This window comes from Parasteatoda tepidariorum, chromosome 8 (assembly GCF_982258835.1).
Source record: "Parasteatoda tepidariorum strain Cologne lab strain chromosome 8, Ptep-v5.0, whole genome shotgun sequence".
NCBI classification, from domain to species: Eukaryota; Metazoa; Arthropoda; class Arachnida; order Araneae; family Theridiidae; genus Parasteatoda; species Parasteatoda tepidariorum.
Window position 1 is genome coordinate 102331225 of NC_141762.1, and position 576716 is coordinate 102907940.

A 576716-nucleotide genomic window follows, 5' to 3' on the forward strand; every position below is an offset into this window, starting at 1 on the left:
GTCCTTTTGCAGAATTTGGAGCGAAAATCAACATAGTAAAATCTCATTCTGAAAAAGGGAAAATTAAGCACTTTTTTTAAAACACCCAATGAAAAAAGCACCTTTAAGGGCTTTCAAATAACGAAAATCGAAAATAAGCACCTTTAAGCACTTTTTAAGAACGCTACGCACCCTGTAATGAAATAAGATGCATTAAAAAAGCGGAAAACATCATTTACATCTAAATTTTCAAACAGCTCACATAAAGATTTTTTTGTGTGAATTATGGATTCGAACTGCTAATGGCAGTAAAATCATTCAGTTTAAAGCAGACAATGACGAGCCTATCCACTTTGGCCAGCCAACAAAATCCTATCTTATGGTCCATAAGTAGTTGAAAGTGTAATTTACTGGTAGAGGACAGTGACTTGTGGCGTATCTACCACTACGATGATTAAACATCAATTCACTTATATGAAAGATATGGTAAGGGTACCTTTTGATAGATGATCAAAACAGTTGACTAGCTATTTGTGACTGCATCATCCTCCTCTTTGCGCTGTTGCTTCTCAGTCTCAATTATACTCAACGAGATCCTGCACACACAACCTGCAGCAACAGAGGAGAGACCATCCACAAAACCGGGAACTTAATACACCTCTCACTACAAAAGCTCAAAACTCGGTGAACTTAATACAGCTCTCCCGGTCTTTAACAAATACGGCATCTAGTGACCACCTACCTTCATCGAATTCTATTCATGATAAAATTCTGGTGGGGGCGTATTGTGGCGTAAGTACCACAACGATCATTAAACATCAATTCACCAGCATATAAGATCGATCGAATCTTTAGGTACCTTTTGATAAATGTCGGTTGACATAGTCGAAAGATCCTGGCTCCACATTGGTGACCCGCAGACGTGATAAGAACTCGCCTACATCGAAAGTAACGCCCACTTCGATGGATGGTCCCCATTGAACAGTTGACTTGCTATTTGTGACTGCATCATTCAAAGACATGCTAACTCGATTCAATCTAGTGGTACCTTATGATGCACGAAAGTTCACCAAAGAAAAGTGATTGAAATTCGAACAAGAAGTAAGGTCAAAGAAATATCTTGTGGTACATTATGACATGATATGATGATACCACACGATTGGTATCAATCTTGTGGTACCTTATGATAAATGAAGATTCATTAAAGAAAAGTGATTGAAATTCGAACAAGAAGTAAGGTCAAGGAAATATCTTGTGGTACATTATGACATGATATGATGATACCACACGATTGGTATCAATCCTGTGGTACCTTATGATAAATGAAGATTCATTAAAGAAAAGTGATTGAAATTCGAACAAGAAGTAAGGTCAAGGAAATATCTTGTGGTACATTATGACATGATATGATGATACCACACGATTGGTATCAATCTTGTGGTAACTTATGATAAATGAAGATTCATTAAAGAAAAGTGATTGAAATTCGAACAAGAAGTAAGGTCAAAGAAATATCTTGTGGTACATTATGACATGATATGATGATACCACACGATTGGTATCAATCTTGTGGTACCTTATGATAAATGAAGATTCATTAAAGAAAAGTGATTGAAATTCGAACAAGAAGTAAGGTCAAAGAAATATCCTGTGGTACATTATGACATGATATGATGATACCACACGATTGGTATCAATCATGTGGTACCTTATGATAAATGAAGATTCATTAAAGAAAAGTGACTGAAATTCGAACAAGAAGTAAGTTCTGAAAAATAGGTATCGTTGTGTTATTCTGCAATTAGGTGATGAAAAAGAATTCAGCCAGACTAGATGGTCTAGTCGGCTGGAGTTATTACTGGAATCGTAAGAGTTGATCTGTATTATCTAAGAGACAAGCTCTGTAATGGCCTGACCCGTAATTCATGATTCAACGGGACAACGAGTATGCAGACGGAAAGAAATAAAAATACACAACAGGCTTAAAAAAAACTTCGGCCAATTGCTTTCAAAGACTTGTATGATATTTAGTTATTCAGAAAAAAGTGAAATATTAATTGAATACTAAATTTAAGCTTTGAATTTATTTAATTTGTTTTCCTCATTAATCACGAATGTCGTTCATTTAAAAAAAGTTCTGTGTATACAAAGAATGCTTTTCTAGCTCTTTGATAAACACCGCAAATTGATCAAAACAACAAAAAAATTCGTTTTCTAAAGAAAAACCATGTAAAAGATTTGATTTTTCTTCTGAAGTGAATATTTCTCATTTTCCTATTTTTTTTACGACGTGTCTATTTTTTTTTGTAAGCAATATATGTCAAATGTATACAATGTGTCAAATTCTATACTTGACATATAGCAATATATGTCAAATATAAAAAGCATTCTGAGCAAAATGCAGCATGACAGTATATATGCAGAAATTTCACATTTAATTAGAAGTTACAAGAAGTTTCAATTAGAAGTTACAAGGTTTTAGAAATGTAAATATGTATAAGAATAGTAATATAGATGAACAAATATTTGAAATAATTTTATAAACATGAACTATCTTTCTATCCATTCAAATTTTATACAAATATATTTTATGCGAACTCATATTTTTTAAAATGTGACTAAAATATTAAATTTTTGCATGCCATCGGGACCCAACAGTAGAATCTCCATCCGACAATATACGACTAAATTTTGGTCAAACTTGCACGAAATATAAAATTAAAACTATTTCTTCGTGTGATAAGAGTAATTATCATGAAATTGCTTTTTTTTTTAATGTCTAATAATTTTGTTTAAAAAAAAAGGTATGGTGAAGTTGTAGATCTTTATATTTGACATATATTGCTATAACTTTACTTGAATCTTACTTGAATCTTTACTTAAAATCTTACTGAAATTAAGGAATGAAATTGAAAATTAAATAATTATCAGTAACTAATTAAATCAGAAGTTGACTTTTCATTAAGACAAATGGTTAAGAATACAATTTTTTCCTAAAAAAATAAAATAAAAAGGCATATTTCTTAAGGGATAGCAGCGTATTTTTACAAAAAAGGGCAAGGAGAGCGTATTTATAAGTTAAAAAGGCAGGCGTGTAGCGTAACTTTTTTTTCTTCTTTTCTCCAAGCTTTGGACATGTGCCTAGGTCATTATGGACCCTTTACCATGTAGCCCAAAGCTTGGCTACTGGTCCGGCTCCACACCAGCCTAGGAACGAGCCCAGTCAGCAAGAATTTATTGAGAATTCAGATATTTTCAAAGTCACAATGTTTAAAAATACACAGATTAAATATAATACAAGTTAATAACACATAATAACTAAAGTAAAGAAAGAAGTATGAGAAGAAAAACAAAATAAACTTAAAGGCCGTAAAAGTGACTAAAGTAGAAAATCTGTAAAATGGTTACGTATTGAATGGAAAATAAATAAATAAATATGAAAAAAGATACATTTCGCCTAAGAGTTGAAATTGAAGTTATAGTTGGCTTTAAGGCGTTGAAGTTCTGATAGGTAACTGGGACAAGTAGAGTGGGAGGCTTTATGGATACAGTCATGTCGGGAATCGGAGTGTTTGTTCGAGTCCGAGCAGTTTATACATAAGTCCTCGGCTGAGTAGCAGTTTTCTTCCATGTGACCGTTTATACCACATTTAGCACAGGTAGGAAATACTTGTTGGCATTGGTTTTGATGATGTCCTAGTGATTGGCAGTTACGACATCATTGAAGTACTATTCGTTTTTTTATGAAACATTTATTTAGTCCTGCGAAGAAATAGTGAAGTTTGAGAAGTTGAATTGCGATGCGATGCGAGGCTCTTACTATGACGTGCTGTTTATTTTGTTGATGTTTGTGCCGCAAGGTTTTTATGAATTGAATGATGTCTACATTGTAGCGTAACTACCATTTCGAAAATTAAGACATGCTAACTTGATTCAATCATGAGGTACCTTTTGATAGATGAAGGTTGGCGTGGTCAATAACTCCGCCCCCACATTGGTGACCTCCGGACGTGATTTGAACACGCGGTAACGCCCACTTCGCAAAAATCTTGACAGCAACGCCCACTTCAATCTGGTAACGCCTACTTCGTTGGATGATCCACATTGAGCAGTTGACTTGCTACTTGTGACTGCGACATTATCCACCTCCTCATGCTGTTGCTACTCAGTCACGTCTCGATTAAAAACAACGTCTGCCTGCATACTCTCGACTGCTAATGGCAACACTGGAGCGACTACAACTGTGAAGTTAATACACCTCTCACATTCAGCACTCAAAAACCCAGTGACCTTAATCGAGCTCTCCTGGTCTTTCACAAGTACAGCAACTAGTGGTATCCGTTCATCGAATTCTTTCCCCGATAAAATTCTGGTGGGGGAGTACTGCAGCGTAACTAACACTACGAAAATTAAGAGATGCTAACTTGATTCAATCACGAGGTACTTTTTGATAGATGAAGGTTGGCATGGTCGATAACTCCGCCCCCACAGGCGGGGTGGGCCATCCTTCTAAAAACTCTTAGGCAGAACAATGCTGTATTCCATAACAGCGTATTAATGTAATTTGTACCAAAAATAATAATTGTAAAATCAGTTAATAAGTTTTAACACCGATTCAAATAAGTTTATCTTTAAATGTAGCATAATAAAGTAATATCATGGAATTACGTTACAATAAGAAAATTACTCTTTTAGTTTTAAACTCTTAATTTAGAAAACAATCAAAATCAAAATGTAATGTTAGCAAAGTAAACTGAGAAAAATAAATATTGCAGGGAATTAAATAATACAGGGAAAATAAATATTTCAATCCTTTACTTTAAATAGAGCCCCTGAGTTAGACAGGCCGACTTATCATTTATTTTTGGAGCAAAGAGCCAACATAAGCACATAACATAAGTAATACTAACATAACGTTAACTTGCGAACTTGTTTACTCCAATATTGTTCGATAGGTCAGCTCTGATAGTATAGGAGCCTTAACTTTAAATTTGGGACACAAATATATTTCTGTCTTTATGCATTTTCAAATTTTATGCTCATGACAACAAAAAACAAGTAATATTAAAAGAAAAAAAATTCAAAAACAATTCCTACTTAGGTCAACAAAGACAAATTTTATTTTAGTTACTTTTTATTTAAGAATTACAATTTTTTCTCCCATGTGAAACTAAAATTAATTCATTAAATTCAATGAATGAATTAATATTTGAAAAAACTGTATTAACATCAAGTGGTCATCCACTACAAGTTTAAAAAAATGTAATTTGAACTTGAGTGGATGAATAAAAAGTATTTTATGAAAGATTAATAATTTGAACAAGATAATAGGGAGAGTGTGAAGTAATAGTAGGAATTGAAAGAAATGCGGAAATTAATGAGGAAATCTAGAACTAAACAATGTACATCTTGGTTAGAATTGACAATTTTTAGGTCGAACTGTAATAGGTCCTCGTATCTTAACTCCTCCTTATTACCCCATCTTCCACTATATTTTAAACTTTTTGTAATTAGAAACTTAATTAAAAACGAATTTTTTCTCTCCCGCTTGCAATTAACAGCTATTCAGTCTCAGGCAGTTTTTTTTTCTCATTCTAGTAATAAATAGGTTTTTTTAAACTGCCGAAATGATAATCAAAATTAAAAAAGTTTGTGACTTTCCTTTTTTTTATAACTAAAATACAAAACAGTTTTAATAGCGTAAAGAAATATTAAAGGAAAATTTTTTAAGTATTTCTTAAGCATTCAAACCGTTATAAAGGAGAATGCAAAGATTTATCTATAAATGAATAAATTAAATTCTTTAGCGATGAATTTAATAAGAGTCTTCAATTTCAAGAGATGTTTCAAAGCTAATTCCGTCCTGCATTGAGAGATTAATTTTAATTCATATAAAAGAGGACTCGCTCATGTTAATCCACTGAGAGTCATATATAAATGAATAAATTAAATACTTTAGCGATGCATTCAATATGAGTCTTTATTTTTAAAAGATGTTTCAAAGCTAATTCCGTCCTGCATTGAGAGTCTGATTCATATAAAAGAGGAGTCCCTCATGTTAACCCACTGAGAATCATATCAACGTAATTTCTTTATCAATTTGTGAATTTGTTTTGTTTCATTTTATATATTAAAAAGTGTTTCGTTAAAAAAATTGCAAATTGTAGTCATCATGAGAGCTTAGTACTAACAGGGCCCGATTATGGAAAATTTGAACCTGAACTTAGCTTAACTTTCAAAGTTAGAAAATTTCGGTACAAAAAGTCAACAAAAAAAATAATATTAGCAAAACCTATAAAAACATTCAATTGCTACTTTTTACTGCGATATTCTTCATCGAAAAAAAAAGATGGAAATATATTCTGTAAGCTAAGCATTAAAATTTGTAAATTATCCTGTGTTAACTATAAGTATTATAATCTATTGAAGTAATTAATATGGAATTCATCTCTCACAACAGAAAAGTTTTCGCCATTGCTTTCGTAATTACCTTTTCTTTTTATGTGATCCGTGGCAGCGATATTTTTGTCCGCTGAAAGCAAAAAAAATAAAAATGGGGCAGCTTTCAAATTCTGAAATGCAATTAAATTCTATGGAGGAATTTTTTTTTATCAGATCATATTACTGTAAAGGCCGTTGCCTCTTTTATTGTTAAAAATTTTGCGTTCGTTTAGTGCTCGCTAGGTATGTTTCTCACGTATCATTTTGTCTTTTTTCATTGCTACTGGTTGAGGTTTTTTTAGCATGGTTTTACGTAAAAAAAAGTGTTTTTTTATGCACATTAAAGTTAATTATGAAATACAAATTAAGTTCCTTGCTTCGCATCTTCATTGTAGACCAAAGAAGCTTTGTCTAATTAAAAAACAATGTTGTGCGTTAGTTAATAAAAATTATGTAATAATGAAAAAATGCTTTTTGAAGTAAAGAGTATATAAAAATGAAAATGAGGGATATTTAAAAAAAAACCAAGTCCTCTGTTTTTTCACAGGAATGCACAATTTTTTACTTTTTTATTGCTTTCGATAAATGATTAAAAAATTCTTTAAATTTTCTTTCGTTATATTTTAAGTTGCTTCTTTGAGAAATTGGATATTGAATTTGTCTTTTAACATTTTAATAATTTTCTTCTTTATATGTTTATTTTAAAAATAGCATTTTATAAATTAAATAAACATTTTTTTCTAAATTAAAAACTTATTTTCATAACTAATCAGCGATCACAAAGTGTCATGAGGATTACTAAGCAGCTCTTTCATTATCTTCGCTAATGTGAAGTAAAATCATCTTAAAATTTATTTTCTGCTATTCACGATGCAAGTGTTTGATGCGCTTTTTATAAGTAAGCTGAAAACATGGAAACATTTGTATTCATGTGAAGCAACAAAAAATAAAATAAAAAGTAAAATTAGAAGAAGTGACTTTCAGAATTGAAATGTTATAAGAAAATCAAGTCCTTGCTGGAAAAAAAAAACAGTTTTTAATGTAAGTTATGTATCTTTTGAAAGGAGCATTTTGTCGTTTCTTACTCATGACTAGGACTGGGCGATATTAGAAATTATCTATCGTGATGCATCGTCAGTTTTGCATCGCGATATAGCGATGTATCGCGATATATTATTTTTGAATTTCATTTACTTGTAAGGCACAGAAAGTCAGATTTCTATCAAAACTACATACTCAGATTGATTTAAATCAATTTATAAATTTGAAGATGCATATGTTTTGCTTAGGAAAGATATTAAATAAATTGACTACAATGTACAAATCTTACTTAAAATATTTATTGAAATGTTTGGTTAGAAATTCATAATACGCTTAAAACAAAGTGTTAAAAACTTTTTTTAAAGTGCTTCTTACAAATTACTATTTTCTTATACTATTATGCATAAATAATTACATAATTATTAAGTTCGATCTTAATGTTCAATTTCTAAATGAAAAAGTAAATGCAAGTTTTGTTACATTTTCTAAAAATGATCACGCAAATAAATGAAATATTTCTTAATTTAAAAATAAATAATAAAAAAATAAATAAAATGGAAATTTATCAATATATTTACCTAACAGTATAGAAAGAAAATTCAAAAAATAAGTTCGTTAAAAATTATTTGTATGTTTAAAGCAACGTGCTAAATAAATTTTAGAAAAAAAAACGCTTTTAAAACAGTATTTTTTATTGTTATTATTTCAGATAAGTAATTAAATTAAATTGAATAATGACCTAATTATGAACGAAAAACAAAGTAAGGTTTAATTTCTTAAAAAAAAAAGAATTGTGATATTCGATAATATATTTAGCTAATTAACAAATAATATGAAAATAATATTTTTAAAAAAAATTATTATACTCTTTAATAAAACAAAGTGCTAAATCATTTAAAAAAATGAATAAAATACGCAAACCTTTCAAATTTTTTTGAATAGACAAAGTTGAGTGATTTACGTCCAAATCCAAATGACAAAAAATAAGTTTTGCTTTAACTTTATTTCTAAAAATAAAAACAGCAAGATTTAAAAATTTAAAATCAGTAATAGAAACCTATTAAATTATTAGGAGTTTTATCCAAAAAGTTTTTAATAAATGAAAAGAAAGTAAAAAAATAACCTAACAAATTTAATTCTTTATGGGCGCCTTAAATTAGATTTCCGATAATTTTCACATTTAAAAATAAAGAAAAGTTTTGTTAAAAAAAAACTTATCTAATTAATGAAGAAACTCCTCTTTATATATTCTTTTCAATAATAGATTGCCTTCAGAACAAGGTAACATCGGCGATCACGAAGTTAGTCCCACTGAAAATAATCTACAAGAAACGATATCAAGTCGCTACAAAAAAAAAAAAAAAAAAAAAAAAAAAAAAAAATAACTAAGAGGTGCGAAAACGAACATGTGAGATTACGATATATGTTCTCAAAACTCTGATTCTGATTCTACAGCTCACCAATCAAGGCAAATTTCAACATAACGAAACGAACATCGTTTTCCACAGCGCGAGTCGACATCGGAACGTAAGGGAAGAGTCTAATATCGCTATATCGTTTTCCTATATCCTTGCGTGTCTTATATCGCTATATCGTTTTCCTATATCCTTGCGTGTCTTATATCGCTATATCGTTTCGCGCTCGTTGTCTTTACTCGACGGCTTAAATCAGATTTCTGATGTATCGCCTTGAATAAAAGTCGCTGTATGGTCTTGCAGATATATGCGTTAAATCGATATGTCTCGATACATCGATTTATAGCCCAGTCCTACTCATGACTTATACTTACTATCCCGAGTCAAAATTCTTGATGGTCCCATCAAAACATTTTGACGGTTCATGTTGGTTTCAGTGCGATTCATGATGGTCCAACATCATTTGATGGTCACCATCATCCAATATGTTCCATCATGTTTTCATGGTTTTCGATGTGCCAAGAAACTTCCATCATTCTATGATCGAATACGCTACCTCAATACTGTGATGGGTAACCATGACGAGAAGTTTGATTCGAATGGACCAACAATTCATGGTGGTTTAATTAGAATTCTTGTTAGTTTTCAAGAATATACCGTCAAAACAATTTCAGTTTTTTTAATGCTAGACCATCATAAATCAGTCGGAATTCCTACATTGGGCTGATGGTTGTTCATGATCGTTCCAACATTTTATTTCTAAGATACTATGATGGAAATTCATGATAGGTTCAACATGAACAAACCATCAAAACAAGTCTTATGTTGGATCATCATCATAAATCAGTCCGAATTCCTACATTGAGGTGAGGGTTACTTTATTGGTTACCATCAAAAAATATAATGGTTCATGACGGAATTATGGATGGTTGCCGCCATCAAGATTATGTTGGCCCATCAAGGGAAAACCATCAAAAATTTGGATATTAATCCATATTCACTTTATGAAAAAGGGCAGAAATTTAAACTGTCCGTGGCAATTGAAAATCTTAAATATTTAACTGTGAACTAATGCAATCTATTCATAATTGCTTTTAAGAGATATAAAATACCATGAAACAAATTTAATTAACGTTTATTTCTATATTTTTGTATAGTAGGAATGTTTTGTCAGATGAAATCGGAAAAGTCTCAAAGAAGAGCATCTTGAAGAAGACAGCGTTATTCGAACGTGAATAGAATCCTGTAAGAGTCACGATGTTGTCAGGTCGTGTTTTGCGTGATGTTAATGTGAAAAGAGTTTATTGAAAAAACTGAAAGGAGAAGTTATGGTAAGTATACATCTTTTTTCCAGAAAAAAAGTAAGATTACAATTTAAAAAGTTTTTGCGCTTAAATAAATAAACGAAAAATTAATAAAAGCAGAGTGCCTAGCCAGATTTTTCAACAAAAAATAAGCACCTTTTAAATACTTTTTAAGCACGCAAAAAATATTTTTAATCACATTTCAAAAACAAAATATCCTAATTAGGAAGCGTGCAGTAATAAGAATTATTTTTTTTCTATAGTTTAAATTTTTTAATTTATGAACATAAAATCAATACAATTCAAAAACATTTTCACGAACTTCACTTAATCATGGTAAGATAACTAGTTTCTGATAAATATTGCAGAGAAAATTGTGAGAATCATGAATTTTTTTTTTGTAATTTAGAACGACAATCGATACGACAAAGAAAAAATCTTTTTTCAAAAGATTAAGCACTTTTTACAAACCCCGAATAAAAAAAAACACCTTTAAGGGCTTTTAAAAAATGTAAATCAAAAATAAGCACCTTTAAGAACTTTTTAAAAACGCTACACACCCTGAAAAAAATTCTTCGTATATAGGACTAATCTTAATATACATTTTTAGAATTATAGTCGAAAAGTATACAACGAAAAATAGATGCTAGAAACAAATAAAACTGCTATAAAAATTACCCAATCACTATTGAGGAGGGTGGTACTTGAATCATCGGAATTTGTTAGATTGTCGAAAGAAGCAGAGTTAAAAGGCGAATTATACGATCAAGTTAGTTTATTTCATTCATATGGTTGTATAATTTCGCTTTCCTCATAAATAGATTTCAACCACTTTTTAAGTAATAAGATGTTTTTCCACTGACTTGGAATGTGAATCCGCACCCGGCTTGCACCGACCACAGTGCTCACGTGAAATATCCTCAGTAGTAGACGGATCAAGGGTTAGAGCCGTTAGGCTAACTTTAGGAGGTTCTCATGGTCCTCCTCTCCACGTAACGCAAATGCGGGTTAATTCCCTCAAAAAGCCCTCCACGAAGGCTAGTTACCCCAATATTTGATCCAGGAGTTCCCTTGTCTTCTGGATGGGGCTCAAAATGATAAGGCTACGGCATTGAACATTAGTAGTTGTAAACCCAAAAATCGGGGTGGCTGTTCAACGACGGTTATAAGATAAAATATATTTATATCAGAGTTGCTACTTTTCTTATATATTTTACAAGAATAGACAAAATATTAATTTAAAAATTGTATTTTAAGTAGAAATTTCGGAACTATTATACAAACTATGTATCTCAAGTTTTTTACAAATAGAAAAGAAAATTTATTAAAAAATATTTTTTGTCATTTATAAGAATATTTAAGAATCGGTTTAAACTTCAGTATTAAAGGAAACTTCTCTGTCAGCCGGGTGTAAATCCGGGCAAAAACATAGATGATGACGTATTACGAAAACTACTTTCACAAGTGATAATCACTCAAAACAGGGGTAAGACCGGATAACTAAGATTGGAAGTCCTGTTGGAGCTTAACTGTTCGATTCGGAAACTGTCAGATTTAATCAAAATATTCATTGGTTGTGTTTCCAGAAATGTCAATGATGTTGCAATACTTTTTGATTCGTTTCTACAAAAAGTCAAATCCCCGGTCTTAGTGCGATAATTAGTACATTTAACATGATAATAAAAGAAAGCATGTTTAATTTTTCAATTATTGTTGCATCAAAATTTAGAAAAATTACTGAACCTGTTTTTTTCCTCACATTTTCATCAATAAATTAAAATCTTCGGAAGGCTGTATTTTTTGCATGGATCATTCTTTATAATTAACAGAGGGAAGCAAGGGCAGTGATAATAGAATTCATGGGTAAAGCATTGGGAAATTTTTTAATTTACGTTACATGGAGAAAAAAAGACCACAAAACCTCCAACTATTGGCAACAGTATTTAAACCCATAATCAACCTACCGAAGGAAATATTTTGCTTTAGCACTGTTCTCGGTAAGAGCTGGGAGCAGAATTTTAATCCATCGTTGGGATTCGAACCTGGGTTGCCTCACTCATCACTCTATCAAATGAGCTATCAAGACTTTAAATAAACAAAAATCTTATTAATTAGCTGATCAGCCTGCTGAATTCTGAGTTCAATGTCCATCTCCTTTAGCCTAGCAATTTTGAGCCTAATTCAGAAGACAAGAAAACTCCTGGATCAAGCATTGAGACAAACTAGCCTCCGTGGAAGATTTTTTGATGGAACTAAACGGTGTTCGCGTTCCTCGAAGAGAAAAACCACGAAAACCACGGAAGGGTTAGCTGGACGGCAAGGGGATTCTAACCAAAGGGATTCGTCTGCCGCAAAAGATATTTTTCGTCAGCTCTGTGGTCGGTGTGCGCTGGTAGTAGAATTCCAATCCATCAGTCATCGCTTGGATTTGAACCTGGGTCACCTCATTGGATGGTGAATGGTCTATCACTTGAGCCACAGCAGCTGTAATAGAATATATATTGACTATAAACTATATTCACTATATGTGAGTATCGGTGTTATACCTCCGTTTTGAAAATGTACTAAAAGTTACCACCTTTTAAAGATTTTGACTGGACCACTTCCGTTCGTAATGTTTTTAGTCTGGTTCAGAAAAAAATTCGGTCGTGGAAATTTTTCATTAGATTATGTGAGCAGCCCAGAATGGCTAATTCATCCTAACAATTACTTAGGCAACTCAAAATATGCAATTTCTGTCCCTAAATATAACCTTTTTCCAATTCCTACTATTAGTTTCACATTCTCCCTATTATCTTGTTCACATTTTCAATCGTTAAATAAAATACTTTTTATATTCATCCACTCAAATACATTTTGTTTTAAACTTGTAGTGTTAATACAGTTTTTTCTTCTCAAATATTAATCCATTCATTAAATAGGGATGTACGAAAAGCGAAATGGTATTTTCTGATGGGTTAAGCGTTAAAGGTCTGGTTTCTTAGGACAATCGCCTTATCTGGGCGTCAGCGTGACGTCAACGTCCCGCTGACGCCAACAAAATACTGGTTTGTTAGCTCAAGGCCTGGTTTCTTAGAACTAGCGCCTTATCTGGGCGTCAGCGGAAAGTTGACGTAGAAGTGACGCCAAAAAATACTTTTTTGTTAGCTCAGCTTGAGCAGTCGGTCCAACGCAGACATTATCTCTCATTGCGCATGCGTTAATAATGTAAACAAATATTTATTTTGAATTTGTATTGATTTTGTTATTGTCGACCAGTGTTTTAGAGAACAAGTAATGACTTTGCCCAAGAAAAAACACATTATAGCTGAGCTAAATGAAGAGTGCTATGTTTAATGAAGAAGCTATGTTTAATGTCAATATCAAAATCTTGGCTGATTTCAATGAGCTGTTGGTGATCAAACTAGGTGCGGAAGAAGAATTAGACTTCCAAAACGTTATGATAACTAATTCAACATTCATATAAATTAAGATAGAACAGTTTACAAATAATAATGAGAAGTTGAATTAGTTATCATAACGTTTTGGAAGTCTAATTCTTCTTCCGCACCTAGTTTGATCATTCTTGGAATCAGAGTCTGGAGCGACCACAATTCTAGGAGCAACAGTCTGAGTTGTATCAGAGTCTTGATTGACAACAACGTCAGGAGCAACAGACTCTGTTTTGGTAATGTCTACTTTCTCGCACAGTTCATTACTACATGAAATCTCTAAGGGGTATATATTTTTAACAGGTCGTGTCAATTCTCCATTCGCAGTTTTAACTTTAACCACACGAATGAAATTGTCTTGTCCAGGAAAAACTTCAATAATTCGTCCAAGAGGCCAATCCATTCTCTTCTTATTATCGCACTTAATTAACACGATATCACCTATCTTTAACTCTTTGATTAGATACCTTTTCTTAACAGGTGACTGCACTAAAAGACTAAGATATTCATCTCGGAATCGTTTTCGAAATTCTTTACGTAGCCTTTTCTGGTATCTCAACCTTTTTGAAATATTAATGTCATCCAAATGATCCAAATCTGGGACACCAACAGTTGGAATATCCTGAATGAACAGTGATGGAGATAGGGGAACCAAATCTCTTGGATCATCTGAGACATACGTGAGGGGTCTTGCATTAATTACAGCTTCTACATCACACAGAATGGTTAGAATTTCTTCGTAAACAAGACAAGCCTTTCCTAACACCTTTTTTAATAGACTTTTCACCATTTGCACAATTCTCTCCCACCAACCGCCCCACCATGGTGCAGCTGGGGGATTAAATTTCCATTGTATTCTGTAGATTGAAGTGTCACGAATTATCTGATCCCAGTTTAGACTTTTCATAAGATTCGAGGCTCCAAGAAAATTGCTTCCGTTGTCGCTATATATTATTTTAGGCCGACCACGGCGAGCTATGAACCTTCTTAAGCTTAAAAGAAAACAGTTTGTGGACACGCTTTTTAGTAGCTCCAGGTGAATAGCACGATACACTGCGCAGGTGAACAGTAGAATCCACAATTTTTCTCCAGTCTTCATGTATAACGGTCCTGCCAGATCTAATCCAATTACCTCAAAGACTAAAGTATCCCTGGTTCTATCTTCTGGTAGTGATGTAGGAATGGATTCAACTCCTTTTGCAGCATGCCTCCTGCACCGGACACATTTCGCTATTACACGTTGCACAGTTTTTCTGCCTCTTAAAATCCAGAATTGTTGCCTAATATTCGTCAATACAACCTGAGTTCCAGCATGTGAGAGTTGTAAATGACGTTCATGGATGAGTTTGTTAACCACATCATTATTAGATGGGAGAATGATTGGGCACAAAAAATTTTCTTCATCTTTACGTCTTATGATCTTGGTCTTGAGTCTAAGAAGTCCTTCATCATCATGAAAGGTACAAAGCGATTTTAGCTGTTTATGACATTCACTTTGCTTAAAATGGTCTTGTTGAATAAATTTTACAAGTTTCTTTTCTGCAATTTCCAATTCAGTAATTAATAGCTCCCCTGTAATTTTCTTATTTCTTTTAAGTGAGTTATTTGAAAAACGGAGAATCCAGGCAATCATTCTAAGTATTTGAGAATACTTCGAAAACCTTTTGTTGTACCATTTTCTCTCTTCCTCAGCAACGAGAAGGGTAGATGATAAATCAAGACCTTTCCTTCTTTCTTTTGAAACTTCCTCTTCATCTATTTGTACTTCTGATTTTGGCCAATCTTCTTCGTCTTGTCTCAACCATAACGGCCCCTCCCACCATTTGGATCTTAAATAGGCTCTAATTGAACAACCCCTTGAAGGTAAATCGGCGGGATTGTGCTCTCCGGAAATATGTTTCCATGAATCTTTATTCGAAAGCGTTCTGATTTCTCTTACTCGGTTATTAACAAAGACTCCCCAGTTCTCATTCCTTATTATCCAACTGAGAGCGGTTGAGGAATCCGTCCAATAGGTAATGGGCACACCAAACAAATCCATTGCCTTCATTACGGAATGGGCTAGTCGTGCTCCAATACAGCATGCAAGTAGCTCAAGTCTGGGAATTGACATCTTGTGTAAAGGAGCGACTCTACTTTTCGCTTGAATAAAATCAACCCTTATAGTTTTGCCTTCAACTCTCCTAAGGTATACAACAGCACTGTATGCAAGTTTGCTTGCATCCACAAAGACATGAAGGCTTATTTGAGACCTGGGCTGGCATATATCGAGACATCGGGGAATTTTAACACTGGATAGTAACTCTAAATCTTTAATCCAGACTTCAAATTTATTTTGGATTTCTTCTGGAAGTTCTGCGTCCCAACCAATCTTGAGATTCCAAGTTTGTTGCACAATAAGCCTGGGAATGACTGTCACAGGGCATAAAAGTCCTAGAGGATCGAATATTTTATTCACAGTTGAAAGAATATTTCTTTTGGTCACATTTTTCTTCGATTCTTCAACTGATGGTATATCACAAAAAAGAGTATCTTCGTTTTTATCCCATTGTAATCCCAAAACAGATATGGGTTTCTCAGAAGTTTTTATTTCGTAGAAATTTGAATGTTCCCAACCTCTGAGGTCAAAACGGCCTCTTTCCAATAAATTTCTCGATTGATGAATGAATGTTATCATTCTTTCTTCAGTTGGCAAAGAGGTAACACAATTGTCTACATAAAAGGATCTTCTTAAGATGTCTGCTGTTTCCTGCATCTCTATTGGGGCGTTTTCTATCAAGTTATTCAATACAACAGCTGATAGGAATGGGCTGCATGTAAGTCCAAATACGACACGCCGATGTCGGAACACCTTCGTTTGTCTTTTTTCAAAGTCCTCCCACCACAAAAAACGGAGAGAATCACAATCTTCCTTCGAAACAGATATCTGGAGAAATGCCTTTTTGATGTCGGAAACTACGCCAATCTTATCCTTGCGGAATCTCATTAATATAGGTGGAATTTCTTCTAGAAGATTGGGGCCTTTCTCCAAACAGTCATTCAGTGACAGGTGCCCTTTTACATGACAAGAAGCATCAAATACAGGCCTTATTTTGGTTGTGGAATTCTCCTTTATAACGGCTCTATGAGGCAAGTAAATAGAGGGACGTTGATGTTCTTCTTCGGGTACTACTTCTATTATCCCTGATTCTTCCCAATCTTTGAAAACTGCATTGTAATCATTATACTTTTCTTCCCGTATGAGCTTCAGAGATGTCGAAATAAGTCTTTTCTCTGCAATGTCCCTGTTGTCAATCAACTCACAATTGGCTTCTTTCCAAGGTAAATGGACCTCATAACGGCCATCTTCGTTTATTGAAAAAGTTTTCCTAAAATGATCGACAGCTGCTGCTTCCATTTCTTTTCTAGATTTGGTTTCAATAGGATCTTTTATACCAATGATATCCATTTCCCAGAGATTGGCTATTGATGCGTTTGTTACAAACAATGAAGTTATCAGGTTGGTTGAGGTATGGTCAAATCTCTCTCCAAGTACTTTACCCATGACTATCCAACCCAAATAAGTTTCACACGCTATTAGGCCGCATTTAAGTTTATGTATGCGCCCGGTAAAAAGTTGGCCGCAAAAATCAGCTCCTATTAAAATTTCTATATCAGGGCAGTTTTCTCCATAATCTGTTATCCATATCTTGCTTTCTTGCAATTCCTTATTCCAGGAACCCTGTTTAAGTCTAGGAATCTTACTGCAAATTTTTGGATGATCCAAAACTTCTATGTCACATGAAAAATTCCCACTGAGAGCTTCAAGATTTACTTTAAAGAGCTTATGATGCTTTTCCTGAGTATTAAATCCGCCAAACAATGCATGTATGAAACTTTTCTTCTCTATTGGATCCAAGCCAAAAGTTTCAGCAGTACGTTCAAGTATGTATGACCTTTGCGATCCACTATCAATTAGAACTCGAACTTGGCGTGTTTTACCTCTTGATTTCAACTTCACAATTAATGTTTGAAGTAACACGTCCTCTGTACTGCAATGGCTTGTCAAACTGACTTTTGGCGAGGTCAAGTCGGATTTCTTTTCAGTTAGTTTGTTAGCTGGCAATTCTGGACACATTAACACCAAATGCCTTTTGCTACACAAAACACATTTTACCCGAGTTTTACAGAATTTTGATCTGTGTCCGATTTTCAAACATAGAAAGCAACACTTCTTATTACGTAAAATTTCTTGCTTTTGTTCCCAATTCAGTGCTTGAGCGTGAAAGCATTCCTTACTGTCGTGCACTTTGTCACAAAATACACAAGGATGATTTATTTTCTTCTTTTCAAGTGTTCCCGAGAACAAATCATTAGCAGTAGTAAATTGTGGCGATTTCTCTTTTCGTTGGCGGCGTTCATTTTCAAAACTGGATTGTTCCAAACGATTTCGATCATTTTCAAAACTGGATTGCGCCAAACGAATTCGTTCATCTCCTTCTACTTCGGTTTTGAGAAATGCCAATAAACTTTTTAACTTTGTGCTGTAAACATTATTTGATGAATCATCTGTAATGGCGCCTGGGTTTCTTAGCCATACCCTAAAAACATCCTCCGGAATGCATGATTCTACAAGTGGAAAAAGCATGGCGGCGTATTTGTCGGAGGTTAAGCCAATTGATTCCAGCGCTCTTAGATATGATTCTAACTTATCATACAAACTACTGGTGTTAATTTTATTTTTGGCTCCTTTTGCATTTTGAACAACCAGTTGAAGAAGTTGTCTCACATAAAATTCAATTAACAACTCATCTCGCCCAAATCGAGATTTTAAACTTTCAATCGCCTTTTTATAATTCTCACTAGTGGGCGGAAAACTATCGATTATTTCTCTAGCTCTTGTTCCTTTGCTGATGCATTGAATTAAGTATTGAAATTTATCCTCATTTTCTAATTCATTATCCTCGTGTATTCTTTTAAACTGGCTCCAAAAGGAAAGCCAATCTTTTAACTCTGAACTAAATTTCACTAATTCTATTTTTGGCAATTTCAATTTCCTTTTCGTTGACAACGAACAACCATCTAAACTTATTCTATCTAAACTTGCGTTTTTCGCCAAAAAAAGCTCGAAATTTACTTTCGCAGAAACCATTTTTTCATTATATTCTTCGATAGCATTATATTCATCATCGTATTTTTGCTGCTCGGAAGTATCTATTAACATGTCGCAGATTTCATTGTCCAATATCGTCAAAGACTGATAAATTCTTTCTAAGTTAGCGTAATTTACTTTAATATTTTCCTCCTTAGGATTTTCTTCCGCCAACAATTTAGTTAATGCATTGTAAGTTTTGGTAAAATTGCCTCTAATTGGCGAGCGTTTCTTAATCAAGAGCTCCATAATTTAAAACTTAATGGCACAATACCTTTTGTAGAATCACGTCCGTCGGTCACCACTAATGTCGGTAGTATCTCCCTGAATATTATTTCACTCAGTCGTACTCAGCTTATTTATTATCTGACTCCATTTAATTTCTATACTTTACAAGATTACAATAATTCTAGTAGAAAATAACTTGACAGAATGCATTAACTTTCACCATTTTCATTTAATCAACATTCGAATACAAACATCGTTGCCATTTTCTCTTTTAACAAATATACAATAATTACAGCTTAAAGAACATATAAAATAACTTTGTGACGTCAGACATATATTTACAAAAACTATCACTCTATTTTCCACAGTTGGATGCTGTCCGCCATTGCTTCTGTGGTTAACGTCACGTTGTAATCCAACTGCAGTTGAGTTGGACGGCAATTGTAGTTCAAGATGAGCGTTCGATGACATATACTATCAAACTCACAAATGGACCAATCAGAGGTTATCGCTGATTTCCAGCTGACGGCGTCCTGTCCTAAGAAACCAGGCCTTAAGATTCTACTTAAAATCTTAATTATCAGGTGATACTATACAGCTGTATTGTCTTTACTCGGGTGAAACCGGTTTGCAGTTGTTTACGTTTGTGTATAAATTGGATAAATTAGACGATATATTATATAAATATAGAATACTTATTATATCAAGCATTATATTAGTATATTATAATAATCAGACCAAATCATTGGACGAACTATAGTTTTTTAAATTTTATGTTTTGCACTAGAAATGCACTTTATAAGCAACACTTTTATATTTCAACATGCCTGTAATGGGCTTTTATACAGGAGATTTTTTTTATATACTCCCTATTTGTATTTATTTTTAACGCATCGCATTAAAATGCTAACCAATTGATACTACACTAACGTAATTGGTACAAACCGATTTCAGCCGCGTAAAAACAATAAAGCCGTATAGCAGGGGTGGCGAACCTTTATACACCAACGTGCCAATTTTTCTAAAAAATTGTTTAATGAGGTCATAGACGTGCCTTCAAATTATTTTGACTTTGTGATTATTGGGAAAATAATAATACTAAATACTATCAACGCAAAACTCTTTATTTACATTGAAAAAACAATTTTTTTTGCCATATCTTAAAACAACTTAACGTAACATCAGTGTGACTTCTGTTGTTGCAGATTAGATGACAAATAACTTATATTAAGTTGTAAGATTGCTACTTTAAGCAGGACTGTTATTTATTTATTTTTGATAGTTATTTATTTTTAGCTTGTTTTTACAGTTATTGTTTTTTTAGCATTAATTGTTAATTTTTTTATTAATAATTGCTTACTATTTTGTTTGTTTTTAGTGAATTTTAATTTAATTGTTACATATGCTTCATAGTGTAATAACATTTGAGTAGTAATAATTCATAGTGTAATAACAATTGTGATCGGTGGCGTGCCCAAAATATTGTGTCTCGTGCCATAAATGGCACGCGTGCCATTAGTTCGCCATCCCTGTCGTATAGTATACATCGCCATACCCTGTTCCATTAGTTCGCCATACCCTGCCGTATATATGCATGATAACTAACATTTTACATCGAATCTTACAGTGCGTCTAATATTGGCCAAGAACTGTAATTGTCAGAGAAGAAAGTGTAAACAATTAGAAAATAAAAAAAATTTAATAGAGAAAACACAAGCCAATTATTTCTAATTTTTGTTTCAATGCAGTGAAAAGTTTGTGAAAAGTGAAACAAACTTATTTTGTTCTTTTTTCTTCTTCTGGAAATGGAACGAAAAGTGAAGCAGAAAAGGTATCATTAAAAGTGTTTTTCCGGAACAGCTCACCCCCTCTTTACCTCCTGAAAAGTCTTCTGGATGAGGATGAGTGAAGGTGATGCGCATGCGCAGTAGATGGTACACCTGGAAAGGAAACCTGGAGCAAGAGGAGCATGCGCGTGAATAGGAACACCGGGAGCAAAACAGAGGGATTGGGAGAGGCAGAGACGCGTTAGGCGCCAAACGTCGCGCTTCGCTTGTGGGTTTCTGACGGGGATGAAGTTCCACCCTGTTGCTTCCCCCGAATAGATATATATTTCAAGATTTTTAACCGAACTTTTTTACGTTGTGTGATTGTTGCAGAATTTTTTGTTTTAACTCTTTCCTACCACATTTCGCTTTCGGTTGTACTCCATAAAAGTTTTTCCTCTAACGTATGGAGTTTTATTTCATTGGGACATTTATTATTGCATAACCAAAGGAAGATTCTACATTTTCTTGAAAAAGGTACACTAAAAGGATAAATATACATAAAAACGGTGCTGTATATTGACAAAAATAAAAAAAAAAGTTTTATATAAGTAAGAATGTTTATGCGATGTTATAAAGGCCGGATATTTTGTCAATTAACAATTAAAATGTTTCCCGTTAGATTTCTATAAATGTTCTCACGAAAAAGTCATAATAAAAGTATGATTTTCACTGAATACAATTTACTTCACTTCAAACATCAGCACCGATCCTGGATTTCGGTTTGAAATTCCTGTACTAAGCCATTAATTAAAAAAATAAGCAAACTAGAAAATGTAGGAATAATTGAATTTATGTTTTATGAAACATTAGTATGTGTTTTTTTTTGTATGTCATCTTTAGTCTATAGATGTGACTTTAAACGGTATTAGTATTTACATTTTTTCCAATGAAACAAAAATAATTGTGATTTGCTTTCTTGTGTTTAAAAAAAGAGCAATCGTTTACTGAAAATCTTGGTGCCAAATATGACTTATTAATTGTTTCATGCTGGAATTACATTTCAAGCATTTAGAAGAGTGTTTCTTAGGAAAATATTTCTAGGGAATAGTTACGAATGATGAATAAATGGACGATCAAGAAAGTGAAAGTTTCAGTTAGTAATATTAAGATGCAAGAATTTTATGGATGTAACAAAAATGCATGTTATGAATGCGGCCTTAGAGTAACACGCATTTAGACGATTTTTTTTCCAATAAGAAAAAAAAAGTAATGAGGCTGACAGGAAGAAACATCTTTCTTTTTATGTGTCAATTATTTCTCACACTTCCCTGGGGTAAGTTTCTTCCTTTCTCTTTTGCATGATAAAAGTATTCGAAATATGAGATTGTAAGAGACACAAATATCATGATAGTCAATGTTCTATATTAGAACAGAGCCCTATATCTCTCCTTAATATCGACTTATAATATTCAAATTTGACCCTATATTATATTACTACTGTACCTCACCTGAAGAAATAATTACAGGCCTATTAGGGGCTACACAATGTGGCCCTATAGTTTACTATCAATGCACTTATACAATAGCCTCAAAATGAGGAAAATTGAAGTCAATATTATGTATATGCTCTATATCTCCACCTAATATTGAGAAATCGGGTATTTGTTTGATTTATTTATTTTAAAATATGTATTTCTTCTTTAAAATATGTATTCGTATAAAATATATATTTCTTCGATCTTTTTCAAAAGTTAAAAGAAGCTATATTTTTTTGTTGTCAGAATTAGACCACGACATAAAGACTCGATTTTACCTCTCATTAAACTTCAAATTTCTTGCTGAGAATTAGATTTTTTTTCCACTAACTATTTCTCACATTTTTCTAAATTTAAAACATTGCAGTTCAAAAACTAAACTGGATTGCTCTGTAAAGGTTTAAATAAGCATAATTCATTTTCTTTAAGAGCAATGAAGCTGTTAATTATTTCTAAGGAATATTTTAGATTTCTTTTTATTCAGTAGCACCTATAAAGTAATTTATAAAACTTCAGATTATCTGAATAAATAAGAGAAGTTTTTTTAAAAACTTTCTCTCCTTGGCAAATAATTGAAATTTTCACTTTTATTCAAATCTTTCTAGACACATAAAGTATTTTGTAACTTAAAAAGCTGGAATATATATATATATATATATATATATATATATATATATATATATATATATATATATATATATATATATATATATATATATATATATATATATATATATATATATATATATATATATATATATATATATATATATATATATATATATATATATATATATATATATATATATATATTTATATATATATATATATATATATATATATATATATATATATATATATATATATATATATATGTATATATATATATATATATATATATACATATATATATATATATATATATATATATATATATATATATATATATATATATATATATAATATATATATATATATATGTATATATTTCAATTTTTTAATATATTTTTAGCACACACTTTTTAAGTACTTTTTAAGCATTTATAAAGTATTTTTAGTCACTTTCTAAGAAAAAAATATAATCAAAGTTAGAATATGTGTAGTAATAATTTTTTTTCTATAGCTTAAATTTCTTAATTTATAAACATAAAATCAATCAAATTCAAAAACATTTTCAAATGATAAAATAACTAGTTTCTGATAAATATTTAATAGAAAATTGAGAAAATCACTCATTTTTTGTTATATATATATATATATAACAAAAAATGTTTATATAAACATACATAAAATTTTATAAACATAAATGTAATATAAAATTTTAGCACACAATAAGCACTTTTTAAGTACTTTTTAAGCATTTATAAAGTATTTTTAGTCACTTTCTAAGAAAAAAATATAATCAAAATTAGAATATGTGTAGTAATAATTTTTTTTCTATAGCTTAAATTTCTTAATTTATAAACATAAAATCAATCAAATTCAAAAACATTTTCAAATGATAAAATAACTAGTTTCTGATAAATATTTAATAGAAAATTGAGAAAATCACTCATTTTTTGTTATTTTGAATGACATTAATAGATGTAATAGATGTAAAGAAAAAATATATGCATGAATATATGGCTTAATTATATATATATTCTAAAGTAGAGTAACCATGGAAAAAATTACAGAAAAATAAAAAAAAAAACGGAAAAAGAAAAGAGAAAAAAATTTAACATATATATATATATATATATATATATATATATATATATATATATATATATATATATATATATATATATATATATATATATATATATATATATATATATATATATATATATACATATATTTATATCGCAGTAGTCTTTTGTGAAAATGGTTTTGATAGATGGGAATTTAAGGAGATATCTGCCATGCCATACACAATACATTTCCAAAGTATTGTGATAAAAAAAAATTTAATTTTATGATAAAAATAAATAAATATAATCTCTTAGGAAAAGAGGAGTTGGGGGGGGGCATGCAACGTTGGCTTTTGACTGATTCAAAAAATCCGTATAACTTTCATAATTTCTTTGCATTTTTTTCGTAATAATTTCTTTTCTTACTAACTTGATAAGGAGTGACAGTTTTCCCCAAAGGAAGATTAATGACACTATTAAAATTTAAAAAAAAATATAGGAAAGAATTTTCTTCTTATAAAAAATATTACCTTATGGTTCTCAAAATGAAATCAACTATTTAGATTGTTCTGAAATCAGGCTAATATTACAGTTGTAATGATTATTCTTCGATTGCTTTAGTTGTAGGAATGCTTCACTTGAAAAAACTTGTCTGAAATGCAAATATTTATTTTAGCCTTTAAGATTAATTTACAAGTGTTTTTTACTTAAAATTGACGCATTATAAAAGGATTTTAATAATGTAAGTGGTTTCTTAAATTAGCATATGCTTAACTTTTCATTGCAGCTTTCTTCAAAAATGTTAGAAACAATCATCCGAAGAAATTTCAAAAATAAATGTCTAAAATATTTGTTATAGGGATATAACTACTTCGTTATATGGGGAAAATATTGAGTGTTTTTGAACGTTTGATTAAAAAAAAAATTTCTTTACCGGAAGAAACTCGCAGTAAGTAAACTATGTTGGAGAAGAGACTCTGAATATTAAGATAAGAATTCCTAAATCAAATTATATACTGGATGGGCCCGAAAATGGACGTGCACAAGGTAATATTATACTGGATAATTTAAAGAAGTTGACTATAAATAATTTTAGAAAATGAATATTTATTTAATCAAAAAATATAAAATAGAAAAGAGAGCCCATCCTTGGTAACTAACAAATCAAACGCACTTCAGTAATGCAGTAAAAACACACTTTAAAACAAAACTCTTCCAGTTACGCTCTATTTCTTCTTTTGTTTTCATATTTTGCAATCTGGCAATCTTGCTACGAAAATATTTTAAATCATTCTTGAAAAATTTCCAGTTCATACAAGTTCATTTGAATTCACTACTTGCTTTATAGATTATGTTTTGTGTTTTATTCTGTTTTTTTCCTTATATTTTATTTTCTATTTTTACGTGTTATTTTTACTTATTGTGTTCGATTTTTTTGTCGTAATTTTTGTAAAAATTTTTTGAGTGCTCCTCACACTATTGTATTGATATATTTTGCTTTGGTTATATTAATACAATATTAGAAGGCACTCTTTTTTGCAGATATAATGGTGTGGGCTGATGAAAAGAACTTATTTTATGAGTTCCATTTACTTGCAGCTTATGTGCGCAATAAATGAAACTTGTTGTTTTTCTTAATTTTCTTCGTGTTTTTTTGTATATATATATATATATATATATATATATATATATATATATATATATATATATATATATATATATATATATATATATATATATAGATAGATAGATAGATAGATAGATGGATGGAGAGGAATTAATAACTACTGATGGAAAATACATTAGACATCATACGGATGAAATCTTATTTTTTTTTAGGAAAAAGGAAAGATATACTTGAGAAATGAAATGAAAATAAACAAAATTTCAATTTAAAACAATCATTTGCTTTGTTAGACGCGTTATTTGAATCCATAAAGTAATCAATCATGATTGCGGATGTCTCTTCGATTAAAAACACCGAAATGATGGATGATTTGTATTGATATATTCTCTCCAACACAAGCCGTTTCAACTCAGTAGCAGTTCAGATCAATAGCAGGGAAACTTATGGTTTTAATAAATAGTGCACCAAACACAGTGCACCAAAAAAAAAAAAAAAAAAAAAAAAAAAAACGGACCACAATGAATAACTTTTGATCTAATGATTAGATCAATAATTTATGACTAAATATGCTAAGTAGTTAGTGCAGACGATATTTTAAGTTACGAAGTTAAGACACAAAAATGTACTTTCTCTGAACATACATACCATTTTTTCAACGGATTTTTCAACCCCCAAGGTATTGGGAATAACCATAATCTGAGAAATACGGTTCCCTTAGTATAGTCAGGTGAGTGGTCCAAAGCTTTTGCTCCCCTTTATGTTAATTTTTTTTTTTTTTGCATATCTCGCCAAATGCGAATTGAAATTTTTTTTCCACACAATTGTGAAGATAATTCCATGCGAAAAGTACATTTTAATAAATATTTATTACATTTTTATCATTTTTTTGAATAATAGTCGAAAGCATTTCGAATTTTAATGTATATAAAAAATTTTTTTTACGTGATTTTAGAGCATGTCATTTTACATCGCGAAATGCAAAAATTTGAGCAAAATTTATTGAATAGTTCCTGAGAAATTGATTTTTAAATCGATGGTACATTTAAATTCGATTTGTCAGGAAATATTAAACCCATTTCACTTGCATTTTGCTATGTAAAATTACATATTTTTAAATGACGTCAAAAATTGTATACCTGACAATGCAAAATTTTTTCGACTATTATTACATAGATTATTCAAAATTTTTTCGGCTATTCTTACAAAAATTATTCCCAATTTTTTCGACTATTTTATTACCTATTCTTAAAAAAAATAAAATTTTTTAGTAAAATTTGTTTATTTTTCTCGTAGAGTCATGTTTAGATGAATGAATTTTATAATCGGGTATCAAAATTCTCTCAATTCGCTTAAAAAGTTCTCGAGATTTGAGGAAATGCGCAAAAGGTAAAATTAGCATAAAGTGGTTTAAATCTTATACCACTTATCTGATAAAACTATTGGGGCCCTATTTCCCAGATTTCGGCTACCCCCTATATTTTGAGGGTCAGGAATCCATCAGAAAAAAGAGTATGTTTTTTTCAGACAAAATACGTTTTTATGTCTGATATCGTAGCTTGATATATTGCCAGCACTAGTTAATTAGCAAGTTTGAGGTTATCCGTTTGAACAATTAAGAATGAGTCCTAAAAAGTCCGATAATTAGATCAAAAGTTATTCAATGATTTCTTTTTACTTGCTGCACTGCAGATTAATTTCCTCAAATACAACCATTTTATTTATTTAATTATTATCTTTTTGTTTCTGAATCTTAAAGATTGAAATTTTAAATGACACAAAGAGTGCAAAATAAAAAAAAGCAAATACCCTTAATAACTTTGATTATCTCCTATAAAATCCAATCTAAAAGATTCGATGCAATCTGAAAGGCTTGATTTCAAATGCGCTGACATATTTGTGTAGACTTGATTTGAAACTACGAAATCATAAACAAAAAAAACATACTTCCTCAGAAAAAAAAAACTTTTACGAAGATCACAATTTTATGTACATTGTAAACCAATTCTTTTTTATTTAATGCATCATTATTTTTGTCATACTTTTAAAAGTAAAGTTACCATTGTTACATTTAGACTTATAGTGAACTATCATCATTACATATTTAATAGTAGCTTTTCTCTACTTTTTATGACTCTACTTTTTAGAGTAATATTTTAGAATATATTTTTCTACTTTTTAGAACATATTTAGTTCCAAACTTGTTATCTGGAAAACTCGAGATTTTTTTTATGCATTTCTTCAACTCTGAGATATCGAGATTATACTGTATGTATTTTATTTTAAATTTTACATGCCTTTAAAATCTCACTTTTCTTTAAAAGAATACACTTTAATAGTAATATTTATCGGAAAAAAAAGAAAGGACAAAAATGAACTTTTTTCAAAATCGTAAGATGTAATTTAAAAGTACTTTTTTTACATTTTTCTTTGAAAGAAATTAACGAAGAAAAAGAGGCATAACGTTAGTTTTAACACATAATTAATACTTTTCTTTACATATCTTGAAGATCTTTTCGGCTGTAGCTCTTAAAGTTATTGATATGAATTTTACTTCAAGCAATTAACATACCAGGGCTCGAAAAAACTCAGAAATTTTACCCGTCCCCGAGGACGGCTTGTCCAACAATGTACCCGCCCTCCATTGAAACTAACCCGTAGCTTCTGAATAAATAAAAATATAATTTTCTCTTATTTATTACAAACATTTATATAAATTACACAATGAATTAGTAGTTACTAGAATTACAAATACTAAGATTGCATTATACAGTAATAAAAGAAATACTAGGTTACTAATAGTAAAACCTAGTATTTCTATTATGAAATAATCAATTTCTTTTATGAAATAATTTATTTCTTTTATGAAATAATTTAAATGACAAATGTCAAGTTATCTGGAATGTCAATTTATCCGAGGGTACTGCGTTTTTTAAATGAATCAAATAGGACGTTTGCCAGTTTCACTATCAAACTAATGATTTACAGAGGTTTCTGCACAGAAATGTGAAAGGGGTTTTCCATTTAGGTAGATGTTCATAATTGCGTTTAACGCTTCTTTTGTTTAAGACCAGTACGTAATGTTTTTTTTTTGTAAGTTTATTGCTGATTGTGGTTGTTGTTGTTGTTCATTTACGTCGCACTAGAGCTGCACAATGGGCTAAGTTTATTGCTGAAAAGTCCCTTTCAACCGCTGTAGTACGGGAGACAGAGAAAACATCAATTCCACCATGCGCAGTATGTTGCTGTATTTCTGGATTAGAGGCTAATTTTAGAAGTGAGGTGCTAGACTCATGTAAGATAACAAAAATTAAAAATGTATCTCTAACATTAACGGGAAAATGGCTGTCCGCGCGGACGTCGGATTCGAGAAATTCGTTGTCCACGAGGAAATTTTGACAGAAGAGGACTGGCGGTTTTTCGAGGCCTGTAACATACCTTTCTTTTTATGCGGATTCGGATTTCTGACACCCAAAATAAAGGGGGTAACCGCATTCCAAGAAATAGTGTTCTCATAGTTTGATCAGGAGAGAGATTCAAAGATTTTGTTCCCAACGATTTTACTAAAAACCTTTTTAGCTGACGTTTAGATGATTAACGATAAGATCAAATTGCATTTGTCTATTAAAATGTCAAGACAAGGTGGATTTTAGCTGAGAACACAAGACTTCGCTAGAAGAAACCTTATAATTACAGTTGGGAACCGATTATCCGGAACGATCGGGACCATCGCTATTCCGGATAACTGATTTTTCCGGTTTTCTGAATCGCTACAAAAAACCGTTTTTTTATTGTTAAACTCAACTAAAAAAAATTTTTTTTGGGAAATAATCTTAAAAAGAAGAAAAAACGATGAAGTAATACACTAATGATTATTTCCAAAATGATGGTAAGGTGAGCATCTTTCAAAAAAGAAAGAAAAATCTTAAAATCTTATGAGGAAAAAAAATTTTTGTTTAAAAAATGGCGGGAAAATTTATCGAATTTCGTTCCGGTTTTTTGGTTTTCCGGTTTTCTGATTTCCGGATAACGGGTTCTGTACTGTACTTAGATTTAAGATTATTTTCACCTTGAGACTAGCTTTATAAAAGGATTTTTTTTCACGCTCGAAAACCCTAACTCAACCTCCATTTAAGGTTTTTATATAGAAGGTTGTTTTTACAAGGTTTTGGATCAGGGTAATGTGCGTAGAATAGATCAGATGGTCTCAAATTTCGTTTTAAGGTGAGAAGGTTTACACGTAAACAGCATAACAACCAGTTTTAGGTTCACATTAAGAAGTTTTTGCTGAATGAAAAGAAACTTTATTTTGCAATCGGGGACATTTATGGCATTATTTTAAAATCATTCGGGAAATTCGATTTTACGAACCGGTGGGTGTCTTTTTTTTGAGACATTTAATAAAAACATAAATATATCGAGATAATTATAAAATTGCTTTATTCAATAATATTCAATAAAAAAAAAGAACTAAAGTTATTGACAAACTTCCGGAATTTATTTGTTGCGTTTCAACCATGACAGTTATAGTCGTCCATTTTTGTTTGTCCCGAGTTTTCTCATAAAACATGTATGCAATTCTTTTCCCCACGAATTATCTTAAGTTCCATAAATCTAGAAAACATTCGGACAGAAATGGCCGAATCAGCAGACCGCCATAACGTCGCCATTTCGGTCTTCTGAACATTTTTATGACTCCCCCTCCTTCCCCTCCTCATCATTTCGGGAAAGTAGAAAATCTTTCCCGGCCAAGACTAAGAAGCGTCTCTCCTCCCACTAAAACTTGCAATTTCGAGAGAAAGACAGACGAAAATGTGTGAGCATCATCTCCGTATTGCCCTCATATTTCAATAAAAGTATACAGCATGTCCACGCCTCTTATTACCTCCACGAAGACTATTATATTTAAGAAAAGTAAATTGTTCTGGGAGAATCTAGGTAATGTAAAAAAAATATAGTTTTGATAAATGAGCAAAAAGTTTAAATAAAAAAAGTGTTTCAAGGAATGAATAGAATTATAATAAATGCTCTCATTTCGTGTATCAAAATGTTCGCTTTGTTATAGTTATTAATAGGTATCAAAAATCACCCCACACAGATTGTCACAGTGACGTCATGATAAAGTCAAAAATGGTCACAGCAGACACAGTCACAGTGCGTGACCGTTTTGAATTGTCGCAAGCAAAGCCCGACCTAGCCTAATTGGGGCCCGGGGTAAAAACTTCTATGGGGGTCCCCTCTCTGCTTCACTACTTCGGTAATGAAGGACCGAACTTTATAGATGTATTTAAATTTATCACCTCATTATAAATACCACGGAAAATGACTAGAACCTAAAATAGCTATAAAGTCCCCCACCCTCCAATGGTTAGATGAAATATCGTTCTATCCATTTCATTGATTTTCTGATATTTCTATGTCCATTATGCCAAATGTAGTTTTCAAATTGATAACTTTGTCATGTATCTGCGAAAAATTCATATCCTTGCTGACATTAGGGCGGAATTCCGCTAAATTTTCGCAATTACAATGGCTGAAGTCAATCAGAATATGAATAGGAAGTCAATCAGAAGCTCGTATTTTTGTAAACATATCGCATTTTGCGATATGTAATTTGCGATTTTGCTTTTGGTTGGCAAAATTTGTTTATCGTAATTACGAAAATGTAGCTGAAATTCAGCCCTTGAAAACTATGGATTATCGAAAAATAGATTAATAAAGAAGCTAACATAAACCTGACGGATTTTACGCTGTACTGATGTTTTTTTAAAAAAAAGTTCATTAAAGAAGGAAACTTTCTATTCGAAAAAAATCCGGTGCATCTACCCAGTATACCCCTGCCCTAGTCATGTTCTGGTCTCAAAGAGTGACTTTGACGTCACTCTGTCTAGTGATATCAAGTAAAAGTCTCCAAGATAATTCATTGTGACTTTTGTCACTTGGTAGCCACAAATATACTTTACTAGGACTAAAGTCACATTGAAAATTTGCGGCCACTTTGATTTCTTGAACATTTCATGGAAACCATTTTATGTCTTGTCTTGCTAAAGTTCCAGGAGTATTTTTATTTTTTGAGACTTATCTCATTTTGTTCTCGTATTTACTTTTAATTGAATGTGTTACATTGAAGTCACGTGTATACTTTTATGCGACTTGTTTTACTAGAGTTATGATTTCACTCTACGCAGAACAGGCATTTAAATTATTTGCAAGTCTTGTAAGAACTTTTTTACGACTTATCTTTTACAATTAAATATGTTAATCCTTAATGGAGTCGCAAAGAATCACAATGATTACTTTCAAAAGTGAGATTTGTTTAAATATTCCGCAAGTATTCATACATGACTTTGAAAAATAATCTGCTTCTGTGGAATTGTTGGTTTAAAAAAATGCTTCCGTTCAATATTGCTCCGTTTCCTTAAAGCTCACAGGAGTCAGAAAAAAGAATTTAAATGTTAAACACCCCCTTGTCCAAATATCGAACAATATTTAAATACATTTATTTTCTATTATTTATTTGAAGGAAGGATTTGGATGTTTTTAAAATAAATGTTACTTTTTAAAATAGTTTTCTATCTGTTTTTGAAATAGATGCTTACAATAGATTCTTAGATTACTTTTTTAATCCACTAACAGTCCTGATTTGATTTATTTTATTCAAAAATATTATTGCTGAGAGCAAAAAACAACAGAATTTTTAGGTGAACAATTCCATAAACTAAGCATTTTTGTAATCGTTTTATAATCTTTAAATTTTAAATATAAAATGCTTTATTCTATTTTCCGTACTTCTGGACTAATACTGATTATGTTTGCACTACTCAGAGTTTTTTTCGGAAAAAAAATGTCGATACATTTTTAATAGAATATTATGCATTTTGCATTGAAGTATATATTGTATTCACATACTATTAGATTCGATAAATTATACAGGTTTCAAATGCATATAACAATTAGTGTAAAATATTTAAACTTAATTTTACAATTTACAAAAAATGAGAATAGAGATAGTGAATAAGATGAATAAATTAGTAACATTAGAAACATCTAATTGATACTTCATAGAAAAAAAGCAAACGATTTTAAAACAAGACAAAGGCCAGTTCTTCTATTGTCAGTATATTTTTTTGTTCGTTTGGCAATTATTGGCGGCTAAAACCAGCTGTTAATTCTGTCTCATAATTGAACACAGCATAGCCATTTGAAATCGAAATTTTACTAAATAAAAATTCTTTTAATTTTTGTTGAGTGCGTTTTATATGTCCAACTCTTCGGCTCTACGATTTCTAAAAGCTATTTTTAGTTATATTTTAGTTATCGTTCAGTTTTTTATGTCATAAAGTTTAACTAATTGGTGAAAAGAGCAATGCCTAACTTTGAAAATGGTGGTGAGTTTTCGGGGTGGTGATTTCGATTGCTAAGAATGACTATTCACCTTCAGTTCTGTTTTATTCTGTTAATAGTTAATGCTCGATGACACAAAGAAGAAGTTCTGACATGTAAAAGGGGGTGAGTCCTTATTTTCTTTTCTTTAAGATATTAAAATTGGTGATTCACTTTCGACTTTCATTAAGTTGAAGTTATTTCATTGTTAATTGGTTCGTTTGTTCTTATTTCTGATTGCTATGTCAAGGTTATTTTATTGTGATCACCTTTTTTTAAAAAATTTTATCTTAATTTTTAAAAGAATGTTTCCTTGATCAACAATTGTAGCAAGCGCTGTTGTATAAATGCTTTTCATTTTGTAATTTATATTGTTTGAGTTTGTAAAATAATTAATTTATTTGCACATTTCTCCAATATTTTAGACTAATAAGTTCATTAATTTTTAAGCAGTTAAGAAATTAAAATATTTATAGTTTTTAGAATTCAAAGTCTTGATTTTTTTTAATAGCAGTTGGAATTTATGTTCTTCCAAAATTATTATAATGGTTCAATTTACAATATCAATAACATTTATATTAATTTAAAGATATTTAATTTTTATTATAAATGTTGGGCAGGGTTAGCCTGTTTCTTTATATATATAACCATCGTTGAACAGACGACCCAATTTTTTGGGGTTTACGACAACTAATGTTCAACTCCGTGGCCTTGTCATTCTGAACCCAATCCAGAAGACAAGGGAACTCTCCTGGATCAAGTATTGGGAGAAATTTGTCTTCGCGGAGGACCTTTTGATGGAACTAACCTGCATTTGCGTTACATGGAGAGGAATGCCGCGAGAACCTCCCACGATTAGCCTGATGGTAAGGGGACTCTAACCCATGATCCGCCTACCACTGAGGATATTTTCACGTCAGCCCTGTGGTCGGCGCAAGCCGGATGCGGAATCGCCGAGATCGAATCCCGGTTCACCTCATTGGAAGGCTAACTCTCTACCCCCTGAGCCATCGCTGCTCGGGATAGCCTTGTTGGCAGGGAGCTGGACTTATGCTCGTAAGAACAGAAGTTCGAATCCAGCCGACCGAAGACTCCCCATGTAGTAAATGGTGACTGGTGCACGTTAAATCTGTCTTTTCACAAAGTCCTTCATGTTCCCATAACAAAATCGTTAAACATAAATCGTTCTCTGGTTCAGGTCAAAATTACTATTTGTGGATGAATAAATGGATGTATGGATGGGTTTGTCCTATAAACGGGTGTGACGTATGGGTGTGGTAGAAGCTGAATTCTTGGCCATAGGTGGTGTCAATGGAAAACAAGAACAATCGCACCCCTTGCGTTAATGGTTGACGACACATACACAACAACAACAACAACAACTTTATAAGTATTAGGTTTTATAAATTCTTGTTCTGAGATTGACCTATTCAATAAAGCCTACCATTCAGTGCTGCTTATATCAGCGTGCTAAATGGCTTTACTTATCTTGATATAACCCTGGGTGACGAAACTCTTTAGTTGGGACTGAAATTTAAATTAGGGAGATGGGTTCACTTTTCAAAAATTATCCACGCTGTTTGATTTTGTTTTTACTACACAAATATTACTCAAGTCTTCAGCAAATGCATTCTTTTCTTTAATATTTTATGTTAAAAATATATTTTTTGAATAATAATAAATTAATAAAATAAATCGTGTGTTATGAACAAATGAAAAATAATCATTTTTACAGCACACAATTATTTATTGAATGTTATTATAAATAAATAAACTTTTATTTTTATATATATAATTCTTGCAAAGTAAAATCCGTAAAATTTCTTAATTTAGGGAAAGAGGAAAATCTTAGTAGTTGCTATTGGTTTAGGAAATAGATCGAACGTTTCCCACAGAGAGTAAAGGGAAAAATGTCCTGCTTTTAATTAAATGCATACTTGAGCCAAAGAACAGGTTTGAGAACAGGATGTGGCTTTTAAAAGTGTGAGAAAGTATTTCGATTAGAATAATTAATTAGGATAACATGAAATGTTTAATAGAAGATTTTTGTGTTACATTTATATATATACACAAAATATAGTGAAAACTTGGAAAAAAATGACACAATAATGAAAAAAAACAAATTATTCAAAAAAAAAATTATAAAAATAAATAAATATAAAATTTGGGAAAAAAAAGGTATAATCTCTTCATCAGCTCACAGGAGCAAAAAGGAGTGTTTTCTGATCATCCATCAAAAATCAAACCATCAAAAAATATAATGGTTCATGATGGAATCATTGATGGCTGCCTTCAAGATTATGTTGGTCCATCAATAGAAAACCATCAAGAAGTTTGACTGTGGAATGTATATTCTTTTTTTTGGACATTATATCTATAAAGGACTTTCTACAGTTAAATAAAGGTGGTGATTGGGGAATAACCAGTTTCATTTTATTTAACATCTACTTTGAATAAAACTTTGAATGTAAGCAAATATATATATATATATGTTTTAAATATATATGCAAATATATATGTTTATATATTCGAAAAAATTTAAAGAATGTATAATCGCCCCAGCTCGATGACGAAGTTTAATATTTCACAAAACAAAATCTGTTAAACACCAAAAGAAAGGTATTTTTATTAATTTTCTGCAATTACATTCCGAAACATTTGTTACTTAGAAAACTTTGAAGGCATTAAAATGAATTACATGTATTCCATCATCAGAATTCAGTTAGCGTGAAATTGCGAGAAGCAGTTTAAATGATGAAATCAGATTTGTTGCACATTACCTGTTTACGCATTATTATTTTTCGCTCTATGACTGTAAACAACATTCACGCACATTAAATTCGAGGAATGAAAAAATAAATTGTTAAAGATAAGCATTTTGAAGTAAAATTCATCAGAATCAGCATATTTATTTTTAGAGGTAACTTATCTAAATGTAACAGGTTTAAAATTCGGGCAAACTGAGTGATGCTTTAAATAAATAAATGAAAAACACAATCAAAACGTATTAATACCCTTTCGAGAAAGATAGTTTCTATAAAATTAATTTCTTTAAATTTACAACCATATTTTAATTAACTTTTAGTTTCATTTAAATAGGATTGCAAAATTCTTATGGCTTACCAGATAAGCATTTTTATGAGTCAAATAAATCATAAGATTTAAAAAAAAAATAAAACAATTAATATCAAGCTTTTAGATCAGCCAAACCCGCCCGGGTTCCATTGAAAAAAACAGGGGAAAATTGGGTCTTATTTGAAAAAAAAGCGGTAAAAATTGAGCTTTTTCATTTAGTGCTCATAAACTTTAAAGTTTCATTGTGTAGATATTTTTATTTATTAAATAGTGTTGTATAAGTTTAAAAATAGAAATAAATAAAAAATGTTAATATAAAATAAGACTATAACAAAATTAAAATAAGTTTCAATAACAATTAATACATATTTGTATCTTCTTTATCATTAAATACACATAGTTTTACACTTTTTTAAATCAGGCATTATTAACTGTAAATGCAACAGTAATATAAAAGAAACAAGTTTATGAATCTTTTCGTTTTCAAATACATCTATTTACTTTATTTATTAAGCATGTATGTGTATCTATTACCTATTATAAATTTATAATCAGTGAATATTTATAATCAGTGAAAACTAAAATTTCATCTGACTTTTAACTTTATAAAATAAAACTGGAATAAATACTTAATAGTTTTCCATGTTTTTATAATAATATTAATAGAAACTGAAATTAAAATTTCGTATCAGTTACTTGTTTCATTTTTTCAAATACTTAACCTTAGAAAAGACTTTTAGATATATAATTTTGACTTAATATTTTTAATTTCAAAAAACAAAATAATCTACAAAATTTATGGAAAAAATAACGAATAAAAGTTTTAGCTTATTTTGTTTAAAACCAGAAAATAAAACTTTAAATTTGTTAACGTATCGCTTAGCAGAATTGTATTTGTCTTACTTTTAAAAATAAAATTATCATTGTTGTATTTAGGCTTATAGTCAGCTCTCAATAAGTACATATTTAATAGTAGTTATTCTTATGTTCTATGACTCTACTTTTGAGAATAATATTTCAAAAAATATATATATGTATATTTTAACTTTTTAGAACATATTTATAGTTCGGAACTTGTTATCTCGAAAACTCGCCATCTCGAAATTTTTTCAGCTTCCCTTCAACGTTGAGATATCGAGAGTATGCTGTAGGGGAGAGTGGGGTCAATTGTAACATTTTTTACTTAACTATTTTTAACTAACAAAAAATCCAATATATTATTATTATTAATTGACAGACGAGTAAAGTAGACTATCCTCTACTAGAAAAAAAAATAAATACCTGATTTTAAATATTATTATATTAGTTATTAACAATTTTTGACAGTCGTGCACTTGTTACAATTGTCCCTACTTACGGGATCAATTGTAACAGTTCATAAATTCAACTAAAACATAGTTAATTATACATATTATCATAGTTGTGATATATTTTTTTATTGATCAAAATAGTAGTGATATTTTAGGAGTAAAAATAATGATGAGCAGAAACCTAAAGGGTTAAACTTTTAACTTTAAGGGGTTAAAAATTTTAATTTATGCTGTGAAAGGTGACAAATAAAATAATGCACATGCAACATAATATGAATGATATAGGAAACTATTGGTGGTTCTTAAAGAGTTAAGTAATGGTTTGTAATCATAAGATTATTTATTTTCAGCTGTTGCAATCGTCCCTTTACTTATTGTTACAATTGTCCCCAAGACGCCATTTCAGCTTCATTTGTTAAAAACAATGCTAGTTAATTAGCAAAACTAATCTTTTTTTTTTAAATGTTAATTAAAGTGTCCACTTACATATTCGGTTAATAATTTTTATTTGTTTAAACAAAATTACTTTGTTACAATATAATATTCTAATACAAAAAAAAAGTACTTGCAAGGCGTGAAAATATCTTTTGTGATGTAACTCCTTCAAAAGTACATAAAAATGGTTGCCATCAGGGGTGTACACGTAGATTTATTAAATACACCTTGTGCGCCACCTAGGAACCAAATCTAGTACCCGACACTCGAAATTTTTGCTCTGTTACAATCGTACCCTGTTACAATTGACCCCACTCTCCCCTACCCTGTGCTTTAAATTTTATGGCATAAAATGCTATAGGCAAACATTATTCTGAACATTTTCAATCAAAAGATTTTATGCAAATCGGAAAGAACAATAAAGCAAAGAAAAAAAATTAACTTGAATTTATGAAATATTCAGGTATTTCGGAAAAAGCGCAAGAATACAAAGATATCCTAAAATTCAGGAATATTCTATGAATTTTAAACAAAATTATATAAGTAAATCGAAAATTTAACAAATTCCAAATTTTAACAAATTTCAAATTTTAACAAATTTCAAATTTTAACAAATTTCAAATTTTAACAAATTTCAAATTTTAACAAATTTCAAATTTTAACAAATTTCAAATTTTAACAAATTCCAAAATTTAAACAAAATTATTTAATGAGTAAACATCTTTTATAACTTCAGATTTCTATTTTAACTGTATCTCTTGAATAGCGTATCTGAAAATGCCAATTCTAAAAAACTATCAAAACTGGGTATTAAAATTCCTCACTTATTCTTTACCCCGCGGCAGAATCGCAGCGAGACGGCAACATTGTCGCAGAACGTTACAGAGTTCTTGCAGATAGATTTTTCTTTTGAAAAGTTAGAAAAAAATTTCTTTTCTATAGAGATTTACACGTAATATTTGAATCGTACATTTAGATAACCACTTTTTGACGCGCTCAATTTACGACGATAGAATTGAGTATTAATGATCGCATTTTCAGCAAGTATTGTTATTGATTTTCACGTGGATTTTAAAAATCCCGATATATTTCAAACAATATGGAAAATTCGAATCGTGCTTTTATTACTTTTTAAGGGTATCGAATTTTTGGCAGTCATTGTTATTGATTTCTCTATAGTTTTTAAATCCGATATTTTTTATACGATGTTACTTATTGCTACAACCTAATCTAGAAACGAAACACGCATTTGAGGAACCTGATTCGCGTGATTTCGTCGTCTGTCTCATATTTGGCAATTACTGCTACGAATTTCATAATTTTTAATAATATTTTTCATTGTGATAATTATTTACAAAATGCGAAGAAGGAAATAATTTGTGAGCTCCCCCCCCCACAAAATGCGAGAATATCACTCATAATATTAGAATAAAAAATTATTGCATGTTTTATTAAAAAAATATATATATAGTTATTGTAAACGCAGTGCTTTTATTATTTTAAATTAGTAACATATATGTTTGTTATTATTAAAAGTACCTCGCAGAAAGATATTAGTGCTAGAGAATTTTGTCGCAAATAGTTCGAAAAAATTCAGCCACAGGGATTCTTTAAAACTTATCTTTATTTAGATAAATAGAAATCCAGTGAAAGACACAAAAAAGACATTATTTTTAATTTGCGCAGATAAATAGCCTCTTTCGTTTATTGCATTATTTTAAAGATATGCCCTTGCTTGTAACTCTCTCTCTCCCACTGTGCACAAGTGAGATGAAGCACTCAAATGTAATCTCAATAGGTAAAAAAAAGGTTTTAAACCATTTCTTTATTGTCAAATATAATATTTTATGGAAAAGAATTCCTTTGCCACAATACATTTTTACTTACTTAGTTTTTTTTAAAAAAAAACAGTGAAGAGTATTTTTTATAAGATAATGTGGTAGTCTTTTCGGAATAAACAAATTCGATCGGTTTTAAAAAAGTCACTTCATAAATTTTTTTGCTTTTTTTTAAAAAAAAAAAAAAATTCAACATAATGAAAAAAATTCACAACTTTTTTGCTATTGACTGTGACAAATATGAAGGGTAAACTAGAAATAAGACATAAATTCTTAATAATTAAAAATAAAATATAATAAATAAAATATAATAAATAAAGTGTGTTTGCGGAACAGTACTTCATCAGGGGACACACTGCCTGCAAACACACAGGAGCCTTTCTGTTGTTAGTGGATTTAACCAAAACTAACAGTGCCCCGAGGCCCCATAATGAAAAGAGAAGAAAAAAACTTTTACTACAAATAAATATCATTATAAATTTGAAAAACTGTCTCTTTTATTTACTGTAAAAATTGTCACTTTTATTTACTGTAACTGTGACTTTTGCTTGGATTTGTTTAAATTGTGCTTTAAGGATGCGCTTCATTCAATTGTGGATTTAAAATTTGTACCTTTTAGGTGTGATTCTTTTTCAAATTTATAATGATATTTATTTGTGTTTTCTTGTCATTAAGGGGCCTCGGGGCACTGTAAGTTTTGGTTGAATTCACTAATAACAGAAAGGCTCCTGTGTGTTTGCAGGCAGTGTGTCCCCTGATGAAGTACTGTTTTGCAAACACACATTTATTTATTATATTTTATTTTTAATTATTTTTGATTATTAAGAATTTATGTCTTATTTCTAGCTTATATAATACAAATTTGGTTTCAGCTGCCTTGTACGCTTTTCCAATTTGAATTAATCAAGTAAAGTTTCAGTATGTTTATTTTCCTCTTAGTTATCATTATTGACCTAGTAAATTGTATTGATTTTGTGATTGAAAATATGAAAGGTAAGTAATAAATCAAGTGAATTTAAAAAAGAAAAAATAGAATTAAAAAAAATTAAGGTTATTTTCAATTAAAAATGTAATATTTTTGAAAAAAGGTAAACTAAAATCAGTCAATCGAGTAAGATTTACTAATTTAGATATCACCAAATGAAATGAAATTGTTTTTAATATAGGGTTACCTAAACGTAAACAAGGACCATACATAATTCTAGAAAAAAATTTATGATGCTAATTTATATTTTGTTTGTAATAAATAAAAAAAGATACTCGCAGTAAAGAAAATACAGAAACAGTTGTTCATGCATCTATATTCCGATGAACTAAAATTATTTCATGAATAAGAATAAATGCATAATTAAAATACTAATATGTTTTTATAACATTAATAGATTTAATTCAAAACTCGTATTACTTTTTTAATGTAAATATTATATTAAATTTAATGCTTTTATGATATTTCATTATAGTATGAAAAATGTAATTTAATTTTCAAAAATAACACCCAACTTAACACGTCATAACATTGTTTGGGTGAATATGATGTCCCTTTTTCTGAATATCCGACCCTTCAAATTATACGAGATCAGCGTATAACCATAGGGTGATGGGTATGGTCAGAGTATAGCTCAGAGTATAACCATATGGGTGGGTATAATTATACCCATCACCATATACCACAATCAAACCATAGGTATAATTATACCTATTACCACAATTACAAACTTCCACCATATATGGGGTGAAATTTATTTTTTAATGGAATTTTATTTTGAAGTTTATTTTTCATCCAGATGGAACAAAACTAACCAGCCCCTGACCAAGTTATTAGACGCTTTGTTTTTACGCGAATACATAAAATCTTACATAGTAGTTTACATAGAATCTTACAGTACGTCTAATAATTTGGATAGGGACTGTACTGTTATTATTTGAAATCATATATTTAATCTTGGTATAAAGTTAGCAAAATAAATAAATAAAATAATAATTAAATATAATAAATAAATAAATAAAATAATAGCATAATATAATATAATATAATAAATAAATAAATAATAACATAATAAATAAATAAGTAAATAAAATAATAATATAATAAATAAATAAGTAAATAAATAGTAATATAATAAATAAATAAGTAAATAAAATAATAATATAATAAATAAATAAGTAAATAAAATAATAATATAATACATGAATAAATAAATGACTGAAGGAAAGAAAGACAGTAAAGAACACACACATTTGTGTCATTGAAATTGAAGAATGTGTTCCGTGTGTTACCGAGTTAATAAAGCCGGCGGAAACTTTTAGAAAGATTTCGTTCTATTAATGGAAAGGGATTTACTTTGGCTTGCGAGAGAGCTATAACGCACGTTATATCATCGCTTTCTTCAAATAATTGAGGAGAAATATGGGAGACAGTCTCATAATATTTTTGTCAATATTTATTTGCGCTAACAAATAGAGAAGATTCCTTTTAAGCATCCATGAAACTTGACCTGATTTTCCTACCAGACGGAATCAATGCAGTTGTTCAAATAATGTTTTCTAATTATAAAAATGGTGTCATTATTATAGATCACAAATGAAACCACTGGCAATTATCTTAGGATTATTTCCCATTGGTAAAATTGGTTTTGGTTTGGGATTTCATGGCGTCCTCACTTTTCAACTACAATAATCAAGGGTAATAGTAAACAGTGCGCATGCGTTGCTATGGCGACAGCTGCTGTTAGATAAATTTTTTAGAATTCTTTTTTTCACTTTTGATTTTGTTATGCATTAAATGGGTGAGTTTATTTTTGAGATATGGGACCAGAGAGATCCCATCAATACTTCTTGAGTTGTGAATAAAAGAGAATTTCATCATTTGAACGATATTTTTGTTTTTATTGTTTTAATTAACGATCAGAAATTCTAACCTACAGCTCAAACTGGATCGTTTTTAATACTAATTCAGGTGAATATCACACATAAGGAGGGTCCCAAACTGACTGACGCGGTTCCAAAAGTTAGAGTTGAAGTAAGAAAAATAAAACGATGCCAAGGCCTAAACTTACCGAGCCTGAAAAAGCCAAAAAACGTAGATTGGAATACTTTAAGTGTTACGCACAAACGGAGAAACAAAAGGATTCAGTTCGCAAAAGCAAGCATGAAGCCCATCCCTCACAAAAGTACCAAAGTGGTCGAGAGTATTGAACCCTACCGAAGAGCGAATGGCGGCTCTCGGAACCCCTTTCATGCAAATACGAGAACTGGGTGTTGATCACCAGTTAGGGATAAAAGGATCCATTGTCAACGTACCCAATGACTTGCACAAGACAGTAGACTGTCTTCCATGCAATATAAATGATTCATTCATTATTCATGTAAAATTGAAAAAAAAACACGTAACTTTCAAATCATATTTCATGTATGAGCCACGGTATGAACTTGTGAATCCGAAACGGTGCATGATACAGATTACAATCTCCATCAAACACCATTGTAACCATCCGAAAATGTTAATATTGATCTGGATTGGCTGTTCAATGTCTGTTCAGTCATCAAAAGAATTTACACAGAATGTGCTTGAGCTGCATTTAAATATGGCTGCGAAATTGTGTAATTTTCTTCATTTTGTCGTGAATCGTATTTATTATTATCTGTTATGACCAATAAGTTTGAGTTCCATCATATTTTAGGTATCGACCGAAAAGATCATATTTAGTATTTTATAACTTTAAGAAAAAATATTTAAATACAGTCGGACTTCTCTTTAACGAACTTCCATTTTGCGAATTTCTCTATTTTGCGATTTTTTCTCTCCGACAAACCAAGAACATATTGTAAATTTCTTTGTAAAATAACTTCCAAACAGCGAAATGAATGTTCTATTTAACGAACTTTTCGTTGAGATCTACTTTTTCTATTTCCCATTATATTTCAGAATATTTCAAACTTGTTAGCGCATTGTATGGAGGAAATGATCTTGAATAGATATTTTTTGGAGACACTTAACTTTTAAAAAAGCAGTAAAATCCTTTTCCCTTTTTGTGTTCGCATTTCAAACGAAAGGCACAGACAAAACTAACTGAATTTATCAGCAGCAATTAAACTGTACAACGCATGTGGTACTATATGTTTAAAATTACTTTTATAGAAAAGCAGCTATAATTTTATACATAAATGTAGCCTTTTTTAGTTGAAAATGTATGTAGCATGCATGATAGTAGTAGATGCTAGTTTAGAAGATAAAGGTGTATCAATATTTATTTTAATTATGTCTCGTGTTGTGAATTTAAAACTTGTTTTCTGTTGTTTAAGTATTTCAAAAGATAATTTTCCATTTAACGAATTTTCCATATAACGAAATTATTATCAGGAATTAGTGACTTCGTTAAATAGAGGTTCGACTGTACTTGTTGCTTAGGGAGACCCACTTAATAGCCCCCGCGGACACATAATTTCGCAACTCTTCACGGCATCGTATATGAAATTCGAACCTATGTTATTTTAAAAATTAATACAAAAAAGTAAATTGCACTGAATCCTTCAACCTCTAGGAACCTCTAAGCTAGAGTATTAGCTAGAGCAAAGGCATAATAGCGGATGATAAAGCGAAGTGTCTGAAAAAGAATTTGCTGTTTGCGTTTGACCTGCATGAAGGGTTGTCTCAATTTCAAGCGCGGAGACGTTTCTTCTCTTACCCCCGCTGCAGGGCCGGATTTAAGCTTGGTGGGGCCCTAAGCTACTGAAAATGATGGGGGCCCTTATAAGTTCAATTCCATTTCTATACATCTAAAGTAAACTGTCACTATTTTTTATTGTTGAGTATTAACATTATATTATTAAAAAATGTAATAATATTACTTTATTGTTAAATATATTAATTGTGATGAGACTATTATGTAGAACCTTTCTTTTATTGCACATACTTTTTGAGCGAGGGGAAAAAGTTACAAAAGAAACACATTTTAAGCACAGAGTAAAAATTTGGCTTGCTGGGCCACTATATATTTAGTTTTATTATATATTAGTTTTTTTTTTAGATTCATTTTAAATATATTTTATTTGCAATTTTTAATGATTTTTTCGCGAATTTTTTTCTCAATTGTTTTTTCTTTACGTTACAAAATCTATAAGACTTAGAAACATGAAATTTTGAATGTGCGTAGAAAATATGTAAAGAGTCAGAAAGAAAACAAGAAAATACAATTTGATTTTTAGTTTTATTTTTTTTTATGACCGCCGTTGAACAACCGACTCAATTTGGAGTTTACGCCCTATCAACCAGGCTACCCCGGCCAAATTTATTAGTTTATTTTATAACAGTCATTGCACAGCCGACCCAATTTCGAGTTTGCGACTACTAATATTCAACTCCGTGGCCATGTCATTTTGAACCCAATCCAGAAGACAAGGGAACTGCTAGATTAGTACCCAGAGGCATTTATTTGTTATGAGAATTTGGAGGACTTTGTGACCCCTACAGATATAACATGCACCAGTCACCATTTTATACATTGGTATTCTTCTGCCGGCTGGATTCAAATTCCCAATCTCACACGAACACGAGTCCAACGCCCTATCAACCAGGCTATCCCGGCCAAATTTATTAGTTTATTTTATAACAGTCTTTGCACAACCGACCCAATTTCGAGTTTACGACTACTAATATTCAACCCCGTGGCCTTGTAATTTTGAACCCAATCCAGAAGACAAGGGAACTGCTAGATTAGAATCCGAAGGTATTTATTTGTTATGAAAACTTGGAGGACTTTATGACCCTGACAGATTTAACATGCACCAGTCACCATTTTATACATGGGTATTCTTCTGCCAGCTGGATTCAAACTCCCATTCTCACGAGCACGAGTCCAACGCCCTATGAACGCGGCTATCCCGGCCAAATTTATTAGTTTATTTTATAACAGTCATTGCATAGCCGAACCAATTTCGAGTTTACGACTACTAATATTCAACTCCTTGGCCTTGTCATTTTGATCCGAATCCAGCAGTCCCTGGAGCTGGTGAGGGCCGTTATATTAATACTGTTTGTAAAAATAAAAAGAACATTACGTAAGCTGATATTATTTAATTGATGTTTATACTGAAAATATTTCTTCATTATTTTTGCTTTCTTTTTAATTATTTAAAGTACATTCGTTAAATTTTAGTGCAAGAAAAAAAATTGTCATTATTTTTGTAAATTTTGGCTTATATTTTTAAGGATTTATTAAAGGGTCTATTAAATATCAGAGAGAATAAATGTCATACGGGTTTAAAGTATCAGCTCTGCTCTTGATGGTGTATAGTGGCTAGGATGTGAAAGAGCAACAGTCCCGGGCATCCAGCCAAAGCGAGCGTTCAACATATCAATGGAACACACTAAAGCTTTATATTAATTAGCAATTAGTTTTTGATAATTACAATTGTAGAATAATTATCTTATTATAGAATGAAATGTTATAAAAGACAAATATCTGTTAGTGTTTAACATTTAATCAACGAAAAAACAGAACCAATATTGAAATCTAACGAATTTATTATTTTTATTTACTGATAAAGTTTGTGACAGAAAAAAAAATATTAAAGCCTGCTAGATTTTAGAATTTTAGAAACACCTTCTAGTTATACTATTCAATCAAATAGGTTTCGATGTCTTTCATCCCGGTCTCATTAGTGATTCAGCATATTTCGATATTATTTTTGTTTCGTTCTTACTTAATATTAATTTGTTTGCGACAGTTAATTTGTATACCTCTTTTGCTACATTTTCGAGGAGTTTAAAAATGTAATATTGAGGATTTTAACTGAAATGAAATTTGCTTTTTTTGTATGCCTCTTTTATTACATCATCATCACACCCACACGCAACTGTCTACTCTAAATAATGCTATATAGAATGAGATAGCAAAACAAACTTGTGTAGTTATTTAAATTCTTATTCAAAAGTATTAGTCAATTTTTATTTTTATTTTGAACTGTCAATTTCTGTTCTTTTTTTAGATATTTTAAAGTGCTATTTAAAACTGTTGCATATCACATGAAAGCATTAAATATATCATTTGTACAATTTTAAAGTAAAATAAAAGGGAATTCAGATCCTTAGAAACAGATATTAAATAGCCTGATGATCGAATGATGGGGCAAAAAAAAACTTCTTTACCTTTTAAACTAAAAAATTTCTTATTTATAAATAATTTATTAATACTCAAATTGCTTGAAAGATGATATGTTCCCTACTAATGACAACGAAGTTTTTTGTTTTATTCAGTCATTTATTTGTATTTATTATGTCCGACAATGTAAAAAAGAAAAAAAAAATGCATTTTGGGCTTCTGAGGGTCCCAGCTCCGCATATAACTTTAAAAAAAGAGGGGTGAAATTAGGATCTGGGGGCCCTTGTCATCTCGGGGCCTCAAGCTACAGCTTATTTAGCTTATGCGTAAATCCGGCCTTACCCCGCTGCCCCCGAAAATAAATTCTTCGTCCGAGGAGGTGGAGCCAAACTCCTGGTGAACGAACTATATATAAAACGAGCCTTTCTGACTCCAGCGGCTAAAAAATCTCACGAACGTTATCTCAATATGCTCGTATTGAATCTCGTATCATATCGCTCACGTCTTGGGTGCGTATACTCTCGGCGAGTTCAGGCCAGGGGATTATTCCTTTCTGCATTCTGCCGGTCTTGAAGGGGTTCACTCACAGTATTGATTTATAACGTTATATTGAATAATTGATTAAGAAGAAAATTTTGATTATTTTTCCAAAAAATTTTCAAACCTTAATTTTTAAATGCTTTAAATGAGTAGTACCTAGTTAAAGTATGGGAAAGTGGCCTCGTTAGAAAGTTTAAGTTTTACTCAAGCAAAATAACCACCTATTCTTATTCAAATGTATTTAAAGACACCCACATAAATCTGAAATTGTCTCGTTAAAGCATTGTTATTGTTTATAAAATTTAGAGTTGCCACTGTATTTTTCAATACCTACACCATTTAGTTTAAAAATTAAATTAAGACTAAAAACGTTAAATGTTAATGTATTTCTCTAAGAAATTTTTTTTTACGTATTTTCGAATTGAAGGGAAGTTAGTGGTATAAAAATCACTAGTTTGTTTGTTTCTAACCAAACAAGCTACAAAGAAAACCAGCGTTTTCTGTGTCACACAAGATGATCGATAGTGGTATGAATCGATATATGTATCGATAGTGGGCGAAATTCATAAGATTTAGAATTTAAATATTTAATCACGAATTTTTAAAAAAGTACTCTGATAAAAACCATTGACGAAAAAAAAAAGAATTATGAAAAAGAAAAAAAAGAAAAAGTGTTTGAAAAAATTATTCAGCAGGGCAACGTCATCATCAGCATCTGTTTAAAATCATTAAGAATTTATGACGAGGGCAGGTGATGCTAATGGAAATGTTTGCTTAATTAGGCGGAAATAGGTGTTTTATTAAACGTACTTCCTTATTATTGGATGATTTAATATTTTACCCGGATGTGCGAGGCTGGAGTTGCAGCTCCTTCAAAACGATACAATAGAAGAGTTTCATCTGCACGATTCAGGTGTTCCAGATAGTGCTAAAATTGAAGATATGCACCCAAGTTTGATTCAACGAACAGAAAAATTTCTTACAGTAGAGTGAATCTCCATAAATATAGACGTCTTTAAAAATCTAAAATCAATTTGAGAAAACAGTTTTAAAAATTCTGCCCGATGCTGTTGAACAGTGTCCATGCAATTTTATTTTATTTTATAACAGTCCTTGAACAGCCGACCCCATTTTTTAGGCTTGCGATTGCTAATGTCGAACTCCGTAGGCTTGAAATTTTGAACCTAATTCAGAAGAAAAGGGAATTCCTGGATCAAGTATTGGGAGAAATTTGCTTTCGTGGAGGAGTTTTTGAGGGAACTAAACTGCATTTGCGTTACATGGAGAGGATAACCACGAAAATGTTGGCAAGGGACCTCTAACCCATGATCCGTCTACCACTGAGGATATTTTCTCGTCAGCACTGTCGTCGGTGCAAGCCGGATGCGGAATTTGAATCGACCAGCCATGGCTCGGATTCGAACCCGGTTGATCTCATTGGTAGGCGAGCGCCCTATTCCCTGAGTAATCACAGCTCGTGTCCATGTAATTGTCAATGTTTGTAAAATATTCCGAGCTTCTATTACGAAATTAAAAAGTAATCCTGGATACGAAAAAAAAAGTTTTGTTTTTTTTCTTTACCGGTGTATATTTTCATGATACCACTTTGATTTTTTTCTTCTTTACCAGTGTATATTTTCATGATACCGCTTTACTGTTTTCTCTTTACCGATGTATATTTTCAGGATACCACTTTGTTTTTTTTTCTTTACCAGTGTATATTTTCATGATACCGCTTTGCTTTTTTCTCTTTACCGATGTATATTTTCATGATACCACTTTGTTTTTTTTTCTTTACCCGTGAATATTTTCATGATACCGCTTTGCTTCTTTCTCTTTACCGATGTATATTTTCATGATACCACTTTGTTTTTTTTCTTTACCCGTGTATATTTTCATGATACCGCTTTGCTCTTTTCTCTTTACCGATGTATATTTTCATGATACCGCTTTGTTTTTTTTTCTTTACCCGTGTATATTTTCATGATACCGCTTTGCTTCTTTCTCTTTACCGATGTATATTTTCATAATACCACTTTGTTTTTTTTTCTTTACCCGTGTATATTTTCATGATACCGCTTTGCTTCTTTTTCTTTACCGATGTATATTTTCATGATACCGCTTTGCTTTTTTTTCTTTACCGATGTATATTTTCATGATACCACTTTGTTTTTTTTTCTTTACCAGTGTATATTTTCATGATAACGCTTTTCTTTTTTGTCTTTACCGATGTATATTTTCATGATAACTTATTAAACTCTCCTAGCCGTCCTCAACGAACTTTACCCTGGTTGCCATTGCACACTCCCCGATCCTCATTGTATGCGTGTGTTGTCGCATAAATCTCTCAGCTCTTACAATTCTGATTGTCTCATATTGAATTCAGCGAGAAAAATGACGTTAGAAAATATACCTTATGTGCTCAGATAATCCATGGAAAGAAATGTAAATGGTGTAGGAGTGAAAAAAAAGAAGCTGGCCACCTTGAATACCTTTTGATTTAATGATTGGATCTTCACGTTGTAGGATTTATTGGTTGGAAAGGGTGACCTCAAACATGCTAATTGATAAGCGACATATTAAGTTACGAAATGAGATACGAACTTTCTCTGAATAAACATGCCTTTTTATTCAATGGATTTGGATTTCCGATCTGCAAAGTATATGAGGTAGTCGCAATCTGGTGAATAGGGTGCTAATATGTATCATATTTCCCAGGAGAGTGGCTCAATGTTTTGATTCCTTTACGTTAATTTTACTTTTTGCCTATTTCGCCATATCTCGATAACTTCTTAAGCGAATTTTGCACACACTTCTAAAATTTGTTTATCTAAAGATAATTCTATGCAAAAAAGAAAAATCTTGCCATTAAAATTTCGACCACTTTTTGACTGGTATAAGTGCGCAAATTTTTAACTGGTTTTCCGTACAGGTTAAAAACACAATTTTCAAATGCTTTCTGACCACTATAAGCAGAACTTATCGCCAATCGAAATTTTGATCTTTTTAATGCCTGAATAAGGCAGAAGACTCAAAACTAAAACGTAAAAAAGAAATGAAAATTAAAAATGTGCATATATTTAAAAAATCAAGTTTGTTCCTTTGTAATGAGAAAATAAATTTACAAAATTTTTCACACTTAACAAAAACGGCAAGGGCGAAATTTCATTTCTTTCAACATTTGAAATATCACTTTTTTTTTCGTTTTGGTGACAAAGGTTAAAATTTTTTCTTTCTTAGTACTCTTATCAAACATGATTTTCAAAAACATTTCAATTTCCGATTACACTTTTGAAAAGGACTTTCCTTGAAAATATATATTCTCATTGGAAATTTTATTAATTTAAATGAATTTGTATTCTCTGGCAAATCGAAAAGAAAAACATTTTAATATTTGGGTAAAAAAATAAGTTTGCTTAACTTATTTTTAATTAAACAGTAATGAGAATAATATTAGATGCCTATGGACAACTCTCCTCAATGATAAACTCATAAGTCAATTTATTTTTTATATCGAAGTTATTTTCTTTTTTTTTCTTTCTAAAAGTTTAAATCATAAAAACCAATTAGGCAGGTTTCCTCCCCTCCTCTGATTTGGTACTCATGGGTCCATTTTTTTTATGCGATCACTTCGATTGCATCGCATACCGAGGATGTGGAGTCATTTTGAGTTTTATTCTTTTTTTTTTTATTAATATTAACGATGTCTATTTGATTAGGTAAAAGAACTTATAAATGTTTGGAGAACACATATGATAAAATAAAACTAATTAAAATTAAAGCGTTATAAATAATTAATTAAACAAGAAATAAAATAAACTGGAAATGCGAGAGCAAGTTTTTTGTTTCAAGTAATATTTAATTTAAATTATCTCAAAATTGTACGGAATTGTCAGAAACTTCCCTCCTTCGCAGAATAGCTGACAAAGACATGAGGAAGAGGGTTGTAACGAAATTTTTCTCAAATAATATTTGCCAATATGTTTTCCAAGTTGGAGTTTCATTTTATTTTTCCCAACATGCATTTTTTTCATGATTTTTATAATACTAGGAAGTTCCGCCCCTTGCTCACTTCGCTCACCAATCTTCGTAACAGCCTCTCATTCATCTAAGTTCCCCCCCCCCCTTTATATATCGATTTATTTGAAAAAAAAAGAAAATGTATAACTATTGAAATTTTATGTAAGAAAATTATGTTAATATGTCAATAGTAAGAAAATTAATGATTACTTGCATGTGAAGAAAAAAATCAAGTGAACTTGAAAAAATAAACATATAAACGCAGGGAATATATAATTTGTGATAAAACAAGAAGTAATTTCACTAGCTAACTATCTAAAAGACTTCTGTTTTTCTGTAATCACCGTAATTGTTATCGTTATAAAAATTTGTTCCTTTTTTTGACCAGATTTTAAACTGTATTAATGCAAATTATAAATTGTGGGGGAACATTATAGAAGTATAATTTTCTTTCTATCGGCTGAGAATTTTTGCCGCCGAAATTGTCTGTTAAGTTTTTAAACTGTGTTAATGCAAATTATTAATTGTAGGGGAACATTATATAAGTATAATTTTCTTTCTATCGGCTGAGAGTTTTTGCCGCCGAAATTGCCTGTTAAGTTTTTAAACCGTGTTAATGCAAATTATTAATTGTGGGGGAACATTATATAAGTATAATTTTCTTTCTATCGGCTGAGAATTTTTGCCGCCGAAATTGTCTGTTAAGTTTTTAAACTGTGTTAATGCAAATTATTAATTGTGGGGGAACATTATATAAGTATAATTTTCTTTCTATCGGCTGAGAATTTTTGCCGCCGAAATTGTCTGTTAAGTTTTTAAACTGTGTTAATGCAAATTATTAATTGTGGGGGAACATTATATAAGTATAATTTTCTTTCTATCGGCTGAGAATTTTTGTCACTCAAATGGCCTGTTAACGAAACGACCTTGTCAATGATATGATCTACTGACAAAGTGGTTTCATTATATCACTGATTCATTATATACTGTCTTTTTTCCCTTGCAATTTTGTCCCTTCATTCACTTGCTTTATCAAGAATCATTCACAATAGTTATTGCAATTGCTTTTGCGATTCTAATCTACAATAATGCACATTATAAATTTATCTTAGAAATAAATCTGCAAATTGAGCTAAAAACGTAACTAGAGAGATTTTGTATTAGAGTGCGTTCTTACAGTAGTACTGAAGTGCCTTTTATTTGTTAGTTACCAAGGATGGGCCCGAAAATGGATGTGCGCAAGGTAATGTTATACTGGATAATTTAAAGAAGTTGAGAATTAATAATTTTAGAAAATAATTAATTTTGAAAAAAAAAATAGAAAAGAGAAAGAAACATGAATTGTTTGATTTACACATTTAGCCGCGGATTTTCCCGAAATGGATTTGCACATGGTAAAAATTATATAAATTAAGAAAGAAATTTTTTAGTAAATTTATTTACAATAATATACAGTGAACTCAATGATTTTATACAGAATTTAATTACTTTAGTTGGGTATCCATTGTTTTTTTTAAATCAAATTTTGAAAGCGTTTGTCTATTTTTCTTTTGGATAAATAAATATTACTAAATATTCTTTTAATTCATTTCATTAAAAATGGTATTTAAATAGAAGTTCCTGGAAACATTAGAACTCGAAGTAATTAGTTTATTTATATTAAAATTAAAATAATTTCTTTTATTGCATAAATCAACAAAGCAGATATTTTCTTTTTTTATAATATCCAAATCCAAAAGTTTGAAATTAATATTATCATCATGATTACGAAGCAAGATTCGGGGTAAATATTATTTAATAAAATAGTACAATCTTGAAAATTAAAGATGATTAAATCATCAATAAATCTAAAAACAAATTTAATATTAAGAGTAAAATTTTTTTCTTCATAATAATGCAATATGCAATTGCATTATTACGAAAAAAATTATGTTACACTGGTGGTTATGTTACACTGGTGGTTATGTTACACTGGTGGCTATGTTACACTGGTGGTGGTTATGTTACACTGGTGGTGGTTATGTGACACTGATGGTGGTTATGTTACACTAGTGGTTTTGTTACACTGGTGGTTATGTTACACTGGTGGTTATGTTACACTAGTGGTGGTTTTGTTACACTGGTGGCTATGTTACACTGGTGGTGGCTATGTTACACTGGTGGTGGTTATGTTACACTGGTGGTGGTTATGTTACACTGGTGGTGGTTATGTTACACTGGTGGTGGTTATGTTGCACTGGTGGTTATGTTGCACTGGTGGTTATGTTACACTGGTGGTTATGTTACACTGGCGGTAATTACACCGGTGAGAAGAAAAAATATTTTAGAAAAAAAAATTAGTTTAGTTATATTAAAATCGTTAAGTTAATCGTTATATTAAAAATCGATATAAATCGATATATTAAAATCGTTAAGTTAATCGTTAGTTAAATTAAACATCGTAATTTTAGTGTGATTCTTCTTACTTAATGCCTAAGTTATCCTGGTTGTTTCGACTCCTATAACATTTTATTTGTGATTATGGTGATGAAGTTTATCTAGTCAAAAAGGTGTAGGGATAAGAAAAGCCTAGAACATCCCTTTTCCCACAGGGTCAAAAGGCGATTTTTTTTTGTTTAAAAAATAAATGGCGTTTCGTTTAAAAATATATTATTCTTAACATTTTTGTTTTCCATAAAGTTTACCTTATCGCCTTTCTTACATTCCAGTACGTACTAGAGTACTTCTTCCTTTTTTTCTCAAACTGTTGAATTCTCCTTATGAATCACTCAACTCTTTGAAGAAGAAGTTCTTCTCTAAAAGTGAAATCTTACTTAACTTTTCTTTTTTCCCCCTTCAAAGATCTGTCTCAGCATTTTTTTACTAAGAAAAAGAACTTTGGCGAAAAATCGATCATTTTTCTCCAGCGTAAATTTTTTTTTATTTCACGGTAATTGCTGAAGCTAGAAGGGAGAAAGAAAAAAAAATGATAAGTTCTTCGGCTAGTGATTCCGTCAATTGACTAAATAGAACAACTATTGATTAATCCCAGTCGATATGAAACTTACAATTGCTGCTTTTGTTCTTTCTTCCTACCAATACCATTAAAACGTTCTCTTTTTCTTCCGGGGTGGAAGATTTTTATCGGGGAATTTTCAGTTTGCTCAATTACTTAACTTTTTAGTGTCGCTCGTTTGAATACAAGTAATGGAGCGTTCGAAACGTGATTTTTTCCTTCTTTCTCTTTTTGTAAAAACAACGCCACACCGCTAAAAAACAAGCTTTCATCAAGTTCGATTTTATTTAAAAAAAAATAGAATTACCTAAAATTCATGTCGATTTTAAGGTTAAAAATTGTCTTAGGGATAGGACAAGAGCAATAATAGGAAATGACGGCCATAGAATTTATCTCACTTCACCGAAACCAGTGATAATTCCTCGTACGCCTACAATCACTACCTGGTATGAAGTAGCTGCCGTCATGTTTGAATTCAAACTTCAGTAAGGTATGAGAACGCAAGAATTAGTAGAGTTATTTTCAAGAAACAATATAAAGTAATTGAGTTCGTAATTAAGGTTGCATACCATGGCCCAGAAAACAGGTAACCTTACAGCAGGGGTTGCCAAACATTTTTGATTATCGACCCCTATATAATTTTTCGAAATCTCCATCGACCCCCGCAAAAGTAATTTTCTGTTAATTAAAATAAAACTCTATTAGATACTGTGTTTGTACATTTATTTTATGATTTTAAACATTTATTAAAGTAATAGTACATTATGTAACAATAGTTTTATGAAAAATATATTAATATTGAAATTTAAATACCTTATTATTAAATAATAAGTAATTATGCATAAGTAGATATAATAAGTAAAGTAACTAAAGATTTACTGCTTCTTGATCAATAAGATGGGTGGGCCTGGTGTTTTTTTGCAAGGTTCGCTATATTGGGTTCAAAATGGGTCAATTTTAATTTTCGTCAAAATTGGTCAATTTTGTAATTTTCGTAAAAAAATACAAAGTGTGCTATAGTTTTGTCACGGGCTGTACTAATCCATATCATTAATGCTTACCTTCTTTTTTGTGCATTGATAATTAAAATTGATATCTAAACCAAACGAATGGTTTTATCGAAACAATAACTAATTATCGAAAACTATAAAAGTTTTAATAATGACACTGCAAATATTCAACACAGTTTGCAAAGATAGTTGAAACTGCGTATGATATTTGCATTTGTAACGTCAATGCTCGTCGCACGTGACATTTGGACAAGCATATATGCATATGCGCCACTGCGCGGTGGTACGTACATACTTGTTTCACCCCAATAAATATACGTTTATTAATTTATGTTTTATAAAGAAACTGATATTGACTCAATTATAAAAAAAATTCACAAATTTTACACACTTAATTAGGTATGTGTGATTTGCGTATTGAGAACTGTTTCTTTTTTCGACCCACAATTGACCTCTCCTAATCGGATCGACCCCCATTCGCCCCCCTGTCTCAGGTCGACCCCTGCTTTTGTTAAATAGACCCTTGGGGGTCTATATAGACCACTTTGGCGACCTCTGCCTTACAGCAACTTTGTGTCTGAAATTTTCTTCTTATTGTCACTAAAAACCATTTTTCAGTGTTGCAGTTTCAAACCTTTCATCCTAAACGGATTAAAAATTAATTTTTAAAATAATAATATTGTCTCTCAGGTCACTTAGGTCCATAATGACGTTTTAGCTGACGTCACTCCAGCGATGACGTCACAATTGCATTGTCCATTAAAATTTCCTGACAAGCATTCAAGACTTAGCGAAAAGTAACCTTACAATTACCTAGATTTAAGATTGTTTTCACCTTGAGACTAGCTTTATTAAAGGTTTTTATCAAGCTTGAAAACGCTAAGACAACCTCGATTTACGGTTTTTATATAAAAGGTTGTTTTCCAAGGTTTTGGATGAGGGCAATCTGCGTAGATTAGAGCAGATTGTCACAGATCTCGTTTTAAGGTTACAAGGTTTACACATAAACCGCAATAACAAACCTTTTTAGGTTTACATTAAAAGGTTTTTGCTGAGTGAAAATAAACCTTACTTTGCTATCTTGGAGCAAGGTTTCAACTTTGGATTCAAATGTAAATTCTCAATACTTTTTATCACTCTTGAAAACCCTAAGACAACCTCGATTTACGGTTTTTATATAAAAGGTTGTTTTCCAAGGTTTTGGATGAGGGCAATCTGCGTAGATTAGAGCAGATTGTCACAGATCTCGTTTTAAGGTTACAAGGTTTACACATAAACCGCAATAACAAACCTTTTTAGGTTTACATTAAAAGGTTTTTGCTGAGTGAAAATAAACCTTACTTTGCTATCTTGGAGCAAGGTTTCAACTTTGGATTCAAATGTAAATTCTCAATACTTTTTATCACTCTTGAAAACCCTAAGACAACCTCGATTTACGGTTTTTATATAAAAGGTTGTTTTCCAAGGTTTTGGATGAGGGCAATCTGCGTAGATTAGAGCAGATTGTCACAGATCTCGTTTTAAGGTTACAAGGTTTACACATAAACCGCAATAACAAACCTTTTTAGGTTTACATTAAAAGGTTTTTGCTGAGTGAAAATAAACCTTACTTTGCTATCTTGGAGCAAGGTTTCAACTTTGGATTCAAATGTAAATTCTCAATACTTTTTATCACTCTTGAAAACCCTAAGACAACCTCGATTTACGGTTTTTATATAAAAGGTTGTTTTCCAAGGTTTTGGATGAGGGCAATCTGCGTAGATTAGAGCAGATTGTCACAGATCTCGTTTTAAGGTTACAAGGTTTACACATAAACCGCAATAACAAACCTTTTTAGGTTTACATTAAAAGGTTTTTGCTGAGTGAAAATAAACCTTACTTTGCTATCTTGGAGCAAGGTTTCAACTTTGGATTCAAATGTAAATTCTCAATACTTTTTATCACTCTTGAAAACCCTAAGACAACCTCGATTTACGGTTTTTATATAAAAGGTTGTTTTCCAAGGTTTTGGATGAGGGCAATCTGCGTAGATTAGAGCAGATTGTCACAGATCTCGTTTTAAGGTTACAAGGTTTACACATAAACCGCAATAACAAACCTTTTTAGGTTTACATTAAAAGGTTTTTGCTGAGTGAAAATAAACCTTACTTTGCTATCTTGGAGCAAGGTTTCAACTTTGGATTCAAATGTAAATTCTCAATACTTTTTATCACTCTTGAAAACCCTAAGACAACCTCGATTTACGGTTTTTATATAAAAGGTTGTTTTCCAAGGTTTTGGATGAGGGCAATCTGCGTAGATTAGAGCAGATTGTCACAGATCTCGTTTTAAGGTTACAAGGTTTACACATAAACCGCAATAACAAACCTTTTTAGGTTTACATTAAAAGGTTTTTGCTGAGTGAAAATAAACCTTACTTTGCTATCTTGGAGCAAGGTTTCAACTTTGGATTCAAATGTAAATTCTCAATACTTTTTATCACTCTTGAAAACCCTAAGACAACCTCGATTTACGGTTTTTATATAAAAGGTTGTTTTCCAAGGTTTTGGATGAGGGCAATCTGCGTAGATTAGAGCAGATTGTCACAGATCTCGTTTTAAGGTTACAAGGTTTACACATAAACCGCAATAACAAACCTTTTTAGGTTTACATTAAAAGGTTTTTGCTGAGTGAAAATAAACCTTACTTTGCTATCTTGGAGCAAGGTTTCAACTTTGGATTCAAATGTAAATTCTCAATACTTTTTATCACTCTTGAAAACCCTAAGACAACCTCGATTTACGGTTTTTATATAAAAGGTTGTTTTCCAAGGTTTTGGATGAGGGCAATCTGCGTAGATTAGAGCAGATTGTCACAGATCTCGTTTTAAGGTTACAAGGTTTACACATAAACCGCAATAACAAACCTTTTTAGGTTTACATTAAAAGGTTTTTGCTGAGTGAAAATAAACCTTACTTTGCTATCTTGGAGCAAGGTTTCAACTTTGGATTCAAATGTAAATTCTCAATACTTTTTATCACTCTTGAAAACCCTAAGACAACCTCGATTTACGGTTTTTATATAAAAGGTTGTTTTCCAAGGTTTTGGATGAGGGCAATCTGCGTAGATTAGAGCAGATTGTCACAGATCTCGTTTTAAGGTTACAAGGTTTACACATAAACCGCAATAACAAACCTTTTTAGGTTTACATTAAAAGGTTTTTGCTGAGTGAAAATAAACCTTACTTTGCTATCTTGGAGCAAGGTTTCAACTTTGGATTCAAATGTAAATTCTCAATACTTTTTATCACTCTTGAAAACCCTAAGACAACCTCGATTTACGGTTTTTATATAAAAGGTTGTTTTCCAAGGTTTTGGATGAGGGCAATCTGCGTAGATTAGAGCAGATTGTCACAGATCTCGTTTTAAGGTTACAAGGTTTACACATAAACCGCAATAACAAACCTTTTTAGGTTTACATTAAAAGGTTTTTGCTGAGTGAAAATAAACCTTACTTTGCTATCTTGGAGCAAGGTTTCAACTTTGGATTCAAATGTAAATTCTCAATACTTTTTATCACTCTTGAAAACCCTAAGACAACCTCGATTTACGGTTTTTATATAAAAGGTTGTTTTCCAAGGTTTTGGATGAGGGCAATCTGCGTAGATTAGAGCAGATTGTCACAGATCTCGTTTTAAGGTTACAAGGTTTACACATAAACCGCAATAACAAACCTTTTTAGGTTTACATTAAAAGGTTTTTGCTGAGTGAAAATAAACCTCACTTTGCTATCTTGGAGCAAGGTTTCAACTTTGGATTCAAATGTAAATTCTCAATACTTTTTATCACTCTTGAAAACCCTAAGACAACCTCGATTTACGGTTTTTATATAAAAGGTTGTTTTCCAAGGTTTTGGATGAGGGCAATCTGCGTAGATTAGAGCAGATTGTCACAGATCTCGTTTTAAGGTTACAAGGTTTACACATAAACCGCAATAACAAACCTTTTTAGGTTTACATTAAAAGGTTTTTGCTGAGTGAAAATAAACCTTACTTTGCTATCTTGGAGCAAGGTTTCAACTTTGGATTCAAATGTAAATTCTCAATACTTTTTATCACTCTTGAAAACCCTAAGACAACCTCGATTTACGGTTTTTATATAAAAGGTTGTTTTCCAAGGTTTTGGATGAGGGCAATCTGCGTAGATTAGAGCAGATTGTCACAGATCTCGTTTTAAGGTTACAAGGTTTACACATAAACCGCAATAACAAACCTTTTTAGGTTTACATTAAAAGGTTTTTGCTGAGTGAAAATAAACCTTACTTTGCTATCTTGGAGCAAGGTTTCAACTTTGGATTCAAATGTAAATTCTCAATACTTTTTATCACTCTTGAAAACCCTAAGACAACCTCGATTTACGGTTTTTATATAAAAGGTTGTTTTCCAAGGTTTTGGATGAGGGCAATCTGCGTAGATTAGAGCAGATTGTCACAGATCTCGTTTTAAGGTTACAAGGTTTACACATAAACCGCAATAACAAACCTTTTTAGGTCTACATTAAAAGGTTTTTGCTGAGTGAAAATAAACCTTACTTTTTTATCTGGGGGCAAGGCTTCAACTTTTGATTCAAATGTAAATTCTCAATACTTCACTAAAGGGAAAAAAATTCTTATATCTGCTAAATATCAATAGATCAATTACTGACTCAGGGTATAGAGCTTTCCCATTAAAATTGTCTGAAGCGGGTTCGAATCCCAGCCATGACTGATCAATACGAATTCCTCCATGAAAGCAAAATTTCTCCCAATACTTGATCCAGGAATTTCCTTGTCTTCTGTATTGGGTTTAAAATAACAAGGATACACAGTTAAACATTAGTTGTCGTAAAACCTACATTGGGTCGACTGTTCAAAGACGGTTATAAAATAGCATTTTTATCGAGTATTCGGACCCTGTAGAGTGGGCAAAAAAGGATATCACCCTGAATAACTCTAATGATCGGATTTTCGTGCACAAAGTGTCAATCTTAGTGATTCCTAGGGGCTACCTCAAATATGCAAATTATTTAGTGATAACTATTAATTAAGTTAAGAAATCGGGCACAAAAACGTACTGAATTTATATTTTTTTTATACATATTTGAATTCTTATCCTTCAAAATATAGGGGGTAGACGCAATCTGGGAAATACTGACCAAATATTTGGTAGAGCTGTCCAAAGTTTTGCCCCGATAATGTTAATTTTACTTTCTGCGTATTTCGCTATAGTTTCCCATAGTTAGGTCAGGAGAGCGATACAAATTTCGGACCCTTAATGTTAATTTCACTTTTTGCATTTTTAGTTATAGTCAAACCCCGCTATAGTGAACGTGGTTTATAGTGAACTCCCGGATACAGTGAACGAAATGTTCACTCCCGTGCCTTGCTATACACATATAATATTATTTTTTGTGGATATAGTGGAACCAAAAGAAGAGAGGAAATTGGATATTATGAACTTTTTTTTTTGTCTTCGACTGATTTTTCTTCTTCATTTTTTGGTCATTTTGAAATTTTTACATAAAATACATATAGGGGAGAGTGGGGTCAATTGTAAAATTTTTTACTTAGCTATTTTTAACTAACAAAAAATCCAATATATTATTAGTATTAATTGACAGACGAGTAAAGTAGACTATCCTCTACTAGAAAAAAAAAATACCTGATTTTAAATATTATTATATTAGTTATTAACAATTTTTGACAGTCGTGCAGTTGTTACAATTGTCCCCACTTACGGGGTCAATTGTAACAGTTCATAAATTCAACTAAAACATAGTTAATTATACATATTATCATATTTGTGATATATTTTTTTATTGATCAAAATAGTAGTGATATTTTAGGAGTAAAAATAATAATGAGCGGAGACCTAAAGGGTTAAACTTTTAACTTTAAGGGGCTAAAATTTTTAATTTATGCTGTGAAAGGTGACAAATAAAATAATGCACATGCAACATAATATAAATGAAACTATTGGTGGTTCTTAAAGAGTTAAGTAATGGTTTGTAAACATAAGATTATTTATTTTCAGCTGTTACAATCGTCCCTTTACTTATTGTTACAATTGTCCCCAAGACGCCATTTCAGCTTCATTTGTTAAAAACAATGCTAGTTAATTAGCAAAACTAATCTTTTTTTTTTATTGAAATGTTAATTAAAGTGTCCACTTACGTATTCCGTTACTAATTTTTATTTGTTTAAACAAAATTACTTTGTTACAATATAATATTCTAATACCAAAAAAAGTACTTGCGTGGCGTGAAAATATCTTTTGTGATGTAACTCTTTCAAAAGTACATAAAAATGGTTGCCATCAGGGGTGTACATGTAGATTTATTAAATACACCTTGTGCGCCACCTAGGAACCAAATCTAGAACCCGACACTCGAAAGTTTTGCTCTGTTACAATCGTACCCTGTTACAATTGACCCCACTCTCCCCTACCGATTTTTAAGACCATCTATTGAGTGCAATGTGGCCATAAGCATTTTTTCTCGTTCGCTTCTTCTATCTCAGTTTCTCATGTTTAAATAAGGGCCATCCCTAAATTTTTTTGCACTCCAGATGAAGAGTCATAAAAATAAAAGTTAGCACATTTTTTGTTACTACATATTGATTTTTTAATTATTTTTGTATTTTTTTTACTAGTCATTTATTTAAATAATGTGTTATAAAAGGAAGCAGTTCGGAAAAATGAGTTAAAATTGCTTGCTGTACGGATATAGCGAACTCCCGGTTATAGTAAACCTAACTTTCTGTCCCTTGTAGGTTCACTAAAGCGGGGTTTCACTGTGTTTTTTAAAATAATTATTTTAAACAGTTTTTGAATAAAAATTCATTATCATATCTTTTAACTGGAGAATATTTCCGTACATCGTTTAGAGGATGCGGAGAAATATCCTCTTCCATAAAATAATTAAATGAGACTCCATTTAAATGTGACTACAAAGATGTTTGTGATGAGAAATCTGCTCGCCTTCTACAATCTCTGAAGAATAGAAGGATCAAAAGAACGAAAAGCACTTTGTAGTTCAAAGGCTCGCTTTGATCGCTTTTCTTTCTCTTGTCGACTACAATTTCGCTTTGTAAGTAGCTTTGTAAGAGGGAAAGATTTGTTATTATGTGAACGAAAGGTAACAAGGAATTGACCAAAAGCACTGCAATAGATTACAATAGAATATTTAGTCTCTAATAAATGGACCCACATATTTTTAAGTCCCTGGCCATATTGTTAGGACGATTCTATGTAAAAAATCTTAAGTATCAGTATATACTATACAGCTTTATTGTTTTTACTCGGCTAGCACTTGTTTACGTTCGTATATCAATGGGTTAACATTGTAATGCAATACGTTAAAAATAAATACAAATGGGAAGTATATAAAGAATCTCCCGAAAAAAACCCATTACATGTGTGTTTAAATATAAAAGTGTTGCCTATAATCTGGTGCAAAACATGTCATTATTAAAACACTGCAGTGCATCCAATAATTTGGTCTGATTATTATAATATAACTAATATAATACTTGATATAATTAATATTCTATATTTATGTAATCTATCATCTAATTTATCTAATCGTCGAAATTCATATTACATATCGTCTAATTTCCCTATTTAAACACGAACGTAAACAAGTGCTAATAGTCACATAAAAACAATAATGCTGTATAGTGTCCCCTGATAATTAATATTTTACACTAGTACTGCCCATAAACCCGTACAAAGTAGGTCATAATTAAAACACTACAGTGCGTCTAAAAATTTGGTATGATTATTATATTATTCTCATATAATACCTGATACAATAAATATTCTATATTTTTATATAACACATCGTCTAATTTATATGATATATATCGTCTAATGTTACCCATTGACACACGAACGTAAACAAGTGCAAACCAGTTTCAGCCACGTAAAAACAATAAAGCTGTATAGTATCTCTCCTTATAATTAGGATTTTACATAGAATCTTATAGTGCGCCTAATAATTTACAAGTCAATATTTACTCTCTAATAAATGGACCCACATATTTTTAAGATATGTGGATCCATACTAATAACCTATTGCTGTGAATCACTCATTTCAACTGGGGATGAAGTCATTAACTCCCTATAGAAATAATCCAAAACCAGGCCCTTCGTATAATCACCGGAGCTGTCAAGACTATCCCTATTGACGCTATGCTCTTGCTAACAGGGTGCAGGCCTTTAAGGTCTATAATCCAGGAGAATGCCCTTCTCTTATGGGAGAAGATCATTAGAGTGCCTGGGTGTATCTCACTCTGGAACGAAGTCAACTTTGACTTGGCACGAAGTTTCTACAAGGGGTTCTCGAGCTGAAGAATTCCCATAACTTGAATCACGAACCAAAATTTATTATACCACCGCAGAACCCAATTACAATAAGGCTCTTTAAAGTTAATCTTGACTTGTGTCAAAAAGAATATTGATACTACCATCTTGAGATCCCTGGCTAATGAAGCAATAAACAATTACTATCCTGAAGACCTCTGGCTTCATATATTTACAGACGGCTATCTACTCTCCAACTGTAAAAATACAGGGGCAGGAATCTCCTCAAATTATTTTCATTTTACACTTCTGTGGGACAAGGAACTGCATTTGATGGTGAAATAACCACCATTCGAGCTGCTCTGTCTCAAATTCACTATCACCTTGACCATTTTACAAAGGCAGTTATTTTTTGTGACTCTATGGCCGCACTTCAAGTCATCAATTCCTCTAACGATCCCAAAACCCTTGAAGTCATGGACTGCCGACGACTCCTTAGAAGCCTTGAGTCACACAGGAAGAACATTGTCCTTCAGTGGATACCCTCCCACTGCGGAGTTGTGAGAAACGAGAGTGCAAATCTTTTGGACAAGAAGGGTGCCTCAATTATTGAAACTCCTTCCCGTGCAATGCCATTTTGTTCCATCACGAAAATGGTGACAAATTGCATAAAATACCATTCCCTCATGTTCGATAAACCTTGGAGGGATTTAGTCCCAAAATCCTATATTGAAATCCTTATAACGAAATTTTTATCGGGTTTTAGCGACTTTGATAAATAGAGGTCCGACTGCATTTTATTTATCATTATTTCATGCCTCCTGAGGGGAGAGTAGTCATCGACAATGTCTACCTTTATCTATGAAAAGGTAGGTACCCTAACATAGAATCGATTTAACATGTCTTATATACTAGTGAATTGGAATTGCATTTTTGTAGTGGTAGATACACTACAGTACTTCCCCACCAGATTTGTGATAGAATTCCATGAATGGGATACCACTAGTTGATTCATTGCTGTTTTGTGCGAATTCGGGAGAGCTGTATTAAGATCACCGTACTTTTAAATGCTGATCGTTTGAGCTGTATTAAGTTCACGGTAGTGGTCGCTCCTGTGTTGCCATTAGCAGTCGAGTGTATACGAGCCGACGTTGTATGTGATCGAGACTGAGTAGCTACAGGACGAGGTGGATATTGTAAAAGTCACAAGTAGCAAGTCAACTGTTTAATGTGGACCACCCATCGAAGTAGGCGTGTTCAAATCGAAGTGGGAATTTCTGTCTATATAGGCATGTTCACATCACGCCCGGGTCGCCAATGTGGGGAGAGTAGTTATCGACCCTGTCAACCTTCATCCATGAAAAGGTACCACAACATAGAATCGAGTTAACAAGTCTAATATACTTTTTTTTCCTAGCTCACCTAGATAATGAGCTAGGTCATACAGGCACCCGAAGGGCAGATTTGTTAGCCACTCTTTAACCTTTTCACGTGGGCGCAAAAATAAGAAATGGAGATCCTCTGGTGGGCGCTTTTTGAGACTGGGGGATGAATTCAAGAAAGGGAACCGCTAATCCCTAAAACAAGTAAAATGATGGGTGTTAAACATCCCCGAGAGTTTTATTCCCCCTCTGTTATTCTAAACACCATTTGCTGTCTTTTACACCACCCCGGTTAGGGTAATAGAAATACCACTGGTGGAGAATTCCCTTTTTTTGTCAACTAAAAAAGCGCGGGAAAACTTCTTTGGTGGTTTTATACAATTCAGCGTAAAAAACTACATTCCAAATGTCACATGTTGACTATTTATAGTGTTTTCCAAACAGTCAGAATCAGTGTGGTGTGTCACAATTTTCTCATTTTATTGTTTTAAATTCTAAAAACAAATAAACCTAATCACAGTTTTAGAAAACTTTTCATTATGCTAGCTATAAAAAAATTATGCACGCATATATATATATATATATCTGTGTGTGTGCGTGCGTGTGTGTGTGTGTGCTGTTTATGACAAATAAAAATAAAGAAAACTAATGATTACAAAGTCAATATCTATATTCTGTTCTAAACTATATTAACAATTAAAATCTCCATCCTCTGAGTAATTTTATTATATTTTTTTAATTTCTATTAAATCTTATTTAAAAAGTTTTTTTTTTCGTTCCATCAAACATTTTTCATCATATATTTAAATTAAAATTATTGTAATTGTGGTATGTCATTGCTCACTGTTTTACATCAATACTTTCAACGTATTATTATGAAACATTTCACTGTTTAATATATAATAATATTATTACTCATTTGAATAATAGCTAAAAAAACTTTGTTTTTTGGGATACTTTTTCAACAGGTAATTCAGTTTTTGAAAATTTCAGTTTGATTTCGCTGGAGATATTTATATCAGTTTTTAAAGTTATATCTATTTTTTATAAGCTCTTTGATGCCATATTAAAACGATTGGTTTATTTGTAAGTTTACTCAAAAAATAAAAAGCTAATGAGGTGTACAGTGATCCTAAATACTCTTTTAATGAGTTAAAAATCATCGGAAATTTTGAGGACCAAAAAAGAAGGCTCAGTTTATATCCATTTTTCACATAAATAACGGATAGATCGTCCTCTCTTGCAATTTGAGGGTTACTATGTTTTAAGTGTGAAATCTGTTCTTCCTGAGAGTTACTAGGCATTGAAATTGGTTAAAAATGAGGAAAAACCATTTTTGTTTGCGAGTAAAATCGATTTTTCTTTGAACCAATTTTTATGTGCACAAAGAGTTCTTTTTCGTGATCTTAATTTAGTTAATTTTATTTTATTTTATAACCGTCGTTGAACAGCCGACCCAATTTTTGGGTTTACGACTACTAATGTTCAATTCCGTAGACTTGTCATTTGGACAAGAGAACTCCTGGATCAAGTATTGGGAGAAATTTGCCTTCGTGGAGGACTTTCTGATGAAACTAAAACGCATTTGCGTTGCTTGGAGAGGAAGACCACGAAAACCTCACACGGTTAGACTGACTGCAAGGGGATTCTTACCCATGATCCGTCTACCACTGAGGAAATTTCACGTCAGCACTGTGGTCGGTGCAAGTCGGATGCGGAATTCGTATCGACCAGCCTTAGCCGAAATCAAACCCCTGTTCACCTCATTGGAAGGCGAACGCTCTATCCCCTGAGCCTTCACGGCTCTAATTTAGTTTATTATAAATATCAATATTATTCATTATAAATATTTTACATGTATATATATTTTAAATATTATAAAAAAAATATAAATATTTTACAATATTTTACATGTAAAATATATTTTCTATGTTTTCGAAATTGAAATCATAAACGCTATTTTTAACTTTTTTTTACGAAACCATTTTACTTTTGCGGCCGCTTTCATGTTTTTTTTCCTTCACTCTACTCACAGTTCACCTTTTAAATATAGTTTCTATAAATTCTTTTCGTATCTCAGCTTTGAATCTTTTTATAAGTGTGAAGCTGAAGTTTTGAACATTAAAATTCTATAAATCTATTAGTTGTTAAGTAAGTTGAGGTCAATTGTGAATAATATTTTTAAATATTCTTTTAAATATTTAAAAAATTTAAAAAAAAATATTACATATGTAACGCAGTTTCAATAAAGTGCTTGCTTTTCATGAAATTTGCAACAAAATAAAAGAAATGAATCCTATTGTTATATGCTAATCATTTGCAACTGAAGCATATCAACTGAAATATTTATGAGTTTTCGCGTTTTAAAAACTATTTCAAAAATATATAAAGGAAGTTGAAGAAAAATATTGTTAGAATTTTAGAACGCATATTAGATTCTGACCAAGAGTTCACGGGACTAAGGTGCTAAGAAACGTGTTATAAATGTAGAGTTCGCTTAACACAAAAAAAATTTTTTTTTATAGTAATTGTTTAAACTATTATATGCTATTTAGAAAATTAATTTAAAAATTCTGTATCATTATTTTTAAATAATTAACAATAGTTTATAATTTGAAATCTTAAAATAAATAAAAATAAACGAATAAAATAAATATATAATAAAATAAACGAATTCATTTGATAACATAATTTTCAATCGAAATGACCTTGATTTCTGCAAGAGAGGATCTTTCAAATTAGCCGGGAGTAAGGGCAGATTTATAATCTTTTACCTCGCTTTTTTATTATTATTATCAATAATAATAACAATAATAAATAAATTAATCTGATGAATAAAGAGAAAAATTATTTATCACTTATTGAAGTGACCGGTATTTTTCATAAGTCGATAGATGAAAAAGTTGAAAATCGAATTATTAAGTCAAAGAGTTAATATCAAATTAAATTTCCTAAATTTTCTTGCATCGGATATGACTTAAATCGCTTCACTGGTAACAGACTTATGAAGACAGTGACTGAGTCTAAACAATGACTAGTTGCATTTTAAATAGTTTAAAAATTAATATGTGGTTGAAAGTCTTCTTGTAAAAAACTTTTGATTGAAATTAAACGTAAAATGTTTAACAAAGTAACTAAAATTACAAACATTAATTTGAGTATATTATATATTAGATAGCAACAATTATAGAGACAATTAATTTTAAAAACTATTTAAATATTTGTATTAAATTTTAAATTTCGACTTAATAATTCAAATTTTGTTTTGAGGAAAAAGTTGCAAATAAAGAATTGCAATAATAGCAGAACAGAAAACAAATTGTTTTCATCATTTTCATTTAATTAACTAATTGATTTTAAGTATAAATATTTATAGATATTTAAAAATTGCTTTTGTGTGATATGTGCTATTTGTTGATAAGCTTGAAAACAAAGCAATAAAAAGTGGAAAAACGTCATACGTGCTAATGGATGAAATGTGTGTAAATAAGAAGATAGGACTTTTTATAAGATGTCGGTATGTGAAATGTCTTTTTACCCCCACATTTTTACGCTGAAACCAATGATACCACCGAAGAAGATTTCCCGCGCTTTTGCATAACTCGAAGAGCACCAGAAACCTATGATCTCTATGATCCCTTACCAAGTGGTAGAAACATTTACTCTACATTCCAACTTTTAGTTCGGATTGTTCACATGTTTAACATGTGAACAATCCGAACATGTTGACATGTTTAACAACAAGTTGTTGACATGTTTAACATTAAATTCTGTATGATATACATTTAAATTTAAATTCAAAATGTTCATTTTATAGTTTGCAAGAAGTTGTAATAGTAGTATTTTAGTAATATATTTTACGGTTTTTGCAAAAAATTTTATTCCTTATTTCAGTTTTATTTTTTAAATTCTTTGAAATTTTAAAATTTGTCTATAAATTCAGCATTGAAAAAAAAATTCTGAAATTTTTTTAATACTATAAGCTATTTGTTCCCTGCTTCGCATATATTCTCTAAATTCAAAAAAATATTTGAAAATAATTTTCTGTGTAAACTTTAATTTCAATTCCTGTTTTGAATAACGAAGTCATTGATATATTAGAATTATTTTTTCAGTAAAAAGTAATGTTCATTTTATTAAATATACACAAATAATATATTCTTCATAGTGAAATATTAGTTGAGTCATATCTAATATGTTATGTGAATAAATAGGAATTTTTTTTAAACTTTTATTTAAATTCTTGTTTTGAATAACGAAGACATTGATATTTTGAAATTATTGTTGTAGGAAAAAGTTATGATTATTATATTCAATATATACAAAACATGCATTCTTCATTGTAAATTATTATTTAAGGATCATATTATATGTCATGTAAATAATAAGAATTTTTTTTAAAACTTTTATTTCAATTCTTGCTTTGAATAACGAAGATATTGATATTTTGAAATTATTGTTGTGGTAAAAAGTATTGTTTATTACATTAAATATATACAAAAAATGCTTTCTTCGTTGTAAATTATTACTTAAGCGACATATTATATGTTATGTAAATAATAGGAATTTTTTTTTTAAACTTTTATTTTAATTCTTGTTTTGAATAACGAAGAGATTGATATTTTGTAAATTATTGTTGTGGTAAAAAGTTATGTTTATTATATTAAATATATACAAAAAATGTATTCTTCATAGTAAAATATTAGTTGAGGGTCATATTATATGTTATGTTAATAAATAGGAAATGTTTTTAAAACTTTTATTAAAATTCCTGTTTTGAATAACGAAGATATTGATATTTCGGAAATTATTGTTGTAGAAAAAGGAAAGTTTATTATATATTATATATATAAAATATGCATTCTTCATAGTAAAATATTTCTTAAGAGTCATATTATATGTTATGTTAATAAATAGGAAATGTATTTAAAACTTTTATTAAAATTCCTGTTTTGAATAACGAAGATATTGATATTTTGGAAATTATTGTAGGAAAAAGTAATGTTTATTATATTAAATATATACAAAATATGCATTCTTCATAGTAAAATATTTCTTAAGACTCATATTATATGTTATGTAAATAATAAGAATTTGCTTTAAAACTTTTATTTCAATTCTTGTTTTGAATAACGAAGATATTGATGTTTTGAAATTATTGCGGTAGGAAAAAGTAATGCTTATTATATTAAATATATACAAAAAATGCATTATTCACAGTAAAATATTACTTAAGGCTCATATTATATATTATTTAAATAATAGGAATTGTTTTTAAAACTTTTATTTCAATTCTTGTTTTGAATAACGAAGACAATGATATTTTAAAATTATTGTTGTAGGAAAAAGTAATGTTTATTATATTAAATAAATACAAAAAACGTATTCTTCATAGTAAAATATTAGATGAGGGTCATATTTTATGCGATGTAAATAAATAGGAATTACTTTTAAAACTTTTATTTCAAAAAAAAATTTCACAAAAAATTCAGCAATTATAATCAAAATTTTAAAATTCCGTTAGCTGATTTTATAAAACGAAATTAAACCAGAACCTAAAAAAGCTTTATTTATTTAAGTTTCTGTAAAATATATTGCTTTTACATTTTATTTCAATTTGAGTTAATCCACTTAAAAGAATGCTTTTCGATTCTCGATATTCCATATTTTTTATGTACTTTTGAAAATATTCGTTGAATTAAATTTGTAATAAAAAAATTATTTTTTTCAAAAAATGGCCTAAACTTGAACAAAAAAATTTATACAAAAAAAATAGCAACTTTTATACTGACTAAAAAAAACTTAAGAAAACGGCATACAAACAAGCAAGTACCCGAACTTGGAATAGATGTTTCAAAGTAGGTGGGAAAAGTAAAGAAACTTTTCTCCCCTTAACTTAAAAAGGTGAGACCTCTCGTATAGACTAAAACAATAAAACACATCCCCCTGTAATTTGATCCTCTGTCTTAACTGCGGTGGAGTTTCCTTCCCCTATTCCTACGCTGAAAGTGTCACATGCCCACCAGTGGAACCCAAGTTCAGATGTGACAACTGCTGTCACAGCCCCCTGGAAAAGGTTAAGGGGCACCATATTAGGTGAGCCAACGTTGCTCCCACAGTAAGGACAGATAGTACAGGGAAGGAAAGAACATCCATGCCTTGCCCAGAATTCGAACCCAGAACCTTTCTGATGCAAGGGAAGTTCCCTAACCCCTACACAGGCCGGTCGGTGGTCTTATGTACTAGTGAATTGGAATTGTATTTTTGTAGTGGTAGATACACTACACCTTCTTTCATAATGCGCGTTAATACAAGATTTAGAGCACAGAAATGTTGAAAATCCTGATTTCTTTAAGAATAAAAAGTTAATGCAATTATTTATCTTTCAAACGAAGGAGAAAAAAAAAATTAATCTAAATTAGATTGTGAATTCCTTCCCCCTGTAAAACGGCAAGAGATATTGAATATGTAATAGCCTTTTTCTCAATAATCATTTTTCATGTTTTTTTTTTTCAAATTTAGAACGATCTATCTTAAAACTTATCAGCATGAAATTTGAAATCAATATATTTTACTTTATTTTTTTCTTCAGGAAACAAGTTTTAGAATTTATATTACTTTGTTCTTGCACATTAATTTATAAAAAGGTAAAAATTGAAATTATTCCTTTAGAATTATTTACAGGTTTCTTTTAAATTCTAATAGCAAAAACTTTTTTATAGCAAATAGAAAGAATGTCTTTTTTTCCCTTCAAAATAAAACAAAAAGCTTTTATTTTTAATTATAAATAAATTCAGTTATATCAACACTTAGAAAAATCATTATTTGTTTTGAATTAGATTTGAAATAGCAGATAAAATATAATCTTTTGTATAATTTCACAGAAAGGCAAAAGAAATTATAAAAATAATTCGAAAATGAGTTTCGCTTAATATAAAAAAATAGCCAGCGTATTCTGCTGATGTATTTGCCATAATTGTGACTTTTTTTGTGTTTCAAAGAAGTTGAGAGACTTGATTTCTGGCTCAATAGTTTAGAAAACGAATTTTAATCTTTTGTATAATTTCACAGAAAGGCAAAAGAAATTATAAAAATAATTCGAAAATGAGTTTTGCTTAATATAAAAAAATAGCCAGCGTATTCTGCTGATGTATTTGCCATAATTGTGACTTTTTTTGTGTTTCAAAGAAGTTGCGAGACTTGATTTCTGGCTCAATAGTTTAGAAAATGAATTTTAATCTTTTGTATAATTTCACAGAAAGGCAAAAGAAATTATAAAAATAATTCGAAAATGAGTTTTGCTTAATATAAAAAAATATCCAGCGTATTCTACTGATGTATTTGCCATAATTGTGACTTTTTTTGTGTTTCAAAGAACTTGTGAGACTTGATTTCTGGCTCAATAGTTTAGAAAACTAATTTAACTATTAACTTCAGAATCTAAAAATTCGAATTATTTTTAAGTTTTATTTCTTTACAAAGAATAAGAAGTCATTAGAATTAGTGTAACTAATTTATCGCTGACATTTTTTGAAAATCTTAGCAATAAACTAAAAGTGAACAAAGCATTTACATGGAACTTTCGAAAGTTAATTATTCTCTGTTTAGTTGTTATTTTTGTAGAACATTAAGACATGTTCTTGTTTTCCAGTAGCGCCATCTATGGCCAAGTATTCGACTTCTGCCACACCCCGTTGAAACAACCGTTTATAGGGCATCCAATCAAAAATCCAAAGATCGTAATTTTGAGTTGAACCAGAGAATGACCTATCTCCAATTCAGTACCCCCAGAGGTATATCTTGTTATGGGAAAATGGAGGAATTTGTGTCCAGGAATATTTAACGTGCACCAGTCACCATTTGCGTCTTCGACAGGTTGGCTTCGAACTAATGTGCTCAAAATTTAAACAGAAGTTCGGATCTAACTTTTCACATTTCATAACCTGTGCTGATTTGAGAATAAAACGCTTAAATTAGAATAAGTTTTTTCTTCATCGTACAGCTTATTTTAATATGTTTAACATAAAATTAATTTTCTTTACGATTTTTTATTTTATAACCATCGATGAACAGTCGACCCAATTTTTGGGTTTGCGACTACTAATGTTCAACTCCGTAGCCTCGTAATTTCGAATCCAATCCAGAACACAATGAAACTCCAGGATCATGCAGTTTTTTTAAAAATTTTTTACGATTGATGAAGATTGAAAATTACACCATTTCATAGCCTAAGTTTAAAAACAGTTTATTTGACATTTTAACAAAAAAAAAATTCAGTAAATCGAAAGTGAATCGAACTTTTTTTTTTTAATACACCTCTCAAGTAGTCAACCGCAGAACTTCTTAGTGGACAGTATTTTTATGGAACATTACAATAGATTCCAACGGGGGCTTCGAAAATTCAAACAGACGAGATAAGCTAAAACAAATATGTTAAGAGCTCCCACCACCACCCTTCTCCAACTTAAAATCTTTTCCCCGATAAAATAAACCTGTGAAGACGCGTTCTTACAACTCATTCCAGAAAGAAGAAATCCCCACCCCCCTTTATAATGTTCCTTCCCTTGTTCACAAATAGAATTAGCATAGGTAATATTTTTCTTTCTCGTTTATTCTCTGCTATACTCTCCTATCGATTTCTTCTGTGGTTTTTTTTTCTCCTCCTGGAAGCGCTGCTATTATCGGAAAAGCGATTGCTATTATCAACTTTGCCTCTCTATTTCACCCCCCTTCCTTCTAATTGCCTATGAAGAATGGAGTGAAAACCTCCCTCCTTCTGTCTTTGAAAGAGAGGAGGGGGGTTAGTGAACCCCCTCGAAGTTTCCAGAACTGATTATACACACACACACATCTCTTATTAAGTTTGTCCGCTTGAATTGTAATTGAAGACAAAGAACGATGTGATGTCCTCCTCCAAAATGCCCCAAATATGCTCAGAAGACTGGAAAAGAATACACAGAACAATTTCTTTAGATCTCAGGTATTCGTCATCTCTGTTTTTTTTTAATTGAAGGGATGTTTTCTCGAAATTTTTCCTGGGCGAAGGAAAAAAGATTTTTTTTTCCAAACTTGTTTTGATTTTTTGTTGTTACTTTTTCTGTGCAAGAGAAGTACATCTTAAGCACGTGTGAAACAGTTTCATGGTTTTACCCTCTAAGTGCAGGTACTGTGATTCATGAAAGAAATGACGTTACTTGATAAATACAAAAATGATGTAACTAGTATGTAATAACATGTGTAGTATAAGAAAAAACAATAAGTAGTATAAGAAAAAAAAAATAAAGTCTATTCCTGCTTAGGTCAAGAATGAAAAATTTTATTTCAGTTACTTTTTATTAAATAATTAAAATTTCTTCTCCCATATAAAACTGAAATTAATTAAAAAAAAATTTAATGAATAAATTTAATATTTGAAGAAAACTGTATTAATATCAATAAAGGAAACGAAGGCAATAAAAATATGACCACCGAAGCCGACGTCTTCAGGGGTTACCAGCCTCGGTAGCCATAAAACAAAACCATTTCTAATTGAGGGAGAAGCAAATGCCTAAATTAACTCCCTCAGTACCCCGATGGTTTTGTATAGAAGCCCAGGAAAAATAAGAAATACAAATAACAAATTAAGAAAAGAAACTCAAACAAAATCATAGAAAAATAAAAGCTCACTAATATATGACTTAGTAACTTTTTGTCCGAAGTAATCCCTAAGTCAAGACTAACTTCAGTGCTCCTTGTTTGGGCGCGTGACGAGCCAGGCGCCATGAAATATTTATATATTGTACTTTGCATTGATTTAAAATTAACCTAAAAGGAAATACTTAATTAGACATATAAAACCTAGACATCTAACAAAACCCCTTTGACGTTTTAAAATATTTAGAAAACACCTAAAGCTAGAAAACACCTTAAGCTTTTAATGTGTGCAATAAACTATTTTTTTTGTTCAAATAGTCATTGTTTTAAGTTAGAAATGATCACTGATGTTATCTTTAAAATATGTGAACACCTGAATCGCTTCTAGTAAAATTTAAAATAACTAGGAGGCTTCGCCCGCTGCTCGCTAGCGCTCGCCAACCCCGAAACTGCTTTCGCAGTTCATTTCGGATTGCTTCGCAATCCGATGTTCGCTTTGCTCGCTCATTGGATACGTTCTTAACGTCTAGCTGTATACTTTTTTGAACACTGAAGTTCCGAAAACTTTTCACTGTAGAAAATTCCAAACCTGTGCATTTCAATATTAATTTGAAATTGCAAACAGTTCGCATATTTTTCTTAATCACACTATTCTAAATTTCAGTTGTTGAGAAAAGTAACTGTTGTAAGTTTTGTTTTAAAGTCTTTCCCACCAGAGGGCTGAAACCATGTGTTGTAAAACAATATAAATAGTACTGAACGCCGGATGTAAAGCATCGGCTTCGATGAAGATAATTTTTGAGAATTTTTTTGATAATTCGGTGAGAATTCACCCGATTAGACATATGATGCTCACTACGTGCTCTTGCGCGCCGAAGCCTATCAATTAAAACTTATTAGCGTTTTACATAATATAGATTAGCCATATGATGCTCACTACGTGCTCTTGCGCGCCGAAGCATATCAATTAAAAATGAAAACTGTTGCCAACGCGAGAAAAGAAATATCATCGGTTTTACTGATGCATACGTACGTATTAGCGTTTTATATAATATAGATGACTAACGCTTAACCCATCAGAAAATTCCGTTTCGTTTTTCGCTCATCCCTATTTAATGAATGAATTAATATTTGGAAAAAAAACCGTATTAACATCAAGTGTCTTCCATTAGAAGTTTAAATAAATGTATTTGAACTTGAGTGGAAAAAGCATTTTATGAAGGATTGAGAATTTGAACAGGATATAGGGAGAGTGTTAACTAACAGTAAGAATTGAAAGAAATACAAATGTTCCATTCCAATTGTGGTGTTGTAATTCTTATTGGATGTTGAATGATAGTTAACTGACACTCACCCAATAATAACATCCAACTACCATCTAAATACCACCCAATACCAATAATTACCCTCTAAATTGGTAGTTAAGTTTAATTAACTACCCATTTAATTCATAATAAAATGTGAGCTACTTAGTGCAATTTTAAATTTCAATTAAAATAATACACATGCTTCATTATCATTTGGAGGAAGAGTTATGTTTCGAGAATTGATTTACGTTATTTTATGGTATCTTACTAAAAATCTGATGATGGTGTCGCAGTTTTCCGTTGTCGTCAATACATTGTTATTGACTGGAAAATCACGTGGTAGGATCCAGTTTTCTCACATTAATTTTCATATTGGTTTGGTTGTCATCAGCATAAAATTGATATAAGTCACGATGTTAATTTTGTTTGCTTGAGTTTTGATTTTGTTTCATTTTTAAATTAAAAGTTTAGGAGGATTGCTTTCATCATTATTATTATTTTTAAATTAAAAGTTTAGGAGGATTTCTTTCATTATTGTTATTATAATTATTATTATAATTATTATTGTCGTTGTTATTATTATTATTATTATTTTTAAATTAAAAATTTAGGAAGATAGTTTTCATTATCATTATTATTTTTAAATAAAAAATTGGGTATAATATGAAAAAAACACAACTACTTCGATTTAGTAGGAACAACATATGACGCAATGCTAAACGAATGGAATTTAGTTGTTGTTTATTTAGTTATTGTTATTAGTAGTTGTTGTTATTTGTTTTAGTTGTTGTTGTTCATTTAGTTGTATTTAGTTTCAATAACTTTTCTTTATAATGCAATAAAATCTGGCGAGCAGCTATTTAAACGATCGAACACTTCGTTTGTTTATTTGTGGCTTGAAGTTAGGCTCGCAGAAAATGCCGTTCATGGGTTAACTTTAGTAAGAACAACACAACCTGTGACGTAGGCTATATTATACCCAATTAAGGAAGATTGTTTTCATTATTATTATTATTATTATTAATATTATTATTTTTAAATTAAAAATTTAGGAAGATTGTTTTCATTATTATTATTATTTTTATTTTTAAATTAAAAATTAAAGAAGATTGTTTTCATTATTATTAATAGAATAGTGTAATTCTACTTTACATTTTAAAATAAAGTTATTTAAATTGGTGTCTAATCTTACATTAACCGTTTTGCAATTATTATTTTTCGGTGCAAAGTGATGAATGCAAACACTGTTCTTAAAATATACATCCGTCCGTTTGATAATCAAAAATATTAAATAACATTTGTGAACTCACCAATTTTGTTATTACAATATACTTTTAATTTTAAATGTCATTTCAAAAATTGTTAAAAGATTCGAAATAAATACTACAGAATTTTATAAAAGAAAAACGCTTTAATTACGATATTTACAATAATTTTGCAAGCCTAATGAAAATTCGAATTACAACATATCTAATCAAAATATACAACCATTGTAGAGTTGAGTTGTAGGCTGCTGATACTTCAACAACCTCCCACCTTGCAATTCAGGTGATTGCAACATTTTATAAGTTTAGTCTATTGGGAATTTTAACACGTCGACCAATTCTAGTGAAGAAATCTGTTACTAATTTGGTGGGAAATTCATCATCTTCACTAGAATCGGGGTCATCTACAGCTTCATGATGCAGTGGTCTAGATATTTCTTCTCTTTTCTGAACAACGAATGGTAGCCTTTCAGAACTACTAATTCCCAAGGAATATAATTTCTGAAATAGTCTCAATTTCTCTCCTTCAGCTGTTCTTACTTTGGCGACCATTGAATGTCCATCTGCACCAGGGGGAATTTCAACTACGATTCCTAAAGGTCAGTTCCACTGATTAATTTTTTGGCAAATTTTACCAATTGTGCCAAGTACACTGGATTTCTATTTCTTGTGCCAATGACTGAACTTTTAAAATGTTGCAATCACCTGAATTGCAAGGAGGGAGGTTGTTGAAGTATCAGCAGCCTACAACTCAACTCTACAATAGTTGTATATTTTGATTAGATATTAGATCATTTGATATTAGATTAGATATTAGATGATTAGATATTAGATCATTTGATTAGATTATTAGAATCAGAAGATTGCAGGTTCGAGTCGTGTCACGGACGGCACTTGTTAAAGGATTCGAAATAAATACTATAGAATTTTATAAAAGGAAAACGCTTTAATTACGATATTTAGAATAATTTCGGAAGCCTAATGAAAATTCGAATTTCAACATATCTAATCAAAATATACAACTATTGTAGAGTTGAGTTGTAGGCTGCTGATACTTCAGCAAAAATGATTACTTAGAAAAATGATTTATGTTCACTTATAGATCTTAATTGTTGTTGTTGTTGTTAATTTACGTCGCACTAGAGCTGCACAATGGGCTATTGGCGACGGTCTGGGAAACATCCCGGAAGATGATCCGAAGACATGCCATCACAATTTTGATCCTCTGCGGAGGGGATGGCACCCCCGCTTCGGTAGCCCGACGACCTGCGTGCGAAGTCGAGCACTTTACGGTAGCACAGTTTAACGAGGACCAATACCGCACACCCTCGGTCCCTACGCAGACTGATCCAAGTGGGTCACCCACCCGCACACTGACCGCAGCCAGTGATGCTTGACTTCGGTGATCTAATGAGAACCGTGTCTTAACGATCAGTCCACTGCGGGACTATAGATCTTAATAGTATCACAAACGAAATATTTGGACGTGGGAAGTGGAGGCAATTAGTGTTCTTTTTAGTACATATATTTTTAGTTGAATAATTTCAACTGTTTTATGCCAGGAAACAATATTTATTGCGAAGCAATCATCGGGGTTGGCGAGCGTCATCGAATGGGGGGCTTAACCCGCTAGTTTAAACATATTTTCCTTTTCAGTAAAAAGTCAAACCCCCGTAGTCGAAGTTCCTTATAGAAGAAGACTAAGTTTTCTCATAAAATGGTTTGAATTGAAAAATGGCTTATAAGTCAGACTTGTAACATATTACAATAGGCTGAGTAAAATGGGAAAAAATAAATGTTCGAACAGTTTAAAAAAAATAACAACATAGAAGCTTAAAAAAGATAGCCTGCCCGTTAAGATACGTAACATGGCAGTTAGAAAAAAGAATTTTCTCAAAAAAGAGTCTGCCTCGTCATTTTCAAAGAAATCGAACGTTGGTCTAGTAAATATTGAATTTATACAGTTTTACAAGAAAATTGAATGCTTTCTATTTATTTTTTTGGTTACCGGACAGGAAATTTCTCTTTCACAATCATTACAAAATGTTTAAAATCTTTACAAAGAAACTCCAAAGTATTTCTTCCTAGTAAATTCTATAACCATAGAGTTTTATACACTGTTAGAAATGTCTGGAAAAATGAGTTGAATAGCAGTTTATTTAAACAATATTTCACTCTATTAATCCAAAGCAGTCAAATAAAAAAGACGGTATTCAAACTAACTGTTAGAAAAATCAGTTATTGATTGCTTTCAACTAATATAGTAAAACAGCTATAATTTTATCCGATCCAACTAAGCCCACCTTATAAAGCCACTTAGTTCTTTGCAACTGGGAACAGACTACTATCTGTCAACTTCATGACCGGTTGAACAGGGGTTCGAAATCCTTCGTTGACACCACAATATTCTTTCAGTATACGAAAAATTTCCAGTGTCCAACACTTTCCAGATGGTGACCCTGGACTATTAGGATACGAAACTCTCATTCACGCATAAATGACAGCACCACAGAGTTACTTAACACAAAAAATCTAGTATTTCCCTTTTTTCACAATAGAGGACACTACCAGATGAATTAATTAAGCCACATTCTTTGATTCATTTGACAAAACACAACTCAACTCCATTACCTAACAAAAAGCTTAATTAGATTGTTGAGTGAAATTTCGTTTTAATGATTTTGAAACCATTCTAGTTGTATAAAAGTTGTGATCACCTTATTACGATCACTGGTTATCCATTGGTCAAATGCTTTTTCTGTCTGCATTTGACCATTCTGCTATGCAAAATTTCAAAAACTGTCTCCATGGATGTTTGTCGTCAGATTGATTTTCATATCCTGCCTATGTACGTGTTTCAAAACGTCACAAAAATACTTTTCCTTCTTCAGCATTCGTATTTATATTGAAATCACCGTCAAGCCAATAATTATACTTGAATAATAAAAATAATGTAAAAGTACTTTAAATGATTACTATGCCAATACATTAAAAATGCCTGCTAGTGAAAATAAAAAGAAAAACAGCAGCGGTTGCCATAGCAACTCTTGAACACAGTTGAAAAGTGTGTGGACGTCATCAAATCCAAAACAAGACCCATTTTGTCAATGGGTGATACTTTCAAAACTTTACAGTTTTTTTTGCCATACCATTCATGGACGGTTTCAAGACTATTAAAGAAAGGCAATGCTCCTTATTGAAAACTTTATGTTTAATTTTAAGGATTGCTGAATGCAAAATCTGACAGTGAGTTTGCATGTTTCGGAAACATTTACCATTTATTCATCAAAAACTGGTTAAGTCATGTGCAGAAATCTCAGGTATAGTTAACACTGCAGTATCACATATACTGTTCGTTACACATTCAGTTTGTATGACAATGACTGGGAAAAAAGGAACCCTGGTTTAGAGACATTCAGTTCTTAAAATGATAGAAAAATATGAATCGTGTTTGTTTTCCTTCCAATAAATTTAAAGAAAGAAAGAATAAATATAGAAACCATAAGACTACGCACACACACTCGGATGCTCAAAACAGTGGTTTGACTAAAAGTTAGAAATGTCCCTATTTTTAAAGTACATCTAAGTTTCATAAATCATACATGAAGAGCCGCGATTTCTTAGGGGATAGAGCGTTTGCCTGCCAATGAGGTAAACCGGATTCAATCCCAGCGATGGCTGGTCGATACGAATACGCATCCGGCTTGCACCGACCACAGTGCTGACGTGAAATATCCTCAGTGGTTGACGGATCATGGGTTAGAGTCCCCTTTGCCATCAGGCTAACCGTAGGTGGTTCTCGTGGTCTTCCTCTACATGTAACGCAAATGCGGGTTTGTTACATCAAAAAGTCCTCCACGAAGGCAAATTTCTCCCAATACTTAATCCAGAAATTCCTTTGTCTTCTGGTTTGGCATGAAAATTACAAGGTTACGGAGTTGAACATTAGTATTCGTAAACCCATAAAAATTGGGTCGGCTGTTTAAATTGTTAAAAAAAGAAAAAAACGATTGTTAAAATTATTAATATAATTTGAATTTAGCTTGCATACTAGTATGTGCATTATAACTGTACGCAATAAATTTCACCACTTTATTTAGTGTTAGATAGTGTATATATTAATTTTCGTGGTGTGATTTTATAAAAATGAGAAAAAAAAGCTGTTGTGCTATTTTTCATACTAGGACATGCTATCTCCGAAAAAGTTTTCCTTTCCTCCCCGAAATTTGGAATTTTGGTAGACCCTTAAGATCAAAAATTGTTTAAAAATATTTTTGTCTCATTTATATTCTCAGTTTCATTTGAATCGAAATCAAAACGTAATTTAGTCGTAAATAGCATTCATTCAGTTGAAAACATTTCGTTCGAATTCAGCATCATTTTAAATATATAATCCGTTCAGGAGAGTTGTATTTATTTAATTGATACAACATACACTAGAAAATAAATTATTCTGGCATCTGATAAGGAACGGATAGTATAATCAACAACGTTAGCTAAGAAGGCAGAGTTATCCTTTACTCGAGTGAAAATCAGAAATGCGTTTGTTGAACTGGATGATTAGAAGCAGAGGAGATTATTTTTTTAGTCCACTTAGAAATCCTTTAATCTTTTGTAACGTGATTTAATTTAATGAAGAGCGATTTTTACACGAGCAAGACTGAAACATAATATGTAACCCATATTGCCCAAAAGCAGTCAGAATGACTGCATTGTGATGGAATTACTAATGTGTAAAGAAATTCGTTTAAAATTAATTAGTTTTTGATATTTTTTTACATTATTTACAGTTATATAACAAGTTATTGGTGAATATTCAAAATAAAAAAAAACATGTTGTACAAAAATTCACAAAATTCTAAGAAATTGTGTACATCGTTTTTCTAATTGAAATTAAAAAGAAGTCGAAATGACTTCCTCGGGCAATCTAGTGTTAATGAAAACAACAGCGACCACGGAACCGGGGAAAGGGCAAAGGGGGCTTGAGCCCCTCTCACATTTCATAAGTGAAGTGAATCAGTCCCTTTTAAGACTATATATATATATATATATATATATATATATATATATATATATATATATATATATATATATATATATATATATATATATATATATATATATATATATATATATATATATATATATATATATATATATATATATATATATATATATATATATATATATATATATATATATATATATATATATATATATATATATATATATATATATATATATATATATATATATATATATATATATATATATATATATATATATATATATATATATATATATATATATATATATATATATATATATATGTCAGGTATATATGCCGAGTTACTTCAAACTACACCATAATGCGATGATGTTGGTTATCATCAACTAATTCAATCAACCATATGATCAATAACAGTAACAATAATATTTATTCCTCAATAATAACATGAGTCACATAGACTCTTAAGCAATTAGGTTCGAACCACACAGGTTTCAAGTTTTACCTAAAGACAACTAGTTTCACTTAGAAACCAATATCAACTGACTCTCTTCATTTACATCGAGAAAGTTCGTTGCTTTTAGTTAAGGAGAGCGACATCTGGCGTACTAACAGAGAGGCTGTAGTCTCGCATGTTACACACACACACACACACACATATATATATATATATATATAAAGTCACATGAGTCAAAAAACAGCAATTTTGAGGTTATGTCAAATAAAAATAAGTACGAAATGCCATCCGTCAAAAAAAAAAAAAAAGGTTTGTTTGCTCAGAAAAAGTAAGTTTTCGTGTCGGCATTTCTTAATGACAACATTAGCTTTTTGTAATCTGAATTATATTTGAGGCGAAAAAGTTTTTCTACCTTTCTGTAGTTCCTTTTTCTTCAGGGGTAAACGATACAATTATGCATTCATTTTTTCATTGTTTTCAAATATTTGTCTAATAGCTGCAAAGTTGTGCTAAAAAAGAATTCATTCTAATCACCAAGAGGAGAAATTACACCACCAAGGAATTACTGTTCAAAGAAAACGCGTTGTTCCTTCATGTAGTTTTTTTTTTAATAAACTGACAGCTGCCCCCCCCTCCCCGCTGTTTTTTTTTCTTCATGTTACTAACATTTTTTCACGCTTGAAATTCTGAACACCCTTTTTATGTGTAAACATTTTTTGTGTTAAGGCAAATTTACGAAAAAGGAAAAGAAGAGATTGATACTTTTATAATTCCTTATTTTCAGAGAGCTCGGTTCTTTTTATAAATCGGGATAAGGATTCTATTTAAAAAAGAAACAATTAATGAGCTTCTTTTATAGAGGAAAATATTCTGTTTGGGCAATCATGAATATAGACGGCAAATTTCACGCTACATCAGACAACTTTTCCTGCAATGGAAACAAAAAAATTAAATTATTAACTAAATAGATGAGAGAACTGAAATAATAAAAACTAAATGCTTCCACACAAAATATATATCCTATTTGTCACTAGTTTCACTAGTGTTCAATTTCTTTTTCTTACCGAATAAATTGTGAAAGCGATTCTTGCATAAACGTGACTGGAACAAATTAATTAATTTTTTTTATTAAATTGAATTTTTATTAATAATGTTTTTCTTTAAACTACCGCCGCTCAACGACAACGATGACTGGTTCGCAATAATTGTTGTTTCTTGGCAAAAAGTTTCTACTGTCCAAGAGGTCGTGGTTCAGATCGCAGCAGGCCGAAGACTCCCCGGGTAGTAAATGGTGCCTGATGCACGTTAAATCTGTCGAGTCACAAAGTCCTCCATGGTCCTGTAACAAATCAATACCTCTGGGGTACTGATCCAGGAGATTCTTTAACTTCGGAATAGGTTCAAAATGACAAGACAAAGGAGTCGAACACTGGTAGCCGTAAACTCAAAATTGGGTTGGCTGTTCAATGACGGTTATAAAATAAAATAAAGTTAAAATTGAGCCGTGGTGGCTCAGTGGATAGAGCACTCGCCTCCCAATGAGGCGTAACGGGTTCGAATCCCTGCGAATGCTGGTTCACTCGAATTCCGCTCCCGGCTCGCACCAACCACAGTACTGACGTAAAATATCCTCAGTGGTAGACGGGTCATGGGTTAGAGTCACTTTTCCGTCAGGTTAACAGTAGGAGGTCTTCGTGTGTTTTCCTCGTGTGTGTTCCAAAGGAGCCAGCCAAAACACCCTGCTGGGGATCAACCCGTGGTTTAATCAAAATCAAATAAAATATACACCAATGACAACAAACATAGGCCAACAATAAGTTTCTGCATTGCATCATTACATTCTTTAACAAAGGTATTTTCTTATGGTCGTACAAAGCAATAAACATAAATAATATAAAAGAACATTTAAAAACCAAACTAATAAATGTCTCCAACATGTGTAATGCTTTACAGTGGAATTATACTTATCCATTACCATTGAAATATCCTCAGTGGTAGACGGATCATGGGTTACAGTCTCCTTGCCGTCAGGCTAACCGTGGGAGTGGCTCGTGGTTTTCCTCTCCATCTCACGCAAATGCGGGTTAGTTCCATCAAAAAATCTTCCACGAAGGCAAATTTCTCCCAATACTTAATCCAGGAGTTCCCTTGTCTCTTGAATTGTATTCAAAATTACAAGACTCTGGTGTTTAACATTGGTAGCCGTAAGCTGAAAATTGGGTCGGCTGTGCAGCGACAGTTATAAAGTTAAAATTGTTCACTTAACATAAATGTACCAAAAGGAATTCTGTTTACTTACACGTGTGCCTGCATTTCTCGCGTCCAAATATTATTATATATTAGTATTATAAATATTTGGATATATTGGTGCAGAACAGTAATTTTTCTAATTAATCATATTTTAAAGTGACATTTATATTGTTGTAACGTTATATTGTTTAAACAAATTTGATCAGTTCACAACCGTAACGTAATAATTTTGCTTACCAAACGGGCGGATATATTAAATACTATGATTGCTTGCATCTCAATGTGCATGAAACTGATAGCTATGTTCTAAGTCATTTAACAGAGCTCTTTAACTGTAATTTATAACAGTATATTAATGTTAGTTCCACAAAAATAATAATTGTAAAACGGTTAATAAGATTAGACCACCTTTCTAAATAACTTTATCTTAAAATGTAGCTCAGAATTACATAATAATAATTACATAATAATAATAATAAAACAATTCTCTTTGTTTGAAACTCTTGAAGTAAAAGCGTAATAATATCTGTACAGAAAAATAAGGCTCCTATACTACGAACTAATACTCTAATTTAGGGGCCCTACAGAAAAATAACTTTAAATTGGGTATAATATAAAAAAAAACACAACTACTTCCACTTAGTAGGAATAACATTTACCATGACGCAATGCTAAATTCTATGCCACTATCCACATAAATGCCACTATCCACATAAATCAATTATTAATCAAAAATCGAATATCAATTACTTTTCTTTATAATGCAATAAAATCTGGCGAGCAGCTATTTAAACGATCAAACACTTCGTTTGTTTATTTGTGGCTTGAAGTTAGGCTCGCAGAAAATGCCGTTCATGGGTTAAATTTAGTAGGAATAACACAACCTGTGACGTAGGCTATAGTATACCCAATTAGGGATACAAAATATTTATAGAAGAACAATGTCTTTAAGACTCCTCTTATTAATTTCATGCCGATGCCAACCAAAACAATATGAAAATGAATGAGGAAAAACTGGATCCTAACACGTGATTTGTTTAGGCCAATAAAAATGCACGGAAAACAATAGAAAACTGCAAACACCATCATAAGATTTTTACCTATAGTAAGATGATCTATTTATTTATTACCTAAAGAAAAATTGATTAAAAAAATATCACGCTAAGTAGCTTTTAAGAGTAAAATATTGTGAGAATTTTAAAGGCAATTAAAATTTCTAAAATTCTTAATAATGAAGCATTTAGGAAATAATGTAGCATTAAAAATATATCATTTTAAAAACGGGTGATGAAGCGAATGAATCCAACTTGTTTCAGAAGAATGGATCATTTAAAAAGCTGGTGAGGTTAACACTGATATCAAAATAAGGTTTATTTTCACCCAGCAAAAACCTTTTAATGTAAACCTAAAAAGGTTTGTTATGCTGTTTACGTGTAAATCTTCTCACCCGAAAACGAGGATTTGTGAAAATCTGCTCTATTCTACCCACATTTTCCAAATCCAAAAAATCAGAAAACAACCTTCTCTATAAAAATCTGAAATCGTGGTTGACTTCAGGGCTAAAGAGAATAGAAGGGCTTGTTCACTCCGCTCTTAGAGCTGAAGCTACGATTTCCCTCCTCATGACGTCACTGTGTCCACAGATCTCGGAGTTCGCAAGCAAAGATATGATAACTTTGTATCTTTCTCTTTGTAAAAATAAGTTAGACTTTTTCTGGTTATTAACTTTCAAACTTTACGCGATTAACACATTATTTCCGTTCATAAACATAGTTCAAAAAAACTTTCTTGGCCATTATATTAAAAAAAAATACCATTTTAAACTTATAAAAATGTTTTACTAGTTGGTGAAAATGACACTATAAATACTTTATTTTAAAAAGTTCAGTTTTAACTTTAATTATTAAGAAAAATGAAAGCATGTATCGACACTTTTTTTATCTACATATTTTTTTATAACAATAAGTTGAGTTAAATTTAGAATCCCTGATTTTAAAATATGCAATAATATTATATAATAGCAATTTGTTCATGCTTATCATTAGGAAACATCAGCCTTAAACGCTAATTACTGTAACAGAATAATAATTTAGGTTCACAATGACATTAGAAATTTTACAATTGTTTATAGATATTTAAACTTACGATGATATAATTTATAGATATTTAAATTTAAGAGAATATAATTTTTAAAAAAAATCATAAATATTTAGAATAATTACATTAAAAAAATATGTTATGAAATTAGGAGAATTTCAACTTTATACTATATATTTTATTTATACTTTTTATTTACATTTTAATTTTCTTTGACAATCCATTTTTCAATTTTTTTCACCTGCCTTTCTTTTTGAAGTAACGAGGCAGTTTCTACTTAGATAATGGATTTTTATAAAAGTTCTTAACGACAGAATAAACGTATTGCTGTTTTATATTAACTGTGTCACTTCGGAATCCATTCTTTACATAGTTGTTCATTTACTTTAGGGAACACGCGGAAAATTATATTTTTTCCTTTTGTTTTTCTATCAAAATTTTTTCAAGTTGCAATCGCGCAAACTGATATTTCGATAACAGTTTTAAATTCTTGTAAATTCACTGCAAAAACTGAGGAAAGCCATTTTAGAAAATAACAAATGTCTTAGAATATCTCGCAAAAAGAAATGCTCCAATATTAGTTAGAGCTAGTAAGGTCGAACGCTCCGTTCTTGAAGTAAAAGTGCGAGCTTTGCGCCAAAGTGACGTCACTAGAGAAAATCGGAGGATTGGCGCGGCGAGAGCTACTTCAAAGGAGTGAACCAGCCCTTCTATTCTCTTTAGCCCTGGGTTGACTTACGGTTATCAAGCGTGATAAAATCCTTTAAATAAAGCTAGTCTCAAGATGAAAATAATCTTAAATCTAGGTCATTATAAGGTTTCTTTTCGCAAAGTCTTGCATCCTCAGCTAAAATCCACCTTGTCACGAAATTTTAATGGATGATGCAATTTGATCCTATCGCTAGCGTGACGTCAGCTAAAACGTCATTATGGACCTAAGCGACAATACTTAAAAAAAAAACTCTTTCAAGGATGAAAGGTTTGAAACTGCAATATTTTTGCTTTATTACAAAAAAAGGTTTTTAGTGCAAATATTTTCGTTATAATAAAAAGAAAATTCCGACACAAATTTGTCGTTAGGTTTCATGCTTTTTGGGAAGCCACTCCAGGATTTTGTAAAAATAGAGGAAAAAAACGCCCCTTTAAACGCAATCTAGAATTTTCAAAATCGCTTTTCTCAAAGATATATTTTTAACACTAGATTGCCTAAGGAAGTCATTTTGACTGCTTTCAATTTCAATTAGAAAAACAATGATGTATATAATGACACAATTTCTTTGAACTTTGTGACTTTTTGTACAACATATAATTTTTTTTATTGTTAATATTTACTAATAACTTGTTATATAACTGTAAATAATATAAAAAAATTTAAAAACTAATTTTAAACAAATTTATTCATGCATTCACAATGCAGTCATTTTGACGGCATTTGGGTAATATAGGTATATACTAATTTTCCGTATTTCTAGTGTTAAGTCTACCGATGTCCTGACACAAACAATTCTTCTCTAATTGGTAAAAATTGATCTCTTTAAACTACATTCTTTGCAAAAGTCATGTACTTGCGTTTCATTTTATTCCAAAGTTTTTTTCTTCTTTATACATTAACAATAATCTCAACTTTTTTCGAGGGCGAAGAATTTAAAGTATTTTTCTAAATAATTAAATACACGTGATAAATGTATTCGAAATATTCTTATTCAACTTTTTTTTTTTAAACATTTCTATTCAATAACCATTCATTTGGCGCAAAAGTAAACACAGACGACACTGTTTACCTGAGTCATAAACGAGGATTTTTCTGAAAATAAAGATAGAAGTAAATTTGATATAAAAACATCTTATTTACCAATTCTCTTCTCCCGGAGGATGGGGGAATTCCGAAGGGAAAAGTTCTTTTTTTTCCTTCTCAAACTTCATTTTCAGGATTTTTCTCTTCGAAAGTGTATTATTTATTTATTTTATTCCATCTTCTATTCCGAAGTACCCTTCACAATGATAAAAAAAAAGAATATGCCTTCATTTCTAATTCTTTCGATTTTGCATACGTCACGCAAAGCGGTAGTGAGCTTTGTCTCAAGTGATACGTTAATACAGAATCATAATGTAAAAAGGAAATAGTATAAAATAAACAGGGTTATGTAAAGTACTTCTAGAAACTCTGAGAAACAAACTTCTAGAAGCTTCTACATTTTGTGAGACGCTTCGTCTCACTTATTGCTCTGAGATGGGAGAAAATGGTTCTATGCGTTGATTTATATGATTGCTATAGAAAATAATTTTTGAAGTTTTGTGGAGTAGCTACCGCAACAAATATTAAATATAAAATCACTAGTATATAAGACATGTTAGTAAATAAAGTTTCCCGGTCAATAAACAATATTAAAGATAAAAAATAATAAGCGAACCGCTATAAGCAAAAACGAAGAAAAAAAATGAGCGAAATGATATAAAAAAAAAAAAAAAAAAAAAATACGAAAATATATAATGAGCAAGAAAATGAAATAAATATAAAGTAAGGAAAAAAAAGCAGCGTAAATCAACTAGTGGTATCCGTTCATCACAAATAAAATTCTGGAAGGGGAGTAATGTATCGTAACTACCACTATAAGTATTAAGTACCAAATCACTATTATATAAAACATGTTAACGTGATGTACCTTTTGATAGATGAAAGTTGATATGGTCGATTTAAATAAATATCCTCAGTTTAAACCAGAAGAATTATTTTTTTAATATTAGACATTTTAACTGAATGTAATTTTGCCTTTTTCTTAACTTATAAGTTCGATGTCGTTTGTTTCTCTTAGAAACTCAAGTCAATAATCATCTACAACTTGCATTTTACCCTGGAGAAGAATCAAAATCAGCTATTGGATATTTATTTCACGTGATCGTTGAGATTTTTCAAAATTTATAACAGACCATATGTTGACAGATTGGGCTCTTAAGTGTCGAGTTTGGCTACTTCAAAATATCCGATACTAAAATTGCAACTGGGCCTATTCCTTACTTTTTGGGCTATTGTTCTACAAGCTGCACTAAATCTTAAAAATGCGCTACTTTTTTGTATTGATTTATAAAAAAAGTCAAAAGCGTTATTTTCTTTAAATACATTGAAACCTCTAGGAAAGGCAACCTCTACGCATACCTTGCCACCTATATTTTTTTCAATTCTTACTGTTGTTCACATTTTCAATCGTTAATAAAATACTTTTTATTCATCCACTTCAAATTAAATACATTTTTTAGTGGAGGACACTTGATGTTTATAACTTTTTTTTCTTCCAAATATTAATTCATTCATTAAATTGAATTAATTAATTATAGATTAAATGTATAGAATAGTCTTTAATTATTTAATAAAAAGTAACTAAAATAAAAATTTTCTTTCTTGACCCAAGTAGGTATTGACTTATTATTACTTGCTTCTAACTATATTATATGTTTATAATATATGTTTTTCTTCCAAATATTAATTCATTCATTAAATTGAATTAATTAATTATAGATTAAATGTATAGAATAGTTTTTAATTATTTAATAAAAAGTAACTAAAATAAAAATTTTCTTTCTTGACCTAAGTAGGTATTGACTTATTATTACTTGCTTCTAACTATATTATATGTTTATAATATATGTTTTTCTTCCAAATATTAATTCATTCATTAAATTGAAATAATTAATTATAGATTAAATGTATAGAATATTTTTTAATTATTTAATAAAAAGTAACTAAAATAAAAATTTTCTTTCTTGACCTAAGTTGGAATTGACTTTAAAAATTTTATTTTAATATTACATGCTTCTAACTATATTCTTATCTATATTTTATTTGTGACTTATTTTAAATGTGGATCTTATTTGAAGCATCATTCATCGAGGCGGCCATCCTGAACTGCGAAGTACATCATTAATTTTATTTACCATTTATAATTACCTCGCTTAAAACACGAACAATAATAATTTTGATACTGTAGGATGTACAGTCGATGATCTATTTAACGAGGTCGCTGAATCTCGATAGTAAATTCGTTATATGGAAAATTCGTTAAATAGAAAATCGCATTTTTAAGTACTTAAACAACACAAAACAGGTTTTAAATTCATAAACACTAGACATAATTAAAATAGCAATGGATACACTTTTATCTCGTAAACTAGCATTTACTATTTGTTTAATAAATCTTAACCATAAAAGAAATCTGCATAGAAAGCAAGAATAGAGCAAAGCATTATTCAGTGTTACACTATCATGCTACATACATTTTAAACATAGATTACCATATGTGTTCTTAAGTTTAATTGCTACTGATAAAATTTGTTAATCTTGTCTGAGTTTTTCAAAAGAGAAACTGATTTTACTACTTTCTCTAAAAGTTAATTGACTCCGAAAATTAATTCAAGGTCATTTCCCTCATAAAATACGTTAACAAGTTTGAAACGTTCCTAAATATTTTAGGAAATAGGGAAAGTGAATCTCAAAGAAAAGTTCGTTCAATAGAAAATTTACTAGTTGGAAGTTATATGACGAAGAAACAAATCTCAAAATGGAAGTTCGTTAAATAAAAGTCAGACTGTATTACAAAGTGAAGCGAAAAAGGAGGAACAGTAAGTTTATTATTTAGTTTCGAAAAATTAAAATTGTTAATTTGCTCTAACGAGAGCATGTTAGCAGAAAAATTTATTTGGAGACAAACTTTGTTTGAGAAAAAAAGAGTCTTTTAATGAATAAAGTAGTGGAGAAGAGCAGAAGAAAATGCCAAATTCCATTTCTCTTGAGACTCCTTCTGTTTTGATTATAAATCAAAATTTCAAGAAATTATGAAGTTTTCTTTTTCTCTTTCATATGAAATTTAATACATGGTATAAAAACATTTCTTTTTATTAGTTACTTTTTTTGTTTGAAAAAATAAGTGGAAATGGATGAAAAGATATTTCACGTAAGTTAAATAAATGGAAAGAGAGATAGAAGAGAAAAAGAAAATCACAGTCATACCACGAATTTGCAGAATTAAATGGGTGTTTATCACAGTGTCAAGTTTCATGCCTAGTGAAATTTAACTTCATAAAACTTTCCTTTTAAACTTATTAGCTTATTTTTTTAAACTTATCTTCATTAACTTACTTAGTACTGACTCAATTTAACTTTATATCTAGCAACTTCTATGGCTTGAAATACCAGATTCTTTTCATAAAAACTGAGAGTTATTTTTATTTATTTTTTATAACCGTCGTTGAACATAATTTATGGGTTAACGACTACTAATGTTCAACTCCGCAGCCTTGTCATTTTGAAGATAATCCAGAAGACAAGGGAACTCCAGGATCAAGTAGTGGGAGAAATTTGCCTTTGTGAAGGACTTTTTGATGGAACTAACCCGCATTTGCGTTACACGGAGAGAAATACCACGAACTGAGAGTTATTGGTTTTTTTCTTCATTTGAGGCAACATCAGGAAACTAAAAGATGAAAATGAAGCTGATTTCTTTTCAAAATGTTGAGTCGCCGTGGCTAAGAGGGTAGATCATTTGCCTCCTACCCAGGTTCGAATCTCAATAATGGCTAGTTGATACGAATTCTGCTCACGGTTCGTACCAAACACTGTGCGTAAAATATCCTGTGTGACGTAAAATATACTTAGTAGAAGATGGATCACGTGTTAAGATCCTCTTGAAGTGAGGCTAACGATGGGTGGTTTTTCTCTCCGTGTAAAATGAATGCGGGTGGACTTGGTTCATAAGTAGGATTTTATTAATCTTAATCATAATTTTTACTGTATCTTAATAAAATTTTAAGAAAATATAAACATTTTTCTCTTTTGCCTCAGTTCGCTCTTTTTATAATGTAAAAGCGTAAAAATAGGCATTTAACTTGAAGTTAAATTTCAGCTGCAGCTGATAACGTAAACTTTTCTTTAAATTAATGAGTCACGACTTTATCTTAATGTATACTTAATAAGGAACTAATTACTAAGTTGGCAATTTGAAATTGAATTATATATTGTTTGTTATTTTTTTAAAGACTTCTTTTTTATTTAAACTATTTTATAAATAATTGTGAAAGTGAAAATTATATCTTACGAACACACATTTCACTGAAAAGCATGAAAACATGATCATTTGGATGCATATAAATACCTCAAACATTTCGAACGGAAATTTATTAATCGGAGATATCTGTTTGAGTAAAACTTGTGACTTCCACTATATCAGCACAGCAGTGGGAAGGGGAGTGTGTGAGGTTGATGATGAGAGCTCTGGAAAACATTTAACCAACCTTTTCCTTAATTAGTCTTAATAATTAGTCTATAAAGCCGAAACCTGGATGGTCGAAAGCACATCGCTTGAGTTTTAGTGACCAAATAATCTGCCTGTTTCTGATCTTAATTTACATTTCACACCCTCAGTAGTGAGTACCAACAGTAATTACAGAGCTCTGCTCTTTCCATCTCTTCGTGCAGACGATATTTTCATCATCATTCGCTTACAGCTCTAGGCTACGATGTTAAAATGCTGCGGCAAAACTGGGTTGTAAGCGTTCTTCGTTAATGGCGATTTGGCTAACACACCCATCCATGAGTGAAAGCGATGCCAAATGGTAATGACAGTCTAAAGTGTGGAGTGACGTACTTTAGCGGTTACCAGAAATTATGTTTAAATGAACGATATCACTTTCCTCACGGGCACCGCATCATTCAGAACATAAACACATTTACTTATATCGGCTGCTACCCAAAAGAAAGAAAAAAAAAGTATTTATCGTCACTCGTTTTTTAGAGCTTGATCCAAATAAGCACCTCGACATCCGGGATATCTCAAAATTCAGGCGAGAAGCTTGGACTTTTCAATTAAATAAAATAATTATTTTATTTATTTGACTTTTGTATTCATTATAGGGTTCTGTTTGGATTAATATATCGGGGGGGGGGGTGACTTTTTTGTTACAGTAGCAATCATTTGTTGAAACCATTTTCATTTACCAAATTTCTGCAATAATCATTTTGCAGGAATTCGGCATTCTTTAAAGGGTGATTGCCGTCAGGCTAACCGTGGAAGGTTCTCGTGGTCTTCCTCTCCATGTAACGATAATACGGGTCAGTCCCATCAAAACGTCCTCCACGAAGGCAAATCTCTCCCAATACTTGATCCAAGAGTTCCCTTGTCTTCTGGACTGTATTTAAAATTCAGAGGTATGATTTGTTATGGGAACATGGAGGACTTTGTGACACGACAGATTTAATTTGCTTCAGTCGCCATTTACTTCATGACGAGTCTTCGAACATTCGATCGAAATTTCGATCATTCACAGTAAGTCATTTGACTAAGAATTTGATTTCCTTTTTATTGAGACAAAAACTGAAATGAAAATATCTTAACGTAAAAACATGCTAAGCAAAGATATATAAGAAAAAAAACAACATTTCTAAATATTCTGCATATAATTTTGTCTGGAAAATTCATTTGGAGAATATCTAAAATATTTCTTGCTGTAGCACTTGAGCGTGCATTTATTGAAGACTAAAGATCTGAAATGCCACGTGCTGTATTTCTCTGTGTCTGACCTTGTTTCTTTAAATACGTTTCAAAAGTTATTTCGAGGTAGAATAAATAACAATGTTAAAATTCAGTAATTAAATGCATATAAATATAACTTTTAATCATCCGCCCACGCTCCTAATGACGGTAGAATTGCTTTGAAAATAATCAGCTTATATATCTGAGAATATTGTATTTACTCTGAAGAAAATGAGCAGATCATAACAAAACTTAAAACAGAACAATATGGAAGTTAAGAAGAAACTTAAAAACAATTCATAAGTGTTAATCCAAACTAATGTCTCATTTAAAAAATTATAGTGGAATTAGGCTGCGTCAGAACTTTTAAAATATAATAAGCATCAATAGTTATTTTTTATCTAATATTTTTTTTATACAGTATGCTCTCGATGTCTCGAAATTGAAAGGGCGCTAAAATTTTTCAAAAAGCGAGTTTCCGAGATAACAAAGCCAGAACTAAATATGTTCTAAAAAGCTTAAAAAAAAAAGAAAAAAAAAGAGAAACCGGCAAAGTATAAAATGCATTTCCGATTCGTCAAAATGTCATTCAAAAATTACGAATTCATAACGTCATCCGATTTTATATTAATTTATTCGTGGATATAATTACATTTATTCGATTTTTTAATGCATCAGTGTAGGGTAAACCGGCAGTGGCACTGAACCTTAAAAAAACTTCAGTTTATGGTATACCGTCCAAATGTATACGGGCAACGGCACTTGACCTTAAAAAACATCAGTGTAGGATATACCGGGCAAATGTATACCGGACAGTGGCACTAAACCTAGTATATATTTCGGACATATACCAAAAGTCTAGTCATACTACGTCTAGTTAAGTGCCATTGCCCGGTATACATTTGCCCGATACTTCAAACACGGATGTTTATTCTAATCTATCGTCAGTAAGTATCAAAATATCGAATAAATGTAATAAATATTTCGGACATTCACCAAAGGGACTATGTGATTGTCAACATTCACCGGTGAAAGTCAACAACCACCAATTTCGGTCATTCACAGTAACATGTACATCATCTACATAATAACCTCATCAGTATGTTTTTTTCATACCTTGCCTGAATAGCATCCGGCATTGTATACAATGCCTAGAGAAAGTATGTAATACTTCTCACATTTCATACTTGCCTAAAAACGTACGTTATTCTATACAATGCCTAGGCATTCTATACAATGCCGGCGTTTCATACTTTGCCGGTAACGTATATATATTCCAAAATATGACTCTATAAAGTAGAATCATGAAACATAATAATAACTACTATTAAATATGTATGTAGGAGTTAGACAGGAACAACTTATACATTAAACAGAAAGGAATTAGTTTACAACGATAATTTTATTTTTAAAAGTAAGTCTTGAACAATTATGCATTAAATAGAAAAGAATTGGTTTACGGTAATGTGATTGATAAGTTCCCGGTTTAATGAAGTAAACGCAGCTTTATTACTAAACTTCAAATTTATTCATCAACATAGTCTCCTTTAAGAGATATACAAAAAAAAACGAGCCATCTTTGGTCTCAAAGTAGGCGTTTGTTTCGGTAATCACTTCCTCATTCGTGATGAATCTCTTACCCGCGAGAATATTTTTTTCAAGTCTGCAAACAAGTAGAAGTCACTAGGAGCCAAATCTGGTGAATAGGGTGGATGCGGGTGAATAGGGGGTGTCTGACACAACGTCAAACAGCTCTCGGAATCTTCAATTCGTTGTTGGTCAACTGTTAGCACACGCGGCACCCACTTCGAAAACAGCTTTCTCATAAACAAATGTTCGTGCAAAATAAAGCCTACACGCTCTTTTGATATATTTAGAGTATCAGTTATGTCATGCAACTTCACTTTGCGGTTTTCTATAACAATTTTGTGGACTTTTATTATGTTTTCCGGATTAACCACATCTTTAAGGCGTTCAGAGCGTGGCGCATGTTCAACATTTGTACGACCACGTTTAAAATCAGCAAACCAGTCAATAAGGGTCGATTTTCCTGGTGAAGAACCCGGATAACACTTATCGAGCCAAGTTTAAGTTTCTACAGTGTTTTTTCCCATTAAATAACAATGTTTAATACGAACACGAAATTCTTTTTTATCCATTGTTTCAATAATATAAATTGGTGTTCGATTAAAATCACTGTAACTTTAAAATCAATCTGCAGATCGTTATAAAATTTTGACACCTTTTATTTGAAGGTTAGGACTTGCTAAACAAAATACCAATTCTGCATTTAGGGAAAACCATCTGTTTGTCAGACCGGAAACTTATCAGCCGATGTGTTATAGTGCCAAGCGGAAAATTTTTTTTTTTTCTTAACGAGGTTTTCGAAATATATCGAGATATGTTCGATATATATGTTTGAGATATCGAGAGCATACTATATAATAATAAAAGCAAATACGAGAATTCGGTAAATGCTCTTTATACAGAAAACATTTATTTTCTTTCCTTAGGCCTAGAATGATTTGAAAAGCTGAAGGAAGAATATACGGTTTCGTGTTTAGACTCCTCAGCTTGACTGAAATGTTTATTTTATCCTGTTATTGAAAATGATCTTTGTTTCGAAGTTTCCCCACCCGTTAAAAAAGTACCCTATAAGAGTTGGAACTAAATGAAATTTGGTAAGAATAAATACTTCGTTTCCAGAACCTATCCCAGATAGCAAAATAAGATTTATTTTAACTCATCAAAAACCTTTTCATGTAAAACAAAAAAGAATAAATTCTTCGGTTTCGTTTCCAGAAAGTATCCCAGATAGCAAAATAAAGTTTATTTTAACTCAGCAAAAACCTTTTAATGTAAAACAAAAAAGAATAAATTCTTCGGTTTCGTTTCCAGAAAGTATCCCAGATAGCAAAATAAAGTTTATTTTAACTCAGCAAAAACCTTTGAATGTAAAACAAAAAAGAATAAATTCTTCGGTTTCGTTTCCAGAAAGTATCCCAGATAGCAAAATAAGATTTATTTTAACTCAGCAAAAACCTTTTAATGTAAAACAAAAAAGAATAAATTCTTCGGTTTCGTTTCCAGAAAGTATCCCAGATAGCAAAATAAAGTTTATTTTAACTCAGCAAAAACCTTTTAATGAAAATCTAAAAATAATAAATTCTTCGGCTTCATTTCCAGAACGTATCCCAGATAGCAAAATAAAGTTTATTTTAACTCAGCAAAAACCTTTTAATGTGAACCTAAAAAGAATAAATTCTTCGGTTTCGTTTCCAGAACGTATCCCAGATAGCAAAATAAGGTTTATTTTAACTCAGCAAAAACCGCTTAATGTAAACTTAAAAAAGTTTGTCATGCGGTTTGCGTGTAAACCTTGTAACCTTAAAACGAGATCTGAGACAATCTGCTCTATTTTACACCCATTACCTTAATCCAAAACCTTGGAAATCAACCTTCTCTACAAAAACCTTAAATCGTGGTTGACTTAGGTTTTCAAGCGTGAACGAATCTTTCATAAAGCTAGTCTCAAGGTGAAAATATTCTTAAATCTAGGTCATTACGAGGTTTCTTTTTGTAATGTCTTGTATGCTCAGCTAAAATCCATCTTGTCTTGAAATGTTAGTGGGCAAAAGCTATTGGATCCTATTGTTAGTGTGACGTCATGGTGGATCTAAGTGACCATTTTACCAAAGTTACAATACTTTTGTTCTGCGATAGCTTGCGTGGTGTATAAAAATCAAACTTGGACAATGTGGACTGTACACAATTTATTTTGCGGGTGCGCTGGTAGCGCTGCGGAGATGCAAAAACCGAGCGTGTTTGCTCTTTGGTTGTTTTACATAAACTGACTCTTGGCTGAGAACAATGACGCCAAGAAGCCAAGGGGAGTATAGCTCGTTCACCAGGAGTTGGCACTTGGCTCCGCCTTCATCACGTGGTATGCGACGATACTATTTCGCTATTTTTGGGAGAAGGTTGTGAGCAATCCTGAACAATCTTGCTATTTGGCGATCGTTTGGCAAAAATAATTATTTCGTAAACTTTATGTGCATTTTTTAACAATAGATATTTCATAAATTTGATGATAATTTGCGCTTTTTTTATGATATTTCTTTCTTTTGAGTGAATAGTTTGTCCTTTATGAGACATTTCGCTGGGAGAGCAGCAGTTTTTAAATTTAAAGTATATTTAATTAGCTGGTGTAACAAAAGGTATAATAGCAGATGATAAAGCAAAGTAAGTGACTGAAAAAGAATTCACTTTTTGTGTTTGGCGCAAATTAAGGGTTGTCTCAATTTCAACAATGGAGATGTTTCTCTTCTAACTCCCGCGCTGAAATGAACTCTGCGTCCTGGTGAACGAACTATAGCAACAACTTTTAAAAAAAGCTTTAAAACTAAATTTTAATTTTATTAGAATGAAACGTTTGAAACTACACTATTTTTGCTTTATTGAAAAAAGGTTTTTAGTACAAAAATTTTCGCGACAATAGAAAAAAATTTCAACACAAGGTTGCCGTAAGGCTTTCTGGGATCTGTCTCTTTTTCTTTCATTGGATTTTCGAATCGATGATTACTCTTGGAACTGCCAGTCTTGAATTGGATTCAAATTACTTAATCAAACGTTAAATTAATGTGCCAATTAATTGTATCAGAGCTTTCAATACCTTTTCAATCTTATCTCCGTCTTCTTTTCGAAATAACTGAGCGGTAAATCACATTAAGATGCAATTTAAATTCTGTCATGCTGCCGATAGAGGATTTGCTCGGAATTGTTTTTCAATTCAAGCAGCTCCTTTGTCTCAAGTTGTTTTGACGTTGAAAATAATTGAATCGTTGAAAATAATCGCAGAAGTAACAAAAACATAATCTCACTCCTCTATTTAAACTGAAAACATTTCATTCACCTGATTTGGAGAAATGGGGGCTGTTGACGATCCGAGCAAAGTCTCTCGAATTGATGACTGCAGAGAAGGAAACAAAGAAAAACAAAAACTTAAGTAAATTTCTCGATCGTGGATAATCTCGAAAACTCTCATAAACAACCATTTCACTGTCTTCCCCTTTCAACGCTATCTCAAGAACTGAAAAATAGCTTACCCTAAATTGCTTTTTCGAAAACTGAATGCGTTTGGCATAGGGTTACTGCAACATAAAAAAAGATATCAAATTTTAAAGAGCCCCCCATTTCTTTGATAGAAAATCCTTTCCTAGTATTGATTAATACCCGGTTTGTAATATTTTATTTTTTTACCCTATACCAGTGTTTTCCAAACTTTTGTGTAACCTTTCTAAATTTTTCGTGACGGTGTGTGCCACTCATAAAAAAAATTAATGCATTTTTTACTAGAAAAAAAATTGCACGAAAGTTAAGAATCACAACTGGCTGTCGGAACCACTCATTATTAGCCGTTAACTCTTTCAAAAAATAGCCTATTGTCGTGTATTTAGCCGTTCGAGGCTATGTTTACGAACTATCACGCCTACGCAATCGAATTGGGACTTTCCCTCTTCAAAGTTTCAGTTTAGATTCCTCACCTGTTAGCGTTGCGTTAAGACGCATCTTTTGTATTCTAAATGTTGCAATTAATTAATAAATAGTGCTTGTTAATTATAGGAATGTTATTTCCTAAAACCCCACGCTATGGGACAGCACACCTATAGAGAAATATATAATCGTAAACTTTCATGGCTTGCTTTGTTTTTAAATAAAGAGTTTTTTGAAATTTTCGTTTGTTGCAAGATATTTCGCATAAGGACGCGTACCCTCGCTAAACTGTTCCCGTACCCCTGGGGGTACGCGTACCACACTTTGGGAAACCCTGCCCTATACAAAGGATTTTCAGCTTGCCAATTGATAAATTAGACAAACAACGATAGTTACAGCGTTAAAACAATACGTTAAAAATAAATGCAAATGGGAAGTCAATAAAAAATCTCCAGAATAAAAACCCATTACATGTATGTTTAAATATAAAACTATTGCATATAAACTCCTGCAAAACAGGTAATTATTAAAAAACTACAGTGCGTCTAATATTTCGGTCAAACTATTATAATATACTAATATAATACCTCATATAAAAAATATTCTATATTTATAGTCTAATTTAGTCAATCGTCAAATTTATATTATATATCGACTAATTTAACCAAATGGTACAAGACAGAAACAAATACAAACCGGTGTTCGCCGCGTAAAAGCAATAAAGCTGTATAGTATCACTTGATAATTAAGATTTTACATAGAATCTTATACTGCGTCTAATAAATTGGCCAGAAACTGTATTCATAAAACTTTGCTTCGATAATTTTAGACACTGAAATTCTGTGTAATTTTCTTATTCAACTGAAATATTCATCATATATCACGTTGACTATTTTTATAAGTTTCAAACCATATACTTTGTTAGATACTAGTAAATATATTGACGCGAGAACACATTTGCTTCTGAATATTTCAAAACTTTGTTATCTAAAAAAAGAAGAAATCCTGTCATAAGAAAGTATTCCGAAATCTTTTTTTCATTTTGTTAAGATTTAACAAAAAAAAAAAAATCATATTTGAACTCTTAATCTATCCGTGTTTCTCTTTCGTTCTTTTGTAGATCATTTGAAGGCGAAAGAAAGAAAGAGAGAGAGAACGAAATGATTTATGGAATCCCTCGTGGGCTATAGCCCAAGTGGACTTAAGACATCTTCAACTATTTTTTTTTTTTGAAAGAGAGAGGAAGAAAACTGAAATCGAATAAAAAAATAAAAAAAAACTTATAAAATAGAGTGTCCCGATAAGACTACTTGAATTTGAGTGTTCGCAAAGAATAGTCGCCAAAAAATGATGTATGGAACAAAAACTTTTACCTGACACCATAAGTGTTTTATTTTATATTTTTATAGATACAAACGGCATTTGTTTTTTGATATATAGACAAAAAATAAGTTAGCTGGGTGGTTGATTTTACGCAATACTTTGACGCAAAAGTTGTCCTGCAAAGGGAAACACCCATCTGAAAGAATTGTTTCTTAAATATTCTTAGTGGATGCCCCCTTTTTGTCCTTCTCAAAATTTTCTAATCAGAAAATGCAGCATCACCGCAATATCCGCACACCCCATGGTGATGTAACATTTCTTTTAACAACACAATATTAAAGTGAGACTTTCTTTCGTGGGGAGATTTTTTTTATTTTTTTTATGACTCAGAAACTGACATATCATCCATACAGATTAGGGTTGTCTCGTGGTTTGACTTTCACGATAAAATTTCGATTTTTAAACGCTTCATTTTAGATTCAAAAATAAGAAACAAGGATGAAGAATAATTAAGATATGAAGAATATTAAAGAAAAATTTTTCATTTAAACAATTTCTAAGCATCATACACTTTACATTTTTTAAAAAAAAATTACAAATGAGCATATTCTATCAATTCAGAGTAAATATTAAAACAAGTAATGTAAAATAAAATTAAAGCCAATTTCTACTTAGGTCAACAACAAAAAATTTTATTCTATATATATAGTTCCTTTCTATTAAATAATTCATTAAATTATTCAATTAATTCATTAAATTCAATGAATGAATGAATATTTGAAGAAAACTGTATTAACATCAAGTGTCATTTACTACGAGTTTTAAAAAATGGTATTTGGACTTGAAAAAAATAGTTTTTTAACGATTGAAATTTTGAACAAGATGAAAGAAAGAACTAATACAGTAGGGAACCGATTATCCGGAACTATCGGGACCATCGCTATTCCGGATAACTGATTTTTCCGGTTTTCTGAATCGCTACAAAAAGCCGTTTTTTTATTGTTAAACCCAACTAAAAAAAAATATTTGGAAATAATCTTAAAAAGAAGAAAAAAAGATGAAGTAATACACTAGTGATTATTTCCAAAATGATGGTAAGGTAAACATTTTCAAAAAAGAAAGAAAAATCCTAAAATCTTAAGAGGAAAAAAAATTTTTTTTTTTAAATGGCAGGAAAATTTACTGAACTTTGTTCCGGTTTTTTGGTTTTCCGGTTTTCTGATTTCCGGATAACGGGTTCTGTACGCAGTAGGAATTGAATAAAAGAGACTTTCTAACACTTTCACTTGCTTCGATTGTTCTTAAAAACGGAAGAGACATTGTTTTTAATCAGAATTAATTCATTTTAAATCAAGTTTCGTCATGCTCTTTACCGATAACGACTAACAAGTACATATATTACTTATGTATTTTTATGATGGTAAAGGCGCCGCATACATGATATTTTATGCTCAATGAGTTTTGCTCCCTTGAAACAAAATGTTAGTGAAATTTGGAACTAGTGATGGCTAATCATGTTCGATTAATGTGCCAGCAGAATCGTTATTTTGATACATCCAGTGTGCCACTTGTTATATTTCATTTTAAAAATCCTTTTTGAACCTTGGTTTTGATTTTAAACTATCGAAAAATTATTTTGTAACTACGCGGGTGTAAGAAGTTAAGAGAATTTGCAGACTTGGTATATTATCTCTAATTATTTTGTAATCGAAAAATTATTTTGTAACTACGCGGGTGTAAGAAGTTAAGAGAATTTGCAGACTTGGTATATTATCTCTAATTATTTTGTAATCGAAAAATTATTTTGTAACTACGCGGGTGTAAGAAGTTAAGAGAATTTGCAGACTTGGTATATTATCTCTAATTAATTTGTAATCGAAAAATTATTTTGTAACTACGCGGGTGTAAGAAGTTAAGAGAATTTGCAGACTTGGTATATTATCTCTAATTAATTTGTAATCGAAAAATTATTTTGTAACTACGCGGGTGTAAGAAGTTAAGAGAATTTGCAGACTTGGTATATTATCTCTAATTAATTTGTAATCGAAAAATTATTTTGTAACTACGCGGGTGTAAGAAGTTAAGAGAATTTGCAGACTTGGTATATTATCTCTAAAATTACTGGACCGATTGTAATGTAACTTGGTGTGTATACATACATTGATACAATACAAAACAAATAACCATTCAGCAACAATTGCACGCATGATCACACGCATGGTCATGCGTTACACTCGTTGGAATCGGAGGGTATGAAACAGCGATTGCAGGATACGCAAAAGAAAGGGTTAAACACACATGCCTTGTAGCCTGATTTCATACTTGAAATAAGGCAGTTTATCATTTCCTGTGGCAAATGGCCTGAATTGTCCTGTGGCAATTTCATACCTTCCAACTCCAATGAGTGTTAAGCACGATAATGCTTGCTCATAACAATTGCTAAATGGTTATTTGTTTTGCAATTTATCAATGTATGTACGTATCAAATTTCATTAAAATCGATTCGGTAGTTCTCGAGATAATTGACCAAGTCTTCACATTCTCTTAACTTCTTACACCAGTGCATCTGTCTAGATTTCTAACACTATATTCTTCTTATTTGTTGAATTCATTAAAAACTTATGATGAAAATTAACTTCAAATTAATCAGATCGTTCAATAAAAATCTTAGGCCTAAATATTTATGAGGGAAATTTAAATATGATGGTGCATACTGTCTTGATCTCTTATAAGGAAACAAAAGTTTAAAAATTAGATTTAAAAAAAAAATCATAACCTAAACAGCTTATTTAGTTTTCATTCGGCGATTTCACTGAATAACGCATTATTCAGCTCTCAAGACCTTCATAAATCTTCAAATATGATGTTCGAGAACACCTTGAATGGGGTTTTAAATATTCGAAAACTGCTAACGAATAAATTAGCAGCTCCCTTTAAGTAACGTCATAAATAAATAAAATCAGAGTTATTTGTCTAAGCCACATTTCACGTCTATCATCTTTCGTCTGCGTGAAAAGACCTTAGAAACGATCCATAATTATTTGTAGAGGAAATTGGGCGCGCAACACCATTCTTAATTAATTTAGGAAAAGAATCCCTTGGGATGTTCGTAAAGTCCACCAGGTGACGCTCCGGAAGGTCTCGTGACTGCTGAACCTTCTGAGCCTGTAACTTTCCCCTCTTCACGGCACACTCTTTCCATCTTAGTTAACGCTCTTCATTTATTTTTAATCTTTTTTTTTCCCCTTCCTTCATTCGGATTAGGATGGTGGTGTGTGGGTGTGTTGACAGGATTCACGGTGATTTCTTAGCGAAATTCCCAATCTGGTTGCTAAGATGAAAATAAAGATGTTTTTGTTGAAGTTTGCCTGATTAATGTTTGTGCCAAACTAATTGAGTTGGAACGACTCGACTTGGATAAAATTTAGAATTGATTTCTACAAGAGAAGCGGCGGGGGACAAATATTTAATGGATGATACTGTCACTGCAACTGTCAGATTCCTTCTGGAGTATTTCATTTGATCAAATAAACATTCCAGAAATTAGAAATACATTTCTCTCAATAATTATCAATAAAGAAGAATTCTCTTCTATAGTTTTCAAAATAGCGATTGCGCACAATTACAAATGAATTAATATGTACAATACTTTATTTCTAATGGAGTAGATAATAAAAGAATCTAGTTAATTTGGACACATTATCATACAATTTTAAGTGGAATTAAAGTGAAACGTATAAATAGCTCTACAATTCAAAAAATAAATGAGAACACTTTTTTTAGCATTTATTCTATTTAGCTGTCAATTTCTACTAGTGGCAACAATGAGCAGCAAAGGTATATATTTCTGTGAATACAAACTTATGAGTTGTACCTACATAACGCAAGACGCGCTTGGTGTACCTTAAAATTTGAGAAAAACAGAAACTTTTCTCGAGTTTCAAGATCATTAACTAAAATTCGCCCAAAAAGAACAGGTTGTTGTCTTAAGTCAATGTTTCCCAAAGTGTGGTACGTGAGGAACAGTTCAGTGGGGGTACGAGTTCTTATGCAAAATATCTTGCAACAAAAGAAAATCTCAAAAAATGTTATTTAAAAACTAAGCTCGCCATGAAAATGTACGACTATGTATTTTTTGCAGAGTTAACAGTTAATAATTAGTATTGTCAACAACCAGTTGTAATTTTGAATTTAGCAATTTTTTTATAGAAAAAAATACATTTATTTATTTTATTAGGGTACACAGCGTTACGAAAAATTTAGAAAGGGTACACGATAGTCATAAGTTTAGGAAACACTGTTATAGACTAACGATGAGTCGATTATTCAGAAAGTGCATTTGATTGTTGATAGGGTACACAGCGTTATGAAAAATTTAGAAAGGGTACACGATAGTCATAAGTTTGGGAAACACTGTCTTAGGCCATGAAGGCTAGGGGTGCGATTGTTTTTGTTTTCCAGTAGGGCCATCTGTGGCCACGAATTCGACTTCTGCCACACACATACTTCACGCCCGCTTTTTGGGTGGACCCATTCATACATCTATTCATTCATCCACAGATCAGAATTTTGACCTGAACCAGAGAACGATCCATCTCCCATTCAGTACCTCCAGAGTTATAATGTGTTATGGGAACATGGAGGACTGTGTGACCCGACAGATTTAGCACGCACCAGTCACCATTTACTACACGGGTAGTCTTCGACTTTCTGGATTCGAACTCCCTTTTTTCACGAACGCGAGTCCAGCGACTTTGCCAACCAAGCTATCCCGACCGAAAGAACAGTTGAGAAGCAAAATCAACTGAAAGATCTTTTTATTTTGTTCCGTTCCTAAATAGCTGAAGAATAGAAGAGATGTTGAAGTATTTAAAGTTGTGATTGAAGGCCCGAGTACGGATGATATATAATATTTTTATCCTTACCCGTTTAATCGCACTCTTGAATTTAAAGCGGACAAAACATTTATATTAAGACAGGTTTTTTCGACCCATGTGCTTATGCTGAATAGACCGAAAGCAAATTTCATCTGCGAGGATTAATAGTTTAAAATGTATAGAAGTTTTTATGTATAAAGTGTTAGTTACATCACTGTGATGCCACAATTGGCATTACATATTTATTTGCAATCCTTTTAAATATCTTTCATTACTTAAGCTGATTTTTATTAATAGAATTACTTTTAAAATAAATCAAAGACTTAATCTTTTGAAACGAATATAAAATATTTATTCTTCTCTTATAGATATCAATGTAACGAATACTTTATATTTCATTACTAATGCAGACTTATTAATTCACTGTCGCCTCTAATCGAAAACAAAAATCTATTAATAACTTTTTAATTCTAAATTTTCTAACCGAAAATATGTTTCAGTTGTATGGTTGTAATAATTCTCATAAATTTGTTGGCGATTCGTGATCGCCAAGGTATTCTTTTAAACCCAATATTGATATGCTGGTTGGCTTTGTTTTGGATATGTTATATTATGATAATTCGCCAATTTTGGATCTCCTACCCATGATTCTTTGTCCGTTGGGAACAAATTACAGGTACTTTTTAATCTTGCCTTTTGATTAGGTAGGTCATGGGGGATTTGTCTTCCATGGCCTGCCCTATTTTAATATTGCTATGCAAAACTTATTCAACTGAAATTCCTTTGAATAATATTTACATTTGGTATCTCAAGCTCTGCAAATATATAAAATAAAAGCTTTTTATTAATTTTGATCCAGTTCAAGTATTATTTTCATCACCCTTCTGTTTTCATCGCAATCTTCAATTTGTCAGTATTCTTCAACTTGGCCCACTATACCATACAAACTCCAACCTCACCTGATATTCCATCATCTCAATATAAATGGCCCTCTGAATATATCCTTCTTCATAATCACAATTTAAACAAGCAGTGTAAAGAATTTACTCTCTGTTTCACCTTAAATCGAATTTGACCAAAATCTACTGACAAATTAAAAGATGTATTTATGAAAAATACAATTTTTGATTTATGCTATTTTATTTAGAAAACCCTTATAACTTCGAAACTATCAAATCAATCCGTTTATATTTGATTCTATTGCAAGAACCAGTGAATAAAGAGTAACATTGTATTATGAGAAACAATGTCTCACTCAAACGTCAAAAGCACTAGTAGATATAATTACAGACTGCATTTTTCATACATAAAAAGGCATACTGACAATCGTGGGTTTGTTTTAAATCAGAAATTCACTTTGACCTGTTTCTCAGGCATCACTGGCTGCTGTCAGAGTGCGGGTGAACGACCACTTGAATTAGGCTGCGTAGGGACCGAGGGTGTGCGGTATGGATCCCCGTTAAACTGTTCTACCGTAAAGTGCTCGACTTTGCGTGTAGGTTGTCGGGCTACCGAAGCAGGGGTGCCATCACCTCTGCAGCGAATCAAAATTGTGATGGCATGTCATCCTCAGGGATGCTTCCCAGACCGTTGCCAATAGCCCATTGTGCAGCTCTAGCACGTCGTAAATGAATTACAACAACAATAAGAACAACACGAAGTTAAATGAAGACACCATGAAGCTGTGAAATGAGTTTGTTCCTGTTATAGTGAAGGTCTCCTTTTACAAACCTGCCAAAAAATATCACATGACTTTGAGTTTTGATTGCCCAAAAAATTCCTACTTTTTTCTTTTTTTGCAAAAAAAAGGAAAAAAGAAGGAAAGCGAAAAAGATTTACATTAAAAGCATATCCAACGAGTTTCAAGAAAACCAAAATAAATGTCAATTAGCCTATCCTGCCTGATTATTGGAAAACCTGGCGCTTAAAGCTTTTTTTTTTGCTTCGTCACGTTTCCATAAATCGAGCAGAAAACTACTTAAAATATTCGATCGAATTTGTTTTTATGGCTTTAAAAATCATTCTCCCCGACTTATTTAAAAAATTTATATTTCTTTCAAATAGTTAACGAACATTTACTTTCTTTAATGAAAATAAAATTTCGTGTCATTTATGGAAACGTGTTTAAGATCACGAAAATTAAAAGTTTGTCTTAGAAAATTTATTTTCTTTACAACATTTGATTCTTTCCATTCTGTTTAATGCAAGTTCCAGAGGAAAATAACATAGTTGTTGCAGCATTAAATTTTTTTTGTTTGTTTTTAAAAAAAATGTTTAGCATTTTTATGATTGAAATGAATAAAGAACTCAGAAAGACGCTATAACGTTCCTAATCTTGTATCTATCAAAGAAACGCATTAAACTGAGAAAACTAGCGAAAAAGAAATTAATTGTAGAAAAGAAACTTCAGGTTTCACAGAAGTATTTAAATCTGGTTATAAATGTTAAACGAATGAAATAAAAGATTCCGAATGCTCCAGAAGCATGATAAAGATAGTTTTAATTGCTGTATTAAACATTTTTCAAGACATGTTTACAATAAAATGTCAGAACAGCAGCCATAATAATACTTTATTCAGTTCAGTTTACTAATTAACTTACTTATTTAAAAGAACAGAGAGATTTTAAGTAATTCTTTATTTAGAATAAATGTAACTACGTTAGATTCGAAACTACTGCGAGTTTTGACTGCTAATGAAATTAAATTTTTATTTTTTCTCTGCAAATCATAGGGAATGTTTGGATAGATATTAACATGTTCCTTCTCTAAGCTCCGATTATTTTGCAGATAAAACATCTAAACACACTAAGTTTGGAACAAAATTTTAAGTTTAAATTGTAGTAAATTATGATATTTTATTTTTATTAGGAAGTAATTCTTTTTTCTAAAATTTCTCTAATGAAATAATGCTGATTTCTTAACATTTCTGTCATAAATTTTGGTCTTTATTACTAAATGTGATATCGTGAAGTAATGTTGATTTCTAAACATTTCCTTTCTGCAGTATTGCTAATTTTTTAAATTTAATGTCACGATGAAATTGTACTTTCTTAAAGATATCAGTCCTAATAAAATTCTATTGTTTTTTTTACCGTTTTACTAGTTCATTCGTAATTAAATGCATTTTGCATCTGTCTATTTATTATTTGCATTTTAAATACATCATATTTTGTTTGCAGTCATTCAAATGTTCATTTTATACAGAATTTTCAATTTTCTGAATCAAATGAATAGTATAAAAATGTTTAAAAACAATTTTTCAAATTAATGTTAAGGTAAAAATTTTTAAACTTCACAATTTTTAAAAATGAGAGGTTCTTACAACTACAGAAATTTTAAATTTTCTAAGAAAATTCAAAATTACCTGTAAAATAAATGTCAGTGGTCATCATGAAGCAATTTTGACTTTGTTATGATAAATAAGGCTGATGCTTTTTTTTCCAGTTTCATACGGAATAGGATGATTCATTCTGTATCTCACTACATTAAAAATTCGCAAACGCCACCACTATCACTGTTTTGATAGTTTAACTGTTAGCAATCAGAACAGCGTAGAAACACAACAAGTAACGCATTCCTGTTTCTGTTTTTGCTCACATACTATAAGCTTAGAAACTTGAAATTAACGAAGCTGTGTAGAAAATCGTGCAGAGGGCACGATCGAATTAAGGGGGGACCCCACCCTGAATATTTCGAAAATTCGAAAAAAAATTTATTGCATTTTTCGAATTTTTGCACCCTTCCTAATGTTTGTCTAAAACGATTTCTCATTACCTAATTTCGTTTGGAAGTTACATCGGAAAATAGAGAGTCGTCGCTAAGCAGGTAGAAAGGCCCGTTCGGCCGGATTAGGAGGGGCGACATTCTTTTTGTGTCTCATCCATTCTGCTGACTGTATATAGAAACTTAATGTAGGTATTTTATTTATCGCCCGTTATATATATATGAAATTAAAAGTTTTCCCCTACTATAAATCAAAACTTTAAAAGCGTTTTTCTCAAAACGCTGTTTTTTGACCTGGCCTAATGTTTTTCTCATGATCTATACAACGAAATAAGATTTTCTTTATTTTAAATTACGTAAAAATATATTCTTTAGAAAGTAGCATAGGATTTTTGTGGTATTTTTATATTTCGATTTTATATTAGTATTTTAATGAATATTTTTTTAATGAAAAACTTAACTTTTTTTATTAAGTTGCCGCCATTTTGGTAATTTTGCGAATATCAAAAAACCGCTGTGCTACTTTTTAGATAATGTCTTTATGTTTCAGAAAATCTAAACAAAATCGTTTTCCTATGCTTCAGGACTTTTAAATCCATGAGGCCAGCGAGGTGCTAATTTTTATGACCAGCCACACACGGAGCTGCCACCAACTTATTTTTTATTATTTAGTAAAAGAAAAAAAATTAAAATAGACGTAAATTGTAGCTAAATAACATTAAAAAGACAAGGAGTCTCTGCATTGTTTTTAGAATTAAAAAAAAAAAATAAAAACGTTAATATTTTACCATCTCAGGGTGGGGTCCCCCCTTAAAAAACATTCGATATCTCAATTCATCCGATTAATTAATTAAAACATTCGATATTATCTCAAGAATTATTATCCGTTAAAGCTGTAGTAAAAATACAACGTGAGTCATTCTCAGTCCACCGAAATGCAACTTTAGAATTGAAATTAAGAAACGCTGAAAGAACCATTTTCACACACGAATTTAATGCCAGTGTTTTTTATTTTGAAATTTTAATTTGTTTGAAATATTCTATTTTAAGCACTCTTTTTGCACATTTTTTAAATCATGACTATTCACTAACTGCAGTAAAAAATTCGAAGATCATTAATAAGCTCGTCAAAAATAACAACAAAAAAATGAGTTAGTATAATCGAAAAAAAATGATAAGAGAACGAAAAATAAGATGTTGTCAGAACAATTACACTTTATTCTGAGCATTTGTGTTGAAATTTTAAAAAGGTTCGAGAAAGATAAAAACTGTTTCACATGTTTACTTGATATAATATTGTCGTTAACAAGTAAAAATGCTTCCAATTTATTACATGCTATTGTTTCTCTGCATTCTTGAATTAAATCACAGTATACTGTCGATATCTCAAAGTTGAAGAGACGCTAAAAAATTTCGAGATAGCGAGCCTTCCAGATAATAGGTACAGCACTAAATGTGTTCTAAAATATATATATATTCTAAAATATTACTCTACAAAGTAGAGACATGAAACATAAGAATAACCACTATTAAATATGTATGTAATGATGGTTGACTATAAATCTAAATACAAAAATTATAATTTTATTTTTAAAAGTAAGTCAAGAACATTAAATAGAAAATAACTGGTTCACAAAGAACTTACAGTATGATTTTTCCGAAAAAATTCATTTTCTATTTCGAAAGAAAGTCGACACAAGCAAGGTCTTAAGAAGAAACCCTTCAACATACGAATTCAAAGTATCATTAGGTGGATATGTAACGCCAAAGGGGAAAAATATTTTTTTGACGTAACAAGGTTTTCGAAACATTGAGACTGCACGGTAATTTTTTTTCCACATACAGTTATTTAGTTTTCAAATCTATGTATCCCTTTATTTAATGACGGTGCTTTGTTACAAAATGTGCTTACATCATATTTTAACAATTATATATTTTTCAACAAAATGATAATTTTTTATTGACTTTTAAGTTTAAAAACAATCAGCCACAGGGGATGGTGAGCAGAGCGATCAGGGGGCGGTACGTCCTAGATATTTAAATATCTTCTATGTCTTATACTCCTATGTCTATTTCTCCTATGTCTCTTTCCCATGGAGCAGCGATGGCTCAGAGGAAAGAGCGTTCGCTTTCCAATGAGGTGAACCGGGTTCGAACCCCAGCGGTGGTTGGTTTGTACGAATCTGCATCCGACTTGCACCGATCACAGTGCTGACATGAATTATCCTCAGTGGTAGAAGGATCCAGGGTTAGAGTCCCTTTGCCGTCTAGAGCACCTTAACTTTGGGGGGATTTCGTGGTCTTCCTTTCCATGTAACACAAATGAGGATTAGTTCCATCAGAAAGTCCTCCATGAAAGCACATTTTTCTCAATACTTGATTCACAGCTCTCATTACTTGATTCACAATTTTGATTCAGGAATCCCCTTGTCATCTGGATTGGGTTCAAAATTACAGGACTCCGGAGTTGAAAATTAGTTGTCGTAAACACAAAATACTGGGCCGGCTGTTCAACTACTGTTATAAAATATAAAATATGTCTCCATCATCTTTTGTCTTTCAAAATATTTAGAGTTTTTATTGTAATAAAAAGAATTAAAAAAAAAAGATTAAAAACAAAATTCAAACAAAATCGGACCATAAAAAATGTATTTAAACATAGCTATGTTATCTATAAAAGGGGTAGAGGAGTACGAATAGTATTTCTATATAAAGTATTCTATAGAATGAATAAGAGGTATTCGCTACATGTAAAATGAGCGCATGTAGCGACTACCTCATATAAGCAAATACCTCGATAGTTCTAAACTGCGCTATGCCACAATAAAAGAGAAAAATGGTTACCACTTAGAATATATCACTTCTTTTCATTGGAAACTTCAGTGTATCAACACACCCTTTTGTTGTTAAGGGAGGATAAAGAAAAAGTAGAAACATGTAAGTGATTATTTTGTGTGTGCATATATATTCTCTAGAGTGACATTTCCCCCCACCCCCCTGTCTTTTCATCATAAATCATTGGAATAGAGGGAATGTCGCTCAGAATCTCTTAAAGTGTTCTTCCTCTCAAAGTTCTCGATGAATCCTTGACGATTCTTTATAATAAGAAAGTGTTGCTCAAATTTTTTCTGGACTAAGTGCAGTAGTCTCTGATGGGTAAGTTTTGTGGAGTGTAGATGACTTATAAGTTTGCAGACAGTTTTTTCCCCCTTTTAGTTATTTCAGAAGTATTCTATGAGGTTTAACACGACGTCAAGATAAAAAAACAATTAATCTTCGATAACATAAGATAAAATGGTCTTTTCTTCCATTTTTATTGCCACTCTTTTTAAATATAGACCTACGAGAAAAACGTTGATAATGAAAACCATGTGAATTTTCCCTTCTTTTTTAATTTATAGGTTTGAATTTTTATGGGAGACCAATATTTTAGAATCGAATACTTTAGATACCAATAATTTGGAGAAATTAGCGTTACCCACACTTTTGATCGCTCGGCTGTTGTTCTTGTTGTCGTCCGCTATTAAGGCAGAAAAGGTGCGATTGTTCCTGTTTTCCAATGGCGCCATCTATGGATCAGAATTCGACTTCTGCCACACCAATAAGTCGCATACACCTTTTTATTGGGTGAACCCATTCACATATCCATTCATTCATCCACAGATTATAATTTTGACCTGAACCAGAGAACGATCCACCTCCAATTCAGTACCCTCAGAGGTATTAATTTGTTGCAGAAACATGGAGGACTATGTGACTCGACAAACTCAACGTGCACCAGTCATCATTCATTATAAGGGGATTATTCGGCCGACTGGATTCGAACTTCCATTTTCACGAATGTGAGTCCAGCGCCCTGCCAAACTGGATATCCCAGCCCGACAGCTCCTCTAACTAAAAATTAGAACCCTATTTTTCAGATTGCGGCTAGTTTCCATAATTTGATAGTCGAAAATCGAAATCCTTTCGATGAAAAGCTTTGTTTGTTCAGAGACAGTAGGTAATGTGTCTGATTCTCTAACTCAGTATATAGTTCGCACTGGTTAATTGAAATATTTGTGGTAGCTTTTTTGAACTATTATGATCAGCATTTGGATCGTAGAAATCTGATTATTAATTCACTCTGATATATTTTTACTCTAATGCGTTGTACAGTTTACATATGTTTAGAGAGTGCATTGTACTGCAAAACGATTACGTTAAAGCTAAACACAAGTAATATAAAAAATAAATAAATAAAGTCGATTTCTACTTAGGTCAACAGAGAAAAAAATTTATTTTAGTTACTTTTTATTAAATTTTTTCTCATGATTTAATTCTAAAACTATTCTAAAATTAATTATTAAATTTAATGAATGAATTAATAGTTGAAAAAAAACTGTATTAACATCAAGTGTCCATTCATTACAAGTTTTAAAAACTGAATTTGAGTGGAGGTATAAAAAGTATTCTACTAACGATTGAAAATTTGAATAAGATGTATACAGAGTGTGAACTAATAGTTGGAATTGAAACAAAAAGGCGCCTGGTATCAGACAAGTATAAAAGTATAAATTTGGTAACGTGAACCACACGTGCTTCTACGTCATGTTCTTGACACAGCGAATATAAAATAATTAAGTCCCGCAGTGGACTGATCGTTAAGACACGGGTTCCCAGCAGATCACCGAAGTCAAGCATCACTGGCTGCGGTCAGTGGATGACCACTTGGATCAGTCTGCGTAAGGACCGAGGGTGTGCGGTATGGGTCCTCGTTAAACTGTTCTACCGTAAAGTGCTCGACTTCGCGCGCAGGTCGTCGGGCTACCGAAGAGGGGGTGCCATCCCCTCCGCAGAGGATCAAAATTGTGACGGCATGTCTTCGGATCATCCTCCGGGATGTTTCCCAGACCGTCGCCAATAGCCCATTGTGCAGGTCTAGTGCGACGTAAATGAACTACAACAACTACAGCAGTAACCCATCAGAAAAATTCTATTTTGTTTTTTGCTCATCCCTATTTAATGAAAAAATTACTATTTATGTATGTAGTGAACAAGCTATAGGGGGAGTGTGAACTAATAGTAGGAATTGAAGGATATAAAAAATAAGGATTTATTTCTCTTGAAGTTGTATTTGCGAAATGCGTCATTTTACAGAACGTCTTTCTAATATGTCTTTTTTTTTTTTAATCCTAAGTCAGAAATTATTTTATTCCAGATAGTTTTCAATTTCTTTCAGATCATAAATCATCCGCAGACTCACGTTTTCTTCGAAATTTCTCAAGAATATATTTTTCTAAACTAGTCCCGCAAAACTCAAATGGGCGGATATTGCGCAAAATAAATACCGCGAAAAAGATTTATTCCGTATACAATTTTTATTTTTTTATTTTTTTGTGCGTGGGATTGTATTTTAGAAAAAGAAACGAAATAATATCCTTCTCTTTATAGCAAATAAATAAAAATTGTCTTATTATCTTTAATTTTCGATAGTATTCTAAAAAAGCTGTAGTGTAATCAACATACTAGGTTCAAGTACGAAAGTTTAAGACCTGCCGAACCTGCAGACTTCTTTGTATCTTTAATGTATTCTCTGTAATCTTCTTCCTGAAGTACAACGAACAGAAATAAATTTCACGTGAATGAAACATAAATACAGTCGGACCTCTATGTATCAAACTTTTTGCTTTCGAATTTCTTCGCAAAATAACTTCCTAATAGCGAAGTGAATTTTCGATTTAACGAACTTTTTTTTGAGATCCGCTTTCTCTATTTTCCAAAATATTTTGTGGGGGAAAGCCACTTAACTTATTGAGAAATCAGTAAAATCCTTTCACTTTTTGTTTTCAATTCTATCGAAAAACTCAGACAAAACGGATTTTATTAGTAGCAATTAAACTCAAGAACGCAAGAGGTAATGTGTGTTTAAAGCTACTTTTATAATAAATGCAACTATAATTTTATAAATAAAGTTAGCTTTTTTTAGTTTAAAATGAATGTAGCATGTACTGGATAATGTTTTGCTCTATCCTTGCTTTCCATGCAGATTTCTCTAAGGGTTAAGATTTGTAAAATAAATAGTAGATACTAGTTTACAAGATAAAGATGTATCAATTTTAAAAAAAAAAAATATTTCGGATGTTTATGAATTTAAAACCTGTTTTATGTTGTTTAAGCATTTCAAAAGGTCATTCTATTTAATGAATTTTCCATGTAACGAATTTATAATCGAGATTTAGTGACTTCGTTAAATATTAGTCCTTCTGTATACAATCCTAAAATTTTGTTCTTTTTTAGATTTTGCTTTAAGTCTATTCGTATGCTCTACATCTTTGATTATATTCCTGGGTGCTTTTTATTTAGTTGTTAGAATGTTATTAAAGTTATATTTGAATTTCGAATTTCTCCTGTATTACGACCTTTATTACGATTGATCTAGGATTTGATGCACGCAAAAAGTGATAAAATACAACAGAGTTTTAGCATAAAAAGGTCCACTAAATAAATATTATTGCAAAATTCGAAGAAATATTCAAAATGAATATAAACAGCAAAACTAACGTTTGCACGCAACCAGATTTATGATAGTTAATTAAAAGAGAAATCGTAAAAGCAAAATTTACGACTTTCAAATTATGAAGTTCGATATTTCGTTTTATTTATTTATTAGCTGAATACATGTTCTTTGCAAGTGGTGAAAATAAAACAGTTGTCAATAAATCAGTATTGATCATCACTACGAAATCATGCACACAACAGAAAAAATACATATACCGTCCTGATTAATAAAACTAAAAATAAATCCATTTTTATCTATTTTTTTTATAGCCTCTCATTCCGTCATCAGGCTAGGGTAAACATGTTTTTAGAAGTTTATTCCATCGAAAAAAATATTAAATAAACTCAGTAGCATTTATTATTTATTGTGGGGATAGTAGTTATCGACCATGTCAACCTTCATCTATGGAAAGGTACCCCAACATAGAATCGAGTTAAGAACTTTTATATACTAGTGAATTGGAATTGTATTTTAGTAGTGGTAGATACACTACAGTACTCCCACACCAGGGTTTTATCAGTGATAGAATTCGATGAACAGATACCACAGATACCATTGCTGTTTTGTGAGAATCTGGGAGAGCTGTATTAAGATCACCTTACTTTTGAGTACTGATCGGTTAAACTGTATCAAGTTCACGGCCATGGTAGCTCCTGTGTTGCCATTAACAGTCGAGTGTATGCAGGCTGACGTAGTGTGCGATCGAGACTGAGTAGCAGCAGCGTGAGGGGGTGGATAATGTCGCAGTCACAAGTAGCGAGTCAACTGTTCAATGTGGACCATACATCTTAGTAGGCGTGTTCAAGTCGCAAGTGGGAGTTTCTGTCAAAGTAGGCGTGTTAGTAGGCGTCCGGGTCACCACTTATCTTTGGAGAGATAGGTTGAGTCTATTGAATGCTGCGTTTTAGATAAGTCAATCGTCAGAGATAAAAAGGAGAAATGTGAAATTTGAACGTAACTTTAATAACATTTTAATAACTAAATAAAAAACTTCCAGGATTATAATCAAACACGTAGAATAAAAATATAGAGATTAAAGCGTAAATTTTACGATGGTATCTATGCATTGGATTCACTTGAAATCCAATTCAGCTCGCTATACTTCAGGAAGAAGATTACAGAGAATACATTGAAACTTATAGGTTAGCCAGGTCACAAACTTTGAACCTAGTATGGTGATTACACCACAATGCTATTAGTCAAGGTTATAACTACTGGGAAATCAAAAATTATCATAATCAACATTTTTCTCCAGTACTAATTATTTTTGGTATTCCATGAAATACCCATTTTCCATGTTACCTATAGCTGTTATCTCAGTTATACAATTATACTAGTATAATTAGTGTCAGCAACTCTTTTAGCCCACAGTGGTATGACAGCGAAACCGCTCTTTAATTCTTAAACGCACAATTGTCAATCTCTGAAATCAATACTTTTAAAGTAATATTTTAACTTTCCTAACCATCACTAGATAGCACCACTACAATTAGATTAGGTCTTCCTTCGAGAAAAATGAAAAGTTTTCAAAGCATTTTTTCTTTACTTAAAAAGAAATTTTTTTTTGCCCAATAAAATACAGAATTTTTTCGAAATATATTACTTAAATTTGTTGTTTGTCAGCTCCTTTTGACGTACAAATTTTTCCCCTATAAAGATTCCAAACAAAAGTATTAAATTTTTCATATATTTTTCCTGGTTTCAGAGTGAGACCACTGTGCCCCTAAAACGTACGATATTCCCACCAACACAAGTCCTTTTTCTCCCTTTCACTTATTCAGATAGTGAAGTAGATCAAAATTTATTATGGTTTTTCGTTAGCGTGGGGCTTATGAAAGGAGAACCATGTGACTTTTATCCATTTTTATTGAAATAAAGCCAATTACTACCTCAAATTTCTTACCTGAAACAAATTTGTTCATCTCATTTGCGTTCTTTTTGAATTAGTGAAGAGTCATATTGAGTTGACGCTAAATTTATTTTCTATTATTAGTAATTTTCCTGCATTTTGCTTGTCTGAAAAATTAAGAATTTAAAATTTTTTTTTAAAATTATTATTTTGTATTGCTGATTTTCAATTACGAGATGAGAGTTTAATTCTTTATAATGGAAAAAATCTATACTATATGTGTCTTGACTTTTTTTCATAATTTCCTAACAGATGGCGCCACTGGTACTGTTAATGAAGAAAGATTTTTTTTTTCTCGTCCTTTTTTCAGTTTCAGTTTAGATTTTATTCGCTATGTTGGTAGGTGACTTATTGTTTTATGTTTGGCAATAAGGTCATTGAAATTTCCATTACTCATTTATAATTCAATGAAAAATATTTGTTGATGTTCAATAATGTTATCTATAAATCTTGCTCTGATAATCAATCAAAGAAATAAAAGTAAATGTTCTGTAAGATTTTGAAAACTTCTTTGTTGTGCTAAGTTGTCATTATTTCATTTTCCCACATTGTATTAGTATCTATTAATTTATGATATTCTACTTAATTTTTATGATTTTTCCATTATATAAGTTTATGATTTATTTAAGGTTCATTCCAATATGTATAGCAGAGAACGCCGCAGTAAGATATTTACATTTTATTCAATTTTATTATACATTTTATTATATATTTTATTTTTATTATTATATATTTCTGTATTATTTATTTCAACATAATATTGCATAATATACATTACACTTGCATTATATTTTATTTCTTAGAACATTTGCCGTGTTTAAAATTCATACGTGTTATCTGCACCAATATATATCTTGTTTTTTATTATATGTTATATCATATTTGCTAAAGCCATTTTTCGAGTTTGAAATTACATAAATGATGTTAGTAATTAAATTTATTATTTAATTCCAATAAATTAAAAATTTATTGTAAAAAAGTTTAAAAACCAAGTTAAAAAAAATATTATTTTCTTATCACACGAAAATGTTACATGTGGATTATGGTTAACCACCGAAACCCCCCCCCCCCTTGTGGGACAATGAATCAGAATTTTTTTCAAGTGTAATTTTCCCATTCTTAGACCCTATGCATCATAATTAGTTCCTCAATTTAAAAAACATTGGAAAATTTCTATTCGTGCGTTAGGAAAACTAGTTGTTAAATGCGATGTTCTTGGGGTTTTAAAGCATTACAAACGCTTTTAACAAAGTATATTTAACAACAAAAACAAGGAATGGTGTTCATGGTACAGTGACATAGACTAAAGGAAATTGAATACAATTAATACTTTTACATTACTGCGCACAGCGCCATCTGTAGGACTTCATAAGTTATTATTATTAACATTGAGAAATATTATTAATAACACTAGTAGTACGCTTTACCAAAATTATTTAAGTTTTATATCGACAATAATAAAATGTCGATGTTTTATGTCTCCTAGACGAATAAATAAGCCTTTACTCCAATAATTTAGCTTTCTTAGTTCATAACTTATTAAGTACCTTTTATAAATAAGAATTATTTACTTGGATGATAGTAAAGAAAATTCTTATACTTCTCATACACGAAGAAAGCTTTTCTACTTTAATTTAGCTTTATAACATCATTTTCGTCATTTTAATTTATCGAAATCTATCAAAAGTAACTGCCTAAAATAATTAATAACAAAGCAAAATTAATCCAACTAAATTCGAGGAATAGCAAACATAAAACATTGTAGTTGACTGGCATTCAAAACTGTATTGGAATAAGAGAAATGAACTACATTTTTGAAAACAACAAGTACCTGTTTATCTTTCTATTCTTATCATATTTTCTGTTTTTGTTCTGCTAGAACGTATTATTCCATCATCTGCAACATGTCATGATCGATAAGACGTATGGCTGAAAGAATTTTTTCTTTTAATATTTCATCTCAATCTCTGTCACTCGCTAACGCGTTTTTAGTACAAATTAGTTAGGATAACGAATTAGTCAGTATTAAAAAAATAAAGCCTAATGTAATGGGACTTATGACTTTTTGAGGGCCTAATTGGACCCTGGGTTCGGGCCCACTGGGCGCATCCTTAAAAACGACTCTGCTATATCTCAAGAAATTTTGAAGTATACTGAAAAATTGTTGCCCACAATTATAAAATTCGTTTCTCCAAAGAGGTAAAAAATGCAAAAAATGAATTTTAGTAGATACTTATTATTTTGTATTATTTTATTTAATAATAGCCGAAATTTTTTTAAATTGTAAGCAATACAATTTCGTACATACTTTTAAAGTGCATGATTTTACATGACATAATTCAAAATTTGAACAAAATCGGTTGAATAGTTTCTGAGAAATCGAATTTTTAATATACGACATTTTTAAATTTTGCATTTTACATAGCAAAATTATACACTTTAAAATGATGTTTCATAAAAGATTTTCATACCTTACTATTCAAAATTTTTTTTTGACTAAGAATAAAAAAGTCTAAAATCAACGTAATTAATACTAAAGTTCTAAAGAATTTTCCTATTTCGTCCGTTTTCTTTTTATTAACAATTATAAATAACAGTCTGGTGCGCACGTGACACAGCTTTCGTGTTTTATTATATTCAGGATTGAAAACCGAAACCTGCGCAGGTATTTCAAAACTCACGAACGGGGTGAAACTGCGAAATCTCCCTAACATCACACTATGTCATTAATTTTGCTCGGAACATCATTTATTGGTATTCATACGAGTTAAAAGAACATTTACTCGCAGACTGAAAAGTTAATTCTGATTCATGCTGTCACATAATTCTGGAATGATTCACTCAAATGTAATTGCAATGACTGACGAGTTAGATTTTCAAATGCGAAATCGATATTGCAAGTTATAAGCTCGCTACTTATGGTAGCAGCGCTTTGAACGCCGATGCATACATTTTAATTACACTCGGCAACTGAACTATTTTCACAAAGTACGGCATTCGGTTTTGATGTTGGTGTTTGTTATAGTCTTAGATTAACCGACGAAACAGCCGTCCTCCTGTAAACTAATAACAGAATATAAATTATACTATCTGGAACTCTTGTTATAGACAACAGCTTTATTAAAATTGGAATAATAAGTCACCTCTAAGCCGAACTCAACAATCTAGGGCAGGGATGGGCCGATCCGTGACGAATATAAACAATGTACACCCATTTTCTTCTCTACTTTGTTTAAAGCTATTTTTGTTCTTTTTTTTAAACAAAGTACTGAGGACATTTTTACTTTTCGCTATTTTTGTTCTACAAAACATAAATGGATGGAAACAGTCAGCTTCAATTGGTAAAATGTTGAAAGCAGAAGTTCTTCATAGAACAGCCGTAGATTGGCGCCATCTGAAGCAGTTGTTTCTAAATATGCCTAAGTTTGAGTTTTACAAATCATTATCAAAAGTTAGTTTCCCAAATTTAATATTTCATGCCCAAAAAATCAGTTTGCTATGTTTGCTTCATCTTATGTATGAGAACAAGTGTTTTCAACTATGAACCTTAGAAAAAATAATTTCTGAAGTAGAATAATAGACAAACATTTCGCTGGTTCATAACTAAAACGACACTTATGCACTCACTTCTCATGTTATTTCAATGAGAGGTGAATGCAGAAGTGTCGTTTTAGTTTTGAACCAGCGATTTAGTATCGTTCCTTAAAAGAAGTACATCTCACTTGGAACCTCAACATAATGAACTTTTAAAAATGAAATCGCAATTTCATTCATCTCATTAAATATTTAAATAAAAACGTGTATATCGTTTTTTATTTTATTTTAGAAGTTCTTACTTATCTCAGCAAACCTTTTTTTCTTCTATTTTTTGCCGTCGACTCGAAAAGTTTACCCATCCCTGATCTAGGGGGTATGTTTTTATTTTTCTTAGTGCAAATAAGCTGACATTAAGGCAGTATTTTACGAAAGATGTATAATACTAGAATGTCACCTAATTAGAAATCGAGAAATATAGTGCTCCGTATTCTGATACAATACTTCAATCAATATTATTTGAAAGGCGGCCTGTTTTTCGATTTTTGATTAATAACTTTGTTTTGAGTCATAGAAACGAAGTCTCAGCGTCACCTAAATAAATTTTAACATAAAAATCAATGTATATTTTAAAATATGTAAAACAGATAAATGTACTTTCTCACTCAAAACTATTTAAAGTATAGTTTTACAGCCTTACATTTTATTTTATAACCGTCGCTTTCCAATGAGGTGGATTCGATCCCGTTCCACCTCATTGGAATGCTCTATATCCACGGAGTCACCAAAGCTTTATTTTTTTTATTTTATTTTATAATCGTCGTTGAACAGCCGACCCGATTTTGGGTTTACGACTACTAATGTTCAACTTCGTAACCTTGTAATTTTGAACGAATCTAGAAGGCAAGGAAACTCTTGGATCAGTACACCCAGAGATATGATCTGTTATCGTAGCATGGAGGATTTTGTGACCCGACAGATTTAACGTGTATCAGTCGCCATTTACTACACGGGGATGGAACCCACAACCTCTTGGACAAGGGCCCAGTGCCTAACCCGCCAGGCTATTTCGTTCTTTTTGATTACATTTGGGTGAAAATACTCTAAATGTTATCAAACGCTATTTATGCTATTCTTATAAAGCAATCTCTTTATTTTTATTTTTTTCGTTTCATAAAGATGGCTCTTCTCCTGGGATATTTTTTCATTCTGTCATTTTTCTTGTTATTTTTTCTACACATCTAGGTTAATTCAAGTTTCTAAATCTTGTAGATCTTGTGCAGTGAAGTAAAATGTAACGTAAGGCAAAAGCGAAAAAAAATAAAAAAATCTTTAAAAAGCACTCTAATCAACAGCACAAATTGCAACTCTGTAGTTACATTTCTGTGCCCTATAGAGCGACCCGTATCGCCTTTTCAACAAATTTCTCATTTAATAATTCTCAAAAGTGAATATTTTTTACTTTATCGTCATTGCAGTAAATTTTTTACACATTTTCGTAATATCAAGCATCTACGTCTTAAAGTTTTTGCACAGTACGGCAAAATGCAATTTTAAGAACACCCAAGACAGAGCTTATAATTTTTTTTTTTAAATTTAGAGAGGTGTTAAACCATATTTCAGAACCGATATCTTCCCTTGAAGTCTGTGAATTCATAATTTAATTTCTATTTTCTTATATTCATAATTCCAAATTAAAGAATTCTAGAAAAAAAGATCCAGAAAAACAATGTTTACCTTGTGCACCAGCCGAATACTCTCCGTGTAGTAAATGGTAACTGATCACTGGTAACGGGTCACTAAATCCTCCATGTTAATATAACAAATCATATCTCTGGGGGTACTGATCTAGGAGTTTCCTAGTCTTCCAGATTGGTTGAAATCTACAAGGTTACCGAGTTGAACATCAGTAGTCGTAAACTCAAAATAGCAGGTCGGCTGTTCAACGACGATTATAAAATAAAAAAAAATAAAGGTTTAGTGAACCGGGGTGATTCGAGGGATAGAGCGTTCGCTTGCCAATGAGGTGGAACGGGTTCGAATCCCAGCGATGGCTTGTCGATACGAATTCCGCACCCGGCTTGCTCGACCACAGTGCTGAATTAAAATATTCTCAGTGGTAAACGGATCATGGGTTAGAGTCCCCTTGGCATTAGGATAACCGTGAGCGGTTTTCGTGGTTGTCCACTCCGTGTAACGCAAATGCTGGTAAGTCCCATCAAAAAGTCCTCCACGAAGGCAAATTTCTCTCAATATTTGAACCTGGAGTTCCCTTGTCTTCTGGGCTGTGTTCAAAGTCATAAGGCTGCGGAGTTGAACATTAGTAATCGTAAACCCAAAATTTGGGTCGGCTGTTCAACGACGGTTATAAAATGAAACTTTGGTACGCATGTAGCAAGTCGTACATTTTTTATCTTCTTTCGTCTTCATTTAGTTAAATTTTTTAAAATTATTGGGCAATTTAGGAACACTCGATAATTCATAATGAATTCGATAATATAAACGAATTAAAATGAATTATGTTATAGAATATTCATATGATAAAAGTAGTGGAATAATTTAAAAGAGTTTAATTCATTAAAAGTAATAAGCTCTCGAATTTATTTTCTTTCAAAAGCTGTTAAACAAAGGAATCAATACCTATTTTCATCCCAGCTATCGCTCCCTACTTTTTTTTATTTTTAAAAATTACACTGAAGTCAAAATTTAATTAGTTTCGTTGAACTTATTTTTCCTTTGAAGTTTTTAATCTTCGTGCATAATTTTTTGAACCTATTTCCGAGATAGACTTGCATTCAGCGTTTTAGTTTCCGAAATATTCTGTCTTTGTAAAGGTATAAAGTAGATTAAACTTTCTCGAAAAATATAACATTGTTTTTATTTTCTTTAAATGCAACATTTTGTTCGAACAACTTTGAGGACTTCTATCTTAATGCTTTAACGAAGCCATTTTTAAGCTTACGATAAATAACTAATCAATAATAAACTAAGAGGATTCGATTTCTAGAGTATTAAAAAAAAGTATGAAACAAGCAAAAAGTGAAATTCATTAACGCATTGGTTCTCATTTTAAATTATTGCACAAGAGTTTATTATAATAAAAGTTAGAATAAGCTTTTATAACTTCTATAATAATAAACAAAGAACTTGTTCTAATATATTTTATATCAACGTTTATTATAACTTCTGTTATAATAAACGTTTATATTTATTAATCGATATTAATAAATATAAACACGCAACAGGATTTGATACAAGATTTATTTATATAAATTTATATTGCACTCTTTAAAAATATTGGTAAACCGTTTGATGAGACAGCGTTAGTTTGTTTTAACCTTATTTAATAAAGCCCGGAGTTAGATAACACAGGCATTTTTCTTTTTTTTTCTTTGGTAAATTTTCTAGTTTAGAGCATATTACAGACTTTTAGGGCATTTCTTTTTTCCATTCGGCATTTTCTTTTTTAAAAAAAATACGGAATTTTCTGAAATTTTTAGATCTACTGGCTACTTTTTACAATCTTCACACGTTTTAATTCCTGTAGTACACCGCTCTAATCGCAAATAGTCCAATCGTAAGGACCCTGTTCCCAGTACAGCATCACTGGCTGCAGTCAGTGTGTGGGTGGGTGACCACTTGGATTAGTCTGCGTAGGGACTGAGGATGTGCGGTATGGGTCCTCGTTACACTGTTCTACCGCAAAGTGCTCGACTTCACGTACAGGTCGTCGGGCTACCGAAGAGGGTGTTGCCATCCCTCTGCAGAGGATCATAATTGTGATGGCGTGTCTTCGGATCATCCTCAGGGATGCTTCCCAGACCGTCGCCAATAGCAGCTCTAGTGCGACGTAAATCAAGTACCTACGTACCTATCTAATCGCAAAAAACTTGAAATTTTTTTCTCAAGAGTGTTTGCTAATTATGTTCTCGAAGTTATAGTTGCAATTAGAAGAAGGAAAAAAAAGAGCATTTTATAGATTTTTGAAGTTGCTATCTCCATTTGATGATAGATTTGTTAACTAATTTTGAAATTGAGCGAAGAGGAGTTTCCTAAACACAAACATCCTGTTTTTATTTTTTCCCAATTAATTGTTCAAATCATTAATTTAAAATTCAAACATTGTAAAATTAATGCCTTCAAATATTCGTTCAGCTCTTAGGCAACATTCTCTCCTTTTTCTTTTTCGCATTGGCGTTTTTACGCCTGATAAACAAAACAATTTTAAGAAAATAATTATTTTAAATAAAAAAGATTCGTTTTTTTATGTTCAATATTTACTAAGAATACTTGTTATCCTGGAACAGTAAAAACATAAGATTTTCAACAGGCAAAAAATCAAAATAATCTAAAAAAAAAAAATATTATAGCAAATATATACATCTTTTGAACAGAACAAAAATTATTTTAATGGCTTCAGAATATCTATTTTAAATATCACAAAAAGGGAAGATAGATATTTAAAGGAGTTTTGATTAAAGCAATTTAAATAGAAGCTTTTATAAAGATTCAAGAATTAGAGGATTTATCGAAAACAAATCGGTCTCAAATTAAATATTTAATTTTTAAATTTGTATCTTCTTTTAGATAACCTTTGATCTTTAGGGGGTAGTATTCTTTTAAATATACTCAACTCCCTTATTAATTTCTCTATTTAAATTCACTTCTTCATTTAAATTCATTTTGTAGTTTTCCGAGTTTTTTCTTTTAATTTAAACATAAGATACTTCGTAAAAATTCATCGAATTACTTTAATGAATTCGCTGGGTTCTATGTAAGCGTAAATGATAGATCTTATTTTTATTTTCGAAAAGTAAATATTTTGCATGACGTAGAATCGCTATTTACTTTCGATTAATTTATGCATGTAACCTATCTCACTCTCCCCTTCCCTTCCTTAAAAACAATTAGAAAGAATTTTTGAGAAGAAATTCCGGATACTTATCAAGCTTTCTGAAATTCCGATTATTTATAAACCACATAACTTAAGAAAAATGCAATAAAAGAACACAAATCCGACGTGTTAATAATGACAGCGATTATCTATTATAATTACTCCAATAACAAAGTCACTCATAATCTCAATTTTCCCCTGTAGTTTCTTTTAAATTTAAACGCATCATTGTAATCATACCTTAATAAGATTTGATTATCTTACGATCTTAATAAGATTGAATAAGATTTCATACCTCGAATTTTTTTCTTCTCACAATATATTTTTTACCCTTTTGAGAAACTGGTCTGAAGCCATTTTCCTACCTTATTGTATATGAATCTCTCATTATATGCATCTTTTAATTCTTCTGTAGTGTAAAGGCATTAAGTACATTAAGTTAAATGCTACAATAAATTTAGTTCAATAAATCAAATATTCAATTCGCGATCGCAACGAACTATAGGGGGCGTTGTTGTATGAGACGCATACCTGCGATTTCTATATGAACCGTCATTCAGTTACTCTGGAGACGTCTTTAATGTAGCGTGTAGCATTGTAACGTTCCTTCTTTAATGTGGCTTATTAAATTTAAAAAAGAAAAATGTTTGATATCCTTTTTTATACAACCGAAAACAAGATGGTATCTCTTTTTTTTTTAAAGAAGGAACATCCAAAACACATCGGAAAAATATTTGTAAATAAACAGAAAAAGATATGTATCTTCTTATTAGAGTTAAAACCTAATGCCTGAGAAATACACTGGTTATCATAAATTAAGGAAAAATCACAAAAATAGCGATAACTCTTTCAAAAGTAAGCCAAACCGTGCAAAATTTGCATATGTTGTCCACTAAGAGTAGCTGAGTAAAATTGCAATATGCAAATTAGTGGCGCTGCACTCGGCTTACGTCATCTGCCTGGAGCATAAAAGTCCAAGTTTGAGAGAAAGCACACAAATTTTACTGTGATTGCGACATTGAAAATCTGAGATAGCCAATTCGTAATAATGACCTCTAGGCATCATTTGCCTGAAGAACTACGATGGAGAGCCATCGGGAGACTAGAGGCAGGGCAGAGTCAATCAGAAGTGGCCAGATGGCTAAATGTGAGTCCATCTGTGGTTCATAGACTTTGGAGGCAATTTCAAACCACAGATTCGGCATCTAGGAGGTTCAGTCAAGGACGGCCAACTGTTACGACCAGTGCCGATGACCGATATTTGACATTAAGTGCACGCAGGAATAGAACCGCTACTCCGACACATCTTAGATCCTCTCTTGCTGCAGCCACCGGAAGGTTGGTGTCAACGTCAACTGTGCGCAGAAGGCTCCACGAAGGTGGTCTGTATGCGAGACGACCAGCCATTTGCGTGCCGCTCACATCACGCCATAGGAGAGACCGTTTGCAGTGGGCCCGACAACATGTCCACTGGACGTCAGATCAATGGAGGCCTGTTCTCTTTACGGATGAGTCCAGGTTTAGTCTAGAAAGTGACAGTAGACGTTATTTGATATGGAGAGAACCTGGGACCCGTTATCATCCATCAAACATCCGTGAAAGAGATGCATACGGAAGAGGCAGTGTCTGTGTTTGGGGAGGCATATCCTTAGGAGGGCGCACATACCTCCATGTCTTTCCAAGGGGAACCGTGAATGCTCAGGTTTATCGAGACAACATCCTTGATGCTTATGTGCGCCCATATGCCGGGGCAATTGGTGATTGCTTCCTGTTACAGGACGATAATGCAAGACCACACAGAGCTCGCATTGTTGATGATTATCTTCAACAGGAAACAATTACTCGCATGGAGTGGCCAGCTCGATCCCCGGACTTGAATCCTATCGAGCACGTTTGGGATGCTCTAGGGAGGCGTGTATCTGCCATCAATCCGCCCCCTCAGACCCTTGCCACGCTTGCAACTGCTTTACAAGAGCAATGGCTCTCACTTCCTATTGAACTGATAGACCGCATAATTGAAAGCATCACACATCGCTGTTTGTGCTGTATTGCTTCTAGAGGCAATCATATTCCATATTAAAGGTACTTTTTCTATTGCAAACCGATACTTCCAATTTGTTTATTTTATACATGTGCTAATTTCTATACTACTATTAATGTCTGATAATTTCTTTTTATGTTGTTTAATACCTTACTATGTGTTGTATATTGTGGGTAAGTTTCATAAAATTCCATGTGTAATTTCTTGAGTTATCGCGATTTTTGTGAATTTTCCTTAATTTATGATAACCAGTGTAGTTTTACTAAATTTAATGATATAACCTGAAAGGCCTATTTAAACTTTACATTCCATAGTTTTAAGAATCATATTACTTCAAACATTAAAATAAGCAAAAAGTATACATAAGCTTCATAATTTTATGTAATTTAATTTTGTAAATAAAGTTTTTTGACAAGTAATTTTATCAAAAAATTTTAAGTTTTAATAAAAATCATTATTTAGAAACTGAAAAACGTAAAGTAAAGAATGCTTGTGATACAAAAAAAAAAACATTTCTAAAAATTCATTATATTAAAATAAACGACTTTCATGTTTTTTCTTTTTTGATTCATAATCGGACGTAGAAAACCATTCTATAGAAAACTATCATCAAGAAAAAAAACTACTTAAAAGTATAATTTTTTATTTTATAAAAATTAACACTTACCTGCTTTATAAATCAGAAGAATTCCAAAATGATTTGTTCTTCGATTTTTGTTACCATTTTTTAGTGCTACGAAAATGCGTCTTTGGGATTTGCTAAAAATAGAACAAGATGCAATTTTATTTTTTCTGGAGCGAAATATTTTGCCCATTGTCCACCGAAATCCGATAAACTACTTTGATTTTAAATAAAGTGTTTCGTTTTATAATTTGTCACAAAAATTTTAGGTGTATCTTCTAATGAGCATACAAATTTTTTTAAAAATCTTTCTTAAAAATTGAAAAAACGAGAGATACCATCTTGTGCATTTTGAGGAGTTTCCACAAATCAATAACACGTAAAATCGATTCTTCCCGAGAGTTATTAGACAGTGAAGCTGAACGGGTGAAAAACTGTTTCTGTCCAGGCGTAAACAAGAAGAAAACTACAGCGAACAATATGAGTGAAAAATTATGGATCGTTCTCGATTTTCAAATTTCAATTTATTAAAAATTATAAATTTTGTATTTTAAGGGATGTAAATATATGTTTAACGTGTATAATTTTTTTTTTACGATTTCTTTCGAAATTTTCAAACTTTTTTCCATATAATCAGTTTCCATGAGCTTCTTTCTAATACGTCTTCTGCTCTTAGTTTTAATTTATATTCCTTCCCTCATTTGGCAAAACAATATAGTTTTGGATCTTATTTCACATTTCGAAACCTTCATAGAATCAAACTCTTAAAAGAAAGTTGTTTATTGGTAGAACCGGGAAAAAAGAAAATGCTTGGTCTAAATTAAATTTCGTAAATTAAATTTTGTGAATTAAATCTAGTAAATTAAATTTAATAAATAAAGACTATTTTCCCTCTTCGGCATAAATAACTAAAAATGCGAGGGCACTCAAAGAAATCATAAAAGCAAGTAGTTAGTGGAAGACACTGTTTGTGGTGCTCCATCGTTGGAAAACCAAATTCGTGCTGCTACGCTACCCCATACATTCGTGCTGCTACGCTATACCAGTTGGTGAGTGCTTGGTACCAGATACCTCAGACTACCTATCAGCACCTTGTGGGATCAATGCCACGGCGGGTGGTAGCAGTTTTGAGGTAGCAGCTAAAGGTGGTCCTACATGTTATTAGCAGGGTGGTCATAATGTAATGGCTCTTCGGTGTATATGTATATGAAATAACGGTGGAGCCACACCGATATTTTTTAGTTAATTAAGAGTCAAAACAGCATGATTAACGAGTCCAGTTTCGGCATAATCTTTTATTTTACCAAACGATGGTGAAATAGCAGTTTCACCTCTCTCCAGACGGAGAGGGAGAGACAGAGTTTCAGTCAGATCTGACGGAGTTTAATTTGTAAGCATGAAATACCAAAAAGCACGTAAAAACCATTGCTCCTCAATTTTCTACGACAATTAAAATGTGTGAAGAGGCCAGTCATATTGCCTTTTCTGTGTATTCTTACGCCTCATCAAAATTATTTATTACTCATAGAAAATCGTTTACTCCTTCCTTATATGGAAGTGAAAGATCTTAAAATAACTTCTCTTTTGAAATATAAATCTAATTATTATTCATTGGTATGTTTTCAACCTTGGAGTCCCAAAATAGAATTTCTACCCTTATCCTTTACCAAAGATATTTTATGAAAACGAAAGAGTTTTAATGCTTTTATTAATACAAAAGTATTTATAATTTTTGTATTACATACATATATATATATATTGTGGAAAATTTAAAATAGTTCGCCTCGAGCAACAGTATCATGCCAAATGATACATTTTTCCTTATTTTGATTGGATAGACTACCATAAACGTGTTTTGTTTAGTTTTTACGTGTTTTGTTTCGTTATTACGTAAAGCTTTCGAGAAGGAAAAAAAATATTACAAATAAATAAGAATTGGGATTATTTTTGCTTTTTCAATTGTGTTGGTATATTTCTTTCAGTTTCTTGTGCAAAAGTTCGTAGTGCAATTCTGTACTGATTTTTTTGTTGTCTTTTTTTTCACCCCGTTTGAAGATTCGGTATTCATAATGAATAAATAAATATGCAAATAATGAGTCAATCACATTTAATTTTTCAGCTTTTTCCGTTGTTCTGTAAAGGCATTTGGCTTACAAACTTATTACTTATTAGCCAACACAAAAAGAGTCGTTTCTTAAGAAACTAGTTAGAAACAAATTAGAAAATGAGAGGATGTAACATGAATAATTAGAAGAAGAATTTCCCCCGTAATTACCAAAAAATGCTCTTACACAATTAATCTAACAAAAACATTGGTGGAATGGAGGAGAAAAAGAAATGCTCAAACGAATTTTTAGAAAAAAGATCTGCCTTAAGCAAAGATTGACTTAAATGAAGATGTTTCATTTAATATTTTTTTTGAATCGAATATGGTAATGAAATGGCTGTTTTACCTTCATTACGTAACTTATACATACGTATATTAAGAGAATATATATTACGTGTTTTCGTAGAGCCTCTTTTTTCTGTTATCAGATTGAAGAATGTTTTATATTAGATTATAAGATTATCTGTTTTATAGCAAGCATATCACTTGAGCATCGATGGTTTTATTTCGCTTTGATTGCGAATGATACATTTTCTTTTTCATTTGTTCTTTTTTACGCAAATCATTAGACTTTCGGTATTTCGTTTTAATCGTAAAAATTACTTTTGAACTTAAAGGCTTCGATCTAGTTAACGTTCGTCAATAAAGGAAAATAAAAATGTGTGCTTCAGAAAAATAAATTACGTTACATTACTTTCACTTATGAGAGTTTCGAAAAAGATTTTTTATTATGATTAGGTGTTTTGAAATAAACAAAATAATTAAATATAATGAATTATTCTAAATAAAATTTATTTGGTGGAATGCTTTATTGTAAGATTTAATTTAACTTAACCCATTTAAACTTTTAGAATTATCTAAGACCACGTTCCTTTTTTTTCCTTCCAATTCCTACTATTAATTCACACTCTCCCTATATCTTGTTCAGATTTTCAATCGTTAATAAAATACTTTTTATTCATTCTTCAAGTTCAAATACAATTTTTTCAAAGTTGTAGTGGAGGACACTGGATGTTAAGACAGTTGTTTCAAATATTAATTCATTCATTAAATTTAAGTAATTAATTTTAGTTTCATATGGGTGAAACTAAAATTTATTTCCTACTACTTTCGAGTAATTATTTTAATAGCAGTAATTATTTTAATAAACAGTAACTAAAATAATAATAAAAAGTGTGGACCTAAGTAGCAATTGATTTTAATTTTTTTTTTATATTGCATGTTATAAATTAGGTAGATATACTATATAAGAATTAGTTAATTTAATTTAGAACTGTTTCCTCCGCTCAACTCCGCATTATACGGCAGAAACGGTTAATCTAAACGTCTCTGAGATATTTATTTACTTCTTTATTCGAAAGACTCCGCGAGGGAATTTATGAGCAATGTTTGGAAGCAGAGCGCAATATTTCTAGTAGACGGCTTCAATAACTGCTTCGTTAATTATTGATGAGGGGGGGGGACTTCCTTATTGCATTCGAAGTCGAACGGATTTGCCGTCTCTCTTTGGAATTCTCAGAAAAGATTAAAAACAGGTAAGAACATGATTAATTGTCGATTCAATGTTTGTGTGCGGAAAACAGCAATATGTTTGTCAACAAAGCACATTACTCAACCGATAATTAACCGATCGCGAAAGAGTTTATTTTCGAATATTTTTCTTGCCTCAATGCTTTGATGAACATTAAGGACGTCAGCATAAATTTACAAAAGTAAAATCCAGATGAATATTAAGTGAACGCTAAGGAATTAACGATAATAGAAGTTTAGAACAGTTCTCGCGTCCCTTCATTTGAAACAATTTCATCACAAAAATGCTAAATATAATGAATGTATAATGGTAATGGATGGGTATATTTTATTTTATAATCGTCTTTGAAAATCAGTTGGGTTTTACGACCACTAATGTTCAACTACGTAGCCTCGTGATTCTGAACCCAATCCAGAGGACAAGGGAACTCCTGGATCAAATATTGGGGAAACTAGCCTTCGTGGAGGGCTTTTTGAGGGAATTAACCCGCATTTGCGTTACGTGGAGAGGAGGACCACGAGAACCTCCTAAATTTAGCCTGACGGCAAGGGGACTCTAACCTATGATCCGTCTACCACTGAGGATATTTCAATGGTAATGGATAAGTATAATTCCACTGTAAAGCATTACCCATGTTGGAGACATTTATTAGTTTGGTTTTTAAATGTTCTTTTATATTATTTAATTTTATTGCTTTGTACGGTTATAAAGAAATACCTTTGTTAAAGAATGTAATGATCAGGGCTGATTGTGCTCCGGAAAAAATCCGGATTTCCGGATTTTTCGCTAACAGTGAGCCGGAAGTTTCCGGAGATTGAAGGTCCAGACGTTTAAAAAAATCATTGATCACAGAAGTTTCCGGAAATCAAATTTTCAAAGGTGGAACTTAAAAACACAGTTTATTTTATTTGTTTGTAAGGGAGAGCCAGAGAGATACTTTATAAGCTTATAATCATGATTAATATTAATTTTTTATAAGTAAATAGTTGTTATAATCATAAACTCAAGAAAAAAAGACATTTGTAAATTTTAATTACTTCTCCAGGTCATCATAGGTATGTGTAAATGGTATAGGTATGTGTAAAATTGTAAATATATTTTAAGTAAACTAAGAAATATTGAGAAAAAGGAAAAATAAACTTGTTTAAATTTTTTTCAATTTAAACTTTTTTTTTTAACTCAAGAAATTTTCCGGAATTTTGATTTGGGCTCACAATTGCCCCTGAATGATGCAATGCAGATTGTTGGCCTATGCTTGTTGTCGATGGTGTATATTTTATTTGATTTTGATTAAACCACGTGTTGTTCTCCAGCAGGGTGAATTGGCTGATGTGGTATCACGTGTGGTCCACGTCACCAAATGTATACTTTTATAGCTCTCTGATAACACACGCATTTTTTTAAAAAAAATTCCTACTATTAGTTTCCTCCCTATATATATTTATACATCTTGTTCAAATAGTCAATCGTTAATAAAATACTTCGAATTCCTGCGTTTAAGTTCAAATAAATATTTTTAAAACTTGTAGCGGATCACACTTGATGTAAATACATTTTTTTTTCAAATATGAATTAATTAAATGTAATTAATTAATTATAATTGATAGAAAGAATTGTAATTATTAGATAAAAAGTAATTAAAAATTTTTTCTGGTTGATCTAACTAGGAATTAACTTTATTTTTTTTAATATTACTTGTTTCAAATCTAAAAAGGTATTAAAGTGTCTTTTCATTAAAGTGGTTTCAGAAAAATATCGGAGAAAAGTGTCATCCTCAGCACACAAAATAAGTGTTCCAACAAGCATTTAAAAACTTTAATATTCCTTTTTTGTTTTAAAACAATACATTTTACCTCATTTAATTTTTTTGCATTCTGAACATCTCAACTTAAACTATAATTCGTAGTTAGACTTAGTATTAAATGAATTAATATTAAACTTATTGATTTAAGTTCCGCCTCTATTTAAATTGAAATATTTACCGAAAAACTTTTTTTGTCAATCTATAAAAACTCGCTTAATAGTGTAATATTGATTCAGATCAATACATTAAGAATAAAAACACCTCTCTAGAACGAAAAACTGTTATGAAAAAAAATTTCGTCTCACAAATTAATGTCTCATCACTTTCCGAATAATTTAATTGCGATATTAACTTAAATTTAATGTTCTAAAATGTTAAATGAGTTCGAATTAAAATAGAAGAGAAAACAAATTATTTTTAGAAGGAGTCTGATAAGATATTTTTATGACATCATAATTTCAAACTTTAATGATCTGAAGAGAGAAATTCGGTTCTTAAAGAGCATCTTATGACAGGGAAAAATTTATTAACAATGTTTGAGTTAAAATTTATTCTCTTGTGAGTAAGCCAATAACTTATTTAAAAATGCCCCTAAATACTTCCAGATTTATTTACTCTGATATGTAGAGTCAGATTTCTTCCTAACGTTAAAATACTTTTTGAACTTATGATTGCATTTTTATGTTTTAAGAACAATCTTAATTGTTTGAATGGTCAACTTTAGATATGCTCAGATTATATATATATATATATATATATATATATATATATATATATATATATATATATATATATATATATATATATATATATATATATATACTTTTGTATTAATAAAAGAATTAAAACTCTTTCGGTTTCATAAAATGTCTTTGTTAAAGAGTAAGCGTAGAGCTATTCTATTTTGGGAATTCAAGGCTGAAAACATACCATTGAAATATAAATAGATTTATATTTCAAAGGAAGAGTTATTTTTAGAATCGTTCCCTCTGTCACTTCCATATAAGGAAGCAGTAAATGATTTTCCTTAATGCGTAAGGTTACAAGGAATGTACGAAGTGTGCGTTTTTACCTCAAATCTGTGTTGGTATAAAACGTAAGAACGCATAGTTTTGCGTGTCCTTTTCATCATGATTTGATCCTGATAAGCTGTTCCGGAATTGTCCGGAGTCTTGTCCACGCCCCCTCCTTTGCAGGAGTGGGGACGGGAACTGTTATCAATACCAGCCTACCTTTAAATAAACCTGTTTAGAACGTATGATGGCTTAAGACTGCAATTATTTTAAGCTAAATACAACACTGATAACAGGGTTGTAGCCCTGTTATTACAAGTCGACAGGATCACATCATGATGGAAAGGACACGCAAAACTATGCGTTCTTACGTTTTATACCAACACAGATTTGAGGTAAAAAGGCACACTTCGTACATTCCTTGTAACCTTACGTATTAAGGAAAATCATTTACTGCTTCCTTATATGGCAGTGAATGAGGGAACGATTCTAAAAATAACTCTTCCTTTGAAATATAAATCTATTTATATTTCAATGGTATGTTTTCAGCCTTGAATTCCCAAAATAGAATCTCTCTACGCTTATTCTTTAACAAAGACATTTTATGAAAACGAAAGAGTTTTAATTCTTTTATTAATACAAAAGTATTTAATTTTTGTATTATATATATATATATATGTTACGCTTTGAAAGCCTAAACATTGTAAGTTCGTAGTGTGGCCGGTGCTTCTTGGAAAAGATACAGGAAAATGCAGGAATCATACATAATATAATTTTATTAAAGTAAGGGCCAGAGCCCGAGAATGACAACCTTACATGCTGGTGGATAGGTATAAAATAGCACATTTGACCTTGGAAAGAGGGTTTTTATATCTTTCTGGACAATATATTTAAATGTTAATGTTAATAGGTCTCAGTAGCGTGGGACTGATCAATTTCCCAAGCTGCTAAAGCCACATCATCACATTTTTTGAGATAATTAGATCAATATTATTACTTTCTTGTGGGAAAGGTTTTTAAACGTTTGCGCGTTGGATAAATGCTCTATTTAAGGATTATATTTAATATATAATTCTTTTAACATTACATAATATTCCCCCCCTCTGAAGAAAGGTCTGATCAATATGCTAGCCTATTGGTCAGAACTTCCCTTTCACGCGATTTCAAATTAAAATTTGTTATTTTTGGTATATTGTCCAATATTATACATTTATAAGTAAAGTATTACAACAATAACATTTATATAAAAGTAACTAAATATTTCTGCATAACTTTGAATAACAATAATTAATAACTTTATAATAATTAATAATGATTATGTACATTTTTCCTTTTCCTGTTGAAAAGAATAAGAAATATCAAAACAACTCTAGAATATCTAAAACAAAATATACCATGACATATATAAAATAAAAATAAATCAAACCACAATTTCACAACTTGTGAAAAGTTCTTTTCTTGAAATAAACTGGATTCATTGTTCGGGCCTAAATTTATTAAGTTATTCATCCATTTCAGAAGAAAAAAAAAGTTTATGTTCTTAATCATCATTGTTTCATTTTCGAAACAATTATTATTCATGAAGTCATTTAAATTCACTCATCATTTACATGGTTTTTACTTATAATCCCATTAATGATTATGTGTTTTCACAAATATTGTGTAGAATTATTCACAACATATGACATACACTTGAAGAAATCAATACAAATAAAATAATACAAATAATATAAGTAATCTAATTTAAAATGTTTACTTTTCCACATGATAATTAAGTTCTTCGGTAGCATAAAAATTTACATACAAAGTGCATTATAAATCTTTGTAGAAAATGATATGCTTTATTCCAAAATAATAAAAATATAAGCGTTATCCATTGAAAACAATTGATGGTCTAAGTTGGGTAAAATATTCCCAACTAGACGGAAAAAAATAGGGTTTTAAGTTTGTTTACTCATGCTTGATCCTTAATTGAGGAGAAAACATCAGTAAAGAAACATTCTATGTGAGGAGTCCCACGGTTCAAAAAACCATTTCTATATATTTCATTTGAAAAAATAAAATTTAGGAAATTTACCTAAATTTTCCGAAGTAACTCTCAACCATCATGTAATAAAAAAATTCAGACATAGATGCATTAAAAAAAAAATAACGGGACTCCAAAAGTAGGGGCAGAAAATAAAAATGAAAAACATATGAAAATACGAGCATTGAAAAGCTATTGTGAATTTTTTACATACAATTGAAACTGTTGACTTGGATAAAATTTCCTTAATTTGTTTACATGTACTATTTCTGATTCTTTCTTAGTGAGAAAATTAGGTTTATCAATTTCAAATGACACCTCAGATAATTTCTTTAAAATTTTGTATGGACCAGAATATGGTGAACTTAATTTCCTTGTGTTAGGATAATGGAATTCTTCGTAAATTACTAAATCATTAACTTTAAAATTAGGTTCCAAAAAATGAGTGTCGTAACGAATTTTGGTTTTCTTAAAAAACTCTTGGGTATTTTGAGCAGCTATTTTTCTTGCTTCATCAACTGGAGGATAAATATTTTGATTTACAAGAGAATCACAAGGTAATTTTCCATACATTAAATAAGCAGGAGGAAATTGAGTTACAGAATGAGGGGTGTCTATAAAGGCGCATGTTATTACTTTTGTAATGTTTCCTATTTTAACACTTACCTTTTGGAGGTTTCCTTTGATATTTCCTTGAAATTGCGAAATTAAAATCCTAGTAGAGTTCAAATGTTTTTTTGATTGTCCTATAAAATGCTTCGGAATTATAGTGATGTTGGATCCTGTGTCCAATATAGTTAGTAAATTCTTATTGTTCACTCGCGATGTCACACATAAATAGTCATTTGATGGACAGCTGTTGTTATTGCTGGGCTGCGGAGGCTGGGAATCATGCTGAGGTACTCCATAGCGATTAAAAGAATTCACAAACCTTGGCTGCTGCATTCTGTACTGATTTTGGGGAATCCACTGCCTTGGCTGCTCCATTCTGTACCGATGCTGGGGAATCCACTGACTTGGATGCTCCATTCTGTACCGATGCTGGGGAGTAGGTCTATTCTTCAATTTCTATGCATTCATTTACGTAGAAGGTAAATAAGTCTTTTTTCAGGTATTCAGATATGTTATTTATTTTCCAGTTTTCTTCCAAAAGTAGAATTTCACATTTTTTATTGAAATACTTGATCCAGTTGGGGAAATTATTTTTATCCTCACACGGAGAAATATTAACGCGTGCTGAAGCGTCCACATGTTTTTCTTCAGAATCAGACATCGTTTAATTTTTCTGTTTCTTAATTCCAAAGTCATCAAAATAAAGTTCTAATCGGTGATTAAAGCGAGAGGAAGACAAAACAAAGAGAGAAATAACTGTCCTCGTTCTTCTTTACCACACCCATGCATTCGAATTTCTAATCCAAGGTTACGAATCATTTAAGAAGCGAAAAGTCGATTATCAAAAGATGTATTCCATTATTAAATTAAATATCATTTTCAGTTTTCAATAATAATTTTTCGCGACAGGAAACTATCACTGCCGACTTATCTGTTACGCTTTGAAAGCCTAAACATTGTAAGTTCGTAGTGTGGCCGGTGCTTCTTGGAAAAGATACAGGAAAATGCAGGAATCATACATAATATAATTTTATTAAAGTAAGGGCCAGAGCCCGAGAATGACAACCTTACATGCTGGTGGATAGGTACAAAATAGCACATTTGACCTTGGAAAGAGGGTTTTTATATCTTTCTGGACAATATATTTAAATGTTAATGTTAATGTTAATAGGTCTCAGTAGCGTGGGACTGATCAATTTCCCAAGCTGCTAAAGCCACATCATCACATTTTTTGAGATAATTAGATCAATATTATTACTTTCTTGTGGGAAAGGTTTTTAAACGTTTGCGCGTTGGATAAATGCTCTATTTAAGGATTATATTTAATATATAATTCTTTTAACATTACATATATATATATATATATATTTCGTAATTGTAATTGGTATATTAAATAGGTCACGCGATTCCCACGATTAACAAAGGAGAAAATGTCTTACTTTTAATTCATGCATGCTTGAGCCGAAAATAGATTTAAGGACAGGATGTGAATTTAAAAGTGTGAGAAAGTATTTCGATTAGAATAATAAGTTAAGAAAAGGAATTACAGAAAAGGAATAACATAAAAAGAATAATTGAAGCTTTTTATGTTCATTTATATATATATATATATATATATATATATATATATATATATATATATATATATATATATATATATATATATATATATATATATATATATATATATATATATATATATATATATATATATATGTAACATAAAAAGCTTCAATTAATCTTTTTATGTTAGTTTCTTTGCTATAAAACTTCATCCTAATTAATTATTCTAAACGAAATACTTTCTCACACTTTTAAAAGCCACATCCTGTTCTTAAATCTATTTTTGGCTCAAGTATGCATTTAATTAAGAGCAGGACATTTTTCCCTTTGCTCTTGTGTGGGAAACGTTCGATCCATTTCATAAACCAATAGCAACTACTAAGATTTCCTTCTTTCCCTAAATTAAGACATTTCACGGATTTTACTTTGCAAGATTTTCCCTAACATATAACCAAGGAGCGCAACTTTTCGTGTGCACTTTCACTCATTCTCATGACTGCTCTTGTCAAATAACTAATAAATAAAATTTGTACCCTCCTTCCCGACCTATGACCTGTTTTAATCCTTCCACTCGGCAACGACGTTATAAGTCGACAGGATTGAACGGTCGGGAAGGGGTACAGTACGTACAGTACATTAAAGATATTTAATATCTCATTTGAAATTAAATAAATCAACTTCGGAAGAGGGTACTTCAAAAATATGGAATAACTTCAAATCATTTATTCAAATGGACATTTGGTAAATAAGCAGTCAAATTCTTCTACAAGTAATGGCAATTAATGATTCAATCGAGTATCTTCTACAAAAAATAAACTCTTCAAAACTTTTTGTTTATTATAAATGATACCTACCCACAGTGGAACAAAACGATCATCGGTTTTCCACATGTCTATGTTACATATTTTGTCTACGTTCCTGAGACTACTAGAAAGCTGAGCTTCAATTTCCTAACCTTGGACTAAAAAGAAAAATTGCATCGAACTCCTGATAATTAAAATGTTTTATTGAAACCCTATCCCTTTGAGAAAGCGTTGATTTTGCCACTCTTTAAGTGCTGAGCTGGATTTTATCGTCGATGAATTGTTTTCACACCCCGGAATGGTTTACAATGGTCTTCTTAGATGTTCGACATTCAAAAGAAAAATAAGCTTCAATTTCTCCGTCACTATTGGTGTTAATTTACGATTCATCTTAACGAAGAAACAAATTTTTTCCCTAGCAGCTCTCGTCTTTGGTTTTGGAATTGTGTTCACGGAATTTCAACGCACTCTCATCTCTGATGTTGTGATTTTCAAAATCTTGGACTAATTCGAACTTTTTCACGTATCCTTTGAGTTTATTTTTTTTTACAATTCTCATAAAACAATTTCTTAAATGATTATGATTTTAATTTTTTCCCATATTTGATGTTTCAAAGTGAAACTACTTTTTATATATGGATCGTATTTACTGTTGAAATTTTTTTTTCTTGAAATTTTTATTTTTAGTGAATTGATTGTCATAAGAATTGTCTCGAGAAATTATTTTCAAATTTATTGTTTTATATGTTACAGCTTCTATGATTTATTGATTAGTTGAATTTATGTTTTTGTTTTACAGTGATTAGGGTTTAAATGAAAATGCCATTTAAATTTTTTTTTCTTTTCGTAATGCAACTGCAATAATTATTGAGATTTACTTTTAATATATGAATGCAATTACGGTGTGGCAAAAATTAAATTAGGAAATGTTATAACTCATACAAATAGTTAGAAGAATGAACAAAATACTTGTTGTTAGAATTTGAATTGAAGAGTAACCAAACATTAATGCTTGAGTCCAACGTTGGTAATTAGTTCAAAGCTCTGTTCTAGCTCAGTAATTTCCATAAACAAATCGTTTCTTTATTTCTGAACTTTAATTCCAGCATACAGATAGGAAAATGATCAAACACAAATTGAAAAATTTAGTAACCAAATACACTTCAAAAACACGTTTAAGATAGAAATGAAAATATTTGAATTCCCTAACAATTGTGACAAATTAAATTATCAATTAAGATCTCTGCACTAAAATTACTTTAAAAAAATATCCGAACTAAAATTCTTGAAAAAAAATTATGTCCAAAAAGTAAGAAAGATATAAATGTAAAAAAATAAATTAATAAAAGGTAATTTGCAAATTAACCAAACTTGCACTTCAGATTAAAAATAAGGAAAATAGCTAGGTCAGTCAAATTTTAAAAACTGATTTACCTTAATACCATATTAAATTTGAAAGCTTTGTTTTGGATTTCAATTAGCGATAAATTGTGTTAAACGGGTTGTAATGTAAAATTTGAGAAGACTGATCATCTTTTCTGATTATAAAAGCAATTTGTCTTTACATTTTTCCTGAAATCCGGGTTAATAATTGCAATAAAAATACCAAGAAAGAAAATAAAAGTACAAATAAATAAATATTGAAAGTAGATAGAAGAATAAGAGAGAAAAAGAAAAGAAAAAATGTTACAGAAGACAAATTTTGGACATAAAAAAAAAATAAGTAAATAGATTTTGTGGATATTTTGATATTAAAGTGATAAATATGAAAGGTAAATAACAAATAAAGTGAAATAAAGACAATACTGAAATCTTGGACTTGACAATAACAACCACTGTGTCATTTTTTTAAATTTTTTTTTCAAACAAGGTAAACAATACTCAAGTCTAATTCCAGATTGAAATTTTTCTTGTAAAATGTTTTTTGTGTTTTACACTTTAAATTACACATTTTTAACAAATGTTTATAAATTTTTGTCATCATGATTGAAGAGTTAACTTAAATAATGTTTTTATGAAGAATAATTCTTATAGTGAAAAAGCTGTGTTGTGATATTTAAACTAAAGACTTTTGAAACTGAAAAAACTGTTAAGTCAAAAAAACTGTTGAAAATGAACATTTTAAATTTGCTGATGCTACTACTACAGATTTTTAATTGTGTTAAAATTTTTACAATGAGAACATATGTAAATGTTTCATAATTTATATTACTTTTATATATTGTTACCATTACAAATTTGGTTATTTTATTTGTACTTCTATACCATAGGGAAGATTTTGCAAATGGATAATTTCAAAATTTTTGGATTCTAATTAGACTATTTTGGCGAAGGGGGATGTAACATAAAAAGCTTCAATTAATCTTTTTATGTTAGTTTCTTTGCTATAAAACTTCATCCTAATTAATTATTCTAAACGAAATACTTTCTCACACTTTTAAAAGCCACATCCTGTTCTTAAATCTATTTTTGGCTCAAGTATGCATTTAATTAAGAGCAGGACATTTTTCCCTTTGCTCTTGTGTGGGAAACGTTCGATCCATTTCATAAACCAATAGCAACTACTAAGATTTCCTTCTTTCCCTAAATTAAGACATTTCACGGATTTTACTTTGCAAGATTTTCCCTAACATATAACCAAGGAGCGCAACTTTTCGTGTGCACTTTCACTCATTCTCATGACTGCTCTTGTCAAATAACTAATAAATAAAATTTGTACCCTCCTTCCCGACCTATGACCTGTTTTAATCCTTCCACTCGGCAACGACGTTATATATATATATATATATATATATATATATATATATATATATATATATATATATATATATATATATATATATATATATAAATATATATATATATATTTATATATATATATATATATATATATATATATATATATATATATATATATATATATATATATATATATATATATATATATATATATATATATATATATATATAAATATATATATATATATATATATAAATAAATATATATATATATATATATATATATATATATAAATATATATATATATGTATAATATAAAATATACAACAACCTTATAAAATCTACAACAACGCCCATTAAGTGAATGTCCCATAAACAAATGCACATCTATTTATAGTTGCTGTTAAAAAAAAATGAGGAAAATGAGCACCTTGAATAGCTTTTGATCTAGTAATGTATTCGGATTTGTAAGAACTGAAACTTTCAATGATTCGAGGGGATGACTTCAAATATGCTAATTAGTAAGTGCAGATGATATTTTAACCCCTTCCTTCTCACTCCCGTGATTCTAACGGGGTGAGATTTCGCCCGCTATTTCTCGCTCCCGTGATATTGACGGGCTGGAGTGTTCAGTAGTAGCGCGCCAATAAGAATAAAACTAATTCATTTTGTTTGCCCGGAAAACATTTTATTTCTCATTTTACACATCTGATATCAGTACCTTGATATTTTTAAGGTAATTGTAGATGGTTAGTTTATTTTAAACTAGTTGCAGCACTAATCAAATACGTAATACAAATACAAAAGCCAAAAAAATAGGCTCTTTTATGACCGTTCTCTTCAAAATTAACCGATCGTTAATGGGTTAAGTAACGAAACTATGCACAAGAACGTGCTTTCTCTGTATAAACACATCTTTTTTTTTTACGAAGGATTATGATTCCTTACCCAAAATTACACCAATCTGGGATAGATTAGACATTAGCCAGGAGACATTAGTCATAGTTTAATCATGAGAGACCCCTTAATGTTAATTTTACTTTAAGCACACTTTGCCCTTGAGAACGTTTTAAGCAAATTAAAAATTCTTTTTTCACAAAACAATAAAATTCATTCATGAAAAGATTATTTCACACAATAGAATAATTTTTATTAATTATTTATTATTTTGGAATAGTAAAAAAAAAAACTGAATTGCAAAGAGTACACATTTTTGTATCATTTTATAGATTATAATTTTGTATGGCAAAATATAAAATCTGAACTAAATCCGCCGAATAGTTCCTGAAAAAACGAATTTTAAACATCTAATTTTTGAGAATGGTGGAAGAGCCCCTTTAAGAATATTGAGTTGAAACTTAAAGCTATTGCTCTTCTCTATCCTAGCTCGTACAATGGTTTCCTGAGCCATAAATTTCTGGAGAAGATATCGCCCCTTGGAAAACGTGGATTTCATTCTATTTAGTGTCAAACAAGTGGTTTTTTTGTTGCACACTTTTCTTTCCACTTTTCTTTTCATCTTTCCATCATAAAACTTTTATTTAGGGACTTTTAACAATAAAGGAAGCTAACTAAGAATATATATAATTAAAAAAATAAAAACCTATAACTACATATTTTTCAAACAAACAATATTTTATTTTATTTCATATCAGATATATGAAATAAAATAATGATATAGATAGTATATTACATGTATTTTCTATTATATTATCTGTATATATTATCTTAGATAATATATTATACATATTATTTAGGAATATATATAATTAAAAAATAAAAATCTATAAATATATTTTTCAAACAAATAATACTTTATTTTATTTTTTATAAGATGTATAAAATAAAATTATAATATAGGTAGTATATTATATATATATTATCTATCATATTATCTCTATATATATTATCTAGGAATATATATAATTAAAAAAAATAAAAACCTATTAATATATTTTACAAACGAACAATATTTTATTTTATTTTATATCAGATATATTAAATAAAATTATAATATGGAAAGTATATTATATATATTATCTATTATATATATTATCTATTATATATATGATCTATGAATAGATATAATTACAAAAATAAAAGCCTATAAATATATTTTACAAATGCACAATATTTTATTCTATTTCATAACCAGTGTTAAACCAAAGGCAAAATTTTGAGATTACGACTATCAATGTTTAACTCCTCAGCAAATGTAATTTTGAACCCAATCCAGAAGACAAGGAAACTCCTAGATCAAGCTGTGGGACAAACTAGTCTTTCTTGAGAGCGTTTTAATGGAACTAGCCCGTATTTGCGTTACCTGGAAGGCAAAACAACGCGAACCTCCCACGGTTAGTCCAATGACAAGGAGATTTTAACCCATGATCCGTCTGTCTACCTCTGGAGATATTTATTACAGCATTGTAATCGCTGCTAGCCGGGAGAGGAATTCGTATCGTACCGAACAAGGGTGGAATTAGAGCCTGGGTCACATCGTTGAGAAGCGAGCTCTATCTCCTGAACCACCATCCCCTGAGCTTCTGAAAAATTTCGAGAATATTAAATTAAGGTCTCGTTCGGTGACCCCGTCATCCGTTGCTCCGGGCGATTGTCCACCCCTTCCGTCGGCCCTGTACTCTAGTACATTGTCCCTCCTCCGTTCTGTACGGCCTTGAACACATCAGATGTAAAATGCATGCATATTTTTCTTAAATTGTCTTATAAAATACGAATATCTGCTACTTTTAAACTGAAATTCTAGTACTTCTAAAATTCCTAAAGAGTTAACATTTGTACCCTGTTTTACCCGCTAGTGGGGTGTAACCAGGTGCTTTGACTTTTACTAGAAAAAAATTTCATTTATATAAATACGAGATATAACAACTGAACAACGAATTTCTTGGTTAAATCACATAGTTTCTAGGCGCAGCACTAACAGGCCTTCGAATCTCAGCTACTCGGTATTACTCTATCTTATTTTTTTTAGTTCAATTAGGTGCTTGCACTTCAAGAAGAAGACCTCACATACCCACACATGCGATCTATGACGTCAGTGCCAGATAATCTTTATCACCAAAAAGTTTATTAGTTATTAAAGTTAAGCTAAGTTTCTCTTCACATGTTTTTTTTTCCAATGTCCATTTGTGTTAACATCCGTCAATTCAGGCATATACAGGGCGATTTTCTTGGCCTCTCTTTCGGGGGCTCCCTATTAGGTGATAAAAGCGTCGCTCCCACAGTGAGGACAGATAGTACAGAGAAGGAAAGAACATCCATGCCGTGATTCGAACCCAGAACCTTTCTGATCCAAGGACAGTTCCCTACCCCAGTCGGCTTCTCTTCATATGTTGGAATGTTAATTAAATGCATAGCCGTATCGCACATCGAATTAGTTGAAATATAATTCTTTCTTGCCTTTTTGTACTCTTGTCTTTCTTATACTTCTTTTATTCAATTTAGATTTATTATTTGTTTGCGTATTTTATTGTGACCGTGATATACGAGGGTTGTAAATTAAATAGGGGCTGTACACGATTGTACACAGTGCGCTGGTTCATTAAATACGAAATTTCAACAAACAATATTTTATTTTAACAATTGTAAATAACCAAAATCATTGCACTATTGCAATGAAAGCCATGACTGGCTCAAACAAGAGTTCAAGAGAAACTGAGCAGTTCACAACAATTGCTACAGATGGCGCTTCGCCTAAGACCGAACATGCCGGCCCCTTGAAATATTTAACATATTTCAACAATAACTAATATGCATTGAAACTATAAGAATAACAATAAAATTATTAGAAATATTTGATTTCAATTAATAGAATAAAATTATGGACTGTAGAAAAATATTTGTTCCAATATTAAATGAATGCACAATTCCAAATTTAAAGGAAATCATTAAAATACAAAGATACAATACAAATATAAACAAAAAATAATTCAATGAGGTTACAATTATTACCAAACTATTTATTGTCCTCAATAGGTAAAATACTCAATTTATGAATTGATCTTTTAAATAAACCTTTAGGAGTTCGCACTAAAACAACCCTAACCTTTTTATCTTTGCCAGCTATAGTTTCTTCAACTCTACCAATTACCCAATGACATACTGGAAGATTATCTTCCCTAACTAGAACCATTGTACCAGGGGTAACATTATCCTTTGAAAATTTCCACTTAGTTCGTTCGTGTAAATTAGACAAGTAATCTCTTTGCCACCTTTTCCAAATATTTTGAGTCAATTTTGTAACTCTTTCCCATCTAGACAATCTGTTATCTGGAATTTGAGTGATTTCGGGTTCTATGGGGGCAGTTATTGGACGCCCTATTAAAAAATGACCTGGCGTCAGAGCGTTCATATCATTTGCATTTGTAGATAATGGGGTAATTGGTCTAGAGTTTAAAATTCCCTCTATCTGCGTAACAAGGGTCAAAAATTCCTCAAGGGTTAGTTTTGAAATTCCAACTGTCTTTTTAAAGTGGGTTTTAAAGGATTTCACTGCTGCTTCCCAAATACCCCCGAAATGGGGGGCCCGTTGCGGTATAAATTTCCAAGTAACCTCTTCTGTTAACAGATAATCAATTAACTCTTGTTCCGGGGATTGAGCTAAACTATATAACCGTTTTAACTCGTTCCAAGCTCCACAAAAATTACTCGCATTATCACTCATTAACATAGAACATTTCCCCCTTCTTGCAAAAAACCTTTTTAATGTGGCAATCAAGGCCTCAGTTGTTAAGTCCGAGACAATTTCCAAATGGACTGCCCGAGTGCAAAGGCACACAAAAACTGCTACATATATTTTTTGAAAACTTACTTTTCTTTGATTTTTTTGCTTGACAAGAAACGGTCCGCAGAAATCTAAGCCTGATTTATTAAAGGTGAACTCAGGATTTAATCGATAAGATGGAAGGTTACCCATTAATTGATCAATAGCTACAGGTCTAAATTTAAAACAAGTAACACACTCGTGCACTATTTTTCTGGCAAGATTTCTTCCGTGAATTGGCCAAAACCTTTGGCGAACAGAATTAAGTAATGCCTGGGGACCAAGATGCAAATCTTTTAAATGGAAATACAACATAATTAAATATGTAAGCTTATGACCCGCAGGCAAAATAATGGGAAACTTAGCATCGAAACTTACCTGCGAGTGGGCCAAACGACCACCCACCCTCATTATTCCATCTGCATCTAAAAAAGCGTTAAGTGATTTAATCTTACTCTTAGAAGAAATTGCACCCTTCTGAATAGCTGCAATATCAGAAGAAAATTCATCCCTCTGTACTTCTCTAATCAAAAACAATTCGGATAATTTTAACTCTTCCCTCGAAATCGGTCCCGTAGTTTTCTTTGCTGAGTTTTTAGCATTTCTTACAAACCTGAAAATAAAACTTAAGATTCTGATTAGTTTCATATAACTATTGCTTTTGTTTAAAAAATCAATTATAAAGGTGTTTTTCTCAAAGACAGTAAAATTAAGGTCAGAATTTTTCTTGAGTTCAACCATATATTCATCGCTGGAAGAAGGAGAATGTTCGAATTGCTTATAGTCCTCAGTCTTTAGAAAGGAAGGGCCATGCCACCAAAGTTCAGAGTTTGAGATTTTGTCTGCAGTAACACCACGCGAAATGAGGTCAGCAGGGTTGCTTTCGGAAGGCACGTGTCCCCATTTAAATAATCTAGTGATTTCTTGAATCTTGGACACTCTATTCGATACGAAAGTTTTCAACAAACATGGATCAGTTCGTATCCACGCCAAAGTTATGGTTGAATCCGACCACAAATAGACACTTTGTATATCCATTTGAAGAGCCTTTAACAGTTTCTGTAGAAGTTTGGACATTAGTTCAGCCGCCAATAATTCTAAACGAGGAATCGTCAACTTTTTTATCGGCGCTATGCGTGACTTGCTGCACAGTAAGTTAATAGTCACTTGATTCAATTCATTCTTACATCGTAAATAAATCGCTGCACCGTATGCATCTTGCGAAGCATCGCAGAAGCCATGGATTTCAAAGGAGGAAACAGTTCCATTCGTTACACAGCGGTCTATTTTAATGTCTTTCACACAGAGAAGTGAGGAAGCATACTTCTCCCACTCCTTAACTTTGCAGTCTGGCAGTGCCTGGTCCCAGTCCAGTTTTTGTAGCCAGAGTTTTTGCATAAAAATTTTGGCCTTCACTATCACCGGCCCCAAGAGGCCTAATGGATCAAACAGTCTTGAAATGCACGATAAAACAGTTCTTTTAGTACAGTTCGTCAGATTAGTGATATCTGAAATTGAAAATTCAAACAAGTCTGCAGTTGGATTCCATATCACACCGAGAGTCCTAACGTTGTTTTTAATATCGAAATGGTACTCCTGGTCTTCATACGGTAAGTTTTCTAACAAGGACTGTTCATTAGATGACCATTTGTGTAAATCCATGCCACCCCGATGAAGAAGGTTTATTAACTGATTTTTTAACTCTAAGGCAGAAGAAATATCATTAGCCCCCGAGACTACATCGTCCATATAACAATCATTTTGGACGACACGAGCTGCAATGGGAAAATCCTTCCCTTCATCAATCGAAATTTGTCTTAAGACACGCGTTGCCAAAAATGGAGCAGAGGTAGTACCATAGGTAACAGTACAGAGCTTGTAAATTTTAGCTTCATCATCTTTATTCAATTTCCACAATATTCTTTGTAAGTCTCGTTGATTTTCATCAATTAAGACAGTGCGAAACATACCTCTAATATCAGCCGTAAAGGCTACAGGATGTTTCCTAAATCTACACATAATTGAAAATAAATCATCCTGAAGCACGCCCCCCTTCATTTGTATAGAGTTAAGTGATTCACCACTCGATGTTTGCGCACTAGCATCAAAAACGACACGCAATTTTGTGGTAGTTTTGTCAGGGCGATGTACGCCAAGATGGGGAATATAGTAACTAGTGTTTACATTAATATCGGTGTCAACAAGTTGCATGTGTCCTGAATTTTGATATTCAAGCATAAAGTCTTTATATAAGTTACAAAGTTCAGGATTAGAGTCTAACTTTCTATATATATTATTCAATCTCTTTAGAGCTAGTTTCTTTGAATCACCTAAACATTGGGGATCCTTTTTGAGTGGCATTTGAACCACATATCTACCACATTCGTTGCGATAATGAGTTTGTAAAAAATGATTTTCACAATATTCCTCCTCACCAGTAAGCATATCTGACGAAACACTTTCGATTTCCCAAAATTTCTGAAGAGAATCTTCAATATTTTCAGAGGTATGTGTTAAACCGCAAAAGGAATTTAAATTGTTCTCATGAACCTTACCCGTTGCTATCAAACCAAAAGCAGAATTTTGGAATAACAAATTAGGAGAAACTCTGGTTTTTCCTTCCTTTAAAATATCATAAAAGAGCTCAGCTCCTATAATCATGTTTATTTTACTCGGTATCTCAAAATTTGGATCAGCTAATAACGCACGATCAGGAATTAAATGCTCACTAATTTTAATGGGAGTTGATGGAATCAAGCCCGTAATTCTAGGAACTATTAACAATTCAACTTGCGAAGAAAAAGATAAATCCTTATTACAAATCAAAGAAGTCGCTTTCCACTTAACATTCATTTTATTCTCTCCCAATCCACTAACAGAAATGTTCATTTTTTCTCGCTTCAACCCCAAATCAAAACAAGTATCAGAATTTAAATAATTCGACTGACTGCCATTGTCCAACAATGCTCTTATTAAAACATATTTATTTTTAAGCGGACTCCAGATGTTAATTAAGGCAGTAGATAGAAGAACTAATTTATTACTATTTAGATTACGAGTTGAGAATGCGTGGGAGACGCTACTCTCTTTCGATTTCTCTGAGTCAGCAATTTCACTGGCTTCAGAAATATTATTCAATACATTTGGCGCCAGGGTGGGGGAATGTTTTGGCATATCTGAACTTGATTTAATAGTTTCAAGCGGGCGAGAATTATCTCTATGAAGTAACTCGTGATGTTTACAGTTACAAATTTTACAACTAACTTTCGAAAAACAATTAGAAAGTTTATGGTTATTACCAAAACAATTAATGCAAAGCCTTAATTTTTTAACTTCTTCAAATCTTTTTAAAGGGGAAAGATCTAAAAATAATGGACAATTATGCAGTTCATGCGGTTTTTTACACAACAAACATTTCAAACTAGATTTTAGAATAAAAGATTTACTTTTATTTACGGGATGAAGTTTCGATTTATTTGGCTGCACACCTTGTAAATTCTCTAATAACTGAGCTCTTTTATGAAGAAAGTCCAAAAACTTATCCCATTCGGGTAAATCAGAAGTTGTTAGAGACATTTCGAATTCCTTACGTGTATTTTTATCTACTTTTTGTAGAATAATATTCATTAGCAATTGATAACATAAATCGTTACTTTCTAGTTTCAAAAGTTTTAATCCTCTTAAATTACGGTTTAACACATCAATAAGATTTCTTATGTCTTTAAAAGAATCATACGATAACTTTTCTAAGTTTAAAATATTAGAAATATAACTATTTACCACAATACGCTTATTCTCATATCTATCAATTAAAACTTTTATTAAAGATTCAAATGAATCTTCACTAGTTTCTATATATTTAGCATCGCCCTTAAGTGATGATCTCAAATAAATCAACTTTTGTAAATCAGACAATGAAGAATTATTAGATATTAAACTATCGAATTGTTGTTTAAAGCTTGACCAATGCTCAACTTGTCCATTAAATGTAGGCAAATTAATATCTGGTAACTTCAAATTCACTTTAGTTACAATAGAATCATTGCCTCTCACTTCACTATGTTGAAACTTAAATATAAAGGTTTGCAAGCTTACCTTTATATGTTCTATAGACTCTTCTAAATTGTCCATTTCAGCTTCGAAATTGGGCAAATCTTTTTCATCGAGGGTGGCATAATAATCCAGTTTCAATTTCTCTAGTTTATCACAAGTGTCCAAAACGTTTTCTAATTTGCATTGAAGCAATAATAGTCCAGCTGTTTCGGCTTTCTCACGAACAAATGTCTCTAATTTGGTTATTCGACCTTTCAAATAACCCTTTCTGCGACTAAGCACAGTCTTTTCTGATTTTTTGTCTTCTTCACTACTACTGCTCATTATGAAGAAAACGAAATGAAACTACGCATTCCACAACAAACCGAAAGTTCGAATTCTCCGGTTCCACTAGGATCACTTTATTTTGTACACGATTGTACACAGTGCGCTGGTTCATTAAATACGAAATTTCAACAAACAATATTTTATTTTAACAATTGTAAATAACCAAAATCATTGCACTATTGCAATGAAAGCCATGACTGGCTCAAACAAGAGTTCAAGAGAAACTGAGCAGTTCACAACAATTGCTACAGATGGCGCTTCGCCTAAGACCGAACAGGGGCAACTTAACCTTTAAACTCACAGAAGGACGGGCATGCGCAAATTAGATATGGGAGCTGTGAGGTGGGGCTGTTGTCGATGTGTAGAGTGCAAAAAAAAAGTCGATTAGCTTAGAACGATAGTTGTTGTGTGGCGTTAAAGTGAAGAGTTTCGTTTCCATCGCTCTAAAGTATGTTTTCAAAAGGTGATCAGCGGTCGTGGCTTACAATCGAGATTGCCCTTGGCAAAAATGCAACAAAATGCTATCGAGGATTAGTGGAAGCCTTTGGAGCAAATGCTTTACCATATAGGACAGTAGCACGATGGATTCAAGCATCTCGTCTTTTTTCGTCATTAAGCCTTTTCACAACATGCTTTAGAGCGAAGGCAACGAAACTCCTCACTTTAACGCCACACAACAACTACCCTTCTAAGCTAATCGACTTTTTTTTGCACTCTACACATCGACAACAGCCCCACCTCACCGCACCCATACCCTATTTACGCATGCGCGCCCTTTTGTGAGTTTCAAGGTTAAGTTGCCACTATTTAATTTACAACCCTCGTATTTTTGTTTTGTGCACCTAACAACTTCGATGCAAATTTAGTTTTTTTATGTTCCACGTGGCTTTGTGCTTGTCCTTGTGTTAAGCCTCTGTTACAACATATAGTGAAAGAACTGAAATCTTTGTGAAAGTATTTAGAACTAGTCACTTAAGAGAATTGATACTTGACGGGGCTTGGCTTACTAAGCTATCAGCAAATGTAATTAAGCATCATTGGCGTCAATAATAGTATGGTCCCCTTTTTATGATTTTCTGGTAGGAATTATAACTACTTTCTCTATTAATTTTTCTCCTCAATATAAAATTTATTTTTCAAATTCAATTGCAAACTTAATTTTGAATCACTTAGTTTTATAGATTCATGCTTGAAAAACATAACTATAAACAATTAAATAACTTTAGACATATTTCCTGATTAAAAACTTCATTCACTCCAAAAATATACAGATCGGAAATAAAAGTCGACAAGCTTTTAAACGCGCAAAAATCTGCGCCAATTGAATAGACGTGAATGATCTGATAAGTCTTGAAAACGGAGAGCTATATTTGAGCCGTTGAAAAAGGTCTCCTCTTCTTTCCAATTTGTATATATTTAAAGAGAATGAAGATTTAATTAAGTAATGTCTTACCGCTTCAGTTTCTTCAATTATTCATTTGATTTAACTTTATATATATATACTAATGTGGGTAGGGGATAAAGCATTCACCTTCCAATGACGTGAACCGGGTTCAAATCCCAGCAATACCGGTCGATACGAATTCTGCATCCGACTCGAATCGGCCACAGTGCTGACGTGAAATATCTTCAATGGTAGTCGGATCATGGGTTAGAGTCTCCTTGCCATCAGGCTAACCAAGAGAGGATTTCGTGGTTTTCTTCTCTATGTAAAGCAAATGCGGGTTAGTTCCATCTAAAAGTCTTCCACGAAGGCAAATTTCTCCCAATACTTGATCCTGGAGTTCCCTTGTCTTGTGGATTGGGTTCAAAATTAGAAGGTTACGGAGTTGAACAACAGTTATCGTAAACTCAAAAAATTGGGTTATTTTTTAAATATGGGTGGAACTTGATTTACGATTTCGGTAAAGGGAAGAACTGGAAAATATGAATTTAAGCGTGGAAGCCTATTAAACTACCGTCGTGAGGTGTTTTGGCTGGTAGTCATCTTGTTAACGTGGTGATTTAGTGAGAATGGCACCAGCTCAGGCGTGGTTTATGTCACCTTATTAAGATTATATGTGACGTAGTGCATCTAATATAGTTGGTGAAAAGAAAAATCCAGCCCAAAAAACGAAGGTAGTTTCTTGACCACTATTTAATAATGCTTGCGTTTACAATAAATTTTGTAAAAAAAAATTTAAAAAATTCACCTTTTCCCTTCCTTGTATTTTATTCAATCAGAATCAGTTGCTCAATGCAGACAGTGCGCAGAAAAGTGTTCTGTTCTTCAAAATCGAACGAATCACCTGCTCAGTATGCCATTCCCGTCCCTTAAAAAAAGTTTAAACTTCTTTAAAACAACATTTTTCTTGCCTCAAAAATTTTTCAATCTCCTCATCTCATCCCTTATTCATGTCATTAGACAGTGTTTACACATTTTCGTAACGTTAATCAGTAAAGATACATTTTAATGCTTTAAGAAGGAAATTAAAAACAAAAATTTTCTTTTACTTCGCTTTAACTATCGAAAAATCAAAAGATTTAGGTGATAAAAATTTGAAATAGATTTTTAAATTCAACCAGCAAAAAGGGGGGAGGGACACATATGTTGATTTAAGACCGAGGGGAAAAACTTCTTTTCTTTTATAAAGTAATCCATGTACATCTTATGAATAAATGTATTTATACTGATTGTTATTCTGTTTCTTTATCTTCAATCAATCGACGCTTCGTCTACTTAAAAAAAAAGCCCAACACACATTTTTTTTTTTTTGCTGTATTTCATGAAGGAACAATGCGAAACGTGTATCGATAAACTGTGTGTTTCTAATTGTGACTTATTTGTGAGTGCTAGGCACACAATTATTAAGAATTTATTTTCTTTGCTGTCAGGAATGCATTACTAAATCTAAACTTTGCCTTACTTGCTTCATTTATATTCGATTTTAGAAAAGAGTTTTCTGTATTTTTGTTCAGTATTGTGAGTAGTTCATAAAAGTATTTAAATACTTAAGTGTCATACTATACTATACTATACTAAATACTATACTATACTATACTAAATACTATACTATACTATACTAAATACTATACTATACAATACTATACTATACTAAATACTATACTATACTAAATACTATACTATACTAAATACTATACTAAATACTATACTATACTAAATACTAGGACTGGGCGATATTAGAAATTATATATCGTGATGCATCGTCAGTTTTGCATCGCGATATAGCGATGTATCGCGATATAGTATTTTTGAATTTCATTTACTTGTAAGGCACAGAAAGTCAGATTTCTATCAAAACTTCATACTCAGATTGATTTAAATCAATTTATAAATTTGAAGATATATATGTTTTGCTTAAGAAAGATATTAAATAAATTGACTACAATGTTCAAATCTTACTTAAAATATTTATTGAAATGCTTGTTTAGATATTCATAATACGCGTAAAACAAAGTGCTAAAAACTTTTTTTAAAGCGTTTTTTACAGATTAACATTTTCTTGTACTATTATGCATAAATAATTACATAATTATTAAGTTCGATCGTCTAAATGAACCGTTAAAAATTATTTGTATGTTTAAAACAAAGTGCAAAATAAATTTTAGGAAAGAAAAACGTTTTTCAAAACACAATTTTTTATTATTATCATTTCAGTTATTATAGTTCATTTACGTCACTCTAGAGCTGCACAATGGGCTATTGGCGACGGTCTGGGAAACATCCCTGAGGATGATCCGAAGACATGCCATCACAATTTTGATCCTCTGCAGATGGGATGGCACCCCCGCTTCGGTAGCTCGACGACCTGCACGCGGAATCGAGCACTTTACGGTAGAACAGTTTAACGAGGACCAATACCGCACACCCTCGGTCTCTACGCAGACTGATCCAAGTGGTCACTCACCCGCACACTGACCGCAGCCAGTGATGCTTGACTTCGGTGATCTGCAGGGGAACCGTGTCTGCGGGACCTTATCATTTCAGATAAATAATTAAATTAAATTAAATAATGACCGAATTATGAACGAAAAACAAAGTAAGATTTAATTTCTTAAAAATAAAAAAATTGTGATATTCGATAATATATTTAGCTAATTAACAAATAATATGAAAAGAACATTTTTTAAGAAAAATTATTATACTCTCTAATAAAACGAAGTGCTAAATGATTTTAAAAAATGAATAAAATACGCAAACCTTTCAAATTTTTTTGTATAAACGAAGTTGATTGACTTATGTCCAATTCTAAATGACAAAAATAAATTTTGTTTTAACTTTATTTCTAAAAATAAAAACAACAAGATTTATAAATTTAAAATCAGTAATAAAAACTCATTAAATTATTAGAAGTTTCATCCAAAAAGTTTTTAATAAATTAAAAGAAAGTAAAAAAATAACCTAACAAATTCAATTCTTTATGGGAGCCTAAATTAGATTGCCGATAATTTTCACATTTAAAATAAAAGGAAGTTTTTTTAAAAAAAAACTTATCTAATTAATGAAGAAACTCTTTATATATTCTTTTCAATAATAGATTCCCTTCAGAACAAGGTAACATCGGCGATCACGAAGTTAGTCCCACTGAAAATAATCTACAAGAAAAGCCGCGACAAAGAAAAAAAAAGCTAAGAGGTGCGAAAAGGAACATGCGATATAACGATATGTGTTCTCAAAACTCTGATTCTGATTCTACAGCTCACCAATCAAGGCCATTTTAACATAACGAAACGAACATCGTCTTCCACAGCGCGAGTCGACATCGGAACGTAAGAGAAGAGTCTTATATCGCTATATCGTTATCTTATATCCTTGCGTGTCTTATATCGCTATATCGTTTTGCGCTCGTTGTCTTTACTCGACGGCTTAAATCAGATTTCTGATGCATCGCCTTGAATGAAAGTCGCTGTATCGTCTTGCCGATATATGCGTTAAATCGATATGCCTCGATACATCGATTTATAGCCCAGTCCTACTAAATACTATACTAAACTAAATACTATACTATACTATACTAAATACTATACTATACTATACTATACTATACTAAATACTATACAATACTATACTATACTATACTATACTATACTATACTATACTAAATACTATACAATACAATACTATACTATACTAAATACTTAAGTGCCTTAATTATTCTTTTTTTTTAAATATATGGGCGCAAGTATATTTAATTTTATTTTATATCTTTCGTTGAACAGAAGACCCAATTTTTGAGTTTACGACTACTAGTGTTTAACTCTGTAGCCTTGTCATTTTGAACCCAATCCAGAAGACAATAAGACTCCTGGATCGGTACCCTCAGAAGTAGGATTTGTTATGGAAGACTTTGTGACTCGAGCAGATTTAACGTGCATCAATCACCATTTACTACGCAAGGAGTTTTCGGTTGACGGGGGTTCGAACTTACGAGCTCTTAGACATGCCTACCAACCAGGCTATCCCGGCCACTCGTAAGTACAGAAATTCGATTGTATCTTTAATGTGCTTAATTTCGTATAAACATTGGATGAATGATAAACCTTTTGTATTGATTTAAGCTGAAATAAACGTGATGGAAAAAAACGTTGCATACTCTATTTTAAAATGTGTGAGGAACATTAAAAAAAATAATAATAGGATTTGATTGAAATTTTTCTCAGACTTGAAAAAAAAACACAAAATTGTGTTACATTTGGACTGAGTATGATGTTAATTCCCGTAAATGATGTTTAAAAGCCTACACGTTGACTATAGAATAAGTAAAAATTTACTTAGCCTACTTTTTCTTATTTGATTGATATCTCGCAATTGCCTAAAACTACAAATCACCGACAATCTCAGTTTTTTCCCCCCTTTGACCCTAAGACAGAATTTCTACAATTGTTAGTCGGTTATTTTCTGGGAAATGCATTTGGAACTTTCACTCCAGAAACAATCAAAACAGTCGTTTACTATCGGCATAATTTATCCTAACTGTAGAATTTGGATAAATGTCATTGCAAGATGATTTAATTGAATCTTATTAAAATTACAGAAGAATTGTGTACTTGAGGCTTTCTTTTATAGCTTAACAAAAGAAGCAATTACTGCCGAATGTAAAAGATTAAAAGCTTCAGGTTGATGTATGAAGATCTCTACTAGTGAAAAAAAGTAAAGATATACATTATTCTTATAATATCTTTTTATAATAGGGAGGTTAAAAATTAATAACCTTAGTGAACCGTATAAAATATCACATTAGTGAATTATTACCTTCGCAAGTTTTTAAAAAAAAAACAGCTTTAGGTTGAGCTATATGAGTCTGTGGTGTAAAATGTCGCATCTTAAGTTGATAAATTAATGCCTCTAAAAATACAAATATATATACTTAAGGTTGCGAAATAACAACCAAAGGTAGAACATGGAACACCTAAAGTTAGTAAAAAATAACCTTTTTAAGTGCCAAAAAATAGAGGTTTAAAATAACCGGAAGTGTAAAATGTCACACCTTAAATAGATAAGTAAATACCTCAACAACTATATAAATCCATGCTTAAAAAATAATTACCCATAGTAGAACATCGAACACCTTACGTTCATGAAAAACAACCTGTCCAACTGTCAAAAAATACACTTTAGGTAGACTCAGAATAACCTGAAGTGTTAAATGAAACTCCTTAGGTTGTTGATGAAATACTTGCACAGGTGACAAAAAAATATACTTCATGTTGATAACAAATAACCTAAAGTTTAAAATGAAACACTTTAAAGTAGTAAATATCTACCTCTCCACAGATGTAAGATGAAACACCTCAATTTGATACACATATACCTCTGGAGGTATATCTAAGGTATATTTTGAAGTATTCATTTGCATTCATTTTCAACCTAACTACGTATTTAAATAACAATCTCATTTAAACCTTTGAAAAATACCTCATTTATATCTCAAAAATACCTCAATTTTTCTGCAAAAAACAGTTATAGTGACTCCATATATTCATATATGTATAGATATGAATTTTTACGTTCATATATATATATATATATATATAAGTTCAAAATGAAGAATAAAACAAAGACAAATTATAGACATATGAAGAAAAAGAAAAAGGGGGGGGGGGAATAATAAGTACAAAAATAACAAACAAAAGTTTATTTCTAAAAAAAAAAAAAAAAAAAAAAAGGATAGGTTGTTTTTCTTAACTTTCTTCGTGTTTTCTTGTATTTATTTATTTATTTTATATATATATATATATATATATATGTAACATAAAAAGCTTTTATTAATCTTTTTATGTTAGTTTCTTTGCTATAAAACAATTCCTACTTTATTACTAATTAATTATTCTATTTGAAATACTTTCTCACACTTTTAAAAGCCACATCCTGTTTCTAAATCTATTTTTAGCCAAAGTATGCATACATTTAAATTAAGATCTTTTTTCCCTTTTAAGCCGTGGGAATCACTCGAGCAAGTTCATTAACCAATTGTAAGTTCTGAGATTTCCCTCTTTTCCCTAAATAGAGACATTTTAGGATTTTTGCAAGATTTTCCCTACCAGAAAGACTGTTTGCTGATGGAGTAAACATCACTTCTTCGCTCCCACTCAACTAAGAATGTTCAAATAAAAGTTACTCTGATTTAATTAAAATCCTGTGTCTGTTTTCCTGCTCGGTCCGACTGCAACATTTTACATATATATATATATATATATATATAAACAATTTTGATAAATCGTCTTTAATAATTCTACAAAAAAAAATAATGAAAGTAAGGATTTTTGTGCTTTAAGGACTGGGCCCGTATTAAGTTCTGTCCTGGGACCCGTAAGACCTGTGTTCAGCCTTGTATTTCTTCTTTTACCGCTGCACTGTAGCTTTCGTGGGCGGATTCCGATTTCGGTTACAGCTACAAAAACCTTGAGAACACGAGATTTTATGTTGACTTTTACTTTCTTGGATAAAACGTGTCCTTAGTTTTTTCCCCGTTAGTAAGCTTTACTTTTATTAGATCAGTTTGACCCTACTAATCAGAAAGAGGGAGGAATGTTACATGTTGATAGTAAAAATGAAAAATCTTTCGAGTAGGTTAGCATAAGCATGATGCAACTACTGTATTATTCATCTGATTCTCGACCATGTTTCGTAATCTCAACGATAGGGGACAGTATTTACAGAGGCTATTTCATCTTTCGGAAGAAGTTTCAGGTCGAAGAATTTCTTTCTGGTATTAACTAAATAGCTTAAATTCGAACATAAAGGATAAGGTAATTGCATATCATATGTTGGATGATTTCCCGATGTACTTTTTTTGTCATATCCTCATCTAACAATATGAAGAACTCATTTTTACGCAAAAACATGGCATGTAAAATTCAGAACAACTTAGTGTCTCGAGAATACACAAACAAACCCGAAGTATCCATAAATAAATAAATAAATAGCCACGTCAATGCTATGACTTCAGAGGAGGACAGCAAGATTATCTTTAGTTTTTTTTAGATTTTTCGGAAAGATTGTGAAATTTGCACGTGATATATATATATATATATATATATATATATATATATATATATATATATATATATATATATATATATATATATATATATATATATATATGTATTGTAATGTAGAGGTAGAGATTCTATAGTTTTTTTAATATTTATTTTGATTTAGAATTTGTGTTTTTTTCTCAATTAGTAAAACGAAGTATTTTAATGTAAAAGGAATGCGTACTTATTCGGCATAGAAAATGTCTCCCCCCCCTTTTATTTAATCTTTGCATTAAAAACGTATAAAGAAGACAAATTTATTCTTATAAATTTGCATTTAAATATACTTTAAAGTATATAATATTATGTTATAATATTATTAAGTAGATAATATTATGTTTTCAGAAGCAAGTGAAATAAAATATGCACTGGTGTTAGAAATTAAGAGAATTTGCAGACTGGGTTGATTATCTCTAGAACTACTGATCCGATTTTAATGACATTTGATATGTATACATACATAGATACAATACGAGACAAACAACCCTTCAACAATTGTAATACATACGCATGATCGTGCGTCACACTCGTTGGAGTCGGAAGGTATGAAATTGAAACAGGAAACGATAAACTGCATACTTATTTCAAGTATGAAATCACACTGCGAGGGCTGTATATGTGTAAGAGGGAACAATGCCCCCTATTTAACCCATGTTTTTGTATATTCTGCACCCGCTGTTTTGTACATTCCGACACCAACGAGTGTTACGCACGATCGTGCGTATGTATTACAATTGTTGAAGGGTTGTTTGTCTCGTATTGTATCTATGTATGTATACATATCAAATGTCATCAAAATCGGTCCCGTAGTTCTAGAGATAATCAACCAAGTCTGCAAATTCTCTTAATTTCTAACACCAGTGTATTTTTCAAAATAAATAATTCAGTTACTTACATTATTTTCAGTGAACTGTTTCACATTTTGAACCCATTCTTTCACTTATAGCATCAAAAATAAGTTTTTTCCCCCTCTCTCTTCCAACATTTGGCTGAAAGAAAATATCGGGAGTGGCAAATCTAATTAATCCTCACTGAAAGCATCTTCTTTTTCTCCCAACATTAGAATGGGCTTCATTAAGAAAACAATTATACAACGTTAAGTGTGAGAAGGAGAAAACGTTAAGAGAAGAATAAATTTTGAAAATGGTCGATGGAGAGGCAAGAAAATTAAAATGAATAGTTTATTAAAATATGTTGCTTCAAGATTGGTAATTGCATAGGTTGACATTTATTGCGTTTTGACTCACAGGCGCAAAACATAATTAAATTACTTTTAAACTAGAACACACCTATATTTTATTTTCCAACCGTCGTTGAACAGCAGATACCCAATTTTTAGAATTTACGGTTACTTATGTTCAACTCCGTAGCCTTGAACCCAATCCAGAGGACAAGGAATTTCCCGGATCAAGTATTGTGAGAAATTCGCCTTTGTGGGGGACTTTTTGATGAAACTAATCCGCATTTGTGTTACATGAAGAGAAAAACCATGAAAATTTTCCACTGTTAGCCTTACGGCAAGAGAACTCTTAACCCCTTGACAGTGACATATATTTCAGAAAAATGGACCAAAAATGGAAAATTTTTTGACTATTTCATTTTGTTCTTTATATTATTATAAAAGTTAGAAAATAGTTTTTTATTGCAAAAATAAAACTTTAAATGCAATAATTACTGCATTTATAATTTTTACATGCACATAAAAAAGTAATGGATTATACACACTCCTTGTTCAATTAGAGCAAATTAAACAAAATTTTGAAGCTCAATATAATATTACACTTACGATATAATATAAAAACACAACAATATGATTTTCAATACATACATTTTACAAATATTTTACAGTATGGTAGATCCCAAAACCTCCACCCACATTTCCCTTCCTCGAATGAAGTCTTAATCGGTGAAAAACTACGACCACTCATGCCATCTGTTAGGAAAATAGTGAGTTAAGTATCCTAAAGTAGAAACGAAAGCAGCTCGGGATTCTAAACATGGAAACGTTCATTTTACTGCTACCCGAAGTCAGTTCGGGTGACACTGGCAAGGGTTTAACCATGATCCATCCCCAACTTAGGATATTTTAAGTCAGTACTGTGGTCGGTGCGAGCCGGGCACGGAATTCGCATTGACCCGCTATCTCTGGGATTCGAACCCGGTTCACGTCATTGGAAGGCGAAAGCTCCGTCCCCTGAGTCATCACGTCTCGAGAACATCTATTGACAAGTGAAAGCTAGTCGACAAGAATCCAATGTATAAACTTAACGCACGAGATTAAAATTTAATAAACTGAAATTCGCTAAAATGTAACTTATGGATGGTGTTTTCAACACAAATGTTAATTGTTAGTATTCAGTTAGAGTTAGCGATAATAAGTTTATTTTGCAAATGAACAATCGATTTAAATTTTGAAGTCAGTGTTGTTGGCAAGGTAATAAGTGTTTCTAACGATTTTTATTCGAATATTAATTTTAAGTTTTCATTGCAGCTCAAACTACATGTTTACTGTCTTTACACCATTTATGTTTATTATTATATAATTGCATGTACTGTCTTCACTATTTACTGTTTTTTTCCTCAATATTTACGGAGTTCACGTTGAACTAAATCGGCTCAAAATACACTGAATACAGTAGCTTTTTATATGGGCTGTAAAGAAACTGCAGACCATCCTAGTGTGGAAAACATAGCCCATAGTCATTCTCTCGTCTGTTCAATTATTAAGAACACCTACTATTTATAAATTTTAAAATGTCGTTAACATTTCAAACACCATCCATAGAACTTTTCATTCTCTCATCTCTTCAATTATTAAGAACACCTGCGATTTATAAAATATCGTTAACATTCCAAACGCCATCCATAGAACTTTTCATTCTCTTATCTCTCTTCAATTATTAAGAACACCTTACGATTTGTAAATTTTAAAATGTCGTTAACATTTCAAACACCATCCATAGAACTTTTCATTCTCTCATCTCTTCAATTATTAAGAACACCTGCGATTTATAAAATATCGTTAACATTCCAAACGCCATCCATAGAACTTTTCATTCTCTTATCTCTCTTCAATTATTAAGAACACCTTACGATTTGTAAATTTTAAAATGTCGTTAACATTTCAAACACCATCCATAGAACTTTTCGTTGTCTCATCTCTTCAATTATTAAGAGCACTTAAGATTTATAAATTTTAAAATGTCGTTAACATTTCATACCCACTTCCACCACTATGAGCGTTTACGCACTTCTAACACTTTGTATTTCAATTATCGTTTTCATGTTGCGTGTCGTAAACAATTCTTTTCCTTTGGAAGTTCTTTTCACTCTACCCGCCCCCTCACCCCTTTCATACTCAATAAACGAACTTGAAAATTACCTCGAGGGGGAAAATGTTTTTCGCGTAATAGTAATAAAATAAAATAAAAGTCAAATCTTTAAAAAGACTTCAATAACGCGAAATATCCCTGGGACAAATAAATAAAGATTTTTTCCATAATAGAATATATAGAATTGCAAAGAAAGAAATCAGAATTTGAATTCAGATCAGATCATAAAGAAATCGGAATATCGTGGAAAAACATTTCGATAAATACTGTCTGCCTCAATGGAATTTTCGCCATTTTTTTTTAGTAACTTTATTTACTCTCGAATGAAGATTGAAAGTAAACAAATTCCTTTTAAGAAGGGAATATACGTATTAAAAAAATAAACAACTATCAACATTTTTGCAGATAACAAGCGAAAAACTTTTTATTTGTTAAGAAGTAGATAGAGGAAGGGGGAAAAAAGTACTTCTAATAATGCATGCTTCTTTTTAAACTTCTCATTTTGGATTTGGTAGAATAAAACAATTTCTTTTGTTTTTAATCCATAATATTGAAATGAAATAATAAAAGCTATTCAAATGTACTAATTAAGTGCGAGATTGTGTTTGTTTTTTCTCTCATGAATTACGTGAATATAAAAGAGAATGAAATCTGTAGTTTTTTTCGTTCAAAACGTAAAAAGAATCAGGATATAGAAACTGGAGAGGACATTTTGTTTCTTGAATAAATTTTAACAATTTATTTTTGTACATAAATTTTACTATTTTTTTAACAAATTTATCTAGTTACTTTTATGTACAAAGGTAAAAATTAAAAAAGAAAAAAAGAATCGCTACTGTTTTTTTTTCCGTTTCGCACTGCTTACTACTACTTCTTTTTTAAAATGTAGATAAACTACACTACAAACTACGAAAAAAAGTAGTGACTACAGTAATTTCGCTACTTGCGATCACTGAATATGATTATCTGCAAACCGTGTTAGGGCGAAATACAGATCTCGTCTCAATTTAGAGCAAAATATTCAGCTGCATATGCTCAACAGAATCGAACCTAATATAATCTTTTGAGTCGTGATGGCTCAGGGGACAGAGCTTTCGTTTTGCAATGAGGTGAACCGAGTTCGAATCGCGGCGATGGCTGGTCGATACGAATTCCGCGTTCGGTTTGCAATGACCACAGTGCTGACATAAAATATCCTCAGTGGTAGACGGATCATGGGCTAGATTCTTCTTGCGGTCATGCAAATCGTGGGAGGTTTTCGTGGCTTTCCACTCCATGCAACGCAAACGCGGGCTAGTTCCATGGAAAAGTCCTCTACGAAGGCAAATTTCTCCCAATACTTGATCCAGGAGATCCCTTGTTTTATGGATTGGGTTCAAAATTACAAGATTACGGAGTTGGACATTAGTTGTCGTTAACCTAAATATTGGGTCGACTGTTCAGTTACGGTTATAAAAAAATAATAATATTATGAAGTTATAAAAAAAAAATTATTATGAAACACCCAAATCTTTATATCTTTAAATTTCTTTTTCACAGAAAAATATAAACATGTGTAACAATTATTATGCAATATGAGTTTAGGGATCTGCAACGCATGCACAATTTTTCTCACAAGTATGCCTACCACCCCCCATCTGCTGTGACAAATTAATACTAATTGAAAGAAATAATCCAAACGTTGAAATTGCATGAGATTGTAATAACTTTTAAAGAAGCATAACTGTTGTTGTTATAGTCAGCCATTAAGGTAGAACGGGTGCGGTCGTTCTTGTTTTCCACTGGCGCCATCTATGATCAAGAATTCGACTTTTAGCACACCAAAACATCACGCCCGTTTTATAGTAAGGACCCATTCACACACGCATTCATTAATCCACGAATCGTAATTTTAATCTAAACCAGATAAAGATTAATCTCCAATCCAGTACCCCCAGAGGTCTAATTTGTAATGGAAACATGGAGGACTATGTAACCCGACGAATTTAACCCATTGATACACGAACGTAAACAAGTGCAAACCGGTTTCAGAAGCGTAAAAGCTGTATAGTATCACCTGATAATTAAGATTTTACATAGAATCTTAAAGTGTGTCTCATAATTTGGCCTGGGACTGTAAAATAAAAAACACCTCGTGATCAAAAGTAAATTTAATAAGGACTTAGATGCAGTAGGTATGAAGTTTATGGCCGAAATATTCAACTGTAGTGTACTATATTGATCAACTGGTTTTGATTTAAATAAAATAATAACTAAGGCCCGGATTTTGATGACATTTGCATTTTTTTTGCATTTTTGGACATTTTTTGTCTTTTAGAGCATTTTTTTTAGATTTATAGGGCATTTTTCTTGAAATTTTGGGGCGTATTTTGCATTTTAATGCATTTTTTAAAGTTTTTTTTTGTTAATTTTTTCCAATTTTTATTATTTTTTTATCAATTTTCATTATTACACTGGCTACCAAACAATGAAGAAAATCTATAGAATATTAACAGGTGAAGCAAAATCTTTTCAAATTGATGAAGAATTGTCAGTAAGTGAGACCGTCTTTTTCAAGTACACACCTACACTGTTAAAAATTTCTTTCCAAAATTACGGTAAAAGGAACGGCAGCAGTCTGTCCATGCGATTAACCGTAAAGTTTACGGCTGAGAAAAGTTATTTACCTTTACGGATTTAATACTGTTTACAACAAACACGGTTAAAAAACAATGTTAACAAAAATAACGGTTGTACTACTGTATACACCTAATACGGTTAATTAACCAGGTCTAAAGAATTTAATTTGTTTATAACCGTATAGTTTAGTATTGTTTAATAACAGTAAATATAAAAGTCTATGGTTTAGAAACTGTTTACAACATCTCGGGCTAAAGAGATAACTATCATAAATAGAATAATTAACAATAAAATAGAATAATTGTTTCATATGGAATGTCACTGAATATGTATGGAATCTTTACGATTTATTTTCTAATTGGAACTAACACAGGTAAAAAAAATTAACATTAAGCCGTTTATAAATTTATGAGACTAAAACATTTAATTACGATCAGAAGATGCAAATAGCTTATTAAAACTGTTTAGTAAATTGTTAACTCTATAATATTAGTGACCAAGATTTCAGAAAACAGATTAGGTGCTGAAATAGTTTAAATTTTTCTAAGAAATATGAAAATAGTTCGCAGCTATAAAATTACACTGGCGGAGGAACTTAATAAATTTAATGGTAACCTAAGGCCTGTCGGGTGACCATTTTCTTAACATTGCTTGTCTACCTGAATAGGAACTATACAACAACAGGGTCCTTATTGCTTGTTTGGCATAAGGCCAATAAGAATGAAATTTTCAACAGGTTAGATACTGAACTTCAAGATATATCATTTAACGTATACGAAAACAGAATATAAATGATAATTAGAACAATTTATAACACAATTTTTGAAAGTTAAGTTATTCTCAAAACTAAACTAGGTAATTCTAACATCAGCTGTTTCAACTTTTTAAGTAAAATAAAGTTTTTTTATTAAAACTTCATAAACATGTTGATAAATTGCAGATAATGAAAAGAAAACAATTACAAATAACAAAAATGACTTTATTAATTTCTACAGATCATTTCATGCAAAATAAACACCTTTAAACACTTTTTTAAAATGTTACGCACCCTGTGAATGAAGGAAAGAATAAAAAATTGATGAATTTATTAATGTCGACAATCTTTCACCCAACTGTCATAGATAGAAAGCTTAAAATCTTGAGTGAATTTCTGATAAACAATCTTTTCCCTTTCTACTTTGGAGCCAGACACTGGATTTATTCTAACAAAGCACCTGAAAAATATGTTAAAATTAGTAAAAAATAATTTCATGTACATCAATTTTCTTATGCTTCAGAAACAACTATAATTATGATAAAATTCAATATAATAGCAAACTGACTTTTTCTATTGAAAATTTTGCAAGACAAACATTACTGATATCAATATTCCAAATACTGATTTTTAAGAAACAAATTTAGCCAAAATAGAAAACCTTGCCACACCATATCTCAAATCTCATATTGTGGAAAATGAAGAAAAAAAAAAAAAAAAAAAAAAACTCCACGAAGTCAAAAATATTTTCAATACTATTTTAATACCAAGTTTTCATGGAGAATCCTTTTATTTAGAAACGCTCAACATACACATATGTAAGAAAATAAAAGCAAAAAGCTAAAAAAATGGCTATCAACAAAAGCAACTGAAAGGCAAATTAGAAATTACCATAAACATTTATACAAATTGACAAGTTTATTATTAGTTATAGACTGTTAATTATTAGAGAAACCAGTTAGTTGTTAATAAACTCAGCACAGAAAGGTTGACCAAGCCAAATGCAACTTGATGCAAAAGTAAATGAACAAATTTATTTTATTACCTCGGAACTAGATTAAAAAAATGTGTAAATATGTGTTATCTGTAGCAAAAAGAATCTATTCTCAATCAGTATGAACACTCAATGAATAAAATTGATACATAGCATATATTCAGCAGCTTTTTAAGCTCTTAAAACATAATACAACACTACTGTTTTAGTGACAGCCTCATTTTGTTTAAAATATTTTACTAACATAGGAATTGTAACTTTCAGTTATTTCTAACATTTTAGATATGACATTTTCACATGAGAAAGCAAACAATTATAGAATATTGGAAAGTCATATACATTTGTTTAACAGACTTAATCTGCAAACATTTTTAAATTAATTTAATCTATTAAGAGTAGAGCATAATAATTAAAAAAAAAAAAAAAAAGGCGAAGGCACATCCAAGCAGAATCTATTGTTAATTTGTATAACAAAATACTTAAAATTTCTCATAATTAAACTTATTTATCGTAATATTTGATTTATTAGTGATTTGATTTCAGTAAAAAAAAAAAAATCGTGAGTTAAATCAGAGCTTCTAATCTTTAATCAGGGGTCTGCCCAGACATTTTGTGAAAGGTCCTTTTTTGTAAAATTGTGAAAAAATTACTCGTAATTTGTGAATATAAAATAAACGTTAAGTCACATTCTTTCAACCAGGGTCTGCTTTTGTGAATTTGTGCAAATAGGGTCCGTTATTGCAAAAAAACTTTTCCAAGGAGTTTTTAAAATGTAAAGACAGACAAGATTATGCTTAACACTGTAAAATTATAATAAATTAAAAAAATTAAATTTTCAAAAATAAACAGCAATTGCTGCAACTAAATGAGAGGAGCAACATACAAATATTTCGTATTCAGCTTTTACTGCTGAACGCAGAATATTTATTTCGGACGAATAAAGGAAGAAGCGTCTGCCGAAGACAAAACTTAGTTTGTTTACATCTGTCCCCCCCCCCGGGAAGGTCTTATTCGATTAGCAAAACAATAATGAAGATAAACAAATTTGTGAAGGGTCCGATTAAAAGATAAATTATTTTGTGAAGGGTCCGATTAAAAGATAAATTATTTTGTGAAGGGTCCGTTTTTAAGTTAAAATATTTTGTGAAGGGTCTGTTGTTATGAAAAGATATTTTGTGAAGGGTCCCTTTTTATGAAAAGATATTTTGTGAAGGGTCCGTTAACGGACCCAAATTTCTTCTAAACAGACCCCAGTTAATTTAAGTTGTTTACATTATGATAAAAAGCACAAAATAACTGATGGATCATCCCTTAACTGAATTGAGATTCATTTGTAATTAGTTAGAACTATTTGAATTAATAATTAAATTTTAATCATAAACAGCAATTCTGATAAGATATTGTTCCAATCATAGGTTTATTTAAAATATAATTGGTTTTAATGAATAATATATTGAAACACACATCAGGTAAATTTTTGTGCAACAATTGGAAGAATGGTATAAAAAGTCATGTTTATAGGTCTTGTGGCATTCTAACGATTTGCTAAAAGTTTTTTATTTTTTTTTTTGCTCAAGAACTTTAGAGCTTAGGGGAGGGGGAGAAGAAGAAAAATACAAGAAAAATCAATGAAATTTTTAGTACCTCTAATATGTAATAGACGCAAAAAATTTGGTGTTTACGGCTATGCCATCCATAGTTCCTCACACCTCAACATTGATGTCCCTAAAATTAAAAAAAAAAAATAATAATAATGAGTGATATGAGAATAAAAAAATACATTATCTTATAAATTAATTTATAATTTTCACAAAATTTTAAATTTAAACATTTCTGAAAACATTCAAATGCTAAGACAACAAATATTAGATATAGATTATTTCAAACGTGTGGAGATACATCTCCCAGCAGTGAGAAATTTTATAAAATTCTAATTAATTTTCTCAATTATTAATAAAAATATCTTACAACATTTATTCTCATAAAATTCAATATGCAAGTTTAAATAGGGAGAGAAATATCCCAGATGAATTATTTTAATTCTTTTAATCATTTTTCTCTTTTTAAACAATAGCTAAAATTAAACTAAAAATATATTGACATTTTTAGTCACTGGCAAATTGAAACTCTATGTTTGTGGATCACACAATTACCTAAGACATGGATGCTTTGGTAACGATTGCAGATCAAGTGGTTTGAAGACCTGAAAGAAAATTAACTATTTAGATGTATCTACACTAAGTACATACATAATAAGTTTGAAATACATCTACATTTAAATAAACTTATTAATAGTAAAACAGCAAATTAATTTATTTGCAACTAACGAGTTACACTTAAATTTAACACAGAACTCATGTCTATGAGTTGACATGTGGAGATAGTACACTCTAGATGAGTAACTTACATAATTACATATACAGATAATATGCAATGATACATTATAAATTTTGCTTTTAAATTATTATTCATCACATTTTCAATTTAGCCTACATTTCACTTTTGCAAACTGTAAAAACATATAGCACCTTGCCTCATTACATTAAAATAACTTAAAGTGAATTTAAGTAATAAAAATGAACACACTAGATATGTTGTAACAGCAATTAATGGGATAAAAGCTAGAAAATAAAGACTAAATCATGAATATGAGAATTTTAAAAAGGAATTAATTGTGTAAAATCACTAAATACACTACTACACTTTACAAAAACAAATAAAAACTAGAAATTTTTTTTAATTTGACTCTTTTTTCAGTACTTAGGTATGTTCAGGTTTAGTAGTCGGCCTGAAAAAAAAAACACAATAAATAAATAAAGAAATTTTTTGTACATAATGGATGTACCAGACTAACTATAACTGAAATAAAAGGCTGGGATAGCTTGGTCGATAGGGCCCAGGGCACATGTCCAAGAGTTCGTGGGTTCGATCCATGCCAGCCGAAGACTCCATGTGTAGTAAATGGTGACTGATTAACATTAAATCTGTCGAGTCTCTAAGTCCCTCATGATTTTGTAACAAATCAATACTTCTGGGAGTACTGATCCAGGAGTTTTCTTGTCTTCTGGATTGGTTCAAAATTACATGGCAACGGAGTTGAACATTTGTTGTCATAAACCCAAAAATTGGGATGGCTGTTCAACAACGGATATAAAATAAATATAACTGAAGTATAATTTGCTCCACTAAAGTGCAAGAAAAGCAATTTCAACATAAAAGAAAGAAAAAACTGTTTTTTAAATTCAAAACCTACTATTTTTAATTATTATTTTGTTTAGAAGAGAACACTTTTATAATTTCCAGTATAATTTTGTCAATATTGTACAGTATTGTGCAAAATTAACAGTCACCACCTACTTTAAGGCACTAAACATAACAAATGGCAATTCACTAGCTAGTTGTCACACTGTCACTTTTTTCATAAAAAATATGCCTTTTACTACTATTTTAATAAATTGGAATCATTAAGAAGACTTTATAATATTCTGAACTTTATTTTACGGTTAATTCGCAAACTATCAACCAAGGTAGCATTAACCTCTTTTGCTGTTTCAATCAGATAAACATTTAATATTAATTATTAACAATCAGTTTTTTTTCTCGACAAATTTATTAAAGCAAAGAGTTTTTGAGTTGGTTCATACTATCAAAAGTAACCAGAATGTCATCAAGTTCATTTTAATATTTAATATAGAACAGAACTAATCAAAACTTTTAATTTATCACAAGGTCAAATGTTAATTATATATATTGAGGTAAAAAGACTTCTTAAAATAATTTAGGGAATAAGTCCATACAAGGATCTGTGCTGCCACTATCACCAATGTGCCAAATGAATTTCAAACTACCAAATTTAGGATAACAAAATAAGAATCAGAAAAAAATACGACTTACAAATATACTACAAAAATACAATAATAAATTCTTAAATAATTGCAGTCAATAAATATTATGTGACTTAAGGATTTTTAAGGCGATAAACCTGAAATGAAGTATCTGTTTACATTCGATGGTAAAGCATTTGTGAGTTATTTAGCCAATATCTTTGAAAAACCGAATATATTAAATAAGAAACTTCAAGGAACCAATAAAACTCTTGTTGATGCAAAAACGAAGATACTTGGCTTCATTACCCTTATTGAGTTATGTCAGAAATATATTAACAACAAAAATTTTGAACAGTTTCATTGGCTCCAAAAATGTGAAGTAAACGATACCGCTTTACTTGTTATTGTCTATCATCTGAAAATTCTATCGGCTGATTTAAGAGAAAGATATTCTGATTTAAAACAAATTTATATACCAACATGGATGTTGCAGTCCATGTTAGTGGATTTGTCTGATATATCAAGAACTTGCAGAAATGGAAAATGATTAGTCAGTTAAAACTTTATTTAATATGAAATGAGTGATGTCATGGCTTCGAGAGGAAACAAAAAACTAATACCCAAATTCAATCAAATGTGCAAGAAAACTATTGTTACCGATTCCATCTGCATATTTAGCTGAATGTGGATTTAGTGCTGTAAATGATTTCATTGGTAAAAAAAAGAAATCGTACACAATGGGGAGACTTGAGACTGAAGCTAACCAAATTGGAACCTAAGATAAAATCTATGTGCAGCAAGCATCAAGGGCAAGAATCTCACTAAATTAAAATATTAAATAATTATAGAAAAATCTTTATTAAAATTATTTCGAATTTGAATTTTTTATTATATGTTCTGAAAATTTACTTATTTTGTTTCGCTAGCAATTTCCTAAGTTTCTTAAATGAACAATTCGATTTTCTTATATTAAAAATTATGTATATGTTACATAGAATTTTAGAAAGGCTTAGGTGGGGCATGGTACAAAAAAGGTTGGGAAACACTGTATTAGACTTTCACGAATAATATTTCTTATGCAATGAATAAACTTTAATAGTAATAATATATTTAATTAAGAATTGTGTTTTCATTCGAAAATCAAAGTTCGTCGCTAGTAGAATATTGAAGTGCAATGGCGCTTACTTATCACTTGACACTGCATAAGAACACATGTACTCAAAATTACATTTTTATGAGGGATTCAAACTTAAATACAATATATAATAACATGAAATAATTGATGATGAAATACTTACATTTTGTATCTTAGTCTTGCTCAATGGTGATGGAGATCCCATGCATTCCATCAAAGCTCACGCTATTTGGAATAATATTTATATTTCCATTATCGCATGAGCTTTGAGCTTCTAACGCTTCTCTATGGCGAAAGACCTAGATGGCGCGAATAAATTTACAGTTGTTTTAACGTATTTGGTTAAAATGATCAATCGACGATTTTTTTTACAGTTAACAGTTTGATTACCATATTATTTATGGTGATTTGACTGTTTTGTTTGAATATGGTGAAATAACAATGAAATAAATTGTTATTTAACCATCTTTTCCGAGAAATTTCTAACAGTGTATAACATCAGTAGACGTTGAAAGAAGCTTCTGCAGGAATGAAAATTTACTTTCAGACAAGAGACGCTCGTTTACATTTCAAATTATCAAAAAAAAAATTAATAATCCAATGTAATTCTGATATTTAGTAATATTATGAAATGGAAGTTGTTATATCCATTAAAGTTTCTATACAAAATAAGAATATTTTGGTGTCAAGATATTTTCCTTTTTCTGTTATTTTAGGATATAAAACAAATTTTTCAAACTTTAATGAACGTAGAACAAGTATTGCATTGCTTTATATTTTTTAAATGACTCATAATAATTTTAAAGAGCAAAACATTTTTTTAATTCAATATTTTTACTTTATTTAAGGCATTTTTTGCGCAATATTTGGATTTTTAAAGGCATTTTTTGCCCTTTTTAAGGACATTTTTTGCACTTTTTAAGGGCATTAGTTGAGATTTTTTAGGTCATCAAAATCCGGGCTCTAATAACTCTTTGGAGAGATTACAAAATTAATCATTAGAATGGACAAATACATGCAAGAAATACCATATCGATTTCAGAGAATAAATAGGGTGACCAGATTTTTTCGGGCAATTCCGGGGACACTCATCTCTACCCCCCCCAATTTAAACGACAGAAAAAAAAATTTTAAAAAAATTTGATCATTTATCTTAAAAAATATTTAATTTTTTTTTTTTTCGTTTACATTTTTTTTATAACTTAGTATATAAATTATATCGTTAAAATCGTGATCATAACATTTTTACACAAGTTTAAAATCTGTTAACAAAACAATTGTATTGCTTTTAAAATTATACTATTTCTAAACACCGTATTTTTCTGAAGCATGAATCTTCTTTAAAATTTCAGGATTTTTTTCGAGTAATTGAGAAAATATGTCACATGAAAAATCAAAATTAATCAGTACAGATAAAACCGTTTTCACTGTATTCACATCCATTCGCGATTTTTTATTAGTCCAATAGTTATTTATGCGCGAAAATACCCGTTCTACAGGCGCATTGATGCTTGGCCAGCACATTGCAAGCTCAACAATTCTTTTGATATTTGTAAATGGTATATTGTTTTTTTGAAAATAATTGTTTATTTCGCGCCATTTGTCTGTTATGTGTACGGATTGGTACCATTTATCGTCTTTTGAATCCAAATAACCTTCAAGATAAGTAAACTCGTCAAATAAATCGTCGGAATTCAAAATTCAAAATTGCACATTCAAAATTGCACATTTTGAAGAGAGAGACAGAACTGCCTCGTCGAATTCAGACCGTGAAGGCTTACAATCTAAAAGAAGGCACTTCAAATCAGACATATCATCGTTGTTATCGTTCCAAGCTTCTAAATATGAAATCGCAGCTTCATAGAATTCTTTCGACGTTTCTAAATAAGAATCTTCAGTAATGATATTCTCAGCAATTAATTTAGTCAATTCAGGTTTTATAACAAGTGGAACAAATTTGGCATTCTTTAGTGCTTTCAATTTAAATATCAAATCCTTGACAACCGTTCCAGATTCAATAACACATTTGTCATCGCTTTCAATTTTCAAGATGCTTTGATTAAAAATTGCAGCATGCGAATGCGCAAAAAACAACCATAACTCGGTTGTTTCACTCTCAAAATAATTCTTCAAGATTTTTGGGCACTTTTTTTCAGACAACATAAATTCTTTAAGAGATAAATAAATTTTAAGAATTCTTTCTGCAGCAGGAAGTAATGTCAACCACCTAACATGAATGTGTCCTAAAATTTTATGATATTCTTGGTCAGCATACTCACAAAATTCTTTCAGTCTTTCAATTCGGACTGTGTAAATTTTAAAATAACTAAAAAGTTTAGATACCATAACTTCAATATCTACAGGCAAACAATCAAAAGCAGTTTTAGCGCCATTATGTATAATATGCGCATTACACCCAAAACCAAAAATATCTCTTCCTAACTCAGTTTGAACTTTAGCATGAACATTTTCTGTTCCTCTTCTTAACAATCCTCCAAAATTAGTGTTAGTATTATCAGCAGACAAACCAGCCATTTTATCCTTCAATTGGAACTCGAATAGTGCGTTTAATATTTCTGAAGATAAAATCTTTACAGTTTCTCCTTTAATTTCGTTTAGTGATACAAGTTTATTATTAATTGGATCCTTAGCACTGTCCCACTGAAAATACCGCACTAAAATAGGAAGTAATTTTACACGATTGTGATTGGAAGTATCGTAAATCTTTCTTCAATTCAAGAAATGCCCACGGAGAAAAAACATTGACAGCGATAGCTTCGCATTTTGTTCGGGCACATGAAAATTTCTTGTCTACAAATTTCTTTTGTAAATTTGAAGTACAGTCCATGCTGCGAAACGATTGGTTGTGACGAATGGTGTGAAATGCAAGCGTTCCTTCATATGTTGCTAAGTCAAACTCTTCTTTGGATGGTTCCAGCTTACGAAAAAACTGTTTGACCGATTTCGTTTTTGCTGCCAAAGCTTCTTTGTGTTTAATTGTAAGAATGTGATCTGCTATAGCTGTTCATCCTCCACTTCCAACTCAAAACGTTGCTCCACACATTATACATTTTACTTTGGAAGAATTATTAGGATTCGGTTCAATAAATGGAAACTCGTTTTTCCAATCATCCAAATAATGACATTTTCTTTTTTTTGTTTATGTTGCCATATTGACATCTATTTTAAAGAAATAAAAATATTTTTCTAAATATCTATTACGATAACAAATTATGAGGTTTTCAAACTGTAGAATAATTAGAATTTATGAAAATTAATTAGTCGTAAGTGATAATAATAACAATTTCATAAAAAATGGTTTTACACTTTATTGGTTAGATATTTATAAAATGTTTACCTGATTTTAAAATGTTTTAGTTATTTTTCTAAAATAAAGCGGAAATGTAGTAATTGTTGTTGTTTTTAGTGGAAATTAGCTAATATTGGCAGTTTATGTAACCCAAGATATTAATTGTTTTAAGGGGGTTCAGTACCTAAAAACCTTCAAAAAATCGAATTTGAGATTTTGATCAATAATTAAACTAGAAATTATTAGCTTTCTAACGATATATTGCTTTTGTTTGAAATCCACGTAGAAGTGCACTTAAACTGAAATTAAAAAATGTAAACAAACCGAAAACACCCATGCCACGCCCACTTTTGACAGACGATTTCGTAAACATTATAATGTCCATTATTTTTTGCATGTGCTATTACCAAGTCATTAAAATTTTTTTTATAATTTCAACTTTACAATATCTTTAGTTGATTGTAACTTTAACTGGATTATTTGTTTGTTCTTTATTTCCATGCGATTTTCGAGAATTTTGAATATAAAACTGAGATTTACATTAGTTTGATTTGTTAAGTCTATTTTTGTTTTGCTCTTTTATTATACTGTTATTAGGTCATTATTTTTACGTTTTTTTTATTCTTCATTACGTTTTTGTTTACTTACGTAAAAGAGAGAAGAAAATAAAGCACTGAAATGCAAAAAAAACATTGCTTATGGACCAGGATTGTTTTGAAGCTGTCATTACCGGCATAGATTAGGAATTTCGTTTACATTATTCGAATTTACCTTGGACCGGATTTTGTTTTCTCCCTAATTTCTCGTTACATCATTTTGATATTTTGTTTAAATGTTCTTTACATAATATTTCTAATTTTGAAGTAAATTCTTATTTACAGTTCTTTGTTAATTATTTCTGTGTTTAGAATGTTTATCTTGAAATATGCATTTTCTCAGATTTTTTTTTGTAATATAGTTATTTTTTTTAACAAAAATACTTTTAACTCATTTAAATTTAAACAAAACATCTTGGTAAAGACTTGAATATTCAATTTTCATGAATAAAATTTATGCGTGATTTCTGAATTATACGATTTTATAATTATCGCATTCAGTTTGATCATTTTAAGGGCTTTTTAATCGCTCGAAAAGTGAGGAGAGTATAGTTTAAAAACCTATTTTTCAATCAAATAAAAGAAACATTCAAGAGTAATTAGTTTGAAATGTAAGCAGTACGAGATTTATAACTTAGAAACAATTTGATTTTTGAATTTAAATTTTAAATATTGTTGGTAGTCTAATATTTACGCTTTAAATGCAAATAACTCAAAACTATGTTTTTTTTGCTTCGATGTACCTTTTCTTGAAAACTATTGATCACAACACTTTGATATTTGATTTAAAAAGTTCCTTTAGTACTGTAGTTTGTGCTGAAGTGAGCAGTTTTTTAAGAGAAACTTAATATTTTTTTTAAATTCAAAATTTTCGGATGAAAATGTGAAGCTTTTAAAATTTTCCGACATGCTGTGTAATTTATTTTTTTTTAATTTCTTTTAATTCACTAAATTAAAAAAAATTGACTTCAGTATAATCTAGAATATCTATTACATACACAAAAAAAATTTCAAAGCTCTAACTACGATACTTTTTTCAAAAAGGTACATCGAAATATGCCATTTTAACATTGTCAACATAGGAGGTACCGAACCCCCTTAAAAGCAGCAACTAATATTCATGTTACGTCTTGCTTTAAACTTCTTTACTTATATAAACTTGTCTGGCGTACAGCCTAGTAAAAATGTAAACATAACTAGATATTAAAGTTATGTGTTCCAAAATTTCTGTAGTATAAGTTATAGTGCGTTCTCAAAAACTAGTTTACATTTAATTTTCAATGCTTACATTAATTTGTATGAAAATTTTTGAGAAAATAAAAATTGCATATAACATATTTTTATCAAATATTTTACACAAAATTTTTTAATTTTATAACCGGGGACAAAACCGGGGACGCAAACCGACCGGGGACACGAGGTCCTCGCCGGGGACAATCCCCGGAAATCGGGGACGTCTGGTCACCCTAAGAATAAAACAAATAAAAACAAAAGTTATACTCTCCATAACTGATCAAGGCACATCATTATCACAATATAAATCAAGAAAATAAATGAATTTGAAACCGTAAAGTTTACGAATAATTTCGTCTGAATAGAAATACTGAAATGAAAATAGAATAACGATTCCCATTAACAATTCATCATAACATTTCATTACAATACGTATGTAATTTAATTACAAAGTTATGGTTTACATTATAATTACAACAGTTAATATTTATGATCATAACAAGGTCCGATTTAATGAAGGAACAAAAAAAAAACTATTGTTTTCAGTTTGGTATTAAGTGAGGTTTAATTTCGGGTAATGAATAAAGATTTAATTGGGGGAATACAAAATCCTTTCTATGCTAGGAACGAAAATTATGGAAATTAATTCAAATATGTGTCAAAACAATGGCTTATTTATAATTCTCGCTTTAATGGATCGCCTTCTACAGAGATCAATCTTCTTCTCGTGTCACGTGACTGCTATCTTACAGCCCACGTGTTGACGCGGTATTGCGATAAACTTTTTCATATTCATTCGCTGAACTATTACGAGTTGTTTCATTTTATAACCGTCGTTGAATAGCCAACGACTCAATTTTACGTTAACGACAGTTAATGTTCAACTCCGTAGCATTGTCATTTTGAACCTTATCCAGAAGACAACTACCACACCACTGAATCAAGTAATGGGAAAAATTTTGCCCTCGTCGAATACTATTTTAATGGAACTAACCCGCATTTACATGGAAAGGAAAATTACGAAAACCTCCCACGGTTAGCCTGATGGAAAGGGGACTCTTAACTAGTTCAGCGATTTTGTTATTCAAATATTTCAGGTAGAAAATTTCACAACGTAACTATAAGTAAATATAATTATATTCAACGGATTTATCGATAATTCTCGGTGTACTTTAATCTTTCTTTCAGCTGGTAATAATAATTTTAAAAAAAAGAAGCGATGTAGTTTAACATTATTTTGACGGCGGAATGTTATTGCGAAATATGAGAGATACTCCGTAATCATGTAAAAACTCTTTCACTGCATTCGATTTAATAGGAAATCTACTTAAGTTTGGCATACACTATAATGGTCGCAATTTGTAAGATTGCTTCCTCGTAAAAAGAGAAAGATTACATAAACGTTTAACATTAGGGCACTGGGCCCATGCCCAAGAGGTCGTGGGTTCGATCCCTGCCGGCTGGTGACTGATGTACGTTAAATATGTCGAGTCACGAAGTCCCTGTTCCCATAACAAATCATACCTCTGGGGGTACTGATCCAGGAGTTTCCTTGTCTTCTGGATTGGGTTCAAAATGACAAGACCACGGAATTGAGCATTAGTAGTCGTAAACCCAAAATTAGGTAGGCTGTTCAACGTCAGTTATAAAATGAAATACTAACATACTTATACAATAACATACACGGTGTCTATCCATATGCATACAATTGGTTGTGAATTAAAGGGGAAAATGGTTTCAAATATTTTTAAAAAAAAGTATTAATAACTATTAAATTTGGCAAAATTTTCCTACCTTTATAAAATTTAGATAAAAGCAACGAATATTTATCAGTTTTTGCATATTTTTGTGGATTTGATCAGTGCATTGTTAAATTATCTATTCAAACTTTTTTTTAAAAAAACGAACTAAATCACAAATATTTTTAAAATTTTTTAAAAAAAAAATAACTGTTTTTTTTTATATATTGTTATTTTGCGAAAAATACAAAATGAGCGTTAAGGATTTTGGCTAGAGATGGACAGAGCAAAAACCAGCAGTTAAAAAAAACTGTTACGAGCACAAAACAGGTTTAAAGAATACCCTATTATCTACTAAATAAAATGTTTTTCTTTTTTTGCAATGGCAGATCCTTCAAAAAAAAAAAAAAAAAAGAAAAAAACAGAATTCGAGTATAATAGAAATATTTGAAATCAATATCGGCACGAACTGTTGATCTTTAAATTTTTATCCCATCCAAAACCAAACATTTTTTTTCGTATCGAAAAATAAGGAAGTCACCTTTTATCTGAAAAAAAAATACTTGTGTGTGCTCCTTTTATTTGTACATCAAATGTTCTATACTCTGGAAAACTTTTGTGAGATCGATTGAAATGTTCTATTCCCCACTAAAAATCCCCCAATCAAGTGGCTGAAAAATACCATGCGATGATTTCTTGTCGATTCAGCCATTTCCCTCTTACCTCTGTCTTCAGGGCCATATTTTAGACTGAATGCTAAAAGAAGGAAATGGTTGAGGGCCACCTAACACTCCCTCCCTAATGGTTCTCCCAGTAGTATATTTTAAGGTAAGCACCTTTTGTAAGTTACGGGCATTTGAGAGAATCGCTTTCTCGGGGTCAGTGCTTACGCTCAAAATGTAATGCGATCTCCGAAGAGATTTTATTCAGGTAGATTTCGTTCCATCAAGTCGATTCTCTTTTTGTGTTGTTCTTCCGAGAGGAAAATAATGCTGCACCATTATTTTGATGAAGAGACCATCAAATATGTATATCAATTAACTTTTTGAGATATTCTTTGGTTTCTGGGCTCATATTTCAAATGGAAAAAAATACGTTTCTTTTATTGAAAAGTATAATATGTAGGGTAAACTAACCAGTGAAGGAACACTTAAGCTTTGCTTGCCTTTTAAAAAATCATATTAATTTCAAAATTCGTATTTTTAGTTAAATGACAGTGTCTATATATTTGTTACTAATTGCAAATTATGTAAAAAAATTGTAGAGAGCTTACATAATATTGTTTTAAAGTTTTGGAGGTTCAAATAACAAGTAGTAAGAAGACCAAGTGAAGGAACACCTAATTTTGGTGATTTTTTAGTGTTCTTTATGAATTTATAAGCCATACAAATATTTAAAAACAAAGCCTATTCTTGAAATTATAACATATAAATACTTGGAAAATGTTAACTTTTTTTTGTAATCATGAATTGAAAATTAAAGTGTCAACATATTAACACACACTGTTCATTCACTGGGAAATCTATGCCCAGTAAAGGAACAAGCCTGTTCCCTCACTGGTTAAAAGTTGTTTATCGTATTTTTAACATACTTTTGATGCGGAACATCACTAAAGGTACAAGAAAATTAAAGTTTATCTTTTATTTTCATTAACTTAGAAAAAAACAGTAAAGGAACACTTGTTCCTTCACTTGAATGAGATAAAATGAAAGTTGATGAGTTAATGATATGGAAAATCGCGAGAGTTTTAAGCACAAATGTTTCTAAGACAAAAATGATACTAATAGTACACACAATTCTTATGACTATTAATCTAAACAACTTGTTTTTGGTCTAATTCAATTTAGGTTAAAAATAATACACATTGGAAACAATGCCATTTTTTTTTCTAAATAGATATTTCAGACGCTTGAAGAAAGTAATACACGACAAAATGTATTTTTTTATACATGCTAAAACCTAATACATCTTTGTAGTACCTAATGCTTACTAAAGTCATCTTTGGCGAAATTGAAGAAAGGGGATGTTGGCGAACCAGATATAACTTCGAGTTGTAACAGGCTGAGATGGCTGGGCCTTCTATGGTGAAACCCTGAAAATAGCGCCATGAGAATCGTCACCCTCAAGAACCTCGAGGGGTCACGTCTTAGAGGCAGACCCCCTACTAGATTGCTCAACGACATCGAAAATGAACTGAAACAGTTTTGCCAGAACTTAAGATTAAAAAGTAGCGAATGTGAGCTTCAAAAGTAGCGGATTCGAACATTTTGTAGCCCAAAAAAAACTACGTTATATATATATTATACTAAATTAAAAAAATAAGTTGAATTTCAATGTTGTAGTTCATTTACGATTGGAGACGGCTGGGAAACATCCGATGATCCAAAGACATGCCATTACAATTTTGATCCCCTGCAGAGGTCATGTCACCCCCCGCTTCAGTAACAGCCGACCCAATTTTTTGGGTTTACGACTACTAATGTTCAACTCCGTAGCCTTGTAATTTTGAATCCAATCCAGAAGACAAGGGAACTCCTGGATAAAGTATTGGGAGAAATTTTGGCTTCCTGGAGGACTTTTTGATGGAATTAACCGGCATTTGCGTTACATGGAGAGGAAGACCACGAGAACTATCACGGTTAGTCTCATGGCAAGGGGACTCAAACCCATGATCCGTCTACCACTGAGGATATTTCACGTCAGCTCTGTTGTCGGTGCAAGCAGAATGTGGAATTCGTATCGACCAGCCATCGCCGGGATCGAACCCCGGTTCACCTCATTGGGAAGCGAACAATCTATCCCCTGAGTCATCGCGGCTCAGTCAATGATGTTTGACTTCAATGATCTGCTGGGAACCGTGCCTTCACGATCAGTCCACTGGGGGACTTAAATTTCAATGAGCTGCGTTCATAATTTCGCCAAATTCAATATTTCGTTTTAGCTCAGATTACAGGTCACTCGATTTTTCCAGATGATAAGCGATTAATAATGATTGGAGTTAAAGCTTTTTTTCCCCATCATACTAGCCGTGCATTTTTCCATATATATCTTTGCGTTTTCACGAGTCTATGATTTGAAGCATAGATATGGAGATATTCTGGACTCTGCGCGGCAAAGCAAAACAAGAATCCAAAACTAAAGTTGATGCGTTTTCAGAAATAAAAGAAAATATTTTTAAAAAAGATAAAGAAACTGCAGACTTTACAGAATTTCTCATTTTATAATAGGAAAGGAAAAAATTTTTTATAAAAGTATTTCTGTGAGATAAGTAGCATGAAATTCTCTAAGTAGCGCATTTTTAAGATTTGTAGCTTTTGAAAAATAATGAATAGCCCAAAAAGTATCGGGTAGCCCAAATTCGATTTTGTGTAGCGGGGAGTTTTCAAAGTAGCCCAATCCGCTACTTGTAGCCCAATCTGGCAACACTGAACTGAAAACGCTAAAGATAAGAAATAGGAAGGGAGTTGCCATGGATAGGAGGTGCTGGCATTTGTCAGCTGTTGAGGCAGCCAAGGCCTGCAAGGGGTTGTTACGCTGACAAAGAGAACCTGATAAAAACATAGTGCACAGTAAATAATACAATCAATAATAGCCCTATACGTTTGATACATACATTATACATACAAAAAAACACTTATAATATCCGAACTAATAAGAGTAACGTTCCAAGTAAAGAATAAAATTCAAAACATGGCTGACCTTACTCTCTATTTATGGTGCGATATTAATTTTGCTAAATTTGCTTTAGGCTTAGGAGCTGTTAAACTTCATAAATGACAGAAAACTCGCTATGAATGGTAAAAATACACTTCAATAAAACTTCCTAGACTATTATTTATTAAAGCCTACGGTCTTCATCCTATTCTGTGTGGGAGAGAATGTGATGTTTATTTCCCATCTTAAGCTTATTTTTATTAATCGAATTATATATTTAAAATCATTTAAAACGAACATAAAATATTTATTTCTTCTCGTATGTAACGGATATTTCATTACTAATGCAGACTTATTAATTCCCTGTCGCCTCTTATCGAAAATAAAAATCTATTTATAACTTTGTAATTCTAAATTTCTAACCGAAAATATGTTTCAGTTGCATGGTTGTAATAATTCTCATAAATTTGTTGGCGACTCGTGATCGCCAAGGTATTTTTGAACTCTATATTGATAATGCTGGATTGGCTTTCTTTTGGCTATGTTATATTTTAATAAATTGCCAACTTTGGATCTCCTATCCATGCTTCTGTGTCCGTTGGGAACTAATTACACCTACACATACTTTTTAATTCGACTCTTGTTTAGGAAGGTCGTGAGGAATTTGTCTCCCATGGCCTGTCCTTATTAATATTACCATGCAAAATTTGATTCAACTGAAATTCTTATGGATAATATTTATATTTTGTATCTCGAGCTCTGCAACTATATTAAATAAAAGCTTTATATCAGCTATGATCCGGTTTTCATTTTCAAGTGTTATTTTCATCACTATCTTCAACTAGTCCTCTATACTATACTTCCAACCGATACCTAGAGCTGATTGTGCTCCGGAAAAAATCCGGATTTCCGGAATTTTCGCTAACAGTGATCCGGAAGTTTCCCAAGATCGAAGGTCGAGACGTTTCAAAAAATCAATGATCACAGAAGTTTCCGGAAATCAAATTTTCAAAGGTGGAACTTAAAAACACAATTTATTTTATTTGTTTGTAAGGGGGAGCCAGAGAGATACTTTATAAGCTCATATTCATGATTAATTTTCATTTTTTATCAGTAAATAGTTGTTATAATCGTAAACTCAAGAAAGAAAGACATATTTGTAAATTTTAATTACTTCTCCAGGTATGTGTAAATGGTATAGGTATGCGTAAAATTTGAAATATTTTCAAGTTATTTGAGAAATATTGAGAAAAAGGAAAAAAACCTTGTTTAAATTTTTTTTAAATTTTCCAATTAAAGTGTTCTTTTTTTTCTTTTCTTAACTTCGGAATTTTTCGGAAGTTTGACTTGGGCTCACAATCACCCCTGAATACCGAATATTCCATTTCACCATAAATTGGTCCCCCAATTATAACTTCTTCACCATAGAGAGAACTGTCTGTTTTTAAACCCCAATATTTATGTCTGTCTCTTTTTTTTCCAATAATTCTTACTATTAGTACAATAATTCTTACTTTCAATAATTCTTACTTTTATTTCAATAATTCTTACTATTACTCTCCCTATTATCTTGTTCACATTTTCAATCGTTAATAAAATACTTTTTATTCATCGACTCAGCAATATTATATGGGAGAAAAAATTGTAATTTATTAATAATAAGTAACTAAAATAAAATTTTTCTTTGTCGGCCTGAGTAGGAATAGACTTTAATTTTTTAAATTTGTTTTTTTTTTTTTAAATTACATGTTTTGATCCCGCTAAAAAGAACTGAAGATGTCAGGCTCCCGGGAGGAAGCAAACTTCAAAGTTGTATCCAAGCAACAAATTTCTAGATTTTTTATTTCACGTAAAGATATTTTTTAATGACACAAAAAAAAAATGTGCAACCCCCGAAAAAAAAATTGCTTTTATGTTTATGAAGATGTTTGAAAAGAAAACTAATTTCGTCTTATGCTCTTTTTTGCTTTAATTACTTATGCATACTTCGTGCTTTTTGCCTCTCAGGGGCAGGACAAATGAGATTCATCTCTGTATTTGCTGTTACATCAACCAATCATAATAAAGGTGAAAAAAAAACATGTAAACACAACAGTTTAATGAAATATCCACTCTCTAGTTTACCACTTGTAAAACCACAATAGGCATTACATATTTCCTGACTTTTAAAATTTCTTACTTTCTTAGCTTTTAAAATTTCTTAATTTCTTATTTTTTTAAAATCATTCTTAAACGAAATTCAATTAAATTAAATCAATTAGTGATTTTTTTATTAAAATTTATAAAAAGCGAACATAAAATATTTTATTCTTTTCTTAACGATCAATGTAACGGCTAACGTTTTATTTCTATACTAATGTAAGACCTATAATTTACGGTCACGACTAAATCTAAAACAAAAATCCATTTGTAACTCTTTATTACATTCCACAAATATGTTTCAGTTATACATGTTTATACTAATTCTCACTGTCTAGAGCCGCGATAGCTTGGGGGTTAGAGCGTTCGCCTTCCAATGCGGCCGAATCCTAGTCGATACGAATTCCGCATCCGGCTTGCACTGACCATAGTGATGACGTGAAATATCCTCAGTGGTAGACGGATCATGGGTTAGTGTCCCCTTGCCGTCAGGCTAACCGTGGGAGGTTCTCGTGGTCTTCATCTCCATGCAACACACATGCGGGTTAGCTCCATCAAAAAGTCCTCCTCGAAGGCTAATTTCTCCCAATACTCGATCTTGAAGTTCCCTTGTCTTCTGGATGGGGTTCAAAATGACAAGGCTACGGAGTTGAGCATTGGTAGTCGTAAACCCAAAAAGTTGGTCGGCTGTCCAACGGCGGTTATAAAATAAAATAAAATTTTCACAGTTTTGTAGGCGATTCGAGATCGCCAAAATATTTGCAAACCTAATATTGATTATGGTAGATTGGCTTTATTTTTGGCGATGTTATCTTCCGATAAATCACCAATCTTGGATGTCTTCCCATGCCCTTAACTGTCAGTTGGGAACAATTCATTCACTTTCAATAACCAATTTTTGGAGATTGGGGGTGCCCCTTTGGGCCTCCCAGTCCCAACCGTTGAGAATGGAAAAGAACTAAAGTTCTCAATGTAAGACAATGTTTTATCTTTTAAATTTTTTAATTATGGCCATTTCCAATAATTCATAAATCAATTTCTCTTCAATGATTTTATTTATTTATTTGAGACAATTATCATTTTATTACATCCAAATTAAGATGCATCAGTATCGGCCAAAAAGTCAATAATGCTACCTGTTAAAATCCATTAATTTATTTAAAATGATCACAGTCATAACACCAATGGAGTTCAATTATGAACACTAGATTGCCCAAGGAGGTCATTTTGCTGTATATAATGACAATGCTGTATATAATGGCGCAATTTCTTAAAATTTTGTGGCTTTTATAATTATTTTTATTGTTGATATTTGCTAATAACTTGTTATATAACTGTAAATAATATAAAAATATTGAAAATTAATTTTAAGCAAATTTCTTTACACATTAGTTATTCTATCACAATGCAGTCATTTTGACTGCTTTTGGGCAATATAAGTTACATATTAGGTTACAGTTTTTCTAGTGGCTTAAGGCTGGCAATTATTTAAAAACTCAACATTTCAAAATATGTAACTCTTTTAGAAATTCCAAACGTTCTTGCTTAAACGGGATAAAAATAACAAGCTTCAGCTTTTAGTTCAAAATATAGCTAACATTATAAGAGCTTACTAAAATGTTATAATGTTAGCTATAAAAGCTTTTATAGCCAACATTATAAAAAACCTGCAGCCAAAGTTTCAAAGAATTCTATAATAAAATATTTTTGTTATGTGCGAAAGTGTAAAGATATTTTCTCAAAATCAACGTTTCTCCGGTGATCCCTATAAAATAAGCAATTGCTATTCTGTTTTTTTTTAATATCAGCATGCTGAAAAACAACTATAATTTTCATTCTAAGGATTGGAGAATAAAAATTTAAAGATATTTGAGTTAAAACGACTAAAATTTCAAATATTAAATAAATTCAAATATTATGTTATATTATATTATATTATATTATATTATATTATATTATATTATATTATATTATATTATATTATATTATATTATATTATATTATATTATATTATATTATATTATATTATATTTTCTACCTGAAATAACTGAATAACAAAATTAATATCATATCAAAAATATTTACTGTTTATATGGGTTATAATAATATGTAAAACTTAATACAAATACCAAGTAGGTTATCATGGTATTTCAAAAATTAATTATTTTGCAACAAAGCGTATACTTAACATAATGTTTGCTTAGAAAAAGATACTCTGAATAGAAAACCAATTAATACCTAAGTCAAAATTCTTGATGGTTCCATCAAAAATTGTTGATGGTTTTTTGTTGGTTTTAGTGTGATTCATAATATTCCAACATCATTTGATGGTCACCGTCATCCAACATTTTTCATTACGTGTTTATGGTTTTTGATATGTCAACAAACTTCCATCATTCCATGCGGGAAAATGCTACTTTAATACTGTGATGGTAAACCATCAAAAGAAGTTTGACTCTCATGGACCAACAATCCATGATGGTTCCAACTTTACATTTACATGATGGTTTAATGGAGATTCTTGTAAGATCTCAGGAATATACCATCAGAACAATTTGTTTTTTTTTTATATTGGACCATCATGAATCAGTCCGAATTCCTACATCGAGGTGATGGTCACTTTTGTTTGTTACCATCAAAAAATATAATGGTTCATGATGGAATTATTGATGGTGACCATCAAGATTATATTGGTCCATCAATAGAAAAGCATTAAAAAATTTTGGCTGGGGTACATGAATAGCCGATTTTTCTTCTCTTCGGATACCTTAAGAAAAACCCATGACTTACGGATTGTAATACTTTTTTTGCCAAAACGGTGTGTTGAATTACTTTCAACTTTTACATAAATAATTGTGGTTTTGATTCTCAGTGCAAAAGTCATTCAGCAAAACAATGTTTATTTTTGTTAGATTATGGAGTTTTCAATCTAGTGTCAACAGTGAATCACAACCCACGCAGCAGATTTAAGTATTAATTACGTGAAAATAACGTTAAAATGCCACAAGGTTAGGAGCATTTTAACGTTTCGACCCAACGTTTTAATTTGGTTTCAAGTGCTAGTCTAATATCCGTTAAATAAACGTTAAAATTTGGTTTATTTTTAACCTAAAAATGACCTTAATTTGACGATAGTGAATTTCGTAACCAATTTTTGACGCGAATTTGACAAAGTTTTCTTTTATAACTTATTTTTTACGTTATTTTAACTACATATAAACGTATTTTTTCCATGATACAATTTACGTTTTATTAACATGAATATTAACGTTTTTTAAAGCTTATTTTGAGTCTAGAGAATTTTTTAACTAATTTTTCACATTATTTAACCAAGTTGTTAACGTTTTTTTTCCATTTTACGTTTTCCATGAACAATTGCATATTTTCAAAGCTTTCTTTTTACTAAGAAGGAAAGAAACCATTCCGTATTTTTATGTTTACGCTGTACAAATTACACTAAAAAATATAGCAATTACATTAAAAAAAAACTTTTTAATTCTCTTCAAACTAAAATAACGCGAAGTAGCTGATATTCATGGTTTTTTCTTAGAATCCTAGAATTCTTTAAAAAAGCTTTTTGCTTCGAATCACACTTTTTGTCAATTTTTATAATTCAATTTTAAACTCAACGAATATAGATATCAGATATTTTTACCTCTTCACAGCAACATACTGGTTTATTTACGAAGTAGCTATTACACAGATCAATTTGTCGAACTTCGAATAAAAGCAAGATATGAGTGAGCGTGCGCTGAAATTAGTTGTCAAGTTTCAAGGTCAATAATTGTCATCATTAAAAATGAGCAAGTATAAAATTCGCTATAAAAGAAATTACGAAAGAAACAATTTTCAGATTTAAATCACTCTTTTAAATTTTGATATAATTGCAGAGGTTAACTTTGAGACCTGTTTCTGAGATATTGAACGCAGAAATGATATTAAAGCTAGGAACAGTTTAAAAATGTGTGATTTTATAACCGTCGTTGAACAACCGACCCAATGTTTTGGGTTTACGACTACTAATGTTCAACTCCCTAGCTTTGTCATTTTGAACCCAATCCAGAAGACAAGGGAACTTCTGGATCAAGTAGTGGAAGACATTTGCCTTCGTGGAGAACTTTTTAATGGAACTATCCGCATTTGCGTTACATGGAGAGGAAAACCTTCCACGGTTAGCCTGATGGCAAAGGGAATTTAACCCATTATCCGTCTACCACTGAGGATATTTTACGTCATCACGGTGTATGGTGGAGGCGGAATTCGCATTGACCAGCCATCGGTGGAATTTGAACCCGGTTCATCTCATTGGAAGGCTAACGCTCTATCACCTGAGCCATTACTGCTCAAAATGCGTGGGTTGAAATGAATATCATTATTATTATTTTCATTCGGTTTTGTTATAGAGTAGAATACCAATATGCGGATGGAACGCCATATTTCCATTCTTATTTCTTTTAGAAAAATCTGACAAATCACTGTTGCACAAAATATCGTTTTTGGTTTTCGATCTGCACTTGAAGGTGTTTTAAATTATCTTATGATTAACATTATATTAAGCATTAATCAGCCGAAACCATTATTACAATAAGTATCATTACAATTAAAAACCATTATTATGTTACGAATTATTTTACCATCTCCAATTAGCATTCTTTATTTTCTTATTTCTTTCAGAAAGATTCTATAAATTTGTATTAAGTACAATTATTACATGAAGTAACATGTATTCTTTCTATAAATTCACGGCTAGGGGCCGTTCAAAGCGTACGTACATCCCGAAGATGGGTGGGGGAGGGAATTTGCTTTTTTGTACGGTTTTGTACTATGGGGAGGGGGGGGAGGTATACAAAGTGCGTACATTATAAGCATACACCAAATTTAAATTTGACTTTTTCCTACACATGTATTATACATATGTTTGTTCTTGTATTTTTTTTCACACGGCGACCACTTGTTAGAATGAGTTGTTCTCAAAAAAAGTTGTCTCACAAAATAAAAAATTGCAAACACCAAACTTTCCCTGATTGGTGGTATTTCTCGTCAGGTGTTATTGTTTAAATAATTTAAATGAATAAATTATTTTAAATAAATATTTAATTTTATTTAAAACTTAATTTTAATTTAAATTAAATTTAAATTTATTTTAATTTTTATGAAAAAGTGTAAAATGAAATAAAATGTAAGTACTCTAGGGGAGGGGGATTAAGACCTTATGTACGGTAATGTACGAGGGGGGGGGGTTAAAATTTCTCCATTTTTGTGTACGTACCTTTTAAACGGCCCCCTAGTTAAAATGAAGCTTATAAACAGTAATAAAATTTTTTTTATTCACAAATGAAAAATGCCTTATTGTGCGTTTTTTCTTTTCCGTTTCTTAGTTTTGTTTTTGGAAACGAAAAACAGTTTATTCCTTGAAAGTACACTAGTGTACGAAAATAAGAGAATTTGCAGACTGGGTCGATTATCTCTAGAACTATTGTGCATATTTTAATGAAATTTGATATGTACATGCATTGATACAATACTAAACAAATAACCATTCAACAATTGTAATACACTCTATTGATCATGCGTAACACCCTTTGGAGTCGGAAAGTATGAAACAGCGGCTGCAGAATAAACAAAAAAATGGGTTAATAAGGGGTAGGGTCCCCTCTTACAGCTCTTGCAGCGAGATTTCATTCTTGAAATAAGTATGCAGTTTATCATTTCCTGGGGCTATTGTCCCGTGGCCATTTCATACCTTCCAATGAGTGTGACGCAAGATCATGCGTGTGTATTACAATTGTTGAATGGTTATTTGTTTTGTATTGTATCAGTGTATGTACATTCATCAAATTTCATTAAAATCGATCCCGTACTTTTAATGCAAGTGCAAATTGCAAGTGCATAGATGTCTCTATGAAATACGTGTTGCAATAATTCTAAGTATAATATTTTTTGAAAGCATGTAAAACTGGATAAATCTCGGGATTTAATTAGTCCTAAAAACATTACTACAAACACTGAAAAAGAAATATTCTTCCACCAAACTTAGTAGACTTTATGAAACTTCCAGTCACCAGAGTTTTATGTTCTTTGAAAAGAATGATTCAAGAAAAGAGTTTAGTGCTTTTTAACTTTGAGGTTTGAAAGAAGAAAAAAAAGTTTTAACGTTTGAGTTTAGTAGTGAAACACACATAAAAACGAGAGCTTTCATAGTTGGACGGGCGAGTGATAAATTACTCTTCGTACGTTTCTTTTTTTTTCATCTAGTAAGCGAAACATACTTTTCTTGTAGCGCTAGATCAGCCATTTCGTAAAGCCTTGCAGATGAAACTTTTACTTCTATTTCAGTTTTCTTAAATATACATTAAATGTTTCCTCCCTGAGAAGCATTTAAATTTCGATTTTTGTTTCATATTTGTTTATTTCATTTTTTTATGCCTGAGACTTTTCGTAAATTTCCTCAATATACATTTACAAGGACTTGTTAAAGCAATTTATGTATTAAAATAACCGTTTCTTTAATAAAAATTTTGAAACTCTAATGAGGCTGATCCTCAAAGTCTGACGTATTTTAGATAGACTCCATAAGATTGTTGACCTATAGAAAGTTCATTACGGTCAGGAGATTAGATGATCTCTTTATAACCGCAGTTGAACAGCGGATCCAATGTTCAACTCCGTAGCCTTGTTATTTTGAACCCAATCCTGAAGACAAGGGAACTCTTGGAACAAGTAATGGGAGAAATTTTCCAACGTGGAGGAATTTTTGATGGAACTACCCGCATTTGCGCTTCATAGAGTGGAAGACCACTAGAACCTCCCACGGTTAGCCTGAAGTCTAACCCATGATCTGACTACCATTGAGGATATTTTGCGTCAACAGTTTGGTCGGGGCATGCCGGGTGTGTGCCTATCGACCAGCCATCACTTGGATTTGAACCCGATTCACCTGATTGTAAGTCGAATGCTCTATTCCCTGAGCCTCCACGGCTCTAGGTGACCTCTTGTTTTAAAACCTGCGTAGAGCAGCTGACCCAATTCTGGGTTTACGGCTACCCATGTTCAACTCCGTAACCATGCCATTTTGAACCCAACCCAGAAGAGAAGGGATCTCCTGGTTGTTGTTGTTGTAGTTAATTTACGTCGCTCGAGAGCTGAGCGATGGGCTATTGGCGATGGTCTGGGAAACACCCCTGAGGATGATCCAAAGACATACCATTACAATTTTGATCCTCTGCAGAGGGGATGGCACCCCCGCTTCGGTAGCCCGACGACCTGCACGCGAAGTTGAGCACTTTACAGTAGAACGGTTTAACGAGGACCCATACCGCACACCCTCGGTCCCTACGCAGACTGATCCAAGTGGTCACCCACCTGCACACTGACCGCAGCCAGTGATGCTTGACTTCGGTGATCTGCTGGAAACAGCGTCTTAACGATCAGTTTTATTTTTGAAAATTTAATTTTTTTTATTATAATTTTACAGTGCCGAGCATTATCTTGTATTTATTTACAATTTAAAAACTCCTTGAAAAAGTTTTTTGCTATAACCGGACTTTATTTGCGCAAATTCATAAAAGCGGACCCTGGTTGAAAGAATGTGAATAATTTTTTCACAATTTCACGAAAAACGGACCTTTCACAAAATGTCTGGACGGACCCCTGATATATATATATATATATATATATATATATATATATATATATATATATATATATATATATATATATATATATATATATATATATATATATATATAAAAGATTCAATTGATCTTTTTATGTTATCCTAATTAATTATTCCAATCGAAACACTTTCTCACACTTTCAAAAGCCACATCCTGTTTCTAATTCTATTTTTGGCCCAACTATGCATACAGGACTATGCATGCAACTATGCATACAGGACTATGCATGCAACTATGCATACACTGCGGGACAGGATTCTCCGGGATCAGTACCTCCAGTGGTATTGGTTTGCTATTTGAACATGGAGGACTTCGTAACTCCGGCAGATTTACACGGGGATTCTTCATCCGCCTGGATTCGAACTCCCGTTCTCTCGAACGCGAGTCCAACGCCCTACCCACCAGGCTATCCCGGCCCTTGCAATAAATGTTTATTGGTTTTCCCCAAAAATCCAATTCTGAATAATTCTTCAAAAGAAGTAGGAAGAAAAAAATTCAACTCGTTATTCTATTTGACTCGCTTTTTAACCAATAATAATGGAATGCTATAAAAGTAGACAAAGTGCATTCCAAATAAAGATCAGACGGAGAGGAAGTTGCTATGCTTCGAAATCTAATGAATCGAATAAGAAAGAGAGATAAAAATGATCACGAATAGCATTTGTCACACATAAAAAAAGATCATTCCTCTTTCATGGTTTTTCATTCGGGGATTAAAAAAAATGAATGGATTTAGTCGTGACAACTCACAATAATTCAATCTGTTGCGATAAACTGAACATTATTCATTTTCTTCAAACTGATACAGTTAAATCGTTCGTAAAGTAGGGGAATGCATAATAAATTATAGAGATCCAAGCCTGACATTAATATGTCGTATGAAGGGGAGAACATTCTTTTTTTTTTTATTTATTTATCGATCAGACTGCAAATCCAATATTCCATCGAACGATGCATTTCTTTTAACGTCTTCTTTTTTCTTTTCCTCTCCCTCTCTCTCTCCAGTAAACGAATTCAAACGCTGAAAAATGGAGGCACATTCATGCAATGCTGGTGGAATAATCAGATTATTTATTTTCAGAAGGATATCAACAGCTGGTGGATATCGCGAATAGGATGTTATATATATATATATATATATATATATATATATATATATATATATATATATATATATATATATATATATATATATATATATATATATATATATATATATATATATATATATATATATATATATATTCGAAATGAAGATGAAACAAGTCCGAAAAAAGAGGATAAAATGTTTTTAAAAATCCTTAAAATAAAAGATATAATCTTTTCATCAGCCTACACGATTATATCCGCAAAAAAAGAGTGCTTTCTAATATTGTATCAATATGGCCGAAGCAAAATATATCAATACGATAGTGTGAAGAGCACTCAAAAATTTTTTTGCAAAAACTTAAAACATAATCTATAAAGCGAGTAGCGAATTCAAATGAACTTACATGAACGGGAAATTTTTCAAGAATGATTTAAGTTATTTTTGTAACAGGATTTGTCAGATTGCAAAAATTGCTAGCAGCTTATGCGCAATAAATGAAACTTATTGTTTTTCTTAATTTTCTTCGTGTTTTTTCTGTATTTATTTATTTTGCTGTATATATATATATATATATATATATATATATATATATATATATATATATATATATATATATATAATCAGATTAAAAGATGAAAATTTAAATAAATTTTAAATAGAAAGCATTAAGTTACACCGTGGAGAATCAATAAATGAAAACCAGGAGATTACTACATATACCAGCTTTTGTGTCACTTTTTTGTGCGTAAAATTATAATATTTTTCTTTTATTCAAACAACAACAAATCAAAATTTAAATGATCGAAATGTAGCCAACCGGCCTGTGTAGGGGGCAGGGGTCTGTCCTTGCATCAGAAAGGTTCTGGGTTCGAATCCCGGGCAAGGCATGGATGTTCTTTCCTTCTCTTTGTACTATCTGTCCTTACTGTGGGAGCGACGTTGGCCCACCTAATAGGGTGCCCCTGTAAGAGAGGTCAACAAAATCGCCCTGTATATGCCTGGATGTTAACACAGCTGGACATTGGAAAAAAAATGATTGAAATGCGTGCTTATCTCTCTCAATGTTCATTTCAAAACTTCTGTAGTCCCGCAGTGATCGTTAAGACACGGTAATCACTGGCTGCGGTCAGTGTGCGGGTGGGTGACCACTTGGGTCAGTCTGCGTAGGGACCGAGGGTGGTCGGTATGGGTCCTCGTTAAACTGTTATACCGTAAAGTGCTCGACTTCACTCGCTGGTCGTCGGGCAACCAAAGCGGGGGTGCCATCCCCTCTGCAGAGGATCGAAATTGTGATGGCATGTCTTCGGATCATTCTCAGGGATGCTTCCCAGACCGTCGCCAATAGCCCATCGTACAGTTCTAGTGCGAAGTAAATGAACTACAACAACAATCAAAACTTTTGTATTCAATATTTCAACTTAAAAAAATCCAATACACTTAAATGAAAAAAGTTGTACCGATTTAGAATGTGAAATATTCTGTAAATTCCTCGCTTAGCGTTTAGTGAAAAAAAAACAATATGAATATTTTGCACTTTTACGTTAGTTCCCGTATGCAAAATGGAAGCATCTGCGCATACTGGAGTTTATTTTAGATGCTACGCAACATTACGTTATGCTGGTGCGATTTACACTACAAAGACAAACCTACATGCACGCTGTTTATTACAGTTAAATGTTGTTTTCTGTTTAAGTCTACTTTTGAATTAAAACATGATGGACGTGGAAAGTGAATTTGTAAGAAATGTATTGATGAAATTTAAAAATGAATCGTGTGTTACAATAATGGGTTGATTAAAAAAAAATAATTCTAATGATTTTTGTTTAATGTTATGGTTGTCTATTTGCGCTAGTTTCATAAGAAACTGAATATATTATAGTTTTTTTTAAAAATTATATTTATATTAAATATGTAAATTATTAAAAGAAGTGAAATAATCAATGAATCTTTCATGAATCTTTTTTTTATGTATTATTGTTAATAATAATGATGATAAGCTGCATTTTTTTTTATCGCTGAATTCATCAAAATCTATAATTTACCAAATTTTTTTGCTGATAGACCCGCAGTTTTAAGTAGAGCAAAATATCTTGAAACTTATGTCACAGCTTTAGATATATAGTCTACGTCCATTATAAATGTTTGTTTTGATTTTTTGGTCTAAGTTAAAATCATATTGCACTACAATAACTTTCTTAACTTACTGATTTTTGCAAAATCTCTTATTTTCACTTACGTAATTTTGATATTTTTTCACGGGCGCATGCGCAGTTCACCAGGACTTTTATCTATAGCAAAATGCGATGTGTTTACATGTTTCTGATCGGCTTAAGTGAGCCATCGTCATTGTGGAAATTTAGCTGAATTTCGCCCTAATGTCAGCAAGGATATGAATTTTTCTCAGCTAGAAGACAAAGTTAACAATCAGAAAACTGCATTTTGCATGATGGACATAGAATTGTCCGAAAATCAATAAAATGGACAGAACAATATTTCGTCTGACCATTGGAGGGGGAGGAGGACTTTATAGCTATTTAAGGTTCTAGTCAATTTTCTTGTTATATTTGAATAATGAGGTTAAAAATTTAAATACCTCCATAAAGTTCAATTCTTCATTGCTGAAGTCGTCAAGCAAAAGGGGGCCCCAAAGAAATTTTGACTCAGCCCCCAATTAGGCTAAGTCGGGCCCTGTTAATTTACTAGGATAGAAGGTCAGAAATAAATGTTGTTTCATTGTAGTAAATATCGCCTTTCAATGGAAATGTAGTATGTCTATCACTACAAAAAAATACAATTCCAATTCTTTAGTATTTAAGACATGTTCACTTTCTTTTATGATGGGGTACATTTTCATAGATGAAGGTTGACTATGTCGATATCTACTCTCCCCACATTGGTGATCCGGACGTGATATGAACATGCCTGCCTTGATAGAAACTCCCTCGAACACGCCTACTTCTATGGATGGACCCCATTGAACAGTTGACTCGCTACTGTGACTGCGACATTATCCACCTCCTCACGCTGTTGCTACTCGGTCTCGATCACACATAACGTACAACGTATTCACTGCAACACAGGAGCGAACACGACCGTGAACTTAATACAGCTCTCACGATCAGCACATAAAAGTGCGGTGATCTTAATACAGCTCCCCCAACTTCTCGCAAAACAGCAATGAATCAACTCATGATATCCCGTTCATCAATTTCTATCACAGATAAAATTCTGGTGGGAGAGGAATGTAGTCTACCACTACAAAAAATACAATTCCAATTCTTTAGTATGTTAACTCTATTCTATGATGAGGTACCTTTTCTTGGATGAAGGTTGACATCGTTGATATCTACTCTCCTCACAGAAACAATGGTTCAAGCTTCCTGTTAAGCTCATTCAATATTTATCATTCCCTCCTATTATAATAATAATAATCAATAAGAAAGTCTAATCCTTTAAAAATAGGCTTTAGACATAAAAAGTTGAATTTTTCAATTAAATCACTTTGAAAAACCTACTGAAGCAAAGTTATTTAAATCGAAAACCTGGCTCTACTTCTTTCTCTCTCAGTAAATAATAAATGGAACGAAAGCTTTTCCAAACAAATAACCTGATTTATGGAGGGAAAAGTTTCCCGATTCAAACAATTAACCCGATTATCTGCTTTTAATTGAAGGGGGCGGAGTCTGACAACAATGTACTTAAAGAACAGTCGATATCAATTAATAAGAGAGAGAAACGGAAATGTTCGAATTCCTTTTTCCAACGCTTTCGGGGGAGGGAGAGGGGGTTAAATGTTTTGGGGCGTTGATCTAAAAAGACCTCCAACTGTTGCGGAATCAATAAAAGTTCCTCTGACAACTGTTGCCTTTCTGCCTCCAGAGAAGTGATTTCATTTCGAACAAATTCTTCGAGGAAGAATTCATTCGATTTGCATCCAGAGATTTATTTCACCCTCCACTAGACTTCCGATTTTAAATTAAAAATGTTTTTAACTCAGTACACGAAACCTAATAGCCTTCTATTTATCGTATTCATTTCTGATTTTCTGTTTACTGATTTAGCGTATTCATTTAATTAATCTTTGGACAATAAGCCTTCCAGATAGGAAGCAAACACTTAGCTCGACCCATTATAAATTTAGGTGAGCATTCTGTTTTAAGCAATTTCTTGAAGGAGTTATAACTACCTGTACTTTTTTCAACAGAAATCTATTATGTATTGTATGTGAATATTAACTTTCAATAACTATAGATCAGGGGTTTCCAACTTACATGAGGCCGGGAGCCACAATTAAAAACACAAATCAAATGGCGGGCTGCAACTTTATCAAACTTTTATGTAGGACTCTTTTATGTTTGAAGGAACATTAAATATTACTGTCAGATCTTTACCAAGTTGTACAAAAATAAAGTATTTAATTACAAATTAAAATAAGAAGTAGATTTTTAAAAATATTTAATTGTTATTAATAATATTTTTAAAAATATTAAATAAATAATAAAAATTCGGGCTACAATAACTTTAATGTGCACTTATGTATTAAACAATTGGTGTGCAACAGATATCTAATTAAGATATAAAACTTTAAAAAGGTTGGTATTAGTAGCACTTAAAATATTTAAAGAGAAAAATGAGGTTTGTCTGCTGTAGCTACCAGAGAATAGATATTTACGTATTAAATTTAAAATTTACAAATGTGTGTGTTAATATTTTCGTCCAAAATGAGTGGTTTCAGAAAGTTAAATCCGAGAGTTTCTTAGTGAAAATTTCTGATACGCACATGCTAAATTATATTCACAAAATACAAAAAAAATCAAATAAAAGAGATCAACATACACGATAATTTTTGTATTTGAATAAATGTTTTCTTGGATGCAAAACCTGAGAAATAAATTTGTTTGCACCGTTGGTATGTTAAATTTCACAGAAAAGAAGAAATTAGGTTTTTATTAACGAGAAAAGTATTTTAAACCCATATAGATTTTCTACGAAAATTGCCCGCAAAAAAAAATGACAACTAATATATTTTAGTTCGCGGGCCACAAAAAAAGGCTTCGCGGGCCAGATGCGGCCCCCGGGCCGTCAGTTGGAAACCCCTGCTATAGATAAATAAAAAACGAAAGTTAGATAGAAACTTTCAATGTAAAAAGACTTTCTAAATAAGATTTAAATAAAACACAATCACCTCGTCTGAGTGATTTTGTAAAGAATTCTAAACTTTTTAATTTTGCAAGTTGGGTGAAAAGTAAATATCTTACAATAGTTGTAGGGAATTAGAGAAATTCTAAATTAGATCAACGTCAAAACATTGAGTGCAAAAAGCTCTCAATTCACTGGAAAGTTCCCGAGTTATGGTGAATTGCGCAAAAACTAAAGTTATCACTAAAGGGTTCTAACATTGTATCGTATCGCTTTCCTGACCAAACTATTGGGACAATATTTCCAGATTGAGGCTATTCCTATATACTGGGGATCAAAAATCCGAACCCGCCGTATCCGAAAAATATTTAAAGAATTTCATAATAACTGAAAATTAAATAACATTTTTAAAAAAAATTGTAAATGGTTATCGAGCAGAACCATTAAGTTTAATTAATGAATATAGAATTGGAAACTAAGTCTCTGATAAACAATAAAATTTTTTTTTTAAAAATCTTTTAAGTAAACAAACTTTATTGTAATAATCATTTCATTATCAAGGATTAAAAGTTATAATTATTAATTTTAATTAGTGGATGAGTAGGAAAAAAAGTTCACTACTCGAAATACATTTTATGAAAGTTATGAAAATGTAGAAGTGGTTATGGAGGCAATAATATGTAATTTTTTTTTATCTTAGTTTTACTACAACTTTTTTAAAAAAGAGCTTATAAACACAATTTAGTGAACAGACGTCGGCGCTATAACAAAAAAAATACGCTTTATATTTCATTTAATGCAGAAGAATTTAATGAAGACCCGCTTAATTGAAACTATGAAATGTCGCACCCATATCTAACTTGGTGAATGATAGATACGTGATACCGAAAACAAAACAAAAACATAAGCACACAGCTGCTTGGCGATTGTCGAGAACGCTCCTTTAACGTCAATAGAAAATTTCGCCAACTGTTTCCAATCCGCGCTATGGTCTGCTTATACGCTTACCGTAGACTATAGAGTCCCCCAGGGTAACCGTGGAAGGTTTTCGTAGTTTTCCTCTCCCTGTAACGCAAGTACTGGTTAGTTCCATCAGAAAGTGTTCCTCGAAGGTAAATGTCTCTCAATACTTGATCCAGGAGTTGCCATTGTCTTCTGGATTGAGTTCAAAATTACAAGGCTACGGAGTTGAACATCAGTACACGTAAACCCAAAAAATTGGGTCGGTATTGGGGGTATCAATTTATTCGTTGATATTATTATATTTATTCGATATTTTTAAATTTGCTGACGATAGATTAGGAGAAACATCAGTGCTCGGAGTACCGGTTAAATTTATACCGGGCAGTGGCACTGAACCTTAAAAAACATGAGTGTAAGGGAAACTGGGCAAATGTATACCGGGCAGTGGTACAGCACCTTAAAAAACATCAGTGTAGGGGATACTAGGTAAATGTATACCGGGCAGTGGCACTGAACCTTTAAAAACATCAATATAGGGCAGTGTTTCCCTAACTTACGACTTTTGTGTACCCTTTCTAACTTTTTCGAAACGCTGTGTACTACTAATAGAAAAAATGAATGAATTTTTTTCTGTCAAAATTTTTTACAAAAGTTAAAAATCACAACTGGACACCACTCATTATTAACTATTAACTCTGCAAAAAATAGCCAATAGAAAAATACGTAATAGTACATTTGTAGGGTTAGCTTTGTTTCGAAATAAAAAATTTTGAAACTTTCGTTTGTAATCATCGCATAAAAACGCGTACCCCCGCTAAACTGTCCCCGTACCCCTGGGGGTACGCGTACCACAGTTTGGGAAGCACTGGTGTAGGGGATACTAGGCAAATGTATACCGGGCAGTGTCACTGAACCTTAAAAAACATCAGCTTAAGGGATACTGGGCAAATGTATACCGGGCAGTGGTACTGAACCTTAAAAAACATCAGTGTAGGGGATACCGGGCAAATGTATACCGGGCAGTGGCACTTAACCTTCAAAAACATCAGTGTAGGGGATACCGGGCAAATGTATACCGAGCAGTGGTACTTAACTAGACCCAGTATATATTTCGGACATTTGCCAAAGCGACTTTGTGATTGTCAACATTCACAGTTGGAAGCCAACAACCACCCATTTCTCACATTCACAGTAACGTTTACAATTTGAACATCTCAAAATTGCAACAATAAATGTCCCGAGGTCACAGTAAAATTTCTTTACATTTAAATTATTATTTTTGCAGACAGCAAACAAATGAACTCTACATTATTAAGAGGTTTTTTTATAAGTGGTTTCGACACACGAATTCTCTGAACAATAAATATCTTCGAATCTAAAAAACCAAAGCAATAAATAAAGTATTACGGATGTGAAGAAAAATGACCCAAAGTAATTATTAAACAAAGAATTTTAAAACCGCCCTTTCAGAAAATATAACTATACAGAATATGCTATTTTAATTTTTCTCTCCCTACATGGAGATTGAAGATAAGAAAATTTCGCATTCAATCGAGAAAAAAAAAACAGGGTCACTTTAAAATAAAGAATTCATAAATTTGTAAGAGGGCATTTCTTTCGTCGATTGGAACACTTGTGAGCAACAGATTCCATTTTTCCCATCTCATCTTCCCTCTTCCTTTCCCGGATCGATATATTCTAATTTAGATTGATCTTGATCGAATCAGAAGAGAGATTGCTTTTGTTTCGGATTCTTCCCTTTTACTTATTCCCCAAAGGGAAAAATATCATTTCCGTTTTATTAAGATCGTTACATAATATTTCCCTCAGAGGGATTCCACTACTAACGCATCTCTCCGTGTTATAAGATACCTTTGATCCATTTTCAAATACTACTTTCAATGATTGTTTATTCTAATGGAAACAAGCATTAATCGATCGTGGTCAGTAATACGCCACATTATAGCAATCGTATAGTAAGTTTGATCACGGAGATGCAGTCCACTCTCGATATATCGAACTTCAATGTCTCGAAAACATCGTTACGTCAAAAAATATTTTCCCCTATCACATTACATAACCACCTAATGTTAAATTACCCTGTCGAAGAGTTTCTTCACAAAACATTGTTATTACTAAGGCCCGGATTTTGATGACATTTGCATTTTTGGACATTTTTTGTCTTTTAGAGCATTTTTTTAGATTTATAGGGCATTTTTCTTTAAATTTTGGGGCGTATTTTGCATTTTTTAAAGTTTTTTATTAATTTTTTCCAATTTTTATTATTTTTTATCAGTTTTCATTATTACACTGGCTTCCAAACAATGAAGAAAATCTATAGAATATTAACAGGTGAAGCAAAATCTTTTCAAATTGAAGAAGAATTGTCAGTAAGTGAGACCGTCTTTTTCAAGTACGCACCTATAACATCAGTAGACGTTGAAAAAAGCTTCTGCAGGAATGAAAATTTACTTTCAGACAAGAGACTCTCGTTTACATTTCAAATTATCAAAAAACATTTAATAATCCAATGTAATTCTGATATTTAGTAATATTATGAGATGGAAGTTGTTATATCCATTAAAGTTTCTATACGAAATAAAAATATTTTGGTGTCAATATATTTTCCTTTTTTTGTTATTTTAGGATATAAAGCAAATTTTTCAAACTTTAATGAACGCAGAACAAGTATTGCATTGCTTTATATTTTTTAAATGACTCATAATAATTTTAAAGAGCAAAACATTTTTTTAATTCAATATTTTTACTTTATTTAAGGCATTTTTGCGCAATTTTTGGATTTTTAAGGGCATTAGTTGAGATTTTTTAGGTCATCAAAATCCGGGCTATAGTTATTACGAATTTTTTTTTTCGAAATGGAATTTGAATATTTTTGTAAAAACCACAAAGTAAGTTTATAGTGTTTCTATTTAATGCATAAATAATTTTGTTTTACTTTTAAAAATAAAATTCTCATAGTTATATTTAAACTTATATTCATTACGTACATATTTAATAGTAATTTATTCTTATGTTTCATAACTCTACTTTTTAGAGTAATATTTTAGAATATAGTTTTCTACTTTTTAGAACATATTTAGTTCTGAACTTTTTATCTCGAAAACTCTCTATCTCGAAATTTTTTAGCGCCCCTTCAACATTGAAATATCGAGAGTATACTGTATGTATAGTTTCATATAGGCATATATTTTCACTATAGAACTATAGTTTACTTAAATGTATAGAATACACATAAATATAGATTATTTATTTAGAAAAAAAAAAACTAAATAATTAGTAAATTTGAAATTTTTAAAAGTTATTTTAAAAGTTTGGGGTCCTTACCACCGCTGCGCAAACTCTAGCACAATATAGCTCGTTAGCTAGTCAAGCTAACGAGCTCAAACTTTAAATGGAGCTCGAATAGTAGCAAAATGGATAGTGTTTGGTGTTGAATTACCGTTTGGCGAGATTGTATGGCGCCAGCCATCTTTCATCATTATGTAACCCTTTGAACTACTCACTCTTGTTCTTGTTGATTGAATTGTCAAGAGCGTATGATAGCTCTCTAATGCAAGTTCGTGCGCGAACTAATTAATTTGTTAAATAATTAATTTGTTAATTATTACATACAGTCCACATTACCTTCAATTTTAACTATTGAGCTATCACGGGATCGTTCAGATAGTAAAACAATCGGAATGGATAGTAAAACAAGTTAAATCAATTAGTTTAATTCAATTAGTTTAATAAATTATTTTTATTTATTTTCAAAAGCTATTTATCGTTAAACACACACGTTTTGACCTCTTTCATTCATTAACAAGGTAATAAAAAAGCAGACAATAATAAAATAGTGCAAAAATTTAAATAATTGCTTTTCTTGAAGTAAGCTAAAAATGACGAGATATTAAATTTCCTTCACATCGATTTATCCCCTCCCGCCTGTACTCTAAAAATGAAGTGTTCTACGTTTTTCGATTTGGATCTGACGAAAACAAAGTTTTTGGCCAGACTGAAAATCGTAAATTATTTTATTTTAATACTCAACTGCAAAATTGGAATAATATAAATACGAAAAGTTTAAGTAGATAACCTTAATAAATAAAAGAATCTCAGAATGAGGTAAAATAACTTCTTTAATCTTCAGGAAATGAAAAAAAAAAACCCGAATTGGAAGATGTGAATTCGAGAATACCGAACGAAGAAGTTTGGAGTGGGAAGTAAAAAAAAAAAAGAAAACTTGATCAGAAAATGTTTGAAAAGAACATGAATAGAGATCTGTAATGAGGTAGTTAACATGCTGGGAATAAAATGGAGAGAAAAACATCTTTAAAATCGATTTGTAATCCTGAATTTTTATTCGTGTTTTAAGTTCCCGGTTTTTTGAACACATGCTTGTCCCGTTCTATAAAAGTTCTATTGAAACGCAAGAGGCATCACACAGAAATAGAAGGATTTTATCACCATTTTTAAATGCGTGCTCGGTTATGAGTACTGGTTGAGTTAGAGAATTCTGCCTTGCCATTCTCTGACTCAACCATTTATTCTTTTTTTTTTCTTTTGAAAATGAAGACGTTTAAAATTTATTTTCAGATTTTAATAATCCTAAGGATTATCATTTCGCATGATGTATTGTGCAACGCGTGTTATTTTATTTTAGTTTATAATTCTCTCATGGACTCAAAAGTTAATATCTTACTATATACTATACACATATGTTTATACGTAGCACAACAAATAAATGCAAAAAGGGCAAAAGGAAAAAAGGAGAAAAATGACGAAAATTAAAAAAATCAGTAAGTTTTATTTACTACTCATAAGCTGCAAGTATATAGAACTCATAAAATAAGTTCACAATGTAGAGAAAACATGGAAAAAATACAGAATAATGATTTGGCTACATTGATACAATATTAGATAGCACCCCTTTTTGCGGATATAATCGTGTGAGCAGATGAATATATTCTTTTTTCCGGATTTTTGTAAATTTTTTACTTTTTTTATTTTTAATTATCACATAGTCACTTTTGTAAATGTCCGAAATATCTACTAGGTTTGGTTGTCTGCCTGGTATACATTTGTCCGGTATACCCTACATTACTTTCATTTAAGATTAAGTAACCAGTATGCGTACACTGACGTTTTTCCTGGTCTATCCTCAGCGGATATTAAAATATGAAATAACGATAATAATATAAACTAATAAAATCAAATTGGATGTAAATACATTTTTCGGACATTCACCGATGTGACTATGTGATTATTGACATTCACCGGTGAAAGTCGACATTCCTGGCAACATATATATGATGCCATTATTAACAATTGTTCTCGGCAACGTATATATGCATACATTATGCTTAAAAGCATAATGTATGTACGTTCATTTATGCTTGTTGTTATCGTGTCTATGCATACAGTGCTAGTGGAAATATTAGAGTCCTCCAAAAGTCTTGATAACAAGATTTGCAAGTTCTGGAGCCCGATGGCCATGGAGAATTTCGATGGGGGTGCTCCAAGTTGAAAGAGGGAGCCGATAATGGCCTGGCAGTCAAAAACATGGTCTGGAGTTAGTTGCAAATGAGGACAGTACTTGCAGATGGGATAAGATTTTATATTGGTGCGTGAGATCTTCATACCTTTGAAATGTCCAGTACGTAATCTAGCTGTTGTAGAGGAGAGGTTTCTTGGGCAGTTTAGATCGGGGATTGTTGCCTTGCTAAAAAGTTGGTTGTATATCCTTCGGATATTTTGTAAATGGAGAAGGGTATTAATGTCTTGCGTTATTGATGTTTTACCGTTATGTATGGCTTCGAGTGCTGATTTTGAGTCTGAGAAAATTAAAATTTCTTTTATTGGGTCTTCTAGAGAATGGAAGAGACAATGGGCAAGAGCCTCTTTTATAGCAATCAATTCGTTAGTGAAATTCGAAGCAATTTGGCCAGTTCATTTATGCTGAAAAGAATATATATATTTTTATTTATGTTTAGAAGCTTGAGTTCAGTCATTAAAGTTATATCCTTAACTTTCTTCCATCCTCTCTCATAATTATTGTATTGTTTTCTTCCATGCATTTATATGTTACTTCGCTCATAGAAATCAACCACAATCTATATTATATAAAACGCTAATACGTACCTATGTATGTATGTATCAATAAAACCAATGATATTTCTTTTCTCGCGCTGGTAACAGTTTTAATTTTTAATTGAGTGGATTAGGCGCGCAAGAGCACGTAGTGAGCAACCAGATAACAATAACCAGAGTGAGCATTATCAGGTTGTTCAATTCAGATTCATGCACTAAAAACATGACAATATTTAATTTAAACTCAATTAGGAATTAATTAATTAATTGAAGTGAGAATGCTTTAAAAGGCCGCTGTTGAATTGATATTTTTCTACTGGGAGCTACCTGAACGTCCAAAAAACGTTTAAGTGTTTGTATTGAATGCATTGAATTTTTTTTATATTTCGCGTTTATTTATGCATTGAATTTTCATGCTTTAAAATGCAGAATATTAGTGAAGCAATATTTGATAATTTATTTTGCTAATATGTTTCTTATTTAGCTAATGTTTTGATTTTTTCACCATGTACAATCTAAATAGCTAATATACTTTTTTAAAAGCCAATAAGAACATTGGTAGAAATCTTCTACATAAGTACAATACTATGTCTTTGATGATAAAATACTATGTCTTTGATGATAATATATTATGTCTTTGTGCTAGAACACTGTGTTCATTGGCGAGCGAGCGCAGCGAGCCATGGTTCACGGCGTGAACCACATAGGATTGCGTAGCAATTCTCGGGGGTTGGCGAGCGTTAGCGAGCAGGGGGCGGAGCCTCCTAGTCTTCTTTATAGTGTATCTGATGCGTTGGCATGAATAGATAGATATTTTTTTTCATCACAATATATTATTCCAGTGTTAGCAAGTTTTGGGATAACAGACTTTCTTTTCATTGGACTTTACGGTAAAGTCTAATTTACGCTTCAATTTTCTTTCCTAAAGCTAAAAGCAACTTGTACGCTTTTAAGATTGAGACATTCTGTAGCATATCAGCTGTTGTAGCCATTTTTTATAAAGTTAGTTTTTTCTTTGCTCTTTCAACAAACAGAGGCATTCTTGAAAATGGCATTCGAGGATGAGCTTTCTAATTTTATATTTTACTCCTACTGTAGTTTTTCTTGATTAATTTGCTCATGTTCTTCCTACGTTTTCAACACGTTAATTAAATGGTACCATAATGTTTCCAGATTGTAAGGTCGTGTAAAATTCATTTTAGAAATTTTTTAATTTAAGTCAATTTTTCATCGTTTTGGGTAATTTTATAAAGATTTTAATGAGGTAGGTACTTTATTTACGTCGCAGCACAATGGGCTAGAGCTGCACAATGGGCTGTTGGCGACGGCCTGGGAAACATCCCTGAGGATGAACCGAAGACATGTCCTCGCAATTTTGATCCTCTGAAGAGGAAATGGCCACTCGATGGTAGCCCGACGACCTGCGCGCAAAGCGAGCACTTTACGGTCGAACAGTTTAACGAGGACCGACAGTGCGCACCCTCGATCCGTACACAGGTTGATCAAAGTGGTCCCCCACCCGCTTACTGACCGCAGCCAGTTATGCTTGACTTCGGTGTTTTAATGGGAACCGTGTCTTTACGATCTGTTTACTGCGGAACAGATTCTCATGAAAAACGCATTGTAGTGAGACTTTAAAAACCAACAAACATCTAAATTTATTTTAAAAAATTTAAATAAATTTGAAAAAATGTATTTAATTAACAGAACTCTATAATATCCTAAGCATGAGCAATGTTTCTTGTGGAAAAATAATTTTAAATAATATGCTTTTACCTTTTTTTTTTCGTTCGTAAAACAAATTACTTCTATTTAATTCATCAAATTTAGAATAAATATTTTCTTAGTTCATATATATCATGAATGATAATTACATTAGTATAAAATGAATAAAAATGATTTAAAATAGCAATATACTAAATAGAACTAAATAGAAAAATGTAAAACAATGGGACATAATAAAATATTTTCCTGATCACAATTAATTAAGAATTTTTATTTTCTAATAGCTGAAAATTTACCAAGTGAAATTAGAACACCCAAAAAAATATAGAAGAAATTATTCATTTCATTTATTTTGTCAATTCTCTAATTTGTAAATTTTTAAGGTATACAATAACTTGAAATGGACTTAATTTCCCAATATAAGTTAAAATTCTATAAAGTTTCAAAAACTTAATTGAAAATGTTATAATGATTTTGCTATCTCTCGCCTTAAGTCATTTTCACTAAAAATGTTTAATATAAAATTAAGCACAAATAACTTATTTTATGCTGTTAGTCTTTAATTTTATCAAAAATGAAACTATGTATTTCCTGTCATATGGATTCTTTTGTGTTGCCTGATAAAAATGTTTCATAAACATCAAAAAGTGTTGTTAAAATTTTAAACATTAACATTTAACATTTAGTTAACATTTAAATTTTTTGTCCAACAATTATCCAAATGTTCTTACCTTATCAAAATAAGGCTTCCTGAATGATAGGAAATCGAGTTCAGTGTTGAATAAAAACGATTAAAATGTAATCGTTTGGTCTCTCCCAAATATATTTATTTCTATAATTGTTATTTACAGCATTTATTTTCTTTTAAACTCTACTTCGTGTGTTCATGACACGAAATGTTACGTCAGTAACACAATTTTTTTAAATAAAAAACGAAAATGTATGCTTAAAAATTTTTTCAACGCATTTAATTTATTTATAATAGTTACAAAACGAAGTTGCAAAATAAAGAAAAATATTTTTTAAAATTACTGCTTAACTTTGACAAAATATTAATGCTTGCTTTATTCTTGTTACAGACGTAAACGTAAAAATATAATTAAAATGTAAATAATAGGCTTTATTGTTACTATAAAATATGTTTTTTTAAAGTGTAGTGTAATTTCTGTTTGATTTTGATGGAATTTCTATTCTGCTATTTTTTACATCGAAATTTAACATTATCATTTTCTTCTAAACTTTTAGAAACTGAACTTTGATATTTACAATTTGTAGTAGAGGTCCTGCTATTATTGATCAGAGTGTTACTCAAGCCACGTTGCCTTCTCCTTATTTGACCCTTATGAGACATAAGATTTTAACAAGATTTTAGGTGAATTTCAAACAGAGATGTTATTTTCAGAGAGGTTAGGTTTCAGAGATGTTCAGACATATCAGAGATGTTATTTTCAATAAACCGACCAGTGATTCTCATTCTTTATTTTGTGGCAGCACACTTTTAGCGATTTCGAAATTTGACATCACACAATGAAAAAAATTAGACTAAAAGTTATTTACTTACCTAGGATAATAGACTGTGTTAAATAGTTTGTGATAATAATTTTGAATGTGAAGTAAAATAATATGTACTACAAGAGCACGTTCATTAAGAGATTAATTATTTCTTTCGACTAATTTTTATTAGTTAGCAACAGTTATTTTTTTTTTGCTAGTTATTAATTGTTAGCTTGTTTTCTATAGTTATTAACTGTTAGTTTTTTTACATTGTTATTTTTCTGTGATTTCTTGTCAACTAGTTTTTTTTTGCTAATTATTAATTGTTAGCTTATTTTTTTTGTTGGTTATCCTTTGTTAATTTGCTTTTATAACTATTAATTGCATAGCTTACTTTAATGATTAGCTTTTATTTCCGTTTGAAAATTAATATTTAGCTTTCTTTCTTTTGTTAATTAATAATTTTAATATTCATTAAATTTTCTACTTATTTCAACATTTTTTAAAATTGCCAAAGATAATTTAAACGCTTGCTTCTTATTTTAACTTATTTTAAGATTGTCAGAGACAAGACAATCGCCGACAAAGATGGTCACGCGGTTAAAGCCTGGAAAAAATATAAAAAGTATATATATATATATATATATATATATATATATACGTATATATATATATATATATATATATATATATATATATATATATATATATATATATATATATATATGTGTATGTATATGTATATGTATGTATATATATATATATATATATATATATATATATATATGTATATATATATATTGTATATATATATATATATATATATATATATATATATATATATATATATATATATATATATATATATATATATATATATATATATGTATATATATATATATATATATATATACTACAAAAACGTAGTTTTTAAAAATATTATCTCTTATTTAGATTTTTTTTTGTGCTCACTTCCAAAATCTCAATTTTTTCACTCATTGTACACAAAACGTTTCAACTGACATGTGACACTAATTTGAAATAATCGAATCGACAACAAAAGACAATCCCGGAAATATAAATTTTTCTTTAATTTTAATTTTATTTTACTTGTCTTCTTTCTCTTCATTTTCATGCATTGTCATCCAATTCTGAACTATGTGTGAAATTTGAAGTCTGTAGCTAGTCGGCAAGTTAGTTTAAAATCGATTACAAAATTCCACCCGATCAGACTTACACGAAGGCAAGTTAATATAAACGTGGTAATAATTACAAGTAACATGTAAGCACATTAATTATGCACATTGGCGAAAAGAAAAGCAAAGACTTTAATAAATTCTTTTTTTTAATCTTCTTTCGACTGCTGCATTTTTTTTATTAATGTATATGCTAGTCTGATTTTTTTATAACTTTTACGACTCTTTATTGGCGATTATGTTGTTAAGGTTGATCTAGACTGTAAAATTGATCTAGTCGATAAGTGTGAGAACATGAAAACGTAGAACAACACCAATTAATAAAAAATGTCGTTCAAATGATCAAATTCTCTTTTATTCATAACTCAAGAAGTATTTACGGGATCTCCCTGGTCCCATATCCCAGATATAAACTCACCAACTTAATGCGTAACAAAATTAAAAGTTAAAAAATGAATTCTAAAAAATTATCAAACAGAAACGGTCGCCATAGCAACGCAATGACGACGCATGCGCATTGTTTACTATTACTCTTGAGCACAGTTGAAAAGCGTGATGACTACCAAATAAGGTGTGCACGCCATCAAACTCAAAACGACACCCATTTTGCCAATGAGTTAAAAAAAAAAAAAAAAAAAAACCTTTGTCAATTTGTTTTAAGAGCATGAAAATTTTCTATTTCTTTCAAGTTCTCCTGTCTCCTTTCATTGCTCTATATATGCCGAATCATTGTTTCTTCTTCTTATCTGCGATCATCAAAATTTTCCCTCTCTCCTTCTTTACATTCTGTTTTCTCTAGTTGCCAAATGAGTACCTGATAAAGAAAGGTACGTTCTTTTTAGAAACGCGTGGTTGTTTTTATTCTGCGATATAGTGTTTTAAGAAGAGGTAATATATATCTTACTTCAGTTTCGTATTCCACGAAAGTTGTGATTGTTCTCGAAAAATTCTTTTTGGATTAAAAAAAATGTTCAATATAATTTACGATAAACAAAGAACATCCAGTTATGTTTTGCTATGAACTGAACAAAGTTGACAAAAGTTATCATTTTAATTATTTATTATACAAGAACGCTTCGTTCATTATTATTATTATTATTTAATAAATATAATTTATTCAATAATAAATATCTATATTTTAAAAAATAAATTTATTTATTATTTAATTTTTTCATTCAAAAATAAATATATTTATTATTTAATTTTCTCATTAAAAAATAAATATAATTTACTATTAAAAATATAATTTATTATTTTGCTATTTATAAAAAACATTGGGTGCTTTTTTTGTCATACAGAAGGACCTAACTGTCCTCAGCTAAGTATCGGAGAAGCTATACTTCTCACTTTATATATCATTTGGTTCAATTATGCTACCACGTTTACGTTGATCATTGAGTTTATCTGACAAAACGATTAAAAAATGATTAAATATCTAAGAATGTGAATGAAAACTTCATTTTTGATTTGTGAGAGCTATAAGCAAGCAAACATCTTTAAATCGTTTTCAGCTATATGAATGGAGCTAGTTCGAAACCAATGAGAATATTCCACTTTTTAAATATAACTTCTGAAGGATCTGGTTGGAATTTTTGAATGGTTTTTAGGATCGTGGGCTGTCCCTTTTACCTACTGTCAGTTAAATTTCAGGACATCAGTCCGTTGTCAGTTAAATTTCAGCTAGAACAAACGGTTCTTGATTTGCAAGAGGGACACACGCTCTGACAATCTCTTCATTTGATTAAGTATTGAATTGCAGTGTAATTGAAAGCCATACTTACTTAAATACTCCTTCTGTTTCATTTGGTTCAATCTGTTCGATTCGAAATTTAGTTAAATAGTAGTATAGAAAAGCCCCATTTAATCCAATTAAAATGATGAGGCTCTCTTTCTACAATTTTCGAATCAGACTTTGAATCATTTCATGCGAATCTAATCAGTTTGACATTTATTTTGGGAAAATTCGACTCTTGACTTTACCTAGTTTCCGAAAATTCCCTCAAAACCTTAATTATTCCCTACTTAAAAGATGTCGAAATCCTTTTGAAAGAGGGTCGAATTATCGACGCTGAAAGCAGCCAAATTTTTATGGCTACATTTTGTAAGCCTTTTAAGAAGATCTTACTCGTAACAGCCCTTATCTTGCGGGAAAAGAGAGAAGGGATTTTTCTCTCTTTTATACTCCAATTACTCTTTATCCGACATCATTGGGAGGGGCATCTCGAGTATTATCGTCGAAAAGTCTTGCTTCAGTTTAGTGCTTTTTCTTTAACAACAGAAGAGGTAGCCTGAACAAGGCTTGAATTTTTTTAAAACCATAACTTTGAGAAACTATTAAAAATTAAAACAACTAAGCAACCTGTCCACATTATTCGACGCACGATAAGATTCTATGTAAAATCTTAATTGTCACGTGATACTACACAGCTTTATTGTGTTTACACGACTGAAACCGGTTTGCACTTGTTTATGTTCGTGTATAAATTGAGAAAATTAGAAGATATATAATATAAGTTCGACAATCGGATAAATTAGTCGATATATAATATAAATTCGACAATCGGATAAATTAGACGATATATTATATAAATTCGACAATCGGATAAATTAGACGATATGTAATGTAAATTCGACAATGGGATAAATTAGACGATATGTAATGTAAATTCGACAATGGGATAAATTAGACGATATATTATATAAATTCGACAATCCGATAAATTAGACAATATGTAATATAAATTCGACAATCGGATAAATTAGACGATATATAATATAAATTCGACAATCGGATAAATTAGACGATATATTATATAAATTCGACAATCGGATAAATTAGACGATATGTAATATAAATTCGACAATCGGATAAATTAGACGATATATTATATAAATTCGACAATCGTATAAATTAGACGATATATAATATAAATTCGACAATCGGATAAATTAGACGATATATAATATAAATTCGACAATCGGATATTTTAGACGATATATAATATAAATTCGACAATCGGATAAATTAGACGATATATAATATAAATTCGACAATCGGATAAATTAGACGATATATTATATAAATTCGACAATCGGATAAATTAGACGATAGATAATATAAATTCGACAATCGGATAAATTAGACGATATATAATATAAATTCGACAATCGGATAAATTAGACGATATATTATATAAATATAGAATATTTATTATAGAAAGCATTATATTACATTATAATAACTAGACCCAATTATTAGACCATCTGTAGTGTTTTAGTAATTGCATGTTTTGCACGAGTTTATAGGCAATACTCTTATATTTAAACATATATGTAATGGGTTTTTATTCTTTCTACTTGTATTTATTTTTAATGTATTGCATTACAATGTTAACCCCAATTGATACACAAGCACAAAAAAGTGTAAACCAGTTTCAGCCGCTTAAAAACAATAAAGCTGTGTAGTATCACCTGCTCATTAAGATTTTACATAGAATCTTACAGTGCGTCTAATAATTTCGCCAAAGACTGTAATTGCATTTTTAAATTAACGCGTGTGTCATGTTAAGTTAGATGAAGATTTGGCAATGGAACATCGATTTGAAAATAATCTATCTATTATATATAATTCTCTTACGTGGCTCCCAAATTTTGGCTGTATTTCTTTTCCGCCGGTGGCAACGTTTGCTTTGTTTTGAAAACACCAAAGCATTCTGCCTTTTAATGGTGTGTTTCTGATATAATATATATAATTCTCTTACGTGGCTCCCAAATTTTGGCTGAAGTACTTTGTACAACTAAATAAGATTCTTTTCACAACAGTTAAATATTTACTTTATTTTCTTCATTCATAGAGAAAACAGTCGGCAAAGAATTCTGTTAGGTTAAAATACATTTCGCTAAAAAAATAACGAATTCTAAAAGAAATAAAAATAAACAACTTAAAAAATAGAAATGCTATTGCCAGCCATAGAATGTTTTGAAAGTTAACTTAGCAACATAAATCAAAATGACATAGAAGCGCAACTAGATCAAAATTATGATACCTGAGCGCTTGACGTAACAAATCCTTCAATTCCAAAAGTGTTATATCGCCAAATGCCCAAATTAACAATTGTTTTTAAAGAAATTCTATAAAAAGTTTTAAATAAACAACCTATTTCTACAACTGCTTCTTGAAGAACTTGGCTCATTGATTAAAGATATTGTTTTAATTTTACAGTACTATCTTTACTTCTACTTTCATTATTGCTATGACCCTCTTTCATTACATTTTACAACTTCATGCTAAATTTAAGGATTTTAAGTTGTTTTGTGGTTGAATACTGACATTTAGAAACGTGTACATAAAAAAATAATATTTAGAGGTTAAGAGTTGCCTCAGAAAAATTTGAATTGTTGAGATTGAATTTAACAATGGAAACAATCGTTTTTGTGAAAAATTGAATTGTACTGTTGACATAAAAAAAAATAGTGCGTGGAGTCCCTCCGCGCGGAAGAAGTTAAACATCGCAACCTGCGACGTTAATTGTAGAAGAATCAGCAGTCGTAGAAGGATCACTAGTTCTATTCAACGACTCGTTTTCCTGCTCCTCTCGCTTCCGTGCTCTGTAATCACGGTAATATTGTGCATTTTTCCCTCGTGGACCTCTTGAACCATTAGAAGTGCTTGTGGTTGCCTCATCGTCTCGCCCTGGAAAATGTATTTGTATTAATAATGTATGTGAATGCGTCATAATGTAATTTCAGAAGAGAAACAATCAACTGATATTCACAAGAGACGTACCTTGACATAACCTTAAATCCGTCGCATTGTCCGTGGGACTGTTTTCACTCATTTTTTACAACTAAATTTGAAAATAAAAAATACTACCCTATTAAATTATATGTGTTTCAAAACAAACTAAAAAAAATATTTATAGAAAAACAATACTTTTATTATTTTTATGCTAGTGAGAACCAAAGCAATATGGAAATGAATGAGGGAAAACTGGATCCTACCACGTGATTTCCCCGCCAATAAAAATGTAGCATTAAACGTTTAACGCAACCTTGTTGGAAGTCGCATAGGAAGTATAACTTCAATAAAAATATTGTGTTTCAACTTAACAATACTACCTTAATTTATACTTTAGAATTGCCTCGGAGAAATTTGAATTGTTAGCAATGACTTAAACAAAAAGTTTTATTTTAACTGACAAATACTATATTATAATTTTAACTTTTTCTATGACTATACTCATTTTCTTACTCTTTTCTTTGTTTTTTATTCATTTTATATTTTTGTGATAAAATAAAAAACTTATAGTTGTTCTGCTTCTGAACACTGATGAAAACACAAAATGATGGGCTTCATCAACAATCAAAAATATTTACATTTATTTTACAAATTCCATATTATTAGGGTGGCGCCCTTGAGAGAATTAAAAATACAAAATTATCTTCATCAAAGCCGATGTTTTACATCCGGCGTTCAGTGGCAGACTACTATTTCATATTGTTTTACAATACATGGCTTTAGCCCTCTGGTGGGAAAGACTTTAAAACAAAACTTACAACAGTTACTTTTCTCAACAACTGAAATTTAGAATAGTGTGATTAAGAAAAATATGTGAACTGTTTGCAATTTCAAATTAATATTGAAATGTACAGGTTTAAAATTTTCTACAGTGAAAAGTTTTCGGAACTTCAGTATTCAAAAAAGTATACAAAAGCTAGACGTTAAGAACGTATCCAATGAGCGAGCAAAGCGAGCATCGGATTGCGAAGCAATCCGAACTGAACTGCGAAAGCAGTTTCCGGGGTTGGTGAGCGCCAGCGAGCAGGGGGCGAAGCCTCCTAGTAATTATATAATCAGCCAGACTAGCTCTCCTAAAAATGAAAGACGTTTTGAAAAATTAATTAAAAGTGGAAAAAGGTTGAAAATATTGGTGTCTTCTAAATACTTAACAAACGAAGTTTAATTCTAATTAAAACTTAAAATGAGTTACAATCTTATTAACAGTTAGCACTGTTGGTTTTTTTAAAGTTATAAAATAATGTTTTTTTCTGCATTTCTGTTTGTTGAGGTTACAAATAACAGCTATTTTAAAAACAATGTTTTCTTGGCCAGTAAACACTGTTGGCAATTTTTTGAAGCTAATTTTCCAAATTGTAGAGAACTTTTTTTAAAAATTTTTACCTCCTAATGCATTTTTTGTAGGAACAATCAATAATGTTAAAAAGTTAATTAGCGAACAAAAGGGAGTTTTTTTAATTCAAAATATTTTACAGTGTTAAAAAGTACGGAAGGGTAATTTTGTTTTCTCCATGAAATCTCAGTTTTAAGCTATGTACAAATAAAAGTAAAAATTTAGATAACTTATATTTCATTAGTTTTCAAAACCTTATTTTCAAACTATTTAAATTTCTTAAAATTTTTAAAAACTAAGTAAAAACTGTTTTCATTAAAAGTTTTTAGTATAATTAAAAGCTATAAATGTACTACTCTCAGTAGAAGCAATTTTATAATCATATTAGTAAAACTTTAGGAAAATTTAATGTATTCGATTATAAATGTCACTGAAAAGTTGATAAAAGTTTTCAATTTTTGTTAATAAACACCATGCACACATTATTTACTTGTAATTAAAATATTATGGTATAGTATAGCACATAAATAGAAACAAGAAAAGTCAATGTTAAAAGGCACAAAATTTAGACCCATTTACCATATATCAATTAATCAAATTCAAAAATACTTTCTTAAAGATCTCAATAATTTTATTTTTAAAAATATCAAATATATTATCTTTATCTTTGTGTTGACATAATGGAAATGGGCTGCAGTATGGGGGCTAAGGTAAAAAAACGGTTTATTATTAAAAATAAAAAACTTTATTTTTAAAAATAAGGAAAATCTAAACAACAGTAAGAATTTAACAAAATTTTTTGAAATTTATAGTAAGAGAGTACAAAAATTACTCCCATAAACAAAACTAACTCGAATTATGTATCTTTTGTAAAAAAAAAATTCCGCGTAGAACTGTTAAATACGGAGTTAAAAATAGTAGAAATTTTAAGCACAGTAATTTAAATAATAATATTATCTCTAAAAAAGCTATATTTAAAACGCTAAAAATTAAAATTAGTAATATATAATTTCGATACTTAATTATCAGTCCAAAATTTCATAAAATTCCTATTAAATTTAGAACAATCAATTGTCGGTCTAATACATACCTATTTAATCAGGGCACCACTTTTATTAAAGAAAGTTTCTCTTGGATTTTCACTAATAATCAACCTATTTTAGAATTTATTAAACGAAATAAAATTAATTCTTTTGCGACTTTCTAGTTAGATTGAGTTTTTAAATATTATTTACCCCCGAGGAATTCATTTTGCTTCGTTAATCATGACGATAATATTAATTTTAATTTTTTGAATTTAGGTATTATAAAAGATGAAAATATCCGCATTGTTGATTTATACAACAATAAATGTGATTTTAAATTTAATACATGTAAACTAATTACACAGAACTTCAATATTCCTAAAATCATTTATTTAAATACCATTTTTAGTCAAAAGAATGGAATTATAAAGATTTTTTAGTAATGTTTACTTATCGAAAAAACAAATAGACAAAATATTATAACAGTCGATAAGAAAAATGAATATGCGACTAATATAATTAAATTATATATATGTAAAATCATTGAGTTAATTGTGAATTAGAACTATTAACAAATTTGTTAAAAATTTCTTTGCTAATTAAATATATATATTTACCATGTGCAAATCTGTGGGTATAACTCTTCTAATATTTAATAAGGAATTTTTTTAATTAATTTTTTTCACTGAATATTAATAATATCTCTAAAATCATCAATGTAATTTTTTTTCATTAAAAATTAATAATGTCTCTAAAATCATCAATTATATATATTTTTCTTTAAATGTTAATAACATCTCTAAAATTATAAATATTTTTTTGATTAAATGTCAATAATATGTCTAAAATCATCAATATTAATTTTTAAAAACCTCCTTTCATTCATCAATATTATTTTTTTCGTTAAATGTGAATAATATCTCTAAAATCATCAATTATATATTTTTTTCATTAAATGTCAATAATATCTCTAAAATCATCTCTATTATTTTTTTTTTCCATTAAAAATTGATAATGTCTCTAAAGTCAACAATATTAATTTTTTTTCACTAAATATTAATAATATCTCTAAAATCATCAATATTAATTTTTTTGGATAAAATATTAATAATATCTCTAAAATCATAAATACAAATTTTTTTCATTAAATGTTAATAATGTCTCTAAAATCATCAATATTAATTTTTTTCATTAAATGTTAATAATATCTCTTAAATCATCAATATTAAATTGAATTGAAATCCATCCTCTATTAATTATTAGACATAGTCTTATTAGATAAATTAGCAAATATCTATAATAGATGATCTTAATTCATTTATTGAAACTTTTGCACATCTTAAGAAAATGTTGGATCCTCATTTGCATATGCAGGAAAGTTAGAACAGCGATAACCTAATTTATAAAATATTAATCACTTTAGTAGATTACTTATTTCATTCAGCGTTAATGAAGTTGGATGAATCGTTGCATTTTAAATAATGAATTTTCAAATCAAAGATTTGACTTCAGAACACGCGACATTTATGAAACACATCATTAAGAGTTTTCATTCAAGGAACTCATCTTTTATGGGTAGCAGCAATACAGCGACTCTAAAATTGATTTTAACATTTCTTCGCTCACATAAGAGAAAAGATTTAGAAATAAATACTGAGCTTATTTCTTTTTATTCCAAACTTAATCAAGCTCGTTTTTACGTTAATGACGCATTAACGAATAGAGTATGTTAGATTTAGATTAAGAGATTATTTTTTATTTTATAACCGTCGTTGACACAAATTTGGGTTTAGGACTACTAACGTTCAACTCCGTCGCATTGCAATTTTGAACCCAATCTAGAAGACAAGGGAACTCTTGCATCAAGTAGTGGGAAAAATTGGCCTTTGTAAAGGATTTTTTAATGGAACTAACCCCGTATTTGAGCTACATAGAGGGGAAAACCATGAAAATCTCCCTCGATTAGCCTGACGCCAAGAGGACTCTAACCCAGGATCCATCTACCTCTGAGGATATTTAGCATCAGCACTGTGGTCAGTGCAAGCGGGATGCGGAATTCGTATCGACCAGCCATTGGAGGGATTCGAACCCGGTTCCTCTCATTGGAAAGCTGGATTTCATGGCGTCCACGCACTTTTCAACCGTGTTCAAGATTTGATATGGTGACCGTCGCTGTTTTTCTTTTTATTTTCACTAGCAGGCATTTTTAATGTATTTACGTAATAATAATTTAAAGTATTTTTTATATTATTTTTAATTTCTTTTTTATTTCTTAATTTTAACTGTACTTCTATTAATCATTTTAGTGATTTCGATGTTTTTACTTTAAGTGCTATATTCATTTTTAATCATTTTAAAATTTTTTATGTCTTATTATATCGACTTTGAGAGTACGCTCGTTCTTTTACAAATTTTTATGTTGAATTTTTAGACCCTTTTGGTCAGTTGTATAATTTTAGCCTTTTTAACTTCATGTTTTTTTCCTATTATCAACAGTCCCTTATAATCTTTTTATTTTTCCTGTATTTTAAACTTAAATTTTTAAACCACCAGTTTTCGGTCATGAGGTTTGGCCAAAAATATTTTTCATGAGGCTTGTACAAATTCCATTATACTTTGACAGCTCTCACATGGTAAATTCTGGGTCTCACATGGTAGATATCGTTAATTTTATTAAATTTCAAATATTTATAAGGGTCCGTTGGACAATTTATAAACTTTAAAAAAAAAATTTTTTCTTGATTTTTTCATATATTTTATTGTAAAACATCAATCTAGATGTTTCATTTCACTTTATAGTTAATAGCCGGAATAATCACAACTATACATGTAAAACGTTTAATTCTAGAGGGGAATTTGTTACTTTTGTATTTTTGCCCGATAACCTCCGGGCTGTTGCCAAAATAGTACAGTAGGGAACCGAATATCCGGAACGATCGGAACCATCGCTATTCTGGATAACTGATTTTTCCGGTTTTCTGAATCGCTACAAAAAGCCGTTTTTTTATTGTTAAACCCAACTAAAAAAAATAATATTTGGAAATAATCTTAGAAAGAAAAAAAAAACGAAGTAATACACTAATGATTATTCCCAAAATGGTAGTAAGGTAAACATCTTTCCAAAAAGAAAGAAAAATCCTAAAATCTTTTGAGGAAAAAAATATTTTTTTTTAAAATGGCGGGAAAATTTACGAATTTCGTTCCGGTTTTCTGATTTCCGGATAACGGGTTCTGTACTGTACTATGTTTTTTTCTTGTTTTCAAATAAATGCCACAGAGGGGCTTCGCCGGGCATCTCGGCCAGTGCGTGTGCCAGATACTCTCTGTCCACCTCCGGCTGTGCGGGAGACTGTCACGGCGACAAGTTGAAAATTTTTCCCGCATACCCATATTTGGGGGGTGGGGGTCGGGAACCTAATTGACCCTAGATTCTTTTTATTATTAACGTATAATGACTGTCTTGACGGTGATTTTAATATAAATATGAATACTGAAGAAGGAAAAGTAATTTTGTGAAACACGTACATATGCAGGATTTGAAAATCAATCTGGCGACAAACATTAATTGAGACAGTTTTTGCAACCCATGGTGTATGGCGTTTAACGGAGTCAATCCAGAAAGAAAAAGCACTTGACCAATGGGTAACCAGTGATCATAAAAAGGCGATCACTTTTTTTTTTCTATTGCCAATATTTTCTTGCACCAATAGAATGAGACATAAATGGTGACTCACTTCACTTTCTCACTTGATTTGCACCGTCGTCAATAGGGTGTTAAGAAAAGCAAGACTTTCTTACTCGGAGCGAACATTTAAAATGGATCGAATAAAGTAAAAATCTTAAACGCTCCTTCCAAAAACAAAAGAGCAGTGGGCATAACGGTTCGAAATGAAACGCCTCGAAAACAACTTCAAAAGGAATATGCTCTTCAACACTTCGTAAAACTCCAGCAAATTGGAATGCTTTGTTCGAAGGGGAGGAAACGACGTTTGTCTATGTCTATCCGAATTACAAGAAATTTCTTTTCCGGGGAAATGATTCCGAGAGAGAGATACATATCAACAGATGCATTGTGGGTGTCAGTTCAAATAAATTGAAAATTTTGCTCGAGCGGGTTTTGAGAGGGCAATCTATCCCTCTTGCAACACCTTCGAATCGACCGGAAACGCGTCAATATCTTTTGGATTCAATGCAGTTTGGAAAATGTTTGTCGCCTAATGGCTTCCCCTCCCCCTTCCACCACCCTCCAGAATATGGAAGCCGGTAGTGGAAAACGTTTTAAAATGTTTATAAGGGAATTTAATCTGAAGTTTCGCGAAAAGTTGTTAGTCATCGTTTAGATTAAAGTGAACTTAGACGGTAGATTCAATTAAACGATTCTATAGTACCCTAGTCATATTAGTAGACGCATTATAACGTTCTATGTAAAATTATATTTATCAGGGGATACTCTATACAGCTGTATTGTTTTTACTTAGGATGAAACCGGTTTGCGCTCCTGTATCAATGTAATGCAATTCCTCAAAAATATATACAAATAGGAAGTATGTAAAAGATCTCCTGAATAAAAACCCATTACATGTATGTTTAAATACAAAAGTATTGCCTATAAACTCGTGCAAATCATGTCATTATTAAAAACCAAAGTACGTCTCATAATTTCATCTAATTATAATATACTAATATAAAGCTTGATATAATAAATATTCTATATTTATATAATATATCGTCTAATGTATCCAATCATCGAATTTGTATTATATATCGTCTAATTTTCACCGATTGATACACGAAAGTAAGCAAGTGCAAACCGGTTTCAGTCGAATAAAAATAATAAAACTGTATAGAGTATCACCTGATATAATTAAGATTTTACATAGAATCTTTGAGTGCGTCTAATACTTTGGAAAGGGGGTGTAGGTAGTATTGGGACTGATATAATCTAAAAAAGAAAGTACATTGCTTATTTTACGCTTACATTTAGAAGTTACTAAAGAGTCCATTTTGTTTACTTCGGAGAAAAAAAATTTAGATCTTTTTTCTTATGCTTACACGTTGAGAGTACATAAAAAAACTTTTGATGCATGTCTTTAGAATAGTTTATTCAACATCTTAGAATATATTGAAATCTAACAAATATATAACCGTTGAATGCATGATAATAAGTACCAAAGCATGATCGACTCCCGATTCATATTTGAAGAAGCTTTTAATAATCGTGTTATGTTTTCTACTCTGTTTTTTTCTGTCAACTGCAAAAATTTTCTATGTCCAAAGTACTTCAGAAATTTTCTAAGTGTAAACATCTTCATAAATATTCCAAGTACCGAAATCGTGAGATTTTTCTAAGTACCGAAATCATCAGAATTTTTCTAAGTACCGAAAACGTCAGCAATTTTCTAAGTTCCGAAAAAGACAGAAATTTTCTATGTTCAAACAACTTCTAAATATTTTCAAAGTACCGAAATCATCAAAATTTTTCAAAGTACTGAAATCGTAAGATTTTTTGTAAGTACCGAAATCGTCAGAATTTTTTCAAGTACCGAAAACGTCAGAATTTTTCAAGGTACCGAAAAAGGCAGAAATTTTCTAACTACCGAAAACGTCAGAAATTTTCTAAGTACCGAAATCGGCCGAATTTTTCAAAGTACCGAAATCATCAAAATTTTTCTAAGTACCGAAATCGTCAGAATTTTTCTAAGTAGCGAAATCGTCAGAATTTTTCTAAGTAGCGAAATCGTCAGAATTTTTCTAAGTACCGAAATCGTCAGAATTTTTCTAAGTACCGAAATCGTCAGAATTTTTCTAAGAACCGAAAACGTCAGAAATTTTCTAAGTACCGAAATCGTCAGAATTTTTCTAAGTACCAAAATTGTCCAAATTTTTCTAAGTACCGAAATCGTACGAATTTTTCTAAGTTCCGAAATCGGTCGAATTTTTCTAAGTACCGAAATCGGCCGAATTTTTCTAAGTACCGAAATCGTCAGAATTTTTCTAAGTAGCGAAATCATCAAAATATTTCTAAGTACCTAAATCTTGAGATTTTTTCTAAGTACCGAAAACGTCAGAAATTTTCTAAGTACCGAAATAGTCAGAATTTTTCTAAGTTCCGAAAACGTCAGAAATTTTCTAAGTACCGAAAACGTCAGAAATTTTCTAAGTACCGAGAACGTCAGAATTTTTCTAAGTAGCGAAATCATCAAAATTTTTCAAAGTACCGAAATCTTGGGATTTTTTCTAAGTACCGAAAACGTCAGAAATTTTCTAAGTACCAAATCGTACGAATTTTTCTAAGTACCGAAAACGTCAGAAATTTTCTAAGTAGCGAAATCGACAGAATTTTCCTAAGTACCGAAATCGTGAGATTTTTTCTAAGTACCGAAATCGACAGAAATTTTCTAAGTACCGAAAAAGGCTGAAATTTTCTTACTACCGAAAACGTCAGAAATTTTCTATGTCAAAACAACTTCTAAATATTTTCAAAGTTCCGAAATCGTCCGAATTTTTCAAAGTACCGAAATCGTCCAAATTTTTCAAAGAACCGAAATCGACAGAATTTTTCTAAGTACCGAAAAAGGCTGAAATTTTCTAAGTACCGATATCGTCAGAAATTCTCAAAGTACCGAAAATGTCAGAAATTTTCTAAGTACCGAAAAAGACCGAAATTTTCTATGTCAAAACAACTTCTAAATATTTTCAAAGTTCCGAAATCGTCCGAATTTTTCAAAGTACCGAAATCGTCCAAATTTTTCAAATAACCGAAATCGACAGAATTTTTCTAAGTACCGAAAAAGGCAGAAATTTTCTAAGTACCGATATCGTCAGAAATTCTCAAAGTACCGAAAATGTCAGAAATTTTCTAAGTACCGAAAAAGACCGAAATTTTCTATGTCAAAACAACTTCTAATTATTTTCAAAGTACCGAAATCGTCCAAAATTTTCTAAGTACCGAAATCGTGAGATTTTTTCTAAGTACCGAAATCGACAGAAATTTTCTAAGTACCGAAATCGTGAGATTTTTTCTAAGTACCGAAATCGTGAGATTTTTTCTAAGTACCGAAAAAGACCGAAATTTTCTATGTCAAAACAACTTCTAATTATTTTCAAAGTACCGAAATCGTCCAAATTTTTCTAAGTACCGAAATCGTCAGAAATTTTCTAAGTACCGAAATCGACAGAATTTTTCTAAGTACCGAAAAAGGCTGAAATTTTCTAAGTACCGAAAACGTCATATTTTTTTTAAGTACCGAAATTGACAGAATTTTTTTAAGTACCGAAAACGTCAGAAATTTTCCAAGTACCGAAATCGTCAGAATTTTTCTAACTACCGAAATCGTCAGAATTTTTCTAAGTAGCGAAATCATCAAAATTTTTCTAAGTACCGAAATCTTGAGATTTTTTCTAAGTACCGAAAACGTCAGAAATTTTCTAAGTACCAAATCGTACGAATTTTTCTAAGTACCGAAATCGACAGAAATTTTCTAAGTACCGAAAACGTCAGAAATTTTCTAAGTACCGAAAAAGACCGAAATTTTCTATGTCAAAACAACTTCTAAATATTTTCAAAGTACCGAAATCGTCCGAATTTTTCAAAGTACCGAAATCATCAAAATTTTTCTAAGTACCGAAAAAGGCAGAAATTTTCTAAGTACCGAAATTGTGAGATTTTTTCTAAGTACCGAAAACGTCAGAAATTTTCTAAGTACCGAAATCGTACGAATTTTTTCTAAGTACCGAAATCATCAAAATTTTTCTAAGTACCGAAAAAGGCAGAAATTTTCTAAGTACCGAAATCGTCCAAATTTTTCTAAATACCGAAAACGTCAGAAATTTTCTAAGAACCGAAATCGTACGAATTTTTTTAAGTACCGAAATCGTACGAATTTTTCTAAGAACCGAAATTGACAGAATTTTCCTAAGTACCGAAATCGTGAGATTTTTTCTAAGTTCCGAAATCGACAGAAATTTTCTAAGTACCGAAAACGTCAGAAATTTTCTAAGTACCGAAAACGTCAGAAATTTTCTAAGTACCAAATCGTACGAATTTTTCTAAGTACCGAAAACGTCAGAAATTTTCTAAGTAGCGAAATCGACAGAATTTTCCTAAGTACCGAAATCGTGAGATTTTTTCTAAGTACCGAAATCGACAGAAATTTTCTAAGTACCGAAAAAGGCTGAAATTTTCTTACTACCGAAAACGTCAGAAATTTTCTATGTCAAAACAACTTCTAAATATTTTCAAAGTTCCGAAATCGTCCGAATTTTTCAAAGTACCGAAATCGTCCAAATTTTTCAAAGAACCGAAATCGACAGAATTTTTCTAAGTACCGAAAAAGGCAGAAATTTTCTAAGTACCGATATCGTCAGAAATTCTCAAAGTACCGAAAATGTCAGAAATTTTCTAAGTACCGAAAAAGACCGAAATTTTCTATGTCAAAACAACTTCTAATTATTTTCAAAGTACCGAAATCGTCCAAAATTTTCTAAGTACCGAAATCGTGAGATTTTTTCTAAGTACCGAAATCGACAGAAATTTTCTAAGTACCGAAATCGTGAGATTTTTTCTAAGTACCGAAATCGTGAGATTTTTTCTAAGTACCGAAAAAGACCGAAATTTTCTATGTCAAAACAACTTCTAATTATTTTCAAAGTACCGAAATCGTCCAAATTTTTCTAAGTACCGAAATCGTCATATTTTTTTTAAGTACCGAAATTGACAGAATTTTTTTAAGTACCGAAAACGTCAGAAATTTTCCAAGTACCGAAATCGTCAGAATTTTTCTAACTACCGAAATCGTCAGAATTTTTCTAAGTAGCGAAATCATCAAAATTTTTCTAAGTACCGAAATCTTGAGATTTTTTCTAAGTACCGAAAACGTCAGAAATTTTCTAAGTACCAAATCGTACGAATTTTTCTAAGTACCGAAATCGACAGAAATTTTCTAAGTACCGAAAACGTCAGAAATTTTCTAAGTACCGAAAAAGACCGAAATTTTCTATGTCAAAACAACTTCTAAATATTTTCAAAGTACCGAAATCGTCCGAATTTTTCAAAGTACCGAAATCATCAAAATTTTTCTAAGTACCGAAAAAGGCAGAAATTTTCTAAGTACCGAAATTGTGAGATTTTTTCTAAGTACCGAAAACGTCAGAAATTTTCTAAGTACCGAAATCGTACGAATTTTTTCTAAGTACCGAAATCATCAAAATTTTTCTAAGTACTGAAAAAGGCTGAAATTTTCTAAGTACCGAAATCGTCAGAATTTTTCTAAGTACCGAAAACATCAGAAATTTTCTAAGTACCGAAAACATCAGAAATTTTCTAAGTACCGAAATCGTGAGATTTTTTCTAAGTACCGAAATCGACAGGATTTTTCTAAGTACCGAAAAAGGCTGAAATTTTCTAGGTACCGAAAACGTCAGAAATTTTCTAAGTACCGAAAACGTCAGGAATTTTCTAAGTACCGAAAACGTCAGAAATTTTCTAAGTACCGAAATCGTACGAATTTTTCTAAGTACCGAAATCGTCAGAATTTTTCTAACTACCGAAATCGTCAGAATTTTTCTAAGTAGCGAAATCATCAAAATTTTTCTAAGTACCGAAATTTTGACATTTTTTCTAAGTACCGAAAACGTCAGAAATTTTCTAAGTACCAAATCGTACGAATTTTTCTAAGTACCGAAATCGTCAGAATTTTTCTAAGTACCGAAATCATCAAAATTTTTCTAAGTACCGAAATCGACAGAATTTTCCTAAGTACCGAAATCGTGAGATTTTTTCTAAGTACCGAAATCGACAGAAATTTTCTAAGTACCGAAAACGTCAGAAATTTTCTAAGTACCGAAAACGTCAGAAATTTTCTAAGTACCGAAAAAGGCTGAAATTTTCTAAGTACCGAAATCGTACGAATTTTTCTAAGTACCGAAAACGTCAGAAATTCTCTTAGTACCGAAAACGTCAGAAATTTTCTAAGTACCGAGAACGTCAGAAATTTTTTAAGTTCCGAAATGGTCAGAATTTTTCTAAGTACCGAAATCGTGAGATTTTTCCTAAGTACCGAAATCGACAGAAATATTCTAAGTACCGAAAACGTCAGAAATTTTCCAAGTACCGAAAACGTCAGAAATTTTCTAAGTACCGAAAAAGACCGAAATTTTCTATGTCAAAACAACTTCTAAATATTTTCAAAGTACCGAAATCGTCCGAATTTTTCAAAGTACCGAAATCATCAAAATTTTTCTAAGTACCGAAAAAGGCAGAAATTTTCAAAGTACCGAAATTGTGAGATTTTTTCTAAGTACCGAAAACGTCAGAAATTTTCTAAGTACCGAAGTCGTGAGATTTTTTCTAAGTACCGAAATCGACAGAATTTTTCTAAGTACCGAAAAAGGCAGAAATTTTCTAAGTACCGAAATCGTCAGAAATTTTCAAAGTACCGAGAACGTCAGAATTTTTCTAAGTAGCGAAAACATCAGAATTTTCCTAAGTACCGAAATCGTGAGATTTTTTCTAAGTACCGAAATCGACAGAATTTTTCTAAGTACCGAAAACGTCAGAAATTTTCTAAGTACCGAAATCGTACGAATTTTTCTAAGTACCAAAATCGTACGAATTTTTCTAAGTACCGAAATCGTCAGAATTTTTCTAAGTAGCGAAATCATCAAAATTTTTCTAAGTACCGAAATCTTGAGATTTTTTCTAAGTACCGAAAACGTCAGAAATTTTCTAAGTGCCAAATCGTACGAATTTTTCTAAGTACCGAAATCGTCAGAAATTTTCTAAGTACCGAAATCGACAGAATTTTCCTAAGTACCGAAATCGTGAGATTTTTTCTAAGAACCGAAATCGACAGAAATTTTCTAAGTACCGAAAACGTCAGAAATTTTCTAAGTACCGAAAAAGACCGAAATTTTCTAAGTCAAAACTTCTAAATATTTTCAAAGTACCGAAATCGTCAGAATTTTTCTAAGTACCGAAATCGTCAGTATTTTTCAAAGTACCGAAATCGTGAGATTTTTTCTAAGTACCGAAATCGACAGAAATTTTCTAAGTACCGAAAACGTCAGAAATTTTTTATGTACCGAAAAAGACCGAAATTTTCTAAGTACCGAGAACGTCAGAATTTTTCAAAGTACCGAAATCGTACGAATTTTTCTAAGTACCGAAATCATCAAAATTTTTCTAAGTTCCGAAATCGACAGAATTTTCCTAAGTACCGAAAAAGGCTGAAATTTTCTAAGTACCGAAAACGTCAGAAATTTTCTCAGTACCGAAATCGTACGAATTTTTCTAAGTACCGAAAACGTCAGAAATTTTCTAAGTAGCGAAATCATCAAAATTTTTCTAAGTACCGAAATCTTGAGATTTTTCTAAGTACCGAAAACGTCAGAAATTTACTAAGTACCGAAATCGACAGAATTTTCCTAAGTACTGAAAAAGGCTGAAATTTTCTAAGTACCGAAATCGTCAGAATTTTTCTAAGTACCGAAAACGTCAGAAATTTTCTAAGTACCGAAAACGTCAGAAATTTTCTATGTCAAAACAACTTCTAAATATTTTCAAAGTTCCGAAATCGTCCGAATTTTTCAAAGTACCGAAATCATCAAAATTTTTCTAAGTACCGAAAACGTCAGAAATTTTCTAAGTACCGAAATCGTGAGATTTTTTCTAAGTACCGAAATCGTGAGATTTTTTCTAAGTACCGAAAACGTCAGAAATTTTCTAAGTACCAAATCGTACGAATTTTTCTAAGTTCCGAAAACGTCAGAAATTTTCTAAGTACCGAAATCGACAGAATTTTCCTAAGTACTGAAAAAGGCTGAAATTTTCTAAGTACCGAAATCGTCAGAATTTTTCTAAGTACCGAAAACGTCAGAAATTTTCTAAGTACCGAAAACGTCAGAAATTTTCTAAGTACCGAGAACGTCTGAATTTTTGTAAGTAGCGAAATCATCAAAATTTTTCAAAGTACCGAAATCTTGAGATTTTTTCTAAGTACCGGAATCTTGAGATTTTTTCTAAGTACCGAAATCGTGAGATTTTTTTTAAGTACCGAAAACATCAGAAATTTTCTAAGTACCGAAAACATCAGAAATTTTCTAAGTACCGAAAACGTCGGAAATTTTCTAAGTACCGAAATCGTGAGATTTTTTCTAAGTTCCGAAATCGACAGAAATTTTCTAAGTACCGAAAACGTCAGGAATTTTCTAAGTACCGAAAACGTCAGAAATTTTCTAAGTACCGAAATCGTACGAATTTTTCTAAGTACCGAAATCGTCAGAATTTTTCTAACTACCGAAAAAGACCGAAATTTTCTATGTCAAAACAACTTCTAAATATTTTCAAAGTACCGAAATCGTCCAAATTTTCTAAATACCGAAAACGTCAGAAATTTTCTAAGTACCGAAATCGTACGAATTTTTTTAAGTACCGAAGTCGTACGAATTTTTCTAAGTACCGAAATCGACAGAATTTTCCTAAGTACCGAAATCGTGAGATTTTTTCTAAGTTCCGAAATCGACAGAAATTTTCTAAGTACCGAAAACGTCAGAAATTTTCTAAGTACCGAAATCATCAAAATTTTTCTAAGTACCGAAAACGTCAGAAATTTTCTAAGTACCGAAATAGTCAGAATTTTTCTAAGTACCGAAATCGTGAGATTTTTCCTAAGTACCGAAATCGACAGAAATATTCTAAGTACCGAAAACGTCAGAAATTTTCTAAGTACCGAAAACGTCAGAAATTTTCTAAGTACCGAAAAAGACCGAAATTTTCTACGTCAAAACAACTTCTAAATATTTTCAAAGTACCGAAATCGTCCGAATTTTTCAAAGTACCGAAATCATCAAAATTTTTCTAAGTACCGAAAAAGGCAGAAATTTTCTAAGTACCGAAATCGTCCAAATTTTTCTAAGTACCGAAATCTTGAGATTTTTTCTAAGTACCGAAAACGTCAGAAATTTTCTAAGTACCGAAATCGACAGAATTTTCCTAAGTACCGAAATCGTCTAAATTTTTCAAAGTTCCGAAATCGTCCGAATTTTTCAAAGTACCGAAATCATCAAAATTTTTCTAAGTACCGGAAACGTCAGAAATTTTCTAAGTACCGAAATCGTGAGATTTTTTCTAAGTACCGAAATCGTGAGATTTTGTCTAAGTACCGAAATCGACAGAATTTTTCTAAGTATCGAAAAAGGCTGAAATTATCTTACTACCGAAAACGTCAGAAATTTTCTATGTCAAAACAACTTCTAAATATTTTCAAAGTTCCGAAATCGTCCGAATTTTTAAAAGTACCGAAATCGTCCAAATTTTTCAAAGAACCGAAATCGACAGAATTTTTCTAAGTACCGAAAAAGGCAGAAATTTTCTAAGTACCGATATCGTCAGAAATTCTCAAAGTACCGAAAATGTCAGAAATTTTCTAAGTACCGAAAAAGACCGAAATTTTCTATGTCAAAACAACTTCTAATTATTTTCAAAGTACCGAAATCGTCCAAAATTTTCTAAGTACCGAAATCATGAGATTTTTTCTAAGTACCGAAATCGATAGAATTTTTCTAAGTAACGAAAACGTCAGAAATTTTCTAAGTACCGAGAACGTCAGAAATTTTCCAAGTACCGAAATCGTCAGAATTTTTCTAAGTACCGAAATCTTGAGATTTTTTCTAAGTACCGAAAACGTCAGAAATTTTCTAAGTACCAAATCGTACGAATTTTTCTAAGTACCGAAATCGACAGAATTTTCCTAAGTACTGAAAAAGGCTGAAATTTTCTAACTACCGAAAACGTCAGAAATTTTCTATGTCAAATCAACTTCTAAATATTTTCAAAGTTCCGAAATCGTCCGAATTTTTCAAAGTACCGAAATCATCAAAATTTTTCTAAGTACCGAAATCGTACGAATTTTTTTAAGTACCGAAATCGTACGAATTTTTCTAAGTACCGAAATCGACAGAAATTTTCTAAGTACCGAAAACGTCAGAAATTTTCTAAGTACCGAAAACGTCAGAAATTTTCTAAGTACCGAAAAAGGCTGAAATTTTCTAAGTACCGAAATCGTACGAATTTTTCTAAGTACCGAAAACGTTAGAAATTTTCTAAGTACCGAAAACGTCAGAATTTTTCTAAGTAGCGAAATCATCAAAATTTTTCGAAGTACCGAAATCGTGAGATTTTTTTTAAGTACCGAAATCGACAGAATTTTTCTAAGTACCGAAAACATCAGAATTTTCCTAAGTACCGAAATCGTGAGATTTTTTCTAAGTACCGAAAACGTCAGAAATTTTCTAAGTACCGAAAACGTCAGAATTTTTCTAACTACCGAAATCGTCAGAATTTTTCTAAGTAGCGAAATCATCAAAATTTTTCTAAGTACCGAAATCGACAGAATTTTACTAAGTACCGAAATCGTGAGATTTTTTCTAAGTACCGAAAACGTCAGAAATTTTCTAAGTACCGAAAAAGACCGAAATTTTCTATGTCAAAACAACTTCTAAATATTTTCAAAGTACCGAAATCGTCCAAATTTTTCTAAATACCGAAAACGTCAGAAATTTTCTAAGTACCGAAATCGTCAGAATTTTTCTAACTACCGAAATCGTCAGAATATTTCTAAGTAGCGAAATCATCAAAATTTTTCTAAGTACCGAAATCTTGAGATTTTTTCTAAGTACCGAAAACGTCAGAAATTTTCTAAGTACCAAATCGTACGAATTTTTCTAAGTACCAAATCGTACGAATTTTTCTAAGTACCGAAATCATCAGAATTTTTCTAAGTACCGAAATCATCAGAATTTTTCTAAGTACCGAAATCATCAGAATTTTTCTAAGTACCGAAATCATGAAAATTTTTCTAAGTACCGAAATCGACAGAATTTTCCTAAGTACCGAAATCGTGAGATTTTTTCTAAGTACCGAAATCGACAGAATTTTTCTAAGTACCGAAAAAGGCTGAAATTTTCTAGTACCGAAAACGTCAGAATTTTTCAAAGTACCGAAATCTTCAAAATTTTTCTAAGTACCGAAAACGTCAGAAATTTTTTAAGTACCGAAATCGTGAGATTTTTTCTAAGTACCGAAATCGTGAGATTTTTTCTAAGTACCGAAAACGTCAGAAATTTTCTAAGTACCAAATCGTACGAATTTTTCTAAGTTCCGAAAACGTCAGAAATTTTCTAAGTACCGAAATCGACAGAATTTTCCTAAGTACTGAAAAAGGCTGAAATTTTCTAAGTACCGAAATCGTCAGAATTTTTCTAAGTACCGAAAACGTCAGAAATTTTCTAAGTACCGAAAACGTCAGAAATTTTCTAAGTACCGAAATCGTACGAATTTTTCTAAGTACCGAAATCGTCAGAATTTTTCTAACTACCGAAAAAGACCGAAATTTTCTATGTCAAAACAACTTCTAAATATTTTCAAAGTACCGAAATCGTCCAAATTTTTCTAAATACCGAAAACGTCAGAAATTTTCTAAGTACCGAAATCGTACGAATTTTTTTAAGTACCGAAATCGTACGAATTTTTCTAAGTACCGAAATCGACAGAATTTTCCTAAGTACCGAAATCGTGAGATTTTTTCTAAGTTCCGAAAACGTCAGAAAATTTCTAAGTACCGAAAACGTCAGAAATTTTCTAAGTACCGAAAACGTCAGAAATTTTCTTAGTACCGAAAACGTCAGAAATTTTCTAAGTACCGAGAACGTCAGAAATTTTTTAAGTTCCGAAATCGTCAGAATTTTTCTAACTACCGAAATCGTCAGAATTTTTCTAAGTAGCGAAATCATCAAAATTTTTCTAAGTACCGAAAACGTCAGAAATTTTCTAAGTACCGAAATAGTCAGAATTTTTCTAAGTACCGAAATCGTGAGATTTTGTCTAAGTACCGAAATCGACAGAATTTTTCTAAGTACCGAAAAAGGCTGAAATTATCTTACTACCGAAAACGTCAGAAATTTTCTATGTCAAAACAACTTCTAAATATTTTCAAAGTTCCGAAATCGTCCGAATTTTTCAAAGTACCGAAATCGTCCAAATTTTTCAAAGAACCGAAATCGACAGAATTTTTCTAAGTACCGAAAAAGGCAGAAATTTTCTAAGTACCGATATCGTCAGAAATTCTCAAAGTACCGAAAATGTCAGAAATTTTCTAAGTACCGAAAAAGACCGAAATTTTCTATGTCAAAACAACTTCTAATTATTTTCAAAGTACCGAAATCGTCCAAAATTTTCTAAGTACCGAAATCGTGAGATTTTTTCCAAGTACCGAAATCGTCAGAATTTTTCTAAGTACCGAAATCTTGAGATTTTTTCTAAGTACCGAAAACGTCAGAAATTTTCTAAGTACCAAATCGTACGAATTTTTCTAAGTACCGAAAACGTCAGAAATTTTCTAAGTACCGAAATCGACAGAATTTTCCTAAGTACTGAAAAAGGCTGAAATTTTCTAACTACCGAAAACGTCAGAAATTTTCTATGTCAAATCAACTTCTAAATATTTTCAAAGTTCCGAAATCGTCCGAATTTTTCAAAGTACCGAAATCATCAAAATTTTTCTAAGTACCGAAAAAGGCTGAAATTTTCTAAGTACCGAAATCGTACGAATTTTTCTAAGTACCGAAAACGTTAGAAATTTTCTAAGTACCGAAAACGTCAGAATTTTTCTAAGTAGCGAAATCATCAAAATTTTTCGAAGTACCGAAATCGTGAGATTTTTTTTAAGTACCGAAATCGACAGAATTTTTCTAAGTACCGAAAACATCAGAATTTTCCTAAGTACCGAAATCGTGAGATTTTTTCTAAGTACCGAAAACGTCAGAAATTTTCTAAGTACCGAAATCGTACGAATTTTTCTAAGTACCGAAATCGTACGAATTTTTCTAAGTACCGAAATCGTCAGAATTTTTCTAACTACCGAAATCGTCAGAATTTTTCTAAGTAGCGAAATCATCAAAATTTTTCTAAGTACCGAAATCGACAGAATTTTACTAAGTACCGAAATCGTGAGATTTTTTCTAAGTACCGAAATCGACAGAAATTTTCTAAGTACCGAAAACGTCAGAAATTTTCTAAGTACCGAAAAAGACCGAAATTTTCTATGTCAAAACAACTTCTAAATATTTTCAAAGTACCGAAATCGTCGAAATTTTTCTAAATACCGAAAACGTCAGAAATTTTCTAAGTACCGAAATCGTCAGAATTTTTCTAACTACCGAAATCGTCAGAATATTTCTAAGTAGCGAAATCATCAAAATTTTTCTAAGTACCGAAATCTTGAGATTTTTTCTAAGTACCGAAAACGTCAGAAATTTTCTAAGTACCAAATCGTACGAATTTTTCTAAGTACCGAAATCATCAGAATTTTTCTAAGTACCGAAATCATCAGAATTTTTCTAAGTACCGAAATCATGAAAATTTTTCTAAGTACCGAAATCGACAGAATTTTTCTAAGTACCGAAAAAGGCTGAAATTATCTTACTACCGAAAACGTCAGAAATTTTCTATGTCAAAACAACTTCTAAATATTTTCAAAGTTCCGAAATCGTCCGAATTTTTCAAAGTACCGAAATCGTCCAAATTTTTCAAAGAACCGAAATCGACAGAATTTTTCTAAGTACCGAAAAAGGCAGAAATTTTCTAAGTACCGATATCGTCAGAAATTCTCAAAGTACCGAAAATGTCAGAAATTTTCTAAGTACCAAAAAAGACCGAAATTTTCTATGTCAAAACAACTTCTAATTATTTTCAAAGTACCGAAATCGTCCAAAATTTTCTAAGTACCGAAATCGTGAGATTTTTTCCAAGTACCGAAATCGTCAGAATTTTTCTAAGTACCGAAATCTTGAGATTTTTTCTAAGTACCGAAAACGTCAGAAATTTTCTAAGTACCAAATCGTACGAATTTTTCTAAGTACCGAAAACGTCAGAAATTTTCTAAGTACCGAAATCGACAGAATTTTCCTAAGTACTGAAAAAGGCTGAAATTTTCTAACTACCGAAAACGTCAGAAATTTTCTATGTCAAATCAACTTCTAAATATTTTCAAAGTTCCGAAATCGTCCGAATTTTTCAAAGTACCGAAATCATCAAAATTTTTCTAAGTACCGAAAAAGGCTGAAATTTTCTAAGTACCGAAATCGTACGAATTTTTCTAAGTACCGAAAACGTTAGAAATTTTCTAAGTACCGAAAACGTCAGAATTTTTCTAAGTAGCGAAATCATCAAAATTTTTCGAAGTACCGAAATCGTGAGATTTTTTTTAAGTACCGAAATCGACAGAATTTTTCTAAGTACCGAAAACATCAGAATTTTCCTAAGTACCGAAATCGTGAGATTTTTTCTAAGTACCGAAAACGTCAGAAATTTTCTAAGTACCGAAATCGTACGAATTTTTCTAAGTACCGAAATCGTACGAATTTTTCTAAGTACCGAAATCGTCAGAATTTTTCTAACTACCGAAATCGTCAGAATTTTTCTAAGTAGCGAAATCATCAAAATTTTTCTAAGTACCGAAATCGACAGAATTTTACTAAGTACCGAAATCGTGAGATTTTTTCTAAGTACCGAAATCGACAGAAATTTTCTAAGTACCGAAAACGTCAGAAATTTTCTAAGTACCGAAAAAGACCGAAATTTTCTATGTCAAAACAACTTCTAAATATTTTCAAAGTACCGAAATCGTCGAAATTTTTCTAAATACCGAAAACGTCAGAAATTTTCTAAGTACCGAAATCGTCAGAATTTTTCTAACTACCGAAATCGTCAGAATATTTCTAAGTAGCGAAATCATCAAAATTTTTCTAAGTACCGAAATCTTGAGATTTTTTCTAAGTACCGAAAACGTCAGAAATTTTCTAAGTACCAAATCGTACGAATTTTTCTAAGTACCAAATCGTACGAATTTTTCTAAGTACCGAAATCATCAGAATTTTTCTAAGTACCGAAATCATCAGAATTTTTCTAAGTACCGAAATCATGAAAATTTTTCTAAGTACCGAAATCGACAGAATTTTCCTAAGTACCGAAACCGTGAGATTTTTTCTAAGTACCGAAATCGACAGAATTTTTCTAAGTACCGAAAAAGGCTGAAATTTTCTAGTACCGAAAACGTCAGAAATTTTCTAAGTACCGAAAACGTCAGAAATTTTCTAAGTACCGAAAAAGACCGAAATTTTCTATGTCAAAACAACTTCTAAATATTTTCAAAGTACCGAAATCGTCCAAATTTTTCTAAATACCGAAAACGTCAGAAATTTTCTAAGTACCGAAATCGTACGAATTTTTTTAAGTACCGAAATCGTACGAATTTTTCTAAGTACCGAAATCGACAGAATTTTCCTAAGTACCGAAATCGTGAGATTTTTTCTAAGTTCCGAAATCGACAGATATTTTCTAAGTACCGAAAACGTCAGAAATTTTCTAAGTACCGAAAACGTCAGAAATTTTCTAAGTACCGAAAAAGGCTGAAATTTTCTAAGTACCGAAATCGTACGAATTTTTCTAAGTACCGAAAACGTCAGAAATTTTCCAAGTACCGAAAACGTCAGAAATTTTCTAAGTACCGAGAACGTCGGAAATTTTTTAAGTTCCGAAATCGTCAGAATTTTTCTAAGTACCGAAATCGACAGAAATTTTCTAAGTACCGAAAACGTCAGAAATTTTCTAAGTACCGAAAAAGACCGAAATTTTCTATGTCAAAACAACTTCTAAATATTTTCAAAGTACCGAAATCGTCCAAATTTTTCTAAATACCGAAAACGTCAGAAATTTTCTAAGTACCGAAATCGTCAGAATTTTTCTAACTACCGAAATCGTCAGAATATTTCTAAGTAGCGAAATCATCAAAATTTTTCTAAGTACCGAAATCTTGAGATTTTTTCTAAGTACCGAAAACGTCAGAAATTTTCTAAGTACCAAATCGTACGAATTTTTCTAAGTACCAAATCGTACGAATTTTTCTAAGTACCGAAATCATGAAAATTTTTCTAAGTACCGAAATCGACAGAATTTTCCTAAGTACCGAAATCGTGAGATTTTTTCTAAGTACCGAAATCGTGAGATTTTTTCTAAGTACCGAAAACGTCAGAAATTTTCTAAGTACCGAAAAAGACAGAAATTTTCTATGTCAAAACAACTTCTAAATATTTTCAAAGTTCCGAAATCGTCCAAATTTTTCTAAATACCGAAAACGTCAGAAATTTTCTAAGTACCGAAATCGTACGAATTTTTTTAAGTACCGAAATCGTACGAATTTTTCTAAGTACCGAAATCGACAGAATTTTCCTAAGTACCGAAATCGTGAGATTTTTTCTAAGTTCCGAAATCGACAGAAATTTTCTAAGTACCGAAAACGTCAGAAATTTTCTAAGTACCGAAAACGTCAGAAATTTTCTAAGTACCGAAAAAGGCTGAAATTTTCTAAGTACCGAAATCGTACGAATTTTTCTAAGTACCGAAAACGTCAGAAATTTTCCAAGTACCGAAAACGTCAGAAATTTTCTAAGTACCGAGAACGTCGGAAATTTTTTAAGTTCCGAAATCGTCAGAATTTTTCTAACTACCGAAATCGTCAGAATTTTTCTAAGTAGCGAAAACATCAGAATTATCCTAAGTACCGAAATCGTGAGATTTTTTCTAAGTACCGAAATCGACAGAATTTTTCTAAGTACCGAAAAAGGCTGAAATTTTCTAGTACCGAAAACGTCAGAAATTTTCTAAGTACCGAAAACGTCAGGAATTTTCTAAGTACCGAAAACGTCAGAAATTTTTTAAGTACCGAAATCGTACGAATTTTTCTAAGTACCGAAATCGTACGAATTTTTCTAAGTACCGAAATCGACAGAATTTTCCTAAGTACCGAAATCGTGAGATTTTTTCTAAGTACCGAAAACGTCAGAAATTTTCTAAGTACCAAATCGTACGAATTTTTCTAAGTACCGAAATCATGAGATTTTTTCTAAGTTCCGAAATCGACAGAAATTTTCTAAGTACCGAAATCGTGAGATTTTTTCTAAGTACCGAAATCGACAGAAATTTTCTAAGTACCGAAAACGTCAGAAATTTTCTAAGTACCGAAAAAGACCGAAATTTTCTATGTCAAAACAACTTCTAAATATTTTCAAAGTACCGAAATCGTCCAAATTTTTCTAAATACCGAAAACGTCAGAAATTTTCTAAGTACCGAAATCGTCAGAATTTTTCTAACTACCGAAATCGTCAGATATTTTCTAAGTAGCGAAATCATCAAAATTTTTCTAAGTACCGAAATATTGAGATTTTTTCTAAGTACCGAAAACGTCAGAAATTTTCTAAGTACCGAAAAAGACCGAAATTTTCTATGTCAAAACAACTTCTAAATATTTTCAAAGTACCGAAATCGTCCAAATTTTTCTAAACACCGAAAACGTCAGAATATTTCTAAGTACCGAAATCGTACGAATTTTTTTAAGTACCGAAATCGACAGAATTTTCCTAAACACCGAAATCGTGAGATTTTTTCTAAGTTCCGAAATCGACAGAAATTTTCTATGTACCGAAAACGTCAGAAATTTTCTAAGTACCGAGAACGTCAGACATTTTCTGAGTACCGAAAGCGTCAGAAATTTTTTAAGTTCCGAAATCGTCAGAATTTTTCTAACTACCGAAATCGTCAGAATTTTTCTAAGTAGCGAAATCATCAAAATTTTTCTAAGTACCGAAATCTTGAGATTTTTTCTAAGTACCGAAAACGTCAGAAATTTTCTAAGTACCAAATCGTACGAATTTTTCTAAGTACCGAAATCGTCAGAATTTTTCTAAGTACCGAAATCATCAAAATTTTTCTAAGTACCGAAATCGACAGAATTTTCCTAAGTACCGAAATCGTGAGATTTTTTCTAAGTACCGAAATCGACAGAAATTTTCTAAGTACCGAAAACGTCAGAAATTTTCTAAGTACCGAAAAAGACCGAAATTTTCTATGTCAAAACAACTTCTAAATATTTTCATAGTACAGAAATCGTCCAAATTTTTCTAAATACCGAAAACGTCAGAAATTTTCTAAGTACCGAAATCGTAGGAATTTTTTTAAGTACCGAAATCGTACGAATTTTTCTAAGTACCGAAATCGACAGAATTTTCCTAAGTACCGAAAACGTCAGAAATTTTCTAAGTACCGAAAAAGGCTGAAATTTTCTAAGTACCGAAATCGTACGAATTTTTCTAAGTACCGAAAACGTCAGAAATTTTCTAAGTACCGAAAACGTCAGAAATTTTCTAAGTACCGAGAACGTCAGAAATTTTTTAAGTTCCGAAATCGTCAGAATTTTTCTAACTACCGAAATCGTCAGAATTTTTCTAAGTAGCGAAATCATTAAAATTTTTCTAAGTACCGAAATCTTGAGATTTTTTCTAAGTACCGAAAACGTCAGAAATTTTCTAAGTACCAAATCGTACGAATTTTTCTAAGTACCGAAATCGACAGAATTTTTCTAAGTACCGAAAAAGGCAGAAATTTTCTAAGTACCGAAATCGTCAGAAATTTTCTAAGTACCGAAAACGTCAGAAATTTTCTAAGTACCGAAAACGTCAGAAATTTTCTAAGTACCGAGAACGTCAGAAGTTTTCTAAGTAGCGAAAACATCAGAATTTTCCTAAGTACCGAAATCGTGAGATTTTTTCTAAGTACCGAAATCGACAGAATTTTTCTAAGTACCAAAAAAGGCTGAAATTTTCTAGTACCGAAAATGTCAGAAATTTTCTAAGTACCGAAAACGTCAGAAATTTTCTAAGTACCGAAATCGTACGAATTATTCTAAGTACCGAAATCGTACGAATTTTTCTAAGTACCGAAATCGTCAGAATTTTTCTAACTACCGAAATCGTCAGAATTTTTCTAAGTAGCGAAATCTTGAGATTTTTTCTAAGTACCGAAATCTTGAGATTTTTTCTAAGTACCGAAAACGTCAGGAATTTTCTAAGTACCGAAAACGTCAGAAATTTTCTAAGTACCGAAAACGTCAGAAATTTTCTAAGTACCGAAATCGTACGAATTTTTCTAAGTACCGAAATCGTACGAATTTTTCAAAGTACCGAAATCGTCAGAATTTTTCTAAGTACCGAAATCATCAAAATTTTTCTAAGTACCGAAATCGACAGAATTTTCCTAAGTACCGAAATCGTGAGATTTTTTCTAAGTACCGAAATCGACAGAAATTTTCTAAGTACCGAAAACGTCAGAAATTTTCTAAGTACCGAAAAAGACCGAAATTTTCTATGTCAAAACAACTTCTAAATATTTTCAAAGTACCAAAATCGTCCAAATTTTTCTAAATACCGAAAACGTCAGAAATTTTCTAAGTACCGAAAACGTCAGAAATTTTCTAAGTACCGAAAAAGGCTGAAATTTTCTAAGTACCGAAATCGTACGAATTTTTCTAAGTACCGAAAACGTCAGAAATTTTCTAAGTACCGAAAACGTCAGAAATTTTCTAAGTACCGAGAACGTCAGAAATTTTTTAAGTTCCGAAATCGTCCAAATTTTTCTAAATACCGAAAACGTCAGAAATTTTCTAAGTACCGAAATCGTCAGAATTTTTCTAAGTACTGAAATCGACAGATCTTTTCTAAGTACCGAAAAAGGCTGAAATTTTCTAACTACCGAAAACGTCAGAAATTTTCTATGTCAAAACAACTTCTAAATATTTTCAAAGTTCCGAAATCGTCCAAATTTTTCAAAGTACCGAAATCATCAAAATTTTTCTAAGTACCGAAAACGTCATAAATTTAAATACCGAAGTCGTGAGATTTTTTCTAAGTACCGAAATCGACAGAATTTTTCTAAGTACCGAAAAAGGCAGAAATTTTCTAAGTACCGAAAACGTCAGAAATTTTCTAAGTACCGAAAACGTCAGAAATTTTCTAAGTACCGAAAAAGACCGAAATTTTCTATGTCAAAACAACTTCTAAATATTTTCAAAGTACCGAAATCGTCCAAATTTTTCTAAATACCGAAAACGTCAGAAATTTTCTAAGTACCGAAAACGTCAGAAATTTTCTAAGTACCGAGAACGTCAGAAATTTTCTAAGTACCGAAATCGTCAGAATTTTTCTAACTACCGAAATCGTCAGAATTTTTCTAAGTAGCGAAATCATCAAAATATTTCTAAGTACCGAAATCGTGAGATTTTTTCTAAGTACCGAAAACGTCAGAAATTTTCTAAGTACCAAATCGTCAGAATTTTTCTAAGTACCGAAATCGACAGAATTTTTCTAAGTACCGAAATCGTGAGATTTTTTCAAAGTACCGAAATCGACAGAAGTTTTCTAAGTACCGAAAACGTCAGAAATTTACTATGTACCGAAAAAGACCGAAATTTTCTATGTCAAAACAACTTCTAAATATTTTCAAAGTACCGAAATCGTCCAAATTTTTCTAAGTACCGAAAACGTCAGAAATTTTCTAAGTACCGAGAACGTCAGAATTTTTCTAAGTAGCGAAATCATCAAAATTTTTCGAAGTACCGAAATCTTGAGATTTTTTCTAAGTACCGAAATCGTGAGATTTTTTTTAAGTACCGAAATCATCAGAATTTTTCTAAGTACCGAAAACGTCGGAAATTTTCTAAGTACCGAAATCGTCCGAATTTTTTCTAAGTACCGAAATCGACAAACATTTTCTAAGTACCGAAATCGTCAGAATTTTTCTAACTACCGAAATCGACAGAATTTTTCTAAGATCCGTACCGAAATCAGAGTTTTTCTAAGTACCGAAATCGGCCGAAATTTTCTAAGCACCGGAATCGTCAGAATTTTTCTAAGTACCGAAAACGTCAGAAATTTTCTAAGTACCGAAAACGTCTGAAATTTTCTAAGTACCGAAAACGTCAGAAATTTTCTAAGTACCGAAATCGTACGAATTTTTCTAAGTACCGAAAACGTCAGAAATTTTCTAAGTACCGAAAACGTCAGGAATTTTCTAATTACCGAAATCATGAGAGTTTTTCTAAGTACCGAAATCATCAGAATTTTTCTAAGTACCGAAAACGTCAGAAATTTTCTAAGTACCGAAAACGTCAGAAATTTTCTAAGTACCGAAATCATCAAAATTTTTCTAAGTTCCGAAATCGACAGAATTTTCCTAAGTACCGAAATCATGAGAGTTTTTCTAAGTACCGAAATCATCAGAATTTTTCTAAGTACCGAAAACGTCAAAAATTTTCTAAGTACCGAAATCGTTGGAATTTTTCTAAGTACCGAAATCGTACGAATTTTTCTAAGTACCGAAAACGTCAGAAATTTTCTAAGTACCGAAAACGTCAGAAATTTTCTAAGTACCGAGAACGTCAGAAATTTTCTAAGTACCGAAATCATCAGAATTTTTCTAACTACCGAAATCGTCAGAATTTTTCTAAGTACCGAAATCGTGAGATTTTTTCTAAGTACCGAAATCGACAGAAATTTTCTAAGTACCAAAAACGTCAGAAATTTACTATATACCGAAAAAGACCGAAATTTTCTAAGTACCGAAATCGTCCGAATTTTTCTAACTACCGAAATCGACAGAATTTTTCTAAGTACCGTACCGAAATCAGAGTTTTTCTAAGTACCGAAATCGTCAGAATTTTTCTAAGTACCGAAAACGTCAGAAATTTTCTAAGTACCGAAAACGTCAGAAATTTTCTAAGTACCGAAAACGTCAGAAATTTTCTAAGTACCGAAAACGTCAGAAATTTACTATGTACCGAAAAAGACCGAAATTTTCTATGTCAAAACAACTTCTAAATATTTTCAAAGTACCGAAATCGTCCAAATTTTTCTAAGTACCGAAAACGTCAGAAATTTTCTAAGTACCGAAATCGTGAGATTTTTTCTAAGTACCGAAAACGTCAGAAATTTTCTAAGTACCGAAGTCGTTAGAATTTTTCTAAGTACCGAAATCGTGAGATTTTTTCTGAGTACCGAAATCGACAGAATTTTTCTAAGTACCGCACCGAAATCATCAGAGTTTTTCTAAGTACCGAAATCGGCCGAATTTTTCTAAGTACCGAAATCGTCAGAATTTTTCTAAGTACCGAAAACGTCAGAAATTTTCTAAGTACCGAAAAAGGCAGTCATTTTCTAAGTACCGAAAACGTCAGAAATTTTCTAAGTACCAAATCGTACGAATTTTTCTAAGTACCGAAATCGTCAGAATTTTTCTAAGTACCGAAAACGTCAGAAATTTTCTAAGTACCGAAAACGTCAGAAATTTTCTAAGTACCGAAAACGTCAGAAATTTTCTAAGTACCGAAAACGTCAGAAATTTTCTAAGTACCGAAAACATCAGAAATTTTCTAAGTACCGAAAACATCAGAATTTTTCTAAGTACCGAAAAAGGCTAAAATTTTTTAAATACTGAAAACGTCAGAAATTTTCTAAGTACCGAAATCGTCAGAATTTTTCAAAGTACCAAAATCGACAGATTTTTTCCAAGTACCGAAAAAGGCAGAAATTTTCTAAGTACCGAAATCGTCAGAAATTTTCTAAGTACCGAAAACGTCCAAATTTTTCTAAGTACCGAAAACGTCAGAAATGTTCTAAGTACCGAAATCTTGAGATTTTTCTAAGTACCGAAAACGTCAGAAATTTTCTAAGTACCAAATCGTACGAATTTTTCTAAGTACCGAAAACGTCAGAAATTTTCTAAGTACCGAAAAAGGCAGAAATTTTCTAACTACCGAAATCGTCAGAATTTTTCTAAGTAGCGAAATCATCAAAATATTTCTAAGTACCGAAATCTTGAGATTTTTTCTAAGTACCGAAAACGTCAGAAATTTTCTAAGTACCGAAAAAGGCTGAAATTTTCTAAGTACCGAAATCGTCAGAAATTTTTTCAGTACCGAAATCGACAAACATTTTTTAAGTACCGAAATCGTCAGAATTTTTCTAACTACCGAAATCGGCAGAAATTTTCTAACAACCGAAATCGTCAGAATTTTTCTAAGTAGCGAAATCATCAAAATATTTCTAAGTACCGAAATCTTGAGATTTTTTCTAAGTACCGAAAACGTTAGAAATTTTCTAAGTACCGAAATCGTGAGATTTTTTCTAAGTACCGAAATCGTGAGATTTTTTCTGAGTACCGAAATCGACCGAATTTTTCTAAGTACCGCACCGAAATCATCAGAGTTTTTCTAAGTACCGAAAACGTCAGAAATTTTCTAAGTACCGAAAAAGGCAGTCATTTTCTAAGTACCGAAAACGTCAGAAATTTTCTAAGTACCGAAACAGGCTGAAATTTTCTAAGTACCGAAATCGTACGAATTTTTCTAACTACCGAAATCTTGAGATATTTTCTAAGTACCGAAAACGTCAGAAAGTTTCTAAGTACCAAATCGTACGAATTTTTCTAAGTACCGAAAACGTCAGAAATTTTCTAAGTACCGAAATCTTGAGATTTTTTCTAAGTACCGAAATCGACAGAATTTTCCTAAGTACCGAAAACGTCAGAAATTTTCTAAGTACCGAAAACATCAGAAATTTTCTAAGTACCGAAAACATCAGAATTTTTCTAAGTACCGAAAAAGGCTAAAATTTTTTAAATACCGAAAACGTCAGAAATTTTCTAAGTACCGAAATCGTCAGAATTTTTCAAAGTACCGAAATCGACAGATTTTTTCCAAGTACCGAAAAAGGCAGAAATTTTCTAAGTACCGAAATCGTCAGAAATTTTCTAAGTACCGAAAACGTCAGAAATTTTCTAAGTACCGAGAACGTCAGAATTTTTCTAAGTACCGAAATCTTGAGATTTTTTCTAAGTACCGAAAACGTTAGAAATTTTCTAAGTACCGAAATCGTGAGATTTTTTCTAAGTACCGAAATCGTGAGATTTTTTCTAAGTACCGAAATCGTTAGAATTTTTCTAAGTACCGAAATCGTGAGATTTTTTCTGAGTACCGAAATCGACCGAATTTTTCTAAGTACCGCACCGAAATCATCAGAGTTTTTCTAAGTACCGAAAACGTCAGAAATTTTCTAAGTACCGAAAAAGGCAGTCATTTTCTAAGTACCGAAAACGTCAGAAATTTTCTAAGTACCGAAACAGGCTGAAATTTTCTAAGTACCGAAATCGTACGAATTTTTCTAACTACCGAAATCTTGAGATATTTTCTAAGTACCGAAAACGTCAGAAAGTTTCTAAGTACCAAATCGTACGAATTTTTCTAAGTACCGAAAACGTCAGAAATTTTCTAAGTACCGAAATCTTGAGATTTTTTCTAAGTACCGAAATCGACAGAATTTTCCTAAGTACCGAAAACGTCAGAAATTTTCTAAGTACCGAAAAAGGCTAACATTTTTTAAATACCGAAAACGTCAGAAATTTTCTAAGTACCGAAATCGTCAGAATTTTTCAAAGTACCGAAATCGACAGATTTTTTCCAAGTACCGAAAAAGGCAGAAATTTTCTAAGTACCGAAATCGTCAGAAATTTTCTAAGTACCGAAAACGTCAGAAATTTTCTAAGTACCGAGAACGTCAGAATTTTTCTAAGTACCGAAATCGTGAGATTTTTTCTAAGTACCGAAATCGACAGAAATTTTCAAAGTACCGAAAACGTCAGAAATTTTCTAAGTACCGAAAAAGGCCGAAATTTTCTATGTCAAAACAACTTCTAAATATTTTCAAAGTACCGAAATCGTCCAAATTTTTCTAAGTACCGAAAACGTCAGAAATGTTCTAAGTACCGAAATCTTGAGATTTTTTCTAAGTACCGAAAACGTCAGAAATTTTCTAAGTACCAAATCGTACGAATTTTTCTAAGTACCGAAAACGTCAGAAATTTTCTAAGTACCGAAAAAGGCAGAAATTTTCTAACTACCGAAATCGTCAGAATTTTTCTAAGTCGCGAAATCATCAAAATATTTCTAAGTACCGAAATCTTGAGATTTTTTCTAAGTACCGAAAACGTCAGAAATTTTCTAAGTACCGAAAAAGGCTGAAATTTTCTAACTACCGAAAACGTCAGAAATTTTCTATATCAAAACAACTTCTAAATATTTTCAAAGTTCCGAAATCGTCCAAATTATTCAAAGTAAAGAAATCATCAAAATTTTTCTAAGTACCGAAAAAGGCAGAAATTTTCTAAGTACCGAAATCGACAGAATTTTTCTAAGTACCGAAAAAGGCAGAAATTTTCTAAGTACCGAAATCGTCAGAAATTTTCTAAGTACCGAAAACGTCAGAAATTTTCTAAGTAGCGAAATCGTGAGATTTTTTCTAAGTACCGAAATCGACAGAAATTTTCTAAGTACCGAAAACGTCAGAAATTTTCTAAGTACCGAAAACGTCAGAAATTTACTATGTACCGAAAAAGACCGAAATTTTCTATGTCAAAACAACTTCTAAATATTTTCAAAGTACCGAAATCGTCCAAATTTTTCTAAGTACCGAAAACGTCAGAAATTTTCTAAGTACCGAAATCGGGAGATTTTTTCTAAGTACCGAAATCGACAGAATTTTTCTAAGTACCGAAAACGTCAGAAATTTTCTAAGTACCGAAAACGTCAGGAATTTTGTAAGTACCGAAAACGTCAGAAATTTTCTAAGTACCGAGAACGTCAGAAATTTTCTAAGTACCGAACTCGTCAGAATTTTTCTAACTACCGAAATCGTCAGAATTTTTCTAAGTAGCGAAATCATCAAAATATTTCTAAGTACCGAAATCTTGAGATTTTTTCTAAGTACCGAAAACGTTAGAAATTTTCTAAGTACCAAATCGTACGAATTTTTCTAAGTACCGAAAACGTCAGAAATTTTTTAAGTACCGAAATCGTCAGAATTTTTCTAAGTACCGAAATCGACAGAATTTTTCTAAGTACCGAAAACGTCAGAGATTTTCTAAGTACCGAAATCATCAAAATTTTTCGAAGTACCGAAATCTTGAGATTTTTTCTAAGTACCGAAATCGTCCGAATTTTTTCTAAGTACCGAAATCGACAAACATTTTTTAAGTACCGAAATCGTCAGAATTTTTCTAACTACCGAAATCGACAGAATTTTTCTAAGAACCGTACCGAAATCAGAGTTTTTCTAAGTACCGAAATCGTCCGAATTTTTTCTAAGTACCGAAATCGACAAACATTTTTTAAGTACCGAAATCGTCAGAATTTTTCTAACTACCGAAATCGACAGAATTTTTCTAAGAACCGTACCGAAATCAGAGTTTTTCTAAGTACCGAAAACGTCAGAAATTTTCTAAGTACCGAGAACGTCAGAATTTTTCTAAGTAGCGAAATCATCAAAATATTTCTAAGTACCGAAATCTTGAGATTTTTTCTAAGTACCGAAAACGTCAGAAATTTTCTAAGTACCAAATCGTACGAATTTTTCTAAGTACCGAAAACGTCAGAAATTTTCTAAGTACCGAAAACGTCAGAAATTTTCTAAGTACCAAATCGTACGAATTTTTCTAAGTACCGAAAACGTCAGAATTTTTCTAAGTACCGAAATCGTCAGAATTTTTCTAAGTACCGAAATCGACAGAATTTTTCTAAGTACCGAAATCGTGAGATTTTTTCTAATTACCGAAAACGTCAGAAATTTACTATGTACCGAAAAAGACCGAAATTTTCTATGTCAAAACAACTTCTAAATATTTTCAAAGTTCCGAAATCGTCCAAATTTTTCAAAGTACCGAAATCATCAAAATTTTTCTAAGTACCGAAAAAGGCAGAAATTTTCTAAGTACCGAAATCGTGAGATTTTTTCTAAGTACCGAAATCATCAGAATTTTTCTAAGTACCGAAAACGTCAGAAATTTTCTAAGTACCGAAATCGACAGAATTTTTCTAAGTACCGAAAAAGGCAGAAATTTTCTAAGTACCGAAATCGTCAGAAATTTTCTAAGTACCGAAAACGTCAGAAATTTTCTAAGTACCGAAATCGTCAGAATTTTTCTAAGTACCGAAATCGACAGAATTTTTCTAAGTACCGAAATCGTGAGATTTTTTCTAAGTACCGAAATCGACAGAAATTTTCTAAGTACCGAAAACGTCAGAAATTTGCTATGTACCGAAAAAGACCGAAATTTTCTATGTCAAAACAACTTCTAAATATTTTCAAAGTACCGAAATCGTCCAAATTTTTCTAAGTACCGAAAATGTCAGAAATTTTCTAAGTACCGAAATCGGGAGATTTTTTCTAAGTACCGAAATCGACAGAATTTTTCTAAGTACCGAAAACGTCAGAAATTTTCTAAGTACCGAAAACGTCAGGAATTTTGTAAGTATTGAAAACGTCAGAAATTTTCTAAGTACCGAGAACGTCAGAAATTTTCTAAGTACCGAACTCGTCAGAATTTTTCTAGCTACCGAAATCGTCAGAATTTTTCTAAGTAGCGAAATCATCAAAATATTTCTAAGTACCGAAATCTTGAGATTTTTTCTAAGTACCGAAAACGTTAGAAATTTTCTAAGTACCAAATCGTACGAATTTTTCTAAGTACCGAAAACGTCAGAAATTTTTTAAGTACCGAAATCGTCAGCATTTTTCTAAGTACCGAAATCGACAGAATTTTTCTAAGTACCGAAAAAGGCTGAAATTTTCTAACTACCGAAAACGTCAGAAATTTTCTATATCAAAACAACTTCTAAATATTTTCAAAGTTCCGAAATCGTCCAAATTTTTCAAAGTACCGAAATCATCAAAATTTTTCTAAGTACCGAAAAAGGCAGAAATTTTCTAAGTACCGAAATCGTGAGATTTTTTCTAAGTACCGAAATCATCAGAATTTTTCTAAGTACCGAAAACGTCAGAAATTTTCTAAGTACCGAAATCGACAGAATTTTTCTAAGTACTTAAAAAGGCAGAAATTTTTTCTAAGTACCGAAATCGTCAGAAATTTTCTAAGTACCGAAAACGTCAGAAATTTTCTAAGTACCGAGAACGTCAGAATTTTTCTAAGTAGCGAAATCATCAAAATTTTTCGAAGTACCGAAATCTTGAGATTTTTTCTAAGTACCGAAATCGTCCGAATTTTTTCTAAGTACCGAAATCGACAAACATTTTCTAAGTACCGAAAACGTCAGAAATTTTCTAAGTACCGAAAACGTCAGAAATTTTCTAAGTACCGAAAACGTCAGAAATTTTCTAAGTACCGAAAACGTCAGAAATTTTCTAAGTACCGAGAACGTCAGAAATTTTCTAAGTACCGAAATCATCAGAATTTTTCTAACTACCGAAATCGTCAGAATTTTTCTAAGTAGCGAAATCATCAAAATATTTCTAAGTACCGAAATCTTGAGATTTTTTCTAAGTACCGAAAACGTCAGAAATTTTCTAAGTACCAAATCGTACGAATTTTTCTAAGTACCGAAAACGTCAGAAATTTTCTAAGTACCGAAATCGTCAGAATTTTTCTAAGTACCGAAATCGACAGAATTTTTCTAAGTACCGAAATCGTGAGATTTTTTCTAAGTACCGAAATCGACAGAAATTTTCTAAGTACCGAAAACGTCAGAAATTTACTATGTACCGAAAAAGACCGAAATTTTCTATGTCAAAACAACTTCTAAATATTTTCAAAGTACCGAAATCGTTCAAATTTTTCTAAGTACCGAAAACGTCAGAAATTTTCTAAGTACCAAATCGTACGAATATTTCTAAGTACCGAAAACGTCAGAAATTTTCTAAGTACCGAAATCGTCAGAATTTTTCTAAGTACCGAAATCGACAGAATTTTTCTAAGTACCGAAATCGTGAGATTTTTTCTAAGTACCGAAATTGACAGAAATTTTCTAAGTACCGAAAACGTCAGAAATTTACTATGTACCGAAAAAGACCGAAATTTTCTATGTCAAAACAACTTCTAAATATTTTCAAAGTTCCGAAATCATCAAAATATTTCTAAGTACCGAAATCTTGAGATTTTTTCTAAGTACCGAAAACGTTAGAAATTTTCTAAGTACCAAATCGTACGAATTTTTCTAAGTACCGAAAACGTCAGAAATTTTTTAAGTACCGAAATCGTCAGAATTTTTCTAAGTACCGAAATCGACAGAATTTTTCTAAGTACCGAAAAAGGCTGAAATTTTCTAACTACTGAAAACGTCAGAAATTTTCTATATCAAAACAACTTCTAAATATTTTCAAAGTTCCGAAATCGTCCAAATTTTTCAAAGTACGGAAATCATCAAAATTTTTCTAAGTACCGAAAAAGGCAGAAATTTTCTAAGTAGCGAAATCATCAAAATAATTCTAAGTACCGAAATCTTGAGATTTTTTCTAAGTACCGAAAACGTCAGAAATTTTCTAAGTACCAAATCGTACGAATTTTTCTAAGTACCGAAAACGTCAGAAATTTTCTAAGTACCGAAATCGTCAGAAATTTTCTAAGTACCGAAATCGACAGAATTTTTCTAAGTACCGAAATCGTGAGATTTTTTCTAAGTACCGAAATCGACAGAAATTTTCTAAGTACCGAAAACGTCAGAAATTTACTATGTACCGAAAACGTCAGAAATTTTCTAAGTACCGAAAAAGGCAGTCATTTTCTAAGTACCGAAAACGTCAGAAATTTTCTAAGTACCGAAACAGGCTGAAATTTTCTAAGTACCGAAATCGTCCAAATTTTTCTAAGTACCGAAAACGTCAGAAATTTTCTAAGTACCGAAATCGTGAGATTTTTTCTAAGTACCGAAAACGTCAGAAATTTTCTAAGTACCGAAATCTTGAGATTTTTTCTAAGTACCGAAAACGTCAGAAATTTTCTAAGTACCGAAGTCGTGAGATTTTTTCTAAGTACCGAAATCGACAGAATTTTTCTAAGTACTGAAAAAGGCAGAAATTTTCTAACTACCGAAATCGTCAGAATTTTTCTAAGTAGCGAAATCATCAAAATATTTCTAAGTACCGAAATCTTGAGATTTTTTCTAAGTACCGAAAACGTTAGAAATTTTCTAAGTACCGAAATCGTGAGATTTTTTCTAAGTACCGAAATCGTGAGATTTTTTCTGAGTACCGAAATCGACCGAATTTTTCTAAGTACCGCACCGAAATCATCAGAGTTTTTCTAAGTACCGAAAACGTCAGAAATTTTCTAAGTACCGAAAAAGGCAGTCATTTTCTAAGTACCGAAAACGTCAGAAATTTTCTAAGTACCGAAACAGGCTGAAATTTTCTAAGTACCGAAATCGTCCGAATTTTTCTAACTACCGAAATCTTGAGATATTTTCTAAGTACCGAAAACGTCAGAAAGTTTCTAAGTACCAAATCGTACGAATTTTTCTAAGTACCGAAAACGTCAGAAATTTTCTAAGTACCGAAATCGTCAGAATTTTTCTAAGTACCGAAATCGACAGAATTTTTCTAAGTACCGAAATCGTGAGATTTTTTCTAAGTACCGAAATCGACAGAAATTTTCTAAGTACCGAAAACGTCAGAAATTTACTATGTACCGAAAAAGACCGAAATTTTCTATGTCAAAACAACTTCTAAATATTTTCAAAGTACCGAAATCGTTCAAATTTTTCTAAGTACCGAAAACGTCAGAAATTTTCTAAGTACCAAATCGTACGAATATTTCTAAGTACCGAAAACGTCAGAAATTTTCTAAGTACCGAAATCGTCAGAATTTTTCTAAGTACCGAAATCGACAGAATTTTTCTAAGTACCGAAATCGTGAGATTTTTTCTAAGTACCGAAATTGACAGAAATTTTCTAAGTACCGAAAACGTCAGAAATTTACTATGTACCGAAAAAGACCGAAATTTTCTATGTCAAAACAACTTCTAAATATTTTCAAAGTTCCGAAATCATCAAAATATTTCTAAGTACCGAAATCTTGAGATTTTTTCTAAGTACCGAAAACGTTAGAAATTTTCTAAGTACCAAATCGTACGAATTTTTCTAAGTACCGAAAACGTCAGAAATTTTTTAAGTACCGAAATCGTCAGAATTTTTCTAAGTACCGAAATCGACAGAATTTTTCTAAGTACCGAAAAAGGCTGAAATTTTCTAACTACTGAAAACGTCAGAAATTTTCTATATCAAAACAACTTCTAAATATTTTCAAAGTTCCGAAATCGTCCAAATTTTTCAAAGTACGGAAATCATCAAAATTTTTCTAAGTACCGAAAAAGGCAGAAATTTTCTAAGTAGCGAAATCATCAAAATAATTCTAAGTACCGAAATCTTGAGATTTTTTCTAAGTACCGAAAACGTCAGAAATTTTCTAAGTACCAAATCGTACGAATTTTTCTAAGTACCGAAAACGTCAGAAATTTTCTAAGTACCGAAATCGTCAGAAATTTTCTAAGTACCGAAATCGACAGAATTTTTCTAAGTACCGAAATCGTGAGATTTTTTCTAAGTACCGAAATCGACAGAAATTTTCTAAGTACCGAAAACGTCAGAAATTTACTATGTACCGAAAACGTCAGAAATTTTCTAAGTACCGAAAAAGGCAGTCATTTTCTAAGTACCGAAAACGTCAGAAATTTTCTAAGTACCGAAACAGGCTGAAATTTTCTAAGTACCGAAATCGTCCAAATTTTTCTAAGTACCGAAAACGTCAGAAATTTTCTAAGTACCGAAATCGTGAGATTTTTTCTAAGTACCGAAAACGTCAGAAATTTTCTAAGTACCGAAATCTTGAGATTTTTTCTAAGTACCGAAAACGTCAGAAATTTTCTAAGTACCGAAGTCGTGAGATTTTTTCTAAGTACCGAAATCGACAGAATTTTTCTAAGTACTGAAAAAGGCAGAAATTTTCTAACTACCGAAATCGTCAGAATTTTTCTAAGTAGCGAAATCATCAAAATATTTCTAAGTACCGAAATCTTGAGATTTTTTCTAAGTACCGAAAACGTTAGAAATTTTCTAAGTACCGAAATCGTGAGATTTTTTCTAAGTACCGAAATCGTGAGATTTTTTCTGAGTACCGAAATCGACCGAATTTTTCTAAGTACCGCACCGAAATCATCAGAGTTTTTCTAAGTACCGAAAACGTCAGAAATTTTCTAAGTACCGAAAAAGGCAGTCATTTTCTAAGTACCGAAAACGTCAGAAATTTTCTAAGTACCGAAACAGGCTGAAATTTTCTAAGTACCGAAATCGTACGAATTTTTCTAACTACCGAAATCTTGAGATATTTTCTAAGTACCGAAAACGTCAGAAAGTTTCTAAGTACCAAATCGTACGAATTTTTCTAAGTACCGAAAACGTCAGAAATTTTCTAAGTACCGAAATCTTGAGATTTTTTCTAAGTACCGAAATCGACAGAATTTTCCTAAGTACCGAAAACGTCAGAAATTTTCTAAGTACCGAAAACATCAGAAATTTTCTAAGTACCGAAAACATCAGAATTTTTCTAAGTACCGAAAAAGGCTAAAATTTTTTAAATACCGAAAACGTCAGAAATTTTCTAAGTACCGAAATCGTCAGAATTTTTCAAAGTACCGAAATCGACAGATTTTTTCCAAGTACCGAAAAAGGCAGAAATTTTCTAAGTACCGAAATCGTCAGAAATTTTCTAAGTACCGAAAACGTCAGAAATTTTCTAAGTACCGAGAACGTCAGAATTTTTCTAAGTACCGAAATCTTGAGATTTTTTCTAAGTACCGAAAACGTTAGAAATTTTCTAAGTACCGAAATCGTGAGATTTTTTCTAAGTACCGAAATCGTGAGATTTTTTCTAAGTACCGAAATCGTTAGAATTTTTCTAAGTACCGAAATCGTGAGATTTTTTCTGAGTACCGAAATCGACCGAATTTTTCTAAGTACCGCACCGAAATCATCAGAGTTTTTCTAAGTACCGAAAACGTCAGAAATTTTCTAAGTACCGAAAAAGGCAGTCATTTTCTAAGTACCGAAAACGTCAGAAATTTTCTAAGTACCGAAACAGGCTGAAATTTTCTAAGTACCGAAATCGTACGAATTTTTCTAACTACCGAAATCTTGAGATATTTTCTAAGTACCGAAAACGTCAGAAAGTTTCTAAGTACCAAATCGTACGAATTTTTCTAAGTACCGAAAACGTCAGAAATTTTCTAAGTACCGAAATCTTGAGATTTTTTCTAAGTACCGAAATCGACAGAATTTTCCTAAGTACCGAAAACGTCAGAAATTTTCTAAGTACCGAAAAAGGCTAACATTTTTTAAATACCGAAAACGTCAGAAATTTTCTAAGTACCGAAATCGTCAGAATTTTTCAAAGTACCGAAATCGACAGATTTTTTCCAAGTACCGAAAAAGGCAGAAATTTTCTAAGTACCGAAATCGTCGGAAATTTTCTAAGTACCGAAAACGTCAGAAATTTTCTAAGTACCGAGAACGTCAGAATTTTTCTAAGTACCGAAATCGTGAGATTTTTTCTAAGTACCGAAATCGACAGAAATTTTCAAAGTACCGAAAACGTCAGAAATTTTCTAAGTACCGAAAAAGGCCGAAATTTTCTATGTCAAAACAACTTCTAAATATTTTCAAAGTACCGAAATCGTCCAAATTTTTCTAAGTACCGAAAACGTCAGAAATGTTCTAAGTACCGAAATCTTGAGATTTTTTCTAAGTACCGAAAACGTCAGAAATTTTCTAAGTACCAAATCGTACGAATTTTTCTAAGTACCGAAAACGTCAGAAATTTTCTAAGTACCGAAAAAGGCAGAAATTTTCTAACTACCGAAATCGTCAGAATTTTTCTAAGTAGCGAAATCATCAAAATATTTCTAAGTACCGAAATCTTGAGATTTTTTCTAAGTACCGAAAACGTCAGAAATTTTCTAAGTACCGAAAAAGGCTGAAATTTTCTAACTACCGAAAACGTCAGAAATTTTCTATATCAAAACAACTTCTAAATATTTTCAAAGTTCCGAAATCGTCCAAATTATTCAAAGTAAAGAAATCATCAAAATTTTTCTAAGTACCGAAAAAGGCAGAAATTTTCTAAGTACCGAAATCGACAGAATTTTTCTAAGTACCGAAAAAGGCAGAAATTTTCTAAGTACCGAAATCGTCAGAAATTTTCTAAGTACCGAAAACGTCAGAAATTTTCTAAGTAGCGAAATCGTGAGATTTTTTCTAAGTACCGAAATCGACAGAAATTTTCTAAGTACCGAAAACGTCAGAAATTTTCTAAGTACCGAAAACGTCAGAAATTTACTATGTACCGAAAAAGACCGAAATTTTCTATGTCAAAACAACTTCTAAATATTTTCAAAGTACCGAAATCGTCCAAATTTTTCTAAGTACCGAAAACGTCAGAAATTTTCTAAGTACCGAAATCGGGAGATTTTTTCTAAGTACCGAAATCGACAGAATTTTTCTAAGTACCGAAAACGTCAGAAATTTTCTAAGTACCGAAAACGTCAGGAATTTTGTAAGTACCGAAAACGTCAGAAATTTTCTAAGTACCGAGAACGTCAGAAATTTTCTAAGTACCGAACTCGTCAGAATTTTTCTAAGTACCGAAATCGACAGAATTTTTCTAAGTACCGAAATCTTGAGATTTTTTCTAAGTACCGAAAACGTTAGAAATTTTCTAAGTACCAAATCGTACGAATTTTTCTAAGTACCGAAAACGTCAGAAATTTTTTAAGTACCGAAATCGTCAGAATTTTTCTAAGTACCGAAATCGACAGAATTTTTCTAAGTACCGAAAACGTCAGAGATTTTCTAAGTACCGAAATCATCAAAATTTTTCGAAGTACCGAAATCTTGAGATTTTTTCTAAGTACCGAAATCGTCCGAATTTTTTCTAAGTACCGAAATCGACAAACATTTTTTAAGTACCGAAATCGTCAGAATTTTTCTAACTACCGAAATCGACAGAATTTTTCTAAGAACCGTACCGAAATCAGAGTTTTTCTAAGTACCGAAATCGTCCGAATTTTTTCTAAGTACCGAAATCGACAAACATTTTTTAAGTACCGAAATCGTCAGAATTTTTCTAACTACCGAAATCGACAGAATTTTTCTAAGAACCGTACCGAAATCAGAGTTTTTCTAAGTACCGAAAACGTCAGAAATTTTCTAAGTACCGAGAACGTCAGAATTTTTCTAAGTAGCGAAATCATCAAAATATTTCTAAGTACCGAAATCTTGAGATTTTTTCTAAGTACCGAAAACGTCAGAAATTTTCTAAGTACCAAATCGTACGAATTTTTCTAAGTACCGAAAACGTCAGAAATTTTGTAAGTACCGAAAACGTCAGAAATTTTCTAAGTACCAAATCGTACGAATTTTTCTAAGTACCGAAAACGTCAGAATTTTTCTAAGTACCGAAATCGTCAGAATTTTTCTAAGTACCGAAATCGACAGAATTTTTCTAAGTACCGAAATCGTGAGATTTTTTCTAATTACCGAAAACGTCAGAAATTTACTATGTACCGAAAAAGACCGAAATTTTCTATGTCAAAACAACTTCTAAATATTTTCAAAGTTCCGAAATCGTCCAAATTTTTCAAAGTACCGAAATCATCAAAATTTTTCTAAGTACCGAAAAAGGCAGAAATTTTCTAAGTACCGAAATCGTGAGATTTTTTCTAAGTACCGAAATCATCAGAATTTTTCTAAGTACCGAAAACGTCAGAAATTTTCTAAGTACCGAAATCGACAGAATTTTTCTAAGTACCGAAAAAGGCAGAAATTTTCTAAGTACCGAAATCGTCAGAAATTTTCTAAGTACCGAAAACGTCAGAAATTTTCTAAGTACCGAAATCGTCAGAATTTTTCTAAGTACCGAAATCGACAGAATTTTTCTAAGTACCGAAATCGTGAGATTTTTTCTAAGTACCGAAATCGACAGAAATTTTCTAAGTACCGAAAACGTCAGAAATTTACTATGTACCGAAAAAGACCGAAATTTTCTATGTCAAAACAACTTCTAAATATTTTCAAAGTACCGAAATCGTCCAAATTTTTCTAAGTACCGAAAATGTCAGAAATTTTCTAAGTACCGAAATCGGGAGATTTTTTCTAAGTACCGAAATCGACAGAATTTTTCTAAGTACCGTAAACGTCAGAAATTTTCTAAGTACCGAAAACGTCAGGAATTTTGTAAGTATTGAAAACGTCAGAAATTTTCTAAGTACCGAGAACGTCAGAAATTTTCTAAGTACCGAACTCGTCAGAATTTTTCTAGCTACCGAAATCGTCAGAATTTTTCTAAGTAGCGAAATCATCAAAATATTTCTAAGTACCGAAATCTTGAGATTTTTTCTAAGTACCGAAAACGTCAGAAATTTTTTAAGTACCGAAATCGTCAGCATTTTTCTAAGTACCGAAATCGACAGAATTTTTCTAAGTACCGAAAAAGGCTGAAATTTTCTAACTACCGAAAACGTCAGAAATTTTCTATATCAAAACAACTTCTAAATATTTTCAAAGTTCCGAAATCGTCCAAATTTTTCAAAGTACCGAAATCATCAAAATTTTTCTAAGTACCGAAAAAGGCAGAAATTTTCTAAGTACCGAAATCGTGAGATTTTTTCTAAGTACCGAAATCATCAGAATTTTTCTAAGTACCGAAAATGTCAGAAATTTTCTAAGTACCGAAATCGACAGAATTTTTCTAAGTACTTAAAAAGGCAGAAATTTTTTCTAAGTACCGAAATCGTCAGAAATTTTCTAAGTACCGAAAACGTCAGAAATTTTCTAAGTACCGAGAACGTCAGAATTTTTCTAAGTAGCGAAATCATCAAAATTTTTCGAAGTACCGAAATCTTGAGATTTTTTCTAAGTACCGAAATCGTCCGAATTTTTTCTAAGTACCGAAATCGACAAACATTTTCTAAGTACCGAAAACGTCAGAAATTTTCTAAGTACCGAAAACGTCAGAAATTTTCTAAGTACCGAAAACGTCAGAAATTTTCTAAGTACCGAAAACGTCAGAAATTTTCTAAGTACCGAGAACGTCAGAAATTTTCTAAGTACCGAAATCATCAGAATTTTTCTAACTACCGAAATCGTCAGAATTTTTCTAAGTAGCGAAATCATCAAAATATTTCTAAGTACCGAAATCTTGAGATTTTTTCTAAGTACCGAAAACGTCAGAAATTTTCTAAGTACCAAATCGTACGAATTTTTCTAAGTACCGAAAACGTCAGAAATTTTCTAAGTACCGAAATCGTCAGAATTTTTCTAAGTACCGAAATCGACAGAATTTTTCTAAGTACCGAAATCGTGAGATTTTTTCTAAGTACCGAAATCGACAGAAATTTTCTAAGTACCGAAAACGTCAGAAATTTACTATGTACCGAAAAAGACCGAAATTTTCTATGTCAAAACAACTTCTAAATATTTTCAAAGTACCGAAATCGTTCAAATTTTTCTAAGTACCGAAAACGTCAGAAATTTTCTAAGTACCAAATCGTACGAATATTTCTAAGTACCGAAAACGTCAGAAATTTTCTAAGTACCGAAATCGTCAGAATTTTTCTAAGTACCGAAATCGACAGAATTTTTCTAAGTACCGAAATCGTGAGATTTTTTCTAAGTACCGAAATTGACAGAAATTTTCTAAGTACCGAAAACGTCAGAAATTTACTATGTACCGAAAAAGACCGAAATTTTCTATGTCAAAACAACTTCTAAATATTTTCAAAGTTCCGAAATCATCAAAATATTTCTAAGTACCGAAATCTTGAGATTTTTTCTAAGTACCGAAAACGTTAGAAATTTTCTAAGTACCAAATCGTACGAATTTTTCTAAGTACCGAAAACGTCAGAAATTTTTTAAGTACCGAAATCGTCAGAATTTTTCTAAGTACCGAAATCGACAGAATTTTTCTAAGTACCGAAAAAGGCTGAAATTTTCTAACTACTGAAAACGTCAGAAATTTTCTATATCAAAACAACTTCTAAATATTTTCAAAGTTCCGAAATCGTCCAAATTTTTCAAAGTACGGAAATCATCAAAATTTTTCTAAGTACCGAAAAAGGCAGAAATTTTCTAAGTACCGAAATCGTGAGATTTTTTCTAAGTACCGAAATCATCAGAATTTTTCTAAGTACCGAAAACGTCAGAAATTTTCTAAGTACCGAAATCGACAGAATTTTTCTAAGTACTTAAAAAGGCAGAAATTTTTTCTAAGTACCGAAATCGTCAGAAATTTTCTAAGTACCGAAAACGTCAGAAATTTTCTAAGTACCGAGAACGTCAGAATTTTTCTAAGTAGCGAAATCATCAAAATTTTTCGAAGTACCGAAATCTTGAGATTTTTTCTAAGTACCGAAATCGTCCGAATTTTTTCTAAGTACCGAAATCGACAAACATTTTCTAAGTACCGAAATCGTCAGAATTTTTCTAACTACCGAAATCGACAGAATTTTTCTAAGAACCGTACCGCAATCAGAGTTTTTCTAAGTACCGAAATCGGCCGAAATTTTCTAAGTACCAAAATCGTCAGAAATTTTCTAAGTACCGAAAACGTCAGAAATTTTCTAAGTACCGAAATCTTGAGATTTTTTCTAAGTACCGAAAACGTCAGAAATTTTCTAAGTACCAAATCGTACGAATTTTTCTAAGTACCGAAAACGTCAGAAATTTTCTAAGTACCGAAATCGTCAGAAATTTACTATGTACCGAAAAAGACCGAAATTTTCTATGTCAAAACAACTTCTAAATATTTTCAAAGTACCGAAATCGTCCAAATTTTTCTAAGTACCGAAAACGTCAGAAATTTTCTAAGTACCGAAATCGTGAGATTTTTTCTAAGTACCGAAAACGTCAGAAATTTTCTAAGTACCGAAATCTTGAGATTTTTTCTAAGTACCGAAAACGTCAGAAATTTTCTAAGTACCAAATCGTACGAATTTTTCTAAGTACCGAAAACGTCAGAAATTTTCTAAGTACCGAAATCGTCAGAATTTTTCTAAGTACCGAAATCGTGAGATTTTTTCTAAGTACCGAAATCGACAGAAATTTTCTAAGTACCGAAAACGTCAGAAATTTTCAAAGTTCCGAAATCGTCCAAATTTTTCAAAGTACCGAAATCATCAAAATTTTTCTAAGTACCGAAAAAGGCAGAAATTTTCTAAGTACCGAAATCTTGAGATTTTTTCTAAGTCCCGAAATCGTCCGAATTTTTTCTAAGTACCGAAATCGACAAACATTTTCTAAGTACCGAAATCGTCAGAATTTTTCTATCTACCGAAATCGACAGAATTTTTCTAAGAACCGTACCGAAATCAGAGTTTTTCTAAGTACCGAAATCGGCCGAAATTTTCTAAGTACCGAAATCGTCAGAATTTTTCTAAGTACCGAAATTGTCAGAAATTTTCTAAGTACCGAAAACGTCAGAAATTTTCTAAGTACCGAAAACGTCAGAAATTTTCTAAGTACCGAAATCTTGAGATTTTTTCTAAGTACCGAAAACGTCAGAAATTTTCTAAGTACCAAATCGTACGAATTTTTCTAAGTACCGAAAACGTCAGAAATTTTCTAAGTACCGAAATCGTCAGAATTTTTCTAAGTACCGAAATCGACAGAATTTTTCTAAGTACCGAAATCGTGAGATTTTTTCTAAGTACCGAAATCGACAGAAATTTTCTAAGTACCGAAAACGTCAGAAATTTACTATATACCGAAAAAGACCGAAATTTTCTATGTCAAAACAACTTCTAAATATTTTCAAAGTACCGAAATCGTCCAAATTTTTCTAAGTACCGAAAACGTCAGAAATTTACTATGTACCGAAAAAGACCGAAATTTTCTATGTCAAAACAACTTCTAAATATTTTCAAAGTACCGAAATCGTCCAAATTTTTCTAAGTACCGAAAACGTCAGAAATTTTCTAAGTACCGAAATCGTGAGATTTTTTCTAAGTACCGAAAACGTCAGAAATGTTCTAAGTACCGAAATCTTGAGATTTTTTCTAAGTACCGAAAACGTCAGAAATTTTCTAAGTACCAAATCGTACGAATTTTTCTAAGTACCGAAAACGTCAGAAATTTTCTAAGTACCGAAATCGTCAGAATTTTTCTAAGTACCGAAATAGACAGAATTTTTCTAAGTACCGAAATCGTGAGATTTTTTCTAAGTACCGAAATCGACAGAAATTTTCTAAGTACCGAAAACGTCAGAAATTTACTATGTACCGAAAAAGACCGAAATTTTCTATGTCAAAACAACTTCTAAATATTTTCAAAGTACCGAAATCGTCCAAATTTTTCTAAATACCGAAAACGTCAGAAATTTTCTAAGTACCGAAATCGACAGAATTTTTCTAAGTACCGAAAAAGGCAGAAATTTTTTCTAAGTACCGAAATCGTCAGAAATTTTCTAAGTACCGAAAACGTCAGAAATTTTCTAAGTACCGAGAACGTCAGAATTTTTCTAAGTAGCGAAATCATCAAAATTTTTCGAAGTACTGAAATCTTGAGATTTTTTCTAAGTACCGAAATCGTCCGAATTTTTTCTAAGTACGGAAATCGACAAACATTTTCTAAGTACCGAAATCGTCAGAATTTTTCTAAGTACCGAAATCGTACGAATTTTTCTAAGTACCGAAAACGTCAGAAATTTACTATGTACCGAAAAAGACCGAAATTTTCTATGTCAAAACAACTTCTAAATATTTTCAAAGTACCGAAATCGTCCAAATTTTTCTAAGTACCGAAAACGTCAGAAATTTTCTAAGTACCGAAATCGTGAGATTTTTTCTAAGTACCGAAATCGTGAGATTTTTTCTAAGTGCCGAAATCATCAGAATTTTTCTAAGTACCGAAAACGTCAGAAATTTTCTAAGTACCGAAATCGACAGAATTTTTCTAAGTACCGAAAAGGGCAGAAATTTTCTAAGTACCGAGAACGTCAGAATTTTTCTAAGTAGCGAAATCATCAAAATTTTTCGAAGTACCGAAATCTTGAAATTTTTTCTAAGTACCGAAATCGTGAGATTTTTTTTAAGTACCGAAATCATCAGAATTTTTCTAATTACCGAAATCGACAAACATTTTCTAAGTACCGAAATCGTCAGAATTTTTCTAACTACCGAAATCGACAGAATTTTTCTAAGTTCCGTACCGAAATCAGAGTTTTTCTAAGTACCGAAATCGGCCGAAATTTTCTAAGTACCGAAATCGTCAGAAATTTTCTAAGTGCCGAAATCGTCAGAAATTTTCTAAGTACCGAAATCGTCAGGAATTTTCTAAGTACCGAAATCATGAGAGTTTTTCTAAGTACCGAAATCATCAGAATTTTTCTAAGTACCGAAAACGTCAGAAATTTTCTAAGTACCGAAAACGTCAGAAATTTTCTAAGTACCGAAATCATCAAAATTTTTCTAAGTTCCGAAATCGACAGAATTTTCCTAAGTACCGAAATCATGAGAGTTTTTCTAAGTACCGAAATCATGAGAGTTTTTCTAAGTACCGAAATCATCAGAATTTTTCTAAGTACCGAAAACATCAGAAATTTTCTAACTACCGAAATCGACAGAATTTTTCTAAGTACCGAAAAAGGCTGAAATTTTCTAAGTACCGAAATCGACAGAATTTTTCTAAGTACCGAAATCGTGAGATTTTTTCTAAGTACCGAAGTCGACAGAAATTTTCTAAGTACCGAAAACGTCAGAAATTTTCTATGTACCGAAAAAGACCGAAATTTTCTATGTCAAAACAACTTCTAAATATTTTCAAAGTACCGAAATCGTCCAAATTTTTCTAAGTACCGAAAACGTCAGAAATTTTCTAAGTACCGAAATCGTGAGATTTTTTCTAAGTACCGAAATCGACAGAATTTTTCTAAGTACCGAAATCATCAGAATTTTTCTAAGTACCGAAAACGTCAGAAATTTTCTAAGTACCGAAATCGACAGAATTTTTCTAAGTACCGAAAAGGGCAGAAATTTTCTAAGTACCGAGAACGTCAGAATTTTTCTAAGTAGCGAAATCATCAGAATTTTTCTAATTACCGAAATCGACAAACATTTTCTAAGTACCGAAATCGTCAGAATTTTTCTAACTACCGAAATCGACAGAATTTTTCTAAGTTCCGTACCGAAATCAGAGTTTTTCTAAGTACCGAAATCGGCCGAAATTTTCTAAGTACCGAAATCGTCAGAAATTTTCTAAGTACCGAAATCGTCAGAAATTTTCTAAGTACCGAAATCGTCAGGAATTTTCTAAGTACCGAAATCATGAGAGTTTTTCTAAGTACCGAAATCATCAGAATTTTTCTAAGTACCGAAAACGTCAGAAATTTTCTAAGTACCGAAAACGTCAGAAATTTTCTAAGTACCGAAATCATCAAAATTTTTCTAAGTTCCGAAATCGACAGAATTTTCCTAAGTACCGAAATCATGAGAGTTTTTCTAAGTACCGAAATCATCAGAATTTTTCTAAGTACCGAAAACGTCAGAAATTTTCTAACTACCGAAATCGACAGAATTTTTCTAAGTACCGAAGTCGACAGAAATTTTCTAAGTACCGAAAACGTCAGAAATTTTCTATGTACCGAAAAAGACCGAAATTTTCTATGTCAAAACAACTTCTAAATATTTTCAAAGTACCGAAATCGTCCAAATTTTTCTAAGTACCGAAAACGTCAGAAATTTTCTAAGTACCGAAATCGTGAGATTTTTTCTAAGTACCGAAATCGACAGAATTTTTCTAAGTACCGAAAACGTCAGAAATTTTCTAAGTACCGAAAACGTCAGGAATTTTCTAAGTACCGAAAACGTCAGAAATTTTCTAAGTACCGAAAACGTCAGAAATTTTCTAAGTACCGAAATCGTAGGAATTTTTCTAAGTACCGAAATCGTACGAATTTTTCTAAGTACCGAAAATGTCAGAAATTTTCTAAGTACCGAGAACGTCAGAAATTTTCTAAGTACCGAAATCATCTGAATTTTTCTAACTACCGAAATCGTAAGAATTTTTCTAAGTAGCGAAATCATCAATATATTTCTAAGTACCGAAATCTTGAGATTTTTTCTAAGTACCGAAAACGTCAGAAATTTTCTAAGTACCAAATCGTACGAATTTTTCTAAGTACCGAAAACGTCAGAAATTTACTATGTACCGAAAAAGACCGAAATTTTCTATGTCAAAACAACTTCTAAATATTTTCAAAGTACCGAAATCGTCCAAATTTTTCTAAATACCGAAAACGTCAGAAATTTTCTAAGTACCGAAATCGACAGAATTTTTCTAAGTACCGAAAAAGGCAGAAATTTTTTCTAAGTACCGAAATCGTCAGAAATTTTCTAAGTACCGAAAACGTCAGAAATTTTCTAAGTACCGAGAACGTCAGAATTTTTCTAAGTAGCGAAATCATCAAAATTTTTCGAAGTACTGAAATCTTGAGATTTTTTCTAAGTACCGAAATCGTCCGAATTTTTTCTAAGTACGGAAATCGACAAACATTTTCTAAGTACCGAAATCGTCAGAATTTTTCTAAGTACCGAAATCGTACGAATTTTTCTAAGTACCGAAAACGTCAGAAATTTACTATGTACCGAAAAAGACCGAAATTTTCTATGTCAAAACAACTTCTAAATATTTTCAAAGTACCGAAATCGTCCAAATTTTTCTAAGTACCGAAAACGTCAGAAATTTTCTAAGTACCGAAATCGTGAGATTTTTTCTAAGTACCGAAATCGTGAGATTTTTTCTAAGTGCCGAAATCATCAGAATTTTTCTAAGTACCGAAAACGTCAGAAATTTTCCAAGTACCGAAATCGACAGAATTTTTCTAAGTACCGAAAAGGGCAGAAATTTTCTAAGTACCGAGAACGTCAGAATTTTTCTAAGTAGCGAAATCATCAAAATTTTTCGAAGTACCGAAATCTTGAAATTTTTTCTAAGTACCGAAATCGTGAGATTTTTTTTAAGTACCGAAATCATCAGAATTTTTCTAATTACCGAAATCGACAAACATTTTCTAAGTACCGAAATCGTCAGAATTTTTCTAACTACCGAAATCGACAGAATTTTTCTAAGTTCCGTACCGAAATCAGAGTTTTTCTAAGTACCGAAATCGGCCGAAATTTTCAAAGTACCGAAATCGTCAGAAATTTTCTAAGTGCCGAAATCGTCAGAAATTTTCTAAGTACCGAAATCATGAGAGTTTTTCTAAGTACCGAAATCATCAGAATTTTTCTAAGTACCGAAAACGTCAGAAATTTTCTAAGTACCGAAAACGTCAGAAATTTTCTAAGTACCGAAATCATCAAAATTTTTCTAAGTTCCGAAATCGACAGAATTTTCCTAAGTACCGAAATCATGAGAGTTTTTCTAAGTACCGAAATCATCAGAATTTTTCTAAGTACCGAAAACATCAGAAATTTTCTAACTACCGAAATCGACAGAATTTTTCTAAGTACCGAAAAAGGCTGAAATTTTCTAAGTACCGAAATCGACAGAATTTTTCTAAGTACCGAAATCGTGAGATTTTTTCTAAGTACCGAAGTCGACAGAAATTTTCTAAGTACCGAAAACGTCAGAAATTTTCTATGTACCGAAAAAGACCGAAATTTTCTATGTCAAAACAACTTCTAAATATTTTCAAAGTACCGAAATCGTCCAAATTTTTCTAAGTACCGAAAACGTCAGAAATTTTCTAAGTACCGAAATCGTGAGATTTTTTCTAAGTACCGAAATCGACAGAATTTTTCTAAGTACCGAAATCATCAGAATTTTTCTAAGTACCGAAAACGTCAGAAATTTTCTAAGTACCGAAATCGACAGAATTTTTCTAAGTACCGAAAAGGGCAGAAATTTTCTAAGTACCGAGAACGTCAGAATTTTTCTAAGTAGCGAAATCATCAAAATTTTTCGAAGTACCGAAATCTTGAGATTTTTTCTAAGTACCGAAATCGTGAGATTTTTTTTAAGTACCGAAATCATCAGAATTTTTCTAATTACCGAAATCGACAAACATTTTCTAAGTACCGAAATCGTCAGAATTTTTCTAACTACCGAAATCGACAGAATTTTTCTAAGTTCCGTACCGAAATCAGAGTTTTTCTAAGTACCGAAATCGGCCGAAATTTTCTAAGTACCGAAATCGTCAGAAATTTTCTAAGTACCGAAATCGTCAGAAATTTTCTAAGTACCGAAATCGTCAGGAATTTTCTAAGTACCGAAATCATGAGAGTTTTTCTAAGTACCGAAATCATCAGAATTTTTCTAAGTACCGAAAACGTCAGAAATTTTCTAAGTACCGAAAACGTCAGAAATTTTCTAAGTACCGAAATCATCAAAATTTTTCTAAGTTCCGAAATCGACAGAATTTTCCTAAGTACCGAAATCATGAGAGTTTTTCTAAGTACCGAAATCATCAGAATTTTTCTAAGTACCGAAAACGTCAGAAATTTTCTAACTACCGAAATCGACAGAATTTTTCTAAGTACCGAAAAAGGCTGAAATTTTCTAAGTACCGAAATCGACAGAATTTTTCTAAGTACCGAAATCGTGAGATTTTTTCTAAGTACCGAAGTCGACAGAAATTTTCTAAGTACCGAAAACGTCAGAAATTTTCTATGTACCGAAAAAGACCGAAATTTTCTATGTCAAAACAACTTCTAAATATTTTCAAAGTACCGAAATCGTCTAAATTTTTCTAAGTACCGAAAACGTCAGAAATTTTCTAAGTACCGAAATCGTAAGATTTTTTCTAAGTACCGAAAACGTCAGAAATTTTCTAAGTACCGAAAACGTCAGGAATTTTCTAAGTACCGAAAACGTCAGGAATTTTCTAAGTACCGAAAACGTCAGAAATTTTCTAAGTACCGAAAACGTCAGAAATTTTCTAAGTACCGAAATCGTAGGAATTTTTCTAAGTACCGAAATCGTACGAATTTTTCTAAGTACCGAAAATGTCAGAAATTTTCTAAGTACCGAGAACGTCAGAAATTTTCTAAGTACCGAAATCATCAATATATTTCTAAGTACCGAAATCTTGAGATTTTTTCTAAGTACCGAAAACGTCAGAAATTTTCAAAGTACCAAATCGTACGAATTTTTCTAAGTACCGAAAACGTCAGAAATTTTCTAAGTACCGAAATCGTAGGAATTTTTCTAAGTACCGAAATCGTACGAATTTTTCTAAGTACCGAAAACGTCAGAAATTTTCTAAGTACCGAGAACGTCAGAAATTTTCTAAGTACCGAAATCATCAGAATTTTTCTAACTACCGAAATCGTCAGAATTTTTCTAAGTAGCGAAATCATCAAAATATTTCTAAGTACCGAAATCTTGAGATTTTTTCTAAGTACCGAAAACGTCAGAAATTTTCTAAGTACCGAGAACGTCAGAATTTTTCTAAGTACCAAAAACGTCAGAAATTTTCTAAGTACCGAAAACGTCAGAAATTTTCTAAGTACCGAAATCGTAGGAATTTTTCTAAGTACCGAAATCGTACGAATTTTTCTAAGTACCGAAAACGTCAGAAATTTTCTAAGTACCGAGAACGTCAGAAATTTTCTAAGTACCGAAATCATCAGAATTTTTCTAACTACCGAAATCGTCAGAATTTTTCTAAGTAGCGAAATCATCAAAATATTTCTAAGTACCGAAATCTTGAGATTTTTTCTAAGTACCGAAATCGTCAGAAATTTTCTAAGTACCGAAATCGTCAGAAATTTTCTAAGTACCGAAATCGACAGAATTTTCCTAAGTACCGAAATCATGAGAGTTTTTCTAAGTACCGAAATCATCAGAATTTTTCTAAGTACCGAAAACGTCAGAAATTTTCTAACTACCGAAATCGACAGAATTTTTCTAAGTACCGAAAAAGGCTGAAATTTTCTAAGTACCGAAATCGACAGAATTTTTCTAAGTACCGAAATCGTGAGATTTTTTCTAAGTACCGAAGTCGACAGAAATTTTCTAAGTACCGAAAACGTCAGAAATTTTCTATGTACCGAAAAAGACCGAAATTTTCTATGTCAAAACAACTTCTAAATATTTTCAAAGTACCGAAATCGTCCAAATTTTTCTAAGTACCGAAAACGTCAGAAATTTTCTAAGTACCGAAATCGTGAGATTTTTTCTAAGTACCGAAATCGACAGAATTTTTCTAAGTACCGAAAACGTCAGAAATTTTCTAAGTACCGAAAACGTCAGGAATTTTCTAAGTACCGAAAACGTCAGAAATTTTCTAAGTACCGAAAACGTCAGAAATTTTCTAAGTACCGAAATCGTAGGAATTTTTCTAAGTACCGAAATCGTACGAATTTTTCTAAGTACCGAAAACGTCAGAAATTTTCTAAGTACCGAAATCGTGAGATTTTTTCTAAGTACCGAAAACGTCAGAAATTTTCTAAGTACCGAAATCGTGAGATTTTTTCTAAGTACCGAAAACGTCAGAAATTTTCTAAGTACCGAAATCGGGAGATTTTCTCTAAGTAACAAAATCGTCAGAAATTTTCTAAGTACCGAACTCGTCAGAATTTTTCTAACTACCGAAATCGTCAGAATTTTCCTAAGTAGCGAAATCATCAAAATATTTCTAAGTACCGAAATCTTGAGATTTTTTCTAAGTACCGAAAACGTTAGAAATTTTCTAAGTACCAAATCGTACGAATTTTTCTAAGTACCGAAAACGTCAGAAATTTTTTAAGTACCGAAATCGTCAGAATTTTTCTAAGTACCGAAATTGTCAGAAATTTTCTAAGTACCGAAAACGTCAGAAATTTTCTAAGTACCGAAAACGTCAGAAATTTTCTAAGTACCGAAATCTTGAGATTTTTTCTAAGTACCGAAATCGTCCGAATTTTTTCTAAGTACCGAAATCGACAAACATTTTCTAAGTACCGAAATCGTCAGAATTTTTCTATCTACCGAAATCGACAGAATTTTTCTAAGAACCGTACCGAAATCAGAGTTTTTCTAAGTACCGAAATCGGCCGAAATTTTCTAAGTACCGAAATCGTCAGAATTTTTCTAAGTACCGAAATTGTCAGAAATTTTCTAAGTACCGAAAACGTCAGAAATTTTCTAAGTACCGAAAACGTCAGAAATTTTCTAAGTACCGAAAACGTCAGAAATTTTCTAAGTACCAAATCGTACGAATTTTTCTAAGTACCGAAAACGTCAGAAATTTTCTAAGTACCGAAATCGTCAGAATTTTTCTAAGTACCGAAATCGACAGAATTTTTCTAAGTACCGAAATCGTGAGATTTTTTCTAAGTACCGAAATCGACAGAAATTTTCTAAGTACCGAAAACGTCAGAAATTTACTATATACCGAAAAAGACCGAAATTTTCTATGTCAAAACAACTTCTAAATATTTTCAAAGTACCGAAATCGTCCAAATTTTTCTAAGTACCGAAAACGTCAGAAATTTTCTAAGTACCGAAATCGTGAGATTTTTTCTAAGTACCGAAAACGTCAGAAATGTTCTAAGTACCGAAATCTTGAGATTTTTTCTAAGTACCGAAAACGTCAGAAATTTTCTAAGTACCAAATCGTACGAATTTTTCTAAGTACCGAAAACGTCAGAAATTTTCTAAGTACCGAAATCGTCAGAATTTTTCTAAGTACCGAAATCGACAGAATTTTTCTAAGTTCCGAAATCGTGAGATTTTTTCTAAGTACCGAAATCGACAGAAATTTTCTAAGTACTGAAAACGTCAGAAATTTACTATATACCGAAAAAGACCGAAATTTTCTATGTCAAAACAACTTCTAAATATTTTCAAAGTACCGAAATCGTCCAAATTTTTCTAAGTACCGAAAACGTCAGAAATTTACTATGTACCGAAAAAGACCGAAATTTTCTATGTCAAAACAACTTCTAAATATTTTCAAAGTACCGAAATCGTCCAAATTTTTCTAAGTACCGAAAATGTCAGAAATTTTCTAAGTACCGAAATCGGGAGATTTTCTCTAAGTACCGAAATCGTCAGAAATTTTCTAAGTACCGAACTCGTCAGAATTTTTCTAACTACCGAAATCGTCAGAATTTTCCTAAGTAGCGAAATCATCAAAATATTTCTAAGTACCGAAATCTTGAGATTTTTTCTAAGTACCGAAAACGTTAGAAATTTTCTAAGTACCAAATCGTACGAATTTTTCTAAGTACCGAAAACGTCAGAAATTTTTTAAGTACCGAAATCGTCAGAATTTTTCTAAGTACCGAAATCGACAGAATTTTTCTAAGTACCGAAAAAGGCTGAAATTTTCTAACTACCGAAAACGTCAGAAATTTTCTATATCAAAACAACTTCTAAATATTTTCAAAGTTCCGAAATCGTCCAAATTTTTCAAAGTACCGAAATCATCAAAATTTTTCTAAGTACCGAAAAAGGCAGAAATTTTCTAAGTACCGAAATCGTGAGATTTTTTCTAAGTACTTAAAAAGGCAGAAATTTTTTCTAAGTACCGAAATCGTCAGAAATTTTCTAAGTACCGAAAACGTCAGAAATTTTCTAAGTACCGAGAACGTCAGAATTTTTCTAAGTAGCGAAATCATCTAAATTTTTCGAAGTACCGAAATCTTGAGATTTTTTCTAAGTACCGAAATCGTCCGAATTTTTTCTAAGTACCGAAATCGACAAACATTTTCTAAGTACCGAAATCGTCAGAATTTTTCTATCTACCGAAATCGACAGAATTTTTCTAAGAACCGTACCGAAATCAGAGTTTTTCTAAGTACCGAAATCGGCCGAAATTTTCTAAGTACCGAAATCGTCAGAATTTTTCTAAGTACCGAAATTGTCAGAAATTTTCTAAGTACCGAAAACGTCAGAAATTTTCTAAGTACCGAAAACGTCAGAAATTTTCTAAGTACCGAAATCTTGAGATTTTTTCTAAGTACCGAAAACGTCAGAAATTTTCTAAGTACCAAATCGTACGAATTTTTCTAAGTACCGAAAACGTCAGAAATTTTCTAAGTACCGAAATCGTCAGAATTTTTCTAAGTACCGAAATCGACAGAATTTTTCTAAGTACCGAAATCGTGAGATTTTTTCTAAGTACCGAAATCGACAGAAATTTTCTAAGTACCGAAAACGTCAGAAATTTACTATATACCGAAAAAGACCGAAATTTTCTATGTCAAAACAACTTCTAAATATTTTCAAAGTACCGAAATCGTCCAAATTTTTCTAAGTACCGAAAACGTCAGAAATTTTCTAAGTACCGAAATCGTGAGATTTTTTCTAAGTACCGAAAACGTCAGAAATGTTCTAAGTACCGAAATCTTGAGATTTTTTCTAAGTACCGAAAACGTCAGAAATTTTCTAAGTACCAAATCGTACGAATTTTTCTAAGTACCGAAAACGTCAGAAATTTTCTAAGTACCGAAATCGTCAGAATTTTTCTAAGTACCGAAATCGACAGAATTTTTCTAAGTACCGAAATCGTGAGATTTTTTCTAAGTACCGAAATCGACAGAAATTTTCTAAGTACCGAAAACGTCAGAAATTCACTATGTACCGAAAAAGACCGAAATTTTCTATGTCAAAACAACTTCTAAATATTTTCAAAGTACCGAAATCGTCCAAATTTTTCTAAGTACCGAAAACGTCAGAAATTTTCTATGTACCGAAATCGTGAGATTTTTTCTAAGTACCGAAATCGTGAGATTTTTTCTAAGTACCGAAATCGTGAGATTTTTTCTAAGTGCCGAAATCATCAGAATTTTTCTAAGTACCGAAAACGTCAGAAATTTTCTAAGTACCGAAATCGACAGAATTTTTCTAAGTACCGAAAAGGGCAGAATTTTTCTAAGTAGCGAAATCATCAAAATTTTTCGAAGTACCGAAATCTTGAGATTTTTTCTAAGTACCGAAATCGTGAGATTTTTTTTAAGTACCGAAATCATCAGAATTTTTCTAATTACCGAAATCGACAAACATTTTCTAAGTACCGAAATCGTCAGAATTTTTCTAACTACCGAAATCGACAGAATTTTTCTAAGTTCCGTACCGAAATCAGAGTTTTTCTAAGTACCGAAATCGGCCGAAATTTTCTAAGTACCGAAATCGTCAGAAATTTTCTAAGTGCCGAAATCGTCAGAAATTTTCTAAGTACCGAAATCGTCAGGAATTTTCTAAGTACCGAAATCATGAGAGTTTTTCTAAGTACCGAAATCATCAGAATTTTTCTAAGTACCGAAAACGTCAGAAATTTTCTAAGTACCGAAAACGTCAGAAATTTTCTAAGTACCGAGAACGTCAGAATTTTTCTAAGTACCGAAAACGTCAGAAATTTTCTAAGTACCGAAAACGTCAGAAATTTTCTAAGTACCGAAATCGTAGGAATTTTTCTAAGTACCGAAATCGTACGAATTTTTCTAAGTACCGAAAACGTCAGAAATTTTCTAAGTACCGAGAACGTCAGAAATTTTCTAAGTACCGAAATCATCAGAATTTTTCTAACTACCGAAATCGTCAGAATTTTTCTAAGTAGCGAAATCATCAAAATATTTCTAAGTACCGAAATCTTGAGATTTTTTCTAAGTACCGAAATCGTCAGAAATTTTCTAAGTACCGAAATCGTCAGGAATTTTCTAAGTACCGAAATCATGAGAGTTTTTCTAAGTACCGAAATCATCAGAATTTTTCTAAGTACCGAAAACGTCAGAAATTTTCTAAGTACCGAAAACGTCAGAAATTTTCTAAGTACCGAAATCATCAAAATTTTTCTAAGTTCCGAAATCGACAGAATTTTCCTAAGTACCGAAATCATGAGAGTTTTTCTAAGTACCGAAATCATCAGAATTTTTCTAAGTACCGAAAACGTCAGAAATTTTCTAACTACCGAAATCGACAGAATTTTTCTAAGTACCGAAAAAGGCTGAAATTTTCTAAGTACCGAAATCGACAGAATTTTTCTAAGTACCGAAATCGTGAGATTTTTTCTAAGTACCGAAGTCGACAGAAATTTTCTAAGTACCGAAAACGTCAGAAATTTTCTATGTACCGAAAAAGACCGAAATTTTCTATGTCAAAACAACTTCTAAATATTTTCAAAGTACCGAAATCGTCCAAATTTTTCTAAGTACCGAAAACGTCAGAAATTTTCTAAGTACCGAAATCGTGAGATTTTTTCTAAGTACCGAAATCGACAGAATTTTTCTAAGTACCGAAAACGTCAGAAATTTTCTAAGTACCGAAAACGTCAGGAATTTTCTAAGTACCGAAAACGTCAGAAATTTTCTAAGTACCGAAAACGTCAGAAATTTTCTAAGTACCGAAATCGTAGGAATTTTTCTAAGTACCGAAATCGTACGAATTTTTCTAAGTACCGAAAACGTCAGAAATTTTCTAAGTACCGAAATCGTGAGATTTTTTCTAAGTACCGAAAACGTCAGAAATTTTCTAAGTACCGAAATCGACAGAATTTTTCTAAGTACCGAAATCGTGAGATTTTTTCTAAGTACCGAAATCGACAGAAATTTTCTAAGTACCGAAAACGTCAGAAATTTACTATATACCGAAAAAGACCGAAATTTTCTATGTCAAAACAACTTCTAAATATTTTCAAAGTACCGAAATCGTCAGAAATTTACTATGTACCGAAAAAGACCGAAATTTTCTATGTCAAAACAACTTCTAAATATTTTCAAAGTACCGAAATCGTCCAAATTTTTCTAAGTACCGAAAATGTCAGAAATTTTCTAAGTACCGAAATCGGGAGATTTTCTCTAAGTACCGAAATCGTCAGATATTTTCTAAGTACCGAACTCGTCAGAATTTTTCTAACTACCGAAATCGTCAGAATTTTCCTAAGTAGCGAAATCATCAAAATATTTCTAAGTACCGAAATCTTGAGATTTTTTCTAAGTACCGAAAACGTTAGAAATTTTTTAAGTACCAAATCGTACGAATTTTTCTAAGTACCGAAAACGTCAGAAATTTTTTAAGTACCGAAATCGTCAGAATTTTTCTAAGTACTGAAATCGACAGAATTTTTCTAAGTACCGAAAAAGGCTGAAATTTTCTAACTACCGAAAACGTCAGAAATTTTCTATATCAAAACAACTTCTAAATATTTTCAAAGTTCCGAAATCGTCCAAATTTTTCAAAGTACCGAAATCATCAAAATTTTTCTAAGTACCGAAAAAGGCAGAAATTTTCTAAGTACCGAAATCGTGAGATTTTTTCTAAGTACCGAAATCATCAGAATTTTTCTAAGTACCGAAAACGTCAGAAATTTTCTAAGTACCGAAATCGACAGAATTTTTCTAAGTACTTAAAAAGGCAGAAATTTTTTCTAAGTACCGAAATCGTCAGAAATTTTCTAAGTAGCGAAATCATCTAAATTTTTCGAAGTACCGAAATCTTGAGATTTTTTCTAAGTACCGAAATCGTCCGAATTTTTTCTAAGTACCGAAATCGACAAACATTTTCTAAGTACCGAAATCGTCAGAATTTTTCTATCTACCGAAATCGACAGAATTTTTCTAAGAACCGTACCGAAATCAGAGTTTTTCTAAGTACCGAAAACGTCAGAAATTTTCTAAGTACCGAAAACGTCAGAAATTTTCTAAGTACCGAAAACGTCAGAAATTTTCTAAGTACCGAAATCTTGAGATTTTTTCTAAGTACCGAAAACGTCAGAAATTTTCTAAGTACCAAATCGTACGAATTTTTCTAAGTACCGAAAACGTCAGAAATTTTCTAAGTACCGAAATCGTCAGAATTTTTCTAAGTACCGAAAACGTCAGAAATTTTCTAAGTACCGAAATCGACAGAATTTTTCTAAGTACCGAAAAGGGCAGAAATTTTCTAAGTACCGAGAACGTCAGAATTTTTCTAAGTAGCGAAATCATCAAAATTTTTCGAAGTACCGAAATCTTGAGATTTTTTTTAAGTACCGAAATCATCAGAATTTTTCTAATTACCGAAATCGACAAACATTTTCTAAGTACCGAAATCGTCAGAATTTTTCTAACTACCGAAATCGACAGAATTTTTCTAAGTTCCGTACCGAAATCAGAGTTTTTCTAAGTACCGAAATCGGCCGAAATTTTCTAAGTACCGAAATCGTCAGAAATTTTCTAAGTGCCGAAATCATCAAAATTTTTCTAAGTTCCGAAATCGACAGAATTTTCCTAAGTACCGAAATCATGAGAGTTTTTCTAAGTACCGAAATCATCAGAATTTTTCTAAGTACCGAAAACGTCAGAAATTTTCTAACTACCGAAATCGACAGAATTTTTCTAAGTACCGAAAAATGCGGAAATTTTCTAAGTACCGAAATCGACAGAATTTTTCTAAGTACCGAAATCGTGAGATTTTTTCTAAGTACCGAAGTCGACAGAAATTTTCTAAGTACCGAAAACGTCAGAAATTTTCTATGTACCGAAAAAGACCGAAATTTTCTATGTCAAAACAACTTCTAAATATTTTCAAAGTACCGAAATCGTCCAAATTTTTCTAAGTACCGAAAACGTCAGAAATTTTCTAAGTACCGAAATCGTGAGATTTTTTCGAAGTACCGAAATCGACAGAATTTTTCTAAGTACCGAAATCATCAGAATTTTTCTAAGTACCGAAAACTTCAGAAATTTTCTAAGTACCGAAATCGACAGAATTTTTCTAAGTACCGAAAAGGGCAGAAATTTTCTAAGTACCGAGAACGTCAGAATTTTTCTAAGTAGCGAAATCATCAAAATTTTTCGAAGTACCGAAAACGTCAGAAATTTTCTAAGTACCGAAAACGTCAGAAATTTTCTAAGTACCGAAATCATCAAAATTTTTCTAAGTTCCGAAATCGACAGAATTTTCCTAAGTACCGAAATCATGAGAGTTTTTCTAAGTACCGAAATCATCAGAATTTTTCTAAGTACCGAAAACGTCAGAAATTTTCTAAGTACCGAAATCGACAGAATTTTTCTAAGTACTTAAAAAGGCAGAAATTTTTTCTAAGTACCGAAATCGTCAGAAATTTTCTAAGTAGCGAAATCATCTAAATTTTTCGAAGTACCGAAATCTTGAGATTTTTTCTAAGTACCGAAATCGTCCGAATTTTTTCTAAGTACCGAAATCGACAAACATTTTCTAAGTACCGAAATCGTCAGAATTTTTCTATCTACCGAAATCGACAGAATTTTTCTAAGAACCGTACCGAAATCAGAGTTTTTCTAAGTACCGAAAACGTCAGAAATTTTCTAAGTACCGAAAACGTCAGAAATTTTCTAAGTACCGAAAACGTCAGAAATTTTCTAAGTACCGAAATCTTGAGATTTTTTCTAAGTACCGAAAACGTCAGAAATTTTCTAAGTACCAAATCGTACGAATTTTTCTAAGTACCGAAAACGTCAGAAATTTTCTAAGTACCGAAATCGTCAGAATTTTTCTAAGTACCGAAATCGACAGAATTTTTCTAAGTACCGAAATCGTGAGATTTTTTCTAAGTGCCGAAATCATCAGAATTTTTCTAAGTACCGAAAACGTCAGAAATTTTCTAAGTACCGAAATCGACAGAATTTTTCTAAGTACCGAAAAGGGCAGAAATTTTCTAAGTACCGAGAACGTCAGAATTTTTCTAAGTAGCGAAATCATCAAAATTTTTCGAAGTACCGAAATCTTGAGATTTTTTTTAAGTACCGAAATCATCAGAATTTTTCTAATTACCGAAATCGACAAACATTTTCTAAGTACCGAAATCGTCAGAATTTTTCTAACTACCGAAATCGACAGAATTTTTCTAAGTTCCGTACCGAAATCAGAGTTTTTCTAAGTACCGAAATCGGCCGAAATTTTCTAAGTACCGAAATCGTCAGAAATTTTCTAAGTGCCGAAATCATCAAAATTTTTCTAAGTACCGAAAACGTCAGAAATTTTCTAACTACCGAAATCGACAGAATTTTTCTAAGTACCGAAAAAGGCTGAAATTTTCTAAGTACCGAAATCGACAGAATTTTTCTAAGTACCGAAATCGTGAGATTTTTTCTAAGTACCGAAGTCGACAGAAATTTTCTAAGTACCGAAAACGTCAGAAATTTTCTATGTACCTAAAAAGACCGAAATTTTCTATGTCAAAACAACTTCTAAATATTTTCAAAGTACCGAAATCGTCCAAATTTTTCTAAGTACCGAAAACGTCAGAAATTTTCTAAGTACCGAAATCGTGAGATTTTTTCGAAGTACCGAAATCGACAGAATTTTTCTAAGTACCGAAATCATCAGAATTTTTCTAAGTACCGAAAACTTCAGAAATTTTCTAAGTACCGAAATCGACAGAATTTTTCTAAGTACCGAAAAGGGCAGAAATTTTCTAAGTACCGAGAACGTCAGAATTTTTCTAAGTAGCGAAATCATCAAAATTTTTCGAAGTACCGAAAACGTCAGAAATTTTCTAAGTACCGAAAACGTCAGAAATTTTCTAAGTACCGAAATCATCAAAATTTTTCTAAGTTCCGAAATCGACAGAATTTTCCTAAGTACCGAAATCATGAGAGTTTTTCTAAGTACCGAAATCATCAGAATTTTTCTAAGTACCGAAAACGTCAGAAATTTTCTAACTACCGAAATCGACAGAATTTTTCTAAGTACCGAAAAAGGCTGAAATTTTCTAAGTACCGAAATCGACAGAATTTTTCTAAGTACCGAAATCGTGAGATTTTTTCTAAGTACCGAAGTCGACAGAAATTTTCTAAGTACCGAAAACGTCAAAAATTTTCTAAGTACCGAAATCGTGAGATTTTTTCTAAGTACCGAAATCGACAGAATTTTTCTAAGTACCGAAAACGTCAGAAATTTTCTAAGTACCGAAAACGTCAGAAATTTTCTAAGTACCGAAAACGTCAGAAATTTTCTAAGTACCGAAATCGTAGGAATTTTTCTAAGTACCGAAATCGTACGAATTTTTCTAAGTACCGAAAACGTCAGAAATTTTCTAAGTACCGAAATCGTGAGATTTTTTCTAAGTACCGAAAACGTCAGAAATTTTCTAAGTACCGAAATCTTGAGATTTTTTCTAAGTACCGAAAACGTCAGAAATTTTCTAAGTACCAAATCGTACGAATTTTTCTAAGTACCGAAAACGTCAGAAATTTTCTAAGTACCGAAATCGTCAGAAATTTACTATATACCGAAAAAGACCGAAATTTTCTATGTCAAAACAACTTCTAAATATTTTCAAAGTACCGAAATCGTCCAAATTTTTCTAAGTACCGAAAACGTCAGAAATTTACTATGTACCGAAAAAGACCGAAATTTTCTATGTCAAAACAACTTCTAAATATTTTCAAAGTACCGAAATCGTCCAAATTTTTCTAAGTACCGAAATCGTCAGATATTTTCTAAGTACCGAACTCGTCAGAATTTTTCTAACTACCGAAATCGTCAGAATTTTCCTAAGTAGCGAAATCATCAAAATATTTCTAAGTACCGAAATCTTGAGATTTTTTCTAAGTACCGAAAACGTTAGAAATTTTCTAAGTACCAAATCGTACGAATTTTTCTAAGTACCGAAAACGTCAGAAATTTTTTAAGTACCGAAATCGTCAGAATTTTTCTAAGTACTGAAATCGACAGAATTTTTCTAAGTACCGAAAAAGGCTGAAATTTTCTAACTACCGAAAACGTCAGAAATTTTCTATATCAAAACAACTTCTAAATATTTTCAAAGTTCCGAAATCGTCCAAATTTTTCAAAGTACCGAAATCATCAAAATTTTTCTAAGTACCGAAAAAGGCAGAAATTTTCTAAGTACCGAAATCGTGAGATTTTTTCTAAGTACCGAAATCATCAGAATTTTTCTAAGTACCGAAAACGTCAGAAATTTTCTAAGTACCGAAATCGACAGAATTTTTCTAAGTACTTAAAAAGGCAGAAATTTTTTCTAAGTACCGAAATCGTCAGAAATTTTCTAAGTACCGAAAACGTCAGAAATTTTCTAAGTACCGAGAACGTCAGAATTTTTCTAAGTAGCGAAATCATCTAAATTTTTCGAAGTACCGAAATCTTGAGATTTTTTCTAAGTACCGAAATCGTCCGAATTTTTTCTAAGTACCGAAATCGACAAACATTTTCTAAGTACCGAAATCGTCAGAATTTTTCTATCTACCGAAATCGACAGAATTTTTCTAAGAACCGTACCGAAATCAGAGTTTTTCTAAGTACCGAAAACGTCAGAAATTTTCTAAGTACCGAAAACGTCAGAAATTTTCTAAGTACCGAAAACGTCAGAAATTTTCTAAGTACCGAAATCTTGAGATTTTTTCTAAGTACCGAAAACGTCAGAAATTTTCTAAGTACCAAATCGTACGAATTTTTCTAAGTACCGAAAACGTCAGAAATTTTCTAAGTACCGAAATCGTCAGAATTTTTCTAAGTACCGAAATCGACAGAATTTTTCTAAGTACCGAAATCGTGAGATTTTTTCTAAGTGCCGAAATCATCAGAATTTTTCTAAGTACCGAAAACGTCAGAAATTTTCTAAGTACCGAAATCGACAGAATTTTTCTAAGTACCGAAAAGGGCAGAAATTTTCTAAGTACCGAGAACGTCAGAATTTTTCTAAGTAGCGAAAACGTCAGAAATTTTCTAAGTACCGAAATCTTGAGATTTTTTCTAAGTACCGAAAACGTCAGAAATTTTCTAAGTACCAAATCGTACGAATTTTTCTAAGTACCGAAAACGTCAGAAATTTTCTAAGTACCGAAATCGTCAGAATTTTTCTAAGTACCGAAATCGACAGAATTTTTCTAAGTACCGAAATCGTGAGATTTTTTCTAAGTACCGAAATCGACAGAAATTTTCTAAGTACCGAAAACGTCAGAAATTTACTATATACCGAAAAAGACCGAAATTTTCTATGTCAAAACAACTTCTAAATATTTTCAAAGTACCGAAATCGTCCAAATTTTTCTAAGTACCGAAAACGTCAGAAATTTACTATATACCGAAAAAGACCGAAATTTTCTATGTCAAAACAACTTCTAAATATTTTCAAAGTACCGAAATCGTCCAAATTTTTCTAAGTACCGAAAACGTCAGAAATTTACTATGTACCGAAAAAGACCGAAATTTTCTATGTCAAAACCACTTCTAAATATTTTCAAAGTACCGAAATCGTCCAAATTTTTCTAAGTACCGAAAATGTCAGAAATTTTCTAAGTACCGAAATCGGGAGATTTTCTCTAAGTACCGAAATCGTCAGAAATTTTCTAAGTACCGAACTCGTCAGAATTTTTCTAACTACCGAAATCGTCAGAATTTTCCTAAGTAGCGAAATCATCAAAATATTTCTAAGTACCGAAATCTTGAGATTTTTTCTAAGTACCGAAAACGTTAGAAATTTTCTAAGTACCAAATCGTACGAATTTTTCTAAGTACCGAAAACGTCAGAAATTTTTTAAGTACCGAAATCGTCAGAATTTTTCTAAGTACTGAAATCGACAGAATTTTTCTAAGTACCGAAAAAGGCTGAAATTTTCTAACTACCGAAAACGTCAGAAATTTTCTATATCAAAACAACTTCTAAATATTTTCAAAGTTCCGAAATCGTCCAAATTTTTCAAAGTACCGAAATCATCAAAATTTTTCTAAGTACCGAAAAAGGCAGAAATTTTCTAAGTACCGAAATCGACAGAATTTTTCGAAGTACTTAAAAAGGCAGAAATTTTTTCTAAGTACCGAAATCGTCAGAAATTTTCTAAGTACCGAAAAAGGCTGAAATTTTCTAAGTACCGAAATCGACAGAATTTTTCTAAGTACCGAAATCGTGAGATTTTTTCTAAGTACCGAAGTCGACAGAAATTTTCTAAGTACCGAAAACGTCAGAAATTTTCTAAGTACCGAAATCGTGAGATTTTTTCTAAGTACCGAAATCGACAGAATTTTTCTAAGTACCGAAAACGTCAGAAATTTTCTAAGTACCGAAAACGTCAGAAATTTTCTAAGTACCGAAAACGTCAGAAATTTTCTAAGTACCGAAATCGTAGGAATTTTTCTAAGTACCGAAATCGTACGAATTTTTCTAAGTACCGAAAACGTCAGAAATTTTCTAAGTACCGAAATCGTGAGATTTTTTCTAAGTACCGAAAACGTCAGAAATTTTCTAAGTACCGAAATCTTGAGATTTTTTCTAAGTACCGAAAACGTCAGAAATTTTCTAAGTACCAAATCGTACGAATTTTTCTAAGTACCGAAAACGTCAGAAATTTTCTAAGTACCGAAATCGTCAGAAATTTACTATATACCGAAAAAGACCGAAATTTTCTATGTCAAAACAACTTCTAAATATTTTCAAAGTACCGAAATCGTCCAAATTTTTCTAAGTACCGAAAACGTCAGAAATTTACTATGTACCGAAAAAGACCGAAATTTTCTATGTCAAAACAACTTCTAAATATTTTCAAAGTACCGAAATCGTCCAAATTTTTCTAAGTACCGAAAATGTCAGAAATTTTCTAAGTACCGAAATCGGGAGATTTTCTCTAAGTACCGAAATCGTCAGATATTTTCTAAGTACCGAACTCGTCAGAATTTTTCTAACTACCGAAATCGTCAGAATTTTCCTAAGTAGCGAAATCATCAAAATATTTCTAAGTACCGAAATCTTGAGATTTTTTCTAAGTACCGAAAACGTTAGAAATTTTCTAAGTACCAAATCGTACGAATTTTTCTAAGTACCGAAAACGTCAGAAATTTTTTAAGTACCGAAATCGTCAGAATTTTTCTAAGTACTGAAATCGACAGAATTTTTCTAAGTACCGAAAAAGGCTGAAATTTTCTAACTACCGAAAACGTCAGAAATTTTCTATATCAAAACAACTTCTAAATATTTTCAAAGTTCCGAAATCGTCCAAATTTTTCAAAGTACCGAAATCATCAAAATTTTTCTAAGTACCGAAAAAGGCAGAAATTTTCTAAGTACCGAAATCGTGAGATTTTTTCTAAGTACCGAAATCATCAGAATTTTTCTAAGTACCGAAAACGTCAGAAATTTTCTAAGTACCGAAATCGACAGAATTTTTCTAAGTACTTAAAAAGGCAGAAATTTTTTCTAAGTACCGAAATCGTCAGAAATTTTCTAAGTACCGAAAACGTCAGAAATTTTCTAAGTACCGAGAACGTCAGAATTTTTCTAAGTAGCGAAATCATCTAAATTTTTCGAAGTACCGAAATCTTGAGATTTTTTCTAAGTACCGAAATCGTCCGAATTTTTTCTAAGTACCGAAATCGACAAACATTTTCTAAGTACCGAAATCGTCAGAATTTTTCTATCTACCGAAATCGACAGAATTTTTCTAAGAACCGTACCGAAATCAGAGTTTTTCTAAGTACCGAAAACGTCAGAAATTTTCTAAGTACCGAAAACGTCAGAAATTTTCTAAGTACCGAAAACGTCAGAAATTTTCTAAGTACCGAAATCTTGAGATTTTTTCTAAGTACCGAAAACGTCAGAAATTTTCTAAGTACCAAATCGTACGAATTTTTCTAAGTACCGAAAACGTCAGAAATTTTCTAAGTACCGAAATCGTCAGAATTTTTCTAAGTACCGAAATCGACAGAATTTTTCTAAGTACCGAAATCGTGAGATTTTTTCTAAGTGCCGAAATCATCAGAATTTTTCTAAGTACCGAAAACGTCAGAAATTTTCTAAGTACCGAAATCGACAGAATTTTTCTAAGTACCGAAAAGGGCAGAAATTTTCTAAGTACCGAGAACGTCAGAATTTTTCTAAGTAGCGAAAACGTCAGAAATTTTCTAAGTACCGAAATCTTGAGATTTTTTCTAAGTACCGAAAACGTCAGAAATTTTCTAAGTACCAAATCGTACGAATTTTTCTAAGTACCGAAAACGTCAGAAATTTTCTAAGTACCGAAATCGTCAGAATTTTTCTAAGTACCGAAATCGACAGAATTTTTCTAAGTACCGAAATCGTGAGATTTTTTCTAAGTACCGAAATCGACAGAAATTTTCTAAGTACCGAAAACGTCAGAAATTTACTATATACCGAAAAAGACCGAAATTTTCTATGTCAAAACAACTTCTAAATATTTTCAAAGTACCGAAATCGTCCAAATTTTTCTAAGTACCGAAAACGTCAGAAATTTACTATATACCGAAAAAGACCGAAATTTTCTATGTCAAAACAACTTCTAAATATTTTCAAAGTACCGAAATCGTCCAAATTTTTCTAAGTACCGAAAACGTCAGAAATTTACTATGTACCGAAAAAGACCGAAATTTTCTATGTCAAAACCACTTCTAAATATTTTCAAAGTACCGAAATCGTCCAAATTTTTCTAAGTACCGAAAATGTCAGAAATTTTCTAAGTACCGAAATCGGGAGATTTTCTCTAAGTACCGAAATCGTCAGAAATTTTCTAAGTACCGAACTCGTCAGAATTTTTCTAACTACCGAAATCGTCAGAATTTTCCTAAGTAGCGAAATCATCAAAATATTTCTAAGTACCGAAATCTTGAGATTTTTTCTAAGTACCGAAAACGTTAGAAATTTTCTAAGTACCAAATCGTACGAATTTTTCTAAGTACCGAAAACGTCAGAAATTTTTTAAGTACCGAAATCGTCAGAATTTTTCTAAGTACTGAAATCGACAGAATTTTTCTAAGTACCGAAAAAGGCTGAAATTTTCTAACTACCGAAAACGTCAGAAATTTTCTATATCAAAACAACTTCTAAATATTTTCAAAGTTCCGAAATCGTCCAAATTTTTCAAAGTACCGAAATCATCAAAATTTTTCTAAGTACCGAAAAAGGCAGAAATTTTCTAAGTACCGAAATCGACAGAATTTTTCGAAGTACTTAAAAAGGCAGAAATTTTTTCTAAGTACCGAAATCGTCAGAAATTTTCTAAGTACCGAAAAAGGCTGAAATTTTCTAAGTACCGAAATCGACAGAATTTTTCTAAGTACCGAAATCGTGAGATTTTTTCTAAGTACCGAAGTCGACAGAAATTTTCTAAGTACCGAAAACGTCAGAAATTTTCTAAGTACCGAAATCGTGAGATTTTTTCTAAGTACCGAAATCGACAGAATTTTTCTAAGTACCGAAAACGTCAGAAATTTTCTAAGTACCGAAAACGTCAGAAATTTTCTAAGTACCGAAAACGTCAGAAATTTTCTAAGTACCGAAATCGTAGGAATTTTTCTAAGTACCGAAATCGTACGAATTTTTCTAAGTACCGAAAACGTCAGAAATTTTCTAAGTACCGAAATCGTGAGATTTTTTCTAAGTACCGAAAACGTCAGAAATTTTCTAAGTACCGAAATCTTGAGATTTTTTCTAAGTACCGAAAACGTCAGAAATTTTCTAAGTACCAAATCGTACGAATTTTTCTAAGTACCGAAAACGTCAGAAATTTTCTAAGTACCGAAATCGTCAGAAATTTACTATATACCGAAAAAGACCGAAATTTTCTATGTCAAAACAACTTCTAAATATTTTCAAAGTACCGAAATCGTCCAAATTTTTCTAAGTACCGAAAACGTCAGAAATTTACTATGTACCGAAAAAGACCGAAATTTTCTATGTCAAAACAACTTCTAAATATTTTCAAAGTACCGAAATCGTCCAAATTTTTCTAAGTACCGAAAATGTCAGAAATTTTCTAAGTACCGAAATCGGGAGATTTTCTCTAAGTACCGAAATCGTCAGATATTTTCTAAGTACCGAACTCGTCAGAATTTTTCTAACTACCGAAATCGTCAGAATTTTCCTAAGTAGCGAAATCATCAAAATATTTCTAAGTACCGAAATCTTGAGATTTTTTCTAAGTACCGAAAACGTTAGAAATTTTCTAAGTACCAAATCGTACGAATTTTTCTAAGTACCGAAAACGTCAGAAATTTTTTAAGTACCGAAATCGTCAGAATTTTTCTAAGTACTGAAATCGACAGAATTTTTCTAAGTACCGAAAAAGGCTGAAATTTTCTAACTACCGAAAACGTCAGAAATTTTCTATATCAAAACAACTTCTAAATATTTTCAAAGTTCCGAAATCGTCCAAATTTTTCAAAGTACCGAAATCATCAAAATTTTTCTAAGTACCGAAAAAGGCAGAAATTTTCTAAGTACCGAAATCGTGAGATTTTTTCTAAGTACCGAAATCATCAGAATTTTTCTAAGTACCGAAAACGTCAGAAATTTTCTAAGTACCGAAATCGACAGAATTTTTCTAAGTACTTAAAAAGGCAGAAATTTTTTCTAAGTACCGAAATCGTCAGAAATTTTCTAAGTACCGAAAACGTCAGAAATTTTCTAAGTACCGAGAACGTCAGAATTTTTCTAAGTAGCGAAATCATCTAAATTTTTCGAAGTACCGAAATCTTGAGATTTTTTCTAAGTACCGAAATCGTCCGAATTTTTTCTAAGTACCGAAATCGACAAACATTTTCTAAGTACCGAAATCGTCAGAATTTTTCTATCTACCGAAATCGACAGAATTTTTCTAAGAACCGTACCGAAATCAGAGTTTTTCTAAGTACCGAAAACGTCAGAAATTTTCTAAGTACCGAAAACGTCAGAAATTTTCTAAGTACCGAAAACGTCAGAAATTTTCTAAGTACCGAAATCTTGAGATTTTTTCTAAGTACCGAAAACGTCAGAAATTTTCTAAGTACCAAATCGTACGAATTTTTCTAAGTACCGAAAACGTCAGAAATTTTCTAAGTACCGAAATCGTCAGAATTTTTCTAAGTACCGAAATCGACAGAATTTTTCTAAGTACCGAAATCGTGAGATTTTTTCTAAGTGCCGAAATCATCAGAATTTTTCTAAGTACCGAAAACGTCAGAAATTTTCTAAGTACCGAAATCGACAGAATTTTTCTAAGTACCGAAAAGGGCAGAAATTTTCTAAGTACCGAGAACGTCAGAATTTTTCTAAGTAGCGAAATCATCAAAATTTTTCGAAGTACCGAAATCTTGAGATTTTTTTTAAGTACCGAAATCATCAGAATTTTTCTAATTACCGAAATCGACAAACATTTTCTAAGTACCGAAATCGTCAGAATTTTTCTAACTACCGAAATCGACAGAATTTTTCTAAGTTCCGTACCGAAATCAGAGTTTTTCTAAGTACCGAAATCGGCCGAAATTTTCTAAGTACCGAAATCGTCAGAAATTTTCTAAGTGCCGAAATCATCAAAATTTTTCTAAGTTCCGAAATCGACAGAATTTTCCTAAGTACCGAAATCATGAGAGTTTTTCTAAGTACCGAAATCATCAGAATTTTTCTAAGTACCGAAAACGTCAGAAATTTTCTAACTACCGAAATCGACAGAATTTTTCTAAGTACCGAAAAAGGCTGAAATTTTCTAAGTACCGAAATCGACAGAATTTTTCTAAGTACCGAAATCGTGAGATTTTTTCTAAGTACCGAAGTCGACAGAAATTTTCTAAGTACCGAAAACGTCAGAAATTTTCTATGTACCGAAAAAGACCGAAATTTTCTATGTCAAAACAACTTCTAAATATTTTCAAAGTACCGAAATCGTCCAAATTTTTCTAAGTACCGAAAACGTCAGAAATTTTCTAAGTACCGAAATCGTGAGATTTTTTCGAAGTACCGAAATCGACAGAATTTTTCTAAGTACCGAAATCATCAGAATTTTTCTAAGTACCGAAAACTTCAGAAATTTTCTAAGTACCGAAATCGACAGAATTTTTCTAAGTACCGAAAAGGGCAGAAATTTTCTAAGTACCGAGAACGTCAGAATTTTTCTAAGTAGCGAAATCATCAAAATTTTTCGAAGTACCGAAAACGTCAGAAATTTTCTAAGTACCGAAAACGTCAGAAATTTTCTAAGTACCGAAATCATCAAAATTTTTCTAAGTTCCGAAATCGACAGAATTTTCCTAAGTACCGAAATCATGAGAGTTTTTCTAAGTACCGAAATCATCAGAATTTTTCTAATTACCGAAAACGTCAGAAATTTTCTAACTACCGAAATCGACAGAATTTTTCTAAGTACCGAAAAAGGCTGAAATTTTCTAAGTACCGAAATCGACAGAATTTTTCTAAGTACCGAAATCGTGAGATTTTTTCTAAGTACCGAAGTCGACAGAAATTTTCTAAGTACCGAAAACGTCAGAAATTTTCTAAGTACCGAAATCGTGAGATTTTTTCTAAGTACCGAAATCGACAGAATTTTTCTAAGTACCGAAAACGTCAGAAATTTTCTAAGTACCGAAAACGTCAGAAATTTTCTAAGTACCGAAAACGTCAGAAATTTTCTAAGTACCGAAATCGTAGGAATTTTTCTAAGTACCGAAATCGTACGAATTTTTCTAAGTACCGAAAACGTCAGAAATTTTCTAAGTACCGAAATCGTGAGATTTTTTCTAAGTACCGAAAACGTCAGAAATTTTCTAAGTACCGAAATCTTGAGATTTTTTCTAAGTACCGAAAACGTCAGAAATTTTCTAAGTACCAAATAGTACGAATTTTTCTAAGTACCGAAAACGTCAGAAATTTTCTAAGTACCGAAATCGTCAGAATTTTTCTAAGTACCGAAATCGACAGAATTTTTCTAAGTACCGAAATCGTGAGATTTTTTCTAAGTACCGAAATCGACAGAAATTTTCTAAGTACCGAAAACGTCAGAAATTTACTATATACCGAAAAAGACCGAAATTTTCTATGTCAAAACAACTTCTAAATATTTTCAAAGTACCGAAATCGTCCAAATTTTTCTAAGTACCGAAAACGTCAGAAATTTACTATATACCGAAAAAGACCGAAATTTTCTATGTCAAAACAACTTCTAAATATTTTCAAAGTACCGAAATCGTCCAAATTTTTCTAAGTACCGAAAACGTCAGAAATTTACTATGTACCGAAAAAGACCGAAATTTTCTATGTCAAAACCACTTCTAAATATTTTCAAAGTACCGAAATCGTCCAAATTTTTCTAAGTACCGAAAATGTCAGAAATTTTCTAAGTACCGAAATCGGGAGATTTTCTCTAAGTACCGAAATCGTCAGAAATTTTCTAAGTACCGAACTCGTCAGAATTTTTCTAACTACCGAAATCGTCAGAATTTTCCTAAGTAGCGAAATCATCAAAATATTTCTAAGTACCGAAATCTTGAGATTTTTTCTAAGTACCGAAAACGTTAGAAATTTTCTAAGTACCAAATCGTACGAATTTTTCTAAGTACCGAAAACGTCAGAAATTTTTTAAGTACCGAAATCGTCAGAATTTTTCTAAGTACTGAAATCGACAGAATTTTTCTAAGTACCGAAAAAGGCTGAAATTTTCTAACTACCGAAAACGTCAGAAATTTTCTATATCAAAACAACTTCTAAATATTTTCAAAGTTCCGAAATCGTCCAAATTTTTCAAAGTACCGAAATCATCAAAATTTTTCTAAGTACCGAAAAAGGCAGAAATTTTCTAAGTACCGAAATCGACAGAATTTTTCGAAGTACTTAAAAAGGCAGAAATTTTTTCTAAGTACCGAAATCGTCAGAAATTTTCTAAGTACCGAAAACGTCAGAAATTTTCTAAGTACCGAGAACGTCAGAATTTTTCTAAGTAGCGAAATCATCTAAATTTTTCGAAGTACCGAAATCTTGAGATTTTTTCTAAGTACCGAAATCGTCCGAATTTTTCTATCTACCGAAATCGACAGAATTTTTCTAAGTACCGAAAACGTCAGAAATTTTCTAAGTACCGAAAACGTCAGAAAATTTCTAAGTACCGAAATCTTGAGATTTTTTCTAAGTACCGAAAACGTCAGAAATTTTCTATCTACCGAAATCGACAGAATTTTTCTAAGAACCGTACCGAAATCAGAGTTTTTCTAAGTACCGAAAACGTCAGAAATTTTCTAAGTACCGAAAACGTCAGAAATTTTCTAAGTACCGAAAACGTCAGAAATTTTCTAAGTACCGAAATCTTGAGATTTTTTCTAAGTACCGAAAACGTCAGAAATTTTCTAAGTACCAAATCGTACGAATTTTTCTAAGTACCGAAAACGTCAGAAATTTTCTAAGTACCGAAATCGTCAGAATTTTTCTAAGTACCGAAATCGACAGAATTTTTCTAAGTACCGAAATCGTGAGATTTTTTCTAAGTGCCGAAATCATCAGAATTTTTCTAAGTACCGAAAACGTCAGAAATTTTCTAAGTACCGAAATCGACAGAATTTTTCTAAGTACCGAAAAGGGCAGAAATTTTCTAAGTACCGAGAACGTCAGAATTTTTCTAAGTAGCGAAATCATCAAAATTTTTCGAAGTACCGAAATCTTGAGATTTTTTCTAAGTACCGAAATCGTGAGATTTTTTTTAAGTACCGAAATCATCAGAATTTTTCTAATTACCGAAATCGACAAACATTTTCTAAGTACCGAAATCGTCAGAATTTTTCTAACTACCGAAATCGACAGAATTTTTCTAAGTTCCGTACCGAAATCAGAGTTTTTCTAAGTACCGAAATCGGCCGAAATTTTCTAAGTACCGAAATCGTCAGAAATTTTCTAAGTGCCGAAATCATCAAAATTTTTCTAAGTTCCGAAATCGACAGAATTTTCCTAAGTACCGAAATCATGAGAGTTTTTCTAAGTACCGAAATCATCAGAATTTTTCTAAGTACCGAAAACGTCAGAAATTTTCTAACTACCGAAATCGACAGAATTTTTCTAAGTACCGAAGTCGACAGAAATTTTCTAAGTACCGAAAACGTCAGAAATTTTCTATGTACCGAAAAAGACCGAAATTTTCTATGTCAAAACAACTTCTAAATATTTTCAAAGTACCGAAATCGTCCAAATTTTTCTAAGTACCGAAAACGTCAGAAATTTTCTAAGTACCGAAATCGTGAGATTTTTTCGAAGTACCGAAATCGACAGAATTTTTCTAAGTACCGAAAACGTCAGAAATTTTCTAAGTACCGAAATCGACAGAATGTTTCTAAGTACCGAAAAGGGCAGAAATTTTCTAAGTACCGAGAACGTCAGAATTTTTCTAAGTAGCGAAATCATCAAAATTTTTCGAAGTACCGAAATCTTGAGATTTTTTCTAAGTACCGAAATCGTGAGATTTTTTTTAAGTACCGAAATCGTGAGATTTTTTCGAAGTACCGAAATCGACAGAATTTTTCTAAGTACCGAAATCATCAGAATTTTTCTAATTACCGAAATCGACAAACATTTTCTAAGTACCGAAATCGTCAGAATTTTTCTAACTACCGAAATCGACAGAATTTTTCTAAGTTCCGTACCGAAATCAGAGTTTTTCTAAGTACCGAAATCGGCCGAAATTTTCTAAGTACCGAAAACGTCAGAAATTTTCTAAGTACCGAAAACGTCAGAAATTTTCTAAGTACCGAAATCATCAAAATTTTTCTAAGTTCCGAAATCGACAGAATTTTCCTAAGTACCGAAATCATGAGAGTTTTTCTAAGTACCGAAATCATCAGAATTTTTCTAAGTACCGAAAACGTCAGAAATTTTCTAACTACCGAAATCGACAGAATTTTTCTAAGTACCGAAAAAGGCTGAAATTTTCTAAGTACCGAAATCGACAGAATTTTTCTAAGTACCGAAATCGTGAGATTTTTTCTAAGTACCGAAGTCGACAGAAATTTTCTAAGTACCGAAAACGTCAGAAATTTTCTATGTACCGAAAAAGACCGAAATTTTCTATGTCAAAACAACTTCTAAATATTTTCAAAGTACCGAAATCGTCCAAATTTTTCTAAGTACCGAAAACCTCAGAAATTTTCTAAGTACCGAAATCGTGAGATTTTTTCTAAGTACCGAAATCGACAGAATTTTTCTAAGTACCGAAAACGTCAGAAATTTTCTAAGTACCGAAAACGTCAGGAATTTTCTAAGTACCGAAAACGTCAGAAATTTTCTAAGTACCGAAAACGTCAGAAATTTTCTAAGTACCGAAATCGTAGGAATTTTTCTAAGTACCGAAATCGTACGAATTTTTCTAAGTACCGAAAACGTCAGAAATTTTCTAAGTACCGAGAACGTCAGAAATTTTCTAAGTACCGAAAACGTCAGAAATTTTCTAAGTACCAAATCGTACGAATTTTTCTAAGTACCGAAAACGTCAGAAATTTTCTAAGTACCGAAATCGTCAGAATTTTTCTAAGTACCGAAATCGACAGAATTTTTCTAAGTACCGAAAAAGGCAGAAATTTTCTAAGTACCGAAATCGTCAGAAATTTTCTAAGTACCGAAAACGTCAGAAATTTTCTAAGCACCGAAAACGTCAGAAATTTTCTAAGTACCGAGAACGTCAGAATTTTTCTAAGTAGCGAAATCGTGAGATTTTTTCTAAGTACCGAAATCGACAGAAATTTTCTAAGTACCGAAAACGTCAGAAATTTTCTAAGTACCGAAAACGTCAGAAATTTTCTAAGTACCGAGAACGTCAGAATTTTTCTAAGTACCGAAAACGTCAGAAATTTTCTAAGTACCGAAAACGTCAGAAATTTTCTAAGTACCGAAATCGTAGGAATTTTTCTAAGTACCGAAATCGTACGAATTTTTCTAAGTACCGAAAACGTCAGAAATTTTCTAAGTACCGAGAACGTCAGAAATTTTCTAAGTACCGAAATCATCAGAATTTTTCTAACTACCGAAATCGTCAGAATTTTTCTAAGTAGCGAAATCATCAAAATATTTCTAAGTACCGAAATCTTGAGATTTTTTCTAAGTACCGAAATCGTCAGAAATTTTCTAAGTACCGAAATCGTCAGAATTTTTCTAAGTAGCGAAATCATCAAAATATTTCTAAGTACCGAAATCTTGAGATTTTTTCTAAGTACCGAAATCGTCAGAAATTTTCTAAGTACCGAAATCGTCAGAATTTTTCTAAGTACCGAAAACGTCAGAAATTTTCTAAGTACCGAAAACGTCAGAAATTTTCTAAGTACCGAAATCATCAAAATTTTTCTAAGTTCCGAAATCGACAGAATTTTCCTAAGTACCGAAATCATGAGAGTTTTTCTAAGTACCGAAATCATCAGAATTTTTCTAAGTACCGAAAACGTCAGAAATTTTCTAACTACCGAAATCGACAGAATTTTTCTAAGTACCGAAAAAGGCTGAAATTTTCTAAGTACCGAAATCGACAGAATTTTTCTAAGTACCGAAATCGTGAGATTTTTTCTAAGTACCGAAGTCGACAGAAATTTTCTAAGTACCGAAAACGTCAGAAATTTTCTATGTACCGAAAAAGACCGAAATTTTCTATGTCAAAACAACTTCTAAATATTTTCAAAGTACCGAAATCGTCCAAATTTTTCTAAGTACCGAAAACGTCAGAAATTTTCTAAGTACCGAAATCGTGAGATTTTTTCTAAGTACCGAAATCGACAGAATTTTTCTAAGTACCGAAAACGTCAGAAATTTTCTAAGTACCGAAAACGTCAGGAATTTTCTAAGTACCGAAAACGTCAGAAATTTTCTAAGTACCGAAAACGTCAGAAATTTTCTAAGTACCGAAATCGTAGGAATTTTTCTAAGTACCGAAATCGTACGAATTTTTCTAAGTACCGAAAACGTCAGAAATTTTCTAAGTACCGAGAACGTCAGAAATTTTCTAAGTACCGAAATCATCAGAATTTTTCTAACTACCGAAATCGTAAGAATTTTTCTAAGTAGCGAAATCATCAATATATTTCTAAGTACCGAAATCTTGAGATTTTTTCTAAGTACCGAAAACGTCAGAAATTTTCTAAGTACCAAATCGTACGAATTTTTCTAAGTACCGAAAACGTCAGAAATTTTCTAAGTACCGAAAAAGGCAGAAATTTTCTAAGTACCGAAATCGTCAGAAATTTTCTAAGTACCGAAAACGTCAGAAATTTTCTAAGTACCGAGAACGTCAGAATTTTTCTAAGTAGCGAAATCGTGAGATTTTTTCTAAGTACCGAAATCGACAGAAATTTTCTAAGTACCGAAAACGTCAGAAATTTTCTAAGTACCGAAAACGTCAGAAATTTTCTAAGAACCGAAAACGTCAGAAATTTTCTAAGTACCGAAATCGTAGGAATTTTTCTAAGTACTGAAATCGTACGAATTTTTCTAAGTACCGAAAACGTCAGAAATTTTCTAAGTACCGAGAACGTCAGAAATTTTCTAAGTACCGAAATCATCAGAATTTTTCTAACTACCGAAATCGTCAGAATTTTTCTAAGTAGCGAAATCATCAAAATATTTCTAAGTACCGAAATCTTGAGATTTTTTCTAAGTACCGAAAACGTCAGAAATTTACTATGTACCGAAAAAGACCGAAATTTTCTATGTCAAAACAACTTCTAAATATTTTCAAAGTACCGAAATCGTCCAAATTTTTCAAAGTACCGAAAACGTCAGAAATTTTCTAAGTACCGAAATCGTGAGATTTTTTCTAAGTACCGAAAACGTCAGAAATTTTCTAAGTACCGAAGTCGTGAGATTTTTTCTAAGTACCGAAAACGTCAGAAATTTTCTAAGTACCGAGAACGTCAGAAATTTTCTAAGTACCGAAATCATCAGAATTTTTCTAACTACCGAAATCGTCAGAATTTTTCTAAGTAGCGAAATCATCAAAATATTTCTAAGTACTGAAATCTTGAGATTTTTTCTAAGTACCGAAAACGTCAGAAATTTTCTAAGTACCGAAATCGTAGGAATTTTTCTAAGTACCGAAATCGTACGAATTTTTCTAAGTACCGAAAACGTCAGAAATTTTCTAAGTACCGAGAATGTCAGAAATTTTCTAAGTACCGAAAACGTCAGAAATTTTCTAAGTACCAAATCGTACGAATTTTTCTAAGTACCGAAAACGTCAGAAATTTTCTAAGTACCGAAATCGTCAGAATTTTTCTAAGTACCGAAATCGACAGAATTTTTCTAAGTACCGAAAAAGGCAGAAATTTTCTAAGTACCGAAATCGTCAGAAATTTTCTAAGTACCGAAAACGTCAGAAATTTTCTAAGCACCGAAAACGTCAGAAATTTTCTAAGTACCGAGAACGTCAGAATTTTTCTAAGTAGCGAAATCGTGAGATTTTTTCTAAGTACCGAAATCGACAGAAATTTTCTAAGTACCGAAAACGTCAGAAATTTTCTAAGTACCGAAAACGTCAGAAATTTTCTAAGTACCGAGAACGTCAGAATTTTTCTAAGTACCGAAAACGTCAGAAATTTTCTAAGTACCGAAAACGTCAGAAATTTTCTAAGTACCGAAATCGTAGGAATTTTTCTAAGTACCGAAATCGTACGAATTTTTCTAAGTACCGAAAACGTCAGAAATTTTCTAAGTACCGAGAACGTCAGAAATTTTCTAAGTACCGAAATCATCAGAATTTTTCTAACTACCGAAATCGTCAGAATTTTTCTAAGTAGCGAAATCATCAAAATATTTCTAAGTACCGAAATCTTGAGATTTTTTCTAAGTACCGAAATCGTAGGAATTTTTCTAAGTACTGAAATCGTACGAATTTTTCTAAGTACCGAAAACGTCAGAAATTTTCTAAGTACCGAGAACGTCAGAAATTTTCTAAGTACCGAAATCATCAGAATTTTTCTAACTACCGAAATCGTCAGAATTTTTCTAAGTAGCGAAATCATCAAAATATTTCTAAGTACCGAAATCTTGAGATTTTTTCTAAGTACCGAAAACGTCAGAAATTTACTATGTACCGAAAAAGACCGAAATTTTCTATGTCAAAACAACTTCTAAATATTTTCAAAGTACCGAAATCGTCCAAATTTTTCAAAGTACCGAAAACGTCAGAAATTTTCTAAGTACCGAAATCGTGAGATTTTTTCTAAGTACCGAAAACGTCAGAAATTTTCTAAGTACCGAAGTCGTGAGATTTTTTCTAAGTACCGAAAACGTCAGAAATTTTCTAAGTACCGAGAACGTCAGAAATTTTCTAAGTACCGAAATCATCAGAATTTTTCTAACTACCGAAATCGTCAGAATTTTTCTAAGTAGCGAAATCATCAAAATATTTCTAAGTACTGAAATCTTGAGATTTTTTCTAAGTACCGAAAACGTCAGAAATTTTCTAAGTACCGAAATCGTAGGAATTTTTCTAAGTACCGAAATCGTACGAATTTTTCTAAGTACCGAAAACGTCAGAAATTTTCTAAGTACCGAGAATGTCAGAAATTTTCTAAGTACCGAAAACGTCAGAAATTTTCTAAGTACCAAATCGTACGAATTTTTCTAAGTACCGAAAACGTCAGAAATTTTCTAAGTACCGAAATCGTCAGAATTTTTCTAAGTACCGAAATCGACAGAATTTTTCTAAGTACCGAAAAAGGCAGAAATTTTCTAAGTACCGAAATCGTCAGAAATTTTCTAAGTACCGAAAACGTCAGAAATTTTCTAAGCACCGAAAACGTCAGAAATTTTCTAAGTACCGAGAACGTCAGAATTTTTCTAAGTAGCGAAATCGTGAGATTTTTTCTAAGTACCGAAATCGACAGAAATTTTCTAAGTACCGAAAACGTCAGAAATTTTCTAAGTACCGAAAACGTCAGAAATTTTCTAAGTACCGAGAACGTCAGAATTTTTCTAAGTACCGAAAACGTCAGAAATTTTCTAAGTACCGAAAACGTCAGAAATTTTCTAAGTACCGAAATCGTAGGAATTTTTCTAAGTACCGAAATCGTACGAATTTTTCTAAGTACCGAAAACGTCAGAAATTTTCTAAGTACCGAGAACGTCAGAAATTTTCTAAGTACCGAAATCATCAGAATTTTTCTAACTACCGAAATCGTCAGAATTTTTCTAAGTAGCGAAATCATCAAAATATTTCTAAGTACCGAAATCTTGAGATTTTTTCTAAGTACCGAAATCGTCAGAAATTTTCTAAGTACCGAAATCGTCAGAATTTTTCTAAGTACCGAAAACGTCAGAAATTTTCTAAGTACCGAAAACGTCAGAAATTTTCTAAGTACCGAAATCATCAAAATTTTTCTAAGTTCCGAAATCGACAGAATTTTCCTAAGTACCGAAATCATGAGAGTTTTTCTAAGTACCGAAATCATCAGAATTTTTCTAAGTACCGAAAACGTCAGAAATTTTCTAACTACCGAAATCGACAGAATTTTTCTAAGTACCGAAAAAGGCTGAAATTTTCTAAGTACCGAAATCGACAGAATTTTTCTAAGTACCGAAATCGTGAGATTTTTTCTAAGTACCGAAGTCGACAGAAATTTTCTAAGTACCGAAAACGTCAGAAATTTTCTATGTACCGAAAAAGACCGAAATTTTCTATGTCAAAACAACTTCTAAATATTTTCAAAGTACCGAAATCGTCCAAATTTTTCTAAGTACCGAAAACGTCAGAAATTTTCTAAGTACCGAAATCGTGAGATTTTTTCTAAGTACCGAAATCGACAGAATTTTTCTAAGTACCGAAAACGTCAGAAATTTTCTAAGTACCGAAAACGTCAGGAATTTTCTAAGTACCGAAAACGTCAGAAATTTTCTAAGTACCGAAAACGTCAGAAATTTTCTAAGTACCGAAATCGTAGGAATTTTTCTAAGTACCGAAATCGTACGAATTTTTCTAAGTACCGAAAACGTCAGAAATTTTCTAAGTACCGAGAACGTCAGAAATTTTCTAAGTACCGAAATCATCAGAATTTTTCTAACTACCGAAATCGTAAGAATTTTTCTAAGTAGCGAAATCATCAATATATTTCTAAGTACCGAAATCTTGAGATTTTTTCTAAGTACCGAAAACGTCAGAAATTTTCTAAGTACCAAATCGTACGAATTTTTCTAAGTACCGAAAACGTCAGAAATTTTCTAAGTACCGAAAAAGGCAGAAATTTTCTAAGTACCGAAATCGTCAGAAATTTTCTAAGTACCGAAAACGTCAGAAATTTTCTAAGTACCGAGAACGTCAGAATTTTTCTAAGTAGCGAAATCGTGAGATTTTTTCTAAGTACCGAAATCGACAGAAATTTTCTAAGTACCGAAAACGTCAGAAATTTTCTAAGTACCGAAAACGTCAGAAATTTTCTAAGTACCGAAAACGTCAGAAATTTTCTAAGTACCGAAATCGTAGGAATTTTTCTAAGTACCGAAATCGTACGAATTTTTCTAAGTACCGAAAACGTCAGAAATTTTCTAAGTACCGAGAACGTCAGAAATTTTCTAAGTACCGAAATCATCAGAATTTTTCTAACTACCGAAATCGTCAGAATTTTTCTAAGTAGCGAAATCATCAAAATATTTCTAAGTACCGAAATCTTGAGATTTTTTCTAAGTACCGAAAACGTCAGAAATTTACTATGTACCGAAAAAGACCGAAATTTTCTATGTCAAAACAACTTCTAAATATTTTCAAAGTACCGAAATCGTCCAAATTTTTCAAAGTACCGAAAACGTCAGAAATTTTCTAAGTACCGAAATCGTGAGATTTTTTCTAAGTACCGAAAACGTCAGAAATTTTCTAAGTACCGAAGTCGTGAGATTTTTTCTAAGTACCGAAAACGTCAGAAATTTTCTAAGTACCGAGAACGTCAGAAATTTTCTAAGTACCGAAATCATCAGAATTTTTCTAACTACCGAAATCGTCAGAATTTTTCTAAGTAGCGAAATCATCAAAATATTTCTAAGTACTGAAATCTTGAGATTTTTTCTAAGTACCGAAAACGTCAGAAATTTTCTAAGAACCGAAATCGTAGGAATTTTTCTAAGTACCGAAATCGTACGAATTTTTCTAAGTACCGAAAACGTCAGAAATTTTCTAAGTACCGAGAACGTCAGAAATTTTCTAAGTACCGAAAACGTCAGAAATTTTCTAAGTACCAAATCGTACGAATTTTTCTAAGTACCGAAAACGTCAGAAATTTTCTAAGTACCGAAATCGTCAGAATTTTTCTAAGTACCGAAATCGACAGAATTTTTCTAAGTACCGAAAAAGGCAGAAATTTTCTAAGTACCGAAATCGTCAGAAATTTTCTAAGTACCGAAAACGTCAGAAATTTTCTAAGCACCGAAAACGTCAGAAATTTTCTAAGTACCGAGAACGTCAGAATTTTTCTAAGTAGCGAAATCGTGAGATTTTTTCTAAGTACCGAAATCGACAGAAATTTTCTAAGTACCGAAAACGTCAGAAATTTTCTAAGTACCGAAAACGTCAGAAATTTTCTAAGTACCGAGAACGTCAGAATTTTTCTAAGTACCGAAAACGTCAGAAATTTTCTAAGTACCGAAAACGTCAGAAATTTTCTAAGTACCGAAATCGTAGGAATTTTTCTAAGTACCGAAATCGTACGAATTTTTCTAAGTACCGAAAACGTCAGAAATTTTCTAAGTACCGAGAACGTCAGAAATTTTCTAAGTACCGAAATCATCAGAATTTTTCTAACTACCGAAATCGTCAGAATTTTTCTAAGTAGCGAAATCATCAAAATATTTCTAAGTACCGAAATCTTGAGATTTTTTCTAAGTACCGAAATCGTCAGAAATTTTCTAAGTACCGAAATCGTCAGAATTTTTCTAAGTACCGAAAACGTCAGAAATTTTCTAAGTACCGAAAACGTCAGAAATTTTCTAAGTACCGAAATCATCAAAATTTTTCTAAGTTCCGAAATCGACAGAATTTTCCTAAGTACCGAAATCATGAGAGTTTTTCTAAGTACCGAAATCATCAGAATTTTTCTAAGTACCGAAAACGTCAGAAATTTTCTAACTACCGAAATCGACAGAATTTTTCTAAGTACCGAAAAAGGCTGAAATTTTCTAAGTACCGAAATCGACAGAATTTTTCTAAGTACCGAAATCGTGAGATTTTTTCTAAGTACCGAAGTCGACAGAAATTTTCTAAGTACCGAAAACGTCAGAAATTTTCTATGTACCGAAAAAGACCGAAATTTTCTATGTCAAAACAACTTCTAAATATTTTCAAAGTACCGAAATCGTCCAAATTTTTCTAAGTACCGAAAACGTCAGAAATTTTCTAAGAACCGAAATCGTGAGATTTTTTCTAAGTACCGAAATCGACAGAATTTTTCTAAGTACCGAAAACGTCAGAAATTTTCTAAGTACCGAAAACGTCAGGAATTTTCTAAGTACCGAAAACGTCAGAAATTTTCTAAGTACCGAAAACGTCAGAAATTTTCTAAGTACCGAAATCGTAGGAATTTTTCTAAGTACCGAAATCGTACGAATTTTTCTAAGTACCGAAAACGTCAGAAATTTTCTAAGTACCGAGAACGTCAGAAATTTTCTAAGTACCGAAATCATCAGAATTTTTCTAACTACCGAAATCGTAAGAATTTTTCTAAGTAGCGAAATCATCAATATATTTCTAAGTACCGAAATCTTGAGATTTTTTCTAAGTACCGAAAACGTCAGAAATTTTCTAAGTACCAAATCGTACGAATTTTTCTAAGTACCGAAAACGTCAGAAATTTTCTAAGTACCGAAAAAGGCAGAAATTTTCTAAGTACCGAAATCGTCAGAAATTTTCTAAGTACCGAAAACGTCAGAAATTTTCTAAGTACCGAGAACGTCAGAATTTTTCTAAGTAGCGAAATCGTGAGATTTTTTCTAAGTACCGAAATCGACAGAAATTTTCTAAGTACCGAAAACGTCAGAAATTTTCTAAGTACCGAAAACGTCAGAAATTTTCTAAGTACCGAAAACGTCAGAAATTTTCTAAGTACCGAAATCGTAGGAATTTTTCTAAGTACCGAAATCGTACGAATTTTTCTAAGTACCGAAAACGTCAGAAATTTTCTAAGTACCGAGAACGTCAGAAATTTTCTAAGTACCGAAATCATCAGAATTTTTCTAACTACCGAAATCGTCAGAATTTTTCTAAGTAGCGAAATCATCAAAATATTTCTAAGTACCGAAATCTTGAGATTTTTTCTAAGTACCGAAAACGTCAGAAATTTACTATGTACCGAAAAAGACCGAAATTTTCTATGTCAAAACAACTTCTAAATATTTTCAAAGTACCGAAATCGTCCAAATTTTTCAAAGTACCGAAAACGTCAGAAATTTTCTAAGTACCGAAGTCGTGAGATTTTTTCTAAGTACCGAAAACGTCAGAAATTTTCTAAGTACCGAGAACGTCAGAAATTTTCTAAGTACCGAAATCATCAGAATTTTTCTAACTACCGAAATCGTCAGAATTTTTCTAAGTAGCGAAATCATCAAAATATTTCTAAGTACTGAAATCTTGAGATTTTTTCTAAGTACCGAAAACGTCAGAAATTTTCTAAGTACCGAAATCGTAGGAATTTTTCTAAGTACCGAAATCGTACGAATTTTTCTAAGTACCGAAAACGTCAGAAATTTTCTAAGTACCGAGAACGTCAGAAATTTTCTAAGTACCGAAAACGTCAGAAATTTTCTAAGTACCAAATCGTACGAATTTTTCTAAGTACCGAAAACGTCAGAAATTTTCTAAGTACCGAAATCGTCAGAATTTTTCTAAGTACCGAAATCGACAGAATTTTTCTAAGTACCGAAAAAGGCAGAAATTTTCTAAGTACCGAAATCGTCAGAAATTTTCTAAGTACCGAAAACGTCAGAAATTTTCTAAGCACCGAAAACGTCAGAAATTTTCTAAGTACCGAGAACGTCAGAATTTTTCTAAGTAGCGAAATCGTGAGATTTTTTCTAAGTACCGAAATCGACAGAAATTTTCTAAGTACCGAAAACGTCAGAAATTTTCTAAGTACCGAAAACGTCAGAAATTTTCTAAGTACCGAGAACGTCAGAATTTTTCTAAGTACCGAAAACGTCAGAAATTTTCTAAGTACCGAAAACGTCAGAAATTTTCTAAGTACCGAAATCGTAGGAATTTTTCTAAGTACCGAAATCGTACGAATTTTTCTAAGTACCGAAAACGTCAGAAATTTTCTAAGTACCGAGAACGTCAGAAATTTTCTAAGTACCGAAATCATCAGAATTTTTCTAACTACCGAAATCGTCAGAATTTTTCTAAGTAGCGAAATCATCAGAATATTTCTAAGTACCGAAATCTTGAGATTTTTTCTAAGTACCGAAATCGTCAGAAATTTTCTAAGTACCGAAATCGTCAGAATTTTTCTAAGTACCGAAAACGTCAGAAATTTTCTAAGTACCGAAAACGTCAGAAATTTTCTAAGTACCGAAATCATCAAAATTTTTCTAAGTTCCGAAATCGACAGAATTTTCCTAAGTACCGAAATCATGAGAGTTTTTCTAAGTACCGAAATCATCAGAATTTTTCTAAGTACCGAAAACGTCAGAAATTTTCTAACTACCGAAATCGACAGAATTTTTCTAAGTACCGAAAAAGGCTGAAATTTTCTAAGTACCGAAATCGACAGAATTTTTCTAAGTACCGAAATCGTGAGATTTTTTCTAAGTACCGAAGTCGACAGAAATTTTCTAAGTACCGAAAACGTCAGAAATTTTCTATGTACCGAAAAAGACCGAAATTTTCTATGTCAAAACAACTTCTAAATATTTTCAAAGTACCGAAATCGTCCAAATTTTTCTAAGTACCGAAAACGTCAGAAATTTTCTAAGTACCGAAAACGTCAGAAATTTTCTAAGTACCGAAAACGTCAGGAATTTTCTAAGTACCGAAAACGGCAGAAATTTTCTAAGTACCGAAAACGTCAGAAATTTTCTAAGTACCGAAATCGTAGGAATTTTTCTAAGTACCGAAATCGTACGAATTTTTCTAAGTACCGAAAACGTCAGAAATTTTCTAAGTACCGAGAACGTCAGAAATTTTCTAAGTACCGAAATCATCAGAATTTTTCTAACTACCGAAATCGTAAGAATTTTTCTAAGTAGCGAAATCATCAATATATTTCTAAGTACCGAAATCTTGAGATTTTTTCTAAGTACCGAAAACGTCAGAAATTTTCTAAGTACCAAATCGTACGAATTTTTCTAAGTACCGAAAACGTCAGAAATTTTCTAAGTACCGAAAAAGGCAGAAATTTTCTAAGTACCGAAATCGTCAGAAATTTTCTAAGTACCGAAAACGTCAGAAATTTTCTAAGTACCGAGAACGTCAGAATTTTTCTAAGTAGCGAAATCGTGAGATTTTTTCTAAGTACCGAAATCGACAGAAATTTTCTAAGTACCGAAAACGTCAGAAATTTTCTAAGTACCGAAAACGTCAGAAATTTTCTAAGTACCGAGAACGTCAGAATTTTTCTAAGTACCGAAAACGTCAGAAATTTTCTAAGTACCGAAAACGTCAGAAATTTTCTAAGTACCGAAATCGTAGGAATTTTTCTAAGTACCGAAATCGTACGAATTTTTCTAAGTACCGAAAACGTCAGAAATTTTCTAAGTACCGAGAACGTCAGAAATTTTCTAAGTACCGAAATCATCAGAATTTTTCTAACTACCGAAATCGTCAGAATTTTTCTAAGTAGCGAAATCATCAAAATATTTCTAAGTACCGAAATCTTGAGATTTTTTCTAAGTACCGAAAACGTCAGAAATTTACTATGTACCGAAAAAGACCGAAATTTTCTATGTCAAAACAACTTCTAAATATTTTCAAAGTACCGAAATCGTCCAAATTTTTCAAAGTACCGAAAACGTCAGAAATTTTCTAAGTACCGAAATCGTGAGATTTTTTCTAAGTACCGAAAACGTCAGAAATTTTCTAAGTACCGAAGTCGTGAGATTTTTTCTAAGTACCGAAAACGTCAGAAATTTTCTAAGTACCGAGAACGTCAGAAATTTTCTAAGTACCGAAATCATCAGAATTTTTCTAACTACCGAAATCGTCAGAATTTTTCTAAGTAGCGAAATCATCAAAATATTTCTAAGTACTGAAATCTTGAGATTTTTTCTAAGTACCGAAAACGTCAGAAATTTTTTAAGTACCGAAATCGACAGAATTTTTCTAAGTACCGAAAACGTCAGAAATTTTCTAAGTACCGAAGTCGTGAGATTTTTTCTAAGTACCGAAATCGACAGAATTTTTCTAAGTACCGAAAAAGGCAGAAATTTTCTAAGTACCGAAATCGTCAGAAATTTTCTAAGTACCGAAAACGTCAGAAATTTTCTAAGTACCGAAAACGTCAGAAATTTTCTAAGTACCGAGAACGTCAGAATTTTTCTAAGTACCGAAATCGTGAGATTTTTTCTAAGTACCGAAATCGACAGAATTTTTCTAAGTACCGAAAAAGGCAGAAATTTTCTAAGTACCGAAATCGTCAGAAATTTTCTAAGTACCGAAAACGTCAGAAATTTTCTAAGTACCGAAGTCGTGAGATTTTTTCTAAGTACCGAAAACGTCAGAAATTTTCTAAGTACCGAAAACGTCAGAAATTTTCTAAGTACCGAAATCGTAGGAATTTTTCTAAGTACCGAAATCGTACGAATTTTTCTAAGTACCGAAAACGTCAGAAATTTTCTAAGTACCGAGAACGTCAGAAATTTTCTAAGTACCGAAATCATCAGAATTTTTCTAACTACCGAAATCGTCAGAATTTTTCTAAGTAGCGAAATCATCAAAATATTTCTAAGTACCGAAATCTTGAGATTTTTTCTAAGTACCGAAAACGTCAGAAATTTTTTAAGTACCGAAATCGACAGAATTTTTCTAAGTACCGAAAACGTCAGAAATTTTCTAAGTACCGAAATCGTGAGATTTTTTCTAAGTACCGAAATCGACAGAATTTTTCTAAGTACCGAAAACGTCAGAAATTTTCTAAGTACCGAAAACGTTAGAAATTTTCTAAGTACCAAATCGTACGAATTTTTCTAAGTACCGAAAACGTCAGAAATTTTTTAAGTACCGAAATCGTCAGAATTTTTCTAAGTACCGAAATCGACAGAATTTTTCTAAGTACCGAAAAAGGCTGAAATTTTCTAACTACCGAAAACGTCAGAAATTTTCTATATCAAAACAACTTCTAAATATTTTCAAAGTTCCGAAATCGTCCAAATTTTTCGAAGTACCGAAATCATCAAAATTTTTCTAAGTTCCGAAAAAGGCAGAAATTTTCTAAGTACCGAAATCGTCAGAAATTTTCTAAGTACCGAAAACGTCAGAAATTTTCTAAGTACCGAAAACGTCAGAAATTTTCTAAGTACCGAAAACGTCAGAAATTTTCTAAGTACCGAGAACGTCAGAATTTTTCTAAGTACCGAAATCGTGAGATTTTTTCTAAGTACCGAAATCGACAGAATTTTTCTAAGTACCGAAAAAGGCAGAAATTTTCTAAGTACCGAAATCGTCAGAAATTTTCTAAGTACCGAAAACGTCAGAAATTTTCTAAGTACCGAAGTCGTGAGATTTTTTCTAAGTACCGAAAACGTCAGAAATTTTCTAAGTACCGAAAACGTCAGAAATTTTCTAAGTACCGAAATCGTAGGAATTTTTCTAAGTACCGAAATCGTACGAATTTTTCTAAGTACCGAAAACGTCAGAAATTTTCTAAGTACCGAGAACGTCAGAAATTTTCTAAGTACCGAAATCATCAGAATTTTTCTAACTACCGAAATCGTCAGAATTTTTCTAAGTAGCGAAATCATCAAAATATTTCTAAGTACCGAAATCTTGAGATTTTTTCTAAGTACCGAAAACGTCAGAAATTTTTTAAGTACCGAGAACGTCAGAAATTTTCTAAGTACCGAAATCATCAGAATTTTTCTAACTACCGAAATCGTCAGAATTTTTCTAAGTAGCGAAATCATCAAAATATTTCTAAGTACCGAAATCTTGAGATTTTTTCTAAGTACCGAAAACGTCAGAAATTTACTATGTACCGAAAAAGACCGAAATTTTCTATGTCAAAACAACTTCTAAATATTTTCAAAGTACCGAAATCGTCCAAATTTTTCAAAGTACCGAAAACGTCAGAAATTTTCTAAGTACCGAAATCGTGAGATTTTTTCTAAGTACCGAAAACGTCAGAAATTTTCTAAGTACCGAAGTCGTGAGATTTTTTCTAAGTACCGAAAACGTCAGAAATTTTCTAAGTACCGAGAACGTCAGAAATTTTCTAAGTACCGAAATCATCAGAATTTTTCTAACTACCGAAATCGTCAGAATTTTTCTAAGTAGCGAAATCATCAAAATATTTCTAAGTACTGAAATCTTGAGATTTTTTCTAAGTACCGAAAACGTCAGAAATTTTTTAAGTACCGAAATCGACAGAATTTTTCTAAGTACCGAAAACGTCAGAAATTTTCTAAGTACCGAAGTCGTGAGATTTTTTCTAAGTACCGAAATCGACAGAATTTTTCTAAGTACCGAAAAAGGCAGAAATTTTCTAAGTACCGAAATCGTCAGAAATTTTCTAAGTACCGAAAACGTCAGAAATTTTCTAAGTACCGAAAACGTCAGAAATTTTCTAAGTACCGAGAACGTCAGAATTTTTCTAAGTACCGAAATCGTGAGATTTTTTCTAAGTACCGAAATCGACAGAATTTTTCTAAGTACCGAAAAAGGCAGAAATTTTCTAAGTACCGAAATCGTCAGAAATTTTCTAAGTACCGAAAACGTCAGAAATTTTCTAAGTACCGAAGTCGTGAGATTTTTTCTAAGTACCGAAAACGTCAGAAATTTTCTAAGTACCGAAAACGTCAGAAATTTTCTAAGTACCGAAATCGTAGGAATTTTTCTAAGTACCGAAATCGTACGAATTTTTCTAAGTACCGAAAACGTCAGAAATTTTCTAAGTACCGAGAACGTCAGAAATTTTCTAAGTACCGAAATCATCAGAATTTTTCTAACTACCGAAATCGTCAGAATTTTTCTAAGTAGCGAAATCATCAAAATATTTCTAAGTACCGAAATCTTGAGATTTTTTCTAAGTACCGAAAACGTCAGAAATTTTTTAAGTACCGAAATCGACAGAATTTTTCTAAGTACCGAAAACGTCAGAAATTTTCTAAGTACCGAAATCGTGAGATTTTTTCTAAGTACCGAAATCGACAGAATTTTTCTAAGTACCGAAAACGTCAGAAATTTTCTAAGTACCGAAAACGTTAGAAATTTTCTAAGTACCAAATCGTACGAATTTTTCTAAGTACCGAAAACGTCAGAAATTTTTTAAGTACCGAAATCGTCAGAATTTTTCTAAGTACCGAAATCGACAGAATTTTTCTAAGTACCGAAAAAGGCTGAAATTTTCTAACTACCGAAAACGTCAGAAATTTTCTATATCAAAACAACTTCTAAATATTTTCAAAGTTCCGAAATCGTCCAAATTTTTCGAAGTACCGAAATCATCAAAATTTTTCTAAGTTCCGAAAAAGGCAGAAATTTTCTAAGTACCGAAATCGTCAGAAATTTTCTAAGTACCGAAAACGTCAGAAATTTTCTAAGTACCGAAAACGTCAGAAATTTTCTAAGTACCGAAAACGTCAGAAATTTTCTAAGTACCGAGAACGCCAGAATTTTTCTAAGTAGCGAAATCATCAAAATTTTTCGAAGTACCGAAATCTTGAGATTTTTTCTAAGTACCGAAATCGTGAGATTTTTTTTAAGTACCGAAATCATCAGAATTTTTCTAAGTACCGAAAACGTCAGAAATTTTCTAAGTACCGAAAACGTCAGAAATTTTCTAAGTACCGAAATCGACAGAATTTTTCTAAGTACCGAAAAAGGCTGAAATTTTCTAAGTACCGAAATCGACAGAATTTTTCTAAGTACCGAAATCGTGAGATTTTTTCTAAGTACCGAAGTCGACAGAAATTTTCTAAGTCTCGAAAACGTCAGAAATTTTCTAAGTACCGAAATAGACCGAAATTTTCTATGTCAAATCAACTTCTAAATATTTTCAAAGTACCGAAATCGTCAGAATTTTTCTAAGTACCGAAATCATCAGAATTTTTATAAGTACCGAAATCATCAAAATTTTTCTAAGTTCCGAAATCGACAGAATTTTCCTAAGTACCGAAATCGTGAGATTTTTTCTAAGTACCGAAATCGTGAGATTTTTTCTAAGTACCGAAAACGTCAGAAATTTTCTAAGTACCGAAAACGTCAGAAATTTTCTAAGTACCGAAAACGTCAGAAATTTTCTAAGTACCGAAAAAGGCTGAAATTTTCTAAGTACCGAAATCGTACGAATTTTTCTAAGTACCGAAAACGTCAGAAATTTTCTAAGTACCGAAAACGTCAGAAATTTTCTAAGTACCGAGAACGTCAGAATTTTTTTAAGTTCCGAAATCGTCAGAATTTTTCTAACTACCGAAATCGTCAGAATTTTTCTAAGTAGCGAAATCATCAAAATTTTTCTAAGTACCGAAATCGTGAGATTTTTTCTAAGTACCGAAATCGACAGAATTTTTCTAAGTACTGAAAAAGGCTGAAATTTTCTAAGTACCGAAAACGTCCGAAATTTTCTAAGTAGCGAAATCATCAAAATTTTTCTAAGTACCGAAATCTCTAGATTTTTTCTAAGTACCGAAATCGACAGAATTTTTCTAAGTACCGAAAACGTCAGAAATTTTCTAAGTACCGAAAACGTCAGAAATTTTCTAAGTACCGAAAACGTCAGAAATTTTCTAAGTACCGAAATCGTAGGAATTTTTCTAAGTACCGAAATCGTACGAATTTTTCTAAGTAGCGAAATCATCAAAATATTTCTAAGTACCGAAATCTAGAGATTTTTTCTAAGTACCGAAAACGTCAGAAATTTTTTAAGTACCGAAATCGACAGAATTTTTCTAAGTACCGAGATCGTACGAATTTTTCTAAGTACCGAAATCGTACGAATTTTTCTAAGTACCGAAATCGTCAGAATTTTTCTAAGTTCCGAAATCGACAGAATTTTCCTAAGTACCGAAATCGTGAGATTTTTTCTAAGTTCCGAAATCGACAGAAATTTTCTAAGTACCGAGAACGTCAGAAATTTTTTAAGTTCCGAAATCGTCAGAATTTTTCTAACTACCGAAATCGTCAGAATTTTTCTAAGTACCAAATCGTACGAATTTTTCGAAGTACCGAAATCGTCTGAATTTTTCTAAGTACCGAAATCGTCAGATCTTTTCTAAGTACCGAAATCGTGAGATTTTTTCTAAGTACCGAAATCGACAGAATTTTTCTAAGTACTGAAAAAGGCTGAAATTTTCTAAGTACCGAAAACGTCATAAATTTTCTAAGTACCGAAAACGTCAGGAATTTTCTAAGTACCGAAATCGTGAGAGTTTTTCTAAGTACCGAAATCATCAGAATTTTTCTAAGTTCCGAAAACGTCAGAAATTTTCTAAGTTCCGAAAAAGACCGAAATTTTCTATGTCAAAACAACTTCTAAATATTTTCAAAGTACCGAAATCGTCAGAATTTTTCTAAGTACTGAAATCGTCAGAATTTTTCTAAGTACCGAAATCGTGAGATTTTTTCTAAGTACCGAAATCGACAGAAATTTTCTAAGTATTGAAAACGTCAGAAATTTTCTAAGTACCGAAATCGTCAGAATTTTTCTAAGTAGCGAAATCATCAAAATTTTTCTAAGTACCGAAATCTTGAGATTTTTTCTAAGTACCGAAATCGTCAGAATTTTTCTAAGTACCGAAATCATCAAAATTTTTCTAAGTACCGAAAAAGACCGAAATTTTCTATGTCAAAACAACTTCTAAATATTTTCAAAGTACCGAAATCGTCCAAATTTTTCTAAGTACCGAAAACGTCAGAAATTTTCTAAGTACCGAAATCGTACGAATTTTTCTAAGTACCGAAAACGTCAGAATTTTTCTAAGTACCGAAAGAGGCAGAAATTTTCTAAGTACCGAAATCGACAGAAATTTTATATGTCCAAACAACTTCAGAATATTTCTAAGTTCGGTCAAGAGAGTGGTCCAGAGTTTGAAACCCATTAATGTTAGTTTTTCTTTTTGCGTATTTCGCCATATCTCGACCAAATTAAAATCTTTTTGCCCGTAGTTAACAAATTTTACAAAGTTACAAATTTTACAAAGAAAATTCCGTCAAAAAAAACTTTTAGTCAATATTTATTATTTTTTACTTTATTAGTTGTCTAAAAAATTTGAATTATAAAGCATACAATTAAATAATGTAGAATACACGTGAAATTAATTAAGATTTAAAGAATGTAGTTTTACATGACAAAATGTAAAAAGTTTTTAACAAAATCGATCGAAAAGTTACAGAGAGTTTTAAAAATACGACTCTTGGAAATACGAAGAATTGTATCCAAAAAATTTTCATTTCTCTTTAAAAGTTCTGAAGATATGTGCAATAAGTAAAATTATATAAAAGGTGTCCAAACATTTGATTGCTCTTCTGACCAAATTTTCGAGATTACTGTTATCTCTTAATTCTGAGGATCAAAAATCCAATTTCGTCGGAAAAAAGGTATGTATATTCAGAGAATGTATATAAAATCCATTTAGTCAAAGATAGTTCCGTGCGAAATATAACTTTTAGTGATATTATACTAATATTTATTAATTTTATAATAATTAAAAAAAAATTGAATTACAATGTATATAGTTTTTTAAATCCTTTTGAAAAATGTATTTTAGCATGCAAAATACAAAATTTAAGAAATATCGGTCGAATAGTTCCTGAAAAATTGATTTTTCAAAATACGACCTTTTTCTTAAAATTCGATTTCTCAGGAGCTATTCAAACGATTTCACTCATAATTTGTGTTTCGCCATTTAAAATTACATTCTTTAAATTGATGTAAAATATGCATACTTTGCAATACAGCATTTTCTCGTCAATTATTAAATAAAATAATAAAAAATTATAAATATTTAAAAAAAAATTTTTCCACGGAATTATCTCTGGATAAATAAATATTACAATTGAGAGCAAAAAATTTTCAATTCGCTTAAGAAGTTCTTGAGACATAGGAAAGTACGCAAAAAGTAAATTTAACATTAAGGAGTCCAAACTTTACAGCGCTCTCCTGACGGCACCATTGGGGGCTATATTTCCGATAATACGACTACCGCCTACATTTCGGGGATCATAAATCCGAATCCGTCGGAAAAAAGGTATGTTTATTCAGAGAAAGTACATTTTTATGTCTTATTTTGTAACTTAATATCATTTGCGCTAACTAAATAACTTATTTGAGGTCACTCCTCGAACCATTAAGATTAAGTCCGAGCACATGAAGATCCGATCATTAGATAAGAAATTATTCAGGTTTTTCATTAAGGAAATTTTTGTATGCGATTTTTACTACATATTTCATCATAATATAGCTAGAGCCACTATGGCTCAGGGATAGAGCGTTCGCTTTCCAATGAGGTGATCCGGGTTCAAATCTCTATTCAGCATCGGCTTGCGCCGACCACAGTTCTGACGTGAACTATCCTGAGTGGTAGACGGATCATGGGTTAGAATACTCTTGCCGTCAGGCTAATCCTGGGTGGTTCTCGTGGTCTACCTCTCCATGTAACGCAAAATGTGGGTTAGTTCCATCAAAAAGTCCGCCACGAGGGCAAAATTCTCCAAATACCTAATCCAGGAGTTCCCTTGCCTTATATATATATATATATATATATATATATATATATATATATATATATATATATATATATATATATATATATATATATATATATATATATATATATATATATATACAGGGTGGTCCCGAATTCATGGTACAAACTTTAATGGTAGGTACAGGACATTGTAACAATGATTTATTGTATAGGAATGTATAGTCGCAAGTGACGTGGTGAGGCGTAAACTGGAGAAATAACGGCCGAAAGGAAAAACAAAGATTTTATTGAAAGCGTTGTTGACAAGTGTCATGTTTACAGTAAGTGTTCAAAATTGCGTCCACCAGAATCGATACATGCTTGACAACGTCAGTAGAGCCATTGGCGTACACGTTCAATGATGCCTGGTATTTCACGCACACCTGCAGCAGCTACAGATATGCGAGCGACGAGATCCTCATCTGAGTCAACTGGAGTTTCATAAACAAGATGCTTTAGATGTCCCCATAAAAAGTAATCGAGGCTCGATAAATCGAGAGATCGGGGTTGCCAAGGGATTGGTTCACCACGCCCAATCCATCGAGCACCAAACTGCACACTACTGCCCTCTACTGGCAATGATACCAACCGATCATTCCATTTCTCTTTCCTTTTCTTTCCCCTGTTTACGCCTCACCGCGTCACTTGCGACTATACATTCCTATACAATAAATCATTGTTACAATGTCCTGTACCTACCATTAAAGTTTGTACCATGAATTCGGGACCACCCTGTGTATATATATATATATATATATATATATATATATATATATATATATATATATATATATATATATATATATACATACACAATATAGCTAAGTTCACAATCTTCCTTACATATAACATTTCAAATGATTTAGAGAACAATTTAATCGATTTCAGTAGCATGTTCTCATTCCAAAGAGTAATTTATGTAAAGGGATTGAGAAAGAGAAATGGAGGGGCCTTTCAGTTTCGTATTAGGGGTCTAAAGTAAATAGGTCAACTAGACTTGAGAATCATTTGTCATTGTTGAAAATCGATTTCTGTCTATTGATATGGAAGCTAAGTGGTCACCAGGTTGTCTAACTAGAATGTAATGGTTCTCACTCTTTGAAGCACGGAATTTAGCCTCTCAATCTCGAGGAGCTATTGGTAATTCGAATTGTAATCGTTTTGCATTTCATACACTCGCATTAAACTAAGCATTGCATATGGGAAGAGGTAGACGTTGGTCAACACATTAAAGTATATATTTATTGTTATTATATCACGCACTGTTAGAAATTTATTGGTAAAGATAGTTAAATAAAAATTTATTTAATTGTTATTTTCTCATATTCGAAGAAAACAGTCAAATAACTATAAAAAAATATGGTTTTCAATCTGTTAACAAAAATCGTTTATTGACAGTTCTCATCGAATGCAAACTGAATTTGTTCTCGCCAACTAGTGCCCTGCATTCCTTCATTGGTGATTCTGGACTATTTGAATACGAAACTTCAAGAAACTCTCATTCACGCATCTATGGTAGGATCACAGAGCTGCTTAATACAAAAAAAGTCTGGTATATCTTTTCTCCCATGATAGTTCGTACTATTACAATTTCAGCTGAAACTTGTAAAGAAACATAAGTTGTTTATCAAAACTAAATACAAAACACATTGTTTTTCAAAAATTAGAAAACAGAGAAATAAAATCAGTGTCAAAAATGTAGTATCAGTGTAAGTCGAAAGTTCTAATAAGTAAATGTATTAGGCCGGGATAGCCTGGACGGTAGGGCTCTGGGCCCATGTCCAAGAGTTCGTGCGTTCGAACCCCGCCAGCCGAAGACTCCCGTCTAGTAAAGTGACTGATTCACGTTAAATCTGTCGAGTCGCAAAAGTCCTCCTTGTTCCCATAACAAATCAAAACCTCTGGGGGTACTGGATTGGATATCGATCGTTCTCTGATTCAGGTCAAAATTACGATCTGTGGATGAATGAATGGATGTATGAATGGGTCCGCCCTATAAACTGGTGCGACGTATGGTGTGGCAGAAGTCGAATTCTTGGCCATAGATGGCGCCACTGGAAACACAAGAACAATCGCACCCCTCTGCCTAAACAGGCATACGTCAACAACGACAACAACAGTAAATTTATTAACCCCCACCTGCAATTTTAGGTAAATTTCATTCAAATTAAATTAAATTATTATTTGAGTTAAAGTAATGAAAATAAGAAAATTATTGACAAAATGATAGGATACAGCCTAGATTTATAAAGAAAATTAAATTTAAATTCATGTAAAATTCAAGTACATATTGCAAACAGTGAAAATCGATTAACGTATTTTTGGTGTACAAGAAAAGTGCCAGTTCACTCACATTCTCAAAAAGCAAAATAAATAAATAAATCAATAAATAAATAAAAAATAAAATAAGAATAAAAAGGAACACTTATGATAAAAATCGATAAAATTCGGAGACAATTTAAAATTAATGCAAATTAGAATGGCTTTTTCATCAAACATGTATTCCTTTATTTTATGCAATAAAATAAAGAATTCCATTTCGAAAACAATTTCATATCAATCAATCATAGGTCCATTAAAAATAGTTAAGATCTACTGAATCGACAAGAAATATTTTTCAGATTGTAACCGTAATTTCATTTCGACCGTTATTTAACCGTAATGCCAGAATGGATAGGAAGAAAGAAACTTTTCAGGCAAAGATTGAATGAATTTTTTTCTTCTTAAAATTTTTGATTTTGCTTATTCACGCATTTATTAAATTACAAAGTAATACCACCATTATTTATAAAACAAAAACTGCAGTCCCGCAGTGGACTGATCGTTAAGACACGGTTCCCAGCAGATCACCGAAGTCAAGCATCATTGGCTGCTGTCAGTGGGTGACCACTTGGATCAGTCTGCGTAGGGACCGACAGTGTGCGGTATTGGTCCTCGTTAAGCTGTGCTACCGTAAAGTGCTCGACTTCGCGCGCAGGTCGTCGGGCTACCGAAGCGGGGGTGCCATCCCCTCCGCAGAGGATCAAAATTCTGATGGCATGTCTTCGGATCATCCTCCGGGATGTTTCCCAGATCGTCACCAATAGCCCATTGTGCAGCTCTAGTGCGACGTAAATAAACAACAACAACAAAAACTGCAATATCTGATGAAATTGCGTTTAAGAGAGAGTAATAAATAATATTGATTCTGATAATAATTTTACTGATGCTCATACTTCTAACCAAATGATTATAGTTCAAAAAATGATTTATAACTTAATTAATAACTAAATTAAAAATTACAACAAAATTACAATTACTAAATTAAGAAATTCCAACAAAATATAAAGTATTATTATTTATAGAACGAAGAGTTCGGTGTAGTTAAAACTAACTTTTTTTCTATTAAATTTGACAAATACTGTTGTATAATGATTTATTAAAATACTGTTGTACAAATACAGTATTTGACAAATACAGTAGTTGACAAAAACTGTGTGTGTTGTATAATGATTTCTAACTTAATTCTAAATTAAAAATTACAACAAAATTACAATTATTAAATTAAAAATTGGAATTACTAATTACACCAAAATATAAAGTTTTATTTTTTATCGAAAGAAAAGTTCGTTGTAGTTAAAACAGACTTTTTTCCTATTAAATTTGACAAATACTGTTGTATGATGATTTATATAAAATACTGTTGTACAAATACAGTATTTGACAAATACAGTACTTGACAATAATGATTTCTAACTTAATTCTAAATTAAAAATTACAAATAAAATTACAATTTTTTAAATTAAAAATTACAATTACTAACTACAATAAAATATAAAGTTTTATTTTTTATAGAATGAAAAATTCAGTGCAGTTAAAACTGACTTTTTTCCTATTAAATTTGACATATACTGTTGTATAATATGTTGTCAGAAACTTGAACGATTTTCCTAGAAACACAGCATACCTTTACAAATTGGAAAAGAAACTTCAAATATTGCTCTGCACTCTGAAACTAAGAAAACGCTTTATGGTGCTGACTTTCGTGTTCGTAATTTCCCTCTGGATGCAAAAACGGTATAAGCTTCAGCATTTAGATTGCTTCTTTTCCAAGACTTTAAACTCCCCACCACCATTTCAAAGTATTCTGTAAAATAAAAATAAAAAATTACTTTTTTTCCTTCTTTTTATATATAACAGCATGAAATTAACCTGCGCCGACTAGAGCTAAAATTTTCAATTTTACAATGATTATAGGATGAATTGAGAATTAATGATTTTTTTAAATTAAACCAAACAAATATCTCACCTTATGCTTTTTTCAATCTGCTGAAACTCCTTTCCATTTAGCTGTTAAATAAAAATTAAACAATATTTCGTTAAAAATAATAAAATTTAACCAGTGTTCCTTTAAAATTTATAAACTCACAACAGCATTCCATTAAAATTAAAGAGAATTAGAATTAAAACAAAATTACTAAAATTTAAACAGTATTCCTTTAAAATTTATAAACTCACAACACTATTCCATTAAAACTAAAGAGAATTAAAATTAAAACAAAATTACTAAAATTTAAACAGTATTCCTTTAAAATTTATAAACTCAAAACAGCATTCCATTAAATTAAAGATAATTAAAATTAAAACAAAATTACTAAAATATGAACAGTATTCCGTGAAAATTGCATGACATTTGTGCATGACATTTAAATATTTGGAAATGTTATAAAAACCTGTCGCGACGGAGCAAAATGGTTTTCAGCGTTGAAATTAGCATAAAACTACGTTAAAAAAGATAAAAATCATAACAAATAAAAGTTTTTTTTATCAGCGAATCGATCTAACAATTTATATGACACAGGAAATGGAACTAAACAAGGGGGCAGGCATTTAAAATTTTAATGAAAGCAAACATTTTCTTTTTCTTTCTTTACTTATAGAATAAATTTACTGTTTTATTTCTTCACCAATTAATAGAGCTTCTCATGAGACATTAGACAACTAACTAGTATGAACAAAAACAATTTTTTCAAACAAAATTTAAATAAAAATAAATCTAATTAGATTATTCAATTAAAATAGATTATCTATAGCTTAAAACAAAGATAACCGTTCAAATGTTAAGGAAAAAAATACAAGCTACCTTATCATGGTTGAATTTTTTTATTTTTGGGCAGATTTATAAAAACTGCCCACACTATCACTTTTCTTCAAAACTTCTTGAAAATTACTTAATTAAATCTTCAAGAAAGGAAAGTACATGGACGTTCGCGGAAATTAAATTCCGTTTGAAAGGCTCTTGAAACTTAATTTTTCAAAGGAGACGAGCACTGCATAGACCCTTATCTACCCTTTCAAGAATATCACAACCAAAGTTAAATGAAAAATTGTGGATGAACATTGCAATGAGGTAACAGTTGATGTTGCTTTGCAACCCATTGAGAATATTCTACCTCTTGTTGCTTATGTACCTGCGTGTATGACTTCTACACCTTCTTTTTTCCAGCACGATTTATTAGAAAAATCTATTATATCAATCAAAAGTAACTGAAATAAAAAATTTCTTTGTTGACTTAAGTAGGAATTGACTTTAATTTTATATATATATGCAGTCAAATCCCGCTATAGTGAACACGGTTTATAGTGAACTCCCGGATATAGTGAACGAAATGTTAGGTCCCGTGCCTTGCTATACACGTATAATGTTATTTTTTGTGGATATAGTGAACCAAAAATGTGGGGAAGTTGGATATAATGAACTTTTTCTGTCTTCAACTGATTTTTTTCTTCGTTTTTTTTTGTAATAATTTTGAAATTTTTACTTTAAAATAAATACATATACCGATTTTTAAAACCATCTATAGAGGGGAATTTAGCGATAAGCTTCTTTTATTTCACTTTCCCATCCCTAAACAAACCAAGCAGATATTTCCAACCCTGGCAGATAGTGCACCTGTAAGGTGTCAGTGGGATCAATATGAATTTTCTGTCAGGATTGCTCATCAGCTAAAGATTACTAAATTTTTTTTTTTTTTTTGTAAGCAAGACGAAGAGTAATGAAAAATAACACATTTTTCGTTACTAAATAATATTTTTCAGTCATTTATTTAAATAATGTGTTATAAAAGGGAGGAGTTTGGGAACCATTAGTTAAATTGCCTGTGTAACGGATATATTGAACTCCCGGTTATAGTGAACCAAAATTTCGGTCCCTTGAAGGTTCACTATAGCGGGGTTTGACTGTATAAATAAAATTAATTCCTACTTAAGTCAACAAAGCAATTTTTTATTTTAGTTACTTTTTATTAAATAACTACAATTTTTTCTCCGTATAAATGAATTAATTACATATTCGCGATCGCAACGAACTATAGGGGGCGTTGTTGTATGAGACGCATGCCTGCGATTTCTACATGAACCGTCATTCAGTTACTCTAGAGACGTCGTTAATGTAGCATGTAGCATTGCAACGTTCCTTCTTTATTGTGACTAATTAAATTTAAAAAAGAAAAATGCTTGATATTCTTTCTTATGCAAACGAAAACAAAATGGTATCTCTTTTTATTAGAGAAGGAATATACAAAACACATCGGAAAAATATTTATACATTAACAGAAAAAAATATGCATATTCTTATAAGAGTTAAAACCTAATGCCCGAGAAATAGTTTTACTAAATTTAATGATATAACATGAAAGGCCCATTTAAACTTTACATTCATAGTTTTAAGAATCATATTACTTCAAAAATTAAAATGAAGCCTCATAATTTTATGAAATTTAATTTTGTAAACAAAGTTTTTTGACAACAATTTTTATCAAAACATTTCAAGTTTCAATAAAAATCATTATTTAGAAACTAAGAAACGTAAAATAAAGAATGCTGACGAAACAAAAACAAATGAACAATTCTTTTTTGTCGCCATTTTTAGTGCTACAAAAATTCGTCTTTGGGATTTGCCAAAAACAAAACAAGATGCAATTGTATTTTTTTAGGAGGGAAATATTTTACCGAAAAAACGAAAATGTACCAATTCCCACAACATAAGACTTTATCTTGGTAAACGTACGTTTTGGAAATGTTATTTCATTTGGAATCTTATTTATCAGAGTTCATATGGCGATATGATTGTTTTGAATCTTTGTTAAACTCTATATCGGCTCCTTTTCCACCGAAATCCGATTGACTATTTTGATTTTAAATAAAGTGTTGTATTTTATGAATTGTCGCAAAAATTTTAAGTGTAGATTAGCGGCACTTAAAAACCGCCAAATCTGTAGCGGCGGTGGCGTTAATAAGTAAGTACCGAATTTTTATTCCATACTTTTCTGAATCATATTACTTCAAACATTGGAATATACAAGAAGTATACATAAACACATAATGTTATACCATTTAATTTTTCAAAAAAAGTATTTTGAGAACAATTTTTATCAAAAAATTATAAACTAAAAAACGGAAAATAAAGAATTCTTAGGATAAAAAAACGATTTCAAGAATTCTTCACATTGAAATAAAAACTTTCATATTGTTTCTTTTTTTATTATTCTTATAGTTCTTAATCAGACGTAAAAAACCATTCTGTAGAGAACCATCATTAAATGAAAAAAAAATATTTACAGTCAAATTTTTTATTGTAAAAATCATTGCACTTACCTGATTTATAATTCCCGGAGAATTCCAAAATGATAAGTTCCTTGTTTGAAAACTTTATTCTCAAATAATAGATACATAGTTTATCCCTTCATTACTTTTAGATAACATACTACACAGCGAAATTTTATAATAGATATGAAATTGAATATGTAGCTAAAAACAGAATAGCTGAATTCTAGTTGAACTTATTCTTTCAAAACTAAAAAATACTTACCAAGAAAGCGATTAAAATTAATTAAGAATCAGCACAAATGGCACTATTTCAAGTAACTTGGATAATTTTTTATTGTTGTTTTCCGAATTATATGGATACAGAAATATATACTATTCTATAACGAAGAAGAATATTGTCGTTAATAAGTGAAAATAAATAATGCGGACGCCTTTTAAATAAAATCAATCAAATGAACTACAAGTTCTACAGATGAATGACAACAAATATAAAACTTTAAACTTTTAATAACTAATAATTTAGCATCAAAAACGGATTCTAAAAAATTATAATTCTAAATTACAACAAAAAAGAACAACAACAAAAACTATCTCAGGTTGCCACGCAACCTAAAGCGAAATATTAAAACAAATAAATCTAAAGAAAATTAAAGGTGGCGCTTCGGTCAAATATACATACGCTAATGACTTAAAATCTTAAACATACTCCCACCTTGCAAAGTGATATTATAAATAGCACTTTGGAACAAACAGTTAGCATTTCTTTAAAATACAAACTAACTCATGTATATTGGTCACCTTTATATGAAACTAATTAAAAAAATATTCAGTCATTATATAAATAACAAAAAGTTCATAAATCTAAACGTTGTGGAATTTTTATGATTCTTCCCAATCTGCCTTTGATAAGAGAATTCACTTCCAAATTATCAGGCACATCAACGGACTTGGGAATATTATCAACTTCCAAGTTAATTTTCTTCGAAGACTTTTCCAGAACATCCATATCGCTCTTTGCTGATAGCTCTAAAGGATAAAGTCTTTGGAAAGGTCGGATCCTTTCTCCTTGAGAGGTTCTTAATCTGGCTACTCTAGGAATACTGTCCTTTCCAGGGTAAAGCTCCAAGACAATTCCAAGAGGCCAATCTATGCGTCGAGCATTATCTTGTCCATTATCCGAGTAAATGACCGATATTCTACCTCTTCTTGCGATAAGTCGTCTGAATGCTTGAATGAAAGCATCTGTAGTGAGAGACCGTACTAATTCAAAGTGAACTGCTCGGTACACAGCACAGGTAAACAAAACGATCCAAGCTTTTTCATTCGATTTTAGATACAGAGGACCGGCATAGTCCACACCAGACACTTGGAAAACTTTTGTCTGAGTAACTCTTTCTCTTGGAAGGGGCGCAAAAGGAACTTCTACTGGTTTAGCTTGATGACGCTTACAAGTCACACACTTGGAAATAACTTTATTTACTAACTTTTTAGCTTTAAGAATCCAGTATCGCTCTCTGAGTCTTGAGAGTAAGATGGAACGACCTGCATGCATCGCTTTTATATGCTCTTTACGGATTAATTCTAACACAACACTGTTAGCAGGTAAAAGGATTGGACATCTGAAATTCTCATTCTCATCACTATGTACCAGTTTGGTCTTGACTCTCAGAATATCACTTTTATCTCGAAAAGCTTGCATTTTGGCGAGAAATTTATCATCTTGAAAATGCGTTGTTTGCATTGACTTAAAAATCACACTTTCTGCCTTTGTTATCTCCTCACAGATTAAATTTCCCTTCAACTTATCCTGATGTGAAACGTTGTGGACAAAACGTAGGATCCAAGCTACTACTCTTACATTTCTACTATATGTTGAAAAGTAATTACACCATATTTCCGATACTTCAATATTTACCATGGAAATAACTACTTGTTTTCTTTTTTCCAAATTTACTTCCTCTTCATTAACGGAAATTTCGTCAGCTGCTACAGGCCATTGCGTGTGGAGAAAATATAGCCAGCTGGGGCCCTCCCACCACTTCGAATTGCCAAGTTGTTGAGCAGAGCAACCTCTACTTGGTAAGTCTGCGGGATTCATAGATCCGGGCAAATGCCTCCATGCTTTTACTGGAGTCAATTTCCTGATTTCCTGAACTCGATTTTCCACAAATACACCCCATGTGTCTTCTCTTTTAAGCCAAGCTAATACAGTTGTTGAGTCTGTCCAGAAATGAACTTTATCCGTCGGAAACTGTTTTACTATTTCAATAGACAGACGAGCTGCAATTGTGGCACCAAGAAGTTCAAGTCGAGCAATCGTTGTTTCCTTTTTCCCGCTAGGTGCTATTCTTGCTTTACTCTGTATCAGGTGGACTTGAACATTGCTTTCATCTTCTATTCTCAGGAAAACTACTGTGGAATACGCAAATTTACTGGCATCACAAAAGAAATGTAATGAAATGCGTTCGTAACCTTTGTCACAATGTAACCACCTTGGGATTTCTATGTGCTTCAGATATTCAAGCTGACTTAGCCACTTTGTAAAATCTTCTCGTGTTTTTGTGTCAACTTCATCGTCCCAACCAATTTTAGCTTTCCACAAATTTTGTAACCATAATTTTGGTCGTAGCGATACCGGGTTAGTTATCCCCATAGGATCAAAAACTCTGTGTGAGGCAGCTAGAATGCTTCTTTTGGTGATTTTTTCATGTTTTGTGTCTTTCATATCAGGAATATTAATTAACAGAGTATCACTTTGTCTATTCCACTTCATTCCTAGAATATTGGTCTCACTAGAATTAAGCTCTGATGGGTTCGTAGACTCCCACCCTCGTAAATCAAATTGTCTTTCAGCCATAATATTAGTAGCAACTTCTATAAATTGTTTCAGCTCTGATTCAGTTTTCACGCTTGTGAGGCAATTATCTACATAAAAACTGCATATTAGTTCCTGTATAATCTCTTTAGGGTATTTTCATTCCCTCCCATTGCTTCTTCTAGTTTATTATTCAAATGGTATTGAATAGTGGCTCCTAGCAAAAACGGACTACAGGAAACGCCAAACACAACTCTTCGATGACGAAAATGTTTCATCTGTCCATCTTCTCCATACCATAAGAATCGTAAGAAATTTCTATCATTTTCATAAAGACTTATTTGCAAAAAAGCCTTACGTATATCAGCTGTTACGCCAAATTGATATCTTCGAAATTTATTTATCATTGAGGGAATTACTTCTATCAAATTTAACCCTTTTTCTACACAATCATTTAAACTAGGAACTCCTTTTCTCTTAGAAGAAGCATTGAACACGGGCCTGATTTTAGTTGTGCTGCTCTCCTTTATCACAGGTCGATGAGGTAAGTAGTGACAAGGTATTCCCATGTCTTCTTTTGGAACCTCTTCAATTATTTCCTCTTTCTCCCAGTCCTTGAACACTTCTTCATAGGCATCATACAATTTGTCGGTTTTCAACTTGCGTGTTGTCATTTGCAATCTCTTTAACGCCAAATCATAATTATCTGGCAAAGGCAAATGCCCATCAAGCCATGGCAGACTAACTATAAAACGGCCGTCTCCTTCAACTTTCACTGTATTTAAGAAATGTTCCATTGAGGCTTCCTGCATTTCCTCTCTAGATTTTTGTTCTGAAGGATCTTTTATTCCTAAAGAATCTAATCTCCACAGCTCAGAAATATCCATTTCTTTTACTAAAAGTGAAGTAACCAACATTGCGTTGCTTGACGGTAAATCATTTTCAGGTGCTTTCCCTGTTAAAGTCCATCCCAATAGTGTCTCTATTGCTACTAATCCACTTGCCAAAACTCTTCTTTTTCCTGTCATAAGTTTTCCTATTACGTCAGCTCCTAGCAGAATTTGAACTGGTTGTGACTCATTTCCGACGTCTGACAACTTTATATTCATTTCTTCAAGCTCTTTTAACCAGGGTCCAAAGCTAACAGGTGTTATAGTATCACAAATAGATGCTTGATCTAAAGCTTCCATGTTACAAGTCAAGTTATTCTCTGGATTCCTTAATCTAATTCCATAACACGTGTGTTCAAATTTATCTGATTTATGATCACCAAACAAAGAGTGTATGAGAGTTTCTTTTCTCAAGGGAACATATTCCATCTTTTCAGCCAAATTTTTTAAAATATATGTTCTTTGTGATCCAGAATCTAAAACTGCTCTCACCACAATTTCTTTTCTATCAGATATCAGCTTTAGTTTCATAGTTTGAAGGAACACTTTCGGACCGTACGTGATGTTGGACATGTTTATTTCAGAACTTTCACTTTTCTGCCCAGATTTATCGGGCTCACGATTTTTTGCCGCTAAAGATCCACACATTAGTACCACATGTCTTTTACCGCATATGACACATTTTATAAAAGCTTTGCACTTACGAACTGGATGTCCTTGCATTAAACAGGCAAAACAACATTGACTTTCTCTTACTATGTTCTCTCTTTCAGCTAAAGTCATATTTCGAGCGGAAAAGCAATCTGAACTTTTATGTTTCCCTGAACAAAACACACACACTTTCTTCAAATCTTTTACATCTGTAGTCAATAGATTTGCCGCTGTTGGAAATCTTTTTGTTGGCAAATCTCTTGCTTTCTTTTTAAAGGGTTGGCGTTTTTCATCAGATCCCAAGCCAAAACCTGACATGGCCAAATTAATTCTTTCTTCCCCTTCCGTTTCTGCCTTCAGAAAAGCCATGATGTTTGTTAATCGCTCTTTGGCGTCAACTGAAGCAACGCGCGAAGAACTTCGGTTCCAGGCTTTTAGAAACTCTTCTTGGAAACAAGATTCTACCATAGGGAATAGTATTGAAGCGCATTTCTCGGTCGTAACACCTAACGTTTCTAACGCTCTAAGATATGACTCTAGTTTGTCATAAAGGGACGTCATAGATATCTTTTCATGCTTTTGAACGGAAACTATGAGCTTCAACAATTCCCTAACATAAACTTCGACCAAAAGGTCATCCTTGCCAAATCGGGCTTTAAGGCTGTCTACTGCTTTGGTATAGTTTGCAGCTGTTGGAGGAAAGCTTTCTACAACTTCTCTAGCTCTAGATCCAACAGTTGTAGCCTGAATCAGGTATTGAAATTTGTTTTCAGGGGCAATATCTGTATCGTTATTAATTTGTTCAAATTGTCCCCAAAATGGTAGCCAATCTTTTAAATCTCCACTAAATTGCCTAAGTTCTAATTTTGGCAAATTAAACTGCTTTCTGGCACTGGCACTAATAATATTTGGCGGAGACTCACCGGTTCTTTGCGATGTAGCTTGAAGTCTCGCCAACTCCAGTTCATGTTTTCTTATATTTTCTCTCTCTTCATATTCTCTTTGTCTCTCTTCATATTCTCTTTGTCTCTCTGTTTCTTCATATTCTCTTTGTCTCTCTTTTTCTTCATATTCTCTTTGTCTCTCTTTTTCTTCATATTCCTCCTTTTGTCGTCGATCATTGACAGTAGCTACCAATACACTTGTTACAAAATCTGGATCAGCTAAATATTCTTTACTTTTCAAAATGATCGTTTTCAGATCCGCTACAGTAGCTTTTTGAGGTAATACTTCGCCAATTTCTTGGGCAACAATAATAAGATCCTCCTTTTTAAATCCTTTTGATGCTAAAAATATTTTTCAAATCAGAAGTAGCGTATCAACCGTCCTGTCGCGGACGCCACAAAATGTCGTTAATAAGTGAAAATAAATAATGCGGACGCCTTTTAAATAAAATCAATCAAATGAACTACAAGTTCTACAGATGAATGACAATAAATATAAAACTTTAAACTTTTAATAACTAATAATTTAACATCAAAAACGGATTCTAAAAAATTATAATTCTAAATTACAACAAAAAAGAACAACAACAAAAACTATCTCCGGTTGCCACGCAACCTAAAGCGAAATATTAAAACAAATAAATCTAAAGAAAATTAAAGGTGGCGCTTCTGTCAAATATACATACGTTAATGACTTAAAATCTTAAACAAATATGTTATAACTATTACAATTCTGTATGTTCTGAATTCATATTTATTCACTGGAATGACGAAAGCAATGTTGACTTCACTTTAATTCGTAATGAATTGAAGACAGAAGAAATTCATTTTACCGTAATACACACATCTGTAACAGTATCCGAAATCGGAAGTCATCAGTTGCAAGTTTGTTGATAATAGAAATTAAAATTATTGAGGAATTTTTCTTCAAATGTTTGGCGTGTTCTGTTCCTGAAAGATTTACTAATATTCTGGAGATTTTTTTCAAGTTCTTCGGCCTTTTCCTTAAGGAAATTTTGTTTCTTATTTGCTGCTAAAAAATGGCGTCTGATTCAGTCAATGATTTCGATGGAACTAAATGAAAACGTGATAAATTAATGTCCGATATTTACAGGCTCCCGCTAGACGGCGTACTCGAGCGTTGCGATCGCGAATAATGAATAAAATGATTAAATATTTAAAGGTGTACAATAAACTATTTTTTATTCAAATAGAGCTATAAGTTCAAAAATATCACTACTGTTATTTTTAATATAGGTGAAAAACTGAATCGCTTATTGTAAAATTTAAAATAATGAGTAACGCTTAACCCATCAGAAAATTCCTTTTCGTTTTTCGCTCATCCCTATTTAATGTATGAATTATTATTTGAAAAAGCTGTATTAACATCAAGTGTCATTCACTACAAGTTTTAAAAAGTGTATTTGAATTGGAGTGGATAAATAAAAAGTATTTTATTAACCATAGAAAATTTGAACAAGATATATAGGGAGAGTGTGAAACCAATAGTAGGAATTGAAAAAGAACAGACGGCAGAAGATATACGAAAAATTCAAGTTATAATTTACTTTTAAATTTTTAAAATTTATTTTCAATATTTTTAATATTTATTATACATTTATATTATTTATTACTTTCGAAGTACTATTTTTCAGTTATCAGAGAAACAAAGCAATATATTTGAACCACATGGTATAATTTTTACTCCTATACAATTGAAGGTTAGCGAAAGTTAATTAAAATTCATACGGAATTTTTTTCTCCCATTTATTTGTTCCTTTTTTAATTTTTAAATAGAGATAACACAGACCAAATGTTCATCTTCGCATATTTTTCACAGAAAGTATGACATTTTAATTTAACGAATTGAAAGTTTAAAAACGAATCTTTTTCACTGCGATTTTTTTATAAGCTAAATAACAAGCTTCCTTTTTACCGGTTATATTTTTATTTCTAGTTTATTCCAAATTAAATAAACTTCTCTAAAGTCTCTTTCTTAACCGGGAAAGAAAGGAAAACATATTTTCGTTGGTAGGAAGCGTATTAGGTTTTAATTAAAGCTAAGTTTCGTTAAAAATCAGTTTCCCACTTCTTAAAACAAAGTAAATTTCAAATATTAGATAGAAACATGGAAAACTTATCACTTGAAAAATTTGTTTTAATCTTTACCAAATGCAATGAACGATGACAATTTATTCTTGCATTAGGGAAGGTTTGCTTACATCCATATAAAACCAAAATAAATGCTTCACTTTTCAAAACAAGAATATTAATCGCCTTAAATTTTAACCAACCTGTATTTTAAATCTTTTATTAACTTTTATAAGAAAACATATATATATATATATATATATATATATATATATATATATATATATATATATATATATATATATATATATATATATATATATATATATATATATATATATATATATATATATATATATATATATATATATATATATATATATATACGCACTATAAAATAAAAATCCTCTATTTACGCTTTTACCTCAGTTTGCGCTTCTGTTTTCATATTTTGTAATCTGGCAAACTTTTATTACGAAAATAATTTAAATCATGCTTGAAAATTTTCCTGTTTACGTAAGTTCATTTGAACTCGCTTTAAAGATTTCGTTTTATGTTTTCTTCTGTTTTTTCTTTATATTTCATTTTCTGTTTTTTACGCGACTTTTATTACTTAATGAGTTCTATTCTATTTTGTTTTAAAAAATATTTTTCAATACTCCTCACACTCTTGTATGGATACATTTTGCTTTGGCTATATTGATACAATATCAGAAAACACTCCGTTTTGCGGATATAATCGTGTTAGCTGATGAAGGTATTATTTCTTTTTCCCCCCGGATTCTTATTAATTTTTTAAAAGTATTTTTTTAAATAATTTTCTTTTTCTCTTTTTTTATTATTCTGTAATTTTTTCTTTCTATGTTTCATGTTTTCTCTCTCTCTCTCTCACACACACACACATATATATATATATATATATATATATATATATATATATATATATATATATATATATATATATATATATATATATATATATATATAAGTCATCAACTCACACGATTATATCCGCTTTTTAATATTCATTTTTTGAATAATTTGTTTTTAAATATTTTTAAAAATATTTTATTTTAATAATTTTTCTTTTTCTCTTTTCATTAGTCTTTATTACATTATTTTCCATACTTTCTCGATATTTCACCAGTGACCGATTTTCCAGCTCCCGAACTATGAGTGATCAGCTTGTTTAGGAGTGACCCATACACAAAGCTGACCTTTCCATTGATCACTAAACTCGGGTCGACTCACCCGGTATCCGCACCCGGATTGTAGGCTTACTTTTATTTCCATAAATCCTTACTATCTAATTTATTTAAATTCGAAGCAAGGTTTAAAAATTCCGTATTTTTATTTTAAGAGTAAAAAATAGGTATTTGAAAGTAATTTTTCATTGATCTCTCGAAAAATAAAATCTAAGAGATTTGTAAAAAAAATAAAAATAATTACTTTCTTCAGCCATTACAATTTCCATCTATTGAAGAAAGAAAAAAAAATGTTTGTTTAAGTTTAGAAAAATAAATATATTTATTTCATTTTAAATAAAAAAAACATGAAATAGAAATGAAACAAATACATATATTCTGCTAGAAAAAAATCTCCAAGTTTGAAATAGGTCAAATGCTCGTAAAATGCTAAGATTAAGATTATATATTTTTTTTAAATAAAATTAAATATTTTCCTTTTCAGTAGCAAGAAAGAAAAAATATTTTTTTTCTTGGAATAAAAATTTGCCTATCTTTGAGGTTGTTTATTTTGAATCGATAAGAACATCTTTTCATGCAGTAACTGTAACCAAGATAAATAAGTTAATTAAAAGAAATCTCTCGATTTTTGCTTTATTTTCCTTTTTTTTTCAGTATTTAAACTACTCCCGCTTTAGAAGTCTTTCGACTTTTGATTAAAAATTTTAATTAACGAGAATTTCCCTCCTCTTCCACTAATCTGTAGACTTATTTACCCAAAGTTTATTTAAATCTCTCGTTTCGAACCGTAAGCTTATAAACATCCATAATGAGAAGATGCTTTCAACATTTCAATAATTAAGCTTTTCTATTTCTTTTAAATCAAAGTTTTCCTTCTTTTAATTTGGACCGAATAAATTAAAAATTTAAAAATAGATGGGCAAAATAAAACATATGTTTGGGTGTTTAAGATCGCTTAAAAAACATCGGTATAAAAATAGGAATTTTTTGAATTTTTAATTTAAAGAGCAACAACAAAACTGACACAAAGGTCTATATGCAAATAAAGGTTATCATTACATAAGTTTATTTAGAAAAACAGGATAAATAGAAAAAAAAGATGCTGAAAACGGATAACGATAAAGATCAAAGTTTCTCTTGAAGTAGGATGAGCATTACATACAAACTTTTCTGTTAACTATATGTTAAAAGTTTTAGAGAATTTTAATTAGTGGTATTATAAATACAGTATTTCTTACTATGCTTTTCACTAAAATTTCAAGTAGGTAGGTAGCTACTTTATTTACGTCGCCCTTGAGCTGCACAATGGGCTTTTGGCGACGGTCTGGGAAACATCTCTGAGGATGATCCGAAGACATGCCCTCACAATTTTGATCCTCTGCAGAGGGAAGGGTAGCCCGTCAACCTGCTTTGATAGCCCGACAATCTGCGAGAATAACGAGTACTATACTGTAAAACAGTTTAACGAGGACCGATACCGCTAACTCTCGGTCCCTTTACAGGCTGATCAAAGTGGTCACCCACCCGTTTACTCACCGCAGCCAGTGATGCTTGACTTCGGTGTTCTACTGGGAACCATGTCTTTACGATCAGTAAACTGATGGACACTCAAATTTCAGAAAAGAAAAAAATACTTAATCCAAATAACTGAAATAAGCTTTACAACGCGTAAAAAATCATTTTTACGTGTCGATCACTAAGTTTTTTGTTTTGAAATTTTTTTGAATGTATCAGGATGACTTCAGGCATTTTAATTTATTACATTATTTATTTAATTCATTAACAGAGATCAGCTGCATAAATGAAAAAAGGCCATTTCTGAGCCTTTTGCTTAAATTTATTTTTCGGAATTTGCAGCTGAGAAAGTAATTATTTTATGCTTTGAGATGGTGTAAAGAATGACTTTTTTTATAAGGAAAATTGTGTCTGGTCATCACATCGAACAGGAATAGCAAAAACGAACAAGTGAAAACTGAGCATTGATCTAGTTCCATCGCTGTCAAAAAAACAGTTGATGAAAAATAATTAAGATACCTTGTTCAAATGGAATACAGCTTCAGGGGTAGACCATTGCCCGTCATCTATCTATCCATTCACTTAAGATTCCTATTTTACATTGACATCACAGCTATCACGATTTTATGGATAATCGTTAACCAAATCAAAATTTAATGGTTTTCCATTGATGGGCCAACATAATCTTGATGGTAAGCATCAATAATTCCATCATGAACTTTTATATTTTTGATGGGGAAAAACATAAGTAACCATCTCCCCATTGTAGGAATTCAGATATGATTTATGCTGTTCCAACATAAGAATAACAACTTCTTTTGGTAGTTTGTTCAGCTTGAACTATTAGAAATTTCCATCATGGTTTCTTAGAAATCAAATGTTGGAATGATTATGAACGACCATCATTGCAATGTAGAAGTTCGGACTGATTTTTGATGGGCCAACATAAAAAAAAATTGTTTTGATGGTTTGTAGAACCAACAAGAATTCTCATTAAGCCATCTTGGAAATTTATTGTTGGAATCCTCACGGATCCTCATGGATTGATGGTCCATGAGAATCAAACTTCTCTTGATGGTTAATCATCATAGTATTAAAGTAGCTTTTTCCATCACGGAATGATGGAAGTTTGTTGGTTTATCGAAAACCATGAACACGTAATGGAAAATGTTTGATGATGGCGACCATCAAATGATGTTGTGCTATCATGAATCGCACTGAAAACAACATAAACCATCAAAATGTTTGGATGAAACCCTCAAGAATTTTGACTCGAAAGACACGGTACCTAGTAGATCGCCACAGTGAAGCAAGCATAGCTGGCTACGGTCAGCGAGTGGATGACCACTTTGATCAATATGCGATGGGACTATACTTATTCGGTCCTCGCTAAACTGTTCCATCTTAAGCTGCTTAACTTTGCTTGTAGGTCGTGGAGGTGCGTATCATGTCTTCATATTGTCCTCAGGGAACCTACCGTGCAGCTCTAGTGAATCTCTTGTACTTAATTTATGTTACGGTATCTGTCCTTGTTCTGCATTGAAATTTTAACATTCGTGGTATTTTTGTTTTGGAACCACAAATTTGATATTTTCTCATTGTTAGAATAGTGTTAAAACACAGTCAATCATCATAACATTCAGTTGAGGAATACTGTGCAGAAAATGTAATACATAATTTTTATGGATTTCATGATCAAATCTCTTACTGATTTGAATCAGCTGATAGTGAATGAATATATGATTCGAAGGATCAGTGCGTGACTTGAATCAGTATGTAAATCAAATCAGCAAATAATTTGAATCGTGAAGTGATTGTACTACCGGATGCAAGTAAGTGATTCGAATCACTTGCTGAATCACTTATTCTTGTCAAGTCATAAGCTGATCACTTTCTGTTAATTGACTCCCCTAAGTAAACTAATTCTGTTAGATAAGCATTTTGCTGATTTGCTTTGCCAAGCTCTATTTTGCACTTATGTAAAAAACATATTTTTTCCAAAAAATGGTAGGGAACTAAACTATGTTGATAATTTCTAATGTGCAATGGTACTTTCGCACTAGTGCTGCGTAACTGGTTACAGGCGATGATCTTCGAAATATTTCTGATTTTGTTCCAAAGATATGACGTCACAACTTTGCTCCTCTGCTGAAGGGATAACGTTTCGGTAGCCCGACAACCTGCAAGGATAATGAGCACTATACGGTGGAACAGTTTAACGAGGACCAATACCGCACACCTTGATCCCCACTCTAGATGATCAAAGTGGTCACCCAACCGCTCACTGACCGAAGACAATGATAATTGATTTCGGTGATCTACTGGGAACCGTTTCTTACGATCAGTCCATTGCAAGACAATTTAACAATATATATATATATATATATATATATATATATATATATATATATATATATATATATATATATATATATATATATATATATATATATATATATATATATATATATATATATATATATATATATATGTATGTATATATATATATATATATATATATATATATATATATATATATATATATATATATATATATATATATGTATGTATATATATATATATATATATATATATATATATATATATATATATATATATATATATATATATATATATATATATATATATATATATATATATATATATATATATATATATATATATATATATATATATATATAATATGGTGAATAAGAATGTTTGTTTCAGTAAAAATGTAAAAATAAATGAAACCATGATAAATAAATAAAAAAAGTACATAAAAAAGAGAATAAGAGTTTTGGTGGGTAATGGGGCTAAAATATTAAAATTAATTTCTAACAAATAATAATTATATTTTTTCCTCATCTTAAAGTTAGATGAGATTTATACTGTTGAAAAATCAAAATAATTTAATTTCAACTTTGTTTATTTATATGTCTAATGATACAGATAAAAGGAAACTCTTGACCCAAAATTCAAGCCTCAATGTTTAGTAAGAAATATTCATAAATAAAAAGAACGCTTAACTTTTATTGGAAAATTATTAGGAACAGAAGAGATTATTTCCCTAAATTAGATAAGAATATTAAAATTTTATTTAAAATTAGCTATAACCAATAATCCTTAAACACATGGATGGTATCCATTACTGGAAAGTATTGATAATTTGATTTTAATAAATTATTAAAAATATTAATCAAGTAAAACTTTTCGCCCGCAGACATATTTAGGAAGAATTTACAATAGAACATCCTCTAAACGGTCCTTTTTCTTCTTTTTAATTTCCTTTTCTAATTATTCTTCTAGCACGTTTTCACCAAATCAACTGCATTGGAATTTTCTTTTTTATTTAATTAGCACTGTATAATTGATTTTTGCGCATATAAAATTACACGCAATTAATTGCGATAAAATAAATTACCATATTTTTTTATCCATGATGAAGATTGTGAAAAGAATAATTTTATGCGCGTACTCAAAAAAAAAGAAGAAAAAAGAACTGAAAAGTGGGCTTGATTTGTAGTTTATTAACATTTGAGAGAGAATCCTCTGAAGCAATCAGTTATTTATTTAATATTTTACATAATATCCTTCATCGAGCGTTAGTCTTAGAAATAGAATCGATAATAACATGTTTTTTGATTTTTTATAAAAAAAATCAATATTATTTAATTTTGAATTGGAAACAGAAAAAATATATATCTAGAAATTGCCAAAAGATTTGTGAAAATATCTACTCTTTTAAAAAAATTTGCCAATGCTTAAACCAATAATTTATTTATTTTATATTTTACATAATATCATTCACCGAAATTAAATATTAAAAATGGAATCTATAATAATGCAGTTTTTGATCTTTTAATAAAAAAAATCCTATATTATGTAATTTTGGATTGAAAACAGAAAAAGAAATATCTTGAAATTGCCAAAATATTTGTGAAAATATCTGCTCTTTTAAAAAAATTTGCCAATGCCTAAACCAATAATTTATTTATTTTATATTTTACATAATATCATTCACCGAAATTAAATATTAAAAATGGAATCTATAATAATGCGGTTTTTGATCTTTTAATAAAAAAAATCCTATATTATGTAATTTTGGATTGAAAACAGAAAAAGAAATATCTTGAAATTGCCAAAATATTTGTGAAAATATCTGCTCTTATAAGAATTTTTGAGCAAGTTTAAATCAATCACTTATTTATTTAACATTTTACATAATATCATTCACTGAACTTAGGTCTTAAAAAGAGAATTTATATTAATGTGCTTTTTTTATACTTTTTATTAAAAAAAAATCAATATTATGTAATTTTAGATAGAAAATAGAAAAACAATATCTTGGAATTTCCAAAATATTTGTGAAACTATCTGCACTTTTAAAGACTTTTGCCAATGCTTAAAGTAATCATTTATCGATTTAATATTTAACATAATATTCTTCACCGAACAACGTAACTCTTAAAAATAGAATCTAATGTGTTTTTTGACCTTTTAAAAAAAATTAATATTATGCAATTTTAGATTGAAATATCTTGAAATTGTCAAAAGATTTGTGAAACTATGTATTTTTTTAAAACGTTTTTGGAAACAATTAATGCTTTCAGTGACAGATCATATCTTTCAGCTTCAGAGCTTTAAAATTGTTTAGGTATCAAAACAGTTTAAATTTATTAGAGGTTTGAAGGAACGGCAATACATGACGAACGAAAAAGTGTGTTTTAAACATCCTATGCCAAAAATATAGCAATAAAGTTGTAACTTTTAAGAATTACTTTAGTAATCATTTGCAATAACGAATAATTTTTCGAAAAATATACATAAAAAAATTCATGGAAAATTAATAAAAGTATTTAAATTTTCTAGATAATTATGTATTTTTTCTTTTTAATTGATTTCCAAATGTGATTCCGAACAAAACTGTAAGAAATTTTTTTAATGTTTTTTGCTCATGCGCAGCGGTATGAAACAATAAATTTAAATGCTCATATTTTGTGCGATTTTTTAAAGAATTTTTTTTCAAATTTTAAAATGACACTTTGGCTGTTAGTTCCAAATTAATCTAAACGTTTTCTTAAATGTTATAAACGTCACAGAAAAAAACGTATGGCAAAAAAGTTAGTCTTTAATAAATATGTCTTCATCTTCATGAGTTGAAGTCAAGCTTAAGAAATTTTGTGCACTTAATACATACGTTAATCAAAGTAATTTATACAGGTTACAAGCTTATTGCTATATTTTTTTTGCTACAGGGTATTCAAAAACACTATTTTTTGTTCAGAATTTAATGCTGGGTTCCCAGCCTTAAACTTTATTGATATGTTATTGATTGTTTATTGATATGTTATTGAACTTTATTGATGTAAGAGAAATTGCATGACCTAAACATATATATATATAAACTAAAAACTCAGTGGCGCTACAGCCCATAGAGGGCCAAGGCCTACTGTGCCTATCTCAGTTTTCTTGACCTTGGGCTCTGGGGTGCAGGAGCAGATGTTCCGGTTAGGTGGTCAGCCGAACGCGGAACCTCCAGTGTTTAGTTCCCAAGCATGCTTGGTACGCATTTATCGACCCACTCAAGGGATGAAAGGCTGAGTCAACCTCTCCCAGGCCGAGGATCGAACCCAGGACCTGTGGCAAGGGAGCGCGAAGCGCTACCACTCAGCCACCGGGCGTTATATATATATATATATATATATATATATATATATATATATATATATATATATATATATATATATATATATATATATATATATATATATATATATATATATATATATATATATATATATATATATATATATATATATATATATATATATATATATATATATATATATATATATATATATATATATTTGGTCATGGGAAGTAGAGGCACAAGCGTAAGCAAATAGTATTCCTTTTAGTACATATATGTTAAGTGAATAATTTTAACTTTAGTAGAAAAACTGTTTTCCGCCAAGAAAAGACAATTATTGCGAAGCAATCATTGGGGTTGATGAGCGGTAGCGAACAGGGTCTTAGCTCCATAGTGACACAAAAACGAGTAAGTGAAAAGAGATATTAACGAAGAAAATTTAAAAAAAAAAACATAAAAAGGAAAATATATAATCTCGTCTTCACCTCACACAACTGTTTCCACCCACAAAAAAATTGCTTTCTAATATTGTATTAATATAGTCAAAGCAAAATATAACAATATAATAGTGTGAAGAGAACCAAAAAAATTTAAACCAAAATGGAACATACCAAACATAAAAAATTAAATACATAAACGAATAAATTATTAAATGACTATAAAAATAAAACATACCAAGCAAAAAATAGAAAATAAAAATTCAGGAATAATACAGAATAAAATACCCACTGTAAGATATAAGGCGAATAGCGAATTCGCATGGATTTCCATTTATCGATATCTTTCAAAAATGATTTAGAAGATTTTTAGTAAAAAGTTTTTTTTTCTCCAGATTACAAAATATGAAAATAAAAGCGTAAATACTGGACAGGAGGACGAATTCCCACTGAAGTAGAGAAACGCTGGATAAGGTAACCGACAAATCAAATGCGCACCAGAAATTCTTTTTGTTCTTCACGAACCAAAACATTTAGTCCTTTTTAAATCTCGTTGCAAAAACAATTCATTTTCTACCAACAAAATTTTTTTGACAATATGGGACAATAATCTTGACCTCAAAAAGGGAAGTAAAGAAAAACATAAGCAGCGGTAATGAATGATGTTGAAAAAAACTGATGGAAGATTAAAATGTCTTCTCCAAAGAAGAAGTTGAAAAACAATGAATGATCCTTTATGAAGGCAACCAAAGATAATTAATTACTACTAAATTCATTTTTACGATAAAATAATGCTCATTTCGCTTTCTATATTTGATTCTACATAAATATTACACTGTAGTACTTTTATGAATTTTTTAAAATTTTTCTAAATTCTTTTCTTTCAAAAACCCTCATAATTTTGAATTTTAAAAAAAAGTGTTTCAACTTCAGGGCGATTGAGGCTCGCGATTCAAGTGAAATTTTGTACTGCATTCAGGTTATTTCCTGTCCTTCCACAGTTGTGCAGATGATAGGAAATCCTTTTCAAATAATGATTGCTTTTAGTCTAATTTTTAGACTGATTTAAGCAGCTGAAAAATTTTTTTTTTAAAAAGTATACCGAATTTAATTTGAACATTTCGGTCTATTAAAAGAAGTTAGTCCAGGATAGCTTGGTTGGTAGGGCACTGGGCTTATGTACAAGAGGTCGTGGGTTCGATTCCCGCTAACCGAAGACTCCCCTTGTAGTGAATAGTGATTGATGCACGTTAAATCAGTCGGATCACAAAGTTCTCCACGTTCCCATAACCAATCATACCTCTGGGTATACTGATCCAGGAGTTTCCTTGTCTTCTGGATTGGGCTCAAATTGACAAGGCTACGGAGTTGAACATTAGAAGTAGTAAACCAGAAATTTGGTCTGCTGTTCAACGACGGTTATAAAAAAATAAAAAAAGCAAAAGAAGTTGTGCATAATGGTTGATTACAAAATCTTTATAGCCAGAGATTTAGTAAGCCTTATAACAGTACAAAATCTTTATAACTAGAGGTTTAGTAAGCCTTATAACAGTACAAAATCTTTATAACCAGACATTTAGTAAACCTTATATCTGTACAAAATTTTATAACCAGAGATTTAATAAAAGTTATAATAGTACAAAATCTTTATAACCAGAAGTTTAGTAAGCCTTATAACAGTACAAAATCTATGTAACCAGAGATTTAGTAACCTTATAACAGTACAAAATCTTTATAACCAGAGACTTATTATCACGTAAAATTCAAAAACTTTGATGCGGACAGCGTGATGATCATCATAAAATTTCTCTCTTTATTATATTTATTTATTATTTAACTAGCACTTTAACTTTCATTTTTATGTTTAATTTTAATTCTTATTCTCTTATATATTTTCTTATTTGTCTTTCTACAAATGTAATTATTCCTAAATAAAAAGAACATATTTAACCAACTTTACCGATCTTGGAATTTAAAAAAAAAAAATGTTGAAAAGTTAAAAATAGTGCAACGCCATCTCGCGTGAAACATCTGAGTACTACTTCCGAGTTCTAATAACCCTAAGAGAACTTAATTGCTTCTTTTATTTATTTTTTTTTCTCCTTCACCTTAATTACGATTTCTTTCTCCTTTTTAGAAAATCGAAGCGTTTTTTTTTTCTTTTCAGGTTAATTTCAGACTTTTCCCTAACCCTTATCTTAGTAATTTCGTTTTTGTTTAATTTCCTGACGTGATATAATTGGTCGCCTCACTGTTTTCTTAATCAACCGGTGTTAAAAGTGAAATAATAAAAAAAAAGGAGAATTTATTTTTCAACTTCAAGCTGCCATTTAATCTGATGCTGGAATTTTCGGTGAGAACCGACGAAAATATTTACCTAGTCGCTATTGAGACAACCATTTGTATGATATGAATGCTTATAACATTTTTTTTCTTTCTTTCTTTTTTTCTCCCCTTTTTTTCTTTTCTGAATTTCATTTGTTCCAACAAAAATAAAGCAAAACAGTAATTAGCGGATATTTTTCACATTACAATTCTTGAAGAAGAAAAAAAAACGATTCATCGCTTTGTTTTTAAACATAAAAAAAATATAGATTTATCTTTTTTTCACCTCCCAAAAATATATTCTCACTTTTTATATTATGTGTTGCCAATATAATTGAAAAATGTATCTTTAATTTTCATCTACACAAATAAAAGAATTTTTTCTTCAAGACTGTTTACTTTTTTTGACTGATTGTAATTATTGTTCTAAACATAAGTTACGCTGCAAAAAAAGTTCAAACTATTCATACATTTATAAAGATTGGTTTTTTTCTTAAATCAAATCTGAGTAATAGTTGGAAAGCGGACAGTTTGAAGTAGTAATATAAATTTCCCAACTTTACTATAAATTGAATATATTTATTTAAAAAATATTTAAACTTTTGTTCAATTATTGCAGTAATTTTTTCTTTGTTGTTAATGCGAGGGAAATGTTATTTCCTGAGAAAAATAAAATGAATAATTTGTCTGTGTGCCTTTCTTATTGTTGGAGAACCATTTGTGCTAGGTTCCTAAAACTTGGATAGTGACCACAATCCTCCTTATCCTAAAAATTGTTAAAAAAATTGCAAACCCGTCGTTTGAAAAATGGATTTGTATTGTTAGCTTAAAATAAATTATAGATTATTTCAATTTATCAATATATTTAAAAGATCTTTTATTTCCAATGAGCTGCACAATCAGTCTTCCCGATGAGCAGACCTAGTGCATTCTCCATAAGTAGTATCCACTCTTTCAGGACCACCACAATGGGTGAGATACCGTTGGCCGTGTTAATTTGGACGTCTAGTTTCTGCCACACTAGATGGCAGCACCAAGACTCTATTTGTGTGCTAAAGTGCGCTAGGAATTTAATTTTGCAGGAAATGCCAAGAGCCAATAAGGCACTCCAGGGATCTTTTACATGCCGCATAATTATACGACATGGCAGCTGAGGATTTTCTGCATCCCGAAAATCCGGTGTCTGGGCCGGGGATCGAACCCGCAGACTTGGGCTCAGAAGGCCGACGACAGACCAACTGCGCCACCCAACCACTATTTAAAAGATAGCACCAGTGATTTTTGTAAGCTTATAGCTCTGTTTGATCAAAGAAAAAGTTTATTGCACATTTTAAATAATTAATTTTTCCCGCAGTGGACTGATCGTTAAGACACGGTTCCGAGCAGATCACCGAAGTCAAGCATCACTGGCTACGGTCAGTGCGCGGATGGGTGACCACTTGGATCAGTCTGCGTAGGGACCGAGGGTGTGCGGTATTGGTCCTCGTTAAACTGTGCTACCGTAAAGTGCTCGACTTCACGCGCAGGTCGTCGGGCTACCGAAGCGGGGGGTGCCATCCCTTCCGCAGAGGATCAAAATTGTGATGGCATGTGTTCGGATCATCCTCCGGGATGTTTCCCAGACCGTCGCCAATAGCCCATTGTGCAGCTCTAGTACGTAACAACACGTAAAGTAACAACAACAACAACAATAATTAATTTTATTTGATACATTACGACCGGTAAGCTTAAGAATTAACGTGGTTAGCATGTAAAAGCTATCGCACAGAATTGATATTTCTTTACTATACGAAACATGTTTTTTTTTTCTTTATGTTTACAGTTAAAAATAATTCAAAACCAACGGCCAATGGAATAAAAAAATAAGTTATGTAATACAATGTAAAATTAACTCTTTGACATATCATTTCTTGACATAGAAATGATCTGTGATTGCACTGTAAACTCGCCACGGAATGTTGACAGAGATGCTAACTGCTCCGGATACGCCAAAATAATTTTAAAAAAACGGTAAATAACTACAAAGTAAACTTTGCAAACATTTGACTATTTTTGCTTGCTTTTTAAAAGGTATAGCATGACATAACTACTATAAAGTGGTGAATTATATAATCCTATGAATTATTAAAAAATAGTGGTGGATAAAAATCTACTAAATTGAATTTATTAAACTAAGAATCACAATTGATAAACAACCACTTTAAAATATATATTTGCTGTCCGGAACAAGTTGGCATCTCTGTGTTGAAGACGTCTGAGACACGTCAATTATTGTTTTGACATAAGAAACAAATGACGTCTCTCAGACGTATCCGTGTGTCAAGGAGTTATTGAAAGAAAAGGGTTCGTTTACTGTTGACCTTAATAATAGCAAAACTACACTAGACGATAATGATGCTCAATTAATTTCGGTGATTAGTATAACAGGAATTGTGGTACTAGATGCTATTTAATCAATACTAAATGCGCTAATGTAGGTATTTGTTATAGTACAATGATATTCCTATTAAGGGAACATGACAGGATTATTCTATCTAAATGTTGACTAAATGATGTGTGTTAGTCGCGTCATCATGCCCATTGATATCCAATTTGAAGGATATTAAGGATTATTTTGAGGATTAGCATTATTTTGAAGGATTTTGAAATGATATCAATTTTTAAATTTAAGATTTACAAAATCCAAATATAATTACACTTTTCAGAAGAAGAAAAAACAGCTATAAATTTCAAGTCGTGGAGAAATCTACGATTCTGGGCTCTAAAATTAACAAATAGAACAAAATAACGGCTGAAATCCAGTGCAAAACTTTTTGTTCAGTCAACTCATGATTCTTTGATTTGAAGAAATATTTTAGGATAAACTTCATCACAAGAGCAACTGATATATTAACAATCTAAGAATGATACTTATTTTAATTAATGCAGACGAAATGTGGTCATTTACTAAAAAAAAAAAATTATATTGTAATCTAGGAAATTTAAAAGAAAAAGAATTTAGTGTTCTAGGAATTGGAATTAGGAGAACAAATACAGAAACCAGCCCAGCCAATTTCATAACCGTCGTTGAACAGCTGACCCAAATTTTGGGTTTACGACTACTAATGTTCAACTCCGTAGCCTTTTCATTCTGAAACCAATTCAGAGGACAAGGGAACTCCAGGATCAAGTAATGGGAGAAATTTGTCTACGTGGAGGAATTTGTGTTGGCACAAACCCTAATTTGAATGACACGGAGAAGAAGACCACCAAACCCTCCCATGGTCAGTCTAACGGCAAGGGGACTCTAACCAATGATCTGTCTACCACTAAGGATATTTCCCGTCAGCACTGTTTTCGGTGCAAGCCGGATACGGAATTCGTACCGACCTGCTGTCACTGGGATTTGAACTAGGTTCACCTCATTGGAAGGCGAGTGCTCTATATCCCCTGAGCCATCGCGGCTCAAATAATTTTATTGAAAGATAAAAGTGATCATATAAACATGGGGCAAATTAGAGCACTAGGGTCAACAAAAACAATTTTATCGCCAAAGTAGCCGGTATTCGAAAGTAAGGGCACATAACTTGAGTTTCTGCGCAGTCTCAGTAGTGATCAAAAAAAAAAAATTAAAAAGTAGTAACTAGAAGTGAAGACAAAAACAAGGTTTCCTGGTAAATTCTGAAGAAATCAGCTTCACGAAGAAAGACATAAGTAGTATACGTATATTTTGGTGTTGATAAAGATACACGTATATGTAAATAAATAAAAGTGTAATTATTTTAATTGTGCCGATATATGCCTTTCAGTTTTGTGCATTATTTCGTAGTATTCTTTGATTGATAATTTATTTTTTCGTCTGTAAACGAAAAGGGTATTCAACAATTTAAAATAGGGTTACATAAAATCTCTCTTTTTAGAAGATAATAATGTTATTTTTTTTTTAGCAATTAAGACTTCTTTGTTTAGTATTAGTTTTTTTTCTTTATTTAAGAGCTCGTTTTTTTCTATACTTTAATTTTTAAATACTCATTGAGGTGAAATAGAATTTCTCTTTATGAGAAGATTAAGGAAAGCCTCTTAATGAGTCGATTCTTAAAGATAAACGGCATCTCAAATTCAATGTCCATTGAAGAAAAAAAACACATAAAGAAAAGACTAGAATTTATTCTCCTCAAAATTCGATCTTTCTGTTGACCTGGAAGTACACTGGTGCAAGGAATTAAGAGAATTTGCAGACTGAGTCGATTTTCTCTAGAACTACAGGACCGATTTTAATGAAATTCGATACGTACATACATTGTATTGGATACAATACGAAACAAATAACCGTTCAACAATTGTAATACACGCTCATGATCATGCGTGTAACCAGAGACGGATTATACCTTTCGTAGGCTCTAGGCATAGCCCTTTTTGGGCCCTTCCCCCACTCCTCCCCTCTTTTCAAAATATATGCTTAAAATTTTCTTGTATATTTTTTTTAAACATTTTTTTTAATATGGATTTTAATTTACAAATTTGTTTATCGAACTTTATCTGCAATACCGACATACTGCCGATATTGCAGTTGATATCGATAATACCATTATGATTTGTTCGCTCGATAACTATGTAAACACTTCACGTCAACAATACAACAACAAACCAGCAAAGAAAACAGTGAAATTGATAGTGATATTTGTCGATTCTTGGATCAAATGCAGAAGGAGAAAGATCTTTCTCCAGATTAAAATTGATAAAAAATTATTTGCGTTCAACAATGAATCAAGATCGTTTGGCATCGCCCGAACTTATGTCTATTGAATACGACATTTTGCGTAATTTGGAATTCGACAGCATAATACAAGATTTCGTTGAATCCAAAAATCGCAAAAAAGTAATATCATAAGATTCTGCAAAATAATTTATTACCAAAAAATATTATATTTTTATTTGTATCTTCATAATTTTGTGCAAAATGCACTTGTTGTTTTTAATGCTAAATTATTTTTGTCAACAAATTTTTTTCTCCCAAGTTTTTCGTAGGCCCCTGAATTTCGTTGGCCCTAGGCACGTGCCTAGTGTGCCTATAGGTTAATCCGGCCCTGCGTGTAACACATGTTGGAGTCGGAAGGTATAAAATTGCCATATGACAATTCAGAGCAATTGCCACAGGAAGTGATAAACTGCCTTATTTCATGTATGAATTCCCTCTGCTAGGCCTGTATATCTGTAAGAGGAGACCATACCCCCTATTAACCCATTTTTTTGTTTATTCTGCAACCGTTGCTTCATATCTTCTGACACCAACGAGTGTTACGCACGATCATGTGCGTGTATTTTCAATTGTAGAATGGTTGTTTGTTTTGTATTGTATCCAATACAATGTATGTACTTATCAAATTTCATTAAAATTGATCCAGTAATTCTAGAAATAGTTGACCAAGTCTACAAATTCTCTGAATTTCGTACACCACTGCATAACAGAATCATTCCAGCTGAAATATTTTCCCGATCGTCTGTTAATTTCGACCTTGTTTCCGCAAATGATGGTAATTTTGAAAAAACCTTTTAATAATTTTCTGAATTAGTAGTACAGTACAGAACCCGTTATCCGGAAATCAGAAAACCGGAAAACCAAAAAACCAGACCGAAATTCGATAAATTTTCCCGCCATTTTTTAAAATTTTTTTTTTATTCATGAGATTTTAGGATTTTTCTTTCTTTTTTGAAAGATGTTCACCTTACCATCATTTTGGAAATAATCATTAGTGTACTACTTAATCGTTTTTTCTTCTTTTTAAGGTTATTTCCATTTTTTTTTAGTTGGGTTTAACAATGAAAAAACGGCTTTTTGTAGTGATTCCGAAAACCGGAAAAATCAGTTATCCGGAACAGCGATGGTCCCGATCGTTCCGGATAATCGGTTCCCTACTGTACTACCTCTTTATGAGAATTTATTCTTACGTTCTTAAATAGAACCCGACAATTCTTATATTTCTATCTCCAACCATTTTTCTGGGATAGATTTTTTTTCTAAATTGTCAGTAACTTTTGATACTGAAAGCCCTTACTAAACCAAAAGACTTAAGTGTTAAAACGAACCTTGTAAATTTACAGTCCCTAGTCACATTATTAGACGAACAAAAGATTTTATATAAAATTTTAATTATCCGGTGATACTAAGCAGCTTTATTGTTTTCAGGCTACTGAAACCGGCTTGTACTTGTTTACGTTCGTGTATGAAGTGGTTAACATTGTAATTCAATACGTTAAAAATAAATACAAATAGAAAGTATGTAAAAAATTCCCTGAATAAAACCCCTTTACATGTATGTTTAAATATAAAAGTATTGCATATGTAAATATTAAAAAACAACAGTGATCTAATAATTTGGTTGAATTATTATAATATACTAATATAATACCTGATATAATAAATATTTTATATTTCTTTTATAATATATCGTCTAATTTAACCAATTAATACACGAATGCAAACCGGTTTCAGTCTCGTAAAAGCAATAATGCTGCATAATCTCATCTGATAATTAAGATTTTGCATAGAATCTTACAGTGCGTCTTATAATTTGGTCGAAATATTATAATATACTAATATAATACCTGATATAATAAATATTTTATATTTCTTTTATAATATATCGTCTAATTTAAACAATTAATACACGAATGCAAACCGGTTTCAGTCTCGTAAAAGCAATAATGCTGCATAATCTCATCTGATAATTAAGATTTTGCATAGAATCTTACAGTGCGTCTTATAATTTGGTCGAAATATTATAATATACTAATATAATACCTGATATAATAAATATTTTATATTTCTTTTATAATATATCGTCTAATTTAAACAATTAATACACGAATGCAAACCGGTTTCAGTCTCGTAAAAGCAATAATGCTGCATAATCTCATCTGATAATTAAGATTTTGCATAGAATCTTACAGTGCGTCTTATAATTTGGTCGAAATATTATAATATACTAATATAATACCTGATATAATAAATATTTTATATTTCTTTTATAATATATCGTCTAATTTAACCAATTAATACACGAATGCAAACCGGTTTCAGTCTCGTAGAAGCAATAATGCTGCATAATCTCATCTGATAATTAAGATTTTGCATAGAATCTTACAGTGCGTCTTATAATTTGGTCGAAATATTATAATATACTAATATAATACCTGATATAATAAATATTTTATATTTCTTTTATAATATATCGTCTAATTTAACCAATTAATACACGAATGCAAACCGGTTTCAGTCTCGTAAAAGCAATAATGCTGCATAATCTCATCTGATAATTAAGATTTTGCATAGAATCTTACAGTGCGTCTTATAATTTGGTCGAAATATTATAATATACTAATATAATACCTGATATAATAAATATTTTATATTTCTTTTATAATATATCGTCTAATTTAAACAATTAATACACGAATGCAAACCGGTTTCAGTCTCGTAAAAGCAATAATGCTGCATAATCTCATCTGATAATTAAGATTTTGCATAGAATCTTACAGTGCGTCTTATAATTTGGTCGAAATATTATAATATACTAATATAATACCTGATATAATAAATATTTTATATTTCTTTTATAATATATCGTCTAATTTAACCAATTAATACACGAATGCAAACCGGTTTCAGTCTCGTAGAAGCAATAATGCTGCATAATCTCATCTGATAATTAAGATTTTGCATAGAATCTTACAGTGCGTCTTATAATTTGGTCGAAATATTATAATATACTAATATAATACCTGATGTAATAAATATTTTATATTTTTTTTATAATATATCGTCTATAATTTATCCAATCGTCTAATTTATATTATATATCGTCTAATTTAACCAATTAATTTACCAATGTAAACAAATGCAAACCAGTTTCAGTCGCATAAAAACAGTAATGCTGTATAGTATCACCTGATTATTAAGATTTTATATAGAATTTTACAGTGCGTCTAATAATTTGACCAGGGACTGTATATGTTTGTCTTGCGTGTACTTTATTACGAAATTTTAATGTGAAAAATGTTTATGAATAATGCGTGTATAATAAATTAGTCTAATAAATTTATTTCAGAATCAGCTCAAGGTCCACACGAAAAAAGACTTCTGAACGATCTTCTGTCTTCGTATAATACTCTTGAAAGACCCGTGGCAAATGAATCGGAACCTTTGCTCATTAGCTTTGGCCTCACTCTCCAGCAAATCATCGACGTGGTGAGTAACTGGATCGTTAAATTCAACCCTTCCTACCAACCAAAAAATGAAAACTTTGCTCCTCTGCTTCGAATATAAAACAGAAACAACATCCAAGTATTCGATCACCATGTCCAGACACGTTTGACGGGTAAATCTTTTATGGGACTTTAATTTGGACATCGGTCATTAAAGGGAGCCATTATCGGGGTGGTAAAATCATTCGCCTTCGAGTGCGCAGCTGCGAATTCTGTCTGAAAGATATTCCTTTTTTTCGGTCTCATAAATCGTTTGAAAAACTGTATGCCAGGAATGTTTCGAGAATTCAGCGGAGTGTATGCATAGAATGAACTTCGCAACATTGCATTCTAAATAGAGAATGCAATGTTTTCTAAATAGAGAATGCAATGTTACCAAATTCATAATTTTAATTAGGAACTTAATGTGATAAAATTTTAATTCAAAAGTTACAGTAAAGAATATAATATTTTCTCATTCATCCTAATCCTACTTTGAATCTTAAATGTAACTTAAATTATATTAAGTTTTTGATGTTTTTCAAAGCTCACTGGGATCAAGATAATATCCCAGATAGCAAAATAAGGTTTATTTTCCCTCAGCAAAAACCTTTTAATGTAAACCTAAAACTGTTTGTCACGCGGTTTACGTGTAAACTTTCTACCCTTACGTGTAAACCTTCCAACCGACAAACTCTCCAGTAAACTTAATACAGCTCTCCCTGTCTTTCGCAAATAAGGCAACTAGTGGTATTCCTTCATTGAATTCTATCTCTGATAAAATTCTGGTAGGGGAATATTGGGGCATAACTACCTCTGCAATTATTAAATATCAATTCCCTTGTATATAATACATGCTAGCTCGATTCTATCTTGAGGTAGTTTTGAGAAAATGTAAGAAAAGAATGCTTTAATAGCACACTTTTATAGAATCCTATATTCAATATGTATTAAAGCTTTGGAAATATGTAAGAAAAGAACGCTTCAATAACGCACTTGCATAGAATCATAGATTCAATATGCATTGAAGCTTTGAGAATGTGTAAGAAAAGAATGCTTTAGTAGCGCACTTGTATAAAATCATAGATTGAATATGTATTGAAGCTTTGGGAATATGTAAGAAAAGAACGATGTAATAGCCACTTGTATAGAATATAAAATAATAATATTTTTTTTATTCACGTATTTATTTAGATAATACTATATAGTATGTATAGTATATACTATATAGTTTAATATAATTTATAATCCGTCCATGTACCGTCACATAAAAATTAATTTTTATCCTATTCTTGCAATAAAATCTTACCTGACGTTTCATTTTAACAGGTTAGGCCTATCTATTTATTTGAAAAATCGTTTAGTTATTTTTTGTTAAACTTAAACGTTGCTTTATTATTTTGAAAGACAAATTCATAGATTTATAACCTGAAAAATTATCCAAATTTTCAAATTTTTTTGCAATCATACTGAGAGCATGTAAAAAAAATCCTTTAGAACTGTTTTTCTCCAAACTTATAACTTAAAGAAAAGTTTCAGTATTTGATTTTAGGCTGTATTTTTAAAGTGAAACCATTTGAAGAAGCTCGTAGGATTATTATAAACCATTTTCGGGTGATTTTTGTATTAAATTGATTTCAAAAACTTAGCCATTTTGTAAACTAGCCTTTTTGTTTTGAAAATCCGTATTAAAAATATCCTGCCTGTTCTTCTGTAGCTATTCGCATATATAATAGGGAAAAAAAGTGTTTTTAATTTTTCACTTTTTTCAGAGTTGAATAAAAAATAAGTTTATGCTGTGTTATATCTCATTCAAAAGGAAAGAGAATCAAATGTTCTAAAGGAGTGATTTTGTTTTGTATAGATTTGGAAAAAATGATCACTATAATTCAAAATGAATATAGCGATTACAAACGGCTATAACTATTTAATTAAAGAGAATTTTTCTCTTTCTCTTTTTTTTTTTTTTTTTCAAACAAACAAATATAACTTTATTGAGAACAAAAACACATAAATACAAAGAATATATATTCGTCGTCAAGAGGAAAATCCTGTCCAGGCGACAAAGAAAAGTAATACAATAAATTTAAAATAGAAATTTAAAAAAAAAAAAAAAAAAAAAAAAAAAAAAATACAATCATAAATTATTTTGCTCATCATAAGACGTCATATATTGTTGAACACTGTAATAATAGAAAACAAAAAAAAAATGCATGAAACTATATATATAAAAAAATAAATAAATAAATAAAAAAAATAACAAAGGTAACATAAGAAATTCGTTTGGATTGGCACAAGACTGGTATAAAAAATCAAATGCTTCCTTTAAAGTGAAAAATAGAGATCTAAATCGTCAATGTTCATCACAAACTGAAATAAAGCACGCTTAAAAGAAGAATATATTTTGATGTTTTGCAACTGAAATGGTAATTTATCATATAATTTAGGTGCTAAGTAAAAAAACTGTTTTCGTGAAATTTCTTTTGTAAAGAAGGGAATCTCATACATTTCAGTTGGTCTCCTTTCAGACACATTAGTTTTTAATTTGCATATTAATTTATTGTTGTGTAAATAGAGTAAAATACGAAAAAATACATTATGGCGAAATGGTAATAGGTTAATTCTTGTATATATATTGGTAGTAGTTACACTTGAATTATTTATATTTAGAGAATTAATAATCTTGAAGCATTTATTCTGAACTGAGATTAAGGGAAGTAAATTAGTTTTATATTCACCGCCATATATTATCGCACCATAATTAATTAAAGAATAAAACCAGGAGTAATAGAGTGCTTTCACAAAATTAAAATGAATTTTATTCTTAAGGTGATAAAATTTAACTAAAACGAAACGCAATTTTTTAACTAAATTGTTAATATGTGTTTTCCATTTTAAATTAGAATCGATATATAGTCCTAAATATTTGATATTGTTTACAGATTGTAGAATATAGCATTGACAATTTTCATTAGTACTTTTGCAGGAGAGAGAGTGAAATTTTAAATTTAAGTTAAATTCTGATTTTCTTAAACTGAAATAAATATATTTAGTTTTATTTAGATTTAAATTTAAGTCATTTATTGTAAACCATTTTGAAATTATGCGTAAATCAGATTGAATTTGAAAAATTAGTTGATTTAAATCAGTGCAAGAATACAAAATTACGGAATCATCAGCATACGTTATTATCTTACCAAAAAGTTTGAGTTGACAAAAGTCATTGATGAATATAATAAACAATAAGGGTCCTAGAATAGATCCTTGAGGAACACCACGGTTTGAAAAAATATAATTACTAAAATTACTTCGGATTTTAACTCTATGTTCTCTGTTTGAAAGATATGAAACAAACCAATTTAACATAATTCCTCTGAAACCAGCAAATTCTAATTTTTTAATTAAAAGATTGTGATTGACATTATCGAAAGCTTTTGATATATCAAGAAATATAGCTACTGTTGTCTTATTTTCGGCAATACTATTATGAATAAATTTTGAAAATTCCAAAAGAGCTTTTTCTGTACTTTTGCCTTTAATAAATCCATGTTGATTAACAGAGAAAAAATTTGTAAAATTGTATCCATATAATATATATTTGTAAAATTGTATCCATATTTGTATCCATAAAATTTACACAGAATGTAAAAGGATCTTCAAAATTTTGTGTACATGCGTCACAGATTTTCTACGTGACATCCTTTAGTCACACGGACAAACATGTAGGCGGTAGTCGATTTCACGCCATACATTTTTACTGTTCCCTTTGCAGAAACATCCTATTTCTTCAAACATCCTATGTCATCTCCACATGTTGTTTTCATTTGGAGGTTCTTGATTGTAAAGCTGAGCGAAATCTTCTCTGCACTGAGATAACAGAATCATAATTGTTAAATTCTAACACGCAGAATGCTTTCTGCCATTTTCACTGATGAACCCGCGCATGCGCAGGATTCCGCTTCACTGTACCTAACGTAAAGTAAGTTCCATCTACAGTCTATGATAATCTTATGGATGAATCCTTTCTCATTAAATAGTTATAGCTGTTTGCAATCGCTATAGTCATTTTGAATTTTCCAGTGTATTTAAGAAACTCTTTCTGATTTTATTTATTCAATTCCTACAATTAATTTAAAGTTTCCCTATATCCTGTCCAAATTTTCAATCGTTCACGAAATACTTTTTTTTTATCCACTCAAGTTCAGAAACATTTTTTTTAAACTTCTAGTGGATGACACTCAGTGTTTTCACTACAGCGCGAGAATCTCGCATATTTTTTTCTTTTCTCACATTAAAAAATTACGAGAATGAAATTCGCGCATTCTATAAATAAATGTCAAAATTCGCGAATTTCTCACACTTTGGAAAAAGCTTCGAATTACGCCATTTAGAATAAAATCCATTTCACTTTTCGTCCTGGATCTTTCATTATTTTCAACATCTGCCCCGTTTTCTAGCTTCTCTATTTACCAGTATTGTTCAGAACCTTTTCGAACAACAGAACACAACCACGGAACCCCTTTCAGAACGCATTTCTCTGTAACCACGTGTTTACCGTAGGTAAGGTTTCTTCATGTAAGACATTCAAATTTTTTATGTGCTAATGTAAGATGGACAAATACCTTGTAAAGGCAAAATCTTCTATGATGATGCACCAAAAATATTCAATGCTTTTAAAAAAAGAAGACGTTAAAAATGTATTATAATTAAAGAAATGATTTTTTTTCAAGAGTTTTTGTGTTTTTTTAGTTTTTAGAAATCTCACTTAACTTTTTGAAATCTCACCCTGTTTTTGAGAAAGGGTGAGAAATTCTCACCCATTTTTTTTCTATGATGAAAACACTGCTTGATGTTAATACAGTTTTTATTTTTCAATTATTAATTCATTCATTAAGAAGAAATGAGCGAAAAACGAAATGGTTTTACATTACCTGTTTTATTGTTATGATGAAAAATGTTTCCAAAATAGACTTATTTATTCCACACTAAAGTAACCTAACCTCTTGGCAAAAAAAAAATAAATATTTCAAATACATTATTTTAATTTTTTTTTTGTTTGATATGTCACTAAAAACTTTCCCGCGTAAAAAAAAAAAAAAAAAAAAAAAAAAAAAAAAAAAAAAAAAAAAACGTCGTTTTATTTTAAATCATTCCTCTTTTTAAGAGACATTTTATTTTCAAAATCAGATTCACAAGAATATATTCGATTTCTCCTATTAATTCACACTCTCCCTATTATCTTATTCACATTTTCAATCTTTCATAAAATACTTTTTATTCATACACTCAAGTTTAAAGAAATTTTTTTCGAACTTGTAGTGGGTGACACTTGACGTAAATACACTTTTTTTTCAAAATATTGATTAATTAATTAAATTTAATTAATTAATTTTTGTTTCAGAAGGGAGAAAATTTTTTAATTATTTAATAAGAAGTAACTAAAATGAAATATTTCTTTGTTGACCTGAATAGGAATTGACTTTTTTTTTTTTTTTTTATATATTACTTGTTTATAAGGATTAATTCCCAATTCAACTTATTAAAATTCTCTCTGTCTTCAAATAAAAGTTTACCCAATAACTAAAGAAAGAAAAAAAGAAACAATGAGATGTAAATACAAAGTCAGGTATTATTTGCTTTAAATGTCAACATTGCATGAAGAATAGTCCTTTGCATCATTTCAAAAAATTAAATAATTTTGAAAAATTGCATTAAAAAAAGAGAGTACATTTAATGAAAAAAATGATCTTAAATATATTTCCTGAATACGAAATACAATTATTATCTTAATAAATATCTTTGCCGTAACGGCTTCGAAAAAAGAAAAAGTACTTTAAAAAGTATAAAAGAAATACTTTTAAAAAGTATATGAATATGCTTTTATTTTGTTTGTAGAGTGTAATTTAAGTTTCCAAAGGGATTTCTGGGTCTCTAACAAATAGGGATATTCTTGTTTAAGCAGTCGTTGCTTATCGCCTCTATTTAAAAAAAAATTTAAATATTTAAATGATTAAAAAACTGTTGGCATTATGCGTGTGGCATTTCTTTTGAAGCATTTTCCACAATATAGATTACAGAATCGTAGTGACTCAGGGGATAGAGAACTCGCCTCCCAACGAGGTGAATCGGGTTCGAATCCCAGCGAAGGCTAGAATTCCAATTCTGCACCCGGCTTACACCGACCACAATACTGACGTAAAAAACCTCCTCAGTGGTAGATGGATCATGGGTTAGAGTCCCCTTGCTGTCAGGCTAACCGTGGGAGGTTTTCGTGGTTTTACTCTCCATGTAACGGAAATGCGGGTTAGTTCTGCAAAAAAAAGGTCCTTAACGTAGGCAAATTTCTCCTAATACTTGATCGAGGAGTTCCCTTGTCTTCTAGATTGGATTCAAAATGATAAGGCTTCGGAGTTAAACATTGGTTCTCGTAAACTCAAAATTGGGTCAGCTGTTCAACGATGGTTATGAAATAAAATAAAATGTGGCCAACAATATAAGATCCATTCGTAAAATGAATAAAAATTTTTATAATTCTTAGAATATTTCAAAGTATTTATAATAACTCTTTATTTAAAGGACAATAATTTTAATTCGCAGTTCGAAGAAAAAACTTAAGATTACGTGGCGATTGAAAATCAGCATTTATTATATTTAGTAGCCCGTAATTTTCCCTTTAGGTCTCTATAAAGTTGGCAGATCAATTGATATTATTTTTTATGAATCGCGTTACAAATATTTTAAAATGTATATTACGATAACAAGGTCTGACCATATATATTTAATGTACAATAATTATCGACAACGTTTATAGACAATATTGCGATCCATATCAAGGACATTAAATGTTAAATACAGCAGTTTGCGAACATTAACGATAATGATAATTATGCAAGACGATATTACCGTGACTGTTGTTAATTTTATTTGGGTAAAGAGAATATTGATTTGTGAAAAAAAAATACGTCGTTCAACTTAAAGCTTCATAAATTTAACTGAAATTTAAAAGTTATCAATTAATTCGATTGGAAAAAATAACGTTATTGTGACGACGATGATCGTTTTAAATTAATCAATGGATTTGTGCAGGTGGCATTATTGACTTTTTAGCAGTTACAGATGCATCTCTTAATTTGGATGTAATGATAATTGTCTCAGAGAAATAAATTAAATCGTTTTAGAAAAATTGATTTTTTAATTAGTGGAAACGACCATAATTCAGTAATATAAAAATAATTAAAAAATGGAAATCTCTTAAAAGGATCATGATAAAACATTCTTTTACATCGAGAATTTAGTTACCATTTTATATTCAACGGTTGGCTCAAAAAGGCACCCCCAGTTGCTGAAAATTGGAAATTGAAAGTGAATGAATTGTTACTAACAGACAGTTAGGAGCATGGGAAGAGATTTATCGAAAGGTTGGCGATTTATCGATCGCTAACATCACCAAAAATAAAGCCTAACCCCCATAATCAATATTAGATTTGAAAATACTTTGGCTATCGTGAATCGCCAACAAAGCTGTGAGAATTACTATAACCATGTAGCTAAAACATATTTGTGGTCAGAAATGGAGAATAAAGAGTTATCAATAGATTTTTGTTTGTTTGTATAGAGCAGTGATTCTCAATCTTTTTTTTTTTTTTTTTTTTTTTTTTTTTTTTTTTTTTTGCGGCACACTTTTAACGATTTCGAAATTTGACGGCACACAAAGAAACAAATTAAATTAAAAGTTGTTTACTTACTATTTTACACTGTGTTAAATAGTTTGTGATAATAATTGTGAATGTGAAATAAAATAATATGTACTACAAAAGCACATTTATTAAGGGATTAATTATTTCTTTCGACCCATTTTTTATTAGTTAGTAACAGTTATTTAATTTTTTTCTTGTTATTAATTGTTAGCTCGTTTTCTATAGTTATTAACTGTTAGTTTTTTTTACATTAACTGTTATTTTTTTGTGATTTCTTGTTAACTAGTTTTTTTGCTAATTACTAATTGTTAGCTTAATTTTTGTTAGTTATCCATTGTTAATGTGTTTATTAATTGCATAGCTTACTTTAATGATTAGCTCTTACAACATTTTTTAAAATTGTGTGTCATATACAATTTAAACACTTCCATCTTATTTTAAGATTGTCAGAGACAATACAATCGCCGACAAAGATCACGCGGTTAAAGCGTGGAAAAATTATAAAAATTATATATATATATATATATATATATATATATATATATATATATTAAACTTTACTCATAATTAGGACTGGGCTATAAAGCGGTAGAATCAGAATCAATTTTGAGAACATATATCGTGATCTCGCATGTTCATTTTCGCGCCTCATTGTTTCCTTTGTCGCGACTTGATATCGTTTCTTGTAGTTTATTTTCAGTGGGACTGACTTTGTGATCGCCGTTGTTACCTTGTTCTGAACGTAATTGTTGAAAAGAATATATAACGAAGTGTTTCTTAATTAATTAGGCAAACTATTGTTTTTAAAACGAAAATTTTTTTTATATTTTTAAATGTGAAAATTAATTTCGATATTATATGTTTAAGTAATTTTTTACATTATTGAATTTATTACAATCGGAAATCTAATTTAAGGTGCCCATAAAGAATTAAATTACAAAGTAATTAAGTTTGTTAGGCTACTTTTTACTTTATTTTAATTTATTAAAAACTTTTTGGATAAAATTTCTAACAATTTAATGGGTTTTTATTACTGATTTTAAATTTGTAAATCTTTAGTTGTTTTTGTTTTTATAAATAAAATTATAACAAAACTTGTTTTTCCTCTTTTGGATTTGGACATAAGTCAATCAACTTTGTTTATTCAAAAAAATTAGTAAGGTTTGCGACTTCTTTTTTTTTCTTTTCAATTATTTATCACTTTGTTTTATTAAGGAGGATAATCGTGTTTTTTAATTTTCTTTCAGTATTGTCAGTTAGATATATTATCGAATATCATAATTCTTTTGCTTTTATTTTTAAGAAATTAAATCTTACTTTGTTTTTTCGTTCAGAATTCGGTAATTATTCAATTTAATTTAATTATTTATGTGAAATAATAATGATAAAAAATAGGGTTGTTTTAAAAGCGATTTTTTTTTAAAATTTATTTAGTACTTTGTTTTAAGCCTGCAAATAATTTTTAACGAACTTGTTTTTTAAATTTTCTTTCCATATTATTAGGTAAATATTATATTGATAAATTTCAATTTTATTTATTTTTTTATTATTTATTTTTAAGCTAAGAAATCTTTTATTATTTGCGCGATCATTTTTAGAAAATATAACATTAATATCTTTCTTTAGCAAAACATATACATCTTCAAATTCATAAATTGATTTAAATCAATCAGAGTATGAAGTTTTGATAGAAATCCTACTTTCTGTTCCTTACGAGCAAATGAAATTCAAAAATACTATATCGCGATGCAAAACTGACGATGCATCACGATATAATATTTCTTATATCGCCCAGTCCTACTCACAATAAAAAAAGCATTATAATTTTTATTGTATCATTTCTGATATTTGGCGGCACACAAAAGTGCCGCGGCACAGTGGTTGAGAATCACTGGTATAGAGTATTGAAATAAACAGTTATCCGTTACATTTATCGATAAGAAAAGAATAAAATATTCGCTTTTTATAAATTTTAATAAAAATTAAATAATTGATTTAATTTCATTACAATTTGATTAGGAATGAGTAAGAAAATAAGTTTAAGAAATTAAAGACATTTTAAAAGCTATGAGTATAATATATGATATCACATTGTATGCTTGAAGTTATAACAGATATTTCTTGCCGGTCAAAATTTGTTTAAGTTAATCTATTGTAACATTTAGGCTTATTAAGTGTTAGGTTCTAACTGAATGAATGTTCTTCCTTGCCTAGTTTACATTTAAAGTTTTCTAACACCCAATAGTAATAATTGAAATTAACTTAAAAATAAATCTTTGGAAGAAGCGTCACACTATTAAGTCCTTTAATTATGAGTATAAAATAGCGAAGCAACGTAAGAATGTGCGTTCCCGCGGGTTAAATACATCGGCTACAACGTGATTAAATAACTCTGCAAGACAAATTATTGATACAAAATTAAATTTCTCAAGTGTGTAACGAGAAAATCATTTACTCTATGTGACAAATTGCATACTTTAAGCGAAGAAAGCCCTACTCACCTATCAAATTTAAATTTTAACAAATGGAGGTAGATATTAAAAAGGGGAAAGAAAGATAAATGGCAGAAGGTTACAGATTTTGAAATAATTTATGGGAAGGATTTTATTTTAGTCTTATATAAACAAGATTCACACAAGTCTTTGAATGAAGGTAACTAGATCCGTGATGGCTCAGGGGATAGAGCGTTCTCCTGCCAATGAGGGGAACCGGGTTTGAATCCCACCGATGTCTGGTACGAATTCCGCATCCCGCTTGCACCGACCACAGGGCTGACTTAAAATATCCTCAGAGGTAGATGGATCATGGGTTAGAGTCCGATTGCCGCCAGGCTAACTGAGGGAGAATTTTGCAGTTTTTCTCTCCATGTAGCTCAAATACGGGTTAGTTCCATAAAAAAAGTCCTCCTCGAGAGCAAATTTTACCCAATGATTGATCCAGGAGTTCCCTTGTCTTCTGCATTGGGTACAAAATGACAAGGCTTCGGAGTTGAACAGCAGCAGTTGTAAACCCAAACTTATATCAAGATAAGATTCTGTCTGGGTGCATTTTACTATATAGTATATTTTACGGTCCTCAAAAACTTGCAATACCTGTGTTGAGTACGGCAAGAAATATACACTATTTCTTCCACTCCTATATTTTATTTAACCAAATTCTTAATAAGAAATAAAAAAATTTCTACATGTTTCTAAACATAAACTAGAGTTCTATTGTACAAGTTAAAAGTTATTGAAGACAAAAGAAAACGCTTTTACCTAATTCTCCATAATTCAAAACGTAACGATACCCGACGATTTCACTTTGATTCTATCGCATAAGCTATAGCATTGTAAAAACGATTACTTTTTCAGTAATTTTTTTTTTACTCATTGACAAAATTTGTCTTGGTTTGGATTTGATGGCGTCCACACACTTTTCAACTGTGTTCAAGAGTAATAGTAAACAGTGCGCATGCGTCGTCATTGCATGCGTTGCTATAGCGACCGCTGCTGTTTTTCTTTTACTTTTCGCTAGCAGGCATTTTAATGTATTTACTTTATAATAATTTATCTTTTTATCATTAACGTATAAATGACCTGTTGACGGTGATTTTAATATAAGTATGAATGTTGAAGAAGGAAAAGTATTTTTGTGATGCCTTGAAACACGTGCATAGACATGATATGAAAATCAATCTGACGACTAACATCCATGGAGGCAGTTTTAGCAACCCATGATTTGAAATGTTGTGGCGTTTAACGGAGTCAATCCAGAAAGAAAAAGCATTTGATCAATGGGTAACCAGTGCGTAATAAGGCGATCACAACTTTTTTGTTAATTTTGTCTACATCTAAAATGGCATTTAAATTAATCGAAACTGAAATCAGTTTCTTTAAAAATACAAGCCTATCCAAAGAATTATAACTGTACTTATTACCATCCTAGTGCCCAGTACTATCATCTGATTACTATTATTTAATTCTAAGGAAACAGAAACGGAAAAAGAATGAATTCATTGTTAACACAGAATTCTAATTGGAGGACATAAATATTCTTTCTATTTTTAAGTTTCATTTTCAATGTGTGCGTTATATTATTTTTTAAATGTTTCATTTCAAAAAAGTAAAACAGAAAAAAGAAGATAACTATTATTAACAGAATCTCGAAAAAAGAGAATAGCCTATGGGAAGCAATGAAGGAACTGTTCCATAAGTTTTTCAGCTGTTCTACTGAAGGATTTCAGTTTCGGCTTAAGAAAAGCTTTTTTATAAGATTTGTAAACAAAAGAACGGAGGTCTGTTGACAGGAAATAAGGGATCTACTCCATATTGTATTTTTCTCATAGAACCATGGGTGAAAGCCCTTATATAGCAAGACGGAAAAGAGAAAAGCCTGGTATGTAAAACATTTCATTCCAGCATTTTTTTCGAAAAAAATGAAATATCTGTAACTATCAAGATTTCTTTTATAATTCTGGCATATATATAAAACTGCTTCTTTTCCAAGATAAAGTAGATATTGTTGAAAAATTTAAAAAAAGAAAAAGTAAACTCCTCCCCAAAACTAGCTATAACTGAAGTGGTTTTACTACCAGCCTTTCCTCTTTTCCGTCTCGCTTTCACCCCTGCATAGAACATTGGTGAAGCAATCGAAACAATTATAGAACAAATTCAAAACAAAACTTTTAATTTTAGAGAGAGCTTAACAAATTTTTTTATTGTATAACTTGTTTCTTTAGAAATTCAGATTTTCATTTTTGATTTAAATAATTTGCAAGTCAAATTAATTAGAAAAAAGAGACTTTCCGATAGATAAGAGATCAGATTTCATCAGAAAAGATCAAATCAGCTTTTTTTACAACCAATGAGCGTCTCTCTAGTATTCTCTCTAGTATTACAAAATCTATAAAAGTTAACGTGTATTTTTATGATAGAAAGAGGAAATGAAATCCCTATTTATCTCAGAAATCTTATTTTAACATGTGTTAATGAAATTCATAAAACTATTATAGCTTTAAATTAGAATCCAAAAAATAAGAAACTTTACTTTCAGAAACTTTAAAAAAAAATTTAAACACTAGTTTGAACATCTAATGTATGGACATTTTTATTCCAACTAAATCCGAGCATTTTAACTTTAACATAAAAAGTTATAAATATCAAGTTTTTTTTTTTTTTTTTTAATTTCCTAATACATCCGAGGCCTGCACAGATTGTTCAAAGGTGCGAAAGACCATGTAATAAACAACATGCATGATTTTAAAAATCATTTTAAAATGAAGGATTTTGAAAAACTACATTGTAAAATACTATTTAAGTGCATTTAAACAAGTAAATTATTTTTAAAATGCCTTTTAAATGGCCATAGTGTCACTCACAGCAAAAACGTTCCATCGCTGACGATCATTGTCTGTGACGTCATTCTGCATAAAACATTTCAGCTTTTCAAATTTTTACTTTTGTTGCAAACTCTTATAGAAAATAGTTTTCATTTAAATTAGTCTTAACGGTTTTTCTACTCCATTTTACTTAACCTTCCCTTTTAATTCCTTTTAACAATTTATATTTGATTGCGCTGGTTGTCAACCATTTCAATCCTGTTCGAATTTTTAATGCTGTTTGAATATCGATGGTGTATTCAACAACAACAAAGTGTCAGAAAGAGGTGCTATATCAATAAAACTAGATTATATGTTTCGTACAAAGAAGTTGTTAAGCAAAGCTGTAATCTGTACTTAATTAGATTCTTGAACTTGGAGAAAGGTTTTCCGAACTTGCAAGAAAATAGTCGGTAGTTCTTTTTATTCTTGAAACAGCTCGAATAGCATGTTTAAGAAAATGAACACAGTTCAAAACACGCCTTTTCAACCCAAACCAAGTCAAAATTTTTGATGGTTAACCATTGAGAAACCAACATAATCCCGATAGTAACCATCAATTATTCCATCATGAACCATTATATTTTTTGATAGTGACCAACATAAGTAACCATCACCTCAATGTAGGAATTCGGACTGATTTATGATGGTTCAACATAAGAATAGCAACTTGTTTTAATGGTTGGTTCATGTTGAAGCATCACCAATTTCCACTATTTTTTTTCCAACGCCCACCTGGAGAATGACCTTGGTCATACAGGCAACTGAAGGACAGATTTGTTGACCACTCTTTCAGGGGCACCCTATTAGGTGGGCCAACGTTGCTCCCACAGTAAGGACAGATAGTACAGAGAAGGAAAGAACATCCATGCCTTGCCCGGGATTCGAACCCAGTACCTTTCTGATGCAAGGCCAGTTCCCTAACCCCTACACAGGCCGGTCGGTAATTTTCCACCATAGTTATTCCAAAATCAAATACTGGAACTATCATGAGTAAGCCCCGGAGTTTGATGACATTTGCATTTTTGGACATTTTTTGTCCTTTAGAGCATTTTTTTGAGATTTATAGGGCATTTTCTTTAATTTTTGGGGCGTATTTTGCATTTTAAAGCAATTTTTAAATTTTTTTGTTAATTTTTTGGAATTTTTATTATTTTTTATAATTTTTTATTATTGCACTGGCTTCGATATTAACAAGTGAGGCAACATCTTTTCAAATTGAAGAAGAATTGTCAGTAAGTGTGACCGTCTTTTTCAAGTACGCACCAATAACATCAGTAGACGTTGAAAGAAGCTTCTCCTGGTATAAAAATTTGTTTTCAGACAAGAGACGCTCTTTTTACATTTCAAAATATTAAAAAAAAAATTAATAATTCACTGTAATTCTGATATTTAGTAATATTATGAGATGGAAATTGTTATATTCATTTAAGTTTCTATACAAAATGAAAATGTTTTGGAGTCAATATATTTTCCTTTTTTTTTTGTTATTTTAGGATATAGCATATTTTTCAAACTTTAATGAACGTAGAACAAGTATTGCATTGCTTTATATTTCTTGAAACGACTCATAATAATTTTAAAGAGTAAAACATTGTTTTAGTTCAATATTTTTACTTCTATTTAAGTCATGTCATAAGGCATTTTTAGCGCAATTTTCGCATTTTAAGGGCATTTTTTGCAGTTTGTAAGGGCATTTTTTGCACTTTTTAGGGGCATTAATTGAGATTTTTTAGGTCATCAAAATCCGGGCTCTAATCATGAGCAACCACCATCCCAATGTAGGAAATCGGACTGATTTATGATGGTCCAACGTAAAAAAACACCAATCGTTTTGATGGTATATTCCTGAGAACCAAAAATAATTCCCGTTAAACCATCATGAAAATGTACAGTTGGATCTATCATGAACTATCACTGATCATCGCGGATCATATTGGATTGATCACGGCTCATCATGGATTGTGTGTCCGTGAGAGTCATACTGCTCTTGATGCTTAACCATCATAAAGCGGCATTTTCTTTCTTGGAATGATGGAAGTTTGTTGACATATCAAAAACCGTGAACACGTAATGGAAATTGTTGGATGATGGTGACCATCCAATGATGTCGGACCATCATGAATCGCACTGAAACCAACATAAACCATCAACATTTTTCGATGGGACTATCAATAATTTTAACTTGGGAAATTTCACTACTGAATGTAGATTTTATTCCTTACTTTTTATCCTTACTTTTTATTCCTTACTTCAACATTTTTCGATGGGACTATCAAAAGTTTTAACTTGGGAAATTTCACTACTGAATGTAGATTTTATTCCTTACTTTTTATCCTTACTTTTTATTCCTTACTTCAACATTTTTCGATGGGACTATCAATAGTTTTAACTTGGGAAATTTCACTACTGAATGTAGATTTTATTCCTTACTTTTTATCCTTACTTTTTATTCCTTACTTCAACATTTTTCGATGGGACTATCAATAGTTTTAACTTGGGAAATTTCACTACTGAATGTAGATTTTATTCCTTACTTTTTATCCTTACTTTTTATTCCTTACTTCAACATTTTTCGATGGGACTATCAATAATTTTAACTTGGGAAATTTCACTACTGAATGTAGATTTTATTCCTTACTTTTTATCCTTACTTTTTATTCCTTACTTCAACATTTTTCGATGGGACTATCAATAGTTTTAACTTGGGAAATTTCACTACTGAATGTAGATTTTATTCCTTACTTTTTATCCTTACTTTTTATTCCTTACTTCAACATTTTTCGATGGGACTATCAAAAGTTTTAACTTGGGAAATTTCACTACTGAATGTAGATTTTATTCCTTACTTTTTATCCTTACTTTTTATTCCTTACTTCAACATTTTTCGATGGGACTATCAAAAGTTTTAACTTGGGAAATTTCACTACTGAATGTAGATTTTATTCCTTACTTTTTATCCTTACTTTTTATTCCTTACTTCAACATTTTTCGATGGGACTATCAATAGTTTTAACTTGGGAAATTTCAACTACTGAATGTAGATTTTATTCCTTACTTTTTATCCTTACTTTTTATTCCTTACTTCAACATTTTTCGATGGGACTATCAATAGTTTTAACTTGGGAAATTTCACTACTGAATGTAGATTTTATTCCTTACTTTTTATCCTTACTTTTTATTCCTTACTTCAACATTTTTCGATGGGACTATCAATAATTTTAACTTGGGAAATTTCACTACTGAATGTAGATTTTATTCCTTACTTTTTATCCTTACTTTTTATTCCTTACTTCAACATTTTTCGATGGGACTATCAATAGTTTTAACTTGGGAAATTTCACTACTGAATGTAGATTTTATTCCTTACTTTTTATCCTTACTTTTTATTCCTTACTTCAACATTTTTCGATGGGACTATCAAAAGTTTTAACTTGGGAAATTTCACTACTGAATGTAGATTTTATTCCTTACTTTTTATCCTTACTTTTTATTCCTTACTTCAACATTTTTCGATGGGACTATCAAAAGTTTTAACTTGGGAAATTTCACTACTGAATGTAGATTTTATTCCTTACTTTTTATCCTTACTTTTTATTCCTTACTTCAACATTTTTCGATGGGACTATCAAAAGTTTTAACTTGGGAAATTTCACTACTGAATGTAGATTTTATTCCTTACTTTTTATCCTTACTTTTTATTCCTTACTTCAACATTTTTCGATGGGACTATCAATAGTTTTAACTTGGGAAATTTCACTACTGAATGTAGATTTTATTCCTTACTTTTTATCCTTACTTTTTATTCCTTACTTCAACATTTTTCGATGGGACTATCAATAGTTTTAACTTGGGAAATTTCACTACTGAATGTAGATTTTATTCCTTACTTTTTATCCTTACTTTTTATTCCTTACTTCAACATTTTTCGATGGGACTATCAATAATTTTAACTTGGGAAATTTCACTACTGAATGTAGATTTTATTCCTTACTTTTTATCCTTACTTTTTATTCCTTACTTCAACATTTTTCGATGGGACTATCAATAGTTTTAACTTGGGAAATTTCACTACTGAATGTAGATTTTATTCCTTACTTTTTATCCTTACTTTTTATTCCTTACTTCAACATTTTTCGATGGGACTATCAATAGTTTTAACTTGGGAAATTTCACTACTGAATGTAGATTTTATTCCTTACTTTTTATCCTTACTTTTTATTCCTTACTTCAACATTTTTCGATGGGACTATCAAAAGTTTTAACTTGGGAAATTTCACTACTGAATGTAGATTTTATTCCTTACTTTTTATCCTTACTTTTTATTCCTTACTTCAACATTTTTCGATGGGACTATCAATAATTTTAACTTGGGAAATTTCACTACTGAATGTAGATTTTATTCCTTACTTTTTATCCTTACTTTTTATTCCTTACTTCAACATTTTTCGATGGGACTATCAATAGTTTTAACTTGGGAAATTTCACTACTGAATGTAGATTTTATTCCTTACTTTTTATCCTTACTTTTTATTCCTTACTTCAACATTTTTCGATGGGACTATCATAGTTTTAACTTGGAAATTTCACTACTGAATGTAGATTTTATTCCTTACTTTTTATCCTTACTTTTTATTCCTTACTTCAACATTTTTCGATGGGACTATCAATAGTTTTAACTTGGGAAATTTCACTACTGAATGTAGATTTTATTCCTTACTTTTTATCCTTACTTTTTATTCCTTACTTCAACATTTTTCGATGGGACTATCAAAAGTTTTAACTTGGGAAATTTCACTACTGAATGTAGATTTTATTCCTTACTTTTTATCCTTACTTTTTATTCCTTACTTCAACATTTTTCGATGGGACTATCAATAATTTTAACTTGGGAAATTTCACTACTGAATGTAGATTTTATTCCTTACTTTTTATCCTTACTTTTTATTCCTTACTTCAACATTTTTCGATGGGACTATCAATAGTTTTAACTTGGGAAATTTCACTACTGAATGTAGATTTTATTCCTTACTTTTTATCCTTACTTTTTATTCCTTACTTCAACATTTTTCGATGGGACTATCAATAGTTTTAACTTGGGAAATTTCACTACTGAATGTAGATTTTATTCCTTACTTTTTATCCTTACTTTTTATTCCTTACTTCAACATTTTTCGATGGGACTATCAAAAGTTTTAACTTGGGAAATTTCACTACTGAATGTAGATTTTATTCCTTACTTTTTATCCTTACTTTTTATTCCTTACTTCAACATTTTTCGATGGGACTATCAATAAGTTTTAACTTGGGAAATTTCACTACTGAATGTAGATTTTATTCCTTACTTTTTATCCTTACTTTTTATTCCTTACTTCAACATTTTTCGATGGGACTATCAATAGTTTTAACTTGGGAAATTTCACTACTGAATGTAGATTTTATTCCTTACTTTTTATCCTTACTTTTTATTCCTTACTTCAACATTTTTCGATGGGACTATCAATAGTTTTAACTTGGGAAATTTCACTACTGAATGTAGATTTTATTCCTTACTTTTTATCCTTACTTTTTATTCCTTACTTCAACATTTTTCGATGGGACTATCAATAATTTTAACTTGGGAAATTTCACTACTGAATGTAGATTTTATTCCTTACTTTTTATCCTTACTTTTTATTCCTTACTTCAACATTTTTCGATGGGACTATCAAAAGTTTTAACTTGGGAAATTTCACTACTGAATGTAGATTTTATTCCTTACTTTTTATCCTTACTTTTTATTCCTTACTTCAACATTTTTCGATGGGACTATCAATAGTTTTAACTTGGGAAATTTCACTACTGAATGTAGATTTTATTCCTTACTTTTTATCCTTACTTTTTATTCCTTACTTCAACATTTTTCGATGGGACTATCAATAGTTTTAACTTGGGAAATTTCACTACTGAATGTAGATTTTATTCCTTACTTTTTATCCTTACTTTTTATTCCTTACTTCAACATTTTTCGATGGGACTATCAAAAGTTTTAACTTGGGAAATTTCACTACTGAATGTAGATTTTATTCCTTACTTTTTATCCTTACTTTTTATTCCTTACTTCAACATTTTTCGATGGGACTATCAAATAGTTTTAACTTGGGAAATTTCACTACTGAATGTAGATTTTATTCCTTACTTTTTATCCTTACTTTTTATTCCTTACTTCAACATTTTTCGATGGGACTATCAATAGTTTTAACTTGGGAAATTTCACTACTGAATGTAGATTTTATTCCTTACTTTTTATCCTTACTTTTTATTCCTTACTTCAACATTTTTCGATGGGACTATCAATAGTTTTAACTTGGGAAATTTCACTACTGAATGTAGATTTTATTCCTTACTTTTTATCCTTACTTTTTATTCCTTACTTCAACATTTTTCGATGGGACTATCAATAGTTTTAACTTGGGAAATTTCACTACTGAATGTAGATTTTATTCCTTACTTTTTATCCTTACTTTTTATTCCTTACTTCAACATTTTTCGATGGGACTATCAAAAGTTTTAACTTGGGAAATTTCACTACTGAATGTAGATTTTATTCCTTACTTTTTATCCTTACTTTTTATTCCTTACTTCAACATTTTTCGATGGGACTATCAATAGTTTTAACTTGGGAAATTTCACTACTGAATGTAGATTTTATTCCTTACTTTTTATCCTTACTTTTTATTCCTTACTTCAACATTTTTCGATGGGACTATCAAAAGTTTTAACTTGGGAAATTTCACTACTGAATGTAGATTTTATTCCTTACTTTTTATCCTTACTTTTTATTCCTTACTTCAACATTTTTCGATGGGACTATCAATAGTTTTAACTTGGGAAATTTCACTACTGAATGTAGATTTTATTCCTTACTTTTTATCCTTACTTTTTATTCCTTACTTCAACATTTTTCGATGGGACTATCAATAGTTTTAACTTGGGAAATTTCACTACTGAATGTAGATTTTATTCCTTACTTTTTATCCTTACTTTTTATTCCTTACTTCAACATTTTTCGATGGGACTATCAAAAGTTTTAACTTGGGAAATTTCACTACTGAATGTAGATTTTATTCCTTACTTTTTATCCTTACTTTTTATTCCTTACTTCAACATTTTTCGATGGGACTATCAAAAGTTTTAACTTGGGAAATTTCACTACTGAATGTAGATTTTATTCCTTACTTTTTATCCTTACTTTTTATTCCTTACTTCAACATTTTTCGATGGGACTATCAATAGTTTTAACTTGGGAAATTTCACTACTGAATGTAGATTTTATTCCTTACTTTTTATCCTTACTTTTTATTCCTTACTTCAACATTTTTCGATGGGACTATCAATAGTTTTAACTTGGGAAATTTCACTACTGAATGTAGATTTTATTCCTTACTTTTTATCCTTACTTTTTATTCCTTACTTCAACATTTTTCGATGGGACTATCAAAAGTTTTAACTTGGGAAATTTCACTACTGAATGTAGATTTTATTCCTTACTTTTTATCCTTACTTTTTATTCCTTACTTCAACATTTTTCGATGGGACTATCAATAGTTTTAACTTGGGAAATTTCACTACTGAATGTAGATTTTATTCCTTACTTTTTATCCTTACTTTTTATTCCTTACTTCAACATTTTTCGATGGGACTATCAATAGTTTTAACTTGGGAAATTTCACTACTGAATGTAGATTTTATTCCTTACTTTTTATCCTTACTTTTTATTCCTTACTTCAACATTTTTCGATGGGACTATCAATAGTTTTAACTTGGGAAATTTCACTACTGAATGTAGATTTTATTCCTTACTTTTTATCCTTACTTTTTATTCCTTACTTCAACATTTTTCGATGGGACTATCAAAAGTTTTAACTTGGGAAATTTCACTACTGAATGTAGATTTTATTCCTTACTTTTTATCCTTACTTTTTATTCCTTACTTCAACATTTTTCGATGGGACTATCAATAGTTTTAACTTGGGAAATTTCACTACTGAATGTAGATTTTATTCCTTACTTTTTATCCTTACTTTTTATTCCTTACTTCAACATTTTTCGATGGGACTATCAAAAGTTTTAACTTGGGAAATTTCACTACTGAATGTAGATTTTATTCCTTACTTTTTATCCTTACTTTTTATTCCTTACTTCAACATTTTTCGATGGGACTATCAAAAGTTTTAACTTGGGAAATTTCACTACTGAATGTAGATTTTATTCCTTACTTTTTATCCTTACTTTTTATTCCTTACTTCAACATTTTTCGATGGGACTATCAATAGTTTTAACTTGGGAAATTTCACTACTGAATGTAGATTTTATTCCTTACTTTTTATCCTTACTTTTTATTCCTTACTTCAACATTTTTCGATGGGACTATCAATAGTTTTAACTTGGGAAATTTCACTACTGAATGTAGATTTTATTCCTTACTTTTTATCCTTACTTTTTATTCCTTACTTCAACATTTTTCGATGGGACTATCAAAAGTTTTAACTTGGGAAATTTCACTACTGAATGTAGATTTTATTCCTTACTTTTTATCCTTACTTTTTATTCCTTACTTCAACATTTTTCGATGGGACTATCAAAAGTTTTAACTTGGGAAATTTCACTACTGAATGTAGATTTTATTCCTTACTTTTTATCCTTACTTTTTATTCCTTACTTCAACATTTTTCGATGGGACTATCAATAGTTTTAACTTGGGAAATTTCACTACTGAATGTAGATTTTATTCCTTACTTTTTATCCTTACTTTTTATTCCTTACTTCAACATTTTTCGATGGGACTATCAATAGTTTTAACTTGGGAAATTTCACTACTGAATGTAGATTTTATTCCTTACTTTTTATCCTTACTTTTTATTCCTTACTTCAACATTTTTCGATGGGACTATCAATAGTTTTAACTTGGGAAATTTCACTACTGAATGTAGATTTTATTCCTTACTTTTTATCCTTACTTTTTATTCCTTACTTCAACATTTTTCGATGGGACTATCAAAAGTTTTAACTTGGGAAATTTCACTACTGAATGTAGATTTTATTCCTTACTTTTTATCCTTACTTTTTATTCCTTACTTCAACATTTTTCGATGGGACTATCAATAATTTTAACTTGGGAAATTTCACTACTGAATGTAGATTTTATTCCTTACTTTTTATCCTTACTTTTTATTCCTTACTTCAACATTTTTCGATGGGACTATCAATAGTTTTAACTTGGGAAATTTCACTACTGAATGTAGATTTTATTCCTTACTTTTTATCCTTACTTTTTATTCCTTACTTCAACATTTTTCGATGGGACTATCAAAAGTTTTAACTTGGGAAATTTCACTACTGAATGTAGATTTTATTCCTTACTTTTTATCCTTACTTTTTATTCCTTACTTCAACATTTTTCGATGGGACTATCAATAGTTTTAACTTGGGAAATTTCACTACTGAATGTAGATTTTATTCCTTACTTTTTATCCTTACTTTTTATTCCTTACTTCAACATTTTTCGATGGGACTATCAAAAGTTTTAACTTGGGAAATTTCACTACTGAATGTAGATTTTATTCCTTACTTTTTATCCTTACTTTTTATTCCTTACTTCAACATTTTTCGATGGGACTATCAATAATTTTAACTTGGGAAATTTCACTACTGAATGTAGATTTTATTCCTTACTTTTTATCCTTACTTTTTATTCCTTACTTCAACATTTTTCGATGGGACTATCAAAAGTTTTAACTTGGGAAATTTCACTACTGAATGTAGATTTTATTCCTTACTTTTTATCCTTACTTTTTATTCCTTACTTCAACATTTTTCGATGGGACTATCAAAAGTTTTAACTTGGGAAATTTCACTACTGAATGTAGATTTTATTCCTTACTTTTTATCCTTACTTTTTATTCCTTACTTCAACATTTTTCGATGGGACTATCAATAATTTTAACTTGGGAAATTTCACTACTGAATGTAGATTTTATTCCTTACTTTTTATCCTTACTTTTTATTCCTTACTTCAACATTTTTCGATGGGACTATCAATAGTTTTAACTTGGGAAATTTCACTACTGAATGTAGATTTTATTCCTTACTTTTTATCCTTACTTTTTATTCCTTACTTCAACATTTTTCGATGGGACTATCAATAATTTTAACTTGGGAAATTTCACTACTGAATGTAGATTTTATTCCTTACTTTTTATCCTTACTTTTTATTCCTTACTTCAACATTTTTCGATGGGACTATCAATAGTTTTAACTTGGGAAATTTCACTACTGAATGTAGATTTTATTCCTTACTTTTTATCCTTACTTTTTATTCCTTACTTCAACATTTTTCGATGGGACTATCAAAAGTTTTAACTTGGGAAATTTCACTACTGAATGTAGATTTTATTCCTTACTTTTTATCCTTACTTTTTATTCCTTACTTCAACATTTTTCGATGGGACTATCAATAATTTTAACTTGGGAAATTTCACTACTGAATGTAGATTTTATTCCTTACTTTTTATCCTTACTTTTTATTCCTTACTTCAACATTTTTCGATGGGACTATCAAAAGTTTTAACTTGGGAAATTTCACTACTGAATGTAGATTTTATTCCTTACTTTTTATCCTTACTTTTTATTCCTTACTTCAACATTTTTCGATGGGACTATCAATAATTTTAACTTGGGAAATTTCACTACTGAATGTAGATTTTATTCCTTACTTTTTATCCTTACTTTTTATTCCTTACTTCAACATTTTTCGATGGGACTATCAATAATTTTAACTTGGGAAATTTCACTACTGAATGTAGATTTTATTCCTTACTTTTTATCCTTACTTTTTATTCCTTACTTCAACATTTTTCGATGGGACTATCAATAGTTTTAACTTGGGAAATTTCACTACTGAATGTAGATTTTATTCCTTACTTTTTATCCTTACTTTTTATTCCTTACTTCAACATTTTTCGATGGGACTATCAAAAGTTTTAACTTGGGAAATTTCACTACTGAATGTAGATTTTATTCCTTACTTTTTATCCTTACTTTTTATTCCTTACTTCAACATTTTTCGATGGGACTATCAATAATTTTAACTTGGGAAATTTCACTACTGAATGTAGATTTTATTCCTTACTTTTTATCCTTACTTTTTATTCCTTACTTCAACATTTTTCGATGGGACTATCAAAAGTTTTAACTTGGGAAATTTCACTACTGAATGTAGATTTTATTCCTTACTTTTTATCCTTACTTTTTATTCCTTACTTCAACATTTTTCGATGGGACTATCAAAAGTTTTAACTTGGGAAATTTCACTACTGAATGTAGATTTTATTCCTTACTTTTTATCCTTACTTTTTATTCCTTACTTCAACATTTTTCGATGGGACTATCAATAATTTTAACTTGGGAAATTTCACTACTGAATGTAGATTTTATTCCTTACTTTTTATCCTTACTTTTTATTCCTTACTTCAACATTTTTCGATGGGACTATCAATAGTTTTAACTTGGGAAATTTCACTACTGAATGTAGATTTTATTCCTTACTTTTTATCCTTACTTTTTATTCCTTACTTCAACATTTTTCGATGGGACTATCAATAGTTTTAACTTGGGAAATTTCACTACTGAATGTAGATTTTATTCCTTACTTTTTATCCTTACTTTTTATTCCTTACTTCAACATTTTTCGATGGGACTATCAATAGTTTTAACTTGGGAAATTTCACTACTGAATGTAGATTTTATTCCTTACTTTTTATCCTTACTTTTTATTCCTTACTTCAACATTTTTCGATGGGACTATCAAAAGTTTTAACTTGGGAAATTTCACTACTGAATGTAGATTTTATTCCTTACTTTTTATCCTTACTTTTTATTCCTTACTTCAACATTTTTCGATGGGACTATCAATAATTTTAACTTGGGAAATTTCACTACTGAATGTAGATTTTATTCCTTACTTTTTATCCTTACTTTTTATTCCTTACTTCAACATTTTTCGATGGGACTATCAAAAGTTTTAACTTGGGAAATTTCACTACTGAATGTAGATTTTATTCCTTACTTTTTATCCTTACTTTTTATTCCTTACTTCAACATTTTTCGATGGGACTATCAATAGTTTTAACTTGGGAAATTTCACTACTGAATGTAGATTTTATTCCTTACTTTTTATCCTTACTTTTTATTCCTTACTTCAACATTTTTCGATGGGACTATCAAAAGTTTTAACTTGGGAAATTTCACTACTGAATGTAGATTTTATTCCTTACTTTTTATCCTTACTTTTTATTCCTTACTTCAACATTTTTCGATGGGACTATCAATAATTTTAACTTGGGAAATTTCACTACTGAATGTAGATTTTATTCCTTACTTTTTATCCTTACTTTTTATTCCTTACTTCAACATTTTTCGATGGGACTATCAAAAGTTTTAACTTGGGAAATTTCACTACTGAATGTAGATTTTATTCCTTACTTTTTATCCTTACTTTTTATTCCTTACTTCAACATTTTTCGATGGGACTATCAATAGTTTTAACTTGGGAAATTTCACTACTGAATGTAGATTTTATTCCTTACTTTTTATCCTTACTTTTTATTCCTTACTTCAACATTTTTCGATGGGACTATCAATAATTTTAACTTGGGAAATTTCACTACTGAATGTAGATTTTATTCCTTACTTTTTATCCTTACTTTTTATTCCTTACTTCAACATTTTTCGATGGGACTATCAAAAGTTTTAACTTGGGAAATTTCACTACTGAATGTAGATTTTATTCCTTACTTTTTATCCTTACTTTTTATTCCTTACTTCAACATTTTTCGATGGGACTATCAATAGTTTTAACTTGGGAAATTTCACTACTGAATGTAGATTTTATTCCTTACTTTTTATCCTTACTTTTTATTCCTTACTTCAACATTTTTCGATGGGACTATCAATAGTTTTAACTTGGGAAATTTCACTACTGAATGTAGATTTTATTCCTTACTTTTTATCCTTACTTTTTATTCCTTACTTCAACATTTTTCGATGGGACTATCAAAAGTTTTAACTTGGGAAATTTCACTACTGAATGTAGATTTTATTCCTTACTTTTTATCCTTACTTTTTATTCCTTACTTCAACATTTTTCGATGGGACTATCAAAAGTTTTAACTTGGGAAATTTCACTACTGAATGTAGATTTTATTCCTTACTTTTTATCCTTACTTTTTATTCCTTACTTCAACATTTTTCGATGGGACTATCAATAGTTTTAACTTGGGAAATTTCACTACTGAATGTAGATTTTATTCCTTACTTTTTATCCTTACTTTTTATTCCTTACTTCAACATTTTTCGATGGGACTATCAATAGTTTTAACTTGGGAAATTTCACTACTGAATGTAGATTTTATTCCTTACTTTTTATCCTTACTTTTTATTCCTTACTTCAACATTTTTCGATGGGACTATCAATAGTTTTAACTTGGGAAATTTCACTACTGAATGTAGATTTTATTCCTTACTTTTTATCCTTACTTTTTATTCCTTACTTCAACATTTTTCGATGGGACTATCAAAAGTTTTAACTTGGGAAATTTCACTACTGAATGTAGATTTTATTCCTTACTTTTTATCCTTACTTTTTATTCCTTACTTCAACATTTTTCGATGGGACTATCAAAAGTTTTAACTTGGGAAATTTCACTACTGAATGTAGATTTTATTCCTTACTTTTTATCCTTACTTTTTATTCCTTACTTCAACATTTTTCGATGGGACTATCAATAGTTTTAACTTGGGAAATTTCACTACTGAATGTAGATTTTATTCCTTACTTTTTATCCTTACTTTTTATTCCTTACTTCAACATTTTTCGATGGGACTATCAAAAGTTTTAACTTGGGAAATTTCACTACTGAATGTAGATTTTATTCCTTACTTTTTATCCTTACTTTTTATTCCTTACTTCAACATTTTTCGATGGGACTATCAATAATTTTAACTTGGGAAATTTCACTACTGAATGTAGATTTTATTCCTTACTTTTTATCCTTACTTTTTATTCCTTACTTCAACATTTTTCGATGGGACTATCAAAAGTTTTAACTTGGGAAATTTCACTACTGAATGTAGATTTTATTCCTTACTTTTTATCCTTACTTTTTATTCCTTACTTCAACATTTTTCGATGGGACTATCAAAAGTTTTAACTTGGGAAATTTCACTACTGAATGTAGATTTTATTCCTTACTTTTTATCCTTACTTTTTATTCCTTACTTCAACATTTTTCGATGGGACTATCAATAGTTTTAACTTGGGAAATTTCACTACTGAATGTAGATTTTATTCCTTACTTTTTATCCTTACTTTTTATTCCTTACTTCAACATTTTTCGATGGGACTATCAATAGTTTTAACTTGGGAAATTTCACTACTGAATGTAGATTTTATTCCTTACTTTTTATCCTTACTTTTTATTCCTTACTTCAACATTTTTCGATGGGACTATCAAAAGTTTTAACTTGGGAAATTTCACTACTGAATGTAGATTTTATTCCTTACTTTTTATCCTTACTTTTTATTCCTTACTTCAACATTTTTCGATGGGACTATCAATAATTTTAACTTGGGAAATTTCACTACTGAATGTAGATTTTATTCCTTACTTTTTATCCTTACTTTTTATTCCTTACTTCAACATTTTTCGATGGGACTATCAAAAGTTTTAACTTGGGAAATTTCACTACTGAATGTAGATTTTATTCCTTACTTTTTATCCTTACTTTTTATTCCTTACTTCAACATTTTTCGATGGGACTATCAAAAGTTTTAACTTGGGAAATTTCACTACTGAATGTAGATTTTATTCCTTACTTTTTATCCTTACTTTTTATTCCTTACTTCAACATTTTTCGATGGGACTATCAAAAGTTTTAACTTGGGAAATTTCACTACTGAATGTAGATTTTATTCCTTACTTTTTATCCTTACTTTTTATTCCTTACTTCAACATTTTTCGATGGGACTATCAAAAGTTTTAACTTGGGAAATTTCACTACTGAATGTAGATTTTATTCCTTACTTTTTATCCTTACTTTTTATTCCTTACTTCAACATTTTTCGATGGGACTATCAAAAGTTTTAACTTGGGAAATTTCACTACTGAATGTAGATTTTATTCCTTACTTTTTATCCTTACTTTTTATTCCTTACTTCAACATTTTTCGATGGGACTATCAATAGTTTTAACTTGGGAAATTTCACTACTGAATGTAGATTTTATTCCTTACTTTTTAAAATACTAATCATAACGGAGAGGATGATGGGAAACGATCGCTTTGCGTTCAGAACACTAAAAGATTAAAAAAAAAAAAAAAAAAACTCAATTCGTACAATTTAATACCACTATTATTAATTTACGGAAATCAATGACTAAATAGGACTTTTGACTTTTAAAAAAAAGAAAAAAGAGACTAATTAAAAAAAAATCTGTTAATTTATTAAGGAAAATAAACATCATATTACGGATTTATTTAGGTCTTTTAAAATGAAACAATTTTCATAAAATAAGTTTGAAAAACGGAATCAAATTCCATGACCATTTTCTTAAAGAATGTATTCTAACTGTGTGCAATCCCTTGCATTTGTTTCCATTTCTTTAAACTCGTATTTCGAGCCGCGCACAGAATAAACAGCTCACCGACAAGAGATCTCTTTGCTGCCAGAAGCTTATGGAAAATCTGTTTCGGCCGAACAAAAAGGAAGAACACTCAGAGGAATGTTAAGCTCTTCACTTGAATAATTGATGCATTGTTGAATATGGATATAAGGTATCTTAGCTAAAATATTTACATTGAAACAAGGAATAAAGTAAAAAGTGTGTTTTCTTTTCCAATTAGTTTTGCCAGTTATTTTCTACGTCATCTCTAAGTTATACTTATCCGTATAATTCTAAAAAATCGCAGCTTTATTTAAAAAATAATTCCGCATAGTTTTGAGCACCCTATTTATTGGAGATTAATAATCATTTTTTAGTTGTGCAGCAGTATAAACAATTCAGCACAGTACAAGTTTTTTAGGAATACTTGATGTTTCCAGTAAATATATTGTTTCCAAAATGTATCCAAAATCCAAAAATGTTTCCAGGAAATATATTGTTTAGAAACAAAAGCACTAAAAATTAATACTAGAGAATAATTAATATTAATAAAAGAACTAGTAATATCTAATAAATCTAATAAAAGAACTAGCAGAATGGATAATCACACGAAACACAGGAGGGGAAAAATATACTTTTTTTTTTGTGAGAAAATTTGAGTTTTATTTTTCAATTCTGTTTCGTTTTTGTCGGTGCCTTGGGAAGTTCGATAATTTTAACTCTAGAAACATGACACTATTATATATCTCTGTAATTTTTGAAACTAATTAAGATTTTACAATTCATCACATTGAGGAAACCAATTACCCAAATCACTTCATTCTGAACCAATGTTTCGTGAACTATTAATGAATGGGAAAAGAGCACAAACATTAATAAAGCAATTATTTATTTTTATTTTTCATAACTTAACACTACGCACATTTGAAAATAAATTCTTAACTGTTTCAGCTGCAAACGAAAAAAAATGTTTGCAAACCTATTTTTCATTGCCTACTATTAGTTCTTGTTCAAATTTTTATTAGTGAATAAAATATTTTTTATCCCTCCACTCAAGTTCAAATACACTTTTTTTTAAATTTGTAGTGGATGACACTCGGTGTTAATACAGTTGTTTCAAATATTAATTCATGAATTAAATAGTAATGAGCGAAAAGCGAAATGGAATTTTCTGATGGGTTAAGCGTTAGTCATTGGTTGAAATTTTACTATAAGCCAGCGATTCTCAACCTTTGGGGCGCGCCCCCCTAGGGGGGCGCGAGCACACCAGAGGGGTGGCGCGAGAATATTCAAGAGAAAATATTATTTAAAAAAATTGATTAACTGGATGAAATTAAAGCGCACATATACATAGAAAGCAAAATACATTTTGACATATTTAATAACTTATTAAAGTGAAACAACTTATTAAATCAAAATTTAAGGTGGGGAGCCAAGGGTGGCTTGGCCTTAAGGATTTTTTTATAATTTTCTGATTAAGTCTGTGTATCTGAATTTTTTCTGTAACATCTTACACCTATCTCTAATATATATCACTTATACTTTTAATTGTAAAATAAAATTATAGTACAATTTTAAAATTTTAGCTTCTGCACCTAAGGTTTCGCACAGGTTCCAAAGGGGAGCCATGTTTTGAAATCACTTTCTCACTTACTCAAATTATCTTTAGAAAAAACACTTGGACTGGCAAACTTCTTTTAAAAAGGCACTTTAAGTGTCTTTGCTGGTAGGAACAAGTTTCCCGACTTTAAAAAAGATATTTGTTTTCAGAGTGTATAATTTGTTTATTGATTTTACTTTGATAGTTCTTGTGTGAAGTCACTAGCGATTCTTTTGAGTTCACTAATTAGAATTGATCTAGAATTATTGAGTTAATTTTTTCAGAAGGATTAGCCAACAAGTAAGAGTTAAATAACCATACTAGAGTTAACTAACTGAACCCATAACTAATCTAAAAATACCCAAATTTGCAAGAAAATACCAGTATAAACCACAAAAACACTCATAAATACCACAAAAATAAAAATAAAAACCTGAAAAATGACTTTAAAATGCAAACAAAACAAAAAACTTGAAACAAAATATCGCAAAGTCTACTAAAGTGCAGAGAACGTCAAAATATTATAAAAATTTAAAAAATACCAAAGTTCCACATTTGCTTAAAATGAAATAAATCAATTGACATTTAATTCAAGCATTCCTTTTTGAGAAATAATATGCTACGTAATGATTTATAGTTAACTCTTTTATAGATTTCACGTTTGCTTCTGAAGGTGGCCCGAGTGTCGCGCCACTTGGAAACATGCATAAGGTCTCTCTTACCATTTGCACGACATAAAACTATCAATATTATAGATTAATTCGAATTAAAGTAATGTGGTTAAAGAAAAAGAAATAAACTTTCAGAAAACATATTATAACTCAAAGTTCTAAGAATTTAAACACATTATCTTCTCACCTGGAAATTAGAACGGCAACTGCAAATAATTAAATCACTTCATACAATGGAGGCCATTCAAGGAAATATCTTCCAATTCAGCCTCGTGCACCTCAGATACAAGATTTACAATGCAGAAGGGACATCTTATGATTCAAAATAAATTTCATTTTACTTTGGGGGGGGGGCTACGTTAGGAGCACTGGCCACCTTTGGCTTCCCCACCTTACTTAATCAAACATACTAAATTTTTAAAAAAAATTTATAATTTTTAGTGACTTCCTTAGGTCTGTCCTGCAGAGCAAAGTTTTTTGAGGTGAGGCTTAATATTAGAAATAGCCACTCTCAGTCCTGTTTCTATATTTAGCCGTGATCTATATTTTGTCTTCAAAGAAGCCACAGCAGAAAATCCAGTTTCACAAAGGTAGGATATTGAAAACGGTAATAGAATGCGAAATGCCCTTTGTTTCAGTGCAGAAAAATCCTCCTGCCAAAATTCAAATAGTGATTTATTACTAAATTGCATTTCAGTTTCGCCACTTGTCGTGAAGTCTATGAATTTTTCTTCCTCATCAATTGAGAGTCCTTCGGGAGTCTTATGAAATGGATTCCTAACCCACTCGTAATTTGCTAGCAGTTTGTCATGAGCAGGAAAATACTTTTTAAAATTCTTTGCCAGCATGTCTAAATGATTTTCAATGGTTACAAACGTAACTTTCATATATTCTTCTTCAGCCTTATAAGTTTTAGTACAATTATCCGCATTTGCAAACATTGTTAGGTTTTTTTGCTTTAAATTTCTGCCCCACAATTCTAATTTTCTACAAAAAGCATTAACTTCATCACTCGTATCCAACATATGTGTATTTGCTCCTTGGAGTTAAAGATTCAAGGTATTTAATTTCTCGAATATGACGACTAAGTATCTCAATTTCATCACAAATAAACAATAGTGTAAATTCCCGGTTTCCGGTCTTCAAGAAATCTTCTAAGAAAATGACGATTTTTTTTCTCTTAATTCATGAGCACGTTGCAAAAATTTCTCACGTGATAAACATCTTGCCTCACATTTAAATAGTAACTCTGAATGTACTGAACCCATGTCATTACAAAGAGCAGAAAAGATTCTCGATCTCAGGGTTCTCATTTTTATATAATTTGAAATGGTTACAACAGCAGTTTATACAATATTTAAACCAGGACGTATTTCTTTCGAACCCAAAGCTTCTCTGTGGATCATGCAATGTGTCCAGACGCATTGAGGCGATTTTTGTTTTACTAGTGCTTGTATACTTTCGAACCTTCCAGATATTGAACAAGCATATTCCAGTGCATATTCCGATGCAATTTTTGCATTCTGTGTTTGCATCATTCATAACATCATTTAAAATAGCAAATAATGCTAGCGCTGTTGTTTTGAGTTCTATTGATTTGCAGAAAAGTAGTTCTACTACTAACATATTATCACAAAATCAAACATAGGCAATGAAATGAGCATCTTCATTAATATCTCTTGCTTCAAAGCTTATTGAAAACATTTTGTCACGCAACATCGAGAAAAGCTGACACTACATTTTCAGCTGTATCACCAATTCGACGAGCAACAGTATCATTTGAAAGAGGTATGGACTGTAATTGCTTTGAAAAATTAACTCCAAACATAGTTTCTACAATCTCAATTGCTGCTGATTTTTACTTTACTTTTATTTTGGTAGCTAGTTAAAAATAATTTAAAGACATAATTCGAAATACTCAATATACATTATTGTTGTATACATTTTACTGCAAGTGGGGGGCGTGATGAAAATAATGATTGAAAACTGGGCCGCGAATACTGAAAGGTTGAGAAACGCTGCTATAAGCGATTCAGTTTTTCACCTATTTTAAAGATAACATCATTGATCATTTCCCTCTTATCCTATTTGAACAACGAAAAATAGTTTATTACGCTAATTAAAATATTGAATTATTTTATACTCGCTGTGTCAGATAAATTCAATGAAGAACTTTACATGGTAGCACGTGAATACCGCATCACCAAATTTATATTTTAATAGTTGTCTGATGCAACGCACCTTTTTTTTTCTAATTCCTACTACTCGTTGACCTCTCCCTATATATATTTATGTATCTTATTCGAATTTTTTAAATTAATTTTTTATGCCTTATTCAAATTTTTTATTAAATTTTTCCCCTATATCTTGTTCAAATTTTGAATCGTTCGTAAAATACTTTTTATTCAACCATTCGAGTTCAAACATATTTTTTTTGAACTTGTAGTGGATGATGACACTTGATGTTAAAACAGTTTTTTCAATTATTAATTCATTGATTAAATTTCATGAATTATTTAGTTTTATATGGGAAAAAACTGCAATTATGTAATAAAAAGTAACTGAAATAAAATTTTTCTTAGTTGACCTAGGTAGGAATTGACTTTAAATTTTTTTTTTATATTACTTGTTTTAAAAGTAAATGAAATCTGTATTTATATTTTCGAAAAGCATAACGATGTTATCATTTATTTACTCTAAGAATCGAAAATGTTGAAAACTTCCTCCTCTTCTATAAGGAGCCATTTTACAACCATTAAATTTTTTTAAATATACAGTAGGGAACCGATTATCCGCAACGATCGAGACCATCGATATTCCGGATAACTGATTTTTCCGGTTTTCTGAATCGCTACAAAAAGCCGTTTTTTTTATAGTTAAACCCAACTAAAAAAAAAAAAAAATTGGAAATAATCTTAGAAAGAAGAAAAAACGATGAAGTAATACATTAATGATTTTTTCCAAAATGATGGTAAGGTAAACATCTTTCAAAAAAGAACGAAAAATCCTAAAATCTTATGAGGAAAAATTTTTTTTTTTAAAAAATGGCGGGAAAACTAATTGAATTTCGTTCCGGTTTTTTGGTTTTCCGGTTTTCTGATTTCCGGATAACGGGTAATGTACTGTATTAATTGCTATAAATGATGATCATACGTCGGACATTTTCAGAAAGAAGCTAGAATCGACTTTGAAAAATTAGGTTTTCGAGAGAATTAAATAATGACGATCTATTAACATCATATGGAGTGGCTATTCATAAACAATTGTTCTTTTCAACAGATCTATATAAAGTTAGTATAGAACATCTAATTAACTGCAGTGACGAATGAAGTTTCTTGTACAAAGATTATTTTATTTAGTTTAATATTAACATTCCTCGGTTCTCAAAAATCGATGTATTTTCGTCCGGCTTTAATAGGGCGGTGCATTTTAAAATGAACCGCATTAAAATATTCATGTTTTCAGGAGGCAAAACTGAATAGATTTTGCCTTTCATCTTTTGTCCTTATGAATTTCCCAAAACGTTATTTTCGAGACAGTATTTTCAGAATGCGTCGGTTTGAAAAGCATGAAATTTTCAGTATAAAAGCTTCGTTTGTTTTCCAAGAAAGCATCGAAAATTCCTCGTATATTTCAAAGCATCATACGAAACCAAGAAATAGAGACGTAAACTGATATTTTGAATGTAAGAATTGGTTAAGCACAGAATTTAGACTATCGTATATTAGTTATTGAGAGTTAATATTTACAGTTAGTAATAATTTATATGAAATGGAATGTGGAAAATTTAAATATTTAAGTAGGCGTAGAAGTTTTCCCTAAATGAAAAGGGATGTTCATATTTTATTTAAAACAATACAGAGAGGTATGAGGGAAGTATTCAACAAGAATATAGACTCGTACAAATTTTATTTTCGTATACTTCCTTCTAACCTCTTTTGAAACTAATAACCACTTATTGTTTAAACAATGCACTTTTAGCGTATAATTTTTGATGAACAATTCATCTATTGAATATAGCTTGTGGCACTAAAATATTAATAATGTATGCATGTATCAAAGCTTAATCCCGTGGGGCATCTGGAGAGTAGGGGAGAGTGGGGTCAATTGTAACAGGGTACGATTGTAACAGAGCAAATATTTCGAGTGCCGGGTTCTAAATTTGGTTCCCAGGTGGCGAACAAGGTGTATTTAATAAATCTACATGTACACCCCTGCTGGCAACCATTTTTATGTACTTTTGAGAGAGTTACATCACAAAAGATATTTTCATGCTACGTAAGTACTTTTTTTGGTATTAGAATATTATATTGTAACAAAGTAATTTTGTTTAAACAAATAAAAATTATTAACCGAATATGTAAGTGGACACCTTAATTAACATTTTGAAGAAAAAAAAGATTAGTTTTGTTAATTAACTAGCATTGTTTTTAACAAATGAAGCTGAAATGGCGTCTTGGGGACAATTGTAACAATAAGTAAAGGGACGATTGTAACAGCTGAAAATAAATAATTTTATGTTTACAAACCATTACTTAACTCTTTAAGAACCACCAATAGTTTCCTATATCATTTATATTATGTTGCATGTGCATTATTTCATTTGTCACCTTTCACAGCATAAATTAAAATTTTTAACCCCTTAAAGTTTAACCCTTTAGGTCTCTGCTCATCATTATTTTGACTCCTAAAATATCATTACTATTTTGATCAATAAAAAAATATATCACAACTATGATAATATATATGTATAATTAACTATGTTTTAGTCGAATTTATGAACTGTTACAATTGACCCCGTAAGTGGGGACAATTGTAACAAGTGCACGACTGTCAAAAATTGTTAATAACTGATATAATAACATTTAAAATAAGGAATTTATTTTTTTTTCTAGTAGAGGATAGTCTACTTTACTCGTCTGTCAATTAATACTAATAATATATTGAAATTTTTGTCAGTTAAAAATAGTTAAGTAAAAAATGTTACAATTGACCCCACTCTCCTCTACTGTAGACTCAGTGAGCGCACGTGACCTCTCAGCAAAAGAAAAAGAGGATTCAAAAAGGTAGGCTTGGTGACGATCCATGGCAACACGACGGAAAAATGAGCAGGGGAGGCAGAAGCAATTCCTGGTTGATGTAGGTTAGGCGCCGAGCAGCAACCTCACAAAGATCCCCTGCCCCCCAACCAGAAGGCCTCAAAGAATTTAGTGAAATCTTAAAATTAACAAAAGTAGTTACTCAGAAAATAGAATTTAGGAGTTTGAGTGTTCAAACATAATAGGCGAGGCATCAATACAAAAAAAACATTTAAAAGAGGTAACAAACATATTGTGATGATGAAAAGTACCAGAATTTGTCCAAAGCCCATAAAAACAGATGCAATTTCAAAAGGAAGAGTTACGGCGATTGTATGCATGTATATGTTACCGTTAAAGTATGAAGTCCGTTATTTTATAGAATACCTAGTTATTCCATGAAATAACTGATCGTATCCGTTAAAGTGTAAAACTCTCTTGTATTTCATGGTTTAACTAGTTATTTCATAGAATAACGATCTGCAGTCCGTTAAAGTGTAAAATAATCTGCAGAAAATCTGCAAATTGTGTTTTAATGAACTTAATGTTCAAAGAGAAAGAGAAAAGTCTAAAAAATGTTTAGAAATTCAAGCGAAAAAGATTTAATTAATGTCGGATAAATCTCATTCTGAAGGCTCTGTCCGTATCCCAGTGCCTGAAGTTGACAGAGGAAGAGGTGATGCCAAATCTATTTTAGCTATCATCATAAAAGTAACCGAAGAAGGATTTTTCCAATTGGGCACAAGAAACGGCAGCATAAAACAATTATATTCCCGATCCCAGTTCAGTGTCTGCGAACAAAAATTAACTAAAATCGAAGAAGTACCGGATGTAGAAATATCGCTCCGGTCGGTTGCTACAGCTCAAAGTTTAGGTACTGGTCAGGGATTTAAAAAATGCTCGTGTAAAACCCAGTGTGTCAACAATTTTTTGTTTTTGTTTTAGAAATAATGTTCTTTGTAATTCCAAGTGTCATTTTTATAATCCTTGTTGTAACAAATTATTTTATGGTACGTCTCCATAAATACCTTTTATACGCTGCATAAATTAGATAAATTGCTTCTTTTTCATTTTAATTGTCTATCATTAGTTTATTTATAGAATACCTTGTTATTTCATTTTAGATAAATTGTTTATTTTATACCTTAACTGTCTTTCATTAGTTAATTTATAGAATACCTAGCTATTTCATAGAATAACTAGTTAAAGTGTCAAATTAATAACACATTACACACTTTAGCGCACACGATCAGTTATTTCATGGAATAACTAGGTATTCTATGAAATAACTGCATTATATACTTTAACGGTAACATATATACCGTGCGGATCAAAAAAGAATAATCGTGAATAATTTTTGATCTAATGAGTGGATTTTCACGTATCAGGAATTCTCGATGGTTCGCGATGATGACGGTGTGCTTTGAAAGCATTGTACGGAATCTTTTATTTTTACAGCTGCATTTTATTGTTTGTGATGGACTTTAAAGAAAAATGTGTCAGGGAGGCTCAGAGGATAGAGAACTCATTGGAATACAAACTCATGTGGAATCTAAACAAACCAATGATGCACCGTAGTTGTCAGGTACTCAGAAAAAAAAATTTATCACGGTAACGATGAAGTACATAAATAAATAATATATCTAAGTTAAGTAAAAGAAGTAAACCAGAAAGAATTATATTTCAACTAACTCTGTTTGTAATTAAATTATCTTTATTTATTTTCTATACATACATAAAGAACAAAAATTCATAATTTAAAATAATTCATTCCTCATGCTAAATATTTTCATAATCTCTTAACATTTTCATAATTTTTTTTACAGCTGCTGATAAACCATTTTTTTTAATAATGCCACGGTTTCGCCAAAAGGAACGTTTAGGGTTCGATAAGCTGAAAAAAAATTATAACTGCTGGTATAGTATGAACATTAAATTCGAATTTTTTTGTGTGTGCTTGGAGTCATTAGAAGAAACTTCGGCGAATATTTAAAAAAATAAATACCTTCGAAATTTCCGGAAAGAAAAATTTATATGCTTCTCCCCATTCGAATTAAAACTTTGGCGATGTTCCAAGTATACAACTCAATTTATTTCCAGATCTTAATTTGTTTCATATGCGTGTAAATTCTATTCAAACTTTAAAATTGATCGCTCACATTTTGATATATTTCTTTCGAATGATAAATAGGGAAGGGCTTTAAATGTCATGGCGCGTTTCTCATATTTATGGAGAGAATCTTTCATTTCCTTCTCTTTATGGATGTAAAATTAAAACTTTTTTAGGCAAATTGTTTTCTAGGCAATATCGTGCATCTTATAGAGGAGAAATGAGTGTGTTTTTACTTCAAGAAAATGCATTTGTTTTTACTTCGTTGTATGTTCAATGTAGATAATTATAGGCACAACTACTACAGAAATAATTATAATTTCTGAATACTCGTATGCAAATGATGATGTCTTTCTCTATATTAGATTTTATTTACTATTTTCTAATGTAACGTAACTGTAAACACGGAATTCGTGATGAAAATTAAGTTGGATTTTTCTGTTTTTGAAAAAGTATTTTTAAGAACAAGGAGAAAAAAAAGATATGCGAACGTTTTTAATGATATAAGTTTGTTATTTTAAGTGAGTAAATATGTTACTTTCAAGTGCATTTTTTTTTTACCAAATAGGTTGAATGGCCAATGAGAATGAGATAGATACTTTCAATGTTTAAAATATTTCTCGTAAATTGCTGCATGGCTTGGGAGCATGATATAGTTCAAATTTGATGTGAAAGAACCGTGTCGGGATAGAGCGTTGACCTTCCAATGAGGCGAACCGGGTTTGAATCCGAACAATGGCTAGTCGATACAAATTGCTCACCCGGCTTGCACTGACCACAGTTCTGAAGTATCCTCAGTGGTAGACGGATCATGGGTCAGAGTCCCCTTGTCGTCAGGCTAACCATGGAAATTTAAAATATAAGATCCATTTCTATGGTTGGTTGGTATGACGTCCTCCCGGCTTGCACCGAACACAGTGCTGACGTAAAAATATGCTCAGTTAGAGTCCCTTTGCCATCAGACTGACCGTGAGAGGTTTTCGTAGTTTTCCTCACCCTTAACAGAAATGCGGATTAGTTCCGTCAAAAAGTCCTCCACGAAGGCAGCATTTCTTGCAATAAAACGATCTAGGAGTTCCCTTGTCTTCTGTATTGGTTTCAAAATGACAAGTCTACGGAGTTGAATGCTAGTAGTTGTAAACCCAAAATTGAGTTTGGCGGTTGAACGACCGTTATAAAATGAAATCTATACATAATAATAAACGCGGCTGTGTGTGTGTGTGTCTGTAATCACAATATATCGCCCCAGAAGCCTCGCCCGGGCACGAAACTCGGCCCATAATTGCGTTTTGACATAATGAAGAAGTATTTTTTTTCTTTTTCAAAAATTTTGATTAGTTATTTAGTTATCAGTCATTTTGTAAGTCTTTGCTTTTCGTCTGCTTTTTCGTCTTCAAAGAGCCATATTCAAAAAACTATTAAAAAATGCATATACTTTTCCCCACTCTTATAAATGTATGCTAATGCGAACCTCACAATTGAAATATTAATTTTCGACAACTTAAACCAATAATATACGAAGGAATTAATAATTTAATTGTAAAGTTCGCATTAGTTTTCATTTATTAAAGTGGAGAAAAGTTTAACTTTTGTATTAAAAATGTGGCAACATATTCGATACGTAAATAGAACGCTTCGCTTTGATATATTTGTCGCTGTTCATAATTGTTATATAAGTTTTTCTTCTTCTTTCCACGCTCTATTTTTTTTCCTTAAGCAAAGACGATAATTTTTATAGCGATATTGTAGTACTTTGTACAACTAAAAATTCTTTTCACAACACTTTAAAAATATTTACTTTATTTTCTTTATATATACAGAGAACAGTCGGCAAAGAATTCGATTAGGTTGAAAAACATTTCGCTAAAAAGGAACGAATTCCAAAAGAAAAAATAAACAACTTAAAGAATAAAAATGCTGATGCCAGCCAATTTTTTGAAAGTTAACTTAGAAATAACAAACCAAACGATGTTAAATAACAAACCAATACGATGTTAACAAAATGACGTAGAAAGCGCAACTAGATCAAAATTATACAAGCACAACTAGATCAAATTATAATACCTGAGTACTTGACGTAACAGATATAGAAATAGAATTTGATACCATAAAAAATTATATAGAAATTGATACCATAAAAAATTTATTCGTTTTCGTGTTCTTTTCATGTATTTAGCATTTTAGTTTTTTTTTCTTAAGCGTTGTAGCTATGTAATTTCAAACATCCTCAAGAGCTATAACACATCTGCAGCAGAACTGGATATGAAGACAAAATTGCTGGACAGGAACACTTTAATGTCCACTAATCTTTAAAATCTTCTAATCTTTGTCCACTGTGTTTTAAAAAACTTTATTTGTGAAAACCTTCAGCGTGGCGGACAGCTGACCGCCTTAGGCGGCTAGTAAATAATAAAATTTGATGTAAAAGTGGTGCAAAATACAAATGTAGATAAAAAATGATTGTTCGAATGAGTAGAGGTAGGATGATTATATTATATTGCACAATAAGCATTAATTACCTTAGATTTAGTTTATTACAACGCTAACGCGTTCGCCATTTCGAAAAATGTGTCTCTTTAAAGTTGTGTAAAAACAATTTTATTGTTTGGCCATTCACATACTAAAAAATAAACAGGTTTAATCCTTTTTTTAGTATCCACCGGTACTGTATCAAATTTAAACAAAAGAATGAAATTATTCCCTTTCCCTCTTGCATATTTTATATTAATATGGCAGTAATGAATCTGGAAAAAGGGAAGTCAGAATATAAGTTGAGAACAAAAAAAATAGCTAAAAATATATATAAAAGCTAAGGTAATTAATGCTTCCTTGTCGGCGAGCCATACAAGAAAGTTTCGCGACTACAAATATTTTCTGGAATTTTATTTCATCTGAGATTCTTTTTTAAAGAAATGATTCTTGTTAAGCAACAGTTATTAAAAAAATAAACGAAATATTTCGCGTCGAAACAAAAGATTGGAAAAACATCTCGAATTTCAGTATTTACTATTTTTATTATTTGCAAGTATTTCGTATGAACTCATTAAAAGTTCTCAAAAATAATATCTAAAATGTCATTGTAGTTATGAAGCTAAATCTTTGAAATAACCTTTACTAGTTTGTGCATCAGTGAAAAAAAAAAACTAAGTTTTATACCATATTATTTTTTCTGTGATTCAAATGAATCATCTAAACCAAGTAATCATTCCTTTATTTAGACTTTAAATAAAGTTCATTTATAATAACATCGTAGATATCTGTTTCCATTATAATGAGTCATATGAGTTAGAAAAAATATTTTACCTCTTATCAAAGCTACATAGATCAAGTAATAATTAAGACACTGGAGTAGTATTGTTTAAAAATAAATGGTGTTTAAGACTTTTTTCTAATACATTTTAATGTCTATAAACGAAGTACTGTTATTTCAAAATGAAAGATTTAAAGGCAGAATTTTTTGGGTGAATAATGAAACTAATTACAACGTAGAAGCGTGAAAATTTCTCAAATTAATGTAAAAACGCGAGACGTTGAAAGCATCTGTTAATAAATCAACAACATAAACATTTTTTTTGCGATGACGCAGCGATTCAAAATTTAAATAAGAAAATAAGATCTAATGAAGATTTTGTTTTTGTTTGTGTTTTGTTGTTCTTGTTAATAAGACGAACACAAAAGCCGAGTAAAAAAGGAAAGAAAATAATGAAAGGAAATAAGTCATTAAAAGGATTACATGAATGTATTATTTGGAAAGCAAAGTTAATCTTTTCCGTTGTTTCAACAGAATATTTTTCCTTCCTTGACAGGTAAATACTTTTTTTTTAAAAAAACAGAAAAAAATCCTGGTTTATAATCAAAACTGCGTTAAGGGATATATTTTATTTTATATTATAACCGTCGTTGAACAGCCGACCCAATTTTCGGGTATCACCAACATGTGTCTTACGTATATTTTCATAAATATATAAATAAAAAAAATATGCCATCACCATTTTATTATTAAGTATTTCATTAAGTATGTAAGTTAAACTAAAGTCAGTGGCGCGACAGCTCATGGAGGGCCAAGGCCAATTGTGCCCATCTCAGTTTTCTTGACCTTGGGCTTTGGGGTGCAGGAGCAGATGTTTCGGTCAGGTGGCCAGCCGAACGCGGAACCCCCAGTGTTTAGTTCCCAAGCATGTTTGGTACTCATTTATCGACCCACTGAAGGGATGGAAGGCTGAGTCAACCTTGTCCGGCCCGAGGATCGAACCAGGGACCTGTGGCACGACAGCGCGAAGCGCTACAGCTCAGCCACCGACCGTCAGTATGTAAGTTAAGTCTTCTCAGAAAGAGAAGAAAAAATAAATAAGTGTTGAAAATTAATACAGTCAATTCGCTATAACTCGAAGTACGATAACTCGAATATTACTATAACTCGATTTTTTTAAGGGGTCCCGACCCTTTTATCTTCAATTTCATGTTAATTATTCTCGATTACTCGAATTTTACTTCCTTTAACTCGATTTTTTTTTTGGATCTTTTAAAGCAAGAAAAGAAACCTAGGAGCTGATATCTTGCCCCTTCCTTTGCGCTATGTCTTTCGCACTCTTCATTGAGGAGCTAAAGCTGTCCCTTTTGAAGTATGTGAGCAGTGGTTAAATGAAACGTTGCCAAATTTACTTCAAGGATACAGTTAAAATGATGTTTTCAACATTGATGAAATGGGTTTATTTTTAAAATGTCTTCCAAATAAGACTAAGATGTTTAAGGAGGAAAACTGCTCAGGGGGTAAAATGAGCAAGGAACGTTTGACTGTCCTAGTTGAAGGAAATGCGTCTGGGACAGAGAAATTGCCCTTACTTGTTATCGGAAAATACCGAAATTCCCGATGTTTCAAGAATGTAAAAACGTATCCTTTGGATTACAAGTCTAACAAAAAGTTTTCGATGACATCAGTTTTATTTGAAGACTATGTAAGAAAATTGGATCGGAAATTCTTCGCTAAAAAAGAAAAGGATAAATGCACAGCGCATAGTGATCTACCTAATTTGAAAGCAGTAAACTTGCAGTTTCTCCCTCCAAACACAACAGCAAAGTTGCAGCTGATGGACCAGGATATCATAAAGTGCTTCAAACAGTCTTATCGTAAATGGCTTATCAAAAAAATGATCTTAAATATTGTAAGCATTTAGAAGATTTGTAATTAATAAGCATTAATTAAATAATCCGACAACAAACGGTAAGTCGAACTTCCGATATGTCGAAGTTTTTCGTCAGTCCTATCAGATTCGAGTTATCGCTAATTCACTGTATTAAATAAAAGAAAAAACATGAAGCAATATTTTATGAATTAATTAACCTAGCAATTCAGATTAAGAACATCAAAACCTGTTTGATTTCTGGAAGACAGAAAGAGCCAATTAAATATTTAAGCCCGTAAAAATTTCTTAATGTGTTTTCCAACTAGTTTAAAAATTCCTAAGAGGTATCACATTTCTCAGCATCGTGTCAAACATTGACGGAACATTTACGAAGTTCGTTACAATTACGGGTTCGTTCTCAAAGAAGTGTGCTTACGTATAAATTAGCGGTCAACTCTCCGATAATTAAGGAAATTTCTTAAAATGTAGCAACAATTGCGTGAAGCAATTTTATCCCTTGTGCTCAAAAAAATCTGTCTTTAAAAAAATCTGTCTTACGTCTTTAAAATCTTAATTATCAGGTCATAGAGTTGTATTGTTTTTACGCGGTTGAAATCGATTTGTCCTTGTTTACGTTAATGTATTCATTGGTTAACATTGTAATGCAATACGTTTAAAATGAATACAAATAGGAAGTATATCAAAAATCTCCACTATACAGACCAGGGTTCGTGATTTTTATGATGTTTTAAAAAAAATCAAAAAATCAGATTTTTTTGATTTAAATCGGATTTGTTTTATTTAAATCAGATTTTGTTTTATTTTTATTCAAATACACTGTAAGAGCTTTAATTTATGATTAAAAAAACTTTATAAATGTTTAATTAAAATTAAATTAATATTAAAACTATATTATAACAATATTTTAGAAGCTTTAACTTACTAAAATAATTTTTCATAATAATATATAGCTTTGAATGCATAGCAACCATTTTGAGACAAATGCATGATTGAAGTTTAAAGACTAGATGAAATAGAGAATTTAAAGAATACTTCTGGGGTCTGTCTAGGTTTTTCTGAGAGGTACCTATTTTGCGAAAATTTAGACATCATTTAAGAAAGTTAAAAATTATATTAAAAAATCAACACAAAAATATGGATTTATCGTTTCTTACGAGACACAGAATTAGAATTTCAAGAAAAAGTATTTTGTGAAATTATTCTGCAGTTTTTCTTAAAGTTGAGTTTGTGAAGGTGCCTCTAAACGGTAGTAAATTTGGTTTGGACTGACTCCTGTACTTTAACTAATAACACAAAGTTTCAATTAGCAAACCATAATTTTAATATAAAATTGTGATTTTTTTTCTTTTTTTTTCTCATGATTTTTAAAATGGCAAAATAAATGTAACAGATTGTGTTTATAAATGCAGCCATTCATCAAAAAATAAATAAATATTTAATCTACATATTTTTATATTAAAATATTCATTTTTAATCCTACATCAAAATAGATAAGTTAAACTAAAAAAAAATTTACAAAATCCATGTACTTATTAGAATTTTTTTTTCTCGAAATTTCTTTATAGAAAATCTGTTAATGTTAAAGATACTGTAAACATATTATGAGAAAAAAATACCAGTTAATAACCCTACTGCTTCAAATAGACTTTGAAAGAGTTTCAAAGGGAAGAATGACACTATATCTGGAAAAAAATATCCAAATTCAGCCTCTTTTTTCCTTCTATTTTTGGCATATAAGGGTAATTTCTAATTCATATAACCTTAAGCTTCAGAAAAATACACTTTCCACGAATAAAATATAACGTAGATTTTAATTTCATTCTTTTTCAATCAAAAATTTAAATTTAAATTAACATTATTTGCATTTTAAAAAAAAATCATGTTTATTAATTACTTTCTACAGCTATGCAAGTCTATATTAAGACAGCATTAAATGTTTACTTTAATCTGTACTTTCAATCTCAAGAATCAGAAAGATTTTTAAAAATCTAATTTCAAATGTGTTGGAATTTAACACACACCAAAGAAAGTAATTTCGCTAACTAAAATTAATTAATGCAGCAATTTATTTAAAATAAATTTTAAAACTAAGAAAATAATAAAAGTATCGAAAATCTAAAACACTGTTTTTTAACTTTTAAAATCAATATATATATAAAACAATCAGTTGATTTAAATTAATGATTATTTTAAAAAAATCACTTGATTTAAATCGTGATTTAAATCAAGCTGATTTAAATCAACAAACCCTGATACAGATCCATTACTCGTATGTTAAATATAAAAGTATTGCATACAAACTCGTGCAAAACATGTCATTATTAAAACACTACAGTGCGTCTAATAATTTTGTCTAATTATTATAACATACTAATATAATGCCTGATATAATAAATATTCTATATTTATATAATATATCGTTCAATTTATCCAATCGTTAAATATGATATATCGTCTAATTTAACCCATTGATACACGAACGTAAGCAAGTGCAAACAGTCGCGTCAAGACAATAAAGCTGTATAGTATCACCTGATAATTAAGATTTTACATAGAATCTTACAGTGCGTCTAATAATTTTGTCTAATTATTATAACATACTAATATAATGCCTGATATAATAAATATTCTATATTTATATAATATATCGTTCAATTTATCCAATCGTTAAATTTATATGATATATCGTCTAATTTAACCCATTGATACACGAACGTAAGCAAGTGCAAACAGTCGCGTCAAGACAATAAAGCTGTATAGTATCACCTGATAATTAAGATTTTACATAGAATCTTACAGTGCGTCTAATAATTTTGTCTAATTATTATAACATACTAATATAATGCCTGATATAATAAATATTCTATATTTATATAATATATCGTTCAATTTATCCAATCGTTAAATTTATATGATATATCGTCTAATTTAACCCATTGATACACGAACGTAAGCAAGTGCAAACAGTCGCGTCAAGACAATAAAGCTGTATAGTATCACCTGATAATTAAGATTTTACATAGAATCTTACAGTGCGTCTAATAATTTTGGTCTAATTATTATAACATACTAATATAATGCCTGATATAATAAATATTCTATATTTATATAATATATCGTTCAATTTATCCAATCGTTAAATTTATATGATATATCGTCTAATTTAACCCATTGATACACGAACGTAAGCAAGTGCAAACAGTCGCGTCAAGACAATAAAGCTGTATAGTATCACCTGATAATTAAGATTTTACATAGAATCTTACAGTGCGTCTAATAATTTTGTCTAATTATTATAACATACTAATATAATGCCTGATATAATAAATATTCTATATTTATATAATATATCGTTCAATTTATCCAATCGTTAAATTTATATGATATATCGTCTAATTTAACCCATTGATACACGAACGTAAGCAAGTGCAAACAGTCGCGTCAAGACAATAAAGCTGTATAGTATCACCTGATAATTAAGATTTTACATAGAATCTTACAGTGCGTCTAATAATTTTGTCTAATTATTATAACATACTAATATAATGCCTGATATAATAAATATTCTATATTTATATAATATATCGTTCAATTTATCCAATCGTTAAATTTATATGATATATCGTCTAATTTAACCCATTGATACACGAACGTAAGCAAGTGCAAACAGTCGCGTCAAGACAATAAAGCTGTATAGTATCACCTGATAATTAAGATTTTACATAGAATCTTACAGTGCGTCTAATAATTTGGTCTAATTATTATAACATACTAATATAATGCCTGATATAATAAATATTCTATATTTATATAATATATCGTTCAATTTATCCAATCGTTAAATTTATATGATATATCGTCTAATTTAACCCATTGATACACGAACGTAAGCAAGTGCAAACAGTCGCGTCAAGACAATAAAGCTGTATAGTATCACCTGATAATTAAGATTTTACATAGAATCTTACAGTGCGTCTAATAATTTTGTCTAATTATTATAACATACTAATATAATGCCTGATATAATAAATATTCTATATTTATATAATATATCGTTCAATTTATCCAATCGTTAAATTTATATGATATATCGTCTAATTTAACCCATTGATACACGAACGTAAGCAAGTGCAAACAGTCGCGTCAAGACAATAAAGCTGTATAGTATCACCTGATAATTAAGATTTTACATAGAATCTTACAGTGCGTCTAATAATTTTGTCTAATTATTATAACATACTAATATAATGCCTGATATAATAAATATTCTCTATTTATATAATATATCGTTCAATTTATCCAATCGTTAAATTTATATGATATATCGTCTAATTTAACCCATTGATACACGAACGTAAGCAAGTGCAAACAGTCGCGTCAAGACAATAAAGCTGTATAGTATCACCTGATAATTAAGATTTTACATAGAATCTTACAGTGCGTCTAATAATTTTGTCTAATTATTATAACATACTAATATAATGCCTGATATAATAAATATTCTATATTTATATAATATATCGTTCAATTTATCCAATCGTTAAATTTATATGATATATCGTCTAATTTAACCCATTGATACACGAACGTAAGCAAGTGCAAACAGTCGCGTCAAGACAATAAAGCTGTATAGTATCACCTGATAATTAAGATTTTACATAGAATCTTACAGTGCGTCTAATAATTTTGTCTAATTATTATAACATACTAATATAATGCCTGATATAATAAATATTCTATATTTATATAATATATCGTTCAATTTATCCAATCGTTAAATTTATATGATATATCGTCTAATTTAACCCATTGATACACGAACGTAAGCAAGTGCAAACAGTCGCGTCAAGACAATAAAGCTGTATAGTATCACCTGATAATTAAGATTTTACATAGAATCTTACAGTGCGTCTAATAATTTTGTCTAATTATTATAACATACTAATATAATGCCTGATATAATAAATATTCTATATTTATATAATATATCGTTCAATTTATCCAATCGTTAAATTTATATGATATATCGTCTAATTTAACCCATTGATACACGAACGTAAGCAAGTGCAAACAGTCGCGTCAAGACAATAAAGCTGTATAGTATCACCTGATAATTAAGATTTTACATAGAATCTTACAGTGCGTCTAATAATTTGGTCTAATTATTATAACATACTAATATAATGCCTGATATAATAAATATTCTATATTTATATAATATATCGTTCAATTTATCCAATCGTTAAATTTATATGATATATCGTCTAATTTAACCCATTGATACACGAACGTAAGCAAGTGCAAACAGTCGCGTCAAGACAATAAAGCTGTATAGTATCACCTGATAATTAAGATTTTACATAGAATCTTACAGTGCGTCTAATAATTTTGTCTAATTATTATAACATACTAATATAATGCCTGATATAATAAATATTCTATATTTATATAATATATCGTTCAATTTATCCAATCGTTAAATTTATATGATATATCGTCTAATTTAACCCATTGATACACGAACGTAAGCAAGTGCAAACAGTCGCGTCAAGACAATAAAGCTGTATAGTATCACCTGATAATTAAGATTTTACATAGAATCTTACAGTGCGTCTAATAATTTTGTCTAATTATTATAACATACTAATATAATGCCTGATATAATAAATATTCTATATTTATATAATATATCGTTCAATTTATCCAATCGTTAAATTTATATGATATATCGTCTAATTTAACCCATTGATACACGAACGTAAGCAAGTGCAAACAGTCGCGTCAAGACAATAAAGCTGTATAGTATCACCTGATAATTAAGATTTTACATAGAATCTTACAGTGCGTCTAATAATTTGGTCTAATTATTATAACATACTAATATAATGCCTGATATAATAAATATTCTATATTTATATAATATATCGTTCAATTTATCCAATCGTTAAATTTATATGATATATCGTCTAATTTAACCCATTGATACACGAACGTAAGCAAGTGCAAACAGTCGCGTCAAGACAATAAAGCTGTATAGTATCACCTGATAATTAAGATTTTACATAGAATCTTACAGTGCGTCTAATAATTTGGTCTAATTATTATAACATACTAATATAATGCCTGATATAATAAATATTCTATATTTATATAATATATCGTTCAATTTATCCAATCGTTAAATTTATATGATATATCGTCTAATTTAACCCATTGATACACGAACGTAAGCAAGTGCAAACAGTCGCGTCAAGACAATAAAGCTGTATAGTATCACCTGATAATTAAGATTTTACATAGAATCTTACAGTGCGTCTAATAATTTTGTCTAATTATTATAACATACTAATATAATGCCTGATATAATAAATATTCTATATTTATATAATATATCGTTCAATTTATCCAATCGTTAAATTTATATGATATATCGTCTAATTTAACCCATTGATACACGAACGTAAGCAAGTGCAAACAGTCGCGTCAAGACAATAAAGCTGTATAGTATCACCTGATAATTAAGATTTTACATAGAATCTTACAGTGCGTCTAATAATTTTGTCTAATTATTATAACATACTAATATAATGCCTGATATAATAAATATTCTATATTTATATAATATATCGTTCAATTTATCCAATCGTTAAATTTATATGATATATCGTCTAATTTAACCCATTGATACACGAACGTAAGCAAGTGCAAACAGTCGCGTCAAGACAATAAAGCTGTATAGTATCACCTGATAATTAAGATTTTACATAGAATCTTACAGTGCGTCTAATAATTTTGTCTAATTATTATAACATACTAATATAATGCCTGATATAATAAATATTCTATATTTATATAATATATCGTTCAATTTATCCAATCGTTAAATTTATATGATATATCGTCTAATTTAACCCATTGATACACGAACGTAAGCAAGTGCAAACAGTCGCGTCAAGACAATAAAGCTGTATAGTATCACCTGATAATTAAGATTTTACATAGAATCTTACAGTGCGTCTAATAATTTGGTCTAATTATTATAACATACTAATATAATGCCTGATATAATAAATATTCTATATTTATATAATATATCGTTCAATTTATCCAATCGTTAAATTTATATGATATATCGTCTAATTTAACCCATTGATACACGAACGTAAGCAAGTGCAAACAGTCGCGTCAAGACAATAAAGCTGTATAGTATCACCTGATAATTAAGATTTTACATAGAATCTTACAGTGCGTCTAATAATTTTGTCTAATTATTATAACATACTAATATAATGCCTGATATAATAAATATTCTATATTTATATAATATATCGTTCAATTTATCCAATCGTTAAATTTATATGATATATCGTCTAATTTAACCCATTGATACACGAACGTAAGCAAGTGCAAACAGTCGCGTCAAGACAATAAAGCTGTATAGTATCACCTGATAATTAAGATTTTACATAGAATCTTACAGTGCGTCTAATAATTTGGTCTAATTATTATAACATACTAATATAATGCCTGATATAATAAATATTCTATATTTATATAATATATCGTTCAATTTATCCAATCGTTAAATTTATATGATATATCGTCTAATTTAACCCATTGATACACGAACGTAAGCAAGTGCAAACAGTCGCGTCAAGACAATAAAGCTGTATAGTATCACCTGATAATTAAGATTTTACATAGAATCTTACAGTGCGTCTAATAATTTGGTCTAATTATTATAACATACTAATATAATGCCTGATATAATAAATATTCTATATTTATATAATATATCGTTCAATTTATCCAATCGTTAAATTTATATGATATATCGTCTAATTTAACCCATTGATACACGAACGTAAGCAAGTGCAAACAGTCGCGTCAAGACAATAAAGCTGTATAGTATCACCTGATAATTAAGATTTTACATAGAATCTTACAGTGCGTCTAATAATTTTGTCTAATTATTATAACATACTAATATAATGCCTGATATAATAAATATTCTATATTTATATAATATATCGTTCAATTTATCCAATCGTTAAATTTATATGATATATCGTCTAATTTAACCCATTGATACACGAACGTAAGCAAGTGCAAACAGTCGCGTCAAGACAATAAAGCTGTATAGTATCACCTGATAATTAAGATTTTACATAGAATCTTACAGTGCGTCTAATAATTTTGTCTAATTATTATAACATACTAATATAATGCCTGATATAATAAATATTCTATATTTATATAATATATCGTTCAATTTATCCAATCGTTAAATTTATATGATATATCGTCTAATTTAACCCATTGATACACGAACGTAAGCAAGTGCAAACAGTCGCGTCAAGACAATAAAGCTGTATAGTATCACCTGATAATTAAGATTTTACATAGAATCTTACAGTGCGTCTAATAATTTTGTCTAATTATTATAACATACTAATATAATGCCTGATATAATAAATATTCTATATTTATATAATATATCGTTCAATTTATCCAATCGTTAAATTTATATGATATATCGTCTAATTTAACCCATTGATACACGAACGTAAGCAAGTGCAAACAGTCGCGTCAAGACAATAAAGCTGTATAGTATCACCTGATAATTAAGATTTTACATAGAATCTTACAGTGCGTCTAATAATTTTGTCTAATTATTATAACATACTAATATAATGCCTGATATAATAAATATTCTATATTTATATAATATATCGTTCAATTTATCCAATCGTTAAATTTATATGATATATCGTCTAATTTAACCCATTGATACACGAACGTAAGCAAGTGCAAACAGTCGCGTCAAGACAATAAAGCTGTATAGTATCACCTGATAATTAAGATTTTACATAGAATCTTACAGTGCGTCTAATAATTTTGTCTAATTATTATAACATACTAATATAATGCCTGATATAATAAATATTCTATATTTATATAATATATCGTTCAATGTATCCAATCGTTAAATTTATATGATATATCGTCTAATTTAACCCATTGATACACGAACGTAAGCAAGTGCAAACAGTCGCGTCAAGACAATAAAGCTGTATAGTATCACCTGATAATTAAGATTTTACATAGAATCTTACAGTGCGTCTAATAATTTTGTCTAATTATTATAACATACTAATATAATGCCTGATATAATAAATATTCTATATTTATATAATATATCGTTCAATGTATCCAATCGTTAAATTTATATGATATATCGTCTAATTTAACCCATTGATACACGAACGTAAGCAAGTGCAAACAGTCGCGTCAAGACAATAAAGCTGTATAGTATCACCTGATAATTAAGATTTTACATAGAATCTTACAGTGCGTCTAATAATTTTGTCTAATTATTATAACATACTAATATAATGCCTGATATAATAAATATTCTATATTTATATAATATATCGTTCAATTTATCCAATCGTTAAATTTATATGATATATCGTCTAATTTAACCCATTGATACACGAACGTAAGCAAGTGCAAACAGTCGCGTCAAGACAATAAAGCTGTATAGTATCACCTGATAATTAAGATTTTACATAGAATCTTACAGTGCGTCTAATAATTTTGTCTAATTATTATAACATACTAATATAATGCCTGATATAATAAATATTCTATATTTATATAATATATCGTTCAATTTATCCAATCGTTAAATTTATATGATATATCGTCTAATTTAACCCATTGATACACGAACGTAAGCAAGTGCAAACAGTCGCGTCAAGACAATAAAGCTGTATAGTATCACCTGATAATTAAGATTTTACATAGAATCTTACAGTGCGTCTAATAATTTTGTCTAATTATTATAACATACTAATATAATGCCTGATATAATAAATATTCTATATTTATATAATATATCGTTCAATTTATCCAATCGTTAAATTTATATGATATATCGTCTAATTTAACCCATTGATACACGAACGTAAGCAAGTGCAAACAGTCGCGTCAAGACAATAAAGCTGTATAGTATCACCTGATAATTAAGATTTTACATAGAATCTTACAGTGCGTCTAATAATTTTGTCTAATTATTATAACATACTAATATAATGCCTGATATAATAAATATTCTATATTTATATAATATATCGTTCAATTTATCCAATCGTTAAATTTATATGATATATCGTCTAATTTAACCCATTGATACACGAACGTAAGCAAGTGCAAACAGTCGCGTCAAGACAATAAAGCTGTATAGTATCACCTGATAATTAAGATTTTACATAGAATCTTACAGTGCGTCTAATAATTTTGTCTAATTATTATAACATACTAATATAATGCCTGATATAATAAATATTCTATATTTATATAATATATCGTTCAATTTATCCAATCGTTAAATTTATATGATATATCGTCTAATTTAACCCATTGATACACGAACGTAAGCAAGTGCAAACAGTCGCGTCAAGACAATAAAGCTGTATAGTATCACCTGATAATTAAGATTTTACATAGAATCTTACAGTGCGTCTCATAATTAGGCCAGGAACTGTATGATGATGATGATATGTAGTGATGATTAATGTCTATTATCGTTCATTTATTTTTCTTCACCCTCACCAAATTTATCTATAAGAAAGACAGGACTCCATTGCAGCAATTCATAAAAATATATCTAACAAAATAACATTGAAATGTCGGTATTAGGCCTTCAAAGCTTCTGGAACCGTAACTGTTATGTTACAGGGACATATAATATACGCGTGGAATAAAACTCCGTTAACATAACTCAAGAGCAGTTACTAACGAAGCAGGGGCGCAACAAGGAATGAAGGGGCGCCAGAATTCTTAAGCCGGTGTATATAAATGGTTATAATTTATCCGGATCAGCGAATAAACAGCATTCCCTGGATTCTCCCTCGTCTGGATGGTTGGAAAAGATTCCGGAAAAAGATTCCTTAAAGAGGAAGTTTTCGAACATTTTTTGATTCTTACTGTAAATAAAGGATAACATCGTTATGCTTTTCGAAAATATGAATTTAGATTTCATTACAGTATTTAGATTTCAGACAAGTAATATAAAAAAAAAAAGAAATTTAAAGTCAATTCCTACTTAGAAAAATTTATTTTTAGTTACTTTTTATTATATAATTACTGTTTTTTCTTCCATATAAAACTATAATTCATTCATTAAATTGAATGAATGAATTAATATTTGAAAAAACTTTATTAGCATCTAGTGTCATCTACTACAGGTTTTAAAAATATGTATTTGAAATTGAGTGGATGAATAAAAAGTATTTTATTGGCGATTGAATATTTGAACAAGATAAATAGGGAAAGTGTGAACTAATAGTAGGAATCGAAAAAAGTACATTTCTCAAATGAAAATTGCCAAAAAACCGAATTTTCAAAAGTTATAGCAAAATAAAAGATTTGGAGTAGTTATTATATCCAAATTCATTACTGGGGTTATTATTCAGCTTCTTCTTAAACTTCAATTTTACCACGTTTATATAAACTTGCCTTCGTGTATGTCTGTCCGGGTAGAATTTTGCAATTGATTTTAAACTAACTTCCCGACTAGCTACAAACTTCAAATTTGGTACATAGTTCAGAATTGGATGACAATGCATGAAAATGAAGAGAAAAAAGACATACAAAGTAAAATAAAATTAAAATTAAAAAAAAATTAATTTCGAGATTGTCTTTTGTTGTCGATTCCATTATTTCAAATTAGTATTACATGTGAGGTGAAAAGATTTTTATTGTCGGAGTATTTTTATTGGCAGAAAAATCACGTGGTAGGATCCAGTTTTTCTCATTCATTTCCAGATTGTTTTGGTTGTCATCAGCATAAAACTAATGAAAATCGTAAAGGTATTGTTTTTCTATTCGCGATCGCAACGCTCGAGTACGCCGTCTAGCGGGAGCCTGTAAATATCGGACATTAATTTATCACGTTTTCATTTAGTTCCATCGAAATCATTGACTGAATCAGACGCCATTTTTTAGCAGCAAATAGGAAACAAAATTTCCCTAAGGAAAAGGCCGAAGAACTTGAAAAAAATCTCCAGAATATTAGTAAATCTTTCAGGAACAGAACATGCCAAACATTTGAAGAAAAATTCCGCAATAATTTTTTATTTCTATTATCAACAAACTTGCAACTGATGACTTCCGATTTCGGATACTGTTACAGATGTGTGTATTAAGGTAAAATGCATTTCTTCTGTCTTCAATTCATTACGAATTAAAGTGAAGTCAACATCGCTTTCGTCATTCCAGTGAATAAATATGAATTCAGAACATACAGAATTGTAATAGTTATAGCATATTCTTCTTCGTTATAGAATAGTATATATTTCTGTATCCATATAATTCGGAAAACAACAATAAAAAATTATCCAAGTTACTTGAAATAGTGCCATTTGTGCTGATTCTTAATTAATTTTAATCGCTTTCTTGGTAAGTATTTTTTAGTGTTGAAAGAATAAGTTCAACTAGAATTCAGCTATTCTGTTTTTAGCTACATATTCAATTTCATATCTATTATAAAATTTTGCTGTATAGTATGTTATCTAAAAGTAATGAAGGGATAAACTATGCATCTATTATTTGAGAATAAAGTTTTCAAACAAGGAACTTATCATTTTGGAATTCTCCGGGAATTATAAATCAGGTAAGTGCAATGATTTTTACAATAAAAAATTTGACTGTAAATAATTTTTTTTCATTTGATGATGGTTCTCTACAGAATGGTTTTTTACGTCTGATTAAGAACTATAGGAATAATAAAAAAAGAAACAATATGAAAGTTTTTATTTCAATGTAAAGAATTCTTGAAATCGTTTTTTTTATCCTAAGAATTCTTTATTTTCCGTTTTTTAGTTTATAATTTTTTGATAAAAATTGTTCTCAAAATACTTTTTTTGAAAAATTAAATGGTATAACATTATGTGTTTATGTATACTTCTTGTATATTCCAATGTTTGAAGTAATATGATTCAGAAAAGTATGGAATAAAAATTCGGTACTTACTTATTAACGCCACCGCCGCTACAGATTTGGCGGTTTTTAAGTGCCGCTAATCTACACTTAAAATTTTTGCGACAATTCATAAAATAAAACACTTTATTTAAAATCAAAATAGTCAATCGGATTTCGGTGGAAAATGAGCCGATATAGAGTTTAGCAAAGATTCAAAACAATCATATCGCCATATGAACTCTGATAAATAAGATTCCAAATGAAATAACATTTCCAAAACGAACGTTTACCAAGATAAAGTTTTATGTTGTGGGAATTGGTACATTTTCGTTTTTTCGGTAAAATATTTCCCTCCTAAAAAAATACAATTGCATCTTGTTTTGTTTTTGGCAAATCCCAAAGACGAATTTTTGTAGCACTAAAAATGGCGACAAAAAAGAATTGTTCATTTGTTTTTGTTTCGTCAGCATTCTTTATTTTACGTTTCTTAGTTTCTAAATAATGATTTTTATTGAAACTTGAAATTTTTTGATAAAAATTGTTGTCAAAAAACTTTGTTTACAAAATTAAATTTCATAAAATTATGAGGCTTATGTATACTTTTTGTTCATTTTAATTTTTGAAGTAATATGATTCTTAAAACTATAGAATGTAAAGTTTAAATGGGCCTTTCATGTTATATCATTAAATTTAGTAAAACTATTTCTCGGGCATTAGGTTTTAACTCTTATAAGAATATGCATATTTTTTTCTGTTAATGTACAAATATTTTTCCGATGTGTTTTGGATATTCCTTCTCTAATAAAAAGAGATACCATTTTGTTTTCGTTTGCATAAGAAAGAATATCAAGCATTTTTCTTTTTTAAATTTAATTAGTCACAATAAAGAAGGAACGTTGCAATGCTACATGCTACATTAACGACGTCTCTAGAGTAACTGAATGACGGTTCATGTAGAAATCGCAGGTATGCGTCTCATACAACAACGCCCCCTATAGTTCGTTGCGATCGCGAATAAAGATTTTTGTGTCCTTAATTTAAAATGAAAGTTCTATTATTATAGTAGTGGTTTTGTAGTAGTCTTGACTACTCTTGACTAAGAAAAATAATCTAAATAAAAATATATATTTTTAAAAACCACGTTCTTTGTAGTAAAGAATAATAATTGAAAAGTAATAATTTTTTAAAAATATAAAATAAAAAAATTATAATTTAAAATAAAAAAATTCAAAATAAAAATAATATTTTTAAAAACCACGTTTTTGTAGTGAAGAATAATAATTGAAAAAAATTGAAAAACGAAAAACGTGGGGCGCATGAAATACATAACAGTACATATACACATACACATTTTCTTATTCATACACATGCACAGCCACATATACATCCCCATACATATGCATATACACAAACATATTCCACATCCACATTCAGATACAATTTCAGATATACATACACACACTAATATAATATTACTGTTATGTATTTCATGCGCCCCACGTTTTTCGTTCTTCAAATTTTTTTAAAATTATTATTCTCCACTACAAAAACGTGGTTTTTAGAAATATTATTTTTATTTAGAATTTTTTAATCTTCATCTGAGTTAGTAAATTAGCACTTTTCTTTTATGAGAGTCAAAGCTTAGATAGGGGCCACTCATTGCTTACAACTGAGATAAATGTTGCTTATTTTTTATTGTTTACTAATTTTTTTAAAATCAGAAAAAAAGAAAACACCCTGAATAATTTCTGGATTATAAACAAAAAAAATATGAAATGATTCCCATCATTTTTCCTTATTGCACAATTTTCAATTATTATTAAAAATTTATTGCATTTCAACGAAACTAGCAACCCATAATGTTTCCAAGTAATTTTATTCACTCATTAAAAGCGTCAACATTTGTTTTAGACACAATCTTAAATCTTCAAAATAGGAAAAGTTTGAAGCATTTAAAGACATTTTAAGAACAAAACAAGTTTTGCTTTTGTTCGTGCGTTTTAATTCCCCTTTTTCTTTTGGAAACATATTTAAATTTTCATTTTACAAAGTGTTTTACTGAAAGGAAACTCTGAAGAAAATAATTTAATTTAAGCATAAATGAAAGATCTGTCCGGGCACTTACTTTTGAATAAAGCAGAAATTGAATTTTCCGTTGAAATTCTGTTTTTTAATTTTAAATTCTTATTGTGTCGAAAGGAGATTCACTCCAACAATTTGAAATAAATTACATTTCCTTTTCTCCATATTAATATTTTATTATTTCGTTTCTCTTTCTTTAAATGAAATATTTTCTGAATAAGTCTCGTTACGTTTGAATATGAAAGAGAAAGTCTCATTATTGTTAAATATGCGTATCTGTTTAAGTTCTTAAACGAAAATTTTCTTCTCAATAAAGATTTTTTTGAAGATAAAGCAGACATTATTCTCTCTAAAATGTATCGTTGCAAATTATTCAAGAATAGAACATTTTTTTAAAGAGGGAGGAGTAGTTTTAAAATTTAATTAATCTCATTTTTTTTTTCTTCAAATGATCGATTTCAGTTTTCTCTTTTCTTTCAGTTTATTTCATTTCTTTTCTTCAATGTCATAAAGTTGGATTGCACAGGTTTCCCAAATCAAAACTGTTTGATGGTTTCCAATTGATGGACCATTGATGGTAACCATCCGTAATTCCATCAGGAAACCTTATATTTTTTGATGGTAACCTACATAAGTAACCATCATCTCAATGTGGGAATTCTGATTGATTTGTGATCCAACGTAAGAATAGCAACTAGTTTTGACGGTCTGTTTATGGTGAACCATCACGAATTTCCATCATACTCTCTTTGAAATCAAATGTTGGAACAATCATGAGCACCCACCATCTCCATGTAAGAATTTGAACTGATTTATGATGGTGCAACATAAAAAAACCAAAATGTTCTTTTGCTATATTCCTGAGAACCAACAAGAATTCCTATTAAATCATCATGGAAAGGTATAGTTGGAACCACCAAGGATCATCATGGATTGTTTGGTCCATGAGAGTCAAATTTCTCTTTATGGTTAATCATCATAGTATTCAAGTAGCATTTTCCATCATGGAATGATGGAAGTTTGTTAGCATATCAAAGAAACATGAACACGTAATGGAAAAGGTTGGATGATCATCAAATGATGTTGAACCATCATGAATCGCACTGAAGTCAACATAAACCATCAAAATATTTTGATGGTACCATCAAGAATTTTGACTTGGATCTAGACACAACAATAATGTCCACTATAAAAACCCAGTCAAAAGCTGTCAAAAACGAACTTGTTTAAAAATCCCTTTTTTAACTGTCCATGACTAATTGTTTTCACAAGCGGTTAATCTTAAATAATACACGATTAATGTTTTCTCAACTAAATTAAGTGTGAATCCCTGCCTTCAAAATAAAGCTATTAAAAAATAGCATTATTTTAAAACATAGTAAAATTATTTTTTTATTGGAAAAAACATAGTCAAACAGTCGAGAAAATGACAAAATAAATAAATAACAAGTAAAACATATACCAACAAAACACAATTTACCAAAAAAAAAATGGGCTTTTGATGAAAAGCCTAGGTGCTTTTATAAATTTACTCATAAATTACAGATGTTAATCAAATTTAAAAATATAAATTTAATTGCTCTTAGAACTTAAGGCATAGATCCGTGTAATGCGCAAACCTTTTGAGAACTACTTGTTCTGTTATAATTTTCAATCTGAAATTACAATGAAATAATAGGTTACACCAGTTAAAACGCAATGAAGTTTATTTTGGAACATTTTTTGACCGATGTTGTTTTGAAACCGTTTACAACTTGTACGGTTAAAGAACCATGAATGAAAAACGGTAATGTAACCATTTACGATTAGCATAGTTTCTAATAAATAATAAGCGGACATAGGAGCTCTGTGGGCAATTCGCCATGAGTGAATGAGTATTATCATGGATCACAGAATGAAGAGGGGAAACTCTTCATGCACTGAAGGAGTAGAAGAAATATTGAGGTGTCAACGCTAGGATTCGAACCCTTATTCAGCCGGTCATATGATTTGACCGATTAACTCTCTCAGTTACCGTATTTACCAAGCTACTCGGAACAAAATGGCTTGAGTAGATGGGTCTAGTTAAGGAGCATAAAATTCTGATTCTTAAACGTATTAGGTAAAAATAATTAATGAATGATTTTACACACACTTAACGGATTAAATATCTTTTTCATGGTTATTCGACTGTTTTGGTTGAATATGGTAAAATATGAATTAAATAAATTGTTATCTAACCATTTTGAGAGAGAAATGTTTTAGGGTACTAATAATTTTCCCTAATATTTAACGGTATATATATATATTCGATAATTTAAATATAGTGTAGTACAGATTTACTTTACTGTACAAGAATGGAGATTCCACTTGATCAAAGGCATAATTTATTATTTCTTAAATACATTTCTATAAGTTTTAGTAATTTGTGTAATTCTTTATTTTAGGAAGAAAAAAATCAAATCATTACTACAAATGTATGGCTCAATCTGGTAAGACAAATTTTAAAATTATTTTTTACTTTTATAATAACAACTGTGGAATATATGGGAGAGATTTAAGTAAAAGAATTTATTTTATATTTATAGAACAGTATAACATTATAATGTTATTGATTTTATTTTATGTTTCGCATTTCATGAAAAGTGTTTGAATATCTTAACATATAAAAAAGACCGTTCATAACATTCTTTTACATAATGATGGGAATTAATTTTGGGATTCTGATTTTCTCAAGTTTTCACAAAATATTTGTTTTAAGAATCTAAAGACAATGAGTCGCTTATTATAATAAATTCAAACGACACTTGAACAACTTTGAAAAGCAGAATAAGTATATAAATTGAGCAATGCTTATAAATATTCAGCTAAAATTGAGGTCAAAGCCAATAATAATCATTTTAATAGCACTTGAAACATTAGTGACATAAAATGCTATGCATTTAGCAGTTTTATTCAGTTTTACACATAATTGCCGGTGTTCATTTGTGTTAGTAGTGGTTAGTAAGATAAAGAAAAAACTAATTCTGTTTTAGGGAGCTATTGTACAATTTTGAAATTTTTTTTGGACTATTTGTACAAATTATTCTATATTGTTGAGACCAGGTTGCAAAGAAGGAAGTAGAAAAAATGATTCCAATATGTATAACTTTTAAAATGTCAAGCGAACTTATTGTTCTTTCTTAGCAGGATTGATTTTGAAAACAAAATTCTTTCCCGTGACTCATCACTTTTTATTTGTGTTGCTCACCCATGGATGTTTTTTTTTAAAAAATGATTTAGTCTTATTTAAGATTTGAGGTGAAATTATTGCACCAAATGATGCATTTATAAGCAAGTGTAACTTTCCAGAAAATTTATAACACTTGATTTTTTTTTTAAAAAAAAATGGTGATATTTTATATGCTGAAAAATGATATTAAAAAATTTTATCCAGCTCTTGCTGTTACAGTATTAGTGGCAGAAATTCTAAATTTTATCCCCATCAAATCATTATCCCCCTCACCTGATCATGGAGCATCACTGATACTTTTATCGTGAGAAAAAGCGTCACACTGTGCGGACATAAACGTTTTTCGATACGCTGACCTAAAATACGAACTGTATTAATGACTTTAATACAACGTTTACACTAGTGGTCGGAAAAAATAAATTTTCTTTGTAGTTAACTACAACTACGACTACTTAATTACAATTGTAGTTAACGACAACTACGACTACTTAATTATAATTGTAGTTAACGACAACTACGACTACTTAATTACAATTGTAGTTAACGACAACTACGACTACTTAATTACAATTGTAGTTAACGACAACTACGACTACTTAATTACAATTGTAGTTAACGACAACTACGACTACTTAATTACAATTGTAGTTAATGACAACTACTTTGTTTCTAAATGTACCAACTATAAACTACTTTCGAACTATAGTCACTACTTTTAGAAGACAAACTTAACTGGAGAATTTAACTTTCACCAATATTCAAAATGATTTTGAATAAAAAAATTGAGTTGGTTTAAATGTGAGGAGATATTAAGAAGTTTTAATTCATGTTTAGATGAAACTGATTTTTATATTATTCATCAGTTCAAATTGGGAGCTGTTTCATCGCACCTGACACAGTTGTATTTTCAATAAAAATCTTATTTCTGGCAAACTCTTATTTTATTTCTTCATTTTTGCTACTTTCAAAGTGAAGTCGTGACAGGGCTCGAAAAACAGCCCGTCCGCGGAGAATTTTTGACCGTCCTCGACGGTCAAAAATTCTCCGCGGACAACGAATTTCTCGAATCCGACGTCCGCGCGGACGGCCATTTTCTCGTTAATGTTCGTGATACATTTTCAATTTTTGTTATCTTACAAGAGTCTTGTAAGTTACAAGGCAGCAAAATGACCCACAATACAGCAACATACTGCGCATATATTGATGTTTTCTCTGTCTGGGAGTACTGCAGCGGTTGAAAGGGGCTTTGTAGCAATAAACTTACAAAAAAACACAATACGTACTGGTCTTAAACAAGAAGCTTTAATAGCAATTATGAACATCTACCTAAATGGAAAACTCCTTTCAGATTTCTGTTCAGAAACCTCTGTAAATCATTGGCTTGATTGTGGAACTGGCAAACGTCATATTTGATTCATTTAAAAAACGCAGTACCCTCGGATAACTTGACATTCCAGATAACTTGACCCTTGTCATTTAAATTATTTCATAAAAAAAATACTAGGTTACTATTTGTAACCTAGTATTTCTTTTATTACTGTATAATGTAATACTAGTAACGACTAATTCATTGTGCAATTTATATAAATGCTTGTAATAAATAGGAGAAAAGTATATTTTTATTTATTTAAAAGCGACGGGTTAGTTTCAAAGGAGGACGGGTGCATTGTTGGACAAGCCGTCCTCGGGGACGGGTAAAATTTCTGAGTTTTTTCGAGCCCTGAGTCGTGAGCTTATAAAATGAAAATGTCGGAAAAAATAAATATTTCAGCAACAATCGATAAAGGATCATTATTCAAAGCAAAAAGAGTAAAACACTTAAAACTGCAATAAATTTCGAACAAATTGGTATTTCGAAAATAAAGTTTCCGTTCAGTTGTTGTCGTAGGCCATTAAGGCAAGGGGTGCGATTGTTCTTGTTTTCCAGTCACGCCATCTATGACCAGGAATTTGACTTCTTCCACACTCATATGCGATTGTTCTTGTTTTCCAGTCACGCCATCTATGGCCAGGAATTCGACTTCTTCCACACTCATATGCCATTGTTCTTGTTTTCCAATCACGCCATCTATGGCCAGGAATTTGACTTCTTCCACACTCATGTGCCATTGTTCTTGTTTTCCAGTCACGCCATCTATGGCCAGGAATTCGACTTCTTCCACACTCATATGCCATTGTTCTTGTTTTCCAGTCACGCCATCTATGGCCAGGAATTCGACTTCTTCCACACTCATATGCCATTGTTCTTGTTTTCCAGTCACGCCATCTATGGCCAGGAATTCGACTTCTTCCACATTCATATGCGATTGTTCTTGTTTTCCAGTCACGCCATCTATGGCCAGGAATTCGACTTCTTCCACACTCATATGCGATTGTTCTTGTTTTCCAGTCACGCCATCTATGGCCAGGAATTCGACTTCTTCCACACTCATATGCGATTGTTCTTGTTTTCCAGTCACGCCATCTATGGCCAGGAATTCGACTTCTTCCACACCCATATGCGATTGTTCTTGTTTTCCAGTCACGCCATCTATGGCCAGGAATTCGACTTCTTCCACACTCATATGCGATTGTTCTTGTTTTCCAGTCACGCCATCTATGACCAGGAATCCGACTTCTTCCACACTTATAGGGCGGACACATTCCTACATCTATTCATTCGTCCATAGATCGTAATTTTGACCTGAACTAGAGAACGATCCATCTCCAATTCAGTACCCCCAGAGGCATAATTTGTAATGGGAACATGGAGGACTTTGGAGGATTGTGACCCGATAGATTTAACGTGCACCAGTCACTATTTACTACACGGGGAATTCTTGGCAAGTAGGATTTAAACTCCTGTTCTCACGAACAGGAGTCTAGCACCCTGCAAACCATGCTAACTCGGTCGAACCATCATACATCAGTTCAAATTCCTACATTGGGTTGATGGTGATGCATGATCGTTCCAGCATTTGATTTCTAATAAACTATGATGGAAATTTCTGATGGTACTACATGAACAAACCATCAAAACAAGTTGATATTCTTATGTGGGACCACCATAAATTAGTCCGAATTCCTACATTGAGATGATGGTTATGCATGATCGTTCCAGCATTTGATTTCTAATACATGAACAAACCATCAAAACAAGTTGATATTCTTTTGTAGGACCACCATAAATTAGTCCGAATTCCTACATTGGAGCGATGGTTATTTATGTTGGTTACCATCAAAAAACGTAATGGTTCATGATGGAATTACTGATGGTTATTATCAAGATTATGTTGGTCCCTCAATGGAAAATTATCAAAAATTTTATTTTAGATACTTACGTTATTCTTTGCAAAATCTCTTATGTATTAATTTAGTAAATTATCGTGAGATCAATGTTACTATACACTTAGGATTTTCTGAACAATCTTCGTTGCTTCATTTTAGGTAATAAAAAAAATTTAAATCTATTGCTTTTTCTTCGACGAAGAGTTAACTCCTTACGCTTTAGCTGAGTAATGGGTCATCGTATTTTAATACATTTAAGAAGCAGCTCAGTGTGTGAGACTTAAATACCCCCATATCAGCAAAAGTTCTTTTTTCGTCAGAGGACATCTTGTTACTGCAAGAACTACAGAGAGAGAAAAAAAAGAGATGCAAAGAACAGAGCATTAATTGAATTAAAGGAAGAGCTGAAGTCAGTAAACTCTCTCAAGTGTATCGCTTCGTTTGGGAGAGCTCTTCTACTTTATTTACTTGGCTCTTCTTGGCTTGTTTTTTTTTCTTCTTCTTCTTTTTTTTTTTGGTAGAAATAATCACGTTTGTAACATTTAAGCCAACTTTGGCTACATTTTTATTCAGCCAATCCTTTCATAATAGAAAAATATAATTTGGGATTCACTCCGTTTAAAAATGAAAACGTTGAATAGGTTAGTAAAAATATTCTATATCCTCTTCTACGCTGTATTTTTATTATTATAAAGTTATAAATTGTATATTTAGTAATTCGGAGATAAGACAGAGAGAGAGAGCAGGGGTTGAAGATGAAATTTAGTTCGATTAGATCACGTTCGGGAGCTTTTTAAAATAATGGGAGATTTACGTGAGATGAGCCGTAAAAAAGTTATAACGGCCCCTTAGCAGAATTAATTTTTGTTCCGTATAAGGTTTCTTAGGAATGGGGAAATGAGACAGAGAAGTATTTTTCGATCTTTAAATAAGATTTTTTTTTTAAATAAAAATATTTTTTTCTCAAAAAATTTAATATTTCTTGACCCTAACTTTAACACGTTGAATGCAACGTTAATTTTACATGGCTTGCCCGTCTGGCCAAAATGATTTTCTCAGTATGCGTTGCATATTTCGATGAAATATTATTTACAACAAAACAATTAATTTTTGTTATCATTCGTGACGCATTTCATTCACTGAGGTCACTGGTGACCCCCATGGCATTCAGCGTGTTAAGGTTACATGCTATATATGTATATAAATGAAGCTATTTTCTCGGGTTCTATATTGCATTCATTTCTTCAAACCATTTCAGTAACGATAATAATACAAAAAAATTTAAATCATTAGAAATTTACTCGAATTAAATGCTTATAACAATCTTGGCTTCGCCGGCCACCGGTGACCTCCGATTCATTCAGCGTGTTAACAACTTTTTAACGCGATTTATATATTTTTTATTTTAGTGTCCGCACTAAGGAATATTCAATGTAAGTGAAAATGACAGAAAAAAGTTTTAAGAAATTACTGTTTAAAACTGAAGTAATAAAATCCTATATATAGCCATATATTATGTCGTTATGTCCATAATCCTTCCACATTTATAGCACCGAAAATTATTCTCAAGGTATTTCTCTCAAATACAAGAAGCAGGTCTGCTTGTAATCTACACTGGTGTAAGCAATTAAGAGAATTTACAGACTGGATCGACTATCTCTGGAACTACTGGACCGATTTAAATGAAATTTGATGTGTACATAAGAATATTCTTTAACTATCACAGCTCTGAAATCACATTGGAATGAAGTAAGCAATGTTGACTTCAATTTGTAATGGATTGGAGACAGAACAAAAGTATTTTACCTTAATACACACATCTTTAACACTATGCGATCACGAAATCGGAATTTATCGGTTGCAAGTTTGATGATATAATGTAAAGGAAGAAATTATCGTTCTTTGAATGTTGAACGCGTTATGTTTCCGAATGATCTGGGAATGAATTTCCGAATGATCTGGGTCGTCTTTTCAAGTTCTTCTGCATTTTCTTTAAGAAAATTTTGCTCTTCATTTGCTGCTAAAAAAATGGCGTTCTATTCTGCTAATGATTCTGATAGAACTAAATGAAAACTTAATAAATAAAAACCTGAAAATATCTATCCCTAGAGTGCGAGCTTTGCAATCGCGAATACTAAATCCGTGATACTACTAATAATTACGAAAACTATTCTCGTTAATTTTTCTTTGTTTGTGCTCACCTGACATAATGAACCGTGTGCGAATTAAATTTATCCGTGACATCTAACTGAAGCCGAAAATTTAAATACAAATCGGATTCACATAAGACCTTGATATGGACTTCGGAGCATGACGTGTTTACTCTCTGAAATTTAATATGCTGTTAAATATGGAAGAGAAAAAAGTTTTTTCAATTCAGTAAAATAATAATGCATTATCTTGGTTAGCACCGAAAAAAAAATCTTTCTGAAACTGCTGAAAATCTGCTGCAGAATTCTTACTATAACTCTGCACAAATTACCATAGTAGCAGTATTATCAAAATATGTATTACAAAAAATTATTAAGCGTTATTTGTATGTGATGAATTTCTATAACTCATTTAAACGAAATTATCGTTAACTTTTTCTCTATTCGCGATCGCAACGAACTATAGGGGGCGTTGTTGTATGAGACGCTTACCTGCGATTTCCATATGAACCGTCATTCAGTTTCTCTGGAGACGTCGTTAATGTAGCGTGTAGCATTGCAACGTTCCTTCTTTAATGTGGCTTATTAAATTTAAAAAAGAAAAATGCTTGATCTTCTTTCTTGTACAACCGAAAACAAAATGGTATCTCTTTTTATTAGAGAAGGAATATCCAAAACACATCGGAAAAATATTTGTACATTAACAGAAAAAAATATGTATATTCTTATAAGAGTTAAAACCTAATGCCCGAGAAATAGTATTACTAAATTTAATGCTATAACATGAAAGTTCCATTTGAACTTTACATTCAGTCCATTCAGTCATGCTGAACTTCTGCATTTGCCTTCTGAAGACGTTAAGCCCCACTCCTTAAAATCTTGTCTGAATCCTTCAGAGGGAATCCCCCGAGTCCATTTCCACTTCGACTTTTCTGTTCCAGTCACAAAGAAAGATCTTCTTCCAGCTGAACTTAGGCAGCTAGCTTTGGAAATTTTAGGCGAGATTCCCAGTGACGCCGTAAAAATTTACACAGATGGTAGTGGACTCGGAAACCTAGCGGGTAGCGGCGTCTTCATTGAAAAATCTGAGCTAAATTACTCCATCTGTCTCCGTAATCCTGATTTCACTTCAGTCTTTCGAAGTGAATTAATTGCAATTGAACAGGGCATCGATGCTATAATCAACGAGAGTGACTTTGGAGATCTTTGGATCCTGTCGGACAGTCGCAGCTCCCTTCAACACCTACACAACTGGACTAAAGTTGGAGACAAAACAAGCATCTCCATCCTTCTTAAACTTCAACTTATTTCAAAGCACCACGACGTTCATCTTCAGTGGATACCATCCCACGTTGACATCTTTGGAAATGAGCAAGCGGATCGCTTGGCCAAGGAGGGCTGTAGTCATTTAACATCTTCGTCCTCAGCCCTTACCTTTTCTGAGTATCAATCCAAAATCAAAAGCCATTTATCAAAAAAGTGGAGGATCCCTCCCTCTCATCATTGGTATGCGGCCAAGGAACCGGGCTCTTCACTTGTTCATGTAGGTGATAGAGCATCTCAAACAGCTATTTCCAGACTGGCAAGCGGACACACGAACAGTCTCTCGTACTTTAAAGGAAGAAAGACTTATGCAGTCTGCTCTAAATGTGAAGCCCAGCAGGCCTCAGCAGAACATATCCTCGACTGCTTGGGCCTTTCCAAGGAGGACTTATATGCTTCTCCACTTCTTGTAATCGACTTTTTGAGGGTCAACAACTTACTGGATCTTGTCTGACCTCGTCAGACAATTAGAGGATAAGCAACAACAACAACAACAACAAACTTTACATTCTATAGATTTAAGAATCATATTAGTTCAAAAATTAAAATGAACAAAAAGTATACATAAGCCTCATAATTTTATGAAATTTAATTTTGTAAACAACGTTTTTTGACAACAATTTTTATCAAAAAATTTCAAGTTTCAATAAAAATCATTATTTAGAAACTAAGAAACGTAAAATAAAGAATGCTGACGAAACAAAAACAAAAAAAAAAATAACAATTCTTTTTTGTCGCCATTTTTAGTGCTACGAATATTCGTCTTTGGGATTTGCCAAAAACAAAACAAGATGCAATTTTATTTTTTCAGGAGGGAAATATTTGACCGAAAAAACGAAAATGTACCAATTCCCACAACATAAAACTTTATCTTGGCAAACGTACGTTTTGGAAATGTTATTTCATTTGGAATCTTATTCATCAGAGTTCATATGGCGATATGATTGTTTTGAATCTATGCTAAACTCTATATCGGCTCATTTTCCACCGAAATCCAATTAACTATTTTGATTTTAAATAAAGTGTTTTATTTTATGAACTGTCGCAAAAATTTTAAGTGTAGATTGGCGGCACTTAAAAACCGCCAAATCTGTAGCGGCGGTGGCGTTAATACATCGTAAGTACCGAATTTTTATTCCATACTTTTCAGAATCATATTATTTCAAACATTGGAATATACAAGAAGTATACATAAACACATAATGTTATACCATTTAATTTTTCAAAAGTATTTTGAGAACAATTTTTATCAAAAAATTATAAACTAAAAAACGGAAAATAAAGAATTCTTAGGATAAAAAAAACGATTTTAAGAATTATTAACATTGAAATAAAAACTTTCTTATTCTTTCTTTTTTTATTATTCTTATAGTTCTTAATCAGACGTAAAAAACCATTCTGTAGAGAACCATCATCAAATGAAAAAAAAATATTTACAAGCAAATTTTTTATTGTAAAAATCATTGCACTTACCTGATTTATGATTCCCGGAGAATTCCAAAATGATAAGTTCCTTGTTTGAAAACTTTATTCTCAAATAATAGATACATAGTTTATACTTTCATTACTTTTAGATAACATACTATACAGCAAAATTTTATAATTGATATGAATTTGAATATGTAGCTAAAAACAGAATAGCTGAATTCTAGTTGAACTTATTCTTTCAAAATTAAAAAAAACTTACCAAGAAAACGATTTAAATTAATTAAGAATCAGCACAAATGGCACTATTTCAAGTAACTTGGATAATTTTTTATTGTTGTTTTCCGAATTATATGGATACAGAAATATATACTATTCTATAACGAAGAAGAATATGCTATAACTATTACAATTCTGTATGTTCTGAATTCATATTTATTCACTGGCATGACGAAAGCAATGTTGACTTCACTTTAATTCGTAATGAATTGAAGACAGAAGAAATGCATTTTACCTTAATACACACATCTGTAACAGTATCCGAAATCGGAAGTCATCAGTTGCAAGTTTGTTGATAATAGAAATTAAAAATTATTAAGGAATTTATCTTCAAATGTTTGGCGTGTTCTGTTCCTGAAAGATTTACTAATATTCTGGAGATTTTTTTCAAGTTCTTTGGCCTTTTCCTTAGGGAAATTTTGTTTCTTATTTGCTGCTAAAAATGGCGTCTGATTCAGTCAATGACTTTGATGGAACTAAATGAAAACGTGATAAATTAATGTCCGATATTTACAGGCTCCCGCTAGACGGCGTACTCGAGCGTTGCGATCGCGAATTAACTTAGCTTTTACATACACAGCTAATTTTTACCCATTGGCAAAATTTGCCTTGATGGCTTGCGCAACTTATTTGAACGTCATCACACTTTTCAACTGTGTTCAAGAGTGACAGTAAACAGTGCACATACGTCGTTGCTTTGCGACGACTGCTATTTTTTTGAAGTTATACTTCTTATGCGACTTCCAACAAGGTTGCGTGAAACGTTTAACGCTACATTTTTATTGGCCGGGAAATCACGTGGTAGGATCCAGTTTTCCCTCAATCATTTCCATATTGTTTTGGTTCTCACTAGCATAAAAATAATAAAAGTCATAAAAGTATTGTTTTTCTGTAAATATTTTCTTAGTTTGATTTGATACACATGCAATTTAATAGGATAGTATTTTTTATTTTCAAATTTAGTAGATAACAAATGTAAACAATGAGTGAACACAATCCCACGGACAATGCGACGGATTTAAGGTTATGTCAAGGTACGTCTCTTGTGAATACCAATTGATTGTTAAGTTTTCTCTTCTGAAATTACATTATGACGCATTCACATACATTATAAATACAAATACATTTCCAAGGCGAGACGGTGAGGCAACCACAAGCACTTCCACTGGTTCAAGAGGTCCACGAGGGAAAAATGCTACCGTGATTACAGAGCACGAAGGCCAGCGAATAGAACTTAGTGATCCTTCTACGACTGCTGATGCTTCTACAATTAACGTCGCAGGTTGCGAAGTTTAACTTCTTCCGCACGGAGGGACTCCACGCACTATTTTTTTTGTTTTCTTTTCCATAGCAAGCATTTTTAATGTATTTAAGTAATAATAATTTAGAGTATTTTTATATTCTTTTTATTATTAACTTAAAGTTACTGTCTTGACTGTAATTTCAATAAGAATATGAATGTTGAAGAAGGAAAAGTATTTTTTGAATTCTGGAAACACGTACAAAGAAAGGATTTGAAAAGCAATCCGACGATAAGCATCCATTGAGACAGTTTTTGAGAACCGTGTTGTGGCGTTTAACGGAGTCAATCCAGAAAGATGAAGCATTTGACCTATGAGTAACCAGTGATCGTAATAAGTCTATCACAACTTTTTTTTCATAATCTTCTTTCGATACCGCAAAAGGCAACTTAAATGCTTTTGATCAAGATAAAGGCTTAAGAACAAATATTTTTTTAAAAAAATATTTCAAACTACGACACGACTAAATACCAGGAAAATGCTTAAAACTAAGTGTGCTGTGTTTAAAACATTGGTGTCCAAAAATTTTTCCGAAAACTCCTAGAGATCCATAGAACACTTACAGGAGCTCCGAAAGATAGAATTTTATAACTGCAATTATATAAAAAAAATTCCTAATTATTTTAATATTACGGTTGTTTATACGAATTTACTCATGAAATCTTTTTTATTTAGAGTGTAATAAAATTAAAAAGAAAAAAATGTTTATTTTAAAAAATTCATGTTTTTTCCCCTCCAATGAATATCCAAACCACAATCAGCACGTTACTCTCTCCACACCACAACCGTCACAACCTTATCTCCACACTTCTACACCACAAACCGCACAAACCTCTCTTCACACCACCACTAACAGGTGGACTTTCACTCACAACACCAACCAACCTCCGTACACATGCCTGTTCTTTCCCGAACACCAGCATCGAACTCATTACCTTGAGCTCTCCAACAAGCAGCGTGCACAACACGCCTTAACCTACTGCGCTACACGAGCGCCTACAAATTATACAGTGTAGTAGATCTCTTTAGTTTTTAAAAATATTCAAGTAAAATTGCCCACAATTTGCGAGTAAATGTAATTTACTTTTCACTGAACGTTTAAGAATGTGTAATTCTCAAGGATCATTGTTCTAACTTAAAGCTTGAATATCATTTTAAAAACACCAGAATTCTTTTAATAGTCCATCAGTTTATTTGGAGGAAGGGTAGTCTAACTTAATTCATATGAATGACTTCCTAATTAAGAGTTACTTACACTACTACGTATGACTTAAAATTTAAACCTGAACTGAATTACAGCTTTTTGAAACCACTTTTTTTTTTAATAATAACTTACCGTTTTTTCGAAGTGAAAAAAGTATGAATTTTTCTTTTTCGAATCAGTTTTGTTATCTTCATTTACGTCCACCTTAAAACGCTCAAAACCTGGCGAATTTTTCATTCTTAATTATTTTTGAAACGACTGTGGCTTTTATATCATGAGGTATAAATATTTAAATTTTTTTAATATGAAGCAAGGCTCTGAACAATTAAAAAGCTTTCTTGGAATATTTTCAAATGTTTAATAACAGTTTTTAAAAGTTTTTTTCTGAAATATATCAGACTACAACACAATTAAATTCTAGATAAATGCAAAATACTAAGTGAGCTGTGTTTAAATATTTGTTTCCAAAAGGTTTTCCGAAAACTCATAGAGCTCCGTTGATAGGTTACACGAGCCCTGAAAGATAAATTTTTTTTAAACTGTAATAACAATAATTATAAAAAAAAATCTTAATTATTTTAATATTACGGTAATTTATACGAACTTACTCTTGAATTTTTTTTATGTGAAATGTTGAAAAATTAAAAAAAAATGTTTTATTTTATCAAGAAATTTTGCTTGTCCATCCCATTGTTTTACTCATGACATTTTATTTGCTAAATATCGAAAAATCAAAAATGATGTTTTTTAGCTGCCACCAGAATCGAACTCACTACCTCGAGCTCTCAAGCCAATAGTGTGTGCTGCGCCTAAATCGATTGCGCTACCGAATCACACAGTGTGGTATATCTCTACTGTTTTAAAATATATTTAGGAAAAATTGCACCCCATTTTCGAGTAAATTTATTTAACTGTTAACTGAAAGTTTAAGAATGTATAATTTAAAGGAATGTATTATTTTATTTAACCGTTTTTTGTGCGTAAAAACTTATTTATTTTTCTTTTTCAAATCAGTTCTGTTATCTTTCTTCACGTCTACTTTAAATATCTCGATACTTGGCGATTTTTCCTCCTTAATATTTTTTAAACGATCGAGGATGTTATTTTGTCAGGTTTTATCAGGTATTTTTTTTAAAATCTGTTGCACGCTCTCAACAATTAGAAAGCTTGTGGATTTAAATGATGATTTTAAGATGTTTAATAAACTTTTTTAGGAGTTTTGTTTTTGATAAATTTTGAAAACTAACACAAGATTATATTCTAGGAATTTGCAAAATAATAAGTGAGCTCTGCTTAAAATATTTGTATCTAAAAGTTTATCAGAAAACTCATAGTGCTCTGTAGATTAGTTACAAGAGCCCTGAAAGATACAATTTTGTTACTCTATGATAACAATATTTATGAAAAAAAATTCTTAATTATTGTAATGTCACTGTTGTTAATACGAACTTACTCTTGAAAATTTTTTATGTGAAATGTCGAAAAAATTAAAAAAAAAATTTACCTTAACAAGAAGAATTTTCGCTTGGCTCTTTCTACTCATAAAATTTTATGCGTAAAATGTTGTATCATTAAAAAGAAAATAATTTAACGACCACCAGAATCGAACTCACTACCTCGAGCTCTCAAGCCAATAGTGTGTGCTGCGCCTAAATCGATTGCGCTACCGAATCACACAGTGTGGTATATCTCTACTGTTTTAAAATATATTTAGGAAAAATTGCACCCCATTTTCGATTAAATTTATTTTAATGTTAACTGAAAGTTTAAGAATGTATAATTTAAAGGAATGTATTATTTTATTTAACCGTTTTTTGTGCGTAAAAACTTATTCATTTTTCTTTTTCAAATCAGTTCTGTTATCTTTCTTCACGTCTACTTTAAATATCTCGAAACTTGGTGATTTTTCCTGATTAATTTATTTAAACGACTGAGGATGTTATTTTGTCAGGTTATATCAGGTATTTTTTTTAAAATGTGTTGCACGCTCTCAACAATTAGAAAGCTTGTGGATTTAAATGGTGATTTTCAGATGTTTAATAAAAATTTTAGGAGTTTTGTTTTTGATAAATTTTGAAAACTAACATATAGATTATATTCTAGGAATTTGCCAAATAATAAGTGAGCTCTGGTTAAAATATTTGTATCCAAAAGTTTTTCATAAAACTCATAGTGCTCTGTAGATTGGTTACAAGAGCCCTGAAAGGTAAAATTTTGTTAAACTATTATGACAATATTTATGAAAAAAAAATGCTTAATTATTGTAATGTCACGGTTGTTAATAGGAACTTACTCTAGAAAATTTTTATGTGAAATGTCGAAAAATTAAAAAAAAAAAAAAGATTTGCCTTAACAAGACGAATTTTCGCTTGGCTCTTTCTACTCATAAAATTTTAGGCGTAAGATGTTGTATCATTAAAAAGAAAATAATTTAACGACCACCAGAATCGAACTCACTTCCTCGAGCTCTTAAGCCAGTACTGTGGGCAATGCCTAAACCGACTGCGCTACCGAAGCGCACAGTAAAGTATATCTCTTCTGTTTTAAAATATATGTAAGAAAAATTGCTCACCATTTGAGAGTAAATTCAATTTACATTTAACTAAAGGTTTAAGAATGTATAATTTCCAAGGAATATTGTTCAAGCTTAAGGCTTGAATATCATTTTGATAACACCAAAATTCTTCTAATCGTTCATCAGTTCATTTGGAGGATGGGTAATCGTGTTTCATTTCTATGAATGACAACTTCTTAATTATCGACATAAGCTCTCAAACCACTATAATACGCTCACTTACAATTACCACCCGATTTACAGCAATCTCAAACCAAATTTTTTTTTTTATATATATTTTTTATACTATGTTTTGTAATCTTCATTCACGTCTACTATAAGATGCTCGAGACGTGGCTAATTTTTCGTTCGTAATTATTTTTGTAACGACTGAAAAATTTTCATTATCAGGTAAATGTTTCTTTTTTTTATTATTTTACACGCTCTCGGCAATTAAAAAACCTTTTAGGAAGATTTTCAAATCTGCAATGACAATTGTTGGAAGTTAATTTTTAAACAAATATTTCTAACTACAACACTATTAAATTCTAATAAATAGCATCAAACTAAGTAAGCTGTGTTTAAAGTAGTGCTATCAAAAAAAATTTTAAGTAATCTCATGGAGCTCCGCGGATGATTTACAGGAAAGAAGCGATTTTTTTAAACTTTCATATCTATAAATATATAACAAAAAAAATCCTAATGTTTTTAATAACACGGCTGTTGTTACGAATTTACTCATGAATTTTTTTTATTTAGAAGGTAATAAAATTAAAAATAAAAAAGTGTTTATTTTAAAAAATCATGTTTTTTCCCCTCCAATGAATATCCAAACCACAATCAGCACGTTACTCTCTCCACACCACAACCGTCACAGCCTTATCTCCACACTTCCACACCACAAACCGCACAAACCTCTCTTCACACCACCACTAACAGGTGGACTTTCACTCACAACACACTCAACCAACCTCCGTACACATGCCTGTTCTTTCACGAACACCAGCATCGAACTCACTACCTTGAGCTCTCCAACAAGCAGCGTGCATAACACGCCTTAACCAACTGCGCTACACGAGCGCCGACAAATTGTACAGTGTAGTAGATCTGTTTAGTTTTTAAAAATATTCAAGAAAAATTGCCCACAATTTGCGAGTAAATGTAATTTTCATGGAGCATTGTTCTAACTTAAAGCTTGAATATCATTTTAAAAACACCAGAATTCTTTTAATAGTCCATCAGTTTATTTGGAGGAAGGGTAGTCTGACTTCATTCATATGAATGACTTCCTAATTAAGAGTTACTTACACTACTACGTATGACTTAAAATTTAAACCTGAACTGAATTACAGCTTTTTGAAACCACTTTTTATTTTTTATAATAACTTACCGTTTTTTCGAAGTGAAAAAATTATTAATTTTTCTTTTTTGAATCAGCTCTGTTATCTTCATTTACGTCTACCTTAAAACGCTCAAAACCTGCGAATTTTTCATTCTTAATTATTTTTGAAACGACTGAGGCTTTTATATTATGAGGTTTAAATATTTAAATTTTTTTAATATGAAGCAAGGCTCTGAACAATTAAAAAGCTTTCTTGGAATATTTTTCAGTGTATAATAACAGTTTTTAAAAGTTTTTTCTGAAATATATCAAACTACAACACAATTAAATTCTAGGTAGATGCAAAATACTAAGTGAGCTGTGTTTAAATTATTTGTTTCCAAAAGGTTTTCCGAAACTCATAGAGCTCCGTTGATTGATTACACGAGCACTGACAGATAAAAAATTTTTAAACTGTATTATCAATAATTATAAAGAAAAAATCTTAATTATTTTAATATTACGGTAATTTATACGAACTTACTCTTGAATTTTTTTTATGTGAAATGTTGAAAAATTAAAAAAGAAATGTTTTATTTTATCAAGAAATTTTGCTTGTCCATCCCATTGTTTTACTCATGACATTTTATTTGCTAAATACCGAAAAATCAAAAATGATGTTTTTTAGCTGCCACCAGAATCGAACTCACTACCTCGAGCTCTCAAGCCAATAGTGTGTGCTGCGCCTAAATCGATTGCGCTACCGAATCACACAGTGTGGTATATCTCTACTGTTTTAAAATATATTTAGGAAAAATTGCACCCCATTTTCGAGTAAATTTATTTAACTGTTAACTGAAAGTTTAAGAATGTATAATTTAAAGGAATGTATTATTTTATTTAACCGTCTTTTGTGTGTAAAAACTTATTTATTTTTCTTTTTCAAATCAGTTCTGTTATCTTTCTTCACGTCTACTTTAAATATCTCGATACTTGGCGATTTTTCCTCCTTAATTTTTTTTAAACGATCGAGGATGTTATTTTGCCAGGTTTTATCAGGTATTTTTTTTTAAATCTGTTGCACGCTTTCAACAAATAGAAAGCTTGTGGATTTAAATGATGATTTTAAGGTGTTTAATAAAATTTTTTAGGAGTTTTGCTTTTGATAAATTTTGAAAACTAACACAAGATTATATTCTTGGAATTTGCAAAATAATAAGTGAGCTCTGCTTAAAATATTTGTACCCAAAAGTTTTTCATAAAACTCATAGTGCTCTGTAGATTGGTTACAAGAGCCCTGAAAGATAAAATTTTGTTAAACTATTATGACAATATTTATGAAAAAAAAATTCTTAATTATTGTAATGTCACGGTTGTTAATACGAACTTACTCTAGAAAATTTTTTATGTGAAAGGTCGAAAAATTAAAAAAAAAAAAAAGATTTACCTTAACAAGACGAATTTTCGCTTGGCTCTTTCTACTCATAAAATTTTAGGTGTTAGCATTAAAAAGAAAATAATTTAACGACCACCAGAATCGAACTCACTTCCTCGAGCTCTTAAGCCAGTACTGTGGGCAATGCCTAAACCGACTGCGCTACCGAAGCGCACAGTAAAGTATACACTCTAAAAACTGTACCTCTTAAATAAAAGGCACAAGCTAAATGTACCCTTTATTTTCTCGCGTTAGAGGCACATAACTAATGTGCCTTTAAAAATGAGAGGCACCACAAGAAATGAAAGGCACCAAAGCAAACGCGAGTCAATGCGCGGTACGAAAGGATTTTACCGTTTCCCTGTGCCTCTCAAATGGGCTTCCCTTTTTTTTTTCGGTACGATGTAACGGAGAAGAAGCGCATGCGCACATCTATGAAATATTTTATGACGAAATACGAATAATAAAAGCAGACGATAAAATTAGAACACCAGAAAGTTGTTGATTTTTTAGAATTAGTTTTGTGTGGAATTTGAGTTTTTACTTTACCCGTTACGGGTATATCTAGTTTGTTTTATGATATTTTATCTATCCCGTTACGGGTGAGTTTTCATATATCCCGCTACGGGCACTTTTTCTAGTTTCCTTTATAAGATTTAACTATCCCGTTACGGGTACTTTATATTTGTTATTGTATTTGTTGTGGTGTGAAATAAATGTTTTTATAAGAAAACTGAACAGTTCTTTAATATAGCTTGATACGCTACAGCTATGTATTAATTGGTGGCAGCGGTGGGATCCGTTCCAGAAATGTTTTATTAAGTTTTTGAAAGAATTGGTGACAAATATTATTGTTATTAAGGATTTCCTACTTTAGAAGAAATTAGTGAATGAGATGTTTAAAATTGATGCCAAGAAGTGTGGAATTCGACGGTACTTCGAACTCTTTGAACAGAAAGCGAAGAGATATAGTGTGAATTTCGATCTTTGGTTTTCGTGTGGTTTACAGCTTATTCCTGTTGAAAGGTCAGAAATTTATGATGATAATTATTATTACTTTAAAGAAAATCTCATTGCCAATTTTCAGTGTGATCCACAAGCTATTCCGTGTAATAACGATCGCCAGAAAGAACATTTTAATGAGAAATGGAATTCGCCAAGTATTGTGAAGAAATTTAGATCTGAACGTGAATGTTTCTATTGTGGTGAAATAGGACATTTTAAGAAATACTGTAGACATCGAAATTCGGATTATAGAAAAGAGAATTACATCCGATTGTTGTAATCAAGTTTAAGCACGAAAGTAATTTTTATTTTAATAATATTTATAAAACAAATGCATGTTTAATGATTGGGGCAAAAATGCAGAATTTCACGTTTTTTAAAATACAATAAAAAAAAATTCTGAAACAAGCTTTCCAAAAAAATTGCTGAAGGCTTTTCATATATTCTGAGCTCAAATAAAAGCATCGATTAAATAATATTAAGTACAGTTAGTTCTAAAAAAATTGAAAGCTAATGTTCCCAAAATGGGAATGATGGCGCCTAACGGATTAATATGTTTCGCCAAAATCTGGATTTTAAAAAAAATCATTTTTTACACTTTTTTTACACGAGGCAATCTTTTATTTTACACTTGTTAAGTCATTTGTTTAAGCATATTTCATGTTATAAAATATCCAAGTTGTCAAAATCTACATCTATCATTTTAAAATATTCTATGTTTTTCCAAATTTGTGCAACTGTATACATCATATTGCAACTGTTACTAAATTATGTAAAATTGTTCTTTATGTGTGAAAATAAAAGATATTAGATTTCATGATATTTGGTGTTTTATTTTTGATCCTTATAAAACTATTTTATGAAATCTCTAAATGTTTAAAAAATATCTAAATTTATAATAAATTTCCATTTTGAGGATGCTTTTTGGAAAAGAAAAAAAATCCATGAATTATATTGACTTGGTTTAACAGAAATAAATATTATCTTTTTGTACCTATATCTGATTGGAAAAGCATCATTGTAGTTGTTGAAGTATCATTAAACGCTACATAATTAAAGAAATGGTACAAATTTACATATTTTATAATTGTCTATGAAAAAGCCTTAGATGGAATCCCTTGAAATGATCACTTTCAAGTGACCAATATTCAAAGAATTGAGAAATATTTTTCATTAAGAATTATTATAATTAATATCTTGGTAATATAGTGTAAACCAAACAGAAAGTCCCCTTTTATATAAAGTGCTAGCAAATTACAAATAGGTAAAAAAAAAATGTGTATAAAAAGGTACATTGTGCCTTTCATTTTTAAAGGTACGTTGTGCCCTTAAAATTCAGAGGCACAAACGATTCAAATGTGCCTCTGAAATCAGAGGTACATTGTGCCTTTCATTTTTAAAGGTACGTTGTGCCCTTAAATTTCAGAGGCACAAATGATTCAAATGTGCCTCTGAAATCAGAGGTACAGTTTTTAGAGTGTATCTCTTCTGTTTTAAAATATATTTAAGAAAAATTGCTCACCATTTGAGAGTAAATTCAATTTACATTTAACTAAAGGTTTAAGAATGTATAATTTCCAAGGAATATTGTTCAAGCTTAAGGCTTGAATATCATTTTGATAACACCAAAATTCTTTTAATCGTTCATCAGTTCATTTGGAGGATGGGTAATCGTGTTTCATTTCTATGAATGACAACTTCTTAATTATCGACATAAGCTCTCAAACCACTATAATACGCTCACTTACAATTACCACCCGATTTACAGCAATCTCAAACCAAATTTTTTTTTATATATATTTTTTATACTATGTTTTGTAATCTTCATTCACGTCTACTATAAGATGCTCGAGACGTGGCTAATTTTTCGTTCGTAATTCTTTTTGTAACGACTGAAAATTTAATATTATCAGGTAAATGTTTCTTTTTCTTATTATTATACACGCTCTCTGCAATTAAAAAAACTTTTAGGAAGATTTTCAAATGTGTAATGACAATTGTTGGAAGTTAATTTTTAAACAAATATTTCTAACTACAACACGATTAAATTGTAATAAATAGCATCAAACTAAGTAAGCTGTGTTTAAAGTAGTGCTATCAAAAAAAATTTTAAGTAATCTCATGGAGCTCCGCGGATGATTTACAGGAAAGATGCGATTTTTTTAAACTTTCAAATCTATAAATATCTAACAAAAAAATTCCTTATGTTTTTAATAACACTGCTGTTGTTACGAATTTACTCATGAATTTTTTTTATTTAGAGTGTAATAGAATAAAAAATAAAAAAGTGTTTATTTTAAAAAATCATGTTTTTTCCCCTCCAATGAATATCCAAACCACAATCAGCACGTTACTCTCTCCACGCCACAACCGTCACAACCTTATCTTCACACTTCCACACCACAAACCTCTCTTCACACCACCACTAACAGGTGGACTTTCACTCACAACACGCTCAACCAACCTCCGTACACATGCCTGTTCTTTCCCGAACAGCAGCATCGAACTCACTACCTTGAGCTCTCCAACAAGCAGCGTGCATAACACGCCTTAACCAACTGCGCTACACGAGCGCCGACAAATTGTACAGTGTAGTAGATCTCTTTTGTTTTTAAAAATATTCAAGAAAAATTGCCCACAATTTGCGAGTAAATGTAATTTTCATGGAGCATTGTTCTAACTTAAAGCTTGAATATCATTTTCAAAACACCAGAATTCTTTGAATAGTCCATCAGTTTATTTGGAGGAATGGTAGTCTAACTTCATTCATATGAATGACTTCCTAATTAAGAGTAACTTACACTACTACCTTTGACTTAAAATTTAAACCTGAACTGAATTACAGCTTTTTTAAACCACTTTTTATTTTTTATAACAACTTACCGTTTTTTCGAAGTGAAAAAAGTATTAATTTTTCTTTTTCGAATTAGTTCTGTTATCTTCATTTACGTCTACCTTAAAACGCTCAAAACCTGGCGAATTTTTCATTCTTAATTATTTTTGAAACGACTGAGGCTTTTATATTATGAGGTTTAAATATATAAATTTTTTTAATATGAAGCAAGGCTCTGAACAGATTAAAAAGCTTTCTTGGAATATTTTCAAATGTTTAAAACAGTTTTTAAAAGTTTTTCCTGAAATATATCAAACTACAACACAATTAAATTCTAGATAAATGCAAAATACTAAGTGAGCTGTGTTTAAATTATTTGTTTCCAAAAGGTTTTCCGAAAACTCATAGAGCTCCGTTGATTGGTTACACGAGCACTGACAGATAAAATTTTTTTAAACTGTAATATCAATAATTATAAAGAAAAAATCTTAATTATTTTAATATTACGGTAATTTATACGAACTTACTCTTGAATTTTTTTTATGTGAAATGTTGAAAAATTAAAAAAGAAATGTTTTCTTTTATCAAGAAATTTTGCTTGTCCATCCCATTGTTTTACTCATGACATTTTATTTGCTAAATATCGAAAAATCAAAAATGATGTTTTTTAGCTGCCACCAGAATCGAACTCACTACCTCGAGCTCTCAAGCCAATAGTGTGTGCTGCGCCTAAATCGATTGCGCTACCGAATCACACAGTGTGGTATATCTCTTCTGTTTTAAAATTTATTTAGGAAAAATTGCACCCCATTTTCGAGTAAATTTATTTAACTGTTAACTGAAAGTTTAAGAATGTATAATTTAAAGGAATGTTTTATTTTATTTAACCGTTTTTTGTGCGTAAAAACTTATTTATTTTTCTTTTTCAAATCAGTTCTGTTATCTTTCTTCACGTCTACTTTAAATATCTCGATACTTGGCGATTTTTCCTCCTTATTTTTTTTCAACGACCGAGGATGTTATTTTGTCAGGTTTTATCAGGTATTTTTTTTAAAATGTGTTGCACGCTCTCAACAATTAGAAAGCTTGTGGATTTAAATGATGATTTTAAGATGTTTAATAAAATTTTTTAGGAGTTTTGTTTTCGATAAATTTTGAAAACTAACACAAGATTATATTCTAGGAATTTGCAAAATAATAAGTGAGCTCTGCTTAAAATATTTGTATCCAAAAATTTTTTAGAAAACTCATAGTGCTCTATAGATCCGTTACAAGAGCCCTGAAAGATAAAATTTTGTTAAACTATTATAACAATATTTATGAAAAAAAATTCTTAATTATTTTAATGTCACTGTTGTTAATACGAACTTACTCTTGAAAATTTTTTATGTGAAATGTCGAAAAATTTAAAAAAAAAAATTACCTTAACAAGAAGAATTTTCGCTTGGCTCTTTCTACTCATAAAATTTTATGCGTAAAATGTTGTATCATTAAAAAGAAAATAATTTAACGACCACCAGAATCGAACTCACTACCTCGAGCTCTCAAGCCAACAGTGTGTGCTGCGCCTAAATCGATTGCGCTACCGAAGCACACAGTGTGGTATTTCTCTTCTGTTTTAAAATAAATTGAGGAAAAATTGCATCCCATTTTTAAGTAAATTTAATTAACTGTTAACTGAAAGTTTAAGAATGTATAGTTTCCACGGAATGTATTATTTTATTTTACCGTTTTTTGGACGTAAAAACTTATTCATTTTTCTTTTTCAAATCAGTTCTGTTATCTTTCTTCACGTCTACTTTAATTATCTCGAAACTTGGTGATTTTTCCTGATTAATTTATTTAAGCGACTGAGGATGTTATTTTGTCAGGTTATATCAGGTATATTTTTTGAAATCTGTTGCATGCTCTCAACAATTAGAAAGCTTGTGGATTTAAATGATGATTTTCAGATGTTTAATAAAAATTTTAGGAGTTTTGTTTTTGATAAATTTTGAAAACTAACATATAGATTATATTCTAGGAATTTGCCAAATAATAAGTGAGCTCTGGTTAAAAATATTTGTATCCGAAAGTTTTTCTCAAAACTCATCATAGTGCTCCGTAGATTATTTACAGAAGTTTGTTAAACTATTATAACAATATTTAAGAAAAAAAATTCTTAATTATTGTAATGTCACGGTTGTTAATACGAACTTACTCTTGAAAAGTTTTTATGTGTAATAACGAAAAATTTGAAAAAAAAAAGATTTACCTTAACCAGACGACTTTTCACATGGCTCTTTCTACTCATAAAATTTTAGGTGTAAAATGTTGTATCATTATAAAGAAAATAATTTAACGACCACCAGAATCGAACTCACTACCTCGAGCTCTTAATCCTGTATTGTGGGCAATGCCTAAACCGACTGCGCTACCGAAGCGCACAGTAAAGTATATCTCTTCTGTTTTAAAATATATTTAAGAAAAATTGCACACCATTTGAGAGTACATTTAATTTACATTTAACTAAAGGTTTAAGAATGTATAATTTCCAAGGAATATTGTTCAAACTTAAGGCTTGAATATTATTTTTATAACACCAAAATTCTTTTAATTGTTCATCTGTTCATTTGGAGGATGGGTAATTGTGTTTCATTCATATAAATGACAACTTCCTAATTATTGACATGAGTTCTCAAACCACTATAATTCGCTCACTTACAATTACCACCAGATTTACAGCAATCTCAAACCAAATTTTTTTTATATTTTAATTTTTTTTTATACTTTCCTTTGTAATTTTCATTCGCGTCTACTATAAGATCGCGTCTACTAATTTTTCGTTCGTAATTATTTTTGTAACGACTGAAAATTTTATATTATCAGCTAAATGTTTCTTTTTTTTATTATGATAACACGCTCTCGGCGATTAAAAAACCTTTTAGGAAGATTTTCAAATGTGCAATAACAATTCTTAGAATTTTATTTTTAAAAAAAATATTTCAAACTACAACACGATTAAATTCTAATAAGCACGATTAAACTAAGTTAGCTGTGTTTAAAGTAGTGATATCAAAAAATTTTTAAGTAAACTCATGGAGCTCCGTGGAAGATTTACAGGAAAGATACGATTTTTTTAAGCTTTCATAACTATAATTATATAACAAAAAAATTCCTAATTTTTTTAATAACGCAGTTGTTGTTACAAATTTACTCCTTCGCGTGCAGGTCGTCGGGCTACCGAAGCGGGGGTGCCATCTCCTCTGCAGAGGATCAAAATTGTGATGGCATTTCGTCGGATCATCCTCCAGGGATGTTTCCCAGACCGTCGCCAATAGCCCATTGTGCAGCTTTAGTGCGACGTAAATGAACATCAACTACAACAACAACGAATTTACTCATGAAATTTTTTTTTATTTTCAGTGTAATAAAATTAAAAAGAAAAAAGTGTTCATTTTAAAAAATCATGTTTTTTTCCCCTCCAATGAATTTCCAAACCACAATCAGCACGTTTCTCTCTCCACACCACAACCGTCACAACCTTATCTCCACACTTCCACACCACAACCCGCACATACCTCTCTTCACACCACCACTAACAGGTGGACTTTCACTTACAACACACTCAACCAACCTCCGTACACATGCCTGTTCTTTTACGAACACCAGCATCGAACTCACTATCTTGAGCTCTCCAACAAGTAGCGTGCATTACATACCTTAACCAACTGCGCTACATTAGCGTCGACAAATTTTACAGTATAGTATATCTCTTTTGTTTTTAAATATATTTAAGAAAAAATTGTTCACCATTTTCGAGTAAATTTACTTAACAGTTAACTGAAAGTTTAAGAATGTATAATTTCCAAGGAGCATTGTTCAAACTTAATACTTTAATATCATTTTGATAGCACCAGAATTAATTTAATAGCCCATCTGCTCATTTAGAGGATGGGTAGTCGTGCTTCATTCGTATGAATGACAACTGTCTAATTATCGACATGAGTTCTTTACATTACTACATACTTTCATTTATACTTAACTCCTGATTTACAGCTCTCTGAAACCTTATTTTTTCATTTTTTAATTTCAATTTACCGTTTTTTCGAAGTAAAATAATTTATTTTTATTTTTCTACTATATTCTGTTATCTTCATTCACGTTTATTTTAAAACGCTCTAGACTTTTTAACAGTTGACCTTCTACTTTTGACTGCGATATTATTCACGTGCTGTTGCTACTCAGTCTCGATCACACACAACGTATTCACTCGACTGCTAAAACCAACGCAGGTGTGACCACGACTGTGAACTCAATATTGCTCCCATGATCAGAACTGACATAGTTCTCCCCGCAGTGACCTTTCTCGTGTTTCAAACTATCTGTATGCCAAGTTTCATAGATTTCGATTAAATGGTAGTCTTCAAAGAACAAACACACCCACAGAAATTCACTTTATTTATAGAGAGAGAAAATTATTTTTGTTCGTCTTTTAATTAATTTTGACTTTAGAAATGTTTATATCGTAATAATCACGATAATTCTACCTAGATAGAATTTTAAATCATTGTTCCCAAAATGAAAAATAAGTATTGTTCGATCTCTGAATTTCGTCCTTAGTCTCGTGAAGTCCATAAAAAGAGAATTAATTCATTTTGATTTTAGAAATATTAATATCATAATAACGATAATTCTACGTAGATTAAATTTTTTAAATCATTGGTTTACAAAATGAAAAATAAATATTGTTCGATCTCTGAATTTCGTCCTTAATCTCGAGAAGTCCATAAAAAGAGAATTATTTAATTTTGATTTTAGAAATATTAATATTATAATAACCACGATAATTCTACCCAGATCAAATTTTAAATCATTGTTCACGAAATGAAAAATAAATATTGTTGGAACTCTAAATTTCGTAAAGTTCATAAAAAGATAATCAAAAGGTAATGTTTAACAAGACGATGAAAAGGAGAATTTCATTAATATTCCTCGTCTATTCCTCCTCCAATAAACAAACAGGGGAATCCATTGCTATTCAATAGAGGAAACTCGTGGTGAAAGCGCAATTATTTAAGGGATAATTTCCTCATTCATTCTCGTCTTCTCCAAGGAATTCAGTTATTAGGAGTGACATGATGGCAACGACGACTGCAGAGATGGAAGCAGTAAATGGGGGGCGATATATAATATGGGGTGTCTTTTGAAATGATAAGATTGAAAAGCCGTTTTCTTATCAGAAATTGAGTGAAATATCGTTAGCTCAGGTGAGTTCATTATTAAAACCGATCCACAAGTACAATCTCAGACATGACTTTGAATAAAGGGTTGATCGAAGCGATTGTTAAGTTAAGGCATCTTTGTTTGATAAAGGTTGGGTTATTGTTTAAATGTTGACACTATTGGCTCAAATACTAAACGTTAGGCTTAAGAACTATACAAATGTGTTATCAGAAAGGGCAATAAAATAGAGAATAAAAAATTAGCTTAGCTAAACAATTTAAGTAATAACATTGTTTATTAAATAGTAACATATTTTATTTTATTCGTAGTAAAACCTCGCTAAGTCAATATTTTGGGAACCAAATAAATATATTGTTGTTGAAGGATATGTTGTTATATCGTGGGCTTACATACTTTGGAGACACAATAAATTTTTTTTTCAATTTTAATGTTATATATGTATTAACCATAAATGTATTTATATATTGTGTAGAAAGATAATTCTGAGTGTTAATTAGGATTAAATTATATACCAATGAAATAAATTTAGAAAACAAGATCGCAGACATGCCTGAAAACGTTTTTTATTGAAAATAATCTGATCTTTTTGTTTGCTTATTCATTTTACTGACTGTAAAGTCAACCATAAAAGAATGTGTTGAGTCCAAAGTACGAAAATGAATTTCGTTTGTGAATGGGTGCTCCACCCACCCGCTATGGAAAAGATTGTCTTTTAGGTGTTAATGTGATGCTTGTGGTGATTTGTGACTCATAATCAGCTTTTAACATGAACTAAATTAAATCAGATAGGAATGTTACATCTATGACTTGTTAATAGATGAGGGAAACCATTCTAAGAATCGAAACTCTTGAAGTGGTCAGCAGTGAGTCTTCTCTTGTCAAAAAGAGATGGAAAAAATGGCAAAAGATGATAAAATAAGACTTTTACATTATTTGATAACCAATAATAAATGGAAAAAATAAGGTTCAAATTTGGAGAGAGAAAAAAACGTTTCACAGGGATCTATCGCTTTGGAGAATATCGTAATATTCAGATGACCATGACATTAATTCATATGCAAGTTCGTCGGGACCACGAATCGTGATCGCAATAAGGGGAGTTATATTGTATTGGATATCGTAGTAGCGAGAGTTCACTGTAATAACGTATCATAACATATTTTTTTATAATTTAGTTACTAGAAATAAATTATGAAAACGTCAAGTTGTAGATAACTAGTCTGATATTGTTTTGTTTCCAGTTATAGTTCCAAGTAAGACTTCAAACCCTTATTTTTTTATTTGAATTACTTTACCCGTATTTTAATTGCTGTTTCTCTATGGAGATTACCCGCTGTAGTTTAAATTGTCTGCTGACTTTGAAAGCTAATTTTTAACTTTTCTAGTAATAATTATTTTAAGCGAAGATAAGCAGCAAACCTTCATGCGGGATTATAGGTTGGAATTTTGAAAGTTTCTACTTAAATTAAACCTTATGTCTCGTAAATTTTTTTCCATTCGTTTTTTGAATATTTGGATGCGCAAAAACTGAATGAAAAAATTTGCAATTTACTGGAAGTTTAAATATTTACATTGGGTTAATAACTAAGTATTTGTCCGGCCGGGATAGCCTGGTCGGTAGGGCGTTGGGCCCAAGTCCGAGAGTTCGAACCCCGCCAGCCGAAGACTCCCGTCTAGTAAAGTGACTGATGCACGTTAAATCTGTCGAGTCGCAAATGCCTCCATGTTCCCTTGCAAATCAATACCTCTAGGGGTACTGGATTGGAGATCGATCGTTCAGCTCAGAGTTACGATCTGCGGATGAATGAATGGATGTATAGTATAGTCCGCCTTATAAACGTATGGTGTGGCAGAAGTCGAATTCTGGGTCATAGATGGCGCCTCTGAGAAACAAGAAATACACACTCTGCCTTAAATTTGCTCGGTTTCACCAAGCAGGTTTGCCCGTGTAGCAAGTGGCATTAGAAACAACAGCAACACTAAGTACTTGCTTTTTTTTTTTGAAAAAATTTAACATTCTGAACGTCAGTATATTTTTGGCATAATGTGCTATATTATTCAAAAGAGGATTATTTTTTTCTACCGGAATCAATATTTTATTTTCTTCGAGTTATTTTAAGTTATTTCTCAGATCATTAAAATGGAATATATTTTTAGATTAATTAAAAGAAATGATGTGTGTCCTTGAAGAACAAATTTAGAAATTTATCATTCATGTAATGAACCTGACATTATTAACTTCCTGAAACAACAAAGAATAAAATGGGTAGTTCACCACGGGACCGTACCACAAAAGGAATTATCAATGCCAAACCAGTCGGTACACGAAAAAGAGACAGGCCGAATTTGAGATAGATAGATGGCCTAGAAAAATACCTTTTGGTCTTAAAAACTATAAACTGGAAAACGTTGGCGGGAAAGAAATTAGGCAGGAAAAAAATTTTTGTGAAGGCCAAGGCCCACTCTGGGCTGTCGAGCTATTGATGATGATGATAAAAATGGAATATCAAATGTAGAGAAATGAACATGTAAGAAATTCCAGAGAAATCACCATACATTCATGCATACTTTTAGAATCTTTATCAAAAATTAAAAATAAAAAGTATAGATATTTGAAGTTTACAAATTCATATTGAACTAGTAGAAAAACAATACGCTATCGAAATCTATCTTATCACTAGTGAAAAAAGCGATTACTAAAATTGAAAAGTTTTTTTTTTCACTTCCTATAGCTCATGCTCTCCCTCTATATATTTATACATCTTGTTCAAACTTTCAATCGTTCAAATTTTTTTACACTTCTAGTGGATGACCACTTGTAGTGGATGACCACTTGATGCTAATGCAGTTTTTTCAAATATTAAATCATTCATTAAATTAAATGAATTCATTTTAGTTTTATATGGGAGGAAAAATTGTTAATTATTTAATTAAGAGCAACTAAAATAAAATATTTCTTTGTTGATCTAAGTAGGAATTGAACTTTTTTTTATAATACTTGTTTTTGATTAGATGAGAAAACTGAAATGTGTTGAAAGACTCTTACCGGAAGTACCCTTTTGTTCGAATTGACAGTCAAACTAATTACAATTTTTGTCAGATTTCGATTATCTCTTTCTTTCCCATCTAAATATTAAATTGAAAACTTCGACATTTACTTTATTATTTTCTATTTCGATTCTATAAAGGCTTATTAAAAGGAAAAAAAAAGCTGCGCTATCTTTTTAAAGCATAGGTTTCTAAAAGAGTAAAATTTCGAAGCAATGTGAAATTCAACTTAACTTAAAAATTCTGGTATAATTGTGTTTGATTCTTTTTTTAATCTAAAATACTTTTTAAGAGCATTTTATTTTCCCTCTTTCATTTTTCAGTCCGAGATGACAAAACAAAAGAGATGTTTATTTGTTTTAAGTTATTGACGTATGTTGTTTTTTGTTTGTAGGAGTGGGTGGACGTGAATCTTCGGTGGAATGCGAGTGAATACGGGGGTGTTAAAGATCTTCGAATACCCCCTTGGAGGATATGGAAGCCGGATGTTCTCATGTACAATAGGTACTTATTTTCTTTCTTAACAACGTTCGTTAACGGAAAAACTTGGAAACTTGTCTCAGGGACTGTATATGGGTGATTCTTTTTAAACATGACAATTCGGACCAAAAAGTTTCTTCAAATTTAAAGTCTTCAAAATAATCTAAAATTTTTTTGTATACTTCATTAGCTACATTTATTAATATCTTATACAGCAGTGTAGTTTATTGACATTTGCTCGAGAAAAAAAATAAAATCGAAATTCTCCAAATCTTGAATGCCAACAAAATGACATATTAGCTTAGAATTTTAAAAAACAGTCATTTTAAGAAAATATTAAGTAACTCAACTTATGCCTTTATGTTAGATGGACCATAATTTGCTAAAATTAATTCTTTTTATCCACTGTAGAGAGAAACAAAAAAAATTTTGTTGCTGATATGTACAGAATAAAATTGTGTATAATAATCAATCATTAAATAAATAAATGACTTTGATTACATCCAAGCATATTACAATCATACATAAACTTGGTATTAGGTTAATACAGTAGGGAACCGATTATCCGGAACGATCGGGACCATCGCTATTCCGGATAACTGATTTTTCCGGTTTTCTGAATCGCTACAAAGAGCCATTTTTTTTTTATTGTTAAACCCAACTAAAAAAAAAATGTTTAGAAATATTCTTAAAAAGAAGAAAAAATGATGAAGTAATACACTAATGATTATTTCCAAAATGATGGTAAGGTAAACATCTTTCAAAAAAGAAAGAAAAATCCTAAAATCTTATGAGGAAAAAAAAAAAATTTAAAAATATTGCGGGAAAATTTATCGAATTTCGTTCCGGTTTTTTGGTTTTCCGGTTTTCTGATTTCCGGATAACGGGTTCTGTACTGTATTTGCTTTTCCTCTTTACAGTACTATCAGTTAAACAAAATTTCTGGTAACACTTCAATGTCCTGGCATTCATAAGCCAGGAAAATGACAGCCAGGATAATGACAAATGCGCCATTTTATAGCATATAACTTTACTTTAATTTCAAATTTTGGCCTAAGACGTTTATATTCTACAGAAAACAACGGGATATCTTAAAATAACTCAGATTAATCTGTGTAGTTTATGTTATTAATGATTTCAAGAAGCCAGAAAAATGACAACACAAAAACCTACTCACCTTGAAAAATTTTTTATAATAGATTTTGAACCAGAAAATTGGTTCTTTATTCATGCAACAAACAAGACATGTTCATATAGGAGGGTATCTAATCAATCTATTAACATAAGATATTGATTGCTGGCTCTATCTATTTTGGTTATAAACCACTAAATAAAAGTAGCCAGAAAAATGACGGATTTTCTTGGGACAAACACATTATTGACAGAAAAAAATATTTTAAACGTAGTTTTTGTAAATAATACCCTCTGCGTACATTCTAGAAATGCTTACACCGGTTAAGATAAAAAAAAAATTATTTTGAAACATTTATGGGAAATTTTGAAGCTAGTTATTATTAGAAACATTGTTTGAGACGTGCCAGAAACATGAAATTTTGAAGTTCAATTAAATTTTAACGTATACAAAATAGTCAATGCTAGTGCAAAGTCATTTTAAAATGCCAACAGCAATGCTATTTATTATGACTGATATATTTCAAAAGTTATGAAACTTTTTTTTAAAAAAATTACCGAATGGTGAGTTTTCCCCCCTAGATTAAAACTATCAATGTATGATTTCCGTAAATTTTTATAATATTAAATGACGCTGAATAATGTTTTAAATATTTCACAATGCAATTTTTCACAGTGTAACAATGTCGCTGTGTAGCATTCTTAATGTAACATAGTAGTTATTCGCAAAGACTTTATGTTGTTTGAGTTTAATTATACAACTATTATTTAGTTCAGCCTAAAAGGAAAAAAAAAACAGATGCCCCATAAAAAATTCATAAAGAAACGATGAGTTTGCCGATGAGAATATTACACGGAAGAAATAAACATAATTGTAACAAATCCCAAATAGCGCCTAATCTTAGATAACATCTGAAAATCAATGAAATCTAACGTTATCTTGCACAACTTCTAAGATTAGAATGATACATAAGGTCGCTGTTTGCTCTGCATTATATAATATTAGATTCTAAGCGAACTAATAATATCTACCGTTCGCTGTAATGTTATTTTGCATTAGTTTTGATGCTGTATAATGTTAAATTTTGTATTTTCTGTTATTATTTTGCATTGCTTTTTATTTTTTGGAGTGAGCAAGAGGAAGATTTGGATGGTAGTAGAATAATTAGGTGATAAAGTTTTACTTAATTCTCTGTATTGCTGTGAAGCAGTAAAACATATAACAATGGTTTTATAATATCATTCCATGCATTATTTACTTAGCAATACAGAAATACTAAATAAAATTATATTAATGAATTCAGATATCATCCATTTTCTTCCCTCTTACTCCAAAGTATATCTTAGATTCAACAGTTTTTTTTTATTATTTAAACTTTAATTAAATAATACTATATTATAACACAAGTTAAAAATTTATGATTGTTAATAAATAATATATTTTTTTCTTGACTTTAGAACTATTTGATACAGTTTGAGTTAAGTAGTTCAATTGCAGATCTTTATTTACTTAAAATTATATTTCCAAGCAGTCATTAAATGCTTAGATGAAAGTTTTTATGAAATGTTCTGCAACAGTTAATAATGTGTGTTCTACACAAAAACAGGGATGAATCTCACAGGTTTCTCTCTTTCTTCAAACTTCAAACATCACAATCTACATGGGGACTTTCCACCATGGTAGATTTAAAGTGAACCCTGCGGAATATCCACACTGGTTGTTTCATTTGCTGCAAGGATTGAACTCCCAGTTTTCCCTCAGAGCGTGCAATTTCCATATGCAGTTGAAAACAAAAAGTTTCTACATAGATTTTTTTGAAGATGAATTAAATAATAAACGAGAATTTATTATAAAAGAAATATATTATAAATAAATATACAAAAGAAATAAATTATAAAGAAATGTACAAAAGAAATAAACTTCATATAATATAAAGAAATATGTAAAAGAAAATAAATTAAACTATACCATGCAAAAATTAAAAATTATTAAACAATGATTCCTTATTCGAAACTTAAATTATTTAACTTTAAAATGTTTTTAAAAATTTCTTACAACGAAAATCAATGGGTAAATGGCATCGATAACTGAAATGGATGATAATTTTAAAAGTTCGAATGTTAGATTGAACACTATTTAATCTTATATAATATTAGCTCTAATATTAGAAGATAGGACTCTTACGTTTTCTAGCAAGACAGTATTATATTGCATATTTCTAAGGTTAAATAATATCTTTTTGCTACCTGGGATAGTGTGTTGACTTGTGTCACTTTAAAGTTTCTTTCAGGGAAATTCATTACCATATCCCCTCAGGTAATTAAACATCGGCATCAAATTTCTTAAAAAGAATTTTTCCTTATTTTTTATAAATAAAGATCGAATTCTTTTTTCTATTTTATCTTTAATCTAAGTTTTTTTTTTTTTTTTTTTTTTTGCTTTCAATTTTTTATAGTCGTTCTTTTGTTTAAAAAAAAATCTGCTGAAGCTGCGAAGTTTTGCAGGGCCCACTGCCGTACTGGAAGGTTTCTGCAACAACTCTCAGCAGCTATAAGAAAAGCGTATTGTTAGCAAGAAAAAAAGAAAAAAAACGTTAATATTTCATGTGACGTCAGAGCCTTCGAAAAAACAGTCTCAAAACATAGCCACCATAAAGTTTGCAAACGTTTCACAGTAACATTTACGTTTTTCAATTTGTGATGATTATTTTTTTTTTTTTTTCATTTGAAATAATCGTAACCCGATGCAGAGGATTTTTCAAGTACGTGAGAAGCGTAGTTATGTGGAATAGAAAATCGACTAAATGATCTCCGTGGTTTTTTCGAATAATTTGCACACTGTAAAAAAAAAAAAAAGATTTCTCAAAATTAAGCAAAAATGCGTCAAAATTGTTCCGAAACAATTAATTATAGTCGAATTTGAAAGCCCCATATACTCATAATATAGTGACAGGCCCAAAACAGCATATGCTCAAACATCATTTCAAATCCGAAGTCTTATTTTGAAAATAATTAATGGAATCTCTAGGTATGCACTTTTTTGATTGAAACCCAATGTTTGAAAGAAAAGAAAAAAATTCTAATCGCCATTTTGCAAAAACTCTCTTAACTGCGAAACGTTTTATTCTTTTCTGCTGAAATTGTTCTACGTTAATACTGCGAGAAAAAAATATTGATAAATTGCTTAATGAAATAAATGAATTGTTTTTGCTAATTTCATTTAATGGAAAGTTACTTTAAACACGAAAGTAATTTCACTAATTACAAATTAATATTTCTTTCGATCGCAAAACTATTGTATTTCTTTGCCTTATATTAAAATTTATTGTCAATCAATACATAATCACAATTTACATTTATCAATTAAAAGATAACATGATTTAAAGTCGAATTTTTCTGAACTGAGTTGCAAATACGTACGGTTTTCAATTTAAGAAATGTTTAATTTAGAAAGTTTAACTTTTTATTATATTATTTTTAGTACAAGGTCTTTCGCTGGAAGATTTTACTTTGTTAATAATGTTCAACTCCATGGCCTTGTTATTTTGAACCCAATCCAGAAGACAAGTAACCTCCTCGATCAAGTATTGGGAGAAATCTGCCTTAGTGGAGGATTTTTTGATGGAACTGATTCGCATTTGTGTTGCATGTAGAGGAAAACCACAAAAACCTTTTACGTTTAGTCTGACTGCAAGGGGACTCCAACCCATAATCCGTCAACTGCTGAGCATATTTTTCGTCAGCACTGTGGTTGGTGTGAGCCGGGTGCGGAATTCGTATCGAAAAGCTACTGCTGAGATTTGAACTAGGTTCACCTCATAGGAAGGCTCTATCTCCTGAACCAACACGACTCCCTATTCATCAAATATTATTTTGTAATTTTATATTATTTTATAACCGTCTCTGAACAGCTGACCCAATATCAGATATACAACTACTAATACTCAACTCCTTAGCCTTAGAATTTTGAACCCAATCCAGAAGACAAGAAGGGAACTTCTGGATCCAGTATTGGGGGAAATTCGCTTTCATGGATGACTTTTTTGATGGAAATAAACCACATTTGCCATACACGGTGAAGAAAACCACGAGAACTTCCCTTGGTTAGCCTGATGGCAAGACTGTAACACATGATCTGTTTACCACTAAGAATATTTTACTTCAGCACTGTGGTCGGTGCAAGCCAGATACGGAATTCGTATCCATCAGACATCGCTGGGATTCGAACCCAGATCACCTCATTGGAAGGCGAATGCTCTATCCCCTGAGCTCTCACAGGAAGATTTTGTTTTTTCTTAAAATATATTTTGGAGTGCACAATCTGTGGCCCACCGACTGCTGATATGCGGCATAATGAAAAAAGAACTTTTTTTCCCCTCAGGAATTAAGGAAATGTCGAATATTTTAAATCGTGCTTTCGAGTCATTACTTTTTGACGGGTTTTATTTGTTCAGATTCCATTGTAAATCTATTTTGATTCTCGATCGCTTTTTTAACCGCTTGGTTATCTATATTCTGTGTGAGACAAAAAAAACTTACAATGAATAAAGCTTATCAAAAACGCTCCGTTAAAATACAATGTTATTATAAAAACTGTAAAAATTAAAAAAAATATATAATACATATAAACTAATATTGTTTGTGCTTTTTAAAAAAATTATAATTTAAGCCACTCCAACGATTAAGATTTTTTGTTAAACGCTTTGAAAACAGCATTTTTTTTTACTATACTGCTTTTAAAGCATTGAGACTGTTTTGAAAATAGTTTTAATATCAAGATTTATAATATAACATTTTAAGTGTAATTATTCCGTCAAAATTTGAGTTGTAAATTACTTTATTCAATTCTCCCTTTAATCAATTGATTTGTTTCAAAAGTGTTATTGCTTTTTCGAACTTCATCTTAAAATAAACTGATCTCTTGCAAATATTTAATTAACTAATTAAGACTAAAGGTTCCTTTTATTAAATCAGAGACATCACGAGATTTTATTTCTCAGAAAAATAACTTAGAAATGTTTTTTTCTATTTTGAAATCGTAAATGTCGACCCAATCGAAAAGGAAAAATTATGTTAACGAATAAAAGAAGCACTTTAAAATGGAATAAAAATATCAACAATCACCGGAATACATTAGTTAATAAGTCGCCATTAAGAATTTTAATCACTGATTGACCAAGTAGATTAATTCTAGGAAATAAAATGAATTTTTTTCTTTCATTTTGAAAATTCTAATTAATATCGGTTTTTCAATCAGTTAGAAGAAAGAGAGGAAATTTTTTTTTACTTCGTACGAAATCGAAGGGATAATATTTTTAAACTAATTATTCTTGTTCGCAATTAGCTTTCCTTTTGTTTTTACAGTGCATTTGCGATGCAAAATAATTTATAATACTTTTTCTCCTATTTAATAATTTAATTTATATAAAATTACTTTTTTCTGCTCAACATAAAATTACAACCAGAATTATTCGTGGACAGTAAACAGGATATTCGATTATCTCGAAATGTGTATAATCGTAAGAAAAAATAAATATTGATTACGAGGATAAACATTTACATTTATTTGCGAGATTACTTGCTCTAAGACAGGGTTTCTTAACCTGTGGTTCATGAACCCCTAAGGGATCCATGAGTTATATTTTGTGGGTCCGTTGACTTCTCCTAATTTTTAAAACGTTTGGAAGCCTACCGATTGCTTGTAAATCGAACTATGGCAGCTATAATTCCGTTTGCTACTGTGTATCTTTGCGAAGCGGGATTTTCCACACTTGTGACAATAAAAATATAACATCGAAATCGATTGAATGTTGAACATGATATGCACGTTGCTTTGTCGAAAACCATCCCCCAATTAAATTTATTAATTACGGAAAAGCAGCAGCAACCTTCACATTAAAAATTTTAATTTTAAAAATTTTGTATACTATTAAAATAATAAAATCAAATGTTTTCTAATAATTGATGTTTTTTGCAATTATTTTTTTTTCTCACAGGGGGGTGGTCCGTGACTTCTTGAAAATTTTTTAAAAGGGGTCCATTATAGCAAAAAGGTTAAGAAACACTGCTCTAAGAGATGTTTTAAATCCTAAATTATATTCATTGGTGTAGGAAATTAATAGAGTTTGCAGACTGGGTCGATTATCTCTAGAACTACTGGACCGATTTTAATGAAATTTGATGTGTACATACATTGATGCAATAGAAAACAAATGTGCAGCATAAAAAAAATCATTTTTAAATCTAACTCATGAAATGACTTGATCCTTTCAGCGCAGACGAGAAGTTTGATGGCACCCACCCTACAAATGTTGTAGTGCGTAACAATGGCAGCTGCACGTACATTCCACCGGGGATATTCAAGAGTACTTGTAAGATAGACATCACGTGGTTTCCCTTCGATGACCAGAAGTGCGAGATGAAGTTCGGTTCTTGGACATATGACGGGAATCAACTGGACCTTCGGCTGTCCAACGAAGAAGGTGGGGATCTCTCCACATACATCACGAACGGAGAGTGGGATCTCATCGGTGAGTATTTACATTATAGCAGATACTTAAATAAATCCATTTAACGATTTCAGTTCAGACTTGCACCACTTTATGAGTCAATAAATTCTTTAATAATTTCTTTGGAACCAATCACAGGGACCTTTCACACGGCATGCGATTCACGTGATCACCGTTGAAAGAAAACTATTGGTGAGATTTTCGCGGGAAAATATATTTTACCAATTGGGTATAATATGAAAAAAAAAACACAACTACTTCTACTTACTAGGAATAACATTTACCTTTTAGTTTAATTAATAAGCTGAGTTCTAAATATGTTTAATAAATTCATATTTCAAAAGGAACTAGACTAATGCAATTCCAACCTGCCGAGTAGCGACTTATAACAACACACTTCATGTAATGTTTACTTGTTGCTAAAAATCAGGTTCGCAGAAAATGCTGTTTTTTAGTTAAATTTAGTAGGAATAACACATCCTGTGACGTAGGCTATAGTATACCCAATTAGGTGCTCATTTTTTTCACGAAACCGGTCAGTGAATAATTGCTCTTCTCTGGTCACAGCTGGAAAGCCAGAACGACGAATGCCTTTGAGGACAAAATTTACATTTTAACGTTTAGATTACCATTCACTAGGTGATCCTTCGACAATGGCCCTTCCATACGCAGCACAAATGTCTCGAACAGCCTTTGCAGCCTTAGAGCCTTGATTGAAATCAAAAATTCTCCTTTCATTTTATTGATCTCTGAATATTTACGAAAATTAAATGAAAAAACATCGACTCCTTAAAACAAATCACCCCTTTTCGAATCATCTAAAACAGTATTCCAAAATAATCAAATGACATGTGCGGAATTATGTTACAACTAATAAGAAATGAGCATAATTTTTAGCTGCCTAATAAAAAAAACGGAATTTGGAATAAATTGAAAGAATAGTGTGATGTGTGAGAATGTTAATTATGTTCCTGGCTAAGAAACTGAGCTTAATTTATAATTGAATTTAATATTTCTCAATGAGTATGAAGTTGATATTAAGTTCACAAAACAAACACGTTTCTAAAATTACTTAAGGATTCATGTTTCAGTTCATAAATAAACACATTTCGTTTTATTCTTCTTCGTCTACGGTTATAGTTACTGTCTAAACCATTAGTATAAATATTTATTTTCAATTAACTTATTTAAAACTCGTTTGCGTTTATCTAAGGATCTTTGGAATAAAAAAAGTGTAATTTTCCTTCTCATCTATTAATTATTATTTTCTTTGAAAATAAAGAATTCCATATGAAACGCAATTGTAATTAATTTATTCTCTGTTTAATAAATAAGTAGACGTCTACGTGAAATAATGATTAAAGGAATAACTTTATTAAGGTTCTTTAAATCTTTGGATTTCTTTCTTTCTTTCAGTAATTTATTTTAAATTTAAACACTGTAAGAAACATCTCAACACCGAAAATGGTACTTTTCACCAAATTGGTGTCGTGAAACGACATACTTTTACTGCACCAAACATGTTTCTTTTATAAAATGTAATGTCATTTGAAATTTATAAAGATTCATTGCTTATTTACGATACAGCATAAAGTAAGAATTTAAGGATTCATGTTTCTAAAAATAAAATGTGTTTATTAACGGATAGAAAATATTCTCAAATTATTTAATGCAAGTGACAGATTTAAGTCCACCTTCTTAAAAGAACATCTTTATTATACAACTATAACTACCTTTTATAACAACTCTTTTTTTTAAAGCATCGGGCGAGGCGAAATCAAAATTTCACATTCTTGTAAACGAAAAAAATGACGATCGTCAGAAAGTTTAACCAAGATTGACGAAATAATTTCATGAATTTAGTTAACTTGAGTACGCGAATCGAATCTTTATCATTTATTTTATTTTATAACCTTCGTTAAACAGCCGACCCAATTTTTGGGGGTTTACGACTACTAATGCTCAACTCTACATTCTTGTCATTTTGAACCTAATCCAGAAGACAAGGGGACGACTGGATCAAATATTGGGAGAAATTTAGTCTTCGTTTAGGATTTTTTGATGGAACTAACCCGCATTTGGTTTACGTGGAGAGGTAAGACCACGAGAACGTCCCTAGGTTGGCCTGATGCCAAAGGGACTCTAACCCATGATCCGTCTACCACTGAGGATACTTCACGTGAACACTGTGGTCGATGCAAGCCAGATGCGGACTCGTATCGATCAGTCATCCCTGGGATTCGAACCTAGTTCACCACATTGGAAGGAGAAAGCTCTATCCCCTGAGCCATCGCGACTCAAAAATGTTTCCATGCCGGGAATCGAACCCGGAAGTTTAAGATATAACAACACCAGGACCCGAGCTATGGACTTCAAATTATTAGCCATTAAATTAGCCACATATCAAAGGTAATCGCCAATTTCCGTAAGTCTTAGCCAAATGCAAATTTTAACAAGTTTTTATGATGAATTGTTTCGCGTATTTTACGCGAACGGTAGTTTATTTCAGGCTTATATTATTTGAAACCAATTCTAATTGGTTATGCGGCTCATCTTACGAAAACTACTGAAATCGAATAAAAAATACTGTCTGTTGAGAAAAATTCATTTTGACGTAATTTTGAGGATCGAGTTAAATATATATATTTTTTTCCAGTATGGAGCAGCAATAGCTCAGGAGATAGAGAGTTCACCTTCTAATCAGGCGAACCGGGTTCGAATCCCAATCGATGCGAATTCCACATCCGGCTTGCAGCGACCACACTGCTGACGTGAAATATCCTCAGTGGTAGACGGATCATGAGTTAGAGTCCCTTTGCCGTCAGGCTAAACTTGGGAGGTTCTCGTGCTCTTCCTATCCATGTAACGCAAATGCGGGTAAGCTCCATCAAAAAGTCCTCCACGAAGGCAAATTTCTCCCAATACTTGATCCAGGAGTTCCCTTGTCTTCTGGATTGGGAATTACAAGGCTACGGAGTAGTAACATTAGTAGTTGTTAACCCATAAATTTGGGTCAGCTATATTCAACGACGGTTATAAAATTAAATATAAAAACAACAAATTAGGATAGGTATAACATCACAGTTTTAACAGTGAATGAAAATTTCAATCAATACTATCTCTTTTAAATCTCGTAAAAAGTTTTCTACTGTAAGCCAAATGAAAAAAAAAAGACAATTTATTTTTTTAAAAAAATAGCTCGTTAATATTTGAAATCTAAATTTACAATATATTGTTAAGGTTCAATGTTTAATTTGAACATATCATACGCGAGAATGTTTGTTTAAAATAGAAACAATGAAAGTATTCAAAGCTATAATAAAGCTTAAAAAGACCGATTTTGAAAAACAACAAATAAGCAGAAGTAGGCCATTAGAGGGATTACACATTGCCTAGCTCTTAAATTTAATCATTTCTAATCCTTTTTTTAAACAAATAAATCTGTTTGTTAATTCTATAAAGAGCAAATGTTTCGATTCTCAATAAATGTAGCGCTTTTTATTTCAATGGAAGTGTATCATTACTCGTTGCCAAGACACAGATGAGCAAAAAAAAGAAGGCGGGTACAGCTAAGAGAGAACCACGAAATGAACGGTAATGTACTGATTAATAATTTTCTTTTTATTGGTTCTGCAGCTGCAACCACCGAAATATTAACTGAATCGAATATTTTGGACAGTGTGAAAAGTAAAAGCAATACAGCAATAAATTGTGAGGAGGACAAAGAAGATGAAAACGGAAATTATGAAGAAATCACCAAACCTTCATGTGATAAAATGTTAAAATCATTTGAAACAATTCGATAGTGGATAATATTTTACAAGATAAAGGTGCATCAATTGCTATTTGAATTATGTCGAGTGTTTATGAATTTAAAACCTGTTTTGTGTTGTATAAGTATTTCAAATGATGATTTTCTATATAACGAATTTTCCATATGAGGAACTTTTTATCGGAATTCTGCAACTTCGTTAAATAGAGATTGGGCTGCATTAATTTCGTTCTTTTACTGCACTGTAAAAACTGTAGCATAATATATCTCCGAAATTGCCGTTGAACAATCTGAAAGAATTATGTGAAGAATCTATTTATTTCACCTTAGCATTGCATTCAACATTCAGATACATTTAAAAAATGGTAGTTAATATATTTAAACCAACAAAGGAGAAATTGTAAACCAAGTTCCGGTACATTCATCCTTAAATTATTGTTGTTTTCGAAAATACCAATTAAAGCATACTTTGGATAGGGTAAGCAGTTTTTTTTTTATCATCGATTATGGGAAGACTTGACTTTGTTGGTATATTCAATGTGGCTATACCTCCGCAGAAAAAGTTCTCCGTTTAAAAAATTAGAAACTAGAGCACCGATTTGGCGATTTGAAAACATGCTTATGTATAAACATATGAAAATTAAAAAAAAAGAACCAATCACATAACGGTAAGTAGAAATTATGGTTAACCAATTCTGACGTCATCAAAAGCAGAGACAGCAAAGAAAAGAATAACATGGTAACCAGATACTGACTATCGGCGGAAATTTTGCAATCGAAATTTGTTGCCAGATCCCGACTTTACACGTTAACCAAGAAAATTATTTGCATGAAAATCAAACAAATATAATGTCTCAGTTTAGGGTCGGGATAGCCTGGTCGGTTGGGCGCTGGGCCCATATCCAAGAGGTCGTGGATTCGATCCTCGCCGGCCGAAGACTCCCCGTGTAGTAAATGGTGACTGATGCACGTTAAATCAGTCGAGTCTCAAAGTCCTCCACGTTCCCACAACAAATAAATACCTCTGGGGGTACTGATCCAGGAGTTTCCTTGTCTTCTGGATTGGTTCAAAATTACAAGGCTACGAAGTTGAACGTTAGTAGTCGTAAACCCATGAACTTGGGTCGGCTGTTCAACGACGGTTATAAAAAAAAATGTCTCAGTTTAGTAAAAAAAGATATTTCTAGATCATATTTGAAAAAGAATTCCCAAGTAAATTCGCAGAAATTTTACTTTTGAGGAAAGGAATGTAAATTATGGTAGGTATTTTATTTACGTCTCACTAAAGCTGCAATATGGGCTATTGGCGGCAGTCTGGGAAGCATCCCTGAAGATGATCCGAGGACAAGGATCGTAATTTTGATCCTCTGCAGAGGCTCCCCTGCTTTAGCAGACCAACGATCTGCGCGCGAAGTCAAGCACTTTACGGTAGAACAGTTTAACGAGGACCGATAACGCGCACCCTCGATCCCTACGCAGGCTGATCAAAGTGGTCACCCATCTGCCTACTGCCCGCAGTCACGTCCGTATTCACCAGCACAGATTACCTCCGGGTAATCTATGAGTAAGAGTAAAATCACGAGTTTAGTGCGAAACGTTATTCTCCAGCCGAAATTTCGCCAAACTCGCAGATTTCATCGACAGTTCTGACTCTCCGGGTAACCCTCCGTTTTTGCCGTGTTATCGGAGGGTAACCTATTGACGAGGAGCTTGTAAACAAACAAGATGGAGGATTCTATCGCTGCGTTTGAGCTTGAAGATCTTGAATTTCTTGAAACTGTTGAAAGAAGGGAAAGATATGTCCCAACTATCAGAAATAATGACCTAAGAAGAGTTAGATGAAATAGACTTTTTTGAAAGGCATCGTTTCTTAAAACCTCTCCACTTAAATTAGCGATACTCACGCTAATTTGTTTATGCACGATGCACGTGTTTATATTATATACAAAGTCACATGGTTTTACCTTGCCCAATCAAAGGCCTTGTTATATTTCCTGCAAGAGTTAAACTCGAGTTGTGAAATCCTCTGTTGAAAACGGTTGGAGAATAAAAAGCGAGGGTTAATCCGAGAGTAACTCTGAACCGTGGATATTCCGATCCTCGAGTTACTCTTGAATTTAACTCGGCGTGGTGAATACGGGTGTCAGTGATGCTTCACTTCGGTGTTCTACTGAGAACCGCATCCTTATGATCAGTCCACTGCGGGACCCGTAATTTTTGAAGCGTTTTGAAAGTTGAAATTTATGAATAAGGTGAATAATGTGGAGCAACTTATTTGTAGTAACTGATCATTTATTTGAATTTTTTTTACTCGAAAAAGCGAAGAAAACAGATTTTGAGGCATTGCTTGCGCATCCTCTAACTAAAAACTGTGTTTCAGTATTTTTTATAAACGTCGATGAACTGCCGACCCAATTTTTAGGATTTACGACTACTAATGTTGAACTCCGTAGCCATGTCATTTTGGATCCAACTCAGAAGACGAAAAAGCTGTTGTATCAAGTATCAGGAGAAATTTACCTTCTCGGATGACTTTTTTGACCGAACTAACCCGCATTTGAGTTATATGGAGAGGAAAAGGAAGATCACGAGAATCTCCCATGGTTTGCCAGACTGCAAGGGGACTCAAATCCATGATCCATCTACCACTGAGGATATTTCACGTCAGAACTGTGGTCAAGTGCAAGCCGGATGCGGAATTCCTATCGAGCAGGGGTGGAACCCCGGTTCACCTCATTGGAAGGCAAGCGCTCCATCCCAGAGCCATCGCTGCCCTGTGTTGCAGTATTCACTGCGATTTTTTAAATAAATAATTTTTCTTCTTCTAATGCCTGTTTTGTTTTTTAGCACTGCCAGGCAAGCGCAACGAGATAATTTATGCTTGCTGCCCAGAGCCTTACGTGGACATCACCTTCTATATCCACATCAGGCGGAGGACTTTATATTACGGATTCAACCTCATCATTCCATGTGTTCTCATCTCTTCGATGGCACTACTGGGATTCGCTCTTCCACCCGACTCAGGAGAGAAGCTCACACTTGGTAATTATCCATTCTGTCTATATATGTACATGTTAGTAAATATACCGAAGAGCCATTTCATTATGACCACCCTCCATCTATAACAATAGGCTAGCCCAGGTTTTCATGGTTTCTGGCTGGCCCTGGAACAATGTTTTCATGGGGCACATTAGGACCCATAATCCTCATACAAAAATCCCTGACGTCTGTAAGCTACTTGAACATAGTTGTTCACCCATTCATGGCAACAGTTTTTCCTGCGGGAGATGGTGTTTACCAACAGGATAATGCACCATGTCATAAGGGTCTAATCGTCATGGAACATTCCAGTGACTTTCAAGTCATGTTTAGGCCCCCAAATTCACCTGACCTTAATCCAATAAAGCATTTGTGGTCCTACTTGGAAAACCAAATTCGTGCTGCCACGCTACCCCCTCACAATGTGAGGGAATTGCGGGACCAGTTGGTGAGCGCTTGGTACCAGATACCTCAGTCTACCTATCAGCACCTTGTGGAATCAATGCCACGGCGGATGCTAGCAGTTTTGAGGGCTAAAGGTGGACCTACATGTTATTAGCAGGGTGGTCGTAATGCAATGGCTCTTCGGTGTATAATACCCAGATATAGCAAAATAAGGTTTATTTTCACCTAGCAAAAACCTTTTAATGTAAGCCTAATAAAGTTTGTTATGCGGTTTGAGTGCAAACCTTCTAACCTTAAAACGAGATCTGTGACCATTTGCTCTATTCTACCGACATTACCCTCATCCAAAACCTTAGAAAACAAACTTCTATATAAGAACCTTAAATCGAGGTTGACATAGGGTGTTCGAGAGGGAAACAAATCCCTGTTGTTGTTGTTGCGCGCCCCAATTGGCCAGGTCCATGACGTTATACACCCTCAAAAAATTCAACACCTTCCATCTGCTAAATCCTGCTTGGGTGAGCCCTAGGCACGGGAAGATGGGGTGAGACGAGGCCTGCTCTGAAGAAAAGTTGTTAAAAATTTCAAAGTTCTTGGATCCTTCCGAAAATTTCATTGATTTAAGGTGCCCACTTCGAAAGCGGGCAAGAATAGTTCGTTCCTGTCTACTAAAACCTTGGGCCAGGGAGCCTCCAGGTCGAGAACTCTGATACCATGTGTGCTTTTGGGGGGGAGATTCCAAGTGGTCTGGTTTTTGTGTTTTATTTTTGAGAAGATTTTGAGAAAAAATCCTTTAATAAAGTTAGTCTCAAAGTGGAAATAGTCTTCAATCTACGTAATTATAAGTTTTTTTCGCAATATCTTGTAAACTCAGTTAAAAATACACCTTGTCATGAAATTTTAATGCACAATGCAATTGGATCCTATCTCTAATGTCGCGTCAGCCTAAACATCGTAAGTGACAATGCTTTTTTAAAAAAGTTTAAAAACGAATAATTTTTAATCTTCTTAAGATGAAGGTTTGAAACTTCAATATTTTTGCTTTATTGAAAAAAAGATTTTTAGTACAAACACTTTCTTGATAATAAAAAAGAAATTCCATCATGGTTGCCGTAATGTTATATGCTTTCTGGGATAGGTGCCTCAAGTTTTCGCGATTGCCCCACTCTCTCAACTTTTCTACATTACCACGGTTTCGCGAGTTTCCCCTTGTCAGTATATATCCCATCTTCTTTCAAAAACGTGCTGATTTTATAACCGTCGTTCAACAGCCGATCCAATTTTTCTGGGCTATGCGATTACTAATAACGAACTCCGTAGCCTTGTCATTTTAAACCCAATACATAGGACAATGGGAATTCCTGGATAAAGTAATGGAGAAAAGTTTGCTTTCGTGGATGACTTTCTCATGGAACTAACCTGAATTTGTGGAGGACCATGAGAGAACTGAGAGAAAAACCATGAAATCCTCCAACGGTTAGTCTAACGGCAAGGGGACTGATCCGTCTACCACTGAGACTGTTTTACGTCAGCACTGTGGTCGATGCAAGCCGGATGCGGGATTCATATCGACTAGCCATTGCTCTGATTCGAACCCAGTTTACCTCATTGGAAGGCAAACGCTCTATCCTCTGAGCCTTCACTGTGGAAAAAGAGTAAACTTAGCCATGTTGTGTTGTGTCCAATCCTTCAGGATCTAGCGACAGCTAGATCAAATCCAAGAGACCGTGGACCCTAGCAAAATCAAGCACCAGAAGTGGGCTATGACAAATATCCGCAAGAGCGAGCCCCAAGCAGTCGAGGACATGATCGGGGGAGGCCGGCATCAGATGGTACTTGGTGCACGTTGGGAAGACTTTGCGGCCGCATTCAAAGGTCATGCATTTGAGGTGCCCACTGATAAATCTTGAGGCGGCCGTTTGAGCCTGTCTGTCAGCCTCAAGATCCAATGCACATCCTAGTCTTTTCCTACAGAACCAGGGATGGGCAGGAGGGGAGAGCCAGACCTGCCGGACTCTATTTTTCGTCACTGAGAAAATCTCTTGAAAAGTGAGGTCATAGTCGGTAGTTGCCATCTCAGAGCAGCCTCTTTTAGCCAGGATATCCGCAACTTCGTTACCAGGGACGTTGACGTAAACTTAGCCATAAGCAATGGAAACGAAGAGGGGAAAAGTTAGGAGTGGGAAAAATTCGCCTGAACTTGAGACTCCTACTCTATTTCGAATTAGTATAATAAAATATTCGCCTTCATTAACATGCGCCTTCAACATATAAGTGTAATAAATACTGTGAATTTACGTCATCGACATTAATTTAGACTTTGTTTTAATTCTTTAAATGTTATGAAATACGAAATATAGGAAGGTTCATATGATGGTTCCAACTATACATTTCATGATAGTTTAATAGGAATTCGTGATGGTTAAATAATGCATTTCCATATGATGGTTTAGTAATAATTCTTGTTGGTTCAACAGAAATATACCATCAGAACAATTTGTTTTTTTTTATGTTGGACTATCATAAATCAGTCCGAATTCCTTCATTGGGATGATGGTTGTTCATAACCGTTATAACATTTTATTTCTAAGAAACTATGATGGAAATTTCTGATGGTTCAACAATAACAAACCATCAAAGCCAGTTACTATTCTTATGTTGAACCATCACGAATCAGTCGGAATTCTTACATCGGGCTGATGGTGGTTCATGACCGTTACAACATTTGACTAAGATTCTATGATGGGAATTCGTGATGGTCCAATAATGCATTTCCATGATGGTTTAATAATAATTCTTGTTGGTTCTCAGGAATATACCATTAAAACAATTTAGGATTTTTTTCATGCTGGACCATCATAAATCTATCCGAATTCCTACATTGGGATGATGATTGTTCCAACATTGGATTTCTGAGACACTATGGTGGAAATTCATGATGATTCAACATGAACAAACCATCAAAACAAGTTGTTGTTCTCATGTTGGATCATCATAAATTAGTCCGAATTCCTACATTGAGGTGATGATTGTTCCAACATTGGATTTCTAAGACACTATGGTGGAAATTCATGATGATTCAACATGAACAAACCATCAAAACAAGTTGTTGTTCTCATGTTGGATCATCATAAATTAGTCCGAATTCCTACATTGAGGTGATGATTGTTCCAACATTGGATTTCTAAGACACTATGGTGGAAATTCATGATGATTCAACATGAACAAACCATCAAAACAAGTTGTTGTTCTCATGTTGGATCATCATAAATTAGTCCGAATTCCTACATTGAGGTGATGATTGTTCCAACATTGGATTTCTAAGACACTATGGTGGAAATTCATGATGATTCAACATGAACAAACCATCAAAACAAGTTGTTGTTCTCATGTTGGATCATCATAAATTAGTCCGAATTCCTACATTGAGGTGATGATTGTTCCAACATTGGATTTCTAAGACACTATGGTGGAAATTCATGATGATTCAACATGAACAAACCATCAAAACAAGTTGTTGTTCTCATGTTGGATCATCATAAATTAGTCCGAATTCCTACATTGAGGTGATGATTGTTCCAACATTGGATTTCTAAGACACTATGGTGGAAATTCATGATGATTCAACATGAACAAACCATCAAAACAAGTTGTTGTTCTCATGTTGGATCATCATAAATTAGTCCGAATTCCTACATTGAGGTGATGATTGTTCCAACATTGGATTTCTAAGACACTATGGTGGAAATTCATGATGATTCAACATGAACAAACCATCAAAACAAGTTGTTGTTCTCATGCTGGACCATCATAAATCTATCCGAATTCCTACATTGGGATGATGATTGTTCCAACATTGGATTTCTAAGACACTATGGTGGAAATTCATGATGATTCAGCATGAACAAACCATCAAAACAAGTTGTTGTTCTCATGCTGGACCATCATAAATCTATCCGAATTCCTACATTGGGATGATGATTGTTCCAACATTGGATTTCTGAGACACTATGGTGGAAATTCATGATGATTCAACATGAACAAACCATCAAAACAAGTTGTTGTTCTCATGTTGGATCATCATAAATCAGTCTGAATTCCTACATTGAGGTGATGATTGTTCCAACATTGGATTTCTAAGACACTATGGTGGAAATTCATGATGATTCAGCATGAACAAACCATCAAAACAAGTTGTTGTTCTCATGCTGGACCATCATAAATCTATCCGAATTCCTACATTGGGATGATGATTGTTCCAACATTGGATTTCTAAGACACTATGGTGGAAATTCATGATGATTCAACATGAACAAACCATCAAAACAAGTTGTTGTTCTCGTGTTGGATCATCATAAATCAGTCCGAATTCCTACATTGAGGTGATGATTGTTCCAACATTGGATTTCTAAGACACTATGGTGGAAATTCATGATGATTCAACATGAACAAACCATCAAAACAAGTTGTTGTTCTCATGTTGGATCATCATAAATCAGTCTGAATTCCTACATTGAGGTGATGATTGTTCCAACATTGGATTTCTAAGACACTATGGTGGAAATTCATGATGATTCAGCATGAACAAACCATCAAAACAAGTTGTTGTTCTCATGCTGGACCATCATAAATCTATCCGAATTCCTACATTGGGATGATGATTGTTCCAACATTGGATTTCTAAGACACTATGGTGGAAAATCATGATGATTCAACATGAACAAACCATCAAAACAAGTTGTTGTTCTCGTGTTGGATCATCATAAATTAGTCCGAATTCCTACATTGGGATAATGATTGTTCCAACATTGGATTTCTAAGACACTATGGTGGAAATTCATGATGATTCAACATGAACAAACCATCAAAACAAGTTGTTGTTCTCATGCTGGACCATCATAAATCCATCCGAATTCCTACATTGGGATGATGATTGTTCCAACATTGGATTTCTAAGACACTATGGTAGAAATTCATGATGATTCAACATGAACAAACCATCAAAACAAGTTGTTGTTCTCATGTTGGATCATCATAAATCAGTCCGAATTCCTACATTGAGGTGATGATTGTTCCAACATTGGATTTCTAAGACACTATGGTAGAAATTCATGATGATTCAACATGAACAAACCATCAAAACAAGTTGTTGTTCTCATGTTGGATCATCATAAATCAGTCCGAATTCCTACATTGGGATGATGATTGTTCCAACATTGGATTTCTAAGACACTATGGTAGAAATTCATGATGATTCAACATGAACAAACCATCAAAACAAGTTGTTGTTCTCATGCTGGACCATCATAAATCTATCCGAATTCCTACATTGGGATGATGATTGTTCCAACATTGGATTTCTAAGACACTATGGTGGAAAATCATGATGATTCAACATGAACAAACCATCAAAACAAGTTGTTGTTCTCGTGTTGGATCATCATAAATTAGTCCGAATTCCTACATTGGGATAATGATTGTTCCAACATTGGATTTCTAAGACACTATGGTGGAAATTCATGATGATTCAACATGAACAAACCATCAAAACAAGTTGTTGTTCTCATGCTGGACCATCATAAATCCATCCGAATTCCTACATTGGGATGATGATTGTTCCAACATTGGATTTCTAAGACACTATGGTAGAAATTCATGATGATTCAACATGAACAAACCATCAAAACAAGTTGTTGTTCTCATGTTGGATCATCATAAATCAGTCCGAATTCCTACATTGAGGTGATGGTTATTTTTGTTGATTACCATCAAAAAATATAATGGTACATGAGAGAATCATGGATGGTTATCATCAGGATTATGTTGGTCCATCAATGGAGAACCATCAAAAATTTTGACTCAGGAACAACGAAAAACCAGCAACGTCTTGCATTTGAAGTATAATTTATGAACATTTGGCGTTCACAATTCACTGAGCTTTTTTGCTCAATAAGACTTTTAGAAACTCAATAATAATCTTAATATTCAGTTAAATGAAACTAAAATTAGATTTTTCAGTGAAAAAAAAAAGTCTCAATTTTATTTGTATATAAAAACATCACTTAAAACCTTTTTCACTAATAATTCCTGTGAAAACTTATACTTAACCTTTTGACTGCTATGTGCTCATGCGTCTAGCCATCCGTGTAGCTTATGAACGCATGTGAGTCCCGCTCAAGTCATCGGCGTAGAGTATGGACTCAAGGATCAAGGACTAGCCTCTTTCAAGGATAGGTTCGGAATTAGGTTCTCTCGTGTGTCCAACTTTCGAAGATATGTTATACGTCGTAGTTTAGTAACAAGAAAAACAAATATTCATTCAGGTTATTAATATCATTTAAATATCGTTTAAGCTATTAATATCCTAGCTATCAATATATTGTAGATAATATTAAGCCATTAACATTATAACAATCAAATCATTTAACCCTTGGTACAATTTTTGGTGCAAATACAAAATGTTTAGATAGAAAATCTGCAGTTATTGCTTCAAATTAAAGCAGTTAGTCAATGGGTTTCAATATTCATATTTTTTGAACAAGAGTGAATATAGTTTGTCTATTGTAAGAACTGCCCCACAGCAAAGTCAGAGGCCATCTGCCGCAATGAAAACAAAAATAGCGCATTTCAGGGAGGGAAGCTTCTCTTCACTCTAGGACTAACACAATAGTCCGTAGAAAAATATTCCCTTTCTCGCGCAGACCCGAGGCTAAAGCAGTCCTACACAGTGACCCCACACCCCTACTTGAAATAGTTACACATCGTTACCGTAGTCATTGTAACGGGTCCAGACGAATGGCTAGAGGAGTTCTTACTTTAGACAAACTATAGAGGAATTTCAGTCGTTGTTTTCGATTTTAGATGTTCTGACTTGTATATAGAATTCAACGAAAAAACAACTGGGTGTTTTTGCTTTGTTTTTCAGCTTTCTTATTAAATTGAATAATGAAAATTGAAAAAATGAAACTTGGAACATAACCTACAGTCTCTGACCAATTATTTGATGCACTCTAAGATTCTATGTAAAATTATACTTATCAGTTGTATAAGGTCGTCGATAGCTTGGACTGTATGAAGAGGTTATAAGTAATTCTAGGCGACTGGTTACAAACAAAACAAATTTATTGAGAGCTGTGGCGATGGTTCATTTTTTTTTTCATTCAAGCGGTAATATACAAATGTCTCTGACATTTCTCTTGAATATTTTACCATTAGGCATACGTAAATTTACAATTCTTATTTTTCCATCCCTACTTTGAAATATTTCCACTATTCTTCCAACTGACCACTGTGTGGCAGGAAGTTGCTCATTTTTTATTAAAACAAGAGTACCCTGTTTTACATCGTTCTTACTAAATTTCCATTTGGTTCGACCCTGCAAATTATTTAAGTAATCTTTCTTCCACAATTGCCAAATTTGTTGACTAAATTTAGTTACCCTTTGCCATTTGGACAAATGAGTCTCCTTGATATCATTAAGTAGAGGTTCTTGAAGGCCATTTATTGGTCTCCCAATTATGAAGTGACCTGGACTTAATGTCCGAAAATCATCAAAGTTTGCCGACAATGGAATGAGGGGCCGGGAGTTCAATACTCCTTCTATTTCAGCTAAAATAGTTACAAATTCTTCAAGCGTCAATTTTTGGCTACCTATTACTCGTTTGAAATGAAATTTGAAAGCCTTCACCCCAGCTTCCCAAAGGCCCCCAAAATTAGGTGATTTGGGGGGTATAAATTCCCATACAATATTCTCGTTTGAGAGAAAGTTAGACAAGTTTTCATTGCGGGAAGTGACAAGCTTCAAAAGTTTTTTAATCTCAACATTTGCTCCAACAAATGTCTTTCCATTGTCTGACATGATTTTCGAACATTTGCCTCGTCTACCAAAGAAACGTTTCAAACAAGCTATAAATCCTTGAGTGGTTAAGTCTGAAACAAAATCAAGATGCATAGCCTTTGAGCATAAGCAAATAAAAACAGCTACGTAAATCTTATTTAACACTCCTTTACGCTGATTTTTAAATTTTACTAGAAAGGGGCCACAAAAGTCAACCCCTGTCACATTAAAGACAAATTTAGGAGTGACACGTTCCCTTGGTAGATCGGCCATTATTTGTTGAACACTTACAGGCTTATTTTTAAAGCAAATCACACAAGAATGAACAATTTTACGACAATTATTTCTGCCGTTAAGCGGCCAGAATTTCTGTCGCACTTGAAACAAGAGTGCTTGTGCACCTAAATGAAAATACTTCAAATGATAATGATTCAAAATTACATCAGTTAATTTATGCTTGCTAGGCAGCACAATGGGAAATTTACTATTATTCGATAAATCAGAGTTTCTAAGTCTGCCACCAACAAGAATTAGAGAATTTTCATCCAAAAATACATTTAAACAAGATAACTTACTCCTAGATGACACTGGTTCACCTTGTTTGAGCCTTTTAAATTCCTCTTGGAACTCACCTGACTGCAATGAAAGCAGAAGCCAATTTTCTGCATGTTTGTTCTCTTCAATGGTTAAGAACCCCTTATTTCTAGATATTGGATTACGACAATTATGAATAAATCTAAAAATAAAGGATAAAATTCGAATTAGTTTAACAAAACTGTTAGAAAGGTTAAGAATTTGTTCAAAAAAGGATCTATCTTTGGTGGTAATTAAAGAAATAGATTGAATGTCATTAGGATCAGGAGCAGAGCACTTTTTCAGTTCTTCACAAGGTAGGTCAGTTTCTGGAATGTTCAGAGTCTCATCACACTTAGGAATTACTAATTTCTTTAAGAAGTCTGGTCCGGTCCACCAGGTGACATTTTCGATGAGAGATTTGCAACTTATTCCTCTAGTTACTAAGTCTGCTGGATTTTCGCATCCAGCACAATGATTCCAAGATTCTCGGTCAGTGAGAGATTGAATTTCTTTAACCCTGTTTGCTACAAAGGGTTTCCACTTAAATACGGAACCTTTTATCCAATACAATGTAATCCGAGAGTCTGTCCAATAATAAATAGAAGATATTCCTTTCCGATCTAATACCTTCTTTACTTCACGTGCAAGTCGTGAAGCAAGCAATGCGGCTATCAATTCTAACCTAGGAAGAGAAATTCTCTTAAGGGGTGCAACACGGCTCTTGGAAGCCACTAAGTTTACAGTTACTTGATTTGCTGTTTTAATTCTTAAGTATATGGCAGCACCGTAAGCCCTTGTACTAGCGTCTGCAAATGCATGCAATTCTAACACAAAGTCTGAGTGATCAGAAATTTGAAATACATTTCTGGGTATTTGCAAGCTAGCCAATTCAGGAATTTCGATACACCACTGCTTCCAAGTTTCTTGAATATCTGAAGGAAGCTCGTCGTCCCATGAGATCTTACGCAACCATAATTCTTGGAGAAGAATCTTTAATCTGATGGTGTAAGGTGTTACTAGTCCTACGGGATCGAATATTCTACCTGCTGCTTGCAACACAAATCGTTTTGTATTTTTTCTCAAGTCAAGAAATTCCAGTAGTCCCTTAACTTCCATAGTTAAAATATCCAGTTTTGTGTCCCAGGACATCCCAAGAACTTTGTGTAACTCGTTTGGGCTTTCTGATGAGGATGGAGGAAGAGTACTGAATCCTTGTTCCTCCCACATTTGTTTTAGTGACTCGTCGTTTGAAACCCATTTACGAAGGTGCATGCTAGCATCCTTCATGATAATGTCAGCTTCCCTAGAAATTTTGAAGGCTTCAGATAAGTTATCTGCACCAGCTACAATGTCGTCGACATAAAAGCAAGTATCAAGAATATTTGAAGTTGTTGGATACATTTTCTTGAACTTATCATTATGGTGCTTGATAGTCGCTGAAAGCAAAAAAGGGCTTGCATTGACTCCAAATGGAAGCCTGTTGAATCTGAATACCTGCAATTGAGTATTTTCAGACTTAGTGGGATCGTCTAGAGTGAAAAGGAACCTTAATGCGTCCTTATCATTTTCGTTCAATGCTATTTGCAAAAAGGCACGTTCAATGTCCGCTAAAATAGCAAATTTATTCATTCGGAAAAAGGTTAAAAGATGAAATACATTCGGATTAAGGTTCGTTCCCGTCCAGAGACAATCGTTAAGTGAAAGTTCACCAACATCACAAGAACTAGCATCAAAAACAATGCGACACTTGGTATAAACACTGTCCTTCCGGAAAACTGGGTGATGGGGTAAATAAAACACAGGTTTATCAACAGTATCTGAAGCGGATGAAACCTTCTCAATAATTCCCTTTTCTAAGTAATCTTGCAATATTTCACTATATTGAATATACAATTCTTCATTTGAAGTCATACGATTTAAAAGACCTTTAAATCGCTTAGTTGCGACAGTAAGATTATCTTTCAATTCCCTCCAATCTCCTTTCCAAGGAAGAGTGATTTCATTTCTTTTATTTTTATAACTAATTGTTTCATTAAATTTGGATAGTGCTTTATCCCCCTCTAAGCATTTGGGTTCATCCTTTATTCCTAGAGACTCAAGGTCCCAAAATTTTTGCAAATCAGTTAAAGTGTGATCTTGTGATAATAAGTGACATTTGTATTCCTTACAATTATCTTTAGTGCCCAATCTTCCCGTTACAATCCAGCCGAGTACAGAGTTCTGTAAAATGACTGAACTATTTTCCAATTTTATTTGCTCGGTTCGTAATAGTTCGTAAAAAATATCTCCGCCAAGCAAGATTTGAGCACGTTGAGGCTTAAAAAAGTTAGGATTTGCATAAGTCAAATTTTGAGGAAAATTAATTTTAGAAACATCAAGCGGTTTAGCAGGGGTTAATTCAGTAATTTTAGGCACTATCAGCATTTTTATCTCTTTCGTAAAGTCTCTATTTTTATTAGAAACAAGAGCAGAGATCGATTTATTTACATTCAAAGTTGCCCCATTAATTCCAGTTATTAATGAGTTTAATGTATTCTCCTTTAAACACAATAATTTTGCTGCATCAGCAGTAATAGCGCTTATTTCAGAACCGCTATCGAGAATACATAAAAAGGGATAAAAACATTCATTTATTCCTCGCACATAAATTAAAGCAGTTGAAAGCAAAACATTTGAGTAAGTATCATAGACATTACAACTGCTTAGCGGCGCCTTCTGCCAGCTGTGAGAAAGGGCGAAGGAGGAAGTGACAGTTTTCGTTTCCCCTCCACTCATATTACTCATCTCAATATTTGCTTGATTTGGAATAATCTCAGTTAAATTAGAGCAATTGGATTCTTATATTTGATTATTTTTGTTCTCAACTTCGGGTTTTAAGAAATTAGCCCCATGAAGTGTCGAATGATGATTTCTAGAGCAATGTTTACATTTAAACTCTAATTTTTTACATTGAGATAACATGTGTTTACCCAAACAATTAAAACACAGATGCAATTTTCTTACACTATTCAATCGCTCTTGAGCAGATAAGTCAATGAATTTTTTACACTTATATATAAAATGGTTTTGATGACACATAGAACAAGAGAAATGTTTATCATTTTGCAAAACGAAACTTTTATGTTTGGGGGTTACTTCTTGTTTCGGTTTTGAAACGGAAATACATTTTTGAACATTTTCAAGAGCTTGAATACGTTTTAACACAAACTCAGTAAAAAATTCCCAAGTGGGTAATTCGTTACAATTTAAAGACATTTCGAAAGCCTTTCTTGATTCATCGTCAAGGCGTTGCAAAACAATGTTCATTATTAGTGTCTCAGATAATTTATTTTGTTCTAATCCAAGTTGCTTTAATGCTCTTAATTGATTAAGTAAATTATCAATTAAGTTTCTTAAATCCTTACAAGATTCAAATTTAATTTTACTTAAATTTAATAACTCAGTTATATGACTGTTTACTATCAGTCGTTTGTTTTCATATCTGTTTTTTAATGCGTTAAACAAGGAAGAATAAGAGTCATCTACATTCTGTAATTGTTTTGCAGTACCAGTTAATGATGATTGTAAATAATACAGTTTTTGAGAGTCACTTAATTGATTGTTTTCATCAATTAAGGTAGTAAACTGAGCTTTGAAGGTAAGCCAGTCAGTGTATTTACCCGAAAATTGGGGTAAAGTAATTTGAGGTAGTTTAATGTTTGCATTAGTATTCGGTTCATTCAAAACAGAATTTGAACTCAAATTTGAAGTTTGTGGAATAATTAAGTCTAAGAAGCTTACCTCAATTGCTTCTACGTTGTCCTCCATTTCCGTTAGGGAAATTTCAAAGTCTGCTAAATCTGTATCGGATAAGATACTGTAGCAATCGTTTCGAAGATCATCGATCTTCGTTTTTAGACCCCTCAATGAATTGAGTTTGATCTCAAGGGATTTTTGATTTGGTGTTTCATCGGTAAGCACGTTCGAAAGCCTAGTTATTTGACCTTTGATGCTTGCTCGCTTTCTTGTTAGAACGACGCTAGACTCGAGCGACGTAGTAGCTTTTGTAGCAGTCGCCATGTTGACAGATTGAATTAATTCACGATTAATTCTGCTAGATTAGCACTCCGGCTGTTACGACCAAACTATAAGGTCGTCGATAGCTTGGACTGTATGAAGAGGTTATAAGTAATTCTAGGCGACTGGTTACAAACAAAACAAATTTATTGAGAGCTGTGGCGATGGTTCATCGCTGCAGTTACATGCATCTACTACTACTACTAACACTACAATTTTCTCCCTGGCACATACGCCCTCTGGCGTCACTTAACAAGGTGATACTATAGAGCTGTAGTGTTTTTACTCAAATGAAACCGGTTTGCATTTGTTTGTCTTCTGAATAAAAACCCATTACATGTGTGTTTAAATATAGAAGTACTGCCTATAAACTCGAGCAAATCATGTCATTATTAAACAGTGGGTCTCATAATTTGATGTAACAATTATAATTAGAGTCCGGATTTTGATGACCTAAAAAATCTCAACTAATGCCCTTAAAAAGTGCAGAAAATGCCCTTAAAAAGGGCAAAAAAATGCCCTTAAAAATGCAAAAATTGCGCAAAAAATGCCTTAAATAAAGTAAAAATATTGAATTAAAAAAATGTTTTGCTCTTTAAAATTATTATGAGTCATTTAAAAAATATAAAGCAATGCAATACTTGTTCATTAAAGTTTGAAAAATATGTTTTATATCCTAAAATAACAAAAAATGGAAAATATATTGAGACCAAAATATTTTTCTTTTTTATAGAAACTTTGATGGATATAACACCAAAATATTAGTAACATAATATTACTAAATATCAGAATTGCATTGCATTATTAAATGTTTTTTGATAATTTGAAATGTAAACGAGCGTCTCTTGTCTGAAAGTAAATTTTCATTCCTGCAGAAGCTTCTTTCAACGTCTACTGATGTTATAGGTGCGTACTTGAAAAAGACGGTCTCACTTACTGACAATTCTTCTTCAATTTGAAAAGATTTTGCTTCACCTGTTAATATCCCATAGATTTTCTTCATTGTTTGAAAGCCAGTGTAATAATGAAAATTGATAAAAAATAATAAAAATTGGAAAAAATTAACAGAAAACTTTAAAAAATGCATTAAAATGCAAAATACGCCCCAAAATTTAAAGAAAAATGCCCTATAAATCTAAAAAAATGCTCTAAAAGACAAAAAATGTCCAAAAATGCAAAAAAAATGCATATGTCATCAAAATCCGGGCCTTAATTATAATATACTAATATAATGCTTGATATAATAAATATTCTATATTTATATAATATATCGTCTAATTTATCCGATCGTTGAACTTATACATCGTCTCATTTCACCCATTGATACAAGTGCAAACCGGTTTCAGTCGCGTTGATACACAAGTACATAAACAAGTGCAAACCGGTTTCAGTCGCGTTGATACACAAGGACATAAACAAGTGCAAACCGGTTTCAGTCGCGTTGATACACAAGTACATAAACAAGTGCAAACCGGTTTCAGTCGCGTTGATACACAAGGACATAAACAAGTGCAAACCGGTTTCAGTCGCGTTGATACACAAGAACATAAACAAGTGCAAACCGGTTTCAGTCGCGTTGATACACAAGTACATAAACAAGTGCAAACCGGTTTCAGTCGCGTTGATACACAAGAACATAAACAAGTGCAAACCGGTTTCAGTCGCGTTGATACACAAGAACATAAACAAGTGCAAACCGGTTTCAGTCGCGTTGATACACAAGTACATAAACAAGTGCAAACCGGTTTCAGTCGCGTTGATACACAAGAACATAAACAAGTGCAAACCGGTTTCAGTCGCGTAAAAACAATAAACCTGTATAGTATCTCTTGATAATTGAGATTTTTCATAGAATCTTACAGTGCGTCTAATAATTTATCCAGGGTCTGGTTGCAAATGGAATACTGACTCACTCATGAAAAAAGAAAAAGAGACTTCGAATGAAATCTGAAATAATTTATTCCAATCTACTTAATTTAAGAAACTGTCATCAAATACAAGAATAAATTATCTGACGAAAAATGTTTTCTCTTTTATTCCAGGCAATTTAAAAAAATGAGCGAATCAGATATTTCCTATTAATTCTTTACGTGGTTGTCTTTTAAATGAATGATACGGGGTCTAGAGAGATATAAAGGGGGAAATAATTAGAACCTATTAAAGTTAAATACAAAATTAAAAACTTTGAGTTCATAAGCGTCATTGATTTTTGAGTGACGAATATTTCCCCTGATATGAATAAATCTCATCCTTAATTAGTGATGAGAAAAGTTATCGAAACCGTTTTCTTTGTGCTAAAGAATTATAATAATTGGCGAGGAATAAAACGAAATGTGACTAATTACAAAATCATTTTCTCAAGTAGAAATAATTGTTTCAAGTAACGCTTCCTTTTAAATGTTGTTTTATAGATTCCGATATCTTTTCTTAAGCATCTTGTTATTGAACGAGTATTGCATGCGTTCGTTAAAAATAGAATGAAACACAAGTGTGTGTTACGCCTGTCGAATCATTTTTTTATGGCCATAAATCGATGAAATATAAAAGAAAATAAATATTAGGCTACGTCAAAATGAATTATTCCAATTCATTTAATCCTTTTAGGCCTTATGATAAAAAGAGTTATGTCTTTAAAACGAAGGAATTTTGTGAGAAAAGTTTCTGATGACCGCGCTTTATTTTACAAGATAAAGTCTTTTAAAACTTGTATAACAAATACATGGATGTATTACATGTAAAAAAAAAATATTTTATATTGATTTTTTTAAAGAAAGGATATTGTTACTACAACTGTATGATAAATAAAATGCAGGTGATAATATTTAAAATGTATAAGTACCCGGGCTTTTTATAATGTGAAAAACTGAATCACTTATTACCTGACTTATTACCATATATGGCAACGTTACTTTTAAAAAGTAACGAGTAAAAGTACAAGTATTTTTAAAATAAGTAACGAGTAAAAAGTGAAAAGTTCTTATTTTAAAAAGTAACGAGTAAAAAGTACAAGTAAAAGTACAAGTACTAAACAAAAAAAGTAACGATTTAAAATACATTTCCAGGAAATCGAAAATTCAAAGTAACCTAGAATTTTATTGAATAATATTCTTATGTTCTTTAATGTTTTTGCAAAATTTTTGTAATTTATTTATTTATTTTTAATTTTGAAAGTTATGGACATAAATTTATTTTTAAATTCGGAAGAATATTATAATATAATTTTATAATATAATCGTGTAATATAATCTTAAAATCAAATATAATTTTAATATCAAACTTTTTATGGAATTGCACGAAAAAGAAATTTTATCTATTGATTTTAATTTTTAGTTTATTGTTTTCATTTATTTAAATTACCAAAAGTACCTGAAGTCATGCGAGAAAATCATTTTAAGAACATTTCTGCCGAACGGAATAATTAAAATTTGTAAACGAATTTTAGTATCAGCGGGAAAATTAATACCTTCGAGTTTTCAGGAGTTAAAATAGTAATTATAATAGTTTTCAATAGCACAAATAGTTCTGAAGTTCTTAGAGATTTGACTGTGCGTTGCTTGACAAGGTCGGGCATAAACAAAATTTTAGTAAAAAATGTACTAGGTAAAAATGTATTTAGTGAAAAATGTATTAAGACAAAAATGTATTATTAGTGAGTTCAAAATGAAAATTGAAAAACGCAACAACAAAATCCAACATTTTCTATTTAAAATGTATTAAATAAATGCATAAAACTCGAAAATGAATGAAAATAACTTGCTAATTAATATTTTTAGTCATTTTGCAAAATAATTGTGCATTTCGAAAGTGGTGTCACTGAGTCTGCTGCGAGAATTTCTCAGAACGTGCGTAGCCACGCTGAATAAGTGCTCCACGGGAGCACTAGAAGGTACTGCAGTATTATATTTCACATATTTTTTTAAATTTTTTTGTAATTTTTAGAAAGCTTACCGAGTTTTAGAAAAAAGTAACGATTTCATTCTACATTTCCGTTACAAATACTTGTACTTTTTCCCTAAAAAAGTAACGGAAGTACAAGTAAAAGTACTAAATTTAAAAAGTAACGAAGTACAAGTAAAAGTATGTACTTTTTACTTGTACCGGTGGTACAAGTAACGAAAAAAAAAGTACTGCCATATATGCTTATTACGCATTACCTGAATTTCGATTTCTGTGGAAATCTTTAATATGGACTATTGACATGATATCAAAAGAAAATATCGATACTTAGAATCTACAAGAAAAACATTAATTTTGCTGATACTACTAAAACATTCTATCAATGCTACCTGGTACGATCAAAAAATAATCTATCTGTACTTCCCCGTATTTCATAGATTGATGCGAAATTTCGATTTAAACTTTTACTAATTAGTATCGTTAGTTATATATTTCTATCTATTTATGACAGTGTTGCTAATTCTATAAGCAACTGAGGTCTACAAACATAATAGATAAAAAATAGTCTTCAGTCGATACTGCTGTTCATACACACAGGGCTGGGATAGCCTGGTTAGTAGGGCGCTGAACCCACGTAAAGAGGTCGTGGGTTCGATCCCAATCGGGCAAAGACTCCTCGTGTAGTAAATGGTGTCTGATGCACGTTGAATCTGACGAGTCACAAAATCCTCCATGTTCCCGTAACAAATCATACCTCTACGGGTACTGATCCAGGTTCTTTGATTTGCTTCAAAATGATAAGGCTACGGAGTTGAGCATAAGTACTCGTAAACCCAAAATTATTTCGTATATATATATATATATATATATACATATATATATATATATATATATATATATATATATATATAATATATATATATATATATATATATATATATATATATATATATATATGTGTGTGTGTGTGTGTGTGTGTGTGTGTGTGTGTGTTTGTGTGTGTGTTTTCCATTGATAAACCAACATAATCTTGATAGTAACCAACATAAGTAACCATGTAGGAATTCGGACTAATTTATGATGGTCATAAGAACAGCAACTTGTTTTGATGGTTTGTTCATGTTGAATCATCAGATTTTCCATCATAGTATCTTAGAAATCAAATGTTGGAATGATCATGAGCCAGCATCCCGTCAATGTGAGGAATTCTGGCTGATTTATAATGGTTCAACATAAAAAAACCCAATCGTTTTGATGATATATTCCTGAGAACTAACAAGAATTCCCAATATACCATCAAGAAAATGTATAGTTGGAACCATCATGGACTATCAGAGATTGTTGGTCCATGAAAGTCAAACTTCTCTTGATGGTTAACCATCGTAGTTTTAAAGTAGTCAATCATGATGATGGAAGTTTGTTGGCAGATCAAAAACCATGAACACATAATGGAAAATGTTGGATGAAGACCAATAAATGATGTTCGACCGTCATGAGTAGCACTGAAACCAACATAAACTGTCAAAATTGTTTGGAATCATCAAGAATTTTGACTTGGGTGGGAATGTCATATTGACAAGTGTCGATAAGATCGTAAAGAATTCAAGAGTATTGATACTTGTTAATGTCCATATCATAAAAATTCCGAATAAAAAAAAACTTTCTTATACTATGAAGGTGCCCTCTCACAAATTCAGAGAGCTATATTTAATCAGCTTTTTTTTTATCTCTGCAGTCTATTATCTATGCAGCTATTTGACTTTCGCAGCTTATGTCTGTGCATTTCATCTATCTTTAAATACAGTTTTTGAAAACTTTTTTTAAAGCTTTCCTTATTGAAAATTGTCAACTATAATCCAATTTTCAAAATGCATTTGTGTGACTTTCAACATTCAAATAGTCATAGTTTCCTTGACAGAAAAGAGATTAATATATTTCAAAGGGGATGAAAACTTCTATTCGGGATCTCGAATTGATATCTAAACGAGAAGGAAAGCAAAAACAAATTCAAAATCTAATGAATCATTACTGAGTAAAGTGGGATTGGTAGCCTTAAAACCTACTTGGTAGTGTACTGGACCCAAGTCCAAGAGTTCGTGGGTTCGATCCCAGCCGGGCAAAAGACTTCCCGTGTAGTAAATGGTGATTGGTGCACGTTAAATCTGTCAAGTCGCAAAGTCTTCCATGTTCATAACAAATCAATACCACTGGGGGTATTGATCCAGGAGTTTCTTTGTCTTTTGCATTGGGTTCAAAATGAAGAGGCTACGGAGTTGAACATTAGTAGTCGTAAACCCCAATATTGGGTCGGCTGTTCAACGATGCATAATAAACCTACTTGATGTCTAAAAAAATATATTAATGTCAGTCAGACCATGTAGAGCCGTGTTCTAATTATTTGTTCTTTTTTTTACAGGTGTAACCATTCTCCTATCCCTGACCGTGTTCATGCTGCAATTGGCAGAGGCTATGCCGCCCACTTCCGACGCCGTCTCTATAATAGGTACACCCCCTCATTTTCATCTTTTTTTCTTTTCTTTAATAAATGCACAAACAATTATTACATTCTGAATATTTTGAATTGATTTTTATAATACACTGGTGGACAAAATTAAGAGATGGAAGACATTTTCCCGAATATCTAAAAAAAATACTGAATATAAATAAATGAAATTTGCTATGGATATAGCTTATTCCACGATAATAAAGTATGTAAAACAAAAATGAAAGTGCCATTCACTGGCAAGACCTATTGCCAATAAATCCAATGTAATCTGAACTTAAGAATAAAAGATGACAATAAAAGTGAGGCTTGTACAGTGTGTGTTGCCTCTAGTGTGGTATATGGTCACCCCTGACAGACAGACAGCATCCACAACGAGTATGCATGCTGTTAATAAGGGAGTTAAGGAGGACTTGTGGAAGACCCTCCCATTCTTCCACCAGAGCAATTTCTAACTCCAGAATGGTTCTGGGAAGAGGTTGGCGCATCGCAATAGCTCTCCCAAGAGCATCCCAAGCATGTTCAATAGGATTCAGGTCAGGGGATTTGACTGGCCAAACCATTCGTTGAATATCCTCGCTTCCCAGATTCTCATTAACCATGAGAGCCCTATGTGATCGCGCATTGTCGTCCATAAAAATGAACTCAGGGCCACCAGCGCCCCTGAAAAGACACACATAGGGCTCTAGGATCTCTTGACTGTACCTCTAGGCATTCACGGAACCATTGATAAACACATGGAGTGGTGTGCGGGTATCTTGCATGTGCGAAAAAGCTTTCCATCTCTTAATTTTGTCCACTAGTGTAGAAAGACAGCTATATTTAAATATTACGCATTTTGTACACTCATACGCGTAATTTTATCTGCACATACACACAATTTAAATGTTACACATTTAATTAAACGTCGTAATATCATTCTCAATTAATCGTGGGATAAATAAAAAGTATTTTATTAAAGATTGAAAATTTAAACAAGATATAGGGAGAGTATGAACTAACAGTAGGAAATGAAAAAAATGGCGCGTGTTATCCGACAACTGTAAAAGTATAAATTTGCTGACGTGGTCCACACTTGCTAGACCGAAATGCTCTCTATTGAATTTTTCTGACGCAGCGAATATAAAATAATTAAATATTTAAATGTCCGCAATGCACTATTTTTCTGTTCAAATAGAGCTCTTTAAGTTAGAAATGATCACTGATGTTATCTTTAACATATGTGAAAAACTGAATCGCTTATAGTAAAATTTAAAACAATGACTAACGCTTACCCCATCGAAAAATTCCATTTCGTTTTTCGCTCATCCCTATTTAATGAATGAATTAATATTTGAAAACCCTGTATTAACATCAAGTATCATTCACTACAAGTTTTATTCAATTAGTTAGTAAGCTTTAATCAGTAGTAAGATTTATTCAAAAGTAAGTTAGTAAGCTTTATTCAATAAGTTTTAGTAGGTTTTATTCAATAAGCTTTTGTAAGTTTAATTCTATAAGTTTTAGTAATTTTTCTTCAAGTAGGTTTCAACAAATTTTATGTTGCGAACTAACTGAACCTGAACTAACATTTCTGCAATTTGCACCTCACAGAAACGAAACATTAGACTAGTCACGTGAGCTTGGAAATTCAATACTATTTTCATTCAAAATAACAATAAGTCTTACACGCTCGTACATGTATTGCTTTCTTTAAAAAGTGATTAGGAGGAATTGTTCGAAAGTTCGAAGAAAATATTGAAATGGATACTTTAGTTAAGTTTACTCATAAAAAGATTTTGCTCAGCTGAGTCGATGAGTAAAAATATTCCATTTTTGCAGGGAAAGAATCGTTCGAACACGTATTTCATTCTTACGGCTCATTTCACAAAAACATGCATTTTTCATTGATATTTTTAGAGTTTTTTAAGATATTCGAAAAAGAGAAAATCGGAAGTTCTTTTATCCATATTTGAACATTTTTTATTAGCTTTCTAAATTTTGGTTCAACTTCTTTATACCATGCGAAGTTATAGTTTTTTTACATATGCTAATGGACGTTTTTTTTGGCTATTACATGCTTTAAATTCATTTTCAGAAAAACACTGACTTTGAGAAGAAGGAAAAATTTTACAAACGCACATCGCGAAAAAATTTTTAATTTAGAATTCTTTTGAATTTTGTATGCAGATTTTGTACAATGATGTTTTGAACTGAAAATCAAAGTATGAAATTATTATTTTTGTCACGCTTATGATAAGAATGCTTAGAACGCTTTTGTAAAAAATTAATAGTGAGCCTTATACTTATTTCTTATTCATTATGTATTTGAAGTTTTTTAAAAATTTTACTTTATAAAAAACAGATGAAAAAGCGGACAGCAAGCAAAATGAACAAAAAAACGGTTTAAAAAAACAGAGAACAAACAACAAAAAAGAAACAGTTAAAAAAAAAACAATGTTGCAGAAACATTCTGGAAATTATGCACTACAATTTGTAGAGCTGTTATTGTGACATAAAATTGTATTTTTTGTGCTCGAAATTTTGTGCTGCTTGTTTTGAAAAAATAATATTTTATAAATGTTTACCGTTAATTGTAAATTGATACTTTTAGAACCCACGTTTATCAAAAATAAAATTAAAATTTAATCAAGGCTATTTTCAAAAACAAAAATAAATAAATAAGAAAAAAAATAGGCCAATCCCAGTCGGGTAGTTGGATGGAAATCTTTCTATTATCAAAACCATACTACACTTTCTTTCTATAAAGTGGAACTGAGTGTCTAAACTAATTCGAAGAAGATTCTTGTTTATAGAGCAGAAACTATAGTGTGTCCATTTCTGTTTTTTACTTGTGCTTTTTTCACGCTGTTTTTTGCTTTAGTACAAAGTATTTCCTTTCCTTCTTTATCAATATAAAGTTGCTTAAAATTATATTAGTTTTCGAAAATGCATTTTTACGCTTTGTGACTCCATAATAGGCATTATATAATTCCTAGCTTTTAAATGTTCTTAAATTTATTTTATTTAATCATTAGTAATCAAATTTTTATTAAATTAACAATCTAACAATCAGTGTAATGGCTAATTTTTTATTTCAATACAAATCTAAAACTCATTAATTCACAATCTCGACAAAATCAAACATCAAAATCTATATATAACACTGTATTCTTTATTTCATTACCACAAAAATGTTTCAGTTACAGGGCTATACTAATTCTCACAATCCTTTTTGGCGATTAGCTATAGCCAAATTATTTTAAACTTAATATTTGTCACTGGGGGGGGGGTGGAATTTTTTTCGGCTTTTTTTTCTTTGAATAAATCGCCAACCATCAATCTTTGCATATGCTCCTGACTGTCTGTTGGGAACAGTTCACTTTACTTTCAATTCATCTCTTTTTGACGTTACCCAAGTCAAAATTCTTGATGGTCGATCAAATAATTTTGATGGTTTATGCTGGTTTCAGTTCGATTGATGTTCAGTTCAGTTCGATTGAACCTCATTTGATGGTTACCATCATCCAGCACTTCCATTAAGTGCTCATGATTTTTGATATGCTAACAACTTCCATCATTCCACGAGGGAAAATGCTACTATAAAACTATGATGGTTAACCATCAAGAGAAGTATGGCTATCATTGACCAACAATTAATGACTATCCGTCATGGTCCATGATAATTCCAACTATACATTTCTATGATGGTTTAGCGGCAATTCTCACAAATTTGTCTTTTTCTTAATCATGGACCATCATAAATCAGTCCAAATTTCTAAATTGGGATGATGGTTGTTCATAATCATTCCAACATTTGATTTCTAGGATACTACGATGGAAATTCATAATGGTTCATTTCTATGATGGTTTAATGGAAATTCTTGTTGGTTTAGCAGGAATATACAATCAAAACAATTCGGATTTTTTTTTTATGTTGCACCATCATAAATCAGTTCGAATTCCTACATTGGGGTGATGGTTACTTATGTTGCTTGGCATCAAAAAAAATAATGGTTGATGATGGAATTATTGATGGTTACCATCAAGACTATGTTGGTCTATCAATGGAAAACCGTCAGAAATTTTGACTTGGATAGGACTGGGGGCTGCGGTCCTCAGACCAAAAGTTCAATTTTAGTATTACTTTTTGAATTCTAGATGGATCTCCCTTTCTCGAATCACCTTTTTATTTTGTGATTTTAAAAGTATGACAATGCTCTTTGTAATAATATTTGCAAAGATAATAGATAAATTTTGATTTTATGGTTTTATTTATTTTCCTGGGATAAATATCCATTCTTCCTATGGATTGGAATGTGTCTGATACTGCCAAAAATATGCTTAATACTACAGTGATGCTACCTCCTCTATACACCGAAGAGCCATTACATTATGACAACCCTGCTAATAACATGCAGGACCACCTTTAGCCCTCAAAACTGCTAGCACCCGCTGTGGCATTGATTCCACAAAGTGCTGATAGGTAGTCTGAGGTATCTGGTACCATGCGCTCACCCACTGGTCCAGCGGCACTAGGGGGCAGCGTGGCAGCACGAATTTGGTTTTCCAAGTAGGACCACGAATGCTCTATTGGATTACGGTCAGATGAATTAAGGGGCCAAGACATGACTTGAAAGTCACTGGAATGTTCCTCGAACCAATCCATGACGATTCGACCCTTATGACATGCTGCATTATCCTGTTGGTAAACACCATCCCCAGCAGGAAAAACTGTTGCCATAAATGGGTGAACTATGTTCAAGTAGTTTAGAGGCGTCAGGGATTGTTCTATGAGGTTTATGGGTCCTAATGTGTCCCATGAAAACATTGTTCCTGGGCGAGCCCATTGTTATAGATGGAGGGTGGTTATAATATAATAGCTCTTCGGTGTACATTAAAAACAAGTAATATTTAAAACAAAGTAAATAAAATTCAATTCGTACTGAGGTCAACAGAGATTTTTTTTTTTATTTTAGTTATTTTTTATTAAATAATTACAATATTTTTTCCAATTTGAAAATAAAACTAACATTTATTAAATTTAATGAATAAATTAATTTTCGAAGAAAAAAAAACTGTTTTAGCATCAAGTATCATCCACTACAAGTTTAAATAAATGGTATTTGAAGTTGAGTGGATGAATAAAAAGTATTTTATGAACAATTGAACATTTGAACAAGATAATAGGGAGAGTGTGAATTAATAGTAGGAATTGAATAAAACTAAACCACCCGTTGTTATTTTAGGTACCTATTTTGCCTGCATCATGATCATGGTGGCATTCTCAGTAGTTATGACAGTTGTGGTTCTCAATTATCACCACAGGAGTTCAGATACACACGAAATGCCCCAATTTGTAAGTATTTTATCATCATTCGATTAATATCATAAGAGCATTTAAGAGTGACAAAGCAAACTGTTAGTGGATTTCAAGAAGTAAGAAGATTATCACTTCAAGATAATAACAGTCAAATTTGTCGTTTTTCACAAACTAGTGCTCAGACAGATCACCATTATCAATGCCCCCAATAAGAGAAATGGAAGATACAAAATGTGTACACTTTAACTGAGTCACTTACATACACGGCAATACTTTTACTTTCGTTACTTGTAACGAAAGTAAAAGTAAAAATGGCGTGCTTTTGTTTGTACGTCCTTACTTTTTAAATATAGTATTTTGAGATCATTATTATATATAATATCAAGTAAATATAGTCATATCATAACATGTTTGTTTTCTAATCATGTTATTCACGTTCGTTTTCTAATTGTACTTTAACATATACTTTTTACGTGTTACTTTACAAAATCAAAACTTTTTTACTGTTTACTCGTTACTTTTGCTCAAAGTACTTGTACTTTTTCTCGTTACTTTTGCTCAAAGTACTTGTACTTTTACTCGTTACTTTTGCTCATAGTACTTGTACTTTTACTCGTTACTTTTGCTCAAAGTACTTGTACTTTTTCTCGTTACTTTTGCTCAAAGTACTTGTACTTTTACTCGTTACTTTTGCTCATAGTACTTGTACTTTTTCTCGTTACTTTTGCTCAAAGTAATTGTACTTTTACTCGTTACTTTTTGAAAGCAACGTTCCCACTCACGGTCATTGTGCCCAATTCTTTAACAAATAAGTAAATTATTACCTAGTAATAACTAATGCAACGATGCAAAGCTCAAAAACTTATTGTAGTGTTATTCAATTGTTTTTATCTCATTTATCTCATTTTGGTGCAGATATATCTTAGCAACAAAATATCTTGGGCCCTCATTGGACCCATATTCACGAAATATCTTGGGCCCTCATTGGACCCATATTCACGAAATATCTTGGGCCCTCATTGGACCCATATTCACGAAACATCTTGGGCCCTCATTGGACCCATATTCACGAAATATCTTGGGCCCTCATTGGACCCATATTCACGAAATATCTTGGGCCCTCATTGAACCCATATTCACGAAATATCTTGGGCCCTCATTGGACCCATATTCACGAATCTTGGCTCACTAAGTTTCAAAGGGCCGTTATTTTCCGATATTGGTTCTCGATAGAACAGTACGATTCGCCCGATATTTTACAGCCACTGTACAACGTATATCGACCTTCTATGGAATTGTTACATTTACTCGATATTACATACTAATTATTCAGCCGCTATATAGCCTATACTGGCCGTATGTAAGTCGATATTGGCCGTATATAGGACCCATATTAAAAAGTCTAGACATCCCAATATGGGTCCATCGGAGCATGTTCATAATGGACCCATATTGAGCCAATTTTGAGTCAAATTGGGGCGAAGGTAAAGTTCTTGCTATGGTAATTACTATATCGGTATTTGTTTAGAAAGAAATACACTTAAAATATTTCTTTTGTATTAGATATAAAGTAAATGAATCTCTGAGAAATGGAACGAAATTTTTTCAATTTTTACAACATACAAGGTGAAATTCTTCTCCTTTGCTGCAATTATTTAATAACTTTCTTTCAGTTTCTACGGTCGTTGACCTTCTTCTCGGCTTTTATTCAAACTCATTGTTCTTCCTATAAACGTCGTCAAAGGTTCAAACGGAATAAAATATGTCTGAAAATTAAAATTTAAGGAAACTCCACAATTAAGTTAAACGAGATTTTTTTTATACACAAATGTTATTGCAAGATTAATAGAATTATATTCAAGGAGTTACCATTTACTGCAAACAACTGTTAAATATCCTTTAAATGCATAAAATGATTTTAGATAGGTATTTTATTCACATCGTACTAGAGCTGCACAATATTTTAGACGGTCTGGGAAATATTCCTGGGGATGATCCGAAGACATGCCATCTCAATTTCAATTCTTTGTAGAGGGGATGGCTCCCCTGCTTTGCTATCTTGACGTCCTACGCGTGAAGTCGAGCACTTTACGGTAGAACAGTTTAACGAGGACTGATACCGTGTAGACTCAGGCTGATCAAAGTGGTCACCCACCTGCTCACTGACAGGAGTCAGTGATACTTGAGTTCAATGTTCTACTGGGAACCGTGTCTTTGCAACCAGTTCAATGCGGGACAAAATAATTGCAAATTCACACAAATAGATTTAAAATTTATTTAATTAGTAAAAAATAGCTATTACTTAAATATAAGCTTAAAAGTTTGATTAATTTGATTTGAAGTGGAAATTACTGGAATGAAATTTAAAATTTAGCCTAAATGAGTGTTTAAAAAATCAAAAAATGAATTTTCTACCATTTTATTTAAGTAAATAAATTCTTTAATGCCCACTTTAGTTACTATTTTAAGGATTATTGTACCATGGATTAGAAACCATGGAAAGAAATACCATGGATTATTGTATACCATGTTGTATCATCGCTGGTTCACATGTTGCACCATCATATATGGCTCATATGTTGTACCTGTCGTGAGCAAAAGGTTAACTCATATTGGACGACTTTATTGTCATTTTATTGAGTATGTCAAATTCAAAACTGAATCCATTACATTAAGTCGCGACATCGAGCAATGCACCATTATTAACGGAACTTTAAATAATCAAAAAACACTGAAAGGTTTTCAAAAATGATAAAAGCTATGCATTAAAAACGCATGAATTCACACAATTAGAACCTAAAAATTATCAAATTTCTAAAAGATAAGAAACCATGCGTTGAGGACCCGAGATCCTGAGTCGTCCAGTACAGTTAGCAAACATCTCATCTCTGCTGCAAATTAACATATTTCTCTCCTTTCCTCTAGTGCCACGGTTCGAATAGACTAGTAGTTATCCATAGTGCTTGGGGACTACAGTCTATTAGTCAATATAATCTGTTCAGTTTAACTAAGCAGTTGTATATTGTAATCAGTCTGAAATTGGAAAGACTGTTCAACCGCCCTTTACTTTCTACCAGAGATTATTCTTCGATTTCATTGGTTACTCTGGGTGTGTAGGACAACATAATATTATCACGTATACTTACTTCTCTTAAGGGAATGGTGATCCTATTCAGTAAATAATTCTACTTTTTGCATAACCATCTGCATCAATGTAGGGTGGCATCCTCTTTAATTTCAGTAGAGTTCATTCTAAGTGACATTTTAAGGAATTTCTTAAAATTAGCTTTAAAGTTTTCGACATTTACAATATGCCTTGCAGTTACAGATCTACAATTAGCAAAATATATAAATAACACTTATTCAAATTTTTCATATCGTATAGCACTCGGTGTCTTGTCATTTTTGATACCCAAAGAGAGGTATTTTTAAGGTTAGTAGCCGACTGGTTTGTTGTCACATGCCTTTCTGGATATTCAATCAATCAATATTGTACATTTAATACTAAACTAAACTCACTGGCGTGACAGCCCATAGAGGGCCAAGGCCTACTATGCTCATCTCAGTTTTCCTGTCCTTTTGCTCTGGGATGCAGGAGCACATGTTCCGTTTCGGTGGTCAGCCGAACGCTAAACCCCAGTGTTTAGTCCGCAGACATGCTTGATACTCATTTTATCTACCCACTGAAGGGATGAAAGATCGCGTCAACCTTGCCCGCCCCGAGGATCGAACCCAAGGCTTGCGTCACGAGATCACGAAGCGCTACCCCTCAGCCACCGGGCACATATAGCTTATATTAGACTTGCTGTTATAGTTCATTTACATCGCACTACAGCTGCACAATGGGCAATTAGCGACTGTCTGGGAAACATCCCAGAGGAAGATCCGAAGACATACCATCACAATTTTGATCCTCTGAGTAGGGATCGCACCCCCGCTTCGGTAGCCGGATGACCTGAACGCGAAGTCGAGCACTTTACGGTAGAACAGTTTAACGAGGACCCATACCACACATCCTCGGTCCCTACGCAGACTAATCTAAGTGGTCGCAACCTCACACTGACCACAGCCAGTGATGCTTGACTTCGGTGATCTGCTGGGAACCGTAAGTTAAATATCAGTCCACTGCGGGAGTTAATATAAGAACTTTCTAATATAAGTTAATATTAGAATTTTCTAATACAAGTTTGTATTAGAACTTATTATTATGATAATATTAGTTAATATTAGAACCAAAGTAAGAACTTTCACTAAGAAATCCTTTTTTAAATAAATAGTCTTTTTTGCCTTTAAGGTTCGTTCCTTACTTCTCGTCTGGATGCCACGCCTGCTCAGAATGAATCGGCCGACGAACCAGCTCCAGAAGAAGAGTCTCAACTCGAAGAAAGAGTTCGAGCTGAAAGAGCGATCCTCGAAGAGTCTTCTCGCCAATGTCCTCGACATCGACGTTAGAGAGAACGCCTCTTCTTCCTACCTGCCGACCGAGGAGACACCTGCTACCGTCCGAGGTTGCTTCGCCACCCAAAGAGAACTGAACGCCATCCTCAGAGAACTGAGGTACGTGACCGGTCGCATGAAGAGGGAAGAGAAGGTCGGTGAGATCATCTCAGAGTGGAAGTACGCGGCCATGGTGGTGGACAGGATTTGCCTCATCCTTTTTACACTCTTCACGGTGCTATCCACCTGTATCTGCCTCTTCTCAGCTCCGCATCTCATCGCCTGACCATTCCTCTATGACGTGCTGGACGATTGCTGGAATAATATCCTCTTCTGAATATCTCTGGTTCTTCTCGTCTTATTTGGTAAACAAGTTTTTTTTTCATTTCCGGGTGCTTGGATCTATTTCCCATTGCCTTCAGGAATTCCAGAATTGTTATAGTTCGTTAGGCGATTTTTCACTTCTCCAAACTTTTACCCTCTTCATTTCCGTTGTTACGGCAAAGTTTACTCTTTATCCACATCAACACGTTTCTAGAGCCGTGATGGATCAGATGATAGAGCGTTCACCTGCCTATGTGATGAACTTGGGTTCGAATCCCGGCGATGGCTGGTCGATACAAATTCCACATCCGGTTTGCACCAATCACGGTGAAATATCTTCACTGGTAGACGGATCATGGGTTAGAGTTTCCTTGCCGTCAGGCTTACCGTTGAAGGTTCTCGTGGTTTTCCACTCCATGTAACGCAATTGCGGGTTAGTTCGATCAAAAAGGTCCTCCTCGAAGGTAAATTTCTTCGAATACTCGATCCAGGAGTTCCCTTGTTTTCTTGTTCAAAATGACAAGGTGCTAATCCCAAAATTGGGTGTGTTGTTAGACAACGGTTATAAAATCAGTACGTTTCTGAAAGAAGATGGCATATGCACTGGCGTGGGGAAATCGTGAAAGCTTGAGTCACCTATTATGTTTACAAATATATATATATATATATATAGTCCGTTCACCAGGAAATGGCTCTGCCTTCATCACGTGGTATCCGACGATACTATTTCGCTATTTTTGGGAGAAGGATGTGAACAATTCTGAACAGGGTTGCTGCTTGGCCATCATTTGCGAAAAATATTTATTTTTCAATCTTTAGTTGCATTTTTTTAGCATTAAATATTTCATAAATTTAATGGTATTTCTCGAGTAACGAAAGGTATAATAGCAGATAATAAGGCGAAATGACTGAAAAAGAATTCACTGTTTGCATTTGGCGCGCATTACGGGTTGTTTTATTTTCAAACGAGGTGACGTTTCTCCTCTTACTCCCTCGTTGAAATGAACTCTTTGTCCGAGGAGGTGGAGCCAAGTGTCAACTCCTGGTGAGCGAATAATACTCTGTTGTTATCGTTACCCAGTGGGCACCTGTGGCTAAGTCAGTGCGGTGGAGTATCGTCGGCCACTTCATACAACCACAAAACCGTTTATACGGCGGTTTACATTCACACAATCACACAGAAGAAAGGATAGAGAAAGTTACATCCATGCCTACGGTGGGATTCGAACCCACAACCACTGCCCTCGTAGTCCAGTTCAGTATAGACCAGTAATCGGCAAACAAAAAACTGACTTATTACTTTTTTGCGGCATTAAATAAGTTTGGATGCTAAGTAAGTTTCATTAAAGAATGTTTGACTGTTCTAATCTTTAGAGATGGATTTAGAGCAGTTTTCTTAAAGTTAACGGTGTAATATATAAGTTTAAACTTCAGAATAAAATTGCAGTTTGAATTTGTTCATTTAAAAAACAATGCAAACAGTTGTGGTTTGAGTTGCACTAATCTGTATTTACTTTTTCGGAATCGAACCAATAAGAAACAATAAAGTAAACAAATAATTTGTTTGTTTATTCTTAGAGAAGAAAGGGTGCACTTATTTAATACGATCTGCTAAGACGTTTTGCACCGAGTAATTTTAATTTAGAAACTGGCTATAGCTCAAAAAAATAAGACAAAAAAAATAAACAAAGGTTGACAATTATTTGAAATGAGTGTTAATTTAAAGAAAAACTTTAAGTACTAATAAAAATTAAACAAAATAGATTAGAATATTATCAGAAAAATAAATATCTGGAAAAAAGTATAATGAAATGATTAATTGAATAGTTCTGTGAATTACATTGGGACCGGGTAATAAAAAATTTAATTTTAAAATTAAAATGTTAGGATGACAAATAAAAATTTGTCATCCTAACTTTTGCTTGAAATGGAAGTAACGGTTAATATCTGTTACAACGTAGGAAGTAATTTTTTGTTTTACAAAGTTGTTAAACTACATTATTTCTATAACGCTAAGTTTTCCAGAATTACAAAGAAATCAGTCTCCTTTATTTTCTCAAAGCAATTGGAGAAACAATTTGTTTTCCTTAAATTGAACGCTTATATTTTGGAAATGTTTTTTATTGTCGGGAATGAGTTAAATTTCAAAGCAGTATAGCCTTTTTTTAATCTACTATGTTTTTACTTCTATCCTGTGTAATGTATAACTCGTTCACCAAGAGTTGGCACTTGGCTCCGCCTTCACCACGTGATTTGCGACGATACTATTTCGTTATTTTCAGGAGAAGGATGTGAGCAATCCTGAACTAGGATGATATTTGGCGATCGTATGGCAAAAATATTTATCTCGCAAACTTTATCTGCATTTTTTTAACATTAAATATTTCATAAATTTAATGTTATTTCTCTGTTTTGAGTGAAAATTGTGTCCTTTTTAAGACATTTTGCTAGGAAAAGAACAGTTTTTAAATTTATTTAATTAGTTACAGAAACGAAAGGTATAATAGCGGATGATAAAGCGAAGTAAGTGACTGAAAAAGAAATCACTGTTTGTGTTTGGCGCTCATTAAGGATTGTCTCCATTTCAAGCGCGTTTCTCTTCTTACTCTCCGCGCTGACTTGAACTCTGCGTCAGAAGAGGTGGAGTCAAGTGCCAACTCCTGGTGAACGAACTATACTTTGAAAAACAATTCAAAAGATTTCGATAACGGAAACAGTTGCATCAAATTCTTTATGAACCAGAGATTTTCAATTTTTATTGCATTGAAGTTCTGATACTGAAATCCTGTGGAGTGTGATATTTTATACAATATATAAACACAAAGTCACGTGCACACATGAGAAACAATATAAGTATTTAATATAATCCGGTGTTTTTACATTCGTTGTTTTTTCTATATATTTTGAATAAACTTTATATGATATTTATCAATTCAATGCACAATGTTTCACATTTTTTTCTTTTTCAAATTTAAATTGTATGTGCAAGAACATGTATTTCTGGTCTTTTTAAAACTTTCTCATCTTTTTTCTTCCAAAAGCCATGGATGTTAAAAGATTTTTGTAATAAATAAATAAAATGTACAACATGATGTCATTTCGAATTTTTGCAATAAAAATGCAGAAAAGAGTGCACCAGTGCAATATTTACATTTAAAGCAATATCGTTTTTAAATAATATATCATGATAATTATTTTTACTTTCAATGTCTTTTAATATTCGTAACCTGAAATTTTAGTTGTGAGATACGATTTTAAGTTGTATCTCTCTATTTTATCCATACGATACTATAGGATGGAGAAAAAAATCGAAACATAACCAACGAGATAGATTTCAATAGTTAGCAAATAACTAAGTCTAACTACTCATTATTCATAAAATAAACAAATATACCCTTTATAAAAATGTATATATAATTTCGCTCCTTTCAAAAAGTTGGCATATTTCAATCACAGCATTATTTTTAAATTGTCATTTAAATGTATTTATTTGTTTTGAATAAAATGTTTTTTATTTAAAACTATTCATAAATTCTTTTTTTATATATTCTTACCATGGCTTAACGGATAATTATAGATTTTATTTATATTTTTTTGTATCATTTTAAGTAAAAATATATATTTTCACCCAAAAATCATCTTTCTGTTAAAATGAAATAAAAAGAAAAATACATTTTTAGGTTTTCAGCTTTATTTAACTGAAACTCTGAGGAAAGTTTTTTCAGTTTTCGTAAATATTTAGCTGAAATATTGTTCCTTTAAGGACAAGTTTAATGGACCATAATAAAGAAATAAATGTTTTAAGGAATTTGTAGTCTTTCTGTGGTAGTAAATATTGCTTCATGTGTAGTAAAATAAATAGTTAATGTCCTTGTTGTTTGTGATAATTGTAGTAACTTGGCGATACTAAAAGAGTAGAAAATGATGGCTTTTCTTTTAAATAGTGCATACAAAGTCAATTAAATTAAAACAGATTTGTTAGTTTCATTTCAACATGTTTTGAATTTTCCATTGAAAAATAAAGATATTACTTTTATTATGTAATAATAGATTTGAAACTTATAATCATGTCCAATGCGCAAAATAAAAAAAAGACCATCCTCAAAAACTTTCGATCAAATTATCGGATCCTCACGTTCTAGGACTCAATATTAAACTTTCAAAAGGGTGACCTCAAATATGTTAATTAATTAGTGCAGAGGATATTGCGAAATCAGACATGAAACATATTTTCACTGAATAAACATACTTTTTTCCCCGCGGATTTCTGACCCTCAAAATATGCCTCAATCTGGGAAATATGGTCCATATAGTTTAATTGAGAGTGGTTCAAAGTTTGGACCCCTTAATGTTAATTTTACTTTTTGCGTACTAAACATTTTTTGCATACAATAATAAATTTCCATTAGCCAAAGATAATTCCACTCTAAAACAACTTTTAGGGAGTATTTACTATTTTTCATTAGTTTATTTTATTTCAGACGCAAAATTTTGAATTGTAAGGTTGGAAAATTGTAAATGTTTCGACCAATTTCGCTCATTTGCCATTTAAAATTGTTTATTATAAAATGATGTGAAAAATTGTTAACCTTATGATTCAAAATTTTTCCGACTATTATTAAATAAAATAATAAATATATACTAAAACTTATATTTTGCATAGAATTATCTCTTGAAGAACAAATTTTAAATTTTTTTTAATTCGCTTAAAAATTTCTTGAGATATGGCGAAATATGTAAAAAATAAAGTTAACATTAAGGGGTCCAAAATTTTGGAGTGCTCTCAAACTATTGGGACCATTTTTCCTAGATAGCGACTACCCCCTATATTTTGGTGATCAGAATTCCGATCAACGGTATGTTTATTCAGAGAAAGTGCTTTTTTGTGCCTGATTTTATAACTTAAAATATCGTATGCACTAATAAATTAGCATATTTGAGGTCACCCCTTAGAAACTGCACTCATTAATTAACCATCATTACATTAAGATTGACTCCTAGAACGTGACGATCCGTTCATTGGAGTAAAAGTTATTGAGGGTGATACTATTTTTACTGTGCGCACTGTACATTAAAAACAAGAATTAAGAGTTATTATCCCTGTCAAATAAGCTAACACTCTATTAAAAGAACTAAGGAAAAATATATTTAATTTCTGAAAGTTGCAATTCTATGATCAGCACATTTTAATCAACGTTTTTAGTACATTCATGATTTTAAATGAATGTTTCAAAATAGTGAAACTTCGAGATAGTGCTGATTTGGTTGAAAACTATCCAAGACACCAATTCTTCATGATTTATATGTAAAGTTACCTCCTATATTCATGTATGGCTCCTATTTTCTACAACCAGCACCGTTTTATGGAATCAATGTTTTTAATTGACCGTAAATGTAATTTAAAAAAGGGATGGAAAAATATTTTAACCTTAAAAATTCATCTCAGGAGCGAGAGAATAGAACATGTGTGCTAAGAATGGAACATTGTGCTAAGAACAGAAATGGAACATTTATGCTAAAGAAGGAGATTTATGGGGAATTCCCTTCTCCTTAAATTGGGAAACTTAAAATCAAGCATTGTTTATTTATTTATTTTGACATTTTTTGCTTCTTTGCTATTTTAGTTTAAGAATTTTCATAAAAGGGGAAGGCTAGGTTTCATAGACATAATGTAAACCGGACCAAAGACTCCTATAACTTAAAGCCTCCACACGGTTTCTTATAGATAGTCAGATGAGACCACTATGAAAGTAAACCAATGTTTGTCTTATCTACTTGTCAACCACTGCAGATTTAATTCTCAAATATATATGATAAATTTCTCATAACTACTTTTAAATTAGAAATTGGGTTCATGAGCACAACTGGTTCACTTTTCTCAAATCATTGCAATCTCAAATCACATTGCAAATGTACAAAATTCTAAGAATATAAAACAATCATTCAAATAAATGACATGTAATTCGTTAAACCTGTTAGAAATGTGTTATAGTATAATTCGTAATATAAATCAAAAATCGTCAAATAAATTCGTGAAAAAAAGCGCTTTCGACATAATACTAAAATAGAGATCTATCGACAAAGACTACTCACTTCTGCCTAGCTTAATAGTATGAGATTGCCGCAGCTGATGCTCTGTGGTTATTTCAGTTTCCGTTTTTAAAAGCGCTATATGCTGAGCCACCTCAGCTAGATTTGGCATGTGACATTTTTAGCGGCAATCATGGGTCGATTTTCTAGCGTTGTCATTCGGGGAGTTGTAATGAGCCTTTTTTTGTCGCCGTGTAAGAGAAATAGTAACGTAAATAAAACAAAGCAAACGTTGCCACCGGCGGAAAAGAAATACAGCCAAAATTTGGGAGCCACGTAAGAGAATTATGTATATTAGATATTTATTACTTTTTTTGTCGAAAGTTCATTTATATTATCCATATTGATGAACTAGCACATTTTGAGATAGAACGAAAGAATAAAATGTAGGTTAAAGGGACGTGACGTAGTTCCTAACTGTAACATTGACTCTCCTGCGCATGCGTTGATTCTTAGTTCAAACAAGGAGCTGCTAAATCTCTTTTCTTTAAGGTCACTTTTTTTAGAAGGTCTATTTTACATATAAATCAGAAAGAAATAAGGCAAAACTCTTTTTTTTATATCTGAGTGATTTTAATTATTTTTTAAATTTCCTGAAGTTATTGTCTTAGTATTTTTTTTCTTCTTCAAGATAATCAACTATTTAAGAGGAATGTCTTTCTACGCACAAAAATAAAATTCGGTGGTTAAAATATTAAATTAAGTTTAGAAAAAATTTCTAATTCATTCCATAACAAATTACATAGAAAATTATTTTTATTATTGGTTGAATTGAATTTTTAAAAAAGTACTAAAGTATCCAACGAAAAAAAAAACCGATGTTTCATAATGGTTTATACTAATAGTTATGATGTTTGAAAGCAGATGAGGTGCAAAAATTATCTGTGATTCATCTCAAACATTCCTTTTTAAATGTTTACTAGAATAGTTATAAATGATTTTTTCGTATTGTTCTTATAATGGATATTGTAAATATATATTACGAATGACAGACAACGTGATGATAAGTCACATTTTTGTATCAAATTTTTCTTTAGATAGAGTTCCAGTATTTCCTCTTGATACTTTACAGATATTATTTTAGTAGATTATGGCCAGCCTACAGCCAAGTTATTAGACGCACTTTAAGATTCTATGTAAAATCTTAATCATCAGGTCATACTATACAGCTTTATTGTTTTGACGAGGTTTGCAATTCTTTACGTTCGTGCGTCAATGGGTTAAATTCGACGATATAGAACAGTAGTTTCCAACTGGCGGCCCGGAGGCCGTATCCAGCCCGCGATGCTTTTTTTCGTGGCCCGCGAACTAAAATATATTAGATGTCATTTTTTGGAGGACAATTTTCGTAAAAAATCTGTATGGGTTTAAAATACTTTTCTCGGTAATAAAAACCTAATTTCTTCGTTTCTGTGAAATTTAGCATACCGACGGTGCACAAAAATTTATTTCTCAGATTTTGCATCCAAGAAAATATTTATTCAAATACATAAATAATCGTGTATGTTGCTCTTTTTTATTTCATTTTTTTGTATTTTGTGAATATAATTTAGCATGTGTATATCAGAAATTTTCTCGAAGAAATTCTCCGATTTAACTTTTTGAAACCACTCATTTTGAACAAAAATATTTACACACACATTTGTAAATTTTAAAATGTAAATATCTATTTTCTGGTGGTTGAAGCAGACAAACCTCAATTTTCTCATTGAACATTTTGTGTGCTACTATGTAAGTTTTAATACCAACCTTTTTAAAGTTTTATATCTTAACAATTAGATATCTGTTGCACATTAATTGTTTAATACATAGGTGCACATTAAAGTTATTGTAGCCCTAATTTTTTAATATGCAATTAAATATTTTTAAAAATCTACTTCTTATTTTAATTTGTAATTCCATACTTATGTTTTGTACAACTTGGTAAAAATCTGACAGTAATATTTAATGTTCCTTCAAACATAAAAGAGTCCTACATAAAATTTTGGCCCGCCATAATTAAAGTTGGGCCCTCCATTCGATTTTTGTTTTTAATTGTGGCCCCCGGCCTCATGCAAGTTGGAAACCCCTGATATAGAATATAAATTCGACGACTGTATAAATTGGACGATATATTGTATAAATAAGAATATTTGTTATATCACGTATTATATTAGTATACTTTAATAATTAGACCAAATTATTAGACACATTGTAGTTTTTTAATAATGACATGTTTTGCACGAAATTATATGCAATACTTTTATAATTAAGCATACATGTAATGGGTTTTTATTCGGGAAACTTTTTATATACTTCCTATTTGTATTTATTTCTAACGTATTGTATTACAATGTTAAAAAAAATCATACACGAACGTAAACAAGTGCAAACCTGTTTCAGTCACATAAAAACAATAAAGCTGTATTGTATCACCTAATAATTATGATTTTACATAGAATCATAAAGTCCGTCTAATAATTTGGCAGAGACTGTATATGGAAATCAATGTTTTTCTCAAAAATAGTTCTTAAAAACTTTTAAAGAACCATTCGAAAATGTGGCTTATCATTGAATTGCCTCTCAAAGAAAACAGGTATGGTTTAGTTTATGATTTCTCTTTAACTGTGTGTGAAGTATTTGTAGTGATTTATTATCATGGGTATCGTAGACCAGTGTATGCATATTTTTAAAACCATATGACCAACAGTTTTTTACTTGAGAAATATTAAGTGTAGTTGCATATATATATATATATATGAATTATGACAAACATTGTATATCAAATTACATATAAGTATTGCTTAGATGAACTGTTAAGACTGATAGACATTTTAAAGTTCTGTTTTAAAAGAAAATATTAAAAGAGGTAAAATACTAACAGATTGGGTTCGTTAATAATAATCGATTGAGTGATGTGTTTATTAAAATGCTTGTTATTTTACTTCCTTTTTTTTTTAAGAAGCATTTTTATTTGTATTCCGCGGGAACTGTTTATTTGTGAAAAACTTGATCAATTTTATGGAACATAGAATTAAGAGCTTAAAAAATAAAATTATTTATTTATTCTTGTTCTTCTTGTTTTATTTACTACAATATCTAATATGATCCACAATACACACGCCTTTCATAAGGGCGAAAAGAAAATATTTAAAAGATATAAATAAACCCTTTCGGATAGAACTAAAGTGATAAAAAAAAAAAAAGAATTCTGGAAATCTGACTGGTAGTTGTTAGATCGAGAATTAGTCGGACAGCTGCCGAAACGAATCGCATTCTTTTTAAATAAAATATACGCTCAGTATGGGTGGTTGACCACTAACCACAGATGGCGCTAGGAGTTAAAATTCGTGGTAAGACTTCTGGGTTAATACTTCCGATTGATTTTTATGCCTAAGTTTGAAAAACGGCTCCATAAAATATTATTATACTTGTAGTGTTTACGACATAACGCGTTTTTTAAAATTTAAATGCACTTAAAATGTAATAATGTTTCAAATTTAAAGGAATTTAATTGTATAACGCGTTTTTTAAATGTTAAGGAAATAAACAACGTAAAAATTTGGAAGTCTCCGCAAGCATTGCCATACTCTGCAAGATGTAAACCAATAAATGACTAACGGTGCTATTTTATCCAAGCCGGCATAGCTTGATAGGTAGGGAGCTGGGCAAATGTCCTAGGTTCGATCCCCGCCGGCAGAATACTCCCCGTGTAGTAAATGGTGACTGATGCACGTTAAATCTGTCGAGTCGCAAAGTCCTTCATGTTCCCATAACAAATACTATTTTCCCATAACATACGTCTGCGGGTACTGATTCAGGAGTTCCCTTGTCTTCTGGATTGGGTTCAAAATTACAAGGCTACGGAGTTGAGCACTAGTAGTCGTGAACCCAAATATTGGGTCGGTTGTTCAACGACGGATATAAAAAAAATACTTATATTTTGAGCCGTGATCGCTCAAAGGATAGAGCGTTCGACTTCCAATGAGAAGAACCGGGTTCGAATCCCCGCTATGGTGGGTCGATAGGAATCCAGTTTGCATCAACCACAGTGCTGACGTGAAATATCTTCAGTGGTAGAGGGTTTATGGGTTAGAGTCCCCTTGTCGTCAGGTTAAACGTAAGTGGTTCTCGTGGTCTTCCTTTCCATGTAATACGAATGCGAGTTAGTCCCATCAAAGAATCCTCCTCAAAGGCGAATTTCTCCCAATACTTGATCCAGGAGTTCCCTTGTCTTCTGCATTGGGTTCAAAATTAAAACTTCGTAGTTGAACTTTAGTAGTCATTACCCCAAAAATTGGATCCGCTATTCAACGATGGTTAAAAAATAAAAACAAAACAAAGAAAAAAACACTTTGTTTTTGTTGTGATATTAATTTTCTGAAATTTGTTTTAGAATCACAATCAGTCAGAATTTATAAATTACTACAAACTTTTATGACTGGTAAAATTACGCGTGAATTTAAACACAAATCATAATAATAAAACGTCCTAGAATAATAAGCCTGTTCACACATCACCTCATAACACAAGCGGAGGGATACACTGGAAGTGTGCTTCATGAAGGTTTTAGTTAAGGTTTAGGTTATTGCTTATGTCCAGTCAACAATTCATTATTCTCATTTATTCTTATGAACAGTTCAAGGATGTGGTAAGTAGTAAATTCAAGCTCTCGTTTCAAACAATAACAAAAATTTATTTTGGTACAATAGGCTTACATCTGCCTTCTTTAAATTTTTAAATCAATCTATATTGAATTGCAATTTCATTATAAGGCGCCGTTTAGTGGCCAATAAATTTTTTACTGATTCTACAGGATATTAATTGAATAATGCTGAGCCTTTCTTCTGACGATTATATTTTGTAATACAAAAATTACAAATAGAAAAATAAAAAAGAAACTTAAAATTTAAAAAAAAAAAGGTTTAAAAAGAAATTCCAATTAATAATTTTAAATGCCACAAGCGTCTCAACAAATACGATTTTATCCGCAAAAGGTGCTTTCTCATTTGTTTCAATACACGACGTTTCAAGCAAAAATATAAAAGGCTCTAGAGCAGAGGTCGCCAAATTGGTCTATATAGACCCCCAGGGGTCTATTTAACATAAGCGGAGGTCGATCTGAGCCAGGGGGTCCATCCGAACCGAAAGGATCGATTGGTCGAAGGATTATCTATTTTTCAGATATTTGACAATTAGAAATAAAAGAAGAAGACTTGGAAATATATACAGGTAATCTTCAAAAATTGAGCGACGATTTTAAACTGCGTTTTGTTGATTTGGAAAACATTGACATCCCTGATTGGATTATTGTGTCATTTTCTGCTCAAATTGAAAACGTGGGCATCAACCTGCAAGATGAGCTTGCTGAATTATCATGGGGATTTGAAGCAAAGACGCTTTTTAAAAATTTAGCAATAAGCAAATTTTGGACAAATATAAATATAATGCAAAAATATGTAAGACTTTACGAAATAGCTCAGCCATTTATGATAGCATTTCCAAGTTCCTATATGGTTGAAGCCGGTTTCAATCACGTAAATTCAATCTTAACTAAGAACAGAAATAAATTAAATGTGGAGTTTTGAGGGGATTTAAGATTAAAATTGACCAATTTTGAACCCAATTAAACGAACCTTGCAAAAAAAACAACAACAAAAAAAAAACACCAGGCACACCCAAGTCATTGATTAAGAAGCAATAAATCCGTAGTTACTTTACTTATTATTTCTACTTACTTATAATTACTTATTATTTCATTAATATTAAGGTATTTATATTTCAACATTAATATATTTTTCATAAAACTATTGTTACACTATGTACTATTACTTTAATAAATGTTCAAAATCATAAAATAAATGTACAAACACAGTATCTAATAGAGTTTTATTTTAATTAACAGAAAATTACTTTTATGGGGGTCGATGGAGATTTCGAAAAATTATGTAGGGGTCGATGATCAAAAAAGTTTGGCAACCCCTGCTCTAGAGAGTGGATGCTTTGTGAATTCTTTAGAAAAAATTTTGAAAAGAAGGATTTTTTTAAATCGGTTTTATATTGAAATATGTACGTCCTATTTTCTGAAAATTCCTCCATTTGTCTAAAAGTGCGAAAGAATGCCTTTAAAATAGATTTATTTCTACAAAAAAGAAACGATATTTCCAACGTACATATTAAAGAAATAATTGAGAGACAGACTGCGATTTTTTTTCAGTTTTTTTAAAACTTGGTTCAAGTTAAAAATTTCACATGAAATTTCTTGAAAATACATATAGTTTTCAATCATAAATTTTAAAATAGATTTATTTTTCCAAAACACGATATTTCCAGGGTTAGTATAAAGAAAGCTATGAAATGGATTTTTTTAAATTTTTGGTAAACTGCATTTTGTTTAAAACTTGTTTCATGTTAAAATATACGTCTCATATTTTCTGAAAATACCCTCATATGTCTGAAAGCACTGGAAGAATATTTGAAAAGGCTTTTTATTTTGTGCAAAACACGATGTTTCCAGCATACTTGTTAAGGAAACAACCCAACGGACATTTTGGGATTTTTTTAAACAATGTTGAAAAATTTGAGTTTTATAAAACTGGTTACATCTCAAAATTTTCGCATCAAATTTCTTGAGCATTTCTAATTTTAAAATAGATTTATGTTTTGAAAAGTAGGATATTTCCAATGTAAATATAAAAACCAAACAATAGAATGGACTTTTTGCGAGTTTTTTTAATTTTTTTCAAAACATCGATTCTTTTAAAACTTGTTTCATGTTAAAACGTGTGCTTCATATTTTCTAAAAATGTGCATGTTTTACTGAAATAATAATTTTCTATTGATTTATTTTGTTCGAACCACGATATATCAAGCGTAAATTTATGTACGGTGAGAACTTTCGAATTTTTTTCCATTTTTTGAAAAGTGCGATTCTTTTAAAACTAATTTCATGTTCAAATATGCTCGTCATATTTTCTGAAAAAGACTACATATGTCTGAAAATGCTGAAACAATATTTTTAACTGAGTTTAACTTTGTGCAAAACACCCTATTCCCAGCGTGCATATTTAAGAAAGCAATAGAAAGGACAATTTGCGTATATTTTTTATATATTTTGAACAGCGCGATATTATTTAAATTTTCATTTTAAAATAATTGAGTCATATTTCCTGAAAATGCAGATCTATGTCTACAAATACTGAAAAAAATATTTTTAAATTGTATTATTTTGACCAAAACACGGTATTTCAAGAGTGAATATAATCGACACAGTAGAGTCGACAATTTGCAATTTTTTTTTTTTAAATTTCTGACAAGTGCGAATCTTTTACATTTGGTTTCGTTTTAAAATATGTGGATTTTATTCTTTTGGTCCGCCTTTTACAAATGACCACATTAAAAGCATCTGCCTTCAAAGGGACGATTCAAAGTATCAGTTGATGAATTACGAATAAACTATTTTTTTTTTTGTTCAAATAGAGCTATAAGTTAGAAATGATCACTGATGTTATCTTTGAAATGTGTGAACACCTGAATCGCTTCTAGTAAAATTTAAAATAATGACTAACGCTTAACACATCAGAAAATTCCATTCCGTTTTTCGCTCATCCCTATTTAATGAATGAATTAATATTTGAAAAAAACCTGTTTTAACATCCACTACAAGTTTAAAAAAAATTTATTTGAATTTGAGTCGATGAATAAAAAATATTTTATTAATGATTGAAAATTTGAATAAGATAATAGGGAGAGTGTGAAGTAATAGTAGGAATTGAAAAATACCGATTCATTGATAAGCATGTAAAATAAATATTTTTGCACAACGAAAAAAAAAAACATTTGTAAGAAAACATTTTTTAACTAATAAAATATATTAGAGTAATATAGTTTAAGAAAACAGCAAAAAAAAAAAAATTTGAAAGCGCATTATAGCTCTAAGAAAAAATCCCTTCGTAATTGAATCTTTGTGATACTAAGCCAAAAAAAAAAATTCATGGAATTTCTACTACTATTGTCAGAATCATGCCAATTAGAAAGAAAGCTGATAATACTTTGAAACTTATGGGATTTAAGAAAAGAATATTTGTTCAAAATGAATAAAATAGAATTTCTGCACCACCCTTACCTTTAATGGGCTGTTGCTGGAGCGAAATTCTAAAAAAAAAAAATAATAATAAAAAATAAGAAGAAAGACATAATTCTGTTTTCTGCCCCCTTTCAATCCCCCTGAAAGTTACATTTCCAATCTGCCCAACCCCATTTGTCTACTTGAGGCTTTATCTTTCTTTTTGAGGGAAAATAATCTTGCCGCTTTCTTCGAAAAGTAACAGCAAATTGTCTTTTCTTGCCTTAAACTTTCACCTTTTCACATCCCCTTAAGAAAATCTCCGTATCAAATTCCAAAATGACAGTTTCGTTCTCCATCTTTGGTCTTTAAAAATAAAACAACGAAAGTAATAACACTATAAATAATAATTTAAAAAATAAATTAAGTTTTTTTTTATTTTTTTTTTTTTTTTGAAATAGTTTAAAGCATTTGTAATAATAACATGCAGGAAAATAAAAGGCCAAACTTAAATATTTTTTAGATAAAAAATTTTATTGTGGCGGAGATCGTTTTAAATTATATTGTGGAATCGTACATTTAGTTTTAAACATATTTTTGGTTGTAATATAATTATCTCAGAGGATGGCTCAGGGGATAGAGCATTCGCCTTCCAATGAGGTGAACCCGGTTCGAATCCAATCAAAGGGCAGGTAGATACGAATTCCACATCCGACTTGCACCGACAACAGTACTGACGTAAAATAACCTCAGTGGTAGACGGATCATGGGTTAGAGTCCCCTTGCCGTCAGACTAACCGTGAGAGGCTCTCGTGGTCTTCCTCTACATGTAACGCGGGTTAGTTCCATCAAAAAGTCTTCCACGATTGCAAAAGTTTCTGCCAATACTTGATCCAGGAGTTCCCTTGTCTTCTGGATTGGGTGCAAAATGACAATTCTAAGGAGTTGAACATTAGTAGTCGTATACCAAAAAATTGGATCGACTGTTCAACGGCGGTTATAAAATGTAAAATTATTTCAGAGAAATTAATAAAATCGTTTAAGAAATATTGATTTATTAAGTATTGAAAATGGCCATAATTCGAAATATGAAAAAAAATATAAAAAACCCTCAAAGGGATGAAGAAGAATTAAGTTAAGATTTATATTCAAGGGTTGGGACTGGCATCCCCCTGTCGCCAAAAAGTGAAAATTGAAAATGAATTAATTAGTCTTATATCAGCATTTAAATAAAAAAGTTAGCCGTTACATTAATCGATACGAAAGAATAAAATATTTAAATTCGCTTTTTATAAATTGTAATAAAAATTAAGTAATTGATGGAATTTAATTTAAGAATGATTAAAAAAAAGTTTAAGAAATTAACGAAATTATTAAGACAAGGAAATATATAATGCCTATTGTGGCATAACAGTAATTATAGTATATAGTTATTAACTTTAACCTGAAAATAAATTCTAGAATTCCATTATGGGAAGTAAAACTTTTACATTGTGAAGAATTTATAACAAAACTAAGAGTTCCCTTTAAAATATGTAGTGTTGCTTTATATGTTATTCAGTGATTAGCTATAGTAAAATAGCTTGGTCATAATTTATAAACAAGTAATATTAAAAAAAATCAATTCTTACTTAAGTGAATAAAAAAAAATTTTTTTGTTGATATTTTTTATTAAATAATTACAATATTTTCGTCCATATAAAACTAAAATTAATTTACTAAATTTAATGAATGAATTAATATATGTAATAATAATGAATCATTATAATAAGAACAGTTTAACGAGGGCCGATACTGCACACCCTCAGTCCTTACGCAGGTTGGTCAAAGAAGCTATTTGAGGAAACTCAAATTAAAAGCTGGTAGTAGATTTTAAATTAAGAATTTTTTTTAGTTGATTAGTTGCGAAATCTAAACTGTGCTGTACGAATAAACTCGAATTCTCCAAATTCCATGCTGAACAATAAGTTATGTGAACTTGCACAAAAAGTAGTAATAAGATTTAAGGACGTTAACTTGAATCTCTTATAATGGGAAAAGTTTACACCAACTTCTCAAGCATTCAGAACATGCATTAAATATTTTTACCAACATTGGTGAATTCGAAAACACCAATGTTGGCGCATTTCTTATTCCTACCGTAGATTGTTTAAATTTCGATAAAAGTTTTTTTTTTTTGACGAGATTTTATGGTTGTTTTCAATGGTGCTATACATTTATGGAAACAAAAGTTTGCCCTTAAATCAGGGGTCTGTTTAGAAGAAATTTGGGTCCGTTAACGGAACCTTCACAAAATATCTTTTCATAAAAACGGACCCTTCACAAAATATTTTAACTTAAAAACGGACCCTTCACAAAATATTTTAACTTAAAAACGGACCCTTCACAAAATGATTTTTCTTTTAATCGGACCCTTCACAAATTTTTTTATCTTCATTATTATTTTGTTAATCGAATAAACACTTTCCAGGGATGAAAACAAGAAAGATGGATGTAAACGAATTAAGTTTTGTCTTCGGCAGACGATTCTTCCATTATTCATCCGAAATCAATATTCTGCGTTCAGCAATATAGGCTAAATACCAAATATTTGTATGTTGCATCTCTAAAGTAGTAGCAGCAATTGCTGTTTATTTTCTAAAATTTAATTTTTTTTAATTATGATTTTACAGTGTTGAGCATAATCTTGTATGTCTTTACAATTTAAAAACTCCTTGAAAAAGTTTTTTTTTGCAATAACGGACCCTATTTGCACAAATTCATAAATGCGGACCCTGGTTGAAAGAATGTGAGTAATTTTTTCACAATTTCACGAAAAACGGACCTTTCACAAAATGTCTGAACAGACCCCTGCTTAAATTACTTCTGCTTGTTTTCAGCTGCGCAGTGAGGATATATTTTAGATTTTAAGTCTCTGTAAGCTATATTAAGTAAGTATTATCTGTGCTCTTCGGTTCGGTTAAGCCTTGCTCAGAATCCTCTTAATATTCTCTCCGTGTATTATGTGTATGCTTGAATTGCTAAATAATTTTATTCTAAAGTACAGCCCCTTTCCAAATTATTAAACGCACTATAAGACTCTATGTAAAATCTGTACTATACAGCTTTATTTTTTTTTACGCGACTGAAACCTGTTTGCACTTATTTGCATTCGTATATCCATTGGTTAAACCAGACGATATATAATATAAATTAGACGATATATTATGTAAATATAGAATATTTATTATATCAGGTATTATATTAGTATACAATAATTAGATCAAATTATTAGACGCACTGTAGTTTTTTAATAATTGCATGATTTGCACGAGTTTATAGGCAATACTTTTATATTTAAACATACATGTAATAGGGTTTTATTCGGGAGATTTTTCATATACTTCCTATTGGTATTTATTTCTAACGTATTGCATTACAATGTTAACCCCGATTGATACACGAACATAAACAAGTGCAAACGCAAAGTGCAAAGAACATAAACGAAAACAAATGCAAACCAGGTTCATCCAAATAAAAACAATAAAACTGTATAGTATCACCTTATAATTAAGATTTTATATAGAATCTTATAGAATAATTTGGCCAGGAACTGTACAGATGCATCCTAAATTAATGATACATACTTTATGTTGTTTCGTAAAAATAACTTTACCATCTCTTATATGAACTTTTCTTACAGTAATTATAAATATTAGTGTTGCTGACTTATAACAATTATAGCAGTTACTTTACACCGAGTAATGTTAGTGTTTTACTAAGCCAGGAACTGTCCTTGGTTCTTCTCAACTTTGATGTGAAGAAGTTAAATTTTTTTACAGCATTAATTTTTTTTTTTTACAGTATAACTATGTGATTCGCTGAAAACTTCGAAACGTACGCCATTTTCTTGCATCTCATCTGTTTATGTCACAGCACTAATGTTATTTATGTGTGTTATTATGTCATGTTTCGCAAATAATATGCTATTTTTGAAATTATTCAGAATATTTTACAGTTGATTTTAGAGTTTTCTCCACTTTTAGACCTTATTGCTAACGATGAAGACTATGCAAACTATCAAAAATGAAGAAATTCCAAAAAAAAAAAAACTTTTAAGAACTAGTTTTTACTCTCTTTTTTTAATTTTTTTAATGTTTGAAACTTTTCTCGAATTATCATAAAAAGTATGCAAATGAGATTCAAATGAAATTTTAAAAAAAAGATAATGAGATTCATATATCTATTTTGTTAATTTCTCCCAAAAAATGACGAAAAAAATTTTGTCGATTTTATTTTCAAAAAAAATAAAGTTTAATATATTTTAAAGAAACAATTCAAGCTTTTTGACTGTTTCAAATTTATAGATTAACATTAAATCTTTGCATCGAGTTCAAGTTATTCGAAGAGTGTCATATTATTTTTATTCAATTTGAAGTAGGATTTGAACAGAAAGAAAAAAAATACATTTTCGAACAAATTAAAAGTAGATTTAAAAATCCTTTCGAAAGCTTACAGCCAAGTGCCTGTATTTTGTCTTGAACGACATGACAAAAACTATTCATCCGTATTCCAGTTTTAGTTTCAACAGTTCTATGGCTCGAATCATTGTAACAGTTTTGAATAGAACAGATTTCGATGTATTTAGTAGTTCCAAAAGAATTATTCCATTTTATGCTGAGAGACGTTTACTTTGGAAAATAAATCCACCAGAAATTCAATCTTTCTCTCTATTTAGTTTTCATTCATATTGGCTTATGTCCAATATTTATGAACGGAATTTTAATGAAAGATTTAACTTTAGGAACAAAATGTTCCGTTCGATCTCAAGAGAATTAAGAATCTTTCCTTTGACTATAGCACACACTGCTTAAAATTATGATCACATAATAAATCTCGAATTTATTTATTCAATTCCTACTATTAGTTTACACTCTCCCTATTATGTTGTTCAAATTTTCAATCTTTCATAAAATACTTTTTATTCATCCACTCATGTTCAAATACATTTTTTTAAGACTTGTAGTCGATGACACTTGATGTTAATACAATTTTTTTAAACATTAATTCATTCATTAAATAAGGATGAGCAAAAAACGAAATGGAATCTTCTGGTGGATTAAGCGTTACTCATTGTTTTAAATTTTACTAGAGACCAGGGTTGGAGTTTTTGCCGGCAAAAAGGGGTTTCTGCCAGGACAGTGGCAAAAACCTGGTAAAAACCGGCAAAAACTGATAAAAACCGGCAAAAACCAAATTATCTAAATTGCTGATTAAATATTATTACAAAATACTTGAAACAAATTTAAATCAATCATAAGGAATAATAATTTTGATACATTACACGAAAAAATTATTTTTAACATATTAGTAATTAATATAAAGGCAATAATTTTTAAAACATTGAAAGTTTTTGACCGACCTCTTTTCATTTTAGAATCCTCAAATAAATGTTTTTTTACAAATAAATAAATATTATTATTTCTATAATATTATTATTATTATATTATAAAAAATTATTATTTGTACAATAATTAACTACACATCTTGATAGATATTTTATGCTTTAAATTATAGTTATATTAATTTAAAATAAGTTCATATCACTGGAAAAAGAGAATAATCGCAAATTTTCCAATCAATAATGTTTTAAACTACTAAAATGATATATTATTAAATTATGATTTAATTATGGAATAATAATTTTGTTAATTTTTTTGTAATTATTTATATTTCTAGTATATGTTTCAATTTTAAGAATAATTTTGTACCAAAAATGTGTTTTTGTCCTCTCATCTTGGAAAATATAGGTTTTTGCCACTTTTTGCCAATTTGCTTGGCAAAAAACTGTTTTTGCCAGGACGGTTTTTACCGGTATTTACCATGGTTTTTTCCACCTGCGGCAAAATCTTGCCAACCCTGCTAGAAACGATTCATTTTTTTCACCTATTTTAAAGATAACATCAGTGATAATGTCTAACTTATAGCTCTATTTGACCAAAAATAGTTTATTGTTCACATTCAAATATTTAATTATTTTATATTCTCTGTGTCAGATAAATTCAATAAAGAACATGACGTGGTAACACGTGTGGTCCGCGTCATCAAAATTTATTCTTTTTCAGTTATCTGATACCACGCAACTTTTTTTTGCAATTCCTACTATTATTTCACACTCTCCCTATATATATTTATATATCTTGTTCAAATTTTTAATCGTATAGTTCACAGATTCGTATGGTTCATACAATTGTTCAAATTTTAATACTCATTATTCATCCATTCATGTTCAAATATTTTTTTTTTTTTAAACTTGTAGTTTATAACACTTGATGTTAACACAGTTTTCATTAATTAAATGAAATTAATTAATATTAGTTTTATATGAGAAAGAAAAATGTTAATTATTTAATAAAAAGTAACTAAAATAACAAAATTTCTTTGTTGATCTAACTAGGAATTGACTTTAATTTTTTTTAATATTACTTGTTTATAATTGCAAATGCATGTACAGGTTTGTGTGTTCACTACAAAAGTGACTTATAAGCCCTCTTAAAGTTATTTGGTGTACAAATTTTTCCATTGTTGCATTTAAATATTTTATAATAGATTCTTGCAACACGTTACAAAACAAACTTTATATAAAATGAACGTACTGATTCGAAATTTAAAAGAGACTGTATCAACTCGTTTTAAAATTTGCGTATTTTAAGAGCTTCCTCCGATTTTATTAATATTTCAAAGATTGCGCAACGAAGTGATATTTAAAATGTTTAGTACAACCCCAAAACTTAGAAAAAATAATAAATATAACATCATAAATCATTATGCAATGTATCATAAGAAATCATTAATAAATCATTATGCATAATCGTAAAAATTATCTACTCATTAGTAAAATTTATTGTACTATCAAAGCACATAATTGCAATATCTTCTCTCGGAAACAATGTTATAAATATTTATCCCGATATTGACTTAAAATAAAGTGAAAGAAAAACAACAGCTTGGCGTTAAACTTATTAATAAGCATTGAATTTTTCTCCCAATAACGCGGTCATTATTTGAAAGCCAACTGAATAACATTTCTCACGGAACAACTAATCGAATTTACCACATGAAAACCTTCTTTCACACATAATTTGACAAATGAGAAGCTTTGGATAGAAAATCGCATTAGTTGCGGCCTCTTTTCTCTGAAAAAGTAATGGACGACCACGAATCTAAGAAATCCATTTCACTCACAACCCTTAACTAATTCGGTTGTGTGGCAGAAAATACGACATTTAAACTATTTTAACTTTTTTTTAAACAATATTCTCAAACAAATTAGATCACGTTTTTATTTTTGAGTTCCTGAGACGTGGTTCTAGCACGATTTTTTAGAAAGTTTACTGATTATAAGGGGGATCTTCAAACACAGTTTAATCATCGTTATCAAAAGCTCGACAGCCCAGGGTGGGCCTTGGCTTTTCTCAAGAAGTTTTTTTCCTGGCCAACCTTTTTTCTGCTAGCGTTTTCCAGCTTTTAGTTTTTAAGACCAAGAGGTCTTTTTGTAGGCCATCTATCCCTATCGAATTCGGCCTACCTTTTTTTCGAGTGCCAGCTGATCTGGCATTAAAAACTCTTTTTGTAGTTCGGTCTTCATGCATTCTGATAATGTGCCATTTCATTCTTTAATGAAAGTAATCAAGTTAATAATGGGAGGTTCATTAAGTGATAAACAGAGTGATAAAGCTCTACATTTGTTCTTCTAAGCCAAACATCATTTTTTTTAAAATCCCTTCTAAAATTTTTCTCAAGACTTAAAAGTACTCTTAAAGGTGCCCAACATATCCTCCTCCGTGCGAGACGTGCACCATTTTTTTAAATCCCTCCTAAAATTCTTCTCAAGACTTAAAAGTACTCTCAAAAGTACCCAACATATCCTCCTCCGTTCGAGACATGCACCATTTCTTTTAAAAATCCCTCCTAAAATTCTTCTCAAGACTTAAAAGTACTCTCAAAAGTACCCAACATATCCTCCTCCGTGCGAGACACGTACCATTTTTTAAAATCCCTTCTAAAATTTTTCTCAAGACTTAAAAGTACTCTTAAAGGTGCCCAACATATCCTCCTCCGTGCGAGACGTGCACCATTTTTTTAAATCCCTCCTAAAATTCTTCTCAAGACTTAAAAGTACTCTCAAAAGTACCCAACATATCCTCCTCCGTTCGAGACATGCACCATTTCTTTTAAAAATCCCTCCTAAAATTCTTCTCCAGACTTAAAAGTACTCTCAAAAGTACCCAACATATCCTCCTCCGTGCGAGACACGTACCATTTTTTAAATCCCTCCTAAAATTCTTCTCAAGATTTAAAGGTGCTCTCAATGGTACCCAACATATCCTCCTCCGTGCGAGACATGCACCATTTTTTTAAAATCCCTCCTACAATTCTTCTCAAGACTTAAAAATACTCTCAAAAGTACCCGACATATCCTCCTCCGTGCGAGACATGCACTACTTCTTTTTAAATCCCTCCTAAAATTCTTCTCAAGACTTAAAAGTTCTCTTAAAGGTACCCAACATATCCTCCTCCGTACGAGGCAGGATCCAGGTTTCACAAGCACATGTTAAAATGGATCTTAAAAAGAGATTGATATAATAAATCCGTTGTTTTTCTATGAATTACACGAGTCGCAGTCACCATGTCGCTACTTTATGTTTCTTAGTTAATTTTTAAATTTATATGGGGGAAAATTTTTTTAATTATTTAATAAAAAGTAACTTAACTAAAAAATTTCTTTGTTGACCTAAATAAGAATTGAGTTTTTAAAAAATATATATTCTACTTGTTTTTAAAAGAACTGATATGCGTGGGACACATTCGGGCACCTTAAAGGAAACTGTCGAACGTTGATTTGGAGGTTAGTAGTTTATCTGTAAATGCCAAAGGAAAATTCCATTAGATAGTGTTTGGTGCGGATCAGTTTTAATCCTCCTGTGCAGAGTAAATGAGAAATTTCTGTAATTAGAAAGCGACTCAATTCCTCCCCCCCCCCCTGAAGACAAATTTGGTTCGAAAGCAGCAATAGACTCAGGATAATGGATATCTGCTTTGGGATGCGCATTCCCTTATGATGTCCAGTAAATGGTAACAATAGTTTACATCAGTGCCTATTATTAGTATTTTGAATACGCACAAGTGATATCGCACTAATCTTTTGAAAGAAAAAAAAATAGTTTATTGTTGGGATCATGTAAATACAGTTTATCACTCTCATACAGTTAGGGTGAGATTAACCCCTAAACGCACAGGTTTTTTAACAAAAGAAACCGGCCTAAAAAAATTAATTTGTGTAATGTAAAAAAACACGCTTAAGAACAGCGTTTCCCAAAGTGTGGTACGCGTACCCACAGGGGTACGGGAACAGTTTAGCTGGGGTTCGCGTCCTTATGCGAAATATCTTGCAACAAACAAAAATTTCAAAAAATTGTATTTGAAAACAAAGCTAGCCATGAAAATTTACGATTACGTATTTTTCTATTGGTTATTTTTTGCAGAAATCCATTCATTTTTTTATGAGTGGTACGCAGCGTTACGAAAAATTTAGAAAGGGTACACAAAAGTCATAAGTTTGGGAAACACTGCTTTAGAACATTGCCTTTCCTTTTGGTGGACAATTTTGATATACTGCGCTTTTGTTCCATAGAAAAAGGCTATAGTCAGAGATGCCAACTGCTCCGGACATGCCAAAATAATTATTAAAAAAAACTGTAAATAACTACAAAGCAAATTTTGCAAATATTTGACTATTTTTGCTTGCTATTTAAAAGGTATAGCGTGACGTAAGTACTATAAAGTGGTGAATTATAGTATAAGCCTACGAATTATTTAGAAATAGTGGTGGATCAAAATCTACTCAATTGAATTTATTAAACCAAGAATCACAATTGATAAACTACCACTTTAAAATATATATTTGCTGTCCGGAGCAAGTTGGCATCTCCGTATATTTTATTTTTGAATAATCCTATGTACATGATAAATATTTATAAAACAATTTTTTTCTTAACTTTCACATTGTTATTTTCAATTCTCGAGTGTGAAAAATTATAGCAGCATAACCAAGTGTGAAAAATTATATCAGCATAAAATGCAACGCCGCTCGAATTATCTCGAGTGTGCACAGTTTGGCCTGCTTAGAGCGGTCGAATAAACTCGAGCGCCCAAGTTATGGGTTAATAGGGAGTAGGGTCCTCTCTTCCAGATATACAGGACCATCACAGTGATTTCATACTAGAAATGAGGCAGTTTATCATTTCCAGTGGCAATAGGCCTGAATTGTGGTGTGGCAATTTCATACCTTTCGACTCCAGCGAGTGTTATGCACTATCATGCGTGTGTATTACAATTTGAATGGTTATTTGTTTTGTATTGTATCATTGTAGGTACGGATCAAATTTCATTAAAATGGGTTTAGTAGTTCTAGAGATAATCGACCCAGTCTACAAATTCTCTTTATATTCACTGTGTATTTGAGTTTTTTTTTCACGCAAGGTTTTAAAATTCTCAAGTTATATTCAAAAAGTTCAAATAAGTACTTTTTAATTTTAAAATTATTGGCGTCTTGAAAAATATTACATTATTTTAGATTCTTTCTAGATATTTTTTTTTTTTTAACTTTTCACTTTTGTTTAAGATTTTTTTCTACAGTCATGATGTTTGTAGTTCAAATTTTCCTATATTACACACATGTTGTATAGCAGAACAGACAGAAAATTGGGCCCACGGGAAAAAAGTTCTAGAACATTTTGAAATTCACTTGAAAGACAAACCAAAAATGTTTGTTCTTCGGAAATCACTTATTATTCTAAAAGTGTTCTCAATGTATCTTCAAAAAAATGTAGAGTTTCTAAAAGCAAGCTTTAATACTCAAGAAAATGTAAGTTTTTTTCCTGATTTCCCGCGAAACAACAAGGGCGGAACTTGAATGAATAATAAAAGAGTTTGATGGCTGAGACATATCTCGAAGTTTCGAGGAATTGAAAATTGTAAAGTAAAAAAAAAAAAAGTAAAATGTAAGAGAAGATTATGTGTAAATGTAAGAAACTTATAATTTGGTTCTACTCTTTGAATTATATTAAAAACCATAGCATAAGCTAAATTTGCTAATTTTTAAGCATAATAATACATTATAATATGTATACTAATATATTACGTAAATATTTTAAATATAACAATCCAGGAACGATTGAAATTTGCATTTTTATCAGGTATCAATCTCCAGTAGAGATTTGAGTGCTTTACTTAGTTAGAAAAAGGTCAACATTATTATCGCAAGATTCCCTCCTAACAAACACAAAAGTAAGTTACTAGGAATAATAATAATAAATAAGAAATTAACGAATAAAAGTTTAAGCAAACCTCATGACAAAATGTGCACCATTTTTTTTTAGGTAAAATTCCTTCAGAAACCTGCGAAAAGCTTGATAAATTTTAAATTAGTTAGAATATACTGTTAAAGAAAGTTACTAAAAAAAGAATACTACGACCTCAATATGGGGTTAAGTTGAATCATATTATCGTTCTTCTAACTTTGTGACCGGTATACTTGATTTTGTTCTAATTAGTTTCAACGCAAAAATGAACATAGGAAACTAAATACCTAACTTGAAGAATTCTTTTCTCACTTTTCCTCCTCTTTCTATTCGACGAAATTAAAAAAAAAAATTACTGGTCAGTTGTAGTATTTTTAACATTCATTACTCAACCATGGTCAAACACCTAGCCCCATTTTGAAATCATTTAGAATTTTTAACGGTGGCCACTTTGACAAAACGATTAGTTTTTAAACAAATAGAAAAAATGTTGTAGAATTCTTTTTATCCATAGTTGTTATGGCGCCTTTCTAAATCAGATAACAATAGCTCTAATTTAATATAACATGTACTTTTTCGCCAACAGTAGATATGTATCGCCAAAAGTGGCAGCTGCTTAAATTAAAAGCTCTCTCTCTCATAGAAAAAGCGAAACATGGCTGATGAAGAGATAGATAATTTTATAAAGTAATGTTTTAGGAACGTTTTTAATATTTTAATTGTAAATAAAATGGATGGATAGTTTTTAATTGTCTGCTATGCCGTCACAGTTAAAAAAGTGAATTAGAATTTTAAAAGCGAGCAAGATAATTACACTCTATAACAAAAAAATCGACGCACCAAGAAGCAATCATCCCATTGCTTTGAAATTACGTATGCGTGAATGTTTTGAACAGATATGGCTGGAATGATGCCGACTGGGGACGTATAGTCTTTAGCGACGAATCCCGCTTCCAACTGTGTCCTGACTATCATCGAAGACGTGCTTGGAGACGCATAGGGCAGAGGGGGGGGGGATCCTGCCTTCACTATTGCACGCCACACCGGCCCTCAACAAGGCGTTATGGTCTGGGGTGCCATTTCCTTTGACAGCCGGTCCCCTTTGGTCGTCATTAGAGGTACACTTACTGCACAGCGGTACGTCGACGACATCCTAAGACCTGTTTTGCTACCGTTCCCTTTGCAGCTGGTTTTTCAGCAGGACAATGCCAGACCACATACGGCACGTGTTGCTATGAACTGTCTGCAAGCTTGTCAAACTCTTCCATCGCCTGCCAGATAACCAGATCTCTCTTCCATCGAGCATGTCTGTGATATGATGGGAAGGCGATTGCATCTGGCACGGAATGTTAATGACCTCGTTCGACAATTGGATCGAATTTGGCAGGAAATACCTCAAGAGATCATCCGGGAGCTTTATCGGTCTATGCCACGCCGTGTGGCAGCTTGTATCCAAGCTAGAGGTGGGTCAACACCTTATTGAACTTGTTACTGTAACTCTGCAATAAATTATTCAATTGTTCTGAAATTTTAATCATTTACTATTCTGTACATTGTCTTCCTATCCACCAATTTTCGTTTCAATCGGACAACTCCTTCTTGGTGCGTCTATTTTTTTGTCTAAGTTTTTTGAATAAATAATTTTTTCCAGTTTTGGTTTATAAAGTTTTTTTCCCAGACATGAGGATACTATTGCATTCTCCCAGATTTTCGTAATGTTAAAACAAAACTGTTTTCGAATTATCAATAGCGTACAATTTTAAAAAATTTAAATTTTTTATTTATTAAAAGTCTCTTAAGTCTAAAGTCTCTTAGAGCCATGGGAAGATGACCCCTTTTCCCATCCTTGATTGCTCTGAATACTAAAAGTCAATTTTTAGTTCAATGGTATGTTTAAAATAAATAAAAAAAGAAATAGTAGAATAGACACTTAAGTAACGCTACGATGTGGGTGGTTAAGTAATTTGAAATGCAAGCTATTTTTGTTTTAACCGATCAAATCTCTTGCTCCATAAGAATGTGGGTTCTATCTGATGAAATTTTTCAATGAGACTTTTCATTATTATTTTTTCGCTTCGCTCAATTTTATTTATATATATATTTAAATTGAAATCAGAATCACATTACGCGAAAATGGGGTTGCCAGAAAAGGAGGCTCTATTGTTCATGCACGAAATTTTATTGCGGTTAAGAACCCTAAATGATGTTTGCATCAGAAAGGTGCCACAGCCATCGTTAATTTTGTCCTGCACCTCTTAGTAAATTTTCGATGAGTCGAAATGGCTCAGGAGATAGAGCGTTTGCCTTCCATTGACGTGAACTGGGTTCGAATCCCAGCGATGGTTCGTCGATACGAATTCCGCATCCGGCTTACACTAACCACAGTGCTGACGTAAATTATCCTCAGTGGTAGACGAATAATGGAGGTTTTTGAGAGTAATAGAGAGTTCGGATAACGGAGGTTTTCGAGATTTTCTACCCCATGTAACGCAAATGAGGGTTAGTTCCATCAAAAAGTCCTCCACGAAGGCAAATTTCTCCCAATACTTAATCCAAGAGTTTCCTTGTCTTCTGGATTGGGTTCAAAATTACAAGGCTACAGAGTTGAACATTGGTAGTCGTAAACCCAAAAATTGGGACAGCTGTTCAACGACGGTTATAAAGTAAATTCACGATGTATTCTAATTTGAGATATTGGACTAAGACCTCAGCTTTAATACATTACTCACCGTTCTTGCACTTATTTCCAGCTAATTAAGAGGTGGCATAGAAAGATTTCAATTTTAAATTAAATAAAGAATCCAAGTTTCACAATCCAAAGTACATAAAACCATACTTCAATGCCTTTAAAAAAAGCAGAGGATTTTTATCTGCCCAAAATAAGGATTATTCGAATCATTTCAAGTATAGAACAGTAAACAATATTTTGTTCTATAAAACATCACGCACAATATTAGAATTATATATGCTTACAGCTCTGAAAATGTTTAAGATAAGCTTTTTAATATAAACTGTTTTGAATCCAAAGCAGAAAATCAAATTTAAATATTGAATTTTAAGAATTTAATGAATTTGATCGAAGCTTTACTATCATTCTTCTTTCCTTAACAAGTAATTGAAGAAATATAAACGCTGAAGAACGTTTCTTTTCTTCCTACAATTTTAAGCTTACCCCACTAAAAATAATCTTAAGACTTTAAGAAAATATCAGTTTCTTAAGAAATTCTTCAAAATTTTGAAGAATTTCTTAAGATTTAACTCGATTTCCAAAATATCTTAAAAAATTTTGCAGACATTTTACAGGCATTTTGAATATCTTTAAGGTGAATTAAGATTTTCTTAAGACAGTTTCCTGAGTTAATGCTATCTTAAAGACTATCTTTTTTAGAATATCTTAAGAATTTTTGATTTAAACAAAGATTTTTTTAAGAATTTTTTCAGCTCACACAAAATGTGTTTTGTGATATTTTCGATAATGATCAGATTTTAGTTTTTGTTTAAATCTGTGAGAATTTCAATAATTCTCCAATTAAAGTATTTTTTCCAAGTAATTCCTATTCTTAACAAGTAATTAAAAAATATAAAAGCTGAAGAACGCTTTGTATCGTCCTACTATTTAATAAGCTTATCAACACCCATAAAGGTGTCGCTTTTGTCTTTTTTTTATTTAAGTTGATGGTTAAATAGTTTAATTGCACTTTAAATTTTCGTTAAACAGTGATCAAACAATAGAAAAATGGGACATACTGAAAAAAATGAAGCCCACCAAAAAATAATAATAATTATAAGAGTTTGATGATGCGTAGGGGAAACAATTTTTGCATCAGTTGATTTCATTACAAAAATAAAATGAATGAAACGATCGAAGCAAAAGGTCTGTTTTCACCCTCCTGTAAGGAACCCCAGTAAAAAACGTGTTCATGTTCATGAATAATTTCATGTTTTATTTATCAATTTCCCGAAAAAGGAAATATTGATTCCCGTTTTTTTTAGACTTAATTCATAATTTTATACGTTTCCACCTGACGTGTCGAACAGCAATTTGAATTTAAGGTTATATGGAGCGTACTCATTTTTTTTCGTTCGTTATTATAAAATGCGCTTGAGGGCACATTCAATCAATTTGTCTGATAAATAAAGTATAATTATTGGATGGACGCCTCTCCTTTCCAAATATTTATTGACTCAGTTTAATGACAACGTCATGGCGGAGGGAGATTTGTGGGCGGAGTTCCAACATGACTATGGCATGATAAATAGAGTGTTTATCCACTTATTCTTCAATGAAAGAAATCGCTCAGTTTATTTTTCCCCCTTTCTTATCTCTTGTCTCCTATTGTTTTGAAGTAGTCACGCTCCACTGACCTTCAAACATTCTCTCTCCTTTGCAACAAAGTATTTGTCAATACATATCATCCGCATTCTATAAATGATGAAGTACTTATAAAGTACACACGAAGTTGAAGTGTCATTCTTGTGTTATTAAATATTGACATTTATAACCAGTTATTTTCCTTCACAACTGTTTAACTACAGAAATAGTTTTGAATTTAATAAAAAAAAAAGGCAGAGACGTAGCTTGAGATACTATTTGATTGGATGTCTTCGTTGACGCTTTGGCCTCATCCTCGGCAAAGGTAAATACGAACAGAATTTTGGGGAACTAACTCTAAAACTTCCCATGTTGTTGCAGTTCATTTACGTCGCACAAGAACTGCATAATGGGCTATAAAAACTTCCCATGATCCGTCTACCACTAAGGATATTTTAACTTTAGCTCTGTGGTCAGCGTAAGCCGGAATGACAAACTGTATAGCTAGAGAAATATGTTTATTCGCTGCCTTTGTTTCGTTATTAGAACATCTTTTTTAAGATAAAAAGGATTATTATTTGTGAAAATATTTCAACTTGCTGACCAGGTGTTTGTGAAATGTTTGAAAATATTCTCCCGTAAATGTTCAACGGCACCATTTTACTTCTTGATTAAGAATAACTACTACCATTGACGTATTAAAAATGAATGTACTTTCTAGACGCCTGCGTGAGAATAAGCCACAACATTTTATTTGAATGCGTTAAAATTATGCAGTGAGGATGATTCCCAACAAACTGAGAGTGGCTGTGTTGACGATACGGCATATCGTCGAGGTGAACACGAGTGATACGAGAAGGTTGACATTCACCGGAGGGGTGCAGGCAAATCTCATCCACGCTCTTTCCGTCGCACTGGGATTCGCTTATGAGATAGTCATTCCAGACGACAGAGAATGGGGTCGACTGGACGAAAACAATCACTGGACAGGAATCGTCGGCATGGTCTTTCGAAACGAAGCCGACCTTGCCATCGGTCACCTCACCATGACACCCAAAAGAATGCGTGCCGTGGATTTTCTTCCCTTCACGATCGAAGAGAACACTTTTGTGACCAGGTTGCCTCGCGAGCGAACAAAAGCTGGTTCTTACCTGCAACCGTTCACTTTAGGAGTTTGGATTGCTTCTACGGTGACCACTTTCATCATGCCCTTCCTGTTCGGATACTTGATGAAAAAGAACGTTCGGTTGCTGAGGCTGTTCCTGGGTATGTTCGGATGTTTTGTCCAGCAAGCGCTGCCGTTTGTGGTCAGTGCCAACATAGACAGAATACTTCTGGGCAGCTGGTTCATCTTTGCTGCTGTACTCTCCTCTTCTTACAACGCTGTACTTTTGTCGTCTCTTACAGTCCCCATACAAGAAAAAGGAGTGCAGAACATTAAAGAACTAGCTGATGCCGTTTCGAGTGGCACATTTAAGGTACTGGCCACGAAGGGATCGACGGATAAGGAAACACTGACCGAAAGTACGGACGAGAACTTGAGGCTGATCGGAAGGAGCATCATCGAAACAGAATGGCAGTCTTCTTCTAAGCAGGTGGTGGCACCGGCGGACATCGCCGAAAACACGGCTATTATCGGACCGAAGTTCTTTTACCTCCTGGAATATGGGGTGGCCCCTCACACGAACAAACGCATTTTCGAAGAATCCATCGAAACCTGGAATGTCGCCATCGCCGTCAGGAAAGACTTTTGTTGCAAGAAGGCGTTTATGAAGTACATCTCGAGGATCATGAATTGCGGAATATATCACAAATTCTACAGAAACGAACTCTCCCGCAGCCAGAAGAGTTTTAATTCCAGCAATTATTCTAAACACCGCAGCGGTCCATTGTCTTTCAGTGATATGTTGGGAGCGTTTCTACTCCTCCCGGCTGGATACATACTCGCTCTGGTCAGCTATTTTATTGAATTTCAGGTGTATATGAGATTTCGACGACGCAAGAAACGTAAGAATCGCCAACTGCACTATCCATGGCCTGAAAAATATAAGTACTAAAAATTAATAGACTTCGTGTTTTTTTTAACGTACACTCTTTCTTAAAATGTATTTATAGTAATTTGTAACGTGCCTTTCCCACAGAACTTTAACCATTCCACACACACAATCTAACAATTAGTTAAAAAAAAACACGTTTTTTGTCTCATATTTTTGTCATTATTGCATTAATATTAACATTGAATAATTCTTATAATTATAAGGATATATAGGAATTCTAATTCTTATAATTAATATTATTTCTTCTAAGAACTTCTGCTGTCTTGATTGTTTCGAAATTTTTCTGATTAAAAACTAGCAGTTAGGTAGAAACGAAGTAAAGCTATCAAAGTAAAATATCAGCTACTTACCAAAACATTTAGTTTTTGTCACTTTTTCTGACACAAAAATGCCCATCTAAAATTTTAGGTACTTTCTTGAAATTTGAATTTACAGTTATTCTGATTGAACTAACTACGTAACAGTCTTTGTATAAATGTACAATGAATCGAATGCAATACATTGAACAGGAATGACATCGTCATTTCTGATCCGATAACCTTATAAAGCAATAAATTGTTCTCCCGGTCAAATGACCGGTTGTGGTAGAAATAGGTATACGACAAGTATTATTCGAAACAGACAAAATACAAAAAAAAAAAATAATAGAATATTAACTGTATATAAGTTTTAGAAAAAGTCATGTAGTCAAATGTGCAAAAATGATAGGATGATAAGCACATTTTCGATGCAAAAGTTCTTAAATGGTCATTTGACCATTATGATATGTTTAGTGTTAAGAATGTTTTTCAAAGGCTCTGGCATTATGAAATATGTTTATTTTTTTAAAAATTTAAGCATTATCTTTATAACTACTATGAGCTTATGATGGTAAAGTTTGGTAATGATAGTTTCTAGTTAAGTACAGGTCACTTTTTGTTAGCACTGCTAATGGAAAACCTGCAAGTAAAGTAGTATGGGCATATCGATCCTGATTGGTTCTTGAAATGTAGCATTTGTTTATGTTAACAACTGTTCTTTCCATTTTATTTCAAGTAATCCATTCTCTAATACATTCTATACTATTTCATAAAAATTTTAATTTTTCACTTTATATTTCGTTCTTAAAATAAACACAGACACGAAGTCATGTAGAACATAAACAAACTAATTTTGTATCCAAAGTTGCCAGGTACACAAAACAAATCGGTTACAATACAATAAATAAACAAATAATAAATCTAAGTTAAGTAAAAGAAGTGGACGAGGAAAGATTCTATTTCAACAAATTCGATGTGCGATACGGCTCGGTAGTTAATTAATTTCGCGTTAATTAACATTTTAATCTATGTGGAGTAACTTGGCTCGACTTTAACACGCCATCTTTATTTATAAATAATCAGTTGGCGCCAGTCAGAGGTTATAGGTCACGTGGTGTGTTCTCGAATTACAAGTCCTTTTTCTCGAAATAAATTAATTTAATTATTTATTTCGAGATTACTCTAAAAATATTACTCTAAAATTATTTTTAAAAAATCTAATCAAATTTTTTACTGTCTTAAAATCGATTTAAATCTGTATTGTTTGACTTCATAGCGATAAAAGAAAATTAAGTTTTATTCAGTTGCTTTTATATTTTAGACACATATAAATCGATATGAAATCAGAATGACTCCGATTCTTGACTTTGTGAAAGTTCGAGTCTAACTTATACTCAATATACATTTTTACAAATCTCGGAAAAATATGAGTTAAGTATTTATTCCAAATTATATATTTCTGTTTTTGTAGGCACGATTCAAACAAAAGGCTCTTTATTTAAAATTACATTCTGTATTATAACACAGTTAAAAAATAATCTTTAAAAATAAAATATTAATGCAAAACAAAATATTTAAATTGTGCAAAACTAATATACGAAAGAACTACTTGTTAGGATATTACACGTACACTTTGCACACACACGCACATATATATAAGTTCAAAATGAAGACAAAACAAAGGAAAGTTACAGACATATGAAAAAAGGGGGAGATAAGAAAAATAATAATAAAAAAATAACAAACAACTGGGAAGAAAAAACAAAAAAAGGATAAATTTTTTTTAAAAAAATCCGGAAAATAAAAGATATAATCTTTTTATCAGCCCACACGATTATATCCACAAAAAAGAGTGCTTTATGATATTGTATCAATATAGCCAAAGCAAAATATATTAATACAATAGTGTGAGGAGCACTCAAAAAATGTTTACAAAAATTACAACAAACAAAATAGAACCCAATAAGCAAAAATAACACGTGAAAACAGAAAATAAAATAAAAGAAAAGAAAAAAAAGTATATATATATATATATATATATATATATATATATATATATATATATATATATATATATATATATATATATATATATATATATATATATATATATATATATATATATATATATATATATATATATATTTGTGTGTACAGTCACTCTGTGTCCAAATAAACTTATGTATAAAAGAAATGTACAACTAAATAATGTTTAAAAAAAACAAGATAAACAATTTTAACGAGAAAATAAACTATTTTACAGCAATTATTTTATGGAAAATTGTGAAAACTGAAAGAAAAAAATACTTCGAAAATACTTTTTACTTTATTTCTAAGAATGTTTTACGGTTAAATGAACAAAACTACAAATTAAATAAATAATCCCGAGAAACTGAAGCGGTGTGGAATATATAAAACTACAAATTATTAACTCTTTTCAAGCATTGCAAACTATTTCTGGAAAATAACTCCATCCTAACAAATCAGGAATAAAACCATTCTTTTCTGTATAAAAAAAAAGTTTTTTTTTTATTATTATATTTCTTGCAGTTTATTCTTTTGTTTCTTGACTTCTCATGGCAACATTAACAATAACAGGATTCAAAATAATCCTCGTAAATTGCAACGAAACTTGTTAAAGAAAGGTGGCTGGCAGAAAAGAGGATTAAAAAAAAAGGTGAAATCTACTTTACTGAGTAACTGAACGATTTACAGGATGTGGGGGGAGGAAGGAAAACTCTTGGGGAAAGTTTAGAACTTGTGTTCTAATTTCCTTCGAGCAAACAACATAAAGAGACTTCCAACTAAAGTAAACCCTCTCCAGAATATAATGCTTAAAGAGAAGAACACCTTCTCTTAGAACTTTATGTTAAATCATACGCCTTTTTCGAGACTTAAAATGGCTGACTTTTTAAAGTTTTTCATATACTTAAAAACATTTTTTTTTTCATATCTCTCGACAAATTGAAGAAACATAATGCCTGTTTCAGTTTTGTTCCATGCATTTGGTTTATTGGAATTACCAACACTTGCAGGCTTGTGTGCTCAATCTAGGCTTATAAGCCTTTGTCAAATAGAAGGCCATGCTATAAAAGACCTACTATGATGGGCACAGTAGGTCCTCTATAGGCTGTCGCGCCACTGAATTTAGTTTAGAAGTATAGTGTGCCGACACTTAAAAACTGTGTTGTACTATTACTCAGAATTTATCATGGAGCTAGGAGTAAGTGGAGAAGACACTCCCATTAGCCCACTCCTTTCAAGGTGAAGCAACCGCGAGAGTTTTCCGCCATCTTACTTGCTGCGTCGTTGTGCGCTCATACATCTTTCTATTTCTAGTTAATCCATGCTTTTAAACGAAGCTTGGAGGGCGGTTTTGAAGGGTTCTTAATTTGATTTAAAGTGTCGAATTTAGTCTTTTAAGTTAAATAAGAGATCCATCCATCCAAGCTTTCTCCATTTTTTATTTAGCCGTTAGAATTTTCGTATTTCTAACTTTTAGAAAAAACATTTCAACTTGAGAGAATTTTTGAAACAAATGGAATTCTTGGTAAAGTTAATATTAGGTCAAGTGCATTTAACAATCACTATGCACTCTTCAAAACAATTTCAAGAAGATAAAAAAGTTTATTATCTAGAAATTTAAAATTTATATTACTCTGATAGTTTTAATTCATAGGTCCATAAAGTCAGGTAACTAATTATTTTAAGAAAAGACAGGAATACCACAATATTTCTTTATTTTATTTAAACGACTTAAAACTCCTCATGCACCACAAAGTATAGCATGAGGCTTACAGTTGTAAGTAGAAAATACCACAATATTGAAAGATGTTTATTGTTAAAGAATGATTTCAGAAAGTGAAATACATAAATTTATACAAATTTCTCTTGCTAAAAATAAATCCTTACATATGAAGATTTATACTTTGATAGTTTTATGAATACTTAAATAGGACATTTTTAATTGCATACAAAGTAAATCAATTTAAAGAAAAATATGTCAAAATGCTTATTAAAAAAAAGGAAAAATATGTTACAGATTAATAAAATATTATCACAGTTTTCAAGTGATTATTTAAAAAAAAAAAATTCTTAAACCAGAGCAAAGGCACATTGAAAAATCTAGAAACAGATCCTTAAATATATACATATATTTTGTTTATAAATTGAATATAGCTGTTTTCAAAATTATTAAATTTGAAAGAAAAAAAATTAGCTTAGGGATTAGAAAATTCCATGCATTAAAAAAACAATAATAATATATATATATATATATACATTGAGAGAGAAACATGTTCAATGCTTTCAATGAAGCTATGTACATTTAATGTATACAACAAAAAGCAACTAACAATTTTCTTAGAGGGGTGCATTGAACTTTATAAATCCAGAAAAAGATTCTTAAATGTAGAGAAAAACACATTTAATGTTTTCAATGAAGGTATACAACAAAAACATTTAGAAAAAAAAAAAATACTTTAACTTGGACAGTTTTTAAAACAAAAGTAGATCTATTTCATTTTACAATCGCTATGTATTTATCAATACAACTTAAAAAATATAATTAAATTCATTAAGAATTACAAAATTTCAACCACCCTGAGAGTTTTATAAGTTCAAACTTAAGAGTTCAAACTTACTAATTATTATACTAGTAAAGGTAGATAAACTTATTACGTTAAGAAAAATTAGAATTTAAAGAACAAGCTCTGAGCGGTTATGAATATGTCACATCCATAGAGCTAACTCATAGCTCAATATAGAAAATAAAATTGAATACCACAATATTGAAAGATGTTTCTTGTTAAAAAAAGAATTTCAGAAAGTGCAATACATAATTTATGTTCATTTCTCTTGCTAAAAATTAGTCTATACAAATCCATATTAATGTACCTAAATAATTTATACTATGAAAATTTTATGAATACTTAAAATATGACATTTTTAATAGCTTACTAAGTAAATTAGTTTAAAAATTTTTTGTCAAAATATTTCTTAAAAACAAATAAAAATTAGATTGAGAAAATATTATCACAGTATTCTAGTGACTAACTCAAAATATCTTAGCCCTGAGAGCAATAAACAATTTCTTTAAAAAGGTTTAACTTCACAAATCCTTATGTATATATATATATATATATATATATATATATATATATATATATATATATATATATATATATATATATATATATATATATTATTCTCTATAAATAGGAAATTGATTATTGCTAAATTTAAAATAAATCATTTTGATTTAAAAAAGGACTTTGTTTAGGGATTAGAAAACCCTACGCCTTAATAAAAATTATTATTATTTTTTTCGGGGAAATACATTAAATGAAGGTATAGAACAGAAACTATCAATACCGTAACATTAAGCAAAAACTACATCACTATAAAGCTTAGAATAAATGTATATGTAATCATGGAGTACTTTATTATTATCTAATATTACATGCAATCACTTGTATATAATATTAGATTTTTAATAAATTTAAATTTTTTTTATCTATTTCATATTTGGAATGCAATGGGATACTTTCTGGTTTTAAAAAATAGCAATTTTCAGATGAATAACTTCGACAGAAATAAATAAAACTATAGCTGAAATTTTTATAAAGTAACATAAAACCTTAAGATGCAAGAAGTCATAATTAAAATAATATGATTAAAATAATAAGAAGTCCAAGAAAAAATAATAAGACAAAGTAAGACTACTCGAATAACGAATAAAATAAAAATGATAATAACTGTCCGAACATACGACAATTCAAGCATAAACGAGCTACAACTGCCAATGTTTTGAAGTAAGTAAGATGGCCGACGGTTAATTTCGCGGTTAACATTGCCGAGCTTTCGGCTTCACGAATTTCTGCTAGTGTCTCCTCCATCTACTCATAGCTCCATGGAATTTATAGCTCTACAACTCCAAAAATTGTTTGAAGAAAATTGTGTTTGTTTTTTTCAAATCTACTGTTACATACAATTACCAAATGCATACTATACATGCGAAATGCATACAATACCAAATCCAGCTTTTACATGCAATTTAGAAAGTGCATTGAGTCTAAGGAACTTATAATATAAATATTTACACCACGTCACGAGCATTCACACCATTCTTTGAAAAATTTTTGCTTCCGAAAACACCAATGTTGGCCCCAATTTTTATATCGTCTGGAGAATTTCTACCATCAAATTAGCGGGAAATTGTTTCTGTTTTTCACGCTGCTATAAATCTATGTAAACAAACGTTCGCCCTTACAAAATGTATATACTTTTTTTTTTGCTGTGTAATACGGATATTTAAATTTTTATTTGTAAGTCTTTATAAACTGTGTTAAGTAATTGATGATATATCGTTTCTATCAGCTTCTGTTAAAACTAGTTGTCATTGAAGATTTTGTTAAGCCTAGCTGTTAAGCCTAATTCAAGTTCGTCTTGATATTCTATTTATGTGTTTCAAAACTAATGTTATTTTAAGAATTCGTGTTTATATGTATCCTATTCCAACGATTCCTACTTTATATTTTTTCTTAAAAATAAATTTATAAACTCATATGTGTATCTTATCTTACTGTAATTATAAATATTAAAGTTTACATTTTCAATAGTTATTAAAATATTTTCAATAGTTATTAAAATATTTTCAATAGTTATTAAAATACAAGTTCAAATACAATTTTTTAAACTTGAAGTGGATAACACTTGCTAATACAGTTTTTTTTCAAATATTAATTCATTCATTAAATTTAATTAATTAATTTTAGTTTTATAATGGGAGAAATATTTTTAATTATTTAATAAAAAGTAACTAAAATAAAATATTTCTTTGTTGACCTAAGTAAGAATTGACTTTATTTTTTTTTTTACATTACTTGTTTTTCAGTTACCTTGTCTTATCATTCTCTGAAACAGGTTCCTGAATTCCGCATAGAATTGTGCTGATAACTTATCAGAAAGAGCTGCTATTTCGAACTATTGGGCAACTTTGCATACACGATTCTTGTACAAATTCCGCGAAATATCGCAATATTCAGTTTGGAAGGAAACTTCTTCGATTTTCTCATAGCTTCCTTGTCGATTTGAGAAGTTAAATAACAAATGCAGTGTTCACATCAAAATGAAGTTAAGACAACATTCTGCAATTGGTTGAGAGCCAGAATTTACAAGAAAAGAAAAAAAAAATTCGTTGCAGAAATTAAGGTGCCTCGAAGCAATATTAATAGAAAGTGCGTCTTCTTGCCATCCGTAACAAAAATGTAAGCAGAAACTAAAATGAAGCGTTACTAAAATGGATATTTTAAAACACCATTTTCGCAATTTCACAAGAACATTTCAAATTGAAAGAATTTAAAACTATAAAAAGCAGCGGCGCCGAAGAAGGGTTTCCGTCTTTTTTTAATATATAAAATTTCCAATGAAAGTTTAAAAGAGAACGACACACAATGTAAGTACATTGAAGCAACAACATATATTCATCCAACAACAGTTGCCACAATTAAGTTGTTAAAAGGTGACATATTGAACGCGTGTAAAAGTTGGTGAAGGTCGTTAAAGTCTTCATCAAACTTATGTCGGATTTTTCTAAACTGCGTCAACAGCTGTTTGAAACTAAAAAGAACAAATTGCTGTTCTTTAAAAACGTCTCTCTTGTTCCAAAGAATGTAAAGTTGTTATTCAATGCCATAATAGGCATTACATATTTCCCAGATTTTAAAGTTTCTTTAATTTCTTAAACTTATTTTGTTTGTTCATTCTTAAGCCCATTTTAATGAAACCGATATAACTTTTATTACATTTTATAAAAAAGCTAATATAAATATTTTCTTCTTTTCATAACAATCAATGTAACGAATAACTTTTGGTTTCAAAACAAATGTTAAGTCCCACAGTGAACTAAAGGCACGGTTCCCAGTAAGTAGAACCCGAAGCCAAGCATCACTGGGCGCGGTCAGTAAGCGGATGGGTGACTACTTTGATCAGCCTGGGTAGGGACCGAGGGTGAGCGGTATCAGTCCTCTTTAAACTGTTTTACCGTAAAGTTTATGTTTTATTTATTCATCATTGATATAAATGCAACATATCTAATTTATCTGTTTCTCTTGTTTATTTTATTTTATACTAGCCGCTTAAGGCGGCCAGCTGTCCGCCACTCTAAAGGTTTTCACAAATAAAGTTTTTTAAAACATAGCAGGAAATCTGAAGATTAGTGGACAATTAAAGTGGTCTTGTCCTGCAATTTTGTCTTCATATCCTTGGGCCCTAGCACTGCTAGTAGAGACACGATCCTCTTCTAATCTTCTTTGACGTTCCTCAGGTGTTTCTCGGGCCCTAGCATTGCTAGTTGAGACACGATCCTCTTCCAATTTTCTTTGACGTTCCTCAGGTGTTTCTCGGGCCCTAGCACTGCTAGTTGAGACACGATTCTCTTCTAATCTTCTTTGACGTTTCTCTGATACTTCTTGGACTCTAGAATTGCTTGTCAAAATTCGGTCATGTTCCATCCGTCTTTCACGTTTCACAGACGTTTCTTGGGCCCTTCTTCTCTGAGAATCTTTTAATATCTTTTTCTTTGACAAAATACAAAGTTTTTTGGAAGGCGGTTCTGCCATGTCAGTAATCGGGTTTTTAAGAAATCAACGAATACTTTAGAACAACAATTACTATGAAAGGAAATCATGAAACTTCAATATTAAAATCTAAGTGCTTACCTGCAAACTGAAACTTTTCTGAGAATAACTAATTACATTTAATAAAAACTGTTGAAATAAAGAATAGAAAAACCAAAGAGATCCAAGGTAAGTGTGATCGTTCTTTCAAAAATAATTAAATTCTTATTTTATATAGCTACAACGCTTAAGAAGAAAAAAACTAAAATGCTAAATACATGAAAAGAACACGAAAACGAATTAATTTTTTATGGTATCAATTTCTATTTCTATATAATTTTTATGGTATCAATTTCTATTTCTATATCGCTACAAAAATTATCGTCTTCACTTAAGAAAAAAAAATAGAGAGTGGAAAGAAGAAAAAAAACTTATTATAACAATTATGCACAGCGACAAATAAATCAAAGCGAAGCGTTCTATTTACGTATCAAATATGTTGCCACATTTTTAATACAAAAGTTAAACTTTTATCCACTTAAACTAATGCGAACCTTACAATTAAATTATTAATTCCTTCGTATATTATTGGTTTAAGTTGTCGAAAATTAATATTTCAATTGTAAGGTTCGCATTCGCATACGTTTATAAGAGTGGAGAAAAGTATATGCATTTTTTAATAGTTTTCTGAATATGGCTCTTTGAAGAAGAAAAAGCATAGATTTTCTTACAAAATGACTGATAACTAAAAAACTAATCCAAATTTTTGAAAAAGAAAAAAAACACTTCTTCATTATGTCAAAACACAATTATGTGCCGAGTTTCGTGCCTGGGCGAGGCTTCTGGGGCGATATATTGTGGTTACAGACACACACACAGCCACGTTTATTATTATGTATAGATTATTTCTTTATTTTTTGTTTATTACATTTGACATCAAACCTTGTAAAGTAAAAGTATGAAGATCTCAAGAGAAAATTAAGTTTTTCTGACGCACAGAAAAGTCATTAATTAATATAAAAAAGTTCGCTGAAAATTGCATTGACTTTTAAACAAATTAGATTTAGAATACAAATTCGCTCTTAATATGCTGCTGCATTACAGTAGATCCGGAATAGTATATTTTCCCCTTCAAGTTTATGAGTTGATAGTTTTCGAACAAGAAATAGAATCTTATTTGTTTCATTCCACGGATGATTTAGAATTTTTATTCTAAAATTTTAGTAAAATAACTGGCAGTATTCTGTCCATCCAATTTAACCTTAAAGCTTACGGTTTTTTTTTACGGTTTTTACGGTTTTTTTACGGTTAATGAATTTGAAACAGTTTACATCTAGTACAGTTAAAACACCAGGAATAAAAAAAAAACTATACGATTATTAACCATTAAGAACTAGCATGGTCGTAAAAAAGTAATTTAACTGAAAATTAAAGTTAAATCAGCTGCTTTGTAGTGCTGCCATCTATGTGGAAACAACAGTATCGCGTTCAAATAGCCCAGAGTTATAACCTTAGGAGTGCAAGGATTCTGGAAATTCTTCATATGAAGGGAATAAAAGAAATGTTGAGGCGTCAACGTTAGGACTCAAACCCGCGTTCTATCAGACAGATTAGTCAATAAAAATTAATTTAATTGACAGATTAAATAACAATTAAATAAATTGTTTTTCAATCATTTTTTTCGTGACATTTTTAACTGTGCATTGTAATCACTAGAGCCCGGATTTTGATGACCTAAAAAATCTCAACTAATGCCCTTAAAAAGTGCAAAAAATGCCCTTAAAAAGGGCAAAAAATGCCCTTAAAAATGCAAAAATAGCGCAAAAAATGCCTTAAATAAGGTAAAAATATTGAATTAAAAAAATGTTTTGCCCTTTAAAATTATTATGAGTCATTTAAAAGATATAAAGCAATGCAATACTTGTTCTACGCTCATTAAAGTTTGAAAAATATGTTTTATATCCTAAAATAACAAAAAAAAAAGGAAAATATATTGACACCAAAATATTTTTATTTTGTATAGAAACTTCAATGGATATAGCAACTTCCATTTCATAATATTACTAAATATCAGAATTACATTGGATTATTAGATGTTTTTTGATAATTTGAAATGTAAACGAGCGTCTCTTGCCTGAAAGTAAATTTTCATTCCTGCAAAAGCTTCTTTCAACGTCTACTGATGTTATAGGTGCGTACTTGAAAAAGACGGTCTTACTTGCTGACAATTCTTCTTCAATTTGAAAAGATGTTGCTTCACCTTTTAATATCCTAGAGATTTTCTTTACTGTTTGGAAGCCAGTGTAATAATGAAAATTGATAAAAAATAATAAAAATTTTAAAAAATTAACAGAAAACTTTAAAAAGTGCATTAAAATGTAAAATACGCCCCAAAATTTCAAGAAAAATGCCCTATAAATCTAAAAATATGCTCTAAAAGACAAAAAATGTCCAAAAATGCAAGAAATGCAAATGTCATCAAAATCCGGGCCTTAGTAATCACTATCATTTAATCGGTGCTTGAACCCACTACCATTTCATTAATTTTTATAATCCACTTTCTTTTGTTTAAAACATGAACCTACTATCTTTACATAGATACTCACACCCACAATCTTTTAATCCGTACATGAACCCAACATATTATCATTTGTTTAATTTTTAACCCACTTTTTTGGTTCAAAACTTGAACACTACTCGAATACCCCCCTCTTTTTATCGGTACGCGAAATAACTATTTTTTATTGATATTCGTTATTACTATCATTTTATCCATTTCTAAACAACTATGTTTTGTTTAAAAATCGAACCCACTGTCTTTTGCATCTGTATTCGAACCTGCTATCATTCGATACGTTTTAGAACATAATTGATCATTACTCGATTGTACTCTCTTTTTTTCTTGCGTCAACTATTATTTTAAATTTTCGAATCCATTTTTCATTATTTAATACTTGAACTCACTATAATTAGAACGCATTTCGAACAGAGTCTTAGCTTCAATACTCGGACGTATTGCTTTTTTTATCAGTGCTTGTATCCGCCGCCAGTATTTGAATCCACTATCTTTTCATGTTTACTTCAATCCACTACAATTTGATCTGTTTTAAAATACACAAATCCATTACTATTTTGTGGTACTAGAAACCATTATCGTTTGACCAGTATTCGAGACCACTGTCTTTTTATCATCCCCCATTATAATTTGATAAATTTTGAAATCCACATACTTTGTTGATTGGTATTCGAACCTTCGATGTTTTTATAGGTATACTCGAAACAATTATCATTGGGGCAGTTCTCGAACCCATTATCTTTTCATCAGCACTCGAGCCTACTATCAGTTGATCATAATTCGTTTTGCTGTTGTTATAGTTAATTTACGTCGCAATGGAGCTGCACAATGGGCTATTCGCGACGTCTGGGAAACATCCCTGAGGATGATCCGAAGACATGCCATCACAATTTTAATCCTCTACAGAGCGGATAGCACTCCTGTTTCGATAGCCCGACGACCTGCACTCGAAGTCGAGCACTTTACGGTAGAACAGTTTAACGAGGACCCATACCGCACACCCTCGGTCCCTACGCAGACTAATCCAAGTGGTCACTCAGCCACACACTGACCGCTGCCAGTGATGCTTGACTTCGGTGACCTGCTGGGAACCGTGTCTAAACGATCAATCCACTGCGGGACTGATCATAATTTGAATCCCCAATCTTTAAACGGTACTTAAATAAACACTATTAATTGAACACTTTTCGTTCGCACTATTATTTTATCTTTAATGAAACCCGGTATCATTTGATCAGATTTAGAAATCACACACAGCTCTCATCAATACCGAACCCATGAATGTCTTTATAAGTACTCGAACCAACTATCATTCGATTATTTCTCTAACACCCTCTCTTTTTATCAGTACTCGAAATCACTATTTTCTTATCAATATTTATTCCCAGACCATTTTATAAATTCCGAAACAATTCTATTTTGTTAAAAAAATCGATCGAAATCTTTTTTATCAATGCTCGAAAAAACTCTCTGAATCTGAGATCAAACGCACTATTTGTATCAGTAATTGAACCCGCTATCCTTCGATAAAATCTCGGACCTCCACGTAATTGATCATTACTCGATTCCACCCTTTTGACCCGTACTCAAACCCATAATTATTTGAAAACTTTTCGAATCCACGCTTTTTTTAAAAAAAATTTCTCAAGCCCACTATCATATTATCAGTATTGATTCAGGTATAATTATTTAGTACAACCTCAGTGTTTTTTGTTCGATACTTGGAACCTCTATTATTCAATCTGTTTTAGAAATCACAAACTTTTTTGATCAGTACTCGAAAGCCGGGATGTTTTTATCTGTACTAGAACTAATTAACACTTAATTAGCTCTCGAACTCACTCTTCTTTTAATGGGTACCTGAAACCCCTATCTTTGAATACTGACTTGAACCCGCTATTATTTTATCAATTATTTCGTCTCTTTTGTTTCACACTTGAACCCACTATCTTATTTTTGGTGCTCGAACCTGTTATTACTTTATCAGTACTTCAACCAATTTTTTTAAATTTTTTTTTTGTCGAAACTTTAAATCACTATCGTCTGATCATTTTTAGAAACCACATATTTTTTTATCATTATTTGAACCTACGATGTTTAAATGGGTATATTCGAGCCCACTCTCATTTGGTTAGTTCTCAAACCCACTATCTTTTTATCGCTATTAGAGCCCAGCATTTCTTAAAGGTTCTCAAACCGGCTATATTTTGATCAGTATAATTTGAATTGATTTAAATTATCGATGTTAAAAATAGATCGTTAAGACACGGTTCCCAGCAGATCACCGAAGTCAAGCATCACTGGTTGTAGTCAGTGTGCTGGTGGGTGACCACTTAGTCTGTACAAGGTCCGACGGTATGGGTCCTCATTAAACTACTTTGCCGTAAAGTGCATGACTTCCCGTGTAGGTCGTTGGACTACCAAAGCTGGCGTGCCCTCTGCAAAGGATCGAAATTGTGATGTCTTCGGATCATCCTCAGGGATGTTTCCCCGACCGTCGTCAATAGCCCATTGTGAAGATCTAGTGCAACTAAAATAAACTACAATTGTCTCTGATCAGGGCCGTGATATCCAAGTGGTTAGAGAATCGTACTTTGGTCCAGAAGGGTCGAGTTCGATCCTGGACGACACTTAGACCCATCGAGTAAATACGTAATCGTAAAAAATATGGAATTAAAAGTCCTGTGTATGATCACCGTGTAGTACTATGGGTAAAGGAGAAAATTTCCTTCCCTGTCAGATCTACGTCTAAATTGAGGATGTGGCTTCATAAAAAATGTGATGGCAAGTTCTCGGATCGTCCTCAGAGATATTTCCCGGACCGTCGACAATAGCCCATTGTGCAGCTCCAGCGTGACGTAAATGAAATACCTACTTACCTACCTACATTTGATTTTATTTCTTTCTAATGCGTGCCTTACAATATTTGATGCTCTCCGAAGGTGTTGGTACTGGTACACCCTATTTGTTGTTTGCGGCTCTACCCATTGAAAACCAGGCAATAAATCTATTTTTTGTTGTACTTAATTGCTGCATTTTTCTTTGCTCAGCTACTTTCACGATAATCCTATCATTTCAACTCAAGATACAGAGGATAAAAATGAGAACCATATAGATCCCTATTTGACAACTGAACTCTGAGACCAAGCAGGCTCGGTAGCGTAGAGATAGCTGGTTCAAGTCCCACCCGGTGTCTCTGCGATGTCCTCGTCTGTACTATATGTTCTTGAATTTGACAAATGATTTAAAAGCCGCCTTTGTTATCAGCAATATAGTAGTTTTGTATTTTATATTTCATTTTTGATTGTATCAAATGCTCACAATACTTAACAAACAAATATAGTCGGATTTAAAAACGCCATGTACTCATTATTGAGTATAGTGATACGTTCAAAATTGATACATCATATACACTGATCAAAATTGATACATGATACATCATTGTATCAAAGATTTTATATCATTTTAAACTGAGTAATTTTAGATGGAAAGAGTTTCTAATTTGGAACAAAATCATTCGAATATTTTTTTAAAATTTAAAATTAAGGTTTTTTTAAAAATTTTCTATCTCAAATCGACTATTTGAACATTATTTGAACACACGATCTTTTGAACACTTTTCTTACCAATTCCCTTTTTTTTCAATATTCGAGCCCACTATCTTTTTATCGGAACTCTAACCGGATATAATTTAAAGAGTTTTCAAGACAACATTCTTTTTTGAACAATTCAACAACCAGCTATCTTTTTTATTGGTACTTGAAGTCGCTATCATTCAATCAGTATTCAAACTCACTTTCTTATTGGTACTCGAATCTACTCATTTTTACCGGTTCTCGAACTCGCTATCATTTGTTCAATACTGGATTCTACTATCATTTGGTCATTACTTGAATCCACTATCTTCTATCGATGCAACGGAGAAAGTGGCATACCTTGAAGGTCGATGGACGCAAATTCGAAGGGGTGTCGCGTGGTGCAATGCAAAAATAAAAGTATATTAAAATAACTAAATATTACATTGGAAAAATGAAATTTTTAAACACCAAAATTTTTTAATGTTAGATTATGATTTATTTCAAAGCACTTAAAACGCTTAAAATTTATTTTTTTTAAATGCTGGATTACATATCATTCATTTATGTAATTTTTTTCTGAGAAACGAAGACAAAATAAAATTAATACACTTTTGCTTCAAGTAGTAGTAGTAGTAGTAGTTCATTTACGTCACACTAGAGCTGCAGAATGGGCTATTAGCGACGGCCTGGGAAACATCCCTGATGATGGTCCAAAGACATGCCATCACAATTTTGATCCTCTGCAGGGGGAATAGCACCCCCGCTTCGGTAGCCCGACGACCTACTCGCGAAATCGAGCACTTTACCGTAGAACAGTTTGACGAAGACCTATGCCGCACACCCTCGGTCCCTACGCAGACTGATCCAAGTGGTCACCCACCCGCACACTGACAGCATCCAGTGATGCTTGACTTCGGTGATCTGTTGGGACCCGTGTCTTAACGATCAGTCCAATGCGTTTTTTTTTCTTCAAGGGAAAGTAACAGTGAATGAGATCGTAAGTTAGTAGGACACACTGAGATACGTACTGGTGGTTAAGTCCATCCCTGACACGGTTCCCAGTAGATCGCCGAAGTCTTGCATTTCTGAAAGCGGTGAGTGAGAGGGTGGGTGACCACTTTGATCAGCCCGTGGAGGGACTGAGGGTGCGTCTTATTGGTTCTCGTTGAACTGTTTTATCGTAAAGTACTCGACTGCAACAAGTTAAAAAATATTTTTTAAACTTGTGAATAATTTAATTATTATGTTAACAATTTCACTACAAGTAGTATTAATTACCTATTCCCCTGCACTAGTATTGAACGTTCGTTCAGCGAAATAAAAGCTATGAAAAAGCTATGAGGTGATATTCTCATTATTTAATTCCGCAGTGATTTGTTGTTGTTGTTGTTAATTTACGTCGCACTAGAGCTGCGCAATGGGCTATTGGCGACGGTCTGGGAAACATCCCGGAGGAAGATCCGAAGACATGCCATCACAATTTTGATCCTCTGCGGAGGGGATGGCACCCCCGCTTCGGTAGCCCGACGACCTGCGCGCGAAGTCGAGCACTTTACGGTAGCACAGTTTAACGAGGACCAATACCGCACACCCTCGGTCCCTACACAGACTGATCCAAGTGGTCACCCACCCGCACACTGATCGTAGTCAGTGATGCTTGACTTCGGTGATCTGCTGGGAACCGTGTCTTAGCGATCAGTCCACTGCGGGACTTCCGCAGTGAACTGATCGTTAAGACACGGTTCCCAGCAGATCACCGAAGTCACGCATCACTGGTTGCGATCAGTGTGCGACTAGTGGGTGACCACTTGGATCAGTCTGCGTAGGGGTCCTAATTAAACTCTACCGTAAAGTGCTCGACTTCGCGTGCAAGTCGTCGGGCTACCGACAACTGTTTATTTCAACCAACTGTTTTTTTGTCGAAACTCGAAATCTCTATCGTCTGATCATTTTTAGAAACCACATATTTTTTGATCTGCACTTGAACCTGCGATGTTTAAATGGGTATATTCGAACCCACTATCATTTGATTGGTTCTCAAACCCACTATCTTTTTATCGCTATGAGAGTCCAGCATTTCTTAAAGGTACTCAAACTGGCTAGATTTTGATCAGTATAATTTGAATTGATTTAAATTATCGATGTTAAAAATAGATCGTTAAGACACGGTTCCCAGCAGATCACCGAAGTCAAGCGTCACTGGCTGCAGTCAGTGTGCTGGTGGATGACAACTTGGATTAGTCTGCGTAGGGACTGAGGGTGTGCGGTATAGGTCCTCGTCAAACTGTTCCACCGTAAAGTGGTCGACTTCCCGTGTAGGTCGTCGGGCTACCGAAGAGGGGGTGCCATCCTCTCTGCAGAGGATCAAAATTGTGATGGCATGCCTTCGGATCATCCTCAGGGATGTTTCCCAGACCGTCGCCAATAGCCCATTGAGCAGATCTAGTGCGACGTACATGAACTACAACTCTCATTCATTAACCTAATGGCAATTTTTTAACTTTGAGATCGTTGTTATTTATTTTCACCATGTGCTTCTTAAGTCAGCATTCTGGGTTGATTTATAATTTTCTGGTAGTAATAATATTGTAGTTTAAAATATAAAAAGCAATTTCAAACAGCGTTATGACTACATCAGTGTGGCAATTCAAAAGTTGTTTTCCAAAATTGGATTAAGGATGCCGTTTCCTGCATTGCCAGGGGGGGGGCGTGATTGAAAGCGTTGCTTATTTTGTTGTTCGTCGGTCAGAAGTTGGTTTTTGATGATGTTTAGTTACTTAGTTTTAATGTATTATAAGGTGGAAAAGGACGAATAACTTTGTGTTCTGTGCATATATTTGAAAATAGTCGCCCCTTTGGAAATTCTCCAAGCATCTGAATTTAAGAAGTTGTCGAATTTTCGCAGTGGTTATTTCAAAAACCGAAAAATAAAAGAAACCGACTCAACGTCGTAAGCTCTAAAACGAGACAAAGGAAGTAACAACAAAAAGACAATCACATAAAAGGGGTGAGTCTTACTTATTTTGTTTTCTTGCATATAAATTGCTTTTGTAATATAGAATAAATTAGAATTCTGGAATTTAAGTCTAATTAGGTATAAGTAAGTGTTTTAAATATTTGAAGACAACTGACGAGTTTTCAGTTCACTTTTGTTACTCTCCTTCCATTTCTTATAAGTCTATTTAATTTCTTTGTTTAAAGGTTCTTTTATTTAAATACTTATTGGAAATTTGTTCCAATTGTATTCCAATTTTTTTTAATTTTGATTAAAAAAAATTTGTTTTCTCTTCATATTTATAATGTATCCCAAGCAACATTTTTTTAGGATTTTTATTTTCTAATTTGGAATGATCTTGTGAAGTAAATTTTTTGGCACATTTTTCTTAATATTTTAGGCCTTTGTTCATTTCTAAGTACATAAATTTTTGAGCAGTTAAAATATTAAAATAATTTAATTCAGTTTTTTTTCTTTATACCAAATGTATACTGAGTGATTCCAAATTTATTTTATTAATTCAATTTACAATTTTCACTGTTCACAATTATTTATTTAATAAATAAATTAATTATTAATTATAAATAAATAATTATAATACTTGTAAATAATTAAAAATAATTATTTATTAGTAATTATAATAATTATTTATAAATAATTATTCCAATTGTTCTCCAATTTTCAATACATAAACGTTTCAATGAAAGAAAACTGAATTTGAATAAAAGTTATCTTTATATACTTAAAGTGAATTTATACATACGCCAATTTTCAATACATAAATCTTTTAATAAAAAGAACTGCATTAGAATAAAGGTTATCCTTTTTTATGTACTTAAAGTGAAATCTCCAATTTTCAATACATAAACAATCGATAAAAGCTGCTTAAAGTAGGGGAAAGAATATTTTCATTTGAAAACAAAGAAATTTAATTAAATTTAATATAATTTTTCTACCCTATAATTTTTTTTAATCTAAGAAAACTGTTAATTTGAAAATTTACTTCTATTAGTGAATGATTCAATGTTAGTTTATTCTTTGTCTCGATTAAAAATCTAGTTTAAAGGGATAACTTTATGTAAGAGAAGGGATTATGCAGTCGAAGTTTTAAATATTGATCATATTTGCTCATACTTGTATTCTTTTATATATATTTTGTTTAGCATCCATAAAAAAAAAATTTGATTTTGTAGATTTGTGAAAAGAGATTTGTGTAGATTTGTGAAAATTACTTTTAGGTTTTAAGACATTGCTATTAAAAATTTCGCAAAAAACAAATTGCTAAATCGCAATTTTTTTCCCAGTCAATTACAATTTATCTCCAACATTTTTTTTTGCGTGGTGCCAACTAGGTAATGAGAATCTAGAGCACGTTCTTTTAAAACTATAAACTAAGTCATTGGGATTAAAAATTCATAGTTATATTTTCCATCATCAAATGCCTAAAACAACGACAGATACTTAGTAATATTTATAGTAATAGTGCGTACTGATCACATATGAAACCACTTAGTTCCTTTAAGTTGAGTCGAGGGAGCTGGTTTGTCAGTCACATGACCAGCAAAACGGGTCATTGACACCACAATATTTCCTCCATTTCTTCAGCACTAGAAGAGTTTCAAGTGTCCTGCGCTCCCTGATTGGTGACTATGAACTATTAGAATACGAAATTCTCATTCACGCTTTAATGGCTGCATAAGAGCTTCAACACAAAAAACGTTCAGTATTTCTTATCTCTCACGATAAATGTTTGTACTAGATAAACTAATTAAACCACATTCCCCAGTGTGCATCACAAAACACAGCTCAACCACAACCTAATTCTAAAATCCATTACCAAACGAAAAGCCTAACTTAATTTAACTCCAATGTTCAATTAAATTATTAATTAAATTTTTACTGTTTTTTATCATACCAGCTGTAAATTGTTTTAAAGCAGTAAAGATAAATAAGTGCTCCTAACAGTTAACTTTATGGTTAATTCGGGGGACAAATTGTCCTTGGTTATTTTACGGTAAGTTTCTAATGAAATTTCAAACAGTGTATCTTCGTTATTTGTTTTACATATGTGGATAATGAAAAAAATTGTTATGATTCAATATATAAATGCTAAAAATATATATAATCTTTGTTGCATGAATATGATTCAGTTTCACTGGCTTTATTTTAAACGCATCGTTTAGGTTTCAGTATTGTCAGGTAATATTATTAGTTAAATACTATTCGTTCAATTGCTAAACATAATATTCTTAATATAGAAATTTTCATTCGCCGATTTTTTTTTATCTGAATAATTTAATAAAAATCTATAGGAACACGTCATTTGTTTCGTTTCAAAAGAACCTGGAGCCTATTGATCGACTGATATATCTTTTCTCTTCAACTTTAACGTTTAAAAGGCATCCCCGTATGCTAATATAAAGTCAGATGCTATGGAAATAGTTGACGCACTGCATAATGCATTTTTCTCTGGATTCACGGTCTTGTCAAAAAAACAAAAAAAAAAAAAAAACCGAAATCTTTGTCATAGATCTGTCTCGAAATTCAGACAAAATGCATTTTACTTTAATATTGACTGTCTGGGGGGACATATCACAGCCTCTTTGTTTCTATACTAAAAATCTTTATTAAGTTCTCGATTTTTGCAGTAACTCTTTTATTTTTAAATGCAGACATTACTTATGCAATGTCTGATTTGACCTCAATAAAATTATAATTTATGTTCCCTTATCGAAATATTTCTGCAATGTTTAAAACTTGGGTGGTAAATTAAATGTTTTTGTGTTTTTTCAGAGGTTTTTTTTTTAATTCGTCATAAGACTTATTTTTTTCTTCTGAAAATTTAGAAGTGTCATTAACATTTCTCAATCCTACAATAATTAAATAGGCTCTTTTTGAATAATTTTTTTTAAATTTCTGACGAAATACTTTGAGGATTATTTTGTAACTTTAGAGATGTTTAAGGTCATGCTGATTCTTAAGGCTCAAACTTCTAAGTAAATTTTAAAGTTTTCGGAAGTTTGAGGGATCGACAGTAAATTTCGTTCAAAAACAAGCATTTTTAGAAATATAGCATTCATTAGAATTATAGCAAAAAACTTGTAACTAAAGTCAATTACTCTGGTTGCTAATCGCAATAATTGCACAAAAAATTCGTACTTTTAGCTTAACTATTTAAGGAAATATGAACATTATTATAGAAAAAAAAAACTTCTTTTTGTCTCACGTTTTTTTTTTGTTATTACTCTAAAAAATATTCAAAATGAAACGAGTTTTTTGAGCAGTTTTTAATTAATAACAAATTATCGCTTAAAACCTTGAAAAGCAATCCGTCAAAAATGGCGCAAGATTTTGTCCAAAGCACTCAGTTTTCAGCGTTTACATTTTAAAGTAACAATAGAAAAAACAATTTGTGTGTTTTTTTTTAAATATTTTGGAGAGAAATATATTATGATGATTTAAAGTATTGTATGTATATGTATATATATGTCATGGCGAAAGACCGAAATCGGTGGTTGTTGACTTTCACCGGTGAATGTCGACAAACACCAAATACGTCGGTGAAAGATTGAATATTTCATTACATTCTTGTACATTCGGACCCTTACCGGTGTATGTCGACAATCGCAGATATGCTTTGGTGAATGTCCGAAATATTTATTACATTCGATTTGATATGAATTTATTCGTGGATATAATTACATTTATTCTATATTTTAACCCTACACTGATGTTTTAAGGTTAAGTGCCACTGCCCGGTATACATTTGCCCGGTATACCCTACACTGATGTTTTTAAGGTTAAGTGCCACTGCCCGGTATACCCTACACTCATGTTTTTTAAAGGTCAAGTGCCGAGGCTCGGTATATATTTGCCCGATATTCCCAACACTGATGTTTCTTCTAATCTATCGTCAGTAAGTATTAAAATATAGAATAAATATAAATATATCAAATAAATATAATAATATTAAAGAATAAATTAATATAAAATTGGATATAACAAATATTTCGGACATTCACCAAAGCGACTGTGATTGTTGACATTCACCGGTGAGAGTCAGAAATAAGGGAATTTAGCAAATATTTCGGACATACACCAAGCGACTACGTGAATGTTGACATTCTCCAGATTCCGGTGTTTCACCGTATATATATATATATATATATATATATATATATAGTTCTCTATATGTAGCTAACATGCATATAAGTTGATATTATACGTTGATATTATCATACATTGTTTTTTCTCATTATTTTTTTTCTCATTTGAGTGCAAGAGGCAGTGTTGCTATTAAAGAGGAATTTTTATGGTTACAGTTTTACATTACTTCTGTTTGTCACCAACCATCTATTTCTGGTTTTATGGTCTATTATTTCATTTTATTAAAACTTTTGACTACTTTTTAAAAAATTATTTAAAAGAAAAAAAAACATCGCTGATGAGAATACTTAAAAAAAAAATTACCATTATGGAAATTTTAAAAATGAAAGTCCATGCAACTCATCATTTTTTTTATGTTTCACTTAGGTTTACAATTTTATGAAGAGACTAAGTTTGGAATGGAAATTATTATTTTGTAAAATGAAGGCAGTAATTAGTGATGCCGCGAACATTGATTTGGTGGAATAACTGAATATTCAGTCAAGAGATTTATTCAAATTCCTTAATTCCAACACCAACCAAAATATTATATATATCAATATCTTCATTCGAAACATCTGTATTGCAAATTTCAGTCTTTAAGAAAGGGTACTTTTAAAAATTTAAATTCTTAAGAAATATTTCCCTTTTACTTCGAATAATCTTATAATGTACTTCATTCTTTAAAAAAGTACAATAAAAAAAAACTTAAACTAGTTTAAACCTCAAGATTTAAGAGGTACATGAAACAAAACAAAATACATATCTTATTCAACCATAACTAATTTTCCACTAAAAAACAATTTATTTCGATTACCATTTTTTTTTACTAAAATTTAATTAGTACAATAATTTATTATCTGAAAATGTTTCATGCACAGTGGGCCAACTTCCCTAAATAACTTTTGATCAAATGATCGGATCTTCACGTTCTGGGACTCGATCTTCATGACTGGAAGAGGTGACCTCAAATATGTTAATTAGAGCAGTGGTGGATCAGGGGATAGAGCGTTCACCTTCAATGAACAGGGTGCGAGTCCCAGCGATAGCTGGTTGATACGAATTCCGCACCTGGTTTTCACCGACCACAGTGCTGACGTGAAATATCCTCAGTGGTAGACGGATCATGGATTAGTCTTTTTGCCGTCAGGCTAACCGTTTGAGGTTCTCGTGGTCTTCGTCTCCTTGTAACGCAAATGCGGATTAGTTTCATCAAGAAGTCCTCCACGAAGGCGAATTTCTCCCAATACTTTTTTTTATTATTTCAGGAGTTCCCTTGTCTTCTGGATTGGGTTTAAAATGACATTTAAATCACATAATCAGACGCAAAAACGTACTTTCTCTGAAAAAAAATGTACCTTTTTTCGAAGGAATCAGACGGAGGGCATGAGGTGGAATCAGATTTATCAGGAGGTTTATTATCAGGAGAAATATGAGTATTTATCATCGAAAGATGTCTTTCCCCGGTATCAGAGAAGCATCCATTTTAAGTCAAAAATGCGTATATTTCCCCTTTAAATTTTACAAAAAATTCGTAAAATTTACGTAAATCACTAAATTATAACAAAAAGGTTTCAAAAAAATCTTAAAACTTCAAGTAAAATTATGCATAAGTAAAAATTTTTTTTTTTTTGCGAATAATGAAGGTAATAGGTAAGAACTAAAACGTTAGTTTTACTTATTATTTACGTCAAAAGATGTAAAAAAAGATTCACGTCAAAAGATTTACAAAAGATTTACGTCAAAAGATTTACGTCATAATAATTTTGACGTATTATATACGTCAAAATTTTTATCAGTTGAAACTTCGATTAATTGTAAAAAAAAAATATCCGAAAAAAGGAAAATTTACGTAAGTAAATTCGTTTTTTTTTAAGACTATTTTACCAACTATCTTTTTCTGGGTAAGAATTAGTTCGTTACTTTCAGAAAATATTTACGTCAATAATGCGTCAAAATGCAAATAAGTTGAAACTTCAAATTAGGTCAAAAAGAGGTTATCAGGAAATAAAAACTGAAAATTTGCGTAAATAAATTTGAACCGAAATTTGAATGGTCAATTTGCTTTTTCAATAATACGTAAAATACACAGAATCATTTCCTTAAATTTACTTGAAACTGAATCTTTAAATTATAGCAAAAAGTTGTTATCCAAAAAACGTGAAATTCACGTAAAATTATACGTAAATAAATTCATTTTCTTGCGAATATTTTACCAACCACTTTTTACGAGGTAAGAATTAGTTCGTTATTTTTAGATAATATTTACGTCAATACTACGTCAAAATGTAAGTAAGTTGGAACGTCAAATTATGCAAACAAGAGGTTATCCGAAAAGAAAAATAATTCCGTGACTTAATTCGAATCGAAATTTAAATTGTAAATTTGCTTCGTCAAATATATGCAAAATACACAGAATCATTTTGACTAAATCTAAATATTCTTTTACTATGAAAGCAATCTTACCGAATTGTAATTGATAAAATCTATCTGTTAATATTACGTTAATTGTATACCAAAGCGTTTTTACCAAACACCGCAATGGTGATATCAATCTGAAGTAAAATTTACGTATAAAGCGTATTGACTTTACCAATTTCCCAAAAATTTGCGAATCATGCTATATGGGATGTAAATTTTTTTCGTACAAGTACATTCATCCTCTATTAAAATTTGCGAATGCTTTGAAAAAGAGGATCCGCGTTATTGATATGCTACTATAAGAATATCAGAGAGAAAGTTATTTTTGAGTTCCGGCAGCCCAAAGTGATTCGTATCGTCCAATCCGGAAGTACTTATTAACACTTGATTGCCCGAGGAAGTCATTTTGACTGTTTTTTAATTTCAATTTTAAAAACAACGATATCGACACAAATTTTTAAAATTTCGTGACTTTTTGTACAACATATAATTTTTTTTATTGTTAATATTCACTAATAACTTGTTATGAAACTGTAAATAATATACATAAAATAATATTCAAAATTAATTTTAAGCAAATTTCCTTACACATTAGTTATTCTTTCTCAATCCTTTGCCTACAGCCTTTGGGCAATGTAGGTATATACTAAGTTTCAGTCTTTCCAGTGTTAATAACAAAAGAAACTTTTTTTCTTTGGTTTGAAAAAAAAAGAGACTACTGTACTTTTTTTTCACAGGGAATTTTTTTAAGTTTTCAATACTGTATTTACAAACTTCTTGCCTATATATTTGCTATGATTTTAGCACAGACCCTTTCTTGTTTTTCAATATCATGTTTAACATATTTTATTAAGTCATTTTGCTTTTTGAAAACAATGCATACTATTTAGTGTCAACAACTTTGTTTTAAATATACATAAATTTTACAAAAAATTTATAAAAAGGAAAGTTATGATGAATCCTTTTGAAAATTATTACTAATTCATTTTTCTAAATTCTTCCATTAACAAAACATTTTCCAGTCAAAAGGAATCTAATGAAAAAATAAGTAAATATAAGGAATAAATAACTTAATGAACAAAGAAAGAACATTTAAAAGATGAATGTTCAAAATACAAATGCTACTAATTTATTAATACATTTTAGTGTTATTTAAGTTTAGTAATTTATTATGATTTGGGAAATTTTATGATTTAGGAAATTTTATTATTAAAGACGTAAAATCGCTTAAATACAAATTTCTTTCGAAATATGAATTGGGGATATTTACATAGTAGTTTTTTAATCTTTTTCATGCTGTAAAGGTAGTAACATTTTCTAAAACACTCTTTATTTATTTTAATTCTGAGTAATTGAATATGACATTTAAGTACATATCAAAAGGATGAAATATACTTTTTCATTTTAATTGTATGCCTAACTGCATGATATTTACTTATAATATTTTCACTATTTCAGCAGTTTTTATTCGATATTTCAAATAGATATATTTTTTAAAGTCAAAAAAAGTGGTAATAAATATAAAGGTAATCATTCAATAGGAAAAAGATTCGCTCGAAAAATAATCTTCTATTAAAGTCTTGTAAGATAATAAAGAAGTTACATTCTGGGTAAACATTTGAGTGTAAAATAAACAAACTTTAAAAAATTTGAATTCCATAATTTTTTTCTTCCAATTCAAACCCTTATTCACTAATGCAAACACAAATCATTTTAGTAGGAAGAGTGAATAAAATAATTTAATATACTTGTTGTATCTTTACTCCAGCGCCATCTACAGTAACGTTTTGTAAACACTCAGAGTAGCAATAAACAAGCTGTCATAAGGTTGTAATGGTGCTCTCTCTCTTGTCGTATTCCAATGTTAGCATTTACCAGATTAAGAAAATAACCAATTTTCGGTCTTACCAGCGATAATACAGTCCACCGTAATTAGAAGGGAAGATTCATGGATAAATAACCCCCCTTTTGTTACCCCGTATCAGACATAATGGTCCGCTCAGCGCCGCAGGTAAATAATTTTACAGTATATAATTAGGTACTATAATCTAAATAAACTTTCAAATTTATTGTATTTAGTAAAAGTAGTATCTTAACAATCAAAACATTCTGTATAGAATTTGGTAATCACAAATACATTTGTATAGTTTTGTTTTAAATTATTCCTCTTACTTATTCATATTAAAATTTATTACTATTGAGGAATTTCTAAATTAAAAACAATTAACAATGGAAAAAATTGAGAAATTAAAAAAGAAACGTACCACAATTCGATCAAGTATTTCGAAAGCTATAACTCGATTAGACGCGTTTTTGCAAAATAAAGGTAAACAAACTTATGAAACTAATGAAGCGGAACTAAACGAGCTGCAGGAAATTTTAAAAAGTAAAGAATTAGACATTAAAAACTTAAATTCAGAAATTGAAGAGCTTATAACAAATGCAACGGAATACGAACAAGAAATCGCAACAAGCGAAGAGTACAATGACAAATTACTGTACGCAAAAACCACCATTAAAACGTGTTTCAAAACTCTAAATCAATCAAATTTAGAAAATACGTTAATGCAACACCCGCAAAATGTAAAAGAAAAAACTGCATTTAAACAAAGCATAACTCTTCCTGAAATACCCATGCCAAAATTCTCAGGAAGATACGATGAGTGGCAATTGTTTAAAATACAATTTGACAACATTATTACGTCAAATGAGCAGTTAAATGATATACAAAAGTTGCATTACTTAAATTCTTCTCTAATAGGAGAGGCAAAAAACCTTCAAACGCTTGACGATACATTTCAGTCATTATTCAAAGCGTTGGAGGAGCGATACGAAAATAAACGCTTAATTATTGAGAGTCACATAAAAGCAATATTAGATGTCGAAAAAATAAACAATGAATCCGCCAAGGAACTTAGGCATCTAATTGACACTATAAGAAAAAATCTGAGAGCTCTTCATGTTTTGGAATATAAACGAAATGATTTATCAGACATTTTCGCTTTAAATATTATCATTTCAAAACTCGATAAAGAAACTAGAAAACAATACGAATTAAGTTTAAACTCGCAGGAAGTTCCAAAATTAGATTCTTTCTTATTATTTTTGGAAAAAAGAGCACAAATTCTAGAAAGTTATCAAAATGTTTCTCAAACAGTACAACTAAAAGTGAAACCAGAAAAGTCAAGGTCAAGATCATTTTTAGTCAATGAGAAAAAAGTACCGCCATGTGTTTTATGTTCAAATAACCATCCCATTTTTCAGTGCGATTATTTTCTGAAACTTAATGTTGAGCAAAGAATTGAAGTCATATCAAAAAACAAATTATGTTATAATTGTTTATCGAAATCGCACTCTGTGGGAAACTGTAAATCGAAACATTCTTGTTCGAGTTGTGGTCGCAGACATAATACATTAATTCATAGGCGTCAAAGGGAAAATGTAAATGACTCGTCGCGTCAGCAATCTCTTATTTCAAATGTTGATAATTCAAGGGCTTTGGAAAATACGTTTCCGAATATTAATGCTGCTGAATTTAATGCTCAAACTTTATCACTAATAAATAAAAATACTCGTTATTCAAATAAAAGTGGTATTTTGCCAACATGTGAGGTATTTATTAGGAGTTCCAAAACTCGTTCTCTTATTAAAGCTAGGTGTATTTTAGACAGTGGTTCAACTTCTAACGTTTTAACCGAAGCGCTTGCTAATGCATTAGAGGTCCCATTGCGAAAAATAAACAACCCCATTGCTGGGTTAGGTAATAATAAAACTGCTGTAAAAGGGAAATTACAGGCTGATATTACTAACAGGGATGGGACTTATTTTAAAACATTAGATTTCTTAGTTGTGAAAAAGATAACAGATTTTATTCCAACGGCACCATTATCATTAAAGAAATTTGAGTTACCTAAAAACATATATTTAGCAGAACCTAATATTTTCGCAAATTCAGCTAACATAGACATGCTTATAGGAGCGGAAGCATTTTTTGAAATTATGAGAACAGGTGATATTAACATACCAGGTACTGAAATAGTTTTAAGAAATTCTGTTTTTGGGTTTATCTTTACGGGAGCAATAGGTACAAATAGTCTGGATAAATCTAAAGACTTCTGTGGGTTAATCAGCCAATCTACTAACACTTTAGAGCAAACCCTGAGAAAGTTTTGGGAAGTTGAGGAGTGCTAGGAGCATCACATGAGCCTTGAAGATATTTTATGCGAGCAGCATTATCAAAATACGCACAAGAGAGACGACACTGGTAGATACATAGTTCAAATGCCAATCAAAGATCTCCATAAGCTAGGAGAATCCAAACATTTAGCAGATCAAAAACTTAATCAGCTTTGGAGACGGCTTTCTAAAAATGACACTATGAGGAGTCATTATATTAAGTTCATGCAAGAATACCTAGACATGGGTCACATGGAGCCCGTAGAAACAGAGGATGATCAAGATCCAGGGGATAAGAGCAATTATCCTCACTGCTATCTGCAGCATCATGGAGTCTACCGCCCTGAAAAGACTACAACTCCTCTCAGAGTAGTCTTCAACGCCTCTGCACCTACTTCAACTGGTGTAAGCTTAAATGATCTACAAATGAAAGGACAGGTAAAGGAGGACATTTTCGACATTTTGGTGCGTTTCCGTAAACATCACATTGTCTTTACAACAGATATTCAAAAAATGTTCCGTCAAATATTAGTTGAGCCTTCCCAAAGAAACCTTCGCATCCTTTGGAAAACAAGCGAGTATCAACCGTGCAAAACGTACCGATTGAAAACCGTAACATACGGCACAACTTCAGCTCCTTTTTTGGCCACTCGAACAATCCTCCAGGCAGCCAAAGATGAGTCTGAAAGATTTCCTCTTGCGGCCGAGGTTCTCGCGAGGGATAGTTACATGGATGATGTGGTCAGTGGAGTGGACAACGTACTTATAGCTGTGCGTCTTAAATCTGAGTTGTCTGGTCTTCTAAGATCTTGTGGCATGAAGTTACATAAGTGGAGATCTAATGCAGTTGAGTTAGACGAGTCAACTGATGTCGTAGAGCACAGATTTACCAACACTGACGAGACTACAAAAACGTTGGGTGTCATCTGGAATGCCAGAACAGATGAATTCCGATTTCAACTCACTTCGTTAAAAGGGCAAGAAACCTATACAAAGAGAGATGTGCTTAGCGTCATAGCACGTATCTTTGATCCGCTTGGACTTTTGGGTCCAATTATCACCAAAGCAAAAATCTTCCTTCAGAGACTCTGGACAATCAAGTTAACGTGGGACGATGTGCTTCCTCCAGATTTAGCCAAAGAATGGGAATTGTTTGTCCACAATCTTCCAGCCATACACGAGTTACATGTGAAACGCAAAGTGACAGACAATGCATCAGGAATGGAATTACATGTTTATGCCGACGCCAGTGTACTTGCTTACGGAGCAGCAATTTACGTTCAAACTCGAAATGTAGACGGCCATCTTACATCAGAACTATTGTGTTCTAAGTCAAGTTGCTCCAATAAAACAACTGACTATTCCACGTCTTGAACTGTTATCTTCTCTGTTGGCATGCAGGCTACTGGACAAAGTACGGAACTCTCTGAATGTCCCTAACGAACAGTGCTATATATATTCAGACTCAAAAATAGTTCTCGCATGGATAAAAACTGACTGTTTAAAGTTAAAACAATATGTCGCCAATCGAGTGAAAGAAATCCAACAACTATCACAGAATTGTGTTTGGAACTATGTTCCGTCGATATCCAATCCAGCGGATATATTGTCACGTGGTTGTGAAGCAAAGGAACTTTTACATCACTCATTATGGTGGCAGGGTTCCAACACCATAAATCAAAGAAAGAACTCAGAATCTGAAAGTGAACTATTTTCCGAAAGGGACTCAAAGATGTATCAATCTGAACTCAAGCCATCGCAGGACATTAATCTAATAATTTCTCATTTCAGTTTTTCAAACCAAATATTTTCTATAACAAATTCTTATTCAAAATTGATTAATGTAATGTCCTATGTATACAGGTTTATTTACAACTGTCGAAATCAAATTAAGAGAAGTGGAAATCTTACATCCTGTGAGGTAAGTGAAGCAGAATTAAAGTTATGTTCATTTGTGCAGCAGGAATCTTTAGCAGAAGAATTTAAATTACTGAAATCAGGTAAACCAGTACATGTTAATAGCAAACTGAAATTTTTGTTTCCATTTTTTGATAATTCAGCAAATGTTATAAGAGTTGGAGGGCGTCTAACAAATTCTGATTTGCCCTATGAAAGCAAACATCCCATAGTTATGCCTAAAAATCATAAAATTTCTGAGCTTATTTTATTAAATTTACACAAATCAAATTGTCACATAGGTGCACAGGCACTATTAAATTTGTCAAGACTAACAGTTTGGATAATACATGGTAGGAATTTGGCTCGAAAAATTGCTCATGATTGTGTCATTTGCACTAAATTTAAACCTAGATTTTTAGTTCAAAAAATGGGAGATTTGCCTAGTGTTCGATGTAAACCAACTTTTCCTTTCTTAAATTCTGGTACTGATTTCGCAGGACCTTTTTTCATAAAAAACAAAAATCAACGTAAAGGTCCGTTTCAAAAAATATTTATTGCTATTTTTGTATGTCTTGTAACTAAAGCTATTCACATTGAAATTGTTTCTAATCTAACATCTGACTCTTTTATTGCAACCCTAAAAATATTCATTGCCCGTAGAAGCAAATATTCCATTTTACAAGTACCAGTTGAAATTTGATTACGTCATTTCCTTGTGTGTCAATTTTATATATGTATGTATCTATTTTTTTGCTTTCTATTTTATAAGAAAAGTGATGTCATTTCCCAATTGTTTGTTTTAGCATATTACTTATATTTGATATTATTTTCATTGCTAATATATTTGAAATACAGTACTGTCTTTCAACGCGGGGAGTATGTTGTATCTTTACTCCAGCGCCATCTACAGTAACGTTTTGTAAACACTCAGAGTAGCAATAAACAAGCTGTCATAAGGTTGTAATGGTGCTCTCTCTCTTGTCGTATTCCAATGTTAGCATTTACCAGATTAAGAAAATAACCAATTTTCGGTCTTACCAGCGATAATACAGTCCACCGTAATTAGAAGGGAAGATTCATGGATAAATAACCCCCCTTTTGTTACCCCGCATCAACAACAATACTATTTTAACATATACTATTGTAATATAATATTTTAACATAATAAACTTCAAATATAAACATATGAATAAAATAAATAGATATCCTTAAGAAATATTTTACGAAGAATATAATAAGGGTTCAGTTATGATGATTTGATTCTTAACTGATACTTATAGAATATTATAGGATTTAACTGTAGAATTATTAGAATTAGATTGTTTCTCCCACATTATAGAAGAATTATATGTGACAATCTTTTTTGTTTCCTACTCTTTACTTTTTCTGTTCATTAATTTAACTTAATTTCTGACATAGTATTGTTTTGAATGGAGACCACACTGCGGAGTAATTTTCCTTACTTCGGTCGGTAATTAAAATTCACTACATCAGGGATGGGCAAACTACGGCCCGCGGGCCAACTGTGGCCCGCCGGAAGGTTTTATCCGGCCGGCGGACAGAATTTTAATTTGCCAATCCATGGCGCATATAAACAATATTCATTAAACTACATCCATTTTCTTGTCTACTTTGTTTAAAGCTATTTTTGTTCTTTCTTTTTTAACAAAGTACTGATGACCTTTTCCCTTTCTCTATTTTTGTTCCACAAAACATAAATTGATGGAAATAGTTAGCACAGACAGCTTCAATTGGTAAAATGTTGAAAACAGAAGTTCTTTATAGAATAGCCGTAGATTAGCTCCAACTAGTGTTTGTCTTTCCCGAGGAACAGACATATGGAATCTAATATAGGTGAAAAGTACTTCACAAGAGGCAGACTAAGCATTTTTAAGTTCTAACATTATTTACTGCGTATGGAAAGATTACACACATACAACGTCATTGTAAATAATGGTGAAATTATTAAATGTATAAAATGGCTACTGCTTTTTTGAGTTATTTGTAAAATTTTTTAAACCCAAAATGGCAACTAAAAAACGCAAAGTTGATGTAGCGTTCAATGATGAATCGACTTGATTTTATTTCAGAAGTTAGAATTTTTATTTTCGAAGTTTTTACTAGGCCCACCAAGCTTTTTTTTTCTAGATTTTTTGACCCACGACCAAAAAAGCTTGCCCATCCCTGCACTACATGATATTGGGAAAATTATTTTTTTTTTATAATATAAATATAAACAATATTATTGATTTATTCAATAGTTCTGCTTTGAATTATAGAATAGCTGTAAATATTCAAACAATTGAAATCAAATAACAACAACATACTGATTTAAACTTCCTTTAACATTTTACCTAATGTTTTAATGTAATTTTTTTTATTGAGCATAGAAATAAGGTTATGTATACACGGTCCGGTATACCCTACACCAGAGGTCGCCAAAGTGGTCTATATAGACCCGCAGGGGTCTATTTAACAAAAGCGGGGGTCGATCTGAGCCAGGGGGTCGAATGGGGGTCGATCCGAATCGGAATGGTCGATTGGGGGTCGAAAAAAAAAACCGTTCTTAATACGCAAATCACACAAACCTAATTGAGTATGTAAAATTTGAGAATTTTTTTATAATTGACTTAATGTCAGTTTCTTTATAGAACATAAATTAATAAACGTATATTTATTCGGGTGAAATAAGTATTTACATACCAGCGCGCAGTGCCACGAACTCTGCACTTCTGATTTATAAGTCATATGCATATGTGCGCTTGTCCAAATGTCACGTGTGACGAGCATTGATGTTACAAACTCAAGTATCATGCGCAGTATTAGCTATCTTTGCAAATTATGAACAGTGTTGAATAGTTGCAGTATCATTATTAAAACTTTTATAGTTTTGACTAATTAGTAATTGTTTCGATAAAACCATTCATTTAGTTTAGATATCAATTTTAATTATCAATACACGTAAAAAAGAAGGTAAGCATTAATAATATGCATTAGTACAGACTAAGCAAAACTATAGCAACTTTAAAACTTTGCGAAATAGTTCAGCCATTTATGTTAGCATTTCCAAGTTCCTATATGTATGAAGCCGGTTTCAGTCACGTAAATTCAATCTTAACTAAGCACAGAAACAAATTAAATGTGGAGTTTCGAGAAGATTTAAGATTAAAATTGACCAATTTTGAACCCAATATAGCGAACCTTGTAAAAAAAACACCAGGCACACCCATCTCATTTATTAAGAAGCAGTAAATCTGTAGTTACTTTACTTATTATTTCTACTTATTCATAATTACATATTATTTAATAAATATTAAGGTATTTAAATTCCAACATTAATATATTTTTCATAAAACTATTGTTACACAATGTACTATTACTTTAATAAATGTTTAAAATCATAAAATAAATGTGCAAACATAGTATCTAATGGAGTTTTATTTTAATTAACAGAAAATTACTTTTATGGGGGTCGATGATCAAAAAAGTTTGGCAACCCCTGCCCTACACTAATGTTTTTTTTTAAGGTTTAGTGCCACTGCCTGGTATACATTTGCCCTGTACTCCGAACACTGATGTTTCTTCTAATCTGACCTCAGCAGATATTTAAATATAGAAAAAATATAATAATATTAAAAACCCCTTAACTGCCGCGGGCGTATATATACGTCTCGGCCAGACGATACGTTAACTGGCACAGGCGTATATATATACGCTTTCCCGAAGTACGATACTTTTCATTGCGCTGCTATAAATAGAATTACACCCCCGACTTGTGAATGCAGTAAAATGGCCTTGAAAGTGTTTGCCAATGAAAGCGAAAAACGGTGGCACTGGGGAGTGAATCACGTAAATTTTACTTGGCAGGTAAGGGGTTAACGAATAAATTAATATCAAATCGGTTGTAACAAATATTTCGGGCATTCACTAAAGCAACTATGTGATTGTTGACATTCACCGGTGAAAGTTACATTCTCTTGATTTCGGTGGTCATTCTGGGTAACATGAGCACTCGAAATGTTACAACCTTTCTTCCTCTTCAACTAAAGAACAAAACAAAACAAAATTTTGCTGCGTTTATAACTATTATGGTACTCCCGAGTTATTTAGCTCAAAGGGAAAAATGGAATTTCATAATTGTGATTTGCAAATTGCAATGTGAAGGAATTCACGTATTAATTCTGGTTTTGTTCAAAGCAAGAAAGGAATAGAATAACAGAACAGTTTTTTTAAAATAAATCATCCGAGCAAGAATATCTTTTAGAAGCTTCGAAAAATTCTGGAAGTTAACAAGCATTCATTACGGTATTTAAGCAAATATTTATAAAACTGAGAACCAGTTGTAGTGTATCTACCACTACAATTATTCAATTCCAATTCACTAGTATATAAGACATGTTAACTCAATTCTATGTCGGAGTTCCTTATCATAGATGAAGGTCGACTCAATCGATAACTTCTTTCCCCTACATTGGTGACTTTCGAACGTGATGTGAACACGCTTACCTAGACAGAAACGCCCACTTCGATTTGAACACGCCTACTTCGATCCCCACTGGACAGTTAACTTGTGACTGCGTCTTTATCCACTTCCTGGGGCTATTGCTCTTCAGTCAAGATAACACACAACGTCGGCCTGAATACACTCAACTGCTAATGGCAACATCAGAGAAGCCACGACCATAAACTTAATACAGCTCTCACGCTCAGTATTTTAAAAGTACGGTGATCTTAATACAGCTCTTCCGGCTTCTTACAAAACAGCAATGTATCAACTAGTAGTATCCGTTCATCAAATTCTATCACAGATAATTCTGGTGGGGGACAGATATAATACTGTAGTGTGTCTACCACTACAAAAATACAATTTCAATTAACTAGTATATAAGACATGTTAACTCGTTTCTCTATGTTGGGGTACCTTTTCATAGATGAAGGGTGACATCTATGTCGATAACTCCTCTCCCCACACCCGTTCTTCATTCGGGGTAAATAAAATAAAAAAGGAAAATAATCATTAAATCAGTATTGAAGAACTCTACGTAATCATTCACAAAATAGAAAAGCATTTACCGACATAATTAACTAAAATAATTTTTTATTTATTGTCCTTAACGTTGGCTTTACGTTATTACATTAAGCAAAACACGTTTTGTTCGCATAATAGATTTTTTTAATAGATCACCAGCATCACTTTTAATAATGCTATTGCTCTCGGCCAACTCATGATATTTACCACTATCAAATAATTTTTTTCTGCCACATATCGAGGGGCAATATTTCTACACTATCGGTATTTAAACTGCTCACTATTAGTGCATTTTCAATAGTTAACAAATGCATCAATACTTTGTATCTTTATCAGTTCATCTGTTGTATATCACATAACCTTTCAGTATTTGTAAGAAATACAGTGGTAGTAAAATAGATTTGAAATTGTAAGGAGACCTTGAATAAGGACTTAAGAGCATGATCGCTAATATATCATTTAAAATATTAATAAGTAATTGTTAAAAACAGTCTTTATAGTTCTTATTCAATGAAATATTAATTCCCTATCTTTGATGAAATATTATCTGAATTAGTTTGTTAATAAATTACACCAATTCTTATTGAAACTACGCCATAATACCAGTTGCATGCGGTACTTAAATTAAGCGTCATCTGCGTATGGCGGTTTTTTTACGATTTCTGAAAACTGATTAGTATCTTTCTTCCCTATAGTTTTGCTTTTAAATACATACCTTATTTTTTTTAATTTCAATAAATTCGTTTTACCATCATTAATTAAGTATTGATCTCAAGAATAATATGGCGATTTTTTACGGTTTCTCAATATATATATTTTTTTTCCCATTAACTTTGCTTTTAAATATATGAGTTATTTGTTTCCATTAATGCATATATAACTTTGCTTTTTAATACATAGGTTATATTTTTCCATTAATACATATAGCCAACATTAATCAAAAATTATTGATGCCAAATGCAATATGACTCTTTTTACAGTTCCTCCAAAGGAAACTCTGTTCCATAAATTTTGCTTTTACTACATAGCTTATTTTTTATTACTTTTAATATGCATTTATATTACTTAGATTGACTAAGCATCTTTGCGTCCGTAATAAATGCCGAATTTTTACGTTCCTCCTAAACGAAGTAGTGCCCCATCAATTCTGTGTTTTTATACATAGTTATTTTTTTCAAAATTTCAATTACCGTTAAATTTAAATTATTTATTTTTATGGAAACACGTTTGAACAAAAATTGCTTAACACCAAAAACATCTGTGGTTTCAGATAACTTTTGAAATACCAATTTGGTTAAACAGTTTCCCAAGCTAAAGTTAGTCATTGAATTTAACCGACGTAACGAGAAAAAAAAAGTTATTAAAGTCCCTGAAATAAACTATTTTTTAAATCATTTGGAGGTATAGGTTAGCAAATATCACTGAAATTGTCATTAAAATATTTGAAAAAAATCGAATCGTCTATATTTAAAATTAAAACAATGGCTAACTTTGACCCATTAAAAAAATTCCATTTCATTTTCCGCTTATTCTGTTCGAGCGCTTCGTCTTGGAATGCTCTAATGTCAATATTGATCTCTCCCGTGGAAGTATTGGAAGGGTATGTATCTATATTAAAAGGCTTAAAGTAGTATTTTTGTGTTATTTTCTTACCTGCATTCTTCTTAAATTATCATTCAACCTTTGCTCACAATTAATTTACTTTCTCTTTTCTTATTTTGTATTTTAGTATTCGGTATGCATAAATTAACATTTTGGATTTTTCCCTTTAATTAAACCGTGAGAAAGATTTAATTCCCTCAACCTTTTAGTGGACCAATTATAATTAGTAAAGTTTCCCTTTTTCTCTGAGAGTTAACATAATAGAGGGAAAAACTTGTGCTACTTTCTCTAGGAAAAAAACTAAAGCATGCAGATTTCGGAGCGCGATTTGTGCTCCGCAAATTCTTAAATATGCATTAAATAAGAGATTATTTCAATTCACTTAAGTTTTATTCATGCCTTGCACTCTGCCCCCCCCCCCTGATAAGACGGCAGGACATTACTGCGAAGATTCTAAACTATGAACAAAAATGTAAAAATATAATTGCTTCTAAAGGAGATTGATTGAAAATATAAGATGTCTGTCTCCTAGCCAGAGGGGGGGGGGGGGGAATGACAGTAAAAAAAGCTTGTTGCGAGTTGGAGTTCCTGACGAAGTGATAAATAGAAGATGCATTTCTCCGAGAAATTTCCTTGTGTAAAAATGAGCTGTGACACATTTTTACTGTGTTTTGTTTTTTGTTTTTCTTAGTGCAAAAATGGAAGAATATTAATGCCATGGAGCTTATTTTATTGCAGCTGATTTAAAAGAAGGTTCTTTTAATTTTGATGAAAGAAATTAAAGAACCAACAATGGGTTATACGAAGGTTGCCACTTGCGTGGAAAAACTCCCCATGTATCTTCCAAAGAACAATATGCTGAATACTCCCTAAACAGTTTCATTTACAGCTCATTATTTCGATGATATTATTATTTATTCAGATAACTGTGCAGAACATTTAAATCACATTAAAGAAGTTTTGAAATATGTTGATTTGAAAATTTAAATTTAAAATCTTCTAAATGCTCTTTTTAGAAAACTAAAATTCAATTTTTAAGGTTGTGTAAGGGTATAGTTTCTCCTGACAACAAGAATATTGAAGTGATTAAAAATTTGAGCCAACAAAATCTCTACAGCGCTTCTTAGGTTCAATAAATGTGTACAATATACTTATCAATAATTATGCTAAACTTAAAACCCCTTTAAATAATCTCTTGAATACAACCTGATGTCTGACTCCCAAATGTCAAGAAGCATTCGAAATTCGTCAACCTATTACGAAAATTTTTAATCCTAAATTGCAATGTCATATTTTTGCTGACGCAAATCAAAGTGGTGCTGGAGCAATTTTGAAACAGCCAGATGTTTCAGATGTCTTATACCCAATAGCAATCCGATCCCTAAGACGGTATGAAAAAAATTAAGCTATCGCAGAATGTCTTGCTATTGTTGATGCATTTATCAAATTTTTATCGTTATTTATTCAGCAAAACATTCACCATGCCTATCGATCATGTATCAATTGTTTGGATAAATAATTTAAAGAAAAGGCCATTCCGCTGGTAATTAAGTATGTATGATATAAATTACACAAAATGCACTTTGAAGCTGACATGTAGTGTCGAGAAATTCCTGAAAATATAAATAATGTAGGCCATTTTTCTCATATTTTGCAATTAGACGAAATTCTAACTAGATGATAACAACTGACAGTTTTATTGAAACCGCCTTATGTTTAAGCTGTGATAACTCAGAGGAGGATAGAGCGTTCGCCTTCGAATGAGGTGAACCGGATTCGAATCCCAGCGGTGGCGGGTAGATATGAATTCCGCATCACATGCTGACGTAAAATATCTTCAGTGGTAGAAGGATCATGAGTTAGAGTTCCCTTGCAGTCAGGCTAACCGCGGGAGGTTTTCGCGACTTTCTTTTCCGTATAACGGAATTGTTGGTTAATTCCATCAAAAAGTTCTCCACCAATTCAAATTTTTTCCCCAATACTTGATCTAGGAGTTCCCCTGTCTTCTGGATATGGTTCAAAATTACAAGGCTGCCGAATTAAACATAAATAATCATAAACCCGAAATATTGGGTCATCTGTTCAATGACTGTCATAAAATGAAATAAAATAAAATGTTTTATGTTTAAGTGGAAAAGGTTTTTACCAAAACTGTTGTTTAATTTTCTTTATGACATTTCCTTCAGTTATAGCAAATTTTAATAAACATTCTCATATATGTCAAATAAATGAAACCCGTAGGCAAAAACTATTCGGTTGACTTTAGAAAATATCTTCAGTTTGGTCTCTTTTGAAATAATTAGAAAATAGTGTAGGATGTTTTAATTATTATAATTCTACCAAACAAATTTAACTTTAATAATTGATCATCACACCCGATATATTAACTTTTTGCACCCATGTTTTTGAACTCCCACAAGTATCTATCGAAATGCAGCATTCACTTCATTTAAAATATTTCTTAAATGAAATAATTATATACTCTTGCTCAGTGTTCCCCTACCCCCGATTCGTGGATCAAATTATACCGGGCCGCCAATTCATTGAAACTGAATTTAAATTCCTAGGTTTGTACCCCAAATTTAAAATATTTGCGTTCCGTTAAAAAAAAAATTTTTTTTTTAAAGGGGCTGCCGAAGGTAATGACATAAATTTTTTAATGTTTCAAAAAGTACAAAAAAAGAAAGAAAACCACCGCAACTATTTTCTCTTTCAATTAGTTTTAATTAAATAAAAATCAATCATCATAACATAACTGTAAATATCATAAATAAAACACGAAAGCGAGGCGCGAAATTCACTTTGGAACTAATGAAGAACTTCGTCTTCTCTCTCGATCGTGACTCATTGATTTTACGTTCTAGTAAGTTAAAATGTTAAATAACTTTATATTTTTTTCTGTAACCGTATTTTATTTTGAAGGCATGTTTAAATACAATTAAATTAAAATTAATAAATCGAAATATTCTAAAATATAAACAATCAACGTCCATCCCCCCAGCGGTCCGCGGTAAAATTATCAAACGTTGACAGGTCCGCGGTGATAAAAAGGTAGGGGAACATTGAACTAGCTCACAGACCAGAAACTAAGGGTTGGACGTTTGTTGTTGTTGTTTAGGTTCCTTAGGGTTGGTATTGTGTCTTAAAGAAACCTATTTCTTCTAGGACATTGAAAGAAACTAAAAGTGTACAATACTATTGTTTAGCTATTAGTATTAGAAGAATAGCTTAAATCTGAAAACATTAAATTTAATATAGTACTAGAAAGTTTAAAGTTTTCTCTTTGAAAAAATTGACTATTTCCATATAATTTATTTTAGTTACATACAGAAGTTTAAAGTCTATATACATTATTTAAATATGAGTTCGAATCTTTTGATTATATGTGATCGGTTTGATTATATAAATTAGAAAGCTATTTGTAATAGTGAATTTAATATGTGATTTGTAATAATGTATACATTTAGTTTGTGATTTGTTAATTTAGTATAGTATTAATGAAAACTGATTAAGATATTTTAAAAGTTCTTCATATAATTATTAAATAACGTTTTACTATACTCATTTACATGAAATATTATAGGAAAACAGATAATTAATTTTTATAAGAAATTTATTATTCATCTTTTTTATGAATAATTCCACACAGTTTGAAATAATATATTAAGTAACTTGAAAATCAATACTATTGTTTAAACAAGATTATGATTCTAATCTGTTTAAAAAAATGCATTGTAATTTGATCTTAGAAAAAACAATTTCCTCTTATTTCAGGGTTGTCACTCAAATCTTGAAAAAAATTCCTTGTACATATTAAAACACAAATATATTATGAGACTGATGTGCTCTTGAGTGATCTATATTAGTCTATTTTTAATTGCTGGGACATGCTTAAAACAAAGAATGCTATAGTAATTGAAATAGCTTAGTACGGCTGAAATATCATTCTCAAATATCTCATAGATCGCGCTCTGAGTTTTCACCACTTTTAAAACACAAAAATAAGAGAAAAAAATCCCTGTATTTTCCCAGTTTGTAATTCACTGCTTTATCTCTGTTAATTTAGGTGATTTTTAAATTCCCTGTATTTCTCAGGTTTTCCTTAGTTTCTCTGGGAAGCCTTGTATTGGGTTGGAAGAAACTTATTTCTTTCATGACTAATTCCTAATGTGAACTTTTTTACAGCGTGCACTATTCCTGTTTTAGTGCATGCTTGGAACGCACAAATTATTTTTATCTATACAATTGTACTTTTATGTAATAGAAATTTATTTAAAAAAAAGTTATTTTAAATAGTTAAGTAAAACCTTTAGTGTGAATAAAACTTAATGGTAAAATTGCAAACATTCTGCAATAACTGTAGAAATTCTTTAATACGTTCACGCTGGGGTGACCCACAGGTGGGTCACGCTAGATTGTCTCATCGAGCGGTGCACCGAAGTAAAAACTGGTAACAAATAAATTTCATTTTTTAGTTTTTTTCCGGGAATAATAAAAATCCATAACTACCAATTGTTTTAAGCGGATGCAATTTTTATATTGAATTGCTTCTTCGCCGTGATAAATTTCCTTACAGTGAATTGTTATTGTTGAGAATAGATTAACTCCCCCCGAATATTATCTAATATTCAAATAGTTCTTCTACCAGTATTTTCTCTTTTCCGTCCCGCTTTCAGGCGCAACACCCAGCGTTGAACGTGTTAAAGGAAGACTTCAAAGTATTCTTTTAATTATTTCATTATCCTAAGCACAAACAAACTACTTGCAGATATATGTTTGTTTTCTTTCCAAATAATTTAAAGATGAATAATATCTTAAAATTATTTCATCAATATCTTAAAATTATTTCTTTTTCATCAATATCTAAAAATTATTTCAAGGGGAATAAATGATACTGCTAATTTCATAGAAAAATAATATCTATTTGAAGTAATTCAATTTTAATAGCATTTGGGAAATATATGTATGATAGAAATCAAATTGAATTTATAAAAGAAAAAGTGTAAGATAGCTAAGAACTCTCTAAACCAAGTGCTCTCTTGAAAATTAGAATTTTTTTTCATTCGTATGATTAAGTTTGTGCTGCTGCATAAGAGCACTACTTTAGGTTGCAGAACAATTTAATACAATTATTCATTTTTGCAAATTTAAATTTTTGAAAATAAAAAATATGCCACAAAAATGAATAAATGAACTTACTTAAACAAGCTTAAAATATATTATTCTATTATTTGGTTTATAATTTAATAATGAAAATATTTAAACTAAACATATCATAACCCGTCAAAAGTTATTGTATGATGTAAAGTATGTATGCATGTATTGTAAAGTGTTGGTATGTTTAGCGTCACGAAAGCACAAACACAATTTAAATTTCAGCCTCGTTCTGTCTGATTATTCAAAGTCATTCAAATAATTAATTTGTACACTCAGAAAGTTCATAGTTTATAAGTAAAAAAGTTGTTAATTTCAATTCACTTTAATATTATGCAAATAATGTTAGATTAAAATAAAACCTGTGGGTATTTAATGTAACCGTGTATTGACTTACATCATACTAAATACTAGAAGCCAGATATTGATGATCTTAAAATCACTAAATGCCTTAGAGATTTTTTTTAAAAAAACATACACCTTAAAATCAAACAAGAATTTAAATCTGAAACATTATATTTTTTTAAAACTTACATAAGATTGCATTAAAATAAATAGATTATTGATATTCTTGAAAAGATTGAAACTAATGTGAAAAGTGAGAAGGAAAAAAAATTCTTGCATGGCGAAATCAATATCCTGAACGATATTGACAGTTACAACATCAGGATGCGTAGCCAAATATTCTAGATAGTTTTTAAAAAACCTCCATAGTTCGCGATATGCCTAGTGTATTTCAGAATGTTCGTCATCTTTTCTTCGCCGTTGAACTGCGTGCATAGCCGCATTTGAACACTTATTGTAATCACATGCCATTAAATTTACTTTGCAACTTTGTAACTTATAATATATATATATATATATATATATATATATATATATATATATATATATATATATATATAAACAGTATCAATATTATCTACTATTAACTTACTTTAGCTTTTTTTTGTTTCCGTTTTTAATTCGCATTTCTAATTTTGTTTGTTTGGGGGCGTTGTTCATTGACCCTATTTTTATGGATTTCAAGAGTAATAATAATAAAGCGCCTATTAAAAATCAGTGCAAATCATTTCTCTTCTTTGAAATAATTATTAATTTTCTAAAATCTTTAAAATTGTATAATCAAATATCAACCTTATTAATTACAAAATTAAAATTATCCATTATAATATTATTACCTTGTATATATCCATTTTCGGACGAATCTGAGGTAACTAACAAATTAAACGCGCTTCAGTATTGTAGTAAGAACGTGCCATAAGAGATCACTTTATTTAAGCTTCTGTTTTCACATTTTGTAATCTGGCAATCTTATTACGAAAACAATTTAAAATTCTAGAATGATTCCGGTACACATTACTCCTCTATTCATAGATTCCTTACTATTTTGTTTTGTATTTTCTTTACATTTTCTGTTTTTTGATTGATATGTTTTATTTCGTATGTTTTTTTCTTAATGTGTTCTGCTTTCGTTTCAATTTTTTTGAGTTCTCCTCACGCTATTGTATTGATATATTTTGATTTGGCTATATTGATACAATATTAGAAAACACTTCTTTTTGCGGATATAGTTGTGTGAGCTGATGAAAAGATTATGTATTTTCTTCATTTTGTTTCCATTTTGTTTGTTTAATTAGTTTTTTTGGCAGATAATTATTTTTTTTATAAATACTTGAAAAAATTATTTAAATTTTATTTTAATATATTTTCTTTTTCTCTTGTCATTAATCTTAATTATTATTCATATTATCTATCTGTATATATATATATATATATATATATATATATATATGAGGAAAATTAACAAGTTTTATTAACTGCGCTTGAGCTGCAAGTATATAGAAAATAAGTTTTTTTAAAATAAGTTGCAAAAAAAAATAAGTTTCCAGTTTAAAAAAAACATGGAAAATATTAAAAATTAATAAAAAAGAGAAGAAAAATTATAAAAATAAAATATTTTAAAAAAAATTTAAAAATATATATTAAAAAACCGAAAAACAAAAAAAAAAATGAAATGATATAATCTTTTCATAAGCTCACACGATTATATCCGCAAGAAAGAGTGCTTTCTAATATTGCATCAATATAGCCAAACAAAATTATATCAATACAATAGTGTGAGGAGAACTCAAGAAATAATTGAAACAAAATCAAACTCATTAAGTAAAAAATATATCAAGTAAAAAACAGAAAATAAAATGCAAAGAAAAAACAGTACAAAAACACAAAACGAAATCCATCAAGAGAGTAAAGAATTCAAATCTATATATGTATCTTAGATGCTACTTGTAGCATATAACACTCCAGATTTTAGAAGTGGTGGTAGAATTTCAAGAAGGAATATTTTAGGATCGGACTACATTTCTTGTTGAATATAGTTTTTTAAAAAAATTAAAAGAAAACCAAAAACATGAAAATATTCCAAAGAAAATCATTTTCTGAAATGAATTCTATGAAGTATACTTTAGTCTAGAAATGGGTTGCTGTGCTGTCGCCATCTAGTTGAAGGGAAATTATTCAGAATGTTAGAAAAATAAAAATACGATACATTTTTATATGTTCGGCTATTTCATGCCAAACATGGGTGTCGTTGGCGTAAGAGAACGATTGTTTTGTTTGACGACGATGTTTTTTCTTTCTTTTTTTATATATATTAATGCTTGTATATTTTTATCACATGAAATTGTCGTTATTTTAAGTGTAAAAAAACTTTGTAAAACAGGAAAATCCTTGTAAAACATTAAATTTTTGTATTATTTGAAATTTAAGTGCTCTTATATCTTGAGTATGTTCAATGTTTTTTTTATTGAAAAAATACTCTTTATCTGAATTCTAACTTATGTCAAAACAACTTATTTATTTTAAATTTTTTTTAAAAATTAAATATTATAAATTTAAAAAAAATAACTTTTATTAAAACATGTAGAAGCGAGTATAAATTAATGTTTACTGAAACGTAAGTTTTAGTTTATAATGCTTTCGAAGCATATTTTCAGGGGAAAACTTTTTTTCCTTGTTCTTGAAAGAGAAAAAAAACATACAACTGACTACGAGTAAAAAACAAACTGCAACTCGTTAATGAAAAAAAAGCTAGTCCTAGGCGATCTTTTTGTTTTTTTAAATTTTTGAATATATAAGCTTCGTATTACTAAAATAATATTGGGATATATCATAATGTCTGTGTATAGTACACCGGGCAACTATACCAAAGTCAAAATTTTTGATTGTTTTCGATTGATGAACCCACATAATCTCGATGGTAGCGATAAATAATTTCATCATGAACGATTTCATGTTTTGATAGTAACCAACGTAAGTAACCATCACCCCAAAGTAGGAATTCGGAATTATTTATGATGGTGCAACATAAGAATATCAACTTGTTTTGATGGTTTGTTCTTTGCTAAACCATAAGAAATTTCCATCATGATTTCTTAGAAATGAAACGTTGTAACGATCATGAACAACCATCATCCCGATGTAAGTATTCGGACTGATTTATAATGGGGCAACATTAAAAGAAATTGTTTTGATGTTATATTCCTCAGAAGCAATAAGAATTCCAACTTAACCATCATTGAAATGCATAGTTAGAATCATCATGGACCATCACGGATCATCATGGATTGTTAATCCAATAGAAGCAAACTTCTCTTGACGGTTAACCATCATAGCATTAAAGTAACATTTTCATCATGGAATGATGGAAGTTTGCTGGCTTATCAAAAACCATGAACGCATAATGAAAGATGTTGGATGATCAAATGATGTTGGGCCATCATGAATCGCACTGAAAAGAATAAAAACCATGAAAATGATGTGATTGGACCCTCAGAAATTGGGTCTTTTGTAAACTAAGTATTTGCCGTTAAACATATATTATCTTCAGCGTAGGGAATGGAGGAAAGATACCTAACATACGATGCCCCCGCTGAAGCTCAAAGATATAGTATACTCAACTAAAAACAACTTGAGAGGGTTGTGTGAACTTTGATTACTTTACTGATTACAAAGTAATCACATTGCTCGGTATTTACTACACTGATTGGGTTTATATTCTGAGAATAATTGCCCGGTATTTTCTACATTAGTGATTTTTTTCGATTTTATTCGATCTTGCATTTCGACTAGATTATAAAGTAATCACATTGCTCGGTATTTACTACGCTGATTGGGTTTATACTTTGAGAATAATTGCCCGGTATTTTCTACATTAGTAATTTTCTTCGACCTTGCACTTTTGCTATATATTATACGATAAGTAATAATATTCACTTAAACGATTACGAATGTTGTTATATAACGGATATATTCAGTATTCACTCCTTTCTGTTCCCTGACACATATAATTAAATTTTGTAAATACAATTAGAGGGAGCAGCTTTACTGAGTAGGTTTTATTAACACTGGGATGGATTTGTCTCTGATAACTAGATTAAAATTCTCTGCAGAGTGTCTGATGGGATTCATTCTGTGAATTATCTAAAATGTCTACACAATGAGTGTTCCTCTCTCAAATCCCGGTTTTGATTACGAATTGAAACTCTAATTATGGCATTGCTTCGATTCAGCGCATTTATTTAAAACTGATTTAACTATCGCGTGAATAAATTTTAAAATGGTGAACTTTCTCACAGAGGGTATTTAATAGAAAATATAACATTAGATACCTATCAAGAATAAATATATTTTTACAGGGTGCTCTGAAATCAGTCTCAAGATATTTTTAGGACCCTTAAAAGAAAAATGAAGCATTAGGCATTTTAAGCCTCAAATAAATTTTTGATACCGGGTGAAATAAGAATAGAAAACACTATCAAAATCTAAAAAATCATCTTTGAGGAAGGTGAATGTAAAATCTATTTACCAGGCTGCGTAACGTTTTTAAAAAGTGCTTATTTTGGATTTTCGTTTTTTAAAAGCTCTTAAAGGTGCTTTTTTTCATTGCGTGTTTTTAAAAACTGCTTACTTTCCCCTTTTTCAAAATAGAGATTTTTCCTTTACTATGCTGATTTTCGCTTTGAATTATGCAAAAAGATACAGTCCACATTTTTCTATTCAACGTTTTCACAATTAATTCAACCCCAATCTATTTCGGCGTATTGTCAGTCCGTAGCGTAAGAAAACGCCATTCGCTTTACATGATTCAAAATTTCACGATTTTTGATATTGTTTTTGACAATTGTCAAAAACAATGCCAAAAGTTTTTTTTTTTTCACATGACGATTAAAACGAGATAAAACCGTCAATTGTTAAAAACTTTCCAACGCTGCCGAATTATATTTTTTTAAAGTGCTTAAAAATATTTTTTGAGTGCCTGAAAAGTGCTTAAAAGGTGCTTACTTTTTGTTGAATAATTTGGCTACGCACCCTGTTTAAGGGCTCGTTGAAGCAGGAAGGTGTTCTGGATAACAGTCTTTCAAGTCCTCCCCGGCAATCAAACATGTTTTCTTTTTTGTCCTCTCCAATAGTAATAGTTCATAAGCTTTCGATGTCATTCTGGTTTCTTTCCCTAGCTTAAGTATAATTTAAAAAAAAATTATTTTAAACATGGATTCTAAAAATGTATGTCTAGCAACGTTGATGAACTCTGAAATTATATATACAGTGAAACTTCTCCTAAAGGCCACCTCTACTTAAGGGCCACCTCTATTAAGGGCCAATATTTTGAGGAACGAAAATTTTTCCCATAGACATAATGTTAATTTTTCTCCCATTAGAGGGCCACATTTTCCTGACTACCTGCAATAAAGGTCATTTTTTTTAAAAAAAAAATTCTCAAAAATTATATTGTTTTAAGTTTTAAAAAAATACAATACATACTTTTTTTAAACTTGTTTGTTCAATTTTTTCAGCAGTTCAGTCTGATTCAGATAATGAGAATGAGTCCCCCGTGCCATATTTATCAAACCAAGAAACGCTAATAGAAGTAAATAAACTGATATCTCAATCCAAGCCATTAATAAATGATGCGAATTCAACTACTAATTTGTTTTATAGAGTTAAGGAATCATTAGAAACTGAAATTGTTTGCGAAAAAATTTTAAAAAGTAAACAAACTTCAATTGAAATTTTTTTAAACATGTATAAAAACTTAAAATGTTAACTTAATACAGTAATAAAAACTTAAAACTTAATAATAAAAACTTAAAACTTAAAACAGTTTTTTTCTACATAAATTTTGATTTCCTCATTTTATTTTTTGGTCACCGCCATTTAAGGGCCACCCCTCATAAGGGCCAATTTTCAATGGAACGACAGGTGGCCCTTACCGAGAGGTTTCACTGTATATGCGAATCAACCGGCCTTAGCCGCGAGATCAATGACGCGCTGGCACAATTTAAGCTCACGAAAGTTGATTTAACATAACAGGACGCCATATCGCGGCAGAAAGGTTTCGTCTCATTACTAATTTAAAGTGCAGAAAAAATGATAAACCTAGTATCATACCCCGAGTAAGCCCGAAAATTTTAAAATATACAAATGAAAATAAATTATGTAATGATAACTTAGGATTGCGCAACGGAGAAGATCTCTACTCATAATTTGTTTACATTTCAATATTTTGAAGCATTTTTTTCCCCCAGCAAATTGAAACTTCATGAATTGAACTTTCCTGAACTTATTTTTTCTTTCTTTTGAATTAGTTATGAAGGAGAGAATTAGCAACGAAAACTTGGAATGCTTGTTACTTGAAATGCATCGAAGAGTGAATGTCTGTAAGAGGGCACCCTACCCCCATTAACCCATTTTTATTCTGTTTTATACCTTCCGACTCCAACTAGTATTACCCACGATCTTGCGTGTGTAATTACAATTATTGAATAGTTATTTGTTTTGTATTTTATCAATGAATGTACGCATCAAATTTCATTGAAATCGGTCCAGTAGTTCTAGAGATATTCGACCCAGTCTGCAAATTCTCTTAATTTCTAACACCAGTGCAGTCTGTAGTTAACTACATTTATAACAAACTAGTTGAAGTTTTTGTAAACTGCAAGAATTATTTTCTGAAGCAGCGGTTATTGTCTCTGGCCAAATTATTAGACGTGCTAAGATTCTGTGGAAAATCTTAATTATCAGGGAATAAAAATAATGAAAAGAAAAATAATGAGATGAATAAAATAATGAGAAAATATGGAGAAATTTTTTTTTTTTTAATATTTTTAAAAATACATTTATTTAAATTTTTCTTCTCTTGTCATTAATCTATATTATTTTCCATATTTTCTCAAAATTATGAGTTTTTAAAATTAGTTTGAGTTTTCAAGTTTGAGTTCTGTATTCTTGCAATCAATAAAACTAATTAATTTTCTTCGTTTTTCTCGCTTTTCTCTCAACTCTTTTTTGTGCATTCCTTTTTAAGCGGATAAAATCGTGTGAGATGATGAAGATATATCTTTTCATTATTTTGTTTTCCGATCTTTTATTTTTTTTAAAAATATTTTATAAAAAGGATTTTATTTCAATAATTTGTCTTCTTTTGCCATTATTCTTTATTATTTTCCATATTATCTCAATATTTTATCTTTATATATATGCAGTACCTGGCTGGAATATCACACGCACTATAAGTTTTTATGTAAAATCTTAATGATCAGGTGATACTATACTGCTTGTTTTTAAGAGACTAAAACCGGTTATTTAAGTTCGTGCATCAATTTTTTTAAATTAGACGATATATCATATAAATTTGACTATAGGATAAATTAGACGATATATGATATAAATTTGACTATAGGATAAATTAGACGATATATCATATGAATTTGACTATAGGATAAATTAGACGATATATCATATAAATTTGACTATAGGATAAATTAGACGATATATAATATAAATTCGACTATAGGATAAATTAGACGATATATAATATAAATTTGACTATAGGATAAATTGGACGATATATAATATAAATTTGACTATAGGATAAATTAGACGATATATAATATAAATTTGACTATAGGATAAATTAGACGATATATAATATAAATTTGACTATAGGATAAATTGGACGATATATAATATAAATTTGACTTTAGGATAAATTAGACGATATATAATATAAATTTGACTATAGGATAAATTGGACGATATATAATATAAATTTGACTATAGGATAAATTGGACGATATATAATATAAATTTGACTTTAGGATAAATTAGACGATATATCATATAAATTTGACTATAGGATAAATTAGACGATATATCATATGAATTTGACTATAGGATAAATTAGACGATATATCATATAAATTTGACCATAGGATAAATTAGACGATATATCATATAAATTTGACTATAGGATAAATTAGACGATATATCATATAAATTTGACTATAGGATAAATTAGACGATATATCATATAAATTTGGCTATAGGATAAATTAGACGATATATCATATAAATTTGACTATAGGATAAATTAGACGATATATAATAAATATAGAATATTTATTATATCATGTATTATATTAGTATATTATAATAATTAGATCAAATTATTAGACGCACTGTAGTGTTTGCATGTTTTGCACTAGTTTAAGGGCAACACTTTCTTATTAAAATATACGTGTAATGGACTTATATTCAGGAGATTACAATGTTAACCAATTAATACACGAACATAAACAAATGCAAACTGGGTTTCATCCGAGTAAGGACAATACAGCTGTCACCTAATAATTATAATTATAAATCGAATCTTATAGTGCGTCTAAGGGAACTGTATATCGTAAAAAGAGACATCGATAAATGAGGAAATATCGATTACAAATCAAGTTATATTCTCCTTTTATACTAGTATTTGTTTCACTTTTTTTTATTGTTACTTTCATGAAATCTACGTTTCAGTTCACTTCGTTGTAGCCGAAAGCATTGACTTCATCTGCTTTTGACAAATGGCAATGGAGTTGAGAAGAATACAAATTGGATTAGTTATTTACGTCTCTCTAGCGGGGTTTTTGAGAACTTAGTCGTTGCTCGTTAAAATGGAATGCTGGAGCAATTTTATTCGGAAGAAAAAAAAATATCTGGAGAGAAAAAAACAAAACTCGAAAATTTTCCAACACCTCGGGCATCTCCCTTCCCTTTAAAAGGGTTTTAACTTTTCCTTTATTATGAGCAATCGCGTCAAAAACGAAGTAACTTCTTTATTTATAGCTACGAATAGAACTTTATATTCTCTTTAAAGACTTCCATTTATTGGACGAAGCTCTTTGCATAAAAATGTACGACGAATTATTAAGTCAAAACCACTTCTTATAATTCGAGTTCAGTTACAGATAAATTACAATTTACTACTTCTCAATTTTCGTTTATCTTTCTTTCTTTTGTATTTATTAATACTTCATTAATTTAAGAGAAAACAAAAAAAAATTATTGTGATATGACGGTGAAAGTATAAAAAAAAAAATTTCGCCGAAAATGTTATCAACGTCAGAAAACGATAACTTTGACATGACGGAAGAACCTTTTTACAGGATGAAATGTTATTAAATCTTAATCAAAAATGTCGATTAAAGATTTGGCAGAGTTTTTTTCTTCTTTACATTGCATCCTGAAGGTTGGGTTTACCTGTGATATATATATATATACGGTTAAAATAAAATTATTTTTAAAAATATTTAAAAAAATTTTATTTTCTAAAAAAAAACTATCTTGTTTTTTCTTTTTCAGAAAAATAAAATATTTTTAAAAATAATTTTATTTTAGTAATTTTTTTAAATAATTTTTCTCCTTCCCTTTTCGTTATTCCTTATTATTTTCCATATTTTCTCAAAATTTTATCCTATTTTATGAGTTCTATATACTTGCAGTTTTCTTCGCATAATTTTCTTCGCTTTTCTTTTTAGTCTTTATTGTGTACTCCTTTTTTAAGCGGATATAATCGTGTAAGTTGATGAAGAGATTATATCTTTTCTTCATTTTGTTTTCCGGATTTGTAATAATTTTTTTTAGATGAATAATTTTTTTAAACATTTTTTAAAAAATGATTTTAATTTAATAATTTTTCTTCTCTTGTCATTATTTTCCATATTTTCTCAATATTTTAACTTTACATATATACATATATATACTGTCCCTACCCAAGTTATTCGACGCACTATGAGATTCTATACAAAATCTTAATTATCATGTGATACTCTACAGCTTTATTACTTTTACGCGGATGAAACCGGTTTGCACTGGTTAACGTTCGTGTAATATCGGTTAACATTGTAATGCAATACTTTAAAAATAAATACAAATAGGAATAATTAAAAAAATCGTCTGAATAAAAACCTTTACATGTATGTTTAAAAGTGAAAGTATGGCATATAATCTCGTGCAAAATATGTAACTATTAAAAAATTACAGTGCGTCCAATACTTTGGTCTAATAATTACAATATACTAATATACTATCTAATATAATAAATATTCTATATTTTTATAATATGTCGCCTGCTTTATCCTATCGTCAAATTTATATTATATATCGGCACATTAGGACCCATAATCCTCATAGAACAATCCCTGACGTCTGTAAGCTAATTGAACATAGTTGCAGACCAGGTTCACCCATTCGTGGCAACAGTTTTTCCTGCGGGGGATGGTGTTTGCCAACAGGATAATGCACCATGTCATAAGGGTCGAATCGTCATGGATTGGTTCGAGGAACATTCCAGTGACTTTCAAGTCATGTCTTGGCCCCCAAATTCACCTGACAGTAATCCAATAGAGCATTTGTGGTCCTACTTGGATAACCAAATTCATGCTGCCACACTACCCCTTCGTAATGTGAGGAAATTGCAGGACCAGTGGGTAAGCGCTTGGTACCAGATACCTCAGACTACCTATCAGCACCTTGTGGAATCAATGCCACGGCGGGTTCTAGCAGTTTTGGAAGCTAAAGTTGGTCGTATTGTAATGGCTCTTCGGTGTATATATATATATATATATATATATATATATATATATATATATATATATGGTAAACTTACCAGTGAAGGAACACTTAAGCTTAGCTTGCCTTTTAAAAAATCATACTAATTTCAAAATTCGTAATTTTAGTTAAATCTAAGTTTAGTTTATTAAACAGTGTCAACCTATTTGTTACAAATTGCAAATTATGTAAAAAAAATGTAGAGAACTTGCATAATATTGTTTTAAAGTTTTGGAGGTTCAAATAACAAGTAGTAAGAAGACCAAGTGATGGAACAGCTCTAACCAGTGAATGAACACCCAATAAAGGAACACTTAAAGACTAATAAATTCATAATTTTGGTTATTTTTTAAAAGTCATACAAATATTTAAAAACAAGCCTATACTTGAAATTATAACATATAAATACTTGGAAAATGTTAACTTTTTTTTGTAATCATGAATTGAAAATGAAAGTGTCAACATATTAACACATACTGTACATTCACTGGGAAATTATGCCCAGAAAAGGAACGTGCCTGTTCCCTCACTGGTTAGAAGTTATTTTTCGTATTTTTAACATACTTTTGATGAGGAACATCGCTAAAGGTACAAGAAAATTAAAGTTTATCTTTTATTTTCATTAACTTGGAAAAAAAACCAATAAAGGAACACTTGTTCCTTCACTGGGTGTTTCTTTTGTTTTCCATGTTTGAGTGTTTTCTTTTGATTTCCATGTGCTTACTTACTATGTCACCAATTATGAATTTTTGTGAGAATAAATACCAAGTTTCCTGAAATCATAGGATATTTTATTGTACGAAGTTATAAAATTAAATGAATGTCGTGTGCATCGAGTGCAAAACTTTCTGGAGATTACACAATCCCGAGGCCAGCTTGAAGGACCGCAGGAAAGAATCGGATGAATCTTCAAAATATCTCGATTGTAACTTCAGGAAAGAAAATATTTGCGAATAAATATTCGATCTTATTTGCGTCGCATATACTTTGCAAAGAAATGGGAGGGAAATGAGATTCTGAAATGGAATGAAGTCCGAAAAGTAGATCATTTCATTCCATACCAGCCACAGGAGTTGTCTCCAAAAATATGTACTTTAATTTTAAGATTGACATACAGTCCCTTTTCTATATTATTAGACGCACTATAATAGTCTATGTAAAATCTTAATTATCACGTGATACTACACAACTTTTTTGTCTTTATGCTCCTAAAAACTTGTTCTTGCTTTATGTTTGTGTATCAATTAGTTTACATTGTAATGCAATGCGTTAAAAATAAATACGAATAAGAAGTATATGAAAAAATTCTCCCGAATAAAAGCCCATTAAATTTATGTTTAAATATAAATGTATTGCCTATAAACTCGTGCAAAACATGTAGTTATTAAAAATCTACAGCTCGTCTAATAATTTTTTCTAATTATTGTAATATACTAATACAATGCTTGATATAATAAATATTCTGTATTTATATAATATATCGTTCAATTTATTCTATCGTCGAATTTATATTATATATCGTCTAATTTAAAAAATTAATGCACGAACGTAAACAAGTGCAAACCGGTTTCAGTCACGTAAAAACAATAAAGCTGTATAGTATCACGTAATAATTAAAATTTTACATAGAATCTTAGAGTTCGTCTAACAATTTGGTCAGGGAATGTAAAAGACGTGAGACGTTTGAAAGTTCTCCCATAATTGAGATGAGTTGTTTTTTTATAAACGTGAAATAAACAGGTTTTTTTTTCAATTTTTCATTCAATTCTATTTTTTAATTTGATCTTTGCTGTTTGCTCTTTACTTACTTACTTATCCTCTACGTGCCTTGGGCACTTAAGGTCTCTAGCATATCCCTCCAACGCCTCCTGTCTTTAGCAATAGATCTTGCTTCCTCCCAGACAGATATTCTACATTCTTTTAATTCGCCCAAAAACATGTGCTGGGTGGTAAGTCTGGGTCTTCCTCTTCTTCTTTTACCATCAGGGGCCCATGTAAGCGCAGCAGATTAAATTTTTTCTTTGGGCATTCTAAGGATATGTCCGAGCCAGCTCCATCTTCGTTTTTTAATTTCATCTTCGATTGTTTTTATTTTAGCTTTCTTTAATAGATTTTGATTTGATACTTTGTAAGGCCAGAAAATTTTAAAAATAAATCTTAAACATTTGTTGCTCTTTAGTTTAAGAGAATATTCTTCATAAAGATTATTCTCTTACCATTTTCTCTAAAGAGAATAAGCGAATAATTTTTATTAAAATAAAGTTAATGAAGTCAACATTTCTGATTTTTTTTTTCTCCATTGATGGAGCAACATAATCTTGAGAGTAAGCATCACGAATTTTCATCATAGTATCTTAGAAATCAAATGTTGGTACAATCATGAACAACTATCATCCCAGTGTAGGAATTCCGACTGATTTATGATGGTCCAACATAAAAAAAGAATTTTTAATGGTATTTTCCAGAAAAGTGTAGGAATTGTAGGAATTCCGACTGATTTATGATGGTCCAACATAAAAAAAGAATTTTTAATGGTATTTTCCTGAAAAGTGTAGGAATTGTAGGAATTCCGACTGATTTATGATGGTCCAACATAAAAAAAGAATTTTTAATGGTATTTTCCAGAAAAGTGTAGGAATTGTAGGAATTCCGACTGATTTATGATGGTCCAACATAAAAAAAGAATTTTTAATGGTATTTTCCAGAAAAGTGTAGGAATTGTAGGAATTCAGACTGATTTATGATGGTCCAACATAAAAAAAGAATTTTTAATGGTATTTTCCAGAAAAGTGTAGGAATTGTAGGAATTCCGACTGATTTATGATGGTCCAACATAAAAAAAGAATTTTTAATGGTATTTTCCAGAAAAGTGTAGGAATTGTAGGAATTCCGACTGATTTATGATGGTCCAACATAAAAAAAGAATTTTTAATGGTATTTTCCAGAAAAGTGTAGGAATTGTAGGAATTCCGACTGATTTATGATGGTCCAACATAAAAAAAGAATTTTTAATGGTATTTTCCAGAAAAGTGTAGGAATTGTAGGAATTCCGACTGATTTATGATGGTCCAACATAAAAAAAGAATTTTTAATGGTATTTTCCAGAAAAGTGTAGGAATTGTAGGAATTCCGACTGATTTATGATGGTCCAACATAAAAAAAGAATTTTTAATGGTATTTTCCAGAAAAGTGTAGGAATTGTAGGAATTCCGACTGATTTATGATGGTCCAACATAAAAAAAGAATTTTTAATGGTATTTTCCAGAAAAGTGTAGGAATTGTAGGAATTCCGACTGATTTATGATGGTCCAACATAAAAAAAGAATTTTTAATGGTATTTTCCAGAAAAGTATAGGAATTGTAGGAATTCCGACTGATTTATGATGGTCCAACATAAAAAATAAAAAAAAATTAATAGTATTTTCCAGAAAACCAAAAAGAATTCATGGAAATGTATAGTTGGAACCATCACGGATTGTTTTTTTTTTTATTTCCAATGCAGCAGGCGATACAGATATTATCCTAACGCCGTACAGAGATCAAAAGAAAAGAAAAATACAAATACAGAAAGAGATGAAATGTACAAAATACAAAAGCAAAACCTCAAACACAAAAATGAAATCAAGAATTTAAATTGAACAAAAGGTCTCTGCCTCCCAGTATCAGCAGTAGATGAAGTTCTTCGTGATAACTGAACAGTTGAAGAGACGTTCAGCATACATCGTCGCACCACTGCGGCAAAGGAGGCAGGCAGGATTATCCACTATATCAGTGGTCGGCAAACTTATTAGCCAAAGAGCCAAATATGAACATTACAGCAATTTAAAAAAAAATTGGGAGCCAAATCTGCTTGTTTAGTAAACTTTTATTGCACTAAATAAGTAGTACACTAAATAAAACTAAATTTCATACTTAATAAATATTTATTAATGCGAACAATGTGCTTGCATCTCCTTGGAAAGTTTGTGTAAGTCAGGTTTGCATGTTGTTGTTTTTAATTTTAGGCATGATTCCAAGTTATCATCAATAAGACGACTTCTCAGTTTACACTTGATATTGTTCATGTTTGAAAAAGATTGTTCGCATATATATGTAGAACCGAAAAGGGAAAGAACAGCAAACACGAGTGCTGGTCTGTGATGCCAATTTGTACCCCCACTACTTTAGAAAAAGTATGTGCGCGCATGCTTTTGGTACCTTTGTATCACACGGGAGTAAGCCGAAAACATACGAACAATTTCAGCCGATAGCTTATACATGGTTTGTGTTTACGTTTACGAAAACTAATAAAATTAAACTCGATATTTGTTACGTATTTTTACAACAACATAAAATTTTAATTACCTATCTATCTTTTAACTTTTAAACAAGAAATTATACCTACATGTTCTCGATTTATAGAAGAATTTTAATTTATTAAAATAAGATGTAATTTTTTTCATACCAAGTTTTTTCTTTAATGAAAATATTATTGTGCCTTCCGTGGATATTTGTGCCAGAGCCGCACTTAAGGAGCCAAAGAGCCACATGCGGCTCTGGAGCCGCACTTTGCCGACCACTGCACTATATTAAGACGGAAAAGATGAGCGTATAAGCCAGGGGTTGCCAAACTTTTTTGATCATCGACCCCTACATAATTTTTCGAAATCTCCATCGACCCCCATAAAAGTAATTTTCTGTTAATTAAAATAAAACTCTATTAGATACTGTGTTTTGTACATTTATTTTATGATTTTGAACATTTATTAAAGTAATAGTACATAGTGTAACAATAGTTTTATGAAAAATATATTAATGTTGAAACATAAATACCTTAATATTTATGAAATAATAAGTAATTATAAGTAAGTAGAAATAATAAGTAAAGTAACTACGGATTTATTGCTTCTTAATCAATGACATGGGTGTGCCTGGAGTTTTTTTTTTTTTGCAAGGTTCGTTATATTGGGTTCAAAATTGGTCAATTTTAATCTTAAATTCTCTCGAAACTCCACATTTAATTTATTTCTGTTCTTAGTTAAGATTGAATTTACGTGACTGAAACCGGCTTCAACCATATAGGAACTTGAAAATGCTATCATAAATGGCTGAGCTATTTCGTTAAGTCTTACATATTTCTGCATTATATTTATATTTGTCCAAAATTTACTTATTGTTAAATCTTTAAAAAGCGTCTTTGCTTCAAATCCCCATAATAATTCAGCAAGCTCATCTTGCAGGTTGATGTCCACGTTTTCAATTTAAGCAGAAAATGGCACAATAATCCAATCAGGGATATCAATGTTTTCCAAATCAACAAAACGCAGTTTAAAATCGTCCCTCAATTTTTGAAGATTACCTGTATTTATTTCCAAGTCTTCTTCTTTTATTTCTAATTGTCACATATCTGAAAAATAATGTTAATCCTTCGACCAATCGACCCTTCCGGTTCGAATCGACCCCCGCTTATGTTAAATAGACCCCTGGGGGTCTATATAGACCACTTTGGCGACCTCTGGTATAAGCAATCGTGCTTGGTAGCAAGACAAAAGGCAGCTGCAGCACTGCTTCTTGGGCAATCGGGGAGATTAAGGATGTGATTTCTCCATGATTTTTCTTTTGTCCGTTCTTTTAGCAATTCAAAACATCAAAATCAAAACAAAGAGATCTCTGCTACAGAGCTGTTACTCATTTAGCACCACCCAGGAGGCACGTGTAGCTTTAATAGGTATGCTACGGAGGCGAGTAACTTTGCCTCTCATTGGATTGACGGAATGTTGGTCAATGAAAATAAATGAATGTAGCATTTTCCAGCATGAAATGATGGAAGATTGCTGTTATATCAAAAACCCTGAAAGCATAATGGAAAATGTTTCATGATGGCGACCATCATGAATCGTACTGAAGCCAATACAAACCATCAAAATGGTCTTGTTGTTTTAGATTAAAATCATTCTCTTGGTTTCAATCCAATCAAAATTCCTGATGAGACCATAAATGACTTTGGTAATGTAGTCACTCATTGAAAGATAACATGTGTGAGTTTGATTTTTATTAGATGCCAGTGTTAATTTTACGTTAACACTTTATACCTCTTCCGGGTTGCGGACAGAATCAATATGCAGCCATTTCTTCAAAATTTTCATTTAGTTATTAATTAGGAACATTTTATTTCATTTCATAACTGCATCTAGTTGTGAGAAACCTATTACAGATTTGAAATTACAAAAATGACATTATTGCATTAACTCATTATACACAAGTAATATAAAAGGAAAATTAAAGTCGATTCGTACTTATTTCAACAAATAATAATTTTATTTTAGTTCTTATTTAATAATTACAATTTTTTTGTCCCATATAAAACTAAAATTAAATTTAGAGAATTGAATTTAATTAATGAAATAATATTTGATAAAACTGTATTAACATCAAATGTTATCCACTACAAGCTGAAAAAATTTAATGTGAATTTTAGTGGATGAATAAAAAGTACTAGTTTATTAACTATTAAAAATTTGAACACTATATGTATATATATATGTATGTTTATTCGAACTTAAATTTCATTTCCTTCAACTAGTGTACTAATTAATTAATATATACTTGTTATGAATATTTATATACTTCACTTTGTAAGCTTTCAATAACAGTATTCACAAACTAATAATATATTGACATATATTGGTACATATATATTGTTATTGACAACTTTGCATGTCACTGATTTCTAGAATATAAAATGTAAAGTATTTTGTTTAAATAAACTCTTTGTTATTGAAACTTTTTAAGAAAACTAATTAACTTCGGGGGGTATCAGAAAACAGATCATATTAAAGGGGAATACATTATTATACCTAGGTTGTAACAATGAAAAATCTATTTTGCTGAGATGAAATTCCAAAATACTTGAACATAAAGTTATACATTTTTAATTACCATAATAAAACATTCTTTTCTTACTAAGTTTTGTCAGGTGAGGATATTAAAACCTGTTTTATAATCTGATTAAAAATAGTTCAACTATGCGAACGTAAATGAAAGAATCTTTCAGAATTTTAAAACATAAAAATTCATGAAAAGAAAATCCATTAAAATTTTATTTTTTGTTGCTAAAATACAAAAATTATGTTTTTTATGACTAAGCGAGTAAAATATTAGAGGTGTTTGTTACGTCATAGGTTTTTAAATTTTATCTAATGATCTGAATTGCATGATTTAAAAATAGATATCTCTTTTTTAGTATGTGTTCTCTGAATTTATCAGAAATAATTTTCACTGACTTTGAGCATCGGTTAGAGTTTTGACGACCCATTTCAAATAAATGCAATTTTTCATTCAATGATTTTAGCATATTAATAAAAGATAAATTTTTTTGTATTTTTGTTCTTCCCCTGCTCGCTAACCCTAGCCTACCCCCGAAAATTGCTACGCAATCTTATATGGTTTACTTCGCAAACCAAGCTCGCTTCGCTCGCTACTAACTTAGGTACATTGCAAATGCACAAAATTCTAAGAATTCAAAACAATCATTCAAATCCATATAACAACTTAAAAAAAAATTACATCTTTTTAGTAAATACTAAGTCATTAAAATAAATTTGAATTCAAATAAATGACATGTAATTCGTTAAACCTATTAGAAATGTGCTATAGTATGAAATCTTAAAGCGTAACAGCACGACTGAGACTCATTTTTCAATGAATAACTAATAACAATAATAAAACAAATAAATTCGTGATATAAATCAAAAATCGTCAAATAAATTCGTAATATATAAATTCGTGAAAAAAAGCGCTTTCGACAAAATACTAAAATAGAGATCTATCGGCAAAGACCACTCACTGCTTAATAGTATGAGATTGCCGCAGCTAATGGGGTGAATTTCGGAAGAGATCATATTTTAGTGAGAATGCTCTCTGGTTATTTCAGTTTCCGTTTTTAAAAGCGCTATATGTTGATCAACCTCATCTAGATTTGGCATGTGACATTTTTAGCGGCAATCATGGATCGATTTTCTAGCGTTGCCATTCGGGGAGTTGTAATGAGGCTTTTTTTGTAAGAGAAATATATATATAGATTCTTAAGGATCTACCTGCATATGCTTGTTTAGACTCCAAGAGTCAAAATTTTTGATGGTTTTTCCATTGATAAACCAACATAATCTTGAGGGCAACCATCAATAATTCCATCATGAACTATTATATTTTTTGTTGGTAACCAACATAAATAATCATCATCAAAATGTACGAATTCGGACTGATTCATGATGGTTCAGCATATGAATAGCAACTTGTTTTAATGGTTTGTTCACGTTAAAACCATCACGAATTTCCATCATAATATCTTGCAAATCAAATATTGGAACGATCATGAACAACCCCCATCCCAAGGTAGGATTTCGAACTGATCTATAATGGTCCAACATAAAAAAAATTGTTTGGATGTTATTAATAATAAGTCACACTAAAACATTATATTGTAACAGTTTAATATAACAAGAATTACCATTAATCCATCATAAACCATCAAGGATTGTTGGTTCTGGAGAGTTAAACTTCTCTTTATGGTTAACCATCACAGTATTAAAATGGCATTTTCCATCATGAAATGATGGAAGTTTGTTGGCATATCAAAAATCATGAACAAGTAATGGAAAATGCTGGATGATGTTGACCATCAAATGATGTTAAACCATCATGAATCACACACTGAAACCAACATAAATTTTTTGAGGGGACCATCAATAATTTCGACGTGGATTATTTTTTGTCGCAAACAATTCTTTTCGCAAAGATGAAACAAACGGCCCGTGAAATTTGACAAATCATTGTTGTAAAAGTCAGTTTTACAAAACATCCAAATGTAGGAAATAAATAAGCAGGAATTACAATTTAAAGATTAAACTTAGTTTGTTGTGATATCGAACTCCTTCAGTGACTGTTTATATCAACAGCATTTTTGCTCTCTCTTGCTTAACTATTAATCTGTAACACTCTCGAAATATGTACTTTTTTTGCCTTTATAATTAACAATTAATTTTTGGCATCAAATCATAAAAGTAAAAACGAATATCATTTTTATCTTTTAATTATAACCTCCTATATTTTTAAAACAATGTGTGATGGGCTTCCAAAGGTTCCAGCAATTAGAAAAGAAACAGAAATCTCTGGTTTTCCGCGGATGAATACATATTTAAATATATTTTTTAAAATAATTTGTTTATAAACATAAAAATCTCGTTGAGAAACAATCCGTGATGGTTCTAACCATGCATTTCCATGACGGTTTATAAGGAATTCACGTTTGTTCTCAGGAATGTACCATCAAAACAATTTGTTTATTTTTTCTTTCAGTTGGACCATCATAAATCAGTCCGAATTCCTTATTTGGGATGATGGTTGCTCATAACAGTTCCAAAAATTTATTTCTAAGAAACTATGAGGGAAATTTCCAATGGTTTAACAAGAATAAACGGTCAAAACAAGTTGCTATTCTTATGTTGGACCATCATAAATCAGTCCAAATTCTTACATTAGGGTGATGGTTACTTATGTTGGTAACCATCAAAAAATATAAAGGTTCATGATGGAATTATTGATCATTACCTTCAATATTATGTTGGTTCATCAATGAAAAACCATGAAAATTATTGACTTGGATACTATGCTCGTAAGTGATTGGTATGTTAGCAAAGTTAATTTATTATCACCCTATGTAGTCCCTCAGTGAACTAGCGGATCAGCGAAATCAAGCATCACTGACTGTTGTCAGTGTGCGGGTGGGTGACCACTTGGATTACTCTGAGTAGGGACCGAGGGTGCGTGGTATTGCTCCTTGTTAAACTGTTCTACCGTAAAGTGTTTGACTTCGCGTGCAGGTCGTCGGGCTACCGAAGCGGGGGTGCCAGGGATGTTTCCCAGACCGTCGCCAATAGCCCACTGTGCAGCTGTAGTGCGACGTAAATTAACTACAACTACAACATCACCCTATGTAGGGTTGTTTTTCGAAATAAAACTTGCTTTTTCAATGAAAAAAGTTTTTTTCTCGTCTTCTATCGCACGAAATAAACTTAAAAATTCCAAAAAAAAGAAGAAAAAAGTTTTTTTTCCCGTTTTAAAATGGAAACGTCAATTAAATATTCTTCGTGATAAGAATGTTCAGAATCAAATGTTCTGACGTTTTTCAAAATCCCAGACGTCTCCTCACCCGAGGAGAGAGCTGAAGGATTACGTCAACCATTTTTCCTAAGGTAAGGCTTCGACATTGGAAAAAAAAAAGAACCGTCCAAAGGACTCAAATAACGAATTCCTTTTTTCAAAAGTTCTATTCTCTCCCTCTTCTTCATTCTTAGAATAAAAAAAATTC

General features: G+C 31.2%; 5 protein-coding genes and 1 long non-coding RNA gene across 6 annotated transcripts; 4 read left to right on the forward strand and 2 right to left on the reverse strand.

Annotated features, from left to right (window-relative positions):
- Positions 1-13687: 13687 nt before the first annotated feature.
- Positions 13688-18991, reverse strand: LOC147806588 (uncharacterized). Its single transcript, XM_087149688.1, has one exon. The coding sequence runs from the start codon at positions 18989-18991 to the stop codon at positions 13688-13690; it is 5304 nt and encodes a 1767-aa protein (XP_087005814.1).
- Positions 18992-20960: 1969 nt separating this feature from the next.
- Positions 20961-482856, forward strand: LOC107456578 (neuronal acetylcholine receptor subunit alpha-7-like). Its single transcript, XM_071180921.2, has 9 exons — positions 20961-22072; positions 346685-346824; positions 407673-407717; positions 437223-437332; positions 444713-444969; positions 451568-451762; positions 470947-471033; positions 476262-476371; positions 480630-482856. The coding sequence occupies exons 1-9, from the start codon at positions 22009-22011 to the stop codon at positions 481056-481058; spliced, it is 1437 nt and encodes a 478-aa protein (XP_071037022.1). The 5' UTR covers positions 20961-22008; the 3' UTR covers positions 481059-482856.
- LOC147806589 (uncharacterized) lies at positions 168275-174331 on the reverse strand. The gene is made up of 4 exons (XR_015435991.1): positions 174190-174331; positions 171218-171267; positions 170709-170789; positions 168275-168530 (listed from the first exon to the last, which is right to left on the reverse strand). It is a non-coding gene; the product is annotated as an uncharacterized LOC147806589 (long non-coding RNA).
- Positions 482857-510996: 28140 nt separating the features above from the next.
- On the forward strand, positions 510997-513089 carry LOC107456577 (uncharacterized). The gene has a single exon (XM_016074483.4). It carries the CDS (start codon positions 511667-511669, stop codon positions 512939-512941), a length of 1275 nt encoding a protein of 424 aa, XP_015929969.1. The 5' UTR covers positions 510997-511666; the 3' UTR covers positions 512942-513089.
- Positions 513090-540138: 27049 nt separating this feature from the next.
- On the forward strand, positions 540139-541764 carry LOC147806590 (uncharacterized). The gene has a single exon (XM_087149689.1). It carries the CDS (start codon positions 540139-540141, stop codon positions 541762-541764), a length of 1626 nt encoding a protein of 541 aa, XP_087005815.1.
- Positions 541765-541773: 9 nt separating this feature from the next.
- LOC147806591 (uncharacterized) lies at positions 541774-543123 on the forward strand. Its single transcript, XM_087149690.1, has one exon. It carries the CDS (start codon positions 541774-541776, stop codon positions 543121-543123), a length of 1350 nt encoding a protein of 449 aa, XP_087005816.1.
- The last annotated feature ends 33593 nt before the right edge of the window (positions 543124-576716 follow it).

Bases quoted from the DNA above. Each gene is read 5' to 3' on its own strand.
- LOC147806588 (XM_087149688.1), bottom strand. From the start codon at position 18,991: ATGGAGCTCTTGATTAAGAAACGCTCGCCAATTAGAGGCAATTTTACC.
- LOC107456578 (XM_071180921.2), top strand. From the start codon at position 22,009: ATGAGGCTGACAGGAAGAAACATCTTTCTTTTTATGTGTCAATTATTT. The intron at 437,333-444,712 runs GTACTTATTTTC...TGATCCTTTCAG, and splicing joins GATGTTCTCATGTACAATAG to CGCAGACGAGAAGTTTGATG. The intron at 476,372-480,629 runs GTAAGTATTTTA...TTTGCCTTTAAG, and splicing joins CACACGAAATGCCCCAATTT to GTTCGTTCCTTACTTCTCGT.
- LOC107456577 (XM_016074483.4), top strand. From the start codon at position 511,667: ATGATTCCCAACAAACTGAGAGTGGCTGTGTTGACGATACGGCATATC.
- LOC147806590 (XM_087149689.1), top strand. From the start codon at position 540,139: ATGCAACACCCGCAAAATGTAAAAGAAAAAACTGCATTTAAACAAAGC.
- LOC147806591 (XM_087149690.1), top strand. From the start codon at position 541,774: ATGAGCCTTGAAGATATTTTATGCGAGCAGCATTATCAAAATACGCAC.